The sequence below is a fragment of the Colias eurytheme genome, chromosome 3 (assembly GCF_061535395.1).
Source record: "Colias eurytheme isolate Ceu_HAF_F1 chromosome 3, ilColEury1 Martin Lab GWU primary, whole genome shotgun sequence".
NCBI classification, from domain to species: domain Eukaryota; kingdom Metazoa; phylum Arthropoda; class Insecta; order Lepidoptera; family Pieridae; genus Colias; species Colias eurytheme.
In genome coordinates, this window is record NC_142982.1 from 8,655,867 (window position 1) to 9,230,000 (window position 574,134).

The following is a 574,134-nucleotide window of genomic DNA, read 5'->3' on the forward strand; positions in this document are numbered from 1 at the left end:
CAAGTAACTTTGATTCACTTCCCGGTAACCGATTGAGCTGAAATTTTGTATACGTATGTAAATTGGATAGCGATGAAACATTATCATGACATAGAGCTGATTTGGTGATGGAATCGGAAGGTGGCCATAGGAACTCAGTATTATATTGACTCAACTTTATCGAGTTTGGGCTCGTTTGATTCGTGTTGAAATTGACACAAAAGTATTAAATAAAAATAACTGCGTTAAAAACAACCGACTTCAAAAACGGAAAAGTAAAAAATAAAAAAGATTTGATATTATTAATTACTACATATTATTTAGATGTGCTATTTATTAAATAGGTTTGAAGTCGGTGTCAAACACTAAGCACTTAGAATTAAGCCCGTGCACCGACATCAAACCTATTTAATAAGGGTGTCTTCCGATATGCACTGCGACCACTGCACAGTGCTATCACTGTAGAAAAATTCGTTCCGTTATGGACTGCCAGTATACTGCCGCAGTACCCTAGGGAAATATATGACGTCATAAATCGACGCCATATTCTACTGTGAGCACTGGCGTTTTCGAGGTAAGGTAGGTACTCGCAGTACTTTGATCACGTGATCAGTCAAAACCACTCGAGTGCCTATCGTCTTATAAACAAAGCTACAGTTTAATCAGACAATTTTAAAGTTCTGTAATTAGTATGGATTAATAAAAAAAACAATGGAAGAATTGCAAAAATTAACTTTATTAGACTGTGTTGAAAATGTTCAATACGAGCTGAAAGTTCTTTTTTATTCTTTTTTATGAAAAAGTACTTACTTTTATTAAAAAAAAAAAAATATCTTTATTGAGTACAAAAATTAATACAGTACAATTACAGTGTGGCTCTGTCTTCCTAGCTAGGAAAATCCTGTGTTAAGGAAGACAGTTCCTTCCCAGAGAACATGTTCAGTACAACAAAAAGATTACATTTAAAAAACAGAGAAAGTAAAAAAAAACATATTTAATAAAATATACAGTTGTGCGTTTACAAGCTTTTTACAAGTATAGTGCGTGATTTTGTTAGTGTGAGTGTGTGTATATGTGTGTGTGTGTGTTTGTGAATGTGTGTGCTTGTGCATGTGAGTGTTGTGTGTTTGTGTATGTTATATTATTGATATCTATCCATTATTTATGAGCTGCTCTATTTCATCATAATCATAATTTTCAAGCCATTTAATGACCGCTTTTTTAAATAAACTGTTATTTAAAGTCCTAACTTTTTGGGTCCTACTTATAATATTGTAAAACTTAGGGGCAGCAAAATGAAAAAATCTTTTAGCAAACCTACTATTAGTACGCGGCATAGGGAATCGGTCTCTTCTTTTATTAACAACTGTAAGGCTGGTACTGTCTGTGTATGGTATCGTCGTAGGATTTCCTTTAAATATATTTTCCGTACGCTTAATAAGTTTGATTCCTTAAATAGATTTGTAGTGGGATATCTGAATGGTAATTTTAGCGCTACTTTAATAATTGCCCTCTGAACTCGTTCGACATGAATATGAATGAAAGACCAAGACCAAGACCAAGTAGCTCTTCTGAGGTGGGTCCAGAGAAACATTGTAAGATTCGGCGGCAATCCTGACGATGTTACTATAGCTGGCTATAGCACAGGTTCTGCATCTGTAGACTTATTGATGGTTTCCAAAAGTGCTCAAGGTCTTTTCCATAAAGTCATACCTGAAAGTGGATCGAGTACAGCAATATTTGCCGTTCAAATAGACCCTATTGCGAATGCGAAAAAGTACGCGAAATTTTTAAATTTTACAGATGTGAATAATTTTGGCGATTTAGTGGAATTCTACCAAACAGTTCCATATGATGTGCTCAATTCAGTTAGTCGAAACGATTTTTTTAGTGGATACGATTTTGCATTACTCTTGTCTCCATGTGTCGAACGCAAAACTAGCGAAGAACCTTTCCTAACAGAGCAACCAGAAAATCTTATAAAAAGTGGAAATTATAAAAAACTACCTATGCTATATGGATTTGCAAATATGGAGGGTCTCTATCGTGTTGCTGTATTTGACCAATGGCGTAAAGAAAAGTCCGAAGACTTTGCAAAGTTTTTACCAGCAGATTTACAATTTGAAAATATGGAGGAAAAAGTGGCTATAGCGAATAAGATCAAAGAGTTCTATTTTGGAAATAAGCCAATTGATGCCGATCAAATAATTAATTATATTAATTACTTTACCGACGTGATCTTTGCGTATCCAACTATGAGGGCTATAAAACTGTACTATGAAGCTGGTCACAGGAGTATATATCTGTATGAATATTCATTTGTTCACGACAACGATCCTATTATCCCTCACGCTAACATTTGCGGCGCAGATCATTGTGCTCAAACAAATGCCGTCATGGATGGTCTGAACATAACGCACCATTCGGAACTGTCTATATCTAAACATTTTAAGGATATGAAAAAAATAATGCGAGAGATTTGGACAAATTTCATAACTACAGGGTAAGTTAGATATGTACGTTATTTTTTTTAAAGATTAATTTTGTGTATTACGGAAACAATAATCGATAACCTATTTACTAAAGTATTTTCGGCCAGATATCTGAATAGACAAATCTTTGTAATCAATCTTTTCTGCTTTCCGAACCGGTGGTAACATCACTAACATGACGAGGGTTAAGACGATTCAAAAGTTCTTCTAGAAGAAGTCTACGGCATAAATAATTAATGTTTCTTTTTACAGCGAACCAGTGCCCAAAGGATCGGAATTACCAGCCTGGCCTTCAGTAGACAAGGAAGGGTCTCCACACATGGTGCTTAATTTGCCCTTAGAACTAAAAGGGCCTTTACACAAAGAGCGCACTCAATTATGGGAAGAGATTTACAGCAAGTACTATCATTACGCTTCCCCGCCTTCACCACCTGAGGAACATACAGAACTTTAAACTCAAGTGTATTATATTAAGTAGAAATATAAATCATACTTGAACGCTTAATTTTTATTTCAAATACATACTAACAAAAATAAACCTTACCTTGTCAAATTACGTGTTAGTAATCACCATCCTTGTCGTAAACAATTTTAGAACAAAACTATGTAGTTTTCTATTTCCAAAATCCATCTAAATCTGCATTTCAATCTTGTGGAAAGAAATCAAGGTACAAAATCATACCTACATTATGCTAATTTTCAGCAACAAATTACAGAAAAATTGTTTTAAAGGATAGAGTTACAACTAAACAGTAAAATCAAGTAAAGTACACCGACCCTGAAGCCGTATGAGAAAGAAATATAATATTTCATACACAATATTAACTGAAAGGGTATTACTTGTTTATTCACGTCTAGTGTCCTATAAACGCATCGGTGAGCCAATACGACTCACTTGGTATCTGATGTGTCGTGAATTCACACTTGGTGGACACTAGAGCAGATACAGGGTGTCCCACTATTGGTATACTAAGCGCGAAGGGACTTGTAGTTTTACATACACTGATCACGTAAAAAATACTAAAACAACAAAATTACGTCAAATTTTTTTGCTAAATTTTTCCTGAAAATCCATGTTTTCTTCTCTAGCTTCGTGCAGCCGGCATATACCGCTTCTCTATTGTGAGCATTTTGTCTATGAAAACATAATCTTAAACGATAGCTCACGTGCTGGTGGCAAAGTTGGGCGGGTTGCTTGTTATGAGTGTACACATAAGAGTTTTAAGAATTCATCTATTTGAAAAAAAAATGCGTCTGGAATTTTATAAGTATTTTTTACGTACTCAGTGTATGCAAAACTATAACCTCCTTTGAGCTTAGTATACCAACAGTGGGACACCCTGTATAATGCCCCTCTTCTATAACCTACTTATGTTACGATGGTGAGAGAATTAAATGGCAATTTTACTTTTGTATGAACATGGCAACATTTATGTAAGTTTACAAGTTAAATTCCTTTTTCATTCTTGTAAGATGAAGTGTAGGTATGTTACTATGTAGAGTGAGGTAAATAGTATAATTTTTTATGATATTTTTAGATAAAACGCGATCGCTTTGAAAACTTCACAAAAGTAAATAATAGAGTCCGTTTCTGTTATAGTGAGTTAATTTTATGAATACTCTCCTTTTTAATTTAGACTTTAGAGTAAATATCACATAGGTATCTTAATTATTATCTAAAGGAAATTATGAATCTACATCGAAGAATCAACAAAAGAGAAAAGCAGTGGTGTGAGGGATAATACTTATACAGCCGCTACATAAAAATCAATTACGCTACAATATAAACAGATATTTGTTTTCGTAAAATTTGTTGGCTCAGTCAACATTTTACGCACTTATTGTGCCGGTCCATCCAAGCGTTCGGATCTGATCAATGTTTGCCAGTTCGCGTAATCCCAGCGCCCTCTCAGAACGCTAAGTTTGTTCAAATAGGTTTACATCGCAGTTGAACGAATTTGTCTTACTTATTTTGAAACAAAGCCCGTACTATTGTTATTCGCGGCAATGGATCTAGGAAGTTTCTAGTTTTAAGGAAACATTGGCTTCGATCAAAAGCTTTTATAACAAAGGATTAACAAAGAATAGTTGGTTCTAAATTGAAAACTGTTAAAATATAAAGTTATCGTAAATTGTTATTGCTCTCTTCACGATATCAAAGTGCGACGACAAAATACATATAAGAATGTATTCGTAGATTTATCGTTCTTCTGTCGAACTTGGCAGAGTTATCGTTTAAAACAGCGAAGTTAAGCTGTTTATTACATTATTATTATTGGAACATTTAAACAGGCATTATATCACAATAAAATACAAATAAATATCGAAGAACATCATTATTCTTTACATATAAAATGGACAAATCGTAAGGTCCATAGTAGCGGATAGGCAACTCAATCCCGTACAATAATATTGTTTTGCCCTAACTCTGTAGCGACCTATACGCAATTATCTCTAAGCTTTATATTGCAGAGATATTGAGACTTGGATGAAAAGGCTAAGCCGCTTCCACGAGACTTATCTTTTTTATTTTATAACGTGATATTAAAGTGATTGTCGATAAAATGTTGTTTTTGCTGAGATTGCTATGTCACGCTGTTTGTTATGCAATGATAGATTATGATAACCAATTATGAGGACCTATCAGTCTAAATATAAAGACGAATGAAGTAATTTATTTGGTTTCATATGATTATGGCTCAATGTAGTTAGATATAAAATTAAATTATATTTTTTCAAACAAGTAACTATATTTAAATGTTCGGTGTACAAAAACTCAGTGACTACATAATTACCTGTTATTATTTATGTATTTACTAGACGATGATGTAAAGAAAATATGTAGTTTTAAATTTTAATGCCTATCTAACGTTACCAAATACCTATGTCTGCTGAAAGTTTCATAGCCAGAATATTTTTGTAAAACTCCACCGCCATTTAAATCTATTGCAAATTTCCTGCACCGTGAGTGTCATGGAGAGTGCTTTACCGGGAGTTTTCCATGCCATTTCACGCTATAAATTTGAATTTCGCGTTAAAAACTGCAGCATAGACACTTAGTTACAACACTTGGCACATGCCGGTAGTTGGTACTCTGATGCATGAATATGAATATCACGTAAGCAAATTTATGCCTTTATATTTGGACTGGGAACAGCTGAATCCTTGTTTTGGCAACCGTATTTAGTACTTCGCTAGCTATAAAACTTGATCTTTTTACCGTATTTAAAACTTGTATAAATGGGATTACTTTTGGCAAACTAGCGAGTGGAAATTGCTCACGTTCATCGATTTTACGAGTTCTCGCTTTTTTCAGTGTGTCATAAATGGATCGCACTTTTATCACAGACTAGCAGTCCGCCCCGGCTTCGCCCGTGTTACATATTTACGTTTTCTCTACGTAAGAACCATCCTTGTACTTCAAGGAATATAATAAAAAAACCGGCCAAGTGCGAGTCGGGCTCGCGCACAAAGGGTTCCGTAGCAGCAAATATAATAAATTACAGTTAAATCAACCTATCTCAAAAACTATAAGAGATACTTTGATCAAACCAAAAATCGTTGAAAGAGTTAATTAGCATGCATCACCTCTATTTTTTTAGAATTTTATACCCCGTAGTTATAAAAATAGAGGGGGGGGGACATACTTTTTACGACTTTGAGAGCTGATATCTCAAAAACCGTTCACTTTAAGAAAAATGTTTTTTAGAAAACTTTATATCATTTTAAAAGACCTTTCCATTGATATCCCACACGGGTATGTACATCGAAAAAAAAAATTTCATCCCTCAGTTACATGTATGGGGGGCCCCACCCCCAATTCTTTTTTTTACTATTTAGTGTCATATTTTTGTAGCGGTTCATACAACACATATTCCCATCAAATTTCATCACTGTAGTACTTATAGTTTCCGAGTAAATCGGCTGTGACAGACGGACAGACGGACAGACGGACAGACGGACATGACGAAACTATAAGGGTTCCGTTTTTGCCATTTTGGCTACGGAACCCTAAAAAGAATTAACGAAATCGGTTCAGCCGTTCTCAAGTTATGCGCTTACCAACACATTTTGGGATTCATTTTTATATTATAGATTAGATACTTTTTATGTCCATTTACGTGTTAACATTGTAGAGATTTTTTTAGTAATTGCCTAGGAATATTTATTTCATTCTTGTAATATTTAGGTAATGCTCTGTTAATTGTTATCAATAAACTCACTTCTATTCGGAATAACATATCTAACTTTTTAGGTGAAGAAAGAATCAAAACATGTATTGACTATTGATTATATAATACGAATACAAAAATAACATAATAATATTATGTTAACCACAAGGCTATACCTACATATTATAGCCGCGGCAGTCATCTCGCCGCAAAAAAGCCGCACATAAAAATAAGCCTGAACATAACAATATTTTTTCACTTCGCAACGGAGTGATTCTATGGCACAGACTAATAATAATAATAAACTACGTATATCTACTATGGTATGAATTTTATCTCTCGAGGTGGATAGGACTTAGATTGACTACTTTTTACACTTTTTACCAAGATCAATCAACTCATTTCTATGGGAAGATCCTTTGACGAATCTGCACTTACCTACCTAAGTGTAATGTTAGATTATCATAACTAGACAAATCAATACAGAGTAGTATTGACGACTACTTGCCCATAAATATGTTTTGAATATGAACATTTATATAATAATTACTAATCCTTTTCAAACCTTCCTTCCTTTTCTTTTTCTTTTTTTGTTTCGGCGACCACAATGGTCAATTAACACATTGCAGAAAACATTATCAAGTCAGTAGATGTAATTGTGTAGATTTTATATTACTACAAATGCAATTAAACAAGAAATATAAACTACGCAACAGCAAAAAAAAAAAAAATTACAGTGAAAATATAATTTCAAATTTAATCCAGTCATTAAAAAGGTACCTACGTCGCAAATAGGTTTTGCTGATTCAGTACTCCTGTGACCCTCTGGGGCTAAGACGTTTGCAACAAAAATTATTTGCGACTTTAGCAAAATAATTCTCGGGAGATGGAAACCCCTCATCAAAACGCTGTTTTAACCTAAGCTTGCTTTGGCGATAAATTCTTGTCGCTTAGCGAAAACTTCAGTGAATGGGGAATCCATGAGTCCAGCAACTTTAAAAGATAAAGCTTCTTTAATGAAGTGTATTGAATTTACTTTTGATTGGTTTTTAATTTGATTTTGAGTTTCAACCATTACAGGTCTAAGATTATTCATTTTTGCTATAGAAGTACTACAAATACTATACAAATATGTAAATAAAATATAACGTTTCCTTTTAGTAAATGAATATGTTAGCATAATGTATAAATTGAATTATTTTAAAAATGTCTGTTTCATAGAAAGTAGAAACTGTTTTACTATAACAACTATAACTATTCAACAGAGAGATTTTTATGTTATTTAACATTTAAGAAGTTACAACAACATACAAATTTTTAACACTCACACAAACACAAAGTATTTGTGCAAAGTAATTATTGCACAAACACAAATACAATTTTTCACTGATACACTCCGGAGCTTAACCGCTCTTTTCGTGGAAAATTAAAAATACATTAACGGCTAGAAAGTTAATTAACTATTTTTAAAAACAATTCTGCTATTTGAAACATTTTACGAGGGAAAAAAGTAGAACCTATAAAGCAGACTTTGTGACCTTGTATTGTTAATTGTAATAATATCAATTTACTTATACATTTCGTTGAAAAGCGCATCTCTTCAATTAATTTGATTTGTATCCATTGAGATATACATTATGGAGACGACACCGCCTACATCACTTATGTTCCGCTCAACATAAGCCATATGGCTTAACTGCACGCTCATTTTTTATTTGTTTTAAAGTGAAACGCATCAAATATGCCTTCATGTGTGTTACGATATTGCACAAATAATACGGAAAAGTGACTAACATAACTTTTCATCGGTAAGTACCTAGTTAACTAGATAATAATTTTTAAAACTTAGTTAGAGCAAAAAAATGGCGCACAGATTTTGTTCGTGGTGTCTCCTCCATACGTAGTAATATTATCTCAATGTTTGTATCATATAAATTTCTAATGGAATATGGTCCCTACAATTTTTCTGCATAGTCCTTTATAGGAGCTAGAAATTATTATATTGTTATAGTAAATCGTACCAAAAATACGTCTAGATCACAACATGTATTTCTAAAAAATAATAATAACCAGACGAGCAAATAATATCTTATCTTAATGTTGACGTCTGAATGAAAACTTTATAAACCTATCTCATTGAGCTATTATTACTACGTATAGAGGAGACACCACGAACAAAATCTGTGCTGCAAGCGCGGTGGCGCGGCGCGGGCGGCTTGTGAGTCATAGATTAAGCGATGTAATCGACTCACCGCTATAGAGGCGAAACTTTGTAAATATTTTGTCTAATACTTATCAATTAAGAACAATCAATGCAATAAAAAAATATAATTAATGTAGTTAATAAATAATTTATTAGTAAACTTATCAATTAAAACCAATCAATGTAACAAAAAAATTGATACGTAGGTAATTTATATTCATCTTTCATGATTTAACCTTTTTTCAAATAATATCCATAGCACATTTTATTTATAAATGTGTAAAATTATTATTTTCCACTATAAAAATTTACGTCATCTAATATTTTAGTCTATGACAAATGACGCAAAATGGCGTCCGCCAAAAATTTTGCTCGAACTAAGTTTTAAAATTATTATCTAACTAGCGACCCGCCCCGGCTTCGCACGGGTGCAATGCTGATACTAAATTATACACTACCTACAGAAAAACTGTGAACGTTGTATAAAAAAACATAGCGGCCCGCTGCCGGCCAGCCGCGCCGGTACGCCGCAAACGCTACGTCGCGCAATTTTTAAATCTGTAATATCTTCGAAAATATTCACTTAAATCATACGATGTAAAGGGCCATATAGATCTATATTAAATGAACAATGTATTCAAGGTATTTTATTGGTTAAGGATTAATGCTGTATTGGTTAAAATCGCATCGAAAATTAGCCATTATTTGTCGTAAAAAGTAAATGACAAAAAAAAGTTATTGTGGGTTATCCATAAGAGATAGACATATACCATCGCGGTTTTTTCTGTAGACCTTTTCAATGTGTATAATACTTAGTACATTATTTTGATAAAACTCGTAGGGGCCTGCGTTTGCAATGTAAGCGGAAAAAATGTAATTTTTTACGACATCACATTAGAAACCTCAAAAATAACAGTACTTCTCCACTATTTAATGGATGTTATTATACATATAAACCTTCCTCTTGAATCACTCTATCTATTAAAAAAAACCGCATCAAAATCCGTTGCGTAGTTTCAAAGATTTAAGCGTACAAAGGGACATAGGGACATAGGGACAGGGAAAGCGACTTTGTTTTATACTATGTAATGATGATAATGATGATGAATTACCGATGAAAAGTTATTTCTTTGCACTTTGCCGCATAATGCATTACTTGAATAATTTATGTAATATCGCAACACACTCGAGGGAATATTTGATGATTTTCTTGGTTTTTTGCTATAAAACAAACAAGACATGAACGCGACCATCGCGCTAAAGCGACTGAGTGCAGTGAGGCCATTTGACCTATGTTGAGCGAAACATAGGTGATGTAGGCGGTGTCGTCTCCAGGCGTAGTAATAGCATCTCAATGACCTATCTAGTACATTAATCGTATTATGATACGCAATTTATATTCTAATCTTACCAGTCAACCAGTGTTACTTCGACCCTTGAAGCGTGTAGTAATGTGGAGATATTTGATTACTTTATTTTTCTCGGCCGTTTCAATAAGCCATGGCCTTGAATCGCGTATTGTGGATACTGAGCAGGGTCCCGTGAGAGGATACAGGGATTCTGATACTGGGATTTTTGCATTCCATAGCATCCCGTACGCGAAAGCTCCTACTGGCAGGCAGAGATTTAAGGTACAAATAGTAACACGATAATTAATGTGCAATATTCTAAGAGATATTTTGTGATAGGTTTGAATTTAATTAATTAGGTTATCTGTGCAGTACTTTTACAGGGTTACTTGTAAAACACCAGCAACCTCGCAGGACAAGATAGCTAACATCATAAGTAACAACATTTGTTCTACGACTTTTGATAATTTGTTAGATTTTATTTTCATACAAAAAATATTCATTTAATCTAAATATAAAATATTCATTTAATTTTCCGTTTGAAAATTATAAACTACGCGCATCCCAAAAATTACGTAAACAAGAAGCGAACGAGAGGGGAAAGGAGGCGTTGTGTCATCCTTCCGATAATGAATAGAACATAGACTTACAAATGTTAGGAGAGTACAATAAAAACTTAAAAAAAATCATTTAAAAATAATGTATTGCGTTATGCCAAAAGTCGTAGAACAAATGTTGTTACTTGTGATGTTAGACTTACAAATGTTAGGAGAGTACAATAAAAACTTAAAAAAAATCATTTAAAAAAAATGTATTGCGTTATGCCAAAAGTCGTAGAACAAATGTTGTTACTTATGATGTTAGACTTACAAATGTTAGGAGAGTACAATAAAAACTTAAAAAAAATCATTTAAAAATAATGTATTGCGTTATGCCAAAAGTCGTAGAACAAATGTTGTTACATAAGATGTTGTCCTGAGAGGTTGCTGGTGTTTTACAAGTAACCCTGTATAGACTTTCTTTCATGAGAAACCCATGTCGCGCCGCGGTGAAGTGCTTTTCTATCTATTCGAAAATTTCAATTACTTTTAAGATCGACAATTAAATAAATTATATTATATTCGTAGTGATTTAATTATAATATTCAAGTGTTAATAAGATGTTTAATATCAGCTAAAAATCAATAATCTACTTAATAATAAATTATTTACAAATAGTTGTATAGATATTATTAAAGTACATTGCAAATAAATTCTACATTCAAAAAAACTTTTGTCCTTAAATAACCTATAGATTATATGTTATTTTATAAACAACAACATTACGTGGATAGTATTATAGGAAGATTATAGGTATTATCACAGACTAGAAATAATATACCTACTATAATGGCCATGACAATACAAGAAGTAAGACAAGAAGTATGCAAGTCATGGAAATTTATTTGTTTGTGATTTGTAACTGATAATTTTAGATAATTTTTATTGGTTATTTCATTTTATAACTAGAACTCACAATTTTGTTTGTTTCCAGCCTCCATTACCTGCGATAGCCCGGTCAGGAATATTTGAGGCAGTAGATAAAGATATAATATGCCCTCAAGTAGATATTACCTCTATATTACCGATGCTTCAGCGACCTCTTGTAATAACAGAAGATTGTTTGATTGCTAATATATTTGTACCAGATACAACGAAGGAGAATCTGCCAGTCATTGTTTACGTTCACGGAGGAGCTTATATAATGGGTTTTGGAAATTTTTTCGCTCATAAGAATTTGGTCAAAAACAAAGAAGTAATTGTGGTCAACTTTAACTATCGTCTTGGAGTTCACGGATTTTTGTGCATGGGAACAGAAGATGTCCCTGGAAACGCTGGTATGAAAGACCAAGTAGCTTTGTTGCGTTGGGTTCAGAAAAATATAAAGAATTTTGGAGGTAATCCTGACGATGTAACGATTGCTGGCTACAGCGCTGGTTCTTCGTCCGTTGATTTACTCATGTTGTCAAAAATGACTAAAGGATTATTTACGAAAGTTATTCTGGAAAGTGGAGCTAATACGGCCCCTTGGAGTGTTCAAACAGATCCCATTGCCGTTGCTAAAGATTACGCCAGGTCCCTCAATTTTGCAAACGTTGATGACTTTTATGCTCTTGAAGAATTTTACAAAACTATTTCATATGAAATATTGTCATCAAAAATAGCTTTTGACCGAACAGATTCGACATTTTTGTTCAGTCCATGTGTTGAAAGAGATACAGATGGAGAAGAATTCCTTGTTGATTCTCCCGTAAATATTCTAAAAAATGGTAACTATGTGAGGTTACCCATGCTCTATGGATTTGCAAACATGGAAGGTTTAATACGTGAACCTCTATTTGAAGAATGGAAAGATAAAATGTCCAAAAAGTTTTCCGATTTCTTACCACCTGATCTGCAATTTGAAAATGAAGAGGACAGGAATAATGTGATAAATAAAATAAAGAAATTTTATTTCGGGGATGGTCAAATTAATGATGATAAAGTTTTGAGTTATATCGACTTTTTTTCAGACGTACTTTTTACGTACAGTACATTGAGATCTGTGAAATTTCACGTTGAGGCCGGTAATGATAGAATATACCTGTATGAATATACTTTTGTCGATGAACATACACCTATTATTTCTCACACGAACGTCCGTGGTGCTGCACATTGTGCGCAGTCAGAGGACATAGCTGATGGCAACTTTACTAATTCTAATGAAAATGTCATGACTAAAGAACATAGAGAAATGAAAAAATTACTTCGCGATCTGTGGTACAACTTTGCAACAACAGGGTATGTAACTCTTTTGGTTTTATCTCTTGACGCTAACAGTGTAAGCAGACAAAACAACTTCTACGTTAAAAAAAATTCTAAAAGGCTTTTCTAAATGTTTTGCACACTAATTATGTTCAGAATTTAATTAATTTGTCAAGAAAGTGCAAACTACACCATATTTTACGTTTGTAGTATGCAAAACTGTTCTTGCATCGATTTAATTGATAAAATCATTGCTCACATATTTTGTATTTTCAGAAAGCCTGTTCCTGAAGGGTCAGACTTACCAGCTTGGCCGCCGGTTGGCAAGGATTGGTCTCCTCACATGATTCTTAACAACCCCATTAAACTTGGAGGATCATTGTTAAAGGAGAGAGCTCAGTTTTGGGAAGAGATTTATGACAAACATTACCGACAACCATCACCTCCGCCAACACCACCTCGACGGCCGCGTCGTACTGAACTTTAAAACGGTTCTAAAAATTATTGTGATTCCTCGTGATATTATATCTATTAGGAATATAGAGTGAATAGAATATATATAAATAATAAAAATAATGAATTTTGAACCCTTATAATTTACAAATATATCTAATCATTACTATTGTCCTCAATTTAAAAAAACAAACTTGATAAAATGAAAGATTTTAAGATAGATTAAAAAAATATAATATCTTTCCAACAATCGTGATTATCTAAGAGACTATTAAATAATCAGGGCAAGACGTAAATAAGTAGGTACCCAGTCGGATAGATAATGTTGTTTGTCTTTATTTTTGGTTATCATGATGATCAGCAAATATAATTCAAGGATTTTTTTTATTAAACTATAGAATATAGACGGCATAAAAAATGATACCTAATCAAAATTGTTTGGTAAATATTATAAAATGGAATTACCTAAAATGGTTCTTCTTAATCATTTATTTTGATGTTTTGGTTAATTATTCTTATGGTAACTCGTATAGTAGAAGTAGTAGTACTATACAAATTGATGTTATTTTTTCTCTAAATATTTGCTGAGGGAATAGACATATTATGTAGATAACTAGATCTACATAATTTAGGGAGCCCTATGCCGCTACACATTTTGCGCCTTGGAAATAAATACCTATTGTCAGGTATAAAATAAATATGACCAATTGGTAGACTTTTCTCCTATTACCACGTTGTTAAAATAATAAGAAGATTAGTTGTAATGAATTGAAGCGCTTGAACACGATCTCGCCTGATGATAAGCTGAGATGTGGTCTAAGACGGAGCGCGCTTCCCTAGAAGGTTCACTCATTCATTCATATGATTTTTTTTTTATAATTAACAAGCAACTCATTTTGTGTTCGCTTGAATATTTAATTACCTACACTTCTATCAAACAGTGCGATTAATTCTATAGAATAAACAACATTATTAAAGGGTCTCTCCGATGAACTGAATGTATTCCAACAATGAACTTCTCCAAGATAAAGTGACTTAATTAACTTTCGAAGGTTTCACAATAATTAACTTAGAGATAAGCCTTTGGCAAGAGCTTGCCTTAACTGAAAAAGATTTGAGAAGCGATTTATCTCTGGAATAGATACCTACTACAATAAAAGTCCTGGAAAGATCACGATGTTTAGAAGAAAAAATATAAGTACTTATTTAAATGACAAAACAATGATAACCAATATCAAAAACGTATTTTTATATTTCATAATGACTCCATTATAAATATCAATGATAACTTGTCCACCGTAAATATAATTTTGTTTTCAAAAAACGATTTATTTAGCATAATTATTTACTCTACTAAAAACAGGACTGCTATTAAAAATTGTTTGGCAATCAATTGATGAAATTAAGAGCTGAACTGTTTATAAAAATTTCAAATGACTATTTTATAAACTATTAGAACGGAACTTAAGCTAGGGCAAACTGAACATTCCACATTTCGGGATCCCATACGGCACCTGATTTATCACTTCAGTAACTAAAACAAGGGCAACCGTTGTTTCTGATGTTATCCGGAATTTTTTTATATTTTTAATGCTGAAGTTCTTTAAAACTACTTTGTGTGACGATTTCATGAGTTACAGATTTTTCTTCAAATAACATTTTATCTAGCAAAGACGTTATCTAACTTGCGTAATTAAAATTTGTATGTTTAATTTTATTTCCATGCAAAAGAAATGATAATGACTAGTTACCTACTTATAATTTTCATACAATTTATGATGTATGAAAATTGAAACGAAATATCTAGTTAAGTAGGTGTAATTTTCATTATATTAAATACTAGCGGTCCGCCCCGGCTTCGCCCGTGGTACATATTTACGTTTTCTCTACATTAAAACCATCCTCTTACTTCAAGGAATATAATAAAAAAAGAATTATCGAAATCGGTTCAGCCGTTCTCGAGTTATGCGCTTACCAACACATTTTGCGATTCATTTTTATATATAAGACTAGCGGTCCGCCCCGGCTTCGCCCGTGGTACATATTTACGTTTTCTCTACATAAAAACCATCCTCGTACTTCAAGGAATATAATAAAAAAAGAATTATCGAAATCGGTTCAGCCGTTCTCAAGTTATGCGCTTACCAACACATTTTGCGATTCATTTTTATATATAAGAAAAGATTTAACATCTTAATTTTGAACCTGAAAAGTATAGGTATATAACGTCCACAAAATTCTGAATAGCGCAATTATAAAACTATATTTATTCCAAACGCTTAGGGGCTTAAACGCGTAAATAATTCGAATCCTCTTTATTTACGGAGGCGTTTGACAAATATTGTTATAGCTAAACCCCGGCTCATATTTTATCGTCTGCAAGTATTGCTTTCATTGTTATCCACTTTTCGCTATTTATCGCTCCCGCTGGATAGCTATCGAGTTTTACAATAAATCTTAGGGATCCTGCGTGTCGCATTACTGTATTAACCCGTCCACTCTTGTTGTGGGTGTGACAGAGAGCACTTCGAAATTTCCACCTGTGCTCATGATTATCGATGGATCGTTATTGAAAAGGATAAAAATGCTACGAAAAACTCTTTCGCCACATGTGACACGTTCGTATAAACAGCAATTTATGTTCCGGAAAATATGAGACCCATAAAAATGTCACACTGAGTGTACAGGTACTAAATATCACGTCTTAGCGTATTAAAATCAATAAGTCCTCGCCGAAGCCTTTTAAAGGTTTAAAACAAGCTTTTTAATTGCATTATCGTAGATACGAGCATCTTAAATCCTATTATGATTTTACAGTGAAAGGGGAAACAAAGTTGAGTTGTTTTTCTCATGAACAAAGCACATCTTAAAAATCTAATTCTATAAAATATGGAACTTGCTTTACTTTTGGTTAGGGAGCCAGGTGCAAATTTGGTTAACTATTTCCTCTCAAGAGATAATTCGTCAGACGCATGAGAGTATAGTATTATAAAGCCTCGTAAACGTCAGCTGGCGCTCGGTTGGGGGGGTGAGCGGTTGTAGCCTCCCACGCACATAGGAAAAAAAATATATTCATTCATCCATTTCCTCTCAGCTAAAAATTTGTCAAATTGTAGCTAACGCAATATCTCAACGAAAAAAAATAATCAGCTGGTTACAACATGGTGTATTATACGTCAGCTGGTGTCTCGAACATGAAAGTTAAATTTAAAGAAAAATTTATTTTCCGTTATTTCCTCTCAAACAAAAATTTACCTGATGATAGCTTATATGTAACTGTGGATAAATATATATGTCAGCTGGCTGTATCTTGGTGGAAAAACCGTCAGCTGATACGGGAGGCTACAACCGCTCTTCCCCCCAACCGAGCTCCAGCTGACGTTCACGAGGCTTCATAATACTATACTTTGATGCATTTTACTAATTACCGCTTGAGAGGAACTTGGTCATAAAATCTGCTGCTGGCTCCCGGACCATTTCATATAAAGTTTTTAGTTTGATAAAGATTTGTTTTTGTAGTGATAAAGATATAGGGGGTCGAAAATGGCCTGAATTGCTTCGAGAAAAGGATGGTCAGCCCCCACCAAGTCGAGCAAATAAGCGGCACTTATTTGCTCGACTTGGTGGGGGCACTGCCGCGGCCATGCCCCCAGATTTGTGGTAATCCCTGGCTAGCTCACATAAGTAGACAGAATTCTATTTTTTATGCCACTTCAACCAATTCCAACTAGGATGGGCTAGTTTCCAATAAACTCTTAATTTTAATAAACAGTGGCTGAACCGGATCGTATATTTTAGGTGGACTATGACCTGAACCCCAGGAGTGAGAACTTATATTATGGGCTATTGATAAATATGGCAATATTGTTTGCGTATTTTATAATAAAATACAATTACTTAACGAGTTCGAGTTTCGTCATAACTGAATTGTGTAACGTGATAAAAATACAAGCTAAATTAGTCGTCAATGGAACTGGCTATAACAATGTTTTCGCTCCGCAAATGTTATTGTTGCCCTCGCTAAGGAAAATGTTATAACGTGGAAGCTTTCAAGTTACTAGAATGTTCGCTGTTGTTTTTCTTTCAACAAATAACGGTTCGGTGCTTACTTCTTGTAGACTGTAGAGACAATACTGTCTTACTTTAGTGGGTGTGATAAAACCTTACTCGGGGGATGCAACTGCGTTTACCGTTTTCTGAAATGAAGTTTGTTTTATCGGGAGACTAAGGGACATGTTGACTTGAACGTTGTTTTCGACGTCACGTGTGTATACGTCTCTTTTTGGTTTACGATTACTTTTATGTACAAATTCTTAAGCCCCTTTTCACATTGTAGCGCAAATTGTCTTAATGTCATTTTTACATGTTCTTTTTTAAATTATTTACTACAATTGAACAAATTTTGTTAATTTTTATAATATTCTGGTCCCTTACTTACATCTTATATTACCTAGGTACATGATAAATTTTAAACCTTTCTCAAGCAACTATTTATAAGATGCAACATTCCACAATAGACGTTATGTAACAATTATTGATCCATTCAAAATTCATTAATCAATAACATTAACTAATGAAACATATCATACTATTTGTGCTTAATTTAGAAAGCATTATTCATATTAAAGCTATTTGTAAACGCTGGGTCTCACGGGAAACCACGAGGTAATATATCAAGATGTACAATATTCCGATGACACGAGTTAATCTGTTACGTCCGACCATGTCAGACTATTATACGTCTATATAAATACTAATAATTTTATTTATGATATCTATAACAGAAAATGTATGTATATCATACGGTTACAATCGAAAAGAAAAAGTCGAACTCATAGATAGTCGAACTCTACACTGGCTGCAGCACGGTGTGTGATGATATTTTGTGTATATTTAATTGGCACTTAGTTCTGTATCAATATACCTTACATATTAAGAAATGTTATTAATTGTAATGCTGTATGATTACGAAGAAATAAATAAATCTCGGTTTAGGTCTCGATTTGGATCTACTCATTAATAATTATTAAAAATTAGAAAATCTTCCAAATAATTTTAGTCACTTATTGCTTGATTTTCCACGATAACTTCAACTACCTAGGTACTTCGCGGCTTTGCAATTTCTTATGTTTTCTAAATAATCGTTTGAAATCGACGAAATAAAGTTTGTACAAAGCTATCGACATCTTTATTTAGGTAAGGACTATTAGCCTGAGAAAATTAAGCCTAAAATGGACCATTGAGAATGGACTTTTATACCTCAAAAATTCTTATTTCTCTTTTTTTTCACCCACAAGCCATTTTTAAAAAGTAGATACTTACATCGACAGTCGACACGGATTGTTGATTATTCTTTTAGATTTCAAACATGGATTATTCATGTTTTTTACTTTCGGATCTTGTTATTGTTCCCTCGAAAACTTTCCTTTCAAAACATTTTCTTATTTGTAAGCTATGTATTTCATAATCATGACGAAAATAAACATTTATTAGTGGATTACAGAACTTTAGAACCTGTGCGAAGGCAAAAAAACAAAAAGTACTTTATTATTTATTGTCCTAGTAACTGTAATTAAGTATTTTAAACATCGTAGGTAAGTTCTGAATATTTCGTGGTGATATGTTTTTATAGTTGAATTGAGAAACTCCTCCTCTTTTTGAAGTCGGTTAATAAAAATAGGTGCAAGATATCAAACGGTCCACACGTTACAACGAAAAGATTAGATAGATAATTAATTAATCTATCTATCCCACTCCCCGAATTTTTTGTTACCCACAAAACATTCGATTTGAGATCCCAGAGTTAACTATGAATATATTCATCACATAGGTACCTAAAACATTTCCAGTGTACACTTTCATCATGCAAAATACGTCGTATACAAAATAAATTAGCGCCATTTAAATTAACGCCGATAGACTAGCTATTAATCATTCACAGTAGCGGAAACAACGCTGTACACGTGTTTATAATAAATGAACCCTAATCTGTTCTTAATTCTGCAATAAAGCGCTCACAACGAGCAGACAATGATGCGTTGACAACCCTCATAAAGAAAGGATACCGCCACAATCACGCATCAATATTCGAAACCTATACACGGAAAAATGGTCCATATTGTGTTGTAGCTAAGGGTAGATTAGAAAGACCTAATTGTTTTCTGTGCTTTGTTGCGTGTATTTAAAGTGATGCGTCCGCCCGTGTGCTTTTGTTAGGCAAAGCACAGCGTCATTAAAATTTTTGCATCAGCGCTGCAACGTGGCATAGATTTCATAATAGACAGCTTATTTGCATTTTATTCTTACAATACAGGTTGTTGTAGTAAATATCCTTTTGTGTAGTTTTTATAAGGTATAAATTCCATTAACCATTAAATTGGTTTTCATTGAAGTAGGTATTATATGGTATTAGGTATGTATGAATTTACATAACTAGACTTCATTGCATAATAATTACAATGACTTCGAGGTTTCGTAGTTAGGTACATAGTACATACCTATTTAGTCTAGGGATGTAACGATACATGATTTTGCCGATACGATACCGATACCGATATTTGTAGTAATGTATCGGCGATACCGATACCGATACCGATATCGATGGCTTGATAGAAAAATAAATAGTGAATTATCCATAAAAAATTACCAACATTTAACAGAGACTCAACTGTTAATTGTATTCTTTTAAATAAAAATGCCAAATCAAAAAACAACAATACCATTTATTTTAGTACTAGATTTCCGCCCGCGGCTTCGCTCGCGTTTGCAAAGGAAAACCCGCATAGTTCCCGTTCCCGTGGGATTTCCGGGATAAAACTATCCTATGTGTTAATCCAAGTTACCCTCTATATGTGAGCTAAATTTCATAGTAATCGGTTCAGTAGTTTTTACGTGTAACGTGAAAGAGTAACAAACATCCATACAAACTTTCGCCTTTATAATAGTATTAAGATTATTATTTTACAAAGTCATTTAAACTTTAAGTAATACACATACAATCAGTACCTAATAAAAGTTTACTATTGGTAGAGTTTTTTCAGAAAACAAAGCGCGCACGCGCGGGCGGCCTCCCGCATCGTTCATTGGGCGCGGTTTTTTGAATTGTTTGATATCGGTATCGGTTGTTTTATTATCGGCGATACCGATATATCGGCTTGCCGATTATATCGGCCGATATATCGGTATCGGTATCTGTATCGTTACATCCCTACTATTTACTTCAAATAAAATTAATCTTAATTGATATTGTTGAGGGTTAATCCCATTTTAAATATACTTAGGTCTCTAGTGTGAATAAAGTTTAGCATGTAGATTGTAGACACTACGACCTTTCCCCACAAATTTAAATGTAGTTATACAAAATGTCATTCTCTACGAAACTTTAATGGATATATATTATATATATGGCTGAATAGTTGTTGCTGCTACAATTATATCATCTATGTGGAGTATCTTGAAAGCTCTTAACCGAGGCACGTTCCTTTGTTTTAAGCAGTTTCTTCGGTTATAAGGACGTGCTGCTTTTAACCATAAACCTCTCTGTGTACAATTTAATATTTGCTCGTTTTATTTTATTTTAATACCGTCATAAATATCATGTCAAGGTTTAATTTTCAGGTGGGCATTAAAATATTACTGTGCATTAAAAGATGTACTATTCTAAGGACTATTAATATTATTCAATATAAAGTTTTAGACAAATCCGTATATCATATAATAAATGAGAAAAATCAATAAGTAATAGTTATAATGTAACATAACTCTTTATAGATTACGAATTACGATATAAGGCAACTGCTGTGATTTGTTCTATAGAAGATTTACATCCCGTGATTAACAATGCAGTAAAAACAGTAAGGAAACCTCGAAAAGTGATATTGAAAATTTAAATCATCCTGTCCAATAAATTCTTAATGCTTTGATTCCGCGCATCTAATATCGATTTCTATAATATTATGTCCTTACTTCCTTAGCTGTTATGTTGTTGAAAATATGTAATCCTTAGAAAATTGCCCATTAAATGATTATTTCTAACCCAGAGTAATTACACGTACGTGTGTAGAGCTGAGTCTTAACAGCAGTTACGTAATGGTTTGAAGTGTATTTTATAGCAAAGCGGCGTTTGAGGCAAGCGTGCATGATACTCTTAAATGCGATTACCGCTTCGCGTTGCGCTAACGAGCTTTCAAGAACATGTACTCATATTACACCAGACATTATTCACGGTGTTCTAAATTAAATATAGTTTTTCATATTAAACTTTAGCTTATAAATCGTTGTGTTATCACATTGCGTTTTCAAAGACAAATGAACCTACAAAGTATTCGGAAGTAGATATTCCGTCTATTACTCAAAAAGTTTTGATGGCTATGCTCGATTGTTTTGAAAACATGGTCTAGTTAGGAGTATTATTTTGATGGTTTCTTTCTACATGTTTACTTTACCAAATAAAATGGAAAGAAAAATCGCAGTTTGAAAAGTAGGGCAATTACTTACAAACATACTTTACTTTATTACGTTTACATCTTACATAATAATATCACGATGATAGGTAGGATTAGTATTATAACGTTGTTTTCATACAATTGTATATTTTTTGGAATATCTGAATGATTATGTCTCATCGCTACACATGGAATAGAAGTTAGAACGCAGGTAAAAGACGTCAGAATTATGAGGTAAAATTTGAGCAAGCAGGTGATCCTCGTAAGTAAAAAATAAGGTAAAAAAATTATCTTAAAAAAGATTGCCGCCATTATATATAGTATACTAATCTATACTAATATTATAAAGAGGAAAGGTTTGTAATTATGTATGTATGTATGGTTTTCACGCATAAACTACTGGACCGATTTTGATGAAATTTGGCACAGACAATCTTTAGACCCTGAGAAAGAACATAGGCTACCTTTTTCTGCGAAATATGTACCACGGGCGAAGCCGGGGCGGACCGCTAGTATTGAATAAACAAGATAGTTACTACCTAAAGAATTTTAGTCATTGGAAAATCCGGTCTCCTGCGGCCTGCCAAGATTTATTTTTACTGAACATGCCATTCTATCTTGATTAAGGGCTCTTGTAAATTAGGTACTTTAATAAGCACCTCTGTGATCGTTTATGCACCTCGCGTGACGGTTGCATTTTAATTTATAGAAAAATTGTTCGTGTGCACGCGCCATTTTATAAGTACACCTTATCCTTTCTATACTTTTTATTGTATTAATTATATTTATTTAGGTAGCTAAGATATATTTTAGGATATATATTATAAATAAACAGCGATTTAATTACTTTCAAGTTTTATTTTTATTTTAAAGGAGTGTCAAAAAATTCTGCAAACTTTTTGGATACAGTCATATTTCTATATAATAAAACCATTACTTATAACAGACATTATAAAACCCGCTAAAAATACTTCAATGATTTTTAAATTTTAATAAAGAAATATATAAATATATAAATTATGCGAGTGCTAATAAACCTTCTCTAAGTAATATAAAAATATAAACTAATAAAAATAAAAGTAATTTTAAATCAGCAACTCGAAAATGTGTAAGAAATATCCTGCAGTCTAAGAAATTAAGATTTGTAGTGAAACTACATACCTACACATTACACAGTTACGACTTGAAACACAATTTAAAGGATTTTTTCTAGAGGATTTACTGGGTTATAAATTTATATTTTGTTAAGTTTAGTGGAGACTTAGTGGAGAAATAAAAGAGCATTTTATCTTTAAAAAAATATATTTAGGCCGATTACTCACTTCTCATGCTTCATAATGAGAATCCTGAAGTTTATAATATTTTGTATAATTGAAAGTATAATGAATTAAATTTTGTGTCACATAAAGTATTTAGTCTTCATAAAATAGCCTGATGAAAACGCAGATGAAAAGAAGTACTTACCCTAGTCCAATAAAATAGTATCTAAAAGCTGTCGAAGACGCGGTGGAAAGCTAGTTATATTTTAAATGCGAAAGAGTATTTATTTTTGACTACGCTGTTGAAGCACAGGTAAAAAGCTAATAAATCTATAATTTTCTTTTAGTTGCAGAGGCATCCAGTTGCGGAGGAATCTTACCAACATTTGCTGACTCTATAGCAGGAACCATTCGAACGAGTGACAGATACGATCAGCTGTAAATTCTTGGGTTAACCACCGCTGCGCTATGACTAACTTAAGTACGACTTAAATAGAGTCATTACTAACCACAATCTAGTCCACGATATGGGCTGTGCTGTGCTGTCGATGGTTAATGCCCATTACTGTCTTCGCTTGCATTTTGTGGTCGAGTCGTAAAACTACATTGAACCAAGTCATACAAAGATGCAACAATACGACTAAAATTTAAAGGGACTTCAGGCTCGACGCCTTTGTCATTATAAGTTCTATATTCAAATATACATATGTCAAAATATCAAATTCGTAAAAGTAGAAAGAATAAGTTTATTAAGAAATAATTGGTCAATTGAACCCCTCGATGAAGATTGACAGCATTGATTCCAGATCCAGAATGTACCAATGATTTTATTGAGATAAAAAAACGAAGACAAACAGATAAAAATATACAACGTCTAATTTTGCGGATATTTTCGTGGATAAACTTACCTGCTAGGCTGCTACCTACTGAAAAGCAAACCCAATAAACGGTGTTTTTGAAATACAAATAAACGGAGTGAATTGGAAAAGCATACATAAAGAAAGTTCACAATCCAAACTAACAGTCCAAACTAATCGCGGACAATGGCAAGGGAGTTTATATAATGGTTTGTCTCTTTGCAACAAAGTTTTCTTTTCCCTGCATTTCTTGCATAAACTTGCAGTTCGATTGTCTGAATCTTGATATCTAAATAACATTACTCTATGGAATAAACCGGAACTAAACACAGCTTCCCAAGTTACAAGATTATTCAGTGAAATTGTCCTCAGGGGTCGTAATGTCTTGTTACTTGTTTGTGTTTAACTCTCGAATACTATTCCGCATACCAATAATTGTTATGAGTTATGTTTATTTGCATTTGAAGATATACTACATGCTACATTTTATTGCAAACAATGATATTTTCAGTATAGCAATGAGCCAGCATAAATTATACAAAATATGTTGGTAACTAAAACGTAAAGTCGAGTAAAGTTATTAAACTTAAAAGAAGGGACTACCTATTTACATTTTAACTTCCTAGAGCCCTCTACTTTATTTGCGTGATACAGGCGTGATTGAGTCACAAACATTCATATTTCATACGTCGATACATAAGCAATTTACCTAAATATTATTTAAAGGTTCAATATGAAAATGAAAGTAGACGATTTATTTATTCCTTCGCTTTAAATATATGAGATGGATAGTAATTTATCCGTAAATATACTGCCTACTTATATTACGAATATCCTTGCAATTTGTATTCCACAACGCAACGCAAGGTGGGCGTCCGTGGGCGATCTAGAAATATAGTATATACAGAAATATTTACACTAAATAGATATTGTATCTCCTTGAGATTGATTAATAACATCCGTTTGTTAAGGATACAATAAAACAAGTGTAATCAACACTTTGATAAACAACGCTTTTAAAACAACGCACAGAAACTTTTAATAAATAACGCTTTTTTACAACTTACAGATAATCTAACTAGCTAAGTTAGCATTTAATGGCTCAGTATAATTATTTTAATATTTTAAATTATAAGTATTGTTAACAAAGGTTCAGAAAATTCCGTTCAATTAAAGTTATATATTGTATTGTATTACGGTATTTTTGTCGACTTGTATACTTAACCCAAAATCCTCAAAAGCACTTTAAAATAAAAAGAAAAGACAAAAATAGAAAGCTCGAATTCAATAAACATTTCTGAATTATTCTGATTATAGTATTATATTTTACGTTCAAGAGCTTTAAAATAAGAGAATATTGCAAATTCTGAAGCGCCTTTTGTTATTTTGCCGCAATTATTTTTGTTATCGTTTTTGTCACTTTAAAGTATTTTAAAATGGTACCTTAAATAATTGTCGTACAGATAAATGAAGCTTTAAAAGCCTGCAAAATGTTATACCTCCTCCCTGTATAATATTTAAAATTAAAACAATATATAAAATATTCAGTTATCTTGTTGTTATACAAACCTTTGGAGATATTATAACCATTCATAGAAAACCTTAAAAAATCAAAGCTTTATTTATTGCCGCAAAAAGAAAAAATACAAAGATGTAAGAAGTATTTTTTGTTTTTGCGTTAAATGTATCTCAATTCTCAAACAATACTTCGTGATTCGTGTAGATTAAAAATGTATCAGATATCGAAGCCGAATCGGTTTCAACAGGTATAATTGATAAGTCAAACGAAGTTTGCGAGGAGGCCGCAATGTACAATTGATTTCATTCAGACTGAAACTGGTTTGCAATCATGGCGAAATAAGTTCGATTAATTGTATTGAGTTTCCGTAGTATTATATTATATTTGTGTTTCACTGTTTAACTTTAAATTTTAGTAATGCATGTATGGTTCTAATTGTAAGATAAAATTGATGTAACTTTTAAATCTTGGCAACAGCTCTTGTTTTATAAATAATTCGATTAATTTCGTTTATCCTTATGTATTTTTAGTATAAATATTTAGATAATAAAGAAGGTTTTTTAAACATTTTAATATTATTCTTCCAGAGCTTTTGATAAAAATAAGAAAAAATGTTTGCTCCGCAAATAAAGACATAATCTGCTATGTACCTACTACCTCATTTAAAATTACAATTTCCAAGTAGGTACCTTAACCTTCGATTTTGTTGTGCATACAGCATCAGTTTTATTATCTTAGAATATAAATGCCCTAAAGTTCCAGTTCAATCGAATTCAGTAGAGTCAAAAGGTCAGGCCCAGTAGCTGGTTATTCCTACAACTCTTTATACGGTAGGTATACGAAATAAGACACCGTTTTGTTCGACACTCTTTACGACCTAATGTTCTTCTCTGATATAAAATTGATACTTTCTAAGCAGATAATAATCGAAGTATTTTTATTGCATAGTATTTGATCCGATTGACATGTAATTAAGTGTTTTTATTGCGTATCTTATTTCCCAACTTATTTATCTTTGTTTAATTGAACTTAACGCAGTGTGGGTTTCAAAATGATTTCCTATTACTATTAGTTAATTAAATAGAGGCCGTAACGGCTTTATTTGCTAAAATAATTAGGAATTATCGTTTCCAAACGAAAGGCAAAGAGCTTTAGAGCATAACAGTTTAAGTTCACTAAAGCTTTTAAGCTATTGCATAGCTTCTATCGTGGGCCTTGAGCGCGGCGACCGAATGTAAAAATTCCGTAACGAAAAAACCTAACGCCCCCTACTCCAAACGGCACAGCGATGCGATGCTATCCAATAGCTTTACCGCGGCAGTCTTCGAGTGCCACACGTATTTTTTTATTCTTGCAAATTCATGAGCTTCTGTTATTCTATTTTTATGTGAATCACCTATAGGAAGAAATACGACGACACAACTCAAAAGTAATACTTAACATGCTGTATCTATATTACAAAATATCTAAACATAGCACTTATGCAAATTATTGGAATATATTATCAATCGAGAGGATGTCCCACCGTGCGATTTGTCTTTATATGGCTCCATCACATTTTTACGATTATATTTACATAAAAAACATAAGAATGTTACTTATCTAAACAATATAAAATATATAAAACGGAGCAATAAAAAATAAACTTAATGAAATAAAAATATTATAATCTGCAAACGTTTACAATTTAAATTATACCGCAGCATGTCGCAAAAGTATATTAAATTCTTTTTAAAATCAATCAATCACCATTAATCATAAGCATAACTATTATATTGACTTAAATACGAAGACTTGCCAGTATGTAAAGCAGCTATTATATCTATTAAATATAGGCAATTTGAATTTGCATGAATAAATATATATGTACCAATAGTTTATGACATGCAGTCCTCGTGTATGAACATCGAATGCGAAGCTATGCCATGCAATTATTTATCCTTATATGAATATTAATTTTTATGACACATGCTTCTTTATATTCCAAGGACAGGATAGGCAACATATCAATGGGAACAGTGAACATAAAACCGATGAACTCTTATGTTCCGTTTGAATTAATTTGTGTGTGATAATAATGTTTGATTGGGGGTGACTCACAAACAATTACGAACCTATAACATATTGAAGGTTCAAAATTGCATTTACGCCCTTCCAACTACCCCTGTTTTAACTGAAATTGTTTAATCAGAAATCGATACTAATAAATTAGATAACGAACATAATATAGATGTTTGAATACCCTCAGAATATAATGTTTAAAAATTCTTTCTTCCAAAATGACAAAGTTCGTAGACCGGATCTCCGTACAAAGGACAGGTGAGTGTGTCTAAGCATACTTGTCAACGGGATTCTGCGACCACTTGACGTTAGAAGGTAATGAGTGAAATCTTTCCTCAGCTCACTGATCTGCATTTCAAAGGTATTGTACGTATTACAATACGTGGAGACAATGGGCTTATAGCTTAATGGAATGTCTCGCAGGTATGAATAAGGAGTCTTTAGTACGGAGCATTTAGCGCAGTAATTAGTTTCTCTAAAATAAAGAGCAAAATTTCAACACGAATTCTGTTCGGTTTTATTCTTCAGTCAGTTGTCTCTATTTAACTACCCTTACAAATTGATCACTTAAAATTTGTTAGGCGTTGGAGAATTCCTTATCGTGTATAAAATTTGGCTCACAACCCGCATAAGTACCTAATCGACAGGCAGCAGAAAGGGCGATAAGGGCACAATAGCGATTACAAGAAACACGACACAAGACAAAGAACGCGGACTCTGAAAATGGGAGTTCTGAAAGCTTTCAGATGGAGCCTGAAGGTTGCGATCCTTTGTAAAACTTCAAACGCTTAAAACAGTAAGCGTCTCTCTAAGACCCATTCGTTCGAAGTCTTTATTTTAAATACTATTGCTTAACCCAAGCAATGATTTCCTTAATTACGATCCATGGGATAATTAGGCTTTCTTATTACCACATAGATATTTTTTCTTATTAAAATTTATTGTGTATCTTCTTAATTTTAAAAACGTATAAAAGACAAAAATCATTGTGATTAAATAAAAAGCCAATTACATTTCATTACAGAAACAGGAAAACCTGTCAACAGTAGGTAATAAACGTAAGAGAAAAATTGTAAAATGCACAAAAATAGCTCATATTTCAGGAACTGACGCATAGCGTATTTCTCAAGAAAACTGTCTATTCATTATATCTAGAAATATATGTTTATTTCCGAATATAATTCTACGGAAGCCGCTGAATTGGGTAACAGGAGATGGGCCTACTATCCCGGGAGCATGCTAATGCATTATAGTCACTTACTGGAAATTCGATCGTTTTATTATGCCCGATGTGCCTCTACGGGCAAAGATGGAACGAATGTGTGATTTTAAGGTGATTTCTTTTAAATTCTGTATTCGGGTGACAGTTCACAGTTCCCATGGTGCGATGCGAACGGTTTTTAAATACGTAATTAAATGTTGACGTGACATTTTTTAAACGAAACGTGTCAACTTATGAGAAAGTTATAATGATAGCTGTAGGTATAGGTGGTGAAGTATTAGGACATCGTAAATCACCGCAGCTGCAGCTGAGACTTTTTATTCCTGTTTTATTAGTATCGGCCTGATATCATATTATACTATTATATCTGTATTATTTTAAAGAAATAGGGTTTATTGCATTCGTATAGGTATGAGTGGTACTTATTTAACCTCATTATTTACGTAAACTGTGAGAACACACTATATCTAATGTGAAATTCTCTCTAATAACATGAGTATTTCTTAATACAATAATTATTAATTAATGTAATAAACCCAAAATCATCTATTAAAATTAATATAGGTAACGTTACATGTTATGTACTCCTATGACATTCACAATATGTAGGTATTATATAATCCTTACCACAACAAAATAATGAATATGACCTGTTGATATTGGCTTGACCGAAATTGTACACGTCAAATCTCCATTTTCAAATTGCAGATACATGCATTGAAACAGAAGTAGCCAGTATTCCCTAGTTATTACATATACCCATTGGACCAGTGATGAAAGTTTCAACACGATAGATATAAATACAATAGTTCGATACAACAACTGAAATAACGTTATACATTTTATTTCTTCTGTATTGTTGAATGTATATGCAACTAATAAATAGTCAAAAAAAAATCGTAAAAAGTTTCGATCACTTGGGTAGATTCGCTACAGCAAAACAACGACTTCGAATCCCGCCTCACGACCAAATTGTTTTTATTCTTTCTTAGTTTTAAAAACAAGATACCTTCCCTCACAAGTCACATGGGATGTACATTGTACAGTCTCACGTTTTCTAGTTTACAAGTATAAAAAAGCGTACATTCAGTCAATGTACGACGCATAAGTAAAGGTTATTTAGACCACAGAAGGTCGATCGTATATAAATAATAAATTCGGCGATCTTCCCTTTCCAGTTTCCTTATCTAGTCCTCTCAGGCACAGCTACACAAATTCACGTCGATACGGTCGACAGCATGATGATATCCATATTCCCTACTCGATCTACATTAAAGTTATAAAGAGCTGAAGTTTGCAAGGCATTTGCGAGATAGTGTCTAGTCGAACCAATGCAATGGTCCGGTTTTGAAAGCTCTTCTCTTCTATTATAAAAATTGCCTTTTTGTTAGGTTACTTTTTTGTTTAGTTAGGTACCTACTTCAATCTTGCAATCACATTGTGATTTCTGTTATGAGCCAAACTTCTCTATGGATGTAAAAAATGTAATGTTCAAAACTCAAAAGTCTTTTACTAGAGTTTGGTTAAATGGCGACTGCTGCTTTCATACTTTTAGTTTAGTGACACACGTGTCAATTAAATGATTTTTTTAATTTATATTGGTATCAGAAAAGTGAATTTTATTATTTAAGGAGAAAAACGTTGCATTAATGAATCAAAGAATTAAAACTGCACTGAATTTCTTCATGATAATATTTAAAAGAGGGTTAGCAACAATGCTCGTCCATAATCTTTATCATATGAATATTAATTCAATAACGACGAATTGTTCCAACAACAATGAATGCGTCTACTTGATTGTCCCAATTGTTCAATAAGAGATTGATATAACCCCTTTTTGATCGTTGAGCTGCACATACACACACATACATACATAACACACATAGACACATGATGTGTATTCAATATTCATGTCCCAATTTCAACTGCGTCATACGATCGCAATTCAATTAACTCTTGATCGATTTATCATATTAAGTAATTGTTAAGCTTATAACTTTCTAGACATTATTAATGACAGTCTAAGTTTTATGATAATATCACTTTATTATGATCGCGAGTTACTGTTATTACTTATTACGCAGTTAAGCACAACTTATGGAATATAAGTCAAAGTCAAAGGTACATTACGCCTATTTCCAAAAGGACCAATTATTTTATAACAGATTTAGAAGCATTTGATTTCATAAAGCGGTTATTAAGACGATTGTTTTTGTGACGGGTTGATTTCACAAATTGTAACGCAAAATTGTCTGAATCCATGTCTATTATTGCACGCCTCATAAGCGAAGCGTTGAGGTGGGTACTACTGTCACTTCGCGCAAAACATCTGATTTTTCAAACTTAAAATGTCTTTATGTATCATACATTGCACTTGTAAGATAATACATACACATATTAAGAAAAAACACTATTTTTAACATTCATGATATTTTTGATGTCATTTTTGTTATTTAAACTAGTTAAAAAACAGTTTAAAAAAGTTCTGTCTTGGACGTCCGTGTGTCTGTATGTGCGGAGGATTTTCTTGTTAACACGATAGCGACCGAAATACTTTACTAATCGATTTTTTTTTTTTCTCTTACGCTTGAGTATGCTCAGGAATAGAACCCTTTCATTTTTCAGGGTCTGATTCGATGTGGTTTAATTGTTATTAAATAAACAAAAATAATAGTTAATAAATAATTATTAAAAAAAAATTATGAGGCGTGCACTTTTGGATTTTCCAAACTATTTTTGAATTTTCGGCTTTGTCTACGCTCCAAAAGAAAAATATCTACTTATTACAAAAAATTATTAAAAAAATTATGGAACGGACAAACGTCGTTTGGTCACCTTGTATGTACGTCTCTCGTTTTATATAATATAGGATTATTGGGTAAATATATGGTACTTACATTCAATATAATGTCTATATTATCGATAGACCTAGCTTGAATCTCATTATGAAGCTTCTGTGTGCAAGATAAATGATGGATGTTTGAACAGCGGTCTTTGGCGATTAGTCCATTCACTGAATAAAGTAAAATTGAGATCGAAAATATTATTCTATTGGGAAAAAAGATACGAAAATCTATCTTAGTCATGTACATTTTGATGTTTGTAACTAGGTCACATAATATCCGCATAAACATAATGTTTCTCAAAGCCTAATATAAAAAGGATACTTACTACTTACTATTGAAAATCTCTTTTAAGTTAGTAATAGCATAGGTACTTATATATAATATGCTCACTGGGGAATAGTAAATAGCCAAAGAAAATACTATTCATAGAAGGATAAAAAGTAACGAGGAATATGTAACTAATCAATACAATTTCCCTGGGAAACCATATATTATAGTAGGTATGTACATATAAATAAAGGACGTTGTTATCTGAAACTGAAATCAATGTCATTTCACTCTTAAATCAACTTGACCGCGAATTCCTCGCGAATAATGTAATTGATATCATTCCAATTAATCCAACGAGTCTGACATGTGACAGAATCACGGTAACTCTATACCATGCGTTTTCTTATGTATCATGTTTCCTATTAAATCATATCAAGTATAGTTTTGTAATTAATTGCCTACTTATACGATGATGGTATGGTAATGTGTGCTATTAATTAAATAGGCTTTCTCGACACATACGTCTATCAATGCCGAATCAAGCGGTAACTTATTGATGTATGAAGTCAGTCTTAATGGGTAATTTGATCATGCGATTATATCCGTTTTTCAATCAACTCTTGTGCGTATAAGATGTGAGATTAACACGTTCGCTGCGGCACAGATATATCTGTACTTTCCATTACTGCGTTACGGGTCGTTTTAAACCTTGTCCTATACCAGAGATTGTGGCGGCACGAGGCATATTAAACCCCACCGCCCGTAGGAGACCAAAATCCTTTTTTTGGCGCCAAATAAGACAAAGTGTGCGGCTTTTGTCGTGATTATTATTAACAATGAGTTCATTAACCTAAATCTACCGCCGCCCGTGGTTAGATTAGTTAGTTTAGATTCTATGGGTAAAATAAAATGTGGGGTCTGATGTACCCCATACCGCACTGAACAATAGCAGTTTTTCATATAATTTAGTGATGGGAAAAGAAATATCGATTTTATTTAATTGTATTTATTTATCAAACTTATGGATGTTTTTTATTAAAACAGGCCAAACCAGAATATTGTTTGCAACCAGTGCATTCTGTGAGAATTTCCTTTACTTTTTTGTCGGCCTTACGACTTGTTAAGAAGGTGCGGAGTTTTTCGTCACACATCTCCTCTTCTTTGATCCCTTTAAGAGATGATGTGCCTTGTTAGTTGGCTTGTTGACTTAGGCAAGAGTTAAATTTTGATGAGCCATACACCGATTGCCGGGTGTTTTGGATTTGCCGCTAGTTGATTCAATGAACAAACACACTAATAGTAATCATGATTATCAACCTATTTGTAGAAAGTTACTCAACATGTTACATTCACGTTTCTATTAACGATATTTATTATAACGAGTAGTTAGGATGTTTGAAAATTACCTGTATCCACATTCAGGTCCTTCTTTGTAAAAGCTTCAATAAGTTGTTCCACAAATAGTCTCGAATGCGTTGCACAACACTAACCGCGTGAAGCTAGCTTAAGGTGCGGTACGAGGTGCGCGGTGGTACGAGGTGTTCGCAACCTCGTTCCGCACTGTGTTAGAATTTTTATTTGTTCAGTGCGGCACGAGGTCTAAGAAACCCGGTATTAAGGTCGGTATACCATTGAACTAGGAATCAATAGCACATCTCAGATATATAGATATCACTTTCCTACACTGAACCAGATGGAAGTTATGCCTCCCGCACGACAGAGAAGTTTAAGTTTTTTCCTACCGCTATAACGACGAGACACGGACAGGGTGTTTCAAGCCCTGTTTCGCAGCGAACGTGTTAAGGCACGATTTATTGTAATGGATCTTAAATTAAGAAATAATTAATCCATTATATCAGAATGAAATATTGATCTTAATACAATTCGTTATAAATATTTATTTCTTATATTAATTTTATATAAAAGGAAGTAGATAAGATCTATAATAAATACCTGTCAACATTTTCAGGCACCTATTATGTGACATGGTACAAAAGCGTATGGACGCAAATTAACGATATTTAAAAAAATAGCTGGGAAATTCGCAAAAACTGTTTCAGACGTGCGTTTTTACCCGTCCGCGTTAACATCGCGAGACACCAAAAAAATTAAAGCTCCAAACTAAAACAGACTTCCGTTGCTAGATACTAATTAATAAGATTTCATAAGAATCCTACTCGATGATGATATAGGTACAACTAACACGCATACCCGTATCGCTATTTAATAAATCTAACAAGACCATACACCGTGAGAACTTTTACTTCGTCGCTTGCATTTAAATGAATCACTGGTAGTGTCTTACAAAATGTCGTTCAATAAATAAAAAGAAACCCATTACGGTCCGTGACAGACGTATCTGCAGAGCGATTACACGTTTCGACCAGATAGGAAACTAATTTTTCGCCTCGACTGTTATCCGTAACAAGAAGGCTTTCAACTGAGGTTCTTATATAAATCATTGCTTGGGAATCCGATTAATTTCTGATAGCTTTATAGGAACGTCGGAAAAAATCATTATTTAGTAGCCTACAAACGGTGATCGTTTGATCTTGGGATAGCGATATTTGATATTGTACACTCGATAAGTTGGGTTATGAAAAATCATGACGGCAATAAGTGTATAAGATTTTGTACACAAGATTTCTTTGCCTTTTTGTAGCAATATAAATTGGTTGATGGTAAAACGTTTAATTCAAGCTTTTGAAATAAAAAACAAAATAAATGTCAACTCAATCTTGAAGTAATTTAAGCTATGCCCTGTTATAAATTCAGTAGCTAATTCACACAGTGTTTTTTCTGAAGTAGACCCACAAAAACAACCTGGCGCTTAATAACTTATGTTATCCATCGAAAATCTGCGGCGGCGACAACCTACCATAATAAGCCAAAAATCTGGTTGATGTTATTCAGTACCTGCTGTTTTTTGCTTAACAAAGTTCGGCTTATATTCCTTTTTTCGACATTTTAATGAATTCCTTAAAAGTAGCGACACAGAACATGTAAAAAGTCTCAAGTATGTTTATATTATCTAAGGTATTTTTTACCCCACGGCCACGTCTTGCAGCGGAAGCCTTGCTTCACCTTGATTATAAAAAATGTCATAATATTAGCATTCTATACTCGGACTTTTCTACGTAAAAATTACTTTTTTAATGTCGATTTATTTATAGTGAACTAGATTTCCGCCCGCGGCTTCGCCCGCGTTTTCAAAGGAAAACCCGCATAGTTCCCGTTCCCGTGGGATTTCCGGGATTAAACCTATCCTATGTGTTAATCCAAGTTACCCTCTATATGTATGCTAAATTTCATTGTAATCGGTTCAGTAGTTTTTACGTGAAAGAGTAACAAACATCCATACATCCATACATCCATACATCCTTACAAACTTTCGCCTTTATAATAGTATTAAGATTATGCATTACCATTATTGCTTAGTAAGGATATAATAACTCAAGAAATACCTCTCATAAAGATGTCATCGTAATTTGATTAGGTATATTCATACTTGATTCATACCTATAGCTGTGCCTATAGTACTGTTCTGTGCTTAAGTACTTATTTTTATTAATCATAATCTATTAATTTAAGAAAACAATTGCTGTTTGTTAGGCTCGCTAAAACTCAAGAACGGGTGGGCTGTTTTAGCTGATTTTAAAATGTTACCGGGTCAACTAGTGTTATTATAAAATGTGCAAAGGTGCAAAGGATAATTGCTAAAATAATTTCTCAAAATGACACCACAGACTACAACCTATGAAATAACAGTTCCTAAATTGTGTAGTTATACATAGCAACACACGAATAGATGGCGACCCGAAGCGATATGTCAGTGACATCAATCGGATGCAGCGATTACCGCGGGCCGCGGGGTGCAGCGTTCCCTTCGACGGATGCCACCTAATGGCATGAATGCAAATTCGACTATTCGAGCTTCCTGCCGTGCCGGGATTCTAGCCGTAATCGCTGTTTCGTAAGGTGTTTAAATGTATTCTATTCTGATATTTACTTCGTGGTTGTATCTAGTATTGTACACCTTAGTTTGTGTAATTTTTAATCTATGGTATCATTCATAAGTCATAACTAGAAATATAGTTGCCATGCGCCCATGCTCATTATACTGGAGTTTTCTGAAGAGTTGCGAAGAGGTACATAATATGTAGTACTAGTACACCATGAGTACACCCGCATTTTAATAGTTGTTTCTGTGTCAGGTCACTGCCAGGGTGCGAACCTTTTGGTGCTTTTGCCAAGTCTTGCTTAAATAAACTTTTCTTGAGTACTTTTCTCAAAGTCTGCGAAAAGAGTCAAAAATATCATTCAAATTTGTACTTCGAAAGCTAAACGAACTGCATCGACCGTTTATTACTAATTTACTGATTTTCAGATAACCTGACGTAGCTAATGTACTGATTTCCAGATAACCTATTTTCATCCGGGACGTCTGAATAGCAAAAAGTTTTCTCTGCATCAGTAATTTCAGATATTGCCGCTTGATAAAATAGCTCGTTCTCAAAAGTTAGCAGCTAATTTATAAAAATCTAAAACTATTGGTGTCGATTTATTATTTATTTTTCGTGTCGAAGTCTGCCTCATGCAGTCTCGATATTGGCTGATTTCATTCTAGTGCCAATCATAAATAAAGTGATATCGAAATTCATGAAATATTATTTTTTAATCTCACTCCCGAAGACCGGTACAAAATGGTTGCGCCAATTATATGTGATATTTCAAAAGTGGAATACCGTTGTGAAAGCGCCGTCCAGACCGTGTGAAATTATCAACGACCACTCGATAATTTTAAAAACATTTTCTTTTACGCTCTACTTAGTGTGTTTTTGAATTATGTATTTAATTAACAATATTCTAACTATTTCCATGTATAGAAGATCGAAGCCTAACGAATGAGCGTTTTTGTGCCAGTTTTGCCCTCTAATTGCGATTTTGTCATTTCCTTCATACATTTTTCTTCGGATTATTTTCAACGTTAATTGGGTGCTTAATTGGTGTAGACAACTATTTATGTGTATTATTGAGAAGTATTACTGGTTATCGACATGATTAAAAAGTTCTCGGTAAAAACCTTTCGTCGCTTTCGTATGAACTACGTAATTTTCTGCTAAACAACTTGGTTATTATCAAGTTATTTTCATTTAGTGAAAATGTCATATAACGTTAGTGTCCTAACACAACTAGTTTATTCGAGGCCAAATTAGATAGCCTAAAGCTTAATGTAATAAGCTCGAACTAGAATTAAAAGTTTTTGTCTAAAATTGGGCATGACCAGTAGTTAGTACAAAGATTATGTTTCATTTCATAAGCCAATGATTTATTCTAATTGGGCATGACCAGTAGAGTAAGATAATGTTTCATTCAATAAGATAATTATTTATTCTCTCAATTATTCAGTAAGGAAACCAGAATGGAAATAAAGTATCAGTTTTAGGGCATTTAAAGCTGTATGTGGTATTCTATATAAGGGAACGCCCAAAATCGTTTGGTAAGTGAGAATACCTACCGCACGACAATTGTGTCCGTTTGGGTTTGTGAGCATCAAAAAAATTGGCCAGCTTTCCTAATTTGCATATTTTTATGACAATTACTAAGTATTATTATATTTATTTTCCAAAATGTATAAATGATTATCCTACTAACTAGTAACTACTAGGTATATTGATTTGTGAACAATAAAACACTAATACACAAGTAATTTGTTGAAAGTAATAGAACTTTTTTTTAATTCGCCCGTAGGAACTATGTCTCATTGTCTGTTATCTTTCATCATTTATTATAGTATAAGAATAATAAGGGGAATTGATAATGAGTTTCAATTATAAAGTAATAAGAAGTTATTTTTTTGGCTAAAGCTTTTTCATAATGATTTGTTTACTTAACATTATGGTGTTCCTTTAATAGTTGAAGTGTAGTTACATGTTACAGGAAATTTGTAAAATTTAGTCATTTTTTTTGTAATTTCCCAAAGGACCACAGGAGCCGATTGTCAGCTACAATAAAAAACAAAAAATAGTATAACACCTTGAAAATCAATCAGTAAAACAGATGTAAAATGCATCTGCCCTATATCCCACATACCTACATACAAATGTGACTTCTTAGTATACGGGTCTTCATATTCACTTAAAAAACTCAATAACTCTATCGCATAAATCTTGTTTTTTTTTTAATGGCAACTATAACTATGCTGGCAGATATATAAGATAATTATTATCTTAGATATGTACTGATATTTTTATCCAGTATGAAACTTTACGAGCTTTTTGTTATAGAACAGTTTTCGTTATTACTATAATATATTATTAACCGACTTCAAAAAAAGGAGGAGGTTATCAATTCGGCCGGTGTTTTTTTTTTTTTTTATGTATGTACACCGATTACTCCGAGGTTTCTGAATCGATTTACGTGATTCTTTTTTGTTCAATGCGGGATGGTGTCAAATTGGTCCCATAAAAATTTTATTCGGATAGGCCCAGTAATTTTTATTTTATGAGCATTTTTGTCTGTATTTGTAAATGTTGCAAGTACAAGTTTGAAGTCGGTTGTTTTTAACGCAGTTATCACTTGTTTCATAACACACCTTTTCCCATGTTCTAAATAATTCAACATAAAATTCATAGGATAGAAATAAAACGAAATATAAGTTTGCTTTATTTATTACTCCGGTGTTCATAAACACAACAATACCAACTATATTTTGGTTCAGTCGGGAACTTAAAAAACTAAATACTAGGTTTTGGTACAAATAACTAAACGCACCAACGGCGCACATCTGATTATTATTTATATGACATTTATAAGCGTAACTGATTAAATTAAAAATAAATTTAATATTAAAATAACTGCCAAAATTAATTAAGCGACAGTCAATTTACTACGAACATAATATTGTACAAAGCCTTGGATTATTTGAGAAAATTGATATTGGCTTATTTGAACTTTTACTGAGAAAAACTTTCATTATCTCAATAAATTAACTTACGAATTCAAATATGTACCTACAAGCGAAATAGACACTTATTAAAATTGTATAAAATGAAGAATTAAAAAAATCATGAAATATTATTTTATTTATCTGTAGATATCTACTTAAATGATATAAAGCAGCGATTTATTTTTCACAAATAGATTAACCGAAATTATTATTTTTTCTAGTGTTTGATTTTACGCGAGTATTATACATTAGAAATTAGACTTTTTAACGGATTTTAAACGCGATTAAATTCCGTTAAAAATTCTTTAGATAATTTCTAAATATTATTTTTTCAATAAATCAGTTACGCTTACAATAACAGACGATTACAATTCTATCAACCTTCACGACATTAATGGCTAATTCATATATGGCTCATTCAAACATATTTACAATATACATTTTACAGCTTGTTACAAACCGCTAACATGCAATCAAGAGAAATGTTACTGAGCTTATCACAGGATATCAATTTTGTGTTATTTACGTGCGAATCATTTTATGGAGATAATAATTCTTTTAATTTTGAAAAAAAATTAGGACCGTGTTACACGAAAATAAAAAATACGTGGATTTTTTCATGAATAAAAAAAAAATGTTTGACACGAAATAAAAAGCGCGGGCAAAAACGAACGCGTGAATACGCACACGTTCTTATGTTATTTTAAACAGATGTTTCCCAAAACCTAAGGAGTTTCATTTGTGAATTATTTGATCTTAAAGATGTTTTTTAATATCAACCATAAAATTAAATCTTGAAAATTGTTCGTGTAACACGGCCCTAATTCTTATGAATTTATTGCAAGATGTGCTTTTGTTTTTCATAAAGTTGCCAGTTAGTGTTAATTATTACTTAACAATTAACATTAAGAATAAAAATACATGAAATTTATTTAAAAATAACCACATCTATACTTATTGTCGACAATATATTTGTTCCATTGATCTCACACTAAATTAACTTGACAACGCAAAGCCTTTTTTTATTATAAATTATTATTATTTAAATTAAATGAAGCTTCTCGAAGAATCCCTCATTCAAGTCATGTAAATGTCACGTATTATTTTTTTATAATAGCTGCATTTTATCGCAAAGTATTCATTAATACTGCATATATTGTCTTATTCTTTATTCATGCATACAATATTTTTATGAGTTACAATTTTCGAACGATTATACTTGACATAATTATTTTATTTACAAAATATATCACTAGATGCACTCCCGAATTAAACGATAATATTTTTATACGTTCATTTCATAAATAAGAATAAAATATTTATTAAAGAATTCACAAAAATTGATAATTACTCCAAAAATTGTTCTATTGTGAAAATATGTATCTCAAATAGACAATTTACTTACACAACTTAAATAGTAAATACATTAATAATTTTACAAATTGGTAAACGATATTGAACACATAGTGAACGAGCTTTCAGAAACACATATAGATTATAGAATGCAATGCTGTAAACATACGTCAAACTTAACAATAATTAAATAATTCTGTCCCAATCAAATCTGATTCTATAGCACACAATTTTGTTCTTTGGTTACACACTGAGAATTAATTTCTGTACAACGAATACTTAAGCGCCTTATATATTTACGCCTATCTAATATAACTATGTACAAAGCTTGAAGGAATATCGCAATTCCACGTTAGACCAGTGAGCTGTGAATGAAAGTGATATGACACAATTATTTCATTGTTATTGAAAAAATCTGCCGTTTCTTCGTAATTTGATCAATTGTTGCATGAAGCGTGAAAGGTCATACAGTAAAATATGATAGGTATCCAAATTCCGTCGGTAAGAATATGACATAACCCACGGCTCCTTCCCCGAGGTCCGTGGGCATCTATGCAAGATTTCCCCACTTAAAAAAAAGGTATCCAAATTCCAAATCACAAAAATAAAAACAGCCATTTAGAAATTAAGAGGTTATTTAGTGAATGAAAGACATTATTTTGTCTGTGAGAATTATTTTTTTAAATTTATATGATTTGGTTAAAAATCTATTTTAAGTATCATTTAGAAAAGATTTTTCCATTACCTACCTATCGAATTAAAATATATGTAGGTACTTAAACGCATTATAAAACTTCTTTTTTCGTAAAGTACTTATTTTTTATATTTAACAATACTCCGTGCACAAGAAATAAAATGTTGTATGAAAAAATAAATAAAAGAACTCAGAAAATTCCTTTTTACAAGTAACATAAACTTTTGTCATGTCGGGTTTCTATGTTGAAACGGCACTCCACGTCAGATGGATTGCCTCTCAGGTGCCTTTGCATACAGCCTACAGGAGGCCAATACAATGAAGTATTGCATGCTATACACAGTGCTTTTTTATTACATTGTAACTTTAAACGTAACATTTATCGACTGTTTTTTGTTTTTATTTGGGATTTTTGTTTACATTTTTGTGTCACTTAATAATTCTGTGTCGAATGTTATGTGATAATGCAATAATTACGGATAAGCCCAACTAGGATATACCTTATATTTTTTATTGTTTTTCCTTTTAAAAGACACTCCCAAAGTGTAATGAAAAAAAAAAAACATTTTTAGTTTTTATTAATAAATCTGTATCAATTCATAATTCATATTAGATAATTTCTGATAAGCCTAATTAAATTAACGATAAAAATCCTATTTTTAATAATACAACGGGGAAAACCGCTGTGCAAAATAATCAGTATAAAGATAATATTATAGACAATAAGATATCGATTACGATTCTTAGTACCCGATTAATACCGATGAGGTATTTTTTATTTTTATTTTTTTATATTTTTTTATTCACAGCACACTGGACAAACGGGATAAACTAAATAAAAAAAAAACACATTTCGTTGGGTTTTGTAGACACAGACCATACCCTGTTACCATTCGTCAACATTCATACACACAGTTTTACTATTACATAGTTATAGCTGACACCTTAAGCTACACAACACCGATATATAGCAACCTTAGTAAAGCCTTTCCAGACGTGCAGAGTTTCATACATTTCAAACTTAATCCTTCATAGTTGAGCTAAAAATTTACAATAGCGTTTTCGTCTGAAATGGCTCTAATTTTTATCCACTATATAATAGCAATTCTATGATTCAACAACCTTTCATTGGGACTGCACTTAAAAATAAAGCTCACTCGAAAAATTAAATGCGAAATTTAATAATTTTGATCAAAAATTAACATTATCTATCTACACTAATAGAATAAACAATGCCACAAAAGGACAGATAAAAAATTTAAAAATAAATGCCTTAAAACAAATATGTACATTGCACTAAATTACGAATGTTGAGATTGCCATATTGAAATTAAATAATAATAAAAGCTAGCTGTCAGGTTTCATTTTCAGGTATATTTTACAGGTTATTTTTCACAACTGCCGTAGAAGTTATATATAAAAATTAAATGCTAACGAATGTATACAACTTGTTCACGATGGGTGATTATTATTTATCGAATGACTAGCGAATGCACTCGACGAATATAACTTTTAATCAATAACTTATCTATGCCACCTGTGTGACGTCACCGACAAATATTTTTGATGTCATTGCATTTGGTGAAAAATCGTGTGACTATACATTTTTAAATGTGCAATAGTTGAAAAAGGGTCATTTATGTTTAGAGAATTGATTATATTTCATAACTTTTTGTGTGAATTTTATAATTTTACTGACATTATTTTCAATCGAGACTATATTACACACGATTTTTTACCATCACAGAACAATTTACAAATAATTTCTAATAGCTATCGACATATCCAGGCGGAGTTTTGAACTCCACCCACACATCCTAGAAGACGCGAAATTCCCTTTTTTGTTCCTATTCCCTTCCTCTATTTCAAAAGCAGCGGCGGCATTACCACTCTTCTATAACAACGGCGGCATTACCCCCGTTCCAGAAGAACGGCGGCATTACTACCCCATTTGTAGTAACGGCGGCATCACCACTCTTCTAGAACAACGGCGGCATTACCCCCCGTATTAGATCAACGGCGGCATACCCCCTCTAGAGCAAGCGACATTACTTGCCTTTGTTCTTCTCAGTGGTAGCGTCTTCTATGTTACTGTCCCAGTCGAACTCTGTGACGCCGTTCCGTGGTGCGACTTCACCGAGGTGCCGCCATCGGAACTCGAAGTCACTGTCTCGTTTCTTTAGCGCTTCGAATCTGTGGAAAAGGAGATCCTTTAAATCGAAATTAAAACCGTAATTGGGTAAAATTGTTGAGTGATTTTCGCAACTATTTCTTGGTGCTTTAATTATGTATGGCTCCTGTTATAGTAGATATTATCCTGAATTTTAAAGAAAATAAAAGCACAAACATTTATAGAACACTATTTTCCAATAATAAAGTTGACACCAACTAAATGGACTGATATTAGTATTATTAATTGTCAAGGACGCTAATGATAAAGCCTCATTACAGAAATATTGCCAAGCAAGGGCAAAGCATATACATTTTTTCATATAAGATACGAAGGACATAATATCAACAGCATCTGCTTCAATTGTCAAGAGGAATATTTTCTCTTTAGAAGAAAATATACGGACGGTGCACAAAAATATTTGAATATATCCGTCATGTCAAAGCTAGAAAATAAAAGTTGGCCGATATTAAACAAAACTGGCAGCAATTGAATAACATCACTAAGTACTAAATTCTCAAACTTATGACACAATAATTCGGGTATAAAGGAATACCAAAACATACAGTTTCTATCCAAGTGCAATTGAATTATGACCCCAGTGACCTAGTTTAGACAGTGTCTCCGTACCATCTCTAGCTTCTAAAACGTTTGCATACAAAACCTCAACCAAATGCAACCTAATTGTAATTCCAACAGAATAAAACTGAAAGTAGCAAATGATCGTATCAAATTTATATTAAACGCGCATTAGCGACACGGCTCACGACTAATTGAAGACCGCAGCAGCAGGATAAAGCGTTGGGTTCCTTGAAGCTGGCCGCTTGTGATTATATCGCCACTAAACGAGCTTTGTTCGAGATAACCGCTCCGAGTGCAGTTAAACGCTCTTTTGATTAAGATAAAACTGACTTTAATCGAAATGAATGAAGCTTTTGTTGCAATTAGCTGTGTTATTGGTGAAGGGACTTTCTTTCTGTTAATTAAGCGCTCGTCAAAGAATCTTATAATGGGGAATGCAATTACAATTTGTGCGACTCGAAACGTGTCGTCGCATTGTACTGCTGTACATTCGAACGTCAAAGAAGTTCATGCTGGTGTGACTAACATTGCTAATGGAAAGCATATTAGAGCCTGTCATAATTAAGTCAAGTGCTTTCTCAGTAAGAAACCCGGGCAGGGAGGTAGGGTTTCCAATGTTCCAAGAACTATACAAGATTATATGAACTGCCCTGATATTTTCCCATAGTTTCAGGATGGAAATTCTATCCAATTTTCTGTAGTTAAGTATAATTTACATTTTCTAAGAAACTTGCTATCCGTTCTCGTACTTCCAAGACTTAGAATTTATAGTGGCTAGGTTATAGAACAAAATTATTTCTTTATTTTTTAGGCTTCTTCAACGGTATCGTAAAAATTAATTTGCTAATATATTCCATCATAAAAATCAAAGTGTCAGAACAATTTATGTGTATGATAATGCAATAAAATTATATTTGCATCTATTAGAAGAATCTTTTACTTTGGCAAATTTGGCATAATGTATTCGCTTTTTCATTGCCTTGCAAAGGGAAGAAAAATAGATAACAAATGGGAACTTTATCGTTAACAGTATAAACTAACACAAAGTTATCTTTACCCAGATATAAACCCGTTTGAATCTAAGCGTGATAACATTGAAGAGCAATTAAACTCTTAAATTAAAAGCTAACAAGAGTGTAATTATATCACAACGATAGTGATTGTAGTTCCTATAATTAAATGATATATTACATTACTCGTTAATTATGTCTTCGAAAGTCTAGTTTACGGTTTTTTTAGTAAAAATTCTTTAGGCACGATAAGAAAAAATTGCAAGGTCTCGTCATGGCAATACCGTCACGTCGTGGAGTAAGGCGATGATTTTGTTATCTTTGAATCTTGCCAAATAAGTTTCACTTCTGACACGGGTGCTCAGTGTGGGCACACACACTCTTTTTTATAAAAATCCCAGAAAGTACACATGAAATTACTTGAAGTACGAAAGTAGGTACCTTAGGGAAATGAAAAGCTGATGTTTCTATGGCTGATCTCTACTTAGACTTGACGTATCATTCATCATCATTGGATTCAAGAGAGATGAAACAAAACGCCATATTTTGAAAGGCCTTAATCAATTTAGTAAGATATTTTCATTATTTGCTACTCCGTAATAAATTGACTTGACTTTAATAAACTTGGAATAACCGAAAAAATTACAGTATCAAAACACGTTAAAAGTATTATTCCGTAAATTAATTCTACAATATCTACCTATAAGACAGTGATTTTTATTTCAATGCTCCTAACGTTCTCTAAAATATCATTATTACGGTTGCCTTTGGAAATCAATCCTTTGCTTAGAGTCAAAGAAAGATGTTCGCCTTTAAATCTACTATTACAAAAGCGGATACCACCGTAGTACTACGTGATCGTAGATAGTGATTTTAACTATCGATAAGATAAAATACTTCGAAATAGAAACATTATTTCGATCATGCTCTATATTAATGTCTGCTATATTTTACTCTATTCATTTCTGTTACTTATTAATTAAATTAATGAATTTAGCACGTATATGTCATGAAGTTATAAATAGGGCAATTTTTCATAAAGCCCACGCATTGTGAATAATTACTAGCTGCTTAGGACAAAACAAATTATTTGGAGCGAGATTGGGTGAGGTTCGATATTTCTAAATAAACAGTTCAACAGCTCGTACCCTTTGCCTTTATTATGAAAAAATGAATCTATTTATGACTTGTTCTATAAAATTACAAACTGCCATAAAATATATCACACACTACACGCACCACTCACACGCACACGCAAATACACTCGCGAACACACACACATACGCAATTCACGCGAATTTGAATTTGAATTCGACTTGCGCGAGCGTCGCACCCGACATGGTCGCGTTGTGCTGAGTCACACACACACACACACACACACACTCGCACACACACACGCACACGCACCCACCTCTTGAACATGAGCCCCTTGGCGAACTCGTACAGCTCGAGGTCGAGCGAGTTGAGCCGCTTGATGTGCGCGACCTGCGCGGGCGACAGCGCCGCGAGCGTCGCGCCCGACACGGTCGCGTTGTGCTGCGTGAACGGCACAGCGAACCGGAGGTTGAACGTCTCCTCGAACACGTATTGGGATATCTGTTGGAAATTTATAATTTTTTAGCATGGCAAAGTATCTTTACAAGTCACTGCATACGCATGGCAATGAGTGAAGTATCTTTACTAGTTACTTAACACTGGACTGGACAATATGAGATATTATAATACGAAATGTATATGCTAATGGAAACAAAAAGCTCTATTAAACAAGACAAATAAATGTATTTATGTATCTTCTTAAACTAACTAAAAAAGTGTATCACTTTAACCATCGATAGAAATATTATTAATTCTAATAATATCGTAGTCTCTATGTTACATCCGAACCACTAAATAAATTTGGTTTTATAATAGATTGGAAGACAGAGTTATGACCGAAAAATTGATGGTGGCAAAATGCATCTTTTGGTATCCCAGATATAGATGGAATTGGACCAAACTACTTTTTTATGCATTGTGTGAGTATACTATAAAAAAAGAGTGCCATTTTTAGGAAGCGTAAAAGCAATTTGATGACGATATAACGACGTACTCTGTGCCATGAAATAAAAAAGGTTTCAGAATTACTGCCATAACACAGGAGCATTAATTACCAGTCTTTGGAAGATGCTTAAGGTTTCCCTGTACACGTGTACATTTTCCTTTAACCTTCAATAAGAATTACCAACTCTGTTCCCACATTAATAATTCATAACCGAATTCTAGAGCAGGTCTGGCTAAAATTTCTCTAACAAAAATAGCATCCTCTTACGTAACAATAGCGCATGTTAATCGTTGGCATTTACAATGTACATGAATAATTTTATGAATATGCAAAACCACTTATCAGTAATAAAATAAGTTGCTTTGAAGCGGATATTAATTTGAACATATTTGCAAACATAATAAGTTCCACTCAATGAAAATTAAACTGGCACAATTCTACTCCAGCAATGATAAATATTTTACTAAATGCTCAGAATAATGCGTGGAATATCGAATGAAGTGAACTATTTTAGTTCAAATTGTAGTAATGAATCAATTGAAAGTAGTGCATCTAACAAATTGCAGTAATAAATATAGGTAATAATAACCTTTGATCATATTGTGAGCTTATTTTGTCTACTGAATGTTTATTGAAAGTTCTTGGTAATATTGATCAGTATTATCTTAACAGCATTAGACCACCTTCAAAAAATCGTTCTTATTATCTCAAAACAGTAATACAATTCCTCTATCACATCGTAGAAAAGCATTAAACACAATGAGCTCTAATATTCATACCAAGAATTCATAGAGCAAAGTCGTGCTGGTGGCTAGCGACAAATGCACGTATAGATAGGAACAATGAGTTAAGTGCAAATAATGGCACTTATCTCCTGTCAGGGTCACTGGACTCGAATGGCTTTTAGACATTAGCCGACCCACTTACATAACTCGCGCACATTACCAAGGAAAACGTCACAAAACTGTGATCGATGCGACTTTTGCACATTTTGTTTTCCAACTCGGACTTCAGGTATTTATAACCTGACTGATGTATAATGTATGAGGATAAACAGTTGCTGAGGTAAACTAAATGTGTTGTAGAGAATTAATGCGGCGGTAGTTGTAAATTGCGTTTGCCTCCATCAATCTTATTTATGTGATTCTCTCAAGTAATATTGTCAAAAAATCATTATCATTTGGACGGAATGAATTAAATATGATTATCCGTTTATTTTTATCATTAAAAATTGTATTCCTTCTCACTTTTACAGCGTGCCATTATAGCAGCCGACAAATGCCAAAACCGCCAAGATCATCGACTACTGATTGTTGGCCAAGTTCCACTATCAACTTCTTGTGCTTTACCAAACACTTACCTTCTGAAACTCAGTGAGTCCGAAGTACGACATCGCCGCCAAGTTTCTCTTGGCTGACGCCAGCAGCACCCTGTCTGTTTCGCTGTTGCGGTGCCGCAGCGTGCCGTTGTAGCAGCCGACGAGCGCCAAGTCCGCCAACATCCGGGTTTGCCGATTGTTGGCCAAGTTCCACTGACAACCAGTGAATTCCTCGAGCGTCACCCCCCGCCATGATTCGCCCGTGTAACATGAGGGCACTTCTGCCGCTGTGTGAGAAAGAAAATCAATGAATATAAGAAATAAACTAAGCTTAAAATGCGTAAGGATACTTCGTCTGCTGTTTTAGATAAAAATTTCGAATGAATGTGAGGAATTTATCGCGATAAAACTAAAATTCCTTGAAGTCTTTAATTTCTAAACTTTCATCTAGTTTACAAAACTGTAACATTTTTTGTATAATTCTCATATTGTTTTACAGAAAATTTCATGTGTTCAATTCATTAAAATTTCGTTAAACCTAACCTAACTAGGTTCAACTAATTACGTGCGTGATTAGGAATTTAAAGGGCCAAGTTGACTGAAATAATGGTAGGAATGTTAATATATTTAAATTAATTTGGAACAATAATAAAATTTCGTGACTCTATAATTAGATATATAAATAATTTTAGCCCAAATTTTAATGATTTAATACAAACACCGAAATAATAATTTATTTCGAATTAAATAATAGTTTATAATAAAATAGAACTTGTATTATACAAATTCTGTGCTGCCTTATGTGCTCGCTCGAGTAACAGAACATACTATATTCATCAATAATAAACTGTCCTACATTAAGGTTGTGAAGACAAATACAGAGCACAAGCAGAACACTGAAACGCAGTTCAATACATGAGTAACTGTTGAACTGAACACTTAAAAACTATCTACACACAATTAAAAACATTACAATCTAATCTCCCACCAAAATCATCCAAAAAAGGACGCGCTGTGATTACCATATCCATCCAATAAAAGAATTATATCGAGCGGAGACGTTACTCAAGTCTAAAACAAACAATATCAAACGGCTTCCTGCAATAAACGCATTGTAATGAGCCCGTTCGTTGTATAAACATCGAATGAATAAGTAATATTGTGCGGCGCTTTCTCGTCGCCCCGTCACACTTTATTAAAAAAAATCTAATAATTTCATGTTCTAAAACGATTACGCGTGTTTTGCGACTAGGAATTCATGTTATATCATGACAAGCGATTATAGACGGGTTATACTTTAGCCCCTTGACCACCGAGCGGCCCGATCGTAGATTTTCTATTGTGTCTGATTCCGGGGACTCAGTCAGGGTTAGTAATAAAATTAATAGATTAAAATTATTATCATTTTAAACCTTGGGATTGTAGTTCAACTTAATAAGAACTAGGCCCTTATAGATATAACAAACTTAACTATAATTAAATTTTAAAGTACGAAAACAAAAACCATGTGTATAGTTCAAAATATAATTGCACGCCTCATAAGCGAAGCGTTGAGGTGGGTACTACTGTCACTTCGCGCAAAACATGTGATTTTTCAAACTTAAAATGTCTTTATGTATCATACATTGCACTTGTAAGATAATACATACACACACATATTAAGAAAAAACACTATTTTTAACGTTCATGATATTTTTGATGTCATTTTTGTTATTTAAACTAGTTAAAAACAGTTTAAAAAAGTTCTGTCTTGGACGTCCGTGTGTCTGTATGTGCGGATCCTTTTTCTTGTTAACACGATAGCGACCGAAATACTTTACTAATCGAGTCTTTTTTTTTCTCTTACGCTTGAGTATGCTCAGGAATAGAACCCTTTCATTTTTCAGGGTCTGATTCGATGTGGTTTAATTGTTATTAAATAAACAAAAATAATAATTAATAAATAATTATTAAAAAATATGAGGCGTGCACTTTTGGATTTTCCAAACTATTTACTAAGTACATAGTGATATGAACAATTTGTTAAGGATAAAGCTAGATGTACAGAAATCTCAATCACGCAAGAGGGTATCATCGCGCTTCGTAAACACCAGCAAATATGATGTTTGTTTTAAAATTACCAGCTTTAATTCAAACACTGAAATTTGTACAACATTGTTTAATAGATAAATATTTACCAAAAATTTAGAACACGTGTTTCGTTCCGTAATATAAACAAAACAATCATGCTATCATGACTTAATTACTTTTATTGACAGGCTTGTGTAATCCTATCTTACTTATATTACAAAGTAGAGGTCTACCTAGGTTTCATCCATAGTACATATATACAGCCTCAAGCACTCAAGGAACACGTACATATCCAAAGGTCTAAGAATTTTTGAAATCTATCTAGTAGTTCCTGATATTAGCTTGTTCAAACAAACTCTTCAGCTTAATATTATTCGTAAAGAAGTTTAGATATGTAAGTTTATGTCCTCATAAACTTACATATGTAAATGTAGGTATGAAAGGATATAGAAAAGCTTTTACACCGTAACAGCTAATAGTCTACTACCTATATAAAAATAAGTCGGGTTTTCCTTCCTGACGCTATAACTCCAGAACGCACGAACCGATTTCCACGGTTTTGCATTCGTTGGAAAGGTCTCGGGCTCCGTGAGGTTTATAGCAAAGAAAAGGTGTCTCTGGTGGCGAAACGGAGTTCGCCCGGTTTGCTAGTATCTGTATAAATTAGGTCTAGGGATAGATTTAGGTACAGTCTAGATTACCACAAAGACCCTTTATGGTAATCTAGATTCCAGACTGTAGGATTACCACGCTAGTTAGCCACGGGCTCAAAACAATATACAATAAAAGACAAAAATATACTAAAAATTATATAAAATCTTACCAGTAGCAGTTCGTCCTTGACACCAGTGTCTTGAGCCCTTCCATGTTGCTCCTCGCTTCACGTGCCTGTACTCCGATAGGTACCTATGAAAACAAACAAACGTATTAACTTTATAGTTTATAGTTTATACTGATTATAAGAAAATTAAATTGTATTGGCATTTACTTGTGGAATCTTCAAATTGCAATAGTATGTATATAATAAGCAAAATGCATTTTTATGCAAAATAAAACCAGTTTTGCAACTATTTGTTAAAACATAAAATCATTGCAATTGAATATTTAGAATTTTATAACATAAACTATAACTACTATTAATTCATATTATTCATTGCTCATAATTGATGAAATATGCAATATCCAATATTATATTCAAAGGTAGTTTCGAACGAAACATTTTCCCAATAATGGGACATGAAACAGAACAAATATGGATCCCTAAGTGTGAGTTCAGGGACTCTTCCTTTTTTTTAAGTCCATAAAATTTCGCCTATAACGAAATACATACAAGTATATACTATACTGTACCTGGACACAGGTTCTCTAAGAAGTGTTATATAGAAGTATCTTCTATGTACTGCTGAACCTTCGTGCCTATCCAACTCTCCCCCTACACACGCTGTCAACTCCGTGAAGTCGGCGTGCAGGCCACACCTGGGAACAAAGGAAAAGTCATTTAGTAAATTATTTTTAAATTAACTAATAATTATTCCTAGGATGCAAATAAAAAATAATTAGAAATAAGAAAACAATTTAAGAATTAATCATAGATCCAGAATACAAGACTAACAAAGTAAAATAACACGCCTAGAAGATGATCAAAATCAAACACGTAAATCGCGATTGTTACAATTTTTGAACGTAAACCAAAACCGTAAATAAGGTCTGGGAAATATCTCAGACGGCATTAAATTAAAGCTCAATAGATATTTGAGCTTCATACAATCGAACGACTTTCAGTATTCCCTCACCGAACTGCACTTCCAAATCCCACACGATCGTATAATAAATAAATCCGACGGTGAGAGCTGAGAACACGCTTTACTTTGTCGCGTGTCCAGTCAAGCGTAAACCCCAGATAGTTTGGCACAATGCACGCTACACAATACATCTGCTATTTTACCGCTCGATCCTATGTTACCAATATTGTTTATACTTGATATTTGATGCGGAATACTTAAACCAAGTTATATTATTTATTGGGTAGGATTATAAGGTCCCTTTCAGAAGCCACTAAATTAATCTCATAACTGTAAATGTAATGAAAGATTTAGTTTCCTTTCCCCTATAAATTTGTAATGAGCAGAATGGTTTCCGACTCTGACTCTTGCACGAGCCATTTAGCAAATTTAAAACCGCATCCACCATCAATCTTTATTATCACTTGGGGGAACTCTGCTCACTGACAAATAACAGACACATCATTATTTATTTGTGCTACATCTGTACTTTGATAACGAAAATTTCGAAATTGTACAAGATTCGCTGTTACTGTCTCTTTTGAAATATTACGAGACTATGATTGATGTTGTTTTCAAATATTTCAAATACTATATCTATAATTTGTTTGTCTATATAAAATGTCAATTTGAAATTGCAAAGGAGACTATTTTTTGTGGGCCCACCAAGACTCGGTAACGTATAGTAATAAAAGAAAAACGTGTAAAAATATAAAATTATATTATGAATTTTGAAGCTTCGTTGTTTTACAAACGAAACCGGAATCATGAAATCGAATTAAAAAGATTTATTTTGATATCATCCCTGCTGTAGTGCTGTCTAGAAACCAAGAACTATGGCCAACATTAAAAATAACTGGAACGAAACGTTTTTATCGATAGAATGAAAATAAAACCAAAAAGCGAAAAAAACTGCCATAAACAAATCACTTTAGAAACTGTTTTTATTCATATTTATATGGAAGAATGTCATTGATAGCGATTTTAAATCCTGTAATTAATCAAATAAAACAATTTGTTTCTACTAAGCTAAAAAAACCGTGTAACGAAACGTTACATCTATTGGCTGCTTTGATAGACGTCAGATTCTTCCTGTCGTAGTTGTAATGTTTTTAACATAAACAATGTTTTTATTTCCTATTTAAAAATGTAATAGCTACAACTTAAGAGCGTTTAATATTACAATAGAATATGAATAATAGCATAGCTGTGCAAATGGCTACCTCTCCTAATATTATGTACCTACTCCTAGTCATAAATCACATACCTACCTACCTACTTTACTAATAATTTCTTATTTAATAAGTTTTCCCGTTCGCTAAAATCGTATAAGGTCCAGAAACTTGAGGAACACACACTTATATCACTTATTTTCTATACTATTTATAACCAAATCGGGTCTCTGTGTTTGTGGTAACTTCGCTGTTTCCGATTTCCGAGCTTAGAATCGTGCCAATGTATGTGTTTTCTAATATTTATTTATTCATTCATTTAAATATATTGTACCCAATGATTCGGATGGGTCACACAAGACAAATCGCTCATTATCAGTTAGTTTTTATGTAGGAATGAGGTGAATGTTTGTACATCGTGTTTCTAAAGATTCCGGTTAAAACATGTAAAAGTAATGTCACCAATGTAATCTGGGGACTTCAAGGAACAAATTAACACACATTTCATTAATATACGCTAAGAAATTGAGGTGGGCCTATTCTCCAAACAAAAAAAATCGTCTCCTTTAAGATACTAATACTTACTCCCTATTTCTCATGTCGATATTGAAGTGATAATTCTAGTATCCTAATATCCGTTCTCTGTTTCGCAGCTGCAGTAATGATTGGGAATTACATGCAATAAATTCTTTCCGCTTTCCTCTTGCACATTCACTATCAATACCGCAGCATTAGAATCGAACGTTTTAGCTTCAGTAATGCAATGAATGGCATTAATTTAACGCAAATCGAGTGGAACTCTAAATCAATTTGACTAGTCGATTAATCGCTTAAACTAATTTCCTCGTTCTGCTCTGATATAGGACTAATTGAATTAAATATATCTTGGATAACTGGATTCCTATCATATTCTTTCAAGTGCATATGTGAATTTGCAGAAGATTTATTATTCTTTTTATTTACATTGAGATAAATTGACGAGTGGCTCTGGATGTTTTGTACTGCAAGATTACATGTTTTTAAATGTTAGATATATAATATTATAAATGTGAAAGTAACTCTGTCTGTCTGTCTGTCTGTTACTCAATCACGCCTAAACTACTGAACCAATTTGCATGAAATTTGGTATAGAGATATTTTGATACCCGAGAAAGGACATAGGATAGGTTTTATCCCGGAAATCCCACGGGAACGGGAACTATGCGGGTTTTTCTTTGACTGCGCAGGCGATGCCGCGGGTGGAAAGCTAGTGTTAGATATAAGTATATGAAAAACAGGTAAGTAAATTTATTGAATTTGAAATTTTGGTTTCATGGCATTCAAATGCTTTATAAATATATTTTTTTAAAGAATAGAAGTAATTTTATATTAAACTGTAATTCAATATTAATGAACTAATAACGACAAACCTACTAGTCAAACATTGCAGTCTACCCGTATTGCTCAATAGTTTTAAATGATAGGATCCAAGCAACGTTCAAACTTATTAATCAATGAAACAAGTCATCCTTTTCATTCCTATCTTTTACTCTCGACTTACACATACAGCCCTTGTGTATCCGATGTCTTCTTAATTGGTTCGATAGATCCATTTCGTGATCAAATATCCCCTGCTAGTAATCAATGGTGCCCACTTTTAGTTCGCACAAAGCATTCTTCGTATTTAACACGAGTGTTTTGGATGTAATTATTGCTATCTGTCGACCCGGAAAATGCTTTTAGTGATAGTGAGCAGGATTAGCTTTTTGGCGAATGTTTTAACGTCATAAGAGGACAAGTTGTGTGTGCTCAACGAGGCATATAAACAAGCATTCGTATAAAGATTTATTTCTGCCTTGTTAGTGTTAATAAGATTGAATATCTAATTCGCTCTGTTAAGAGCAATCGAACGTTGCATATTCTTAATGCTGCAATGTAATTAATGTTACATACGTTTTGTGACTGCTCTTTAAGCTATTTTAGTGACGTGACCCAATTCGCGCCGAAGGTAAGCGAAAGATGCCATCCGCACTTTAATTATGTACCTAATTATAAATTTCGTGTACTGCAATATTGGATCGGGGATTAGAGCAATAAATAATGATGGGAGATAATACCTACATAAAGAAGTATAGACTACGGTATGGTAGTATGGTATGGTATGGTTGTTACCATCAAAGAGTGATCAAGATTTAAAAAAAAAATTCAACTTTGAATGGAGATTTTGATAGGCAAGACGAAGCAGGTGTTATTAATGCTGTGTAGAATAACTTACTTAACTACTTCCTTTACTTTACTTTAATTATTTACAAATAAACACATTTATCTTTACAATTACATTCTAATCTTATTTCAAAAACGTAAAATGTTAATAAAATGATTGAATTAAAGCTATCATTAAATTATATTGCCAATAGCCCTCAATAGTGCACCTTTGTTTGCTATGTCATCTCATCATCGTCAACATCCCGATATAATTATCCAGTGTCGACAGCGCGCCAAGACGCAATTAACTCTGTTTGACATATTAATTACTAATCACAAAATGTTGAGTCCTAATCCATAGAGGATTACTGTGCTTTTCCACCAATAATGTGCGAGGGAAAAAGTGTCGTGCGAAAATGCGTTGCGAAGCGGTCAAATGTCTTCTATTACTCAAAATTATAGAACTAATAAATATACCTCGCACAATTCCCTCGCTTGTTTTGTATGTGCACCTAGCACCGCTGAGCCTTCCACCATAGCTATGCTGAGCGAGGCGATGTAAATGAAGCCATACTATTGGTTCTTTAAAAAGACATTTCTCGCTAGACATCCTCGCACATTATTGGTGGAAAACCACCCTTAACCACAATCAAACCGTACCGTAACCGTAGTCAAACCGTACAATGGACACATTGGCTCAACGAAGTCATAACGTTTGACGTTATTGCATAATCGATAACAACACGTCTGGCCCGAATGCCCGAGTGCATCCTGGCGTCATGTGATGCTCCAGTATTTATGCCTTTGAGACGTAAATAAAGAAGCTAATGTAATGCTTTTAGATTTCGTTTTGGGCTAATGTAGTGTAGGTAAAACTGTTTTACCGATCGATTGTATACTGGACGATAAGATGTGTTTCCTAGAATAATACTTTCAAATATATACATAAGAGTTTTAAAACCAAAATTGTTAAATTACTACTTATTATAGATATACTACTACTTATATATAGATAATTTTAATTGAAATTAATTTTATGAAGTTTAATAAGTAAAGCTCAAATGTAAAATTTTGCGGTAAAATCATTCCTAAAAGAAAAACCAATATGACTTTGTTTATCATCTCTATTACCTAGTTTATTCACTCTGCTTGCATCATATAACAAATATTTATGTAAAATGTTAAGGAGTGGTATAATTTGTATAGAATATACGTTTGTTGTATTTTGTATGTAATATCAAATATGTATGTATATTCAATGGAATCTTGGCATATCGTTAAATCGCAGTGCTTGTTATAAATTTACAATTTTTAAACAAGTTCTAAATGGAACATATAACATTATATGAATATCATTTACATAAGTATTTTATAAACATGCTACGTATAATGATTTCCTTGTTTCGTTTTGGATAAAGAAACGAAATAATACGGAGCTTTTTAAAATTCTTTGAGAATTGTATACATTCTCGAAATACTTTAGTAGTCCACTCAAGTTTTCAAGTTACTTAAAGCTTTGAAATCGTATCAAAAAGCTTTGAATTTTTGTCAATACAACACTTTCTAAAATTAAGTACCTTATTCAGTTGATGAAGAACCATTACTAGCAAGAGGAAAAAGTAGGAAACTAATGCAACTTACGATATTACTGTCAACTTAACTTAACTTAACGTAGGTACCAAAGTAGGTACATTCGAGAGAAAGGACCTCGATATAAAAGTGACAGTGTCACTCATAAAAACATCATAAGATGACACAGCAAAAACTAAGGTTCGTGGACCTAAAACAAGGAATATTTCATACTAAGACAGTCATGGTTCATAGAAAGAATGTGTCGACGATTAAATGGTTCAGTTTTTTAGATTTATTTTAATTATGTCCATTAATTACCTCTATAGCAATCAATACATTAATCTAAGCTAAGCTTCAAACCAGCCTAAGAATTTCAAGAAATCGTTCAAGATACTGTTCCTTTAAGCAATCTTACTGTATTCAAACGTAGAAGAAACACAGAACTGCAGTTAGATTACTTTTTTCTACTTACCATATAAAAGTACGGTAGCAACAACAAGTATGTACCGTTTATCGATTGCCCCTAGACATGGTTTTACAATACAGCGAATAGCGGATTATAAATTACATATTACAAAAACAACTTGTTCAAAATTGTTTTTGTTATCTTAATGCACAAAAAAATGTCTGTAGAAGTACCTTAAGGGCTTGGTCTAGTAGTGCAAACAAATGCATCCTGTCATCCTATATGTAAATAATACAAATGTACTAAAGGAAAGTTGCTCCCCTTAATTTTTAAAAATTAAATCATTCGTATGTATAATTTAATATTCGTAATAAGTACCAAAAATGACAATTTGAAACAATTTTCGTGAAAATTACACCGGGTGATTTTTTTTTATCAGTACACAAAATTTGCGAATTCTTTCTATTGATATCTTCAACTTCATGTTTATATAACTGATCAACTTTTACAAAGAAATTTGGACGAAATATAAAAAAAAATAAGCTTTCCATACAAAATGCATAACTCTATACATTTTTTTCGACCTTAGTTTCTTAGTGAAAGTTGTTCAGTTTAACTAATAAAACGGATAAACAAATTTTGTATATAATAAAAAAAATGTAATGTTTGTGTTAAAAAATTATAAAATAGAAAAATACGCAAATGAAAACAAAAGATATTTATTTCTGACTAGCTTCCGCCCGCGACTCCGTCCGCGCGGATGTCAGTCTTCGCGTCTTCTACAGATTTATTATATTATGTGTAATATATAGATTTATATTGATAAACCTAATAAATTTTTTGCTAGCATTCTGATGCTTTATCGGTTGCACTGGATTTATCTCTTTTTTTTCAATCGCTTGAATGATATAGGATGGGTCCTTGATGGGCATCGAATGCTGAAGTCTCGAATCAATCAATTCTGACAGTAGGCAATTTATGTAAAATCTTGATAATGGTCCATCATTTTATTTTGCCTAAACGTTACATACTTTTTTATATAGAATATATAAAAAAGTATTTTTAACGAATTATTCACTCCAGTCCAAACAGCAAATAAGCAGACTTCTGCTTCTGCAACGTTTAATTGTCCCTGAATTTAGAAAAAATAGTCATGATTCTTATCTATGACAAAAGTGTTATTTTTTGCATTGTATTTCAAATATTAAATTTTTTTTAACCGCATCTTCCGCATTCATGTCTTTTGCCGGAATTAGACATTTAACTTTTACTAGTCCCATTTTCTCTTTTTGATATGGGAGTGTATAAAGTAAATTTTTTAGATATTTCTCGTTATACTTTTAAAAAGTTATTATTGTCATTTTGCTCATTAGGTAAAGTAATTTCGATATCAGTTTTAAGTTTTTTGATACCTGCAATAATAACGTTATAATCGCCTGCACATACTTATCGATTACACCCTGTATACAATCCACCATCCACTTTCATAATGTTTTCCTGTCCTCCTCTCCTTTACGCTGTTCACCGATACATTTGAAATGAGTAAATCTGCTACCACTGAAGGATGTTTCATTGTGATCAGCAAATTTTCACCACTGTTGTCGATTATTTGTTTTTCATTTTTAATCAGCAATTGGGAATCATCAGTTTTGTTTTTTTGCAGATTGGTGATGTACCCTAACAATACGTCGAAAAGGGAAAGCATCAACGAATTATCGTTTTCGTCCTCTTTTTTTATTCTTCGCGTCTCTGTTACTTCTGTTTGTTTAGTTCTCAACACCCACTGAATTTTCTATGTTAATGTGATCTTCCATTACATCTGAGTTTTGATGATGTGATAATTTGTTTTCGTTTTAATATTGGTACTTAGAGTTGGTAGACTAAACTAGAAATGGCGGACTAAATTTGTCAGCGCGTCTGTAAGATCAGAATATAAAACCATCATCCTGTATTTAAGTTACAAAATTAATAATCAAACAACATGCTGCTACGTTTAAAATGACTAGAAGAAAAAATTAAAACACCTCGGATCAATTTTGGAGTAAACAAATCATTTTCCCCGTATGGGGATTTCCCCGGATGAACTTGGGAAGTTCAAGTTCTCAATACAAGTTTATATTATATTTCGTATTTCTCAAACGAAAAATAAACATTTTTGGAACTTCAAAAAAATTATATTATAAGAAAATTTATGAGCTTACATTTTACTACTTATATTTTCCATATCGAAATCAAATGTTTAAAAATACGAATATTTGCACAAAACTAAGATAAAAATAATCAATTAACAAAAATATTAAATTTAATGAAGTAGAGCAACTTTCACTTCGGTATGAAGGAAAATCGAGCGTAGAGCTCACGTCAGAACGCTCCGGCCCAAGGAGCGCGAGTAAAGAAATTCGCTAGGATTTTTCCTAATTATTTTAAATATTTTTTTAATATTTAAAGAATTATCAAAATTCAAAAAGAAAAATTTTTAAAGGATTAATACTCATTGGTCTTCAACCAACTCGAATAAATTAATGGAAAAAATAACTTTTAGCAGTATTTATCAATAGATTTTGTAAGGCAAAAAATGGGAAATTTAATGAATTTATAACGTTCTAATTAAGAAAATCATAAGTTTTTCGGCAATTGTATTCAGCAGTTTTTAATAACGACTATATAAGGATAATAATGCGCTGATCAGATTGTGTAAATTGTAATCGGTTGCAACGTAGTGAGTGCACAAACTTAGCTCGAAATGTCTTTGGGGGAAAGAGACTTATCTTGAAGGCCTGATTAAGGTAACATAAAGTAACTTTATAAATGTGAAAAAATTCACGCGCATTGCGTATATAACACTAATTGATAAACAAGAAAAAAAAATTCAGTTTATCATTTCATTAGCCGGGAAAAAATTGTCAAATAACTTGTTGAAAACGCAATTTTGCTAGACTGCAGCCTTAATCACAATTTAATAGGCAATCTCAAAAATACAACGAATAAAATGAAAAATTAAAAAAAAATCAATTCTCCCTAGAAATTCGAATCTCTCTATAACTTTCCAAACCTTTAACAAACAGTATTCTATATTTTATTACAATACGCTCATGCTATCATAACATCGCTATCGCTTCGCTTACCCCGCTAGTGCATGCCTACGTGCGACAGGTTCACCTTCAGACTGCACGGCGTCGCGACGCGTGGGTAGATAAGATTGCTCATCACTCATTAAACAGTAATCTTTTGTAACGTTTTAAATACGTAATGTTATGTAATCAATATCCGATAATCAGGTACCGGCTTAACATCCTACCTCGGGAGCAGTTAGCAGTGAGCACGGAAGATAAACTTCTTAGGCAAGGCTTCGCCACTTGAAAAGTATGCAATCAATATATCATTCGTAAAATCAAAAATGTCCTCAGTGGAATGTGAAATTTCCATTAGGGATATTCTAAATTATATCATTCTATTATTCAATTTAATCAAAATTATCCACGGCATAAATTAATATCTGTCTGCCTACTATAGTTAGAGGATCAATTTTAGATTAAATTAATATGATTCTATAAATGGAACATAGTACCTACCTTCAAAGTGTTCCAAGTTTACGAATTACTATTTATAATTTGATTCCACGGAGTTTTAAGGAATAACTTCACATACCCACTCTCTAAAATCTGACAGAATCAAATCAAATATCATTCAATTTTCTTTACAAATGCTTTTCAAATTTGTACGGCTGTTTCTAATAATACCTTGAGAGACAAATTGGCAGTATTGTCTGTCGAGACAGAGAAGCACCGCCTACAACCGATTGCCTTTAGATGTGCGAGAATGGCCAATTGTTTATTTTAAACCATTAATAATACTAAATGAGATAAACATAAAATGCTACTACGAGTAATACTATACAGTAACGGAGCTAACCATTTCTAAATTTTCACATTTTAATGTGATAATATAGAAGAATAGTGACTGTGCAAGTATAAAGCTTTGGAAGAAAACTTACTGCATGAAAAGTGTTTAATTATTTTTTAACTACGTCGGTTGATGAAGCATTCTGCAACATAGCGAGCATGCAACACGAGCTCTCAATGTACGTACGAAACAATTTCCTAAGAAAAGCAATCTCCACTTTAAAGCCTACATTCTTACAATAGGTACTCTGGAGTACATCAAAACAAATGTTTTCACCGTTCCACAATGGAATCCCGCGGTTGGCGAGTTGCCATACGCATACACTACATTACGAGGGAAAGTAATACGAGTACCACCAACATATTCTATCGTTTTAATATCTCATCAGTCTTAAATTACAAATTGCGTGCGTGACTATTTACCCGCAACAATAGCTTCCCCATTATAATTCAGATCCCCTGAATGGGGGAGGTGTAATTTGAAACCCACGTGCCCATAAAATTTAATGATGTGGAAATTCATATTAATTGTGTTAAAAACTTGCGTAGTGCTTTTTAGACACATGTTAAAAAAGCACGTTGAACTATTATTATAGCACAAACACGAAAGGGACAACCTTTATGATCCGTCTTAGTCCTAATTGCTAATGAAAGTACTCTGCTATTGTTATTAGCCACTGTTATGTCAATGTTACAGTAACATTATGAAAATTAGGGCAGTTTCATACTCCACAAGAATTCTTAATAATATACCGTTCCTTTTAAGCCTTTGACGGGCTCCATACAGTCTCCTTATACCTTTGGCTCGATGCCAAAGTATCAGTACTCAATATGTAAAATATTTTATTTTTCATGTAGCCAGAATGCATTTTGAATACAAAAGCTGTCTATTAGTGAAGTTTCTCGTGTTTCACTTAAACAGTAATTGGAATAGAGCTCCCCGTCTAATTCTTTAAACTTTAAAGGGATTAAAATAACTAAGCTAAAGAGCTGTACTAAGAAGACTTATAGTAAAATTCTCTCTATTCAAATAAAATACCTTGATAGTGTCTTGATGTCTGTACAAAGAATATAATATTCCACGTTCTGCTACTTTAACTATCTACAAAGAAGACAGCTCAAAAGTAAATAAATAAGACATATCCACATATACGAATTAAAATATCAGAAAACGAGCTACTTATAAGTGTGAAAGTACACTTGTCGCTTGCACGATAAACACATTTCACTGTAAGGCAAACAAAATGCACTTTTCATTTACCGCGTGGGTATTAAGACTTCAACTTGACCTGCCTTTTCTCCAGTGGTCGTGCCAGATCTAAATCTGTGCCATACTTACGTCACGGGAAGTGTCTAGTAATTAATGAGTATGCACTTTCATTTGATCGTCATTATAATTTCGAAATAAAATTTGTACAAGGTCTCATATATTGCACGCCTCATAAGCGAAGCGTTGAGGTGGGTACTACTGTCGCTTCGCGCAAAACATCTGATTTTTCAAACTTAAAATGTCTTTATGTATCATACATTGCACTTGTAAGATAATACATACACACACATATTAAGAAAAAACACTATTTTTAACGTTCATGATATTTTTGATGTCATTTTTGTTATTTAAACTAGTTAAAAAACAGTTTAAAAAAGTTCTGTCTTGGACGTCCGTGTGTCTGTATGTGCGGATCCTTTTTCTTGTTAACACGATAGCGACCGAAATACTTTACTAATCGAGTCTTTTTTTTTCTCTTACGCTTGAGTATGCTCAGGAATAGAACCCTTTCATTTTTCAGGGTCTGATTCGATGTGGTTTAATTGTTATTAAATAAACAAAAATAATAATTAATAAATATTTATTAAAAAAAAAATTATGAGGCGTGCACTTTTGGATTTTCCAAACTATTTTTGTGTTACTATTAATTTCTTCACCGCGGAATATGTTCAAACTTATCGCCAATTATTAATTTTCAAAACCCGCAACTAAGTACTCCATAAATATTTTATAATGTTATGTCATAACAAATATTTTATCCCGTACAAACACACCAGTTTCGACCTTCGAGGTATAAGCTATTTGCCAGTTTGTTTATAAACAAAGTTTTTGCGTAGTTGAAACAAGAGTTCCTATAAAAACTTTTACACATAAAATACATCTAACATTTAAATATACCCTCTAACATTTAAAATCATTATACTTTTTTTTTTCAAAAATAACATATCCATAAAATATAACAGCACTATTAACGAAATTACCGAAGAACAATCTTCGAATATTCATATGTCCCGACCACAGATATGTATATTAAGTAGACAACGCAAGTACCGCGATCTGTATGAAAACCAAGCGTGTCATATTTTTTGTACTGACCTTGACGCGTTATGACGTAACGAGCGCTTTTTAGTGATGGTAATTTCATTTTACGTTAAATCGATTAGGACGCCACTCGCGCGGCGATTCTAGTATCGTCCGTATCCCATCGTACTATCTTGTTCGCTTTACCCCGCGCCGCCTCCCAGCCCGCCCCGCGCCCGAGCCCGTCAGTACGATGATAGACTTTTCAATTTTTGTAAATAGGTACGCATTTCAAATGCCTAAGATTATGTTTTTAACAAAGTTAAGTAAATGCAAAGTTTTCAGTATATCAATTGTCGGATAGGCTGTTTTTGTCAATAGTCGAAGCTTTTTTCCTTCAACAAAGCTGGCTTCATTAAAATGTTTAGAGCAAATTGTGCTATATTTTGTTGGAAACCAATCTTTATGTCCCGTTGCAATGATCCATTTTTCTTTTATGTTCGGGTTACTTGGAAAACTGAAAAAACAAACATAGTCTAAGCAATAAGGAGTTTTCTTAAAAAACTCCCAAGATGACACTTTAACTAATGGCGTCCATGTCATAATATTTATTTTTAGTACCTTTGTATTAAAATACTTAAAAGTTCTAGGTCAAGTCGTATTAAATGACAAAAAAATCTATGCCTTTTTTTCTGAAAAATTTCTCCTTCAAATTATCATTTTTCTGTCCGATTATAAAATCGATTAGAATCAAGAACTGTTGCATCAAATGAACATCACTAACCACAAAATTGGACAGAAAAATGAGAACAGAAAAATGAGAAGACGCTATTCATTGCTTGTTATCATACGACGCGATTTTTACCGTGCCAAGTAAAAGCCGCAATGTATTCCGAATCATTTCGTATGTTTTGGTATCCGTGTTTGTCACGATCGTTTTCCACAGATATTCTTTATTTGATTTTAAAATAAATAGTGCATATTCTGATTAGAAAATTACTTACTGGTGGAAGGAAACATCTCTGCTAACTCGGCCACTCACAGCTGTGGAGTTTCTACAGTTTATAACGGCGCAATTCGGCATTTTACTTTATTCAGCTTCACGTCTTTCCTTGGCGAACTGTAAGCGCGGACTGAGTGTAGGCCAGCGTCAAGTAAGTTTCATAAACTTAGTTTGGACACGGGAAGTACGTACACTCGCTTAGTCTATCTTGATACATGTCTGTGGTCCCGACCGACGCAACCTCATAAATTAGGCCCGAATTTACACACCATTTGAGCTGAAAATAATGTCCCGTGGAATCATAACGGCGCAAACAACTCCTTCCCCGATAGATGATAAAACGCAAGGATAGCATTGTGTCCAACATTATTCGTGAAATAGTGTGATACGTTAATCGTTATAAGATACCGCGAGGCAGCTGGCACACGGCCATATCGGAAACCCAGCCATACACTTCTTTGCGGTTCTTTCGAGCAACTTGTACAATAGCGCTGAGCAAATTTTCAAGTAGTTGCCGACGGAGTTTTCAAAAGATATGGAATTGTTTATGTTAGTTCCGATCTCGTCTACGTTTCCTTTATGGGCGGAATAATGCATTTGCGCGGAATGTTCCGCGGCACGGCACGTGGATGCAACTTTATTGGATTTGTCAATGTCCCCGTATAGTGTCAATTCTTTAACATTATTTCAAGTTAGAAAGTATATTAAAAACATAATTTAGCATCTTTATCAATTGGTTAAATAAATATAGGTACATTTTATCGTTGGAATATACTTTATACCAGACAATTTAACTTTAGTGTAACCGATTTTTCCTATAAAGTAGTCAATTAATTTAAATGCAATAATATGGTGAATATTCGTTAAACGTTTTGCTAAATTGCTCTTTGCAACCTACTCTACGTGGCTATAAACAAGTTGGCAGAATAAATTCTACCAACATTATACATCTATTTATCTAAATAAAATATTTTCTGGTATGTAGGCTATAAATTTTACATTTAAATACACTTACGACCCTTCATTAGTAACGCCATGAAGGCGCTAGCCACAGAAGACTTCAGCCCTCATTAGAGCCGCGGCCTGAATCATTAAGTTGATTACTCCATTAATTATATATATTGCAACTACATACGCCATAATATAACTAAAAGAACACACTCGACGTTTATTTCAAAAAGCTCCATTCAAATAAACAACATCCATAACATGGAAATAGCCTTAGCAATCACAAATGTAAATAACTATTACACTGAAAAAAGGCAACATGCCCAAATATTTTGGGCCTTCACGTTTCATTTTATGTTGAACTAGACCAGAAATAGAAATAGAGGGATATTTTCATTAGTGAAACTACATATTGCAAGGTATTATGTTGCGCGATAGAATAAATTTGAAGTCTAAATTTACACGAGCTTTTAGAGAAATGTATCCAAATAGGAATGACATTTGATCCATATTTGCTCTGCAGTTCTTTCGGTAAACATTTTTCGTTCAAGTAACAAATATTAAAATGCAGTTTCCATATAAACGTTTAACCGATTCCGAAGAAGATTAAGCTCATTAAATAAATAAAAAAACACGGAAGTCCACGGGAATACTCATTAAAGTTGAAGATTTAAAAAAGGTACATTAAGTTAAAGAAAACCGAAACTGAATCATGTATTTAGTAATATCTATTGATATATGTACTTCTAACACATATAACTGAAATGTTCGTAATATTTTATGATAAAAATAATAAAAAACATTTAAATCAATACTATATGTGGTCAGTGGTGAGTTGCTGACCAACATCCTGCTGACGACAATAAAAGGTTTTAAATGAAGCTGGAAATTTTAAATTGTGGTCGCCCATTAATTATACAAATGCACAATACTGATGTGTATGTTCGCTTATAATTAAAGCAAAATGTTTTTAAGGGTTACCTATCTTAATCTCGAATTTTAATATTCCGAATATCATAATCCAGAAAACGTTTGGACATTTTTTCATAATCCCGAATTTTAAAATTTCGAAGTTTTGTTTGCCATATAATCGCAACTCCGAATTTCATTTGCCCACTTCTTTATTTGTACGACGTTTTACAATCCAGACGAATGAGTTCCAGACATACGAAATCTAAATGCACAAAATCCAGATGACCGTAATCCATATGCACGAAAGCCAGATTTTTAAAACACAAATTTTTGAAATACAGTTAATTGATATCCAGACAAACAATATCCAGATTTTTGAAATTCAAATAAACGATATCCAGCAAAACGTAATCCTTCCAGGGGGACGCAGCACGAACCTAACCTAACCTTCTGAATAGATTTTAACACTTTAACCTTTCTGTAATGGGCAAGTAAAACAATAGCGAGTCGGTTCTGGCACTCGCCGGCCGCTGCCGCGGCACGCTCGCTTCGCTCGCTCGGCTCGTGCGTAGGAGGTCACAGTTCAAACCTAACCTAACCTACTAAGTCGAATTTGACACTTAAACCGTTCTGTAATGGGCAAGTAAAACATTAGCGAGTCGGTTCTGGCACTCGCCGGCCGCTACCGCGGCACGCTCGCTTCGCTCGCTCGGCTCGTGCGTAGGGGGTCACAGTTCAAACCTAACCTAACCTACTAAGTCGAATTTGACACTTAAAACGTTCTGTAATGGGCAAGTAAAACAATAGCGAGTCGGTTCTGGCACTCGCTGGCCGCTGCCGCGGCACGCTCGCTTCGCTCGCTCGGCTCGTGCATGGGGGGTCACAGTTCAAACCTAACCTAACCTACTGAGTCGAATTTGATACTTAAACCTTTCTGTAATAGGTAAGGAAAACAATAGCGAGTCAGTTCTAGCGCGGGGGTCGTAGTTCAAACCTAACCTACTGAGTCGACTTTGACACTAAAACCGATCTGTAATAGACAAGTAAAACAATAAATTTACTTACTGACAATGTTTATTTTCAGTCGATAGTAAAGGTATAATCACGATTGTATGGAAATCAAATAAAAATATTATGAAAATCTGGCAATAGTTTATCTGTTATACGATTATATATGGGAACCAAATAAAAAGATTATGAAAATTTGGCAATAGTTTATTTGGAAAATGGTACGATGGGAAACAAAAAAAAGTATTTTGAGAATCTGGTATAACTATATCTGGATTATGAGAATACGGGAAACAAAAAAATACTTTTTAAAAATCTGGTTTTGGTGCATCTGGAAATTGATTCATCTGGGAAATTAAAAAAGGAATTTTAAAAATTTGTCATTCATTACATCTGTCTTTTAAAAGTTCTAACAACCGTTTTCGGGGTTTTAAGATTCGGGTAATAGAAATTCGAGTTTTTAATAGGTTACCGTTTTTAAGTGATATGATTTACAAATAAAAATATATTTTAATTCTCTAGACAATTAATAGAATAACAACCTATCGCCCACACTTCGTTACGACCCCATTAAGCTCGATAGAAACGTTTACGTAAAGATCGCAGACGCATTTGACCAAACGTAAGAATAAACGCTAACAATAACAACATTTAGGTAATCCTCACTTATAAAAATGTAAAAGTCTTTCATGCTAAAAAAGAACTTATTGTCAGACTTTGTTGCCTTCTGACACAGCTATGACTAGTATCTAATCTGTGGCTATGATTACAATCACTTAAACGCCTATACCGTCACTAACGCGCCGCTTTTTTTTGTCAAAGCGTTTGAATGCAGTTGGCTTGAAAAGAGTGTTCTGGACAGAAATTGCTAGAGTTATTGTTGTTATCAAGCAACAATACATTCGGAAGACGTCCAAGCCGCTGGCACGCCGCCACACCGGCCTACAGATCTCGTCGAGGTTCATTCACCGGTCCCAGCACACCATTTACCAATCTAGATCGGCTAATGTCTGTTCCAAACTTTTTGCATTCGCTATCTCAGTCTTGATCTTTGGAGAAACCAATTCCCCACGCCCGCGAATACAATTTACCGCGAGGTCACATTTTACCATCATTTGATTATTATCTAGAACCTTCCACGCCATTGTAAATTTCATTTCCGCAATGTTAGGGCGCTTGTGCACTACAAGGAATTTTACTGTCCGGCATTCCGATTTTTTACGGTCCGGTGTGGCATGAAAAAACCGATGAATTGCTTGTGCACCTGTCCGTCTTTACTCGGATCAGTGCGGTACAGTTCAAGGAAGTTTGGCGGTATAATGCTATCATAAATGATTGTTTTTGCATTTTACAAGAAACGAGTAAAAAATATAGAAGGTGAAATATTATATTATTTCGTTATAATAAAAAGTAAAGTTCTGTAAGAGATTTAAAATGCGTGTTTCACTTATTTATTTTAATCGGTGACGAGGAGCTAAAGCTATTCCCACTTGAACTTTAACTTACCAACACTTACTTAGATAATAATTATAGGTCAATGCTTGGTCAATGTATATAAAATAACAACACCTACTTCAAAAATAAAAATAAAAAGTAAAATCCAAGCAAGTGGGCATTCGAAAACAATTATACCTACAGCGACTCGTAGACACAAAAAACCATCCGGAATAGGGAAAAGTAAAATGTCGGACAGTAAAATTACGTATAGTGCACAAGCTAGTATATAGATTAATGGCGTGCCATACCGGACCGTAAAAAATCGGAATGCCGGACCGTAAAATTCCTTGTAGTGGACAAACGCCCTTACAGTGAAAACAGTTTTATTTTTTCCGATATACATGGTTTTCAGAACATAAATTTACTATCAACAAAAAATATTTTAACTCATGTTTTTTTATGCCCGAAAAATTGTTTTCAAGTTTACATTACAATAAAAATAACCAACCAAAGTCACACAGAAAAAAAATATTAACAACATAAATTGGGCAAACGCTACATGACATCTTTCTTTACTTCTGTTACATTGAAAAATAAATATAAAATTAACGGAATGTTCTTCTTACGTGACGAGGAAATTAAATGTCCACGATAATGATCATCGAATAAGACCTGCCATTGGCTGATCGATAGATTGCCGAAAAATGTCAGCCGGTAAAAGGTTCCCACTTTTTGTATCATATTTATGAATTCCGGCCCCCATTCGCCAATGGAATTACATTTAACGTTAACACGACACGAAATGTATGTATTTTTTATGGATTTTTTCAAAATAAGTTTGCACCGTTATTCTAATTATGTATGCGATAAAACTCATGCAACATGTAGGTTCGTGCCGACAGAGTGTCAAGACTACTTGAAGACTGACTACAATAATCAAGACCGACAAAGCCAGCCATACATATGTATATTAAAACTTTCGAAAGCTTGTTAGTTTTCGAAATTCAAGACAAAACCTTTGTTAGGTTCATAGTGAACACATACATGAACATTTCTTAAATAAACAGCTAATAATCTGTCAAAACGAATCCACCTGAATCATCAACCGAGCGTCTCGCTGGAATAATTCTTACTTATTGCCCTGTCGTACGCCGGAGCTTAGCTTATGGCTTTGTATACAAAGATTAGATGACCAATATCTTCGATAAGATCTATCAAACCTCCACAATAGACTACCGAGGCGATAGCCGTCGTATTAATATTGTCTCGAAGGCTCGCAACGCTTAGACAGGTTCTTTATTACATTCATTATTAGATATGGCACATTATGCTCTCAATTCAATAAGCCGTGATTGTATTCACTGTCGCATAAACCGTTCGAGGGCGACGCATCGATCCAATCACATAGAAAGAAAAACAATGAGTAAATAAATTGGAATACGGCTTAAAATCGTAATGCCATTGCCAATAGCTGAAGAGACGATCTTACACAATATCTTCTAAAATAAAATGGTTTTTATGTAGTCTATCGGGTGAAAGACCTATTCTAATGTGCGACGGATTTAGATAAATAACTCAGTTGAATAAGCAGTCTAAAGATATTCACATCTCATAGCGTCAATATTTAGCGAACTACTTAAGATGCAGCGATGCCAAATTTATTTTTATTTGAAAAATACGTCTCTCGATGCTGTAAATTTAGAGAACGTATTATCGTTATATCTAGTCTAGACTTCATAATGTAATACTGTGGTTATACAATTAGTATTGTTATAGAAAACTTGTCATCACTCGAAGACATATAACAGTGCTTTATATTCTTATACATTAGCCGGAAAGTAAGTAAGTAGCCGGAAAAAATAGCTAAAATACACCGTGAAGAAAGTGTAAAAGATAAGCACCTTAAGGGATTGAGAGAACACAATCCCTCGCATGGAAGCAGTGCAAGAGTGTCGAGGCTTCATCCTCAGTAAGCCTACATGAGACCGTGTGCTACCGTTTGCTTGCACTCAGATATACCAGCTCAAAATACGTTGAAATAACAAACCGTTTGTGAAAAATAATACACCGGTAATTGATTTTTATCCACAATTATTTTATTGTTGAAGTCTGATTATAAACACTTAACTGATTATAAAATGCGCAAAAATTTTACATGACTGGTATCACCGTCGACGTAATTTTCAACATATAAAAAGCTATGTACATCGAAGCCATTAGCGCCCAGACAGAGATTTATAACTTACAGTAAAAACATTGATTGGGTGATATAATTATCGTGTCAAAATCCGCCGTGTCCTGCGCGTCAAATTGACGGGCGACGATGACAAATGGCACTCGCTTCCGGCTGAACTAAACGGATCCGAAACATGACGCAACAAAGGACGTTCCATTTTATTTTCTCCCGCACCGACGTAGAAAATAGCTCCTTATACGTGCGGTGGAGCCGCCTGAATAATATATATAGGTCATACCACCGAAACTATGAACGCCGACGATGGTCGTGTAACTTCTCCTAAAGCAGACTTAAGCGGTTGACTTACGTAGCTTTGTGTCCGTAATTCAATCGCTCCGAGCTGTTTGTTATGTACAATGTAAAGTCTCTGTATATTATTGCCATGAAACTGTTTAATGAACGTTCCACTACTGGAAATTTCAATGTTGAAATACGGTATTTACGCGCCACGACAGACTTGAGTGAATGCCAATTTAGAAACGAATAAAACCTCAGTGAAATAGAATCAACGTTCCACCTATACACCACTGAAGGCACGTATATTCATTAGGCATTTAATGATGCTACGTTACACAGAATTACGAATTTCCGTACAGTCTATTTTATAATTTGAACTCATAACACAAGCCACGAGCCGTCATAAACACTAATTGATTGATCTTAACCAGATGATGTGAAACGTGCACGAATTCCCAAACAATTAGTGGATTCCTGAAAATAAATCTATAACCGGCAAACACGAGTGAATACTTGGCGGCGGGTTATTATCTTGGATTATTGCCGTCCTTTCAGAAGTTTCGCAGGGCCTCCTAATGCCGGTACCACAAAGAATTTCGACCCTTACCGTATTAACGCGACCTCAACACGAGAACGGAATTACGTCTCTTTTATTCCTTCCTTTTATAGTCTAATGAAAACCTTTATCAAAGCGATCCACACTACCGTTTTTGTTGCGTAAGTTAAATGTTTTATTCCATTTCAAAAGAGTGCGTAAAGTACTTAAAAGTTATCGAAACGACCCTCTTCATAAAGACTCTGGACGAAATCCTTAGGTACAAGAAATGATTTACCATTTTTGCTGCGCACAATTTATATCTTACCGACAAAGCGTGATGAAATTAATTAATAAATGGGATATAAAGCGAGCGCATAAACAAACCCAGTAGCACAAACGATAAGCTCAGCAGTCTAGTGAGTAAATAACTCTGCGAACAATTTATTCATTCATCACGAGTGCATCTAAAGGACATTGTATTAAGCTGTTGACCCTTTCCCGACAACTTCGCTAGCGACATCACAGTAATAAAATTAAAATTAACTTGCGCTCTGTCTCCCAACTCGCCCTTATTGTTTTACGACCTCTCAGCTACAATGGACTTAAGGGACTCTACGCGGAGATCTCTCAATGTAATAAAGAGGGATATCCTGTTAATTTCAGGGACTTTCGAAGCCGTTAAGCACGTCTATTTGTAGTTTCTGAACGATAATTGATTTTGCTTCATATTTAAGGTCGGTAATTATATAAAATTGCCGCTGTGAGGCCAAATGATAAATGTCAGCTTATCTCTAAAGACCATAAGTTATTCAGTGCAATATAAATAAATGCCGGTTCGTCTATTCAATCCTTATTCAAACATTTCATTAATTTGCATTAAAATACCAATTGAAAGGACGTCGTTAAAATTTTGATATAATTTATATTTAATTTGATTCGGCGAGGTTTCTCAGAGAAATGCGAAGTATCACCCGGGGCTTAATAACATTATCCGGCTTATCCGGACTCGCTCGCCGCCTGTTTCACTTGTATAGGCTTTACTGTGAATATAATGTAAAACAGTGGCACAGACCTTGATTCATTTCAATGCGCCTCTATTTATTTGCAGTTTATACTTCCCGTTTGATGCTCAAATAATTACGTGGACATTCAAAGGATTAATTAATGGGTTTACTACAAAATTCCCAATCTAATCTTGTTATTTCATTTAATCTGGTCCGCATGTCCCTTTTCCTTACATTCCTTAGAAATCCCTATTCACCCTATTTCTATTCTGTTTAATTGTACGTGTATTAGTGTAGGTTACTTGTCCCCTTCCTTATTTGATTTAGCATTTTACTACTTATTTTTATCCCTGAGGTTATTGACAATTTCATCAAATCATTATCGTAAGGCAGATTGTTTTTAAATTAACATTTCATCTTAAAATAACAAATGCTGAATGCTGAATACTACTACTTAAATAACTTACAGGCGGGATTGTCTATACTACAACCATTTTTCGTGTCTTTTGATGGCGATCCCATTATCGTCGCCATTTTTCTTCCAACAGATTACTGTCACGGGAGATTTTATAAATTTATTTCAACAATGTGAACAGCTTTATTCTTTATCAAAGCAATGACATTTTGTATCTGACCCTCATTTTAAAATATGGATGTTTGCCAAAATTTTATACAAGTAGTTTCTTGTCAATTCGTTAGCTTTTTCAACTACAAATGTAGTATTGATTCAAGTGATCGATTATTGTATATCAAAATAGAAAATAATTTTCCTATATTTATGAAAACTTGACACACAAGAACAAACAGACACGCCTTTACACATTTGACACATCAAAATCTTACTTAATCATATATTTTCAGGACATTACATCAGTCACACACACACAAGTTTGGTGTACGGATAGCGCCACCCCGCCACGCGCCAACGACAATAAAAATAAGACGCATTTAAAAGTCGTTGTCCGTTCGAGGTGTGCACCGAATACCTGTCGATAGACTTGTGACGGAAATATACACGGGTGTGATGTACCCACGTTGTACCCATGTATTTTAGGACGAGTCTGCCGTATAATCGCCACAACAAGAAGCAAGCGCCTAGCGCTATGTTCGGCCACCCGTCGCGTATACAAATTACCGATTAATTATCGCAGTTAATTTATCTTGCAGCATGACGATAAGTCTTGTTAATGCCTAGGAAGTATTATTAGCGTAATATTTATCGCTGCCGCTCTGGTGAACTTGTACATCATAACGTAGTGTGTATAATGTTAAATTTGCATCACACGTATGTATTGTGTATTCACTGTTTTGTTTGACCTGAAATAGTTATTTCAGAAAAAATTTAAATCTACTTATACAACTAATAAATTACCATCCTCAGTGTTCCCAAACGGATTCGACACGGAGACCTTCAAAAAAAGGGCATATTTACACCTCAAAGGCCGGCAACACATTCGCGGTGGTCCTAACATCGCGAGTGCTTATGGGCGGCGGGCATCACTTTCCATCAGGTGACCCGCCAGCTCGTGTGCCTGCTTAAGCGATAAAAAAAATAATCTTTTTTTATAATAGTTCATTTTTAGGGTTCCGTAGCCAAAATGGCAAAAACGGAACCCTTATAGTTTCGTCATGTCCGTCTGTCCGTCTGTCCGTCTGTCCGTCTGTCACAGCCGATTTACTCGGAAACTATAAGTACTACAGTGATGAAATTTGATGGGAATATGTGTTGTATGAACCGCTACAAAAATATGACACTAAATAGTAAAAAAAAGAATTGGGGGTGGGGCCCCCCATACATGTAACTGAGGGATGAAATTTTTTTTTTCGATGTACATACCCGTGTGGGGTATCAATGGAAAGGTCTTTTAAAATGATATAAAGTTTTCTAAAAAAACATTTTTCTTAAAGTGAACGGTTTTTGAGATATCAGCTCTCAAAGTCGTAAAAAGTATGTCCCCCCCCCTCTATTTTTATAACTACGGGGTATAAAATTCTAAAAAAAATAGAGGTGATGCATGCTAATTAACTCTTTCAACGATTTTTGGTTTGATCAAAGTATCTCTTATAGTTTTTGAGATAGGTTGATTTAACTGTAATTTATTATATTTGCTGCTACGGAACCCTTTGTGCGCGAGCCCGACTCGCACTTGGCCGGTTTTTTAGACATTATTTTTGTTTTAAAGCTTCGATACACAAAAGCTTACATACTCTATTATGAATTCTGTAGAACGTTTGTACTATCAAATACACTATTCGATATTATGTAGGTACTTATTTCAAAATATATTTTAGGATTGGAAAGGCGTACATAGTAGCATTGTAACGACCTTCTATTTATGAAATGCGCAGTGCATTTATTACAGGAATTATAGCGACAATAGCATGCATTGCGTGACTGTCTCCAACACAATAGAATTCAGTTAACATAACAAGGCCTTATTTCCCTTTTATAATCGTTTCATTAACACATAACATGATGTCGACGCATCTATGTATACGATGTAGATAGCCACGATAAGTTTTTCAAACAAAACACGAGTATATAACTCTTAACAGATAATTAATCTAACAGGGAAAAGCCATTTATAATTGGCGAAAAGTTTCAAATCAAATGCTAACACCGAACGTAGCGTTTCGGTTAAATTAATTCAGGCACTCGACTCGAAACGAATGAGAGCAAAAAGTTTAGATCTGAAAAGGTATGTGTTACAAAAAGTTCCGAATGAACGGAGTTAATTAGTAGCCGGTCGTGTGGAAGTTCTGCCCTTTGTGACGGCTTTCAGACTCAGCGCCGGGTCAAGGTCGGATCGTGTATCGATAGCAGACAAGAGAATCTCAAGTGCCTTTTCACAAATAAAATCCAATTTCAAATCACTAAAACATTTGAAAGATTTATATTTTTCATTTCTATTTTCACCCACAAATTTTTAGCTTTTAAATCTCGGAACGAATGGACGACGTATTATTTAGTTCTAAAATTTAAATTTTAAGCTATCCATCCATCTTAGCTAATCTAAAAGAAAGTTCGCGCCATAATGAAAGTCGCCGGAATAAGTTTCGACGGTTGAAAGACGCATGGCTCGTAGTTTCGTAACCCGACCACTATTTTATTGCTGGTGAATTTTCAAGATAAACTTCCCAACGATAGCCAAAGATCTCACTGTAAAATTTCTAATGAATTCTGTTTATACGACACTAGTAAAACTCTTTCTGTGAATTTTATTACCTAGCGTACCGAGTTACAAATTCCATTCCGAGTTAAAATTTTGTTTGCTCTATAACTGCTTTTTAACTTTGTATATTCCCGTTTAATATCTCGACCCCATAGCAAATCACTCGGATAAAAAACCTCTTGAGGCGTTTCGTTTCTTTTTGCAAATTTTAATTAATTTTCTGCTCGTTGAACCAGCATCGGCAACATTGTTTGCTGAAGAAAAATTCTTATTATAAAGTGAAAATAGGGTTGTCATAAACATGAAAAATGTTACCGCCTCCGTAGAAAGGTTTTATGGAAAAGTGGCTGTGCTTTTGTGATGAGTCTAATCTTGGTGCTGAATAGCTTGATTGAAATATTCCCGTCAAAGTAAGAGATGTAACCCCAGGTCCGCAGACAATGGGGTGTCCCGCCTCGGGCGTGGTTCATTATCGCTCCTCGTCGGCTGTACTCTGCCATCCCTTTGTCTGTTCGTCACGCGCCTCTCAACGATCTATTGCTGTACTAATCGCACGAAAAACGCCACTTTTTCTATCCGTACCTAAGAGATTTATGGCCGTGCAAATCTAAAAAATGTCCGTATCTAATCTGCTGACAATTAGCTTTCATCTTTGAAATTAGTCAAACATCCAAATATACCAAAAACTAGTATCATTCCATGTAAGGTACATCCAAAAATGTACATAACATAAAAATATACATAGTATGTTTATGTTCGACTATAATGAAGGTGAAATAGAAGACAACATTGAAGGAAAAGAAAATATTATTTTTCCCAGGAATATAATTTCCCTTCCCCTCGGCGATATTATAAAGAAATATTGCCAAACAGATGTAGGGTGTTCCAACAAAAAATATATTGAAACCATGCAACCTTCGAGTAAATGTAATAACCCAATATATTTCTAATTGGATTGAGAGTAGACTTTTTATTCGATATTTTTATCATTGATTAATAATAAAACAGAATTTCAAAATTGAATAAACATTATGAATCGAAATCATCTCAAATTTATCAAAAATATATCTGTTAATCTTTAAGAAATAATTCGCAAGCTTTTATCTTTTTTTTAAGCTTGATGGCTGATACATACAAGGCATTAATTTCAGTATGACCTAAAAATTGCTCAATATTTTTATCCTATTTGTTTTTGTGTAATGAATGGTGACTGCGATTTAATTATCTATACAAAAGTTCTATTCCCCTTCCTGATGTTCAGATGCTGCCCCTAAATGGATTCCTAATAAAAAATAGTTTTATATGCAAAACCAATTCAATAAAATAGGCTTCAGGCAATATAATTATGCAAGAAAAGGGTAAAGTTTTGAAATCGATCGCAACTCTGATTGAAAAGTTCCAATAACAATGGAAGCTTCAAATGCCCGGCGCCGATGTGAACTTTGCATGTTAAAATAACTTTTGTAGAAAATTTTATATTTCGAAAATTCCTCATTGTATCTTGCCTTTTATATACTTACTAAAATAAACCTAACTGCATCTTAATAAATTCCTGAAATAAATAAACAAAACATTTAATTCGAACATTACCAACTCCGAATTCGGAATGCAGACTTTCAAATCTGAAACGTAGGTACGGACTACGGAGATAAAACTTGTTAATTACTCTACGAAATTAGAAACAAAACTTTATACGCGATACCGATGCGATGTTCCAAAGCGTTGAAGATAAGCGTATACAAAGATTTCTCGTAATACCAGATAAAGCGGAGAGCGGTTGCAGCCGAAACAGTATAAACAAACTCCACTGTTCCTTATTTTGGATCGTTTGTTATTTTATCCGTATAATATATGTAGTAGATTTATGTCCAAACAATTTGTTACCGTTCCCGTTGCTCTAAGGTCAAGGATTATCGTTAATGTCACGGTATAACTGAATTACAAATTCCGTAGTGCGAAACAGCTATTTCATTATTGCTCAGTTGTTACATTTTTAACAGTTAATACAAATTGGAGGCAATAAAATATTATTGTTTTATTTGATAGATTACAGGAGGAATTAAATGAAACAAAAACTCTTTAAATGTTCTGTGGATTGTGCCTGCAGGTACACGGAAACGGTCTAATAATTCCCATCTATGTTGATTTGCTATTAGACTATTGGGATACGGGACAAAGATACCAAAGGCACGTAATCCAATCCTTATCTAATATAATGTCTTCCCTTTGTTTAAAACAGCTATGAAACAATGAAGGTGAGCACCGAACTGAGAATACCTTAAATTTACCATTTAGTTATTTCATTTTAAACAACAATTATACCTATTTCTTAGAAATTAAACTGTAATTAATAAAATAAAGATAAGAACCTAACAGGAATCTTACTTATAATATCACCATTGCATTAAATAACTTAGACTCCTACCAAGAAAGTTCCCGTATCACATTAAACGACTTAACATTCAGACGCAAAAAGACATTCATCATACAATGTATGGTTCTACATACATACATAGAATGCCTACGCCATACATCATTACGCCGTATAAACGGAAGAGCGACGCGTGACGTCTCTCAAACGCACTCGAAGGTGAGACGTGACCCGAACGCCGATGCAACGTTTAGGGCTCCCTATATGCATTTCACATAACACGCTGACATAATAGGAAACGACTACTGGTGGTCCCATATGGAAAATATTAAACGCTTCGCAATATGCATTCTAACAGGTCGCTGGTTCGCAAGACGCTCGTCTGCTGAGCGCATCCAATCGACCGTTAGGTATGTAAAGTTCCATGCTTACCAATTGCATATTACAATTTCGTCAATATTTTTGAGATAAAGATGCTTTTGTTCTATTTTTTTACAGTAAGAAAACGTCGAAGAAAAGATGGCGGGATGAATTTGACCAATTTACAAATGACTGTTTTTTGGCACAAGATGGAAGCACCTTGGCGATGCCTTTGCTTAACATTCGGGCACGATAGGATAATAAAAATAACAGTACAATATGCTTTTTTTACTTTAATAAAAAATAATTTGACTTACTTCTGTACTACACACTCACTAGTTCTGGCTATAATAATTGTACCATACTTTTCAATCATTTGCATCGAGATATTTTACAAACCTATAACTATATCGAAGCCAGGATTTCCTGCGCTACATTGTGACAGACACACATAGCATTACAAACAAAACGGGAGAACGGACAAGTATCCATCACACAAATATGTACATTGGAATTCGAACCCCGGACCTAGAGTGTAATTGGCAAAGTTTTTGCTACCTCACCTTAGCGCAAAAGATTCATTAAAGGCATCATTTTAGTAATAAATAATAAATAAATAATAAATAAATATTATCGGACATTATTAAAGTGGCGCGATCTGGGAGAGGCCTACGTCCAGCAGTGGATGGGAATAGGCTGATGTGATAGGACATTATTACACAAATCGACCTAGTCCCACAGTAAGCTCAATTAAGGCTTGTGTTGTGGGTACTAGGCGACGATAAATATAATATTTAATAAATACATATATAGATAATAACACCCAGACCCAAGAACAAATAATTGAGTTCATCACACAAATATTTGCCCTGACCGGGGATCGAACCCGGGACCGTCGGCTCAGTAGGCAGTTATTTTACCACTGCGCCAACCACGTCGTCATGAACATACGCTCATTATTGTTATTATATATGTATAAAATTAATTACAATTCTTTAACAGTTATTGAGAAATTAAAAGATAACCACAGAATAGCGTCAAAAGTTAAGCCAATAAAGTACATATTCCTAATAATCACAACTACTTACTACAATCTAGAAACCATTTTCATTAATTCTGATATATTACAAAAAGCTATTGACAAACTCGTCGAAGGCAAATAAAAAACAAAATCGATTGTTGTTCCTGGAACCTGAGCGGTAATGTTTTTAGCATTTTTATTACGCGAGATAATAAATGATTATCCATGTACTAACAACATTAGCCTAAGCTCAAACCTAAACAGGTTTTAAACGACCGCTACGTGTGCAAGGACAGCTGTATACGTTTTATTATTAGCATTTTATCTTAAATTTAAACTCAGCATAACTATAATTAGAATAATTAAACAGTTTTCACGTTTTAAACATAGTTGTGATAGATAACCAATTAGTAAACCAGTTAGTAAGTCGTAACAACAATTTTGGAAATGTCATGAAACAATCAGGAATTAATTGTTTTGCTGTGAAATTTTATAATCTTCAAATGTCTTAACTGTACCATATATTGAGAAAATTTTATGTTAATATAGGAATCAATCTTCACAAAAGCTCTCGATCTTAAAAAAGCAATATCGTCCATAATCTTAATTTAATTCTTCTACGAAAAATCTTAGTATGTATTATTAGATAATCCGTGAATTATTTCTATCCATTAAGATATAATACAAATAGAGATATAACATAAATTAACAAAAAACCAAGCTCATAACAAATTAATTCATACTAGAAGATTTTAGCCAGACTACCGCGATAGAGCATAAATAAAAATAGTCCACAGCATTTTTAAGTCGAGTGTCCGTAATAAATCAATTAGGAATTTGAAAAATAAACTAAATTAACTGAACGCTCGGTGATTTATTTTCGACGTTACATAATTTACGTCTGCGTCGACGAATATAGGTATTTATTTATTTACTAGCTGAGCCCCGCGGTTTTACCTGCATTGCCCCGCTCCTGTTGGTCTTAGCGTGATAGCCTATAGCCTTCCTCGATAAATGGGCTATCTAACACCGAAATAATTTTTCAAATCGGACCCGTAGTTCTTGAGATTAGCGCTTTCAAACTAACGAACAAACTCTTCAGCTTTATAATATTAAGTATAGATAAGTATAAATTTACAGATTGCTTATCGAAGTGCTCCCACATAACACAGTTGTAGTTCATTAATGTAACAATTTGTGGTCCCATTAATAAATGAATAATGAAGTAGACTACGCAATGCTTTTTATATCAATAGTGATTAATCGACGTAATAAGCGATTGTTACTAGTTATATACATTTAAAAGCTCTATCCTTCAATGAGCGTAAATTACAATGTTAATATTACTTTACTTTTGATCATTATATTACTGCTTTGAATATGAAAAAAGTTGGTAAAAGTTTAATTTTATACAAATTACTTTCCATGCCTTTGTGTTATTATAGAAAATATAAACAACAAAATTAATTTGATCAAACTGCGTGTGGTTAATTACCTTTGTAACAAGTAATTCAAAGCTCGAATAAATCCATTGTTATCTTCGAACAAAACGTATAACGTTCATAAAATTGATTATGATCACACAAACTTAGTTGAATTAAACCGGCTACTCACTTACCTGCAGCAGGGGCAATTTTGGAATTGCACCCTTAATTGGCTCCTTATTGCGATGTGTATAGGCAAGCAGGGGCAATTTAGAGAACATCTGAAATTGCTCCGACCGCCGACCAACCGAGATTGTTCCAATATTGCCCCTGCGGCAGGTACGTGAGTAGCCGGCTTTACAGTAAGCATCGTAAAATCATAGAGCTCACGGAACTTTGCTTCATTTGCGTCGTAAAATTATTTAATTATCGTTGAAAAGACGCTCGTTATATCGAAGTACATCGCATAAATCTCATAGTTTAACCTTATCTTCAAACTATTTAATTTTTATTGCTTACGACACATTCAACTTTACGATTCGAACTTGATATTTGAACTGGAATGAACCGCGCGTATCACATAAATCTATATGGGAGCGATAATAGTTCTACTGTTTAGATCGATTTAATTAATTTTCATTCATTATGTTTAGGAAAAACTGTTAACACGATTACACCGCTTTCTATATTCGATCCAATGATAGAAATTCACGTAACCGTTTCCTATCCAACGATTAATATGTTTGTTTATTCAACCAAATTTGGTCTGGTTTCTGAAAAGTCTGATTTATGATTAAATTTATTGAACTTTATGGAAAGTTTTAACAACAGTTTACAAATAATTTAACCCTTTTATAAAACCGTTGAATAGTTTCGTGTATAAGGCCAATAATGTTCCATCCTTATAAACACCAATTAAAAAAAAAAATAAAGGCCTCCGTAACTAAGCAACCCTCTCATCCAAACTACAAACATAACTTTCATTATAGAACACTCGAGAAATCCTTAATAACGCTTATCTTTAAGCTTCATACAGTTTCGTATTTTCCCCTTCGCGCCACATTTACGAAAACCAACCTGTAAATAGCCCGCTATTTGTCCTTCTATTTCCTTCGGATATAGGACATTAACTGCAAATTTTGACTGCGCCTGTTTTCAATGAAAGGGTCTTAATATTATGGGGCTGTGTATTGACTTAGGGGAACTTTATATTGTTGGGGAACAACATTTTGACACAACAAATGGGGTGGTTACAACATAAAAATTGTTTTGATATTTGCGCCATTATAAGTTTATAATTGTGAGTGCTTTAATATTCATATAGTTAACTAGTAAATTGGGGTTAATCCAGCTTTAACTAAACAACATAATAATATTTTATTCTAATTTCTGGTATAATGTGGAAAATTCAGTCCCAGGGGTTAATTTCGAAAATATAATATCATAAATAATATTATAATGTTTTTATTACAGTACAAGTAACACGAACAAACGGAATTATTTTTGGACTAATTATATTCACACATTTCGGCTAGTGATTAAGGGTGTTCTACCAGAGATGTGCTAGGATGCGTAGGAAGGGATGTGTTTGTAAAGAACCAATATTATCTCTTCATTTATTAACTTTTTCTATCAACTACTTTACGTTACTTCTAACTATAAACTAACAAAAACACCATATAAATGAAAACACAGATTGGTGTCAATAAAGCTCAGTTTACGCGCATATAGTCAACTCATCTAATTCTGTGATAAAACAGAATATGAAAAAAAAAACAGGTTAAACTTTATAAATTTTATTTTTATTTTTAATAGGAACATTAATCAATCTTCTATTTATCAAATGGAGCAAGTGTAATCTCAACACATATGAATTAACTCAGCGTAAAATGAGCTTAATCAAACCGCGATGACTTGTCTAATTCTGTGACAATCACCATAATTCGGTGATAGTACTTCTCTAATTCTGTTATAACCGAATTAAGTGAGTATTTATTATTTTTTAACACAAAAGTAAAAAAAAATACAATTAATAAAAATATAAACATATTGAAAGTAATAATTATGTAGGTATTTATTTATCAATGAGAAATTATCAAAAGAGGGGAACCATAAAAAAATAATATTGGACATTATAATTGTTTGTGTGAACAGTGTACAGACTCATTTTTGACTGCAGAATATTTTGAATTGCGGATGTCAGCGTTGTTTCATTATATTTTCTATTTTTATTTTTGTCTTCCTCCATGCTGTCTAAAATAAAAAAAAAATAACTCACTTAATTATGTGATAAAAAATAACGGACTTTTTTAAAATGCTTGAAAGCGATCCTACTTTTAAACCTGAGTAAAAATAAATATTTTCTGACTTAAACGACTAACGTATACGTACTAAAAACAATTATTTATACACGAATTGAAAATAATAAAAATTTGCTTGGTTAATTCGGTGACACTGTTTTGAGTTGCAATCTTGAAAATCGTTAACTTTTTGAACCCAGGAAATAAGGTATTATGCAAAAACAAATGAAAAATTACTAAAACCTTTATCGGTATCAACAAGAATATGTTTTTAACAATTAATTGTCAAAGTATCATGAACTTACACTCACCTTTTCTATTTAAAATTAATTAAATAATGACAGCACAGTTGCACGCTACCGGTGAAACGTCAAACATGGCGGGCGCAGTGACAAATCTCGTGATTCTTACTATCTCACCCGCACGATTTTAACAAAAGTTTGTACACGAAAAGAAGCTTTATTACCATATCATAGGGTTAATTTTAATGTATTGGATTTTACTCCTATAACGCTATAAAAGACTCCAAACGTTGTATCTCCGAATTAAGTGAGTCACATAATTAGGTGAGTTTACCCTATATTATGACCGGCCGACTTTTATCGCGTTGGCCTTTACCATTGACCTTAATTTAGTTATTGCACTTAATCAGATAACGCACTCACCACGTAATAAACGTTTATCGAAAGAAATCCGTAAGACGAGCTTCGGGTGTTTTATTGCGTTTCTTTATATATCGTGGGGATTGTTGATGTTAAACCCCATCGATGTCAGTAACACGAGTTCACGCCGTAAAAGTTGTGTGTGTGTTTTTTATATCCTTTCGTCAAAAAGATTATTCAACGAAACATTCAGACTACTGGCTATAAAATCAATCTATCAAGACGCTAAAGAACATTAATCTATATTCTCCTTCCCTATATAAAAACTACTTGATACTTCGATATATTTTTTACACCACAGATAAAGTAAAACAAACAAAACTATTATTAGATATTTTACCCAACAGCACCTTTTATTTTGATTCGATTCCGCGATACATATTCAATCTGATCTCACTTGTAAACTAGGTATACAAAATTGCGAGCGAGCGTGGGTTTCCGAGATTGCACTATAGTATATCATCAAGATTAAGTTATGGTACAAGCACATTTTATTCAAATAACTGCATGCCTGGAACAGCTTTCTAAACTTAGCGCTTTATATTTAGTAGAATATATTATCTACTAGCGGTCCGCCCCGGCTTCGCCCGTGGTACATATTTACGTTTTCTCTACATATAAACCATCCTCATACTTCAAGGAATATAATAAAAAAAGAATTATCGAAATCGGTTCAGCCGTTCTCGAGTTATGCGCTTACCAACACATTTTGCGATTCATTTTTATATTATAGAAGATGATATACACTTTATGATGTAGAAAATACATAGATAGATTATTATTAGATAAATTATAATGATTGAGTAATTAGAAACGTGTGAGTTTCTAAGGTTTTTGATGGATTCTATAGGAGTATATAGGGTATGGTGGCACAGTCAACCCACTCGAAGCAGATGAATAAAATGTCGTCGATATTTATTGATTCACTAATTATCACATAATTATCAAAATGGTCATGATCTTAATGTACTGAAGTACCAATAATATCATGTTTTGAATAACACTTCTTTAATATATGGATGTGAAAGAGGGGCGGGATATTTGAATGTCACTTTCATTAGATAAAAGTGACAGACGGGTGTTCCATTGTATGTTTATGGATGGTTTCTATATAGAATTAAAAAGGAACGTATTGCTTACGGATATTTAAATGCTGACTTTTATCATATTATGGATATGATGTGAAAATTCAACAGTCCATAAGAACGAATCATTTCTGGGTAAAGAAACGGGACATAAGCCGCTATAATCCTATTGTGTTTTTGGCAACTTGCGTATGAAATATATTTACTCATATTCGTCCTGAAAACCCGTCGTCAAAATATTTTTTATTGTTATTATGACAATTTAGATTATCTTGTTTTCACTTTGAAAAACATATTTTGATACAAGATCAAAGATGGCATTTGAATTGTCCTTAATTATCTATGGTACGATAATTTTAAATTTTTAAACAAACCTTTCCACTAACATTTTAACTGAAAAATCATATCCAAACTACATACTAATACATTAATTCAGCTGAAACAGAGCAAAAAGCCAAAGCAAGCATTCGCAAAATTGATTAAAACCTGACCGGCGGACACACCGACGAAGTATGAATACCTTATGAAATTTTGTAAAACGGCGTTTAGTTAACACTTTAAACTGACGATCAAGACGTTAAAAGCAGTAAAACGCCTAGGCATTTATGTTTAGCGTTTCACAGTATTGCTCGTTATGATAATCAGCTACGTGCTGTCTCTTTTTCAATCGCTCGTGAGAAAACAATGTGGTTAATGTACTTGTGTGTACGTAGCGTAAGAGACAAATAGATAGGTACATACTATGAAAAAGTGTTAGGGCCAAAATGACCCACTGAATTTTTCACTTAATTATTTTTAGTGGTTAATAATGTGTTAGTGTACTTGTGTATTCGTAGCGTAAGAATCAAATAGATAAATTTGAAAGTGTTAGGACTAAAATGTCCCATTAATTATTTTACTTAAAATTATTTTTGTTTCGACGGAAACTTATTAATTAATATATATGCATACAAAAAAAAATAGCTCCTTCTTTTTTTGAGTTTTAGCCTTATTTACGACAATTGATGAAGTTTATACATTCCACACCTAATTAATATGTAATAACAAAATTGATGATTATTAATTAATACCTAGTAGGGGAGACCGGGTTTGGTTGTCTCACGGGTTGTTTGTCACAGCGGTCTTAACACAAAACTGAACTATCGAATAAGTCTGTTGAACAGCGTGGCAAGAGCGATACAGTGAAAACGCTGTCCCAACTTCGCGTCAGACCGCTCCGATCTGCCGTGAGGGCCTCACACGTGTTTATTGTTTTCGCACAGCAAAAGTAAATTTTTGTGCTGCTGTGTCGAACCTCGTAATTATACGTTCTTGTTTTACAGTAATAATCTTTCAGTTCATTTGATGATGATGAAATGTGTTTTATAATATCGTAGTATAGTTTTTTAGATATTCATTGATCGGAATTTATTTTCAATTTTATTTTCATGAAACGTGTTATGGGGCTCGTTGTCACAAATTTTCGGGGGCTGGTTGTCACCTATCAACCAGCCCCCTGTATGCGAGATGACTTTAATTGCGTTTTGAGGTTGTTTGTTTTAGCCGTAAATTTTCAATCAACACCGGAAAATCACCCTAACAAACCTGCTGGAAGTCCATCTGTCCTTGATGACTCTATATTGACTCACGATTATTATTGTTTGCTAAAATTGTGATTGATTAATATTCAGACTGAAATAAAGACCGTAGACACGGTTTCATTTGGTTAAGAGTTCTTAATTAAAAATTATTCCGTAAAATTATAAGACCAAAGTGTGACTTTCTATTTATAAATTGCCTGTTATTTAGTACGTGACTACCTACCCTAGGCATTGTGACAACCATGCCTGACCCGGGGTTATAAGTCACATTTTTCTTTAGAGTGAAAATACAAAATATTTCTACAACTGATAATATTACACAAAAATACGTTTATTTATTTTGTAACAGAATAATTACACTATCTTTTGGTATACAAATATCATTCCTAAACAACGTATTTTGGAAGTTACATAAAAAAAGATAAAAATGTGACTTTCATCCCCGCTCTCCCCTAGGTATGTACTATGTACAGTAAATTTAAATACATGATGTTAAAATATTTCCAATTAAAAATTGTTACTATTTATTTGTTTGTGAAGTTATGTTTCCTATTTGGATAGAGTTATAATAAAAAAAAATAATCCTGCGCCAAATCACACCATCTCTTACGCCACTCATACCAACACACATCGGAACTCAATTTTTAACTATCCTCCGCTATTTCCCTTTACCGACACTAATGGGAAACGGAAGGCACTTCGTTACCTTCATTGTGTACACAGTGTACGTGTGTACTGTGTACGTATTTATCAAATAGCTATTACTCCTGGGCCCTGGCGTATACAATTCGTTAATCGATTTTTGAGGAGGCAGCGTTTGTTTTGTTCGCAGTCTGTTACGAAAAATAAGCTGTTTACAAAAGCCTCTTTTAATTAAGGTGTAATTTTATCGTATACAAGAAAATATGAACATTTTGTAATAAGCAATAGCTTTAAGGTGAAGCCTTTTAGTCAACTTTTTGCTATAATCCCGGGCCGCGTCATAACAATCGCTAATCCGTCTCCTAAGCTACGGTTTAAATAACCTAGCATTTTTGTTATTCCCTTATTTTCCTTTAAAATTAAGTTCTAAAAACATCGACCTATTTGTGGTGTAAGATCTGTTTAAGAACACAGAAACAAACATCCGGTCATTATACAAAATATCGCATTTATAATATTTATTTTATTACCATAAATTATGCATAAAGATCGTTTTGAATCCTTTCCATCTTCAACAACTTTTAAAATAAAAACAAAACAAATACAAAAAAGCTAAAATTACTTTCCATATCCTTTTGCCAATGATTTTTAGCCACGAATCATTTACACGCTCCACCAAAAGGCTTTTGTGTTCGTATTAAAAAGTACCATTGATTTTTGCGAATGAATATTGAATTCGATAAGGAAGCAAACGCAATTTTATCTCGCTACATATGTATTATATATATGTATGTATAGCAGAAGCCACAAAATTATATTATGAAGCAATAAACGAAATGGTTTTCGACATTGCAAAGTGGAATTGAGATCCGTCACGGATGATCGATCGCTGCGAGACTACGTTCGAGTTCGAGTAATTAATATTTAGATTGTAATATATTAAACGGCCGTTTATTATTGTTAGTACTTGTAAGGAATGGATAGGTTCTTTAGTAAACAACTTAGAGAGGAATGAATTAAAAATGCCTTCAATGTGTTAAGCGCTGTTTTTTTGTTACGACATTTTACAGTCATAATATTACGTTCTAATTGCGGTTTTGATCTTGATTATAAACTACCAACATAAATACATATTGATAATTATTAACCACACTTTTTTTTACTTCTATTTAAAAATTGGCACGTATAAATATACCTGCTATAAACTCCTTGCTAGTTTATAGACAACTAGAGGTCCGCCCCGGCTTCGCCCGTGGTACATATTTCGCAATAAAAGGTAGCCTATGTCCTTTCTCGGGTATCAAAATATCTCCATACCAAATTTCATGCAAATTGGTTCAGTAGTTTAGGCGTGATTGAGTAACAGACAGACAGACAGACAGAGTTACTTTCGCATTTATAATATTAGTATGGACTAGTGCACTAAATTCGGTTGACGCCGCGGGTAATAGTTAGCTATAATATATTGCTAATATATGCTAATATATGCTAATATGTATGTAAAGTTTCCAAACCAAGAGAAGTTTTAAGTGCTTGCAAATTGACACGACAGAGCCAAGGAAATTTAATATACTTTACCCACCACCAGTCCTAGGAGTAGTTAAGCAAAGTTCCTAAAAACAACGGAAGGTTTCTCATTTGCAATATATTTTTTTCTTTTATTTATTACAACATGTTATATGTTATTCATTCATTTTTAAAGTCAGTATATTGTAAAAGGTGTTGTAGCTTCCACAAACATGTTATAGAAATTTTCAGTCAGTGTAGTGTAAAAGGTGTATTAGCGCAAGTTAGCTATTAAATTTTTTTTTTTTTTAATAATAACACGGTGAATAAATAATAACAAATATAATAAAACTTAAATTTTAATGTAGTTTTAATATAACATTCACCTGCCAAGTATAAAATTTAGTTTTATTAGCATTTCTCAGTGAGAAAACATTTGCATACTTAATTAAGTGCGACACTTAAAAATTTACAGAGAGCAGAAAATTAATGTTTCGTTTTACAAAAAAAAAGTATATTTAAATTTCATTAGAATATTTCAATCTATATACTTAATCCTACTAATATTATAAATGCGAAAGTTTGTGAGGATGTGTGTGTGTGTTTGTTACTCTTTCACGCAAAGATTACTGAATCGATTACAATTAAATTAAGCACACATATAGAGGGTAACTTGGATTAACACATAGGATAGGTTTTATCCCACGGGAACGGGAACTATGCGGGTTTTTCTTTGAAAACGCGGGCGAAGCCGCGGGCGGAAAGCTAGTATGTATTATATAAAGCTCAAGAGTTTGTTTGTTTGAACGCGCTAATCTCAGGAACTACTGGTCCGATTTTAAAAAAAATATTCGGTGTTAGAGCGTATACGCATTATGCGGGTAACCGCATTGCGGGTAGCCGTCCGGCTGACCGCAAGCACAATTATGTACGTAATATTCATTTCTATGCGCACTGCGATGCGGCTACCGCAGACCGCACAGTGCGCATAGAAATGAATATTCCGTACATAATTGTGCTTGCGGTCAGCCGGACGGCTACCCGCAATGCGGCTACCCGCATAGTGCGTATACGCTCTTAGATAGCCCATTTATCGAGGAAGACTATAGGCTATATAATATATTATATCATCACGCTAAGACCAACAGGAGCGGAGCACTTCGAGTAAAACCACAGGTCACAGCTAGTTACATATAAATACTCTGTACAATGAATCCTTGACCTCGTGCAACTTGAAATCTGATCGAATGTGGTCGGTCACGGTTGGAGCCCTTTCGTCACGCGTTAGTTTTCACGATTTGCTTTATAAAAAAATCTGAGAAAACATTTACTTTGTTTTAAGGTTTAAATTACATTTATCAATTGTTGTGGGTAAAAAGTACAAATATTATAAATTCCACAAGTACCCAAATATTGATATAATATGAATGATATGAAAATTATGGAAGACAAATACATTTTTTGTTAAAAGATCAAAATGTTAATATAAATGGGACTAATTGAGAAAAAAACTAGTTTCTATTGGCTTATAAAAGTATGTGTTCTGAATAAATATTTTAACCTTTAATAATAGCAAGCCATAATGATAAAAGCGATAATATATAGTATAATGATTGCATAAACTCAAGGCCAGATATTCCAACACAATGACACGAACCATTTTTTACGCTTAATAAATCGAAAACTAAATAATTTACTTCCTAATTCTTATACTTTTGCATAAAATTTCAATTAATAAAGCCATTTAAATTATAATAATTTGAATAACCATATAGCATAATAAATATGTTTTACCGCCTCCTTGGTACAGTGGAGTGGGTTCGATTCCCGGTGAAGACGAATAAAAATGTCTCGGTCTGGCAGGACACAGAAGGCTGATCACCTACTTGTCCCTAAAGAAAATCGATCAATGAAACAGATGTATAATGCATCTGCCCCGTACCCCACTTGGGGACATGGGACTTCACTTATATTAAACTAGAGGTCCGCCCCGGCTTCGCCCGTGGTACATATTTCGCAATAAAAGGTAGCCTATGTCCTTTCTCGGGTATCAAAATATCTCCATACCAAATTTCATGCAAATTGGTTCAGTAGTTTAGGCGTGATTGAGTAACAGACAGACAGACAGAGTTACTTTCGCATTTATAATATTAGTATGGATATGTTTAATATTAATTATAAGTACCATATTCACTTCTGATAGAGGGATATCGTAAATTTATTATTAATTGCACCAGCATGAACAACGATTAGAGCAAATTTATATGTTCTATACTTAATAAATCTATCTACTATAAAATAAAATTTATAACTAAAAATAAACGGGGCCATAAAATAAGTAAGAAAAACATTCGCTCGCAAAATATTCGACGACGAATTTATGGCGTATAGGTAATAAATATAAATTCTCTGTAAAACATAACACGATCTGCTATTAAAATGATAATTTAATAAGTTTTCTAGATGAAAATCTAATCTGGGGGCACGGTAGTGCCCCCGCCAAGACGAGCCAAGCGACTACGCGCACGGGCACTACCTACCTTTTCTCGAAGCGCTTCGACGTTTTTTTGAACCCTCATAACTTGGGTTTGGATTATGCTAGATCAACAAAATTTTCGGGATATATTGTCAATAGCGGACTTATTGAACATATTAAGTTTTAATTACATTAGCTTTTATACTTCAGATTTTATTTATATCTAAAAAACGCTAATTTCGTCACTGACTCACTGATGATCATCAAAATTCTTAAGGTATTTCCTAATGCCCTAGAAAGCTGAAATTTTGTATGTAAGCTAGTATTAGCACACAAACAACAAAAAAATTATAAAACTTGTAACTTTCATCCCCCAACCCCTTAAACTAGGGGATGGGAGTTTGTATGAGACCTGTAATTTTAAATTAAATTTTGATGACGCTAGAGGTCTAATCTAATAATCTAAAACTTGGTTCCCCTAGATATATATATGTATAGGTACTCCTTGTTAAAAAAAAAAAAAATAAAAATTTAATCGACATATATTGAGACATATACTTCAGATCAGATCATATAAATATGAATGAATAGAAGTGTTGCGAACGTCTCCTGCCTCTTACGGACGTAGCTAAAAATAAAAAAAAAATTGTTACAAACAACTTACAAAAAGAAATGAAATCCCACCAAAAACATTTTCATGTAAAATGTTGCCAAGACGAGTCCATATGACTCGCACTGTCAAAAAGTTATCAGATCTCATGTAGAGCCAAGCTTCTAACACTACACGCCCTAACTCTACAAGGCCTAAATTCACAAACTCTACACCTTAGTCAAAATATGTGGCTTGGCCGTTCGTTACTACAAGAACTATTGTATACAGTATAACACAAAAGTAATGAACAGTGAATTAATTTTTCACCTTACGCCGATGTGAATGTAGCGAAATGGCCAAGCCACATATTTTGACTAAGGTGTAGAGTTTGTGAAGTTAGGCCTTGTAGAGTTAGGGCGTGTAGTGTTAGAAGCTTGGCTCTACATGAGATCTGATAACTTTTTGACAGTGCGAGTCATATGGACTCGTCTTGGCAACATTTTACATGAAAATGTTTTTGGTGGGATTTTAAATTTCCTCTCACAACGTTTAATAAAAATCACATTTACTTAATATTTAGGATACGCGTTAAGTTTTAAACACATGACTGCCCGTAAACGTTAATCAACTTAAAATCTTATGCATTAATTACGAAACGAACTTATTTAGTATGTAAAACAGGACTACTTCAAAAATTTATATCAAAAGTATAAATTTTCCTTTTATCTGCGAGTTATGAAAAACTGTCAGTATGACATACTCAGACCTTACACATTCATTTCATTTTATTATGACCCACCTGCGTCCTACTTTTGGGAAAAGCCTTCCCTTTTTTATCTTTCAGTCCATTTAATGTATTAATTAATGGACTACTCTTGTTCAGCATAACTAATAATTAGTTTCGTTCATGTTTGAAATTTAATCCTCAAATGGGTTTCAGACTGAAGCGTAAATGTATTTATATATATATATATATATATATATGCATGATTTACTACACAAAAATATCAACCATACAAAAATTGTTAATACACTGCATATAAAACTAAATGGGCAACCACTAAAATGATAATGTATACGAGCGAATCATAATGTGGTATACGCGTGCTTAAAATTCAAATATACACAGAATATGTAGCAAAAAATATAAAATATTTATGACAGACTGAATTTAAAATAGCCTTCAAGTATTTCTTCAAAGGAGATTATCCTTGAAAGCATCGTCGATACCCGCGCTATCAGGAAAGTGCATCAAGGATTGATAAGAGCCATAAGCGAACACTTCAATACTGCTCCAATGGAGTAATCTTGTATGCAAATAGTATATAATTTCCTTTACATATACCTGGCGGACATTATGATATGCTTTATGCATTGCTTATGAATAACTGACTATGTTTATCTACACGTGTGTAACAACATTATAACATGTTACAACGTAGTAACTTATTTCATTCATTCTTTCGAGGTATTCTAATTGAATATTTATTACATTTATAGAGCTCAATGGAACAAAATCAAGCTAATAGAAATGTATGTAATGAATCACATTTGTTTTCATTCAATACAATTGCTAAATAAACATTCCACACCGTCCAGCCATACTACGGCGCATAAATTATCATTACTCACTCAATATGGTGCATGCGAAGATACAAGACTAGAAAATTGATGCTTTTCCTTGATCGCTATGAAGTCTTCATTCTTCCCTTATAACTTTGAATCCTCTATTAATCACGCCGAATGTTTCGATTAGTCTCTGGGGCTCGGAAATATATGAGTTAATCCACGACCCAGACTCCCCTATTGTCTGACCGGATTGCTATTTTTGTTCCCAGTGCTATCTATATTTACCTTAGCCAATATAAGGCGGTACGAGTACAATAAAATCAATTTGATGGGTATTAATGGTCACTGTATATTGCTATAATGTAAAACAAGGAATCCTGTAAATTGCTTCGCTTATAGCCGTATTTACAACGCAAACAGTTAAATTAGTACTCTTTAATATATGTATATTATATTCACTCGTTTATTTAATTTGTTTAAAGTAAGATAATATAGTATGTAATGAAATAAAAGAGGTTGTAATACATCAAAGATAGCTCCATGTAAAATTTAATTAATATACTCTCCGTACAGTAGAGAAAGTTCGTGCAAAGAATAAATTACCGCGGCTGAATATTTTTCCCCCGACAAAAACATAATGATCACGATGATTGACTGCACTCATTACGGTAACTACCAGAAGCGTATGTCACCATAAAATCACAGTGAACCGTCAAAACGACAGCGCATTAAATAAACGCGTGGAAGTGAAGGTGACACATAGCCGTAATAAAATATAAAGTGGGCTACATTGTCAAGGCAGTGGCGCTAGGCACAATGGGTACCGGATAAGTGCCGTCCAGCGCTTTTATGCCGAATTTCCCGAGCCGCCCGTAATCAGCATCCGCAGTCAAACAAAGACATTGTCATTACCTCGATTCGTGTACGGTGTACAGCGAAAATTACTCTCTCCACTTCATTATTAACTTTTAAATTTACCTGGTGCATTCAATAAGTACCTAGCCTCATCGCCAGAGGGCGCTATTGTTTCAAAATAGGTTTACCACAGTGTAGCTCATTCTTTTTTAATTATTTTTTTTAATTTTCATTCCAATCCCTTCATTTGTTTTAATTTGACAACCTATGGAAGCGAACGTGTCGATCGGTTTTACAAAAATGGAAAAAGAGCAATATCGTTCGGTAATTCGATTCCTATTTTTGGACGGGAAAGAGCGCATCGAAATCAAAGACCGCTGGGATGCTGTGTACGGTGACTCTTCTCCATCGATAGCCACCGTCAATAATTGGTTCAACGAGTTTGCACGTGGGCGTACGACGGTTTTTGATGAACCACGTCCAGGTGCACCAAAAACAGCTGCTACGGATGAAAACATTAAAAAAATCCATGATCTCGTATTGTCAGATCGCCGATTGAAGGTTGGGAGCTAGCTGAGACTGTAGGCATTTCAGAAGGAACAGTGCATCATATTCTTCACGAGGAACTCGGCATGAGAAAGCTGTCGGCGCGATAGGTGCCGCATTTACTCACACCGGAAAACAAGCGCAACCGTGAGTCCACATCGGAGACGTGTTTGGCGCTGTTTAAGCGGAATCCAGGGGAGTTTTTAGCCGTTTTGTGACCGTCAATGAAACCTGGATTCACTGGTACACACGAGAGACCAAGGAACAATCAAAACAATGGATCCAGACCGGGGAACGTGCTCCAAAGAAGGCGAAAACTGTAAAATCGGCCGGAAAAGTTATGGCCACCGTTTTCTGGGATTCACAAGGAGTTGTCTACATCGATTACCTCGAGAAGGGTAAACCAATTACAGGGCTTTACTATGCCGATTTATTGGGCCGATTCGACGCCGAATTAAAGAAAAAACGACCCCATCTGGGTGAGAAAAAGGTGTTGTTTCACCACGACAACGCACTGGTTCACACGTCTGCCGTTGCCATGGCCAAATTGGTCGAATTACGCTACGAATTGCTGCCTCATCCACCGTATTCTCTAGATTTGGCCCCTGGTGACTTCTTTCTGTTTCCTAATCTGAAAAAATGCCTCGCCGAGAATAGATATGGATCAAATGTGGAGGTTATCGCTGCCACGGAGGCCTATTTTGAAGAGTTTGAGAAAACCTATTTTTCAGACGGGTTAAAAAAGTTTGAGCATCGCTGGGCTAGGTGTATCGAACTAAAAGGAGACTATGTTGAAAAATAAATTGCCACTTTTCCAAAATTTTCGTATACCTTTTGTAGGCTAAGTATTTATTGAATCGCCCTCGTATTTCCAGCAGTTCTGCTCGCTTAATTAGCATATTATTTCAACAATGTCAATAGCTTTTGATCGTAAGTCGTATACGTACAAGTGTTCGTTTATTGCCTTATCAGAATTGAAGATAGACCCAAGGTGATTGTTGTAATAAATTTGCGCCTTCAATAATCTGTGGTCACTTTTCATGTAATGGCAACATTTTGTTTTGTACTTCCTCTTCTCTGCGGACATTGCTCGTGTAACACGTATATTTTTCATCTTAATAAAGTTTTTCTTGTAAAACGTGCACCTGGTTTTTTATTGACTATACCAACAAGATAACAACAGGTTATGGGCCCAGGCTACGAAACAAAATATAGTCAATCAGTATAAAAACCTACGAAGAAAAAGTAACAATAATTGTACCGGTCACGCCACGTGTTCTGAAGTGTAAAGATTCGTGGTAAAGTTCTTTCAACAACAATATCAGTATGTCGTCAAACACATTGGCATTAATTGAGAAATTAACAGGCCGCGATAATTACGCCACATGGCGTTTTGCTGTCCAAACATATCTTCAACACGAAGAACTGTGGGACTGCATTGTGGATGATCAGACATTGGACAAGAGAAAAGATACAAAAGCAAGATCAAAGATCATTCTTTTAGTTGATCCGGTAAATTATGTGCACATACAAGAAGCTAAAACTGCGAAAGAAGTCTGGGAAAATTTGTCTCGTGTCTTCGATGACTCCGGGCTGACACGGCGAGTTGGTCTTCTACGTGACTTATGTAACACAACGCTTGAGGGATGTCCGAACGTTGAGGAATACGTGAGTAAAATTATGACTACTGCTCATAAATTAAGAAATATTGGTTTTCAAGTAGATGATGAGTGGCTCGGCACCATGCTGCTTTCCGGTCTACCTGAAACTTATAAACCAATGATTATAGCTATAGAAAGTTCAGGCATGAAAATTTCATCAGACTCCGTCAAATCAAAATTATTACAGGATGTCAAACAATCAAATAGTGATAGAGCTTTTGCTTCAAGTCAGAGATTTAATAATAAATGTAAAAGAAATTCTAAAGGCCCCCGCTGCTATACATGCAACAAATATGGTCATAAAAGTCCTGAGTGTAAATCAAATACAGTAAATAATGATCGGAAGATTTCTTATAAACCGACTAGCAGGTCATCATATGCTGCTGTATTTATAGCATCTTCTGAGTGCTCTGATTACTGGTATATTGATTCTGGCGCTTCTGCACATATGACAAAACATAAAAACTTATTCATAGAGGAATATACTTCAAATATTTAATCAATTAAAGTTGCAAACAACAAAACACTACCTGTTCAAAGCTCAGGAAAAATTAGCTTGAGTGTTTTTAACGATAGAGGCCATGAAAATGAAATAATATTTACAAATGTTTTATATGTACCTGAACTCACTACAAACCTGCTTTCTGTCAGTCAAATTGTTAACAATGGTGGCCAAGTAAGATTTAATAAGAATGGTTGTGCTATACTGAACAATAAAAATGTTATCATAGCTACAGCAAATTTGATTAATAATATGTATCGCCTAAATATGCCTGGTGGCTATGCATGCATATCTGATGTAATCAAGCAAGATACTTACCTGTGGCACCAGAGAATGGGTCAGTTGAACTTTCAGACGATGAAAAATATATGTGTTGCACTGAGTAATGTCCGCAGACCAACATCTGTCCGAAGACCAACAGATGTCCGTAGATCAACAGCTGTCCGCAGACCAACAGCTGTCCGAAGATCAACAGCTGTCCGTAGACCAACAGCTGTCCGCAGACAAACATCTGTCCGAAGACCAACAGATGTCCGTAGATCAACAGCTGTCCGCAGACCAACATCTGTCCGAAGACCAACAGATGTCCGTAGATCAACAGCTGTCCGCAGACCAACAGCTGTCCGAAGATCAACAGCTGTCCGTAGACCAACAGCTGTCCGCAGACAAACATCTGTCCGAAGACCAACAGATGTCCGTAGATCAACAGCTGTCCGCAAATCAACAGCTGTCCGTAGACCAACAGCTGTCCGCAGATCAACAGCTGTCCGTAGACCAACAGCTGTCCGAAGACCAACAGCTGTCCGCAGATCAACAGCTGTCCGTAGACCAACAGCTGTCCGTAGACCAACAGCTGTCCGTAGACCAACAGCTGTCCGTAGACCAATTACAGCTGTCCGCAGACCAACAGTTGTCCAAACGTACACAGCTGAGTACCTGGTTAATCGCTCTCCGACAAGATCGCTATCTTATAAAACACCAGAAGAGATGTGTACTGGATACAGATTTATAGCGTCTAATACAAGAAAATCAATTAAAAGCAGAGACGCTATATTCTTAGAATCAACAGTGAAAAGAGATTATGTGCCTATTGAATCAGCCACAAATAAAAGTTTAAATAAAACTCAGAATGTAGAAGAAATTGAATATGACTCGTCGGATGATAATATATCTGTTTAAATATTAAAAATAAAAGTGAAAGCTCTTACCTGTGCTATGGAGATCAACCAGATTATGAAGTTCTTATAATTATGAAAAAGCAATTAATTCTGTTGATGCTGCTAAATGGATAAAGTCAATTAACGAAGAACTTTATTCTCATCAACAAAATAACACATGGACTTTAGTGGATAAAACCCCTGATATGAAAATAATTGGTTGTAAATGGGTATTTCGCATTAAAGAGGAAACTACAGGTCCACGATTTAAGTCAAGGCTTTGTGCCAAAGGATATTCACAGACAAAAGGTATCGATTACCAGGAAACATTCTCTCCGACAGTCAGGTATGATTCCATACGTATTTTACTTTCAGAATCTGTCCAACAGAATCTTCAGATAATACAGCTAGATGTTAAAACAGCATTCCTGTATGGTGAGCTTGAAGAAGACATATACATGACCATACCAGAGGGCTTAACCTATGATGCAAACAAGGTATGTAAGCTTAATAAATCTTTATATGGCTTAAAGCAGGCTTCCAGATGCTGGAACTCTAAATTTGATACTGTTTTAAAGAAATTTGGACTAGTTAATAGTAAAGCTGATCAATGTGTGTATATTGGCACTATCAATGGAGAAAAATGTTACCTATGTCTGTATGTTGATGATGGATTATTATTTTCAAAAGATGAATCAACATTAAAGGAGTTGATTAATGATTTACAATCAATATTTGAAATTAAAACTTGCTCACTCAGAAACTTTGTGGGTATGGAAATAGAGAAAAGTGACAAGTATATTTTCATACATCAGTCAAGTTATATTGAAAAGTTATTAAACAAATTTAATTTATATAATTGTAATCCCAACAGCATTCCAGTTGATCCACATTTAAAACTAGAAAAAGGAGAAGGGGAAAATGAAAAGAACATTCCATATCGAGAGGCGGTTGGTTCATTGATGCATCTAGCTACAGTAAGCCGACCTGACATTTCATATGCTGTGAGTTTGGTAAGCCGTTTTTTAAATTCTTATGACAAAGACCATTGGAGCGCTGTTAAGAAAATCTTTAAATATTTAAAAGAGACTAAAGATTATGGTCTATGTTACACTCCAATGTCTGAACCTAACACAATCGTTGGCTATAGTGATGCCGATTATGCAAACGACCCCAGCACTAGACGTTCAGTCACGGGATATGTCTTTATGAGGAATGGAGGAGCAGTCACATGGGCTTCTCAAAGGCAGCAGACAGTTGCCCTCTCCACTACCGAGGCTGAATTCATGGCAGCCTGCGCTGCGACCAAAGAGGCTATGTGGGTTAAGCAATTGTTATGTGATATAGGTGAATTTAATCAAAAATCAGTATGTTTGAACTTAGACAACCAAAGTGCCATAAGTGTAATAAAAAAAATTAACTTTCATAAAAGATGTAAGCATATAGATATTAAATTTCATTTTATTAAAGAGAAATATTATAGTAAAGTTATAGATTTAAACTATGTATGTAGCGATGAGCAACTTGCTGATATCTTTACCAAACCACTGTCTAAAGTAAAATTTAGTTATCTGAGAGACAAAATTGGAATTCAATATTGTAACCAGTAACACTTGATTATTTATATTGTATAAGCCAATGTAAACTTTGTTTATAAATTATTTTAATTATTTTAATTTCATGTATTTCTGTGTATAAAAGGTAAAACTGTTTCTGTAAACTGTCTGTTAGAATTCTAACAAATATCAAGTGTTAAGTTATTAGTTTTCTTTTTGAAAATGTTAAGTTGTTTCTTTTATTTGTTTTGTATGAAGTTAAGATTGTTGAGTATTGTAGCAAACGTTAAATGAGAGCTATGCAGTAAATGTAAACTTTTGTGTACCGTGTAATAATTATAATGTGTTTGTTTTTAACAGTAAAAGTTAAATTTCTGTAAAATTGTAAAATTGTTGCATTCTGAAGGCATTAATTTAGGAGGAGTGTTGTAATAAATTTGCGCCTTCAATAATCTGTGGTCACTTTTCATGTAATGGCAACATTTTGTTTTGTACTTCCTCTTCTCTGCGGACATTGCTCGTGTAACACGTATATTTTTCATCTTAATAAAGTTTTTCTTGTAAAACGTGCACCTGGTTTTTTATTGACTATACCAACAAGATAACAACAGTGATCATAAATTTTAAAAGGTTAAAACTTAAAACATTTAATCAAAACTTCTAAACAGTAGTACCTACTGAGCGTTTACGTTCACCGGGAGATTTGATAGAAGCTAAAAGAAACTAATCCGAAACGGTCTCGGATTACGGCTGTTGATTCTCGGTGGAGATTTTATCTTGAACCTCATTACGTTCGCAGCTGACGAGACATTTCGGAGCCGATGCGATAATGGATTAACGCGGGGTCAAGACGTTTTTACGTCGATGATATGTGCTAAAGGAGATAAGTATTCGTCGAGTGGGCGAAGTGGAAACGCGACACCATTAAATCGTCCCCCGAGCCCTCATTTCACCCCATTTGTTTGTTAGAGCCATTTTGAATTTCTAATTCTTTGTAAAGCTTTGAAAGTTAAAAGTGTATGCACGTTCCGAATGATTACTTTGAGTCGGAATAAACCCGAGGGAAACAGGCTGTGTTCACTGCGCGTGCACTCAACTCAAACAGATTCATACTAACTGTTGCCCTAGAAAAGCAAACATTTAACATTTTCAGGGTTGTGTTTTGACGATTCATAGATTTTCTCACGTTTGCGAAATGAAAAGCACTTGGAGCGCATTCGTTTGCCGTGGGTGGTTCAATCAGAAAAGTCATTAGTATTTCTATTTACATTTTGGCGTTTTGGAACATATTTCTTTCTATAGAAGTATGACGTAATCCTATAGTGTGGTGACTTTAAAATTACGATTTACAATAAACAAAAATAGGTTATATAATAAATAAGCAAATAGAGAAAAGAAAATTAATTTAATAAGGGATTGCCTGTTCCAACCCTAACGGGCGGTCGTCCGCGCCATATGCGTCCGAAGCTCGTATCAAAACAATTAGATCACTCCCACCCGTGCCTTTTGGTATGCGTCCTACAAAGAGGCAACTTTTTTTAAACATTCTCCAATCAAGTCAAAAAGCATTTGGCTCGAGCACACATGCAGCTGTGAAAGGTTTTCAACCCATTCAATACTAGGGTTGAAAAGAATCGCGCATCGTTATAAGCAGGCAATAAAATAATAATGCATATGGAAATCATACATCCGCCTAATGTGAACGGAAAATAAACAGGGCAAACACGAAATTCGTGTAAAATTCAATGGAAAATCCAACGGCGCGTTACGAATAAGTATCGAAAAGCGGCGTCGGCTCATACGTTTTTCCTTATTTACATCGATATTCAAAAGCGTTGAATGGATTCCGATTGTAGTTAAATCACGGGAAGAGCAATCCATTGTGGAAATCAACAGCGTAACCAATTCATTTAGCCTCGCCTCGGCTGTTGTATTGAGCCAGACAGATGGCGTGGTGCGGAGACGTCCGTGCCCGGGACTGGAGAATTAATTAACCACTTATATCCTGAACGTAATAAATGCTTTTCTACTAGATTGGGGCTTTCCGTAAACTTCGCTCGCCAACTTCGGATAGAGATAGCGATTGTCAGTTTCTTGCGAATTGCACTTAGCGTTTCTTTGATCGAGACCAATAACTTTAAATTAGTGCGGAATAAGGGTCACGCAAAGTTTACTATAAAAGATTTAAACTTTTAAGACAATCCCACTGGGCGACGACAAATTAAAGTTACTTGTAACAGTTTTATAGATATTCCATCAAATATTTTCTTCGCGAGATTAACGTTTTTACGTCGGTTAATTCCGATTTATATTTAACGAGTTTGAAAGCAAATGTTTCTATACAGCATAATTGATTCACGATTATCATACAGTTTGTAAATCAATGTGACTTCACTTATAAATCAAGGTTAAAAGATGCAGACAAGTTCACGACCAGCGCCATTCATTGAATCTGATTCATGACATATTAGCTTGCATTCAGATAATCTATGATTCTAGCTGAATGGATGCATTCGCTAAAAGGAAAACAACGTGAGCACGACGATAAAAATAAAAGCTTATTGTATTACTCTTGAAAGCGTTGTTGAAAATGAAAACGTTCCTTAGAAACAGAATGGCAAACCGTGCAATACTACTACTATTATGAATAGGTACGAACGTTTGTGAGCATGAATGTATGTATGCTACTATTTCACTAAAAAACTATTAGACGGATATGAATGAAACTTTACGGTCATAAATCAGACTAATACATGAGCTACAGAAATACTTGATTTCTGACATCCGCGGGCGAAACCACGGGGCCCAGCTAGTGGGTAGATAAATTGAGACGTCGGCTATATGTGATGGTATTTGTTATCGTTCATTCCCCATGGACTAGAAATGATACGTGACTCATACGGGTCATCTTATCTATAGAGAATGTAGTCACGCGTCTCTATGATATATGGATACAGGCTATAACTACTATCACACTAATAATATATATACTAATCCAAGTTACTGAATGTATCGATTTTAACCGAGCTTTCACTTTTGTATAGCGAGTTAATTGGTACAAACACTTTTCAAACAAACTATGCATCTCAAATTTGGTCCCATACAAAAAATTACATCAAAGTTTTATTAGCCAAACATATAAAGCTTAATTTTCAATACCCATTACAAATGCATAACTTCCCATATCAGGAAGTCTCTGAGGACAGGTACTCCACTGAGACCCTGGTCATTGTAGTGTGATAGGAAATTATCATTTCAATGTAATTAACCACGTGAAGCCCATTGAGATTTTAATTTTTAATTAGTGTTGAACAGTGAAAATGTTAATATAATTTCTTACTTATTTAAATATTTCGTTTCAAGTAAACGATTGATTAATTGGATCATACATCAACTGATCCAACATCAGCTGATGACGGTATCGTTATAATCGTATAATTCATCGGTTTTATAAACTAAAAAACTATATTCAAGTCCAGCACTCTAAATAATAACCCAAACGCAATCAAGCATTGCATTAGCGTAGCTATACGTCAACGCGTGTCTCTCCTCGGCCACTGTGGACTGTCGAGCGACAAAAAGGCGCAAAGGGCGCACAAAACCGCACGGCGCGCCGCTAGCGCTTCGTATTGTCACAGAAGAATGCCAAACAAAAACCCTTCAAGCCCGACGTGATAAATAGTTGAAATGTCTCCGCTTGTTAGTCCGGCGCCACCATAGAAATCTAAATAACAAGACACTAGAAGTCGTAAGCGCGCGTGACATTGTCGCCGCTCAGGTGGTTACCATTCCACAAGTCTGTTCGTCGCTTGGTGGTCGCTTGTTCAGTTGTTTCTGACACGTGCGTGAGTAAACATGGTGTGTTGCAGCATTTCCCAGTGCGGAAATTCTTCCATAAATTGTAATTATACTAATAAAGGAATAACATTTCACCGGCAAGTATTTTTGTTTATAAATATTGCCGTTTTTCCTTAAAATTAAACAATATTTACAAACAATACGAATGACACAGTCAACCGTTCCTCTCATCACGTTTAGCTATACATTGCCTTTTACTATTGTCAACATCTGACAGGTCGGTTGTTATAACTGCCAGATGTTATCAAATGACAATTACAAGAAGCAATGTACTGCATTGTTAACGATAAAGAGTAAATAGTCGCAAGCTAGTGATGTGATGTGTTAAAATTTTTCGATATCGTAATACGATGTTTTTTTGCGTAATATGACGACTGATGGAATAATTGGATTATATTTTAATTTGAATTCTATTTTATTTTTATAACTGATATATTATAACTTTTTAAACTAAGTACATCGATACAATCATTTTCGGACAATTTTACTGTCGATACAGAATCACATTAATTAAATATACAATAATGCCATAATGTAAAGGACATTCTTCGCTTAGGTTGACAAAACTATTTTATGTTAAATATATTCTTTGTAGATTTCCACAACGCCGTCCTGACATTAAGGACGAATGGATATCCGCGACTGGGAAAAGAAATTGGTTCCCTACAGGCTATAGTAGGATATGTTCAAAACATTTCAAAGAAGATAATTTCAATGTCACAACAAAAAGACGTACATTAAGTAATTGTTATAACTCTTATAATTTTTGGTGGTCTGGCGCGGTTCTGCATCAGGTGTTCGAGATTTTCAAATTTAAACTCTCAGTTTCTAAACCCCCTCCATTTTTTTAAATATATAATGTTTTATTATTTGTATATATAGATAAATAAATATATAAGTACATAACATGTTTTTATTTCTTATACCTATATGTACAGTCTGCCGTGGGCCCACGAGATAAGCCTACCACTGTATTAAAATCAACAACTATATATTTCTTATTTGTTAACTATCACATAACTATCGATAACAAGGCTGATGAAGTCTTACATCACTAAAGCGTTGAATGAACGTTAATGAAATTTCAACCTTATTTCTATGCGTTGAGGTTAAAAGTTATATCTATCAAAAATTAACGCCCTCTGTTGTCGAGTAGCCGAACTTTTTCGTATTTGAAGTTTCTAAGCAAAAGGAAACAAAACATCTTACGTACCTAGGGATGTTATACTAAAATAAACCGTAAAGTCGTGAATTAGGGTACATATTAAAATGCGAAATTTATTATTTATGTTAGTTTTCATTAAAATGAAGCTGTCCAATAAAAGGCATAGTTTACTTGTGTGAACTGTCTAGATATCGTTTTAAATGTGTGGATTTTGGCGACAGTGGTTTTCATACTAATTATGACATTATAGCACTTCTATGTGTCTTGTTATTTAGATTTCTATGGGCGCCACCGTTTACATGTGGGAGGGCGAAATACGTTACTGATTTATTAACAACTGCAAAATAGGAGGTTCGGAGATAGTAAATATCGCAAGAAGTGAAATGTTTCTATTCACAAAATGATTTACAAAATTGTGTAGGTTTAACGTTTTCCTCGCGTTACATTTATATGCCAAAACCATTTACTTCTAAGGGACTCTTTAAGAAATTAGTTCCGACTGGCGCGTAGGAGTAGGAAGGTAATGAATATTCGACATCTGCACTCTTCGAAACAAACCACAGTCTCATTGAATTTTCTAATTCCCCTCCGTGACTCGCAAGCGCCTTAAAGAAAATACTTTTAATTCCGTACAATATTTCTACACTATCCAGTAAACATCGCATAAAAACCTTTCACGTAACACGGCACAAAATTGATTGTATAACGTATACAGCCACTATTTTGCAATTTGTAAAGCCGACTACATTTGTAGATTCATATCGGGGGTAGATTGGTAGCGCACCGCTCACGCGAACCACATACTTATTTCAACAATTTCGAGAACACCCAGTGCTTCTGCCCTTCCTGAATAAATACGTTACTCATTTTCCTCATTTCTCCACCTGGCGAGGGCATTATAGCGAACAATATCATTGATTTGTGTCGTTCGCCAGAGGGTTACATTCACATCACGTATCCAATAAGAAAATAATATCGTAGTTTTAATATTTACGTATTTGCAGCAGCTAGAATGCCATCAGTGCTTTATATCGATATGTTCCGTCGCAAAATAATCCGATGTATTTTTATTATAAATCTTAGTTAAAATCTGACCTTCAAATTGGATCTGCTAATAAATTTTGCCCAATATTTTGAGCGTACGTACCATCTTCATGTATTTCGGCAGTGTCATTTGTAGGGTAACATATCACAAAGGATAACAGAATATTGTACGTACAAGCTTTATTGTGCGTAGGTTCTACACAAAAGGGAAGCTCCGCCCATCCGATACGTACGGAATAGAATTACTATACGAAAACGTCATTTTCACGTTCGGCACAAACAACGCTTGTAATTAATGTTTGTATAGAGCTAGACAATACGTCAGTTAGCTGGACCATTAGCTGCACAATTAGTGCAATTGTCGTTAATTTATTGTTGTGCCGCGTCAACGGCAAGCGAGGAAATGGCCGAACTAAATCATTCATCGCCTTCCCTGCCCGCCGATTCCGATTGTCATGATTCGAATACTAATCGATATTACAGGAAGCGTCCTATTTTCCCAGTGTAAAGAAATTTCCACTTTTTACAAATGAAACTTCGCTGAGCGTGCAAATTTTCACGAATTATATATTTACGTGCCTGTGAACGTTTTTGGCGTAATAAAACTTCGTTACCAATTCAGTAAACTTGTTCAAATATATTGTGTAGATTATAAAGAAAATACAAAAATAACTACATAAATTATATCGTTAGACGCTACAAGATCGTTGTAATAATGAGTCTTTACTTATTACTCTACACACCAAAGACACTCAAAATAACCCAACAGCGTTTTATCTCCAAAGTAAAACATTTATTTTAATTTGTCAAATACGTGACATCTCCACCGAGCCAATTAATGGAGGAATCCGAGTAATTTCACCCAAACAACGCTTGCGTGCGCCATCCGTGGACCGTGACGATCCGTCAAGGGTTGAACATTACCCGTCAAGCTCTAAATCTTCACTAAACACTCGCCCACGACGATATTTCAATCAATTACTCTAATGTTTTGAAATATCTGCCCCTTTAAAATGTTCAATGATTATAAATAAATTTTATAGCTCTCGCGATACGGCGTAACACTTTGAGCGTAAGTATCGTTGCAATTAATTTGGAACGATCCGGTGCGATCGGTATAAATTCTGCTTTTGTAGAAAATTAATTGCGACCGACGTCTCCAGCTGCCGCTACAAAAACTAAACCGAGATATAAACAAAAAAGTCTAGAAAGGCTTAATTACATTTGAATAACGAAAATAAATGCAAAGAAAAGGCTATAGTCTCGCTGCTTTTTCGTTCAGAGTTCATTACCCTTCCATTTAATATAATTTCGTTGTTTATTTAAAGTAATATTGAGTAAAATTTTATTATTATAAAATATTTTCGGATGTTTATAACTCAGATCACATATTTTACCTTCACAATCAATGTCTTTGTAACATGATCAAAAGAAAATCAAACTATACCTCGTAAAGGACAAACCACGTAAAATATATGAAGTTTAAAAAAGAATGAGATCATAAAATTGTTTGAAAAACAGCAAATAAATGTATCCAGGAAGAAAATAATAGATACATTTACAACAATCTATACTCGACCGCGCCCACAGCCAACAGGCCACGACTGATAAATAATATCCTAAGCTACAAGCTACGTGCAGTATAAATATAATATCGCCACTCAATCATCACCTGTCTTCATAATGAATAAAAAAGTTAATTAAACGAGTGCTGTTACCACGCGAAGGTCCGTGCCTTGCTTAATGAAAAAACGTTTTCTTTTATTTCTATCACGACTTGCGATAACGTTCATTTTAGTCCTAGACTCATTAATGAGTTTAAAATCACAAAACGTTCAAATCACAAATGAAGTTTCTTAATTTCAGCACACGGCGGAGTCTTCACGATTAACTCATGTTCATAATTAAGTGGTAACAATAACGAGTGCTCATTTATTTTACAACTTTTTTTACGACCGCCCGTTTAAATACATTCCCGAATATCTTGTATCTGGATTTTTCTGGATAATAACGAGGCATAGCAAATAATTGGGATAGCTTTTAAAATGTATTGAATTCGAACTCGAAATAATGATTTACATTTTATCACTTTATATTGTAATCGTTTTTGCTTTTCAGTTCTTTTTATATAAGAAGACTGAAGAACAATCGAACATATATTTTTTATTTATACGGCGGAATGACTATCTTATTAACGCCACTTCTGATTGTACGAGCATATTATTTGCGCATATTGAGTTAAATCAAGGAAAGTAATCATTTGTTTGGGCACAAACTTTTTATGCACAATACTGTATCTAACAATGGACATCAGAAAAAAAGGACATTGTGACTATACAGATCAAAGCCGATATTTAGTTCTTGTTAGTGCTCTGGTAATGATCTAGGTGTGTCATTGAATGACGCTAACTATAACTAATGACGAGCCATTTATCATCGTTGCACATAATCATTTATAACACCGTCCATATTCCTAACTTAGTACATGGAACACACACGAAATTCATCTTTAAATAATCGCATATTAAAGTCAAATTCCGGTGCACTATTTTGTACACATTGTTGAATTATTACTACTAGGTGTTCTCAGTGATTAAATTTAAAATCGTACTGCCATTTACTCAAAGGTTAAATATGTAAAAGTCTACATCAAAATCAATCTAGCGCCGTTCATTATAATTTAACTTCCAATGTTTTCATAAAATCGTTTTGCACGCCTCATAAGCGAAGCGTTGAGGTGGGTACTACTGTCACTTCGCGCAAAACATCTGATTTTTCAAACTTAAAATGTCTTTATGTATCATACATTGCACTTGTAGTCCATTGAATGAGTCCCTCCAAGGGGGGTCTAGAGTGCGTGAGTTAGTAACGTAAGATGTTTCTTCGGAAACATGTCAAGAGTCCCTAGGTAATAAACATACTAAAACCCCGGGCCACTAGGAGGAGCCCCGGAGTGGGGGGAGGGGGGAAATGGGTCCATTTTTTCATTTTTCGCTTAAATCTCAAAAACGGTACATGTTAGAGAAAAACTTTCAAGGCAAAGTTGAAAGGCCATAAAATTATCTACAAGTTGTACCCAAATAATTTTTTCCTATATCCTACCGTTTCTGAGTTATACGCAGTAAAACATGATTTTGTCTCAAACAATTTCCACATCAATCGATCAAAAAATATTTCTTTCTTCCAAAAAACTCAAATGTGCAACTTGTGACCAGTACTGATAGATTGCTCTTAATTAGTTCTATAATTGGTAAAATAAACACATTCCTCCATGGAAGCCTTTAGGAGGAATCGATTGTCAAAATATTATATTAGGGCAGTTTGAGTTACTGAACTTGATCTTTTTATTTTTTTCTTCCAAAAAACTCAAAAGTGCAATTTGTGACCGGTACAGATAGATTGCTCATAATTAGGTCTATCATTGCTAAAAATACCAGATTCCACCACGGAGGCGTTTACGGGAAATCGAATTTTATCAGGGTAGTTACGATACTTGAACTTTTTATTTTTTTTCTTCCATAAGCTCAAAAGTGCAACTTGTGACCGGTACAAATAGATTGCTCATAATTAGGTCTATCATTGATAAAAATACCAGATTCCACCATGGAGGCGTTTACGGGGAATCTAATTTTATTAGGGTAGTTAGTTAAAAAGTTCATGTATCGTAACTACCATAATAAAATTCAATACCTCCTAAACGCCTCCATGGTGGAATCTGGTTTTTTTATCAATGATAGACCTAATTATGAGCAATCTATCGGTACCGGTCACAAGTTGCACTTTTGAGTTTTTTTGGAGAAAAAAAAATAAAAAGTTCAAGTATCGTAACTACCCTAATAAAATTCAATTCCCCGTAAACGCCTCCGTGGTGGAATCTGGTATTTTTATCAATGATAAACCCAATTATGAGCAATCTATCTGTACCAGTCACAAGTTGCACTTTTGAGTTTTTTGGAAGAAAAAAATAAAAAGATCAAGTTCAGTAACTCAAACTACCCTAATATAATATTTTGACAATCGATTCCTCCTAAAGGCTTCCATGGAGGAATGTGTTTATTTTACCAATTATAGACCTAATTAAGAGCAATCTATCAGTAGCGGTCACAAGTTGCACTTTTGAGTTTTTTGGAAGAAAAAAATAAAAAGATAAAGTTCAGTAACTCAAACTACCCTAATATAGTATTTTGACAATCGATTCCTCCTAAAGGCTTCCATAGAGGAATGTGTTTATTTTACCAATTATAGACCTAATTAAGAGCAATCTATCAGTATCGGTCACAAGTTGCACTTTTGAGTTTTTTTGGAGAAAAAAAATAAAAAGTTCAAGTATCGTAACTACCCTAATAAAATTCAATTCCCCGTAAACGCCTCCGTGGTGGAATTTGGTATTTTTATCAATGATAAACCCAATTATGAGCAATCTATCTGTACCGGTCACAAGTTGCACTTTTGAGTTTTTTGGAAGAAAAAAATAAAAAGATCAAGTTCAGTAACTCAAACTACCATAATATAATATTTTGACAATCGATTCCTCTTAAAGGCTTCCACGGAGGAATGTGTTTATTTTACCAATTATAGACCTAATTAAGAGCAATCTATTAGAACTGGTCACAAGTTGCACATTTTAATTTTTTGGAAGAAAGAAATATTTTTTGATCGATTGATGTGGAAATTGTTTGAGCCAAAATCATGTTTTACTGCGTATAACTCAGAAACGGTAGGATATAGGAAAAAATGATTTGGGGTACAACTTGTAGATAATTTTATGGCCTTTCAACTTTTCCTTGAAAGTTTTTCTCTAACATGTACCGTTTTTGAGATTTAAGCGAAAAATGAAAAAATGGACCCATTTCCCCCCTCCCCCCACTCCGGGGCTCCTCCTAGTGGCCCGGGGTTTTAGTATGTTTATTACCTAGGGACTCTTGACATGTTTCCGAAGAAACATCTTACGTTACTAACTCACGCACTCTAGAACTTTTTATTCAATGGAAAAAACACTATTTTTAACGTTCATGATATTTTTGATGTCATTTTTGTTATTTAAACTAGTTAAAAAACAGTTTAAAAAAGTTCTGTCTTGGACGTCCGTGTGTCTGTATGTGCGGATCCTTTTTCTTGTTAACACGATAGCGACCGAAATACTTTACTAATCGAGTCTTTTTTTTTCTCTTACGCTTGAGTATGCTCAGGAATAGAACCCTTTCATTTTTCAGGGTCTGATTCGATGTGGTTTAATTGTTATTAAATAAACAAAAATAATAATTAATAAATACTTATTAAATAAAAATTATGAGGCGTGCACTTTTGGATTTTCCAAATTATTTATCTTTCCCAAAGAATGAAAATTAAAATATGAATCTGTGTAATAGACGTAAGCTGGAAGAGACTATTCTCCACAACACAGGGAATCCTAGTGTGGAGATTAGTGCATTGTATTATCTACAAAATGTTTATGCAACAATAAAGATTTTTGTATTTTTTGTATTTGTATTTTTTAATCGTTCTCAATAATATCACCAATGTTGTCTAAAAGGATTTAAGCTGAATGAAGACAAAATGAGCTCGCTTTCGGCTTTAAAAAGTTCATCTAACTTTGCATACAATTTTCACGGTGTTAAATATATTCGCACACAGCTCTATGCGATATAAATTCCAAAGAAGATCAAGCTAGAGCCTGTTACCCATGCGCGAATATAAAAACAAAAAGTAAGGTTTTAATCCGTGCTCCATTTTAATAGGATTTTCCCTATGTCAAAGTTAATGTCGGGAAGCCTGGATTATAGCGTATAAATCATTCAATTTCATCTCACATACTGGTTTTAATATAATTATTTTAAGCGTATTATTACTCTTTGATAGACAAAGCCTTGTATTTGATTTGTTGAATTACACGTTTATACTAGACTAGTGTAAACAAGTTCTACTATTGTCAACAGAATTAAATGTAGTTAGAACTTGACCTAAAAGGTCGGATTACCTTATAAATGGTTTATACATTTGTAAATCCTATTATTCTTGTTATTTTGTTATCTTGGATATTGAAGAAAATGATTAGGTAGGTAATTATATAAATAGGTCTTCAATTATAATGTATTGTCGTGTATTTCAAATTACAAAAAGCTTTTAATATACCTATACGCCTTGTATTTCATGTTTTAATTTAAACATTGGAAATATTTATTCTATGGCTTTACTATTTGAGTAAAAAAGCTTACCTCTATGATATCTCTGTACCAATTGAACGTCACGTCAAAATTAATTCATAGGGATCTATGCAGTCAATGGCGTTATTGAGTAACAACCATTCTTCCATCCAAACATTCACAGAATAATTTCAAACCTAATCAAACCAAACAAAATTCCCTGCAATAAACGTCTCACTATATTTACTAGGGCACAGGAAGTTTTAGCAGCGTCAAATGCGTCGCAATGAGCCCTTCCAATAAACGTGATCGCTGGCCGCTTCCGCCTCTAAACAATCTCAAGTTATTGTACAATATATCGGCTATCGATTGTACTCAAGTCATGTGTACTTCGGCAACGTGAGTCTGGCAAATATACTAATATTATAAAGCTGAAGTTGGTTGGTTGAACGCGCTAATTTCAGGGAGTTTGATTAGGAAAATTACCATCGGTGTTTGATAGCCCATTTATCGTGGAAGGTGGACCAAAAGGAGTGAAACAATGGGGGCAATACCGCGGCGCTTATCTGGTATTACATATGGCAACTACAAATTTAATAGACTTACGCTTATGCTACTAGGGAATTAGGAACAATTAGACTGTTCCTATGTCTTGTAATTGTACCTACAATAAGGAAAATATCGTAAAATATTTAAAACATTCCTTCCTCTAATTTCATCTTTATTTCCCTAATAGTTGTAGGTAATTGACATTATTTTAGAGACATTTGAGCTGAACAACCTTGGCCCTTGACATCGTTTTTTCAGACGCGAAATAATTACCCGAGTTTGTAATTTTGTGTCAAAAGAGACTTTTTTGTTTTATTCTCGTTTCCTGGAATGTCAGTAAATAGAAAAGAAGCTTTCAGTACTAAATTTTATTGAATGCTGCACTAAATAAAATGGTTCACTTGTCTGATGCAATAAAAAGTCAGTCAATCTCAATGAAAGTCGTCTTGTCTATACAGAACCTAACAACCTTACTATATTTAATTATTCAAAAGATTTATTACTTAAATTTAATTAATTATTTTCAATCTTATTTCCCAACCATTACTTGCATAATGCATTTAAAGTGTTTTAAAATACATCCTAACATTCCTCCTCATCCTATATTCCGAGCTACCGTAACAAACAATTACCCACATCAATTCTAAATTACCACCTTATCAAGTTACGCGTGAAGTAGCGCGTATAAATAACACATATTAATTTCTAATAATACATCATCACAGATAAATGATGCAAATGCACCGCCGCACCAATGTCATAATAATTTCGCTTGGGGTTACATCATCGCGACAGGCGCTCAACACAATATCTTTATTAGTTTGATAAAGGAACTAGAACTGTGTGGCGAATTAATCGGTCGCCGACCCGGCAGTGCAGCGTCGGTCAACCTAATCACTGTATTGGTAATTAATCGAAATAAATGTCGAATCATTCGGTTTTTTTCAATAGCAGTGTGACGTCAAGTATTCTTTAAGGTTATCGAATTGATAGAATTTGTTCAAATGTATGAAATTTTTACTTTACATTAGATAAGTACCATCTATTAAACGTCTGGGCAAAAACCCCGCCGTGATTCTGATTCGTGTAAGTATAAATCTGTAGACCAAATACTTAATTAACTGTTCCATAAAAACAACGATGATACGGTGAAAACCCAACAAAAATAAAACTATATGTAAGCTTTTATTTAATTTATCTATAACCAATAAATCGTGACCATTCATATTTCATATGAATAATTTTTTGTAGCATATTTAGCAGAAACAATGTAAGTTAGCAAGTATGTTACCAATATTTCTGTGATAACATCACATTATATCACTGTAAGTTCTCTAAATATTAATAAAAAAAAGTATTATATGTATAAACAGATAAATCATAAACTAGATAGGAGCACGGTGGTCCCTGATAAGCGGTGCAACAAAATGGGCATAGTTCAACATCAGTTAGTACAAATTTTATAAAGTATGAAAAGCGTTACTTTGTAACTTCCTTATCTGGTTCTTTTTGAGCCAATGATATTATTATTATTTGTATAGTTAAAAATGTAACTTTTAATTTTAATGAGATAGCTGCTCCCGTCATTTCTGAATTCGTTAGTGTACTTACAAACTTTTCCTATTTCTTATATATTTATGTAGATACGCTTAATTTAAAACAAACACTTTTTGCAAACATTTTAAGTACTGATAAAAAGAAGAGAAATTATGTTGCCGTGTTGTGTTGAAATGTTCATTGAATTTACGTATAATAGTTATTTTTTGCAGTTCACAATAGGATAACATGGAAAAAAAATAAAACAAACATTTTTTGCAAACATTTTAAGTACTGATAAAAAAAGAGAAATTATGTTGCCGTGTTGTGTTTAAATTTTCATTGAATTTACGTATAATAGTAAGTTTTTGCAGTTCACAATAGGATCACATGGAAAAATAAACTACGAAAAGCTACTTATATTCTTATAAAGTTTAACAGATGAAGAAGTGCATATGTTTTTAAATAATGCGTCTTATAGTATCAACAACCTTTTAAATTTAAAAATGTGTTCAATTTAAACGCAAGTTTTTGCAATAATTTGATTTTTCAACAAGGTCAATAATTCACTATGATTTATAAACACAAATGTAAATTACCCAAAACAGAAACAAACACATTGTAAAAACGCGTCACCATATTAATACCCTGAGAATCAATGATAAATGATAATCATGTGTTACACATTCACAAAGAAATATAATACGAGAATAAGCTTCTAATCGTTCCTAATCCATCCTCTTAACCGTTGTCATTTCAAGGCCATACAAAAACAGACACTTCGAAAATTAAACGCTAAAACAAAAAGGATACAGGGAGCATTTCGATTTCTGATCATCGTCTAAAAATAGAAACACATAAACACCCCGTCGAAGCAGCAAAATGTGCACCCCTTGTTTAAACTATAAGTAATGGCTTCCAACGGTGGAGTGCGACGGATAATTTCATTTAATTTACGATCTGGAGATAACTGTATGTAGCCCGGACGCTACAGATTACACGCTCGATTAATCAACGGTGGCATTAAAAAAAGTTGCAGTGAGTACTTCTTAACACTAACTACCATGATAAAAGCATTGTCACTGAAATTAATATTTATCACCAAAAATTAAGACGGAACGCTTCAAACATTGTTGTTATTTATAAAATAATAATACGGTTTTGAATAGAGCATGTAATCATTTTATCTTACACTATTTCACAAACCAAATCCGTTCACTTTATACTGGGCAGAGCAAGTGAAATTTATTTCTGGCTTCCAGTTTGACATAAGAACTGCAAACTCGTTAGAACTGCATGATACTGCGGCCAAGTTAGATTAAGTACGGTTTTGGTGGACAGGGCGACTAGATTAATGCTTTTTGATACGTCACGGCACAGCATTTACAGCGAATCGTCCCGGTAATAATGGTCAGACGTAATCTTTTCTTGACTGTAAGGGAATAGTCATTGAAGCTTGTCACGCTTTATAAAACCTAGACGAAAAATACTTGTTCGATTTCCCAATAAAATAAAATTCAATAGGAATAGGGTCTGTGATTTCAATCCGTCCCATAAATAAGTTTCAATACAGTTTAAAAGACTTAAAACTGTACCTAAGCAATCAGTCTAAATTTAAACAATACAACGGATTAGAGCTACGTTAAACCTGAATTTACAAAACATTATGCAACACACTAAGCTAACAAAAAATAACACATAAAAAGCTATAAGCCGATTAATTAAACCCAAGATAAGCAAAACAGTCCACTCAATCATCAATCGAGATTTTGATCTTATTCACTGACATGCGACTTCATAAGTTCCACTTTAAAAGACCATTAACCAGAGCCCAATAAGTCGCACAAACAAATTACAATAGAGCTAATCTTGCCTTAAGTAGGTAATGCTACTCAGTCATGCGTACTATCTATTAACAGGCTATTGTCTAATTTATATCATAAGACATATCTGTGACAATTGCTAGCTCCGTATTTACAAGGAATTGGTTTTGGAGAGTATGAATTGTCAAATAAGGAGTTCTGAGCCCGCCTGTAGGGCGCCAACTTGGGAGGTCCATCAATTATACACCATCCAAATTAATAGCTTACACGACCAATGCTCACGTCGTGAGAGGCTTAACGTGATCAAATAATGATACTCATCATTGGATATTGGTATGTGATGTATCAAACTGTTCACATATCACTTTTTTATTTAACAATTCACATCACGCTATGGTAATCAACGATAGTACCCTTTGGGATTGTAAATTGGCGTCGATACAAAATATTATAATAGGAACATTTATAGGCTCAACGACACTATTGTTCGAGGGATATAAAAATAAATATCTCCATGTAAACAACAGTCTTCTTGTAATTTTCGAATTCTTACAGATTGAGGAACCGAAAATTATAGCTGGCAAAACAATAGAACATTGTCAATACAATAGATATGATGTTCTTTTCAAATTGTATGAGGTATTCATTTAAAACGATGGATGTATGTAAATATTTAAACTCTGAATAAAATCATTGTGACAAGAATGTGAATGGCTCGTTATGTTGACTTTAGCCGCATCCCTTCTGGCGATATAAATGATGACCCTTTGTACACTCTGTCGACAGATATATCGAACAAATAGTGTAACGCTAGGAAAGGATACATTATGAGCCTCGTAGCCGAACAAACGACTCATTGAAATAATCATCTAACACTTAAATGCATCGCATTATTTGAATACTGCTAGCGAGATAACACGGGTACGGTAATAGGAAAACATTTCTCTTTAGGTGAACAATAAAAGCAATGTCGGAATGGGGCCAAACAAACTATTATAACAAACGACATTGTGTTAAACCTTTATCAAATACTTGACATAATCAAGTCCCCTTGTATAAAGAAAATCATTAATCATATTTCGCTTCAACTTCATAATAACACAAAGTTAAGTAAATTGTCACTTTGGTTACCCGTATTTCCTAAATTACATTTTAATGGTCTCAACGGCACTTGGAACAAAGTTCATTTTAGAGTTTATGTTCATGGTACATCCATTTGCAGGAATAACAATAAGGTGTAAACGCCAAACGGCAGATTGAGACTAATCTAATCAACAGCTTACGATTCAACGCCATTGTCTAACAGCGCATTAAAATATCCGGCAGAAATAACATTAAACTTAGCTATACATACAACGTTCCGAGCAACCGGGCCGTTGCCACCGAACTTTATGTCAAATCCTTCGTGCCCGGAAGTGCGATAAATACAAAAAGGTCCGTGATTTGTTGCCTTCCAGACAAACAAATTGAAAATTCTAGTCATCTAACGTAACCGAAAATTGTTTACGATTTAGTATTCACTTCGTGTATAATGGAATGGTCGTTTAATCTCCAAGGGCGCTGAACAATAGTCTGGAGAGGTGATTTGCATGGTTAGTATACTAAGTACTCATATTCGGCACATTTGCATGCCCAAATCGAGCCGATTCGTCGACAGCTTCGAGGGCACAGTCGAGACGCTAGCTGATGTAATCGCCACCGACACTTCTAACAATGATCATTCAAATTAAAATTTCGAACTCCCAAATTACGTCTTGACATGAATTTATTGCCGTTAAACATGGTTACAGTCCTCTGTAACCCCACGTAGGAGATTAATATGAGACACGTGTTGCGGTCGAAGCGTATTGTGCTTCCCGAGGAGTTAACAAAAAAATTTCAAGAAATACTGTGAGAATTGAATCGTATAGTTTTTAGTTGTGTGCCATAATTATGCTTGCATGTGAGAATTCTTGTTATTTTCAGACAAAAGATACTCACTTCCAGCCGGTGGAGTATCTCGAAAACAGCCATATTTCGTTGCTGTGCGGTCGGAAACAATGGCAGCGTTTTCGCGCTCGTTGACAGTTACACGGCCTCTGTAAAAGAAAATGCAATGAAATACTTTGGAAACGCGGTTAAAAATAACCCAGAAAAGCTGCACGTTATTATTTTACGTGCTCACATTTTGACGTCGTAATCTCGATGCCATATATTATTTCGTTGTCGTCATACAATAGCATACAGAACGACAACCGGGGCTGCATGTGTGGTATTAATTAATAAAATCGTGGAGAACATTAAATCACAAAATCCAATCACACACACGCGATTTAAAATTCAAAACAGTTCTATTTCCCCACGGCAGCGGTTCGAGCCGCGTTCGAGGGAGCAAGGAAATTACTAGTGAAATCAGTTACGAAGCGGGGAAAGGATGTCCGCCGCGGACAAAGGGACGAGATGCTGGAAAAATTAAAAAAGGAATCTCTGGAAGGAATTTTACTTAGAAATGTTCATTTAAAGGAGCGAATAAAGCTTTTGCTCGGTGACAGCCGAGACCAACTAAGGCATCAGTGAAGCAGTTTTCAATATCGAATTCTTGAAGCACTTCATTTTTAACGTTGACTGTATCTTAATTTGTGTTAAAGTAAGTCTTTCTAAATTTTTCTGATTTTATACAGAAATTTTAAAAGTTGTGCGACAATTACATAAATATACAGTTAATTAATACGATTACTGAATGTTTGAACTGTTGGATAATTAACGATTGACGATTTTCAATTCGTATTCAAAATATTTAATGAGAATTTATTTGCTCTGGTTTAATTGTTAAGCAAATACAGAAACTAGTTTTTACTTTAATGGTAAATACAATATGTAATTGCTTCCTTGTTTACATGATTCTCGAACCAGTTATACTCTATTATCATTTAATAAAATGCTATTTAAGACTTAATCGAATTAAATAGAGAAGAAAAGAAGTCCTGCAATTTTACAATAAAACCCCATTATTGGTCTTGAGAATCACTTAAGGTCTACATTAATAATCATGGCATTAAGATCTGCACTCAGGCATTATCGTAAGTCCTTATTTCCGCAGCAATTGCCACAAGATAGTCACATAAAGAAAATGTCATATGCTCTATAGCCTATTTAAAGAGCACAATATCTTACAATAATTGTAAGTGACGTTCAGAAGACCTAAGTTCATTCCTTTTATTGTGATTATAAAGCCGAATGTACTCAAATTATTCTAACTAAACTTTAATAACCATATTTTTCATGCAATATAATAATTGTCATCAAAATTAAGACAGATTGAATAACAGATGTTATAACAAAACGTGTTGATATAATAGACGCTGTACCATTTGTTTGCTAACATCTCAAGCATTGTAATAAAACACAATATAAAAAATAAAAACTTAAACCCTCCATAATTAAGTACCCGTAACATATTATTGTACACACAATGCCATTTTCTTTTACGCTTTATAAAATCCGAGTCCCTACACGTAACAACAATAAAAAGCATGAACATACCAAGGGTTCGCATTAAATAGCTTCTAGAGAGCACTCACATTTGAGTATGGAGGCATAATGTCCCATAACGCGAGGAATATTCGAGGTTTCGCGTAAACTGGATGTAACAATAGATATGGGACATTGTTTTGCTAAGAAACAAAACATGACACGGTTAAGTGCGGCTTGTGCGCATGAATGTATACGAAATTAAAGGACCAATGTTCACCCCAAGATATAAAACCGTCATATTACAAGAAGATTACAACGCGTTTCGGCGTTCCGTTAATTAGTATGCTGTGTAGCGTCAGACAAACAACACTGGTCCCTACGTTTTATTCGTCTCAGGTGCAAAATGTTACAGTTGTTTTCTTTTAAACAAGGAGCTAATTTAATTAAACTAGACGGTTACATTTATAAATCGCTTACGCTAACTGTTGGTCGTCGTTTTTGGGTACACGACGTTTAAAAGCAAGAAACCATTAGATACATATATAGCACTTCTTGGTAAATTCGGTTTTTAAAGGAAAAATCATTATTTGAAAGAGGAAATCGGATGTCCTTTTATAGCAACAAGTACAAAGAATATTATTGAACAAAAAAGCGTAGCATCTTCACTGCCATCCGCAGAACGAATAGTGAATACTGCTCTCTTTGCACCCTTTCTTTCTTTGAATTGGCACTTTGAGTTGCAGTAACAAGGAATGTCGATTTAATCGACATGTTCATATCAACGAATTCAAGGACAAGCAGTATCTATATATAATCATAATTAAATATCTATATTTAGCAAAAACTACAAAAGAAACATAAAAATTCAAGGCGAACATTTATCACACGCGGATGCGTTTCCATCACACATCTTATCGGGACAAACATTGCACCTGAGCAGATTGTAAATCAGTAAACAAAAATTTTACCCGTGGGTAAAATAAGATAACAATAGCGATCTTTGTATTTATAACATTACTATGCCCGTGGTATGCTTTATCTTCTACATCTATGCCATTGTTGAGACGACGTTTTATGTTTCTTTAGTTTATCTGCCAACGGAGGAATCGCGTCCTTATGTCAAAAACCTGTATTGAAAGTGGATTGATTAAGAACAATAAAAAATGAAAATAACTAAATTAACTTACTTAAAAATTGTTTTTACATTAGTAAGATAAAGATTTTCGTAAGGAGAGTAAAAAAATATTTAATATTAGTAATCGTTTACATTATATTTAATAGAAGTTTAACCAAAACGAATAATACATTGAAGGTCCACCACAGAAACCACTAGCCAAAAAGGAGCATTTTTCCAAAGGACATGCACGAAAAAACTTGAAGCCAGTCGTGTCTAGGTGGGGCCATTGTTAATATTTTAGCTAGAAGAGTTTCATACGTGTCTGGCACATGAAAAGGGCATTAACATTCAAATCTTAGTGTTCCTAGGAATCGAAACAAAAGCGCCGTCGATGTACGCGGCTACGAATTTACATAGTACATCGGTATTGCAGAACTCCAGGAATATTGAGCTGTCGGTGTCTCTATCGGTGCTTTACATAAAATGTCGTAGTTGGTTTCGTGGAAATGTTAGAGTACGAGAGTACCTATAGGAATGAAACATCAAATGTCAGTTGCTCATTAAGATAAAGATCTTCTCAAGAACTTACTGAGCTTACTGAGTACCTCCTACCAATTAATACTGCTTTAATTATGAAATACACAATATCATCTGAAAATGCGCAACGTAACGCTTAGACTGTAATTACGCATCTGAAATTTTGTGGGCCGAGTACTCTTGGTAATTGCGAACACGCCTGTATGCTCAAGTTCGAAACTGCGACCCATATTGCCAGCTGCCGAAGCTGGTTACGTTAAAATATTTACAGTACGGCGAAAACATGCCCCGTCCCGAGTAACACGGAACTAATGCCTTGAATAAGCGAGGTGTGAAAACGCTTATAAATAGTTACGGTAAGCTTTAAATGGGTCAATTTGTTCGCTTTCATATGTATGGTAATGTAAGGAAATGGATTCGCGAGCGGTAGACTCTTCCAGACTTAAACCGGGATCACAGTCGGTTGAAACGAAAATGCCAATGTGCGAAATAATTCAAGGGCGATCGAAACCCTTTTTCCCCTATCTGATTTGTGGAGTTAATTTAATTGGAAATATTCTAGGTTTATGTTATCAGCTTGCGCGAAAAATCATTTCAGAGATAGCTATTTTATTGGACGTTAGTCAATTAATTGCTATCGCTAGTGATCTAACCTTTCCATTTATACTTTGGTTTATTTTATTCATTTAAAATGTTATATACTCTCTCTTCTTTATTGTAGTTGTTCAGTATTGAATATTTATACACGGTATAATAGACTCTTCTTCTCGAACTTCGAACTTCAAAACTATATTCTTAGTGAATTGTATTTAAAAGCTGTTTTACCACCACCCACAACACACACATTGTATTTACTTAATACGTATGCTTAAAAAATTATATTATACAGAATTGTCTCCTGTAGCATGATTACAATTGTAAGAAAATTCACAGAAGTCCCGTGACCCGTCCCTAGTGGAACATACAGTATTTCTGCGATTATTTCACTGATCGATTTCTCTTTGTGGACAAATAAGTTTACTCCAAAAAGATTTTACTTCACGGCGGTTGTTTTCAAGAATCTTCTTGAATTTATTTAAGAATATAAGTGTTTTAAAACATTCTTACATTGACCCGTGAACTTCAAATCTGGTATGTTTACTTTTTTCGGTAATTAAGAGATATCATTCAATTAATGTATCCGTTCCCGTAAGCGAATAATTATTACGTAGTATATCGCGAAAAACACGATAATTATGATAAGAGTAAAAGATAGTAATATAATATATTTTTGTTTTATTATCTGTATCCAACAACTTACAACTGTTCGATAATGGACAGGACATTATTCATTACCTCTACCGAGAAGTTTATTTTTATCTTTTATTGCTATTTTTAAACACATAATTAATGAGATTATGTTTATCGTTTGATTTGAGGATATTTTATTGAGTAGGTACTAAGTTACTACGTATCCAAAAACTACATACATACAACGAAACAAACAGGATCTGAGGGCAAATCTTTGAATTCCATTAATGTATAAGGCAGTAGGTATATTTCAGAAGACAAACACAAATATGCTACAAAAACATTTCCTTCGAAGACACTACAGCATACATAAATATATGAAACAGTACCATCATTCCCCAATAAAAATATCAAACGCCCCAATCAAGAAGGTCAGCTCAAAAATTGCATGACGTTACATTTTCTTAGAAGAATGAAGCCATTTCCATTTTAGCAGTGTCATTGCACGCACGGCCTTTAATAAAAGTCAACACCTAAATTGCTCTGAGAGCTAACCAACAATATAAATAAAAATGATTTATGTCATGCCATCACGGGGTGGAAAAAAGTATGAAGTAACAACATTTGGAAAATTGCTGATAATTAACAAAATATCTAATAATATAGATTTTGCAAGGATATGTCAAGGGATACATTTGAATTTTTATAATAATTTAAGTCAAATTCTAAAGGTAGATAGTATAACACTCAAGTCGATATTGTGCGGTAGAAAAAAAACTAACAAATATTTCGAATCGGATCTGGACTCGAAAAATTGTGAATCAAATATCGTATCGAAAAAATTGGAAAACGACAACTATCTGTACCAATAAAATAAGCACAAAACGTTATAAAATTGTTGTACGAATAATAAGCTTTTGAAAAGACAGTCAGCAATGCAAACGTGAAATTAAGGATGGATTTAAATGAACTTTCGCCAGCTCTTAGTCACAACTTTATATGTAGGTCGCGTCTTAGAACATTTTTCGCGAGGATATTTCACGTTTAAATTTGATAGAGTAAAATTTACCTTTGACACCTTTGATCCTTCTTGATAGGGGTTCAGTGAGATATCATTACTAAAACACGGCTTAACCTTACCTAAAAATATTTTCCGACTTATTATATGAAAATGGTTAAATTTTTCCTCCACTTCACGACGGTAAACGTTCGCAAAAAATAATCTCGGATATTTACAACAAAATTTTCAGCTGAATTTCAACAGTAACTATCCAGCGAAAATATTATTCTGCTGATACTAGGCTTGGTTGCTGATATTGGCTTATAATTTAATGAGTAAAAATGTTTAAAAAAAAAAAGTATTATTTCAGTATATCGATGATCATGTGTAATCCGTTGATTTATAAGTAACTACTACTAATAAACTATTTCAACTTGATTTCAGCAGTCAATCATTCTTACGCCACTTACTCCACCACGATTATTTTGTTGTCATGTTCTGACATTAGTTAAGTTTACCATTACCAAGCTATAATTACATCAACAGCTAAAAATACCTCAAAAAAAATCAAATCATCAGCAAATTTTGGATCCACATCCAATTAGCTCAACACTTACCTAATAGGTAATTATGAGTGCGAATGAAACGCTTCAAAACCAACCGCACATTAACTAGGCGCCAGCTAGGCGTCACTCAATCACTTGAATGGCATGCTGATTAACGAATTTACGATACAATTCACACACACGGCCACCGTCAGCATGGTAACCGATACCATGGTAATTTAAATCACGTTCTCTCACCGACATCCATACATCACTGATTATTATCTTCGCAGGCAATATTGGCGATGACAGTTCATGATTATTTATGGTTGTGTCTATTGCGTAACACTGCAACGGAATACGAATAGTTAAAATTAATTTCTCTACGGAATACTATTTTTCAAATGGAAATAATATTTATCTATCACTAAAACAAATATCAAAGATAAAATAAAAAATCTGCAATAAGGTAAAAAAGCTCATATTTAATTAAAAGCGTGCTACGTGAACTCATGTTTTGGTATAAAAATTCCTGCCTTCTTATATCCCCGTAAAATTTATTGTACGTTAAAGCACATAAATTTTTAACTGAAATGCTCAATAGTTATTTGAATAGTGCTTCCTTTAAATCTGCGGACCTTTTAACACTGTCAGCACGTCTTAAGACTTTAATAATTGAGTCGGACCCTCATCAGAAGGGGAGCTCAATTTCTAATAGTGTTTTAATTTCAGTGGTTGAGGCTCTGTGATAATGAATCTGTCAATCAGTTAGAATATAATATCTTTTCATTGGTAAAGAAAATGCATAGACGTTTTTTTTTACAGAATGAAGTGTACAGAACATCAGCTATAAGTGTACGTTATCGAGATGGCAAGACTGCTTCATGATAATATATTCAACAGTCGATTCGTTACTGCATGTATTTATTTGAATAAATAATTTAGAACGACTTCCAAAGAATTATTTCTGGTAGACGCGGCACACGAGCAATTTAGGGCAACGAAGGTAACGTATTCTTTTACTTCTATCTGCACTTTAAATCCCAAAGCATACACTAATAACTAAGAGGATGACAACACTTGACTCTGGGCAATAAATACCGCATACAGATACCGCACCGACAAATCAAGGAGCGGCCTAAAGGTAACGTTGGAGATTAGGAACTAGCACACACTCGTAACTCAAGCCAAATCCTGTGACGTTGAGCTCATTGGTCTCCAGGGTGTGCCTGAATCAACCAACAAAACTGCAACGAGAATTTCTTCGGAATATTATGGAAGGTGTGTTCAGAACGTCAGGTATATAAAAAGGTAGGACATAGCCTTCTCCTAAGAGAATATAATAATCATAGATAGTACTAATCATAGTCGAATGTTTGATTCATAGGTCGGGGGAGCCCTTAGTAAGAGGAAGACGAATTTTGATACATTGTTAACTATGATAGGATATAATTGTATCTATTATTTGATCTATCCTATTTTATTTTAGTTTATGGAACATTTTAGTTTATTTCATTTCATTTCAACAACCATTCATATCAAAATTAGCACTTTTATGGTAACATCAACATGACTGTCGATGTTCCTTCCAATTTTTCAAGCCGGGGCAGCAAAATTCTGGCTATAATAATATGAATGCATATATAGGAAATGAAGAATAACTTAACCAAATAAGAAGGTGAATATTTCTAACGGGTGTACCGATTTTCAAGTTTATTTAGTCGGATTTCTACAAAGATTTTGCTATTATAAAAGCTAATGTTTAGTTAACAAGATCGGTCTACAATATTGTTTGAGTAACAAATAAAGGCTAGTCTAGACTCGCAAAACCACTTAAGGCGATATTTTTTATATTCATGATAAATCAATCCTTTAACATTATATATTAGCAATAATATATTGAACACTAGCGGTCCGCCCCGGCTTCGCCCGTGGTACATTCTTACGTTTTCTCTACATAAAAACCATCCTCGTACTTCAAGGAATATAATAAAAAAAGAATTATCGAAATCGGTTCAGCCGTTCTCGAGTTATGCGCTTACCAACACATTTTGCGATTCATTTTTATATATAAAGATTATATAACACTAGTTTAGACGGTTGACCGCACAATATTTAGCAATGAGCTAAGTCGGTCCAGCTTTCAACAAGCTAATTCCATTAGTACGTATAGAAATACTTGAGTATTCTGATCACAGCGTGTAAATTTACTAAGTAATTAGTACGATAAATATTTATGTTCAGTGCTTATGCTTTACCGAAGTGCAAGTATATTTTTACTTTCAAGGAGACATGGATCAGATAAAATTAACTTTTTTGACTGATTAATTTTTCACAATCCCCTTAATCATGCCCTAAAAGATCGAGTTATTTTAACTATTATCTCCATAGTAAATCAACTCTGAGACCGCACATAAGTAACACAATTAATACGAGCTAACCACAATAATAAAAAAGTAGTCGTACTTTCATTCGTAAATTCTTTAATTCAATTGGAAAAGCGCTCTAGGACGCAAAAAAAAACACGTTCCAGCTATTATCATACGCAAAACCATCCAATTTTTCACATACACTATCGCGAAAAGTGTCTCTCAGAAATCTGACCCCAAATTTGTCAAAAGCAAACACAATCCTTGCAACATTAGCAAACAAAGGAACAATTTGAACCAGCACAATTTATTAATCGCGATCAGCATAGATAGCTCAAGAACGTTCAGCACAGATAGGCAAATGAATGCTAATCGCGAATGTACCGTTGCCAAACTGCCGAAACGCTGAATTGTGTTCGGTCGGATGAAATTTTAATCTAAATGTTCGTGTATTGTGAACGCTGCAATATATTAGAGCGATCGAAGTTTATTCACGAAGCGGCATTCAGAAAACACTAATAATATGCAGTTAACGTGCTGTTGATCGGACTTGTTACAGAAACACAATACATTAATATTCGTAGATATTAGAACAAACGTTTCCCTGTGTTCTCACACGCATAACATGCGTTACATAACATATTCATTACAAATTTTTCTAGTTGATTGGGTACTAATTATGGATGGGTAGTACATATTTGATACGATTAAATAACTAATGTTCGTTGGACTCCTGCACTTACGCGTATGTTAACTATGTCTTAAGTACATTCTTCATTATAATATAGAAGTGATAGGTGTAATCAATCTAGAAGATTAATTTCGGCAAAAAATCTAATTTCGGCAAAAAATCGCTGGCTTAGCTTGTCAAGAGAAAAGTTTGATCGACCAGTTCCTATCCAATCTAATTTTTTCCCCTTAAGGTATTTATTATACGTAGAAGTAGGTACCTACTTTCTAGTAGAAAACAGTTAAAAATCTTAATATATATAAATCTCGTGTCACAGTGTTTGTCCTCAATGGACTCCTAAACCACTTAACCGATTGTAATAAAATAAATAGCCCGCGTTATCATAAAAAAATGTTATATCACTAATTTATGGAACTGCATGATTATTATTAGTTGATTTATTGAAGATAAATGTGAGTCTCAAGTTATTTTGTTACTTTTTTACTGACATTTCATAAACTTTGTGATGTAACGTTACCTTCAAATCGAGATCCATAACGAGGTGCCGTCCGAACGACGTGCCCCCAGTCTTCTGTATATGAAGGAAGACCATAACGTCATGGGCGTTGAGGTCAAATCTGAAGTCGTCATGTAGCACCTCGTCGTACGAGAGGCCCGGCTGCACGATCGCGTCGGGCAGCGGCCGTCCCGGCGCCTCCGCGTACGTGAGGGCGAGAGACTCCGCCACCCTCTCCCTGGGCGACACCACGCAAACCTGAAAGTCATTTGTTACTGTCATCGCTGTATCACCATTTATATGGCCGCGTAATAAAGCGCTATATCATTTTTAAACATTGCAACGAAAAGGTCTGATTTATGTCCGTAGGTTTCGCGAATTCGTTTGTTTTAATGAATTTATGCCGGGCGGGTCACTTATAATGTTTATTTAGAGTAATTACTGTTTTTTCTTTTACGGTTCTTAAGTTTTTGCTCTAATTTACGACTCCCCGTTTGTTAATGATAAAATTGTTACGTTCATTCATAATAATTAATATCCATAAATCATTGCAATAAATTTAATCTAGATAGATGTAAAACATTGTCACTAATGGCAATTTAATAAATCATTCGTGAGCAGCATCAGCAATTTACAATAAAACATTCGTTTGAACAATTCAATCATTCACAGTTCCGTTGTGCACAATCAGCAGGTCATAATGAATCAAATCGTATTTTAGTTTCGCAATAAATAGTTTGGAAAATCCAAAAGTGCACGCCTCATAATTTTTTTTTAATAATTATTAAAGTGAAACTTTTATTACATCGTCTCAAACTTTTTGGTCTGTGTAGCGCATGTCGCGTGTATCGCGGCTGCCGAGTAGGTATACCTACTCGGCAGCCGACCGTCACGCGACATGCGCTACACAAAGCAGTGTTCGGAACCGTTCGAACAGTTTCACTTTTACCGTGGTTTCATAAAACCACACAACATTTTTTTATTAATTATTATTTTTGTTTATTTAATAACAATTAAACCACATCGAATCAGACCCTGAAAAATGAAAGGGTTCTATTCCTGAGCATACTCAAGCGTAAGAGAAAAAAAAGACTCGATTAGTAAAGTATTTCGGTCGCTATCGTGTTATAACAAGAAAATCCTCCGCACATACAGACACACGGACGTCCAAGACAGAACTTTTTTAAACTGTTTTTTAACTAGTTTAAATAACAAAAATGACATCAAAAATATCATGAATGTTAAAAATAGTGTTTTTTCTTAATATGTGTGTGTATGTATTATCTTACAGGTGCAATGTATGATACATAAAGACATTTTAAGTTTGAAAAATCAGATGTTTTGCGCGAAGTGACATTAGTACCCACCTCAACGCTTCGCTTATGAGGCGTGCAATAATAATGTATTATTATTAATAATTAATTATGTAGTAGTATAATTAATATTAATAAATAATTATGTATTGCAAAACCAAATTAACTATCTGCATAACGCACGCAGATGACCGCCTCCTTGGTACAGTGGTTGACGCGTGAGCGTAGAACCGAGGGGTCCTGGGTTCGATTCCCGGTGGAGACGAAGAAAAAAAAATGTCTCGGTCTGGCAGGACACAGAAGGCTGATCACCTACTTGTCCCTAAAGAAAATCGATCAGTGAAACAGATGTATGAATAATGCATCTGCCCCTTACCCCACTACGCGGACACGGGACTTCACTTTTATAACGCACGCAGACTGTATAATGCGTATTTGCATCGATGGAAATAATAGTTAATTAACAGTTTTATCGTCTTTGTATGGCATATTAACAATAATGGTTAGCGCGTTAGGGATAGCCCTCGCCAAAGAGATTAATTTTCGCTATGGCATTTTGTGAATCCTTTTTTTATTGGGAAACAAAGTTTTGTTAACAACTTAGCGTGCTCACGCCAAGGAATGTTACGTTAGCAGAATAAACTGAACTTATCTAGAAAATATACAACAGCAAGTTGAAATTTACGACATTCTTCCTAACACGATATTTCCCCTTTACGATGCGAAGAAAATTAAAAAAGTTACGGGACGAGGTTTATTCTACCTCCATAAACAAGCACAATTTGTCTATTAAACCGTAATAAAACTTGAGCTCGAACTCGCCTTATATTCATCTTGGCAAATGTTAAAACTCGGTGGGAGGTTAAGAGGGTGACGAGATAAAATAGCGCCCCACTTGTTTGCTCGGCTAATGAAGAGGGCCGAGTGCCCTTAGACCATTAACATAGTCGCAATCAGCACCCCGGCTGATACTAATGTTGCTCACATTAACACGCCGCCGCAGTTTTTGGTAACACCCGAACAACTACTAATTGGATACGCAACGCGTGACTTTATCCCGGATTTGTTTGTTGTTAACTTACAATTAAAGTACCAACGGGTAGGATTTCCCATATCAGTGTAGGTATATTGGAAAGAACTGATAATGGAATATGCTACATATTAATCCGTCGTGTAATTAAAACTTCAAGTATTATATGCTTTGTCTTATACGCAAAATAATATAATCAACAAATAAAGCATTAAAAAATCACTAATATCAGATAAACTACCCCAATGCAAGCAATTTATGGATTGATCCCGTATTCCTTCTGCATGTAACTTTAAAATGTAAAAATACCGAAACAAGTATGCGAATAATTTCATCCAATCGAGATAGTGCAACATTAAACCAATCCAGTGCTTTCACTGAATGCGAGCAAACAAAAGTTCGCGAGGCAGGTTCAATCAGATAAGTTTTACAGAACATCGATAACGCGTTGACCTGAAACTAATAACCGTTAAGCTGATATAATAACCGATAGCTTATCAGATAAAATTTCCGATAAACCGATGGTTGGGATAATATAGTTTGGCTGTGGCGGTACGCCATATAAATGACATTTTACCATACAAATACTGGATGAGGATTATGATTGAATTCTTTTTCATAATAAATGTATTACGTATCAATTGAATAAATGTCTCATTCAATTTATTCGACGGTTGATTTTTCGATCATCAGATTAACGTTATCTTGATATTTACAAATAATAATATAATATTCGTGATTGTCTCACATATAGGTACGTGAAGGATTTTATATTGTTTTTCATAAGTATTTTGTTCTTCATTAATACCCCTCAGTGCTGTTTATCTTTAAGACAAATCCGGGTTAGCTTTCCCCTGTCTTTTGTGTTTATTGTATATATCCAATACGCTTTTCAATTAATGGTACCTATATTACGGTTCCTACATAGAATAGAATAGAATAGAAATCATTTATTCGTGGTAAAAAAAGAAATACATACAAAACAAAAAAAGTAATACAGATAAAAAAATAAAAAATCACCACGAAAAGGGTATGGATTCAGCATATGGAGAAAACAATGACCAAAAGGCCACTGCTTTCACCGCTGTTTTTCAGCCATAACCTGTTGTGGCCACAAATGTCATACGACAAAAAAAAACATGTAATTATAATAAAAAAATACACAGTACCATAACAAACATAGCGGTTCCCCTTAAACAAACATATTATATTTTCAGGAACACAGGTAAAACAATAAAACTTTTAATACAAAATAAAAGATAAAAGATAGAAAAATGCATCTAAAACTAAAGGAATGCAGGATTAATTATTACGTTCCTACTGGTGAGATACATCCATGATACAGCGATACCTCATTATTCAGCCTCACAAATATACCTAAAGCCAATCAATTCGTACATCGGGCGAAAGAAATCTTTTTAAAATAGTTAAATAAATACAACACATAGGTACACTGTACTGAAACTATTCTCCTACCCTTCTTTATAAGAATTGTATTCAGAACGTCATTATCGTATCAGGTTTTCAATATAGAGGAATACAAATGCTGTAAATATCCATTAGCTACGTATTTGCTGATTTTCTTTCCGCATAAATCTTTGTTCAACCGTGTACACTGTATAGCTTACACTCTTACACAACGAATATAGAAAATAATGAATTTTGATACTGACGTACTGTTGGCAGTAAGCCTAATATAATGTATCGTTAAGAAAAAATATAATATTTTGATAATATCTTAAATATTTACAAATAGTATACCTACAAGGCGTACCATAAACATTTGATTATGTTCTTTTAAACATTTTTTGTGTTTAACTATAATTTTAAACATCTTTTGTTTTCTTATGTTATGTAAATCTAGTAGATAAAGTACAAACATAACGCAGTCTATTCTGGAGAAACGCAAGTCCATCAATTATGATGACCTTGACCCAATTTTCTACCCTCATGTTAATGACGTTAAGAAGTTTGTCGCTAAAGGTCGATAGTTTCTTATCAAAACTTAACTCAGCGAAAAATCTTTATAGCACAAGGTTTTCTCAGAACATGTTCAAGTAATAGTTTTATGCATCTGGAAAAACTTTATCGTTTACAAAAGCTTTATAAAATGTCAAGATTCAATCTTCTGCATTAGCATCAGTTATTGATAAGATGAGAAAGAATTTATCACGACATTATTTCAATGTTCATGTTGTTTAAACTGTGTAATAGACTTGATAAGATAAATAAAAATCCTTTAATTTTTTTGAGAAATAACATGTTTCTACGCTCGATAAAAAGACATGCCTATAAATATTTACGCTCCATTTATTTTTCAAGTCCAATGTATCACCTCATTTACGATTAACAAAACGCCTAACAAACGAAATATTCACAAAACGCCTAACAAACGAAAGGACCGGAAGTGTCGAAATAATAAACGAAAGCATTCCTCAAACATCCGCACTGATAATGGATAGGTAAATGTAGATAAAATAATATAAAACAAACCGCATTTTATCTGTTCTGTTTCCGCATCAAAAATTAAATTCAAGTTTGCAATAAAAGTTGCCCTTGTACTATTCGTGTTGAACCAATGCGGCTCCGGGCCAAAGCAACACATGTGCTCATAACCATTTTAAAACCTAATTACAACAGCATAAAGTTTTATTTCCATTTCTACTGCAATGGCCGGGAACAATACTCTTGCTATTTATTTTCGTCCTATCACCACAATAGGCTATTACTGTCCCATCAACCAGACGTGTCCTTTATCTTAACCATCTGTACCAGAAATACGCAGGCACGGTTTGGTAAACATTTTACTATGCATTCGAGGTTTTTACAACGCTTTTCGAGAGGCTTTTTTATGAGATGCCAGATTTCAGAAGTATAATTCATATTCTAATCTGACTTAAAATTAATTTGAATGATGTTTAAATCCTTGCTAGCCTTTATAGCATTTTAATGTGAACAATACAAAAATATACCCAAATATATTACGAAGACTAAAATTTTCAATGCCACGCCTACTTTTTTTTTGTAAAATATTACAACAAAATAATGTGACATATTGATGTAACACCTGAAGTTCAATATCAGCTAAGGAGACCTGTGTAAACTTGCCCAGAACGGTCTTTGCAGGTTTATTATCCTTGCTTGTGTCGTAAAAAACGTGTCAAGGATTTTCAGGGTGTACTTTTACAGCTGGATTCCGTCAAAACATAAATTATTGTGACATTATTTTATATTACCTATGTCTAATAATAAACTACTCACATTGTACAGTTTATGTAATGTATTTTTTAATACATTGAAGATTGGGTAAATAGGTAGATCTATTAGTTAAAATGTGTTTGACGTTTCAAAGTTCTTGTTTTTGCAGAAGAACTTATTAACAGTAAGAAAATAAAGGAAATCTCAAATGTTTCAATTATCTTGTTCTTCAGAATTAAGAGCCGTTGTGTATAAATAAAAGGAATATTTCATACTAGGTTTCCGCCCGCGGCTTCGCCCGCGCAGTCAAAGAAAAACCCGTTTAGTTCCAGTTCCCGTGGGATTTCCGGGATAGTGTCATTTTCCCGGGATAAAAAGTAGCCTATGTCCTTTCTCGGGTGTCAAAATATCTCTATACCAAATTTCATGAAAATTGGTTCAGTAGTTTAGGCGTGATTGAGTAACAGACAGACAGACAGACAGAGTTACTTTCGCATTTATAATATTAGTATGGATTTAAAACAACAATATGTAAACATATCCATATCAATGCTGGGGGCCTTTTTTCAGCTGACCCCTGGCATAGATAAAATTCCTTCTACTTTACCATACCATGCAGCCGTTTATACCTTTACGTAACCGTATTTTCATTGCGTGTTTTTTTACATGAATACATGATACAATACAACGTATCGCGTGGAACACTCCGTCAACAGCATTGAGTTTTCGCTTCACGTATCCATGCGTTTTGTTTCATTCAATCAAAAGGTCAGTAACTTATACATTATACAACTATTACATTGAGATCACTATCTCATCCAGTCTTTTCTATACGGTCTAAATTATAGAATACTTTACTATCCTTTTCAAATTCCAGGTCAAATTGTATGTTTTATCCCTAACAATGTTACAGAATTCGGAGCACGTTTAGGAGTCGTTAATCAGTTATTTAACAAAAGAAATGAGGAATGCACACCGCAGTCCGCATCGAGTTAAATAGCTCCAACGTTCATATACGGATACGGATATTTAATAAAATTTGAAAATTATTGCTCTATTGTAATTTGTAATCTTCTAAGTGCACTAGTCGAGACGTTGCCTGAACTCTCATCAATCTACCCATTGTTTACTGGTGACATCGTGAGGTACAATAGTTTGTAGTAATTAACATATTCTAGCCATTGGTCTACAGCGCTTCAGACACAAAGAGACTAATTATTATTAGGTTAAGATTTGGGACTACCTTTTACTTGAATTATGTTTAAAACTTTGTAGGTATGTAGTTATAAATAAATGTAATAAAAAGCTTATTAGGTTAAACAACAAATATAAGTCATCCCCTCTGATAAAGTAAAATATGTACTTGATCATACGCAGTGGGTGGTACAAATAGAAGAAAAAATCAAGTAACTAAGTAATCATATATTTTGCTTAAAGTTTTTGAATTTATGTTACCTACTGCATTATCGATTGAATTAATGCTTACGGGTAAAAACGCATCTGTTCATATATCATGCGGTTATTTGTATCAGATTACAAACGTAGATACATCGACAGCCGCTTCAATGCAATATTATACGAAGAAACAAGATCTGGCGCCGACTGTATTTACTTAACACACCCATCTTGCATTTAATGCAATTTTAAACGCATGCCGCATACAAACATTGCTAAGCAAATGTATGAAGAATTTGAAGATATTTCAATTACGAAGAGAAAATTATTAAAAATATTGGATCTCAATATTATGTACCACTATTTTAAAGACCTGTAAGAGCAATAGGCACGTATAAAGAAAACACAGAACAAAATAAGGTAAACCTAATAAATAAAAACTCTCCTAATAAACAACGTTACTCGGTCCCAGTTAAATTTCAATAAGAATCCGCAATTTGTTCACATTACTCGCTGAAGTAACCTCATAATAATATATCTTACTAAGTAATGTGGCGAGCATTTCATTTAACTTGGTAATGTTGGTGCATGTACGTTTAAATAATGTCATTAATTAGAACAATGTTACAACAAGATTTACAATCGGCAATGAACTAAGCAAACGCTATGCTCGCGTGTATTTAACTAATTCACTGGTCTTTATTGAAATACCTGGTGCTGACCTGCCCACGGCGTGATAGGTTACATTCAATTGAATTTGTTTTAGCGCCTACAAAATACAATCTGCGTGGAAGTAATGAATCCACTGAGAACTATTTACACAAAATGTCATAGAAAGCGTGTTTACTTTCTTTATTGGAATTTCTTATTGAGCCTGTCGATAATTATATAGTAGCATGTTCATTTCAGCATATAATACTTGCAGATACGATCGTTTATTTACAAAATAATCGACCTAATAGATCTAAGAGTATTACATAATATTACCTACATGTTTCAGGAAAAGGATCGGTGTAGTACCAATTTTATTTAAAGTGTGGCTATTAGCAGCTCTACCATAAGCAATACGGGTGTACGGAATTTGTAGAATAAACAATTTCAAATATCTTTTAAATGATATACATACAGTAAAAAGTTAAGTAATATTATTTTTACGTAATACATGTCACAAGTCACACAAATTTTAAAGTATTTACGATTTCGTTATAGAATTCCAAAAACTTCAACTTTACCGGTAAGGAACGAAAACTTCTCTCAAGTCGCTCATTATGTATTTACCAGAATCGTACAGCATAATATCTCTCGCATCCAAGCTAAATACATAATTGGAGTATTGCAGCAAATTACTATATTACACTCTGTTTTTAAAAAGATTGTGTAATAATTTTCTTAAAGAATTAATGCGGCTCTACCGAGATTTATGTTAGTAGAAAGGTCAACTGCTTTCAGAGTATATTTATATCTAATGAGCGACATTTAAGCACACTAAGATTAGTGGGTTGCAAAGCACGACCGGAATAAGATCACTGTTGCGATAACCATAGATTATTTAATTGCTCGCCAATTTAATTACACGGTATATATTATATTGTTAATGCGTCGGCGTAAGTATATACCAGGTGTTATCCTGCCCATTAATATGCTCTGCGCAATCCTGCTTGCGATGGGACGGGCAAAACAGCCCACTGTCTCCTTTTTTGGATATCAAACACTTGGACAATACGCGCAAACGACTCGCATAAGATGCAATTTAATTCTTTGTCTCGCATTTCGAATGTTAAGCGTGTGACCAAAATGGGGAAGTTGGAAGTGGTATTTCAAGTTGGAACACTGCTCGTCTCGAGTTACTGGCTTGCACTTTATGTGTCGCACTCCTCGACTCAATTTAACACTCTAACCGTTACGTAACTTTTTAAATTTCCTTTTGACTACGTATCGTGAGCTAGCTCGCAACCGCGTCTATTATGATACAGCGACGGGGTAATAAATGCCGGCAATTTAATTAAAACTTCAACAGCGCTAACAAACGGCGCATATTGAAAGCTCATAGCCAGTTACGACTTAGGCACATCGCTCATTTCCATAAAACATGGAGAGTGCGTGGAGAGCTTACATTTAAAACAGTGATTGCAGGCAGAGGCGTGATGTTTGTCGTTAATGGGCAGCACCTCGTTGAAACCAATATGGAAGTTGCGCGACAGGTTGCCTTATATGGCCTATTCCCTAGTGGACGAGGACAACAAAACATCGCGATTTAAGATTCAATTAGGTGCTTAACGGTGTTGAAGTATATTCTCGATTCTTATTAATCGAATTTTCAAAAGGATGGTGATGTTTTTAGATTGAAATATTGTAAGCACTGAACTCCATTTAATTTACATAGCGCGACATAGAAAGAGATCAACTATGTTTATCATACAATTTATCAGATGCATAAATGCTAATTGCTAAATGTCAAGTACATTATATACATTGGTAATTATTATAACTACCTATTCAGTTTTCATGAGGAATCGTGAAAGATAAAGCACCAGGTGTGAGGTGGGTGCATGATTAGTCGAGTATGTTGGGCTCAGTTGGTACCAAAAAAAATATACAAACAATCTTTCCTCTCCATATAGTATATACTTAAGTAAAAAAAATAATAATTTCAATAAGATTTTTATACAACATTTTAACAAATAGGTTCTAAACAGAACTCAACACAGATGTAAATTACACATAGTTTTATATTATTCATACTTTACAATTTACATCCCCACACTGGTAGTTAGTTAAGCTTAAACAAATGAACACAACTTGCCACCCTCTTTAATTAGTGAAGTCATTGTTAGTGTTGCCACGTCTCATTAGAATGGACTAGATCTCTACATGAATTGAAAACTTGTACAAGTAGTGTATTACTTGTACCAGTGTGATTTACTTAATTATCAAAAGATTTTTTCACTATGTACTTAAATTTTATTACAATCACTCAAATTATTATTTTATAGTAAATATTTTTAGTATAAATTATTAGAATATTATATTCTTTCTTAAGTTTTCAAAACAATGCAGTATTCTCTTATACATATTTGTATTAAACGGAGTGTACCCCACATTATAACAAAAATAAAAGTTCTATTCGCTCAAAATTTTATATGTGAAATACAATATGCAAATTTTAAAGTTTAAAATAAAAGGCTAGGGAAGACACATTAAATTAATGTTTTTAATATTTTTGTACTAGTAACCATTCCACCTTTTAAGATAAGCATAAAGCAACCAGTACCTTCTTGGGAAAATCCAGAAGTTCAAAGTTGTTTCACTGATATGATATTACAAAATATTGCCTTTCAAGCAAAATATTTATAATATTGCAGAATGAAATATTATGTACTTATATAACTATATTCATATTTTTAATGTGTACAAATACTTTGTAAATTTAAGCATTGAATTTAAGTTTCATTCGAAAAACATGTAACGGAACATAAGAAATATGAAGTACCCATGTTTAAAAATAAAATTTACTGAAAATTTCCAAACTGCTATTCAGATGTGATAGGCGTGTAAGTTTAATTTCAGAATTATTTTAAATAAAATTATCTTATATGATGTAAGTTGTAACCTAAAATTTAAAATTTTATTTTAAAATTGAAGTGATGCTTTATGGATATTTTTTTATCATAGAAATTACCAAAACAAAATTTATGAAAGCATATTAATTTATACATTGAAAATGCATTAACATTTATTTAGTTATTTTTTGGAGTATGTATTAACTTGCTAAGATTTGAAAATAAATTTGCATCAAGGTAATTCCAATAAAAGTTTATATAAATTATTAAGTTTATTAATTTCTGCTTCATATAATTAATTTTTTATAATTAAATTTAATACACTAAAAGCACATACCTGATCAGGGCAAAAATATCCAAATGCAACCATCCCAAAAAGTGAAAGTAGTAAGCAAAACAAAATCACTTTTCGAAGTTTTGATCTTGGCTCCATTTTTGTAATTTCGTACACCCCGCTCGGTAAGAAAAGCGCGAAATCACTATTTACTTGCACTGATACACTTTTTTGCATTTCGACCGAATGCATGTCTCATTTTTACAAATATATCTTTAAGCTGGTCACTCTCACTCAATTTGTCTATCGCAGTTATTGTCTGTCGAGTGTTTACGAAAAGTCTGATATCGTATCAAAATCATTTTATTATCGTCCATCGTAAATCAAACTGTGATACGAATTCGATAACATTGTTTTGTTAAATTATAGCGAAAGACGTAGTGTCACCTCAGAGACCAAAACTAAAATGCGACTTGCGAGAGACTGTGGCCGAACAGCAAGTCGCAGGGCTCCAACTGGGTATAAACATTGCATCCATTCCAAATGCTTACTTAAGGGAACCTTTTCTTTGTCACAAAATCTCATGCATTCACTTAATTATTAATTTATATATCAAAATTATTAAATACATTTGTTTAAAAATGCATTGCGAAAATACATAAACAAAAATTTACACAAACCGCTGCACTATCGTTCAGAAATACAATTACTTGACGTGTGACATTGACATTACTGACATTTTTATGTTGCCTGTAAAAAATATAAGTACAGTGAAAAATACAGAATACATAGAACAAAGAATAATGGTAATTTAAATTAGATACATACTATAAATCTATCTATGTGAATAATTTGACAATTTTTAACTGTATGTTTTAAAAATTAATCCTCATATGATATTTATTAGCAAATTTAAGGTATATAATTATGCAGTATGCACCGAAACACTAAGCTGACGTCCACCAGCTTTAAGTGCACGTAAATTACATGCATCATGATTTTTATGGTGAGTTAGGTATCATTTAATGATATGTTCTAACCGAGATATATCGCATAATTATTGACTATTCTTTTGTAAGTTTGCTGGCTGCACCTAATAGGCTAATACCACAAATAATATAATACACTAGTCGCTTTACCTTTTGAAGGATTTTTGTTTATAAACTAGTCGTACCTAGTCGTAGGGGAGCCCCCGGTACTTTTCCTTAGGGGGAGGGAAGAGAATATAGGTCCCAATTTCGCTAATTAAGCGTGGATGTTTCAAATTTTCCAGCGGGTGCTCTAAACGCACCACCAATAATAACTGCTCATACTGGCTGGAGGTACTTTGATTTTTTATTGAAGGCAAAGTACCGTCTCTTTAAGGGGGCAGAGCAGAGCAGATTTATATAAAGGACTCCCAGTACTCAAATACCCTTTTGGGCTCCCCTACTACTAAGAAAATGCTAGCTTCTTAGTTTTTCTTTTAACGATTTGAATAGGTACTTATCTTATTTATCTCTGTAGAATTCTAGTACCTGTTTCTTGCTCGTTGAATTTTTGGTAGTAACACTGAAAATAAGTTTTCTATATTACCTACATTGAAACATCAAGAATTATCTTGTAGCTTCACTTCAATTGTTTTGATTAAAGCCACTATAAAAAGAATTAATAAATCAATACCTACTGAAAGATTAAAACTATCCTGTGTTATTGGGCAGTAATTTCACGAAACCAGTGTCCAGTCATTTAGAAAGTGTTTTATGTATAATTTTCGTTTTACGAAAATGCTATCTTAATATACAGGGTGTCCCAAAAAGTAGTGATGAACGGAAGCTGGGAGGTAGAGGACCTAGAGGGCTATCCGAATCACCCCCATGTATGTTATGCGATTTTTCGTATTTTCGGAGTTATGACATTTTTTCCAATTTTTCATCTATCGCTGAGTACGACGAGATTTTTATTTGTGAATTATTGCGCTAAATGCTTGATTTTTTTTTGTGTGCTAAGCTGAAAGATAGGCCAATTTAGTATGGTAACATTTACTATCGTTAGATCTTTGAATGGAATAAAAAAATTAATTAAATGCCAAGAAAGATAAAATTACGCAGTATGTTCACCTAATACCGAAAATACGAAAAATTGCATAACATACATGGGGGTGATTCAGATAGCCCTGTAGGTCCTCTACCTCCCAGCTTCCGTCCATCACTACTTTTTGGGACACCCTGTATAAAAATCTCGTGTCACAATGTTTGTCCTCAATGGACTCCTACACCACTTAACCGATTATAATAAAATTCGCACACCATGTGCAGTTCGATCCAACTTGAGAGATATGATAGTTTAGACATGTAGGTACCACGGGCGAAGCCGGGGCGACCACTAGTTAATTATAATTTTTTTAACCTTTTTATTTTGATACACATCTTCATAACTGGAAATATTGAGGATAAACAAGCTGCGCACAAGAGCATTCCAAATGAATATCATTACTCCTCATCAATGAAATTACATATAAATAAAAGAATATAGAAACAGGTAATGTATTTTGTTGCTCTAGTCTAAAGGCATCAATAAAAAAATTGATTGTAAAGTAGGTTTACGATCGAGATGTTTACGTGATAACGTCTTATTGGTGGCAGCGCTCGAGATGAGACGGGAGATCGGTCCGTCTCTCTCTCGTTATACCTGCGATCGCGCTCGTGAGGTTTTGCTGTGACACAAGTTCCTGAACATGTCACCCGACTAAAACGATTTTAAAAACGTTATCACGTTAAAAATAATTCTGAACAATGTCTATGACTGATTTTAATTCAGTATCAATGATTCACATAGTTTTATTTAAAATCAACACTGCACAATTGTATGATGCATACAACAATTATTACTTATAACATCCCATAATAATAAAAATAGACATGGAAAAATTTACTAAAAAGTAATGAAAATTTTTGATGACAAATAAAACAAATATGTGATGAGGCTCATATAACACAAATCATATTGATTTGAAAAACTTTAATTCATAATAAATGAAAAGGCACTTTAAAAATAAGGTGGGGGAATTAAAAAAATAAAAGGAGAGTAAAATTAAAATATACACTCAATATCTTCTCTCGTTACACTGTTGTTTCACTTAGAAGTAAATATTTTTGTCATTTTTTATAAAATACACAATTATTATGTACACATATAAACAACAACAAACAGTCTTCTGTACATATTATGTGAAAACAGTTTTGTCGAAATTTTAGTTCATATTGTCAATGAACAAATTTATAGTACATTCAAGGTAATATGATTAAAACTGATTTCAATGTACGAGAGAATTTCGTTGATTTAAAAACCGTATATAAAATGTCCACACATGTGAATACAATTACATGTAAATATAAAAGGTATACAAGTAGCCACTGATATTTAACAGAATTTTCCATTTTTTTTCAAACACTTATAATGGATTTTAACACTACACTCAGTGTACATTTTGATGTTTTTTATTACTTTAAATTTATTCTTCATCCAGTCTCTAAGAGGATCAACTCCTCTCACCACAGATTTTCCTAGTTATAAAATTACTATATTTGTTGTTTCAGTCCACAAATTTGAAAAAATGTCCACAATACCACACTCTCTGTGTATGATGAAAACCAACACATGACTATCAATTAATGTTCTGTTCACTAGTCATTTGTTTTAGCAATGTTCTTCAGTAGATAATATCATTTAGCACATTTTAAATTTGTTGAATGTTTTTAGTTAATTAATCACTGTTCAAGATATATATACTATTTTTACGCAATTGTTCAAGTTTCAACGTAACAACGCGAATCACGTTATTGGCTGTTAGGTTCCTCAACCTATGTATGTCAACAAATACATACATATGCTGCAATGCGGTACCAATATTGACTTGAGCTCTAGTTTTCTATGGAGAGAAGCCAGTCCTCATCGACATCGTAAAAATTTAGTTACGAAGTCGCCCACGTCCACGTGAACCATCGCGATCCTGAAAAAGTAACAGTATTTTTAAAATAATTATAAAAACGGAAAGAAAAAGTCCGGAAATGTTTTATTTTAAAAATATATACCTTATGATGAGGCCTGTAGTTAGAGTCACGGTCGCGATATCCATGATCACGGTTATCGCGGCCGTCCCTGTCATCTCTATGGTCGCGTGAATCGCGCATGTCACGCGGATCACGAGGATCACGCGGGTCCCGCGGGTCGCGTGGCTCGCGCCCGTCGCGGTGGTCTCGCGGCTCTCTCCCATCCCGATGGTCCCGACTGTCCCGCCCGTCTCGCCCGTCCCTGTGGTCGCGAAAATCGCGATAGTTGCGGTATCCACGGCCTGCTCCCTCGTGCTCTTCGCGATTATTGTCCTGAGGAGCCGGATGCGGAACTTTTCGCGAATCCTCCTCTTCCTGACGACGTTCGTAGTGGATGAAATCGTCAAAGATAGATGTAGAATGACAGTAACTATGCATTATACGTAACACTTGTAGACCCTTAGCGTGCGGCACCTCCTGCGTATCACGCGAGTTCGTCACTGGCTTATTTTCATTGTTCTCCAATTTTATGTGACGAAGTTGCCCATTAGGAACGTCTTTGACGTAAATCCATCTAACGCGAAACTGTCCTTTCCACTTGTCCTGAGACCACACATTAGAATTGGAGTTGTAATCTACGGCACTCGTCATACGAGCCATTCCACAAAAATGTCCACTACCATTAACAGAGAAGAACAGATAGACACAGCCGCCTTCCCTTTCACGATCGCGAAAAGCCGAGTCGAGACGTTTGTTCCCGTGTTCAGTACTGCACCAGATCTCGTATTTGATACTGCGATGAATATCGTCTTCCGAGTAGGACTTTATGACGAAGAATCGAGCCAGTGGCGCAGTAAGATCAAAGTCTTTAGGATTGTAGTCATTTTTAACGCGCAGCTCGTCGAGCACCGGATGGGGAACCGGAGCTGGGGTCGGTTGGACAGGCAGAGTCGGGGCTGGGGGAGCCGGCATGGGGGGCCGCGGTTGTAGCGGCGGCGGCGCGCGCGGGGCGTGCGCCCAGGCCGGCGGCGGCTGGTGCTGCGGCGGCGGCCCGCGAGGCATGGGCGCCGGGGCGGGCGCGGGCTGCGGCATCGGCAGCGGCGCCGGCACCGGCGGCGGCTGCAGCGGCGGGGGCGGCGGAGCAGTCACTACTGGCGCACTCTTCCCAGCGTCCCAAGTACTTATGTCCATATTGTGTTTGCCGGGTATTATCGGCGGCGGCGGCATGCCGGGGCCTTTCTTCTTTAGGCCGCCGCTCTGCGAGGTGGGCGCCGGCTTTGCCGGTTGGCTGGCTATAGACGCCCATGTCATCTTTTTGGGTTGCGATCCACTCGATACGTCCTTAAGTTCGGGGGCGCGATCTTTGTCGTGCTTGTGGTCGCCAAGCGATAGTGCCTGGACGCCCGTTTCCACCGCTTTGATGCCATCTGGCACGTAAAGTCCATCGGCTCTATAGTAATCATCATATTGTTTCGCACGACCTAATTGTCCCCAGGTGGAGTAATCACCGTTTCCGGGGAAATAATTAAATGTTGATGCCGGTTGTCCGAATGCGGCGGTTGAAAAAGGCGTCGTTGACGGCCCAAAAACACCTGAAATTTATGTGTAAACATTACTTGTAAAGTATATAAGGATGATGAAAACAAAGCATAATATTGTAATGAGTTTGATCGGGTGGATGGAACATTTATCTCAACAATTTTCTTTTCTTTTTTATTTAATGGTAGCTTGAACAGTGAATCTACGTAAGAGCCTATTTATTCAAATTTGGCATAGAAGTTTACAAGCAATGTTATTTAAACTTTGCCAACTGGAATAAATACTAGCTACCGTCCATTCCAAATGAATCGTGAGGATTGTATCCTCCTAGAAAAGTCATTGGGTCTGTGCCATTGGTGGACCATGTTCCATCCCCAACTCCAAAGGCTTGATAAGGAACTGCTGTTGTACCGTAATAACCTGAAACAAAATTATATATAAAGATACTTAAAGGTCCTAAGCAGATTGCAATAAAATTGTACACTTATTATACTAAAAGAAGATAAGACAGAGTGAAAAGTTTAAAATATTTATACATCCATGCCAATTATAAACGTATTCTCTCATTAAAAACATGTACTAAGTATGTATTATGGTATTCTAGTGTACTACAATATATTAGTGTACAAAAACATATGTACCTACCTGCTGCGCTGTACGGGTCTGTCGCTGACGAGATGGGTGGCGCGTACGACGGTTGCTGCTGGTGACGCCATGATACCTCCGCCAACTCGTCACCACCACTCTCTAACTGATGCTCTTTAGGTGCATTTGTCACTGGAATTAATCATATTTCAGTATGAAATGCGTATATGTTTTCTCAGTACAGTAGCATGTAAATGTTTCAGCTTATCATACAATATAGAATAGCCAATCATGATAAGTTTCTGATATACCAAAAAGCTGTTGTTAAAAACTAAATATTAGTTAAAATTGTCAAATTTAGGTATCAATTATTCAATAATGACTAGGCCTGCAATGCAACATTTCAATAATCATTCACATATTGCATTAAATATTAACTTATGGAATTGAACAAATTTGACATATTATTATATTGCTGCCTATGGTCCGGGTGTTTTTACGAATGATCACATTATAGTTCGACAAATTAAAGACCTTATGATAAGATGCTATAGGTAGTTCTGCCACAGAAATAAGTACACATTGTACCTCATTGTATATGTAGAATATAATTAACTGAATAACACAATAGAGAGTGTATGCTTTATTATAAATTTCATTCAGATATGAAGTCAAATGAAAGTTACTAAGTAGTTGGAATTAAAACAATGTATTTGTGCAGAGCACAATTATTATTGTAGCAGTGGCACATTTTTATGAAGGTTGTACACTAGATATTATGTCTGTGGATTATATAGTGCTGCCAATAGACCCCCATATACTGGATTGTTTACAAAAGTACTTTTTAGTTTAACAAATTACAGATAACATAAGATTATAGATGGTTGTGTCCACTTTATATGATGTCGCAAACTATAAAATATAAAAACACCACCAACACACAAAACCTATTGATATATTCCACTTTAATCAGTCATGTTCCATAGCTCTATTCTATGTTTTCCCTATACATATATCATGTACATATTTCATCAGAATCTAGAATGAATGATTCTGTCACAAATCAATTATTCCACACTTACAATATTAAATTAACATTTCTTCTTAGTACAATTTATTGTGAAGTATTTGGAAAAATAAGCAACTAGCAACTTTATATAAATCGAAAACAATGTTTATGGGTGTACTCGCAAAGAAGTTTATCACAAGTAATTGTTGATACACATCAGGCTAACTCTAATATATCTAATTTTTATGTAGGTATGAATCAATTCAGAGTTACATAGAAAGTTATGTAATTGAAGCAAGATTTAGTAATATTACTTTTTTATATAATAATAATTAGGTATAAGCATACTTCTTGGAAGAAGATGGCCTTATATGTGTGTGTTTTTGAACACATTTCATACAATTCACTTAGTTTATACATTATGTGATAACAAGTATTTATAGCATAATAAGTTGATTGTTTTCATTTCCTAGGAAAATTAACTACAAACTTATAAATTGCAACACTGTTTATTATGTAAGTTGACAATCAATGGTGTTAGTTGAATACTTATTATATTCATAAACAATCTGTGATTATAATCTACATCTACATAATATACAACATGACAGATATCTCAATTTGTCTGTTCTTAATGAAAGTGCAAGTAACACTGTGTCCAATACGTATGAATTTCACAAACATAAAAAGGGTAATTAGCTTGAAAGAGAAAATCAAGCGAAGTGTAGCGCATTCACAAATACCGGACATAAGCCGCCCGGTACTACTCTTTCTATCGAGAAAACACCTGCAACGTCATAATGGCATCTTTACCTTGATTCCCTTGCCCTTTCATCCGCTTCACGCACCAGGACCATGAAACAAAAAAATGTTCGTGTTAATTATAGTGTTTTCTCACTAATACCACCCAAATGTTACTCGCAAAATTGCTTAAATATGAAATACCTGATCTGACACGCCTGCTGACATTGGCCGCGATTTTTTTGTTTATTATGCACTTATACAAGTCTTTAATCACAATGATATAAAATAAATATCACATTAGTTCACTGCACAATGTCCTAATTGTTCAAGAACCACTTAAAATAACTAAAAAGTCAATTTCTTAAAAATGTTTGCAGAATGTCCGTAAAGTAATAGGAACGAATATGGACGTCGCAATGGCGACCCGCGACCTACACAATGTTGCCATTAGTACCTATTATTCGCGAAATTTCTCTCACCGCCTCTGTACCGCGACATTTTAAAATTTGAATTTATTATTTTATTTTCGCTTCAATATCTATGTTTTTACGAAAATCCGTAAAAAAATCGTGAATTTATACCGGGTATTGCGAATCCATGCCGATAAATTTAAACTGGGACCGTATCATAAAAACGTAGTTTATTATTATTCTAGTCTGTGATAGAAACCTAGTCCATTGAATGAGTCCCTCCAAGGGGGGTCTAGAGTGCGTGAGTTAGTAACGTAAGATGTTTCTTCGGAAACATGTCAAGAGTCCCTAGGTAATAAACATACTAAAACCCCGGGCCACTAGGAGGAGCCCCGGAGTGGGGGGAGGGGGGAAATGGGTCAATTTTTTTCATTTTTCGCTTAAATCTCAAAAACGGTACATGTTAGAGAAAAACTTTCAAGGAAAAATTGAAAGGCCATAAAATTATCTACAAGTTGTACCTGAATCATTTTTTCCTATATCCTACCGTTTCTGAGTTATACGCAGTAAAACATGATTTTGGCTCAAACAATTTCAACATCAATCGATCAAAAAATATTTCTTTCTTCCAAAAAACTCAAATGTGCAACTTGTGACTAGTACTGATAGATTGCTCTTAATTAGTTCTATAATTGGTAAAATAAACACATTCCTCCATGGAAGCCTTTAGGAGGAATCGATTGTCAAAATATTATATTAGGGCAGTTTGAGTTACTGAACTTGATCTTTTTATTTTTTTCTTCCAAAAAACTCAAAAGTGCAACTTGTGACCGGTACCGATAGATTGCTCATAATTAGGTCTATCATTGCTAAAAATACCAGATTCCACCACGGAGGCGTTTACGGGGAATTGAATTTTATCAGGGTAGTTACGATACATGAACTTTTTATTTTTTTTCTTCCAAAAAGCTCAAAAGTGCAACTTGTGACCGGTACACATAGATTGCTCATAATTAGGTCTATCATTGATAAAAATACCAGATTCCACCATGGAGGCGTTTACGGGGAATTGAATTTTATTAGGGTAGTTAGTTAAAAAGTTCATGTATCGTAACTACCCTAATAAAATTCAATACCTCCTAAAAGCCTCCATGGTGGAATCTGGTTTTTTTATCAATGATAGACCTAATTATGAGCAATCTATCGGTACCGGTCACAAGTTGCACTTTTGAGTTTTTTTGGAAGAAAAAAAATAAAAAGTTCAAGTATCGTATCTACCCTAATAAAATTCAATTCCCCGTAAACGCCTCCATGGTGGAATCTAGTATTTTTATCAATGATAGACCTAATTATGAGCAATCTATCTGTACCGGTCACAAGTTGCACTTTTGAGTTTTTTGGAAGAAAAAAATAAAAAGATCAAGTTCAGTAACTCAAACTACCCTAATATAGTATTTTGACAATTGATTCCTCCTAAAGGCTTCCATGGAGGAATGTGTTTATTTTACCAATTATAGACCTAATTAAGAGCAATCTAACAGTACCAGTCACAAGTTGCACTTTTGAGTTTTTTGGAAGAAAAAAATAAAAAGATCAAGTTCAGTAACTCAAACTACCCTAATATAGTATTTTGAAAATCGATTCCTCCTAAAGGCTTCCATCGAGGAATGTGTTTATTTTACTAATTATAGACCTAATTAAGAGCAATCTATCAGTATCGGTCACAAGTTGCACTTTTGAGTTTTTTTGGAGAAAAAAAATAAAAAGTTCAAGTATCGTAACTACCCTAATAAAATTCAATTCCCCGTAAACGCCTCCGTGTTGGAATCTGGTATTTTTATCAATGATAGACCCAATTATGAGCAATCTATCTGTACCGGTCACAAGTTGCACTTATGAGTTTTTTGGAAGAAAAAAATAAAAAGATCAAGTTCAGTAACTCAAACTACCATAATATAATATTTTGACAATCGATTCCTCCTAAAGGCTTCCATGGAGGAATGTGTTTATTTTACCAATTATAGACCTAATTAAGAGCAATCTATCAGTACCGGTCACAAGTTGCACTTTTGAGTTTTTTGGAAGAAAGAAATATTTTTTGATCGATTGATGTGGAAATTGTTTGAGCCAAAATCATGTTTTACTGCGTATAACTCAGAAACGGTAGGATATAGGAAAAAATGATTCAGGTACAACTTGTAGATAATTTTATGGCCTTTCAACTTTTCCTTGAAAGTTTTTCTCTAACATGTACCGTTTTTGAGATTTAAGCGAAAAATGAAAAAATGGACCCATTTTCCCCCTCCCCCCACTCCGGGGCTCCTCCTAGTGGCCCGGGGTTTTAGTATGTTTATTACCTAGGGACTCTTCACATGTTTCCGAAGAAACATCTTACGTTAATAACTCACGCACTCTAGAACTTTTTATTCAATGGACTATTCGTACGAATTAAATAAAATTATTAAATAGCGATAGAACGATTTATAAAGACTTATTAACGAACATGCTTTAAAATTTAAATCCATTGCATGGATATAAAAATTGCACTCGCTAGTATGTATCCTTAGTTTTTCCTTTTTTAGAACGTAATGAGGGAATTTGAATTTCCACGAGTCCGCGATGAAACTCGTATTTTTCTTCGAGTAACCAGTATAGTGTAAATTCACTTTAAGTATAAAATATTCCATAATTAGCCTTTACTATCATTTGAGCTACTTGCTGAATGAAACGTTTTTTTACATTGGCCATCTATCAGTGAAAGTCTCGTCAAAATCAGTCCAGCCATTCCAGAACTTGGCCGGAACAAACAAACAAACAAAACATGCATTTAGTAACAAGCGGTTATTTTAATATTACATCTCTTTTTAAAAGAGGTGCAACATCACACTTGTACAACACTTAAAATGTTCACCATTAAAAAAAATTGTTATGTACATATTTTATTTACAAAATTCATGTTAAAAATGCACATACAGATAAATTATTTCTTTGTAAAAAACGCTGATATTGTTTTAGTTCCACTTGCTGCCTTTTGCCTTGCTTTTTCTTTAGCCGTTAGTGGCTTTTGTTTTTTAATTTCACTGCCATTAAAGCTCAAATCACTAGGTTTTACATCCATGTCTTCACTTGGTTCAGATTTAATCTTTTTGTGTGATTGAATCAATTCACTTGCATCAGATTTTCTTTTCTTCCCAATTGTTTCAATTAGTTCTGCCTTGAAGTTAAATTGCTTCTCTAATAATCCTACTAAATCGTCTTGCAGATATTCTGATATGATTCCATGAGCGTATTTCAGATAAAATTCTGGAAAGAAGAACTTTAGCAATTAGATACAGCACTAAGATTGTTAGTTTTATTTTTTTACTACAGACATATTTTGAAATATTAAAGTTGGTGTTGTATTTTTACTGGTTTGGTCAAAAATTTTATACAGTAAGTATACAATCTCATTGGACAGATGTTAATTTTTTAATTTTGTTTAAACATATATTTAATTGTTCTCACCTTCGTCAATAGAGTCATTTGTAAGAGTACTAGCTACAAAGGTGGCTGATGTTGCACCAGATGTAACATGCAGATTTTTTTCCATCAATACAGTAGATAATTTAAATACTCTGCTTTTAAGCCAATTTAATGTCTTTTCTTCATTGTATTTGTAGGCTTTCATTTCACTGGAACCCTACAATTGGAATATATTATGTATATGCAAAGTATTGAAATACATATTTAACCTTTTTATAATCCTACTAGCTGTTGCCTGCAGCTTCGCCTGCGTGGAAAAGATAAATTTTCATAGTACAAACTTTCATCCCCTATTTTACCCCTTTAGGGGATGTATTTTCTAAAATCCTTTCTTAGGGGACGCCTACGTTATGACATCTACCTGCATGCCAAATTTCAGCCCGATACGTCCAGTGGTTTGGGCTGTGCGTTGATAGATCACTATATCAGTCACCTTTGAGTTTTATATATATAGATTGTAAAATTGTAGTAATAATGATAATATACCTGGAAAAAACATACTTTATTCTACACTTTCAGACTACAACAAGTGAGAATAATTGTTCTGGTGGTTGATATATAATTTTAACAAAACATCTACCTATAAGTTCATGTACTCTAAAAGTTCCTAAATGACTACATGCATTGGTCAGTCATAAACCAATATTTTGTAGGTACTAATTTTGTGCACAAAGAAATTAGTTATATTTTATCATTTACTAGTTGTATTTCTAATATTTTTACCTTTAGATCACCCACATTATCCAAGACATTACCTATAAAGTTTATTAATTTATCAAATCCCTTTTCTGATAATAAATCTTCTAAAGGTACAGCTCTGCTGTTGCATTGGTCCCTTAGCCTAGGCAATACTGAAAAAAAATAGTGTATAGCTCAATTGAAAAGGTAAAAATACACTGTTATTATCATATGAATCAAAATTATGAACAAAACATGTTTGAAATATAAATCTCAATTATTATTATCTTACCTAAAAATAAAGGATTTACCGGAGTCACTAGCATTATGCTTCCATCAGACTTAACCGTCTCATCAATAAACCAAGATCTGTATGGTTCATTGAATGTTACAATTTCGTATACTTTTTTATTTTCTTCATCCAGGCAATATCTCGTAGGGCTTCCATGTGCGGGGTGTGGGAGTGATATTATCGTAAAACTGTTGTTTTTGAATAATGAATCTGGAATTTCAAATGGTAATATTACAACAAAGTAGGCACGAGCAATAAAACAATTTAATGTTATTAAATCGTGCACCTTTTATAAACAGAACCCAGGAGTTTTCTATGCGTTTAGTTATAGGACCCGTAGCGGGTGAGGAGTTCTTTTGTGACCGTCTAGTCATTATTTTATATTAATTTTTCATAAATCCTTATATTGCATACAATAAAACTAATAGTAAGTATCTTCCTTTAATTAAATAAATCCTGTAGGAATATAGAACAACAATAATGACTCTTGTTTATTTCGAAGTTGACTGAACGAATACGAATTTACTGTCAAAATTTCCCGCCATAAAAACTGTCACTTCCACAGAGTATAAATCTTAATTTCAGTTTTTCACGGTGGTTTATGGACTATGATAAGCATCACATAAGCATTAGAGCTCTTTTTTGCTCCTTTAATGTTCACGAGCGTATAATATTAAAATATACGTATTGATTTTATAATGTTAAATTTTAAGTCGCTAAGGGCTCCGCCATAAGAAAATGTACTTTGTTTATTCTGTAATCTGTGGTACAAAAGACATTGACGTTCGTCACAGACGTTCGCTGTCATTCAAACTTGAATTTTCTTTTTGAAGTTTTTGATTGTTTTGCCGCGTAAGGTTCATTCAACATTGTAGTTTAAAAAACTAGATTTTTTGGATAATTACAACTTCAAGGATTATACATTTTCATCTCAAAAATATCAATTTGAAAATATGCAGGCATTTTTAAAGACAGGTAAAATCACCGCTTCTGATAAAGCAAGCACTTCGGGTGTAAAAGCCACTAAGAAGAAACCTCCAGCACCATGGGTTGAAAAATAGTTGAGTATCTTTCCATTAATTACAGTTTATCATACGCAATACGAATTAAATGAACCAATTATAGTAAATAAGAATTCTTATACTTTTATAGCCGCCCGAAAACTATAGACGATATTGTGGATCAAGGAGAGGTTGTGCAAGTTTTAAGGGAATGCTTATCTGGCAGTGATTTGCCTCACCTCTTGTTTTACGGACCACCCGGAACAGGAAAAACCAGTGCGATATTAGCAGCAGCTCGACAACTCTTTGGTGATATTACTCGGGACCGTGTTTTAGAACTAAATGCTTCAGATGAACGCGGTATTCAAGTTATCAGGGATAAAGTGAAATCATTTGCTCAGTTAACTGTTAGCAACACTAAACCAGAGTAAGTATGTAATTATATTTAATTTGTTCAAAACTTATAATAGTACACTATATTACTTAACAAAAAAACTTTTTTTTAAATATAAACAACAAGTCTGAAATAAAATCAAAATTCAATAAAGCAAGTTTATCCTGATTGTTCCTTAAAGACTAGCCATTCATATAACTATCCTTTCAACAGTGGAAGACCATGTCCAGCATACAAACTTGTGATCCTCGATGAAGCAGACTCAATGACGAACGCAGCACAAGCAGCTCTCCGTAGAACAATGGAGAGAGAGACTCGCACAACTCGTTTCTGTCTCATTTGCAACTATGTGTCGAGAATTATACCTCCAATTACTAGTAGATGCTCTAAGTTCAGGTTTAAGCCGTTGGCTAGAGAAAATGTGATAAAAAGGTAAGCAACCTTATCAAATATAGCAAAATTTTATTAGATATTTCAAGTGTTTGTAATTCAATACTAAGATAACACTATAATTCTTGGTTTTCTCTAGGAGAAAAATTAGAATATTTTTATTTTGACATAAATAATCTTAAATTTTATTTTTAATCCAAGTAGTAAAGTTAACCTTGTACAAATAAATAAATTCTAGATTTTTATGGTAAACTAGTTCATTGGATTTAACTGACATACATTTAAAAATGAATGAAGGAAAAATAAAATATTATGAATGAGGAATTATGAATTAGGCCTTAGGGTATAATAATGGACAATTTAAAACATAAAATAATTGCTATATGCTATTATTATCCATACTAATATTATAAATGCGAAAGTAACTCTGTCTGTCTGTCTGTTACTCAATCACGCCTGAACTACTGAACCAATTTGCATGAAATTTGATATAGATATATTTTGATACCCTAGAAAGGACATAGGATAGGTTTTACCCTAGAAATCCTACGGGAACGGGTTTTCTCTGAAAACGCGGGCGAAGCCGCGGGCGGAAAGCTAGTTGTCTATAATTTGTTAATTACATATATAAAACCTATACAACTGTAATAAAAGTAAAAAGCATGTAACTACATTCTCAGTAATAATAAAATTTAATTCTTAGATTCTAATCTTTCTATTTTGATTTTATACTGCAACTATCTTTTCGCCCATGGCTTTGCCCGCTTTGTCTAAAACGTAATAAATTATATTGTACTAAAACCTTCTGAATCACTCTATCTATGAAAAAAAAAACACATCAAAATCCGTTGTGTTGTTTTAAAGATTTAAGCATACAAAGGAACATAGGGACAGAGAAAATGACTTTGTTTTATATGTAGTGATTTAACTAAAAAAAAAAGACGGGTTGCACTCTGGGAGTGCCGGCAGAAGTGAAAACTTGATTATTAATGTTGAGCATGTTTGATATCCATCAGTCTTACGCTTTTTCGATCAGGGTCACGTGTCCTGACGCGAGTTTAAGATTTTATACCCATTACAGAAAAAGTGCTCAACGCCGCTAAAGAAGTTTTCACTTCAAAAAACACTTGCAAAATTTTATATATTTATTTACAAGAACAATGCAAACAACATTTGTCACATATACGATTATTTTAAACATATGTCTATTATATATTATGTCTGTTATATAGATTGCGCGAAATATGCGACTCTGAAGGCGTAGACGTGGGTGAGGGTGAGGTTCTACACCAAGCGGTAGACACATGTGACGGGGACCTTCGTCGTGCGCTCACAGCTTTACAGTGCTGCCAGCGACTGCTCGGCAAGATCACTGCTGAAGGACTTATTGAGGTACTAGCGGTCCGCCCCGGCTTCGCCCGTGGTACCTACATAATAATAATAAATAATAAATAAATATTATAGGACACTATTACACAAATCGACCTAGTCCCACAGTAAGCTCAATTAAGGCTTGTGTTGTGGGTACTAGGCGACGATAAATATAATATTTAATAAATACATATATAGATAACACCCAGACCCAAGAACAAATAATTGAGTTCATCACACAAATATTTGCCCTGACCGGGGATCGAACCCGGGACCGTCGGCTCAGTAGGCAGTTACTTTACCACTGCGCCAACCGCGTCGTCAAAACATGTTTAATAGAGTAGGCTCCAAGGAGATGTTCGTTTGCATAAATAGCGGACCTAAATCTGACTTCTGATATATATTGTATAGATCCCAGACATCCTATAGACAGATGTTGCCAACCAGTTTTGTGGTCCCCTTCCCCGCACCCCGGTAATTAAATATGGCATACAAAGAAAAAAATAAACATTTCCAAAACATGCCGCGTGGGGTATCAAATGAAAGAGCTTATTGAGTAGATCACGAATATATAGCATACTATAACATTTCTTACACTTTCTCTAAGATTTTTTAGAAAATTTACGAAAATGCTCCATTTTTGAGTTAACTTTAAACCACTATAGATTGAAAACTCATGAATATATTTTTTAAATTATTATTTTAAATAATTAACAATAGTCCATTGTTTACGATTCAATAGTTCGTACAGTGAAATAGTTGCATGGGGGAGTGGGGGGAGCATTCAAGGATGGCGAGTATATTTTCAAGTTTATGCCAGAAATAAAGGCCTAATACAAAAATATCGGTGTCAGGGCTTGGAATAATTATCTCTGCACTGTCGTTGTGTTTGACAGAATGAAAAATATGGCAGAACATTCTTGAATCAGCCTCTTAACTTCATCAGCCTCTTCTAAACTTAAATATACTCGCCATCTTTGAATGCTCCCCCCACTCCCCCATGCAACTATTTCACTGTACGAACTATTGAATCGTAAACAATGGCCTTGTTAATTATTTAAAATAATAATTTTAAAAATATATTCATGAGTTTTCAATCTATAGTGGTTTAAAGTTAACTCAAAAATGGACCATTTTCGCAAAATTTCTAAAAAATCTTAGAGAAAGTGTAAGAAATGTTATAGTATGCTATATATTTGTGATCTACTCAATAAGCTCTTTCATTTGATACCCCACGCGGCATGTTTTGGAAATGTTTATTTTTTTCTTTGTATGCCATATTTAATTACCGTTGTGGGGAGAGGAGAGGGGGACCACAAAACTGGTTGGCAACATCTGTCTATAGGATGTCTGGGATCTATACAATATATTATATCAGAAGTCAGATTTAGGTCCGCTATTTTTGCAAACGAAACTCCACTGAGAGTCCGGTCTATAAACTATCCTATCTCTCAAGTTGAATCGAACTGCACATGGTGTGCGAATTTTATTATAATCGGTTAAGTGGTTTAGGAGTCCATTGAGGACAAACATTGTGACACGAGATTTATATATATTGAGGTATAGAGAAACTATAATAGCTTGCATGTTGATTTGCTTGAGTAGTACCTGGAAAGTAACATAAAAGAAACATTAAAATTAAATGCATGCATGTTAAATTTTACACTGCCAGGAGTTTTATTTATGTAGTGTCAGTCACTACATAGATAAAGCTCATCTGAGTGTGAAGCTTATTCCAATTGATTTATAAATAACTAGCTTTCCGCCTGCGGCTTCGCCCGCGTTTTCAAAAAAAAACCCGCATAGTTCCCGTTCCCGTGGGATTTCCGGGATAAAACCTAGCCTATGTCACTCAGAAATGATGTAGCTTTCCAACAGTGAAAGAATTTTTCAAATCTGCCAAGTAGTTTCGGAGCTCAATTCATACAAACAAACAAAAAATCAAACCTTTCCTCTTTATAATATTTGTATAGATGTATAGAAAACATTTTAAATTTAAGTTGAGGTTCTATTTATTTTGAGTTTTGTAGTTTTAGTTATGCAAGGAAAAGATGTTTTCATATAAGATTTTTCTAAAGAATGGAAAAAAGTCGATCACGAGGCGGAATCGATTCGAACCTGCGTCTTTCTAGATAATATGTGATAATAATCCCGCGTTGTGATCGAATGCTATAAAACTAAATATTTAGTGCTTTCTTAATTTACAAATTATTAAGTACTTATTACCTAAAGTTTTAAGAAATAAGCAAAGCTTGCATAGTCCTAAATTCGATGCTTGATAGAAGCATAAAAAGCCACTTTCTAACAGAACACAAAAGGTACACAATATAAGCTAAAAAATTTAAATAAATGCTATCATGTACTATGTGTGTTTATTACAAAATTTCAATATGTACTTCTTACATGCTTAGCTGCCTAAGCCTATGCCAATATTTACTAGATGTCATAGAAATTCGCAATCTCGAAATTTGATAGCTTCCTCATTTAAACATGTTATTTATTATTTTAGGACTAAAAACTATTTTTTTTAACTATTTCCCTTAATTTTAGGTGACAGGGCTGGTTCCTGATAAATTAGTCAATGAATATCTCAGTATCAAAAACTATAGTGAATTGGAGCAATTTGTAGAAAAGTAAGTGATTTTTTATTGTTGAGTAGTCTATTATTAAAAATACCATTATTTTATTTTGTTTTAATAAAGTATCTCAAAAAACGACATCAATCATCATTTAAAAATTAGCTAGCTATAACGAATAATTTTTTTAATATATAACGTTATTTCTGCAAAATATTGCGATATTTTTGTTATTTATTTAAATAAAAAAAAAAAATTATCTTTCACTTCAATGAATTTACATAAAAGAAATCTACTTAAGTTCATTGCGGTTTTTTTTCTGCAATACAAACTGTTTTCGAATCATTTAATTTTAATAATAAACATTGATATTTTATTTATTATCAACAACATTATCACATAATATCATTTTTATAAATAAGATCAATAATTCTTGTCAAATGCCTTTAGGTACTATAATTATGTTAAATTTAAACTCTAATTTGAGAGTAAAATACGACCATTAGCAATAAAATTACATTAACCTTGGCTATTTTTACATTACAATGCTATCTTTTGAATAAATAAAATAATAATAAAAACAAACAGCAAAAAAAATATAACTATGAAGTCCTAAGAAAAATTCCTACATTCCAATGCTCAAATATAACTATTTCAATCATTTTTTTTTGTGTACAATTATTTTAATTAAAAATACACTCAAATAAGAGTATTATGTACATACTATACATATATATAAATTTGGTTTTTCTAAATCTTAATACTATTATAAAGGCGAAAGTTTGTAAGGATGTATGGATGTATGGATGTTTGTTACTCTTTGACGTAAAAAGTACTGAACCGATTACAATGAAATTTAGCATACATATAGAGGGTAACTTGGATTAACACATAGGATAGGTTTTATCCCGGAAATCCCACGGGAACGGGAACTATGCGGGTTTTCCTTTGAAAACGCGGGCGAAGCCGCGGGCGGAAATCTAGTATTTTATACACACATAATAATGGAAACTTTCATAATCATTTTCTTGTGAAATATTAGGAACTTCAAGGGATTTTAATTCTGATTAATCACAGATTTTGATGCAACATGCTGACTTAGTGCTAGCTCAAACAAGTTTTGTCCAAAAAAATTATAAGCTGTTCTTACGGGACATGTCAAAAAATGCTTTTTGACTAAATATAAACATTTTTTGGTGTTCATTTACATAATTGCTTTGATATTTTGGAATTTTTCATTCTCTATACTTAGAATGGAAAATTACCAAAGACCTGCTTTTTAAGAATATTATGTATTAATATGTGTGTTTCTGTTGTAGGTTTCTAATGGACGCCTATTCCGCATCTCAGTTGTTAGAGCAGTTGAGTGCGACAGTGGTGAACAGCGGCCATTTGACGAACAAACAGAAGTGCTCCATAAGCGAGAAGCTCGCGGTTTGCTCCCACAGGCTGCTAGATGGCGGCGCTGAAGTCATGCAACTCACAGACTTGGGCTGCACTATCATAATGGCCAATAATAACCCCTAAATCTCACCCCTTCCCAATTTTCTAAGTATAAATGCATGAGTCAAGCCATTGAAATTGTTTTGCCCGTCAGGTTCTTATTCTTTTCGTTTTCTAAGAACCGCGCTATTGTTTCGGTAATATAACGATTTGTTGCGATGCAGTTGTTTTATTTTTTGCAGTCTAACGGTATACCGAGCTATCGCCCGCGTTCCATTGTTGAATGAAATCGCATGCGGTTTTTGTTCGGAAAAATAAATATTTATATGGATTTTTTAATGCTATCTGGATCAACAAACGGCAGGTGTTTGCGACGCCGTCGACATGGCCGTCAACGGTCGAGGTACTAGCGTCACGTTGAGTTTACGCGCACGTTCGTTTCACTTCCGCCGTCGGTTAAACGCACGAGCGGGCGTAGGAAAGAAAGAAAATAACGTTCTTTGAGAAAAGATAATATCAGGCATTCGCAGAGCTGTTGCGGTGGCTCGGCGCCCCCCACTCGTTGGCGCGCTCGGCTCCGATTGGCCGGCGCCCGGCGCTCTGCCCTTCCCGCCTCACGCGCAGCGTCTAGATTTTTAGATTTCAAATCTCGACCGTTTATTTCGCGGTGAGCGTCCGTAGCGCGCGGTCGTGTTGCGTCACCGGATACGCGCGTTCAAATTTCAATATTGTTTAAAAAACACGGCAACGTGCTCGTTATTGTTCGGTTCGGTGCGACGTGACGTCGAGAACGATTAGTGCGTGCAGTGCGACGTACCTGACCCGGGATATCGCCGCGCCGGTCGAAGGTCAATTTCTTTCGATGAGTGGAGGTTTAGTGCATGTCTTTACATCATGACTAGATCCACACTCATCCATGGAAGTTGCGATGTACTACTCGGCGAGGATCGAACGCGATGGCGGTGATTATGGCCGGCTATCATTACCGGTGCCGTACTTAATGATACGTTGAGCGCAGGTACGCAACTCGCGGAGGTAATCGGCGTCTACCTGCGCGGTTCTCGCGGCAACCGAAATGTCGTTACACGACCCGTTTTAACTATTGCTTGCCCAAAGTGAGTTTTTGTGGTGATTTTTTTCTCAAATTTAACAATGTTCATTATATTGCAGGCATTGTGTTATTTTACTTTTGTATAAAGAAGGATTTTTGAAGTTTTATAATTGATTTTGGGGGTGTATAAAAGAGCGGAAAGGGCGCGGCTAATAGCGGCGCAAGCGCATCTGCTCCTTCTGAGAAAGGCTATTGTGGCGGGTCCCGCAGTGGTCAGTGAGCTGACGTCACGGGTTGGGGCCGACAACCTGACGCTGACGAACGTCCCCTCACCCCTCTATTGCGTACAAATTACCATACACATCCGACGGAATGCACGTTCAAAATATAATTTAAATTAATTTTAACACAAAAAATATGGGTTGTTTTATCATAATTTTATCTCAATTTTATGTGTGCACGTTTATGGTCATGATAAATTATACATTCGAGTTCGTTGAATTTACTTTTGTGCATTCGAATCTTTAGCAAATATATTTTCAAATATGAAAATTTAATAACTTTTAAGATTGCATTTTATTGACTCATAAAATACCATAAATGCATTATTGTATAATATAAAATTTATTCATGCTTACAAACAGTTTACACATAACGTAGTTTCATGGGATTTTCCCATTTGTAAACTTCCCGCGTCATGAGCTCACAGATACTTGGCGTCTATACCTCAATGGTCTTTACAGCCTTGCTTATTGTAAATAAAGGTTAATAATATAAAAAGCAATGGCCGCTTAGTCTGCGTAGGTTTTTTATAATATTTTGTTTATTACTTACGACCTTAAAAATCTAATGTTTAACTATTCATATATTTTAAAGGTAGTTAGACAATTCAATATATCAGAGTAGGAACTCTGAACGTAATTTGAAACTATTACACAATAGCTCTTATCTACCTATGTTAAAATCGAATATTTGTGTTTAGCAATTGTTTTTTTTACATGAATTCCAATCTACTACGGTCAACGTTTGGGTAGTGACTAGTCAATAGTGCAGGTATCTAAACCAGGTAAAATTTGAGTTAAAAAAACTTGAAGGACCAATTTTGCATTGGTAGATTTTAACGCTCTGAGATGCTCGAGTCGTTAAAATGGTTGAAAAAATTAAACGATTCTTCGAAATTTGAATTGTTATTACCGCGAAATTTTCTACTTTAGAGAACACTTCTATTTTATGGTTATAATGCTAAGAACCGGTTTTTATGAATAAATCTATAGGCTTGCATACAATTTTCTTTCAATAAAAGAAGTAGAACTGGCTTTTTGACATCCAGTATAATATGAGATAATTTTAATAAAAGATATTATAATTTTATTACTTTAGAAACACTATTGTAAATATTATATAGAACATTTTCAGGAGATAGGTACAACAAAATCTCTCGAGGCCCATTAATCTTCCAGACATAGACACAACCTTACCTAGGTAGGTAGGATTTTCTTAGAAATTTTCCAAAATAAAACGAGAAACCTAACTATAAGTACCTTAAACAATCTAAAATTATAAAAATATTATTTTTAAAATATTGTTCTAGTAATTACACTTTAAACTGTTATATTGCTTGCAATTATGTTTATTTCTTTCAAAAAAGCCTACAAAATATGTATGACTAAGTGCAAAATAATAACTACCTATGTATAAAAGAACGAGATTTTTGTACGGTACTTATGTGGTTTGTAATCATAAAGTAGGTGATACATTTTATATTTCCTCAATTAACTAGTGCATGGCCCCGTAAATACGTGGCTTACCAGTTACCATACAACGAGAAATCAAAGAATGAGCTTAAAACAATGGCAAATTTGAATACATAACAACTTTATACCGTTAAAACACGCATTGTATATAGCTTGTAGTGCTTAATTAATGCACGTAATTAAAGTGTATTGAACTATAAAATATAGTTGAAGCTATAAAAATAAATCGCTTGAATGGGACGAGGAAGAGGTTTGACCTTATTAAATGTTTCCTTGTGACAGGAAATATGTAATCGCAAATCGTATAGCACTTAGTTTTTCCTCGAAACGTTATGACACGAGCAAGATTTACACAAGATACGAAGGTTATTCATAACTTATATCTGTCGCAAATACAATGGGCAAGGACAAGACAGTCTTTATGCTATTCTATTGGCTTTTTATAAAACAAATTCTAGCTTCCCGGAAGATCGTTGTAAGTTTTTTGACACGACTCGCTTGCAAATTTTATTCTCATCACAAAGCTGATTAAAAGTAAATTCCTATTTATGAAGTAATTCTTATTAGTTTATTATTTATAAGTGATTCCTTATCTAAAGCTGTTTCTGTTACAATGCTAATAACAAGTTTTATTAATTCTTTTGATAAAAATAAATGGTGCAATTAGGAAGGAAAAAGCTTGATTTATTTTTGCATTCTAAATCGACATGTAATAAACTATTATAGTTTTATAAGGGAGATATAAACTTAAAATGTCTTTCTTCTATCTAGATTTCTAGCTGAATATAAAATCTTAGATTGCCGTGATAAAAGGTAGGTAGATATATAACAACAATACGAAGGTGTTAGCTGCATTTTCATCGGTGAAGTCATCTAACAGATGCTGGAGTCTGTCAGCAATCGTAGGTAAGTTATCGACGTCTCAGCCATCATTATCATTATAGTGTATAAATAAGTTTATTATTCTCAAGAAGATTATTCAATTCAACGTATTATGAGGTATTAGGAGGATACGAGGTCATTTCAATATTACATATATTTTAAATGCATCTCTTTATTCTGTGACTATCTAGTGCTTTCGTCATGTGAAAAGTTTTAAAAGCACTACCTACAGACAACGTTTAATATTTTAATGATCTAATTAAATTTTTTATGTAATTAATGGGAACACTCTTCATTCATTCCGTAATTGTAATAATTATAAAATTTTAATTTTTCTGAATCTTTCGAACAACTTATTTATGCTTATCAAGGTAGGTATCTTATCAGGTACATTCACTAATAAAGTTTCATGAAACTAAAAGGTGCATTTTAAATATGTATCAAACATGTTAACATAGCTGTCGATTGTAATTATGGAAAACTATATTGAGTTAAGAAGAAGGAAAAATCTAAGCTCGACGGATTGTAAGTACATTCCTCACTCGCTGAAGGATGAACATCTTATTCCCTTTCGTAAGCTTAATGCATTGGAATCACGTAACAAAAAGCTGAGTCGTCATTTCTTACACGATATATTATGCACATAGTGCCTATTTCTCACATCATTTCCGCAAGGTTCGTGCGAACGTAGGGTCAAGGGAACGCACAGACCAAACGTAAGTTTCTTTTGTTTAACGCGTTAATGCTTGCACTGTGAATGCACCGCTATTCGACTTCAAAACAAAGGGGAGTCGTGAATCGCTGTTTACAGCTCGATTGTTAATGTGACTCCTTTGTGTTAACTACAGGGTTTTATGACGGATTTTATTGCAAAATCTATTTGAAATGACATGGAAATGACGTATGAGCTACCTTGTATTGTAATGGTTATAATTTCTATATTATTACCATTTTTATCGTGGTCATTTTGCTAGTCATCGTTTAGTTGAAATGAAATACGAAAAAGCGAGACGAGAATATTCCACCACAATGCAGTAGTCGGCTTGATTGTCGCCAATTAGTTGTAATAACGGCCCTCGTTGTATCGCGATGTAATTTGTCAGTGAACAACGCTCGTACGTAATTCTACTTGTATGCTGTAAGAGCATGTGTAACTCGTAAACCATTATCTTGATAAAATCGATAAAATATATTTTCTAAGTGTACCTTTATCGACTGTACTCTTTCTTTTGAAAGATGAGAATATACCTACCTAACTTGTGATGGATAAACATCTTTTTAAAAAGCATTGCTGGTTTATATCTTAAAACTATGCTGAATTTACTAAGTATTCTATTCTTACATAGTTATTTATTAATTAATTGATTTTAAGTTTTTATCGGTAAAAATTCCATTTTTGTCATGGTTGATTTAAAGAATTAGTAGTTACTGCCTACTTTAATAGGTACTAATAATTATTTCTATAAAATAATACAAATCTAATGGTCGCCAAATTATTCATGAGCTCTGAGTGCATATAGATTTATGTGTGAAATACAAAAGGTCAATGCCTTTATTTATTGTATTTACACCCGGCGCCACTCGCATCCCGCTGCTTACGGGCATCCTCATGTTACATGCAAAACTGTAGTTTCTGAACTATCAATGAAATTTATTTCATTTAACGTTTGCATGTTAGATCACAAACAATGTATGTATCAATGAGTACCTAAATTAGCCATGTACATAGATTATACTTTTCAACATTAACTACATTAAATTCTACAAATATCGAGCATGAAATACTTTTTATAGCATTTATTTTATAGCACTACATGCAATTTATAAAATAGCCTAAGTACTTGGCTACTTACTTCGTTGGGTGATGGGTCACAGGTTGCGTGCTGACAAATATGTTATAGGCAAACATTTTTATAAAGTGGTTTATTTAACAATTATTTATATTTGTATCTAAATAATTAGGACACAAATCTGAAATCTCGTGTTCGTTGTTCCAAAATGTCATTAAATTGTCTAAATAATATTATTTAAAATAATTTTAATAAAATGTGTATTTATTTATATTTACAGTATAAGAACCAATATACAAATATGCAATCGGTCATCCACACCACCAGTATGAATGAACGCTATCAATAAAAGCTTCATATCGGCGTCCTTCATGATAAGAAAAATTCGTATTCGAGTTCACAAGTTTGTTTGCTCAAGGTTCGTGCTGTTGAACGTTGATAAAAATGCAATTTATTGCAATGTAGGTATAATAGGTACCAACCATATAAGCTTTTGCACGCGGCAGGTCTTTCGTGGAATATATTTGTATTGAATATGTTTCTTACCCATAGAATCTGTATACGATAGGCATTAAATTGGTAGTAACTAGAATCTGTGCCTAAACCATTTCATTAAAGTGTGTAAAAAAGCAAACGCAAAACATTTAATTAATTTTGAGTACAGTAAAACGCAACACATTAAAACGAATGGCGAATTAAGATCTTTATAACAGAAACCAGTGAGAACAGTTACGACCAAGAAGTTTGGCGATGAAATCAATGAAGCCTGACTATAAAAGATTGGTTCTTGTACTTCATGTCGTAACTTAGAAAACTTACAGAATTACAACATTACTCGTAATCGCATTCAATGCAATCGATAGCGTGAAATCCATGCACACGTAATTCAAGAACTGTACCTATGTTCTCTATTGTAATCTTCCCGATTTAAACGCTTTCAATTTAATTCATGACTACCATATATTTTCATAGTAATTCTCATGTGAACTGAACATGTAAATTGTAGCACAATAACCACCCAATTCAATGACATCGATGTTGTAATATAATTATGCAAAATCGTGACTCATGTCTCATTATAATGTTTCAGCAATTCGTTAGTCTGACGATATTGCAACAATTTTCCCATCAGCTTAAAATTTAGACTCGTGTACGACTCGGATATCAAAACATGATTCACTTTAAAAGGTCATATTGTAGTTATTCGATTATATTAAAACCCACGTTACATATATATATTTTGAAGTGATATTATCCACCTCATGCTTTTTAAGAGTTTTTTTTAATACAATGGAACGTCTCTGAAATTTAAATTTATGTTTGCAATATCAGTAATGTGAGATTAGGTAGTTACTAGTAAATGATTATAAAATGAATTTTACTTCTATTTGATTAATAATAATTAATATTATTATTAGTTTTAAATGAAATGTGTAAGTAGTTATGTAGAATGTAGAAAAAACATTAAAAGTAATAATAGCATTAATTAGATTCAAAGTAACAATAAGCAAACTTAATAGGTTTCCCAAGATTCAGGCTTATGGTTTCCTTGAAAAAGAACCTGCTGATTTCAATTAATTATGTATATAGGCAATGAGACGATAAAACTTGAGCAGTTTGAGATAATGCTACATAAAATCTTGTTACATTACCACATTTATTCTAGATAGCCTGCATAAGAAACAACGCCGGTGGTCTAATAGCTTCAATAAAATGTTTACAAGCGAATAAAAAGTGGGTAACATTGAGCATTTCATTTCGCCGTCCCCGAAGATCAACGACCACATCTATCCTGGATCCTGTTTACACGAATCTAATTTTCTCCGAAGGCGGTCTGCAATCTAGAATCATTATTTTTGCAAAGACAAATCCATTTCAGCCTGCGGTACGTGACTGCGGGGTAATGAGAGGTAATGACGGTGGAGCTGTCATTACAGCGATTGCGGTGTCAGAAAGCCTCGATAGATAGAGCCTTATAATTCCAACGCGGTGCTATCAACTACTGGCACCGAAATGCACAGCTTTCTTGACGATTTCTTCATTTATAGTTACTTATACATGATTATCAAGTCGCAGTATGCGTAAATAAAAATAGCCTCTAGGTAACTAGTGTATAAGCCATGCACATATTTCTAAATATCAATTTGTTACACAGATATGTATCCAGTACAGCTAAGCTTAGTATGTATTGTCAATTATGTATATTCATTTAATGAGGATAATGATTTCAGGATAAATTGTAAATATTTTACTAATAAAGTTAATTTAAAGCATACGTGTGTGTGTTATTATTTTAATACCTTTAAAAATATATCCTGTGCCACTGATATGACTGACAGTTTTAATAATTATTTCACAATATTATTTTAGGCCCAATAGACAACAAGGACGCGGGTTCGAATCCCGCATAGGCATTGATCTTTTTTCTATTCTTAAAAAATTTGTTCATTTATGAAGCAATTGAATGCTATGAAACCAAATATCCATACTATTTTTGTAACTATGTAAACTATAGCAGCTTGCCGCGACTTCACTCTGGATGATATTAATAGCCTTTGTCGAAACAGAAATCAGATTCCTACTGCTAATAATGCCTTTTGTTTCAATTTTTTAAATCAATAATTTGATAGTTATTATTTTTTTAAAACCTTTCGTCTATATCATATATATAATGAAAGAAAAGCAAGTTAAACTTATTATTAAATATATCTATTACTAGCTGCTCCGCGCGGTTTCACCCCCGTGGCTCCACTCCTGTTGGACTTAGCGTGATCATATATAGCCTTCCTCGATAAATGGGCTATCTAACACCGAAAGAATTTTTCAAATCGGACCAGTAGTTTCCGAGATTAGCGCGTTCAAACAAACAAACAAACTCTTCAGCTTTATAATATTAGTATAGATATAAATATTAAATGTTACCTTCTAGTACTATAAAGTTTAATATAATGGTATTGCTATAACTTTAGAGGAAACGAGTTGGGAGGATTAAACCGACATATTAGATCACTCACCTTGTTATTTGCTTTTTATTCCTGTGAATTTAATTTCGTTTTCACACTCAACAATATATTAATATCTAACACTTAGTTAATAGTTAATAACCAAATTATTAATTATAGAATAGAGGATATTTAGAATAACTTGTCAACTCCGGACATCACATGTCAACACATATATGTTTATACCTATCTAAGTATTTGACTATTTATCGGATAAATAATTGTGTAATTATGTTTCAGAACATAAATCAATAGGCTTCTTAAAAATATACTAAAGGCTGTAATTTAGTAAAATATTTTTTATACTTAATTAGTTACCTACCTATGCAAACGAAATATTACAGCGTTTTTCTGTGTACATAGAGGTAGCCAATTGTATATAAAAATCAATTGTGATCAAGCTTATTGGAATTTGGAATACAATACCTACCTGCCCCCCTAGACAAGTGGCTTTCTATTAGCGTAAAGTTCAATAGAATATGATAATGAATGTATGAGATTGACGTAATCAATCGTCGTCGTCGTCGGCTGGAGTCTTTGAAAAAAAATTTTTCTTGCAAAACAATGTTAGCTATTTTTATTTTTTTTTAGATAAAGGAAGAGGATGCATTCAACGACCCATAAAAGTCTTATACTTACCAAACTATTTTACCTATAATAGGTAATTATAGAAGCGGACGATAATGAGTAGGTATGGAAATTTACACTGCAATATAACTGCCTCCATAAAATAATTTACCTTAAATATTGCTTCATTAGTGTATAAAGCCTTCATTTGTTTGTCAATTTTGTTGTTTCGATATCTAACATTTCAGCTATTTACTCCAAACTTTATCAGAAACTGGAAACATTCGTTCAGAACATTTAATTAAATGCGACCGTATCGTGACACCGTTTTAGTTGATTTGATATCGTTATTTAATAGCTGTCAATAAAACATTTATCTATTGTGTTTTTGATCAATGATTAATGGGCCTATTGATTAACGAAAGATAAATTAGTGGTGAATTAAACAGAAGGCTTTGAAACGATTTAAGATAGATAGGAGAGCGTCGGAGCAATTTACGACATGACAGTATAAACTATAAACCTTTACTCAAATTATTTTAGATAAGGAAATTTTGTAGATGACATGATGAAGAGTTCATAATTTCATCAGTTTTAAAATAATCTGTAGAGATAATGTACAATACATTTAGATTTTTTAAATAAATAATTTTATTAGATCTAAGTTACACGTTAGCTGTACACATTTTATAGACAAATAACATTTTTTCACACCAGCGACCATAGGATATACCTATGCAGAAAATCAGAAATAAGGCCCGATTTTTCAATTCTTGGTTAAAATTTATCCGTCCAATAAAGTATTACCTACACTGTGATATACGGACAATTAGAATACATTTTTGAAATGGTAGTTTAATACGTTATTCGATGAATAAGTTTTAACCAAGGATTGGAAAATCAGCCCTAAATAAACTATTTTTGAAAGTTGCATGTTATTCAACCAAATTCACAACGGAAAGAGCAAGAATTAGGTTAAATATCTAAGTGTAATTAACTACAATCGAAGCTAAATGAAATCTAGTGCCGTGGGATTGAACCTGAAGGACGCTAGTGGAATTAATTAATGTAGCTAAGTAGGACAATACGCATTAATCTTTGTCCGGTCTATCGACCATTTGTGACATATCACCAACAGCTGACCATTCGAGCTTAACTGACGATATAATGAGCAATGAAGTTATTATGAATATTGCGGAATTTCATTATGTTACTGAGTTGGCAACTAACTGCCTTATGTTTGCATATTCATTGCTGATCTGCTGACATTTATTGCATAAAGTTGTTTGAGAATTGTATAACTGGCTGGCTGTCCCGGCTATGCTCGGGTTGACCACATATAATTAATAATGTAAACTGGTAAAGTACTTCCAAAACCGATTGTTTTCAGATATTCGAAAACACAATTAGAAAGACATAATCATAGATACGGATACACTTATTCTATATATATAAAATGCTTTATCGTCTGCATCGTAACACATTTTCATTCCAATTTTATCCTTTAATCCCAGTAACGGTGAAGACAAAGTCGAATCGGTAAAAGAAGGAGACGTGGAGTAGGTACCTCCGACTCAGATGTGTTTCGAAATGTATATGAAGAATGGTTCACTCAAACACAATAGAATTGAGGACCTTACTATATTCAAAGATCACATAATTTATAGCTCTTGGCTTTTTGTATGGCAACTAACTTTATTGCAAAACATGCCTCGAGGTTGAAGGCCTAGTAAATATCGTATACCAACTATATCATGGTGTAAATTACAAAGGTCTGTGAAGACTACGTGCGGGCGGCGCCTCGCGAATGCATCAATTGCTAACATTACCGTTAGGCATATGTTATGCAATAGGTACCACAGATAACATAATACTATACTGTAATACTAAGTTTCTATTTTATATTGATAGGTAGTTATAATAGTTATATATTATAGAGTTTGAGGCCTTAAATTAGAAGAACTTGAAGTGTCATCAATTAATTATTATTGGAAAAATGCAGCCTAATCAAGAACCTCATTAACTACCTATATGAACCTAAAGAAATTTGTATTATTAGTATACTGCTATGAATATTATTCTTAAAATATTGACGAAGACTCGTGTAAGGTATAAACTATAAACTGACCCAATAGAGAATCAATTGATCGGATTAATTGGTCAGTTCATAGAAATGCACGCTTGTCGTGTTCCGATACCGATGAGGACGATTGCATTATTTTAGATTCAAGCATGCACAATTTTCTTTACACGTATTTTATTTATGTTAGTGTTAGTTTGTATGTGTGTACAATGTGCATATTATATTGTATCTTATGTTTAGTACTAGCTGATGACAATTTCAAATGATTATCATTACGTTTGAAATTGTGAGTAGGTAGTAATAACAACAAATAAGCACTATATATATTAAAAGTATCTACAACAAATTAGTTCTAGATAGACTTAGGGCTGATTTTTCAATGCTTGGATAAAACTTATCCGTCCAATAAAGTATATAAACACGATAATATTAAAATGTCACGTAAACTGTCAAATACGGGCAAATAGAATACGTTTTTAAAATGGTAGTTTTATACATTATTCGACGAATACCTAAGTTTTAACCGAGGATTGAAAAATCAGCCCTTACTGTCATAGATAATTCCTGGTAGGTAGTCCTAATAAAAATACATTGCATGTTTCCCTATCTATATTCTATCATGATATGATACCTTTTGTGGATATTTTTCTTTCTTCTGCAACAAAGCAAATGCGAGTGTTTTCTGTACATTCCCACCCATCGTGACATTCGCTTCGGAACTATGCCCACGAATGCTTATTTTGTTGCATTTAATGTGTTTTTAATGGCTCAAGAAGCTCAGTGAAACAATAATGAAAAATAAAACTTTCAAGAGTTATTACATGGTCGCATGTATTGTGTACACGCCATGCAATTGTTTATTAATACTGTTTGTTTAGATAAAAGTGGAGTTCTCGTGTGAGTTATTCAGAGGTGTAATATGCACTGATAGATATTAATTTCTATAAATATAAATAAAACTTCATGGCTATCTGCATGCCAAATTTCAGGCCGTCGCGCTGGGATGTTCAGTCTGCATTCAGTCTTCTTTTTGTTAAATTTCTAAAAAATGTTTTTAGAGCATTAGGATATCGATTATCTTTATACTTTTACTAGCGGTCCGCCCCGGCTTCGCCCGTGGTACATAATATTTACGTTTTCTCTACATAAAAACCATCCTCGTACTTCAAGGAATATAATAAAATTTTTTTTATCGAAATTGGTTCAGCCGTTCTCGAGTTATGCGCTTACCAACACATTTTGCGATTCATTTTTATATATAAGATTAGTAGATTTATGTAGTATCTATGTTAAGATTAGGTTGACCTAAATGATGAGTCCAGAAGAATGTGAAAGCGAAGGTGGGAAGTCAATAATACAAAGTAGGTATGGGGGCAATATTTGTAACATAAAATAGTTTATTCACCACCTTATTCCCATTCAAGGTGTAAGATTACCTTACTTTGCTCCTATATTAAAACCAGTATGAACTGGTTTATTTTATTACAAGTGCATTATAAACAGTAGTCGAACTTAACGTTTTATCTCCGTCGTAACCATAAATTATCAGCATGATAGATTATGGTTCAATATAAAACAGATTCAGGTTGGAAGCGGAAATCCTGCGTTAGATTGAACTTAGTAGGTACTTAGCCAGTGCCTACAGCCTAGATCCAGGTGCGGAAACATTTACGCCGATTGATAATAACTCACAAACTAACAATTAGTTAGACGTCTATTTAAATGCTAATAAAATTTTATTGGTCCAGCTTCCTTTCAAGGTTTCAATGAGAGATTCCGCACTATCCAATCGTTTGCACCTATTTTATGTTCTCTAATAAGTGCTTGGTGAAATGCAGGCTTTCTCACAAACATACCTCACACGGACATATATACCTCATCATTTAAAACGCAGGCTTAGAAAATAATGAAACTACGATTCTTCAATTGGTGCTTTAAGAAATGTAGGATTAGAAATATTGCACTAATATACTATTATCGAAATATTGCTATTGTCACCAAAGAAAAAAATCACGATCCACCCACACACATCTTTTTACTGTACCTCGATATAATTAATTAATTAAATACGTCGATTATAATTGTAAAAGCAACTTATTGTCTAATCACAAGAAATTGCACGTTTTCGTTTCATAATTAATTACTTAATAAGTTAATACATAACATATTATTATTCTAATCAATGCATAATATTATTGCCTTCAAATATAATAAAATTCTATCATATTCTATTTCTAATTATTAATTTTAATAAGAAATATGAACAACGGGACGTAGAATTCAAATACCTAACACAATAGGCATGACGAAAGATTTTCAAAACCTCTTCCATAATGTGTGTATACGTTTATTAAACAAGAAAAACCCTATATTTTGCTAATATACTTAAATTTAACGAAGATAAAAGCTATTTTTCAAAAAATATTTATTATCTGTGCCAAAACAGCTCACAGGTGTCATGGCGTAGGCGTGACGTCACTATTACGTAAATACGTAATTATCTGTATGCATAGCGAAGCAAAATTAAACAAATATTTAATTATTAAGTATTATAGAATCTAATTTCAAAGTTTATAAGTGGTTGCATTATTGCAATGTGAATCTACATAAAAATAATACCCAAAAAAAGTATTAAAGAGAAAATAATATGAAATGATTGTATAAATTGGACGGAGAGAAACCCGAACCACATATTCGTGAATTCACAATTATATTTCTGTTCTGAGTCGATAAAGCATACGTTAAAAAATAGAAAATAAATAAAAATGCGTATTCTCAACATATTCATAACAACAAAATATACCTGACGCGAAGCTGTTTACATAGACGTGACGTCACGCGTGTTTAGTCAAGATGGCCGACTGCAGAATTTCTATGTTTTATTTTATTGATAATCTCATTAATCTTAATGTTTTTACTATTTCTAAGTGACTATTTTTAATTTATTTATTATAAATTTTCCCTTAAAAACACTAATTCGATCATTTATGGATACTGTCGTCATGCCTATTATAATAATGTCATTGTATACTGAACATTAGCTAAGCTAAGACGATACTTACCAACCTACCACGAACATGCCGACAAGAATATTTAGGCAAAAGCTGTCGTTTAAGTTTTCAATGGTAGCCATAATATTCACAGTGGGGAGTCAAGATCATCAGCATAGCATTGTCGCAATTTTAACAATCGTAAATTGTCCTTTAAAAATTTGTAAATAGCTTTAAATTGTATGTAAAGTCAATTTATTTATGGCCACACTAAACACAAAGCAACAGGTGGGCGGACTTTCTTTTTATGAATATTTAACAGTAAAAATATTAGCAAATTTTGGAAAATGGCAATACTTGTCTATGGTCATTTTTGCTCGTCACGAATCTAACTCTGTGGTACATATAAGGTATTTACCGTTCTAGCAGCCATTTTGATAGCTGGCAGCCGTGAAATATATTGCGTAGATGGGGTAATGCGACATTTCCATCGTTGCGTAACCGCGGGGCCGTGGGCCGGGGAACAAATTGCGAAGCACGATGCGTGTCGCCGTTGTCGGCGTATCAAAGTGCTGTTTCAATGTTTCATTCACTTCCCCGCTGGTTGTTAGGGTTGCCATAACATTTTTAATCGTAAATTTTATAGGGCATTCGCTGGCCCTGGATATGAAAAATTAAATTCAAAAGTGAGAGTGACATTGTAATTTGTACCTATTTAGGCATCTTTTTCTTCGTTTATTTTACATATTAACATTTTTACAGAAATGGCTATTTGTGTTTACAGAAATAATGTGTAGGTACACTGCTCAGTGCACGGAATGCTGCTTCACATGGAAAACTAATATGCTTAATATTGAATTAAGAAAAAACAATTGTGTAATATGATGTAATAAATAAAATGTGACGAGTTGCACGTTGTATTATTTACCTAATTTAACTGGGTACCTTGCTATCGCTAATTGAATTTTCATCGTCCAATTACTTTCCCAGGCAATTGTCAATTCCTGTCATGGTAACATGACATAACATTGCTCAAAGCAATAAAGCATTGGTAGTTCAGAGACCTATGTCCATCGACCCTAGGGGCAGTCAGCGGCCGTGAGGTATGACGCGTCACGCACAATGAGTGCCACTTGCTCGCACACCACCCACTAATGACAGCCTTCGCGGAAATCGGCAGGTTCCTATGTCACCTGTATCTATTTAAATATTACAACATTAAAATGATACATACGCTTATTCCTCACACATCAATCGCACGAGATACGATTGAACACAACCGCTGTGTTATTGAAAAACAATAATTGCGCATTTCCAGCAGATATTACATAAGAATTTATTAGCTATTACTGTGAATAATTATATACATAGTTTAGCATTCAAGTAACTATAGAGTACTTATAATCAATCATCTCTTACCTAAGTATTTGAATCGATTACAAGTTACAACAATATTTTATAATAGCATTTTCATTTAATAACGACTTAAAAAAAAGGAGGAGTTTATCAATTCGGCCAGTATAATTTTTTTTAATAAATGGGGAGCATTGTACTTTTTAAAATACGTACTATGAGGTGAATGTGATAATATTACTTAAAATTTGGATTGTCAATGGAACAAGGGTGAAGGGTCTTGGCCAGTGTTGTATAATAATAATCCGACAAAGTAACAAAGCGACAGCTGTACGGATTAAATGGAGCAATAAAAATTTAAAATACGATATATGCAAATGAGGAGACGATAAACTAAAATTGTGGTAGGTACAGGTAAGGTTGTAAAAATAACACGACATGAATAGCTCATAGCTGAGATTACAAATACCTAATATAGCTTTTAAATAAATTGAAGCTATTCGAAACCATAGTTGATGATACTTGGTGCTTATACCACATTTGATAATTAACAAAGTACTTCTTAAAATGCTGCTGAATTCATCGATGTATATGTATGTAGTGAAATAAAGTAATGTACAGCCCCCCTAGACAAGTGGCTTTCTATTAGCGTAAAATTTAATAGAATAGATTATGAATGTATGAGATTGACGTAATCAATCGTCGTCGTCACTCGCGTCGTCGTAATCAAACGTCTATCTCATACATTCATAATCTATTCTATTAAACTTTACGCTAATAGAAAGCCACTAGTCTAGGGGGGCTGTACTGACATTTCTAATACCTAAATCCAAAATGTAGGTATTCTCAACTTGTAGGTAAAGGAAAATGTAGTTCCCATCAGAGCTGTTCCTTCGTCAATTAAAGCGTAGTTTAGTTGTTTCATGTAAACATCACATACTCGTCCAAGTGGTTGGATAAAAGCAGTATTTAGGCCGCTAATCTATTGCGCTTAAAGTTGCGTGATGCGAGTAATTACAGTGGCTATCGGTGTCTTGTTCGTCACTGTTCTCTAATTGTAATAGCGTGTGTTGTTTCCTGCACAGCGTTTATTTATGCATTGTCCTACGTAATCAGTCCGTTGTGATCTGTATTTAATCATTGATGTACCGTTCTATCCGGACTAAGTACCTGGTTAGAATGGCTTTGTTTAAAGTACTGTATCTATATAATAAAAAATAATTTACAGAATGGTCAGATAGCAATTGTGATGTTTGATGAAGAGACGAAGGTCTCAGTACCTATGATAATCTTGCCAGAGTCCGCAGCTTCATTGGCTCAAAAGGTAAAATTACCGACTCAGGTAAAATTAGTTTATGCCACAAGTCACAGTAAATAGTGATGTGCCAAAACTATAATCGTCGATAATAAAGATCCCCACAATCTTTCAATTTCACAGACACATATTTGTTCTGAAATTAGATAAGTCTTTGTCTTTTATTTCGGCAACCGAAAAAGAATCAGACAATTTTATCATTTTTTTTCAATTTTCTCCCTTTCGACTAAAATGTTTCAGTATCTATATTATACATAATTCATTAGCCTCCCAAGACATATTGTGCCACATAAAAATATTTTACAACTCCGACCTTTACTGCGTCTAAAACATTTTTGCTTTAAAATGTTTATAGATCATAAAATCGTAATCTCTCGTTCGACTGTGATAAGTTATTAATTTCTTGTACCTACCTATTGGCATAAAAAAGCCATCTGCGGACGCTCGCAGCGAGTATCTAAAGATAGGGTTGCGAGTGTGGTTGCACGGTGGTTACAAAGAATGTAGCCGGCCGGCCACTCGGCGCCACAACCCTCCCATTTCACATTTCTCGGAAGGGAATTTTCAATCATATCTCAGCGTAGCAACTGTCATCCGACCGCATTAGCGTGGAGAATCATAAGACAAGAAGCGGTCAAGCTAGAATACACGCACTAATCTATACATGTACCCCGAGGCTCGGCGTAATGTGTGCAAGCCTCTGGGACTTTATACGGCTTTGTTTTTAGGCTTGCGGAATCAAGTCGTGTAGTAGACATAGCGTAAAGATTTTGTTAGAAAATCAGTTCTCTAAGAACTAACGATGATTTACGAGTGTTACTTAAAGCTGAATTATATCTTAACTTTAGGAAATAGCCATTTTAATATTGTAATTATGATAAGTGGCGAATCGCTTTAGTAATTGGAACATTTTTGAGTCTGCGGTGTATCGCCTAAGAGAAATAATTCTGGAATTGTTTCCAAGAAATTCAAACAATGATTCCTTGAGCGCCAATTTTGTGAGCAGTCAGACACAAGTTACAAGCCAGACGAATTAAAATTTCGTTGTTATTAAATTATTAAATTAATAAGCATTTTAACGTCATACTTTTTTTCTTTAAAATCTTTATTATTTATTATTAACTTAAGTATGCAGTTATATACATATATTATCATAGAATATAATATACACTAACGATATTATGTTATGTCGTGTATAAATATTATTAAAACAGTGAACCGCTTTAAATATAAAAAAGACTTGGAATTATGATTAAGTAACAATCAACAATAGACCGTGTGAACGAAAAAGTTACCTACTTAATGATGATTACTCTAACCTAATGAATAACACATAAATAATGTGACATTTCGTACTTCAGGGATATTAGAGACATAGAGACCCCAATTTTACATTATAAGCGTGGAATTATTCGGTCCGATTACTTAACGTTTTCATAATGACCTATAATATTTCAAAAATATTTAATATAAATGGATTCACAAAAAATAATAAAAAAAATCATCTCCTAAATCAGCTTAACGTCTTAAAAATTTTACCGTGAGACACGAACCTCCGAAATCCGAATTCGTAATCCTAATTAAGGCACTCTTAAACAATTTCGAGAATAATAATATAGTCGTAAGGAATTCTTCGTCGTGCTCTTTTATAATTTAATAGGAGAGACAATAAACATTTTCGGTACAATTCCCATGGAGTCACTACGCATTGAGATCACGTAGTGAAATTCCACATAACAATATTATATCAGAGGTAGGTACGTTTATGTAGAATAACGCTTGGACCTGTTTTTTCTTTACAATCCTTAGGTTAGGAGTTAGGACTAACTTAGGTTTAATGATTTTGTATGGAATTTTTATAAAATTATCAAGAGAAAATTTAATTTTCATTCTAATAGAAAGAATACGAATAGAAAAATATACGGTAATTACCTATATTATAAAATAAATAAATTTGTAAAGAATAATAATTTAAACACAAATTGCTTAAATACATAATTGCTACTAGGTATTGTGGTATAATGATATGTACATGTGAAGGTAGTTCTAAGATAATTAACAATAAACAGTTGTCTGCTTGACTTGGAGTTATTAATACGTGTTCCCTGTACATCACATGGTGACAGCGGTGTTGTTATTACTTATTGCGAATATAGAAGTGATTCGATTACTTATTCGTTTAAAGTATTTATTTGGAATTGCAATATAATATTAAAATCATGGAACACGCACGGCCACCATCCGAATTGGTATTAGAAGGCAACTCCGTCAGCCGGGCTGACGCGTGGAAAAAATGGCGGACACAATTTAATCTGTTTTTAAAGGCGTCCGGCGTGCACAAAGAAGATAGTGCGGTGCATGCAAGTCTACTTGTAAATCTTATCGGGCCGGAGGGCTTCGATTTATTTGAAACATTTCATTTCGATCAAGAAAAAGACAAAGATAATGTGAACCTGTTAATAAAAAAGTTTGATGAGTATTTTGGTGCGAAGCCAAACTTAACATTAGCGAGATATAACTTTTTTATGCGCAATCAAGAAGTCGGTGAATCTATAAATCAATATGTAACTGCGCTAAGATTGTTGAGCAAGACCTGCGAGTTTAAAGCATTGGAGGAAGAACTGATAGGGTAGACTGGGTACGATTGAAACAAAGGACGGTTGAAACAACACGAATATCTCGCAAACCGTTGGTGGGGGGGTTAGGGGTCCAAGGGGAAAATGAAGGGCACAACTGTTCTAAACACGAACCACAATGTTGCGTCGATCTTCGCGCGCTTCACCTGATTTTATAAGACCCTATTATGTTTTTATGACCAAAAGTAAGTATTTTTGCTTGGAGATTTTTCCAATTATTGGCGTTTCTATTTAAGTGACAGTATTAAGTGTGCGTTTTTGTTTGAAGTGAATCTTGTGGAATATGACATTGTGACTAGTTTTTGTGTATCATTGTGGTTACAATTACTAGAACTGTATTTTACCTAAAGTAGTAGTTGGGGACGGTTGAAACATTTTTTTTGGGTACGGTTGAAACATTGTTTTAATTATTTTTTTGTATTTTTAGATGCCGATAGTACGTGTAAGAGAGATTTCAGGAAGATAAATAGACTTATCAAAGTATATGAGGAAGTAAGAACCGGAGATCATTGCGAAAAGCGGCAAAGAAGCACAATTAATCGCTTCCAAGGTAAATTCGAATGCGAGATGACTCTGGCGAGCAAGAAAATAAAAAAATTGGATATAATAGAGGATATAACAATAGAAGGTATAATAATAGAGGGCGAAAACTCAGGAAGTCTACTATTTACACTGACACATTAGATATAGAAGAGATAAGAAAAGAGCAAGAATTAATTTTGAAACGAACAAGAGCTAAGTAAATGAAGAAGCGATTGGATAGAGGAAAAAGTAAGAAATTTGATGGAAGAAAATGTAAAAGTAACACCGAAGAAGCAAAAAAGAAAAAAATACAAGAGGAGATATCATCAGAAGATGAGGAGTAGGTACATCTGTCTTGTTTGTTTGTCACCATATTAAGAGAGCAGACCTTATTGTAAAGGAGTTAATTAATTATTGTAAGATTTAAAATAAACAATCAATAAAACATATTTTAATGCCATATTTTGTATTATTTGCATATTTTTTAACTGACCCCAATCACTGTTTCAACCGCCCCTGGTATGGGGACCGTTGAAACAAATCGGATTCATTTTTTTAATTTGATTTGCTATAAAAAATAATACACATGGAACTAAAATCATAGCTCCTATTAGTAGACAGATACATGCTCTTTTATTTAACATTTATTTTTCATCGCTCTGGTTATAAAGAGCAAAGTTATGGTCGTTATAAGTGAAATTGTTTCAACCGTACCCAGTCTACCCTACGCGATCGGATCGTGTGTGGTATTAATAATGCTATGGTTCGTGATCGTCTATTGAGAACGGATGATTTATCTTTAGAAAAATCGATAAAAATTTGTCAAGTCGACGAGTTGTCTCACGACAGCGGTCGGTTGTTGGATACGCGTGGCTCGGATGGAAACGTTAGCCATGTGGACATTGTCGGCGTCGGAAGCAAAGGCGATGGAGCGGCCGCGGCGTGGCGTGGGCGTGGTCGCGGCGGCCGAGCGTGGCGCGGCGTGACGCGCGCGCCCCGCGACCGCCCCGACGAGCATCGCGCTTCCACCTCGGCGACGGGCTTCTGCCCCAGATGTGGGGGGCAATGCGGTTATTCTACTAAGTGTCCGGCTATTTCGGTGCAGTGTTTTGTGTGTGAAAATTATGGTCATTTTGCTAGAATGTGCAAAGTAAAAAAAAGTGTTAAAAAGTTACACGATATTAGTGTGCTAGAAAATAACGTGGACGAAAATTGTGAGTCATTTTTTATATCCGTTCTTAATAATGTTTGTGAAATCAATGGTTTGTCGAATGACTGGTTTGAGATTCTTATAGGCGAGTACGGCCCTGAGAAATTTAAATTGGATTCTGGGGCCGATATAAATGTTTTGTCGTATAAACGATTCTTACAATTAGGCTATAAGTCTAATATTTTAACTATTAACAAAAATATTAAACTTCAATCGTATAGCGGTGATTGTATTCCCATTCAGGGAACTTGTTATTTAAAATGGTGGCATAAAAATATTCAATATGAATTAAAATTTGCAATCGCTGATATTGATTGTCAAAGCGTGTTGGGATTGCAGGCGTGTTTAATGTTAGGATTAATTAAAAGAATTCATTCTTTACATATATCGGGTAATGAAGATTTATTTAGCGGATTGGGATGTTTACCGGGTGAATATCATATTGTTGTTGACAATAGCATAGCACCGGTTATTTGTGCGCCACGCAAGGTGCCTTTAGGTTTGCGTGATAAGTTACAGGGTGAGTTAGATAGAATGTTACAATTAGGCGTGATAAGAAAAGTGTCACATCCCACTCCTTGGGTTAATGCGTTAGTTGTTGTGGCTAAGAAAAACGGTAATTTACGTGTGTGTTTAGACCCGCGGCCTCTTAACAAAGCAATAAAAAGATCACACTTTCAGTTGCCAACCATAAACGAATTAGCTTCTAAAATGAATGGCGCGAAATTCTTTTCAGTTCTCGACGCCAATTCTGGATTTTGGTCAATAAAATTAGATAGTGAAAGTGCTGATTTGTGTACATTTAATACACCGTTTGGACGGTATCAATATTTAAGATTGCCTTTTGGCTTGAACTGCGCACCTGAAATTTTTCATGCAAAAATAAAACAATTATTTGAAGGTCTCGACGGTATCGATTCATTTATTGATGATATAATCTGCTGGGGATCTACTAAGCAAGAACACGATATAAGGTTGAATGCATTATTTAAGAGAGCTAGAGAAATTAATTTAAAATTTAATAAAGATAAGTGTCGAATTTGCGTAAACGAGGTTAAATATTTGGGTTATATTTTTAATAAAGACGGGATGAAAGTTGATACTGAGAAGGTGAGAGCAATCGTCGAGATGCCTGAGCCTAAGGACAGAAAAGGTCTAGAAAGGTTTTTAGGAACGACTAATTTTTTATCTAAATTTATTCCAAATTATTCGGAGCATATCTTTCCGTTAACCAGATTATTAAAGAAAGATGTATCGTGGTGTTGGGAAGACGGTCATAAAAAAAGTTTCAACGATTTAAAAAAAATAATTAGCTCGGCTCCCGTGTTGGCGTTGTTTGACGTAGGCAGTGACGTAGTGGTGTCGGTGGACGCGAGCAGCGTGGCGCTGGGCGCCGTGCTGCTGCAGCGCGGCCGCCCCGTCGAGTACGCGTCGCGCACGCTCACCGATACTCAAACTAGATATGCTCAAATCGAGAAAGAAATGTTAGCTATCGTTTTTGCTTGTGAGAAGTTTCATCAATATATTTACGGTAAAAAACGCATTTTATTTGAAACCGACCATAAGCCTCTCGAAAGTATTTTTAAAAAATCACTTAATTCAATCCCAGCACGCTTACAACGTATGATGTTAAAAATACAGGGTTACGATTTAGTAGTTACGTATAAACCAGGAAAATATATGTACATTCCCGATACATTGTCACGCGCGCCTCTTCCGGATTTATATGATGAAAACATATGTACGGCAGTGTTGAATCAACTTAAAATGGTTGTTAATAATATACCTATTTCTCAAAGTAAGTTGACGCTTATTAAACAGGAAACAGCTAAAGATGAATTGTTAAATAGATTGTTAAAATGTATATTTGAGGGATGGCCCGATCATAAGTATAATTTAGATTGTGATTTAAGCAATTTTTGGTCTATGAGAGATGAACTGTATTCGGTTGATGGAGTGATATTTAAAAATAAACAAATTTTAATTCCTAAATCACTAAGACACGAAATGTTGTGTATTATTCATGACGGTCATCCCGGTATCGACCACAGTAAGAGACGTGCGCGTGAGGTGTTGTTCTGGCCTGGTATTTCTAAAGATATAGAATTATTTGTTAAGCGATGTAAAGTATGTCAGGAGAATCTAAATAAGCCAAGTAAAGAACCGATGATTCCTATTCTAATTCCAAGCGTTCCTTGGAACAAAGTTGGTACGGATATATTTGAATATCGAAAAAAAAGTTACTTAATTCTTGTTGATTATTATTCAGGATTTATCGAGGTGGGATTGTTAAAAGATACGTCCGCTAATTCTATTATTAACATTTTAAAAGATAATTTCGCGCGTTATGGTATTCCAGAAACAGTTATAAGTGATAATGGGCCTCAATACTCTTGTCGGGTTTTTAAAAGTTTTGCACAAGAATGGGGATTTAATCATGTAACTTCATCGCCATATTACGCACAATCCAATGGAAAAAGCGAGAGGGCAGTTCAAACTATTAAAATATTACTTAAAAAATCAATAGATAGCAATACCGATTTTTATTTAAATTTATTAAGTTTAAGGAATACACCACGCGAAAATTTGGATTCTCCTGCACAGTTAATGTTCAGTCGTCGATTGAATTGTCGATTACCTATTCACCCAGATTTACTTAAGCCCAGTTATGTAAACAATCATGAGTTTCATCATAAAAAATTAATAGATAAGCAAATTAAATATAAAAAATATTATGATAAGCATTCTAAGCCTTTGTCAGAATTAAGTGTTGGCGATAACGTGATAATGTTAGAAAATAATAATAAACGAATTTCTGGTACTGTAATCGGTCATGCGAACACTCCTCGGTCTTATATAATAAAAAACAAAAAAGGTTTATATCGCCGTAATCGCCGACACTTATTGTCAACTTCTTATTCACTTCCTATTATTACTCGTAGTAAGGCAAAATTGTTAAAAGGGGAAGATGTGGTATAATGATATGTACATGTGAAGGTAGTTCTAAGATAATTAACAATAAACAGTTGTCTGCTTGACTTGGAGTTATTAATACGTGTTCCCTGTACATCACAGGTATATGGTAAAAGTCAAGGTCAAGCGACAGTAGCCTCTAATTGTAAAATTTATGGTGTGTTAGGTATGTGTGATATAATATATTATACTAAGATGATATAGGTAATATAAATTAAATAAAACCTCGCCTATTACGTTGGTGTTTTCTCTATAAATTTACATCTCTAATGATACATAAGTACATACATTAACTAAATGGTACTTAAAAATAAAAATCGAAATAAAAACGTTACATCTATAATATCAATATATACCTTTTTTTTTTTTTTTTTTTTTTTTTTTTTTTAGTGGGGAAATCTTGCATAGATACCCACGGCCTCCGGGGAAGAGGCCGTGGGTTATGTCGGATTCCTACCGACCAAAACCCCACTGTGTTCCGTCAAGCCGCATCAGCGACAGGGCCACGGGTATGTATTGTAGAATTCATCCGTGACCCTATCAGCGGCAGCCCGTCGCCGGGCCCAAACAGGCTAAGAGCCTGCAGCTCTACCCTCATGGAGCGGCGTGAGCGGAACACGTCTCACGCCGCCTCATCCCACCGGACAATGGACTAAATCCCCGCTCCATCGCCCGGCTCCCCTCGTCAAGGAGGCTGGTTGCGGCTGCGTAAATCAGCCGCAACGCGACGACGACGCCCAATAGGACGTCGGCGCCGGATCGGGTCCGCGTGAGGATCCCTCTCACGAACCCGCTCCGCCTCCTCTTTCCGCGAGATCACGTCCTCAGAGAACGTGATCACCGCGCGCCAGGATCTGTCGCTACCCACCATTGCGCGAACAATGGAGGGCAGAGAGAGATCCGACCCGACGACCGCGACCAAGCGAGCACGAGGCTCGGCCCACGCGGGGCACACGGCAAGAGTATGATCTGCCGTGTCCTCCGGGCAGGCACACCAGTGGCAAGCCATGCTGGGCTCCCTCCTCGCGACTTTACACAGATACCGCCCAAAGCAACCGTGCCCGGACAGTACCTGCGTAAGGCGGAAGGTTATTGCCCCATGCCGCCTGTCGCACCACTCCTGCAGCACCGGTCGAATCGCTGCGACCGTCCGCTCTCCAGCGCTGGGCTCTTCGAGCCGGCGTTCCCACTCTCGGGACCGCCGTTCGGCAGCCTCAGCCCTCCACTGCTCAACCTCCTCATAGGGTGGGTTGATCCCAAGCGACTTGGACGCCGAGACGCGGCGATACACGTCCGCAAGCATCTCGGCGTCCAGTTCCCACGGGGGCGTCCCGGCCATCACGCACGCTGCCTCGAATGACACCGTGCGGTACGCCCTCACTACCCAGAAACATTTCTTGCATTTTTATTTCAGAATTATTTTTGAACTCTGTTTTTTTTATCATCTGCAAGTGCTCACTTACTTACTACTTAGGTACTTTTTTCTAAACAATAATTTTGTGTGATAAATATAATAAAACTATTCTATATACAGACCTATTTACTACCTGCAAATAATAAAACTCCAAAACGGGGCCTTTAAATGAAACCAAGCCACGAAAATCGAGTTGTAACTTAGCAACCGATAAATCTCTTGCTACGTACTGGATTGAACTCATTGAAGTATGAAGAATGATTCCGGCGTGAAGGGCAAGGCCACTCGGGTCAACGACCCGGCTATTTAGGGACGGAACATTCCGCTCAAACTCGCTGATAACTACTCTGGTACAAACCCTTTCATGGGAATAGATAGTCATCGTTTTTGATAGTCATTGTTATGTGTATTGTGTAAGACTACTTTTCACTAGCTGTGCCCGCGGCTTTGTGAGTTTCTAAATTCTAAGAGAAAGACGCGGGTTTTCTCGTATATGTACTTACCAAAATCCTAATTCTGTTGGAATAAAGAAATAAAGAGTACTCTATGAGCTACTAGCTAAATAATCTTCAGTCTCATAAAAAATACAAATTACAATCGTCTTACAAGTTCCATAAAAATCGCTTCAGAGGTTTCAGCGCGCAATGTCACAGTATTGTATAGGTATGTACCTACTGTGGTAATGTGTATAAGCCTCCTAGCACATGATATTCTACACATTTTGTATAGAATTTTAATTTTAATAACGTGCTGTGCGCTCGTTTACCTAATTGAGTTTCATTTTACAATTTAGGTACATAATCATATTATTATAATCAAATTAAATTGTCTATACATATATTATTCAATGTAGCGTCAAAAGACTATAAAATTAAAACCTAAGAATATATAAATCGTAGTATAAATCTAACCTACAAGTATTTAATAGATACATATTCTCTCTCTAGTATTGGCTGTGAATAAGTTCAATTAACACTTTCCTGGCATTATATGAATATCAAACACAGACAACATAATATTCTCTGAAGCACCTACGTAATTTAAATCGAGTAAAACCTTTATACATACTTCAATAATGCAATATAATATTATATCGTAATACGAAGGTGCTAAGTGGGCGACGCGGACGTGCTGACTATAAATAATAAACCCTGCCCCGCTCGCTACTGGTGTTGTGAATAATTTATTTTTACTCATTTACATAGATTCATGATTTACGCAGGGCATTTATTTATTTATAAATAAATGCCAGGCATGTATCCAATAATCCATTACTAGGGAGTTATAAGAACAGTAAAGGTGAAATGATGTTGATTTTATCTCAAAGGAAGTGTGGATGATTACTTATTATTAGATAGCCCGCGCTCGCGGCTTCTTCCATTTTATATTTAAAATCAAATCATCCAGTCCATTTCCATAAAATCGGTCCAATAGTTCAACTTAATAGAAATTGTAATATAGTTTAGGATCTTAGAATTATAGACCAACAGAAAAATGTATTCAACGCAAATGGCTACACTAGGTAGGTAATTAGGAAAGGTAGAAGAAGAAGTGAAGAACTTGCTGATTTTACAATTATTACATCATAATAATATATATTTGTCATTCCTCCATATACTCAATCGTTACTACATTACGTTGATTCAATGAATTCAGCAAACTTTAAAAGAATTGTAGTTAGTGGTGATCCCAACAAGAACTTTCAAGTTGCAGTGCATTTGTCCAACAAAGAAGAATTCATATGAAACACATTACCTACTTATTTATTTTATAATGCGACTATTCAGACGACATTATTATCTGCTATTATTATAACATCTAGTTAGCACCTAGTCATATCACATAGAACAAATCAATCATTTCAATGTGTGGCATAATTCACGACCTTTGATTCACTTTTGACCGCCTCCTCGGTACAGTGGTTGACGCGTGAGCGTAGAACCGAGGGGTCCTGGGTTCGATTCCCGGTGGAGACGAAAAAAAAAAAATAAAATGTCTCGGTCTGGCAGGACACAGAAGGCTGATCACCTACTTGTCCCTAAAGAAAAATCGATCAGTGAAACAGATGTATGAATAGTGCATCTGCCCCCTACCCCACTACGGGGACACACGGAATTCACGACGCAGCAAAAACTATGGAAAATGCATCTGGATAGATTTCCAAAGTAAAAAAAATCATATTATAAATTATAATATTATAAGGACGTTATGACATGATGTATATGTATAATCTTTAAAATGACCAATATGTAGGTATTGCAAAAATATTACTCAAATCATCAGTCAACAGGTGTGTACTGTAAACTGCAGTTCCAAGAAGAATTTATACCGCGAAGAATTTAATTAAAGTGTCACTGATATTTAGAAATAGCAACATTTTAATTAGGGATGTAACGATACATGATTTTGCCGATACGATACCGATACCGATATTTGTAGTAATGTATCGGCGATACCGATACCGATACCGATATTGATGGCTTGGTAGAAAAATAAATAGTGAATTATGCATAAAAAGTTACCAACATTTAACAGAGACAACTGTTAATCGTATTCTTTTAAATAAAAATGCCAAATCAAAAAACAACAAAACCATTTATTTTAGTATTATTATTTTACGAAGTCAGTTAAACTTTAAGTAATACACATACAATCAGTACCTAATAAAAGTTTACTATAATTGGTAGAGTTTTTTCAGAAAACAAAGTGCGCACGCGCGGGCGGCCTCCCGCATCGTTCATTGGGCGCGGATTTTTGAATTATTTGATATAAAAAAAATTGGTTGTTTGTAAAGTAGGTTTACGATCGAGATGTTTACGTGATAACATAATGCAGTGGCAGCGCTCGAGATGAAACGGGAGATCGGTCCGTCTCTCTCTCCTTATACCTGCGATCGCGCTCGTGAGGTTTTGGTGTGACACAAGTTTATGAACATGTCACCCGACTAAAACGATTTTAAAAACGTTATCACGTTAAAAATTAAAAAATTCAAAATTATTTCTTTCTTTCCTTTACATAAACAAGATTTGTGATTGGAACACTCCTAGTAAGCAAATAAAATGCTTGTGTCAGGAGGTTCCGCTCTTCCTTAACACTATTACTCCATTGAAATGTTACATTTTTTAGGCCTGACCTTGCATTTTTTAGAGGACACAATTTTATGTTTTTGATGTGTAGGGGGGGTCAGTGAGTAGCTAAAACCAAGTTTGTGGGGTTGCCACCATTGTCCCACGGCCGTCATCTTGAATTTAATTTACACTATTTATCTGATAAAAAAAATTGTTAGCATTATTTGTTGCAAATTAAATTTTCTACAACTTTTGTCTAGTAACTTTTTGTCGTAGAACTATAAATAAAAAAGTAATAAGCGAAAACGTTCAGAAATTAGAGCTTTTTATATTTTTCAATAAAACTTTTTTTTATCATTTTACGAAGAAATGATATCAGACCATTTTTGTAGATTGTTTTTCGAGGAACAACTTTTATATACAACATTTTTTCATTACGTCAATAGCTAAGGTTTTACAGCGCTCTGAAGTGAGTACTATTTTTCAGTACTCCTAACTATACATATAATGGCTATTGGCTCTTTTCCCAGACTCCAGAACAATGGAAGCAAACTGCAGAACATTTCAGCCCTGCTTTTCGACGTAAACAAAACGCGCTTCCAGACTTCAAGTCGGTTCAGTCAATAATTAATTATTAATAATATTGCAAAATAAATTATTAATTATTAAAAATATTAAAAACAATTACTGATGACAAATTATTATTAGTACACACATAATATATGTATACTGTATAGTTAAGAGTACTAAAAAATAGTACTCACTTCGGAGCGCTGTAAAATCTTAGCTATTTACTTAATGAAAAAATGTTGTATATAAAAGTTGTTCCTTAAAAAACAATCTACAATAATGGTCTCATATCATTTCTTCGTAAAACGATAAAAAAAAGTTTTATTGAAAAATATCTCTCTATTATATATGTAATATAAAAATAAATATAATAATAATCTTTAATTTCTGAACATTTTCGCTTATAACTTTTTTATTTATAGTTCTACGACAAAAAGTTACTGGACCAAAGTTGTAGATAATTTAATTTGCAACAAACAATGTTAACAATTTTTTTTATCAAATAAATAGTTAAACAGATATATCGTAAAAACCATATCGACCGCAATTTTAAAGATGGCGGCCGTGGGACAAGGGTGGCGACCCCACAAACTTGGTGATAGCTTCGCACTGAACCCCCCTACACATCAAAAAAATAAAATTGCGTCCTCTAAAAAATGCAACCCCTAATGTAACTTTTCAATGGAATAAAACAGAAATAAAACAATATGAATAAATACAATGCAAAAACCTAAAAGAAAAGAAAGAATTTAATAAAAAATATCGGTATCGGTTGATTTATTATCGGCGATACCGATATATCGGCTTGCCGATATATCGGCCGATATATCGGTATCGGTATCGGTATCGTTACATCCCTAATTTTAATCATAATGTAATTTGCCGTGAATTTACCAATAACAAATATTGCAGTGTGTATTTTTATGACAGTTTTGTGGACCAATCTAAAATCTGATTTTGAAAAGATTATTACAATATAAACAATTCACAATTCAATCAATAATAATCATATTAATTGATTGGTTTACAATATTAAAGTGGCTATAATCTAAACATATTTGACCCAATAAATCATTTACAAATTAGTAAATATTGAGCATTTTAACCGTTTTAAATACTACCGTTGTAAATATCCATTTGCCATTCATTGAATATCAGAAAATATCTCTCAGCTATGATTGCATTCATTTCTTGATTACCAGGCGCACAGAAGCGTAAAGCAAGTATGTAAGACAAGAGGTAAGACGACACAAACGCGGAAGCCCCGCTGTTCCCACACGTTGATCATTAGTACTTCCAGGGAAAGAACGGGCAACATGACGATGGGAACCCAGCCATTATTGACACTCGTTACTGCTATATAAGGCACTTCATTGTATGAATACGGTTTCGTAATTTTGTGTAAAATAATTCGTAAACGTTTGCTTACAGCGCCCCCGTTCAAGTGAAATTATGGTGAAATTATTTAGATTATCTTTAAAAATGTATATTTTGAAAGGTCAAAGATAAAAAGGCTTCTTTTCGCGAAACATGTTAATATTTACTAGGTTTATTAGGTATCATAATAATTGATTGATTGAAATAATAATAATAATTATATTTCAAGTCCTAACTACATAATGCAATCTCGTAACTTCCAAACACCTAAGACATGTTATAATGAGTTAAATATAATTATAAAATATAACTTAATTTGTACAATATCAGGTAAATAATATAAAATTATTTAACCAAGGTGCATTCAAGTTATTTTTATCCGCATATTATGTTTCGAATTCAAGCTGTGTATTAAATAATTGCTAGCAGTACCAGGAAAAGTATAATTAATTCATTTTTTTTAGCGACGAGCGTTGCTAAGTCTACAAATATAACTATTTAAAGTTGAATAACAATCAATAATAATCATCATCTTCATGTATAATTTAATAAACATTTCATTAAGGGCTAATTTTTCAATCCTTGGTTAAAACTTATTCGTCGAATAACGTATTAAACTACCATTTCAAAAATGTATACTTTACCCGTCTTTGACAGTTTACGGGTGACATTTTAATATTATCGTGTAATACTTTATTGGGCGGATAAGTTTTAACCATGGATTGAAAAATCAGCCCTAATTATTAAAGCTGTCCTACGTCGTTCCTTTTTTGGTGTGCAGTCAATATTCAATGCATAATGGTAGGGTAGGGTAAAGGTTTCTCTGAAAATTGGTACTTTTTCGATAAAAGTACATATATAGCTCCAAATACCTATGTTACCACTATGTAGTAGCTATTCTTCTCTTTAGCTTGTGGAAAGTTAATACTTACGTCTTTTTACTACATATAGTACCTATTATGTCTGAACATTAGATCCATCATTATTAATTGTTATGAAATAATTTTTTACAGACATTTCATTTAAAATTTTTATCAAAGTTATGGCACATTTCTCATACCCACAAGTTCAATAGAATAAATCTATTATTGAAGTAAAACTTCTTTATCGGGGTTGGAAAAAAATTTAGTGTAACATTTTTTCGTTAGGCGTGACATTTTTCCGTTACGAGCCATCTTTGATTCGACGTATTTCTGTAAAGTTGCATATATAGTTAATTATTTTTTGAAAAATAAGGTCATAAAGAAGTTTCACTTCTTACGTGTGTATTTTTGATTATTAGTTATTAGCCCAACACTGTCAAATCTATAAACAACATCAAATACATAATATCATTTTCCTGTTGTTACCTAGCAAAGAACATGCAATTCATGTTTTATTGTCGTAGTGACGTCATAGAGACCCATCACCCAGGCCATGAATTGTATAGGACTATAGGACAATAGTTGTTGTTTACGATGCTATAGCAACTACTATTACTTGAGTAAACCGCAAATAATCGACATTTCAGTAAGGTTGATGGTACCATTGTAAGTTGAACGTTTGTATAATAATAATAGATTAAATTGTGTTAGAACTGGATAGTAACACAAAATTTCAGATAGTTTTTATGTATTAGGTACTAACTACTTACCTATCTACTTTTAAATTTTAATGAATTAGGTCTTCAGTAAGTCATACCTACATAATAATATTATCTTCTTCCTATTTATTGAATTCAATTCAGGACAATATAAAATATAAATTTTTACGCAAAAAACATAAAGTAGGTATTAAATTACAAATTATCAAAAAGTATTATAATTATTTATGTCCCTTCTATATACGAAATTTTAATTACTGAAATATTATGAAGGTACAACGTTGTGAAAAATTGGTTGTCTGTAAAGTCGGTTTACTGACGATAGTTGAACGTGACAACGTCCGACTGTGCTTCTTTGTCGCTCGTTCCGCGCTCCCGCTTGCACTTCAAGCCTTACATGGAACGCCTCATAGCGAGGTAACGCCGCATGAGTCATGTTTTTTCGTGCGTGCAGCCGGATTCACGTCAAAAGTTTTAAATTGTTTGCCCTATTCTCTTACAATAAACATTTTAATGTTCTCTTAACCCACACAGCAGAAAACATGCCAAACATACACAATTTCTTTAAAAGATAAAACGGATAAAATGACAAACAAAACTGTATTCAAAGAACGTCGGTCTTGAGATTCTTAAATAATTTCTAGAAAGTGATGTAAGGTTAAAAAAGGGTTGCTTAATCGTGGTCAGGGTAAAACATGGTAAAACTTGATCGAGGGCTGCGCAGGCATCGCGAGATGGCGGGGGGTCAACGATCGCGTGACTCATCGTTGGAACTTGCTACGGCGAATTCGTTAAATTATGTAACGTGTTATATTTTAATATTCCATGGGGTTTTTGAAAAAATTGTACAAAGTATGGGATTGTTATTAATATTTTAACTTATTAATTAGAAAAATGTACTCTACAGAATTTAAACAAAGTTTTAAATTTGGATAGCCGATAGGTGCGTCATTTTTAGGCTACATTTTATATGGGTAGATACAAATTACAACTCAACCTACGAGCGAAATAGTATAATTTTCAATAAAAATAATACAGAAATATTATTATTTATTTATAAATGGGTACCTAGTACCTACTACCTAGTCAATTCTTAATAATTTTATCACTTCTGAAATTTGAAAATTTGCTGTGTCATGTGTGATAATTTATATTTTATGCCAACTAAATTAATATATACGTACTTACTGAAACCTATCCAATTCTGTTACAATACATATATTATGAAGAAAATGAAAAAATTGGTACAATTTTTTTTAAATTATTATACCTACCACTTCATCATAACATAAAAGAACAATATCTACCGAAAAGTGTTCGAATAGTCGCTCAAGATTCGTAGTAGAGAGGCGGCCCGGTTTCTTAGGTTACGGCCGATTTACTACGAAGATACTCTCGATATTACGTTGAGCGTCACGTAATGGTAATACAGCCACGTTCACTCGCCTCCCTCCCGCCCTTCCCTTGCTCTTCAACTTTTTAGAAGCCTGCTAACAACTTGACGAATCGCTTTGCGCCCACGCCATGACGGGCCGAAATAAGGAATGGGATAGTTTCTACATCGTCTCACTTGAACATGTTACGATAAACTACATGGAGGTTTGTTTTAAAAATTCAAAAAGTGGTTCTATGTAGGTACCTATTGCACGCCTCATAAGCGAAGCGTTGAGGTGGGTACTACTGTCACTTCGCGCAAAACATCTGATTTTTCAAACTTAAAATGTCTTTATGTATCATACATTGCACTTGTAAGATAATACATACACACACATATTAAGAAAAAACACTATTTTTAACGTTCATGATATTTTTGATATCATTTTTGTTATTTAAACTAGTTAAAAAACAGTTTAAAAAAGTTCTGTCTTGGACGTCCGTGTGTCTGTACTCTGTATGTGCGGATACTTTTTCTTGTTAACACGATAGCGACCGAAATACTTTACTAATCGAGTCTTTTTTTTCTCTTACGCTTGAGTATGCTCAGGAATAGAACCCTTTCATTTTTCAGGGTCTGATTCGATGTGGTTTAATTGTTATTAAATAAACAAAAATAATAATTAATAAATATTTATTTAAAAAAAATTATGAGGCGTGCACTTTTGGATTTTCCAAATTATATTTTTATTTTTGGCTGTTTAAAAGTCTTTCTTAGGAAATTTGGCATCCATTTATAATATTGCCACAGTATTACAATATTATTTCCTACAGTAAGGAATCGCCTTTGATGTCGCGCGATGCCGCCGCCAGCGTAGGTACTTACGCTGCCACACGAAAATACGCTAGGGTTGCAACAAATGGGAAATAAAACAATTGTGATTATTAATATTATGATGAAATCATTTATTCATATGTACATTCAAAATAATTGCGATTATTAAATCTGATGTAATTATTTGTTCATTAATATTAAATAACAGATATTGCACTGCTAAATATTATTTACGTGGACACTTTATTTTTGGATGTTCTTAATTGTATATTATAACATGTAACTAAGTAATGCATTCGCATTAGGATGTACAATCTGATTAGAAAATAATGAGGACCACATATACATAGCTTTGATTTTAAGTCAACAGATACAATTAATACAATCTTTCTGAAATATTGTTTCCTTCTGGGATTTCAATTTAGATTTACATCCGTAAACGGAACAGTTTGTGCGCGCCATAATAGAATATGTAAGTACCTATGTATAATAAAATTATTACACAAAAAATACGACTGCGTCGTCCTTTCGCGCTAGGTAAAGCAAACTAAGCGTGTTTGCTTTACGCGGCCCGCGTCGCCCGACCCCCGCCAGTTCCCCTCCGTTTCTCTGCACAAGTACATTCGTCGCACTACTGTAGGAAATATGGTAATACTGTGATATTGCTATGTAGCTCCATCATAATCTAAGCCCCATTAAACGTACGATGACTGTTAAATAATAAATAATACAAATTATTTATGTAGATTATAGTGTAGCCTGTAGTAGTTTTTTTTAGTAGGTAATCTAAAGTATCTTTCTAAGTAGAACATAATATACTTACATAGAGTAGGTAAAACCGCCTGAGCCAATTTTATCTGATACATATTATTGCCATTCACCATACATCCGAATGACTAATAAATAATAATTATTATTTATTATGTTACTTAATTAAAAAATCAACAAAGTTTAGAGATAACGAAGCATTATTTTGTTAACATAAACCAATAGGTAGGTCTTGACCAAATTATTACACATTATATAAAACCATAGATACTATTCATGCACTGTTCTCAATAAGCGAACATAATCATGAAGCTATTATTATAAGTACGTATTCATTAGAAAAAGAAATCATTTATATTCGCCATGATATATGATGATTTACGTGAAAGAATGTATCTATTTGGTATACTGAGCATTTCTCGGAAGATGCCATATGCGTCATCGTCCGAAATATTGATGAATGTCATGTGCACTCTGATAGAATGAGGTTAAATGAGTTCTAATCAACTTGTACTGAAGATTTCAATTTGTTCTTCTAAGGGCCGATTTTTCAATCCCGAGATAAACAGTCTAACAACTACCAATCGAATAGATTTATTCAATTATTTATCTAACTCATTACGGCTCGCCTATTTTTCAATCGTGATTTATTTGATGAATAACTATCTGACCAAATATTTCCATATTGGCAGCTCTGCTCTCGGAGTGGCGAAACAAACATATTAAATTAGTCAGGTTAGAGCGGGATAGAGTCAACTCTTGCAATTTGTCAACAACCGTCATTATGACTCACGTCAGGAGTCATTTTAAGTTTGTCTTGTCTTCTATGATTGTTGATTGTTGTTTTGATTCGAGTAAAGAGTTTGGTTAAATTTGTGTTTCAATTTATATATTTTACGATGGAAACAACATACTTAAAGGCAGCGTTCGGCATATTTTCAATGGCATGGTCATCAGTACTATCAAAAACATCAATTTCAATATGATTTTAATTGATAATAATTATATAGAAAGAGGTTTAATTGTTAATAATTCTACGCTCTATGTTATGACATACGAAAATATCCCAAATTTGACGCGTCAGTTGTCAACTCAAACGCCTAACCGTCGAATAGCGCGCTATCTGGCCGTTGGAGCGGCAAATAGATTTATTCCTCAAATAACGTAGTTATTCGATAGATAAGTCCTATTCGTCTATTGAAAAATTGAATATTTTGTTAACTGAAGAATAAAGTCTATCTAGCTGTTTATCTGGGCATTGAAAAATCGGCCCTAAAATACATACAACGTGATGTTTAATCTTTTTGACTTTTATTACATCGTGTTTGTTTTGTCAAGTTCAATTTTGTGTTAAATTATGTCCTATTTAAAAGAAGAGTAGCGTCACTCAGTCACTGTATCTTAAAGTAAACCAATAAAATTGAGCCTAAATTAAAGTAAACCAATTTTAAGCGTTGTTATACTAGAGGAATAACTTTACTAATTACTTCCACTGAAGAAGCTGTAGGCAAAACTAGTGTAGGCTGTAGTATAAAAGAATAGGCCTGTACTCGTTAAAAACATTATTAATAGTTTCAACTTTCAAATGTCAATATTTTCAAACTTCTCATACAATAACGTTTTTCTTTATTATTAAGTCACAACTAGAAACAAACAACATTCGACTCATGTATCGGAAGAAAACAATTGTTTATACCTATTCTAATTCAAAATAACAGGATGTTTGTTCGTGTCCCATTACTAAGTAGGTATGTATGAATATTCGCTATAGCAGTGTATCATTATACGTTGTAAACGAATAAAAACACGATAGTAATGAGACGAAATAAAACAAAATACATTTACGATTTCATTTTGACGTCGCGTCGTGGTCAAGCGAAGCGCTTCCACAGAAGCTTGCAGGACTTACGAATGAATCATTTTTGCAATAAGGGCTTAGAAAACAGAATAATGTCACTATTATTGCTTAGGCACATTTTATGAAATAACTTAGTACGCCATTTAAACGTTTCCGAATCCATCATTAATGTATATATTTTTCCATACATTTAGTTACATAAAAATATTAAATGTAACTTGTCTGTCTATATGTTTCATCCGGTTCATCTATTCAAACGGCTATAACACCGATAGCGATCGTGATAACTCGGACTTCATTTAGGTACTTAGGTATTTAAAAAAAAATAGTAAAAACGTTTTACTGTGCTACTGTTGCGTTTCTACTATATTTTTCAAATTTTGTCACGGTCCTTCACCAATTTCGCAAAGAGCCATAAATAAAAAAGTTATAACGTCCAGCATGTCACATGTTGGGTTTTACCATAAAGGCTTTTTTACTTGCTATTAAAAATGACCGTTAAAAGTTCGTGTACATGTCAGAGCGTAATAAATTGAATAATTTCTATAAATTTAATGTATTTTTTGTTATAGTTTAGTAGAATGCATAATTGTTCATTTAAATAAATTATATTTGAAACGTTGCATTCACATTCATTATTTATAACTGCCTGTTTGTCTATAAGTAAGTATATTTGAGTAGATTGAGTAGATTTCATAATAAATTTGACGCTATAATTTTAACCGAATGCTGGCTATACGAAAACATCATAATCGATAGTTTACCTGGTTACAACACATTTCGCTCCTCCAACCAGATAAATAAATCTGGTGGTGTAGTTATATTCGTTAAAGTTTGTCACAACACAGTCATGGTAAATTCTTCAATAGCCAACGCCGATAGTTTAAAACTAAATATTAACCATAACATATCTCTCCTGGGAATCTACCGTACCCCTTCCATTCCCGTCAACAACTTATTTCTTTCTTCATTAGATAATCTCCTTCAAACAATAAGTGATAAACCTACAGCGATAGTAGCCGGTGATCTTAATATTGATATATGCAACCCAACATGTCAACAGTCCTTAGATTATTTATGTCTCATGTCTTCTCACTGTCTACTTCCTACTATCACAAAACCCACACGGGGTGATGCGTGTCTCGATCACATCTTTATCAAAGCGTCCGGTAAACTGTATGGTGCCATTTGCCAATCGTCTATAACGGATCATGACATTGTTATTGGCCTAGTCGTGAAGTCAAAGCAATCACAAAACAAGCCTCGATGGCGAATAAAAACTGACACAGACGCTCTCATAAATTCACTAAAAGCGATAGATTGGAATGAAACTCTCTCTTCTTCAAATGTTGACGAGGCTTCCTCCTATTTTTATGAAATATTATCCAAGAACATAGAAAAACATTCCGTTAAAATGAAAGTAAGTCGCAGATGCACAAACATAAAGCCCTGGATCACCCCTGGCTTAATTCGATGCATTAAACACCGCGACAAACTGCATAAAGAAGCCAAGGCATTTCCTTACGATCAAATCCGCCAACATATATATAAAAGATATAGAAACTTCTGTAATAAAATTCTTAGAAATGTGAAAATACAATACAACAGCACTCTAATAGATCAAAATAAATCTAATACAAAAATGCTATGGCAAACCATTAAAAACATAAGCTATCCCTCTAATCATACTAATTCTTCGATAGAACTTCTACATACAAATAATGATATAAACAGCTCTCTTAACAATTGTAACAAATATTTCACTTCAGTCGGGAAAACTCTGTCCGACAAGATCCTAACAAAACTAAATATATCTCAAGGAGCTCTAATCAACTCTTATAAAACAGATAACACAGCATCTCAATCCTTCTTCCTCTCCCCCACCGACGAAACTGAAGTACGCAAATTCATAAACAGCATAATTAATAATGATAGCTCCCCCGGCATAGATAATCTCACAGTCCGAACAATAAAAGCCATTCTTCCTGAAATCATCAAACCTGTAACTCACATATACAACCTAAGCTTAGAGACGGGAGTGTTCCCAAACTGCTGGAAAACAGCAGTTGTGAATTGTGATACCTATTTATAAAAGTGGAATAAAAAACCAACCGGAAAACTACAGACCCATAGCTTTATTAAACATACTTGGAAAAGTACTTGAAAAAATTGTGAATTATCGACTAACATCTTACTTAGACAAATATCAACTAATTTCAGATAATCAATTCGGATTTAGAAAAAACAAATCAACAGAACATGCTATCTCCCTACTCACCAACTTAATATCTTCACATATAGAAAATAAAGAATGTTGCATAGCCGTATTTTTAGACCTGGCTAAAGCATTTGACACAATATCACTCGGACTACTCGCAAAGAAACTGGAGGTAATGGGAGTTAGAGACACAGCGTTAAATTGGTTTAAGAGCTACTTAACGGACCGCACTCAGTGCATAAAAATTGACAGTAACCTTAGCTCTAAACAAAAAATAGAATTCGGTGTTCCACAGGGAAGTGTTCTCGGCCCCACTCTCTTCACCATTTACATTAATGATATACTCAAACTGACTATAGAAAACTCCCACACAATTGCTTATGCCGATGATACTGCTGTTCTGTTTCACGGTAAAGATTGGAAACATGCACAAAAGGTTACAGAACTAGGATTATTAACCATACTAGAAGCTCTCAACAAAAACCTACTCACCTTAAATCCTAGGAAAACGAAATTCTTGTCTTTCTCAAAATCCGCACATCAAAAGCTTTTGCCAAATCAGACTATTAAACTTCATACTTGTACCAACCCCAACATCACTCACTCAACATGCGACTGTAATCACATCGAAACCACTCCGTTTATAAAATACTTAGGAGTTACTTTAGATAGCAACCTAAACTACAATCAACATATAACAGAAGTTTCAGTTAAAATAAGGAAACTCATCTTCATAATGAAGAAGCTCCGCAACTGTACCCCCATTAATATTTTACGACAAGTATACATATCTCTCTGTCAATCCGTAATGAATTACAGCATCTCCGTTTGGGGAAGTGCCGCTAAATCACACCTTCTGCAATTGGAGAGAGCACAACGTGCATTAATCAAAGTAACTCTAAAAAAGCCTTTCCGCTTTCCGACAAACGAACTGTATCGGGAGTTCAATGTTCATCGCGTCCGCCAACTATACATACTATCAGCAGTTACCCTTACCCACAAATCTGTTGCTTCACGCCCCGATTACGAGGAACTACTAAGGAAAAGAAAATATCGTATCCCACTTCCTGCATACAACTCAAAAATAGCTAGACGAAGTCCATCTTACTCACTCATCCACACTTACAATAATGTCTGCAAAACTAATTCACTGAAGAATTGTAACTTGCACAAATGCAACAAGATAATGAAATCCTGGCTTCACGAATTAACGTATAGCGACACAGAAGACCTGGTTTAAACGTAAGAATGAAAACAAAGCAATTAATAAATTTTCTTCTCGTCCGTTTTTGGAACAAAATATAAAGCATTGATAGTACAAATACACACACAGAAGTATAAACTCACACTCAACCACACACACACACAATCACAAACACATCACACACGACTCTCATATACACAATCACACACGACCCTCTTATACACAATCACACTTTTTGTTAAATAAATAATATTTCTATTTTAATGTCAAAGTGTTCCTATGTAACTAAACTTTAGACTTTTTAGAGACCTGTATAACATTTCTTAGATCCAAGACACAGGCAACAGCCTAGTTTGGATCTCCTATAAAACTGTAATGTACTGCTTTTTTGGTAAATAAAGATTTTTATTTATTATTTATTTAAGTATATTTACTTGTAAAGTAGGTACCTAGTTTTGTTTTCAAAATATAATCGTATAAGTACTATGTAAATATTATTTATTATTATTTTTATATTTTAATATGGTTACGTATTTAAGTTTCATGTTATTTATAATCTACATTACCTACTATTAATTCACGAATTATGTTATATGTTACAAACTTTCTTCTACGGCAGGTCTAAATGTAAGTAAGCTTACAGACGCCTTCTTTATCACTAACTAGCGACCCGCCCCGGCTTCGCACGGGTGCAATGCTGATACTAAATACACTACAGAAAAATTGTGAACGTTGTAGGTATAATAGGTATATATAATAATATAGCGGCCCGCTCCGGCCTCCGGCATCGCACGGGTATAAAATACATAGCCGGGCGGCCGCAAACGCTACGTCCTGCAATTTTTAAATCTGTAATATCTTCGAAAATATTCACTTAAATCATACGGTGTAAAGGGCCATATAGATCTATATTAAATGAACAATGTATCCATGGTATTTAATTGGTTAAGGATTAATGCTGTATTGGTTAAAATCGCTTCGAAAATTAGCCATTATTTGTCGTAAAAAGTAAATGACAAAAAAAAGTTATTGTGGGTTATCCATAAGAGATAGACATATACCATCGCGGACTTTTCTGTAGACCTTTTCAATGTGTATAATACTTAGTACATTATTTTGATAAAACTCGTAGGGTTCAGCTTGCGTTTGCAATGTAAGCGGAATAAATGTAATTTTTTACGACATCACATTAGAAACCTCAAAAATAACAGTACTTCTCCACTACTTAATGGATCTTATTATACATATAAACCTTCCTCTTGAATCACTCTATCTATTAAAAAAAACCGCATCAAAATCCGTTGCGTAGTTTCAAAGATTTAAGCGTACAAAGGGACATAGGGACATAGGGACAGGGAAAGCGACTTTGTTTTATACTATGTAGTGATGATGATATTTGATTATTATTATTATAAAGTATTTATTTTATATTTCATAATTCATTTATCATAACTTTAGAGTCATAGCTTCATAATTTTATTATATATAGATTTTAAATTTGTAAGAACATATATAGTATGTATGACTAGAGTCGTTGAAATCTTTTGTAGAGGTTATTTGCTCGCATTGATTTTCTTTTGAAAATTTAATCAATATCTTTTTATAAAATTACAACTATTATCAGCGTAAGACATTATTATTTTTAACGAGATTATTATCCCTCTACCTAAACCCTAGTTTCATCATTTTTCCATCGTTCGTCGAGGCGCACAGATTCTAGGCACCGTCACATGGTTGACGTTCCATGTACCCGGAGCCGGACTATAAGCGGTTCGGATCGTCATTCTTTATTCGAACCGCTAGGGACTGGAACATGCTTCCTGAATCTGTGTTCCCCGATGAGTACAATATGGGGGTCTTCAAGAGGAGAGTGAACAGGTACATTCTAGGGAAGCGCGCTCCATCTTAGGCCACATCTCAGCTTACCATCAGGCGAGATCGTGGCCAAGCGCTTCCCTATTGCAGCGTAAAAAAAAAAATTGTAATGTAAAAGATACGTAAAAAATTTTCATGTATGTACTGTATAATATTGATAGATATGTCAAGTTCCCTTTTTAGGATGATCGATAACTTGATCTTTATAGATGAATTTGTGTAATTATGAACTACATTATATGTACTATTGTATAATATACTATCTTTCCGCCCGCGGCTTCGCCCGCGTTTTCAGAGAAAACCCCGCATAGTTTCCTTTCTCGTGGGATTTCCGGGATAAAACCTATCCTATCTCTCAAGTTGGATCGAACTGCCCATGGTGTGCGAATTTTTTTGTAATCGGTTAAGTGGTTTAGGACTCCTTTGAGGACAAACATTGTGACACGAGATTTATATGTATATGTAGGTATATTAAGATATACATATTAAGATTATTACTACTTGAAGTATATATAATTATGTCATTATTTTGATAGAACATAAAAACATTTTCAATATGCTTATTTAAAATTCAAGAAACGTAATAACATCGAACGACTGTAAGGTCCAAGACTCAAGAAGTTTTTATAGTTTTGCAAACAGTGGCTTTGTAGGTACCTATGAGGAAAAACTTTGCAATAGATAGAATTGATATTTTTTATTGCACTGCCAAGTGACAATGATTAAAAAGTGTAATCATGTAAAAAAGTGTGTCGTGATGTATCTAGTATGTAATTAATCATAAGCCAACTTTACTTTACTTGGATAATTTTAATGGAAATAGGAATTTAGTGGTATGAAGTAAAAGTAAGTATGACTATTAAACTAAGCGGTCTATTAAATATCAAGTTACATGATTTATCAAGAGCGAATTAATAAAATGACTCACATCACAATTTAACTGACATATTCTGGGAAGGGAAAACATTAAAAACTATAATGGTCGTTATGGTAAGCCCAAGTAATTACAGGGGTCAATAAAATAAACCGTGGGGCCGTATGCTGTGGGCCCGGTCGATATCGCTAAAGAAATTCACACGATTCCGTATGTACATAGGTCGTCATTGTCTCACATTCGAATGTGTACATCGCGATACCCGATATATATAAACAACACCAGTTTTATTTGTGTTGCCTGCACGTTATGATCATTTTAATGAATTAATGTTTTAGGAACCTGGTACTCTTTGGGTTTTTAGTTTATGTACGCCGCCTTTGAGGATAAGATCTTATTTTATTATGTACAGTTTTTGTACCATAAACTAAGTGCAGTGCCGTCTTTAGGATCAACGAGGCTATGGGCCAAGGTACTGGCTGGGGCCTATGTAAGGGATGGAAAATCCTTAAATTTTAACTTTATCATTTTTCAGTTTACAATAACGCAATAGGCTAAATCGTAACCCCGTCTCTTAACACCCCACATATGAGAGTTCAATAAATATTATAATTTCTATTTTACCAAGTGTGTGATTTGATATTTTTCTTATTATGTTATAAAATTTGTTGTTGTATATCGAAAATTTTCAGAATTGTGGGGCCCCTGCCTACCTCGGGGCCTCGGGCCAGGGCCCTGCGGGCCCTGCCTTAAAGACGGCACTGACTAAGTGTAAATAAACAAAAAGAATCACCTAAAATTCTTTTAGTTTAGACTTTAGGTGATTCTTTTTGTTTTTGCATAACTAAACATTGGTTAATGTTTTTAAATACATATTCATTATTCATTAAATAACATTAAATATTCACATGACTAAAAGCAATTTGATACAATGTATATGATAAACTTAAAATATGTAAAAGTTTGTGAACAAGCTCCCTGCAAATTAATAATTTATGTTTATAAAATTATCATTATACTGTTTTCGACAGAGCGCGAAAAAAACGCGGGAAAAGATCCGGGTACCAGGGCAGGCACCGGCTACGTGCTCTAACGGTCTCATTATTATTCAAATTATGACATAAAAACATTATTATATAATGCAAATGTAAAGCGTTGATATTTTAGTCCCATTTACCAACCACAAAACGACGCCGAGGATGGTAAAAATCTTCATTCACGATTCCGAGAGGAATTTAAAGTTATCCGCATTTTTTATAATTTAAAAATGATTAGTTCCGGGTGTTTTCGATTAGATTTTGGTTGTTACAAAGTTGGACGGATGGGCAGGCAGGCGTGACTTGACGGATTCTGCCCGGCCGGCTAGCTCTTTTGTTTAAGGACGAATAACCTGTCGTGTTAGCTAGTGTTGCATTTTATATCGATACTATTGATTTAAAAAATTAATACCTAAACGTTAAATAGTCAAAGTGACAGCATTTATGAACACCAACGCACATGAAATTCTTTCAAAAACATGAAGGTACTGCATTTTCGAAAAGATTAAAACAACACCTTTACCTTGAAATTAATATTCTAGCCGTTGGAGGTTTTGAATATTCCTATTTTATATATGTACATAGTTAGATATTATTTATGAGGACTTCTGTATACATAATGTAACGCTCTAACGTGACTGTTTAAATCGTTTTATAATTTTCACATTGACATTAGTCAATGAACCTAACACAATGCTCGATAAAAAGTGCGTTCGAAACTATGGCAAAGCAACGTAAGGCGGCTAGTGCCCTACGCCGGTTACTACAGAACCGGTTCAACGTGCGTGGCCCTCAGGCACCGTGCACCGCTTAGATAATCATCATAAACCTTAAAATTACACACAATAACAACTCCTATCACAAATCTATAAACTCCAAATTCCTGTAAGCAAATAACCTACTTAAGAACTCCTTAGATAATTGTACCACGTTCCACGTGCAGATAGCATCGTTCGTCTTCGTCTATTTTGCCTCGCTTCGAACCATCCAGGATCGACCTCGATCCATCCTTACGGCTCCATTAAAGCTAATAAATGTGGACGTACATTGCTCTCTGTCAAGGTTCACGAATAAATGGTCATGTCTTTGTAAGAATAGCGTAGAAACAAATACATAAATTGGTTTACGAGTTCTACTCAGTCGTTTTACAATCTCACGGGCACGAGAGCTTGTCGTTTATGTGTTTTAACACTGATTGGATAACAACTGGCGGTCACTTACAAGGTCATTTTCAGTAGATAATTTAGTCAGTATCTACTCATACAAGTACTTACTTACCTATTTTAATTAGGTATTGATTGCGATGAACCAACGTTTTTGCAATTTTTGTAATAAACCTAGCAAGTAACCAATTTTATTTTATGTTGCAAAAACACTCACCCATATATGTATAAATAAAATGTATCTAAGTATCTAATTGTATGATATCTATTAAATGTAAGTAATTTGGATCCGTAAAAATAACGAAAGTTTGTTGGTTTGGCCAGAGATTTTGCCTTCCTACGCGCTCCAATGGAAAAACTCACAGAAAAACTGGTTGATGTCATTTTTAACTCACTTCTAAGTTCTATTATCCAGAGAGTGTCAAAGACGCTAGATAAATAATGGTGTTTTTTATTCTGTCTTCAAATGCCATACTCATATAACATAGAGTTATTACACCTTACTGGGTATGGACAATTCCGATATAATTATTTATGCTCATAAAACAAAACTGGACTTACGAGCTTTGTTAGTGTACAAGTATAACTGCATTTGTAGAATTTCTGTATGACGTTATTTTTATAAGAAGTTATTTTTATAAGAACTAATACATTTATTGAATAGCTAAAGAATATTAAATCTCTGTGCAAGATGTGATAAAAATATTTTTCTTATGAAATAACATCTGAGTACTTAACTAACTATGTATATGTAATTTTCAATATTATGTTTATTTGAATTTAGATTGAATCTGAGCCTTATGTATTCAGGACTTCAGGAAATTTGGTAATTACCTACACATTTGATGTAACAGTTTCCTATTGCTATTTGCTGCTTATCTCTTCATATTTCTCAGATGAGGGTGTAAAGTGTATAGAGGGATTCCTTTTTTACGCCACGCTTGTACGTCAGGTATAATTATTATTTAGCTTTAGTTAGTACAATTAATGTAAACTGATGAATCAAATAAATAAATTTAGTTCTTTATTAATATCCAAGTGCGTTAGGTTTTGAACCAATCCATATTGTCAACACATTATATCAATTAAGACATCGATGTTTACAAATTCCGACGTAATAATAAACTATGAGTTGATTTATGTACACTATTGCATCATTACCGCCATAAAAAGCCACTAGTAAATTAATACGTTTCAATCAGAGTTGAGGCAGTGTGCTGACGTTTTTATTTAACCAAAAGGTTTTAAATCAAGTGAGCGCGTGGGCCCGCATCCCGGCACGTGGCGGTCTACCGTCTGCGGGCTCATTTCACTAGCTTATCAACCCTTAAACTATGCAATTAGGCCGAGTACCCTCATCATTCTATATTCTCACACGTCCAGATTCCACTTATTTTAATTTAAAACGCGATTTCCCACATTTTTTTGCTATTATTAGTCACGCGTTCCGTAAAAGGCACGCTGATAAAAATAGTGTGTGTGGATCTTGGTTTTGCGACTTATGCTGCATCTGCTGTGAGTGTTATAAGTTAGAACGTTGATATCTATAAATAGCACGTTGAAGGGTTTTTTTTTGATATACTATCGGAATTTTACATTATGTTCAAAAAATATACCACTGTGGATTATAGAAATGAACAGGGTTAAAATTGTCTGATTATATGTAGGTACCTACCTTAGAAGTCGTTCTCCATCTATCCCATTATTTATATTAACTTTATAGGGGTTCCTTATAGGAAACATGCTCTCAGACAGATCGGATCTTGTTGGTTTATGAGGCATACAAACAGTTAATAATATTATGGGCCACTTTCACTGACTAACAAAGTTACTGCTAGCCTTTAACCTATTTAACATTTCTTTCGTATATTGTCATGTTTTCAAAAAAGCTATAGCAGAAGATATTACCTAGAAGTAGTGATACTTTATAATATAACTCGAATGAGTCCATAACCAACTGATAGTGCGTTTTCGTCAATAATAATTAATTGTCACTTCTTAGGGCTGATTTTTCAATGCTTGGATAAAACTTATTCGTCAAATAATGTATAAAACTACCATTTTAAAAACGTATTCTAATTGCCCGTATTTGACAGTTTACGTGACATTTTAAAATTATCCTGTAATACTTTATTGGACGTATAAGTTTTATCCAAGCATTGAAAAATCGGCCCTTAAAGTCATAAATTAAATTTTAATGGCCAGTAACTATTTTGCGTTGTTGCAAAGTAAAAGTTGCGGTAATATCTATCTCAAGCTAATCACAGTTTATAATTAAACGTTTGTCGAATTGAAATAATAAGTATCAATCAATCGTTTTATATAATGTTTCTGTGGTCATTGAACTGACATTTTCTCCTCCATTGCATTTGCTTCGCTTCGTCAATACTTTTGAGTAGCCCAGATAATGTTTTAAACTTTTGTCTTGTTGGATAGTGTTAAATAGTTATTATGACCATGAGATATTATTAATTATCAATAAGCTTTATAACAAACATCTAATGAACTTAACTGTAGCCAAAAACATAAAGTAGGTATTGTCAGTACTTACATAATGGTTTCGAATGGAGCTTTGTGATTGTCAAGCAATTTACCCTTTCCATTATTTGGGAAACACAACGCTTCCCGCGCTCTGTCTAGGCGGGAAATGTCAAATTACGAACGCGTACAGAAACGCGCGGCCGACCAGAACATGACGAATTATGAGCGCTCTCGAAAGCCGGTCTCGTAATTATTGTGGACAAGGCACTTTTTGCTTCTGACAAATAGAAGGAGCGTGGAATGACTCCGAAGATTTGTGCCGCTACTAATGACACTTGTGGAGGAGCAAGCTCTAATATTAACTACTTCTTTTGTGAGAGAAGTAGACTTTGCTGTGTTCGTGCCTGCCTCGCTTCGGCCATCGACCTCCCCTTTATTTGTTACATTACTTGAGCGTTAATACTAGGGATGTAACGATACATGATTTTGCCGATACGATACCGATACCGATATTTGTAGTAATGTATCGGCGATACCGATACCGATACCGATATTGATGGCTTGGTAGAAAAATAAATAGTGAATTATGCATAAAAAGTTACCAACATTTAACAGAGACAACTGTTAATCGTATTCTTTTAAATAAAAATGCCAAATCAAAAAACAACAAAACCATTTATTTTAGTATTATTATTTTACGAAGTCAGTTAAACTTTAAGTAATACACATACAATCAGTACCTAATAAAAGTTTACTATAATTGGTAGAGTTTTTTCAGAAAACAAAGTGCGCACGCGCGGGCGGCCTCCCGCATCGTTCATTGGGCGCGGATTTTTGAATTATTTGATATAAAAAAAATTGGTTGTTTGTAAAGTAGGTTTACGATCGAGATGTTTACGTGATAACATAATGCAGTGGCAGCGCTCGAGATGAAACGGGAGATCGGTCCGTCTCTCTCTCCTTATACCTGCGATCGCGCTCGTGAGGTTTTGGTGTGACACAAGTTTATGAACATGTCACCCGACTAAAACGATTTTAAAAACGTTATCACGTTAAAAATTAAAAAATTCAAAATTATTTCTTTCTTTCCTTTACATAAACAAGATTTGTGATTGGAACACTCCTAGTAAGCAAATAAAATGCTTGTGTCAGGAGGTTCCGCTCTTCCTTAACACTATTACTCCATTGAAATGTTACATTTTTTAGGCCTGACCTTGCATTTTTTAGAGGACACAATTTTATGTTTTTGATGTGTAGGGGGGGTCAGTGAGTAGCTAAAACCAAGTTTGTGGGGTTGCCACCATTGTCCCACGGCCGTCATCTTGAATTTAATTTACACTATTTATCTGATAAAAAAAATTGTTAGCATTATTTGTTGCAAATTAAATTTTCTACAACTTTTGTCTAGTAACTTTTTGTCGTAGAACTATAAATAAAAAAGTAATAAGCGAAAACGTTCAGAAATTAGAGCTTTTTATATTTTTCAATAAAACTTTTTTTTATCATTTTACGAAGAAATGATATCAGACCATTTTTGTAGATTGTTTTTCGAGGAACAACTTTTATATACAACATTTTTTCATTACGTCAATAGCTAAGGTTTTACAGCGCTCTGAAGTGAGTACTATTTTTCAGTACTCCTAACTATACATATAATGGCTATTGGCTCTTTTCCCAGACTCCAGAACAATGGAAGCAAACTGCAGAACATTTCAGCCCTGCTTTTCGACGTAAACAAAACGCGCTTCCAGACTTCAAGTCGGTTCAGTCAATAATTAATTATTAATAATATTGCAAAATAAATTATTAATTATTAAAAATATTAAAAACAATTACTGATGACAAATTATTATTAGTACACACATAATATATGTATACTGTATAGTTAAGAGTACTAAAAAATAGTACTCACTTCGGAGCGCTGTAAAATCTTAGCTATTTACTTAATGAAAAAATGTTGTATATAAAAGTTGTTCCTTAAAAAACAATCTACAATAATGGTCTCATATCATTTCTTCGTAAAACGATAAAAAAAAGTTTTATTGAAAAATATCTCTCTATTATATATGTAATATAAAAATAAATATAATAATAATCTTTAATTTCTGAACATTTTCGCTTATAACTTTTTTATTTATAGTTCTACGACAAAAAGTTACTGGACCAAAGTTGTAGATAATTTAATTTGCAACAAACAATGTTAACAATTTTTTTTATCAAATAAATAGTTAAACAGATATATCGTAAAAACCATATCGACCGCAATTTTAAAGATGGCGGCCGTGGGACAAGGGTGGCGACCCCACAAACTTGGTGATAGCTTCGCACTGAACCCCCCTACACATCAAAAAAATAAAATTGCGTCCTCTAAAAAATGCAACCCCTAATGTAACTTTTCAATGGAATAAAACAGAAATAAAACAATATGAATAAATACAATGCAAAAACCTAAAAGAAAAGAAAGAATTTAATAAAAAATATCGGTATCGGTTGATTTATTATCGGCGATACCGATATATCGGCTTGCCGATATATCGGCCGATATATCGGTATCGGTATCGGTATCGTTACATCCCTAGTTAATACGAATCGAATGGACGCCAGTGATGGGCTCAAATTTCCTTGGCCAGTCCAACAGCTTGCTGGCAACACGCGAGCGCTTTAAATGGATATAAAATTATTTATGGTTGGATTTAAATATGGAAACAAAATGTTAAACTGTCTAAATTGGCTTTATGTTACAAACTATCTATGTTCTAGAGTCTAGACGAATATTGGAATGCAATTGGAGGATTAGATTTATCGACGTCCGCAGGATTTCAAGCACGGTTAGAAATGTACGGTTCTGAAAATCTATGGTCGTAGTTATCTAGTTTTTCAGGTTTAACATAACAATGCAGACAAAGGCAAAATTTAGCTAAGAAAAAATTAAACTCATTCTTATATTCGGCTTTAGTGATTATCAAATTGTTACCTATAATGCCTATAATAGATACATATATTGATTTATCGATGGGTATTATTCCATGTATAGCATATTAGTATGTTATTTTACGTTTATTAGTAAAATGCTTAACTCAATTAATGTAGGTTAAATTGCAACAGTCACGTTCACTTTCAACAAAATATAAAAGTAAACAAAAACTAATTAGGTACCTACTTAAAAAATTACCATTACAAAACTACTGTTAAAAACATTAAACTTTTCCTACACGAGTTTATATTTTAATTAAAGATGAAGTGTAACAATATAATAAGCTATAAGCTATGCGCTTTTTATTACTTCAACTTTACACAAGAAAGTTATTTTCACTTTATAAAGTGAGAATTAATTAAGTAGGTATCATGAAATTAAATAGGTTAGAGTTAGACATTATCTACCTTATTATTAAAAACGAATAATAACGAAGAATTTAATAATTAAGTAATATTATAGGTTTTAGGTATTATTAGATACCTACCTACAAAAATAATTTAAAAACTTATATTTTTTTAATGGTTTGAAAGTGAATATAAATGTTTAAAAAATATGCATATACATACTTACATATTTTTATTAGTACCTATGTACAAACGTCGTAGATTCTATTGTACATTTTTCATTTAAACTCTACCTGCTTCTCTATTTATTTTCATACATTATATTGTCTCCATCTTCCGGCGAAAATACAGTACTTCATGCTGTTTATCGAACGAAGTGGATATGGGTTTCTTCAGTCTATATGATTGTTATAATAAATATTAATGCTATAAAAATAAATCCTTTATATTTAAACCACACTTGTAATCAGACGATTTTCTGAAAACTTCATTGAATTGTTCGAAATCACTCTACATTTGTAATTAAGCTTTTTCATTTAGATATTTTTAATTTATTCGAGCTTAAAAATATATGAATAATAATGATTTCACTGATATTTCACAATATCCACGCTAAACGTCCACGACCACCGGAATCGAGTATCAAGTTGCGACGAAATTCGGTGAATTTTTAATATAATATTAATAAAATTAGCTCAGGTGTCCAAAAGCCATTTGTTGGAAGTTTAACCCTTACACCCAAAAAATAAAAAAATAACATTAAAGGAATAGAAAAAAAAGAAAAAGTTTCATGAAATTGCTATGACACATAAAGGGTAGGTTCCTACAAACTGTCGTCATTATAATCGTGTTCCATATTGTTATATCTATTACTATAGAAAAATGGAGTAATTGTATATAATATCTTATATAGTTTAGTCAAAGTCAATGAAAACAATTATTATTCATATTGTTTATCTACAATTTATTCAAATGCCAAGTAAAGATCACTTGTGACGAAAAGGATGTGATAAAATTTGAACCTTAAAGGGTAACACGCAACGAGAGCGCAGATTATTTTCAAAGTTGGCACGTAATTACTGAATGCTACTTGTTGCTATATGGCCAGTACCTATGGGGCAATATTTTGACGTATTTTATATTGATAATTTTATATCTTTAAAAAATATAAAACACGTACCTATGTATGAGTATGAATTGAGTTTAAATTAGACCCTGTAGAATATATTTTATAATAATGACAAATTTATTTCCTACCGCATTTAAAGCGTACCACAAATATTTACCTGGCTAGCGAGCCATTAGGAAATTCTCTAAATGTCATTTAAAGCCCTATCTAAGACCTTTACACAAAGACAATCTATTACTTAAGAGATATGGAACGGTATTGTTTGTGTGCTAAAGATTTAAGGTCAATTTCGCATCGAATATAATCTGTGCCAATATAACCAGAAGATAAATTGCCTACAAACCAAAGAGGTTCTACTATTATTTACAAAATAAATATGTATACAGGTCCAAACTGGATACTTGGATCCAGTTTGAACCTGTATAAATCAGCATAATATGTTCTTTAGCTTATCTGTCAGGTAATATGACAAAAATTATGAATGTTCGTCAAGAACTCAAGAAGTAGTGCAGTGTTGACTGGCGCTTGCTTTTCAAGAGATCTTCACATTGTTGTATTCGAAAACCTTACAAATAATGTACCTGATACATATAAATATTTAAAAGTGCATGTAACTAGCTATAATGTAAAAATATTGGAAATTTCTATTAACATTGATATCGATCGTGAAGAAATTTAGGTATGCAATAAAAAAGTTTCATACCCTGTAAAAAATTTCACTTCTACCATAAACACTGTAACAGGATATGTAGTATGCGGGTACGTTACTGTGACCTAGAACATCGAAAATATAATTATCTTTATAACAGATTCTTGTAATGTTCATACTTAACGTAATTAAAATATTATAAAGGCGCCGCTAGCAATACCCGTTCTCTCAAGACCGGAACCTTTTTTTATATATTTTTTATTTTTATCTGCATAGTAACAAGAAACTTTGCCATATTCATTATTAAGTATTCTATTCGTAACGTACAATATTTCATAATATTTGATTACGTCAGTTGATGTATGAGTATGAACTATGAATGTATCGGTAAATAATAATGTTAGAAAATGTACCTATACATTTTCTTTTATTTGAATACGTTAATTACCTACAATTTGAATTAATAAGTCCTAAAATTACACAAGCTTGTATGGTGATGGGTGTAGCTACTTACATTATAAGCGTTGAACATCTTGTTTTTAACTTAGTTTTTAACTTAAAATATACTTGGAGCTTATAATAGTACATGTCCGATGTTTTCCGTTTATTCTCTAGGGCTCTACTTAGGTCTTTCTAAAGACTTGAGTTTCTATACTCTATTAGTTCCGGGTCCGCAAAATCTTTATCTTTTTTATATCCTCCTAATATTGCAATTTCTTCTTGAATCAATTATTCTTAATAGGTGATAAATTTGAATTTGTCACTGAAAATATGATTTTATTTGTAATATTATCTAGATTGTAAGACATACTGCATACAAGACCTGGGGCAAACATTAATATAATTTTTTATTAGCTGATTTCCGGTAAAACTAGTTTTGCCTAGGTCAAACTAGTTCCAATAGAACATACTAAAGTATACGTAATATGGTTTCTGAACTTTTATCTCTCTTTCAAACATGATGAATGTTTCGAAATTATAAGATTCTCATGCCGTTCAAACAGCATCTACGCAATAAATCATAAGTTCGCAGAACTTGTAGTGTCTTAGCATAGAAAATAACACTTTGTACACAATATTTAATTACCTCTAGATACAAAAGCCGGAAGGCAGGAGGCGTTGCGTCGTCATCGCGAGCGTAACGGTTTTAACTCGACGCAAGCTAATAGAAATCATTACAAAATACAACCATTGAAACAGTCATTTTCTATTATAACTTGTTGGCTCTGTAATCATTTTAATTTGGTTATATTATTCTTTTTATTTTTTATTACCCTGCAGCGGTGTGCCTCTGGGTTCAACACACAAATCACGACATATTATTTATAAATTACTTATATGCCATGTGCCCATGTCTCTGAAGAGGTATTTAAAATAACAACAATGAATAAAAATAACATGAAATCTGATTAAGTGATTAAAAACATCAATTAAAAATATTTTTTATAATAGTCTGTAAGTTTTTTTTAAATGCGTAGGGTACAATTTTAAACTCTGTTGGATGAATCTCGCTTGACTTATCCTGAAAAAATTAACCTCGTCAAAAGTTGAATTGCCTTTTTCTCGTCTATAGTGAAATTTAAGTAAGTACCTAAGTACGTAAGGATAAAAGTATCTAATATTATTTCATGATAACTGATAAGTGTGATACGTTTACAACACCTATTGATCATGGAGCCTCACTTCAAGTATTGTATGTATAATGTAAAACTTTAGAATAAATAGAAGAATATTTCTTCGATTGGAAGTAAATAATACCATACTAAGATTACGAAGACAGCTTTATTGTATGTTCAGAACTAGATTATATCTGGCACAATAATTGCAGTTGGGCAGTACCTAGTTAGGTACTATAAACTTTGCCTATCAAGAAAAGGAGTATAATCGTGTTTTATTCAGAAATATAAGCAGGTAGGAAAGTCTGTTTTATTCATTTTATTATATTTTCTATTTCTTATTGAATTTGGTCTGGTGAACTCGTGTTTATCGTTTAACTCATTTAGGTAATATAATCTAGGTAGTCTGAAACTTTGGAGTACTTACCTACTATATGTCTATTTTGTTCAAATTGACTCGGAAAAGATTAAAGACAAAGACACAGATTGAAAGACAATGTAGAGCAAAAGCAATGATAAGTAATTAACACATCATGAAATTTGTATATAATACTAGCGGTCCGCCCCGGCTTCGCCCGTGGTACATAATTTTTCTCATAATGACATAAGAACCATCCTCGTACTTCAAGGAATATAATAAAAAAAAAATTATCGAAATCGGTTCGGCCGTTCTCGAGTTATGCGCTTACCAACACATTTTGCGATTCATTTTTATATTTAACCCTTAACATCACTCGCGGGGGAGCAGGGTCCCCCACCGCTCAAATTTTAACGAATATTTTAAGTATTAGGCCCAGATTCACAGTCGTGACTTTACTTTACCGCAAAAGAGTCTTCACAAAGTAAACTTTGTATGACCGAAGTTTACTTTCAACATATTTAATTTCAGAGACAATTGCTTAACTTTCCTTAGATAAGTACGGCCCCAAAGTAAAGTACAGGGAAAGACGTGTGACCGTTACGTTATACACATAATTTATATTTTTGAGAACATAATATTAACTATTGAATTTAGTTATACATATTTCCATAATATGGATATTATTTATTTATTATAATATTTTCATAATATGGAAATATACTTAACTAAATTCAATAATATGTTATTATATATAATAATAACATTATTTTATATCAAAAATAAAAAGTTTTAGAAAAAAAACCATTATGTAGGTATTACGTGTATTTGCAAGGTCGGGAAGATTGTTGTAGAAATATAAAAAACCGGTAGCCACAGCAAAATTCGTCAGAAAAATATTATAATGTTATAAGACAAACGAAGAAATGCAACGATCAAAATATCAACAAAAAAATGTCACTCAAATCGACATGACGTTTCGAGCTATAACCCAACCATATTAAAATGCGTTTCTGTTCTAGGAAATTAGTTTAAAATGAAGGCCTACATGATTTATACGCATAGTCATGTAAAGTTTACTTTGAGACCAAAGTCATGATTATCGGCTCCTTAGCCTTTACTAAGTAAAGTATAGTTTTCGGAAAGTAAAGATGAGCTTGACACGACTAAGAAATATATTTTTGGTTGAAAGTAGAACTTTCCATCAAAGTAAAGTTAAAGTGCGATCTGTGAATCTGGGCCTTAGAAACGTTACGCGGTGTAGCGTTCGTGTATTCCCAGTGCCGCCCAAGGTCTCGCAGGGAGTAGAAGTGTGCCGGGCTACTGTGCTTAGTTCCAGAGGTAGGTGTCGATGGGGGAGCGTAGTCCCCCACGAGTGTAATTACTTAAGTATATTTTAATTATTTTGCTATGTATATTTTTGTTTTTTTATAGGTTAATCACGCACAATGGATACAAATTTGAATCCCCAGCAGATATAACATTTGTTAAATGACTTAGAGTCTGAGGAAACCGAGGCAGAGCCGCAGAGGTTATTTATCCTGAATTATCATCGGATTTGAGTGATGCGTAGTCTGAGGTTGGTGATCACGATACTGAAAGTGAAGAAGAAGTAGACAGTAACTCTGAAAATGAAGATACAAGTACCAATGACCAACAAGACTGAAACAGCTTAATGCATTGCTGCAGACTGAAATAAGATTCCTACATTTGACTGATATTTCGGTAGTTTCTAAGTATTATGTGCGTTGCCCTTGTGATTTTAGACGTTATAGATTTTTCATAGATTTTTATGCTTGTTTTGTAATTTATATGATACAAATAAGTAGAAAAAAACATTTTATTTTGTATTTTTTTTTAATTTTTATACCTATAGAGTTATATCTTAAAATTTAACGTGTTTTTTGTAACTTGTTTTGTTTGACATTAGAAATGTCCATTTTTAAGTTTAAACTTTTAAATAAATACTCTTATAGCATTCCAAAAATGTGTTTTGTTTCATTTATTGAAAAAAAAAACAGAGTTATCGTAAAAATATTATAGATATATGGTTCAACAATTTGGTGGACCTTGCTCCCCCACATGTGTAGATGTGTGGCGAGAAATAGCGTGTGGTGCTAAGGGATAAGATAAGAAGATTACTACATGCGATGGCCCGTTTTCTACTGAGCAGGTAAAGGTTTCTAGTATCTACAGGCGACTGAGTTGGAAAAGCGAATTATTCTGAATGCCAGCGTTACGGTATTTATTTATATTTCTGCTAAACTTCACGTAAGTAAAACAGATTGTAAGGGAGATAAGAGGTCTCCATTACAATCTCAATATCTGAGCGTGCGGTCGGCTAGGAGAAAGCACAATAGCCCTGTTAGATATACTAGATACAAGTCGCGAACTTTAACCTTTGCACTTGTACCGCAATCTGTATTTCCTTCAGGGGTTCGCTCTGAAATTGTTTATGGCTCAAATTTTCACCATAACGTAGTTATCTATCAATCATAGTGAGAGGCCTTATTTCATAGAATTGCCTGTTTCCCATGTTTGAATATTATTATATGTTGTGGGTTTGCGTTATTTGATTACATTATTGTTGACGTGTAGGTATATAACTCATAATTCCTCATTCAGTATATTTGTATGTGCACTGACTAAGAATAAACGGTCAGATAGAGCTCTACTGTGGCTCTACCTAGTAACTATATTATTATACTATCTGTCGACTGTAGCTCTACAACAATATTAATTCTGGAACTATAATTCTATTAAAATTATCTTTTGGTTACTAGATTGGTATCAACATACAAAAATGTATTTACAATTATTCTACGATTCTTACAAACTTATTTGGAAGATAATCGTATCTCTAGTATCCTATGTAAAAGACTCGGCAATGCAAACAAACTAGTCTGTTTACATACCTTACAATACCGTTCCCGCATTTATTAAGAAGTAAATCTAGGATGATGGACAATCCTCAGCATTGGTGTCTGTAGACAAGGACCGTTAATACCGCCTCGGGGAAGACCGCGCGGCCATAAATAAGTAAAAACGTGAAGGAAATAGTAAGCGGCTAAGCATAAGGTCCTGCCAGTTGGTGTAGGTTTCTCAGGTTATACCTACTAAGACTTTGAATTGACTGGTTTTAAAATTAAACAAAGAACATCACAATCGATTTTTTGTTTTCAGTTCTTGTAGTTAAGTATGTACGAGTATATATTATGCGCGTATGCATAACAATTAACAATACATACATAAGTATTTAATGATTAGATAATGTCTAAAGAACATAACAGACAAAGATGAAACAACTGGTTTGGGATGTTCAAAATTGTATATCATTTTAAAAGTTATCTCAGATAAGTAATTTTGCGAAACTTCATCTCCTTATAAGGCAAATAGAGTAGATCGCAGGCCAGGTTAGCTACAGTACTATAAAGAAATAAACATAAAACTAATTTCCCCTTGCTTGCTCTAATGTTTAAACATGAAACCTCAATCTTGATAAACAATTATTGCTTTCTGGAAGTAACAAAGGAACGGGTATAGGGGGAGGCGTGGCATTCTTTGTTAGAAGTCAAAAGGTACAATAGTCTTGAGAAATAGAAAAGAAAAAATAATAATTTAATAGTTTGTGCCGTTACAAAACAAAGTTGAATACGATTACGGAGATTGTGTGAAAAATGTTTGAACCAATTTCTTTCAGAACAACTAGGTAAAGTACCTATTAGTTTTCGATAAACTCTTATTATTCCAACAATTTATGATATAATTCTTAAATATCTATTGGTACTTACAGGGTATTTACTACCTACATTTATTTGTATCGATAAAAGAGTTAATCACTATAAGAATCGTATAGAACCCATCAAGCCTATTAGAAATAAAAATTCCATCGCAATTTAAAGCAGATTTATCAACACGAGATACCAGGCGTGATGTTAAGTAAAAACTGAAGGATAATATTTAAAGGCGCTAGGTACTGGGATTCCCATTAGAAAATGCTTATAATAGAGGATGAACATCTTATGTTTCTTGGAAAACTTCTCCATTATATAATGTGTTTTTGCGCGGCAGGAAGTTGTCAAGTTCTTGGAAAACTAGTAATAGCCAACATAAGAATTCATATAATTAATTAGTATGCTTTAATGTTAAAGTTATATGAATTAAATGCGCCTTTCAAAGGCACAATGATTAAACATTTTTTACTTAGTACCGGTACCACATACCCCCATTAGGTACAAACCCATGAACTTTCTAAGATCTCCAGGATTACATAACATCAACGTCAAAGCAATCACTAAACAAAAGCCTAAATCCTAAAATATTACAATGCTATTAATCACAAAGTGGTCTTCAAATTTCAACAATACAAAGCGGTTTCTATGCCGCCAAACTACCTCAGGCAATAAGGGCAGACGTTTTTAATACCACTGTAAACGAAGATCTCGAATAAAAACTGCTTCTTCATAAATAACGCTACACAGTGATCCACGTCTCATTTTTGCCTGCGTTATTCAGATAATAAATAACTTTCTGGGGCCTCTGGTACAAAAACACAATAACAATGACGAGGTGAACGACTGAGGGTTATTACGCCAACCGCATCATTACAATCCCCGAACGCACCGCTGCCGACGAAACCTATCGTTTTATATTTTACTATTACATTTCAAATTTACTTGTATTTACATAGATTACTTTTTCCGTCGATATTAATTTGGGTAGTTCGTTGCACTTTCTTGCAGTGGCGTGATGCTAAGTCAAAATAGAAAGGCGCAATACTTTATTAAGTAACGTTTTACGGTTTATGAATTCAAATAAATACAAATTAAAATGTAACCTTTGATAGAGTAGTAAGAATAGATTGTTTAATGTGTTACATTATAACATTGTGAGTGATTTTTAAAGATTGTTTCTTAAATTATGTAAATGAAGCTACCACGGTATAATAACTACCTCCGTACTACCACAATTCTGAAATAAAACTAGTTTTATCTATAAATATTTTGAAATAATTATTCGAATCGAATTTTTGAATGAATACATTTTTACTTTTCGTCCTTTTGTACCATTTTAACAATAATTATTATAGGGAACCACTTCAGACAAAAATATTTTAAAATGATAACTATCGAATGAACTTATAAACGTGTTAAGTATGTAAGTGAGCAGAATTAATATTGTATAATTTCAAGCTACTGCAGCTTGATGCAAAACATTTAAAAATATATACAGGTAGTTGCGAACGCCTTTTTTCTGCAAATTAGTTTTTTACCACTACATGCATATTGTGTTACTGACTCATATGCCATGTCATGTAGGTACTTAAGCTGATAAAGTGATTATTTATTTAAAAATAACCACTACATGACCAAAAATGTTATTTGACTGGTCTATATCTTTATGTAGTTTTAAAAGCTGCACCTATTACTGTGTAATTTAAGCCTTCTTCAGTAGCTTAACCATAATCATAAGATCGTTATTAATTTAATTTTCTAAGTTTAAAAGCGATAACACTTTTTTATTATATGTACACAAATGTCGAATGAGGTCAACAATTACGACACCGTAAATACTTCTAAAATTTAATTAAGATTGAAAGATATTATGTATGAATTATCATCAGACTTTATCACCAATCACTAGCACTATAAAAGGGTCGTAAAAGTAAACACCGCCAGGTCTAAATTAAGCAAACATTAACTAGGTCAATAATGAAAACATGATTAATTTTAATTTTTAAGATCAAATGAATTACAGAACGCAGATAGTTAATAGTTTAGTTAGCTAAACAGTGTTTGTGTTATAATGTAAGTATTCTGTACATGCAAAATGCCACAACATAAATTACATTGCAACTCAAAACCTCTTAACGAATTTTGATGTTCGATGGATCAGCTTGGGACAAGATAATAATTAAAAAAAAAAATCTAAATTTATATTTAAAAAGGCTATCCTTGCCTACCCAGCGGAGGACGGAAGGCCTCTATAAAAAATTCCGCAGATCGAGATCATAATGAAATCAACATGTGAAAGAATCAAAATTTCGGCGACGTGTGGTATTCAAACAGATGCGTGGCTGATGATGATAATGAAGAAAAAAATTGCAAAAATTTTCAGGTTATATTTAAGTCAGATTTTCTATATATAATTGATTGTAACTAGGTACATTTTCTTTAGCGCCTTATTGTTAGCACAAAGCCGAAAAAAATAAAATTATGAAAACGTGAGGAATAAAAAAACAAGTTTCAATACGATAATTTAATTGACAATAAATATGCTCTTATCTACATATATGAAATTGACAAAATTACTTTTTTAAATGAATTAATGCACATCATTTATTAAAATTGCCAATACACTAAATAAGAAATTTAACTGGTACATTTCAATACGTTTAACCTAAAATAATCAAGACTTTACATAATAAAAAGTATGTATGTATATGGGTTATTAAAAATTGATCTATTAAAATAACTTCGACTTTACATAGGCCGATTTACTTATATATTAAACAGCAAAAAACACAAGAAAACTTTCGGACCCTTTAGGCAAAATGCAGTTGTTATTTAAAATTCCAGAAAAACCTTTTTAAAACCTCGTAAATTTACACAAAAAATCCTTAAACCATCCAATCATAGACGAGTACAATAAAAAATATTTTACTATTTATTTTTTTAACCCCAATTTGCAGAAACATATACATCAATACTTTTTTTGTTCTCTGTGATGCTTAGTCCTATTGTTTAACGCCAATAAATTATATGATATGGAGCTATGCTTATATATATATAATATATCTTTATTATTTAATTATGCTCGTATTATAAACTAATTAGAATGCTAATACAAAGATTCCACAAAAGACAGCGTTTCAGAGAGCGCGCGTAAATCATAGGAATCTATTAATATTTTATTACATTTAATATAGCTATTAAAAATAATTACAAAAGACAGGCACCCTTGTTTAAATTGCTATTTTTTAATACAAAAAAAATTATAAGATCTACATTCTACATCATCATAATTTTTAGGGTAACTCTTACATTACGGTATGAACGCGTGATTTTTTTTCTAAACTTATTAAGGTAAGGGCCGATTTTTCAATGCTCGGTTAAAACTTATTCAACCAATAGAGTAATTCAATTTAGGGCTGATTTTTCAATCCTTGGTTAAAACTTATTCATCGAATAACGTATTAAACTACCATTTCAAAAATGTATTCTAATTGTCCGTATTTGACAGTTTACAGGTGACATTTTAAAATGTTCGTGTAATACTTTATTGGACGGATAAATTTTAACCAAGGATTGAAAAATCCGCCCTTATTTTATAAATGGCAGTGCTGCGTTGCCACAATTTTGCCAATGTAACGTTGTGGATAGTTTTAAATCTCATAGATTTATATCCAACTAGCGGTCCGCCCCGGCTTCGCCCGTGGTACATGTTTACGTTTTCTCTATATAAAAACCATCCTCGTACTTCAAGGAATATAATAAAAAAAGAATTATCGAAATCGGTTCAGCCGTTCTCGAGTTATGCGCTTACCAACACATTTTGCGATTCATTTTTATATATAAGAAGAGAAGAAGATAGAGTATTACACGATAATATTAAAATGTCACGTAAACTGTCAAATACGGGCAATTAGAATACGTTTTTAAAATGGTAATACATATTATCCATTATTCGACGAATAATATATCCAAGCATTGAAAAATCGGCCCTAAATCAAAGAATGCATTATTATTGTATTATAGTCCTCAGCCTAAGCCGAATCAATTTAATAAAAAGTCTGTAATCGATATCATAGTGATTTATAAGCCACAGATGTCCTTTGCTCCCCTACATTTATTAAATTATTATCTATCAGATTTCTATTGTACAATTTTTTCATTAGTAAAATAACTTTGTAAACAGTCTACCTACATTCATACAAGATTGTTATAATATATTTCTATACATGTTTTTCTTCTTTCCTCTGCTAAGCCACGGCCACATAGATACAGTAGCCTCACGTCTACCTAATTTATTTTATTCGCATGTTAAATAAAATTATAGATACACAATTTTCGTTAGTTAGTTATTAAGTTCATTGTGTAAGCTATGCAACTAGTTTGAATTATATCAGCTATATGTAATTAATTTCTAAAAATCGAGGTTGTTTTCAGATCCCCATTTGCACAAGCCACGTTACAGCAACACACATATTTTTTAATTATACAGAAAATACAAAAAAATTCATAATATTACATGCGCTTATTTTATCTAAATATATTTGATATTAATATAATGTATTTCAGTTATTAGCTTACATTTTACCCTTTGAAAAATTAGGCCAAAGTTTCAGTTCACATTTAAAAGCCCCAGCCAAGCCAGTCAAGCCATACTTCCAAAATATTTTAGGTTAAGTATGAAAACCTTTCAAAATCTTTTATCATCTATGTATTAACTATAATTATTAAATATTTGACAACTGCAATTAAGTTGTTGTTTAACATTAAGAGCTAGCGCGCACGAGCAACTTTGTCTCCGCAACTATTTTGTCTCTCCCATCAATTTGTATGGGGAGTTGCGTCGCTACGTGCGCGCACTTTCATACTAGCCCATAGGTGGGAGAGACAAAATAGTTGCGGAGACAAAGTTGCTCGTGCGCGCTAGCACTTAAATGCTTATTCATATCATTAATTATACAAATACAAAATAGGTGTCCACTTTTGGCAGTTTAGTTTTGATTTTTAATTAACGTTTTTCTGAGAGCTCTTAAATTGTTATTCATTTAAAGTTTTCAAAATACACAGTTTATTCTTATTCACTAATATACTTTTTATATTTTAAGTACTAGAAAGACTACATAAGATAAACTTAATATACAAAAAAAATTATATAAAAAAATAAAAAGAAATACATCATATTTATAAATTAGATTTTACATAAACACGCTTCTAAACGACTAGATACTCTCATGTTTTAAAAATAAATATAAATAAAATGTCATGAATTCTATTAGTTATGAATGTGAAAATATTTTTTCTATGAATAAATTCAATGAAATGACAAATTAAGGGAATAAAATGTAAATGCCCTACATTATTAAAACATACTTCAATATTCTCAATAAATATGAAGAGAACTTTCAGTGTCAATGGGAATGTCTAGTTTCCTCTTTTCTTTAGTACTGAATGGTGAGATCGTACAAATTTTACCAGATAAGTATATATTTTTAGCTATGTTTGTATGGGCAAGTGATCCGGTTGTGGCCATCGACCCCTTTGTGGCCATTAAGAACTTCAAATCGTTATAACTAAGGCAAAGACAAATATATTACTCCATGGTTTACGGGAATAAAAATATCTAATATTGGCAGCACTGATAGCGTTGACAGCTCTGATGTGTCAAACTTCACTTCAATCCAACAAGTCGTTACGTCAATTGTTCTAAGTCTTAGCAAAACGGGTAAGGCGAGCGGGTGAGTAATCAATAATTATTTTTTAAATCCTTCTTATTTTTTTAGGTTTATGTTAATTCTTCATAAAGAATACACTGTCTAATAACACACTAATGTTATTTTATCGCTATTTGTTTATTGAGGTTATGAGAGGTGGCCACTAATGGAGGAAAAATGAATGAATTTTCCCATCTTTGGCCACATGACTGGCCAAAAGTGGTGCACGTAGAACCCCACTTTTGGCCATTTAGTTTTTATCGTGATTTTTCAACTTAATTACTAAGCTATTTTGATATAAGTAATCTACTCATTTTCAGAGTTACAATAATTATAATGCCTCCATCGAAACCAAATACTAAAAAAATCGGTGTCGTGAAAAGAAAATTGTTCCAGTACTCACCGCATAAAATATCATTAGCATTGAACGCAATAAGGAATGGGATGCCCGTTGCCACGGCTAGTAGAGATTTTAATGTACCTCGAACGACATTGCGTCACAAAATTTCTGGAAAAGCACCTGAAACTTCTGGACATGTAGGGCCCCAGTCAGTTCTTGGAAGACAAATAGAAAACGAACTTGTCATATGGATCAAAGATTGCGCTCGCGCTGGATTTCCTATTAACAACGAAGGTTTACTGGATTCTGTTAAGAAAATTGTTGTGAAGGGCAAAATTGCTACACCTTTTATAAATGATAGACCTTCAAGATTCCGGTTCGATGGATTTATGGCGAGACATCCTGATTTGAGCCAAAAACATGCCGAGTATATTAAAAAAGCTCGTGCCTTAATAACTGAAGAGAAAATTCGGATCTGGTTCCAAGAAATTATTCTTCATTGCTCGGTGATGAAAATTTAAAGATTCTAGAAAACCCTGCGAGAGTTTGGAACTGTGATGAAACAGCTTTTTTTCTAGCTCCAAAGGGAGAGATAGATATCCCAAGCTGAGATATTATATTTCATATATGTCGTCAATATTATGTTAGCTATTTTCTCTAAATAAATATTGTTGGTCGTAAAATATGCGATTTTCGAATAAATTTTTCAGTACTTTGAATTATCTGCTTTTTATTTTTGATGAATTTGATGATGGCCAGAACTGGCACATGACATGGCCAGAAATAGGGTAAATCGGCCAAAAATGGCACAAACTCTCATTTATTTTTCTTTTCTACAGGATTATTTTTCCATTGAATCCTTATGAAAAAAATATATCTTTAGACTAGATTTATATATATTTAAACACTTTTTACAAGAAATATGTTCGTCATAACAAAAACTGTAAAACGATATAGCCTCAAAGTCTACAAAATTCTTAAAATGGCCAAAACCGGGTCACCTGCATATGCAAAATACATAAACGTAATGTTAAGGTAATTAAAATCTAAACTAATTGATTCATTAAAAGTTAAGAAAAATCAATTCCTACGACTACCTACGTTAGACAAATCATATTAAATGAGCCTTTTGCGTAGGTCATAAAATATATATTTTTTAATTTATATTGTATATTAAAAAAAATCCTCAAAAAACCTCTTTGACTCTTGTAAATCTACAATATATTATTATATTATGCATATTACATACAAAAGAAAAATACACAGAATGTTAAAATTTCCGGACATTTTCTACGGCATTATTGGAATGGGACTACATTATTTGTAAGAAAATGGCATTTGTTTTTCAGACAAATAAATAAATTAGAGACAGAATTATTTTTCTAAACTATGTAAAAATAAAATAAATAACTAAAATTCCCACTTCGAAGTTAGCTGATAAAATATAGCATAATATTATGAAGCTTACCAATAATCATATTCGAATATGAGCCAAATATTTACTGAACCATACAATAAAATAAAATTGAATCAATTGTTTTTTCTATTTTTCGCTCATAATATACTACGAGCTTGTATCTAAATTGTTTTTGACGTGACGACGTCTTATAATTCGATAGAGCCGGTTGCACGCACGAAAAAACATGACTCATGCGGCGTTACCTCGCTCTGAAGCGTTCCATGTAAGGCTTGAAGTGCAAGCGAGAGCGCGGAACGAGCGACAAAGAAGCACAACCGGACGTTGTCACGTTCAACTATCGTCTGTAAACCGACTTTACAGACAACCAATTTTTTTCCTATTTATCACTTCTATTATAGTACTGTGCGGCCAGATCAAGTAACTCCCTTCTCAACTGTTGCGCCTGCGATCGCAAATGTTGTTCCCTTGTTCGAATCACCTTGTATTGCTCTTCGCGTTCCTCCGTGTGTTGGGGTACTAGCCAGCGGAGATATAGTTCTGTAAATTGGTAGATAAAAACGAGGTGATAAAATATTTTGAATACTAGCTTTTTGTCCTAGTAGGCCAAGGAGATTCTCATGTGGAGGAGATGATTCAACACGATAAAAAGTCATTGAGATAATATTACTACGTATGGAGGAGACACCACGAACAAAATCTGTGCGCCATTTTTTTGCTCTAACTAAGTTTTAAAAATTATTATCTAGTTAGGTACTTACCGATGAAAGTTATTCCTTTGCACTTTTCCGTATTATTTGTGCAATATCGTAACACACACGAAGGCATATTTGATGCGTTTCACTTTAAAACTAATAAAAAATGAGCGTGCAGTTACGCCATATGGCGTATGTTGAGCGGAACATAAGTGATGTAGGCGGTGTCGTCTCCATATGTATATCTCAATGTAAAAAGTAGCCTATATATAATATATATGAGGAAGGATGAGGATAATTCATAAGTAATCTTGGAATATAGCAAAATGTCCAAAAATATATAGAGGTAGTGCACAGCATTAGAGAGAGAGAGTATATATTTTAAAGAAAACTGAAAGTCATACAATATGATTTTGTCTCATTTGATGAACAGATATGGAGAAATTAATTAGATATAAGTGGCCAGGTATGTACATGTGTGTGCGAGCATGTGCGTGTACGAGCGTGAGCGTGTGCATGTGTGTGTGCGAACGCATGCGAGCGTGCGTATGTTTGTCATCGGTTTCGAATTACATAGTTTTTAGGAATCATAAATAATGAATTACCTTCCCATATAACGAAGCTCATGGGCGCAACGGATGGCCATATAACATTAGGCGTGGGATCATACAATGGGTTGATGTAAGTAGTTAATTCATCTGGCTGGTTGATCCACGACCATAGACTGGTTGTATGCTCATAGACACCACGCGTTTCGCGCTCTTGGTCACTGTCGCAGAGGAACGTTCCTGTAAAATATTTAATAATATTTCGTTAGTAATAATTTTGAAAGGAAAAGTTATATTGTCAAAAAAATTGTTTTATTTTCTTCCTTGATCGAATGTCTGACTGTCTTTTAAAACGTATTTATTATAATAAAAACTATATCAATAACGCATTTTTATGCTACAATGTTACAGTCATTGCTATAAACACCATTTGTATAAAATTTATTAGATTTTAATTACGATTTTATTGCGAGATTCGTAAACAAGCTGTTAGATTGTGTCATGTATGTAATCTTCTGTATAATAGTGCATTGAATGAGTCCCTCCAAGGGGGGTCTAGAGTGCGTGAGTTAGTAACGTAAGATGTTTCTTCGGAAACATGTCAAGAGTCCCTAGGTAATAAACATACCCCGGGACACTAGGAGGAGCCCCGGAGTGGGGGGAGGGGGGGGAATGGGTCCATTTTTTCATTTTTCGCTTAAATCTCAAAAACGGTACATGTTAGAGAAAAACTTTCAAGGAAAAGTTGAAAGGCCATAAAATTATCTACAAGTTGTACCCTAAATAATTTTTTCCTATATCCAATGAGAAATCTATCTGTACCGGTCACAAGTTGCACTTTTGAGTTTTTTGGAAGAAAAAAATAAAAAGATCAAGTTTAGTAACTCAAACTACCCTGATATAATATTTTGACAATCGATTCCTCCTAAAGGCTTCCATGGAAGAATGTGTTTATTTTACCAATTATAGACCTAATTAAGAGCAATCTATCAGTACCGGTCACAAGTTGCACATTTGAGTTTTTTGGAAGAAAGAAATATTTTTTGATCGATTGATGTGCAGTATGGGGAAATTGTTTGAGCCAAAATCATTTTTTACTGCGTATAACTCAGAAACGGTAGAGAACTACTTATTCAATGGACTATAATATCTTCTAATCTTTTATCTTCGCGCTCTAATGGCGCTAGTACACACTCACCGAACTGGCTTGGATACGCGTGCTCGAACAGCGTGATAAGGAACGACTGGCGGTATTCAAAGCTGCACGGGAACTGCTCTAGGAACTGTCGCACGCAGTCGAGGAACAGCGGGAAGGTTGGTGCCCCGCTTGTACCCACGCGCTCTATTGGCGCTAGTATACTCACCGAACTGGCTTGCATACGCGTGTTCGAACAGCGTGATAAGGAACGACTGCCTGTACTCGAAGCTGCAGGGGAACTGCTCGAGGAACTGTCGCACGCAGTCGAGGAACAGCGGGAAGGTGGGAGCTGCCCGTGCTGCGGCAGCGTGCGGGCCGCAACGCAGCCGCGTGCCGAACGGGTGCCCGGCGCCTAGCCACTCGCGCTCTATTAGCGCTTGCAAACTACAAACAAAATGAAAAACATTGAGATAATATTAATATGGAGACGACACCGCCTACATCGGTTTTTTTTAATGGTTTTAAAGTAAAACGCATCAAATATGCCTTCGTGTGTGTTACGATATTGCACAAATAATACAAATAATACGGAAAAGTGCAAAGGAATAACTTAAGGAATAATTTAAGGAATAACTTACTTACATCGGTAAGTACCTAACTAGAAAATAATTTTTAAAACTAAGTTAGAGCAAAAAAATGGCGCACAGATTTTTTTCGTGGTGTCTCCTCCATACGTAGTAATATTATCTCTATGATGAAAAATAAACATTTTGCACTATACAGAGTGTAATCGTTAAGAGCGTATACGCACTATGCGGGTAGCCGCATTGCGGGTAGCCGTCCGGCTGACCGCAAGCACAATTATGTACGTAATATTCATTTCTATGCGCACTGTGCGGTCTGCGGTAGCCGCATCGCAGTGCGTATAGAAATGAATATTACGTACATAATTGTGCTTGCGGTCAGCCGGACGGCTACCCGCAATGCGGCTACCCGCATAGTGCGTATACGCTCTAAGTGTGCACAGGCGATTATTCCGTAACTATTGCAGATCAAAAAACTTTATACTGATATCGACAGCCCTTTACCTAATGAGTAAAATGACTACAGTTACTTTTTAAAAATAAAAAGGGAAATATCCAAAAATTTTACACCAAACACTCCAATATCAGTATAAAGTTTTTTGATATCTGCAATACTTACGGAATAATCGCCTGTGCACACTTAACGATTACACCCTGTATACATGCAATTTAATAAATGTACAATAGTGATAATAAATTGTAAATTTGATTAAAAATAAAATCCTATTTCGCTTTGACTAACTTTTTTATTACAGTACTTTTAACTTTTACCAATGTAAAAATAGCCACTATCACTCTCTAGCATATTTATCCCAAGACACAAAATGATGCATCTTTATATGTAAGGCTAACTTTTATTTGTAATAACTCAGGCCCCGGAATCACAGACACAATAGAAAATCTATTGTGTCGTGGACCGATCGGGCCGTTCGGGGCTCAATGGGTTAACGGCCGAAACAATAAAGATAGTAGGTAATAGTAGGATATACACTCACCCTCTGATAGTGCGACAATCGGGACTCAATATAATTTGCACCAGAGAGCAGACAAGCAATGTTGCATCTTCTCCACGCGTACCATGTATTAAAACCGGTTCTCCTTTCTGCAATTACAATATAACATCTACTTAGAACCAAGTTGGAATGACTGTCGCATGATTTATAACCCAAGGAAAGATCTTACCAATTTATATGACATTTATATTTGCAAGACTACCACTAGCATAATAGACACACGTTTTTCAAGCATCAGAAATAAATTAGGCGACACAAAGTGCATTTCCCTTAGAGTTTAGACTATTATATTAATTTAAGAAAAGATTAACATTTTTAAAATAAGAACACATTTAAAGTTTACATAAGCATGACTCTACTATTGATATGAACATAATCCAAAACCGATAGTAGGACAAACAATCTGAACGACAATTTAAGTGTACCATAAAAATAACCTAACCTAAAACTAGGGAGCATACATTCATCAAATTAATCCATTGCTTCAAAGATTTATATTCCATACTTACATGATGTATATGTTGTGCTATTATACAAGCAGTATGAAGAGAATTCCGCACTGATTCCGGCCACCCACATGATTCCAGTCTTGATATCCACTTATCTGATGATATTTCTTTGTCTAGACATGCTGGTAAAGAAATTTAACGTAAATTATGTTGTTTGTATAGATTTTCACATTTGATTTAAGTAATATAAGGACACACAAGCCGCCACATCTGTATGTATGATCTTGATAGACTCAAAAACTAAAAATTACTGCAACACATTCACACATGTATAGCGGGCATAGCCGGGGACGGAAAGCTAATCTATACTAAAATTCTTTCGGTGTTAGATAGCTCATTCATCGAGGAAGGCTTTAGGCTATATATCATCCCGGTAAGACCAACAGGAGCGGAGCCACGCGGGTGAGACCACGGAGCGCAGCTAGTAAAATATATATAAGAAATGCGAACTATATAGCAGGAAGATGTGATTGGATTATATTGATATATGTACCTGTAGCTAGACCAACACAATTTCAGGACAATGGACATAAATCCATGTTAAAATAAAATATTTTACCTAGAAGATAAGAGCTATTACGCACTGTCGACCAGTCGCCGGCGACTGGACTTACTCCTGGACGACTGACGACTAAGTGCGCAAGCCCCTATTTAAACTATAGTAAGTCACAGTCGCCGGCGACTCAGTCGCGGTCGACAGTGCGTAATAGCTCTAAAGTATTTTTTTACCTTCAACTAACTTGGAAAAGCTCTCCAATAACTGTTGTTGATTATCAACATCATCCATTGATCTATTGTATATTCTCCACTGTGAGTAATTTGCTGCACTCTCTGTACCACCCCCTGTGGACATAATTGTCTATTATTTTAACACTTTTCTTCTGGTAGCATTTGAAGGTAATTTTAGACGATTTTTAATGCCCCCCTCCCCCCAAATTGCGTTACGTAATACTTGAACGTCCCCATACACATGATTTTTATTAATTCACCAAATTTAGAAATACACATTTTCTTTAAAGAAACTATTTACTTGTTTGTAATTAATAAATGATTTATATACCTTTATTTTGCTGCTGTGATATTGAATTAGAGCTCCTTAAGTCATAAATGATGCCTTTCATACCAACATTGACAACTGAATTGAGAATATGTTCATCAGGTTTGCACCTCCTATGTTTAGGCCCGTACAAAGGTTGACCTGCTCGTAATAAAACTGCCTGGAATAAAATAATAATCATGTCACATATCAATGCAACTTATTAATTATTGAAATAAATAAATTCATACAAAAGTAGTTTCTAAATAGTTTTTATCTGACATTTTAAATACATACTTTTGTAAAGTTAGGATTATTATTAGTAAAATAGGATAGAATCTCAAGATGCAATTTATCTATTTATTTAATATCACTCTGTAGTCAAACAAAATGAGTTTATAAGTAAAACTATGTTGATATCATAATAAAAATGTAATAGATACATACCCCATTATTATGCCTATAAGAGAGCACAGGAAACCGACCACCCTGTCTGAAACTTGCCGCAGCTAATAATGTTTCGTCATCTATAACCTTTGGCACTACCACTGCTTTCGGATAACTGGGCGTGACTGTATAATGTTGGTTTACACGGGATATGCGCCATTCTTCCGTTGCTAACACTTTCGTGAATTCGCCTTCAATACTGAAACATAATAGTAAAGTTTATTACATATGGTTTGGATTTTAAAATGAAGCTTGCAGTTTACTTGTTTCACTTTTATTTACTTTAAGATTAAATTTTTATTATAAAAATTATGAGCGGTTTTGCAACATCATTATCAGGTGTTATGAAACCTAAATAAAGCAGTTTCATCAAGAGGTAACAATACAAAGTATAAATTAAATTCTCACTTGGTTGAGAAATAAAAACAAGGGTTGTAAATAAAAGGTCTCTGGATAAAACTAGTAATGGAAGTAAAAAGAGAAGATGATTAGTTAATCAGAAAAAAAAAGTAATTTAAAATGGTCTTATTGAACTTTTGTACTTTATGATCACTAAAAAGGGGAGTGAGCATACAGGAAGGAATATTATCAGTATGTAATGTACAATAAAATACCAGATAAGCAAGGATGTTATAATGTATCAATTACTTGTTATTTCATCTGTGGTGTATTTTATTTATTTTTAATATCTATCAGCTGATATTATATATTATTATAATTTGATTAACATTATTTACCTGTATAGAGTGTATCCATTTTCCATGATAGGATGCATATGTCTATAGAAGAATGGATAGAATAAGCTTGGGTCTTGCAGATTTGATAGATTCTCTAAGGTCTGGGCAACAAGGTTCAGTTCTGTTGTGCTACTTATATCTAACTGAAATATTCTTAGATCCTTGCATTTCAAATACAATGAGCCTCCTTGAACTATACCCCCACTTAGTTTGTTTTCCTTTTTCTCTATACAGTCTATATTCTTGTGAAGAAGCTGTGAACAAGATTTAGTTTGTCATATTAAAAAATCACAAATTTATGTAGGTATGGTTAAATTTTTTTATTAAACAGGAGAGTTAACAATAGCTAAGTAGATATTATTGAGTTAAGTGTGAAGTAAGTAACTTTTGAAAACTGGAAATAAATAAATTACTTACCCATAGTTCTCGAACGCCTTCTTTTCTTGAACTTAAAATAAGATGATGGCCTGTGATACATACAGTTCCGTCTACATTGTCATGATGAGGATATTTTAAAATGACACCATCTAATTTATTTATTAGTATAAGCTCAATAAATTCCATCTGAATTTCTTGTTTTGAATAAAATTTAAAAAACGATTAATAATTGCATTATTTATCGCTAATTGCCAACTTGAAGTTTGAAGTTTGAACGTTGAAGTTGAAGTGTGAACTGTCAAAACAGAAAACTCAAATGCATATTTTAATGACAAATGACAACGGTATTTGAATAAAAATTACGGAGTTTTTGTGCATTCCTTAAAAAAATAATTATGAAACTCGTATTGGACATATTAAATTAGGCTACATTCCATAATCCTCAAAAATACATACAATTTGAATATCATTCCGCATTTATACATTCGTGAATGCAATAACATTAAAATTATACTATAGGTATAAGTCAATTTTGCTTAAAATTTTAATCCGTTTATAATAGATGCAATACTAAAAATTAATTAATATTTAGCTTTCGTCTAAATAAAAATTATTTAAAGAACAAAAATTTTAAAGTTACAACATTTTAAATTTCTGAACGTATTTGAAATATCCGAATGAGATGGCAATACACATCTTTATTGAATAAAAAACGATAAAAAAGGAGGATATTGTGAAAAAACAGAGACAAATATACATTTTCGAGCAGGATACACTATACAATTTTGCTCTTGGCTCCATCTATACGTACACTTCGGAGCAAAATCTACAACGTATGTTAAATTATAAACAGACGTTCGAACTGGTGCGACCGGACCACCGTACTCGTGCGGTGCGACCGACTCGCCACACGACCGCACCGCACCTAGGGTTGCCAGTATTTGATTTAAGGGTTAACAGCATTAAAAATAGTTTTAGTTATTTTTTACGGGAGATAATTAAAACAGCAATGTTAAATAGAGAAAATTTATTTTTGGCATTTATATTTGCTGTTGGAAGAAACAGCTTTTAATAGCTCTTCATTTTCTAAAGCGAATGTATAAAAATCTTTGCACGATAATTTAAAATTACAATTAATTTGCAGCTTCGCCTTTACAGTTTCAATATTCAATCGGTTTCGGCTATCCGTCCAGGCATTGCCGCACAAAGAAAATATTCTTTGCTTAAAAATTACGATTAAATTTACGATTTTTAAAAAAACATTTAAAATATTGGAATTTTCGCGGCCGACTGAGCTAAATAAATTCGTATAAAAAATAGAGACACTAGCGACTAGATAATTTATTACGTTGCTAATATATGAAGTGATTAAAGGCGCAAATTATCCCTTTTTGAAATTTTCGATATTGTCGATAGAGGCGAAAGTATTGTAATTTTTACTGATTTTCGTTTTTATTTTTTTATATTATATGCAGGCGTTAGTAGAAGCTCTGTTTAGTACCAAAAGAAACCTTGAACTGAGTTCTACATGTGACAAAAATACCACATTCTAGCCACGAAGTTATTACGAGATATAGATTTTCAAAGAATGTCAGGGTTGTCCCTAGTAAATAAAATTATATATATCATACTATCTATTACCAAGTTTTTGTTTATGTTTTAGTAGTTAGTTAGAGTCGATATTTCAATATATTATTATATGTAGGTAAAAGGTTAATTTATTACAATCTTTATATGTAATAAATTAACTGAACAAAAAAAAATATCTTAGATTTATAAGACAATTCAATAATATCAAATTAATACAAATTAATCTCCTTTTTTTGTGAATATTTCGAGCATTGATCATAGTAATCTCATTAAAAGTCAAACCGAATTCTTTGAAAATCTATTTCTCGTAATAAATTCGTGGTTAGAATGTTGTATTTTTTCACATGTAGACCTCTGTTCAAGGCTTCTTTTGGTACAAGTACAAGTACAAGTTACAACCATTGAAAAGAAGAAAACGAAGAGAAAAGAATGGGCAAAATTATATTTAAAAGACAGGGATTCATTCAGACATATTATGCAGTCATATCATAAATCTTTGTAGAGTTCTAAAATTTATATTATTAATCTTTTTTCAGTATTAGCCACGTCATCCGACGCCATCGCCATTGATAACGATCGACCGACGTCCGTTTTGTTTGGCGGTAGAACTGTGACTAAAGCTGTAATAAGTATATAGTCTATGACTAATGCGCTGTCCGGTGCGATCGCCCGTCCACACGCGCGAATTTGGTACGGTCCGCACCAAGTTCGGATGAAAAAACCATCGAACCAACCGTACCGTCAATAATACAATTATAAACAGACGTTCGAACTGGTGCGACCGGACCACCGTACTCGTGCGGTGCGATCGACTCGCCACACGACCGCACCGCACCTAGGGTTGCCAGTATTTGATTTAAGGGTTAACAGCATCAAAAATACGAGTTTTAGTTATTTTTTACGGGAGATAATTAAAACAGCAATGTTAAATAGAGAAAATTTATTTTTGGCATTTATATTTGCTGTTGGAAGAAACCTTTTAATAGCTCTTCATTTTCTAAAGCGAATGTATAAAAATCTTTGCACGATAATTTAAAATTACATTTAATTAATTTGCAGCTTCGCCTTTACAGTTTCAATATTCAATCGGTTTCGGCTATCCGTCCAGGCATTGCCGCACAAAGAAAATATTCTTTGTTTAAAAATTATGATTAAATTTACGATTTTTAAAAAAACATTTAAAATATTGGAATTTTCGCGGCCGACTGAGCTAAATAAATTCGTATAAAAAATAGATACACTAGTGACTAGATAATTTATTACGTTGCTAATATATGAAGTGATTAAAGGCGCAAATTATCCCTTTTTGAAATTTTCGATATTGTCGATGATAGAGGCGAAAGTATTGTAATTTTTACTGATTTTCGTTTTTATTTTTTTATATTATATGCAGGCGTTAGTAGAAGCTCTGTTTAGTACCAAAAGAAACCTTGAACTGAGTTCTACATGTGACAAAAATACCACATTCTAGCCACGAAGTTATTACGAGATACAGATTTTCAAAGAATGTCAGGGTTGTCCCTAGTAAACAAAATTATATATATCATCTATCTTTTACCAAGTTTTTTTTTTATGTTTTAGTCGTTAGTTATAGTCGATATTTCAATATATTATTATATGTAGGTACATAATCTTTATATGTAATAAATTAACTGAACAAAAAAAATATCTTAGATTTATAAGACAATTCAATAATATCAAATTAATACAAATTAATCTCCTTTTTTTGTGAATATTTCGAGCATTGATCATAGTAATCTCATTAAAAGTCAAACCGAATTCCTTGAAAATCTATTTCTCGTAATAAATTCGTGGTTAGAATGTTGTATTTTTTTCACATGTAGACCTCAGTTCAAGACTTCTTTTGGTACAAGTACAAGTTACAACCATTGAAAAGAAGAAAACGAAGAGAAAAGAATGGGCAAAATTATATTTAAAAGACAGGGATTCATTCAGACATATGCAGTCATATCATAAATCTTTGTAGAGTTCTAAAATTTATATTATTAATCTTTTTTCAGTATTAGCCACGTCATCCGACGCCATCGCCATTGATAACGATCGACCGACGTCCGTTTTGTTTGGCGGTAGAACTATGACTAAAGCTGTAATAAGTATATAGTCTATGACTAATGCGCTGTCCGGTGCGATCGCTCGTCCACACGCGCGAATTTGGTACGGTCCGCACCAAGTTCGGATGAAAAAACCATCGAACCAACCGTACCGTCAATAATAATAATTATGTCCGGCGGACCACTGTACACATGATCGAATATGGTCCGGAGCGCACCAAGGTCACGGTGCGGTCCGTACCAAATTCGAACGTCTGTTTATAACTAAGAACGACAGAGATAGCAATTAGCATAGAGACAGAGTCGACAAATCGCAAACGACAGTTTGAGACGGCGATGAGTAAATTTTTTCAATTGTTTTATTAAATTTTGCCTCTTCTTTCACTAAACATTATAAATGGACAAACGAAACATCTATACAACATATTAAATAGTTGTGTGTCCAACGGATCAACGAGACAAAGTGACAGAATAAATAAAACGTGCGGTGAGGTTCTGTATGTATTTGTGATTGTGTTGAAAGTAGGTAGGCTGGCTGGCTGAATGGTTTAGCTTGGGCAATGACCGGTCCTAATATTAAGATATTTATAATCGCAATATTTCGTAGCATTCCATTCAGAATCTTTAAATTTTTCCTCCAATAAAATATCTTCTAGAGAGTGTATTTTAGCATCTTATTTAATGTAAATTATTTATTCAGGAGATGGAGGATAACTCAGATGTTAATATGGAGACTGATGTGTCGTCGACGACAGCAGATGTCCCAGAGACTGGGGAAGCTGCAGGAACAAAGGGTAATGTTGAGATAGTTGTAGAGAAAATTGAGGTAGACTCTAGTAATGAGGAGGCAGAGAGCCCGCCGATTACTGCAGCAGATATGGAAGACAAAGTCCATACTGTTTCAAAAGATCTGCCTAAGAAAGATGGTTCACCATTAAAGTCCAAGGAATCACCTAAAAAGAAATTTTCTCCAGAAAAGGGTACCATATCACCAATAAAATTTATTCATTCTCCAAGAGTTGTTATCACACCTTCCAACATAGAAGAAATTAAGCAACCTAAAACTACTTTAGTAGCTAAAGATAATAATTTAGAAAGTTCAGATAATACTGTTGATTCTTCTCACAAGGCCTTATCTTCAAGTCAAGAAAGTGAGAAAGATGATGATGAAGGTAAATCATTAGATTGTTCGGAAAATGCAATATCATCGGGAGAACAGCAATCAACTTTGAGACAAAGTCCACCAACAATAGTTTCTTCACCTAAAAAGAAATCACCTTTACTTAAAGGTGTGCCAGAAACCACACAGAAAGATACTTTGGACAAAGTGTTACCAGAAACTACACAAAAGCTATCCTCTGTTGATTCTGTATCTGAAACAATGCAGTCTACTGATAAACCTGTAATGGAAAAAGTTCAAACTGAACCAGTAGAGCAATTGGAAAATGGGGACAGCCAGAAGTTGGATGAATCTTGTAAAACATCAATAGATAGTCATTGTGATAAGTCAAATGATTCCCAACTTGATACTTGCTCTGATGTAAGTGAAAAAGAGCACAATAAAAGTATAAGCCGAGAGCTCAAGTCTCTCATTAAGTCTGCCAAAGAATCTAAGATAATTAGTGAATGTACACAATTGACAAGCAAAACAAGAAAGTCCAGAACATGTTTAGACAGTTCAAGTCCAAGTTTGAATACTTCTCTTGACGCTGAGAAGATAGGTGGTATTCGGCGTAATAGTAATTTATCTTCTAAGAGCAACTGCAGTGAGAAATCAGAAAAGGCTGCAAAGCGTTCTATGAGATCGCAAAACCCAGAGTTTGTGCATAAAGTCAAACAGTTCCTTAACTCCGTCACTGGAAAGGGTCCTCGTGAGTCTGATGATGACCAGGATTCGGAAGCAAAGAAAGAGAGTGAAATGTCACCTAAGAAGAAAAAGTTGGCAGAAGCACCACATTCAGCACTTGTAAGTATAATTATAATTTATGTATAATATAAACTAACATAATGTCATCTTTTTAAAAATACTATAACATTTTTGAGATATAAATTACTATACAATGTAAGAAAAAAAAATGTAAATTTAAGTATTAATAAATGTGGTCTACTTAATTATTATCAAGTTTGAAGATAACATAATTTTAATAGCCTAATCTCAGTGATAGGATAGAAGTATGCTTCTTGCTGTTCAAACCTGATTAAGTAACAAAAAACTACAAATTTTCCTATAGAAATAACACTCTCATATTATTTATTTACTTCTAAAAATACAATGCAAATAACACTAAAAACTATGTACCAAATTTTTTCTTATACTTCTCTAGACAGGAGAGAAAAAGCTAAGAGCTGATCCATATTGTTGGCGATGTAATTGGGCAGTGGAACAAGTAAATACTGAGAAAGGTCATCCACCCATGCAATGCACGGTTTGTCCGCGGAGTTATCATTACAAATGTCTATCTAGTACTGAGAGAAGTAAGATAGATACAAAACGGAGTTGGGTCTGTCCTGAATGCTTGAGTATTTTGCATGCTGAAAGTTCAGATACTAGGTGAGTTATGCCTTTATTTTTTTTCCACGGATTCGCCCGTTTTATCTAAAATTTACTTAATCAATTTTATTCTAGAACCTTCCTCTTGAATCACTCAATCTATTAAAAACTGCATCATAATCCGTTGAGTAGTTTAAAGATTTAAGCATACACACATACAGAGATTGGGACAGCCGCAGGAAGCAATTTGCTTTATACTATGTAGTGATACGTAAATTGCTACCACAATATGATGCTACAACAGTTCAATAGTGTCTAAATTGTGTGGATTTCTATAGTTTCTCCAACTTATTACATGTCAATGATGTAAAAATATGTTTAAGTTAATTTATGACTTGTTTCACAAATTTTCTTCCAAATATAATGTGATACACATTATATTTGGAAGAAAATTTGTGTTTGATATGTAATATTGCAGTTTGTTATACTTGACACATAATTTATAGAACCAATTTAAAGAATAGTACCTTTAATGTTATATTTTTATATTTATAATATTTTTAAATGTAGCTATCCATAGTAGATAATAAATAACAATAAAATATATTGTTTTCAGATCTTTATCCATGAAGAAAATCTCTCTGGGGCTTCTTTGTGAGTTACTGCACCATGCATTAGTGAGAATGATGGATCTCAATGGGGTAAATTTTTGATTACTATATTTTTACATGCTTTGCATAAATTGTATATTTTAACCTAAAAATTTCTTTGCCTTCACTCTTAAAATATTACATCCATCTATATCTAATAATAATGGTGTTAAAAAAAGTAGTAAAAATTAGGTTTTAAAGTACTTATAAAGATTAAACCATATCACATAACCTTAAAAATAGTTGACTCTAGATCCACCGATATTATTAACAAATTTAAAAGATCTCTAATTCATTATCATTACAAATTATATACTTAAATCTTCCTTTTCAACCACACTATCATTGGAAAAAACAAATGAAAATGAGTTCATAGCGAACAGGCCAACAAACAGACATCCCAAAGGACTTTGTTTATAATATGGAGTGATATGTAAGATACATAAGTTATCAAGATTCATTTTTCAATTTAAATATCAATTTCTTCATTCCTCCTTTTTAATAACATGTTTACAAAGTAGGTAATAAAATTGTTGGTAAGTATTAGAAAGTTGTTACATATAAGTTTATGCTACTTTCAAAAAACATTTATTTAACTATAATATTCTCCTCAATTTAGTATGAGATCTGTTTTATGTGTTCTCGAGTCATATTTTGATATGAAAAATATACAATTTATTCTTAGAATAATTTTGATAATATTCGCCTTTTTTGCATAAAAATAATATGATTATATTACGATATTTAAATTGTTACCGTGTAGCAGTTGCGATATTTTTTTAATGAAATTACACATTGCTAAATTGCAATGCGATTTATAACAATTTTCCATTTAAATAATTATGTATATAATTAAATAAATACCCTTATAAGTTAGCATAATCATATTGAAATGAATGACTACCTACAATCGAAATTAGAATCGATAAGAATTTGTTACACGCTACCGCGAAAACAAAGATACAATATTTTGATACTTTCGCCAGCTCCACATTAATTCATTGACGCGTATGTGTGTCGTATGCTGCGTTGCCGGATTGTTAAAGTGACCTTGTTACTATCTGCGCCGTGGGGCGACGCCGCGCGCTCCGTCTCTCTCGCACGTTAAATAATCAATACGGACGCGTCACTATACCCCTCTCGCTCGTGCTAATAATAACGCTCACGCGGAATGCCTTAGTACTTGTACATTTGCATCGTTTTTTTAAATTCGTGCGCTATATTTTCTTAGAGCGTACGTGCAAATTTTTCAAACATCGAAATTGTATAGACAAAACATGGCGATTGCGCTAATGCGCTAATAATAATTTATTATATTTTTTTTTCATCACATTATACAGTTTCTACATATTTACACGATTTAACACTATCCATGAATGTAGAAATTTAGTAAACAAATCGATTAAGATAGAAAGTAAACAATATCGTACGTGCTGTTTGTAATGTAATTCGATAATTATACATTTAATCATATTGCATTACATCAAAACAATCCATTATAATGCCGGGTCCAGACTGGTGAAACGTAACATGCAATGTAACATGCAATGAAAGAATTCACCGTCCACATTGCTGCAATGTATCATGAAAGGTAACTCACTTTGTAACAATTTCTCATAGTTTGGACGTCTTGCGCGCGCGAATTGTGCATTACACGCGCATGCTACGAGCATTACAAGCCGCGCGCGGAGCGATCCGAAATTTGTCGGTTTTTCGACGAACACAAAGGGGCAAGGAACACGAATACGGGAGGTTCGTAGTGAATGCGCGTTATGAGCGCGCTATGCGTCCACACCAGCAGCGAACATGCAATGAAAGGCAGAATGTTACATTGCATGTTACGTTTCACCAGTCTGGACCCGGCATTATATGTCAAATAGTAATTATATATCAGTTAAATATTTCTTAACTATAAAAACTTCCAATACACCAATCTTCAGTTTCTTGATTTGTGATCATTACCTAACCTAGTTGTTTTTATATACCTACTTATGCAAATATTTTGACCTAATTGGCAGACAGGACAATTTATTTATATACGTACTATTTTTTACTTCTTCTTTCTCCTCTAGCTTTTAGAAGACTGTCTATTTTCACGTAATAACTACTGGACTTATTTATTTATTTATTTAATTATTTATTGCACACACAAAATAAATAGAGACACACAAAGTACAGCTAATAGGAAATAATGTGTACAAACTTATTTTGATGAACTGTTTTTTTTTTTTAATCATCGCTAAACTATACAAATTCCTACGTAGCATATACATCCATACTAATAAGTAATATTATAAATGCGAAAGTAACTCTGTCTGTCTGTCTGTTACTCAATCACGCCTTAACAACTGAACCAATTTGCATGAAATTTGGTATATTTTGATACCCGAGAAAGGACATAGGATAGGTTTTATCCCGGAAATCCTACGGGAACGGGTTTTTCTTTGAAAACGCGGGCGAAGCCGCTAGCGGAAAGCTAGTAGGTTATAATTTCTTTTGAAAGATTTAATTCGAATTTAAATCTACGGACATGCGAACGGAGGCGCGGGCATCACTAGTTTTCAATAGAAAGATTTGTATTGAGTTGGGTATTTGCAAAGGGCGGATGTAAATAATGAATGCATTATAAAGGCGAAATTTATACTGTTGTAGCTCGAAGACGTAAAGAGTTCATCATTTTTACGACATAGTAATAAGGAAATACATATCTTAGTTGACAAAGAAACTTTTTCGCCATCTCGTTTTTTGTTATATTAATAATTATTTTTCCTTATGATTACAGGTGGAACCCTTCATGCAGCCCGTAGATCGGACTGAGTTCCCAGACTACGATAAATATGTCGTCCACCCAATGGACCTGTCGCTTATGAAACAAAACATTACCAATGGTCTATACGGAAGCACGGAAGCTTTCATGGCTGACGCGCAATGGATTCTGCACAACAGTATTATATTCAACACATGTAAGTTTCAAATGTTTTTTTTACGATAGGAGTGTGGATTACACACAATACAGGAAAATTTATTTAAAGTGATTTTTTTTTGTTATTGGTATTTTTATTGAATTTTAATTTGCTTTCGTTTAATTTATATTTCGTTTATTTATATATTTAAGCTTTTATTGGTTTACCATCTCACATGAGAATGTAGGTTTGAACGTTTCAGTGCAGTCGAAGTTGACGGGCGCGGCGCGTGCGCTCGTGCGCTTGTGTCGCGCGGAAATGGGCGAGATTGAGGCGTGCCCGGAGTGTTACGCGGCCGCACATGCGAGGAAACCCACGTGGTTTACTGATGTGTGCTCCACGCCGCATGTGCTGCTGTGGGCTAAGCTTAAAGGTGAGGTTTTTGGGAACGTAGGGTATGGTACGGATGAGGCGAATTTGTATGGTGGTTATTTGGGGACAATGTTGTCATAATATTGTGATAGGCATATTTGTGTAAAATGCTTACGTCGTGATCCCTTTAATGTGTTAAATAAAATGTAAATCAAAATATTTATGTGTAAAAATTTATATTAAGGACATTATTACAATTTTAATGTAAAATTCATGTCGTCTGAATTCAGGACAAAGATTTAATTCTTATATTTCTAATCATACTTAAAACAGATTGAAAGCTCTAAAACAGATTCATAGTGTAACTATTGTTGACAAAATAATATCCTGCTGTAATCATAATGCTGAATATTATGTAGAAAAAGCCATTCTTGTTCTGGACTCAAAAACTTCTTTCCTATTTTAGGTTTTCCCTACTGGCCAGCGAAAGGCATGTCCGTAAATAACTCTGGTTTAGTCGATGTAAGATTCTTCGGCGCACACGACCGCGCCTGGGTGCCCGCTAAAGATTGTTACTTATACTCTGAGAAGGATCCTAATAATTTCCGAACGAAAAGACAAGATATATTGGATAGTATGCAGGTATGATTAATATAATTTTTTTTCCGAAATAAAAATTTCATAAATCTGCAAATATTTTATTTTTCGGTATAATTAATAATAATTCGGTAATTTTTATTATGTTGTAAAAATATATTGTTTATATTATAGGAAGCAGAACAACACATACGTAGTATATCAAGAAAATACGGCAAGTTCATATACCCACCGTTCAAGACTCCATTTGAGCCAAGCAAACTTCCTGAGCAATTGAAAATGATGGTAAATACATACATTAACTTACTCTACATCAAATCAAATTAATATAATAAGTATACTTAATATTAATATTTGTTGTAGATACCAACATATGAAGGTGAATTGAAGGTTCCTCTTAAAGATAAAAGTTCAACAGCATCGCCTAAAATAAAGGAAAAACGCCGGTCGAACTCCAAAAGTTCAAAGAGTTCTGTTATTGATGGGTGAGGCTTTTTATTCCTGCTATTTGTCTTAAGAAATTAACCCATTGACCACCGAGCGGCCCGATCGGGCCGAGACACAATAGATTTTCTATTGTGTCTGTGATCCGAGGACTGACGGATTAATAAATATATGATCTTTACTTATTTCCGACTTTGTCAATTATTGACTATTCGCCACAAAGTACAAACGTTTTGATTAAAATAATGTACTGTTTTCTTTCATTAGCCAGAAAATCTTTAAAATATGCAGTTTACAATATTTTTCATTTCAGTGAAACAAGTGAAAGTGAAGAAGCACAAACACGAAAAATGGCCGATGACGCTGAAATTGCGAAAAGTGAAGATTTCAAGCTACAGATGTAAGTTTATTTATTAATATTGAAAATTTAAAATATAAGTTCTATAAACAACAAATCTATTAGTTCGGTATAAATAAAATTGCTAAAATCGATTCATTTGTTTTTACAGAGAATCGGATAAATCTATGGAAACAGATGAAAATGAAGTAAAAAATACAACAAGAAAACGTCGCAGATCCGATCTAGAAGAGGCAGTTATTACAATAATTGATAGCAGTTCAACAGACAGACAAATAGATAGTAGTACAAGTACTCCAAAACGAAGTAAGGTGAATGGTGAAACTAATGCTCAAACTAAAGATGTAGTTACTGAAATAACTACAGATAAAGAAAAACCTGAAGAAAATGGTAAAGATAAAAAGGCTGAAGACCCTGTTGAGGACAAGACAGAGAAAACAAGTACAGAAACAGTGCAAGATTGTGAAGTGCTACCAAGTAGTACTACAGAAAAGCCAATAAAGGAAAAATCCCCTATCACTAGTACACCAATTGCTAATTCAACTCCTAAAAGAAACAGTCTTAAGGATAAATCAGAAAAGTTTTCGCCTAAGCCAAGAGCATCCCGTGTTGAAAAGTCCCGTTCTAGTGAAAAAGAGAAGCGAGAAGAAAGGATAAAACATAAAATAAGAATATCTAGAAATAAATCGCTCAATAATAGTAAATCGGAATTGAATACCAGTAAGGTATCAAATAAAGATGCTAACAACAGCAAACATAAGGATACAAAGGATAAGAATTCAGAGACGCCAAAAGATAAAAATACTTCGAAACAAGATATGCCAAAATCTACAAAAGATCGTTTGCAGTTCGACGATGATACTTCTCTAGCTGTAATTGCTCGAGATTCGCCAAAAAATACGAACGGGACAGGCATGCCAACAATCACTAGTGTTAGAAGTCTATCAACTAATCAGCAAGATGCATTCGCAAATAACTCGAATGCTAAAACTATTGAAGTGATAATCGAACCGAACTCTACGGCTAGCATTTTCATACCGACTAGTACGGATAATGTTCGCAATATGAAAGAAGCGGCCACTAAACTACAGAAGCTAAGGGAGGGTTCAGACGTGCCGGTCGGTCGCGTTGGCGTCAGAGCGTTTGCTCGTATGAAGTCAGCTGAAGCATCACCACCGAAACCTACTAATAGCATGGAAATTGAAATCAAAACGGAACCACTGGACGTTGACGACGCGGACAGACAAAACGAAAAAATGGATCTCATGGAAGCGTGCAACTTGAGGCCGGTCAATCCTCCCGTGAATAGGTTACGTGAAGTGCGAATAAATAAAGTGATTGTGTCGCCGTTGGCAAGGAAAACGGCACCAAAGCCGCCCGAGGTTCGCGTAAAGGCTAAGAAAACGTTCCCGCAACCGAAAAAGCCGGATGAAGGGCGATCAGAGTTGAATTCTAAGAACTCTATGGTTTATATACCAATACAGCCGGCGACGGCGCAGGCTCCGGTGCGGCCCACGAGACCTGTTGCGGTTAATGGGCCTAATGCACCGGCTCGATCTCAAGCTCCAGTCTCTAGTGTTGGTAAGTGTTGTGTTCTAACATGTATGTTTGATAATTATTGAAATCTTGGTGAGTTTGTTTTCATAATTTGTTAATGGATTCTAAAACTTTAATTCCAGCCAACACTTCGACAAACGCCATATCTTCACCCGTTATCTCTTCCACGATCGGCTCTATGGTTAGCCTCACGAGCAGTACATCGACGACCACAGTTATAGCCAGTTCGAATACGCCGAAAATGGCACAATTGCCCACAATACAGTCGCTCGGCACGATACCGGGGATTGGTCAAACTAATGTGCACACAGTGCCTTTGATTACGTCTCTGAATGGACAGTGGACATTCAGCTTGCAGCCAATGATGTCTGTTGGTGGAGTAGATGTGAGTACAATAATTATAATAAATGTTGAAACTGCTATAACACAAAAGTTGATATTTAGATGAAAATTTATGTGTTAAATCATTAAATCGTATTTATTTATTTCGCACAACTTCGTTCGCGGTGTATGCTAGTGAATTAAAAAAAAACTTTCTATAATATTTTATATTATAATACTATTTGACAAAACAGAAATAGATTTCTATCAACAAACATATTATTGTTTCTTTCAGAACGCGTCAAATTCTCCAATCGTAAACGGTATAGGAGACAGGAATACTGCGGGCACTCTGGTGGCCGTGCCCACTCCGGCGAGTGTGGCTTCAATATTACCACAAATTAATTCCGCTAATAATAGGACGGATGATGCTGTTACTGAAGTAAGTTGGATGCTATTATGTGTTATTTTTGATTCAACTGCTAAGTAAAGTACTGGACGATTTCAGATGTTAATCATATTATAAATAATTGATGAGTTCTAAGTTCTTATAATTCATGACGTTAGAAAACCAACAATCATTAGCATCTTTTGTAGCATTTGTCGCAATCAATTTTATCGCGTTGATACAATAAATCCACATTCTGCATTTTATTAGGAAAATATCGACGTATCAACGCAAAAGTGGAGACATCCATACTTACGAGAAAGCGATCCTCTGCATATATGAATTTATTTATTTATAGTTACCACGACTACAACAAAGGCCGCTATTAAACCCGTTCGATTCAGCAACACCAATAGGGAGTGTACCACCTCCGTCCACAGCTGGGCCTTTAACTGCCAAACTCAACCAGAATGCTGTTAAGGTAGGCTTTTTGTATTAATTACAAAATGTTTTGTCATATTTCTTATTAAATTTTTATTGAAAACTTTGTAAAACGTTCCAGCATTAGACAAAATCTTTTTAGTTGTATGTTTTCAATTATTAAGAATCGTACATAATAAATTGTTCATGACTTGCTTGTTATCTTAATATCACGTTTGTATAATATATTAAAAAAACAAATTTTATTAACGTTCCAGCTGACGGATTTCTTCCGGACGCTTCTAGAAGATTCCCTGGACAAGATCAACGAGCCGGCGGCCGTTGTGACGTCACTCAAGGTGCAGTTAGAGCAATTGCAGTGGAAACACAAACAAGAAATTGAGGAATTGAAACATAACTATGGTATTTACTTTTTAATAACGTGTTTTGTATTTAGTTGAAATTTCTTATTGTTGCTATCATTACAGAAGGAAGTTTGAGAACAAAACTTTTTGAGCTTTTCATGTCGATTAATATACTTGGCAAACCATACTCTTAATCTTAATTAATATTATATGTATGCTTCTTGGTCTATTTGATACAGTCGTTTTTAATTTTGTTGTTTAGTAAAATGATAATAGTAGTTTTTATATAATAGTAGTACCATTGCATATGCACAAAATAATATAATTACATTGTAAACGATATTTTTATAAAAAAAAGACGGGTTGCACTCCGGGAGTGCCGGCAGAAGTGAAAACTTGATTATTAACGTTCAGCATGTTTGATATTTTGGAATGGTATCCGTCTTACGCATGGAATACAAGGGCTAAAAAAAAATCCGTCTTACGCATGGAATACAAGGGCTAAAAAAATAATCCGTCTTACGCTTTTTCGATCAGGCCACGTGTCCTGACGCGAGTTTAAGATTTTATACCCAACGCCGCTAAAGAAGTTTTCACTTCAATAATTCCAGAGCTATCGCTAGTTGAAATGCGGGCGTCGTTCGACAAGGAGAAAGCTCGTGTCGTGAGCGAGGCGCGGAGAAGCGCTCAGGTTGAACTCGAGGCGGCTGTTAAAGCGGCCAAGACGAAACAATGGTTAGTTATTATCTTTTTCTTTACTATTATGTAAGTTTAATAATGTAAAATATCTTGAATAGCGTAATTTTTTTTCCACCAAATTGTGTAGTATTTGACTCTGATATGGCAATTTTTCCGTTACAAAATACATAGTTTGTATAATTGGAGAAGAAGGGAGCAAAATTTAATCAAACATATTATGTGTTGCGAGTTTATGTTTAAAAATAGGCATTAAATCTTATGAAAACTGTCACTGATAGTTCTAGAAATTTATGTGTACATAAAAATCTATTTCTTGATTAACCCGCAATATCTACAAGACTGTTTTTTTAAATTCGATCAAAGTCGTCAACTACTACATTACTATTAATCCAAGTAATTTATGTACAGGTCGCGTCATGTAAAAAGAACGCTGACTGAAAGAAAGCTGTGCATTGGCGATTTATCGGTCTATTTGGAGTTTATAAGAATAACAAATATGTAGTTGCGAAGTCACGATTCGCAAGCCTAGTTCAAAAATAAAATAATCGGCACATAACTTTCGTGTAAAGCTCGATCCATGCGTAAACACACCCCCATCACTTTCATCCAGCGTTCTTTTTACGTGACGTACTATATGTATACTGAAGCTAAAAAATGTCCGTTTATGTATATAGGTGCGCGAACTGCATGCAAGAGTCGCAGTACTACTGCTGTTGGAACACGTCGTACTGCGACTACGGGTGTCAGCGCGCGCACTGGCCGCACCACGCCGCGCTCTGCACGCAGCAGAGGAGCCAGGTAATGTATCACACACATAGTATATCAAACAAAGTCGCTTTCTCTGTCCCTATGTCCCAATGTATCTTTAAAGGCTAGCGCGCAAGAGCAACTTTTGTCTCCGCAACTATTTTGTATCTCCCATCAACTCTATCGGCTAGTAAGAAAGAGCGCACGTAGCGACGCAACTTCCTATAGAGTCGATGGGAGAGACAAAATAGTTGCGGAGACAAAAGATGCTCTTGTGCGCTAGCTCTAAAACTACGATAAAGGGATCCAAGAGGAAGGTTTTAGTATATAATTTATGAGGTTTTAGAGAAAGCGGGCGAAGCTAGGTAGAACTAGCTGTGCCCGCGGTTTTACCCGTATCGCTCCGCTCCTGTTGGTCTTAGCGTGATGATATATTATAGCCTATAGCCTTCCTTGATATACGGGCTATCTTACACAGAAAGAAGTTCTCAAATAGGACCAGTAGTTCCTGAGATTAGCGCGTTCAAACAAACAAACTCTTGAGCTTTATAATATTATAGTATAGATATACACACTAGCTGTGCCCCGCGGTTTTGACCCGCATTGCTCCGTTCCTAATAGTCGTAACGTGATAATATAATATAGCCTACAGCATTGCTAGATAAATGGGTTGTTCCTGAGATTAGCGCGTTCAAACAAACTAACAAACTCTTCAGCTTTATGATATTAGTATAGATTTTTTTGAAGTGAAACTTCTTTAGGCGCGTTGAAAGTAAAATTTCAAGGTCGCGTCATGGCAATAACGTCAAGTCATAGAGGCGACGATTTTGGTATCCTAAAATCTTGCCAATGAAGTTTCAGTTCTGACACGTGCTCGTTTTTTATGAGTTAGTTAATTGTCACATTGTACAGAAAATATCTAGTTATCATGATTTTAATCCAATTGGATTTGGTTGTTTATTTCGGATTATATAAAATATGAACAGCGAATCGTCAAAAAACGGCCTGTCGTTTTCTATAAATACTCTGCGACCGAGAGAAACATTAGGTTAGTAGGTTTTATTTTAAAAACTACATAGAGGTATTTTTTTGGTTCTACCAACTAGCGACGTACTTTTGACGGACGTTTCTGAAAAGTAAATTCTAGTTCAAATACAAAATAGCTTTTATAGTATGTTTCATAATTGAGCGGTCTTAAATATGCGAAAAAAATATGCTTGTATGTATCACAAATTCTGAGTTTTTCGCGAAGTACAATAAATATATCCATGATGTAATGTTTAATCCATTACTTTATTCATAGGATAAAAGTGGAAGTGACAGCAACTCAAAAGACATCCACAAGAGACTCCAACCTGCTCCTGATCTACCAGTAAGTATAATATAAAATTGTTTTATTTACTCAATCACCAATCAATGTCCGCAACAGATTAATAAATGTCCATAAATCCATAGAATACATATTCAAACTCACGTAGAAGCGGTGTATGCGAACAAACTAACAGTAAAAGTCGTTCCGCGTTAGATGTAATCATTAGCCGAAAAGAGTAGGCAACATAACCGACTAAACGCAACCAAGCTAAATAAGCTGACTTCAAACGGAACGTGTTTTACGCGCATGCCGCTTCTACCTCAGTTTAAATATATATATTCTAATTCGTATCATTTATTGCATACCAATACATTTTTACATACATACTAGCGGTCCGCCCCGGCTTCGCCCGTGGTACCTACATGTTTAAACTATCCTATCTCTCAAGTTTGATCGAAATGCACATGGTGTGCGAATTTTATTATAATCGGTTTAGTGGCTTAGGAGTCCATTGAGGACAAACATTGTGACACGAGATTTATATATTAAGATTAGCAACCTAAGTAACAAAAAGATAACCAACCAAAAGAAAGTTCCATAAAACGATTAATACGCCCATTTTCCCGCCACTGGCATTGCAGAAGAACGCGCCGATACCATCGCTAACTGTTGGCGGGAAAGTCGCAACTCGCGTGTTCGCCGACCAGATGCACCAGAAGACCTCTCTCATAGGTACACGAAGTTAGTTGAAGCGCACTGCTTTTTTTTTAATTTTTGACGTGACAACGTCTTATATTTCGATAGAGCCGGTTGCACGCACGAAAAAACATGACTCATGCGGCGTTACCTCGCTCTGAGGCGTTCCATGTAAGGCTTGAAGTGCAAGCGAGAGCGCGGAACGAGCGACAAAGAAGCTTAAGACGTTGTCACGTTCAACTATCGTCAGTTAACCGACTTTACAGACGACCATTTTTTTTACACATTATAAAACATAGACAATCACGTAAATTTAAAAAAAAGTGTATTTTGGTACTGAAACTGTTGGAAGGTTCTTTATAAATCACATCAATTTGAATAAAAAAAATCAAAGTTGTTGTTTCAAAGCTTTTTTTATATTGTATTTCAATATTAAAAAAGCTTTGAGACAAATTTTTGATGAAATCCATTGTCTGTTTATTTTTCTTCATTGAATGTGTGTGTCTTTTCATTGTTATTATAAATCGTCACCTTAACTATCTATATGAAATTGTAGTGCGTTATTTTTTTCAATTGAATTTTCTTTTTATGTATTAGCAAAGAACACATTCATTTCATTTTTTTATGTTTTACAGTGAGCGTGATGGAAGATAGTAGCGGCAATCAAACTATGAAGTGCGTGGGCACTTACAAGGCCCCGAATCCGCCGCTTATTATTAATAAGCAAGTGAGTATAAATTATATAAAGAGAATTTTAATAGTAAAAGCATTAAATGTACTTATTAATATGAAATAAAATTAACAGTAAAAAATATAAATTAATATTGAGGCGAGATGATAAATAACACGCGCCTTTCGCCAGTGCCGTAGATACGGAATAGAAGGTGCTTATTTTTTTACATTTCTGTGTCAACATATTATATGGAAGTCGATTGACAATACTTTTGCAAATTAAACAAACTGTATACTATAGATATAAATTCAATTTCAGTTGATGAACAACGAAGAAACAGGCGCAAAGAAGGTAACCACGTCCGGAGGTTACTTGATAGTGGGCAGCGGTAATACAGTGAACACCCCTCGGCGTCCGCACGCGATCCAATACGTGCATACATAGGACTGGGCTACACCGGCCTGCGACACACAGTATGTGCAGTTGCAGGTTGTGAACAGTGACAATGTGCTGTACTATGTGGTTGATGATTAAAGAAAAAAAATTGGTTGCCTGTAAAGTCGGTATACGGGCGAAAGTTTTACGTGACAACGACTTTTTATGTCTGTCTCTCTCGTTCTTAGGCGGGCTAACCATGCCCGAGTGGAAGGGACGCGTGCCTCTCACTCGCTCTCATTGTGAGCGCATAACGTGAGCGGAGCGTAACGCAGTTTCTTGAAGTGTCACCCGGCAAACCAATTTATAAGACGTTGTCACGTCAAAAAGTGCTAACTAATGTGTAACAAATTGTGGTTGAAGTGTTAACTGTGTTGTGGAATGTGGCGCTGTGAAATATATGTGGTTAATGGGCTCTCTTTTTCGTTGGGCGAGTAGCGGCAATATCGATAGTGTAGACGGCCTACATGTCTATGTTCGGCCGACATTGTAGATGTTTATTCGTAATCGCCGTAATGGCGTCAAACATCCACAGTCATTTGTTGGGCCAACACTCGATTGATAAGAGGGCTCATTAAATTTGCAAGTTTGGCAAATGCTGCATAATGTGGAAAGGATAAATGAAAATATGTAATGTAATCCTTTAAGTAAATATTTTTTTGTGACAAAGTAAACTAAAAAGTGGATATAGAAAGTTCTACATTGACATAGAGATAGGTTGAAAATGTAAGACAGTCATAAATATAATCTAAGGACTTAAGATGATGTATAAAATATACAACTACATTATGATATTCTTGCTACTATATTTTAAGGGATGTTATTGCTCAAAAATATCAGTTCAACGAAAAAAACGAATTCAATCTATTACTCAAGCAATCATTGTTATGAAAGAAAAAATTATGGTCTAAGATCCGAACATAAGGCGAAATTCAACGGCGTGATAATAGAATGAGACCAATTTTATAATTAATTTAGTCTATTAAAAAATGTATTAAAAATGGGTTGACTGGGAAAATCCTGGACAGGACATTTTTAATGAATTAAAAAAAACATTTTTTTTTAATTAATTGCAGAATCAAGATAATAAAAAAAAAATATAATAGACTTAAAGTATGAAACCTACAGAATGTGCAGTCATAGTTTTCTAATATTTACCGGGATAAACAGGTATGTCGGTACCAGTTACTTTCACTTGATAGGATGATGAAAAAAAAAATTATGTCAGCACTGTTTTATTACAAAATTGTTTTATTATCTCGAAACTGCAATTAATAAAAAATAAAAATAAATAAAAAAAATTTAATTCATTAAAAATGTCCTGTCCAGGATTTTCCCAGTCAACCCATTTTTAATACATTTTTTAATAGACTAAATTAATTATAAAATTGGTCTCATTCTATTATCACGCCGTTGAATTTCGCCTTATGTTCGGATCTTAGACCATTAATAACTCCACACAAATCAGAATGAACACTGCAGTTATCATGTGCATATACTTCTACCATGTGCATATACATATAAAACTACTACTACATATTATTCTAAGAACACAAGTTTGTTTTACCTAAATCAAAATTGGAAAAATATTGTTCAAATCGTGATATTTATAAAGATTACTGATAAAAAATTATGACTAAATTTATTACCTTCAAATATATTTTTGTGAATAATTATCGGTTCTATACAAATAACAGTAAAAAAACAGTAAAAAAATTTTTGTACATATTTCCATTTAAAAACATATTGTTATCATCTAGATATTATAGAATTTTTGTTTAATTGGCTAGTGCTATAAAATCCACATGTAAAAATGATAGCAAAATATTTCATGCATCTAAAATTAGCAAGTGCACAGTGCACACTGCACCTTGAGACTTTCCCTAACATTTGTTGATAATTGCTCCAAGACTGGTAATTTTAAGTTCACTGCATTGTATTGGCAAAAGTTCTTAATGTGCAAGCTAGTTATTGACATGTAAATATTTGAGCAATTTTTTCGGTAATATAACTAAATTGTTAATAAAATGAATAAAGTGAATATGACTTCACTAGATATAATATTATAATGGTTCATATATACATTTTGTACAAATTTGATATAAAGTGCAGTTTAATGAGTTTTATGTTTTAAGTTCCAGTTATTAGGTGGAAGGATTTCCTATTACTGAAGTGTGAGAACATAAAAGTTCATATTATATAAGTTTTAAATAAGCTGTCATAATGTGTACTATGATAATAAATAGATAATTGTCTAGAGTTAGTTCTCAGTAGAGATATTTTATTGTAAGATGTAAATATAAATATTTTTAAAGATAGTCTTGCGTCACTATGTTAAGATATTAACAAGAATTTTAGTATAAGGCATCGGTAAACTGATAAACATAGTTTTTGAATTAATGGAAAATGCATATTTTTCGCAATATTATTAATAAATGTACACACGGTACAATTTTTATTTAATGCATGTGGATTACATTTTCACATACCATATTTCTCTCTGGCATCTGATTGATGCTTGTGCAATATGTTTTAATTTTCAATAAACATATTGTCTGAAGTAAAATTTTCTTTTATTTGGTATGAATGTTTTTTTTACTCATCAACCTAATATTGTACAGCTATCTAGCTGTGAGATTTCTCTTGCACGAAAAAGCTATTTCTGTAATTATTGTGCAAATTTTTAAAACTATACTCATTATACAATATACACATAATATATTTTTCTGTGGACTGTCTAATAAAATAAAGAACAAATGAAACTATTTTATGGAAAAAATTATTTATTTTATAATCACAGCAATGCATTAATTATATCAGTCTACTACATATTTATAATTTCTGCCCAGCAGATCATAATAGTCATTGAAAATCATTTAGAGAAAGTGTAAAATACATTTTTATAATGTGAAAATAATCATAAATTAATAAAGAATAGAAAATAATCAGTTCAAAACAGTGAGATAGGAAAGTAAGAATTTCATGAAGTAAAGATATTTTGAGTTTGATTAGAAGGTATTATTTTTAATCCTGAACATGTAACAAATGAGAAATCAAAGATTAACAAAGTTTGCATATAATTAACATCTTAAATCCTAAACAATTAAGTATAACACAATTTTTAACCAACATACATATTGGCCCCAGCTTTCGCTAGCTGGTCAGCCATTTCATTGCCGTAGACTCCTCTGTGAGCTTCAACATAATTCCACCTGAGTTGGAGTTTGTTCTGAAGATTGTCCAGTTCTTTGAAGTCCTTCTCATTTTTAACCGGTTCACCTGATTGCAGTTTCCATCCTTTTCTTTTCCAACCTAGAAGTAAATAAATATTAAATTTAACTACTTGATTTTTTAATTAAATAATAATTTTTGGTTTTTTTTAAATAATCAAATTACAGTTGTTATTTATTCATCTTAACAGTGACAGGAAAGAAATAGAAAACAGTAAAATTGTAAAGTTTTTATAGAATACTGGATTACCACAATACCTTTAATCATTGCTTATGTTCATCATATCTAAAAAATTAAGTACATAGAAGTGCTTTACAAACCTGGGAGCCATTTGGTAACTGAGTTGATGAGAAACTGTGAATCAGTATTGATAGCCAGCTTCTGAACTCCATTATCTATGGCCTGTTTAATTGCTTTTGTAGCTGCCTGTATTTCCCCACAGTTATTTGTGGCCCTTCCAGATACTGGCTCACTGACATTAAGAGGGTGGCCATCTGCCCAATACACTCCTATACCTGCCTTTGCCCCCTTGCGACCATTTGCGGAACAAGCTCCATCAGTGTACACCTGCACAAATCCCTGATCATCTACTTTAAAATCACCCCCCTGTTCCTGTTCTATCAATATTGACGTCTTTCCCTTTGTACCCTTCTTATAAATCTTATCAACACCTTTTGCAAAACCTTTCAGTCTCGCTTCAATATCATCAAGCTGTTTAACAATCATAGTATTCAAATCGTCATCAGAACTATCGCTACTGGTACTGGTAGTCCGTGCTTTAGACTTTGACTTTTTCTTAGGGACATCGTCGTTAGCTTTAGCACTATTCGACGTTGTGGAGTAATTTCTCTTAAGGTTATTGTTGGTTGTAGGTAAACTAGAACGACTGTTCTGTGGTTTCTGTTTTGATGATCCGCTACCGCCACTATTAACGGTTATGAAATCCTGTGCTTCAATAACTGTATTAAATTTTTTGTATCTTGCACCAGGAAAACCCTTCACTTGGGCTTCACAATCACCCCAGTTCATATAAATCCCCGAGGTCCGACCTTTTGCCACTGCATAGAAAGGCATTTTTGTATTAGTCGATAAACTGTTGTTTAAACTACTACTACATCTCATAAAAACTCTTTGAGCACCAAATACCCTCTTTAACATTGATTTCAAACTAAAGATATTTTTATTGTTTTGAATTTCGCCAATTGTACGTTGCAAGCCGACAGCCGAAACGATATGACACTCACTGTCAGTGTCAAACTATCAATGTCATTTTTTTGTTTATGGCAATTATTATCTGTGCCATGCTTGTGCCATGCATATGAATTTATATTGAAAACTCTACGTCTACTCACAAGCGCGTTGGCAAGCGCACCACCAGCGCGTTGGCGAAAACGCTGACCATTAGAATATGTCTGTAGAATATGTGAATTGTGATACTTCAAATTCAAATTCAATCTTCGAATTTTGTATTGCCAACTGGACGGAACGTACCTCTTTCTAGATAGTTAACAACTAAGGTTAACAATAATAAAATTAGTCTGTTTGTAATATTATAATAACCGCTTCTTACTAAATGGATGGATGTATATACGGTACATATCAGGGATGTTAAGGATATGAAGTTTCGGATACGGATTGGATACGGATATAGGAATGATTATTATACTGGATACGGTTACGGATACGGATATGAAATGATTTCGGATTATCCGTTAGTTTCGGATAATTTCGGTTACGGAATTAAAATTTTAAGGAATTTCAAAAGTAAAATACAAATCATCACTACACAGTCGCTTTCTCTGTTCCTATGTCCCTTTGTATGCTTAAATCACTCTACCTATCTATTAAAAAAAACCGCATCAAAATCCGTTGCGTAGTTTCAAAGATTTAAGCGTACAAAGAGACATAGGGACATAGGGACAGTGAAAGCGACTTTGTTTTATACTATGTAGTGATGATGATAGATTAGGGCTGTGGCATTATCTACTATGCTGCTATTCTGTGGCTGTGGTGGAGTTACTGGCACGAATGGTATGGCTTTTGCTACACCGGATCCGATTTGTTGGATCGAAATTACGTTAATTAAATAAAACAACTCGATTACAGTTATGTACTTTATTAGGATACTTAACTGAATTATCATAATATAAGTTCTGTCATTCCATAATACATAATAATGTTAACACATAAAACTACATCACTTCTAGTGTTTCGTAAAAAATCTGAGATTTTTGTTTAAATTATTATCGATAACTTGAATTTAACGTGAACAAAAGTTACATTTCATAATTATTGCAACTTTTAAGACCAACATTAAGTATTAATTAATGGGTTATATACGTAAACTATAATATTTTACATTACATCATACAGTTCACTTCATATTAGTATTATGCTCAAAAAATTAATTTCATCTTATTTTAAAAATTGTCCGTATACAAACTACGATGCACGATGTAAAACGCGGGAATCTTTCAAAATAATATTAAATCATGCGTATTCTCGGAGCAATTAACTATATAATTGCTCCGAGTGCGTATTACACAACCTATGCAAAAAAATAATATTATCTAGGTGTTGTCAATACAAAAATTAAGGTGTTTATCATACAAAATCAAATCATTTACCGTGAAACCTGCTTACTTTGCCACTTTTTCATGTGTCAAAAAGTTTGATTCGCTTTAAAAAAATATAATTGTATGAAAACGTAATGAGTAACCTGCACCTAGACGTAGTAAATTTCATGAAAATTTACATTATTACTAAATATCTATTTCATTTTTGTAAATTATAATATTTTAAGCATAAAAACAATTATGGCAAAGTTAGCTGTCACTTCTGGTAAATTTGCCATATGAAAGAAAAAATGAAATTTTTGGAGTTTATGAGGTTAAAAAGTAATATATTTGCACTCTTCCTATATCCCGTAAAATAAAGTAAAAACTTTATATTATTTAGCACTGGTAATTTAACTCTCTAAGAAGGTGGCAAATTCACCAACCTTTCCAAAATATTTCCTATATAAGAAGAAGTTAGGGTTAGGGTTGTCAAATAAAAATGTTTTCGTAGTAGGAACAATTTAGTAAAAGTAAAAAAAAAACATAATCAATTACTTCTAGTTAGTTTCTTAACTTTGAATTGTTTTACATAATAAAACAAAAAAAAATAGTATTCATTAAACTAACTAACTTTTTTTTTAATATCACACATTACACGACATTCCTAAAAGATTTAAACAATGACAAATTCTTATTTATATGATCTTGATTGAATATAAAAATTGTTGTTATTTTAAACTTGATAAAATATTCATCAGAAATTTTGTGGCAGCCCTAACCTCCAACAAAAGATGGCAAAGTCACCATCACAGACGTTGTGATTGGGGTTGTTGAATTTACCAATACCAGTTGCGAAGTAAAGGTAGCTTGTAGCACAGTAAATCAGCTTTTATTTAGCTAAAGAACATTATGTTAACATAATATCAAAAAAATACTTACGTAGGCAATGCTTTTCCCGTTTGTTTTTGTAAAAGTTCCGGAGCACTAAGTTTCATACCGCCAACATTCGAAAAAAGTAACCGCCGAAAATTACATCTCAAAAACAAGCTGGGTTGCCACATCTCATTCGGTGTTGCCATTTAACTCATAAATTTTACTATAAAAGCATGCATACATGACAAAAAACTGATATTAAGATGTGACTACACTTTTTCCCTCAGAAGTTGGCTATGGCAAAGTCTGCAACCGTTGGCAAAGCTAGCAGGTTTTACCGGTATCTCAATTCTGACAAAAACTTATAGGTAATGAACGTTTTACATAATTAATGTTATGAAACACTTGTGATTGATTATTTTGAAAATGACGACAATACAGTTTTCATACTCATAGTATACCTTAATAAAAACCTGAAAATGCAACATATTTAGGTAATAAGTATTTAGGAGCAGATTTCAAATAGAAATGTCTCGAATACCTATTTTATTTTATCATAACGTTAATCATGGCACTATTATTGACAATCGCTTGGGGTTAATTAATGGAAGATATAGTATTAGTGTATAATATAGCTAGTACCAATTTTAATTATAACCGATTAAATAACACACACGCAACTACTAACTAAAAGTCAACGGCCTTATAACATGTAGATAACACCACATTGTCATCGGCCCAACTCTATTTAAAAAAATATACAATCCCAGATTAAACATATAAGTATAATCTGAGTATACAACCATACAACTAGATAATCCTCAAACGCATTTTACTAAGTCAAAACGTTTAGGTCCTTATATAAAAACATACCTTATAAATAAAATTAATTTAAGAATAATACACAACATATTAATAAAATTTATTAAATTGTGAACAATCGTTTTGGTTAATACTTGGTAAGTTGTAATCAGTATTGAGAACAATAGTAGGTAATTACTTCACAAGAGTGATGAAGAAGTTAATAAATAGCACTGCAAAAATAACATTATGCTGGCTGTATCCTTTTAATTATTATTATAAGCATGGAATGTACTTAACATAATAATGATCCCCTTTTATAAATATTTGGTAATTAGTGTTTAATTTTGCAGGTAAATTTAGAGCTCAAAAACTCTGCATACAGTTACGTATTATATTGTATTATTGATTATTTTATCCTTATACAGAAAAAAATATTTCTACATACACACCTGTATGTAGAATTTTTATCGTATTGTAAACGTCGTATGTAAAATTATCTACCTATTAATCATTATTTTATTATATAATGTCTATCTAATAGATATTATTTTTCTCAATTTGGAAAATACGCATATCGCCTTGGGTACATAAAACCTACTGGTAAAAAAAAAATAATCATTATTTTTGCAGTACCAACTGATAACATTGTCGTTCTGAATGACTAGTCAGTAGTCACTAATATTTTTCAGTTGATCAATGTTCGATCTCAATTTAATCAATCATGACAAAAATTCAATAACAACATAGGTACATCCGTGTACCGTAATATTTTCCTATATATATATATGCCCCTGAGGGTAAACAATTAACAATTTTAATAATAACGAAAATACAACATGAAAGCTAAATTTCACGCAAATACGAGTCAAATAACCTCCTCCTATTCTTTGAAGTCGATCAATAAAGTGAAAATTCACTGGACAAACATAATTATTCCAAACATCAGAAAAATTATTATTAGCTAACAAATTTTATTGTTCATGGATAACACCACAATCAAAGCTTTGGATTTACAATTAGAAGCCTAGAAGATCACTGATATGAATTTACCTTCCGTCATTTCACAAAGAATTTATATTGGCATCCAGTTGGCAGCATTAATGTAAATTATGCAGCATTAATTTACCTGTATTTAACTGTTTCAGATCGGTGAATAGGTTTTTTTTAATCATTAAAAAATAGGCGAATTTGGTTGTGTATGCATTGTAATAGAAAGGTAAAAATAACTTTCTGCTGTTTTTTTTAAACATAAACATAATTCTGATATAAGTACCTATGCACATTTAAATCATAGGTAAGTATAATAATAGGCTATTTGACAGTATAAAAAATAAATTACTTTTTTGTGTAATCCATATATATATAAGGTTTTTGAAGCGATTTAAATTAATAAATGATATAAATAATAACTTATTTATTTATAAATCGTCGAGAAAAAACATCATATTTTTTAAAATGACCACGTGACCGAAAACATCCATGATTGGCTGCATCTGCCATGACGTCACAGCGGCGTAAATAACAAGAGATCCCAACGTTTACTCACGTCGTTGCTGAATTTCGCTTTTGGTTTTGTTTCTTGTATAACTTATTTCTTGTGATTCAAGGTGTCTGTAATCAGTTTTGTTCTTTATGTGTTATTTTTGTTTGTCATGGAACCTAATTTAGAAAAAGCAGACAGTAGAAATCTACCTAAAGTGGACGCTATAATTAGGAAATAATATTGTAATACTGTGCTATAATGGTTGGCATGTTCTTTAAAAACAACCAAGATTTTTACGCTCCTCAATTGAGAAATGTGAAAACAGCTACGTAAGTTAATATTTCAATCGTCATTCATTACCTTTTTAGTTAATTGTACCTACAAACATGAATCACAATAGCACAATAATTATGAAGTATACATTTTTTAGATTAAGTCCTTTATTTTTCATTTCAGCCATCCAGTTTATAGGATTGACGTGTGTGTATTGATTATTTTCAATATCAATACAAACACGTCATCATCAATTTATATATATCATTATCTTACCTCAAGCAGGTAAGTAATGAGACGATTTATACTATGTATTACAAATAAAATAAACTGCCTACTAGGTATTCAACACCATACTTACATCGAAGTGGTCTTCACAAAAAAAATATAACTGTTTTAATTGATATATCTAATATCACTTGGATTTCTGCGAGCTAACTGCAACCACTTTCTACGCATTTTTATATCTTTTGGAGCACATATAAATAGTTTGTCAGGGGTTTTAATAGTCGTATTTCTGCATCCAGGAACTACACACCACCTATAAGAACTCATTTTCTGGTTTTTAAACAGATTAACTTAATTATACTATAATTAAAACAAAAACGAACAATAAGTACCAGGAGCAAGTTGATGTTTACGCCGCTGTGACGTCACCATGGTCGCGAGACGCCATATTCTTCAAAATTGTGTTTTGGCGGCGTATTTGAATATCATGTTTTTATTTTCCATTTTCTCAATGAATAACTACAAAAAATTAAGAAACATGTGTTTTGTGTGCTCTATAAACGTATCTTAATAATTTGAGACAGTTTTCAAAACCTTGTCAAATAGCCTATTGAGGGTTCCAAAACCTTGGCTATAACGGTTAGCCTGTTTTTATTCTAACGGTGCGTTTCCATTGTAAAGGCTTGTTTTTTATTGGTTCGATAATTAGATCGATGAGCACCCTGTAGACTAGAGAAAAAAATGTAAAATCTACCTAGCATTATCTACAAGCGTATTTACAGCTGCCTCATCTATCCTAAGCGAAAAGGTCAAAGTAATTCAATTGCTGAAGGTGAAAACGAAAAGGGAAAACGTCACGCGTACATTATGATCCTCATTATATTGTAACTGGTAAAAATTCGTACTTGATTATTTTACTCTTAAAATTAAACAACGAGTAGGTACCTATTCTATCCGTCGAAAAATAATAAGTTTAGTCTTACAAATAAAAAGGCTTAACTGGATGAATATTTGCTACCAGGCTTAATTTTCTACTAATTAGTTAATGTTCTCGCGGCAAAATTAGTTTAAATATAAAAATATTTTCACTTAATCTATTTTACTTATCTGTGCGTGTTTATTCACGGTGTTCGTCTCGATGCTCAAAGCCATTGATGGTGAAAGCTATGCTAATGATATTCAAAATATCTCTATATTGTGGATGGAGCGTGATATGAATAATTATTAAAGACGGAATATAGAGGCCAACGTTAGGTAATTAATTTTGATTGAATTTTGTTTTTTATCATAAATTTTAACGAGTTTTGTTTTGTAAAATGAGCCTAGCAACTAATCTGTGAACAAGCTGTGAACTATTATGCAAAAGCGTGGTTCCCTTCTTAGATACATATTTCATTCTTCTCCGACGACATTTAAATACATATATAACACACATTTCAACACGTATACCGGTAACGGTTAACATAATACTTCCGATACGTTACTCCTATCGGTTCAAGCGATGTTAAAACACACCGTTTCTATTGCAATACACCTAAACTAATCGATTTCTACCGCTACAATTGTCCGAACGTGTCATTTCTACAAGGCACGTATCGTGGATACGTTGAAAAAATATTTATTTGTCTATGGTATGTCGATATTTAACTGTTCTAGGGTCTTTGGTTCACTAACACGAATCAGTCATTGTATAACACACCTTGAAAGCAAGGTCTATATGGAGCACTCGTCACTATCACGCGCGTAGTCATCATCTTCTTCGTCAACGTTTCGAGCGCTCTTTTTAACTTTACCGGATACAATTCCAGTATTAACTTTACTGAACACACTGCTGCGATTTAGTCTAGAGTTTTCTCTTTGTGGGCTTAGACGTTCTGCGACGGCTCTCTCGTAGTTGTCGGAGATTTTACTGACGCCGTTCACAGGACTGGTTGGGGATTTTACAGTTTTGTTCGGGGATAGAACCTTCTTTTCGCCAGTTTTATCGAGAACTCCGCTCGTCGCGGCCGTGTATGAAGGTGGATCTTTCGCTCTTGCTCCTCCAGGATTCAGTAATTGTGAATATAAAAAACTATTATTCCCGACGTTAAATCGATTTTCCATCTTGCCGTTCATCATCATTAAACTAACTGGTTTTTCTGGTGGGATTGGTTTCTCTCCTTTTCGTTCTTGCACGTTAGTTTTGTTCGCCCATCTGTCCGTACTGCCTAACGCGTATATGGTGCTGAGGTTCACGAAACCAGCTGGTTGGTTCGGTGTTCGTGAGATAGCGGGAACATTTCCTGGGACATCTTTGGTACGAACATTGGATATACTGTCGCTAAAAGTGGAATCTTCCACGCTGGAGTCCTCAATGACGTCGGTGTTAGTGACGTCATCAATGTTTGGTGATAAGCAATCGTCGTCTGTTTCATCGTATGAGCTGAAATTTATAAGATCAAATATTAAAACAGTCCTTTATAAACGGTCGACACATCTTCATATGTACTGAATGCAACGAAACTGCGAGGAATACTTGTTAGTCGCTTCATGCTTTATGCCAATGAGTTTATATACAAACAAAAAGCATAAACTGAATTGGGCGGATATGTACAGGGACATATTATGTGAGTATGTTTTCATCAGTAAGGCAGACAATATTTCAAGCAAATTCGGTCGTGACGATCACAATATTGTTGCACATAGTTTTTGCAAGTCGCTTTTGTGATGTTATAATGCAGTGCGATTATCGTTACATACAAAGGAAAATAAAAGCAACTTTTCTGTATCTGTAAATATCTTATTCTGAAACTGACGAATAAAAATCATCGATATAGGAACACAAATCAAACTACTTAACAAAATTACTTCAGAATAAATTAACACACAGTACCTACTTGAAAACTTATTTTTAACTTATTTAATGGAACGGAATTTAAAATACATACTACCAAATCATAATAATATCGTAAACTACTAAAGGTGTACTAGCAATAATTAAAAATAACTTGACGGTAGTAAATTCAACAAAATATACTTTGTACTAAATAAAAAAAAATGTCACCATAGTTCCAAACAAAAAACAAACACATGAGATATGAAAAAACATTTGTATTCCTGTATAGACGATATATGTAGCTTTTATTATTTATATATTGTATTTTATATTTGAATGCAAACTGACACAGTATTATACACTGCACTTCAAGAACACAGGCTTACCCTATCATAGCCAGTTCTGTCTCCCTCCCTGATGAAAGAAATTGTAATAAATAGATCAATACAGATGATAATCGAAATAAACCATACAATACTTTATAAATATAAGATATTATGATCATTATATAAATAACGATGGTACAAAATAAAAATATATATCTGAGGAATAAATGAAACATAGAATACATACTATGAAAGTCCAAATATAAAGTGAAGTTTAAATAAATAATTTTGGATTTAGTATTTCGACTACAACAGAATTAAATGCGTTTATTCATTATTAATACGATATAATAAATGAATCATGTTTTAAATCTGTAAATAGTCGTTAATATCGCGAAAAAGATTTTGCATTCAGAACATATTTTTGAAATATTTAAGACATTTTGCAATGTGAGGCGGTCTAACACAGGTGCTGTAGGAATCAAATGCTCAATGCTTTTTGGAACTTCTATGACCTAGTGCGTGAATACTAAACACATTTACTTTACCGAATCGAAATTATTATTTGTACAATCTATCGCCATTCAACCTTGAAGTTCTGCAGAATTCATAGAAACGATTAATAGAATCCCTTTTTTCGGATTCTTTGATTATGTTATACAGCCTAGGGAAAAGAAATATAATTATGAAATATTTATCAAAGTGGAAAACAAATTTGTGATAGAAAAGTGTAGGAAATTAGGTCCTTTTCCAAAACATATAAGGTTTATAATTGTAATTGATCTTACATTTGGTCTTGCGCGTCGCTGCCTCCTTCTTCAGCGACCAACAGTTCGTATTCTTCAGCCGCGAATCGATCCCATTCCGACATCTGTAATTTTTTAAATTAATTATGTATTAAAAGAAATAACGAAATAAGGATCACGTAATAAATATTATAAATGCGAAAGTACGTTTTTTTTGTCTTGCTTTTTCATAATTTTAAGAAAATCTTTTGCTACATTCCTGTTATTTATGTACATTGTTTGTATTTGTAATTAAAAAACCTCTTTTAAAAAAGAGCGTGTGTGCCGAGTACACGTGTCAGAAGTGAAACTTTTTTGGCAAGATTCAAAGATACCAAAATAATCGCCCTACAAGAAATACATCGACATGACGGTATTGCTATGAAGCGGCCTTGAAAATTTACTATCAACGCGCATACAGAACTTTGCTTCAAAAACCTTTTTAATTAGTTTTTTTTAACCGACCTCGCAATCGGAGTCCCGCTGCGTCGCGAAGGGGTCGCGCTGCTCGTGGTCGAGATACTTCTCCAGGTTGAAGAACGTGTCGAAGAATATCGGCGTCAACTTGCATTTTTTCAAGTCGGTTAACGTGATTTTACCGTGCTCAGCTGGATGCACCATGTCTAACATCTGAAATGTGAAATTATAGTCAATTTTAATTATTGCAGTTAACAATTTTATTAAAGAAAAGAATTTAGCTGTTAAGGTTTACGAAATATTGAGTAGTGTAATTTGCAATTTCTAGATACACTGATATGTAAATTGCTTTATTCCTCTCGGTGCATTTAATCAAACGAACATAGAGCTAGAGCATTCTTTCGTGTTTGCATTGTTATATTTATATTTTATTCAATTATTATTAGATAATATCACCATACCTGACAAAGGCAATCGTTGAATGGTAACGTTTCGATTCCAATCGCTTCCATCCTCTGCATTTGTTCCTCATAGAAGTACTCCAGCTCGTACATCGATATGTAGCCGTCGCCATCCAAATCCATACATCTGGAAATAACATTCAGTAATTAATACTTTTTCTTTAGATAATGAATTTGCCATAACATTCAAGTACCCAATGCAAGAGTCTAAGCGTGAAAATTCCCAAAAATACTATGTGATAAAACCTGTCTCCAGTCTCTATAAATAAATATTTAAAAAAGCTTTGTTAGTCATTGTGTATTAAGATATTGAAGGTGCTTTACCTTGTATTCAATAAAAGGAAATTTAGGCAATATAACTATTATAGTGAAATAGCGAAAGCTCGAAAAAAGCTGTGATCAATTAATCGAAATATGTTTAAAGAAGACTGAAGACGTAGTAAACACGTTAGATTAAAATCTTGATTCACAAATGGATTATTTCACAATAAAACGTAATTTTATTACGTGCTTTAACTCGTTAACTCACACCAACTACTATTGCCTGCAAAGCAAAATTAAGAGGGAAATTCAATTATTCTCAGTGTTGCCGAAAGTTCAAGGCAAAACCAACGGCCAATATGAGTTCAAAGTAATTGCTATAGGTACGGTCACGCGACTCGGCCATATATCTCAAGTACTTCAATACATGCAATGCTCACAATTTCACTTATATATTCTTGAGAATATATTTGGAGATGAAGCTTTTAGGAGCTCTCCAGTTTAAATTGTCGTAATTATAGCAAGAGTGTGTGTGCTATTTTGGGACGATCAGAGTAGGGTCGCGGGTTATTTTTAAATGGGAATACGTAAACTAAAATGAAATATAAGAAAATAAACAATATAACATTATATCTAGAGAGCATTTGCTGCAAAACACATTTTTATTTTATGTCAATACATATATCTCTCCTCTGCAACTAAGAGCGTATACGCACTATGCGGGTAGCCGCATTGCGGGTAGCCGTCCGGCTGACCGCAAGCACAATTATGTACGTAATATTCATTTCTATACGCACTGCGATGCGGCTACCCGCAGACCGCTCCGGTTGCTCGGAGAGCTACGTCACGAGTGACGGCCAGCCGGACGGTTGCTATACGCACTGTACGGTTCAGTCTGCGGCTGCCCGCAATTGAGTGAGTGTGTGCACGTGGTTGCAAAATGCTTGCTCTCATCTCGTGTTTGCAAATAAGGATGCACACAGTACTTCTTTCTTTGCTTTTCTTCTTTACGTAACGTGTGTACATGTAGTAAATAGCTGCAACTTCTTCCATTTTCATCTTTGAAATGGATTGACATGACCGCAAATCGCAACGGTTCTTCAACCGCACTATGCGGGTAGCCGCATTGCGGGTAGCCGTCCGGCTGGCCGCATTCGCAACCGCATCCTGCGGTCAGCCGGACGGCTACCCGCAATGCGGCTACCCGCATGGTGCGTATGAACCCTAATAGTTTTCGATTTATGATTTTTAAGTATCATCTACATATATTCAGTAGTTATTTTTGTTTGTTTAGACTTCGTGGTTTATACTTGAACCTAAAAAAATTGACGCATTTAATACAAAAAAAATTGGTTGTCTGTAAAGTCGGTTTACTGACGATAGATGAACGTGACAACGCAACGTCCGATTGTGCTTCTTTGTCGCTCGTTCCGCGCTCTCGCTCGCACTTCAAGCCTTACATGGAACGCCTCAGAGCGAGGTAACGCCGCATGAGTCTTGTTTTTTCGTGCGTGCAGCCGGCTCAATCGAATTATAAGACGTTGTCACGTCAAAAAACACACACACAATTAAAATCGGTCTGGTCGGTTCTGGTTGCCGCGCGTCACGCAGCCCGATAGCACGCGCTCTATCACGCGGGTTGAGAGCGCAGTAATGTTCAATAAGAACAATCACACCAACCTGAACCAATATTCGATAGCGGTGGGATGGCTCTTGTCCTCCTCCGCGAGCAGGAACCACACGAACTCGGTGTACGACATGCGCGGCTCGCCGCCCGCCGTCACGCGGTTCTGGTTGCCGCGCGTCACGCAGCCCGATAGCACTCGCTCTATCATACGGCTTGAGAGGGCTGCAACGTTTATATGAAAGGTGAAAGGAATTTGACGATATATTAAAAAAGTAAAAGAAGAGAGGAATAGCCCAAGGAATACTGCCTTGTCTATTCCCGTCTAAGCTTAGGTCTAAGTAATGCTAATCGCAATAATCGGACTCTTATATCTCATAATCGGAGCTGCACAAGACTGCTAATTACCAAAACGAAATAAATTGATTGTCTGACTGAGCATAGAATACATGAAACTTGATCTTTACATATTTTTATTTTATTCGTTTTTTTTAATAGTTAATTAATTTTTATTATCCATTTTTATAAAACCTTAATTATTAAACTGGTGAAAGTTCACGCCATAAATAAAGGTAATTTAATTGATAAGACTTCTTACCGTGGTCATTGTGCCTCGCAAGGTCGTGTCTATCAATGAATAAATCGTGATCCTTATCTAATTCCCAGAATTTGCAGTAAATTACGTAGAAATGTTCATAACTGAAAGAAAATTATTTGTACACATAAACGAAATTGCTTTAAATAAAATATATGTACCTATACAATTCAATGAAGAAATAATCGTCACTGAAATTTCAAATGATTTCTTTGATAGCATAATAATTTACCAAGAAAAAATGATCAAAGCATTTTAAAGACTGCAAAAATTTCAAGAAATAAAGTACCTATTCTATTAAACGTTATCAGTTTTATAATAATTGAAAGTTGCGGCATATATAATTGTTAAGTCCAAACGTACTTTACGTATAATTACCTAAAGTATTGTGTCACTTGATTGATGTCCTCCTCATCTTCAAGAAGCTGGATGACTTGCAAGAAGTTCGATCTTCTCAACTCCGGAATGGATATCCGACCTGACCACGAGCGGTTCACACAATAGAATATCCTAGCAATCACCTGAAAAAATAAATTATAACATTATTATTATTATTTACTTGCTGACAAATTTCGCCTATTCTTAAAATAAGGATTTTCTCATTTCTGCAACATTCTTTATTGCTCAACAATGTTTAATACTGCGCTCGTAAAATGAACTAACTATCCAACCACAGACATGTATATATGTCTGTGTATCCAACACAGAAATTTTGAATTCGAACCACGAGTTCCTGAGATAAGCCCGTAAAAATGTTAAAAAAACTTACTTTATAATATTAGTATAATAATTAGTATAGATTCTCTTAGTTCAGGTTTAGGTATAGATGATTAGATCGGTTATAAACGTACCTATACTTAAATTATTTTCGTTGTTAATATTATACAACGCGTGTTTGAATTTCGATATCTTTGTGGTTTACTTCTGGGTTTGTTTAATTTTCCTTAATTTATTTATCTTTTGACGTACATAAATAACTTACGACATCATGTATTTAAAACAAACATTTTCATTACAACTTTGTTTAGTTTTAAAGCAGATCGGAAATCATACACATAAAATATAAATAGGCATTATTTGTTTAACTCGTCGAAAATTACTAGGGTTAATAGAGAGCAAATTCATTGAACTGGTTTAAATATCATTAACCAGTTTATACAATTATCATAATGTTCAGGGTTCGTTTTGAACACGTTTCATTTACTTTTAAAGGTAATTTGCGGACATGAGAAAACATACATTTTACTTAGAAGTCTTTTTAAATGATGAAAGTTTAGTACGTAGGTAGGTAGTATTATTTTTATTGCCTTTGTTTATAATGCAGAACAATAAAGACAAAGTCAAGAACACAATTGGGATAAATACTGGCTCATGGGACACCGTATTTTGATAGATTTCGATAATTATTTTTTGTTATGTTCGTTATCGTAAGGAGAAGGGTCTTATAAAAGACCTTAAAATATGTGTGCCAAAAGTTAATTAAACTGAATAGATATTAAAAACTTCACGCGCTTGACAGCCCGTGCGAAGGCGGACTGCAGCTAGTAAGTAATAATTTATAACTATTCTTCAACAAACTATATACTATTTTCACTAGACTTCTTAAAAACTTACAGTATGGACGTATCTCGAGTGGAATTCCGTAGCCTCCTTCAAGAAGGACAGTCCAGGGTGCGTATCAACGACATCCTGGACCAAAGGCACGAAGTCCTCCGGCGCTAATGTGTTACTCTTCCCTCTCGTTAATATGTACACAAATCTGGAAGCTTGGTCGTGGCACTGTGTTGACAGTCTGAAAATTAATAATGAACATTTTATTAGAAAATAATTTGGTTTTTATTTTGAAAATCGGTCTTTAACAGTTGACGGCAAAATCAGTGAGAAATGAATATGGGTTGGTACTTAAATAAGAAAAAAATAATCAATGGAATAGTATAATTGAGTATTAAAAAATATACCTACCGGCCGAATTGAGAGCCTCCTCCTTTTTTTTGAAGTCTGTTTAAAAGAAGCTCCTTCGGGGTCGAATGAAATACTATTTATTTTTGTTATATTATAATTTATTTTAGAACTTGTATTTCTGTGGATATTTTTAAGATTTTTAAAGAGAAATAGAAAGCCTCTTCAGAGATCAAACGGTCTTTTATATGAATTAAGGCGACGTTGCTAACTATTTTTGAACACTTCACAGCAAGCTGTTCGCTACAAATAGTACAGAATAAAGCGAGTCACACACGGTGAAGATACCTACTATGTATAATATTTTATCTTAAGATTCTTTAATATAAAATATTAAAGTATCTTCACCGTGTGTGACGCGCATAAAGAAAAAAAATATTTATAAGATATTTTATGTTTTTCGAGTTTTCATCAATTTATCTAGGTTAACTGTGACACTTTCATTTTCAGACGTTCAACAATTTTTGCTTGAATGAGCTGCAAACGCCTGAAGTCAAAATATATAAGCTTTAAAATTTCTTAGAGCAGTAAAGTGATAAACGAGCTTTTGCACTTTGCATGTTGAGAGCAACGCGTTAGGTCATTTATTTATTTAATACATTTCTTGTATTATCAATTCTCGTTTTCAGAAACGACATAATATATATCTGTATACAATTTCGAATAAAAAATAATAGAAAAAACTGTTTTACTGAAAAATTGGTTGACTTACATGATAAAATATATAGTGAAACATCCTTAACATAAGGAGTCACTTGATTAAAAATATAAAATTCGACGCAATATAGTATCAAGTACCTACGCATTGCCTGGCTGTACTTACATTGTACATTTTTATTAATTTCAAGAGGTTGGTTGTAGCAAAAGATGCACACGTACCTATAACGTGTGCATCTTTTGCTACTAGTAGAGTGCCGTAAGGCATAAAAATGGTCAAACCTCGGAACCCAGGGCCAGTCAATGAATCTGTATATCAAGTATGAGACTGCATTATTAAAACCTCAAATAAAAAAGTTAAAAAAAAAAAATTGACCGATCTCGATTTACAACAATTTTTAACAACAATTTACTGAAAAATGAGAGGCGGAAGGGGGAAAAAGTGTTTATAGTGAAAAATTTAATTTTATTTGTAATAAATTATATGTGTAGAGTAACTTCAATGTTAATTTATTAGATTATCGTAAAAATAAGTTACAGAAAAAATTATCATTAACTATACACATTGTTACATCATTGTACATTATTGTCGTCGTCGTCGATCTCGTTGATATAGATTGTAGGTGAAGGATTAGTGCAGCTGTCACCATTGCCTTCTAAGCAAGCTGCAGTGCAGTTTAATTCACTTTTCCTGCACCCACAAGATGCTCCACATCCTGTTTTGCACGAGCAAAAAATTATTTTTAATAAAGATTCTGGAGCTGGTCGTTGCGTCATTGTTTGCGGTGTAAATAAGATGAATTTTTTTCTCCCTCTGAGTCTGTTTTAGCGTTGTTTTTAAACACATGTAACAATCCGCGTGATATTTAGCTCCCTGAGCTACTAAACCTAACACGCCTACAATTCTTTTATGAATATTGCGACAATATTCACTTTTGTCTTCACATATCAAACTTACAATACTTTTCTTGAAATCAGTACTAGTGACGTAGCTGATTTGTTGTCTTGACGACTTGGACTTCCTTCTTTCCTTCATTTCATCCGCTTCTTTTTCACAAAAGAAAAAAGAAGTTTTCCAATCAAAATCAATTGAAGTAGCTGTTCAAAGCTTTTTTTTAGGTGGAGAGCATGCAGATGTGGTGTTCTTTTTTTAAATAAGAATTAATGCATCCTTTATTAATATATTTTTGTCTGCATACCGAATGCACGTAGACAAAGTCGCGAGTATTAATATACTGAGAAAGTCCATCCCCTCTTTCCGCAGATGCAGCTTTTAATGATGATATGCCTCTAGTGACTTTTATAATATCTCCTAGTTCAGAGCTTAATTCAGAACTAGATCCGATTTTATCACAAATGAGGCAATCATTGCTTGTACTATCAATACTGGATGGTTCACCCATTGCGACACGTGGCTGCAACAACAAATATTAGTAATATTCATAACTAACTTTTACATAATTAATGTAAAAGTTAGTTATTAGATAGATATTATTAAATTCTACTATTATATTCTAACTTTTAACATCGATTTATTACAAAATATTCATAACTGTTTTCAAAAGCATGTAATATAAATGAAAAACAAATACTTACAATTTATGCCACTATTTTCAAAGTTTTTAAAACTCAGTAATGTTCAGTAATTAACTTTTATCACACTCACTGCATAATAATATATACATTAATTTTTAATAAACAAAAATCTGAAATAAATATTTTTCGGAACGAAAACAGCAAGTTATAACGTCGTGTACTATCCTGTGAGGGCCCGCCATGAATAATACCGAACAGCTGCTGTTATCCCCTCTGTTCTCCAACCCGACCTTCATCGGTATATCTGCAGTCCCTAAAGATCCAAGATCAAGTTTTCAAGTTTGTAATAGTTGTTCTTTTTAAAATATGACTTTTGTCTAATATAAATCAATGAAAACTCCAAAAAATTAATAATTGTTTATAATAATTATTAAAAAATTGAGAGCGCGAAAAAATTTATTTTTAACATTTTTCTATATACTATTAAAAACATATTTTCAAGGTTTATATTAAGATTCATTGACTGGCCCTGGATTCCGAGGTATAAACCTTACGGCGCTGCACTATACAGCGAAATTCGAAAAATATTTTCTATGTGAGTTCTTTGACTATTAATAAATGGCGTAGTAAAAGTCAAGTTCAGTTCGATTTATTTACGATTCATTTGCGGTGTTCATGTGAGATGGTGCTTTATAGTAAAACCACATATGGTTTGCGTTTAAGATATTATCGAATCTATAAATATATACGTAAGTCGGAGAGTTAAGGATACACGTCTTCTCTGTTAAAAATAGCTCGTCTTAATAAGATTGATGGATTTTATTTTACAAGCTAACATCCCACATGAAACAAATTGAAGTTGCTTTCGATATTCATTCGATTTTGATGTTCTGGTTATATTATTGTAAGTGAGGTAGAGCTGACAAAAATTCAATTATAGTAGAGCCATTTTAATAGGCAACATTTGACAGTTCAACAAAATTCAAGAACGTAACCTAGTAACGACGACATAGAATAACATGATATTTCGTTTTGTTAGAACTGCACATTTGCTTGACTTTTTTCAATTACGACTACATATTTATAATAACAATGACCGATACAAGTAATTTTAAGATTTCACTTAATGATAAACCATTTTAAACATAATAAACAATTTCTGAATTGAAGAACTGACGTCACTACAATTTTGTGTCAATAAACCTTTTTTCTTTTTAAATACTTACCAGAGACGTTACTCTAAAAATCGAAATCTGACATCTAGAATCGAATGCATTGATTACTTGTGAATAAAAATTATCATAAATCAATAAATTCGATTGACAAATGTTTCAAATCCGTATCGATTAATTCACTTTAATCGATGTTTTTAAGCAGGTTACCTCTCTTCGAAGATAAAATTGATAGACGTCAAATGTTGCCTATTAAATTGGCTCGACAATAAGGCTTACGTCTTTAGGTTGATTTATTGGAAATTTTTATTGATTAGAAATTGGTATACGACAAATTTTTATAGCGATCTCTTTAATCAATAGAAGTTTAAAAGCAAAAAAAGCTCTCATTCCTCAAAACCTCGAATGTCAAATCGACCATTTAAGCAGATGTGAACAGCATCTGTCCCATTACAGAACAAGACACGGGTCACTTTTCAATAAATGTCAATGGAATTTTTTTAAAACACAACAAGTCTATATTTAATATTCTTGAGTTGAATATTCTGGAAATTAACCATGCATACGAAGAGGCAAATTTATTCCGAGATAGCCATCATAGCACCTGATGAATAATAGTTTTCCAGATGTCTTTTATGAAATCTTAGAGTTGCAAGTTGAAATGAATTTCAGAACTGTTATAAATGAAAATTCAAGTATTCAAAGCTTGGCTATTTTCTTATATATAGGCACGAAACGGGGATAGAGCCTACTTTCTTAAAAGGCTTTCAGCTGATTAAATTACATAACGTGCTGTATAAGGTCGTTCTTTTAAGGTTATATGTACAATCTCTAGCAATATAGTTTTGATTTGACTCTGGATTGTTGCTTATATTATTTGCTTATATTTGAGTTTTGGCAATTTGCTTTAAAATTCTGAAAATTTGAAAAAGTTTATTTAGTAAGTAAAATCTTGCCACCTATATAATTTGTGAATGATTTTCTATTTAGCGAATATTATTTAATTACATAACGATTTATAATCTGTATTTAAAATAGTATTGCAACACACATCCGCACATCTCACTTTTGAATTTATTATAAAAACATATCTTCGAACTTTTCACGAGAATTATCTCAATTAATCTCATTTATCCGTTCGCCATTTATTGTTTATATTAATGCTTGCATATTATTTTAGAATTTGGAAAATTACGAAACATGCACCATGTAAAAATTGCAGCATTATATTTGATACTGTCAGAATCTCAGATTATTATGATGATGATTGCAAGATAATAATGGCCCAATGCCTTTCCTAAACTTTCCACTTGTAATCATCGGTAATATAATACTATACCAGTACTCGTAATTGTTTAATGAAACAATAATTCAATGTATACTTACTCTCTCCAAAAGTCTATAAACTTGTGTCCGTCAACCGGCGCGTGGAGGTTTTGCTGTGTCGCTAAGAACAAAGGCATTTTCCAGTACAGAGGACATTCGCATGCCTTTACTATGTGCTTGAAACTTTCACGAGGAACCTGAAATTAAATATTAAAAATTTACAAATAATATTAATAACTAGCGGTCCGCCCCGGCTTCGCCCGTGGTACATGTTTACGTTTTCTCTACATAAGAACCATCCTCGTACTTCAAGGAATATAATAAAAAAAGTATTATCGAAATCGGTTCAGCCGTTCTCGAGTTATGCGATTCATTTTTATATATAAGATAGATTTACCATCTAGGGTTACTATGTCAGTATTTTTTCATGAAAAAATCTGATGTCGGTAAAAAAATTGGCACCAGTTTTACTTCATGACATCCGCATAGAGTCCGTATGGTATTTAGAATAATGTTAATTAATACCAACTTCTTATTTTATGTTTATTTTTTTGGATTCAATAATTCTTTGTCAGGAAGGTATTAGGTGTGTCCATAATAACGTCTAATTTATTCGCATTCAGGTTTTTAACAAATGCTATGACTGATTTGTTTTCCATCTTATTTGTATAACTTAAAGCGAATTAATTACGGTTATTAAAATGCTGCTTATAATGTGTCGACTTCACACAAACGCAGTGCTGTTAATCCGCTACGCGAGTTCATCGATTTCGATTAAAATAGTGCAAGGCAATATCAACATTACTGCGTTAATTTAAAAGCTAGACTCGTGTACAGATATTTGCTTTCTATTTGACGTGGTCACTCATACACGTGTCCCGTGGGTGGCCTATTCGACTTCCGCCATTATTGAATATAGGGCGCGCTGACACATGTCGTCAACGATGCGTAAATAACGACTTGTATGTAATGAACCTTATCGCGAAAATAGTCAACTTATTTTGCATAAAATGCAAACATAGAAAACAAGATTTATAACATGGTTGTTTTTTAATTGACGTATTTGTTTAGAATTATCAACTGTGAAACGTGGTGAAACTGTAAAAGCTTTAAGCTTATTATTCTATCAGCAAAGTATTCTTCAGTTGGTAAACTTCTAATAAAGTATCATTAAAAACATGTTCATACGCTTCGTCGTTTTTGTGAACGTCGCGTTGCGGTCGGTCGAAAATAAATTCAATTTTCCTCATAATAAGTTTGCTCAAATATTGATTAAGTAAAACAACATAACATACTCATATTGCCCACTACACCTACACCGCGAGTCAACCTCCCACAACACACTACTACGCATTTAGTATTTACTAGGACGTGTATGTGTGATTGCGATTGCAACTTTTTCGCGCCGCCCTTTCTGATTGTCTGTGCTAAATCTTCACCCCAAGCCTGTTCGGGGTTATCGACCTGCGGAAGTAGGTCACGTCGGTGTAACTAGCCTATTTATAGAGGACTATATCTTTGACAGACCGATACACTTGTGCAACGATGGAAAGTGGTTCAAGTGCTTTTATGACACTAGTCTGTATAAGATCTATTCTCGGCGATTTTTGTTTTAACAGAATATGATCCAATTTGTATGTGTTAGGTTTCGTAACTAAACTTCTGATGTTTTAAATTTTCATGGTCTTGTTCCTCAATATATAAATGAAATAAATAGTACTGAAATATAAAGGCAAAGTAAAACATTAATTATCATTTGGATTCAGAATACAACGTATTATTTATTAACCTAATAATATAATAAAGACGAATCCTTAAAACTTATCCATGTGAAAGATATTTAATATTTAAAGCACAGATGATGCAGCTATAGGTACTAATAAATATTCGGATCATTTAAGAGTTATTTGAGTAGTCAAATCTAATTATGATAGATAGGTAATTTTACATAATTTAATATTGATTAATGTAACTAGGAACTTATAATTCAATTTCCATAAGGGAATCATTGTAAGTGAGCAAATAGATACTAATGCGCAGATCAAAGCTTCAGCACAATAATTACATCAATGTAATGTTGGTATTGATATTGTAACAAAATAGAAACCGGAGTGAGTCGTAATATCCATAAGCTGTTAAGTCCTAACGTAACAGGAAAGTTTTGATGGGTTTTTAAACCGCTTTCAATCGATGTAGCGTAAGAGATTATTTCTTTGTACAATTAAGAATTCTTAATGTAACTAAATATGGATTTGCTTAACGATGTTGCTTTACTTGGATGTTTTTTCATCTAATCAATCTAATTTATAGCTCATTAAATCAGAGACTCATTATCAAGTTAGTCTTCCCGATTGGAGAGTTAAGAAACATGGCTTTTCTAATTAAAAAAATATAATTAATAGGAAATAATGAATTTGTAGCACAAAATTTGAAGCAACAATACGATATAGTATTTACCTAGGTACCTTAACTTTCTTTTTTAACATTATGAAAATTTTAACTTAATTTTTATAATTCTGATGTATAGATAGAGTAGAGTAGATATGTGTGGTTGGTCTGAAATCGAATTTAATGCAAAAAGTACTTATGCAAAATCTTAAAGCTTTAAGAGCAATAAGTGAGAAAGTAAACAAAAAAACATAACGATTGTCCACACTTTGGTGGTTGTTTTGTGCCTTCGACCTAAATATGGCGAATCGAAATGGGGTCGTAGTAATAGCAAGCCTTTAATGGCAGACCCACAAACAATTATGTTATTATCCTTACGATGTTTTTAAAATTTTTGGGATTTTATAGTTCAATTACATTATTTCTTCAAACAAATAAAGTTTTTTCTTTTAGAAGTTTTACAAGAAATTTCAGGCAGAAATAGTAAGTAGGTTTGTATTCGATACGGAACAAGAAAAAAAAAATATCTTGCTTAATACACCGATAATTGTTCTAGTTTCAACTAACTTTTAACTGTAAACTGAAAACAAAGGTTTTTTTTTAATTCAATAGAAATAATATCATGAACATTATCTATTTGAAAACATGACAAAAACAAATACCTACCTCCTTATATTTTGTTGTTAACTTAAATATGAACCTATCTTAAATCTACATCAATTATTGGAATTGAAATTAAAGGTATTATAAAATTTTATTATTATTCGGTCTTACTTCTGTAAACTTTGCAACGTTACTTTGTTTTTTATGTCTCCCAACTCTAGTAAAAGTTTAAAGCGCCTGAGGCATTTGCTAACTCTTGTATGTACATTTCTTTAACGACGTCTACGTCGTAAAATTGATTAAATATATTATGAGTTGTTATTAGGGCATGCAGAACCGGATCCGGTTCCAAGTTTCTGAAACCCGGTTCCAAATCGAGCTCAGAACCGGGTAGAACCGGGTTACCCGGTTCTTTAATAATACTTGGAAAAAATACGAAATTAAACAAAAGTAACTGTAAAAGTACCTGATAGGCCTTTTATTTTACGCGGTTTGTGTCTTATTTGATTAAATTAATAAAGAAAAAAAAATTTCAATACTTCTCTTTATTTATCAGTCTTATATAAAAGTACCTTGGCCCTTAGTCAAACGTCAGTATCGCCAAGGAATAGAAATTGCTAAAGCTAATTATTGACATAAGCTCATGATATTTTGGTAATGGTTCGGCCACACTACCAACGACGATGACGACCACGACCAAAATTCAAATCTTGCCAAAATTTATTCAAAATAAAATATTTAAATCTCCCGTCATTACGGTACTCGGAAATAAATTAATTCGAGGTCAATTAATAAAAAAATAGTTTTTTTTGCGATTTTCGCCGAGACGGTAAGTTTATCATACAATCACCTGGAACCAAAATTGTACATCATAAAATTATCTATAAAAAAGGTTAAATACATTTTTTCCTAGGAGCTACCGTTTCTATGAAAAACCTATTTTTTTATCCATTGATCTCGAAAAAATTGTTTTAATTGTGTTTTGCACAATTTATTTAATTTCGACTGGATGAAAATTTTGTCCGTGGTCGTCGTCGTCGTTGGTAGTGTGACCGAATCCTTAGGCAAAACATCATACGCTTATGTCAATTTGTATCGATAGCGTATTCTATTCCTTAGCGTTTTGACGGTTGTCTCGGCGCTCTTGTTATCATAATATCACATAAAAACATGAAAAGTACCCAGCTGTAGGTTTTGAGTCCCACGCGAATGTCGAAATTTGCGAAAATTTTCAGCATTTACGGCTGTATCTTTTGATGCGTTGGCTTGTGAGTTCGACTTTTTCACATAAAAGGGACCGAAGACTTGAGTATTCGATATAAATTTCAGCTTGATACCAAAAACAAAAACATGACTCGATCATTATATGAATCAGTAAAATTAACAGCTTTTCAAATTCACGAGAAATCTAATAAAAATATTTCTGTAGCCTAATTTTTGTCATTTTCGAAGCTTAATTTTTTTTGGCAATACAACCGTAGGAAACTTATAGCATCTAAGGGCGTATTCAGAAAGAAAGCTTGAAACTTATAAGCGCTTATCGGCGCTTGTCATGTTCATATATATTTTCCTGTCAGTGCTGGTAACCCGCGCAGGAAAATATATGAACATGACAAGCGCCGATAAGCGCTTATAAGTTTCAAGCTTTCTTTCTGAATACGCCCTAAGGTAAGACAACCAATCGGAGCCACGCTTGAGGCGTGGCACGAAAATTCGCGATGCACGTGAGTCTGACGTTGCCAGATACAATAAATTTTTTAAAATAATGCAGCAAAATATAAATAAAACTTTATATTTTAATATTTTGGTCGGAACCGGGAGAACCGGGTTTCATACTATTCAGACCCGGTTCTCAAGATCATCAAAAAACCCGGGTTTACCCGGGTTTTTCGGAACCGGGTAAACCCGGGTGCATGCCCTAGTTGTTATCCAATCTAATTATGGGCAATGGAATTGAAATATCTACATATTATCCGACTTAAATATCTTCAAACATGGCCGAAGCATATTATAATAGAGCGCTTTGTTAAAATCTGTTATGTTTGAAGTCTATTTCGTTGTTTATAATAAATTAATGAATTGTATTACGTATTACCGCTGCCAAAATATATCAGCGATGTTTAGTACAAAATCGTAAACACGGGCAATTTAAATCGATCTCAAAGGTAGTGCCAAGAATTTGGTGTTAAATTCTGAAAATTTATTGTTCTTTTTTTCATATCGCTACATTCAAAAGTTCTGAAAATATTGTAATCGATTATAGAGGGGATTCATTCTATTATTTAACAAAATTTTGTTGGTTGTATATTTGAACTATTTTCAAATATTTCTTGTGAAATATATTTTCAAACTCATACACAAAACAAGCTTTTTATTAATTACTTTCTCTATCTCCTATTATTATATCCTAGTACCGTCCTCTTATTTTCCTCCATAAGCCACTGCAATGCATAAACTGTGAACGTGCTCTCATCGCAAAATTGCCTTCATAAAGCGACCGAGCATTTCAAGAAAATGCCTAGGTACAAGGTTAATCATCCAAAATATATATAGGATCGGATTATTTCGCTTTTAGGCTTACCGTTAGAGAGCTAGGATCCTTTTCAAGCTTCTTAGGCTTTCAGTTATTTTTATTTGCAGCTTTTTACGATACTCTTGTGTTGTCTGGCTGTAATATAACTTGACCTTTTTTCATAAAAAAACGACGGCTATAAAATGGCGGCAATACGGATTAATTGAATTATAATGTTGAATAGAAAGAGTAAATTATGTATTGGTATACCTAATATACATAATTAAATTGTATATTTTTCAAATAAAAATGAAATTTGATAACTGTGTTTTAAAGTGTTTTCTCAGGTTTAAACTGAAGTCAAATCCACATTTTTATTTTAAACGCTAATTTGTTTTCTGTTTAATGGTGCATAAAAACATTCATTTAAGATGCTATTTTTACACATTAATAGTCTGTATAAATAGCCACACAAAAATGCAAAGCGTCCCATAAAACTGTCTCGCGGTATTGTGAAATTTTCATATTCCCAATGTAATATGAACAAACTTGTTTTATTCATAAAGATTTTCAATGCGTCTGTAGTCTGTAGAATAGACTGAATATAATATTGAAACCACAATACTTTTTATAACAGTAACGTATGATAAGAATAATAAATTAAGTATATAAATTCTGCTATTGTCTGGAATCTAGACAAGACGAATAAACTATAAAGCGCCTTAAAAATAATGTTCTAATTTGTTACGCAGTCCCTGTGAATTGCATAATTTTACAATTTACTGTTATCTATTATTATAAAGATTTAGCCTTGATATAACTTTTCTTCTCCTTCAAAATTGTTTATTCATGCCCTAATTATAAGTAAAGTTGGTCTATGTGAGAGGTTTACTCTATCATATCGCAACATTAATCATTAAACACAATAATTACGTGATTTCAATAAGACGTTGCGTAATCTACGGGAATAAATAATAATCTAGTTGAGAATTTAGTATTGAATTAATCGATAAAATATGTTTGGTAAAACTCTTTATGCTTTTTTAAAAACTTACCCTACCTGTACTTGATTTATTATATTTTAATTGTAAAATGATATAAATCTAGAGACTCAAGCCTCAAGAACATATTTAAGTATATGTAAGTAATTACACATAAAAATATCGAGATACATATTTTTTTTGAATATCTGCACATGATTCGTACGTAAATTATTTCTCATCGTATGACCTTTATAAATTCCTTAAAAGTCTGTAAAACGCGACCTCACTTTTAGATCGCAGTTTGATATTTAATATTTAAAATCTAATCTAGGCTCAAAGATTTAGTTTAAAGCAGTTTGTCTATAGCGCGGGTAGGTACCTGAATATTTCACACTTGTTACGTGAACCGAAAATTATAGGTTCTTGAGTATTTCCTATTTCGAAATTGATATTTGTTCTTGACTACTATTTATTATGAACTTCAATTGTAACTTTTTAATAAATGATGTCGGTATTATACGTAAGAGTCGATTTAATGAGTTTAAAAAAAGTTTATTTTTTATTTGGTATTTGTACTTTATGAACAATTAGACTAATTTTTAATTAAAATTGCAATTGCCTAGTGAAAGAACACGTTTACGATGATTTATTTTAATAAATTGATCCTGTTATAAAAACTTAATAACATATCAATAGCTCGACAGCTAAATCCAATTAAGTTATATAATGAAAGGTGATAGTAAATTCTAATGCTATCCAAGATTAGTACAAGCCATGCTTACATAACTAGATCACTATGTTTAAAAAGTTTAATTCAATACTTCCTTTCGAGTTTACACATAAAAGCAAGAACAATGGAAGTTTCTTTTATGAGTATAAAATGCAGGCAAATTGTCACCGTGACCATGGTGACTATAATATATTTAAAAGACACAAGTTTTTTTGTTAAATAATTATTATACATAATAACAATAACTAAAGCATTATTATACATATAGGTATGTATTTATTATTTTTTTAATTATCGGAAACATTTCTTTAATTTTCTTATTTTCGTTTGTTTTATGAATATTTAAATCTGAGAATGAAATGTTTCAAACACCCTCGAGATTATTATTGGTTTAAAAAGTTGCTATCACCTTATTTGTAAAAATCCTGGCCTTCGAGTGAATATTGTTGCACACAATACTAAACATATTACACGGGCGTGCCTCATTTAAATGATTTGTTATATTCAAATAGTAATATTAAGTAACTGCTTTATCTGTCAATCAGAGAATTAACAATGTTACGTATACAATGACTATTCAGTACAAGTCTGTAAATCTTATTTTTATGTAACGTTAGGTTTAGTTATACCATGTTTAGAACATTTAGCAAGTCTTCGCAATAATTATTCTTGAATGTATTGCCAAATTGTATAGATTAATAGGACATATTGTTATAATTTAGGGGCTTCTCTAACAGATGCTAGTTTTAATCGATGATTTGTTTGGTACATGGGTGCCTTTTACTTTATATTTTATTGCTTTTAGTCCATAATCTGCAGACATACGAAATTTCAGCCACATCGATTGGGCGGGAAAAGACGCTCCCGGGTCGTAACGATATGAAATTTAAGTTATTCCAAAAGACTGGAATTTGAGACACAAAATACCGTCAGAAATGGCATGGTTGTCGATCGCCATATATTAGGTGGTTTGGACGATATTTTTGCTTGTCGAATTGTTTAGATTTATTGTCCCTAAAAGTCATACATCATGTCGTGCCTTACGGTGGTCAAAAGGATCTCAATCCAAATTACAATCGCGTATTTTATGCTGTGAATACATTTCAATAAATCACCATAAGTTGAACATTTATTTAGTCTCAGGACATTCTATGGACACATTTTCGTAATAGCAGTTTGCTTTTGTTTGTGTGTTTGATAAATATTGTACTTCATAATTTTCTCTATTTAGTAAGTAGGTAAACGAGATCATAATATTATATTCAATCTCAACATTCTCAAGTTAGATGCTACATATAAATTTAAAATTTAGTTCATAAAAACGTTTCTTCTTAATCCTCAACATTCACCAACGATATTTTATGAATGATTCACTCAAACAACGATTAAAAGTTTTAGACTTCTAACTTTCGCACTTTAAACTTCGACTATCTATTATGAATAATTAATAATAATATTCTTACCTGACTATTTGGAAATGTAGCGAAGGCGGATTGGACCTTGTGCAGCGCATGGTCCTGCTGGTGGGCCGGCGGGGGCCGTCCCTTGGGGAAGTAGAAGCGGGGTATGACCCGGGACGGTCCCGCCGCGCGGACCGACCGCTGGAGGGTCGTGTGTGGTGGCGCTGATGACGGCTTTGAAGGTGTTGATGCTGTGTAGTTCTGCAAACAAATTATATACGTTATTCACCAAATTTATTAAACCAAAGTTGATTACTGTCTATCCCTATGTATTATTCGATTTTTAAAACTACGCAGCGGAATTTGATGTGGTTAGTATATGGAGTGATTATAGAGATAGAGTTTTATGTATAAATATGATGTATAATATATTAGAGTACCTAAATTTAGTATCAGCATGTACTCATGTGGAGCCGGGGCAGATCGCTAGTTTAGGTACATCGTTCCTAATCGTTTTAACAACGAATTAGCAAAGGTAGTTAATATAAAGGTATTTTGATATCCATCATACTTTTTTGTATTAAAAATGCTGATATAAATGATAATTAATACACGATAAATCAATCTAAATTGTAAACATATGAAAATAAGTACCTACTAAGTACTTAAAACAATTTCTACAAAGACTTTTCCGACCATTTTCTGCTTGAATGAACGCATTCGTTTAAACTGAATCGCAGACATACCTCATCACTAAACAGACTGGATGTGAATGCTAAATGCTAATGTTAATTATATGCTATTTATTAAATGCAAAGAAGTTTTTAGATAAAACAATAAACCGCTCTTTTGAATAATGAAAACAATTCTTCGGATGTTGGATTGTTAATCTTTGTACGCAGATCGACTTAAGACTATAGATTCAATTAAAATTTTATTTTAGTCTTCAATTATTTTAAACTAAATTTACTGAACTGTTTTGTTTTGTTCTTCGTAAATTAGTGACTTTATGATCTACAGCGTCGTTTTGTACTCTCACCACTAAAGTGAGCTATAAAATTTGGATTGCAGACTAAAGTAAACTTTACAAATCGTTTAGCGACCTTATGAGCTAAAATCCACACAAAAAGGTCACTTGTGTTAATTCGGACACTAATATTGTTGACCTTTGTGGTGAAATAATAAAAGTTATTCAGGATTAAACTCATTGTGGAAATGTAATTTACGTGTATTACTTAGAGGCTAATTTATTTTTCAGGCATGTTTTCAAAACACATGTGTAATACTATTACCGCACTAATACCTATTACCATTTAACCATTTTAGTTCATATACAAACTCCAATTCACATTGTTCAGAATTTATATATTTAAACCTAAATATTATATTCTATTAGGTTATTAAACCTATTTAGGTTTAAATATACAAATTCTGAACTAGGTATGTGAATTGATGATTCTCAGAGAAGCTAACCAGCTTCACATGATTAACGCGCATTTTAGATGAAACATTTAAGAAAACCGAATTGCATACGAAGATTCTGGTAGAAATGTATTTATGAATCACAATCGTAAGTACAATAATACAGCAATGTTTTGCGAAGAGTATTTTGAATATAGCTGATATAAATAAACGTGTAGGCGTGGATTCAGACGAGTGGGAATTGGGAGCAGCTCAGTTAATTGTTCAGAATCATGTTTCATGATATAGGTAAGGTCGAAATCTAACATTAATAGAAACGTCCTCTGTGAAAATGGAAGGACTATTTGACTATTTAATATAAAATGAAAATAAATAAAAATTGAAAAAAGTTTTATTTTATGAAATGCGTAAAGATTTATTGCATCTATGTATTTCATCCTCAGAATTCACTTCGTTGATTACCTCTTATATTTTTTCATTTTAAATATAATACTTAGTTTCCATGTCATCAAACGTTCTTTTTATTTTCCCTATTTTCCGTCTTTGGAAATAATATTTTATTAACTTTCGAATTTCACTCATTTTGTACTCGCACTCTATGATACATTTAATATTTGTAGAAATTAACGAATTATATTCGTGTGTTACTATACGGCTCCCACGCAATACAAACATACGCTTTAGTAAGGTTCACGATATGTTTGGATAATATGTAGTCATATTTCAATCGTTGTTTCAGCACCGCATTAATACACGCAATCGAATCATAGCATACAACACTTTTATGAAATAAGCCTTCTAAAGAAAATGGGTTTCAGGAGCTCCTTAATCTATACTGTACTTTCCGCCGTAGTTAAAGAAAAATCTGCATAGTTACCGTTACCGTGGGATTTCCGGGATAAAACGTAACCTATGTGTTAGTCTGCGTCTTGTAGCTACCTACATACCAAACATTGTAATCGGTTCAGTAGTATTTGCGTGAAAATGGTATCAAATATACATACACATACACAGACATCCATCCTAACAAACTTACGCATTTATAATATTAGTCGAATTGCAAACTCAACATAAACTTAAATCCCCTTTAAAATATTCTATTGTGAGCATTTGAATAATTCCAATGACATAACTATCTACCTAATGGTTTAACAATATGTTCTTTACATTAACTCTACATCCTAGATATTAGGTACATTACGTCTCCATCTTTTCTAGCTCATAGCTTCAAGAGTTATGCTACTGAGTCCATTTACATAATCCACTGATATTGCCTTTTTATCGCCGCCGGTCGTTAGACCACGTCTATCAAGCAATATTATTAACGCATATTCGTTCCGCTCTCCTTGGCCTAAAAAATTAACAACACCCTATACTCATATTTATAGGTGAAATTCAATATATCATGTAAGTAATATTGTACTATAAAAATTGTATAATATTTTAGATGAGTTTAGTGAATATATAGCAATAAGCGATGTGCTTTATAAGAGCCAGAGCGCGCCAGAGCTTTATTTATGACGATACTATTACTCCTTTGCTTTTGTGAATCAGCTGCTAACTAATTGTCTGTTAGTTTTTGGTAGATAAATTTTACTACGATTTAAAATGTCATCAATCATCATCATCTTCATTATCATCTTCATCATCATCAACCCATATACGTTCCCACTGCTGGGACACGAGCATCCTTTAAGTTTAAACTATGTATATATATATTTTTATACTAAAAAACTTCCTACTCTAAAAAAAATATCTAAAACTTGAATGGTCAAAGATTACTGTCGTATCCATTTCGGTCATATGACTTTTGTGAACCATTGATTAATACCGCAATTAAAACCTTGTTCTCAGCTTACACTGAAGTTGGAAATTTGAAATTGATCCGCAGTCGTAGGTGTAAATATCGTGCTCATTACAATGATTGTGTTTTATAGACTGCGGAGTAAAACCATAAATAGATACTATAATTGTAGTTATGCCTTTCAAGGGGATAACCACTTAGGAGCTGCGAGTAAAAACGATCCGTATTTAAAAAGTATGTTTTAAGAATGTGGAAATATTATTTACGGTTCGTTTTAGGTAAGGATCTTACTTAATTGTTAAAAGTTTCACTATCACAATTTATGAAGGCAATTGTAAAATTGTTACATATGCTACCTGAGATTCTGCAATAGAAAGAAATTAATTCAAATAGGTAATAAAGGACACATTATTAATATAAATGCATAATTATGAAAATGAGAGATATTTAAATAAAATGCAATTGTTTGTATCCTATTAGTATTACCTATAGATACCTTCATAAATATAAATTAAATCCACTTCATTTTATAATGAAATCAGTCGTTAAATGAAAACACCAACGGAGGATCAATGTGATTGACACATCAATGAACGTGAAATACCAAACAGTTTATTTATTTAATTCCAATGTTTCATTGGAAAATACACGGGTTTAATAGTCAAACGATTTGGGAAATCACAATCATTTGGAAACTTCATTCAAATAAATCGGAGTCGTTCAGGACACAAATCTATTGAAATCGGTTTAAATGAAGTAAATCCATTCAAACACTTTCAATGCTATTCCGTATTATATTAACACAACCTAACCTTAATTCTTTGTTGAGTATCTGGAAATATAGAATCTGAGAAGACATAAGAAGGCAATAAGTGGATATAAAGCCAAGACTGTCAATGTAATGGGCGTATTAAGTCGTTCTTAGTGTTTAATACGTGACAATAACCTGGGACTGCTCTACACGATACAATGTTAGAAGCCAGAAAGTTTAGCTTAAGATAAACATATCTAGAACATGGTAAATTTTTATTAAAAAGGAACAAAAAATAATTAAAATTTATTTTTTATCCTGAATGGTTATAAAATTTCAAATATCTTTCATAGCTTAGGTCAGACTTAACGAACATAAATTTATTAGGCGTTAAGACTAACCCGAAATTATAACACTGACTTTCAAAACTGCTATGCAAATTTGTTACTTGGACACTTCGAGGTTTAAAGTGATTAATGGAACACATTTTCATCTGTTATTTGGTAAGATTTCATTCAGATTTTATAAGAGCAAGGATTTATTAAAATCACGTTAAGTTTAACTGGGTAAAATAACGCAGTAAGTTCCTAATCGTATTATGGAATAAGTATGGTGTTTAAAAGGATTTGAAACCTTTGCTTCTTAGGTTGCAGTAGTTACTCCAACAATATATTATGCGGTTTACGACGTAAGAAGATTATCTACTCATTGGGCATTAGAAACACTTTTAATTAATTCAATTATAATAACCAAAACTTTACCTACTCCATACATTGACTAAACCTTACATTGTTTTTGCCTAGATATTATAATAATTGCAACTGAGAGAACTCTAAATGTTTGTTACCAGCTGTTGGTAACAACAAAACATTTACAATAACACGAAAAACTGAGTTCCTAATCCATCTCCTATCTTGAAATGTAGTTTAAAACATCAAATAACAACAGAAGGCAGAAGAAAGATTACTCGTAAAACAAAAATGTACGGCGTTAAATAATAAATTCGTAAATCGGGTACAAATTTAGCCTAACACCGTAACCTAATTTGCTTCAAACATTGCCCAAGTTTACGATTATAAATAGGTTAAGTTGCGAAGATTATGAAACTTGTATTTTTCGAGATAAGAAGCGCGAAGTAATCTCGTCGAGACACTTCGTCGTTAAGAAATCTTTGTTGTTTTTAATTTAGGCTTATCCTAAGTAGAAAACTTAGCAATATCTACGAAAGTGCTGAGCGCTTGCTCACGCTGTTCGGCACAAAAATATACTGACCTAAATGAAGTGTCCTTCAAGTGTTCAGGAATTTTCATCAAATAATTTATACTAACTAATTATTAGCAGTATGTACCCAAATATATCGTGTGTCTAAGGAATTTATGCAATGTTGGAATGCGGAAATAAAATCAAATTGAATTGCACAAAATCTTTGCCTTAAATACTTATAAATTAATTAATGTTTGCTAAAGCAAAATATGTTGGAAATGCTCTAATAACAATGCGATTGTCTATTATCAGTTCTCTTGGTCAGTTATCTAATCTATTAAAAATATAAAAACATCGAAAGCACGTGGACCGAAACTGACTATTAACAGTTTCTTCGAATTGCAACTTTTCTATGATGGAACTGTGTCCAAACTTTAATTATTCGGTATCGTAGTGTACAAATTCGCGATATTCTCGAGTCTATAATTATCAGCCTTAGCGGCGCGGGGCGGCGACCAAGCTTTATAAATAGCGCGCGTACGCTTCTCCTCCACGCCAAATTGGGAAACGGCATTGCCCGACATGCTTTGATGGATTTAACGTGTAAACGTGATCGGAACTTGATGGGAAATAGCCACATTTGGAGACTTACGCCTACCGTTTACTGCGTGGATATAAATTTTTCCTAAACGATGTAAATACGAGGCTTTGAGTATTGTCATAAAAATATCTTATGCTAAACATTTGTTAAATAACATTTCATCGTATTGATTTTTCATGTTCTTCTTTTAGCTAGAAAAAGGTCGACTAAATTATATCATAGAGCTACAAATGCATACAACTCACACTTTAAAAGTTTATTCTCTCTATTACTAAGCAAAACCCAAGTTTCAAATATTCAAGTATACCGACACAACTTCTAAGGATAATAAATGATGCTAAGTTTATAAATTGTGGTTGCTTTGATGAAGTTAGTTGGTCGAGAAAGACTCTGTCTGGCTTAAACTTAATTATTTTTACAAATTGTCAAAGTCTATAGTAATAAAATTGTGATAACGTAATTGTACCTACACTGGAAAATCAATTTTCGCTCCGTAATTTAGTTTTCTTTTTACGACGATTTTTCTTCAGATAAAATTCAACTAAGCATCCTTTGATTATATTATTTGGTGTTGGGTAGGCGTGATATTTTAGATATTTCGTAAATCGGTAATATGTATGTAAAAGAATTACATATTTTTTCGTTTCCAATAATTTCTGAATAAATAAAGCTGATTTTCCGATGAACGTGGAATCTATTTTAGGGTTGAATACACAGGATGGTTATCAAAATAAAGTTGCCAGATAAAATATTAATTGTAGGTAAGTAATGTCGAAGGTTTTTATAATTGTACATTTTTATATTAAAAGTCTTTTAAATTGAAAAGGGTCAACAAGTTACAGGAAATTTTCAACGTAATAAACCCGTAGAGCTTTTATTAATTTAATTTGTAAAAAGTGTCACTTTGAAGTCGCTCGATCTTCCGTCTTTATTTACACTTAAGGACACTGCCGTGTTCGATTGGCCGTCTCTCTCTGAACGCTGTTATACGTTTGTTTTGGTTTCAGCAGTTTCAGACCAGCTGAGAGTCTGACGCGTTTCCATGGAAACCATTGATCGCCCGCCATTTTGAATGCAGCCGTCTGCGATATGTCTAGTGACTGCATTTAATAATAAATAGAATGCGTTATGTGTAGTATATACCTCACGGTATCATCATATTAATTTTAATGTCATTCAAGCCTTTTTACGAAGACAAGACATTAATTCATTAATTCAATGTAGTTATTTTTATTTTTTCCATACAATGAGGCTGAAAGGACAATTTTCCTGATATTTATACCTATATGCCTGAAAAATTTATAAGTACATGTGTAAATGCATCAAATGCGTTGAACGGGGTCTCTACAGTTATTCATATAGGTATGTATTTTGTATTTTTGAGTTGTTTTTGATTCATAGATTATAAATATTAATAGTAATTAAATTGCATATAAATTAAGACACAATAAAGCTAACAAAAAATAAAACAAGATACCAACATTTATATCCTTTTCGGTAACAATGTTGCCCGCACTAAATCTGTAGCCGTGTTTACAAAATACAATATATTGTCAATATAAAAGACGCAGCTTCGGAAGCCATGTCTCGTCCTGATGTGTCCTGTCTCTTGTGTGAGTGCCAAGGATAGTAAATCAATAAACGGCGCCAGAAGCGGTATTTGATCTCAATTTAGAACAAATTTGTAACCGTCGTTCGAAGTATCAAGTTAAATTTATCAAGCGCATTTTTACGCATTGGTCTGGCTGTTCTGAATTGTAAAAATAGAATGTATTTATGTCAAAATGATTTAAGCGCTTCTTAAATTGAAACAATACAACTGCGTACTGAGAACTTAAACGAGGTGACGATAATGTATTTTGTAAAAGCAAACTTTTATACGGTCATAAAACAATTTAAACAAATAAACATAATATTTATATTGTGTACCTACAATGTTATTATTAACATTTCACCATTTACAAATTATACAGTAGAATAAAGTAAGTTTAATAGAAATTTCTTACCCCTGTATTTATAAAACATATTTGGAAATCATTAACACTTCCAAGAAAACCTGGCAAACACTTATAAAATGTCTCGTTCTACTTAAAACGTCTAACAGAAAATTATTTCCCCGTCAAATCTCTACTTTCATGGAGGCTGCGTACGCACGTGGAGCATGTATAATCAATTTTGATTGCAAAACCATTTCATACGGAAGGGTTACGTTAAAAGGAAGTTTCATTAAACGAGGAAAGTCGAACAATTTGTATGATTGATGATGATGTGGACTCTATAGAATATTCTCGTTAATAATCGTGTTAATAGAAAAGCTATTTATGGTGTTTGGTTAACTTCGACTAGATTATATGAAAGTTTCGCTTGGTAATTAACATATTAATTTGATGAACATATTTTTAATTGATGTACACTACTATCGTTTTATACGAAATCAAAATAAACAAACTTTGGAAAATAGAAACTGATTATGAAAGTATGTAAAGGTATGTATGTATCTACCTAGTATATATCCCAGGTAGCATTTATCACGCCCCTAAATATGGCATTACAATGTAACAATTGACAAAAAATTAAAATATATTCATGTAATTTACTATATAAAATCATTTAAAATATCGTACAACACATCGCTTCGCCGATACGCGAAGCCACTGGTTTAGTAAAATTTATGCTGAATACAGAACGATTTTTTGATGCGAGGTAAAAGTCCTTTGTATTGAATTTAATGCTACCGTACCTCTCTTTATGATATTTTCCCGAAACAAACGCCCGTGGAATAAAAATAAATCGTTAATTTTAAACATGCACATGCTAATATTACGTAAATTAAGGGCGCGTATAAAGTCAAATCACCAATCAACTTTTAGTTGATACGTGTAATATTCAAGACCAAATATAAAAAATAAAATATATGTAAAACTTGATGATATTTTCGATTATATTGTCAGATCAAAAACATAAAATATTGAAATTGACTCGATAGAAAAAATTCACGAAGTTACCTCTAAATTTCACACTTTTACGTTTTTTACTGGACATGGTAATACTTATTATGATTCTTTTTTCATAAACAATTATATTAAAACATTTGCAAGATATTTGTCAGAGCATTTTGTGTAATTACTTTTAGTTTTGGTTTAATCACGATAAAACACTTTTGGCGCTTACTATATTTTTAATTACGCAAGAAATCATCTTCCATCGCACGTTCCGGGAGCTAAAAACATAATTCTATTTCATACATCAGACGCTATCGCTCCGTTGAGACGAGTAGACCACGCTAAAATTGATGCGCCGCGCCGTGTTTTATAATTACGCCGAATATTGATTTGTTGAAAATGGTAAACAACAAAATGAAAAGACTTAAGAAACGAGAACTAAAGAAGATTCAAATTGAAAAGATAACTAAATGTCAAAGGTAATAATGTATATAATGTATAATATAATAGTATTGTTATAATATTAATAAATAATAATTATAATATAAAAAGATAAGTCTTGATTTACCTATTTGAGAAAGTTTAGTTTCTGTAAAATAATTTCCGCGGGTGAGTATTGACGCGATAGCAGCAGCAACTATAGATAGGTAAATAAAATTCATAGTGGTACCTAATTCTTACAGTCGCGGTGCAATCAATCAAGTCAAGAAAGATTTATATTATTATTATTACTATAGGCAGATCCTATGTTCGCTCCAGTAAATAAATCACGTCAATGGAGTTTGATGGCCTTCCCATAGACACTTTCCTTCAAGTTATCAATCACACTCACAACTGGAAAGCCCCTGGCACTGACAACATCCACAACTACTGGTATAAGAAACTCACATGCACACAACCATTTATTCACGCCCACATAAACAAATTTATACATTCACCAGACATTTTACCTGAATTTATTCTACATGGAGTAACATACATGATACCAAAAGGTGGAGACCCCCAAAACCCTGCAAATTATCGACCAATAACGTGTTTACAGACTATATATAAAATAATAACAGGATGTATTAGTCACCTAATTTACCACCATCTTGATACTCATCACATACTCGCGGAACAACAAAAGGGTTGTAGAAAAAATAGACAGGGTTGTAAGGAACAGTTAACTATAGACGCAATCGTAATGAAACAGGCACATACCAAAAATAGAAACATTCACACTATGTACATTGATTACAAGAAGGCGTTTGATTCTATTCCTCACAGTTGGTTACTTCAAATTCTAGAACACTATAAAATTCACCCTATGCTTCAATCATTTCTAGGTACAGCCATGCTTCATTGGCAAACAAAGCTTAAATTACAATATCAAAATGTATCATTAACTACAGAATCGATTAAAATTCAAAGAGGTATCTTCCAGGGAGATTCCCTCAGTCCACTGTGGTTTTGCATTGCCCTTAATCCATTGTCAGAATTACTAAATAACACTAATTTAGGTTTTAAATTAAAACATAATGGTTCATACTTCACTCTTTCACATTTACTATATATGGATGATATCAAAATATACGCCACAAATAGCCAGGAACTTAAAAAACTTGCAGACATTACACAGACATTCTCTACAGATATTAAAATGCAGTTTGGGGTGGACAAGTGCAAAATACATTCAGTTATTAAAGGAAAATCACAATATAATACATATTTACTTGATAGCGGTGAGCAAATTGAACCCATGGACGAATACAGTACATATAAATATTTAGGTTTCCATCAGTCAAGGCAAATTCATCAAAAACGGGCGAAATTAGATTTAATAAAAAAATTTAAAGTAAGACTTAACCAAATATTACGAACACAACTTCATTCACGCAACACTGTTAAAGCTATAAACTCCTACGCGATACCAGTTCTTACCTACTCTTTTGGGATTATAAATTGGTCCCAAACAGATTTATTAAAATTACAACGTATAATCAACACACACATGACAGCACACAGAAAACACCATCCCAGGACATGCATACAACGCCTTACATTGCCACGCTGCGATGGAGGGCGTGGTTTAATTGACATTCAGAATTTGCACAATAATCTAATAGTAAAACTAAGAACATACTTTCAAATCATGTCAGAACATTCACAATTACATAAATACGTTACAGAAATAGACACTAAACTAACCCCACTAAATTTAAGTAATAAAAACTTTCAGCCCAAATTATACAATAAACAACAGAAACTGAATTCGTGGTCACAGAAATCTCTACATGGGAGACATCATGCCGACCTTGGTCAACAACACGTGGATAGAGATGCATCGAACGAATGGCTGAAGCGTGGCGAACTGTTCCCGGAGACTGAAGCTTTCATGATCGCCATTCAGGATCAAGTCATAGATACCCGCAATTATCAAAAACATATCATCCGCATTCCTAACTTGCCAACTGATTTGTGCAGAAGATGTCATAGTAGCTCGGAAACTATCCAACATATCACCGGTGCTTGCAAATCCATAGTACAAACGGACTACAAACATAGACACGATCAGGTGGCAGCGATCATACATCAAAATCTGGCTCACAAACATTCCTTTGTTTCCAAAAAAATCGCCTACTACAAATATAAGCCTAACACAATCCTCGAAAATGACTCTATTAAAATTTACTGGGATAGAACAATCATTACAGATAAGACTATACATTTTAACAGGCCGGACATAACAATATTTGACAAAACTAAAAACACAGTATTACTAATTGATATAGCAGTATGTAACACACACAATCTTCTTAACACATACACTGAAAAAATGTCAAAATACATTGAGCTCGCTACTGAAATTAAACGACAATGGCAAGTACACACTGTTAACATCATCCCCATTGTAATATCTACAACCGGTGTCACCCCAAAGTCACTCATTTCAAATCTGAAAATACTCCAAATGCCGTTATCTACACTTTCACTTATACAAAAAGCAGTCATTCTTAACACCTGTCGTCTCACAAGAAAATTTCTTAACAATACACCCACATCTACTTAAGTATCATGTAAACCAATGCACTTGGCTCAGGCCCGTGTATTGGTTTTAATTTGACCCTCGAAAGAGGAGAAAAAATAAATATAAATAATATTATGTAAACCGGTTGTGAATAGTACATATATATTATATTTACAATCTGTATTAGATAATCATACATAACATCTATACATAGGTATAACAAATTCGTACGAAAGTCAAAACTGTACTTACATTGAATAGGTATTTTTTTATAATATACATATGTATATGTATATATATAATATATTCATAATCTGTATAACATAGTAATATGTAGTACATATTATCTATACATAAATATAGTTTTTAGAATTTTTGTTTGTCTGTCTGTATGTATGTCTGGGCTCTAATTTTGGTGCAGATATAGCTTGAGACCTGAGAAAGGTCATAGGATGAGTTTTATCCCGTAAATAAAAAAAACTGTCTGTGTTTGTCTGTTTGTTTGTACACGCTAATCTCCGGCACTACTGGACGGATTTGAATGAAAGTTATTTTGTTGTGTAGGTACTATTATATTATCCGGGAAATATAAAATAATAATTTATTTTGAAAACTGAAACACCTGATGCAGAACCGCAACAGACCACCTAAACTATAGATTCATTTGAGAAAGTTTATCCAGGCGAGTTTGGATATTATTATTTGTGTAAATTCTGTAAATTCGTTTCCGCGAGTTGAGTATTCATGCGACGATATTTATAGATACCTACATTCATAGTGGGTACCTACAATTTACAAAGACACTTTTTATACTTAGTTATGTAGGTACCTAATTCCTACTGTCGCCTTGCAAATGCAATCAATCAAATTGACCCTGTTTGAAAGTAATTTACTAATTTCACAGAACAATTTTAAATTTGGAAAATGTGGACCCTCACTCTCAACCTGTGTCTACTGACTATTGCCACGCAGAAAAAAATACTCCAGAAAGGTACCTGCTAAAGTTACCAGCTCTCGATAAAATAATACGTAAATTTCGAAGAACTTTGTAATATTTTATAAAGGATAATTTTTATTTTTATTTTTAGAATAATTGCTGAGTCGAAAAATGTCGTACAATCTAATAGTCCATTGAATAAAAAGTTCTAGAGTGCGTGAGTTAGTAACGTAAGATGTTTCTTCGGAAACATGTCAAGAGTCCCTAGGTAATAAACATACTAAAACCCCGGGCCACTAGGAGGAGCCCCGGAGTGGGGGGAGGGGGAAAATGGGTCCATTTTTTCATTTTTCACTTAAATCTCAAAAACGGTACATGTTAGAGAAAAACTTTCAAGGAAAAGTTGAAAGGCCATAAAATTATCTACAAGTTGTACCTGAATCATTTTTTCCTATATCCTACCGTTTCTGAGTTATACGCAGTAAAACATGATTTTGGCTCAAACAATTTCCACATCAATCGATCAAAAAATATTTCTTTCTTCCAAAAAACTCAAAAGTGCAACTTGTGACCGGTACTGATAGATTGCTCTTAATTAGGTCTATAATTGGTAAAATAAACACATTCCTCCATGGAAGCCTTTAGGAGGAATCGATTGTCAAAATATTATATTATGGTAGTTTGAGTTACTGAACTTGATCTTTTTATTTTTTTCTTCCAAAAAACTCATAAGTGCAACTTGTGACCGGTACAGATAGATTGCTCATAATTGGGTCTATCATTGATAAAAATACCAGATTCCACCATGGAGGCCTTTAGGAGGTATTGAATTTTATTAGGGTAGTTACGATACATGAACTTTTTAACTAACTACCCTAATAAAATTCAATTCCCCGTAAACGCCTCCATGGTGGAATCTGGTATTTTTATCAATGATAGACCTAATTATGAGCAATCTATCTGTACCGGTCACAAGTTGCACTTTTGAACTTTTTGGAAGAAAAAAAATAAAAAGTTCATGTATCGTAACTACCCTGATAAAATTCAATTCCCCGTAAACGCCTCCGTGGTGGAATCTGGTATTTTTAGCAATGATAGACCTAATTATGAGCAATCTATCTGTACCGGTCACAAGTTGCACTTTTGAGTTTTTTGGAAGAAAAAAATAAAAAGATCAAGTTCAGTAACTCAAACTGCCCTAATATAATATTTTGACAATCGATTCCTCCTAAAGGCTTCCATGGAGGAATGTGTTTATTTTACCAATTATAGACCTAATTAAGAGCAATCTATCAGTACCGGTCACAAGTTGCACTTTTGAGTTTTTTGGAAGAAAGAAATATTTTTTGATCGATTGATGTGGAAATTGTTTGAGCCAAAATCATGTTTTACTGCGTATAACTCAGAAACGGTAGGATATAGGAAAAAATGATTCAGGTACAACTTGTAGATAATTTTATGGCCTTTCAATTTTTCCTTGAAAGTTTTTCTCTAACATGTACCGTTTTTGAGATTTAAGCGAAAAATGAAAAAAATGGACCCATTTCCCCCCTCCCCCCACTCCGGGGCTCCTCCTAGTGGCCTGTTTATTACCTAGGGACTCTTGACATGTTTCCGAAGAAACATCTTACGTTACTAACTCACACACTCTAGACCCCCCTTGGAGGGACTCATTCAATGGACTATAACCAAATTAATCAAAATAAAGTTCTGGAGGAATGTGTGTCGTCGACTGCGTATGTTTATTTAAAAATAGTATCTATACTCGCTATTTCGACAGACTTTTTTTACGGATTCGTGCTCTATACTGTTTCCCTAATATTGTTTTTTTTATATATATTACATACAGACAGTTTATTGTTTTATAATATGTATAGATTATCATTAATAATTATAAACAAATAATAATAAAAAGACATATTACATAATTTGTGATGATTTCAACTTCACTGTTTTATACAATTATTTTAGACAACATACCTACTAACTACCGAAAATACGCGTTGAACGAGCGAAGAATATTGTGTATAATTTAGCGTGCGATGAACTTTACGTACGTTGGATGAGCCGGGTGTATGAGGGTATTGTGAGGGCGCGCGGCATGGCGCGTAATGTGCGGGGCTTAATCGTAGAATTATCTGGCTTTATACGCCCTCTTAAGTACTCATTCTGCAATCTATTCATAAGCTAATTATATTTCAAGATTCATATACTTTCGTGTTTCTTAGAATCAAATGCAGCAAATTTCTTTAGTAATTCTAACCACAATTGCGGATAAAAGAATGAAAAGTTGGTGTGGGATTAATGACGCTGAATTGAAGAAAGGAGTCGGGAGTCGGACGTGATGCTATTGTTGTGCGATCTGTTTCCTGAACTAAGTGCTAGTCTTTCACACTGCGTATTCTAAATATATGCTTACGACATTTGATATTGTTGTTGAACTCAAATGTTCTTGTGATTTAGAATATGTAGTGACGTATTAATGTCGTGAATGATTTAGATAAATTTATAAAAACCAAATTGTGTTTTTTTTTATACAATTCTATAGGTTATATTAAAATGTATATAATTGTGTAACTATTTTCCGTTTTTACATAAATATGCTAGTATTGAAGGAAGTACATATTGTATAGTATACAATATGAGGTTAGTAATATTCAAAAAGTGTAGGTATTACGTAGTAAGTGTAGGTGTAGGTTACATACAAAATTGCAAACAATTCAATAGGCGTAACAAATCTGAAACAGTATTATCTTTCCAAGAAAAAGGATAAGGTACCCCATTTAGTGTAAACTGTAAACCCTTTTAGATGAAGATAGAGGGCAATTTATTTTATGCTATTTATACGTTTTGTAGTTCTTTTTTCAATGGGCGAGAGCGAGGATAGCCAGCGTGTTTCGAATATTTCAAAGGTGCCAAATATAGCACAGTAACGAACCAAACTGATTTCGTTGCTTTGCTCAGTTTGTTGCTCTAACTAAGCACGCTATAATGAACTCTAATTAGTATGAACAACGTTCGATTGACGTGTAAATAATGAAGACTGAAATAGGCATGCGATATTCTGAAATTATTGTTTTATCTGTATGCAAAATTCGAAATTGTTATGCAAAATATGTCACTTAAGGATATGAGGAAAGTTTTGTTTTCGTTTGTCCGTTAATATTCAACTCAAATAGTTAATCGATTTTAAATATTCTTATACAATTAGAAAGCTACATCCTAACTGAGTAGCGTAGGCAATTTTTACCACAGTTGAAACAAGCGAAGCTGAGACACAGTTACTACAGTTTTCTCTTCTATTTTTATGTCCCGTAGAGTATTTCGCTTTTCAGTTTGTTGCTTTCAATGCTTTAAGAAGTTTGTAAGGTTACACTTTTCACCGTGACAATTAATAATAAAACGTGTTTTAACATGTTTCAAAAGATTAGATAGGAGAAACTGGAATGACAGCATGTTCTCTATTACACATGAACTACCATACAAGATATTCTATATTTTGATTTGCTAACATATATAATATGTTACTTTGAATGCTTAAGTTCTTAGGTTTACAAAACTTTAATGCCCAATAAATATTTAATCACAAAATGAAGATGAAGAGATGACTCTACTTGTTTATTTTCTCTAAACTGCTACAATTACAGGAAAATGCAAATGTCCGCTTAGTTCCCTACCATGATATGCATCTTATCCAAGACTGCGAAGTAACCAAGTATTTAGAACAATAAGCAATTGTTTTGATCAGCCGCCAGTCACAACCAACAATGCGTCATAACACGCCTTTATTTATTGATAGTGTTGCTTTTTCTTCTCCCTGGCTTTTTGTTTGAAAATACAATTTATTTCTTGAGAATATTTTACGCTATTAACAGTAAGGCGCTGACTCCACGAGCGAGAGAATCGCGACGATTCCGCCCTTATATCGTCGGATAATCTCCACGAACGAGCGATAATTCCGCCGCGTATCGTCGCGACTCGTAACGGTATCGCCACGTTTCCTTGAAGAGAACTACGAGAAGACGCTGAAATGACGCTGCGTTTGACAGCGCGCCCGCTGCTAGTCGCGGCGGGCTAGCGACGATGTAATGACGTTTCGCACGCTCATTGCCACTCGTCGCATCGCGGCGATAATATCGCCGTGTGGAGACGGTTCCATAGAGAGTGTATAGAAATACGTGGCACGACGATAATATCGCCGCGATTCTCTCGCTCGTGGAGTCAGCGCCTTAGGCGAGGCAAAATCATGTTAGAAGCTTGTGCTTCCTATAATCGTTTGTGTAATGAAGATAAATTGGGTCTTTATATGTAACATGCATAGTAAATAATTTCTTGTTAGGAAAACTGTTTTCTTGAAACTATTTCATATGTGTTAACTCGTAATGAGCATTTATTTTTAAAAATCCAAACTTAAATATATTGCGGCAGTAACTAGATCTATGTTTATCATCAAGGTTTATAGTAAATTCCTAAGAACCGATTTATTAGATTTCTAGTGAAAAAGCAAACAAGTCTATCTTATCTTATTATTTTAGATATATGTCATTCGTCTATTTCCGGTGCTCTATTTTTATTAGCTACGTACTATAAATACTATATTTTTCTAAATGTATTTAATACAAACAAACGAAAAAACATGTGGCACTCAGGGACTGCCGCGGTAAAGCTATTGCATAGCATGCCTTCAAGCCACACCTCCGAGCCCGTCGGAGTGGGGAGCGTGAGGTTTTTTCGTTACGGAATTTCTAGATTCGGTCCCCGCGCTCAAGGCCTGCGATAGAAGCTATGCAATAGCTTAAAAATCGTGTCCCTTCGGCCAGCATACTCACCACAACTCACCATGGAATCCTGATATTTCATGAATGTCAAAAAACTGTTCTGAAATAGTGCTAAATAGTGCCCAAAGGAAAAAAATAGTGCTCTTGTACTTGCGAAGTTATAGCCATACTTCGATGAGTATGCTGGACGAAGGTTTCGCCCAGCATACTCACCTCCGTCCGGAGAATCTGTATACGCTTCAAACATAATTCATACTTCAAAAAATAGTTCCCAAATAGTGCCAAACGGTGCCCAAAAAGAAAAAACAGTGCTCGAATAACTTCGGAGTTATAGGCTTCGTTCAGTGAGTATGCTGGGCGTAGAACCTCAGTGCGCGAATATCGAACGAGCTATAGGTATAATTTACGTCTCAAAAAATTGTGCTTGAAATAGTGCCCAATATCAGTCCAATTTTTGCTTGACTTTTGACTTAGAAAACCATTAAATTTTAATGTAAACTTCTACATACTAACGTAAAATGGGGTACAGTCGTCGACACATGTTTTTGGACAAAAATATTAAACTTTCTAATTGTAGACTTCATGTTATTGGAAATAATTATGGTATTTTCTCACATGTCAAAAACTTTCGATTAAATGCATTATTATATATTTTATAAATAATAATAAATGAATGAAACTTTAAGCGTAAATGAAGTCTATTACTTCATTGCATTGTGTGTTTGTCTGAATAAAAACAGTCATTTGCAGCCAATAAAATTAATATCTTGAAAAATTGTAAAAAGGAAATTATACAGTTTCTTTTTGTATATATGTTGCAGGCAAAACTTATAACCAGTCAAAACTAGTACTGTGACATAGTTATACAAATTTTTAAAACTCTTTCCAATAGTTTCATCAATGAAAGGTTTAGCAATAAAAAACATTTTTAATTACTTACGTTATTTATTACTATTTAAAGGGCCAAAGTAATCAGAATTCTAGTTAACTACTTTTGTTCATTCATAATATAATCAATGTAAATAGAAAAAATTGTAGTTTTAATATTGTATATAATATACATATAAAAAAATGTTTAGCGTCGCGGGCGCCGCGCGTCGTAAGCCCCATACCTATTGACCGTACGTGCATCCATTACTGCCACACTATATTGAACTTTATCACATGAGGAATACAGGTCAATTCCGTAAACCTTGTGGTACCGTCCTTGATCCGGAAAATGATTATTTTGAATAATTTTGTCAGTTGTAATGTAAGCATTAATAACAGCAACTTTATTTTTCATGCATGATTTACTTCATTTGATATCTTAATCCTTCAAGCGCCGTGATCTAGACAAATATATAAAATCATTGTTCCTAGCTACCGGGGTCCCATGCGACGCGCGAAGGCTTAATCATATTATTATAAAGTATTATTAAAATAATGTGTAATTAATAATATTGCGATTCTAAAGTAAATACTCCCTTACATAGACAATATAACAAAACAAATAATTTACACAAGACAAAAATTGTTAGAAAGAAAGTTAATAATATTGTATTCGACTGTACTCAATGTAATGTATGTAGAAGTTTACAATCAAATTTAATGGTTTTCTAGGTCAAAAGTCAAGCAAAAATTGGACTGATATTGGGCACTATTTCAAGCACAATTTTTTGAGACGTAAATTGTACCTTTAGCTCGTTCGATATTCGCGCACTGAGGTGAGTATGCTGGGCGTAGAACCTACGCCCAGCATACTCACTGAACGAAGCCTGTAACTCCGAAGTTATTCGAGCACTGTTTTTTCTTTTTGGGCACCGTTTGGCACTATTTGGGAACTATTTTTTGAAGTATGAATTATGTTTGAAGCGTATACAGATTCTCCGGACGGAGGTGAGTATGCTGGGCGAAACCTTCGTCCAGCATACTCATCGAAGTATGGCTATAACTTCGCAAGTACAAGAGCACTATTTTTTTCCTTTGGGCACTATTTAGCACTATTTCAGAACAGTTTTTTGACATTCATGAAATATCAGGATTCCATGGTGAGTATGCTGGACGAAGGGACACTAAAAATCGAATCTTTTCTCTATATAATATTGGTATTGATTGTATGAAAGCCTATTGAAAATATACCACAGATTATCCATATTATAATCTATATTACCTCAACAAATTATCGCTCGGCGAGCGTGTAGCTACTAGCTGGTGAAAGTGTGCAATGTTGAACAAATGTTGAAATAATGCACTTTAATTTGTCACATAATCAAATACAACAGGAACTTGAATCATTCGTGCAGTGGCATTTGTATTTAGCGTTTATATTCGCACGCAAACTTGTATTAGAATTGTTTCCTTTAACAGAACTATTTGCATTGCAATTGCAGGGGAAATGAAATTATTTAAAATAACAAGGGCATATTTTATAAAATAATTTTAGATGTTAATAGACTTGATTTTATTTAAACACTATATTTTTGGTGGATATTATTTAAACACTATATACAGGCAGTGGTGGCTCAGTGGTGAGACCTCGGACTTCGAATCGATAAGTCCGGGGTTCGAAACCAGGCGAGCGCGCAGGAAATAAATTGATTTTTCTATTTATCTGCGCATGTTGTAACATCACCACTGCTCGAACGGTGAAGGAAAAACATCGTGAGGAAACCGACATGTCGAAGAATTCAAAAGTTCGACGACATGTGTCATCCGCCAACACGCACTTGGCCAGCGTGGTGGATTATGGCCTGTACCCTCATAGGAGGCCCGTGTCCCAGCAGTGGGAACGTATATGGGCTGATGATGATGATGATGATGAAAATATTTTTGGTTGGTTTACACAGTAGTAGAGGTGATATAGAGCAATAAATCAAAATAAAATGAATAAACCGATAATTTATTGTTCAATGTCTTTTTTCCATCACTACCTCCTAGAAATCCATCAACACAAAATCTTGTCTAACTATGTCATTATAAAATACCAACTCACCGCATTTCTCAACTCTTTACAAATAATTACATCTTCGGTATCTGACATATGTTCTACCTATCCAGTATCCATATCCGTGTATAATCACATAATCTTTCACATTTCATTTAACTGTTTCACAACGGTGCACAAAATATTACATATAATTTCATCAAAATAGTTGCCACGTCAAAAATGTTTCCACTATTTCACTGGCACTTTTGGATATTAAATTAAAAACGGCACGTACACATTAGAATGTTGTTACTCAATTATGTAGTCTTTATTAATACGTACATTTCACAATAGTAGATAACAACCGCTACGACCGATAAGGAGCAGGTAGAGTGAGGTGCGGGGACAACAACCTTTACATTTTAATATAGGTATGAAAATTCAGGCGTGTGTAACTAGAATACATTTTGAACTAAAATGTTAAAACAATTTAAGAACATTCACTCGTGGTTAGCACTTACGGTTTTATTCACGTAGACTGAGTTTATTCGATGAAATGAAAATGAATGACATATCATTATATTTTTAATAGAGATCTGCGCTGTTTTTTCAGTTTATTTTTGCTGAAAATTATAAATATGTACTATATTTCTTTTGCACTGGACGAAAGCTTAATATTTTATAAAACTTATATTGCCGGCAACATCGTCATAGCGAAACAGTTTTCGTGGGCGATTAAAACTTAACTTGGCCTTAATTCTTCTGAATATAACGACGGACACAACAATAGCTGAAATGAAGCGTTAAAATCTTTTGTCAAATATTGTACGAGATTCAAGAAAATGGCGAAATAAAAATACTATTTTAGTAGAATAAACAGTAGAAATAATAGGCAGAATATTTACATACGGAGATATATATGTTTTGATTGTTACTGATTGGCAGTCATAATATTGGCGTAATATATATTATATCAATATATATTTTAAGTATTTTAGACTTTTTCATATTGTAAGTTGTAACATTGACGGTGCAAAAGCACATAGCCGAAAAGGGCTTCACAGGTGAACAAGTTCATTCTTCATTATGCAGTGCCTGTTTGTTAAGTGCTATGGAGGTGAGAGATGCTTAATATTTTCGACGTTACCGTATAATACTAGGTAAAACGATAACAGACGTTTGTTACTAAATCAGCTTTGTATAAACGTTATTGAACATACTTGGAATTACCTGAAGACTATAAATGTTCATTTGCATTGTCCTTAACTATGACTTTTTATTAATTTTCAACAAATTCTGTATAGACTACATGATATATTGATATAAACTAATCTCGGGAGCTACTAGTCCGATATAAAAAATTATTTCGGTGTTAGATAGCTCATTTTTCGAGGAAGGCTATATATCATCACGCTACGACCAACAGGAGTGGAGCCACGGGGGTAAACCCGCGCGGAACAGCTAGTGTAAGGATATGAAGGTTGCATGTTTCTGTCATACTTACAATATATAACTGGTTTCAAGTGCAGTAAAAAAAAAATTGTTAATTATATTGAAGAGGATATTTAAACATTTTCCCCAAAGATAAAAAATACAGATCCACATTTTACTGTTTTTATCATTTATGTTATTCAAACATCGATACAAGAATCCAAACATGTTTACAAACCTTCGTATTCATAATGTAACAAAAGACGAAATATATCCGATATTGTTTTTATTGGTATCCAAGGTTAAAATTGTAAATGTTTGTTTGTAACATACGGTATCTAATCGATATTTTTTTTTACAATCCAAATTTTACGCAGATTTTCTTTACCCGCTCTATATAAAGCCATTTCATTGTGCGACACGCATAAAATATTTATCATACTGATGCTTGCGTATTTAATATTCCTACTTGTACTTTTATGGTAAGCCCACGTCTTGCAGTTTACGGAATGAGGATATTCTTGCTATATGTCAGACATTTTAATCATTTCAATCAAAAACGAGTCTTGAAACACAAAAACGAAGTCAAATCGAAACAAATTCGAAAGTGAATAGCGGTGACATTCATTAAATGGAAACTAGACGTGAATTTTAAATATTTGAATGTATAGATGAATTAATTTTGTAGAATTTTAATGGAGTTGTATCTACAGATAATTTAAAACTTAATTTACAGTGACTTATGGATCCTAACTGCTTATTTGGAACAATGTAGAGCTCTTTTATTGAGAAGAGTTTCGTATTAATTATTAATGTGATTTATGTGACTTTTGAATTATTAATTATGTTAAACTACTGTAGTAATTAGGTATGTGCCACTTACGCCATCTTTTTTTTTAATTTAGCGGATTTTTTGCTTTTTGCAGACACGAAATGTCAAAATTAATCTCTATCAATCAGAAGAACAATTTACATAATATGTTAAATTTAGTACCAGTATTGAAATATTTATTTCAATACCGTGTTATACAAAGAGATCTTGTATTTACAAGATCTTTTTGTATAACACGGCCAGATAAGGTAGTACTTCGTCGAGACATCAATCAGGCCGCTGGCGATAGCACGCGGACGTAGACTATCTTGGTTCAGAAATGGCATATCTTTGTCGGTTTTCCTAAAATAGTATTGAGGCAGTTCTGCTAGTAATTAAACAGCAATTTTCATCGTATTCGGATAATGTTATTATTATTTTGATTGACGTCATATTGGAAACAACTTGGAAACAAAGACATGTTATTTACAAATGTAAAATTTTCTTATATTTCAGCTTGATGACATGACAACCAAGCCTGACTTGATCATTGTGAAAGGTTATGATAAAAACTCATTTTATTTGATCCTTTTCCTTAATTGAGAATAAAAATGATATGTTCCTGGTAACATATTTATGTTAATTTAAGCAATACAAAATATACAATATTTGTATCTCTTATTAGTGTGTTCGACATGTGAATTCAATTTTGACTCCGTCATACTTATATAAATAGTCATAGGCTATAAATTTATATATTCCTGTCCCGTCAATTATCGGCAATTACATCACAACACCATGTATTACGCCTAGATTACTCAGTATTGAAGTCATCAAGCAAGGAAAAGAGTCGCTTTATGCGAGCGGTGTCGTAAAATGGGACTGCTTCCTTCCGGTCATATATCCGCCGATATAATGACATTGATGACGGCTACAAACTTCCCCTGTTGACAACAGATTGCCAGTGTACGAACATTGAGCACCCTGTATAAAAAATACGTAATCGCATAACATGACGTCGTAAAATGAGCTTATTCGGCAGACGTTTGGTCAGTGTTGCTGCGTGGAGAGTGGAGACGAACTATAATGTCAAATGCATTTTTTGTGATGAAGGAAATATCTGATTTATTTTGGTAATGATTTGCTAAATGTAGAAATTGCATTACACATCTACACTAATATTATAAAGCTGAAGAGTTTGTTTGTTTGTTAGAACTCGCTAATATCAGGAACTACTGGTCCGTTTTCAAAATTCTTTCGGTGTTAGACAGTGGCAACATGCATACATTTATCGAGGAAGGCTAAAGGCTATTTATCATTACGCTAAGACCAACAGGAGCGGAGCCACGCGGACGAAACCGCGAAGCGCAGTTAGTGATAAATATTTTGATGTAATGATAATTATCTCTACTTATTCGTTTAAAAAGCAATATTGGAAAGATTTAAGATACTTATATTGAAATATTCGATAATAAAGCACTTGCATCACTAATCTGTGTTACGTTACAATTTTAAGTTATTTGTGGATATTCCTTCTTAAATCCAATTACTTTTTATCAGTTTTACCCGCGATAACACATGTCGAGATTAATTTATTTTATAAAAAGTTGTACACATACCAACCTTATACCGACTTGATTACATAAAAAATATTTAATCTCTTATCTGAACAGAAAGAACAACAATTTTTTTCCAAAATTATTTCGAAATACATAATATTACTTCCGTGTAAGGAGGAAGATTCACTAATATTTCATATTTGCATATTATTGCATCTGGAATTTTTTTCTTTTTACAATCCAATTTCAATACCGATGATGAAGTTAATTTTAAAAGCAAAATGACCAAATATAACAATTTAGAACAAAATCTACCCACGATGATAAAAGCATAACATAACTTCTTTTAATCTTGGCTTCTTTAGGATATAATACCCCATTACATTATTTTCGTCAAATCCATTTCGATTAAATTATTTAAATCTCTAGCAATAAATATGTCAAAATATGTACTTTATAAATATTTTTTCATCAATAACTTAAAATACTACCTCCCACAAATTTAAGCCACTTAACTTAACTAAGAAGTAGGACGATGTTTTACCTGTAATAAAAAAGAAAATTAATAAACAAAATGATATTTAAAAAACGTTCACAAAATTATACCAAGCTATTTCCGATGCAACATTCAGAACATTATTTCATAAAACATAAGAAAGTTTACGCAAGCACTTAGTAATAGCATTTTTTGATAAGCGAATTTATCGTAATAGTGACAAAAGTATAGATTGATAATATTTTTGTCATTGTTACTTATATAAGTAAATGGCAACATGCATAACGATTGTTCGAAATGGGTTGTTCATATAAATGGACAACTTTAATTTCAATTGTAATTTTATCATTGAAGGTAATTTTTTTACTTCCCTTAAGGCTTATTTTTGCAGTTTATTTGTGAATATTCACTAATGATATTTAACATTTACAGGGCACAGTTTTATGCCAAAATTTAGGCGGAGGACAAAAATGCCAGTTCGAAAATGCGAATAAAGAGCAGAAAATTAGCAACAATGTGTCGTCTAAAGCTCAATTAATGAACACGTTGTTCGGTGTAGCCGCAGCAAATGGAGTGTCCCCTGATTTATTGCCCGTAATCCAACCGTCGCTACCGAACGACAAGCCGTATCAGTGTGTAAAGGATGTTCCGAGGTCATTAAATCTTATACAACTTCCACAGAACACATATCAGGGCCCCAAAGAATCCGTTATTGTAACTGGAAATTCAGTCAACTCTGTAAGCCAACCTTCACAACCGGTTTTTCTATCATCTCCACCTGTAATATCTTCGAGTCAATCTTATATCCCATCAATGTATTCTTATATACCTTCACCCCAAGTGAATGTATATCCAGGACCACAGACAATAAGATTGGAAAACACTCCCTGCAGTTATCCAAATACAGCTAGTATTCAGACAATACCTGCAACTTGGCAATCTCAAGCATACATGTCTGAAATACCGAGAGAGACGCCAGGGAGTCCACAAATGATCTCAATGATTCCTACATTACAAGAAGAGGAAGATTCAGCAAGTATTGAAGAAATAACACCCGCATCTCGAGTTGTTTCATGTGTAGAAATACCAAATGAGTGCAAGTCTTCATTACCCGTGAACTTACAAATAAACCTGCCATCTCAAAATATACCCGCACCGAAAATAACGGTTGTATCAGCTGCACCGGCTTCTCCACCAACCGTACCTACATCTCCATACGGTCAATCATCTTATCCATTTCCTCCTTACTTCCCACCACCGATAATCGTGGACAAATCAGATTCATTGAACAGTTGGTTGCCCATGATATTGATAGCATTATTTGCTAACGATCGAGGTAATTGTGGAGGTGGTTGCGGCTGCACTTGCTGTTGTCCATGCAGTAACTCAAACAGTGCTATACCTGTTCCATACCCTATACCCATGCCTATTAACAACCCTATTATAAATACATCCAGAGGTTCAAAAGCTAAATTTAGTAAAAGTAAAATGCAAACATCTGTTTGTAATAAAGACAATGATGACGAAGAAGAGGACGACGACAATGATAGTAAAGAAGAACATAATTAATCGTTGACTATTTAAGCTACCTAATTTAAATTCTAAATTATTTTGATTAATTAAAAACAGAAGTTAACATTTGTGTTTTATATTATTGTTATTTTATTTGTAGACTGAAGAATGAAGATGTTTAAATGGACAAAATGAGTGTAATAAAAAACCTATTCGTCGTTATATAAAATCTATGATTATTTATAATATTTGTCTCTCCTCTTAAAACCCGTAATAAAGCCATAGATTCTGATTTTATTAAAACAAACAACTGATCACGAGCGATTAAGCGAAACCTAAATAAACTTTCAGGTAAGCTAAATGCATAAGTAGATCGATAACAGCCACACCGGTTACGATAATAATGTTTATTTTAGAAGCACGTGCGATTGCTTTGCATGTGTGATGTAACTGATCAGATTAGATTGGAGATCAGACTGCCGGTGACGCAACGGTATAACAATAAAACCTGGCTGCCCCAATATCACAATATTAATAGCACACGGTAACTCAAATAAACTTTGAAGATTACACAATTTCGCAAAAGTAGGAATGAAAATTCTTATCTTACATTGTTGCGTTGTCGTTCTCACACTGATATGCATACAGGTAGAGCATGCAATTTGATATTCAATGTTATTTGTGATTCAGTTTCAATAAACAATATTATATTCTTAACTATCTAACTTGTTGTAAAAGTAGTTGTCATTATAAGTACGATTATCTGCTATAAATTTTTAATAAATAATTAATAAAATAAATAAAATAAAATTTCCTTCTCATAATAGATTTAAAAAATGTGTTAACCAAAATTAACTAGGTTTTGAGGAAATGATTAAAATAGTATAACCACTGCTAATGAGCATAGAACTTTCTAATTAGCATTTCATTACAATAACCTATTTTTGATTACAGGAAGAAGTATCATGTCAAGTAATGTACCCATCGTATGGCGGGATGCCAAATTGTGACGACGGGGATGACGACCTCGGCCTCTTACTGACCGTCTTACTTTTCGCTGCGAAACAAAGAAGTAATAGTTTTGACAGATACGGATATGGTGGATGCGGCTGTTGTAACAATTGCTGTAGAAGCACCCAAAAGACCATCCCGATACCGTATCCAATTCCGATACCAACTAATAATCCTATAATTTACAAATCACAGTCCAGCGAAAATGATAGTGATACAGACGACTGTAATGATGGTACAGCTCAAGGTAGTCAGAAATCAAGTCAACATGAAAGTTCTGAAGAAGAGGAAACTACGAAAACTACCAGCGTAAAATACAAACCGATGTTAGTTTCAGAATCAGCTGAAATCTCTATGGATTAACGAAAATGTTAAACACAATATTTTTTACTATTTTGATAGTTCCTTTTGTAAATTTGAAAACATAAATAAATATAAATTATTAAAAACTAATGCACATGTTTCATTCTTTTTGAAACCCATCTTATGTTATGTTTTCAGGAATAATAATTAATAAAATGTATAGAAAACAGCACTACCATCTAAAATTAATTCATATGCTTACATGTATAATGATGTCTAAGGATAATAAAAAAATCATGATATCCTCTATATCCTCTCACCTCTGTAGACGAGTGCTTCATAATTCAAGATACCTATAGAAATAAGAAGTTTCCACTCCACATGTATAAAATCTACAGCATGATGATTTTAACATGCTAACATATTATATTGTATTTATATTATGTTTAGATTGTAGTTCATTCAATAATTTACTATATAAAAATAAGTCGGGTTTTCCTTCCTGACGCTATAACTCCAGAACGCACGAACCAATTTCCACGGTTTTGCATTCGTTGGAAAGGTCTCGGGCTCCGTGAGGTTTATAGCAAAGAAAAGGTGTCTCTTGTGGCGAAACGGAGTTCGCCGGGTTGGCTAGTTGTTATTAATTATAAAATATCCAATGAAAATATTTCAATAAAATATTAATTATGAACTAATTATACGTTATGGTATGGTAGTATCAGTAGTATGTTTTTGTATGTAAATGACTTCATTGATAACTATTTTTTGAGTACGTAAAATAAATTCCTTGATATAGCTAAAATGGATATGTCTTTATTTTTTCAAAGGATTTTTTATCAAATTAAGGATTTTTAAAGGCTCTAAGCCTTCTAGTCTAACCTTCTTCTTCTATTTTATTTTATCAACTCCACAAAAAGAGTAAGAAGTGGGAAGACCATATTGTTGTCTGTCTGTCCATCTGTGTGTCTTTCAAGACCTTTTTCCTCAAACAGAGATATTTATATCAAACACTCGGGTCTACCTTGAAGATGTGAGATAAACAAAACTTCTAAGTAATCGCAATCAAGCTAGAGCCGTTTATGGTAAAAAAATTTCGACATCCGCAAAGGAATAAGAATCTACTAGCCTAGAACAGAGAAGCTCGAAATTTGGTAGGAAGCAACGTCTTATAAGGAAGGTGAAAAGCATAAATTTAAATTTACAACATAATATGTATATAATAACAAAACCGGCCAAGTGCGAGTCGGGCTCGCGCACAAAGGGTTCCGTAGCAGCAAATATAATAAATTACAGTTAAATCAACCTATCTCAAAAACTATAAGAGATACTTTGATCAAACCAAAAATCGTTGAAAGAGTTAATTAGCATGCATCACCTCTATTTTTTTTAGAATTTTATACCCCGTAGTTATAAAAATAGAGGGGGGGGGACATACTTTTTACGACTTTGAGAGCTGATATCTCAAAAACCGTTCACTTTAAGAAAAATGTTTTTTAGAAAACTTTAATATCATTTTAAAAGACCTTTCCATTGATACCCCACACGGGTATGTACATCGAAAAAAAAAATTTCATCCCTCAGTTACATGTATGGGGGGCCCCACCCCCAATTCTTTTTTTTACTATTTAGTGTCATATTTTTGTAGCGGTTCATACAACACATATTCCCATCAAATTTCATCACTGTAGTACTTATAGTTTCCGAGTAAATCGGCTGTGACAGACGGACAGACGGACAGACGGACAGACGGACAGACGGACATGACGAAACTATAAGGGTTCCGTTTTTGCCATTTTGGCTACGGAACCCTAAAAAAACAAGCTTGTACGGAACCATGGGTGAAATAATCCGACTCGCACTTGGCCGGCGTTTTATACCTACGAGAGAATCGAGAATGTTTTATTTATAGAATTTAACAACAAATTAAAATTATTGAATACACCAGCAATAAAGAACTATAAAATGTTTACCAAAGTTTTGCTTGTTAAAGGTACAGGCTGGGAGTTTTCTGAGTAGTGAATTCATTAGTTGAGCAATTTACAAAATTTCTGACTATAGCCTGCATATTATGTATACCTAATTAGTTTACGTTATTGTGATTACTCTAATATGTAAAATATTTAGTTCACACATTTTTGTTACGTTTAAAATAGGTTCTAATATGCTTAAGGAACACGTTTTACATTTTCTTTAAAAGCATCTCCAAAATTATGCAACTGAAACAGATAAAACAATATAAACGTGATAAAACGAGAAAATAATCAGATGTAGTAATTGATAAGCTACTTGCAACAACAGATAACTGTGTGAAGATTACATAACATATTAATACAAAATATATAATCATATGTACTTATTGAAACATGCGCATTTTATACCTTTTTACAATGGCTTCCGCCATATTGTTCACGTCTCTCTTAATATATCTTCACACTTATGTAATGATTAAACTTATTTTATTTATATTTATGACTATTGTGTTGTGTATTGAAGTTTATAATATATTTTTTATTTTTTGCAGACTTGCTTTGGGCAGCAAAGCAATTTTTTTAAACAAAATAATTTTGGTAAAAAGCCGCTTGGAACACCGGCCCCGCAAAGCAGTCCAAATACATCATTTCTGAAGAACTTTACTGGACATGGAAATATCGGGAATACGGCTAATTTTCAAGGAAGCCAGCAATTACCAGGAAACAACCAGGAGTCGAACAATCCTCTAAATGCTAGAAATACCCCACCCGAACAACCTTTTAATTTTCAACAATCAATGGCGTTACAGAAAATGAATATGCAGTCGTTAACAAACTTGCAACAACAACCTAACAACTTGCCTAAAAACTTACCTGGTGCTACACCGTACAACACGGCAGTTCCTGCGAATATGCCTTCTTTAAGTTTATCAGAACCAGTACAAAATTACAATATGCTTCCGGCTTCAGCAATTAATCCATTACAAGGGCAACAAATGTCCTATCAATTGCCCTCTCAAACTAGCATGTCTACGCAATATTCTCTACAAACACCTCAAGCTATTCCATCTTATTCCGTGAATTCAAATTATGGAATTCATTCAACTCCAGGATGTTCCACACCCGTCACAATTCCATTAGGTGTCATGGAAGCTTCACAAATGTATAGTCCTGCCCCAAGTTTCAATCCCTATTCATTTTCTCAGCCATCTGTTTCAAACTATTACCCAAGTTTCGATCCTAGTCAAAGTATTATGATAGGACAAAATGATATTATTTTAAATACACAGGATCCCCTGTCTTCGGCGTATCTTCCAGTTCTTCAAACAAGCTCACCGCAATACAGAGTAGTTCAGAGTTATCCAGTGAATACAATAGTCACCTCCGATCTCAGTCAAAACTCAAAATCATCAACTCTGAAAACAATACTTCCTCTATTAATTAATTTATTGAAGGAAAGGAACTCTTGCCCATGCCATCCCGGCTGTGACTGTGAGTGTAAGAAGAAACGAGCAAAGAAACCTCAAATTTCAAGCAGTTATTCCAAACAAAAGAAATACCCGCTTAGTGAAGATGGTCCAGCTATCGAATTATATTCTGATGAAATGGAGACAACTAGGAACGTAAGAGAACCGAAATTAGCTGGAAAATTAAAAAATAAAATTCCTGACGTGAGTACAGAAGCTCAGGATGACGAATCCTTGGAGTATCATGAAGAAGATGATAATGAGGACGAATCAAAGTAAATGTTGTTAGATTAGCTAATTTTATTTATTAAATAAATTATTTTGTTTTTCATACAAAAGTATTTTATTTTGCTCCTTGTACCTATTTAATTATGTTTAATCTTTCTTATAGCCTTGCCATTAAAATATTTTAATAATTAATTTAACAATTTGGGGAGAAGTTAAAACGACGTCTATACGTATATGCTTGGTAGTATGCATGTATTAAATATCTTCTTCTTCCCTTCAATTGGAATATCTGAGTTTCTTTCATTATGTCTCTTAGAGCCCAAGTCTAACCCCTTATATTTACAGGAAATATCTTGAGCACGTACTGTATAGATATCTTCGTCTGACGGAATTACTAACATGAGTCATAAAATACGGTTCGCTTTGTTTATTTTACACTCAAATCTATGTTCAATTTATTATGCTAGACTCAACAAAAGCACTCACACAAAGACATAATGTGAAAAGATAAAAATTATGTATAAATTCGCGTAGCTTGCATCATTTATATAATATTCTCTTCATAATATTTACACGATGGGTTCAGCTGTTTGGTTTCTTTCGTTCATCACCATTGTTATTTTGAATGTAAGTGTTTGTTTTATTCATACTTTCGCATGGGAATAATTACTTAATCATCACCATTTAAACTATTATTAGTTAGGTATATTATTTAGGTATAATTTTGAAGTAGAATATGTTAATCGCAGTATTTTCCAAAACATCGTTTTTATTTTCAATTTTGCATTTGTAGGTCACTGCGAGCTCGTTTAGATCGAGCATCCAATCACAGAGAAAAATTTAGTTATTCCATGCCGTTGGATAATGGACGTGGTTAGCTCTAAGTGACATATCACACTAGCGGATTGCGAGCGGTTTCAAAGCGGAGCGGGTGCGCAACGAATACGTTGCGGGCGCGCAACGAACACGCCGCGGTTGCGCAGCGAATTCGTTGCGGACGCGCAACGATTTCGCTGCGAATAGAAGCGTCGACGTCATTTTGTATACTCTCGCACAAAAGCCAGCCCTTCCGCCTTGCCTAACTTCCATTCAATATTTCCATCGTTTCTGTAGCACTCAATTTTTTAACCGTACTGTGGAAATGCACTTACTTAACTAAAGATGTAATAACCACTGGAGTTGTTAAAAAAAGGTGCTATAAAATTGAATTACTAGGACTTTTAGAATGTACCATACATTCCAAAAGTATGTAACGACTGACCAGTATAATCTCTCCCATAGCAACGTATGTTATAAAGAGATTTTGTGAACCTAATTATGAGCAAAGTGATAGTGAGTTGCTGGTTGCTTGATAAAATTTTCTATTCACTGCTATTTATCTAATAATAAGATAGCCCTGTTTTAGTTAAGGAGCTTTAACATTTATTTCACTAATGATGAAATTTCTTAATGAGCAATTAAGTTATCTGATTGCATTTCGACCAAGATTTAATAGATAAAACAATACCCTAAACATTAACATAATATATTGTTATGAAACTCGTAAAAAATAATGATCTCATAATTATTATACTATCACAAGTTATAAGTAACAACCAGCACGGATTCCATTTTGTTAATGAGTGTACATGACTGCGACGTAAACGTTGCGCATCTGCCACGCGTCCGCAACGAATTCGCTGCGCAACCGCGGCGTGTTCGTTGCGCGCCCGCAACGTATTCGTTGCGCACCCGCTCCGCTTTGAAACCGCTCGCAATCCGCTAGTGTGATATGTCATTAGCAGATAGAATCGTACCTACTCGCTCACAAATTTCGAACACTTACATAATATTTTATACATAGAATTTAAAAACTAAAGGAAAAATTTAAGTTAAAAGTACCTACCTATGGTTTAAGGTACCTTTGCTGTTTAAGTATTACGATTCTTCTTTGGGGAATCAAATTTTCAAAAGTTCAACATTTTATATAAAAATTAAATCTTCTGAATAACCACAGAAAAACATCACTGTTTTCAAATGTTTTTCCTCTTTTACATTATTAATTAACGTCCGAAATGACCTCAACAGTTCTCCTCGCGTAGGATGAAACTTAAAAAAAATGGAAAGCTAATTTCACATGCAAAAAGCTATTTATTTGGTTAAATAATTGCTAGAACTGTAGTTCTAAGATGAAGTTACCATATTATAATACTTATATTTAAATTGTTAATTGTTTTAACAATAGGCTTAAAGAACATTTTATGAACTTATGGTCTCATAAGATCTTTAATAATAATAAATTATTGCATTATAATTCACTGCTGCTCTCACTCTCATTGATCGGATCATGATGCGATAAATAGACTACAACACAAACATATTTTTTCAATTCTGATTTCTCAGTTCCAAACAAACTCTTCAGCTTTATTATATAAGTATAGATTGTATATTAATTTTATTTGTAACTCAAAGGTAACAGATGTCAATGCCTGCAGTTGTGGTGGCTGTGCAAGTGCGCCTGCGCCTCTACCTACAATAGTTCCCATACCGTACGCTTACAATTACAACCAAGGGAACAATGTGAGGGAAATCCTCCCGCTCCTGATGTACATTATCGCAAAGAGGGACTGAAAATTAAAAGTTTGTAAAACGTATGAGTCACAAAAATAAGATTAATCATTAACTAAATTATTTAAAAATCTCAGTAGGTAATAATAATTTATAAGTGTGTGAGCTATAACATAGTTGTGTATAATAATAAAGTTTTTGTGGAATCTTACGTGTTTTATTTATGTGCGTAAAATTAAAATTATTTTTAAATTATATTACATTGTTTCGATTTTCGAAACATTTTAAAGAACAATAATTATGTTAGTAGTGTGAAAATTGCAAGTATTTATTATTATTTACGCAATTATTATTGGGTATTGTAACGTAAGTACTTAGAAATGTGGACATCAGATTACTTAATTCGATAATACATAATAATATTATGATATAAAACGTAAAGGGCAATCGAATTAATAGTACAAATATACAAACATGTCGCCTTTATGGTGGTTTTGCTGTACATTTGCCCTTTTGGCCAATCTCGATGTAAGTTATTAGTTTTATTATATTACAAACATATTCTGTCTCTATATTTAGAAATATCGCTATTTATTATCGTTATTATTGCTAAGATGTATTCTAAAGTTAGCGGTAGGTATCTTGTAGATATTTGTGAGGGAGGACATGGGGAATTGTAAATTGAGATTTTTTTAAAGAACTGTTAAAAAAGCAATTTAGTTCGCGTCAGTTCTCCGCCGAATTCGTAGTTCAATCACTGAAAATTACATTTTAATTATTGCGCTATGTTTGCTAGTGTACCTACATTGCAATGTTCGTCAATTATTTAACGAAAGAGCGGAATTTATGCTCGAGTCAAATTGGGACGTCCAAATCACTGAGTTTATAACGTAATAGAAAATTATGGCACCCATTGACCACCGAGCGCCCCGATCGGGCCACGGCACAATAGATTTTCTATTGTGTCTGTGATTCCTGGGCCTGATGGATCCATGTAAAATCTACGAACTAAAAACACAATACATAGCATTGTTCTTCCTAGCCACAATATTGATTGTATCATATAAACAATAATTTTACTATCCAAGCGCACTATTGACTGCATATAAAATTTACATTGAAACGTAAAATTTCAGGTGTTCGTAGCATCTCAATGTCCAGGATGGTACGACAATTCAGCTGGTTACCCAGGCTACCCACCTTATCCCATAGTGGTCAAATCAAAAGAGAAGAACTCATGGAAGCATATCCTCCCCATCATTCTGCTGATGATGACTGATGGTGGATTCGGAAACTCTTCTCCAGGGTACGTCAATCCAGGACCCTGTTGTTGTAATGGCTGCTGCTGCTGCAGTAATGACAGCCCAATTCCCATACCCTTTCCCATTCCAATCGGCATAAATAACCCTATTGTTTGTTAAAATAAACTTATTTTGCCATTACGCTTTGTTTAATTTTACAACACTGATAATTGAAGTATGGCTTACGACCATTCGTATAGAAATTCTAAATTAAAAATAAAATCCACTATAATTCACAAAGATTATTGAATGATTTGATATCAATGAGAATTTGATGATTTGTTATCTAATGTGAAAAAGTAAATCCGCCAAAACATTAAAAACTACCTTAGTACATTATGCATAGGTACTAGCCGGAACTTGGCAAAGTTTTTATAACAAGCAGAAGTTTTACCTTGAATGTAATGTATTCAGCAGTCCATAATATATTAAATTTCACAGGTAAACAATAGTATTTGCTTTAAAATTTACGAACATGACGTGTTATTGTTAAAACATGGCAAAGCCATCTACTTAAATATGAAATAATAATTTAATAAATTTTAGAGACACATTTAATGTGAATACGTGTTTATCCATACATTTTAACATTTCACAATGCTCGTCAATTAAGTACATGCTTTGTTTTGAAATCATTACTATAAAAAAGAATGCAATACCTAAACTTGGTCAATGATATTTCAAAATGGGGTCACTAAGGATAATTCTTTTCGTGGCGGCTATTTCAGTGGAGGTAAAGTATCGTAAAAATTTTTTTAAAGTGTTTTCGAATGTACAATAATGAATAATAACTCTTTTAGGTCTACAATGTAGCCGCTCAATGTGGTCGCGTGGAGTATCTTTCGCAACCGTCATCTGCTGTAGCTACAGCCACACCAATGATCCAGCCAATAAGCCAATTCATTATACCGGCGATAATTAAACCACTGTTATCCTTTGAAAGTTCTTCTGAGCGAGCTCCAGCCTCGCACGACTACAACCAGCAACCAAACTACCCACCTTATCCTCCGATGAATTACATGCCACCAATTATCTACGAAGATGACGACGACGACGATTGGCACCATCTACTCTACTTCTTACTCTTTGCAATGAGAAACAAAGGAAATTCAGGTGGTTATGGCTCGTACCCTGCACCGATGCCTTATACTTTCTACCCTGTTCCTACAGGTTTTGGATATAATGACAACAGATGCAGTTGTGACGACAATAATTCGGGAAGTACTATTAATTACATACCATACCCTGTGCCTGTTCAGGCCTCGTGTGGAATTATGGACTCTACTCAAAGTTATGGAGACGATATCACTATCATGCAATCACCAGCGATACAAGCCCTGAATGGAAGGGACAATGAAGTCACCTTACATATCAGAACCGATTAATAAATACGCAATTGGAATCCTTGTAATGTTATTGAAATAAAATTTGATTCATTGCATACCTTACGAGTTTTAATTTTTAACGTGAAATAAATATAAGAGCAACAGCTAATAATGAAATATTTTATTTATGGATGATTGTACCATTTTTTAATCTCTAGATTTAATTAATTACTTTTCACGAGTAGATGTTTTTACAAATCAGAGGTCGAAAGCGTTCTAAATATGAAATCATTAATTTTGATTTTACCTAATAACATATTTTTTTCATATTTTACTAGTTGTACAAATAAAACCTTTCTGGGGAAATTCCAGAGTTTAGCAAACATTAAAATAGATACCTATTTAAAAAAATTGAGTATATGACCTTCAAACTTAAAAAAATACAACCATATTACATACGTCATAACGTTTTCTCACGGTTCTATTACGTTCTATAATATACAAATATTGACAATGGTCAATGGTGTCTGTCCTCTACGTTATCAAATATACCTACTGAGAACTCTTGAAAATTGTGCAACTATTTTAAAACTTCAAAATCATCACAATAGCTCAACTATACTGGAGATAGACAACGTAGATACAAACGTTTACTAGTATTTCTTATATAAATAGTTGTCCATATTTTTCAATCATTTCAATAGGCTTACTGAGTACGTAGCCATGGTTGGAAAAATTCTTCTAGGACTCCTCTTGTGGAAGGTAAATATGGAAACCTAATATAATAAAGCAAATAGACGCATTATCTTTACAATAACTAATACAAGTTTAGTTTTGTTTCACGGTTGCTGGAAGGTGCTATCAAGGATGCAGTTCAGGCTATGGGTATGAACAACCAGGGTACGAATATAGCATGGCCAACTACATGGAATCCTCGGCTTATAACCCAGCTACATCAGTCCCGAATATCCAGCCAATAGTCATCGTCATAAAAGATGACGACAAATTCGACTTACGTGATTGGCTGGAGATTCTGCTAGCTCGTGGTGACAACGATGCTCCCACATACATCCCTTACCCTGTCCCTGTACCATGCTGCTCATGTGGAATGGCAAACTGTTGCCGCAACTAAGACTGCAATGCAGCTTGCAGATCTAATAACGCCGCGCTGTATCAATCAAAACAGTTCCCAAGAGATGATTGCTCGTATCGATTGTGCAAAATATGAATAAATATAGTGAGAATATGCAGCTTTATTCTGTTTTATTTATTAATTTTACCTGTTAAAATCATTGAGCTTTTGTGATTGGTTTTGCTATGGGCACAAAAATCTGAGATAAGGTATTTTTTGTATTATGAAAATTATCAATGAAATAATTTTCAATCGAAATGTTAATTAAGCAAGGAGAATCTTGTTAAATAGATGTAATATCGATTTCCTCGAAAATGTTATTAGCAAGGTTTGAAGGGGTTTTGGGGACTACAAATTGATTTATAGAGGTTGTCTAACGAAAATTACATTTAGTTTCAACATACATATATACACTCAAGCAATCTTGTTTAGAATAAAATAAATACAGTATAAAAAATCTAAATAGAAATACTAAGATAAACTCATGCAATTATTGTATTATCATTGACTAGCTTTCCGCCTGCGGCTTCGCCCGCGTTTTCAAAAAAAAAACCCGCATAGTTCCCGTTCCCGTGGGATTTCCGGGATAAAACCTAGCCTATGTCACTCAGAAATGATGTAGCTTTCCAACAGTGAAAGAATTTTTCAAATCTGCCAAGTAGTTTCGGAGCCTATTCAATTCATACAAACAAACAAACAAACAAACAAACAAAAAATCAAACCTTTCCTCTTTATAATATTTGTATAGATCAACATCGAGTCAAAAGGAGTCAGCCAGACAGACACACAAACATATAAGAGAAGTCTGGGTGTAGCTCATAAAAGCGTTAAAATAGTCTCTTTTTCTCAGTAATTAATCATCAAAAACTTATTCATATTTATTATTAACTTTCTTACTAAGTCAGTTATTAATAATAAGATTAACTCAATGTCTAATATGTATCTAATTAACAATAATCACTGTAAGATTCGTAACTAGCTTGTTTGAATTGAGAAATTTGTTCATAATTAACACTACAGCTGTTTTGCTAAATATTTAATCTTGTAAAGTATCAAATACACGAAGTAATGAATTAGGTTATATCTTTTGTTAGAAGAGATTTTGCCACAGAATATGCAAATAAATGCCGGAAAGATATATATTTGTTTTTAAATTAGTGTTGAAGTTTTGTGAAAACAAAGCAATTAGGTTGAATGTATATTTTGATCTTGGTAGCTATTTGTAGAGATTATTTTACAGGTTTAGTCAATATTGTATATTACTATAATTAATAAGAAAATAGTAAAAATATTGTAGATTGCCATTTTGTTATCCGGTTACGGCTCTAAAAATATAGATAAAAATTAATATATTTCCGTTAAAATGAATGATCTAGTAACGGTATCCTTACTGTACCATCACAGTATATATTTAATAATATTTTGCATGTACACAAAAGCTCTGACTTACACACAAGAGTAGGAGATAGACACGATTATGGCACAAGGAACAAGAATAGAATTGAAATGCCATTTTTCCGATTAGCTAAAGTTAAAAATTCATTTATGGGTCAAGGTATACGCTTATACAATAGAATTCCTCATAATATTAAAGAGTTTAGTAGTACTAAATTTAAAACTTACATAAAAAATGTACTAGTTCAGAGAGCGTACTACAGTATTCAGGAATATATGGACGATAAAGACCCATGGAGGGTTGTCGCGTAAAAACCACAGGACAGTTCTTTGGCATATTATGTAGTTAGGTAGATATAAGTTACATATTATGTAAATTTATTGACATTATTTAAAAGAGCAACTATGGAGTTTCTTGCCGATTCTTCTCCATAGATACTGCTTTCCGAATCGGTGGTAAATGTTAAAATACTATGTAATGACGATTCGAAAGTGCTACTAAATAGTAGTCTAATTGAATAAATGAATGTTTGAGTTTGAGTTTGAGTTTGAACGTTAATGTCTGCGGCTTTTTATAGGTTTCCTCGTCTGATGCCTATTAAATATTAAATCTAATTTGAAAAAAAAATGTTTCTTATAGATATATTAAATGAGCTGCAATAACTAAGGAAATCAAAACTCAACAAGCATATTCGAAGAAATATAAATATATATCTAGCTACTGGAACAAAAAAATAAAATTGCTTACTTACTAGGTGAAGTATGAGGTTAAGTAGTTATTATTATTAAATCGTATTTTCAATTGAAATAAAACAATATAACTAAGAATATGTTGATATACTTTATCATTAACGTGAATTTATTTTTATTGTAATAGAATTCTAACTATTTTGTTTCTATCTACGTGCTCTTGTTGACACATATACCTATTTACGAAATCCGATGCATTGCTAAATATTATAGGACAAGGACAACAGTATATAAAAGGAAACAATTTCTTTGAATTTCATAAAAATCGAAATGGCTTCTATGAAAGTTACAATCCTCTTTGCTTTATTACTCATCGTCAAGGTAGGTTACAATTTACCAATTAATGTTTGTAAAATTGTAGTATATAAAACAATGAACATTATTTGTAGATTAATGAGTAAGCATTCTAATATGCATGACAACATGTATACTTAATTTGGTTTTTATTTCAGACCGTCTTGGGCAACTGCGGCCCATACGGACATGGACCCTATGGACATCCCGCTATATACAGAGACAATGACGATAACGATCTAGAAATTCTGCTGCCGATTCTATTGATGGCTCTGCTCGGAAATGGCGGTGGATTCGGAGGAATGGCTCAGCCTCCAGCCCCAATCCCCATCCCAATTCCTTACGCTGGTGGCTTCAACAATTGTGGTTGTGGCGGCTGTGGATGCCAGCGATGCTAATTTTTTTTTATTTTTTTTAATCATAAATTTTCAGCATATATTTTCGGCCAGTGATATTGAAACTTATTAAACCTCATTTAAAAAAAGCCCGCCCTAAATCTGTTCGGATTTGTTTATGCTACGCTAAATCACGTTCGTCTCGAATTTAAAGGCATGCAAGCCTCAGCGAAAATCTAAATAATCGATTACCAATCTCTATGAGATTGCTTCGACCGGATTTAGAAATATATTAGATGGCACATTTCAGCGAAATAGCTTTTTAACTTTTTTATTGGAATCTTATATTTTTGTCACTATTACGTATGGTTGAAAAAATTGGATTGGCGTATTGAAGACACAAATGCAAAAATATTTTAATAGTTTGGTAAATATTTTTAACAAATTATGGAAAATATTTAATCAATATATTAAAACTGACGAAAATAGTAAAGATAGAAAGTGTAAATTGTAATCCAATAGGAATCGTATTTTTATATGCCTGTTTTCGTATGCTTGTGTATAAAAAGCCATAATAAATATTTTATTTTTATTGGACTAATTTAATTTCAACCCGAACCTATTATCATTTATAATTTACATATTAAACTTTTAATCGTATTGAAACCATCGAAACATAACATACATTTAATAATTAGGCTATAATGTGAAATGTTTTATTTATTTCCGATAACATACGTCTTATAGTCATTTCGCCCCAAGTTGCAACAAAATAATGTAATTTATTTTGTAAGTTATTATGTATAGCTATAAAAGAATATATTTCTGTGAATATGTTGTTATTAATGACTAAGATATAGGTCACTGTAGACAATTTGCATTGTTCAATTATCTTTATTGAAACAAAAAAGCAATTGTTCTTCTATTATTTACATTTGTGAAATGATTTTCTTGTTACTATTACACACATCAAGATGCTATTGATATGGCTTATCGTCGTGATTGTTACGAAAGTAAGTTTCCTATTAAATTTCGTTACGTTGTAGTGTGTCCTAGCTATTCATAGTTTATTTTCTATTGTTTTCACAGGAATATGTCAGTGGTGTTACAACCAACGTTTGGAAAGAAAGTGCTAACGTGCAAACAAGTCTGAAGCAAAAAACGAACATTCACCGCACACCGTGCCGCAAATATTTGAAATCATCAACGAAAGAAGGGTCAACTTTATCGCCTTTTAAACCACGAATTTCTGAAACTATTTTCCCAGAAACTATATATCCTATTTCCATATTAGATTCTACACAACCTTACTACTTTTTATCAGAATTTCGAGATAGCATTACGGGCCCGTTCGAGAATGATGTAAAACAATCTTATAACTATCTTTTTTCGAAATCAAACGAGTGCCAACCAGATACTTGTAGTTACTTTGTAGATAATTGCATGAAAAATACTCGATACAATTCCAAAAATCGAAAACTAAAAAGTATGAATCCGATTATTGGCAAAAATTATTCAAAAGATACTCAAAAGTGTGAAGAAAAAAGCTACAAAAATTATTCATCTTTGTTAAATGAAAAATTAAACAAGTATCCGGAATCTTCTCTTCCGCTTACAATTAACGTTAATATTGAAGTTCCTAAAAATGATATAGCGGCCAGGAACGACGTTTCGTATGATATTTCTGATTTTGTTGATGAAAATCGTAGCGATGATGATATATCAGGGGACGCAACACATGAAATAACAGATTCAATGTCTTACAATTTCCCTTTATTCGAGGACACAATAAATATAGGAGAAATGCCACAATACGATGAACAAATTGTACCACCACCACTCTATAACTATACAGAATTTGAAAATACTGAAACCTCATATATTATATCTGAAGATGAAAGTGAAAAGATATATTGTAATAACGCTATATGCATCAACTCTGTTGATTTGGGCGATGCAAGACTTTAAAATGATGACTGTATAAGAGTATCATCTGAATCAGCGTTTCTAAACTATAGCAATATTGATTTATCTACAGAAAGTGCAGTTACATCATGTCCTGATTACTAACTTATATTATCATAATTTAAAAAATATATTATTAAATTATTTAATAAAGTGTGTTATCAAATAATCGATGTTTTAATTTATGCGTGCAATAGTAACATATCTATTGGAACAAATTTATAACAATCAAATGATTACAATACATTGTACACACTGATTACATAAAAAGTAATAATAGTTCTATATTTCACTGATAAGCATTTAATTTAGGTAACGCATCAATTTCCTAGGAAAATAATTTGAAATGTGTGTTATAAATAATTGTGATAAAGAGTATTGTTTACACTTCAGCATGGCTGTTCGTGAAAGAGTGGCTTTATTTATTTTTATAGCCATGTATTTATTGGTAAGTTTTTAATATATTAATGTTTTATAGCTGCTATGATTTTCGGAATTATATTACATTTAACTTACACATAACTTTATCTATTGCAGATAAATAGTGCTAATTGTTTGCCGAGAAATTTATCACGGGCCCAAAAATTAGAAAATAAATTAAAGAAATCCATAAATATTAACTCAACAGAACCAGGGACAAGACCGAAGCTGAGAACAAATTTAAAGAACGTAAATACTCCAGCGAGGACAATGAATAATGCAAAACATGAAAATCTATGCGAAAAATTCAATTTTCCTGAAATCGAGTACCCTACCGCTTCCGAACCCAATATGCCTTTTCATTTTCGAGAAAGTGCTAAAAATTTGCCTCAACAATATAATTCTCCTAAGGTTAAAAGTAACAAATCCCCTAACCCTATTTCACATGCAACAAAAAGTAATAAAAATAGGAAGGCAGGTAAAAAGCAAAATTACCCACTACGTCAGGGGCGTGAAAATCAAACAATGGCTGAATTTTCATCAGCTCCAAGTTACAGAGATATAGGTGTATTTCCTGAAGTTGAATATCCACAGAAAGCAAAGGATATTTGGCAACCAAATTATTGGAATTGCCCTCCAAAAGTTGTAAAATCAACAGCAGAAAGTACTAAAAATAAAATAAACACTGATTATAAAGCAGCTCATAGAGCCAGTTCACAATCATCTTATACAGCACGAAAGGGTAAGAATTCAAAAAATATTAACAAAGTATCCAAAAAAGTATCAAACCAGGCAAATAGTTTAAAACATCAACCTGATGCAACGAACTATGATTTTGGACAAAAGGAATTACAATTTTATGATACAATAAAACCTGAAATTAATATTAATTCTGAAAACGTCTATACGGCTACACCAATGCCGCAATGTGTACAAAAGGAAGATCTAATTAAAACTGCATTGTATGCAAAAATATACGCCAGTATCGCGAACAAAGCTATTGCATCAATCAAAAACATATTAAAGTCTAATAAATCGAATACGACGACCGATTATAATGGTTTACCTAATATGAAGGAAAGCGATATACTAGAAGATATATTACGTTATTCACATTCCAATTCGGACGACTACGATTTTTATTCGTTGTTCCATAACAATTACTATGCAACTACACAACGAACACCACAGGAGTTTTCTTGTGAAGTATCTGATAATATAACACAATCGTGGATAAATTGTTTTAGTCCATTAACCGAGAAACCAGAAATAATTGCTGATTTTCAGCAGACTCTATCAACAAAAAGTTCAAGTGATTCATGCAATATAAACCATTACTCACAATCTATTATATTAGATACAACAAGTTCATCACACTTGACAGACGTTATCAATACAAAGCCAGACGCCACAACATTATCACCACGTGCGTTTATTTACGATGACAGAAAGATATATGATAAAAATAATGCGTCGATCCTCGGGCAGAGTAACGAATGTGATGTCAGAACGCTAGATAAAGTTGCTGTAATATTATGTAGTAATGATACAGATTCTAATAAAACACATATTGATAGAGGCGATAAGAATACCATCAACGCTGAGCATGATTCATATTTTAAACTAGATGATGAGTATACGACTGATGTATACCCAGAAATAAAAGAAAACGGTGCGTTTGTGTTGAGTACGGCTGCCCCATTTAAAATGTCTTTAGACGATCCATCCTGGGCTAATTCTGAGATTATCGATCCGTATAAATCTGTATCTTACCCCGATGAACTTGAAGAATATTACATAGCAGTTGGTTAAACGGATGTCTATTGCAATAAGTTTTACAATATTATTTTGATATCTATGTTCCAGTGGTTAAGTCATAGTTACTAAGTTCCTTGTTTGCTTAAATATTATGTTATGTATTTATGAATAAAAGCGAATTGTTGTTGAATTTCTTTTTTCTTTCAATACCGTGTGTGCCGTCGAAGTGTCTAGAACAATTAAAGGTATTACGATAAGTAGGCATTAACCCAAACATACCACGTTTGCTCTAAATTATTAACGAGTAGGTATTCTCCACACGAACTGCAGCTGAATGGCTTCCTATAATCTAGACTTAGACTCTTTGTTTTCGCTGCTAAGAACCTTAACGGGCACAATGTTCTTATTACAGTTTTACTTGAAACAAAACTATAACTTTTTATTTAATTATTGCTTTTCTTATTATGCAAATAATCTCGTAATCTTGTTTTATGTTTTTCGTATAAGACAAAAACAATTTTTTTTACAAAATCTTTAAAAACATTCTCATAATCTAGTTTTCCTTATAATAAAATATTTAGGAAAAAAAACAAATACATATTGGGTAGTTATAGTTAAATTAAAGCGATGTCAATTTATTTATTATGATATATTATACCTAAAATGTAAACAACAAAATGTTTTATTTAATAAAAGCAAAATCTAGGTCATTGTCAACTCGACCTGACATTGAGAAAGTGCACAAATTTAACCGCTTAGACCACTCATGAATTTCTTGAGAGTTTAACACGACGTTTTAATTTTTCCGCTATCTTAGTTAGAAAAATCGTAAGCGCAAATGAATTTACAAAAACCCTAGAAATAACTTAAAAAATAACAATCAGCGGAAGCTCTCACAAAAACATTATAATACAAAGTTAATTAACTTAGACATGAATAATGACAGGTATCGAAAAATTAAAAAAAACAACACAAAAACGCGGCAAGGAAACCGGTTGGAATGACACTATGCGACCTTGGTGTTACATCATTGCGCCGGCGCGAGCGCACATTGTGCGACTGATTTACCTTTATCATTAGGAAAATAACTAAACATACAGAAAATCGCTTCACGTACAAGACAAATTAAATTTGAATGCTGGTAATTAGTCTCCTAAAATACTAAACAACTTGAATTTAAAATCAACATCTATGTAGAGATAGAATAACTGAGTTCGTGAATATTTAACTACAACGTTGTCAAGCTGTCAACTGTTCGAACCACGTTCGAACCGAATTTTGAATTTAACGACAAGCGCAAACTTTTACTGGGTTTTATTTTAGTTTCTACTTCCAATGTCGCATTATCCATATGGATTAACATGTAACTTTGTTGAAATTGTTTATTAGTTTTGTTTTGTGACTATCATTGACTATGTAGTTGTTTATAAACGTGTAGCCGCATTATAATCTGCTTGGTGTACGTGCAACGAAAAGAGATAATTTATATCCAGTAATAAATAAAGCGGTACAAAATATCTCTTTTCGTTTAGATAATTTAAATATTGATGAAAATCATCGTACTTATCCTATTTTACTACTAGTCCGAACGAGAGCTTTAGTAGATATGTTTAGAGTCTGGAAATAACCTAAATATTTTTGAAAAGAAAAATTATTTTAAAATACAGAAGTACATATGTATTACCAATCTGTTGCATAAAAATAAAACACAAATTCTGTAAATATTACACGGGAATACAAGGAAATACAACATCCTGTCGTTCGTTTCTGGTATAATGTATCCTTTAGATATTGAAATACGATGAAAATATGTGCTCTTTAATCTTGTGTTGGATCATGTGTCAGTGAAGTATTAAAAATATAAAAAAGCGTGTGTGCAAGGTGTGTGCAGATCACACGTGTCAGAAGTAAAACTTCTTTGACCATATTCAAAGATACCAAAATCATTGCCTTACTCCATGACGCGACCTTGAAATTTTACTCTCAACTCGCCTAAAAATTTTCACTTCAATAATGAGCACACGGTTTCCACCACCATTTCCATAATATTATCCTACAAGTAGAAAAACACATTCGTGCGTGATTGTTTAGTGGTTAGCTTATATTACTATTCCCGTAAAAATTATTTTCATCGCTCCTTGCTGCAGTTATATTATGGTCCAGAATAGAAAGGCAGGACGAATGAAGCCCCAAACTTATATAGATCAAGAAAATGCGAGAAATTATCAATCAATAAATTCATTCACCATTCTAAATATTCTCCAATACAATTTATCTTAATCTTAAATAGCTATTTTAAAATACATTTTGATAACGTCCCCATTCTTAGCTTGACAATACTGGCATATGTATTATTGGCACTGGCCGCAATGCAACATCCATCACCAGATAAAAACATAAATGTGACGCCAGCCATTGTTTTGAGATCGAATGACAAACGTAAAGATTGATAGTCATTGTTAACTCTATCTCATTGTTAGGTAATGCACGGAATGGGCTTGCCGTAATTATGTGATCTGAGCATGTCTATAATGTATTAGGGCTACCGAAGCGTGACTAAGGTCAGTTATAGCGAATGTCGGATGTTGTGTCATTAAATTTGTATAAAATGTTGGTTTCGATGGACAGTTTTAACATTTGGGTTCGGTACTACTTATTTTATATTATTTAGCTATATAATATATATATAAAAACATTGATATCTTGCAGAAATAGACGGTCTTCTGAATTAAAAACAGTTTCATTTTATACTTAATTTATAGAAATCTCTATAGGCATAATTACGTGCATTAATTAGACTTCTCTTTTATAAAAGCGCTGGATATCAAAACAAAATTAAATATGGATATGTATATGGTGAACATATTATAATATAATTCTTTTCACTTTAAAAACTGATGATTAGTTGAGCTCAAATTTTTACACGATGTGACACGGCATGTTTCTGAAAATGTGAGCATAAAGGATTGGTTTTAAATATTTGCCCTCAATTCTCATCCATGCCACTATAATGTCCCACGGTGTAGCGTGGCAGCAGCTAGATGATAATGAAAGTTGATATACATATGTTCATTAGGTACATATTTTGTTTCTGCTCTCGCGGACATAAATAAAACAAGAGCAACTGATTATATAAACGTAACCACGTATTTGGGTATAAATTGTGTGTATAATTTAATCAGTCATCTATTAGTACTAAGATTAGTACAATACATGTAAAAATCTATTCATATTAGGTATCTTATTCTTAAGCTTCCTCGCATCCTCGCCTCATGGTTGAGCAAATTCGTTCACCTTTGGCCATTTCATAAATTGAAAGTGAAATTTTTTCTACTACTATGCAAAAGAGCTGCATATAAAATGTCATCAATTAGTGAAACTCCACTAACATGCGGTAGTGGTATCTCTGCCAAAAATATGAAAGTTCGGATGCAAATATGATCAAGATGATTATGAAGATTGGCAAGCGGCCCGCTTGGCGCTAATCCGTCGTTCCTACTACTACCTAAAATCTTAATATTGCATTTAGTTTGTGATTCTATTGTCACAGATATATGACTAAACAACCATAACGGAATTCTAACACGATACCGCAATACTTTTTATTCCTTATTTAATTTATCCGCATGTTGCTTTTATAGACAGGAGGTAAATAAAATAAACATAATATTATAATGTTAAGTATTAACTTATTTAATTCGCTAATGAAAAAAATAATTACAATTCTAATAAAAACTGCTGTGCAATCTAGAGAGTACTATCAATACTTCCAGCTTTGGTTTAGAACAGTACATCTATACACGGAAAATAATGAGCGAAATAAACTTTATGATTAGACCTCTACTATGAACTTGAAAGCTAATTAAATTTTTATATAAAATAGTTGCAAAAATGTGTGTATTTTTATTATGCATACTATGTTAGCATCATTAAAACGATGGGTTGTAAAAACGTAACGAGCAACAACTAATAGGAAATACATTGTATTACTTGTAACTGAGAACCCTAATGCAATTATTATGAACTTGCCTGTTCTATAATAAATCAATTTCTATTACAATGTCCATCAGATACTCAAATGCTTCAGTGAAATGTCCCCCATTACTCACAATTATCCTATTAGGGAAGTAAATACATACGGCTTTTATTTATGTAGGGTTGGCACTTTAAAGTTATAGAGATACATCATCCTTTTCTTAAATATTAATAAGCTCGTTATTTTGCTACTTACATGTCAAATCCTCTATTCAAACTCAAAAATATTCCAAATAGCCAATTATTCAAATAAAACATCACAGAAGTGTGATAATTCGTTTGGGATAAATTACGTTTAAGTATATTTTAATGGACGTAATACAATTTATGTAGAGCACCTACTCACTTTCTTTATCCAATCATTTTTTTTCGTGAAAATCTAGAAAATTTATTCAAACATGCCAATAGAGCGTAAGCTCTATATTTTATTTGATGAGAAAGTAAACGAAGCGACAGCCCTAGTGAATCGATAATCAAACGGAGCGTACAAAATAAATCTTCATTAAAGACAACATGTGGCTAGTGCGCGCTTACTCTTTATAAAAGCTTTGCCATCGTGTATATTTCATCGCTTTACAACTGTTTCTTATTTGCCTTCAACTTACCAACATAAATACTTCCGTAATTCTTAATGAGATCGAATGTATGTAAAGCTTTTTAGCTGAATGAGATAATTAATGACATTTTTAAATTGTGTCACTTATAAATTATAGGGCTTTAATTATTCTTAATTATTGGTTAAAACTTGTTTTTTTTATGTAATTCCAGTGAGAATTTTATCACATCTACATAATAGCTAATTAAAAAAGGTTTTATAAAAATCAAGTTTATACCAGTAAGTGATAATTACATAAATCTAAAGGAGAAAGTTAGTGCCCATTTTATATGTTCTTCCCATGTATTTAAATGATTAAAACGTTACGACTTCTTTATGATTTACTATTTCGTTCGCAATTATGTAACATAGTAACATAATACAATTCTTTGAATTAATTTGTGCTTAATAACTCGGAAATGATGATTGCATTTATTAACCGGTGTAAAATGTATTTATGTTAGTTTACATAATATGCAGTAGTGAATGAGATTTTTAATTTTTAGTTTATAAAATATTCATCGTATTGTTTACGTTTAGTCAAATTTCCAGAATATATAGGTAGTGGTAGTTAAACTAATTTTTAGGTACTTTCAAAGATCTCTATATATTTTTTTAAATATTTATTGGAATCGCAGAATCTTTAAATATAACCTAACATGAAGAATATGGCACGTCATTATAAAATAACCTTAAATGTAAAACAAGATTAAAACTAGGCAGTCTTTAGATCCGTAATTTCAAAACTGCTTAAGCAGCGAGAAATAAAATGCGAGAAAAGGAAAATCCATTTTACACTTATAGTTTAAATGGCATACTTTACGAATAAAAAGATGACTTTTCTCTTGAACTTTACAAACGTAATCAGCTTTTTTATATAGAATAGCGAACTTTAACGCGCCTGTAAAATTAATTAATGACTGACTTTTTGTCTTTTACAAAGTTTGTAATTTGATTGAAAAACTTTTGAGACCAATTATATTAAACGTAATGTTGTAATGGACATTTACATTAATTTCATTAATATCTTGACTTTTTTCCAAATCAATAATTAGTTCATGTAAACATACATAGTTTTTAAAGCCTATTTAATGAACGAATATTTGCTCTCAGGGTTACTTTCGTATTCTGACATTTTAATCTGAGTTACATCAGTCAAGTGTCCGTCAAAGTTCGTCATAAATGGGGTCTGGGTACTTACAGCGCACATCAAGTGTCTTTAACGTTAAATATAAAACAGAAATGTACAGTGAAATTTAATTAAATTCTTTGCTGAGTATTATTAAGCCTTGTGTTGGCATTAGTGTTCTGATTGCTATAAGAAATACCTATGCTAACTATATCCCCTTAGTTTAGTAGAGGAATTACTGCTTGTATAACATTTTTTTAACCCATTTTTAACTAGGTATATGTCTTTAATATTTGGTAAATTTTTAAGTAGAAAAACATTTTTTCATTGATGTGAACTTGGTGTGGACCAAATTTATATTTTCTGATTCAAAATATAAGTGGTAATACTTTATTTCCATGCACTAAAATATTTTTAATTCAACTTTGAATCACATTGAAACGAACTTAATAATATTAATCAAACGTAAAACCGCCAACAATGAAACGTGTTTAGTGTCTATGACCATAAATTATTATAGACACCCATAACCTACGCATAGACAATTGACCCTTATAACACAAGACGTCTTCAAAGATCAGCATTTAGTGGGCAAGTATGCGAGGTGAGAGGCGCGGGGGCGGGCGTAGGCGCAAGGCTACTTGCACAATGCACCGATAGAGTTTTAGCTGGAGTGGAAACGTTGTTTTTATGAACTAATTAATTTTATATTAAAAAAATTCTTAAATTTTAAATACAAATATATGCTGCTGCTATAAAAGGTTCTATGTTAAACAGTATACCTACCTTGCAAGTAGATGCATCGTTCGTTAATAAATGCGTCACGTAGATATCTGTTCCAGATCTTTATCCGTAGATGCTACGTAAATATATAATAATAATAGCCTTACGATTAAATGTATAAGTCGATACTAAACTAATTAAAATATTTATTTATTAGGTAAGCAGTATATTCAGTACACTAATTATAATTATTAGTCATTTCTCTCTTTAGTACTGTTATAATATTTGAGGCACTGACAATTATCGTTTATTTTGTTTCCAGAAATACAGAAATAGCGAATAATAAACGTCTCTGTGACGCCTTTCTAACCATATTCGCTAATACTGGCAACCCGTCTTATTTACACTAGCTGAATGCTAATCTCTGAACTCCATATATACAACGTCCTACGCCATTTAAAGTCGTATTTAGCAATTCCTACGTGTGTCACAATAAACCACTATAAATTAATTTAAGAACAAAGTCAAAGCGCACGCCTTAACACGGAGATTTAGACTTAAATCAATGTTTAAAGTTTCGAGTTTTACCCCAAAAACTTGCACAATGCAAAAAATTTTTTGGAAAAAATACTTGATGTAACACGAGCATAATTCGATTGTAATATTGAGGCATTTCTATTGCACAATATATATATATATTATTGATATTTCAGAAGTTTTACCGGGTGCTACAGGATACCGTGTACCTTTATATAAAGACGGAACATTGGTTACTTGCATAAAACATTTGGTGTTACAGGATATGCTTCTAGCATTGAATTTACTTTTTTGTAGATAAATCATAAATGTAACATTGGAGTTAGTTAGGTATAATGTGTTGGGGAAAAACATTTCAAGAAAAAGTGAGTAGGTAGGTACTTTTTGATCGGCAAACCCACGCTAACTTTAGTGTCGTAGTTTCATAAAAAGGGTATGTTTTCTATACCTACACAATGAAAAATCTCATACCATACCTATTATAATAATATCTACATATAAAAGATCTAAATTCTAATGATGTATACTTTTCGTCGCGACGAACTCTCTTTGAACTAGAGTAAGTAAATATTGTAAAATTCTTCTTTCAATTTGTAAATGGATGTGAAGACTATATAATTTCATATTTCTCAGTTGAGATCATTGAACCCGATAAAGTTGTTTGTACATTCTTCTATATGGCGAAGTCAGTCTACAATGTTGTGTGACACTATGCAATTTAAGTAATGCAATCCTATGTAGACTATTCCTTTGCCAATAAAAACTTTTAACATAAAAAAATGGTTTAATTACTGTAATAATATAAATTATAACTGCGTCTCATCGTTCTAAAGAAGCATGCTTCACAAATTAACACGCGTGAATGAGTACTTAGAAGATCATTGAAGCTCAGAATAAATAAAAGTTCTATAAGATATTATATTGTAAAAGAATTATGTCGCGCCCTTTAGACATTGTGTAGACTGTAGACAATAGCTCAAGAGCTGCAGAGCTTATTCACGTTGAATTTTGCTTGCATTAACTTTTTTCTCTCGATAGTGTACCCGTGTAAACCTAATATTCTTAAGCTTTTTAAAACTTTATTAGATAAGTATTTCTCATCCCTTATTATTATTGATGTGACTATTGCGGATGTTTAGTCGTTTTACGTCAAAAGACGTAACATAGTATAATACTAAAGTATTTAATAATATTAAACGGATATCCATACTAATATTATAAATGCGAAAGTAACTCTGTCTGTCTGTCTGTTACTCAATCACGCCTAAACTACTGAACCAATTTTCATGAAATTTGGTATGGAGATATTTTGATACCCGAAAGAAGACATAGGCTACTTTTTATCCCGGGAAAATGACGCAATCCCGGAAATCCCACGGGAACGGGAACTATGCGGGTTTTTCTTTGACTGCGCGGGCGAAGCCGCGGGCGGAAACCTAGTAATTAATATAATTATAATTGATATAATTGTTCATGAATATTCTATAGTAAAATTTAATTTACAAATGTTTAATATATTTTACGAATAAACAGGAGATACCGTGTACCTAATTAATAATCTGTATGTGTATAATATAAATAATGTATACCTACTACAATGAAGCTTGTTAATTAAAAATAATACAAAGACCAAGTGAGCTGAGAACAAATTGTTGGTTTACAACGCCTGAAACGCTGTATGTAAAACAATTTATAAATAATACCTTCGAAACAATAGCCAATTGTTTGTTAACATTGACATTCATGTATTTTTTTATGATTTCTCAGCAACATCGTCTGTACGTCATTCGCCAATTTAATTACAACGGAATTATTAAAAACTAACTTTGAAGGACAAAGTATCAATACTATATTTTCTAAATGAAATACTAATTGAATGATTTTTTACAGAATTTGAAAAGTTAAATTAAGCATTATAAAACTGTGCTTACTTTTTGTTCTATTGTATACTTTAAACAGTCTACTAATGATGATGTTTGACGAATGAACACACACATCAAATTATCATTAGGTGTATACAAAATATATGTTTGTTAACAAGGCTTTTTATTCAGCTCTAAAGAAAGTATTAACAGCCCTTTTCTAACAACATGTTTCGCCGCTGTAAGCCGCTAAACTTTATAGTCACTGTCACGCTTTCAATAAAAGTGACTTGTTATTTTATTCCGTTACGTATAATCACTATATGGTGCTATTTGAGCGAATTTTTAGCGCGGATTGCATTAATAAAGAGAATTATGTAAATAACACAGTCATAACAGACGATAACACAATAGCATAACTACGTTACTCAGATTAAATCATTTGGTCCATTGAAAAGTTACATTTGGGGTTGCATTTTTTAGAGGACGCAATTTTATTTTTTTGATGTGTAGGGGTGGTCAGTGTGAAGCTATCACCAAGTTTGTGGGGTCGCCACCCTTGTCCCACGGCCGCCATCTTGAAAATAGCGGTTGATATGGTTTTTACGATATATCTCTTAAACTATTTATTTGATAAAAAAAATTGTTCACATTATTTGTTGCAAATTAAATACTCTACAACTTTGATCCTGCAACTTTTTGTCGTAGAACTATAAATAAAAAAGTTATAAGCGAAAATGTTCAGAAATTAGAGATATTTATATTTCTCAATAAAACTTTTTTTTATAATTTTACGTAGAAATGATATTTGACCATTTTTGTAGATTGTTTTTCGAGGAACAACTTTTATTTACAACATTTTTTCATTAATTAAATAGCTAAGGTTTTACAGCGCTCCGAAGTGAGCACTAATTTTCAGTACTCTGAACTATACAGTATACTTATATTATGTGTGTACTAATAATAATTTGTCATCAGTAATGGTTTTTTTTGTTATTATAATATTTTTAATAATTAATTTTGCAATATCACTAATAATTAATTATTGAATCTTTTCCCCACCACCCAGGAGGTAGAGCAGGAAGCGCGACTTTTTTTTACGTCGAAAAGCAGGTCTGAAATGTTCTGCAGTGTGCTTCTATTGTTCTGGAGTATGAGAAAAGAGCCAATAGCCAATATATGTATAGTTAAGAGTACTGAAAAATAGTACTCACTTCAGAGCGCTGTAAAACCTTAGTTATTGACGTTATGAAAAAATGTTGTACATAAAAGTTGTTCCTCGAAAAACAATCTACAAAAATGGTCTGATATCATTTCTTCGTAAAATGATAAAAAAAAGTTTTATTGAAAAATATAAATGGCTCTAATTTCTGAACATTTTCGCTTATAACTTTTTTATTTATAGTTCTACGACTAAAAGTTACTACACCAAAGTTCTAGACAATTTAATTTGCAACAAATAATGTTAACGATATTTTTTTATCAGTTAAATAGTTTAAGAGATATATCGTAAAAACCATGTCAACCGCTATTTTCAAGATGGCGGCCGTGGGACAAGGGTGGCGACCCCACAAACTTGGTTTTAGCTTCACACTGACCCCCCCTACACATCAAAAAAACAAAATTGCGTCCTCTAAAAAATGCAAGGTTAGGGCTAAAAAATGTAACATTTCAATGGATCAATTAGTAAATTCTTATTTTATCTGTGAAATTGCGCAATGCGTTGCAATGCAGCAGCGGTGAGCTGTGAGCTCTAACCTTTCATTTAGTAATTCCTCTTTAGATGGATGTAGCGACTAATAAACCAAATTTTATGACACGAATAAACCGTGTTGCTGTTTTTGTTTCAAACAAATTTAAAGTAAACAGATACATATCAAAATATTTACACAAATATAATTCAAAGTAGGATTTTAAATGGTAGATTACTTATCATTTTAACAATTATTATGTTCAACTCATATTCTTTACTCTATAATACTTTATGTTGGCATCAACTTCTGGGCGTGTGTCTCTTTACGATCAATATAATCATAGACCCATCAACTCATTTTCCTTCCTCATAAAAAGGACATTGACGAAAATACGTGACAGTTTATTAGTACATATTAATAATATTAAAGTTTATTATAACTTTCAGATATAAATGGTCCTTGGTATCACGCTTATCAGATTAATGAAATAACATTTTAATTATACAAATCTCGACCTCCATATCTTTATACGGCTGACGGCTAGGCTGGATTTTGCATACAATTGGTAGGGTCTGAAAGGGTTAGACGATTTACAGTTTCACTAGGGCTGTACAAAAGTCGCGAATGTGGGGACTTCAGAAGTCTCATATACAAAGTAAGTGCGAGGCTCAAGTGTCGCGACGTTTTACGATACCATCGAGTTGTATGTTTCGAGACACTTGGTTTTATCGTCGGCTGGATTTATTTAAGGACTCTACACACAATTGCCCCAATTTTAGCGTTGTTAATGATAGTGCCAGTGGATTACGTTGTAACTTGATTTATTGTTTTATCTAGGCTGCGACAAAAAGATTTTATTTTCTTAGATTCTTTCTACAGTTTCTTACAAAAGTATGGAACCTTATTAATTGGAGATATACTGACAAAGGTCAAGTACACAACGAGTTTAATTAAAGTTTCAAGTAAAAAGAATATACTTATCATCTCATTGTTGTGTGAAGTCATTATACTTGTTTGTTCTTCTTAATAAAAAGAGCACAATAAACATGAAACCATGAGATTTCCGTACCCATCTGAGCTTCCGTAACATTACATAAGTAAATAAGCTAAACCTCGGTTAATCTGTATAATCGTGTGTAATCTACATAATGTAAAGTAATTGTGAGTATGAGAGTGTAACGAGGAAATGAGTTCAGTCGCTTGAATGAGCGCCGCGTGGGTTTCACGGTCAGCTGACCCCCTGCACTGCCCACGGATATTGATGCAATCGTTGTGACATGAATTCATATTGCTGACTGCTGTACCAGACACCAATGGTAAGATTTGACAACTCGTAGAAAAGAGCGCGAAATTCGTTCGATTTTTAAATTGATTTGCACCACAGACAATAGAGCAAGAAGTTAGATACTGGTACACAATTTGAATTTGAAAATTAATGATGGAAATAAACCTTTATTAATGACTTTAAATATTAAGGTCGTATATTTTTTAAAAATAATTAATGTGCATTTACCTAAATATGTATTTATTTTTAATTATTGACTTTAACCTCTATTTAATTAAGTACAGCTACCGTCAGGTTTCTTCACATATTAAAAAAGTTACCTAGCGTGTCTATGTAAATACAAAAATGTCTGTGCAAAAATGGAAGAAAATCATAGAGTCCATAATATTATTTTTTTGCGAAAAGAACTACAGTGATATATTTTATACTAAAGTAAAGCTAACTGCTTTCGAAACTTTCGTACAGAATCGTCTCACAAGATTTCTTGTTGATTTTATTATACGGGTTCGATGTTTACTGAGATAATAGTAAGTAATAGAAATTTACAATCCTCGCCTGGGCTATAACTTGTTTTTAAGTATATCAATCCTCCTCAATATATTCGGACTTACTAACCTTGAAACTTTTTAGATCGCTACAACCACTATTATTGTAACATTGTGAAGTAATTGTAACAAAAGAAATATAAACGAGACTCGTGAAGCAAGAGGAAGTAAATACAGCATAATTTACAGTATTTCAAACTATAACAACGTAGTCCTTTGTGAACGATTGGTCGCTCACTGTTGCGTGTTTTACGTAATGAGTGTGGCTGAAGTATATTTAATTACACGCGCCAAACTTTATAATAATTGTGTTTTAAACATTCAGCGAAATTATTATTCTGTAGCCGTCTACTTTATATTCAATTCTGGTAAGCATATTTCTAGTTAAGTAAAATGCTATTTCTATTAAAAAGAAACCTTACCTATAACTTATACTTAAATCTTGACTTGTAGATAGCTAAGTCTTCTTTCTCAAAGGTATGATAAATAAGTATTACTTATTTTCAACACAGCTTGATTCGCATTAAATATTCAGGTGAAATGAGGTTTGTGTTGTCTCCGCTCATACTCTGTGGTTTTAAGGAAAAAGATCAACTCATTGGCACCTCCATACAAACTTTTAGATAACATTTAACATCAATTTATATGCAAATAAATGAAAAATTCACAAAATTTCATGAACAATTCGAGTCAGTCGTTAGTTATTTAAGCTTACGACTTCAAAGCCGCAGCCAAATTCACATAAATCCACAACAAAATAAAAAGGTTTGTAGTCCAGTGCGGCCTTTTCATTCCGAATGTAGGCGTTTAACCTGTACATTTGTAGGTACACAACATAAAATCATTCACGATGACACAGTTTCACACGGACGCATAAGGAAAGTGCATATTAACATGACTGCATGCATGAATGGATTTTTTACACCTACTTAATGTAAAATCGAGTATTATTTATAATTTCTTTAGTCATAATTGGACACATTATTAATAGACATATTAAATCAACATTAAATTATGTCGAGACTTTCACTAAATAAATTACATCTAATAATTTTGTACTAAGTATGCTTTTTTATAATTGCAAGTACTTAAACTATGCAAAAAATCCAATAAATTATGTTGATGGAATTTACGCAAAAATAAAATGGCAAATAATATTTATGAGTTTGCTCTTCATTAGTCAAATAAGTTTCAACAGTGACCTTTACATTGACCCACTGATTGGAATATCAGATATTATAATGACAACTTACAACTAACGTAATATTATTCTTCAAGTAAGCAAATTATGTTTATTATGATGAGAAGCAATAATATGAAAAAGGTGGTAATATTTTATTTATCGTACAATCTTTAAGTTACCTAGATATTATCAGCATCATTAACTTTTCTTTATAATTAATAATAGACTATAAATTCAAAATCAAATTTATATGAAAATATAACTTATTTTTAATTATAAGTTATAACACAACATAATACTTATTCATCAATACGAATTACTATACTGGATTAAGGATAATTATTTTTAGGCGAATAAAATTTACGTAAAAATAATTACACTCAACATTAGCAGGAAAACAATTTTGAATATAAACATTTCGTTCGTTTTCCTATCAACATTATTATCTCGAATAATTTACAATTAAATGTTACTTCTATAATAGCTCCAACAATTATTCTTACGTGTTACGAAACAAAATTACTCCAATTACAATTTATTTTCTGAATAGCCTTGTTCTTCATGAATTCGTCATAGCGCCTTTACACAGTTGCTTGTATAATTCTCCGAACAAGTGAAGTACACACTACCTACACATAATATAATATGACGAATGCATGTTTAAACAGATGATTGTTTTATCCTTAAACACAAATATAATTTTGCGAGTACGCTACATTTGAATTTAGCAACTACATAATTGTTAAACTTATAATTCTTCACATATTCACTCATTTTATTTTATAATTATCTACATATAAGGTGACTGTAATGTGAGTAGCATTCTTGATATTTGCCACTTAGAATTTTATATAATTTGCAAAATTATACACGGAAAATTTATGGAAAATTAATTATAAAAAATTGCAATGAAAAAAGTAAACACTCAAAAGCATAAAGCGCGCGAAATAATAGTTGGCGCCTTTTTAATAATAAGACTTGCTCTGAAACAATATGTTATTTAGGTACAGCACTTTCAGCCTAAACAGATATGGAACTAATATTTTACACTTCCATTTACTATCTCGCTGCAGGCGGCAACAATTTTTCAGTGCAAGACTATCTTTTGAGACTTTTGTTATTGCATTTTCAAAAATTGGTACCTAATTACCATTAAGTCGACGTAATTGCAACAATTTATAAGTTTAAGTTTTGAATGGAAATTATTTTTTAAGACAGCACACGATGTATTTAGATAGTTCTACGTGTTAGTAGTTCAAACAAGTCTTATCTAGGACGATTCATTCCCAAGTGAAAACAGAAATCCCCGCTCGTCCAAGATGCGAAGGTTCTTCAACGATGAATGAATTCATTGTGAAATGCATATGTGACAAGACAAATAAATTGTTCGATCAGAATTAAAATAAAATGACCAACATTTAATTATATTAGTTCACTAATAGTGCAAAATAATAAATCAAATCACATAGTTATATTATCAAAATACTGATTCCTATGAAAAAGCCACAATCCGATCAAGCCCAATTTATTCGAACACATTATTATCCTACTTAATTGGACGGCGAGTAAATATCGATATTGGAGTCGTGATTTAAATCCGATATTAATTTATATCATACAGAAGTCAACGAGAACGTACAATATAATATTTGCGTTTACACCGTCACAATTAAAACCACTCGGTGACCCCTTTTGAGGGGTCTTTAACCTGTAATGACAACAGGCTTATGGTTAGATCTATTTTTTTCTTCTTCACTTTTTCATTATTAATTTCCACATAACAGTGGACTTAGTATTCTTTTTTCGATGTTTGGTTTTTACTAAAAAGAGAGAATCAATAAAAAAATCATTGAACACAAAGCTATTGTCTACACTCTAGAATTATGGGTGTTTATAGGAAGTTATGCTTCTTCTTATCCGGATACCGCATACATGACGATTTGCCTGAGGTTTGTAGATAAACGGAATTTAATTATACATCCAATGTATCAATTATCAAGATATTCCATTACCTAAGTAGGCAAGAAGCTATATTTATCCAGTATCCTTATTGAACTAAAAATTACCGATGATGTATTATGAGATTTGGTCTAAATTATTATAAGGAAACAAATATAACACTTTATTCGTACATACAGTACCTATACCTGGTCTACAAAAGTAATGTAGCGCAACTTAACAACGCTCCTTAATAAATATTATTAATTTTGACACGGTCTTATAATTGAGAGCCGTGAGATGGAAAATTTCAAGTTAGAAGGAAATTCCAACTAAAATATTTAGCGTTTCGTTAGCAGCAGTATAATTGAGTTGAATGGATCGCTAATAGGGCTGGAAATATCTATTGAAAATAGCCCCTGGGCATATGAATATTAAACTGGGTATAAGCTCTATTATATGTACGTTTAAAGTAATTCCGTAAATAAAATATTGATAGTACTTACTGGAATAATTAAGCATCTAGACTACGGATAGTTAACTGCAGGTATATGTAGATGAATACAAACAATTAATGATTGTCAAATACAAAATAGGCTTTCCATTCAAATACAGCCTGCTATAATTAACGACGTAAATAATTACCAAATGTAAATGAATAATTTGTGACTGTTATGTAGAGACTAATTAATTGAATACATATCCAAGTGCGAGGTAGGTATTAACAACCCAAATAATTGAAATTATTTATTTAAGCGCCAAATCTCTGTTCCCTTGCGATGACGTCATGGCCTTGATTCCTCATCACTCGAGTTAATGAAACTTAATTTTTTGAGGCAACAACCCTGATTAACAGGCGCTGATCGTAGATTCTAGGTAATTTATTCGGCTTGCAAAATAACGTAATTAAATTGGAGCTCAAACTAATGATCCTTAATCTCTGTTTGCCAAGCTAAAGAGCTGGTTCCTTGACACCTTCAGACATCATTTAGATATAAATACTAGCGAACTGAACGTAATTTATAAAAATACCATAAAAAATGAAATGAAAATAAAATTATAGGATCTTCCAATTTGAAATATAAGGTTTTTACAATAAAGTTGAATGCAATTACACCGCAAGGGTTGCAACTTGCAGGCAACAATAAATTTTTGCATAAAATCAAGTGAAAAACAGCTAAATCAAATTGTTTATTAGCTAGCAGCTAAATTAAAAAGTGTCAATTTTAATTCTTCGGTTTCTAAATTAATTATTTCTAAAATCCACCTTCAATTATTTTAAGTACATATTTTTATAATTAGGTTTGCAACCTCCAAATTCTGCTGTCTTGTATAATTACTCACGTCATGAGTCTGCTTGCAAGGAAAATGAATTGTTTTTGAAATATTGAATGATGGAAACCGGCCATCATATATACAGTCACTTCAGTCAGTTCACTGTGTCATTTACTTCTAAAATAAGTTTACGTTACCAACACTTTATTACACATTATTACGCACCTAATTACCCCATGACGAAATCAAAGATATCTCATTGCGTGTGCAATGACAATCAAGCAAAATTCTCATCACAGCATAACTTGTCTGCTCTGTGATGTGAAAGTGAAAGTGCTTACACAAAACAACAATCTTGCCGAATTTAAATGGCCAATGTCCGCCATAGACGCTGCGTCGTGATCACAATCAAGAACCAAGTGTCAAATGAATAATTACACGCACGTTGTAATTGCTCATTTATTTACATAATGAGCATTAAAGTAAGCTTAATTGGAGGATAAATTTTAATTAAATCACTCATAGACTTCATTTTAATCTAAATTACTTTATTATGACAAATATTCTGTGCCATTTACTCGTAAATCAAAATACCTACTCATATAAATTAAAACCTCTCAATATTTAAAATGACAACAGATTTAATAATACTTGTTAAAATATAAGCTAATTTATTATTAAACAGATTCAGACCACAAAAATATTTAACAGTTTCTACGAAACACAAATATGACTAGAATTTAGATGGACTGGACACTGTCGCTTTTCCCTCTTTTTATTCAATAGACAGGTTTATTTCTATAGTGCGTGCCATGAGATAAATTCCTCACTTAGCTTTAACAACTAACAAGTTAGCGATACAGCAAAACTTTCTACTCACTCTACAGTATACACTTAAGATTATTATCAATAAGTCAACTTGCCATATAATTGTGAGAAACATCTAATTTATAGATAAGTTTTAACATACAACTGATAAAAGCTAGCAATAAAACTTAAAGTGAATGGAGAGTTCCGAGTATTTAAAAACATGATTTTTATCAACCGTAAGCATTTGTGAATAATTATTACAATTATTTCTTTTTATATGATTGTGCGGCACTGGCATATCAAATAAGTCGTAAATTATAAAGCATACAAACTTTTATTTGCTAAATAAAATTAATAGCCATACGAATTAATCTCATCTCAAGCTTTTCCACTTTATTAGCTAAATTATTAACAATAGATAAGATCGCGTCATAAATCGAGATAGGATTGAGGAATAACTGTTAAGTATTAATGGTTTCCTAGGATCGCGTGCCGGCGTGACCTTGGGTCTTGGAACTTAGAATCAAGTTTTACACGTACCCCGAGTACGAGTTTCGCCTTATCGCCTACCGCAAGGTGAACCTGCATACATTATGTCACGCCTACACCCACAAACAATGAATCGAAGTCTTGTTACACTCATTATATTATTTAAAGATCCGCATGCGCTTACCGAGTTAAAAATTCATTACAAATCTTCTGGATCGCGTAGTTGTAGAATAACGTCATCGCAAGTTGATGGTAACGCAAATCATGATTAAAGTACGTAATAATATGTACGTCATTAAACGTCAATTGTTATTATCTTTCATATCAACTGAGATTAATAATCTTTTATATTAATATTTGGTTAATGTGTAGGGGGGTTATTCAACCCGTTTTCAGCAATAATTATGCAAAATTGAACAAAGCGTATGAACTCTACCAAAAGCGCTCTATAATATTATAATGCACTTCACAATGTTTCTGTTCTCGTTATCCGCAAATTGGCACAGACTAAATATTCGTATAAAATTAGAACAGTTCGCATGAACCTAGCTCATTCCCATTTGACATGTTAAGGAGTTATATTACTTCATTATAATATAAATGGAAACATAAATAACAGAGTAAGAAAATCTACAAAATATGGATGTTTTAACAATTTATTATAGGCATTATTCTTCTAAAATATTCAGATCAATTTCAAGTAAATCCTGTCCACAACATTTTAAAGAATAATAATTAAGTAATAAAACAGACGGGTAAATTTATAGCCATTTTTCATGTCAGTTTCTTATTAAAATAAAAACATTATGTTTGCATACAGCATATATCCAGTAACACTAATACAATTGCAAATCTTTAGCGAAATATTTAAATCACGTTGCTCTTTCACAATGAATGTTCCACATTGCTTTTTGATCACAAGAAATCTGGTCCATATGCGTGATATTACGATATTTCACGGCACCACATGAAACAATCTTGTTGTTACGAAAGTGTCCCAATGAAGAATAATCGTAACAATTGCGTTTAATTGCCTTTAAACGTTTCCGTACCACTTACCTAATGTTTCCTACTGACCAAGTAATTTCGTTCTTCCTGGCTAGGGACCATCATAGAATAATCATTATGTATTGCTAAATCTTTCAATTTAGATTCTATTTATATGAGACACATACCAAATTGGCTCGCTTTTGGTAAATCATATTATAGAGTATCAATAAATAATATTATAGAGTTCTCGCAATTAATTCTTTCGAGACTGTTGTTAAAACTTACGAAAAAAAAATGAAAGTTAATTGAATAAAATAGGCATCAAAAAATTCTTACTTAATTAATATTATGTAAAAAAATTATCTGCCTTAAAAGAGGCGTAGCTATAATTATTTGAATGACCCTGTATATTACGCGACCTAGTTGAAATTCTCGGATTTGATGAGTACTGCATGATTTCGTTCACTCGTATGCAGTCATCTCAAGTCGGCCGTTCGGCGCTGGGCGTTAGCCAAGTCAGTTCTCGTCGTTCTGTGTTTAAATTTGGAACACTTTTTTTTCATAGCATAGATATTATACGTCCGAGGTGAACAATCTTTTAGAGCGTCGATTTAACAGATAATATAGGCGTCGAAATCAAAATGCATGTACTTATTAATGCATTTTTAATTCAAATTTATAAGGAAAGCTGTTTCCTATTGGAGTCGTACTGTCGACTTGCTTGTATTTTATATATTGTATTTTGGCCGTGTGTAATTAATTACTGTTGAATTAATTCAATGTTTACAAACGTTGTAGACAATAAAAACATATAGAGCACGGCTTACATGGAAATAAGCAGATATTTTCATTTGAAAGTCCGATACAATGCGTAGCGTTGCTCCGTGACGAGAATGATTTCGATCACATCCTGTTCATTGCTGCTTGTGATTCCACGCGTGTGCTTTACTACTGTTATGTTTTACCTACACGAAAATGTGGGGCACTGGCCTTTGGATTATCTAGTTAGCGACCTAATCTTCGCTATTGTGACCAACATTTGAGGGAAAATGTTGCTAGACAACGCCCGGTCACAGATAATGTCAAAGATGTCAAAAGAAAGATTCAACATATTGTGATGTCTTATAAATTGCTGTGTTACAATTTACGTAATAGACATGTTCGTGTCAAATTCAATACTGTGCGGTAGGATAGTGTTAAACAATTGACGATGGCCAATTAACCGCCTAATTGATGTAGGAACACGTAAAATAACAAGCAATTTGTGTCAACTGGCGATCCAATCCAAAGATTATCACACGCCTATCACGCAGTAACAATTTTCACAAACGCAATCTAAATTATCTTTACATAATCAAATTCTCACGATTGCTTTCGTTGACCTTTTTTACGTTAAAATTGTCATATCACAAATTTATCCGCTTTTTTAATTTGTGTTTAATGAAAGAGCAATATTAATGTGAAACTGTACAAGTTATTAATTATAGTAAAAATATAATTTTTCTAATAAATGTGCCGGTATGAAATTGTGAAATAAGCTAGAGTTCGGCATATTAACTTTAATTTGTATTTTATTTTACAGTAAGTTAAATGGCTGCTAGTTAATGCTAGTTAACAATGACTCCTAGTTTTAAGTACCTATATTATGAAACTGGATGCAATCTAAGAACATTATATAGCCCCTCGGAGTCTTGGACAATGTAGAACCCGTATGGCATTAGAACGAATAACAATCTTGTTTTGTTACAGTCTGCGACCTCTGTTTTAATCAACTCTCGGAGAAACCGCAACCATTTTACGCAAGGAAAATAAAGTCAAGTTTAACTTGAGATTTCGTAATGAAATAATGATTCATTGAGTTTCATTGACACCGTAATCAGAAAATAAAAAGTTACCTACTCAGGATTTACTCATTGAACTATTTATATGGTTAATAATAAATCGTGTTTCCTCATAATATCAATCTAAAATATTATTCATCATAGCCCTCATAGATATGGAAAAAGCTATTATAATTCGGGTTCAACGACTAAGTGACTGGCAAAACGACAAAAATGTGATGTACTGCGCCAGCTCCTACAGTACCTACTAATGAGACGCGATCATGTTTTAATTAATTGAACACAGCATATTCTCCTAGTTCATTGTACTTATTCGCTGCCATACATGGACATCTTGAAACCTTTTTAGCTTTAAAAATGTTGATAGCAATATGGCAAAGCCATTTGTAGAGTTTATCTCTGGGCAGTGTTGTTTTTATAAACATTTCGATAAGACTCGAAACATCTTTCAATTGTTTGGAATTATTTGTGCCGTCAATAACAAAAATAGCTCATATTCACCCTTGAAAGCCTTGTTTATCGCTTCTGGCGTAAAAACGAAACCTTATTTATTGATTGTTACGACGAAATGTATAGAATATAAAGAAAATATTATTAAAGAAGAACACATGAACAGATATAATAACGAATTCATAAACACGCATTTTAATAGCTGATGTCACCTTTGGTAGCACGGATGATGCTGTATTCATCGCCTCTACAGAAATAACAAGATGTATAAATAGTTTAACATCTATACTATGTATTTATTTACATTCGCACATTACCATTTGTCCATACACACGAGTTTGATGACGACAGAACAAACAATGCAGCACACGAATAATTTACTTTGCCCAAGGTTAGATATTTACTTAGCTAAAAATATTACTAAATTTTTCTCAACCACCTAACTAACCTGTGCTCTATTGATGACGTCGTGAGGTCCTCGCCATGTGGTAGCGGCAGGAGATTTTCTTTTGGCTAGTTCTAAAGTAGCTTCACTGGGACAACGTTCGAACATAAGTACGCGTTCTGCTACGGATCCTCTGGTGAGGAATGGTCTGACAGGTGTCTGTCCTGTCGCAGATGCAGTCTCTGCTGCACCTGCACTAGAAGCCCTTCTAGCCCGGGCTTCAAATTTTGACCTCGCTTCGGTTACATGTGAACCAAGAGAAGCCCGTCTCTCACCACTAGCCCCCGCTGATGGTTTCCGTGCACCGGTATCGAGACGATCCTGGTATCGACTTTTAGCATAATCTACTAAAGATATTGGTGGAACTACATCAGGACGCTCTGATGGGCGTTCTGCAACAACTCCACCGGTTCTTAATGCCCTAAGGAGACGTTCCTCTTCACGTGCTACTTCAAGACGCATTGCTGCAGAATCTCCTCGCCTCACGTTAGCCACAGTTCCTGTGCCATTGCGTTCAGGTACCAAGTCTGGAGGAAGATTCATTTCCATAGTTTCTCCCGCAGTTTCTAAATGTTCTCGTCTCAGTTCCGGTCTCTGTTCTCGCCGAATGTCGGGCCTCTGCTCTCTTATTTCTGGGCGGTCTCTGCGGAATTCGGGTCGTTGTTTTATTTCAGGCTTCGGTTCTGGTTTCGGCTTTGTACGCAAACTGTCTGCCAGTTTTAGGCCGGGCGTGGGCCTACATGACAAAATTTCAGTAGGAGCAAGGCCGCGCGCTTTCCATGTTTGATAAATCGCTTCCGCATGATCCGATATCTGTTTTGCAATCGCTGCAATGTCTTCTTCACCGGTGTCTATCTCGCGGCGAGCTGTGGCGGCCATGGCTGGGCCGCCCGCGTCTTTCCGCGAGCTTCGCACAGTCAACTCTAATAATATCCGGGGGTATCCATGAACTCACAAAGCACTATAACACTGAACACGGGAATGTGAGCACACAATTCACTCAGAGCTGAAAGAGACACTCGGAACAGCTGTTAAGATTGGGCGCGCGTGGGGGAGTAAACAAAGGCGATCGCGTTGACGAAAGTATGAATGTAGCGTCGGCGGCGACAGACTACAAACCGGCGGCGGCTCGTGGCGCGGACTGCGGCGCGAGCCGGGAGGCCGGAGGACGCGCGCCGGCCCCGCGCCGCTCCCTCCCGACGCGGCCGCTCCCGGCACATGTCCTCCTTGCTCACTCGCTTAGCACCTGATAAAATTACAATTACTCTACTACGAGTCTAGACACATCGATACTTTCCACGCGGTTTATCATACCACCCACGGTATGGATTGCATTGAAGTTAATTCGATACTTATGAATTATAATAAAAAAAAATTGTTTTTAAAATTAGATTTAATTTTAAAAACAATTATTTAGTGGCAGATGAATTTGAAATTTAACCCATGTTAATACAATATGTTAAAGCTTGGCACAATAAAAATAGGATTGAATTAATATCAAAAGTTGCTTGGAATTTTAACGCCATAAAGGTACACCAGAGTATAAAATACGCTATTCCATATTTTGTATTTAGTTAAACGTTTTAACGTTTATATAATACACATTTCTCCTCTATCCTAGAGATAGCACGCTAACCTTGTAAAATATAAAATAGAGCCGATTTATAACAGCTCTACTTCGAGTACCTATTCTATTGATTCAATTTTTAATTTTAATTTTTTTACTGCTAATTATGTGTGTGTGTGTAAAATTAAAATTTAAAATATTGGTATGAGTACTAAAGATAACTTTCGATTGTCCTATTTCAAGTAAATCTTATCTCTTAAAAATATACAAACGGATTTAAAATCCAAGTGTTGTACCTAAATACTACAAAGATTATCTACATTTATTTTAATAAAATGAACGAACTTGTAAGTAAATATTTGAGGGGCTTTGTTCCTAAATTTTATAATTATTAAATAAAAAGCAATGTAACGTGAATTAGTCGATACCGTAACAAATATTTTAAAATTTATTCACTGTCACTTGTCAGACCTTGCCTCGGAAAGGCCCCTAAAGTTTTGGAAATTAGGTCAAAATCAGCGGTACGAAATTGCGCAAATTGTCCTATAAAATTCGGGGGATATGATACTGTATGTTATAGCAAGACTCATTGAATATTCTGTTTCCTTGGGGTCACTTTACAGCATTACATATTTAACATGTGCATGCAACACGACAATATGTAATCTCTTTTGATGAAGGTTCTCAATTCATAATGGATTTACACTGAAAAAGCGTAACCTTACTATAGATTATTAGTGTTTTCATTAACATATTTCATAACTTTCATTCGCCAAAACTGGCATAGATCAACAAACAAAGTCGATCCCGTGTAAATTCCAAATCCTATTTTAGCTCAATTATTATTTTTGTAATTGTTATTTCAGCTGAGAAGGTGTACTGCCAAAATACTCTATTAATTACGTACAAACTACAAAACATTTTTTATTAAATAACAAAAAACGCAGTAAATTGTTACCTTTTGAAGCTGATTATACATAGAGCGTTTTGAAATATATTTCTAAAAATATAAATATAAATCTAAAAGCTATAATTCTTAAAAAAAACTTTGTGATTGTTTTATATTTCAGGAGCATAATAAAGCTCTAACCATCGGCATCTTACAAAAACTAAAAGGAAGTGAATCTCGCATCTGTTTGCAACAAAATGCGTCGTGAGCGCGCGCCGCGCCACGAATAGATCATGTCGTGTGTTTATTTACACGTTCCTATGTTTTTTACTCGTTTCATAAAACGCATTAGTGCGGTACATAAATATAGCGGCATTCCTTAGAATATGCATACGTTTAGTTCAACTTTTAACTCTATGTATGTCTACGATGTATTTGATGGAATTGATTACAATGAAATTAATATTACAATACTTTTGTTCGAACTTACTATCTGGGATAGTACCTACTTCGCATGAAATGGTTTATTTTATTTTTCTTTGCTATAGAATGTAGAGCAATACAAACGCTTGGGAATAAAGTCGAGTTGGAAAGGATGTGCGATGACATTATATTTTATAAGATTTTCGGAAATATGAAATTATGATATAAATACTTAAGTGCATAAAGGTAAATTTAATTATTATTTATAGATGCGTAGTTATAGTTTACCCGATAATAGAGCAAATAAGCCTTTTTTTCAGTCACCATTTTACTTTTTTTTACTTACGTAGGTAACAAATTGTTCAACAACGTAGGTTACAATTCTCCAGAATTGTTTATTAATTTTTATAACATGAACATATTTTTTACCTCTGTCCAAGAAAGAATAAACTTTTTCTTTGAAATATTTGAACCCATTTTGCAGCGGTTACCGAGCTTTGCGCTTAGCAAGCAAGTAACGAACCATTTCAGATCGGAAAGGTAAGTTTTACTCATCAATTGTATCTTTCTTATATGTACTTACCCTTTTCTAAAGTATAATAATATTACAAATATACTTATTAAATTGCTTTCCAATCCTGTCGATGCTATGGAGTGTTTGCGTAGATATCAGTCTAGCGTAAGTAATGCTAGGAAGTTGTTTACGTCTATAAAAGGCAAGATAATCTTTAATCTATGCCGCACAACTCAAAGAAACATTGGTTACCATATAAGAGCGACCCACCCATAATTTGCCTTACAAATACCTACCGCGAAGCACCGTAGAAATCGAAAGACATATTGCAAGACTAAAACGGGGAGAAAAGTGAAAACATGAATACGAATGAACCAAACTATACTTTGACGATCACCGTGACAAATGCTTCTATGTTCCGGAGACGTTTGGTGATAAGCATTGTTCCAAAGTTCAAACGTACAAGAGGATTCTATTGTTTAAAAACGTAGATTTAAATGTGGGAAAAATATTTTGGTAAGGAATATGAATACAAAGACTTTTTTGCTGCTAAAATAGTTGTGGAATTATTTTAATAGTAATGCGTTATTAATGTTAGCTCAATTTTCATCTTATCTTATAACTTATATAAGGTTGCCATATTATACTTAATCTCTGGAATATTAACCATTGAAAAGTAATGTATTTCATATCAAATTTACTATTTCTACATAAGCTCTACTAAAATATTTATAACCAAAAATATTGTTAAATATTTTTATTAAATGTCCATTGCAAATTTACAACTAAAATAGTGCAATAAATAGCCTAAAAATGGTCTATAATATATTGAGAAATGAAATCAGTAGTTATCTAGTGATTTTAAAAAAATGATTTTAAAAAAAAGAGGTAATGAAGCTATAGTTGAAATTTAAATAAGAGATAGAAGCTCTGAAAAAAAGTAACAAATAATCAGTAAATAGGCCGAGTAACAGCTAACACTATAAAAATAAGTTATCTTAGCCAGAAAAATTCACATCATAATCAGTAAAGCTGTTTCGTGGATTAAATCAAAGTTGTTTTATTGTACAATGATACAGATTCAATAATTTAATTAATTTGTATTTTGCGTATTTGTAATCATGAAATCTAATACGTACAACCTTATGATATCGTGTTCAATAGTAAACTATATTTTATGAAAGTATACCGACATATAAGTTCTAAAAATTGTTGCATAGCATGACCGGGAAGGCATTTGAAGTTATCGAATATTGCTACGTTTATCGAAATCTTAGTCAAAATGTCAAGAGGCAATTCGTGCAGTTACAGGCTACCCTCTCAAGGTGTGGCGACCGTTGACCTGTTACAAAGGAGTGCCACGGAATCACCACACAGGTGGGGTTGCACCCTAATATGCGTTTTTTTTTATTTTATTTAAGTATATTTGTATCAAGTGTTGAAATTAGTGATTACTCATGTTATTTGGATACGTATCCTAATGATATAAAAATACTTTTCCTGAAATCTACCTTTTTGGCTACATTTTTACTCCAACTACGCTTTAAATTTTAAATAGATAGAGATAGGCGCAATCTATGAAGTTACTAGAAGTACATCGAACACATTTGTTAATAGAATAAATTGGATGTGGCGAATTTATTTATTTTTCGTATAATTTGTATAATTTGCATTGAATCATAGAGAACACGTTGTTAAAAATATAACAGAATGTTTAAACTCCTTAGAGCGAAGACAGGCAAATATTTATTTTCACACAAATTCTCGGCAATTGATTAAATACGTTTTATCTAATATTCATCGTGTAACTGTTTATTACACACAATCCATCAGGCCCCGGAATCACAGACACAATATAAAATCTATTGGGTCGCGGTCGGATCTGGCCGCTCGGTGGTTGAGAGGTTAATTCTAATAATAAATTTTATACAAAGGAGTATTATTTTAACATAAATTATATAATAATATGGTAAAGGTGAACGTGCTTTTAAATTAATTGACAAGTTCTCAAAACTACAATGTCAACGTCAAATCAGTTTGACATTTGTACATTTTTATTTTAGCGGTAGTTTTAAACTGCGTCGCCTTTAAATTAAAATTATTTTATTTTCTGTTACCTCCTATCATGTAAAGTTTCTAGCACGTTGAATATTTATGACGGGTTCTCACATTTCAATGAATTTGAAAAAAATTGTGTGTATTATACGTCGATGTGAAAATGGTCTAATCGTCCATCCAAAGTTCTGATGTTCCAATTATTTATATATGCTATGGATGCAGCTAAAATACCAGATGATACACGAGATTGGAATGCTTTAGATATATTTATTTTCTCTAATGGCCAGCATTGTACTCCACCGAGGAAGTACCATTTGCAATCAGATGAGCTAAAAAACTGGGATTCGACATTAAGATGTTTGGCTCATTCGCAATATGGATCATTGTGAGTCCTCCTATATTACAAACTGTTCATAGATTCTCTAATATCAATTCAAAATATAATTTTTGGGTCACCTTTTAAAATATACACTGAAAGACATAAATTAATACGTAATAATAATCTGTCAAAAAGCCTAAAATATTTAGTTTATAATATTTTATAGACATTCCTTGATAGAACTATACTCGGTAGAAGGTAAGAAAGTGGACGGACCTCTAGAGTTAAGTAATGATGCTGCATATGTAGCTGTCACTCCACCCGATCCTTTTATACAAGCTGGCTATGACAAATACCTTTTAAAAGCATCAAGGTATAACTTTATTTTTGTTTTTCTTTTATTTTATATTTTAATTGAACAACACTTGTTGTCTGTGCGTTACAAAATCGAAGTTATTATTTATGGTGATTATTTATATCCTTATAAATTCTTATGAACTATAAAATACAAAATGATAGTTCATAATATATATTAAAATCTAATCAAATATACGTACATTATAGCTGATAATGTAACATATTTTTCTGAGATTTAGGAATTTATCTTATTGTATTTATGTATGGTAACTTTTCATAGATCTTGGGAGAAACGACAAGAGAAAAGATTAGGTACACTAAACCCTGTTGTCCAAGGTATATTACAAGAATCATTAATGTAGAAATTTATTCTCCTTAACTTTTTTCTACGTTATATTTACTTGTTAGGTTTATTTCAGACAATGTTGGTTTTTCATCCATCAAAGTAAATAAATCATCAAAAGACAGCACTATTTTGAATGTAAGAGTTATTTTAAAACATATTTTGATATTTTTATATAAATTGGTTGATTAATGTAGATAGTAAACATTATCCAAATGTTATTATAACATGAATAAACTTTTTGCTTTGATTGGTATTGAACAGGATGAAAAAGAAAAATTTAAAAGTAAATCGAACATACCGATCAGGAATTCTAAACGACCAAACTCTCTATCCAAGAATCCATTGGAAAAAAGAAAAGTACTAAACCCAAGAAGTACAGTTTTACGAAAAATTAATAACTCACGATTATCGTCTAATACTACTCAGTCTTCTCAAGGAAAACCTACTTCTGCTGGAAAAAATACACATCCAATAAGTAAGGATACGCTAAACTACGTGTCACTTAAAAATAAACCAATGACGAGTACTATTCTTGAAATAGAAACATCAGAATCAAAAAACGATGATGAAACACATACAAATGTAGTCAATGCACCAAATCCTAAACAAAGTGTAAGTAATTTGTATAGAGAGAAAAGCAAAAGTGATATTGCTTTGCAGAGTATAATTGCAGAAAACGACATTGATAAAGAAGCTGATATACAGCGTAATGTATATCGAAATTTAGAGAGCGATCCTATATCATTATTTGTAGATGCTGATAAAGGTTTCACGACTATCACAAATAATAAACCAAATACTCCACCAACTTCACCATTAAAAACTAACGACAATGTCAAGGATCCCAATAAAAACAATATAAACATACAATCTATTAAACAGGAAGAAATTACCAAAGACATCAAAAACAATAATGATTTAGGAACTCAAAAAAGCACTATATCAATTGCAGACAAAATAAAAAGTAGGCACAATCACGAATGTACTATTAATTTTAACTTGAACATAGAAGTCAAAGATTTTAGTGCCCATTCTAAGTATAATAGCGATACATTTACTAAAAGTATTCGCTTAATTTCTGATAGAACTGCCAAACAATCACAAACCAATTTACAAGTTGATTTAGACAAAGATATTGTAACAACGAACAATTATATTAAACAACTGAAAACAATTAATCCACTTGATGGACGCAGTTGTTTCGGATGTCAAAATAAAGTTGTAATAATAAGATGTTCGTGTAACGAAAAGACTAGTCATAATTCCCTGACACAAAATAACGCCAATCCAAAAGAAAGTGCTGTTGTGTTATCAAAAGACGAAAACATTTCCGAAAGGTAACCATTAATCTTTAATTTTGCCTATCTCAGTTCTTAGAGTATAAAATTTATAGAGCTATCCTAATTTTTATATGTAGATTTGAAGATGTCAAAAATATACAAGATCAAGACGGGGAAGAAAACAAAAGTGTTACAATAAAACCAGAAAGAATGATAAACCGTGAAGACACAACCAGTAAAGTACATAGCGTAAAAGAATATAATGTCTCAAGGTCAACTTGTAGTCCAAAAATTTCTGCAACACTTTCGAAATCCTCCAAAAACCAAGAGGATGTGCAAAACTGCGACAAATTAACGATACCAAGTAGTACACAAACTGAATGGTGTAATATTCTGGTATGTTCTTTGAAAGCTTATTTTTTTAATATCTTGCATTGAGAGCGATACGTCGGATCACAAAATATTATTTTATAGTTCAACAAATTTTGATTTCAATTTCATAAATTCTTAATCCATAAAGTTTTCGTTTAAAAAATATGGAATCAAAAGCCTTCATCGATTTATTTCTTGCTTATTACAGGTGGAAGCGAGGTGTAATGAAGAAGGAAACTATTCTTTCCATTTACCATCAATAGAAAAATTAAAAGAATTTAATTTATAACATATATTTGTCTAGTTTTTTCACACCGTGGTTGTTATTAGCAACGAAAATTTAAACTGAAATCGAAATTTCTGTTGCCAAAAATCCTGAATAATCTAACAAAAAATGTTAAGAAATTTGTATCATCATCATCATTATCAGCCTACATTTGTCCACTGCTGAAGATTGTATCAATCAATCAATCAAGCATTCCAGCCTTTCAAGACGTCCACTGCAATACATAGGCCTCTCCCAAAGATTTCCAAAACGACCGATCACCAGCGGCCTGAATCCAGCGGCTCCCCGCCACTTTGATCAGGTCGTCTGTCCATCTCTAAAGATTGTATACTTACTGCTAATTTAGATACGGTACAATGGACGGTTAATTGAGAGCAGCGATAGGAATAATTAAAAAATACCCTTCTTACTTTATTCAATAACAATACTACAGAATACACTATAATAAAATAAAAATACTCCGCTAAAAGAACACCTCCATTGTTACCATAAATCTGTAATTGATCTTGATAATCTTTTAATTTCCTTGCCAATATGTTAAGTGGTTTTTGTCCAATATACTTAAGCTGTGCCTCCGATAAATGTTGCAAATTTTGAGGTAACATTTCAAGCATGACCTGTAATATTTTAATGAATATAAATCTCTACGCATAATAGACTATTAGTTTTTCCCGCAACTTTGTGAGCGTGACCTAACCTAACCGTAAATCGGACATCAAATAGAAAAGGATCAACTTTGCCGGCCATTTTCACATCCCTAAAAGTAGAATTATCAAAAACCCAAAATACATAAATAAATGTAGGCACATATCTAAATTCATCTTCTATCTAAATAACGCAACGTAACACAAACTTACTTTAGAAGTGATGCCAGACATAGCTTTAGGGTTGATAGAACTGAGATGATGCCCTGAAACCTCTGCTAATAAAAGTCCCAGGCGAGCTACATCGTTAGCACTCCAGCTATACGACTTTCCTAACACCTAAAAAGTAGCGCCTTTATAAATATTATAGTTAACTCAGTTTTTTGTTTCATACTTTATTGCGTCTATAAAACCGAAGGGCGTTAAAGTTTTAGGAAATCATTATTTTTTAGTTAAATATTTTAAATATTGATATTGACGGTCAGTTATACTACTGAGTTCTTAGAAAGCAATCGAGGTACATCATTGATATCATAAAAGTTATAATTTATTTGAAAACCTTTAGATAAGGCTTCTTTCTATAAGTAAGAGATAATTAGCTCTACATTTTTTTATTAGAATTATTTCTCAACTAACTTGTGTTCTCATCATCAGAGCGAGATAGAATCGTCTTTGTAACGGATCGCATGCATGAATATGATAAAATACCTGAAATTTTTAGAAATATCTAAGTCTAATAAATAAGCGATGGATAATATTTATTACATGATTTATTACATTATTAAGTACATTAAAAAAATCGACCATCTAAGTTTTCATTGAACTTAACATGAACATGAACTTAAATGTGAATATATATTCGTCAATCGTGATACCTTTTTAACCGATTGCAAAAGAAGATTCATTATTTTTTAAATTTTAAAGCTAAGCTACGACGAGTAGTTAGCTGCTCTTAAAAGTGCGTTCTTAATTAGATACTTTATCATCATTATTTCAAGTCGGGGGAGGAGAAAATTCTGCATAGAAATTGTATAAAAGTATCATATAGACATACAAACACGTATACCTGGTGTGAAAGCTGTAAGAAGGTATTTTCAGGCACCCTTCTCATGAATGTCATAGGCACGCCGCATAGTAAATTGTTCATTAAGTTTAAATATCTAGGCTCCGACCACTTCGGATTTAAGGTTATATATCTGCTAGCCACCAACCCGACCTAGAAGTATTTTGATATATCGTAGCGTTAGCAAATTTTGGAAGATTCAATATCTATATAGTCGTATATCTACGAATTAATTCCTTTTTCACATTACGCGTAAACTCTACAGTTTTTGAAGGGCCATGTCTCAATCATTGCCATCCTTTGCCAATATGATAAAAAAAAATTAGGAAAGTTGCGCGAATAATTTAAAAAAATTAAGAAAACTTAACGACCTTATAACTATAAACTTTTCTAATGTTACCAAACATCTATCTGGTCAGATTGTTAGATAATAAAAACTGGATAAATATGTTGACTTAATGATTCTAAGCTGCTAATTTATTACGTCGTACTTTAAATAACTAACAGTATGACGTCGCACGATGGATAATTTAAAAAAAAACACAGTTTCAATGTACTCAATATTAAATGTCTGCACTGAGCGTTGGTTTGTATATTGTAAAATAAACAATCCAAATAATTTGATTATCACGTTCATAGTGTTAAACTTTTGGAACCATTACCGATAGCACACTTTCGCAATAGTCGGTGACTGTCAACCTCCGAACTTTTGCGTAATTCCAAACTGTGCTCTCATCAACTTGGCCTTATAGCCTAGAATCTATGCTTTGTGGTATCAAATACTGCATAAAAATGCGCTTATATGCCTTTTTCCTGTTCGTTTATTTCTTTAACAATACAGAGACGAACTTAATTCGTAGCATTTTATCAAAAAAGTAGCTCTATATTTAATTAAAACGTTTTTCTTTACTTATCTAATAGATCAAGAGCCCACGACGGCCAGACTTTCCTTTCTTTAGGAAAGTTGAAAGTTTCTCTGTATATGTCTCCTATACAGATAAGAACGACCAGCGAGTATCAAGTTTGGGTTGTGGTTACTTTGGCAGGAAACAGGTAGTGAAGGTGTATAATATAGTACCTAACTTTCATTATAGTTTAAAAGCTAAATTTTATATATGTTACTTGGGGACCTATAAAAAGACATTACCTTAAGAGCCAGACAGTTTTCATGGTTCTTACATCTAGCCAGACACATTTAAAAAATAACTAACATATCATCAAATTCACATAACTACCTAAAAGCGTAACAAATATGAAATAACCCACTAAAAACATTAGTTAACTATAATTATTAAAAAAATAAAAGTATAATATATAAGTAATAAAGTTATTACTTATCTTTTACGGGGGTTTATGTTGATGAAATTTCACGTATCTCGATGACACAATAAAAAAGTCATCGAGATACGTGAAATTCCATCAACATAAGTCTAAGTAAAAGATAAGTAATAACTTTATTACTTATATATTATACTTTTATTTTTTTAATAATTATAGTTAACTAATGTTTTTAGTGGGTTATTTCATATTTGTTACGCTTTTAGGTAGTTATGTGAATTTGATGATATGTTAGTTATTTTTTAAATGTGTCTGGCTAGATGTAAGAACCATGAAAACTGTCTGGCTCTTAAGGTAATGTCTTTTTATAGGTCCCCAAGTAACATATATAAAATTTAGCTTTTAAACTATAATGAAAGTTAGGTACAATTTTATACACCCTTACTACCTGTTTCCTGCCAAAGTAACCACAACCCAGACTTGATAATCGCTAGTCGTTCTTATCTGTATCGGAGACATATACAGAGAAACTTTCAACTTTCCGAAAGAAAGGAAAGTCTGGCCGTCGTGGGCTCTTATATTATAAGACTTAAAGACAACCTAATCGTTTGTACAAAATATTATTCTAAGTCGAATGTAGGTATGATGTTTCGAAATCCGTTTAAGTATATACATAACTTGCCTCATATTTCCTACTAACTCATAATAATAATAATCAATGCCAATACAGTTTAGTGTGTTCAGATAATGTGTATTTTACTTAAAAGGAACGAAAGGTTTTTGCTCGAAGTAACAAACAGTTCTTAGTTGATAATATGAGTCTCGGATCCTCATTTCAATATTATACCTGATGTCTATCCAAGTGCGAGTGAGTTCCAATGTAAGAGAGGATTCGCACGTCACTCAAATTCAGCTTCGACATTTCTTTTCCGTTAACATATCTGAACAATGGACGATACTTAGCCAGTGTCTCGTACGAAATCTCACTCGTGTCTTGATCACCTTTGACAACATTCCACATGGCTGCGAGTTTCTCGCGAGCTATTTTCATCATGGATATCGTTCGAGCCTGCAAAAACATTTAATGGTATGACCTATAAGACACTGCGGTAGGTAGGTAGTTCTAAGACATGAACTGTTACATACATACATAGGTAGGTTATATACCTACTCGTCGCAATTCAAAATATGAATTCATTAACACCTTATATACATTTTAAGGTGATAATATTATGTACAACAAAGTCTTATATCTTCGTGAACGTGTAAACATATTTCACTTACAGATTGAAGTACGTAATCAGAAGGCAACCGGGATATATCATCTAAATCTCCATACAACAGTATGGCAAATGCATTCACCGCTGTTTGCATATAATCTTTTGTTATTTTCAGGCTACAATACCCACGATGTATGAACTCTGCCATTGGTAGATGCACTCCGCTTTTATTCTGGTACAATTCACTCCTGAATAATTAAAAAGAAATAACTAGGTACGGCTAAATTCTAGCTCCAAAGCTAGGAAGAGAAGTGCTATTGAAGTGGCAGATTTATCATAACCACAAAGCACCTAACATGGTCATGTATTTTGTATAAATGATAGTCATGACCTTCTCTTTTATGGTAAACGTAAAGGCATAACAGAAGAGAGTTCAGAAACAGTTATCAGATAAAATATAATTTTAAGCCTGTAAGCGGAGACGTAAAGGTCTACCTTACATCATTTTCTCTACTATTAGTAAAGCTTGATAAACCTGAAAATTTTCCCATCAGGCTGATGCAAAAGCTTTGCTGTTTTATTCTCCTTCTTATCTAAAGTGAGTCGTTTTCTTTCTTCCATACCTATGAAATAAAATGATAAATTCTAGGCATTCATGCAATAGATACTAAAAGTCTTAAAACGTTACTCCGATTTCCTAGACTGCGGTTTCCTACAATTATTGGTTCTCCATAGACTGCGATGGTAGGAAACCAACTTCCTTTTCTTACAATCTCCCTACTAATTGATACTACCTTACTAATTGATATATTCACAACTATAGCGAAATAACTATTTTTGAACAAAAAAAAATATATATTTTATTTACAAAAATACTCTAAGTCAGAAAACAAGTAATATGCATTAAAAGGTGCCATCACTTGCCATCATACGATCCGTTTCCAAAGATAACTTCTTCAATATTTCTTTGTAATGCAATATATGGATCTAAAAAGAGAGCTACAATTAAAGTATAGATCCCAGAAATACTTCTATAAAAAATCATACAGTAATTAAATATTTGGTGAAAAATTTACAATAGGTACAGCCTGACAATTTTAACTCCATAAAAATATCAAATATTATTTTTCACATACCAATGTCATAAATAACATTTTGTTTTGTTGTGCGTATTGGTGTGGTTTTAAACTTGGGATGATTTGAAGGCTTTATCTTAAGAGGACGTCGCCATTTTTTTGCGAGAGCGAGTTTTTGGCCTCCTTCATATTGCAAACAGGTAAACTCTGAAAATATTTTATTGTATAGTGCTCTTACACCCATCGTAGAAATAACATTTAGAAATATTTTCATTGAAAATAAAAGCCAAATCTCATAGTAACACATATATCAAGTATAATGTGATAGGACATAATACTGCTTACTTATACACAAGTAGGCGTCTTACGTTTTGCCTGATCATCACTGAGTTTTGAAATTGTAAAATGATTATTCGTATAGGCCGTGTTGGCGGCAAAATACAAGCACATTAAAAACAAATTGATGTAGACCATAACAGGTTGTATCTTGCTTATTTACATAAAATCGTTGATGTCTCTTAATCGATATGGCCGAGATAATTATTAATCTCTATCTACCATAGACAGTTCAAAATTGGGTTCAATCTTGTTTGCATAATGAATATTCTGCACTGAATTAATAAGAAAATGTTACAAATGGTGATATATTATTTCGTCAATCTTGATATTTACAACTTCTACACGTCTTTGAAATAAAGCTGATACTATTAGACTACAGGCCCGTGTTGAAAAAATTATGGGTCATTTGACCCACCACCTGACCTATCTAGAATGATATAAGAGCATAAAATAATAAGATTCATCACTATGACGTCACTTGTAAGCTGTCCACCTGAGTGCAGATGAGAATTCGAAGGTTCAGGTAGAGATTTTCTCCCCTTGTCTCCATGATTTTTGTACGGCGTTGCGGAATAATTGATTAAAAGTAGTATAGAAATAGTATGACACAGATGCCGTACAAAATCAAATGACCAAATTTACCCCGGCAACTGTCGAAAAATAAAAATAAATTCCGACTTTGTGGACTACCATTTTTGTACGGCATCTGTGTCATACTATTTCTATACTGCTTTTAAGCCATTATTCCGCAACGCCGTACAAAAATCATGGAGACAAGGGGAGAAAATCTCTACCTGAACTTTCGAATTCTCATCTGCACTCAGGTGGACAGCTTACGAGTGACGTCATAGTGCTGAATCTTATTATTTTATGCTCTTATATCATTCTAGATAGGTCAGGTGGTGGGTCAAATGACCCATAATTTTTTCAACATGGGCCTGTAGTCTATATAACATATATCATTAATCCATCAGGCCCCGGAATCACAGACACAATAGAAAATCTATTGTGTTGCGGTCGGATCTGGCCTCTCGGTGGTTGAGACTTGAGAGGCATGTAAAGTTGGAATTTTTATTTTCTCCATAACATTCGTCGATAATAACAAAGTAGGTATGATTAAGAAGCACCCGCAGCATGGTCAGTGACCGAAAACATATCTTAGTAAACGAAGTTCGAATAATTCACAAAGGATAAAATCCTTATCACATCCTTACTACATTATGAGACCCTCAATATGTCACTGCTATGCACGGCGACTCTTTCAATTTTATACCACTAACTACGTGACCATGGTGTTCACTGATCTCACAATTGATCTCGACTCAAACAAATAGAACAAATAGAAGTAAGAAATAAATTACGTGTTGCATCCTCAAAAGAAAAATTGATATGCATAAATTAGTCAGATAAGTCTAATTTTTAACTCAAGCTCTAGATATGTTATCCAACAAGTAGTTATCCAACACAGGCACAGAACACAGGTATCCAACATAGATCATGCAATATACCTTTTCCTACATAAATTATTATGAACGTATTCTGCTCATAATGATGTCAAACTTCAATTTTGTAGGTAATATGTCGACGCAATAATCAAAATAATGACAGTTCTCTAAATTTTAATCAACTTCTTATCATTTTAATTATTATATTCTTATTTATCAGTTAAATTCTAAATGGCTTCAACATCTTCAAGTGATGGTAATGATGACGAATGTTTATGTGGAGAATTCAATAACAATGCTACTCCTTGGGCCATGCATCCTTTGGTTTATTACACGCAAATGGTACGTTTAAAAATATTGAAACTCTCATTAAAACTAATAAACAATTAGAAATTAAATTAAAGTAGTGCTAACTCAAAGGAATACTTCTTCACTTGAACATTTTACCAAACTCTACAAATTATAGAGTTTGGTCACATAAACACTTAGATAAATTATAGTCTGGTCAAATATTGAAAAATTATATATTTGAGCAAGTCATCACTAACTTTTTGAATGATTCTGTTAATAGGATTAGCTTGAGTTTATATATTTAAAAGATATAAACTTCAATTAATTACGTTATAGAATCTAGATTTAAAAAAAGGAATTCTTAATTTATTTTTGTCTTCAGCCGTACCATCGAAACACGAGAAGCAGGGAAAGAAAAAAACGTAATCCTAATTGCTTTGTAAAAGCTTTTAGATGGTACACTCAGGTAAAGAAGCACGTTTATTCTTAGCTCACAATATAATATAAGTGGAATTTTTGGAGATACATTACGTAAATTAAAAAAGTCTTAGTCGAATTCTAATAATATCGTAGATCTAAAAATAAGTAATAATTTAGTTTCGAGTTTTATTATCCTTGGAACTTGACTTATTTTTTTATTAATATTTATAGACGTTCTCAGCTTTAAATGTGTCGTCAAGCTGAACAATTTTTATGAACTATATGAAATATTTTTATATGTGCCTACTATGACTATGGGGGATAAGTTTTTTCTTGTCTCTCTGAGTATATCTTGTTATTAGAATAGAATCTTCGATTCGTACCTCTAGGTACCCAATTTTAAGGTTTCGTGGGTACTATTTTTCTACAAGTTTTATTCTTTTGACTTCTTAATTTTATTAATTATTCCCCTGCGCATTTAAGGAGCGTAATCCGTGTCAAAAAACAAACTCGACAACAACAAATACACCAGATATCGGAGGATTCGCGACGTGGCTTGATGACAAATATACAGAATTTCTGAAAGAAAGTCGAGTCGCCCGCATGAAATATACCTTCCAGCAAACTTCGACGGTGGAAATGGACAAAGTTTCTAAGTATGTTGTTGATTTTTCGGACATTGTAAAAAGCTTTTCTCAAAAATCATGAATATTATAGTTTATCTCATTAAAAAAATGAATGCTTTTTAAATGCTGTTCCGTTATTGTATTAAATTTGATTGGTGATGATGATGTCCCAAGCCCCAATTTGATTATTAAATACATAAAATAAAATTATTTTCATGATGACAATCACTTCATACAGTGTCGTAGACGTACTCTTATTTTACTTATCTAGTGGCTAAATATTATATGAGTGAAATTGAAATTGAGGCTTGCAATTTGTTTTAGTTTTAATGCCTCCGACTCTTGTTCAGCAAAGAAGTTTCAGGCGATAAAAAGGTAGGCTTTTTTATCAAATTTCTTGTTATGGGTTCATATCAAATTTCTAATTGTACAGAGTTTTTTAGTCCGCGGAAAAGACATCGTAAGCTTACAAACAGCAAAGACAATGGAGATATTCTCTTGAGGTAAGATGAAATTTAGAAATAAACGTAATTTGAAACTTTTATTATTCCCAAGTTATGTATAATAATATTTTATTTAACATTTTCAGATCTAACAAAAGCTTTGAATTTATTCTGCGGCCCAAAAATCTGTCACGCGCTGCTTCCGAAACGTGTCCAAGGTTCCTTTGAATTTTTTTACAACTTATTTCACGCTATACTCATTATATAATCTTTCTAATGTGTATTTTTATAGACAAGGGTCATGTTGCACGATTTCTACTGAAACAACAACGGACAAAAAAAGAAAAACAAAATCTCACAGTTTAACGAGCATTTTGGTTGAAAAAGAAGTTTATTCAATTCCATATGATGTAATGCATACTGATAAAGTGGTAAGTAAATAAATTTATTTTAAAAATATAAATAGGATTGTGATCCTGATCCTGTTTATTATTAGGTAAAAGTTGTGTTCATGACGCTCGCTGAAACGTTAAAAACTTCAAGAAGTGGCTAAAACGCATTTTTAGAATTTTACAGATCATTTATTATTGCTAAGTACCTATACGTTAAAATTTCAATAAGCGAAGAATCAAGCACAACAAAACGCAAATTAGCATTCGTATGTATACCGTCGATAGAGTGAAACCTGGTACCTCTAACATTGAAAAGTATTCAGATAGATATTTATTTAATACATATAGCATGTTTAATTATCTATGTTTTTGCAGTCATGTAATGAAAACTGTTCAGTCAACCAGAAGAACAAACAAAAATGTAATGTATTGTGCCAATGTTCTGAAATAGTTGAAAAAGTCGATAGATCTATTCAATATCAATCAAATGCAAGACGTCAAAACTTTAAAGCTTTATGTGCTTGCATCAAAGAACCTGAGTCACCACCACAAGCTGAGGTAATATTTGCTCATTTTTATATACTACTAGCTTTCCGCCCGCGGCTTCGCCTGCGTTTTCAAAGAAAAACCAGCATATTTCCGGGATAAAACCCCTATGTGTTAATCCAAGTTACCCTCTATATGTGTGCTAAATTTCTAAATTTATTGTAATCAGTTCAGTAGTAGGTATTTGCGTGAAAGAGTAACAAACATACACATACACATCAATCCTCACAAACTTTCGCATTTATAATATTAGTAGGATAGGATAGGATAGGATAGGATTGAGATTTGCTTTTCTTATACTTAAGTATATATTTTCAATTTTGAGCATTTTTTTTCTAGCTCTTATTTTTAATCTCAATATGCGATATGGTAATGGTGGGCTATAATTATTATAGTAATAAATCTATATTAAACATTCAGTTCGAAAATTTTATCGAAATAAATCCTCTATTATCAATAAAATCAAACACAATCATAATTTATCAAGCCAAACAAACTACAATATTCTATTTATTGCACGCCTCATAAGCGAAGCGTTGAGGTGGGTACTACTGTCGCTTCGCGCAAAACATCTGATTTTTCAAACTTAAAATGTCTTTATGTATCATACATTGCACTTGTAAGATAATACATACACACACATATTAAGAAAAAACACTATTTTTAACGTTCATGATATTTTTGATGTCATTTTTGTTATTTAAACTAGTTAAAAAACAGTTTAAAAAAGTTCTGTCTTGGACGTCCGTGTGTCTGTATGTGCGGATCCTTTTTCTTGTTAACACGATAGCGACCGAAATACTTTACTAATCGAGTCTTTTTTTTTCTCTTACGCTTGAGTATGCTCAGGAATAGAACCCTTTCATTTTTCAGGGTCTGATTCGATGTGGTTTAATTGTTATTAAATAAACAAAAATAATAATTAAAAATATTTATTAAAAAAAAATTATGAGGCGTGCACTTTTGGATTTTCCAAATTATCTTTTTTTATCTATTGACACTTCGAATTTTATTTAAACGAGAATCACTTACAAAATTATTTGTATTTGTAATAATAACCTCTTAACCTTTATATATTCTTCAGGTCAATACTGTAGAACAAAAATTATCAGTGTGTACATGTGCGAATGGAACAAGAAAAGAACCTTCTACGTATTCAGAAAAATACTACGCAAGAAGTAAACCTACATCGAAATGTGCCAATGATGGAACCCAAACATCTGATTATCCCATAAACTTTGTATGTAACACATTAATGAATTCAAATGCCTCTCAATTAACATAATATCTTGCTTGTTAATTATTAACATGTCTTCATAATACAGACTTTATTTACATATGATTCATTTACAGGTTACTGCTCTTCAGAATCCACTGTTTATGAAAATAATATGCACAGGAAAATAAAAAAAATACACGTAAACTTTTTGAATAACATTTTAAATGTTTTGTAATTTAACGTTCATGTTTATGTACAATTGTCTTTTTATGCAGTGTAGTCTTTTTATGTAGAAACTTTTTATTCACATAATTTAAGAATGTCAAATGAAAATACGTATAATTTACAAAAATACTTTAATAACAACTGGTCAGAGTCTTTTATTTACAATATCTTAATAGCTAACTTATTAGTTAGGTACTCCGTAAGAAGTAGCTGGTTTGTTTTGTGGTAAAAATGCAAAACTACTTCCAGAGCTGCTCGATTGACTTACTGATGGCACTCCATAATCAGATGAGGGGGCTGAGGGGCCTGATGGCGATGAAATGAGCTGCGATGATGAACTCTGACTAGATATGGATGTTGATGGTAAACGAGAGTTTTGTACAAAGGATGAGATTTCTATGCTAGGCTGAGCATTTTCTAGACTCACTCCTGATACCAAAGACAAATAACCCTTGTCTCTCGCCGTTGAATGTTCGTTATCCCTAATGATATTCTGTACTTGGCTAACTACATGTTCGTCGAGAGCTTCTCTATGTGTTTGTTGCTGCTGTGGACTGTTGTACTGGGATAGATCAGCCTGATAGCTGTTTACCGGTCCATTGTTTTGGGATACTTGAGCGTTGTTGTATTGGTTCAAATCCGCTTGGTAGCTGGACAAAGCAGATTGACTGGACTGTGACTGGAAGGGAATAATGGGCGCGGGAGCAGATGGTTGTTGATAAGAGTAACCGGATTGCTGTTGCTGCGGCTGAGGTTGGGAGATAATTGGGAGAGGTTGAGGCAAAGGACGAATTGGTTGTGGTGCTGGCTGCTGGTAGCTGTAGGATGGGAGTGGTTGAGGTTGTTGGTATGAATGTTGTGGATAAGAGATTGGTTGTTGGTAGCTTGGGAGAGGCTGTGGGTAAGAGATTTGTGGCTGTTGTACGATTGGGAGTGGTTGTGGTTGATGGTAAACTTGCTGAGGTGGGTTATAGATTTGCGGTAATTGTGGAACTCCGTACGATGTTTGGGGTTGTGGAAGCGGCTGGGGTTGTGGCCGAGATTGCGAGATGAAAATGGGTTGAGGAGCGGGTTGGGGTAATACTTGAGGTTGTTGCACAAATACTGGTCTTGGGGCGGGCTGCTGTTGAACGAAAGCCGGTCCTATGTTCGGCTGCTGATAATTGTAACCATTGTTTGATTGCGTCTGTTGAATGAATTGCGGGGCCGGCTGGGGTTGTGGCCTTACGAAGACGGGGGCTGGTTGAGGCGCCGGTAAATTAAAAGATGGCGCTTGCGGCCCCGGTTGCGGGAGGTGGTAAGGTGCTTCGGCAGCAATGGCCGCGACCACTGACAATATTATTACCTGAAAAAAGAATAATGTATTTGATATGACTTGCACTGCAATATTAAAACAACAAAATGTCATAGAAAAATTGTACACATTTTTTTCCATGTATAATTTATGATAATTAAGCAGATTTTTATTAATTTTACTAATTCGAAAATAAAACTATCACTGACTACAATTCACTAACACTCGACTTTACTCATTAGGCCGCGAATCCAGTTTCGAGTTTGTTTACGACGAAAGTTGCTTCAACCTAAAGCTGTGTACACAATTTCACTTGACTACTCACCACTCTCATAGCTGATGGTGCTGGGGTCAGTGTGCAAGGAAAAAACAATCTGCTCTGTTATATAGCCACCACCACGCACCTTCGGAGACCGCTACGTTACTATGATTGCAAAAATTGCGTTGGGCGAGTCATCTTTCGTTTTTCGATGTTAGAACTACGAGCCGCCGTATTGTTATTCTTTTCATTTAGATGCTGTTACTTTATTTGTAAATTATATTTCTGAAATATTTTACAAATCAATCCATAACAGGTACCTGTAAATGGAGTGTACACCGCGTGTACCTAGTATAAATGATTTTATAATTTTTTAACACAGTTATTGAAGAAAATATTTTTAGTCAATGAAAACAAATTCCGCGTAGAACGTCTACATGAAATTATGTAATACATTATACACATAATAGGTATGTTAAAATAAATCTTCCTAAGGTGTATATACTATATACATTACAAGCTGTCCTCCCCTGGCTTCGCCCGTGTTGTCTAAAACTTAACAAATTATATACTTAATCCTTCCTCTTGAACCTCTCTATCTATTAAACAACACATCAAAATCCGTTGCGCAGTTTTGAAGAAAATGATTTGATTCCTTATCAATTAATTGTCTTGTTAGAGACCACGTTTTATACTATGTAGTGATGATACATTGATTTCTTCAATTCATCAAACTATTTACTGCAATACAAAATAAGTTATTGTACTCTGAATACTATCTAGACTAATTTATTTAAGAATTCTGAAATCCTTCATTGATAACAATATTTACGATGAAAAAAAATTAATTGCATTACATCAAATTATATTCAGAAGAGTACATAATACTGGAAAGGTGTGATAATACAATGTAAACATTACATGTTTGCACGCTCTTAAAACCCACGCTGCTAAATCCGAAAAACCGGCCAAGTGCGAGTCGGGCTCGCGCACAAAGGGTTCCGTAGCAGCAAATATAATAAATTACAGTTAAATCAACCTATCTCAAAAACTATAAGAGATACTTTGATCAAACCAAAAATCGTTGAAAGAGTTAATTAGCATGCATCACCTCTATTTTTTTTAGAATTTTATACCCCGTAGTTATAAAAATAGAGGGGGGGGGACATACTTTTTACGACTTTGAGAGCTGATATCTCAAAAACCGTTCACTTTAAGAAAAATGTTTTTTAGAAAACTTTATATCATTTTAAAAGACCTTTCCATTGATACCCCACACGGGTATGTACATCGAAAAAAAAAATTTCATCCCTCAGTTACATGTATGGGGGGCCCCACCCCCAATTCTTTTTTTTACTATTTAGTGTCATATTTTTGTAGCGGTTCATACAACACATATTCCCATCAAATTTCATCACTGTAGTACTTATAGTTTCCGAGTAAATCGGCTGTGACAGACGGACAGACGGACAGACGGACAGACGGACATGACGAAACTATAAGGGTTCCGTTTTTGCCATTTTGGCTACGGAACCCTAAAAAGAAGAATTCATATTTCAAATCAACGCATAAGTGATGGTGTTTTAAGAGATTTCATTAATCACGAATTGATTATTTTGTACATTCATCGTATAGATGATAAAGGTTTATAATTGACTAGATTTCCGCCAGCGGCTTCGCCCGCGTTTTCAAAGGAAAACCCGCATAGTTCCCGTTCCCGTGGGATTTCCGGGATAAAACCTATCCTATGTGTTACCCCAAGTTACCCTCTATATGTGTGCTAAATTTCATTGTAATCGGTTCAGTAGTTTTTACGTGAAAGAGTAACAAACATCCATACATCCATACTTACAAACTTTCGCCTTTATAATAGTATTAAGATATTATATAAGAGGAGTATATCCAGAGTGCTGGATTATAGCATGAACCGTCACAGGATGCCTGTGTCCTTGCTGCAGGATCAAATATAAGCTGATGATGAAGATAATTCGTTTTGGTACAGTAATGAAACAAGATATATAGATAGAAAATATATTTTTACTCTACATTCTATCTCGTATTACAATAACCTACAACTATAGAACACATGCATAGAAAAGCAAGGTCATAAAAGCCCTTACTGACTTAATCATACTTCGTATTGTAGACACGCATAACGATTGCTAGACCAGCAGGCACTTGACCGCTCAACCTAAATGCAAGCCCACTCTATAGTGCGTAATTTAAACAGTAAATGAGCCAAATACTCCGCGGAGTAGCCAAAGTTCCTCAATTAGGTATGAGAACTTCAAAATATATTTAAAGTAAACAACTCTACAAATTAAGAACACAAGAACCTCTGTAATTTTTGACAACGGCGTTTTTAATGCCTGTAGGCTGTAACATAATCAAGTAGGTAGACACTCATCTGAAAATGGTAAATATTGGCTTAGATTTTATTTCTTAATTACATATACATACATCTAACTACATATTAAGATGACCTTATTGGTTCATAACTTCATAAATTACTTACTTATAATATACAGTGGTGGACGTTTAATTAGAAACTCGTAACACGATGAAGTAGTCATCAAATTCATTTAACATTTACGTATTAACGTATTAAAGATTAAGTATTATTTCGTATGTAATAGAACACCCGTTTATCTAGTTTTATAAGACAATGCTTAATTTTAATCAAACATTAGCTTAAATTAATAAAATGAAACAACTTTAAGTGAAACCTGATTTCCAAGCATTTTCAGTCTGGACAACAAATTAGAAACAGCATGCTTCGCGTGATCCAAAGTCAAAACCTGTTGAAATGCCGCCAATATTCTTTCTTCTACAAATATTTTCACCGTTTTTTAAACATTCTATCTAAAAGTTTCTGAAAATTAATTTGCTTTACAGTATAAATGGTTAAAAGTATGATTTGTGACCAATCAACAAGAAAAATAATTTTAAGTTTACATTTTGACAAAAACTAGAGTTACAGGAAAATTGCAAATCATTTAGAGTGTTCGATAAAAATATATTCAATGCTATAGTTTATTTAAAAGAGCATGGTACTTCCGAAAAAGTGCCTAGAAAAGCTCTATCATGAAAAACCACTGCACGCGAGGATAGGCAAATGATTCTTTTGGCAAAGATGGATCCATTTAAAAGTTCAAATTCTATTATAAAATTAGTTTTTTCCGAAGATGAACCTCGCAATGTGTCGATGAGATCGGTTCGCAGGCGGTAATTTGAGGCAAAATTTTTTGGAGAGACGCCAGGAAAGTACAGCTTCTTACAAGGAAGGGAACAACGTGTTTCATTTACTTAGAAATAATGCTAGTGGCCAGTACGCCAGTGAAAAAGTTTGATTTTGGGATGAAACTAAAATTAATTTAATCAATTTTGATGGCAAAGGATACACGCGTCGTTAAGTTAACCAGGCCTTAGATAATAAATAAACAGTTAAGCATGGCGGAGGAAACATTATAGTATGGGCATGTATGGGGTTGTTTTTAGACTGTTATAATCTTTATAGACAACAACGGCTTTACAACGTCGTGCCTTAGATTGTATGAGATTTTAACACGTTTGCAAAAACATATTTTCTAATAGAATTGGAACCTTTAAATGGATCCATCTTTGAGAAAATAATTATTTGCTTATGCTCGCGAGCAGTGGTTTTTCATGGTCGAGCTTTTTTAGGCACTTAATCAGAAGTACCATGCTCTTTTAAATAAACTGTAGCATTGAATATATTTTTATCAAACACTCTAAATGATTTTATTCTTTCCTGTAACTCCAGTTTTTGTCAAAATGTAAACTTAAAATTATTTTTCTTGTTGATGGGTCACAATTGTTACTTCTACCCATTTATACTGCAAAGCAAATTAATTTTCAGAAACTTTTATACGGAATGTTTAAAAAACGGTGCAAATATTTGTAGAAACAAAAAAATATTGTCGGCATTTCAACAGGTTTTGACTTTGGAACACTCGAAGCATGCTGTTTCTAATTTGTTGTCCAGACTGAAAATGCTTGGAAATCAGGTTTCACTTAAAGTTGTTTAATTTTATTAATTTAAGTTAACGTTTGATTAAAAATAAGCAATTTATTAAAAAACTAGATTAACGGGTGTTCTATTACATATGAAATAATGCTTAATCACTAATACGTTAATACACAAAAGTAAATAAATTTGATGACTACTTCATCCTGTTACGTGTTTCTAATTAAACGTCCACCACTGTATATAATAATCATAATGTTGTAATATGTGTTTTGATAACTAAAGCAGTCAAAAGATTTGCTCAACACATGGTGATATCAATTAAACGAAGGTGAACACTTCATGCGCGACATTTGCTGTTTCACCATGAACTGTTAAGTGTACAAAAGAAGACAGTATCAAGTTATCTGCTCATATTAAAACAAACAGAGAATGTATTGACCTTGAAAGCATCTCAGTTTATTTGATCAATGAGTTTGTCAATCTTCTAGTACCTAGTTACGAAAGCATATACGGTAGCAGTTTTTGCGTTTTCGTCAAAAATCTTAAGTTTAGCGTAGCCCAGTTGGATTAGGATAAATAATGAGGTAACAGTGAAAATGAATAGACGTAGTGCGGCCACAATTTGCACCTTTGACAGCGCACAGCATTGTTGAATAAGTGTCGCAACACAAATATTCTTAGATAATAATTTACCGCGTTTGACCTTTTAAATTTCTCTGACCGTTTAGACGTATGCAGATTGAACGTTCCACATGGCAGTTTTGAAAGAAAACAACGAACGTATAACTAATTTATTATACTAATAATACTAGACGTTTTAGCTTGTTCGTGTGAAAACACTGATTTGTCAATCCTTATATAAAATAATTTATTATAAGCAAAACATAAAGATTTGATAAATTCGTATTATGCAAATGGCGAACGCGAGTCATCATCGACCTGGTTAATGGTGTTTAGTGACATAACCTCATTGTACGTGTACGGTACGTCCAATTAATATGAAAAGATGACATTTAATCGTATGCAATGATATTCAATTACTTATTTTCTAAGAGGATAATTTCGAACAATCGGTACAATAGGGCCTTTTGCATTTTTCAAGTCGTGCTCGCGTTGCTTTCTCTTAGCGACGATTCGTTGATGCGTCCGCTTCATCTCTAATATTTCCTTCATTTCTTCCTTGTCTTCGTCCTGAAAATTTTTATTTTAATTATCAAATTATTATTGCACGCCTCATAAGCGAAGCGTTGAGGTGGGTACTACTGTCGCTTCGCGCAAAACATCTGATTTTTCAAACTTAAAATGTCTTTATGTATCATACATTGCACTTGTAAGATAATACATACACACACATATTAAGAAAAAACACTATTTTTAACATTCATGATATTTTTGATGTCATTTTTGTTATTTAAACTAGTTAAAAAACAGTTTAAAAAAGTTCTGTCTTGGACGTCCGTGTGTCTGTATGTGCGGAGGATTTTCTTGTTAACACGATAGCGACCGAAATACTTTACTAATCGAGTCTTTTTTTTTCTCTTACGCTTGAGTATGCTCAGGAATAGAACCCTTTCATTTTTCAGGGTCTGATTTGATGTGGTTTAATTGTTATTAAATAAACAAAAATAATAATTAATAAATAATTATTAAAAAAAATTATGAGGCGTGCACTTTTGGATTTTCCAAACTATTTTTATAATATAGGTACGTTAACCTGCTTTTCGATAACATAGTAGATGCATCGAATGTATCTAAAATTCCTAAATAATAATAAACAAGCTAGAGCAACTCGCTTAGTCCATATAGCGGAGATCCAAAAATATGCGTATATTTTTAAACCTTACTTTTTTCTTTGTTAGTAGATATTTTATAATTTCATTTATAATTTTTCTCACTGAAAGAAAATATTCGCATTTTACATTGACCAATCACGGCAACTCTTCTCACATTACCTTCTGATTGATCCTTAACACCAAAGCCCGTTTCCCATTGGCCATCGGCTGGCTGTACGTCATCAGCTGCTTCAACCTCTGCGCGGGCGGCACCCCCCGCTCCACCACGAGGACTATCCGAGCCCATTGTCGCTGCCACTCGTTACGGGTCTCTGCGATCTTCTGGTACGTGTTACCCATCATGGCGATCAGCATGTTGACTAGTAGAACTGCCACTAGTATCATGTAGATTACGAATAGAAGCTGGAATATAAATTAGTCTAGTTATTATGTTTAAAAGTAGCCTCAGTATCTATGGGAAAATAGGAAATTTGACCTCAAATGATCTTAATTATAGAGCGAATGACGATTCCTTAAAAATATCGAAGTAAATATAATTCTAATGTAAATAATATATCGTCATAAAACATATTAACAACATTCAAAATGCATCAGAAACGCGTAATATTCTGCGGTCGCATTTAACTCAAAACTTAATTTTAAGGATACGAATTTCTAAAAAAACTTTCCAGCATTAGTAAAGCACGCACGGCGAAATTTAGCAATATCGTATTTCTTAGGCGATGCTTGCGTAGCAACTACTGGCGTAAACACCATACACCATTAGCTCATCAAGGCTCTCGACTTTGCATTATGCGTAAATTCTGTGACATTAAAATTTAATAAATCAGCAGTTGTCTCATATACAAAACGTTTGAAATTCCTCTTTGTCCGGTATGATGTAAATCCTCACATGTATGGTATGGTATAATTTGTTGTAGCAATACCAATACCTTTGACTTTTAACGCCCCGTGAATGACATTCTAATGATAACTGTTGAGAGCTGTTCAATAGGCTTGTGATCCCTTGTTTAAGACTTTCTTTGGCAACATAACGATACCTATTGACTTACAATGCAAGACAATTAAAGAGTATTGCGCAATGCGCAGTGCCATGTTTTGTGTTGTATAAATGAGGAGGAATTACAAATTGAGAGACAGGCTATTGCATTTTGGAAATAGAAAAACATAATTTATATAGAATAGTAATAGTAGGATGAAAAAGCAAAAATAAAATTTAATGAACAAGAGGACATTGAAATATCTATCTTGAAATTTATTCCTCATCTAAAGTACTGAAATTTTACTGCTAGGTACTATAATTTCGATCTTATAAATAGAAGACCAGCAGGTCTTCTGTACGGCTGTGTTTCAATATTTCTTAATATAATACTCATACATAAGTAATCGTATGATAATATATTATTATCTATAGTTAAAAGCTCAAACATAGGTTTTACTCATTACTGATACTTATATAATGTATGGTACAAAAGCCACTTAGGCAAGACGAATAATCAATACATAGCGCAACACAAATTCAATTTTAAATGAGCTTAATTGTTCATACACAGCACGTTAACGTGTCTAATTAGGTAATACAGGCCTAATGTATAGGAATTACTTTTAATTAATTATATTGTTTGTTAAACAATACAATGTAAAACAGTTTATTGATATGTGACGACATCTGCAATGTTCGCGAATTCTATGCAAGAATATTTTGCGGACATTTGCTTGTTGATGTGTATCCTAATTACCTAGTTTTAATATATTTAATACGTATAATAGTGTATTTATCGTGAAATTCAGAATCTAAAGAAATCATTTTGCATATAAGTAGATATTTTGTGGAAATTTAATGATAGATAATGTAATAAAAATCACGTTATGAAAACAGATCCCCCGATGTTTTTGGGAATGTCAGATAAAATGTAAACGCACTGTATCACTGTATACACCATGTATACACATATTCTGATCCAAATATGTAAATTACGTAAGATCTTTCAATCATCAATCAACTGGTTCATGCAGAACTATTGCACGCCTCATAAGCGAAGCGTTGAGGTGGGTACTACTGTCACTTCGCGCAAAACATCTGATTTTTCAAACTTAAAATGTCTTTATGTATCATACATTGCACTTGTAAGATAATACATACACACACATATTAAGAAAAAACACTATTTTTAACGTTCATGATATTTTTGATGTCATTTTTGTTATTTAAACTAGTTAAAAAACAGTTTAAAAAAGTTCTGTCTTGGACGTCCGTGTGTCTGTATGTGCGGATCCTTTTTCTTGTTAACACGATAGCGACCGAAATACTTTACTAATCGAGTCTTTTTTTTTTCTCTTACGCTTGAGTATGCTCAGGAATAGAACCCTTTCATTTTTCAGGGTCTGATTCGATGTGGTTTAATTGTTATTAAATAAACAAAAATAATAATTAATAAATATTTATTAAAAAAAAAATTATGAGGCGTGCACTTTTGGATTTTCCAAATTATTTAAAACTATTATAAATCTATTTATTTTCAACGAAAATTATTAAGCATTCATCCTCAAAATCAATGACTATAAGGTATATGATATCAAAATCTGAATTGAGCTAGGTACATAACATATAAATTGTGGGTACGATACCTATTTAGTATAACATAAAATTTATACATATTTCACAAATAGTTTGAAAAATCCAAAAGTGCACGCCTCATAATTTTTTTTTAATAAATATTTATTAATTATTATTTTTGTTTATTTAATAACAATTAAACCACATCGAATCAGACCCTGAAAAATGATAGGGTTCTATTCCTGAGCATACTCAAGCGTAAGAGAAAAAAAAAGACTCGATTAGTAAAGTATTTCGGTCGCTATCGTGTTAACAAGAAAAAGGATCCGCACATACAGACACACAGACGTCCAAGACAGAACTTTTTTAAACTGTTTTTTAACTAATTTAAATAACAAAAATGACATCAAAAATATCATGAACGTTAAAAATAGTGTTTTTTTCTTAATATGTGTGTGTATGTATTATCTTACAAGTGCAATGTATGATACATAAAGACATTTTAAGTTTGAAAAATCAGATGTTTTGCGCGAAGTGACAGTAGTACCCACCTCAACGCTTCGCTTATGAGGCGTGCAATAACCTCTTCAATGTACCGGAATTACCAAGAATTAAAAAATGCAAGGTCATGTAATCCGCTTTCGACCAAGTGGATTATGGCATTAACCTTCAAAAAGCCTGTTTTCGTGCTTCGAGCCTGTGATTGTAAATGATGATGATGATGATCGTGGTGAAGGTGATGGTTATGATAATAATAGTAATATTGGTAATGTTAATGTTTATGTTTATTTTTCAATCCTTGTCTTATCCCTTAGAAGCAAGCAACACATTGTCAGAGTCCTATTCTGCAAATGTTGAAACGTTCATGGGTGGTTTTGTTCCCTTAGCGTCAGGCGAACTATCAGCTTCATTTACCCATTTTAACATAAAAGTTGTGATAAAACTAACCTTAGCCTCAACCTCATGCGCAGTTCTATCAAACGCCGCGAAGTAATCAGAGAAAGACGTCAGAGACATGAGGAACATGGCCATTATACTCTCCATTGGTGAAGGCATTGGGTTCGATACAGAGTCATCCACTCCCTCTGGTGTGTTAGGATTATCGAATGATAAGAATATGATATAGTACGCTGGAATGTAGACAAAAATTGTAAAAAAAATGTGAAATCAGAAAAAAAAAACAATTCAAATATTTTTTCCGTTCAGATGTAATTTTTTTAATGGCACTTATTGACGTTTATCAATGCAGGGAATTGAGGATAATGTGGGTACAATAAAAAGGTACGCAATATAACCTTTAAATGTGCCTTACCTTGGGAGAATCCCATAACAAACACAAGATAAATGCAAACGAAACGCAACAAGTCTCCCATCACCATCCTGTATATCATCACCACGAAAGGTCCGACTGTTTTGAACCCTCTGAAATATATTATTATTTCATATATCTCTACTTTTCAAAAATATTTTGAGTGCCAGGGTGAATTTTTAATCGATAGATTTAATAAATACTCCAAATAAATTACATTTGCGAAAGTTAAAAATAATAAAACGAGACCACTAAATGACTTCATTTATCAAAAACTAGAACATTCTTATTTTATTAAAACTTCCGCTATCAATGTGAAACAATAAAAAAAGACATAGTTATCAGTCACATAAAATTATGCCTATATAAGTATTTTAACACATTATACTAACCGACAAAAGAACAAGAAGTAGGGAGCTGTAGTGAGCATGATAATAACAGCGAGGTGGTCTTCCGCCTCGTCCGCGCACCACAGCCGCAGGGTTGGCAACACCACCATCAATATACACGAGAATAGGAACATCACCCTGTATCATGGTTTATTTTTTGAAGTGAAACTTCTTTATCGGGGTTGGACAAAAATTTAGTGTAACATTTTTGCGTTACGCCGTACGCGTGACATTTTTGCGTTACGCCGTACGCGTGACATTTTTGCGTTACGCCATACTCGTGGCATTTTTAAGGTCATAAAGAAGTTTCACTTCTTATGTGTGTACTCTAGTACACGCATACATTTTTTTTTTAACTCATGTTGTGATAATGTAGAGTCCCGTAATATAGTCAATGTTACGACAGCCTGCATAATGTAGGCTAGTGGCTCTGAAGTGGCTAAGACGCGAAAAGATTAAACTATTCATAATAAGGTTTATAGTGGAAATAAAGTTTTTGTCCTTTTATCCTGATCAGCTCGACAAATACTGGAGCGAACTATTCATAAATAATAAGATACGATTTCTTTTTTTTATCTATTAATTCCGCCTTTCTATCTTTTTTTTGAAGTGAAAACTTCTTTAGCGGCGTTGAGCACTTTTTCTGTAATGGGTATAAAATCTTAAACTCGCATCAGGACACGTGACCTGATCGAAAAAGCGTAAGACGGATACCATTCCAAAATATCAAACATGCTCAAAGTTAATAATCAAGTTTTCACTTCTGCCGGCACTCCCGGAGTGCAACCCGTCTTTTTTTTTATAGAAGATGTGTATGCAATGTGCAGTTACCTTGATGGTACAGTACTGAGGTTTTCAAAAAACATCTTCAGACCAAGAAACCTGGCTTCGCGCAAAGCAGCCCCAATGTAAATTAAAGCTCCAAACCATAATAACAACTCTGTACAGATTCTAACCTGAAAAATTACGTGTAAAAAAGAAAATTTAACTATTGAAACAAAAATGTAACTTAAGTGAAGCTTTAACTTGAAATTGACACATTGTAATAAGTAACTGCAGATGTTCAACATTTTATTGATTTAGATTATCTAGAAAGGGAATTATAAAAATTTGTATTCATACAGTCAGAATTTCAAGTAATAAAATGCAGTGTCTATCAGGTTAAACTGGTGGCCATAATTTTAAACGGCTCAAAAACATTCATACATTTGAATGAATATTGACTGGCAACGGTTCAAGAATAGCAAAACTTCCAAGATTGTTTGATATAAAACTTTACCTTAGCTTGCCAAGTATCAAAGTTCATCAACCTACAATCTTCAGTGAGATCTTCCCACCATCCCTCCATGTCTGTCTCTCTGGGAGGTTCTGTGGCTACATAATTAATATCTATACTAATAATATAAGGCTGAAGAGTTAAATTGTTTGTTTGAACGTACGAACGTATTTCAGTGTGAGATAGCTTATTTTTTACAGATATAAATTTATCAAAATCTGATAGCAATTATTTATTTAAAGCTATGAAAATAATTAATTAAACCAAGTATTATTTCTAAAATACTTACGCTTGTCTTTCTCTTTCGGGTGACTTTTAAAATGCCCACAACGGTTGCTATTCGGTTTTGATCCATTGAATACCTCTACATTACGGTCTATTGCACTATGAGCTATCGAACAATTATCTAAAAAAAATGATTAATGATTAGCAACACATGGTGCTTTACATCCTTAAATTTATTTTTATTAAGCTATTTGCATAGCTTCTATCGCGGGCCTTCAGCGCGGGGACCGAATCGAGAAATTCCATAACGAAAAACCTCACGCTCCCCCACTCCGACGGGCGGAGGTGTGGCTTGAAGGTGTGGAGGAAGGAAGGTGGAATTCCTCCATCGAAAAAGGAGGATTCTCGACCAGTCTACTCGACTGGCCGGCCGTTAAGGCCCCAATGGATGATGTCGGAAAGTTGTATATATAGCTCTGTAAAGAAAAAATTTCGCTTGCGCGATTCAGAACGAGGTGTCGCTACAAAGGCATAGCATGCAATAGCTTTACCGCGGCAGTCCCCGAGTGCCACACGTCGTTTTTTTATTTTATATCGATATTTAAGGTTAAAACTCAAACTGAAGATTACTCTGACTCTTTCTCTAACGCATTTAAAACGCTATACTTAATTATTACTAGTAGTAGGTTCTACCAAAAAAGCATCGAATACTCACCAACATCCATAGGTAATTCTATTTCGTTAGCAACAGTCGCTACTGTAGTGTTAATTACAGTGGTATTAGTAGTTACTTTATCAGGTGGTCCTGGCCTCAAAGTAAAACAAACGAGAGATACAAGGAAATAGCAAGCGAAGAGTATGAACTGGCGGTAGAAACGAAACTTCACGAAGGTGTTCCATTTGGTCTTTAGAAGATCAATTAGCATTCCCTCAAGAAGTTCCAGATGCTCATCTTTTTCCTAATAAAAAACAATAATGTATAGTTCGAAAACAAACTAAAACTAGAACTGACAAAGAAGTAATAAAATAAAAGGCCATTAAGTATTCTACCAGATTTCAATAATTTAAAAATAGGTCCGAATTTTCCGCTGCCGGAAAAATAACGCAGACAAAACCATTTATTAAATTAAATAATTGAACTTTTGTCCTTACCCCAAACACGACCAAATTCAATGCAGAATCTTTACTAATTAGTCCGGTTTCAGTATCAATAGTGTCGACTTGCCCCAAAGGGTAAGCAGCACAAGTCGTAGCTCCAATTTGCCAATAGATTTCTCTTTCTATATTCAGGATGTGAAAGAACAGTTCAGTCCTGGCCAGCTTTGATGCCAGCGTTAAAGGTGTAAGGTTACGAACATTCCTGATGTTGAGCGAAGCACCTACTTCGTATGCCATGTCAAAAGTATTCTGCAGAAGAAGATTGATTTACCAAAGGCAAAGAAAAATCACTATAAATAACTCAAGAACTGCAAATCAAATTATTATATGTTAATTTAAAAAAATTGTCTTACTCTGAAGTAAAGAATTACCTTGAGGAATTTTTAGGAAGAAGAGAATATAAACAAAGAAAAAAGAAACGATTATAGACCCAATAACTTACCACTTTGTCATAAATAACCAACATATGCAAGACAGTATTTCCATTTGTATCTTGCTTATCTGGATCTGCTCCTCGGGCCAAGATAAGTCTATAGCTTTCTTCCTGAGCGAGACAAGCTGCAAAACTTAATGGGTACTCCCCCCAATATACGTAACTGGAAGAAAGATGCGGGATCTATTTGTAACAATCGTATTACAGCCTTTATCGGATATTAATAGCCGATAACATAAGTAGTATTAATAGTATTTATAAGTTAATATTTACCTTAGTAGCGGCAATCAGTCTTTAGAACCTTTCTTTGACGAATTCACGGGACCTAATTGTTGAGGAATACTAATAAAGTCAATAGATTCACTCACCCTTCATAATTCGTATCTGGTTGAACATTAACCCATTCATGATCAAACGAATCCGACCGGGACGCCTTCTGATCCTCAGGGCACATGAAATTGCCAAAACAACGTTCATGGTAATCTGCTCCTGCGTCCAGAAGGAACTTCACCATTGTCGGATCCTCGTTCACTATCGTCATGTGAAGCACACTTTCGCCTGGGTGAAAAATAATTTAAGAGTAATCAAACATATTTTAAATCTAGTTTTTAATTTAGTTATAGATGAAAAAAAAAATATAAAAGAGCAGTTGGTGATTCTTACTGTTTATCAACCATGATGATAATTTTCCAAAAGACACATCTAGTGTAAACAAAAATATGACCTAAACCGCTTATATTTTTGATCATAAAACCACTAAATTAAACATTTTACCCTTAAAATATATTAGCAAATAAGGAACAATTAATTATTGATGTCGAAAGCCTTTATAACTATTAATAATAAATCAACGTCAATATTTTACGTCGCATATCGCACTCTATCATATTAAACTCAACCTTATTACCCCTACGTTAATATTAAAAGGGTTTTCCAATATTTTTTGCATGAAACTTATTAACGCGTGTGCTAGGTATCATCTATCATAATTCCTGTATCAAACAAATTTAGTAGTGCTATAAATATAATATTTCATATGATCGCTCTACTCAACTTTGTATCAAGTTTTAACAGAAATTAATAAATAATTATAATCAATCTCGTTCTTTGTATACAAAATGCTATCTAAATATCGAGTTTATACGAAAGTTATCCGTAGTCCGTACCATAATATTCATCACTCATATAGATGTCGTTGATCATCTTTGGATAGAAGCGAAGCAGCCTTTTAGCTAAATCAGCCAACAGCGACGTAGCGTTCAGCAAACAAAGGTGCAGAATTGTCTCACCCACTGCACCGCGCTCCTGGTGTCACAAGTGTGTATTATCATAAACTGAACTAACTTTTGATATTTATTTGAAACTTCTACTCGCAATTTGCTCATGCAAATCTATTATAGATTCCATCATCAAATATCATCTTTATTTGACCAGCTTTAATAATCCTATCGTGCCTTAAAGATTACCTCGGATGGAATGATTTAGACAAAAAAGTACTTGAGAGAACATAGCGAGAAAAAATTGTAAATAAATTTAATAAAATATAATTGATATTTTAACCTTTAAATCCCAGCATAGTTCTCTATATCCAGTAGGATTTGCATCGTACTCCTCTTGTGTCACAACAGGCCAATCTTTCTCTATGTCAAATTCTTCGTCAGGGTTCTCCATATGCCTTAGTGGAGGTAACTAGAAGTTGCATTTTAATATTAAAGGATCTATTTGAATAAGGCATTTGTTTTAATTTAGATATATTATTATGATGGCAGTATTTAAAGGAAATTAAAAGCTTCGATGATTGAATCTTATCATAGTATCTACTTTTGTATTAGCAAATACGTCGATATAAAATTGAAGGTATTAAATAATCATGAATTCAAAGGCAATGGGTATACACAGCTTATATTGTACTTTACCAGTTTATGCCTTGGTCTTTCCTTGTTCCTTAGCAGTACTAGATGTGATATTGGTATGTACCTGCCTTTACCCTTATTATACAAAAATGGCTCTACTTTTGTTTTTATAGCGTGATCAATCTCCGCGTACTGTTTATTTTGTACTGCACGTTTCATCATATCCACTAGGAGCCCACCACCTAATAAAAATTAACAAACATATTATCATGTATATGCACCTTATTTCTATGCGTGAAAAATTTTGTATTCGTGAATGAGTGAATGAATAACTCCATTTTATGGAATTAATTATTCAAAACTATCCTAGCTCAAACAAAGGTATTTCGGTATATATTGGAAGAACAAAGACAGTTTCAAATATTTATTCATTTGAATCCCAATTGAACCCTTACAAAGTACACTCATAAATATTGCATCTGTTTCAGTTTTCTCAGTCTAATAGTGAAGACATTTTCCCTAATAGAAACATTAATACCATCCTCTACAAAACAAATAGGAAGTGCCAATTTGTTTTTACTATTTAACTTAGTTTATAAATAAGGTTGTTTGTTCCTAGAGAAAGTTGTTCCACGGGATATTGTCACTTTTAAAATTACCTAATAAGTAAAACTTACCTTTCAGATCAATCAGTTTATACAACTTCTGTTCTGACGTCCCAGCTTGCTTCTTTACACCACTAGTTACATTACTCTCTGTATTTCCCATACTTACTCAATAAAATAGAATCCCTCTTATATATTTCGAAGAAATACGTTTTTCCGTATTGAAGAATAATCTATATATCTATTAAATATTGATTTAACAGTTGGGTTGTTACGTGCCGGGACTGTGTTACATCGATTGCTATTGGGAACAAAACGAGAGAGAAATAAAACAAAAAAAGCGTTTAAATTATTTATTCATACACTTTTCATGCAGGTATTTGCTTTGATACAATTGCAAACATATTTGCAACAATAAACATTACAGATTAAAGAACATTTTCGTTGAAAATCGGGAAGTTACAGATATGAATTTTAATAATCTTTAGCAAGTAGTACACAGTATCGATAGTTTTGTTATTTTCATGACATATTAAAGAAAGCAAAATAAATAATAATGGTCACAAATAGTAATAGAGAATATCCTAAAAAAAGCGAATGTAGTAAATTTCCAATGAGAAACAAATCGAGCGTAACACGGAGTTGTTCAGTTTTTGAGGGTAATAAATTTTCCTAAAAGCTTCGTATAATAAAATCTAGAATCTATCTTCCCAAAGTCTTCTTAACGAGGTAAATAAATTTAATGGACATCGCAGGCAATAAGCAGTGATAATAAACTTTATAGTTCAAGCGACCGTCAAAAACGTTAGGCATCCAGAACAATATAATGTAGATACACACAGAGTAAATTAGTTTTTATTGATTTCTGGTTACGGGATAAATAATAAAACAACGGCTGGACACACTAGTAGTGCTAGTAGTGTGGCCATCTATTTCAAGAGCAATTCACATACGAAATGTACACTATAGGTTTATTTTCTCTATATAACTTCTCCATATCACATGTCTATGTATGAAGTAAAGAAATTACTATTACCGTAAACTGACAGCTTAGCCTACATAAATATTATCTATAGATAGGTTTATCTTAAACACACGATAATTCTCTGTTTTCATATATAATCTTGTTAGTAGTTAGTACACTTTCATAACCGCGTGTAGAATGCAATACATTCTATATCTTTTCAAAAATCACGTTTGCGGTAACAATGAGTAATACGTAACTGTTAACTCTGAAATGTTGCTATTATATTGTTAAGTAAAAAGGATGATAAGAGTAAATAATAATAACACATATTCTGAGACCCGTTTTCGTACCCTCGGCCAGGATCGCAGCAAATAAATGGCATGCCATTGAAAAGCAATTTTCTAAAATGTCGGATTTCAAACAAAAGTTTAAAACGCGGTAAGTTTATAGTCACCTCCTATAAATTTAACATATAAAATACAACAAATCATCATTTAATTAAATTAAATAATCGTCGAGTAATTGAGTGTAAACGTATGTATAATAATATGTGTCACTATAATGTTATAGTGTTTACTATTAGACTACAGGCCCGTGTTGAAAAAATTATGGGTCATTTGACCCACCACCTAACCTATCTAGAATGATATAAGAGCATAAAATAATAAGATTCAGCACTATGACGTCACTTGTAAGCTGTCCACCTGAGTGCAGATGAGAATTCGAAGGTTCAGGTAGAGATTTTCTCCCTTTGTCTCCATGATTTTTGTACGGCGTTGCGGAATAATTGATAAAAAGTAGTATAGAAATAGTATGACACAGATGCCGTATAAAATCAAATGACCAAATTTACCCCGGCAACTGTCGAAAAATAAAAATAAATTCCGACTTTGTGGACCACCATTTTTGTACGCCATCATATATCACAATATACACAATATTCAAATCAAGGGATTACAATTAAAATAAAACACAAATTTATTAAAAAAAATATAATTTCAATTGACCCTTAATTCTATTTATATATATATTTTAAACATCAATGAATAAGTAAAAAACTTAATTTTAGCCTGCCTTTATTTTACGTGTTATAATTACATTGAAATATTATGTACAATGATTAAATAAACTTTAAGAAAAAAGGTAGAGGTAACTAAACTTGTATTATAAAGTTTTTTCTTTGTTTTCTACTAAATAAACTATAAATTTTATTTTTATTCCAAAAATGTTATGAACGTGTCTCTTTTTTTAATACATTTCATATTATAAATATTATCAATCTATAATAAATTAATAACTTAAACATATTAAAATACACATAACACAGCCAAAATTTCATTCTATTTAAAAATATTTTGCTAGGAAAATAAAAAACTTAAATACTCTTTATTTTATAGCTATCTAATAATAACAACATTAACAAATGAACAATGAAGCAAATTAAAAAGTTAAAACAACATCCAGCAATTTAAATTTCGATAACGACGAAAAACATACACACGCAACAGCCGCTTAAAAATTTTTTCTCGAATTTGTTTTCTTTTTTTTTTTGTTCTATGCAGCTAGTGCGCTTCTTGTGAGTTAATAAAATTCAAATATCGAATATATTTGCGCAAGCAAAACAAGTCTTTATTGTTTAGTTTATAGAGTTTATGAATCTTCTGAACCAGATCTTCGGGAGTGGGTCCCCATACGAGTTGGTGACCTTGTACAAGCCGACCTGTGTAAAAATTGCTCAAGTGTTGTTTTTTTTTTTAATTCTATGCAGTCAGCTCGCTCTGTTTCAATTAATAAAAAATTATATAAAAATAAATTGCGCACACAGAACTAGTCTTTATTGTTTAGGTCATAGAGTTTATTGAAGTGAAAACTTCTTTAGCGACGTTGGGTATAAAAATTAAAAAAACTCGCGTCAGGACACGTGGCCTGATCGAAAAAGCGTAAGACGGATACCATTCCAAAATATCAAACATGCTCAACGTTAATAATCAAGTTTTCACTTCTGCCGGCACTCCCGGAGTGCAACCCGTCTTTTTATTTTTATTTATCCTATATTTATGAATCTTCTGAACCAGCTCTTGGGCGTAGTAGTGACATCGAGTAGTGGGTCACCATAAGAATTGGTGACGTTGTACAAACGTACCGACCTGTCTATTCTAAAGCCGAAGCGTAAATCGCGGAGTAGATCCGCACGAGGGTGCGCGCGTTGCCATTCTGTAGCTACAGATAATAAAACAAACATACAAATAAAATATTTTATTTATTAATATAACTAACTTTATTTTTGATTAAGTGGATAAGCGCAAAATAAGAGGATAGAATAAATAATTACCAAATTCGAATACCAAACAAAATCATGGTAGGTATACTTAAATTTTTGTCCAAATTACCTACCATGTTAGAACACCATACTCTAAAAAATCATAAAAAATAGCATGTGTACCGAGCACACGTATCAGAAGTGAAACGTCTTTGGCAAGATTCAAAAAAACCAAAATCGTCGCCTTACTCCATGACGTAACGGTATTGTCATGACGCGACTTTGAAATTTTACTCTCAACGCGCCTAAAGAATTTTCACTTCCAAAATATTCATATTAAAGAAAACACTCACGACAATATGGCTGCTGCGCGGTAGTAAGAACGAAATAAGCGCCTTTCGCCTTTTGCCCGTTTTCCCCGCCCATAGCATTGATGCCCATTTCAGAGCACGACGACTGTCTGTCACACGCCGCTACCAAACTTGCGTTTACGCTTAATTGAAAAAAATACAGTGTTTTAAAAAAAATGTTTAAAATGAGAAGAACACAATTAAATCAAGAATAAATTTTAAAGATGTATTAATTATATACTCAATAACAATATATACTCATAACAATACTCGAATATAAAAAGTATACATCAACCCAAATAGACGCATGTATATTCAATAGAAAAAAAATGAAAGCGGTCATTTATACATAAAAAAGAAAGCATTTAAAAAACAAAAAATACGTGTGGCACTCGGGGACTGCCACGGTAAAGCATAGCATGCCTTCAAGCCACACCTCCGTGCCCATCGGAGTGGGGAGCGTGAGGTTTTTCGTTACTAAATTTCTGGATTCGGTCCCCGCGCTCAAGGCCCGCGATAGAAGCTATGCACTAGCTTAAAATTATGTTGCTCTACATACTACAGAGATGTATATAGATGTAAATTCAAATTATTATAAATTTGTACTTGCATTAATTTATAAATAATAACCCAAAAAAACTAATTAAATAAATAAATAGGTTCCGTACATACCCTTCATAAGTCATATTCCAGCGAAATGCTCTGAAAGTGCAATTACCATTCACAAGCGACTCTGTGAATAGCACGTATGCTCGCCCGTGACTGCATATTGCTTGTTGGAGACCTAATTTGTTTTAAATATATTTTTATATTTATAACCCTTTAGTTTCTGTGATCTGTGTTTATAACATTGAAAAGGCAATTTATATTGACTATATATTATTTGAAAATATTGAAAAATTAAAGAATACGAAAAGACCCTGACTTCCAATTCTATTCTTGAAAATTTTCATTAAAAAAAATTGAACCAGATTATTCAATAGCAAAACTTAACTTGGCGAAATTAATAAAATAATTTTGTTAGTATGCTCTACATTTTTTGAAGATATTTTTAATGCGTACACAACCTTATAAATAACTAAGTAGGTATATAACGTAGGGTAAATTCCGTGAGCAACCCCATTCTCTAATTTTATTAACAAAAAATAAAAATTAATTTCAAAATAGAATAAAAATAAATCTTTACTGATCTCTCAATAATTATGTTACAAATGTCGGCTTTGTCGCGTCCATAGCGACGAAAATCCTGTATTATGCAACAATTTACTTCCCAAAAACAGAATAAAGATTGTATTTTTTTTGAAGTGATACTTCTTTAGGCGCGTTGAAAGTAAAATTTCAAGGTCGCATCATGGCAATACCGTCACGTCATGGGGAGCGACGAATTTGGTATCTTTGAATGCCATAGAAGTTTCACTTCTGACACGTGTGTTCGGCACACAGGCTCTTTTTTCCTACAGTTATTTTATTATCTCTTGTGAAGAATACATAATATAAATAAATGAGTCCTATAAATAAAATATTAACGTACGTGAAGGTGAGATAGGCAATATTTTGGACCATACGGAATTAGTCTTATTAACGCAGCCCGGTTGTTGCATACCGCCGTTGGGATAGAAATCTGCGTGTCCTGGAAATATAATATTGTAAATTATTGACCAGTATCTTCTTCTTATCTTTCTTCTTATCTTCTTATATATAAAAATGAATCGCAAAATGTGTTGGTAAGCGCATAACTCGAGAACGGATGAACCGATTTCGATAATTCTTTTTTTATTATATTCCTTGAAGTACGAGGATGGTTTTTATGTAGAGAAAACGTAAATATGTACGGGCGAAGCCGGGGCGGACCGCTAGTCTTATATATAAAAATGAATCGCAAAATGTGTTGGTAAGCGCATAACTCGAGAACGGCTGAACCGATTTCGATAATTCTTTTTTTATTATATTCCTTGAAGTACGAGGATGGTTTTTATGTAGAGAAAACGTAAATATGTACCACGGGCGAAGCCGGGGCGGACCGCTAGTTAATAAATAAATCTTTCAACATATCATAAGAAGTTACATATTATCATCATCATTATTAATAAATAATAGATTTCTAGTCTAGAGATATAAAAATTAAAACTATCAAATATTTAGTTTAAATAAATGAAATCCATACTAATATTATAAATGCGAAAGTAACTCTGTCTGTCTGTCTGTTACTCAATCACGCCTAAACCACTGAACCAATATTCATGAAATTTGGTATGAAGATGTTTTGATACCCGAGAAAGGACATAGGCTACCTTTTATTGCGAAATATGTACCACGGGCGAAGCCGGGGCGGACCACTAGTATGTAATAAATCATAATCCAGAAAGTCACAGTAATGTAAATTATATTTAATAAAATTAAATACATAATAAGAAAAAATCGATCGAATTCAAAGTGAAAGACGACAAAAGACTTGTTAGAATCCCGACTCAAAATCGAGGTATTGATAAGGTTTTTCAATTTCAATGTTTTCAAAATTTTTGTTTCAAAGTCACCGTGTTACAAATTTTTAACCGTTATATTATTCACTATTTATTTTTCAACATTAGTCCCAAAAACACCATACCTATAGGATCCGGTAACCCAAAGCCAATCTTTTGCAAGAGCCTCCCATTAGTATGGATGACATCAACAAAATCTGCATCCGAGTCATCTAATCTTTCCACACGACTTGAATCACCGAAACAGGGCTGAGCTGGGTCTAGACCTGAATCCAGTTAATAAATATTATCGAAAATACGAAAATGAAAAAACATTTATTCATACACACATTACAAAGTTTTACACAAGTGAAGTGAAACTTCTTTAGGCGCGTTGAAAGCAAAATTTCAAGGTCACGTCATGGCAATACCGTTACGTCATTAATGACATAACGGTATATCAGGCGACGGTTTTGGTATCTTTGAATCTTGCTAAAGAAGTTTCACTTCTAACATGTGTGCTCGGCATTTATTTATTTATTTATTTATTTATTTAGCCTTTTAAACTGGGTGAGGATGGCTTTTTTTTTTTTTGACTGTATAATTTTCTTAGTGATTTTTATGTATAATCCTATAGAATATCTCTCAGCTCAGTGTGCCTTCTGGCAAAGGCCTCCTCCAGTAGTTTCCATTGTTTCCGGTCTTTGGCTACTCTCCTCCAATTGGGTCCCGCGGTAAGTTTAAGCTCATCTTCCCAGCGCATACGGCATATGTTGACGTCCTCGACTTCTCTTGCCATCCCTTGGATACCAGTTAGTCACAATTTGGCTCCATTTTTCTTGTCTAGATCTCAACATATGGCCGGTCCATCTCCATTTTTGGAGGTCTATTCTTTCCAGGATATCAGTCAGTTTTGTTTTCTCTCTTAATTGCAGGTTACTGATTCGATCTTGCCTTTTTGATCTTGTGATGCTCCGTTCCATGCTTCTCTGGCACTTTGCTAATTTTTCTCGATGGTATTTGGTAAGGGACCATGTTTCGCAGCCATAGGTTATGCAAGGAAGGATACAGGTGTTGAATACTTTTCTTTTTATTGCCATGCTGTGATCTTTTGATTTTACAATTTCCTTCAGAGACCAAAATCTCTTCCATTTTGCTTTGCAATTAAAGTTTATAATAGAATTCTTCAAGGCAAAGCGCCATTGTTAAAAGGAGCAGAATCTAAATAGAATAGAAATATTGAAGATTGTTTTTGATACTCAGAAGTTATCTTTTCTTTTCTATCTTAAACATATACTAATAAGAAACTAGATGAACCTGCAAAAATTGTTCTGCCAGGACATCCATAAAAAAAGACAACTTTTTCTCAAACAATAAAATTATGGGTATTATGATTTGGATTTATTTTTATTTAACTGAATTTGAATTTTGAATACTGTAAGTAAATAATTGTTTTATTAATTTACCTGTAATTCTCGCGACTCTGCCCAAATGGTAAGAAACATACGATGCAATGTGCGCGCCCAGACTGTGGCCGATAAAGTGGAAGTCCTTAATACGAGCTCCACTTTTAGCTATCAGTTGTCGCATGAAGCTAAAATCAAAAGTAACATCAAATAAGTAAATGTTGCTCATTTCGAAAATTCTAATATCTTTAATTTCAAATTGTATTCCTAAAAATTTTTCAAGGATAGTTTTAAAATGTATATGGAAAGAATCAATGTTTCACACCGAAATTAATAAATAGAATATAATATTATCTTATTACATAAAATAGAAAAAGTTTAAACTATTCGTCTTTATAATATAAATTACTATGACTATAAATGTGTTCTTCTTAAGAGCGTATACGCACTATGCGGGTAGCCGCATTGCGGGTAGCCGTCCGGCTGACCGCAAGCACAATTATGTACGTAATATTCATTTCTATGCGCACTGCGATGCGGCTACCGCAGACCGCACAGTGCGCATAGAAATGAATATTCCGTACATAATTGTGCTTGCGGTCAGCCGGACGGCTACCCGCAATGCGGCTACTCGCATAGTGCGTATACGCTCTTGAATGGCTATTGAAATCTATGAAAATAAAGATCTAAATCAAAGGCTTTTTTTACAATCGTATGTATCATCGAAATATTTGAAATCATCATTTATGAGAACTGTAAGCATTAAAATATTTGTTTTATGTTCCAAATAAAGAATTTTGAATTGAATTGAATATACCCGGTTGTATCGGAGCCGACTCGTCTAGTGTTGGCTACTGCTCGCCAATACTTCCATGTGTTACCGCCCTTGCTCCAATCCACGGCTATCACATTTACATCTGCCTATTATAAATTTAAAATTCTTAGTAAAATGATTAAAGTACATCACATTTTTAATATTACAAGTTTTATAGTAAGAGTCGTTAATATAAATCAGGAAAACGTTGGGTCCAAGCTTATTACCCCGGGACACTCCGTAAATCCCCTTTTTACCAAATAAAGTTCGTATAGGTATAAACGATTTACATGTTACATATTTCTTCCAGATAACAATTTGTAAGTACATAAATTTTTGTATAGAGTACCTAAAGATGAAATTTATTTTCGTTTCAGACAGAATTCGTCAACATAACTCAACTAAGTTGAGGAATATTAAAAGTATTATAATATACATAGAATATTCAGTATCTCTATATGAGATATTTATTTATGCACAAAAGCACATTTTCGAAAGGTTGCTATAACTACTTACACTGCATATATTGTGACCATGACCATTTTACGAATGTAAACATTAAATATAAATACACATATAGTACATACCCAGTATAAAAATGCTTTCGTCATATCGCGAACCCACGACGCATTACTGTGACTCATGAATCCGTGGACAATCATTATTGTTTTTCTAGCTGGATCGAAATCTACCCATTCCAAGCCGAATTGATCCCCTGGATATACCTTGAATAAGTTAGAAAAAGTCGCTATAAATTTAAACATTACAGATAGAACCGAGTTCAGTCTGTGTGCTTCGAAACACATATTTACGGTTTACTTAGTGATTGTTGTAATTAAAAACATAGACAAACATTTTTATTTTTATTTTAAATTTATGTTTAGCAAATGATCTTCATACCATGATTCGTTCTTCTTTTACACACAAAATCTATACAAAATTTAGAGCTGAAGCAAATTCTAGCTTACTGAAAGATGTCGGTTGAGCAATTTTGGAATACCTTATACCGACACGCATCGGGACACGAATTTATTTAAAAAATAAACAATATATTAATAAAGATAATCTCAATAACAATGAATGAGAAATGATAAGGATATCCTATGTCAGAGCGGATAAAAAGCACAAAATAAATGCAACACTTGCGTTTTTTTTTAATCCGCAAAGTGACTGCATTTTCATCTTTGTGTGCCTATAATTATTTATATAGAGAAATTTATAGACAAGTAACTAAATTTGCTTAAAAAAACTTAAACATATTCTCTCAACATGTTTAACGAATGGAATGACTACAAAAATATTAAAAAAGTGGTTGGTCAGCAAAAACGAGCTAGTAGCTCGAATAAAGATAAAAGATCGACTCCTTCGATGTACTTGATTAATCAAATACGGAAACAAACATGTGCTATATGCTATACAATACAAGTTCAATCGAACTACATTATCTCTCTAAAAATATTTTCCGATTAGTCATAAGGAATAAAAATGAAAGGATGCAAGTGACTAACTACAGCACAATCACCTTACTCATAAGTAAAAAACTAATTCCTCAAAGTGAAAACCAGATACATAGGTAATATTACACAATTCTTGGAATATTTAAATACAATAACAATCCTTATAAAATTTTTACCACCAAGGTGATGGTCAAAGTAAAATGATTAGTAATTGCTTAGAAATTGCATGATGCAATACAATTAGTTTGGCTTACTGCTCATTTTGTAATCCTCAATTATTTGTAAACAAATTATACCTGTCTAGTGCAATTAGGTACAAGAATTTCACGAACTTGACTCTGTTTATTTTTCCTACTAATGATGAAGTATGAATGAACTAAATTGTTTTATGTTTAGTCATACAAGTTGAATATTGGATATCGTAAGGCGCGACAAAAGTGGAAATTTATGGTCAGTTGCTTACGTATGGGAAAATTTTAAATAAAAAAATATAAACTGTCAATATTTAATGCAAAAAATATTTTTATAAAATTAACAAATCGCTATTAAAATCCGTTAAAGTCTTTAATTTCTAAATTCTCTCGCATCGAACTCGCGAAAATCAAACACAAAAAAATATATTTTATCAAATCACGAAATACCTGCACTCTCTCTGGTCGTAATCTGGATGAGAAATAGAAATGTGTGTTAACGCTGTCAGAAGTAGCTGGCTTCATATTGAGGAACCATAGCTGATTCATCAAGGCACCTAGACCGAAACAATCCACTACTTTTGGTACTGGGAGCTTTGCTGTCGTGTCCTTAAATATAATGTAGATAATATATTAGAAACATATTTATAATTTGTATTATTAACTTTTCAATATTGCTACCGAGTACCAACCAATCTCTTTACATTTTTAAGTAATAAAATATTAACATTCGTATTATGTACTTAGGTACATTGAGGAAATACCTCAAAAAGTTTATTTCTTATTTTTTATCAGAGCATATAGATACGGATGCTGACTTTTCTTTACTTATGTTAAAAAACTGTGTGAATTTAATATAATATCCAATATAATATTAAGAATTTAAAAAATTTACTTAGCAATATGGATGAATATTTTAAAATGTTTAATTTTATGTTTTTTTATGTCTCGTCATAACTCATAACATAATAGGTTTTTTCTATTGGTAAAACGTGTACAAATCTTTGTAATAATATATTTTTTACAAATACCTCAACATCAGCGTATTCCATGACGTTGGACTCGGTAGTGGTGGTGACGTCGGTGCGAAAGTTCATAAATTCTCGTAAATCATCTGGGCTTATGTGATTTTCCACTATAAATAAATAAGCAATATAAATCTATTATTATGTCTTTACTCAGACATCATTTGGAGTTTCCCAAAAAGATAAATAAACATTCCAATTGCAATTAGTTACAAAACAATAATTACTTAGTATCTACATATTTATCTACTATCACTAGATAGGTAGGTAAGATAAAGGTAAAACAAACGCGAAGCATTTTGATATAGGTTTTCTTAAATAAGTAGAGAGTGATACAAGAGGCAGGTTTATATAAAAATAACATGCATAATAAAGTAGAGAAACTAATTTTAGAAATTTCTAACGTAACAGCGACATCATAACTTAGAATAATAAAATTATCTAATGGATGGACAGGGTCAAAAGCTGTATTCAGCATAATACTTATTCAGGTCGGTGGTAAGTTGGTAGCCTACTTTTGGTAGACTAAACTTAGTTAAAAGTAATGCAGAGGTACATTGCGCTATGAAAGTTAGAGAACTTCCATAGTAGTAAGAAGTGATTCACGAAGAATTAAATTTCAAAATTTTAAATTACTAGGAAGACCTACAATTTTGCAACACCTTACCCGACAACAACCTTGAGATGTTTATGAATGTAAGTATACTATTTTACTTTAGAAGTAATGAATTAGTGATCATGAGTCAATGACATGTAGATAATATTATGTATTTAAAAGACGCTACATAATTCAAAATAACCCCCCAAAATGTAAACGTTTATCCTAACACAACCGTTATCCTATTCCAAGTTTCGTATACCATGATGATACCTGTATTTCCTTATCGCTATCAAGGTCAAATGGAGTTATCTACGCACGTCCTTCAAAGCACTTGATGTTACCATGACAACTACGTTTTTTATATCCTGACCTCTACTACTACCATGCAGAAATGTCGGTTTCGAAGAACAATAATTGAGAGCCATTTCACGCGATGCGAAGGCACGCGACTGATCGCGTAATTTAATATTAGATAATAATTATCATTAATTACCTTTTACTTTGAAGTGATGAAAGAGGGTTATGTTTAAGTTGTGTTTTTGGTGTTGTGTTAACATTCAATTTATATAGTGAGTACTATTACTCTCTATTAATAGTATATCTCTATAGATATACCTATTATTTGTGACGAAAAATGTACTAAGAAGTAGTTATGTAGTTATTTTATGAGTAATAAATAATAATATATAAACACTGATTAATAAAGACATTTTTTATAAACGTTTACAGTAGCAATTTTTAAAACACTCTATTCTACTAAAACTTTTTTGACTTTAAAATTTTCAGTATTTACGGTTACATCTTTTGATGTTATGCGATATAGTTTAATTTTTACAGTGTTCGATATAAATTTCAGATTGATAACTCCTCACGTTCTTGAGAAAAAGGATGTTGATAGACAGACAGACAGACGGACAACAAAGTGATCTTATAAGGGTTCCATTTTTTGTTCTTTTCATGTCCCCTAAAAAATGTAATTTTAAAAGTTATTAATTTTCTTATTATATATTGCACGCCTCATAAGCGAAGCGTTGAGGTGGGTACTACTGTCACTTCGCGCAAAACATCTGATTTTTCAAACTTAAAATGTCTTTATGTATCATACATTGCACTTGTAAGATAATACATACACACACATATTAAGAAAAAACACTATTTTTAACGTTCATGATATTTTTGATGTCATTTTTGTTATTTAAACTAGTTAAAAAACAGTTTAAAAAAGTTCTGTCTTGGACGTCCGTGTGTCTGTATGTGCGGATCCTTTTTCTTGTTAACACGATAGCGACCGAAACACTTTACTAATCGAGTCTTTTTTTTTCTCTTACGCTTGAGTATGTTCAGGAATAGAACCCTTTCATTTTTCAGGGTCTGATTCGATGTGGTTTAATTGTTATTAAATAAACAAAAATAATAATTAATAAATATTTATTAAAAAAAAATTATGAGGCGTGCACTTTTGGATTTTCCAAATTATTTAAGACTTATTTGAGAGCACAGAACATATAAAATTTTGAGAGTATTTATAATGTATTATTTCGATTAAACAAGGGCTTGTATTTTTTAAGTACTTACGTACTTAGTTAAAGTGTAATTAAACTTTAATATTGTTTTTCATTAAGCACAACAATGACTGTAATTAACTAGTTACATATAAATGCTATTGCGAAATCTATCTACTGAAACTCTCATTGCAATAACCGTGAATCTACCTACCTGTTACCTGTACAAACTTAGTCTATTCTCCATACTCTACATTCTATAAAATGCGGGTATCCGTAAATATACCTACACAATAAAAACTAAAAAATCTTATTTTACAAGGCACGCAGTTAATGTTGAAAAATTAAATAATCTATGCAAAAAATGCATATATCTATGTAGATGGTTACAATAACTTAAAGATTCTAATCTGTATCTGATTTAAATATCACATTAAGTATTATATGAATATGGTCTAGTTTATTTTTAACAAAATAACGGCCATTAACGAACTTTCGCACGTGATGTTTTTTTTTTTACTTACACTCGTCGGTAGTCATAATAACTTGAGATGCTCCGTTATCCAAAGTCACAAAAAATAAAAAACACCAATATGAAAAAGGAAACATTTTTGAAAATAATACTTATATAATTATTATCTATTTCACTAAGTAATTATGAACTTATTTGAACAAAAAATTACAATCCAACAGAAAACAGTAAGTAGGTCGATACAAATGAATCAACTGCTTTATATGGACTGCGACAATAATAGCAGACAACTTGAATATAAACAGATTTGCAGGAAGTTCAAAGCTTCTGATAAATATTTATCGCTAATTTAACTCACGATATTTTTTATTTATTCCCGTTTCTAGGATAAGCATTAAGCATAATAGTAACTAACATTCGACGAATATTTAGGTACTTATCAAAACTTATACCTAATATCATTTCGTGTCTATTTTGAGTAGGTAAAATTTCAAGGTCGCGTCATAGAAAAACCGTCACGTCATGGAGTAAGCGATAATTTTGGTGTCTTTTAATATGTATATACTTTATTTTCAAAAACAAACACGAATCAAGTAAAGTATAGGAAAAATTAGCTTGTAATTAATATTAATCTATTAATAATATTTTAAATATTATGTTAAAAACTTGCCATGCTCGTAGAAGTTTGCAAAACAAATTAAATAAGTTATTATGTGTATGTTTTAAGTACGTAGGTATATATCTGTCAACTGTGTTAATAAGGTGTTATTTTTTTTTCTACAATATGTAAACGAAATTCGAAATCTATTGAAATTTTAAATTTGCCGCCAAGGCCGCCATATTATGTGATATTATTGTCAATGGTTCTTGCTCCACGACACCACTGACAATATTTGATATTTTAAGAAATTATGTTTAGGCAATTTTATTTTATTGTTGAATTAATACTAAAAGTTAATATATTGTCATATTTATCATGAAATATTTTTACTATCCATAATATTATGCTTATTTTCAATAATAATAAATTCAATAAAAATAAAGTTTTTGATTATGGTAACATTACTAGTCTATTTTATGATTGGCTATTCATGTAAACCGTTCAAACTTCAAAATTCAGTGCAACAGATTTTAATTTCAAACGTTTTGCCGTTTGAAATTATCCTTTGTTAATGTGTCAACAATCGTATTATAACTTTGCTGTTAATTGTTTTATTTGACTTTTAATTTATATTTTATTTTAAGTTTATATATAATGGCATCAATCAAAGAAGATGATAAGAAAGAAATACCAGAAATCATACATGATCCCCAAACAAACAGCACATATCAAAGATTACGATTCTTTGGAAAGGTAAGTTTATTAATGTTTACTATCAATTTCTTTATCCTTTAATTTATCTAAGTTGAGAAATGTTCCTTCGTGTATATTTGCATCAAATTACGAATTTTCAAAAAAAATATTATCATCGAGGTTAGCATCTTCGCCAACACATTCGATTTTCAACTGCCACTATAACTTAAAACTATGCTTTTATTCATATTAAGTTCAGTTTTAATTATTATATTATTATAAGATAGCTTTCCACACTTTTAAGCTATAAAACATTGCTGTAACTATTTGAATACATGAACCGTTAAAGACGATTACTCCAATATTTTTATGTTTGTTTCATTAGATAGGACCCCATGGGGCACGCTTTATTTATTTAAATATAGTTACTCCAGTATATTATTCAGAAATGTGGTAAAATTATCAATATCTTCGAAAAATCATTGATTTAACTTTTAGTCCAGTGGCAGGTGTTAAACATCTGTTACAGGTACCTATTGAAACAAGTTTTTAAAGTAAAATTAACTTGATTCAAACATATACATACAATTTAATATTAAAAGTATTTGCATATATTTAAACTTAAAATTAATATTTTTTCTTTCAACTCAACATTTATTACCTATCTCTTATTTTAAATATGTTAAAAACATGTGCTAAGCTGTGCTAAAAGTACTAGGTAAACTTTTTCACAATTATAGAGATTTGTTTTTTCTAGGGTGGCTTTGCAAAGTGTTATGAAATACAAGATATAGCCACTAATCAAGTATGGGCTGGCAAAGTTGTTCCCAAAAAGCTTCTAGTAAAATCAAATCAGAAAGAAAAAACATTTCAAGAGATCTCCATCCATAGATCGCTTCAACATAAACATGTAGTTGGATTCCATAGCTTCTTCGAAGACTCTCTTAATATTTATATTATTTTGGAACTATGTAAAAGAAGGGTAAGTATTATTATAATTTAATAATTTTTAATTGTTTTGTCAAAAATTATCTTTACTGTGCCTTTTTTTCTAATGTAATAATATTATGTTTGGAACACTTAAATTTCTAATATGAATAGAATAAAGAGTCATTATCTATCTAAAAACCAACTTAAAACTTATATGATACTTCTACATTCATACTTCACTTTTTAATTCCATCTATTTTATTATTCTTCTTATATGTTTGTCTTATAAATATATTCCTCACACGAACCAAAATATTTCTATAGTCTATGATGGAACTACACAAACGTAGAAAAGCGATAACGGAGCCAGAGACAAGATTCTACATGCACCAGATACTGTTGGGTGTCCAGTACTTACACCATAAGCGTATCATTCACAGGGATCTCAAACTGGGAAACCTTTTCTTAGACGATGATTTACATGTTAAGATTGGGGACTTTGGTCTCGCCGCCCGAATTGAATATGAAGGTAAGACATTAACAGCAGATAAATTTTTAAATTATTATTTGTGTTTAATCAGAATGTTTCAATGACTAATATTATTTATCCAAATCAAGTGTTGAACTTTTAATTAATAAGTAACAACATCAAGTGTGCATAACTTTTGTTTGAAACATTAACAGTTTAAATTATTAATGCTGTTGTTGTTTACTCTTATCTCATACCTTATGAAAAAATATCCTCTTATGAAATTCAACCATCCCATGTTATAAATTAGGAGAGAGAAAGCAGACTGTATGCGGCACACCAAACTACATAGCGCCTGAGATATTGACAAAGAAGGGACACTCCTTTGAAGTAGACATTTGGAGCTTGGGCTGCATCATGTATACTCTGCTTGTTGGCAAACCGCCGTTTGAGACATCCACACTACAGGACACTTACAAGAGGATTAAGAAGTGTGAATATAGGTAAGAAATCACCACATTTTACTAAACATCATTGCTATATAGATTATAGTGTGTGTATGTTTATTTAAGTTTCTAATACATAAAAGCTTATCTATGTAATACATACTTTATATTTTGAACTGAAACTTCTTTAGGCATGTTCAGAGTAAAATTTCTAAGTCGCGTCATGGCAATACCGTCACGTCATGGAGTAAGGCAACGATTTTGGTAATTTGAATCTTGCCAAAGAAGTTTCACTTCTGACACCACTTCTGACACGTGTGCTCGCCACATACTTTTTTTTCTAAGTTACCTAACAGTATTTTAATTTTTTTTTATAAAATAGCATTATAGTATAATTTATGTATTATATCAACATATAACTTGTACCTTGTCACTTAGAACGGGGCTAGACCTAGCGGTTCAGCTGTGTTTCTCTGGTCCCTGGTTATCAGTTGGCTCCCGATATGCACAGGCAGTTATCAACGATAATACTCTAAATCAACGATACAGGTTACAATTAGTGTTAAGGTGGTGGAATGCTTCCATGTGACTAAAGGACATCATGTGTCTTCACACAAGCAATACGCCATGTGTTGTACCATTGCAAAATCATTTAAAAACTATTTCATCCATTTATTATGTTTTGTTTCACATGTTTGTTAAGGCTTGTTGTATTTATAAGAAGAGATAAAGAGAAGAAGAGGAATAAGTAAGATTGGATAAGTTATTCAGGGAAAAGGAGACGAACTAGCTGAACGCAATAATGATGATTGATTTATTATTGTTTATAAAATAATGTAGCCTTTACTGTTAATGATGATCATGGTTTTCTGTGTAATTGGGAATATAATTAAGTCAAATTACATTACTAATAAACCTTTTTTATTTTAATTTTCATTTGTCATGATAAACTAATCTAAATCTATGAACTAATTCTTCCCTTCTTTGTTATCAATAAATGAGTATATTTTGCAGGGCTGAGAGAAGAAACTAGTTGTTTGCCCTGTGTCATATGAAAAATAGCCTCTGTTATGTTACCTGGGCTTTCTAATGGCAAAGAAATGTTTAAAATCGAGTAGTTTTTGAGCTAACATGCATATTTCAGGATCCCATCCGCGCTACGCAAGCCGGCCGCGTCGATGATCGTGCTGCAGCTGCAGTCGAACCCGTCGCTGCGGCCGTCGGTGGACAAGCTGCTGCAGCACGAGTTCTTCTCTGCGGGCATCATGCCGGCCGCACTGCCGCTGTCGTGCCTCACCACCGCGCCGCGCACGGACCAGCTGGTGGAGGGCGGGCCACTGCACAGGCGCCCGCTCAACGAGGTCAACAGCAACGGTGCGTGTTCGCTCGCTCGGGGCCGGGCTCCTCTCTGCGGGCATCATGCCGGCCGCACTGCCGCTGTCGTGCCTCACCACCGCGCCGCGCACGGACCAGCTGGTGGAGGGCGGGCCACTGCACAGGCGCCCGCTCAACGAGGTCAACAGCAACGGTGCGTGTTCGCTCGCTCGGGGCCGGGCTCCTCTCTGCGGGCATCATGCCGGCCGCACTGCCGCTGTCGTGCCTCACCACCGCGCCGCGCACGGACCAGCTGGTGGAGGGCGGGCCACTGCACAGGCGCCCGCTCAACGAGGTCAACAGCAACGGTGCGTGTTCGCTCGCTCGGGGCCGGGCTCCTCTCTGCGGGCATCATGCCGGCCGCACTGCCGCTGTCGTGCCTCACCACCGCGCCGCGCACGGACCAGCTGGTGGAGGGCGGGCCACTGCACAGGCGCCCGCTCAACGAGGTCAACAGCAACGGTGCGTGTTCGCTCGCTCGGGGCCGGGCTCCTCTCTGCGGGCATCATGCCGGCCGCACTGCCGCTGTCGTGCCTCACCACCGCGCCGCGCACGGACCAGCTGGTGGAGGGCGGGCCACTGCACAGGCGCCCGCTCAACGAGGTCAACAGCAACGGTGCGTGTTCGCTCGCTCGGGGCCAGGCTCCTCTCTGCGGGCATCATGCCGGCCGCACTGCCGCTGTCGTGCCTCACCACCGATTGATGGAGTGTTTTTGGATTTTTTCTAAAGGATATTCAATTTCGGGCCTCTGGAAGTGAAACATCTTTAAGCGCGTTGAGAATAAAATTTCAAGGTCGCGTCATGGAGTAAAGCGACGATTTTGGCATCTTTGAATCTTGTCAAAGAAGTTTCACTTCTGACACATGTGCTCGGCACACACGTTCTTTTTTTCTATAGAATGAATGAAAAGAGAAAAATTATAAGGTAAGATATTCATTGATTTACAGACTTTTTACGACATGATTAATTTATTTATAAAAATAATACTCTGTATGTGTAGACCAAGCGATGGCGGTGGACTCGCCGGTGAAGCGTGCGCCGGCGGCTGAGCCGCGCACGGTGGAGCCCACGTCGCATAGACAGAACCTCGTTGCATTGCGCGATCAGCTCGCTGCGTTGCTTACTAGCAAGGTGAGAGTTGTAGAAAGTTTTTTGCGTAAACGTATTAAGAGGGCGTGGCGTTTTGTATTGGTGTGAAATGAAGTGGAATCATTCATTCATAGAACTTATGTATTGTGTGTCTATACTTTATAGAATTTGTGTATAGTTGTTAGTCGCATCAGATGGAAACCTCAGGATGTTTCACCAGAAATTCTATTCTTGAGAATGACGCTTCTCAATTTATTGCCCACAATACTGGTAATTTCTATCTACCAACATTTATACCAATAGTTTTGCGCACAATTCGCACTTTACTCTCTATTTCGCACCTACAACCAAGGTGTGAGATATACATTTTTTTTATTCTATTTAAAAAAAATCATTCTCCACAGCTAAAATGCCGTCCCGAATACTTGACCGACGAGCTGAGCGACCCGGCGGCCCAGCCGCTCGTGTGGGTCGGCAAGTGGGTGGACTACAGCGACAAGTACGGCTTCGGCTACCAGCTGTGCGACGAGAGCGTGGGCGTCATGTTCAACGACACCACCAAGCTGATCATGCTCGCTAACGGAGTGTAAGGATATTTGTTTCAATATAAACTGGGTCGGCAAGTGGGTGGACTACAGCGACAAGTACGGCTTCGGCTACCAGCTGTGCGACGAGAGCGTGGGCGTCATGTTCAACGACACCACCAAGCTGATCATGCTCGCTAACGGAGTGTAAGGATATTTGTTTCAATATAAACTGGGTCGGCAAGTGGGTGGACTACAGCGACAAGTACGGCTTCGGCTACCAGCTGTGCGACGAGAGCGTGGGCGTCATGTTCAACGACACCACCAAGCTGATCATGCTCGCTAACGGAGTGTAAGGATATTTGTTTCAATATAAACTGGGTCGGCAAGTGGGTGGACTACAGCGACAAGTACGGCTTCGGCTACCAGCTGTGCGACGAGAGCGTGGGCGTCATGTTCAACGACACCACCAAGCTGATCATGCTCGCTAACGGAGTGTAAGGATATTTGTTTCAATATAAACTGGGTCGGCAAGTGGGTGGACTACAGCGACAAGTACGGCTTCGGCTACCAGCTGTGCGACGAGAGCGTGGGCGTCATGTTCAACGACACCACCAAGCTGATCATGCTCGCTAACGGAGTGTAAGGATATTTGTTTCAATATAAACTGGGTCGGCAAGTGGGTGGACTACAGCGACAAGTACGGCTTCGGCTACCAGCTGTGCGACGAGAGCGTGGGCGTCATGTTCAACGACACCACCAAGCTGATCATGCTCGCTAACGGAGTGTAAGGATATTTGTTTCAATATAAACTGGGTCGGCAAGTGGGTGGACTACAGCGACAAGTACGGCTTCGGCTACCAGCTGTGCGACGAGAGCGTGGGCGTCATGTTCAACGACACCACCAAGCTGATCATGCTCGCTAACGGAGTGTAAGGATATTTGTTTCAATATAAACTGGGTCGGCAAGTGGGTGGACTACAGCGACAAGTACGGCTTCGGCTACCAGCTGTGCGACGAGAGCGTGGGCGTCATGTTCAACGACACCACCAAGCTGATCATGGAGTGTAAGGATATTTGTTTCAATATAAACTGGGTCGGCAAGTGGGTGGACTACATCGACTATTGTTTTTTTATTTATTTATCTTGTTCTAGCCACGGGGGTATGTTTATAATGTAGAGTAATAATAAAGTAATAATATGGGCATTTTTATAAATTGCTCTGGTATAAGGCATCTAAACTAATGGACCGACACTAAATCTCAAACCTTTTTTTGTTGCTCCTGTAGCTTGTTTGATTGTTGCTGATTCATAATGCAGTTGTCTTTGAAAGAATTTTTAAAAATCTGCTTAGTGGATTATCGATTTAAAATTTAATATGACAAATATACAAATAATCTCTTTTTTTGCCTTCAGCAGCCACTTAGGCTTTCGAAACAGCTGATCGCTTGTTAATCAAGTTATATGTGAAAGTAATAACAACTGTTTCGAGATCATTGTTATGTAAAATAATTTCTCATAAACTTGCAGAAACGTGCATTACATCAACCGGCAGGGCCAGGAGCAGTATATGACGATGCGCGAATATCCACAAGAGCTCGATAAGAAGATGAAACTCCTCACATACTTCAGGAGATATATGACTGAACATCTCATGAAAGCTGGTGGGTATCTAAATTCTGTGTAAAATGAAATCATACATTGGTCTATTGTAATCTATTTAAATAAAAATGAATCGCTAAATGTGTTACTAAGCGTAAAACTCGAGAAGGGCAATTCGGCTAATCTTTTTTTAAACGTTTTTGTTAAACTCGGGCAGCTAGTTACTTCTCAGTTCTCTATATACACGAGTCATTTTTTAAATGATTATTTTATTATTAATTTATATTCCTAACTATAAATAATAAAAAAGTACACATATTAACTTAGTAAGTTCCTCCTTCTCCTACATAAAAAAAGACTTGCTGAAACATGAATAACTAGCTGTGCCCCGCGGTTTTACCCGCAGTGCTCCACTCCTGTTGGTCTTAGCGTGATGATATAGAGCCTTCCTCGATAAATGGGCTATCTAACATTGAAAGAATTTTTCAAATCGGACCAGAAGTTCCTGAGATTAGCGCATTTAAACAAACAAACAAATTATTCAGCTTTATAAATCCTATTACTATTATAAAGGCGAAAGTTTGTAAGTATGGATGTATGGATGTTTGTTACTCTTTCACGCAAATATGTTCTACTGAACTGATTACAATGAAACTTAGCACACATATAGAGGGTAACTTGGATTAACACATAGGATAGGTTTTATCCCGGAAATCCCACGGGAACGGGAACTATGCGGGTTTTTCTTTGAAAACGCGGGCGAAGCCGCGGGCGGAAAGCTAGTATTAGTATAGATGAACTACATTATATCAAACATATAACAATATAATGTTTGTCTGTCTGCAGGTGCGTCCGTCCCAGTGCGAGAGAGTGACGGTCTGTCCCGGTTGCCGCATCTGCACCAGTGGTTCCGAACCACGCTCGCCGTCATCATGTACCTGACTAATGGAACCTTACAGGTTGGTTGTTATGATATATTGATTGTATTGGAAAATATTTGAAGATTAGTTATTCAAGATGCCAAAATGGGTATGTATTTCTTTTTACTAAAAATTAACTTCAGTTTTAAAATATTTAAAATTGATAATCAGTTTTAAATATTTTAAAATTGAAGTTAATTTTAATAACTCAGGCCCCGGAATCACAGACACAATAGAAAATCTATTGTGTGGACCGATTGGGCCGTTCGGGGCTCAATGGGTTAATAGTAAAAAGAAATACCCATTTTGGCATCTTGAATAACTCATCTTTAAATTTTATAATTGAAAAATAATTGTAATTCTTGCTTTCTTGTTAGACTTAACTGTGTTATTTATAAACAATGCATTTTTGTTATGCAGGATATGTATATCACCATAATTTGTGTAATTAATGATACATGGTATTTCCTCAGATTAACTTCCAAGACCACACAAAGATTATATTATGTCCATTGATGCAAGCCGTCACTTACATCGACGTAGAAAAGAACTTCAGAACTTTCCGATTCACGACGATAGAAGAACATGGATGTGATAAGAAACTGTACACAAATCTCAAATACGCGTTAGAGAAGATAAACAGTGTTTTAGCGAACAAGCTATGCTAAGTCACGCGACTTGACCGTGGATTATTTGATTGAAATGAATACATTATTCGATTTCACGCATAGGATAGTGTGACTTACACTTTCATAGTAAACTTAAATTATATTTCATAGTTTTAATCTTTTTAACCATGTTGTGTTTGCGTTATTTCGGCATTTATTCTCCCAAACAGATAGGACATTGTTTTTCTTGAAAACATTATTTATTTTAACGATTTCGGAAATTACCCAGTCATAAATGGATAAGGGCATATAATGGACTATAATATATTCCTAGCGAGGAATGGAAGTTCAAGTTTCCATGATTACCGAAAATATTTTTTATTTTAAACCCAATGAAAGAGTAATTTTAAATTATAGATTTTAAAACATAAATCTCTGCACTAGATATAATGTGGACATTTATACCTCCTTATTGTTATAGTGCCTTTTAGAAGTTATTTCCTGGAGTTTTAGACATGTTGATTATAGGAAGTGTAGTTGGCACCGTGACTGATTGCCGGGTGCATCAAGAGATATCATTTGTAATGTTGTATTTAGTTTTGTAAACACTTATTTTATAAGTTTTCGTGCTTCACCAACATCGAAGCTTTCCAAGTATCACACGTTTTCAAATTCCCCATAAATTTTTCGTTATCATATGCTTCATTGTGCGTTCTGTTACTGTTTTTTGTAAGAAAGCAAATGGACTCAGTATTATTGTTAATTCGATGCTCTTGAAGCACTGCATTTGTAACTTTCTCCAGAGGTTTGTTACCTCATGTAATATAAACATTTGACAATAAAGTTTGTAGTACAAAATAAAACACATTTTATTTGTTTATCACATTTACTTCTCACGTCACATCATATAAATTAATAACGTACTATTTAGTTGTGCATGTGTATAAAACTAGATTCTAGTTTTTTGAACTTGTCGAAGTTATTAAATTTACTGTTTATGCATTCTATTATTGAAAATAAGTAACTAGCGCAGACTAATTGTTAACTAGTTGAATAAAACCTTTTCTAAATTATACAAATCTACAGAGACCATTTCAAAATTGCAATATAAAATGTTCAAATTTTATATTACTCCTTGGGCAATTGGGCTTTGCCAATAACCTGTACAAATTGGTGGCTCATACAGGAAAGTAAAATATATTATTTACATTACATAATTTGTTAATTTTATATCCTTATGGAATTCATTTCTGATGCACAGAGATTTAATTGTTGCCATTTTCTATACCTATTATCTTTGGCAGTACAATTACATTTCAAATTTTCTTTTTATGTATGCCTCTATGTCTTATAAGTAAATAGGGCATTCCTATTACAATTGAAAACCTATTGATACTATAAATGAAAAATATAAACACCATTAAATATCAAATTGATAAAAAATTGTATATTCATTTTCATCCTTCATATTGTTGAATGCTCATTACCTAAGGAACATTTTGATGTCTATTGGAACAACTTATAAAAATACAAAATATACTAGTTGAGCGTCTTATAACTCTGTATGAACTGCACCCTGGTTGGGTAAGGCATCACTGGGGTGTACAAACAGACCCTCCTTGGCTTGCCAGTCTGTGTATGCTCCATACTGTGATGTTACACCAACTATTTCACCTTGCCCACTGATGGGTCGACCAAAAGTTCTTCCTGATCCCGCCAAAAATCTGAAAGGCAAATATGGTAGTAAAGTTTAAGGCAGATTTTTTGTGTTACACAACCTTAAATTTCTAGCAGGCTACTGGTTGCAAATGTTGCAAACCACCTACATCACACATTACACCATGAATTATCGCACTTTATATAATTCATACCTTTAAAGTACTGTAAATGTATAAGCAACTTACGCAGAGGTATCTATATGCCTAAACTTGACAGGAGTGTCCCTCCTCCAGTAGTCATTGTTGCACACAACGGTCCAATTGTCTCCGCTATCACCTTCACCATCATCATCACCGTAACATGACACCTCCTGGTTACCAGACAGTGGTGATGAGAAGTAGTGGGAATGTAAGTTCTTCTTAGTGGATACATGTTGCAGCCTTATATTTGTGTTACACTTTATTGGTGCTCTGTAAATGACAAATAATTATGTCAATAAACAATCTAATATTAATCAAACTTGGCAAGATTGAGTTGCTGTGCTTATCAATATACAGAACATTCTATTATAAATAATAGATCAGGGAGTTCACCTGGTTAATTTATGTATGTATGTAATATTCTAATTAAATTAATTTGAACGATGATATGAATAACTGAAACAGGAACCAAATCAATCTTTTCAATGATTATCATGTCCTTAATATTCCAATATATTTACCCGCGTTTGCATGTTTCTCCCATAGCAGGTCGCACTAGCCAATGACTGTTGTGATCGTCTGAAACATCGACAGCTGTGACCGACTGCTGGCCGGAGCCCGATCCGTACTTAACATCATGAGAGTGAAGACGCAAACGTAGATCCGTATTTATTAGTTTCAAAATTGTACCGCAAGTTACAAACTCTGCCTTGGAACCTGAAAATATTTTTACAGTTTTATATTAAATTTAATTCATCATATAGAAAATTTTGTTATAAACACATCCACCCCTTAGATTGGGCCACGTAATTGTTAAGCATGCCCGGTTGTACTGTATACTATCCGTAATAATACTTATCGTTATATGAATTAAAATCAATTATATACACTTACCTTCTGATATTTCAATACCACATATTAATAAAAATATTAAAAATCCTAATAAATTCATTATACTACCGAAAAACTTTGAAAATGCGATTTTCACAACAACCATTTCTATTTTCTGTAGACTTTCCTAGCTTTTTTCAAATTTGACAAATGACAAACACATATGACGGAAAGTGACAATGTCAGTAAAATCAGGCAGAATCTCAGAACAACGAATCCTAGAATATAGACTATACATAAAGAATGTGATTATCGCCATAGAATATATAAGATTTTATGGTTGCTGAAATCTAGCTACGATTCATAATTTAAATATAATTATAATTATTAATTAATTAATTATAATATAATTATATTTTAATATGCACGTTCACCGTGTACATATGTAGTTGGTATGAATTGTGGAGAGAAAAGCAAGCGTTAATATTTAAATAGTACAAAATGTTAGCCACAACTTCACCCACGTGGTTATAGGTCTACCAGAATCTGATGGCATATTTATATTTACGAAATAAAAGATTTTCATATGGCAATTTTATTTGACAACTATCAAATTGGTTGTCAAATTATTTGTCTTTGCAATTGATGAATAATTTTTAGGATTTTGTCTAAAAAATCTTCGAAAATGTCGAAAAAGCCGCTGCGATCACAAGCAAGAGGTGTTGTTTATAATGTGTATAGAAAAACATTCGATGAAGAAGGGTCAAAACACATCACAATTTTCAATTTTGAAGATTTAATTGGTAAATTGGACTTACCCGTTTTGATACTTAAAATAAAAAATATTATAAGTCGGTAACTATAATATTGTTTGTTGATTACAACATAATTTTATGAAAACTTATTACAGGAGTTTCCAATGCGGCTATTCGTTAAGTCCAAGCTGTCCAAGTCAATTTTATAATGTGTGTATCTTTAATACTTACGAAAATAAACATAGTTTTATTTTATTTTTTATTTTATTTTATAAAAAATTATTAGTTATCTAGTTTTGATCTGCATTATCATTACATCCATATTTTTACATGGCATAATAATGATAATGAATATACAAATATAGGTATGTGTAAATAATAATATGTATTACATAGATAAAATTAGTAATATGTATATTATACATGTAAGTATGTACCTACATAATATTAAGTGGATATCTCATTATTAAGTACAGTATTGTTCACTTATGTAATGTGACTAATGATGTTGAGGACAAAATAAAAAATAAGCAGTATCAAGATCGTTCAGTCCATTTTCCCTAAGGTTGCACACTCAAAATTTTGATTTCCCAATTTGCCATCAGATTCTGGTTTACCTATATAACTTATAATATCGCGTGGAAATGAAATCTTGCTCCGCGGTAAAAAGTACCGCATTGTACGCATATCTGCGGTATCTGATATCGCAAAACACAAAAATTATATTATGAAATCGCTCCATTTTGCATTTGCGACAAGAGACAACGAAAGAAACAATCAGACTTGCCCGTGTTATTAAAATATGCTACGTCTGGATGGTTTATGATCATTTTTTATGGTACGGTCAGACGCGTGGCAAGCAGAATGGCAAGCAGCCCGGCAAGCAAGCAACCCGTGCGGTTACGTGGGCCAAGCACGATATTCACATGCTCCCGAGCATGTCAGTCAGTACAAACATGGGTGACGATCAGGGACGTACTACAGTCTACAACCGAACGTGTGAACAGGCACACAAGCACAAACACATTCAGCCTTTGATGTTTATCGAAAAACCGACAGTCATCACGATCGGCGGTAAGTGCGAGTACAAACACGGGCGCATGCACAAAAAAATGTTTACATGCTTGTGCCCACACTTGCGCCCGTGCTTGTGCTCGTTGAATGTCACTTTGAACGCGTCTGAACCCACCATTAGATTTTAGTTCCGGATTACATGTTATGATGTCGATTGTCACTGTCATTAATTCTTATAACGCTGACAAGTGACAATAGAGATTGCTTTTGCAGAGTTTTGCAGACAAAGAGTACCATAAACCTATAGTAATATAGTTTGCACTTTGCAGACTTGCACTCTGGATATTGCAAAAAAGATAAAACTGATTTTGCAATCGTATCATATTTTATACCATATTTCTAATAACTAACTTTAATTATAACCAGTAGTGTTTTTAGCAATCAAGCAGAATAAATGCTTTTGTGACAAAAATAAATGCTAGTTAGTTATTAAAACTAAAAATGGATAACTGCGAAAATACAATACCAACAACCAATAAACGTAAGTATTTGTGTTTAATTAGTTTATCAAATTGTATAACGTTATTGTGCATACAATCGATTTTTCAGTGCCATTCGACCCCGGCTGGAACGACCCTCCTACTTTCACTTACAACGCCCAGCAAACCACTCCGAACAGACCACGAAATTTTCTGAATAAAAGAGTAGCATTCCCCGTATCAAGCACAGCTGGGATACCGTCAGCTGCGCCTGCAAATATTCCCCCCATGCAAGCACCTATGCCCATCTCACCCATGGTACCACCCCCTATGTCAAATATAACAGCAAACATTGAACCAAATGAAAAAATTCATATTGATAGTGAAAAGATATTAGAGGAAGTAAGGAACACATTATTGGGAATATTAGAGGAAAGTAGTGAGTTGGGTGCTAAGGCAGAGAGTATAAGAAAAAAAATTAATTTAATGGAGGATATGTGGACCAGTGGAAAGCTGAATACACAAGTTCAGTTGCGAATGCAAGAGTTAGCCAAAGGTATACTTTATATTTTTTATCCTTACCAAAATAAATGCAAATAATTTCAAACAATATTTACAATCACATGATTATGAAAATATTGGGTATTTAACTTATTTTCTCTAGTCTAGATTTTTGAACAATAATATTAAATGAACGATTATATATTTTCAGCTCTAAAAGAAGATAAGCCAGCCAAAGCTGATGAGATCCACAAAGCTCTGATGGTAGACCATGTGAGTGTGGTCGGAACATGGATGCCTGGTGTCAAACAAATTATATACAATTGTATAGCTCGGACTGAATTATTAGCTATTGATAAGGAATAAATGTGATTTATATATAAGTTTAAATTGTTCTAGAATAGTCACATATTGGCATTTAATGCTTTATTTCTGTTTAATTTGTTTGCTTGAAGCTTGAGTATTAAATATTTTCCAAATTATTCCCTTATATCTTGGTGTGTATAAATGTTGATTCAAAATTACTAAGACTGAGATTCTGTATTATTTGATTTTTGCTACTAATAGCTACAGTTAATAAATGTAATAATCAATTGTACATTATTTGTATGTTTCTTTGAATTAATTATATGGCAAGAATATGTTGTAAATAAAATAAAAACAAATATTTTATTTATTTCAAACTGTTTTATTTCATAATCACAGGTACCTAATTAAGAGATTACACTTGAAAACTATACCTATAGAGACCTATAGTATTTTATGTGACTGTCTATACATTACACTTCTATTCTTAATATTTACATTTGCATCAATACTATAAATATAAAATTGTGGATACAATAGTCTAAGAAAATTGTTGTGTAGTTCGAAAGATACATGTGCCAATTAACATTTTCATTTTAAAAATTACTATCCATCACCACCAAATTCTTTCAATATAGATTTCGCTTATACATTTCGAATTTTACTTTTAAATAATTAAATCTTTATACTATCTTATGTAACACACGGCTCCATCCAACTCCGTGAGAGATGAATACTTTGTTACATTTTCATTTTACAAATTACTGTCCATCATTAGAAATAAAACCAGATTTAGAAATATATTTCGCTTATATTTTAGACATTTCGATTTTCCTTTTACATTACGAGGTATACTTTTAAATATCTATATTCTATATAATACCGCGTTTGATAGTTTTCGACACAGAGCAAGATGGTTTTCGATGCGAGTATGACAGTAGCTTCGACCGGCACAGCTAGAGATCAACACTATTGTAACATTTTCATTTTAGAAATTACTATCCACCATTAGAAATAAAACCAAAGTCTTTGAAAGTCGATTTCACTTATATTTATTTTACACATTTCGAGTTATACTTTTAAACAATTAAATCTATATACTAAATGCCGCGTTTGATAGGTTTTGGTGCGACAGTGACTCGTACAGGCCGGCACAGTTCCACTAAAGGCGCGGCTTCACGGCTCGAGCCTTCTTCCACCGCGAGACACACTGATATATCCACACCACATGGCTCCGTCCACACTCCGTGAGAGATTAGCACTTTTGTGAGGAGACGCACGTTTTCTGTACCGTCGTCATCTGAAAAATATTCAATCACTATAGTGTTGATGATTTTCTATAAATTTATATTTATACATTCGCTGTAAATATAATAACTAGATTTTTCAATAGAAAAACATGATGGATACTTTTAACTTATTACATATTAAGATAATGTAACTGCGTGATTTCAAGACTATAAGCAGCCTTCTAAGACGATTATTATATTACATAACGGACTCTAGAAAATATGAACGGCTTCACGCGACAGCGATTTCACTTTTTTTTTAATAAAGTAATAATAATTATATATTATTATATTTTATCGCTCTAAAATTTTACAACGAAACTTAACTAATTATAAACTTCACCGACGTTTTTAAAGAGCGAAGCTGCATTCTTGACCTTCTATAATACGTACTTGTATTCTGATGGTCCAATGGCCTCAAATGGTCTCTAGGCGGCACGAGAGCATGTACCCGTCTATCGGGATAGGCCACTCGAATGCGAATAGCGCTCGGGTCCTTAACTCTTAGTACTTCAGCCTCAAACGCCACGCCTGTAATGAGTCCCGCGCAGAACCGTAGCACCGTGTCGTTGTCTGTGGCCGGTTCTATTATTGTCGCTGTGCACATTCTTATCTGGAACAAAACATGTTTTTTTTAAAGTGAAAACTTCTTTAGCGGCGTTGAGCACTCTTTCTGTAATGGGTATAAAATCTTACAGCCGTACAAATAAAAACTTGCTTATTCAAACCTTATGCAATGCATAGATATGATAAGAATAAATAAAGAATAAGGATGTCATAATTTCTTACAAATAAATTTGGAATAACGTCGATGTATCTATGCTCACGCTATGCAATAGGCGCGAAGCGGCAACGTCGCAATTCATTCACAAAATTATGAAAAACATTGAAATTGTCTACGGTTAAGCCTTGGTGCTGTCATTTTGCTGACGTTTGACTTCGTCGAAATTGTTGTGAAGTTTCATCATACGATGTTCTGTTTATTTATTTTTTAAATATTTATTGGAAATAATTTAAATATATCATTAAATATGCAAGCAAATGATAGATAACGCGATCCGCTATACGAAGATAAACCCACCTTGAGATAGAGAGTTGCCAAATAACTGGTACTCAAAACATACAACTCCAGGCTTAGAAGATTTATATTTTCAACGAAAGTGTATATATTATTGTGATAAGTTTAGAAATAAGTTTTATGTATGTATGGTTTGGCGCATGTTGTAAATAAATAAATCATTATAAATATCAAAAGGGTTTTTCATAATTTCGTATATTTTGACATTTCATACAAAATTTTCCATTTCAATAGGTACGTAATGAAATTATTAATTTGCTCAACTTTTTCTACTTCTCGTATTACTCTCATTGCTATTATCTCAAATTTAGATTGAAAATTGCTTCTAAAACTTGTAAAACACAGCACAATGTACTAAAAGATATGTTATAACTCGGTTATGTCAGACTTATACTAGGGTGAAGCCGGAATAAGGACGGAATAGCATTAGTATGAAAACTTATTACGAAGTTATACTAGGTTACATTTATTTCGTGTTTATTTGTATGATTTTTCCTTATTCTTAGTTTATTCTTTGCATAAAATGTTATAACTCGTTTATTTGTACGGCTGATAAACTCGCATCAGGACACGTGACCTGATCGAAAAAGCGTAAGACGGATACCATTCCAAAATATCAAACATGCTCAAAGTAAATAATCAAGTTTTCACTTCTGCCGGCACTCCCGGAGTGCAACCCGTCTTTTTTTAAGTTTAAGTTAGTGCAGTTATTTCACTCTATCATCTATGTATAAAAAATATCCATGAAGTGTACCTAAGTTATCGCGAAATGTTATAAATAAAAAAAATATACTAAGTATAATTTTTTGACAATGGAAAGAGTAAAAGTCTAATTTGTAGTTTATACTTGTACATTCAGTCTTCGATATATGTAATTTGTGCAAACATACAAATGTATTAAATAGTTAACATTATCTATATTACACACACACTTTAAATTCTCAAACATCAAGGTTGAGCTTTAAATCTGTACAATACATTTACTCTATGTCCTCACATTACATTTTATATCCATGTTACATTCCCATCTATATTTAACACTAGCTGCGCTCCGCGGTTTTACCCGCGTGGCTTCGCTCCTGTTGGTCTTAGTGTAATAATAAGATGAATGGGCTATCTAACACTGAAAGAATTTTTCAAATCGGACCAGTAGTTCTTGAGATTAGCGTGTTTAAACAAACAATCTCTTCAGCTCTATAATATTAGTATAGATTAAATAGTTAACATTATCTATGTTATACACATACTATAAATTTTGAAACGTCAAGATTGAGTTTTTAATTTATACAAAACATTTACATTTGGGTCACATATTTTATCCAAATTACTTTTCCATCTATTTAAATTAACATTATTTATAGCACGTACCTTAAGATTAGGTCTCGGCACGACAGGCGGCGGTGCGGCGAGTAGCAGCGGTAATAAAGCTCGCGCTAGCGCGGCTGGTTTGTGCTCACCGCTCGCCGACAGCTGCTGGAACACCGCTATCGTGAACGGTTCCGGCTCCATACCTGGGGGTGTGTTGGGTTTATGTTATGAAAAATATATGAATCACAAAAAAATGTTATTGAAGTGAAACTTCTTTATCGGGGTTGGAAAAAATTTAGTGTAACATTTTTTCGTTACGCGTAACATTTTTCCGTTACGCGCCTTCTTTTTGTTATCCCTACCACGCGTGATTCAACGTATTTCTGTAAAGTTGCATAAAGTAAATTATTTTTTGAAAAATAAGGTCATAAGGAAGTTTCACTTCTTACGTGTGTACACTAGTACGCGCACAAATTTTTTTTATCGAAAACTATTAACGACTTGACTAGGATATTAAAGGTATGTTAGAAAAAACCTGAGCTGCAAGCTGATAAGAAAATTGCATATTTGATTTAAATTACAGAAAAAGTCATAACGGTGTTGGTTTCATAAATAAAGTTACTTCGAATATTCAAAAATCGAATTTAAATGCAGCAAATTGTAGGCAAAGTAATCAAAATAGCCAATTCAATTTAAAATCAACGCTTACATCTTTTCTGTATTAAATAACTACATGAATTTATCAACTTCAAAAATTAAATTGCATTTACAAGCCATTTTATAAAACATGAACTTACCAGCTGAAGCCAAAAGCCGATCCAGCAGTTCAGCATGATGCGTCAACGCAGCTGCCGCAGTGAGCGCCGCCGCACTGCCCCCCGCAGGCCCCGCCCCCGCCTGTCCAAGCCCCGCCCCCAACGCACCAGGCCCCGCCCCCAACGCACCAAGCCCCGCCCCGATCGCGTTAGGCCCCGCCCCAGTCACATTAGGCCCCGCCCCCGCAACCGCTGCGTTCTCAACAGCGGCGATTAGTTTCGCAGCGGACACACGCAGCGCTAATTGCCATACGCATGCGCTTTCTTGTTCGGACACTCCGCTGAATTGGTGCTGCAATCTGTAAAGAAAGGTTTTGTGTCATGAAAAAATAAAACGAAATGCAATCAATCATCAATTTATTCGATATTAATGGCCATTATATCGGAATTATATTAATTCGGCCATTATATTAAATCGGAAGGCCATAAACAAAAAAGAAGAAGAAGAAGAAGAAAAAAACCGTTTCTTTATTTTGCTCTTGCGATTACAGAAAAAAAATTATTTCATTTTTTAATCGCATATTTTAAGAGAAATTAAATAAAAACGATAAATGTGATGATGACGTCATACATACGGAGGAATAAAAATGCGCCTTAGCCTAATTTAAAAAAAATTAAAAAAAAACTATCACTGACATTTACAGGGTATGGCATGTGTCAAATTTCATATTAATGTCATTTTTGTGAATTTTTCATGTAAACAAACTTTTAAATCGTGTTATTGTGGTCATAAGTAGGCCTTATGACCAATATTAAATTATACATTATAACTTACGTTTTGTGTGCTTTTGCGTTTAAGTGACGTATTTTATGCATAAAGAATATTATAGTATTAATATATATATTTTTTTTACATTATGAATAAAGACGTGGAAGAAGGAAACTTCGTAAATTAACACATTCAGTCCCGCTCTATCTCTTTTTATTCCCTCCCCAGGAGTATTAAACATTTAACGCAATTTCGTCGGAAGCTGCATAAGAAGTTTGAATTCAAAAATACATGATGCTATAAAAGATGAAAGAGCGGTAAAACAAAAGCGCCATAAGCAAAAAAAAACAAATACTAGTCGGGCGCGATAACTTGACACCTGCTACTTATGCCCGTCTCTTTCACTCTCACGTGGTAATAGAATGGAGTGAAAGGGACAAAACCTTTTTTCAGGTGTCAAGTTAACTCGCACGAGTTTTTTTTTTATGTCAGAGCAAGCAAAGGAGCAGGTGGGCTACCTGATGTTAAGTGGTCACCACCGCCCATAAACACTTGTAACACTACTAGTGTTACAAGTGCTTTGCCGGCCTTTTATGGACAAATAAGCTCTTTTTTTTAAGGCCCCAATGTCGTAGTTGTTCGGGCACACCGCAGGTGGCAAATCGTTCCACAGTTTCACCGTATAGTTATAATCATAGATATCTAGAGAGATGCCAATCGCTTGCGCTGAGTACAAAACCGTGTCTCATTACAAATTTACGCACACAACTGCAGTAAACAAAATCAAACTTCGCGTTGTGTGCGTGTCATCACACAAAAATATGAGAGCGACTATTCGTTCGCACACTAGATTGTAAGTGACGTACGTATACAGCACCACTACAGCTTGTTCTTTTTTTGGGCATATTGCTGCGACACCGGCCCCGCCCCCTAACCATATCTCCCTTTAGTTTCTGTGATCTGTGGTTATAATAATAATGTATAGTTCACCTCAAGCAGTCGGCAGAGAGCTGCAGCAGCGCGTGTTGGTGCGGCGCGGGCGCGCGGGCCAGCGCCGCGTGCAGCGCGAGCACGCAGCGCGCGAACAGCGCCGTGAACTGCGCCGCGCCGAGCACTAGCGGCTCCATAACTATAGTTCACCTCAAGCAGTCGGCAGAGAGCTGCAGCAGCGCGTGTTGGTGCGGCGCGGGCGCGCGGGCCAGCGCCGCGTGCAGCGCGAGCACGCAGCGCGCGAACAGCGCCGTGAACTGCGCCGCGCCGAGCACTAGCGGCTCCATCTCCGCTAGCCTGCACACCAAACATTTCTATTGTGTACTTGTCACTTAGTGTATTCGTATAGGAGCTACCAACGTTGGCAAGAGAAAATTTTAGTATACAGTAGAACTCCAATTATCCGAACTCCGACTATCCGAATCGCCGATTATCCGAATCACAAAAATTGTCCAAAAAAAAAGTCTAAGTGCGCTATTATTCTTCCCCTAACAAGAATATGGAGAGGATGATGATGATAAAGATGCGTTGTCACTAGAGGAAATAAGACAAATGATTGTAAAAATTCCTGGTTGTACAGAAGTAAGTGCTGAAGATGTAGGAGAGTGGATGGCTTGTGACACGTCTGACCCTGGTTTTCAAATTCTCAATGACGATGAAATTGTTGTAAGTGTGAGAGAAGATGTTGAAGTGGAAGTGGAAGAAGAACTTTCTGCTGATGTTGAAGTAGACGCTGGACCATCAGCTAGTGAAGCATTTGCCGGCCTCGAGACTGCTTTGAAGTGGATGGAGCGTCAGCCCGAGTGTGACCACTTGCAACTGCTCACCGTCAAGCGAATGCGTGACCTGGCTGCCCGAAAACGGTTGAAGACCGCAAAACAGCTTACATTGACGGAGATGTTTAAAAAACAATGATTTTTATTTCTAAACTTGTACATTTCTTTGATATACTGTTTCTCTTCCTATTTCGGTTAGAGTCCGGGCTGTCTGGCTGGCCGCAGTGGTTGCGTTTATTAAAACAAACACTCCATAGCATCGATAGGATTGGAAAGCAATTTAATAAGTATATTTGTAAATTATACTTTAGAAAAGGGTTAGTACCATAGAAATCTAAATAACAAGGCAATAGAAGTCGTAAGCGCGCGTGACATTCTCGCCGCACAGGTGGTTACCATGCCACAAGTCTGTTCGTCGCTTGGTGGTCGCTTGTTCAGTTGTTCCTGACACGTGCGTGAGTAAACATGGTGTGTTACAGCATTTCCCAGTGCGGAAATTCTTCCATAAATTGTAATTATACTAATAAAGGAATAAAATTTCACCGGTAAGTATTTTTGTTTATAAATATTGCCGTTTTTCCTTAAAATTATAGAATATTTACAAGTATTACGAGTGTCACCATAGTAATCGAAATAACAATGAATGACACAGTCGACCAATCTTATTATCACGTTTAACACAAATTTCAACCTTATTTCTATGAGTTTATGTTCAAAGTTATATCTATTGAAAATTGACAACCTCTGTTGTAGAAAAGCTGAATTTTTGCGTATTGGAGCAAAAATAAACAAAACGTCTCATATACTTAGGGATGTTATTCTAAAATAGACCGTAAATTCGTGCGATAAGATACATATTAAAAAGCTTAATTTAATATTTAAGTTAGTTTTCACTAAAATCAAGCTGTCCAATAAAAGGCATAGTTTACTTGTGTGTACTGTTTAGCTATCGGTTTAAATGTGTTGATTTTGGCGACAGCGGTTTTCATACGAATTATGATATTATAGCACTTCTATGTGTCTTGTTATTTAGATTTCTATGGGCATGACGAAAGATTTTGAAATCCTCTTCCATAATGTGTGTATACGTTTACTATACAAGAAAAACCCTATATTTCGGTAATATACTTAAATTTAACGAAGATAAAAGCCATTTTTCAAAAAAAAATTATTAACTGTGCCAAAACAGCTCGCGGGTGTCATGGCGTAGGCGTGACGTCACTCTTTAGTAAATACGTAATTATTTTTACGCATTACGAAGAAAATCAAAAAAATATTAATTTAATATGTGTTATAGAAACGAATTTCAAAGTTTATAAGTGGTGTGCAGTATTGCAGTGTGAATCCACATAAAAATAATGCTCAAAAATGTGTTAGTAATTATTTCAAGCGAGAAAATAATAAGAAATGATTGTATAAAGTTGACGCGGAGAACCCCGAACCATGTATTCGTGAATTCGCAATTATATTTCTGTTCTGAGTCGATAAAGCATACGTGAAACATTAGAAAATATATAAAAATGCGTATTCTCAACATATTCATAACAACAAAACACATCTGACGTGAGTTGTTTACTTAAGCGTGACGTCACGCGTGTTTTAGTCAAAATGGCCAACTGCAGAATTTCAATGTTTTATTTTATTGATAATCTCATTAATCTTAATGTTTTTAAGATTTCTAAGTCACTACATTTAATTTATTTATTATACATTTTCCCTTAAAAACACTAATACGATCATTAATTATGGATACTGTCGTCATGTCACGTGACACAAAAACCATACTTATTGAGCTGCTCCTCAGCGGATTGCAGCATCTTCATGCGCACAGCTGTGGACAGCGTCGCGTTGTCGATGTGCTGCAGCACCGTGTCGAAGAACTTGCGCACTGCCGTGTCGTCCATTGCTGTCTCGCTTTTTTCGTTGCGCGAGTATTGGTTGTCGCCTATTTGAGAAAGAATCATTAAGTTATACGAAAAAACTGAATCTTTTATTTGTTTGACGTTAATTTGAGGAAGTATGTATCTAAATTGAAAGATAAATGTGTTTTTTTTTTTTGTAACTGTAAAACATCGACACGCTTGGGTGAGAAATAGAAGCAATAAAAAACGTTTCTTAGGACGTTATTTTTTTAGGGCAAAAATTCTAGTTAAAAAAAATTCTAGTCTAGTTTATGGCCAGATCTACTAAATTATTATGTTTTATCGGCTTTTCCGTTGATTTGTGTGTGTGTGTGTGTGTACGAATAAGAAAAAATCTCCTTTAAATGCACGCTTGTTCGATAACTCAAACCTATGAAAACCTTGAAAAAAAACACCTTTTCTTGATATATCACATATATCACCTTCATAAACATTATAGCATATATTTGTGTTATTTAACAGATAAAAGTCCTATAATTACCAATAGGCAGCGGCGGCACAAGATGCGGCATGGTATCCCGCAAGTACGTGTAATGTTTGACCGTGTGCTCTTCGAACAGCGGCAGCATGGTCGTGCAGTGTTGAGCCGCGTTGAACACCAGGATTAGTACACACATGTCTGTTTTTGTTGAGGAAAATTAAAAAAAAATATTGAAATTGAATTTAAAGACTATTTCTTGGTCGAAATACTATAACTCCATAATCTATAGCAAGAACCTCGTCTCAATAGTTTGGGTTAAACAATGTCATATGTCATACGATGAGATATTAAAAAAAAGTAGAAAGGTACAATATATACAAAATACTATGTACTTATATCAATCTAGAAAAATTGGAGTGAATAAGTATTATTTTGTTAGAGAAAATATTACATTTCCAGTATTTTCACTTGATGCTATATCCAAATATACGTAAATATTTTTTTATTTTATATAAAAGGATACAAGACGGATCTTCGACGTCAGGTTCTGGCATATCGAAGAAAGGGTGCACGCCCAACAGTCTGGTGGTGAGCGGCAGTACTAGGGTCGCGTGCTTACTTCCCATACGTTGTACACAACGGAACGTTGAGCGTTTATCCTAAATAAATATATATTTTTTTAATTTATTTATTTTTAAGTCAAGTTCTTTGAATTAAAATATAGTGTCTTCATAAAACACTAGGTAGTGGATATTTTGCAGTGTATGGATATAATAAACGTGAAAAATGTATGTTAACTTTTCAAAATATTTAAAAAATATGAATAAAATTCTTTTGACCAGTATCTTTTCGATCTGTATGACTACTTAAATTACATAGTCAAATATTATTTTGGTGAATGTGAAAATGTTTGTTTCTCTATCCTAAATATTCTACATATATTTTTTTTAATAGAGTTGTCTTACCTGAGGGTACCTCTTGAGATTTTCTAGAATTTTGTCAATACACATTTCAAGACAAGTCTTTGATGCAACTGTGCACGATCCGAGCATTCTGTGTAAACCCTCTCTTACATCCATAGAGTAATCCTAAAACAAATATCATTGGTTATTATTTATAATAGACAAAATTATTATTTTTTAATCTATGCTTTGGCAAATCTTTAGCAGAATTTGGAACTTTTCTTCTCATCTTTTTTTAAATTATAGTTTATTTGAAATGTACTATTGCATGAATAAAAAAAACCGTTAACTGAACAGCCAATAATTTCATTTAAGTAGATGATTACCTCCAAAGCACCCAATATTGTTTCCAATTGATCCTCCCGTAATACTATATGATGAGATATTTTAGTCAAACTGTCTATGGCTCTAAGACGAACATCTTCAATTTCATCATTGAACATGTCCACAAGGAAATCGAGCGATGTTGTCGCAAAAATGGTATTTTCCAACGACAGCTCACATACTGCTTCTACGGCGGCTGTGCGTACCTCTGAAAAAATATTAATGGAGAAAATGTTTATTTATAAACGATAATTTAAATTTAATCTATTCTAATATTTTGAAGAGGAATGATGCAAGTATGTTTGTCAGGAATTGGCCTAAAAAGTACTGGATGGATATGGATGAGACTTAAAAGTAATATAGGTTATTCATCAGAATATCACATGAGCTATAGAAATACTTACAGCGCGGCGCAGGCGCACAGCAAATTATTTATATTTTTTTGAAGTGAAACTTATTTAGGTGCGTTGAAAGTAAATTTCAAAGTCACGTCATGGCAATACCGTCACGTCATTGCGTAAGGCGATGATTTTGATATCTTTTAACCTTGCCAAAAAAGTTTCACTTTTGACACGTGTGCTCAGTACACACACTTTTAAAAGAGCAGGTAATCGAGCACGTGGGCCACCTAACGAGGCGATCACCACCGTCCATGAGCACTCACAAAGCTAAAAAAGACAGGTTGCACTCCGGGAGTGCCGGCAGAAGTGAAAACTTGATTATTAACGTCGAGCATGTTTGATATTTTGGAATGGTATCCGTCTTACGCTTATTCGATCAGGTCACGTGTCCTGACGCGAGTTTAAGATTTTATACCCATTACAGAAAAAGTGCTCAACGCCGCTAAAGAAGTTTTCACTTCAATATTAGCATCAAAATTTACTGGGCCACACTCACCCATGTACTCGTCCTCCAGCCCGTGCACGAAGGCGCCCGCCGCGCCGCCGGGCAGCAGCTGCACGGTGGCCTGCTCGAGCAGCTGGCCGGGCGCGTCGTCCGCCCAGCGCCGCCCGCTCGCCCACGCGCCCGAACGCACTAGCTCTGCGCCGCGCTCGTGCGCGGTTTTCTTTTTCTGATATACAACAGTGTTGCGTGCTTTGAAATATACATAATATGGAGACGACACCGCCTACCATCACTTATGTTCCGCTCAACATAAGCCATATGGCTTAACTGCACGCTCATTTTTTATTTGTTTTAAAGTGAAACGCATCAAATATGCCTTCGTGTGTGTTACGATATTGCAGAAATAATACGGAAAAGTGACTTAACATAACTTAACTTTTCATCGGTAAGTACCTAACTAGATAATAATTTTTAAAACTTAGAGCAAAAAAATGGCGCACAGATTTTGTTTGTGGTGTCTCCTCCATACATAGTAATATTATCTCAAAATTGTGTGTTGTTATTTTGTTTAAAATTATCGAAAATGGAAATAAAAATGAATGAAATAATGCAAAAGAAATATAAGACAGTAAATTTGTTAAGATTGGAATTAATTTCTAAAGAAATACAATTCAAATTTCATATTTGTAACTTAGAATTTTCGCACTTTTAATGATGAAATTGATATAAATTGTTAAAATAAGGAATTTATTTAGTGACATGGACTGATATATTCAAAACAAACATACCTTCATATTACTCATCAATTGTTTATCCAGGGTCTGCAGCAAGAATCGATCTGACACAGACTTTGTAGTACCCAACAGTGTACAAGCCAAAGCGCGTACTTGCATGCACAGATCATTAACGGCTGAACAGATTTTTATGAACGCATCATCTACTAGACGCATTGTCGTTTCACCGTCTTGAAGAGTGACAGTGCTGAAATAATAGATTTAATTTTTTTTTTTAATCTGCATTGAAGAATATTAATTTTAAAAAATATATTCAGTCAGATTTTTTCAAGCGAATTGTTTAATTATATTTTTATTAAGATTGTAAATAAAAATTAAATATTATTCTCACTTCTCAGGATATTTATTTCCAAGCAGCCAGACCAATTTGAGAGCTACTTCTCTCACAATTTCATAATCATCAGATAAAGCTGTGCAAACATGTTCATAGATTTGTGCACTAAGTGTTAAGCCACGTCCATGTAGTGTTAACAGTGATTGAAAGGCTTCACAGCGTACTCTTGCATCCTGAAATATAAGAAATAGCTATTATATTATACTAGAGGTCCGCCCCGGCTTCGCCTGTGGTACATATTTCGCAATAAAAGGTAGCCTATGTCCTTTCTCGGGTATCAAAATATCTCCATACCAAATTTCATGCAAATTGGTTCAGTAGTTTAGGCGTGATTGAGTAACAGACAGACAGACAGAGTTACTTTCGCATTTATAATATTAGTAAGTATGGATTACGATAATCAGTTTACTTATTCCAGCATAGAATTAAAAACACTTAATTTTTTGTTTGAATTAAAAAATAACAATCTTACCTCAGCATTGCTATAATCACTAAGTAGTTTAACAATAATATCAGCCTCTGCAATCATTTCTGCCGTTCTATCAATTTCTGGGCATATTGGATACAGTTCACTGATGAGTTGCAAGCATCTACACTTCACCTGTTGACTTGTATCCTTCAGATTGTCTCTGGCCACACCGACCAAGCGTGTCATTAGAATTTTGTCATCAGATAATTTGTTCCCCAGCTTTAGGAGGGTGGCAATCCCTTGAGCAATAACCTGAATTAAAAATTATCAATATAAAAAGAAATTTTCAACTAAATGGGCAAATTCATAATAAATTTTCAGTTGTCATCAACTGATTTGTACTGGGTATCTAATATTCAATGAGGAATAAAAAAAATACCTTGTGAGATGTTTCATTTTTTATTAAATGAGTAGTTTCTTCAATCAAGTGATTTAAGTTTGCTCCAGGACATTCCAATCCAATATCACAAAATAACCACAATATTTTCACCCTGACAACTGATTCTTCCTCTGACTGAAAGTGTTCAGAGAGCTTTTTGATAGCTTCTTCCACATCTGATTCTTGAAACTGTAGGCAGTCTGATATTCGCAATAATAACTGCAATGCCTCATCACTTGACTTGCACTTTTCCAACAAGCCAACAAATGCTGCAGCTGAACTGCCTATCAATGGTTTCTTAGCCAGGTGAAGTTTCTTTGAAGTTGGTCCATCCTAAAACATAGTGTATTCAAGTTTTGATTGTTTTTGGTTATTCCTTATATTATGTTACAATTTATAGGGATTTTATGTGACTTATCTAAATGTATATTAAGTCTAGCATTCATAATTAAGCTAATGAAAGATTCTAACGTAATATGTAGTACCTTTAGGTCATAGGGACTACTAAAAAGAATAACACATAAAGTACATACCTGAAAGGATTTATTATATTCTGCTAATGCCCTTTTCTTCAACACCGCTGCCATTATGTATTTAAATTTAAATCTAAAGAAAGGAAATTAAATCTGCACTATCGATATTCAATTATTGAAGCAAACACTATTAATATCACACTAATAATAAGACTTATGAACCCAAACAAAATAAGACTGCGCTTTTATAACCAACGTTGACAGCCCACAGCCACAGAGTACAGACCACGTACAGACACAGAGGCCAGCGAGCATTCTCCGATTCACAAATGACATGTGACATATGAAATATTGACATCGCTTGGCACAGCTTATTCAAATCGAAGCCACATCCAAGCTAAAATGTTCCTTTCCATTATTTAATTATAAAAGACTAGTGGTCCGCCCCGGCTTCGCCCGTGGTACATATTTTGCAATAAAAGGTAGCTTATGTCCTTTCTCGGGTATCAAAATATCTCCATACCAAACATGCAAATTGGTTCAGTAGTTTAGTCGTGATTGAGTAACAGACAGACAGACAGAGTTACTTTTCGTTTCGCATTTATAATATCAATATGGATTTAGAAACATACCTAAGATAATTAATTTTATATTCTTTAACCCTTATTCAAACGCGAGCCTGTGGAGGAGCTAACAATAAAGTAAGATACGTTCCAGGGTAATTTTGGGTCGTAGATTTCAAAAATACACACAAAAAAGGGGTTAGTGGGGGGGAAGTACCCTTTTTTCGGTGGGAAGTATATATCCCGTCATCTGTTCTCTCTTGTAAAAAGTTTGGAAAGGTGGGAACTATAGCTCCCAGTGTCCACTCTAGACATCAATATTTTAAAACACTAGTTAGTTGCCCTGACTCCACTTGTGAATTTAATGTTATCGTAAAAAATTATAAAGATCAAGTTTTTTAATAAAGGAGGTGAAAGTACTCATCAATGCAAGTTTCTTTTACTGAGGGAAGAATTCGGGAATTGAAAAATGAATGACTTCAACATAAAAATGGCATTTTTCTAAAACAAAATAAAAACAATAGGTAAATACTAATGTATTGAGTTATGATTTCTAATTATCTGATCAGGAAATAACGAATAACAATAAATAAGTTGCTTATACCAACTAAAAAAGATTTTTTAGACACACAGATTTTATATATAGAATTTCCGAATGTCGTGTGCAGTGACGAACACTGGGATGATATCTTCCCACTTAAAGACTTAATTTCAATCGACTCTACCAAGGTATAAAAGAAAGATTCTGGGCATATTTTTACGTTTCACGCAACCGTAATATAGTCTAGTTTACATAGCTAGAACTCAAATCTACTTATCTAATTTTTTTTGAGCACTACACCAAAAACTAAAAAATAACGGTCGTTTTCGGCTGCAAAATCACGTCATCTGACTTTGACGTGTGTTTACCATGACATGTAATAATTCTCTGAAAAGTGTTTCCATGAAAAAAAGTTCTCTAAAATGTTAAGATTGCGTAGATAAATATATCACTGCATTAGGTACAAGCATATAAAAATAAAACACGATTTACTTCAATCTGAGACGTGGGAAGTATAGCTCCCAGCGTTTTAATAAGGGTTAAATAAAGATAGCGTAACGTAAAAAAACAGCATGTCAAATCAATAATCTTGACAATGTCAGTAGCATGACATAAGACATTAGACATTTGATTTGACATTCAGATATTTTGGAACTTGTGATGGAGACTGGAGTGAAAGCAAAACTGTGTTAATTTATTGAATATATTATAATTGAAAAGACCTAACAAACAAAGTTAGTCCACATGTTTTTTTTATATGAATACTAATATTGTGAAAATTATTTATCGCAGGTTATTTTATCATGATATAATACAACCTTATACATTCGTCATGTCATTGACAAAAATTAGCAAATTTCGCATAATACGTAACTAATAATATTCATATTCGTCATAAAACAGGTAAATTAAATGACTTACTAACCTCTTATTGTAGTACCTATTTTATAAAAATGTAAAATGTAGGTCAGCAAATTAATTCAATAAAAATTGGTTCTTTTTCCAGATGTCGAATACATTAAAATAATGCCATGTGAGCACCGGGTTCAGGAAATGTCTGAAAGGCAGCTTTTAAATCAAAGTTGTCTCAAAGAGGGCAGTATGTCAGTCACAATGTCAAAACAGACCCTTTCTCAACACTGGAAAGAGTTTGTGTGTGGTGGTGGTTCAGCCTTCTGTAATATACTCATCAGTTATCCCTTAAACAAGCTCATATTTAGACAGGTACCAACTTTGTATGTCATACATAAATCCAAGAAATTATTTGATATAAAATCTATCTCATAGCTATGTGTTTATCAATTGTTCATTGTTTAAACTTTAACATCTTAAGTGTTATTTAAACACTTGCACTGGCACATATCAATTCAATAGCTATTTATTAAATAAATTGTAAACTTGTCTTTTTATTTTTAAAAGTGTAAGAAATATAGAATTATTACTATTAAACTTTTTTTGATACAGATGATGCATGGTGTAGAAGCAACATTTGCATTAAACCAACTCCAAAAGGAAGGCTTGGGCTATCTGTATAGAGGGATGTTGCCACCACTGCTACAGAGGTCTTTATCTATGTCTTTAATGTTTGGCGTCTATGATGAGTGCTTAGAACCTCTTTTGGATAAACAAATTAATCCATACCTCTCAAAAACTATTGCTGGTGTTATTGCAGGATGTTTTGAAGCAACACTTATGCCTTTCGAAAGGCTCCAAACACTGCTTATACATCCCAAATATCATAGTAAATTTAAGAATACTGCTCATGCTGCCAGCCATATTTCAAACTTTCACGGTATAAAAGAATTTTATAGAGGACTCACTCCTATATTACTAAGGAATGGTCCATCCAATGCGTTATTCTTTATTATAAGGGATGAAATTAAAATAAGAATGCCGAAACAAGAAAGTATTTTGTATGACAGTCTACAGAATTTTATTGCAGGAGCTTCAATAGGGGCATTTTTAAGTACTTTATTTTACCCATTAAATGTAATTAAAATAGGAATGCAATGTGAACTTGGTGGGCCCCACAGAACTATCCTATATGAGTTTAATTATATATTACGCAAGAGAGGATCAAAGTTTGGAAATTTTTACCATGGAGCCCTGCTTAATATTACCCGTGCATTTCTCAGCTGGGGCATTATAAATGCCTCATACGAAGTATTTAGGAAAATTTTATATTCCTAGTCATTTTATGTTATGATTTATTTGTTATTAATGTTATTTTAATGGTTGATTGTGTGTACATAAGTTATATGAATTGAGTATTATTCATGTTTTGTTAAGCAAAGTTTTATCATGATAAAAAGCATTTATCCTGACAAAACAAGTATGTACCTAAGAATTGTGATGAATGTCACATAGATCACTATTTATTATGTTATATTATCAGATCTTAATTGTTGTAAGTTGAATTTACCTAAATCGCGACAGCCACGAAAAGACAGCAGTGATATCAAAATACAGAATACAGAAATACTTTTCAGTTTACTATAGAAATATATATTGCGCCAGTGTACAATATTGGATTGATAATCAAAATAAAAGTCTACTCTTAATCAAGTACGTGTTTTAATTCGAATTTATATTTACGTCATATATCGTTAAAAGTCACAATAATTTTATGGTGACTGAGAAAAATTTCATTGCTACTGATAAGCTCATAAAATGTATGTGATTGTGTGTTGTGATTTATGAATAAAAATATATCAAATTATGTATTATAATGAAAATAATTTCTTTATCTTTGAGATTGCACGTATTTTGTATTTGTACAATTGTTATTTGCAGCCGTAAGTATGACAGAAAAATCTACTGATAATAGTATACCAGATACCTATAATCTTATATATAAAAATGAATCGCAAAATGTGTTGGTAAGCGCATAACTCGAGAACGGCTGAACCGATTTCGATAATTCTTTTTTTATTATATTCCTTGAAGTACGAGGATGGTTTTTACGTAGAGAAAACGTAAATATGTACCACGGGCGAAGCCGGGGCGGACCGCTAGTTAGGTATATAATTTAAAAGAACACGCAACAACAAATAAAATAAACTCATTAATTTATTTCATTTACACCGTTTCTTACACTAATAGTTGAAGCTAATAAAAGGAACATCGGTTAAAAATTTTGAGGCCAGACGACTGGATGAATAGATAGTGATTTAAAAATCAATAAGAAACAATTTATTTAAATATCCCAGTACACATCTCGCAGTAAGAAGTAATTGATAGCGCCTGCTGTACTATTTTACAAACTCGATATTAATAACTGTTTTCGCCCGTATTATAGAACCATTTGGTTATTAATATTAGTATGGATATTCCGAACAGAGTCACAGAGGCCCAAATTTCGCGACGACTACAGATACGAGAAAGCATTTGATGCGTTTTACAAGTTACACACTGAAGCCGTGGACTGGTACCAGGCTAGAATACGTTGCGAGGCGGAAGGGTCACAATTAATCGTGCCGGATTCACTCGATGAAGCGGACAGTATTCCCCTTCTCATAGCTCCAATACTAACTAGATATGAAGGAGTATACGTCGGCATGCATGATTTATATTCTGAGAGATCTTTCGTTACAATTACAGGTAATTGCATATCATAATATTAAAGTTTTTGCGACATGAAAAAGAGACAAACAAAAGCACTATCGCATTTATATTTTGTAAAATTACCTAAGTAAAGATTACATAATATGTACTGCGCTTTACAAAGGCCATTTATCCATCACGTCATTTTATGAGGATCATTAAAAAGATCCGCTAGAATGCATTTCTACTTGACTGTATTAGTATGTCAAGTATAGAACTGCATTGAATGCTTGCCCTGCATATTAAAAAGCGTTTCATATGTACATTGCATCGCTAAGCCAAGTTTTATAATTTTCAAGTAAAAATCTGGCTCAAAGTGAGATTTAATATTTATGCTTTTATCGTGATTAACGATTTAAAATTGAAGATAATAATGGCAAAGTCCTCTAATAATCAATGTATTACACAGGAAGTGGTCTACAAGACACAATCTTGGATCTTTTATGGGAACTAAAGCAGCCAGTCTACAATGGAGGCCGATGCGTGGCCATGCGTCGCAACGGAAGGCTGTTCGTCCATCCTTGTTCTGATCATCTGCCATTTGCTTGTAAAATTCGAGCTGCCAATGTTACATATTATCAAGAATGTGATACTCATAACTCTCGTAAGTTCGTTACTATTCAAAAATTCAATTTCAAATCTTTAGTTATTTGGAACATAAAAAAACAAAGTTTTCATAAAACTTAAATTACGATGACATCCGTAAAAGCATAAGAGCTGTGGGCTGTGGCACGGGCTATGGGCACGGGTGCCAAGTGCCAACGCCCATATTTAAAAATAAATAAAAGATAACGATTAGGTAGATAAGTTACATTAAAGTGATTTGTAATTTATTAAAAAACGTCAGACAGAAATGCGACCAGACACAATACGATTACCTATAATAAAACCAATTATGTATAAAACGAGTTCTGTATCACAGCCATAATTTGTTTTCAAAAATTCAATAGAAGGTAGATGTCTAAATATAGGAAGACCGCAATAGGTAATTATAATATAGGTAATCATAATCAAAACATAGATTTCCGTTTAAACTAATAGGTATTATAAATTAATGCATCCTCGATATAGACACCTACCTAATATGTGTTCTTGATGATCTACATAATTGCAACTATAGACGGCGCTTTATGTACCATGTATGTACCTATTTATATTTTTAAAGCGGATTTTCCTCAGATTAAAAAAAGCTAAAAAAAATTAATTTATTAAGTACTTTGAATATTCACAGGCTGGAAATTAGGGCCGAACAATACATGCTATATTACGCATATAGAACCTCAAACGTGGTATGAAGCGTATTCCACCTGTTTATCAGCTGGAGGTCACTTGACAATATTGGATAGTAAGGAAGAGGCGGAATATATTCGAGATACATTCAAGCAAGTCGACCAACACAAAACTCCTGGAGATCTGGCATTTTTAGGTTTTAGTGATCTCTTTCAACGATATCACTATAGAACTGTTTTAGGTAAGTTAGGCCTTTTTCTTAAAATTGTTAAATTGTTACCTTTGAATCACAGATCTAGTACTAGATCTGTGTTTTGAATTTTCCAATGAACACTTACCTACATATTTAGTATTATAATATTTCTGTGTATACATATAATTATTTGTAGAATTCGTTGTAAAATGAAAAATTAAATTTTTAATACATTACAAACGTGAATTGAATGTAAAAACCCATACTTAAATTTAATAAAGCTTTATTACTTACATGCTTGCAAAATATTAAATAATAATCAACATGCGACTAAACATTAACAAGTTTACCTTTGATTCGACATTGAACTTAGAGGAAGTCAACATCTTTTTAATTACTAGTTACTACCATAATCTAATGTTTCATTGGTGGTTTTTATTAAATTAATAAAGGTGTAATAAAATGAACGTCGATTTAAATTACCTCTTATATAAAACCCTTACATACAGACATTTCATACAACTTAATACTTATTCTAATTTACCCACATAAATTGCAGGTGAAACACTGAATGAGAAACAAGTAGATTGGGACTTCAAATGTCCCGGTAATTTTACAAAATTAGAGGACCGGTGTGGGGGTGTACGTCGCAGTGGTCTGTTGTCTACAAACAATTGTCTATTGCCGTCTATGTTTTTCTGTGAAAAACCCGCCAACGGTTCCTTTCGAATTAAGAGCAGTGTTCGCAAAAGTGTACTCAGAAGCAAATATAAGTTACGAGAATATTAGTATTTATTAAATATCTTATGTATAAATATATATTGCATTTTTTTATATCTGTTAAGTAGTATAAAAAATAACTTAATAATCATTTTTGATTATTATTTTCACTGGCCACCAAAAATGTAATACCACAGACTAAATAATAATATACTACGTATACAATTAGTAATACGTTTCTATTGATAAATCCACAGAAATCAAAGTATGATTTTATTCTTCGGCATACACGGAAACAATTATGAAAGATTAAATACGTCTGGACAAATTATTTACAAAATGATTATGTATATAAATGTATAATATTAAAATCGTTGTGACCTCAAGTTGTGTAAAGTCAAGGCTTACATAATTGATGCCTATTAACAATTATTTACTTATAAGTTATTATTTAGATAACTAACTATAGGTATATATTATGCACCTTCAAAAATATTTTATGGAAATATTAAATATCATAAATAATAAATATGTATATTGTATTAGTTAACAACACATTTATCTTTTAAAGAAAAATATCAGATCTAAACTTTTTGAATAAAAATATCTTCAGTTGGATCGACGTCTCCCAAAGGGTCATACTTCTGTAGGTTTAATTTTTCAATAGTCATATCCCATAATTTCAGAGCTTCTGAATCATTCCGACATTGGCTGGATCTTCTTGCTTTAGAGCAATCACTGTAATTTGACAATTTTTAATAAGTTCACTTTAAATAACTTATAGTTTTACTAGCTTTCCGCCCGCGGCTTTGCCCGCGTTTTCTAAGAAAAAGCCGCATAGTTCCCGTTCCCGTGGGATAAAACCATAGAAATCTAAATAACAAGGCAATAGAAGTGGTAAGCGCGCGTGACATTGTCGCCGCTCAGGTGGTTACCATGCCACATGACGATGACCATTCTTATTATCACGTTTAACACAAATTTCAACCTTATTTCTATGAGTTTATGTTCAAAGTTATATCTATTGAAAATTGACAACCTCTGTTGTAGAAAAGCCGAATTTTTGCGTATTGGAGCAAAAATAAACAAAACGTCTCATATGCTTAAAGGGATTTTATTCTAAAATAAACCGTAAATTCGTGCGTTAGGATACATATTAAAAAGCTTAATTTAATATTTAAGATAGTTTTCACTAAAATCAAGCTGTCCAATAAAAGGCATAGTTTACTTGTGTATACTGTTTAGCTATCGGTTTAAATGTGTTGATTTTGGCGACAGCGGTTTTCATACGAATTATGACATTATAGCACTTCTATGTGTCTTGTTATTTAGATTTCTATGGATAAAACCTATCCTATATGTTAATTAATCCAAGTTACCCTCTATATGTGTGCTTAATTTCATTATAATCGGTTCAGTAGTACCATAGACAAATAGTCCATGGTAGTACATATTTGCGTGAAAGAGTAACAAACAAACACATACACATCCTCACAAACTTTCGCATTTATAATACATATTAGTAGGAGGTAGGATAGGATATTCAACTAGCCACTTATCCCGGCTCCGCCTAGGCTAATCCAAGATAAAAGAACCTATATTATACGGTTACTTCCTAATAGTAAATTCCTGTTGAAACAAACAAAACTTTAAGCTTTACTCTATTTATTCCTAACTAGCTAGGCTTCTAGTTATTATTCAGTGGTATTACTTAGTATGAATATACTATTATTAAAACCAATGCAATATAAGGATAAATATTATATATGCCGATATTATGTACCTATAGCTATACTTAGCTTACCTGTAATAAAGTCCACTTTCGTTTGCACATTCCTCATCGATAGCACAATAAATAGTAGTCTGTGCGCCACATTGAGGTGACTTTATGAAAACGCTTATAATATTATTAAACACCCAAGTCGCACCAAAAATTATCCCCTTATATAAATTTCTGCCTATTTCAGTGCGGACGACACCTGGGTGCAAGCTATATGTGTTTACATCATTAATGTTACGTTCCTAAAAAAAATTAACAAACTTAATCGCCAGGACAATACCACACAGTACAGTAACTATTATTGTAGGTATTAAAATACTTCGGCTTGACACGCTTATGATTTGCAAACCATCAAATCCACGTAAGCCGTTAGATTCGAAATTCTTATACATTGACCATAAATTATACCTAAACGTTATCTGTTTGTGTAGGTAGCTATAATATTGTTCTGGTGTAGGTATGGTGTATTTTGACTTACCCTTAATTTAAGATGAATCGCTCTTGCAAATAAAATATTAGCTGATTTGCTTCTACCGTAGGCCTTGACTGATCCATACCATGTTCGGTCCAAATTAATATCATTAACGTTCACGTTTGAAACTGGAAGAAAGTAGGATGTAATTACTTATTATACAACAATTTATAACCCAGGAGTCTCGTTTATATTATCTATGTAAAATTCTTAAAAATCAGAAAAAAGGCATCTATCATTTATATTTAGATCTTTCTATTTCTAGGCAAATATACTGCTTGCAAGACAAAAAATCATAAACATAACGTGCGTAACAAAAATACGTGCGTCAAGACTCAAGAGACATTTATTTCGATGAATCGCTTCGTTCTTATTTAGAAAAAATTGCCTACATGATAATAATCTAAACGCAAGCAGCAGAATATTTAAGAAATGTAATTGCGTACCAAAATGCGCAAGAGAGGCGACATTTACAATTCTCGCCGGTGCACTTTTTATAATACGAGGTAATAATAGAAAAGTGAACATAGCATGACCAAAATGATTAGTCCCTATCTGTGTCTCGAAGCCATCTTCGGTCCGTCCTTTTGGTATCATCATGATACCAGCATTGTTTATTAAAATGTTTATTTTGTCCTCTTTCGCCAATATCCTAAAAGCGCATTCTCTCACAGATTTGAGACTTGATAAATCTAATTTTTCAATAACCAATGACCCTGTTTCTGTCTCAGACTCGCACTTTTTAATGATATCCGCTTTGGCTTCTTCTGCTTTGTCGGTGTTACGACATGCCATTATTATTTTGGCACCTGCAAAAAAAATATCTTTAGACATAACTAAGTATGTAACTATTTACTAAGTATTTGTTACCAGAAACGTGTTTAAAATTACTAGCTCTCGGCCAACTTTTTTTTAATAGGTACATTTTTAGTACCTAACTGTATCACGATTCTCGAGTAATTAAGGGTACCTAGTACCTACCTTTCTACATAAAAAGATCGTAAATTATATAGTCATATTGTAAACTGAGTTAGTTTTTGTCACGATTTTATCACAGTATTACAATGATTTTATATTATAAGTTCAAATATGAATAATAATCTTTTTGAATAAATTAGAAGAATATCGGCCGATACAAAAATTGACCTATTGGTATGTATAGATATATGTTATTATTCAAAAATGATATCAGCTAACGCAATATAAATAAAACTAATATAGATATGATTTAAATGACACATAAAAATAAGAAAATTAACCTACTTTAATTAAGTAATATCTTTTTACTTATAAGTTTATTAAAATTAAGTAAGCAAGAAATCGCGGGAAATATGAAAATTTAACCAAAAAAAATTAAGCACTTATAATTAGTTAATTACCCCTTTTATATAGATCCAGGGCGGTTTCCTTTCCAATTCCCGTATTACATCCTGTGATAATAATTGTGTATCCATCTAGTCTCCTCTTGCTTTTGCACCAACCACTTAAATAATCCATCTTGTCTATAAAAATGAGATGTTTAACGTTTACACTGACCGATCTACTGAGTACTAACTTTATATAAACCAATGATACCTTACGTAGTAATTGTATACTCTTTGAATGATACGATACACTTACACAGTTATATGTAAAGGCTGTACGATTGTGCGTTGGCAACGACGGACGACCGTCTCCGCATTAAATATAATTAAATATTCTATACACATATCTAAGCAAAAACGTTACTGTATAATTTTAATATGTATAGTTTTTGATGAGTTTTTGTAACCTTCACAACAACTGCAATCTCGCTTAAACAAAATAAGAAAAATACCTTGTTTTTATACTTTTACGTATAGGTACGGTATAGGTAATGATAAATTACACTAATTGTCTGATATATTATATTTATCTAATAGATACCTACTTATTTACAAAAGATTAGGGACTTAGTATTTTGTTTACAATTTATTATGTACTAAGTACAATTAGGGATGTAACGATACCGATACCGATACCGATATATCGGCCGATATATCGGCAAGCCGATATATCGGTATCGCCGATAATAAATCAACCGATACCGATATTTTTTTATTAAATTATTTCTTTTCTTATATGTTTTTGCATTGTACCTATTCATTCATATTGTTTTATTTCTGTTTCTGTAATAGTGTTAAGGAAGAGCGGAACCTCCTGACACAAGCATTTTATTTGCTGTGTTCATGTTCATAAACTTGAGTCACACCAAAACCTCACGAGCGCGATCGCAGGTATAACGAGAGAGAGACGGACCGATCTCCCGTTTCATCTCGAGCGCTGCCACTGCATTATGTTATCACGTAAACATCTCGATCGTAAACCTACTTTACAAACAACCAATTTTTTTGATATCAAATAATTCAAAAATCCGCGCCCAATGAACGATGCGGGAGGCCGCCCGCGCGTGCGCACTTTGTTTTCTGAAAAAACTCTACCAATTAGTAAACTTTTATTAGGTACTAATTGTATGTGTAGCTATTACTTAAAGTTTAACTGACTTCGTAAAATAATAATACTAAAATAAATGGTTTTGTTGTTTTTTGATTTGGCATTTTTATTTAAAAGAATACGATTAACAGTTGTCTCTGTTAAATGTTGGTAACTTTTTATGCATAATTCACTATTTATTTTTCTACCAAGTCATCGATATCGGTATCGGTATCGGTATCGCCGATACATTACTACAAATATCGGTATCGGTATCGTATCGGCAAAATCATGTATCGTTACATCTCTAAGTACAATAATGTAAATATACGTAAACTGTAATATCAGTACATACTTAAAAAAACAGCACTAGATATTTTTATGTAGTCAGTAGCGTAATAAATAATTATCGATCAAGGGTAATCATAATCAGTAGAAAATTGCAAACAAAATAACATTTGAACTTATAGCACAGCTTAAAGCAAGTTTTACATCATAATAACTGGCATAATATAATTAAACTCTCACAAATGAATGATTAAAATGACCTATAGTAGATACAATTTATCCTTGTTTGGATACCTTGATTTAAATATAACTCGTTTATCATTAACGCTCATTACTTAACTATGTAGTTAAAGCTAGTAACTAGTACCTAAGTAACTAAAATGATGAAAATTAAGTTCCGTTTCTTTTTACCGGCTTTTCTACACTGATATCATAAATTCATATTATTCATATTCTTATCATTTGGTGGTGTTTATTTGAAATAAATAAAAGAAACTACTGAACGATTTTAAAAATTCCTTCACTGCTCACTGATCTTTTTTGGAAAAATTGGAAATCGGTCTATAAAGTAGTTATGTGATTGGTGTGTAGTGTGTACTAATAGGTGTGTACAACAAACAAACAATCTCTTCATTCTTCAATGAAGAAAACAGAGCGTGCGTTACGAGCACACGACGTGTCAGTAGTGAAACTTCTTTGGCTAGATTCAAAGATACCAAAATCGTCGCCTTACTCCATGACGCGATGGAATTTTACTCTCAGCGAGGCTAAAGAAGTTTCACTTAAAAAAAATTAAGTAGCTAACGGACATTCTTTGGCAAGAAGTTTCACTTCTGATACGTGTGCTCGGCACACACGCTTTTTTTAAATAAGTTTAAAAATAAGTAGCGATTGTGAACATCATTTTTACAAGTATGTACATAGCTTACACATTTTCAGTTTTGTATTGATTTTGCAACACATTCTTCCTGCACTAGAATGACTATAGAGTGCATGGCCACTAATGTTAACAAGGACAAGCGTGCCACGTGCGATAAATCGTTTATAATTAATATTTTATTGTGCTAAATGCCTACATTTATCGATAAAAGACTCCTAGAATTTTTTGTCCGTCTTCTTTTATGTTTTAATAGTTAATATTAATTTAGTTACATAATAATTATTATTTTAATCATTATTAATTTCAATAATAATTTCATGCAACTATTATATGTACATGAAATTATTATGAAGATACCTACTTAATAGACATTGTGAACCTACAGCCTACAGTTTCACATTTCAAACTCAATTTGAAATTTCTTACGAGGATACTTACATAATTATTAAAAAAAGAAGAACACACGCACTAGCACTACTAAAACTAATCCAAACCGGTTAAAAACTTGATATATTATAGAAATCATCATAGCACGCTAACTGCATAGAAAATTCTACTCTCTATTAGTTTTAATATTAAAACCATACTTACAAGTTAATTTAAAATTCAATTAATAACTGACAGAATTTAGTAGCGGTTGCATACTGACTGATGTGTTATGTAACGACTACCTTTTCTCTCCAGCGTACGCAGTTTCATTCATAAAATAAAAACATGATAACATCGCCGACCGGTTGCGACGACCGCATCAGTGAGGACACATTTTATGTAATTACCAGAGGTACCCTTGCTCTGTGGTATCACCATGGTATCGAGCCGCTTGGGGCTCAATGGGTCAACAAAAATTGACTTACATTATAGAAAAAAAAAAATGTATGCGTGTACTAGAGTACACCCGTAAGAAGCGAAACTTCTTTTTGACCTTAAAAATGTCACGAGTATGGCGTAACGCAAAAATGTCACGCGTACGGCGTAACGCAAAAATGACACGCGTACGGCGTAACGCAAAAATGTTACACTAAATTTTTGTCCAACCCCGATAAAGAAGTTTCACTTCAATATCCTTTTCGAGCGGTCCAGCATTATAATAATATATTTAATTATAGGTATCACATACATATCCAACGGTTTTTTGAAGTGAAACTTCTTTATCGGGGTTGGCTAAAAATTTAGTGTAACTTTTTTTCGTTACGCGTGACATTTTTCCGTTACGCGCCATCATTGATTCGACCACAGACATCCAAATATTGTTTATATATCTGTGGATTCGACGTATTTCTGTAAAGTTGCCTATAGTAAATAATTTTTTGAAAAATAAGGTCTTAAAGAAGTTTCACTTCTTACGTGTGTACACTAGTACACGCACACATTTTTAAGCTATTGCATAGCTTCTATCGCGGGCCTTGAGCGGGGGACCGAATCCAGAAATTTAGTAACGAAAAACCTCACGCTCCCCACTCCGACGGGCGTGGAGGTGTGGCTTAAAGGCATGCTATGGAAATATAGCTTTACCGCGGTAGTCCCCGAGTGCCATATGTCATGCCTGAGATCAGAAACTCTGAATCTTTACAGCATTTTCTTTGTGCAAACGATATTATGGGGATAACCAATCGTGTAATTAATTAAATATTTGGGCCCTTACAAATTTTTCGGCCGTAAAACATTAGCTGTAATGCTTCGCCATTATAAGTAGTGGGTGCCACAATAAATGTTACACTGGTGATATTTTTCAAAAATTAAATCTCCTCTCGTATATTATTACAGAAGCCTTATTATGACTTCTCGTACTTATTCCCAGTCAGTTTACGCCGGGAATTGAACTGACTGACAAATTCATATAATAAAAATAATTAATCATGACTGTTTATTGCGAGCATAATTTGAATTTGCCAGTCAGTTCAATTCACGGCGTAATCTGTCTGGGAATAATAGGTCATAAATTCTCAATGGAGATTAGTGTGGAGATTAGCCACGGACTGTATAGACACTTCTGTACAGTCAGAAGGACTATTTATAATATATTAAATTTAAAAGCATTCGGAGACCCTTTCTTTATATGTCCATTGTCGGAGTAGAACACTCTTTGGCAGAAATTAGGCCCGCGCACACGGGGTAAGGTACCATACCCACACAGAAGATTGCCATGAAAAACCTAATAGGTACATAGTAGTAAGTAGATATGGCCATTCCGTATGCACCGGCATGTGGTGTTTCATGCGATGAGTGGGGGAGCCGTAGTCACTTCCTTTGGTAGGAAACCTAGGTACCACAAACCTACAGACAATTATTATTATCTCGTCAAAAGGATTATGGTACTCATAATATGAGACAGATACTAGTGACTAGATTATTAATTATCTTCATACAAGACCTACAAACCTCAAATCGACCTACAAATTACTTATGTAGTAATAATTTAGGTCAGTTTGTGGGAGACTACATTCACAGTTTACCGTTACTCATTGAATATTTCTACTCCAACTAGTTTGTGGTTACAATTACAAGACACGCTAGGGTTTGGATCTGTCACACTTCAAAAATATTCTATCGGCTATCCTGTGCTTAGATCAAAGATCCCTGTGAAAGATCCTGTGCACATCCTGTGGTTACCTTTGGGTTACCTTTTAGAAATTGGAAGTTTGGAACGAACGACACCATTCAACAGGTAATCTCAAATCTGTCAACAGTGGTCTGTGAGTTGTGAGTTGTGACGTCTGACTTTACCGGACGTTACTGTTGTGAGTTGTTGCTCTGTGGTGAGTTGTGACTTGTGACTCAAATACTTCATTAGCCAATTTTTGGTTGTTTGTGTTTATATTTTGAAAGCGTGTACTGTGTTTTCAAATAAATATTTGTAAACATTCAAGCAATAATTGTATAATAAATATAATTTTTCAGAACATCTTTTCAAAGATCAAAAATATAAAATAAGGAAAATGCCTTTATTTAGTGGGCGATGTTATAGTACCGTTAAGTTAATTGGAAAAACCGCTATAATAACCGGGTGTAACACTGGGATTGGAAAAGAAACTGTCCTAGATTTTTACAAAAGAGGTAATAATAAACATATTATATAACAACACGAGCATCATTAACTCATAAAAAGTTAAAAAACACGAATAAGTCTTCGCGGGTGGAGCCGGGATGAGCTATTCGTGTTTCTTAAATTGATTGATAGTTATAAAAATATAATAGTGAAAAATAATCATAATAATACACATTTAATAAATTATATCCATAGTACTATTGAATTATCTTTCTTACATTTTACAACTGTTAACCCATTGAGCCCCAAGCGGTTATTGTTTAAAAATAAGTAGCACATTAATAATTTTAGGTGCCCGAGTGATAATGGCTTGTAGGAACATAGAAAAAGCTGAAGAAGCCAAAAAGGATATAATAGAAGCATGTAATAATTTGTCAGAAACTGGTAATATTGAAGTACAGAAGTGTGACCTCTCTTCCATGCAATCTATAAGAGAATTTTCACAAAAGATACTTGACAGTGAGCCGCAAATTAATATCTTGGTAAATAATGCCGGTGTAATGATGTGCCCTAAAGAGGAAACAGAGGATGGATTTGAAATGCAAATAGGCACAAATCATTTAGCACACTTTCTCCTTACTATGCTGCTGTTACCAAGAATTATTAATAGTAAACCAGCTAGGATAGTAACTGTATCATCAAGAGCACACACAAGTATGTTTACAACATACATTTTATATACTTTTTTTTACACTGAAAGATGTAAATAATACATAATAATATTAAAACTCGTGTATATCATATTGTGTTTGTTTTGTCTTTGAATCAAATGTGAATTCATAAATGTTTTAATTTTTAATCAATACTTTAATGTTTTTTTTTTTTTTTTTCAATAAAATTAAACACTTCTTTTGCAGGATATGACATGAATTTTGATGATCTTAATTACAAGAATAGAAGGTACAATGCCGCTGAAGCATATTCACAAAGTAAACTTGCTAATGTGTTATTTTCTAGGGAATTGGCTAAGAAATTAAAGGTAAAGATTTATTTTTCATGAGAAACAACTAATCGAGTTGTGTATAACACAAGTCAAGTGTGCATAACGCAAACGCAAGTCATAAGAAACAAAAGGTTATTAGTACCTATACAGTAAAAGCTCTTTATTCGCGGGTAATAGGTTCCGTAAATGTGCCGCAAATAGAGAAACCGTGAATATGGAATGGTAATTTGTATGGGGTTATTGCCTATTGGCGATATGTTCCTAGGTGACGAAATAAAAAAGCAAATATGTATAACAAATATTTTTTCTGCTCTAGGAAAACAACATTGATGGCGTCAACACTTACAGCTTACATCCCGGTGTTATTAGAACTGAGCTCGGAAGACATTTAAATGAAACTCTTTTCAAAGGGTCAAGACAAATTATAGGATTCCTGGTGGGTCCCTTCATGAAGTCACCAGAACTTGGGGCGCAAACTACCATATACTGTGCAGTAGATGAAAAGTGTGCTAATGAAACTGGTCTTTATTATAGGTAAGATATTTTAAGATACACAATAATAATTCTTATATATCCCTGGATAAAACACTTGGAATAACTTAGTGCTTGCAACTTTTAAAACTAGTGTTCTGTCTATAACTGCATGCTCATAAACATCCATATTGCAATGCAATATTTTTTTTAAACATAGTTAATGCACCTTAATGTACAGAAATGGTCTGGTAAGTGGTTTACTAATCACTGTTTTATGATATGTACAGATAATAATAAACACTGTTTTCATTTTTCAGTGACTGTGCAGTTACTAATCCAGATAGAAAAGCATTGAATGATGAATACGGAAAAAAATTATGGGAAAAATCAGTGGAACTAGTAAAGTTGGGAGACTACAATCCCTTTACAGCTAGTGATCCTGGAGTAAAGAGTGTGTAATCATAGTTTTTTTATTAAAATTATTTTTATATTTTACTGTTTTGCTAAAATGCATTTATAAATGCGGGTTAATTAACACAATATTGTTGTTATTTTTACATTAAGAACAATTTATATTTAGAAATAAGTGACACACAAGTAATTTTTATTAACCCTAGAAAGATAGTCTGCGTCAAAATGACTCCTGCGTTTTCAAAATATAGCTGTATCTTTTTAAATGTCGTGAATCCATCACTGTGCTTATAGGACATTTTATAAGTCACTGAGAGCTACCATATGGTATACGTGTCAATAAAGTTAGAGTAACCGATTTTGAAATATAACGACTACGTGAGTCAAAATTACGCATGATTATCTTTACCGTGACTTTTAAGATTTTGACTTCTAAGGTAGTTTGAATATTTTTTAGCTTATTTTTACTGTATATTGTGACTTATGTTAAAAATTTATTTTTATACATATTGAAGCAAATATAGAAAACAATTGGGGATAGAAAATTGGAAGAATATTGTATACTAGCCGCTCTTATGCAAATCGATGAGGGCCCCTATGATGAAACCGATAGTGAAGTAGGATGACCAAGAAATTGAAGATGACGAGCAAAGTGACACAGAAGAAGCTTTTCCCGATGAGGTACAAAGCAAAGATGATATATTACATTCAAGCAAAAGGCGGAGTAGATGCATTAGACTGAATGTGTTCCCTGATGTTCAATAGTAGGAAGACAATGAGATGGCCAATGGCTTTATTTTATGGAATCAATAAAATTCCCTGCATATTGCATATTAAATTTATAGTCACAATGTTAACAACAAAGCACAAAAACATCTGAGTCAAAAAACATGAAATATAGAAGCATGGAACTGTCTTTTTTTGTTTATACGTGGGTGTTTTAGAATCACCAGCTTTTATAAGATATTTGCGTGATAATATCTCCAATTTGTTGCCAAATGAAGTATCTGGTACATCGTAAGAAACTACTGAGGAGGCTTTCAGCAAAAAAACGTATTTATTATACTTTTTGTCCTTCTGAAATATGACGAAAGGCAAGTGCCTCCTGGAAAAAATGGAGAATAGTTATATATGTCGTGAGCATACTTTGATATGTGCTAAACTTGTTTCTCACTATTTTTTTATATAACTATATGTACAACATTTATATAACATATAAAAAAGTCTGATAATTGTGGTCAAAAATAAGTTTTTATTAGAAATAATACGTGTTACAAGAATTGTAGATTTAAAGCAGACGTTTAATGTTTTCGTTTTTTTTATATGTATAAATATAATTAAAAATAAATTATTTGTAATATTAATTATTCTAATATAACTGTAAATATATAATAACTTACAATTTATAGAAAAAAAAACAATATACCGCGACTTAGAGCTAACTAAAAAACATGCGTAAATTTGACGCATGACTATCTTTCCCGTACTACTCAATATGATTATCTTTCTAGGGTTAATAAATTTGATTGTATTATGCTATATCTGAAATATACACATTTTATATTTTATGTCTTCTATTATTTTCTAACTTATTTCATATTAAGACCTATATTACTTTCTCCAGCAGTATGTTTTCCAGTGGAGTTCCACTGGAAAACCTACTGCTAGTTAGCAGCATTCTTTGATTGCGTTTGTTACACAAAATTGGACATTCTAATCATTGAGTTACATGTACTACGTACTAGAGAGGACATCGCTACTACACTTTTTTTAACAGGAGTTAGAGTCAATCGTCTCAAGCTCGGTTTTTTTTTGTTACATTGATTGGTTTTAATTGATAAGTTTATTCATATTTTTTAATAAGATAAACAATATTTATTTGTTACATTTATTGGTTTTAATTTATAAGTAATAAGAGGCAGAATATCTACAAAGTGTATGACTCACTAGCCGCCCCGCGCTGCCGCGCTTGTCGCACAGATTTTGTTCGTGGTGCCCTCTCTAGTAATAATACCTCAATGATTCTAATAACAAAAAATGCCTTAGAGTAAAATGCTATGAAAAAATCTTTTGCTTGTGTTGTCCTACACCTGTAATTTGCGTATTCTTACAAATAATGAATATCGGCATAAATCACAATAAATGCTATTTTAATTTGATTAATTTGCCGTACTATTTGTACCCATTCTGTAATCTGTCTCTAATAGGAATTAGGAATATTTATTCTGTTTTCCGACGTCCATAGATATTATTGTCTGTGATCAGTGATCGTTTCATTTGTGTCACTTTGACACTTGTCACTTGTCAAATGTCAGTGTCATGATTAAAAAAAAATATTTGTCCTCACTCCTCTCATCGAGATTATTTATTTTTATAAATTATATTTTAAACTGTACATAGTGTGAACATAATCATTAACTAATTTGATTAACTGTCTAAACATTTGAGATTATTTGTCCTGTGAATTAAAAAACGTTTTATTAATTCCATTGTAAAGCTAAAGTTGACATTAACAATGTTCATCAAGATTACAAAACAATATTTCTAGTGATTACTTTGTTATCGTGGACTACATTCTCAATCATGGAGTACGATAATGACGAGAATACTTGGAGAAGGTCATCAACACCCAAGTTTAAACAATCAACTTGCAAATCAATTCCTAGAAGGTCGACAACTACTGCAGTTGTTGTCCTTGGTCTTGCAGTTCTGAGTTGTTTATTAGGATACTGTGTTTTGAGTGAAACTTTACCTTACGAATCGAAAACTTTGCGTCTTGTTATTATTGTAAGCATAAATTTTGTTTCAAATATCATTAATAAATTCTTCAATGTTATAGATTAAGTTTGTAATTTTGTATTTCAGTTATTCCGTCATGGAGCTAGAGCACCAGTATCAACTTACAAGAGTGACCCATTTAAAAACTATCAATGGCCAGATGGACTGGGTAGCTTAACAAATGCAAGTAGAATAGATCTTTAATATGTTTTCACTATCCTACTGCAAAATATATAATACATATTTCAAATAACCCTTAAATATTAATCTTAAAACAGGTGGGCAAATTACAACTGTATGAATTGGGAAGGAAATACCGCAGTTATTATGCCACTTTTATACCAGAAGAGTACAATGAGAAGGACATATATGTGCGCAGCAGTGATGCTTCTAGATGTATGATGAGTGCATACACATTTCTGGCCGGCTTGTACCCTCCTACGGACAGGCAAATGTGGCACCCTGAAATAATGTGGCAGCCCATCCCTGTTCACTCCTTACCGAGAGAAATTGACAATGTAAGTAGCATTTTGGAATAAGTTGCATGGATAAATTATAATACAGAAATATTCAAGAAGTATATATTTTTGCTAAAGACAATAAAAGTTTATTACATTATATTATTGTGTGATTATGATACTATCTGATATGTATACATTAGAAAATAATAATATTTCCAGATAGTAGCAGCAACAAAACCTTGTAAAGCATGGAAGAGGATGTATGAAGAATTATTGGATGAAAAGAATTCTGATACTAAATACACTGAATTATTTGATTATCTCAGTAAACATACAAATCAAACTATGCGGAGTGTTCTCAATGTGGATTTCTTATACAGTACCCTAAACACTCAACAAGAAGCAGGGTTGAAACTACCAGAATGGACGAAAAATGTTTTTCCCATAAAAATGAGACAACCGTTTATGTTGAGTTTGGCTTTACTGTCGTATAATGATTCATTGCAAAGACTGCACACTGGTAAGAATAAGGATTTACAAACCTATCATAGGTTTCAGGAATAGGCATGACGAAAGATTTTGAAATTCTCTTCCATAATGTGTGTATACGTTTACTATACAAGAAAAACCCTATATTTCGGTAATATACTTAAATTTAACGAAGATTAAAGCCATTTTTCAAAAAATATTTAATATCTGTGCCAAAACAGCTCGCAGGTGTCATGGCGTAGGCGTGACGTCAAACTTTGGTAAATACGTAATTATTTGTACGCATTGCGAAGAAAATTAAAAAAGTCTTTATTTAATATGTGTTATAGAAACGAATTACAAAGTTTATAAGTGGTGTGCAGTATTGCAGTGTGAATCCACATAAAAATAATGCTCAAAAATGTGTTAGTAATTATTTCAAGCGAAAAAATAATAAGAAATTATTGTATAAAGTTGGCGCGGAGAATCCCGAACCATGTATTCGTGAATTCGCAATTATATTTCTGTTCTGAGTCGATAAAGCATACGTGAAACAATAGAAAATAAATAAAAATGCGTATTCTCAACATATTCATAACAACAAAATACATCTGACGTGAGTTGTTTACTTATGCGTGACGTCACGCGTGTTTTAGTCAAAATGGCGAACTTCAGAATTTCAATGTTTTATTTTATTGATAATCTCATTAATCTTAATGTTTTTAAGATTTCTAAGTCGCTATATTTAATTTATTTATTATACATTTTCCCTTAAAAACACTAATACGATCATTTATGGATACTGTCGTCATGCCTATTATGTTATGGTTTAAAAACAAAAAAAAAAGGTTTTTTTTTTTTACTATTTTGATTGTCTTTATAACAGAAACAGTAGAAAAAATTTGATAGATCTGTTGCATTCAAGTTCCGAAAATTAAAAAAAAATAGATAAATTATGACGTATTAAAAAAGCTTTGATCTATAACTAAACATGACATAAATTTTAATAAAATCGATTGATACATTTTCTTGCATGTGTTTCAGGACCACTGCTCGGAAAAATAAGGTCACATTTGCAAGAAGCAGTTACTCATATAAACATGGACAGAGCATTATATGTGTACTCGGCACATGATGTGAATATGGTGTCGCTCATGAGGTCTTTAGGATTCACGGAACTGATGGAACCAGAGTATGGATCCAGTATTGTAGTAGAGCTACATGAGGAAGTGGAACAGGATACATTTTTTATTAAGGTAGTTCTAATTGATATTTTTAGTTGTATAGCATTTTTAAAGTGAAACTTTTATTACATCGTCTCAAACTTTTTGGTCTGTGTAGCGCATGTCGCGTGTATCGCGGCTGTATACCGTATACCGAGTAGGTATACCTACTCGGCAGCCGACCGTCACGCGACATGCGCTACACAAAGCAGTGTTCGGAACCGTTCGAACAGTTTCACTTTTACTGTGGTTTCATAAAACCACACAACATTTTTTTAAATTATTTAATAAAGACAAAATTCGCTCGTATGCCGAGACCCGTGGCTTTCGATGTCGTATTTTTTTTTATTCTTTAAAAATTTATATGGTAGTTACATTGTAGTTCTGTCCAGTGTCTTCTTCTATTTAATGGTTTTGACCAATAAGTTTCTCTTAAATGTGGATGGCTTATTTATGCATTTTTGACTATAGTATAAATGTTTAATTTTGTGGGAGTTTAACCTCCTAAGGACCAAGCTAAAAAAATCCTATTCTGCATTACCACCCATTGTTCTCACCTGAGTACATAAAAATACAACAGACCTGCCACCCAATGGTATTTTTTTGTTTTTTTTTATTGTTAGAGTTAAAATTTACTTGTGGGATTTTTTATCTGTGTAAAATATAGCTTATAGAATACATTTCTGAAAAAAAAAACTCGATTTATTTTGTTCCCATGTGATCACATCAGACCTAAGTGAATCCAAAAATTTTTTTATTAAAATTAGGTTTTACTTGTAGATTTTTTTATTTACTTATGTTATAACATATGAGATCATACAATAACCTCTAAAAAGTATACAAAAGAATTAAAAACAGTTTTTCTTAAATTCTAAATGTGTAAGTTTACTACATATTAGGTAATAAAATATCTAAACTATCTGCACATATGTTAAAAAAAGAAATAAAAACATTGGAAGTACAATATTAGGAACTTGAAATATCAATGAGCTAACTAAAAATCGATTTGGAAACAAATGGTGGGTCTCCTAAGTCTTCATCACTAGGAATAAAATCTCCGTCAGTCGGCTAGGAAATCGATGATATTATCGTCACGAATAACTGAAAAAATAAGGAAGATAACTGTTTATTTTGATTGCAATAGTAATTCCTGTTGACAGTTTAAATAAATTATAATCATAAAACAGGACAATTATACTCAAAATTACTGTAAAACAAAAAAATAAATTATTAACTAATTAAATGTTTTATAGTCATTGACTACCAATGTCTTCAACTGAGTACAAAAAAAATGAAAATAATGTTGTAAGTAACGACCAATGTTCTCACATGATCACATAAAAATTATCCGTGAATTTAAAAAATACAATATGAATTGTTTCGTTAAATTTAATTAAAATACGTTCCTGTACTGTTTTTACTATTTATTTTTCAATACCAAATGAAAATCAAGTGAGAGATTAATATGATAATTAACGATTTAACTTACCTCTGTTACGTTGACCAGCCATTTTAAAAACTTTAACTAAAGTATTTTAAAATTCTGTGATTGGATAACCCATTTACCTACCAAACCTAATAGTTCAATTCAGCCAATCACGTTACACAGTGATCATAGGCAGAAAAGCGCGGTATTTTTTAAGATATTTCGAATTTTCGATTTTGTCATCGGATGAGGACGGTGGTTGGTAATTTAGTTAAAACTTTTTGGTGCTTTGGGTTGTAATGGTGATGGTGTTTATGTACTTATATGAGGCCATTGGTCCTTAGGAGGTTAAAGTATATTTCCATTTACATGGTACAATGCAAATCAGCTAAGCACATCAAATTAGTACAAAATTTAACAAGTTTTCTTTCTCAGTTATTGTTTATAAATTCTTAATTTTCAGCTATTCTACCGGAACAATACGAAAGTTGAGGTGCCCATGGAACTGAAAATACCATTTTGCAATGAGCCCTGCACCTATGATAGGTTTATTGAACATCTTGGGACACTAATACCATCCGATTGGGAAGCAGAGTGTCAAAATTAGGCCATAGATACTTATTTTTATTTTATCAGAGCCAACTAGTTTTATGTGTGTTCTTATATCAGTGTCTAATGATAAATATTATAGTAACCTGTGATGAATTATGTAGTAAATCAAAAAATTATTCATGCCAAAATACTTGAGAATTTCAAATGTTTGCATGCATGTGCCATAATACTCGAAATTAATATATTAGAAATTAATAAAATACTCAAATTCAAAATTTTATTCTGAGATTAATAAATATTTATAAGAAGAATCATAATTTGTCAGTCATATTATTATGTAAAAGATGAGTAAATACCATAGAGTTACCAGATTTTCAATTTTACATCATGCAATATAATTTTAATTTAAGGGAGGTAATACCAGTGGTAAGGCACTTATACACAGATACAAAATTATGAATTCTATTTGGATAAGTTGTTGTTTGTTGTAGTCTACTAACGATTTTTTTATCAATGCCTTTCTAATCACCTTTTTGAGTAGGGTTTTTAATTGAAAATAATGTCTATGTATGCTAAATTTTAAAATTTCACATTTAAGGACATTTTTATTGTAATTTGTGTAATAAGGAACTATGAATTGAAATTATTCTAAATAATGAGATACTTATTCTTGTTTTGTGGTATTTCCTTAATTTAGAAGGTAACAGTATCAAGAATTTATATAATATTAGACAAAACATGGACAAAACCTATGTAATTGAAGTACTCAACTTCTATAGACAAAATAGATCTATAGTAATAGTGAATTACCCAAGAATAAGTATCATAAACATGTTTAATGCCAAAAAAAATACTACATATATACATTTACATTATACATTCCATGTGCACATATTTTCTTAAAGCAATATACAATAAAGTTAATAACAACTATTTTTATCACCTTCTTCACTTTTTTCTATTTAAATATTAAATAAGACTTATAAATGTTGTGTATAGATAAATATTAAGCGGATAATGTTGCCCAAAATGTTTTATTATATTTCAATAGGAAATATCTAAATGGACTGATTTTCTTCTATAATTATTCAATTTTTTTATAATATTAATGTTGTTTAAAACATTATATTTAGGTTAAGATTCACCTTCATAGTACTACTTAAAAGCACAAACTACTTACTAAAAATCAAATGTGCTAAGAACTGAATGTTGTACCTATTTTGGCTATGTTAGTTGATGTTGCGTAAAATATATCGCGCTTGTTCGTAAGCGTTTACTAAACATCTATTATATTATATCTATCCTTTGGCTTTTGTACCTTCTCATTTTTATCATGTTTATGGATCGTAATGGCTAGAGAAAATTAAAGTTCGAGAAGTTTCAACTTACAATACTTTTAAAATTATAATTTTTTATATAGTAGGTAGTTACCTATCTGCTTCTACCAACCTATCTCAAAATGTCGTTATGAATTCTTTTGGGCAACGATTGGTTTTATGTTGTTATGTATGTAGTTAAAAGATTTTATGTCAATGTATTGTTTATATGTGGTTACGAATAAAATGTTTGTGAAATCAATGAGAAAGCGTTTCATTTAATTACCTACCTACTTAGTAAATTGTTGGTGCGTGTGCGCAGAGGGTTCGATTCCCGGAGAAGTACACAAACACAGACACACGCCACACAGTCACACACATCTCCTTGTTCAGAAAGAAGAATGTATGCCAGCATAGAACATAATCTTAGGTATAAGATTTTATATTAAAGATTTTTATTTAGAATAATTTACGTGTAAACTTCATACAAATTAATTAGATGTAAATATTTGCACAAAAGGTGCACTTATTGCTGCACAGCAATCTGCGAGGCAATGTGGTAGGAAAAGAAATAGGTATAAGAAGTTTACTCTTTAAGGGTAGGTAGGTACTTAATATTAATGTGACCGCTTTTTACGAAGTGCATTGAAATTTTTTAGGGCTAATCTCTGGAACAGCTGGACCGATTCTGAGTTCTGACAGGACTGACACTGATCGAAAGGAATAACGTGGGAATAACTCATCTACGCGGGTGAAACCTTTGTGAAACCGCATAAATGCAACTCGTAAGGATAATCGATTTACATACTGTTTTTATTTGTACCTATTTGGTTATAATTTCCGAATGATAACAGGTAGATAAAATAAAACTCCTAGTTAAAAAAAATGTTTATATTTAGGTCATCATAAATTAATTAAAAATTAGGTACACAAGTAAATTGACACAAAAAAATGGGACGGCACATTATTTAAAGCTATTTCTTAAATTATATTCACTTAATTTAATGTAGGTAAACATTGAAGATATTAAAATGGAATAACATATAAAAAAAATGTTGTGTGGTTTTATGAAACCACGGTAAAAGTGAAACTGTTCGAACGGTTCCGAACACTGCTTTGTGTAGCGCATGTCGCGTGAAGCCGGGTATCCACTTAGGTTCGCCGTGGATCGCGAACAATGTGTGCTCCGCGAACGTGAACGTGTACAGTGTACACACTTAGGCTGCAACATCAGTGCTCCTGTCGGAGCGATAAATTCCGCGCTCCGGTCTCCAGTAGACACACGACAGACGGTCGGTGCAAACATGCCGCCTCCAGAATTAGTAGGAAGTGCAGCTTATATTTTGATACATTATATTGTGATGGAATACAAACAACCTCCACAATTTTGTCAAGGTAATATGAATAAGGGAAGAAGAAATAATGAAATAATGCATATATTCATCATTTCATCGGACCACTCCATGTTCGCGAACTTAACAAACACACGCTCGCGTCCACGAACAAACTGCGCTCCCCTTTGAGTTCGCGCAAAAAACCGCTTCCGGAGCGCTCCGCCGTGCTCCGATCGTGCTCCAGTCGCGCTCCGCGATCACGACGTATCCAATAACCATTATGTTTGGTTTGCGGAGCGGGCGCGTTCGCAAACCACGGCGAACCTAAGTGGATACCCGGCTTTACGGTCGGCTGCCGAGTAGGTATACCTACGCCGCGATACACGCGACATGCGCTACACAGACCAAAAAGTTTGAGACGATGTAATAAGAGTTTCACTTTAAAAAAGATATATATAATAAATTACTCTTATCAAACTACATACTGAAATGGGTCAATTTTTTATAATGTATTATTTTTTGTCCAAAATACATTAAAACGCAAACATGACAAAAATAGAAATGTAAAATTTTTAAAGAAAACATATTCTCTACTTAGAATACCTTATAAAATGTAAAGAGAACAATCAATTATGGCTTAATATAAAGGTGGTACTTTTTCTTACAATATAAGGGTTTACTATAGGTATACTAAAATCCTTATGCTATATTTGATAAAATAAATGCAGCTTTTGTGGCAAAAAATATTAATTAATTAAGAATATCCCTACATTTTTGTGAACAAATTTCAATATAATTCTTAAATTTTTTATCAATATTCATCAATTATTCATCTGAAGGCACTTTCCAAAAACTTGCTATTTCAAACAGTTGCAGATTAACATCCTAATAGATGTAAACAATATTTAATCATATAATTTAAATCTATAAAACCTCTTTATTGAAACCGTAGTCAATAAACTACATGCTTATAATTAGTATACAAATTAATATACATTAAAAAATATAATTATGAAATATATAAAAATTGTAAAATTGGTAAATCTCTCCAAAAATGTATAAGGTAACTTTGGAACCTTAGTTTCCACAACATGTTAGTACATGGCGTTCTTTATGTGCTCTAATAGCAGCACAAACTGCGACAGCTATCCATAGCACAACTGCCAACCAGGAGCTTATAAGAGCTAATTGCAAGGAGAGACCAGTGTTAATGTAGTCGCCATGTCTGCTGTTTAGCTCATCCTTTTGTATGTAATCCATGAAGTCAAATATAGCTTGACAAGCTAATCTAAAGTGTATGGCTGTTGCGTGGTCTCCTGAAGCGCGTAGTTGCTGAAAGACGAGTATTGTTCATTATACTTTCCCATATAGAATTGAGTTGAGAGAATGATTAGTTAAATACCGACAGTTAATAAATTAATGACTGATAAAAGTGGTGGTCGGAAATTAATTTGATATATGAAAAATATGATAAATTTTGTTTTATTATTCTCATAAATCTGAAGGATAGGATTCCAAATAGAAATTTTTACCATAAATATTCTTTAACTAATAAAGTTTAGATATTTGTGCATTTACATTTTGTTTGAAAGGGCATAATACTTTTAATTTAAAATTTTTTATTATTGCTTCTAATAAAAATAAATAAAAAATATCTTAAATATTTACCCGAACAAGATATCCCCGATATTGCTGACAAGTTTTCAAGAAACCATCTGTCATTATAGATGCATGGATAATGTTGTAAATAGCAAACACCACTGCTATAACAGTTGATGGGAACCAGCAATAGATCACAGCATCATTGTGTTGAGATGTCCTCGCTCTTGTTGTCACTACTATAGTTTCACCTTCTCTGTAAATAAAATATGTATAATTTTTATTATTATATGTATAAACAGAGATAATTCTTAGGCACTTTTTTCAATGATTTCTGTGGAGCTAATATTAAATTATGTTTGTCATTAAATTTTATATTATAATAATACAAAACTGTATTGATATACAGTGTAAACTCTATATAACGACACTCCATTTAACGTCAAACTCCGTATAACGTCAAGATTTCTCGACTTTGGTTGGTTTATATTGTTGTCTATACAATAATACACTCCATATAGCATCACGCTCACTCTAATTAACGACCACAATAAGACATTACAACTAGGAACTAGGACTAGGAAGTACTGACTAAGTTGCCGAAATCAATGAAAATGTAGTTCTTTACATTCTTTTTTACTGACATACCGAAGATTCTCAGAAATGCAGACGTAGAATAACATGGTTTCATAGGCAATGTCAAAATAATATTCCGGTCTCTGGACCAATCATGTAATTTTCCCTTTCTCTCCATTTAACGACCACTCTCTATAACGTCGAAAAATGCACGGTCCCTTAAGTGACGTTATATAGAGTTTACACTGTATAAGGATTTGGTTTGCATTTCCTTTTTGTCATATAAAATTGTTTGTAATTGTAATGTATTTCATTTGTAATAAACTCTTAAAGTAGCTATATTAAGGTAAAGAGAATGTACTTACATTTCTTCCATCGCTGTTGATTTGTCTCCCTCATACTGTCCAATGTTGTTGATACATACTCTATACATATGAAACAAGGTCATAACTAAGGCATACACTAAAATTGGCAATGGGGCAAATATTGCATACAGACAGTATGAATTATGCCCTCCTGTAAAATATTGAAAGGTGCTAACACCGTAAAATATGCACCCACAATTTGTATTTTCAAGCCAGCTGCCTGGACATACATCTAAAGTGCCTCTCCAATGGTTGTATGGGATAGCAGTGCATATAACTGATACGGCAAGTAAAGCAGACAGGAGCCCATAGCACCAGCAAAGGCGTCGTTCAGTTTCATATTGATTCATTTTGGTTCTAAAAAAATAGAAAGTTTCAAATCAGAATCTACAACTGAGGAAATAATTCGCAATAAATTATAATATTTAGCATGAATTAAAACAATAAGTAAAACAAAAAAAGAATATATTATAGGTAAAAACAACAATATTTACTTGTGATATACTTGTCTTAGTTCGTTTGTATCTTTAACCAGGCTTTAACCTCATTACTAAAAATGTTCAAAAAGTAGGGTAAAAACACAGAACAAATAAATTGATACCACTATCAAACTGATAAGAGATGTATACTAGATTACATTATATTATATATAATATTTATCAAAAAGCTGCAAATGCAAAAAGGGTGATGCAGCCTGGAGGGTGTTGACGTTTATCCACAGACTACAGAGTGCTACAGAGTGTTTAATGTTTATCCATCGTTTTCGTTTTCGTTTATCAATGAACCCTCTGAGAATGAACCACAGAGAAAGTACAATTAAGTGAATTATAAAAAAACTGTGAATTGTGATTCACTATTTAAATCACTACAAAATAAAGTCGTCCCCAATCATGTCCTAAATCCCATATAATTTTTATTAACTAATCTTTGCAAACCTTATGCAAACTAATAAGTCCGTGATTTTAATTTTGACATATTGACATTACTTGCTCTGTGATATCTTAAGCGTCTTATTCACGGTCAATCCCCGACGTACGTCGGCTCAAGGCCGCGGTGCTGGATGTATCCTACTGACGATCGTGCGCGCATCAAGCATGGCTAGGGTTGCCAACTTTTATTTGAAGAAATAGAGTATATCTGATTTTAAAGGAGGTAAATAAAGAGTAAATAAATATTTTTAAAAATGTATTTTTTTGTACTTTTTGCAGTAACTAAGAATTTTTCATTATTTTTAAATGAATTATATGAATCCAAACATTCCAAATCTAAATTTATATATTTCAAGAGCTCATTTTTAATTAATTTTTAATGAAGCTCGGTTTCTCTCTTCCCGCCACTTCACATTCATGACCGAAAAGACTCTTTCAGTAAATGCTAAAGTGGCGGGAACAGAGAGTATATAGCTAATCATTTTTTTTTTAAACAAACAAATTCGTCAAGATATTTTTTTTTAAATAAATTGCCATTTTTCTGCAGTGGACTTTTGCATAAAATCTGTGTTATTCAACAATTCGCCTTGGAGTTCTTTTAAAATAATAACTTCTGAATATAAACTGTCCATGTGTACAAGGTTGATCCAAAAGTAATGATAATTGGGATTTCCTGTGTACATAAAAATCAAAAATAACCGTTTCTTGCTTGCTCATGTACTCACTAAGTTATCACAAAAAAATCATATCAATAGGCCACGTTTCCAAGTATTTACATTAATTTCTGTTGGCAACACTAATCTGCTGTACGTCCGCGCTATTCACTGTCCATCTGCACGACGTTCGCGGTGGTGGGGGTGCTTGCTGGATGAAAAGTTGGTCGTGCACATCCAGCAAGATAATAATAATAATTATTGACGTACGTCAACGCTATTCACTGTCGTTTTGCGTCGTGCATCGTGTATGACCTTGGCGGGACGTACGTCAAGATGGACCGTAAATAAGACGCTTTAGATCATTAAGTAATGTGATATTGACAGTCAATTGAATTGACCACAGACCAAAGAGTACAATGTCAAATGACATGTGTGGATTCTGAGTGTGGATGTGATTGTGATCAGCTCACGCATGAAAACGCAGAATTAAAATAAAGAAAGTTATAATCAATACAAATAATTAATTTATAATAATAGCCAATGCATATTTCAATTGTAAGGTCCATACGTATAGTTAATATATTTAATACCTAGTTAAGCTCTTTAGTAAACTCAGAATGGACGACCATCAACGCAAAGAAGTCGTAAATTGTTTAAATAAAGTGTTAAAATTTGTTATTAGTGAGGTATTAGAAGAGGTTAAAGATGAAATAAAGAGGGAAATATCAAAAAACCACACCCAAAAGATTGTAGGTGAAGAATTGGATAAATAGAGGAGATCAGTAAGGTGCACATTCCACAAGCATTCTCTCTTGACTCTTCAAGTATTCTTTAAAAATTTAAGTAATAAAAGAAACACGACGAATAATTTGAACACGAGCGCACTCCCTTCATTTGTACTTGTGCAGTGTTAACTAAAATGTGCCTATACATGTCGCCCACTAACTTAACAGATAAATAGACAAAGTTCTAATTAGGTATCAGGGTCATTTTCAAAATATTTGTACGTCACGAAATTGTCAGTAAACTGTTTCGTTAGGAAATGTCAGGAAGTTGTAAAAGTAAGGCTGTATTCAGAATAAGGTAATATTACATATAAAAAAGTAAGAAGTCACTAGTTCAAAAAAATTTATATTTTTAGTTACAAAATAATCAACAAACAATCAATTTTTATAATTCTCTGTTTGCTTTTCCTTTTCTTTTCTTCTATCATTAGCTTCTTTCCATTTTTGTCTTCGAGCTTCTTTTTCACTGTCATTAAGATCTGATATTTTTCTTTGTCTTTGTTTCACTTTCTCGAGGTGTTTTTGACGTGACAACGTCTTAAATTAGATTGCGACTGGGAGTCACTTATGAAAAAGTGTAACGCTCGGTAACGTTACGATGAGTCACCGAACGAGAGAGAGGCCCGCCGAATGCCTTGCGTCTCTCTCCCACTCAACTATGATCGAGAAAAAGACGTTGTCACGTAAAATCTTCGCCCGTAAAACCGACTTTACAGGCAACCATTTTTTTCCTTTTCTTTTCATATTTTTCAGGGTTTTGCTTTTTTAGTTTTTCAATGTATTTTTTTGCCGTTCGGCACCGGTTAGTGGCATTCTGAAACTAAAAAAAGCTGTTGTATAAATGTATTTTGAATAAAAATAAAAACAAAAGTAAGCATCACTCGTGTGGGTGGAAAAGCGATCAACACTAAATGCAATAAGGCAAGCGTTATCCCATCAGAAACCACTTGTAAAATTGGAGGCCAAGACTCACTGATCCGCTTTCACTATAAAAAAGTTATCAGATCCAAGGAAAAGTCAAGTCCTTAAGCCCGACTTTACTAACCCTACATCATGGTTTAAAAAAGTATGGCCTGTAGTTACAAAAAAATAATCTTGAGAGATTTATTGTTTTTCTCCTTTATTTTTATTCGTTACATTAATTTAACACACATTTTAATATCTTATTTTCATACTTTACACATGAGACCACAGCTTTACCGTCTACAATTTACTGACGTCAGTAAATGTCAAGAAATTGTTCGTCAGTAACATGTAAAAAATAACCTAAGAAATACTTTTACACAAAACATAATCACATTTACCATTAGATTGAAAGTGTAATCTATTACTCTAGTCATAATTTAAGTATATTACAATTGCGGTAGGTGAATTCTTCAAAATGTACTTACTTTTGTTGAGAATACGTCGTTAGGAAATTGTAACTAAATTTTTTGCACAGCACACTACTGGACTTCTTCCATGTCTGGACGACGAACAAAATGGCGGCGCGTTAATGTGACCTTACTTTTCGTGACATGACCAGTGTTGCCAATGATTAGAGTCCCTTATTATTCCTCTTCTTTGTGATACAAGAAGTTGGTTAAATATGTCAATAAATCAGTGTCACGAAATTGTAACGATTGATAGGGACATTTTTATAATATGTAATTCTTCGTTTATTTAAGGTAATTTAAATAGTTTAATCTATCAGATATAACACTTCAAACATTGCTTTTTAATTATGATACAAAAAAATAGGAAGTTTCATACAAAAATTCTGATAAAAATATTGGTTTTCATTGTCGTCCACATAGGGGACAATAAAAAAATGTATGGAGCTTTTTTTGTTACTTTATTTTCACATTAAATTTATGTAAGAATTTGAATCGCAATTCATTGCTTTTTATCAGAAATGATATGCAGTATGCTTAAGTTTAGTCTGTAAAACGTTAACAATGATTTATTTCAGTCGTAACCATATTTTTTTCGAAGATTTTTTAGGGGGACAAACATTTTGTAGTAATGTACAATTATTTTGAAAACGACTCATCATGTTTAGTTGTTAGCTAAATTTTAACTTATAACTTGCTACTAAATTGTGTGGTTACACGCAATTATTACTTAAAATTAAGTTAACAACAATATGTGTAAATCAGACTTTAGTTACAGAAATAGAAATATGAAAATAAACAGCAATATAAAGATAGTGGGTGAAAAAGTAATTTTGGTACCATACACTGAGATCCATGTTCCCAGGTTGGTTTTTATGTATAAAGAAAAATATTATTTTATAATACCTAGTCAGTTTTCTAATTAAAAAAACAAAGTTTTTTTTTTATATTATGTAATCAATTCATAACATAAATAAACTGTGATTTTACTCATTTTTATGTTTGCAGTTATCATGAATGGATGAAATCTGAAGAATTACAGCAATTGACAGCATCAGAACCTTTAAGCTTAGCAGAAGAATATGAAATGCAAAAATCATGGAGAGAAGATGATGATAGTAAATAATAATGCATATTATGTGTAATTATATAAACATTGTCACAGTTCAACTAATTAAATTTATGGTTGTTCTGTTTCAGAATGTACTTTTATAATACTGGAAAAAGAGATATTTGAAAAAACTAATGATGAAATAAGTAAGTATGTATAACAATTAAATTGTATGGTATTTATTTATTTCAATATTAACATGACTCTTTTATTAAATTTTGTTTACTTTTTAGAGTCAATGATTGGTGATACAAATATATTTTTAACTGATAAAGACCAAGCACAAGGAGAAATTGAAATAATGATTGCAGATAAATCTGCCAGAGGCAAAAAGATGGGCTGGGAAGCTGTTATTTTAATGTTATTGTATGGCATAGAGAATATTAATTTAAAAAAATATGAAGCAAAAATATCTCTTTATAATGAGAAAAGTATAAAAATGTTTTATAAACTTGGGTTTGAAGAACAATCAAGAAGTGATGTGTTTCAAGAAGTTACTTTATATAAAGAAATCTCAACAGAATGGACTACATGGTTGAAAGAGCAATGTGGATATAAAATAGAAAAATATGATTAAAACGAATTATTCATCATTCTTTGATGTGATGCCTTAAAAAATAGATATATATTATTTTTAGAAAGTCTCTTTGTGAATGATAAGATAAGTTTGTTCTTGAGATTACCTCCACCAATTTTTGAATAGTTTGTATAATGGAATATGATATGAACATTGAACATTGAATTACAAAAGACCAAACATTGAATATTTGGAATTCTCATTCCTCAATATGTACTAATATTAGGGATAATGCAAAATTGTTTGTAGGAAGTATTTTTCGATCTACAACCAATTTTGTATGTTCTACCACCAATAGAATTTAGAAAGCTGCATTTTTCTATTTAATTTCGTTTTGTCGCTTGTGAAACTGGCTATTCAAAACTAGGTACGTAATATGTATAATAGTTCTTAGTTTAGTAATAAATACCGAAAAATAAATTATTAAAATATTACCGTCCTTTTAATATTCCTTATAATTGGATCTATCAGGACCTTCTTCATTCAAACAATCGGTACTTTAAAATATTTTGATAGAATTTTAAAGAGAAAAATCACAAGAAAAATATATCAAACATTAAAAAATGGCAATATCGACAACTGTCAATGACAGTCCGTCAATCGCAAATCTCTGACTAATTTAAAGTTATCTGTGATCGCAAAGTACACGTCACTGTCAATGGCTGACAGGTGACAGCTAGATTCCTGATTTCTGAAAGTCTGAAACGCTTATTTACGAACTTCGATAAAATAAAAGTTTCTAAATTAATTTAATTTTTTATTACTGCGCTTAATAATAAACAATGATTTTAAGGGTTATTTTGGGTCTAATATTTATTGTTACTGTATTGTGTACGCATGATGTAGACGTGAAAACTGAAGAAGATTTAGGCGTAAAGTATGCCAATAGATGCGAAGTGTGCAAAATATTAGCAACAGAATTACAAGGCCGGCTTGAAGAAACCGGCAAAGTGCATGATGTGATTGAAATTGGATATTCATTGGACGACGTTCAACCGAAGAAAAGGACTAAATACCAGAAATCAGAACTAAGATTGATAGAATCGTTAGATGGTGTATGTGAGAAGATTCTAGAGTACAACATTCATAAAGAACGCGATGATAGTACTCGATTTGCAAAAGGTATGAGCCAAACGTTTAAAACTTTACATGGCCTTGTTGATAAAGGTGTAAAAGTTGACTTAGGGATCCCGTTAGAATTATGGGATAAGCCATCAGCAGAAATTACTCAAATGAAAACGCAATGTGAAAGTCTTTTGGAAGAGAATGAGGAAATTATAGAAGATTGGTATTGGAAACATCAAGGTGAGATTGACCTAAAAATTCACTTGTGCACAAAACATGCACTGAAGAATACTGATGATTCTTGTTTATTTGAAGAGCTCAAAGAAAAAGGAGATAAAGGAAAGGCAAAGACTGAATTGTGATTCATTTGAACCACAATGGATTATGTGATTTATTTTCATAAGAACTATTTATAATGAACCAATGTTTTTGCATTTAATTATTATCAGGCTGTTGTATGCTATATTTTTATTGTAAGTTTAATGAATCAGGAAATAGGTATGTGTGATTTATGCCATGCTAGTATGTTTTGTTAGAAATATTAATCTAGAATCATAAGAATAAATAATTATACAAATTAAATAAATAAATTACATTTAATTGGTACATATTTAAATGCGTAAAAATATTGCCTTTCCAAATGAAGGTTTTTGGTACCAATTTGATCTAATAAATTGTGTAATTTTATATTTCCAAGTACAGTGTTAGTATTAAGTTACCAGAATAAAGATTTTGTATTAATGTATGTCTTTTTCTTAAGTAAACCGTAATAAATGATGGGAAACCTATGCTGAATTATTGAACTATTGACTGTCAGTTTTGAGAAATTAAATATATTTTTTTCCACTTTCTAAAATATTGATATGTTAAGTACATATAAACAAGTTTATGGGTTTATGTTGGAAATTAAAAATCACATTCATTAACCTTTCTGTGAATATTTAATATTGTTATAATATTAATTATGAAATATTAATAATTAGGACATAAAAATATGCAATATTTTTTTTAAGAAGGAAGGAAAATAATAAGCACAATTTATAACTAAAATTTTCAATGTTTCATTTATTGCCATTTTGTGGTAAAAAACCAACAACTGGATAGGATATTAAACTTTTTTGCTTTTAAATTATATTCAAATTAACATAATATTACATACTAACTTGTTAACATAATATTAACTATGCTATTGGTCTGAGGGTCAGTTTTTATTGCAAACATGTCAGATATAAAATTCACTTGTAGTCTAGTTTTATTAATTGTTAGTATAAAATATATAATATCAAATAAAACAAAACAAACTTTTAATAATAAGCACCTCTTTATTCAACTGTCATAAGAGTATTTTACAATAATAATCTATACTCTTTGCACCTAGACATTGTTGGTGCTACATAAGGCTCCAATGTTCTAATGAGAAAATTTACATTAACATAAATAATAATAAAACTAATAGGATTAAATACATTCACTCATCTGTACCAACAGCAGACATACAAAAGCCATGACATAAATAACTTAACATTAGCTCCAGAGAAATGCTCGCGACTATCCATCGCTTTAATCTTTTCGATGTCTATGGACGTACGCTGTATAAAAATACTTTGTTACAATTCCACTATCGATATTTAGTTCATGTAGCAATGACCATGAGTACACCCCATCGATTTTTTCAATCAATTTCAATTCTTTTATCAATTTACAAATGTAAACTATTCTGAAGATATGCAATCACCACGACTGATACAAACTAAGAAACTTTTAATTCTCGTAACGATCCAGTGCCGTTGCACTGTTTGTAGAAGATTAAGAACTATAATATATTAAAGAGTGTAAAATAAATTTACATAATTTGTTATGTATTATAACACGAGTTTTTATAATTCTTCGGGTAGATCAAGGGCAGTCTTGCTCACTGATGGACAGAGGGGCGAGCTCCTAGGTGAGATACGGGCTCGGATCTTGGAAGTCGTCGTCGCTGTCGTCGGAGCCGTCGTCCGTCAGCTGGCGCTGTGTGCTCTCTTCCGCGTCGCCAATGCGCTCAGAGCTCGTTGCATCTGTAAACAAATAAAAAATCTCAATCTTAATACTATTATAAAGGCGAAAGTTTGTAAGTATGGATGTATGGATGTTTGTTACTCTTTCACGTAAAAACTACTGAACCGATTACAATGAAATTTAGCACACATATAGAGGGTAACTTGGTTTAACACATAGGATAGGTTTTATCCCGCAAATCCCACGGGAACGGGAACTATGCGGGTCTCCTTTGAAAACGCGGGCGAAGCCGCGGGCGGAAATCTAGTTATTTAGTTAATTTGATCTTTTTTATTTTTGATAGTATGAATAATGAATATATTGTTGAAACGTGTTTTTATATTCATAAAATATCCATTGTTGGGTCACAAAATGCTTCTTTGAATCCGTATAAATATGGATTTGGGACACAAATATAAACATTAATTTAGAATCTGACAGTAAATAGTAGAGAAAAAGAAGGATAACCAATGTATTATGTTGTCGTGAATTAAAAGAATAGAAAGCCGTCAAGAAATTATAATTATTGCAAAGTTTCTATACACTACTTGCTTGTTATGTAAGTGATCCACATCTAGTGCATGTGCATTGTGCATAATAAAAACTACAAAGAAATAAAAATAATAATAAGCTAAATGATTACACAACAAGAAAGACTAATAATTATTTTCAAATTTCTATAATTTTAATTAGGTATTCTAGAAAAATTATAAAGTGCAACAACTTGCTACTGCAGTGTGTGAGGCGTTCATATTATACCAAGAATGATTCTTAATTATAATTGTTACGTAATTATGTATAAGAAAACTGTTTATGTTATACTTTGTACCTTATCATGTTTTATCTTTTATTAATTATGAATCATTCTTTGAGCAGACACGTAACTATATTTAGCAATTTCTTTTACGAATCCACAACAAAAATGTAAAACAAAAATTTAAAAATATATTCTATTTACAAAAAAAAAATACAGAGGTTCTCAGTTTGAATGTATTTTTTTTTTAATTTCGTCCAGTTCTGACCATTTGAAGGCGGTATATTTAATTGTTAAAAAATTAATTGTCTGTAAAGTTGGTTTACTGACGAAAGTTGAACGTGACAAAGTCCGATTGTGCTTCTTTGTCACTTGTTCCGCGCTCTCGCTTGCACTTCAAGCCTTACATGGAACGCTTCAGAGCGAGGTAACGCCGCATGAGTCATGTTTTTTCGTGCGTGCAGCCGGCTTTATCGAATTATAAGACGTTGTCACGTCAAAAAGTAATGATTATTTTATTATTTATATAGTTACATGTATGCGTGTGCGTGTGTGAGGCAAACAAGCAGCAAATAGTTACCCAGTTACCTGCGTGCGGCTCCCACGGCTCGCAGCGACGCGACTTCGGCGGCGGCGGCGATACTGAGCGTCTGTTGACAACGTTATTTATTAGATTGCTGTTTTTAAATTAATTAAAACATGGTAAGAGAATAAAGTCAATACATTTTCCTTTGTATTTAAAATTTTCATTGTCATTATTGCACTATTACGCAGTGAATGTAAATAATTATCGTATCGGTAAACTGAAAAAAAAAAGCTTGCTAAATGGTGTGGGTAGCGGTGAGGTGTTTTTTTATCATGCCGGGCGGGGCAATTCTATGCAAGGGGTGCGTTTTGTTTACGCGGGGTACTAAGATTTAAGGTGTAAGTGCACTGTAAGGTGGTGCGGTGCTGGTAGTGGCCATAGGGGGCGTATCTGTGTGTGTGTATGTGCCGTGGCCGTAAGCGTGCCGCGGCAGCGGCCGGCGAGTGCCTTTTTTAAAAGAAACAAAAATGGTCGCATTTCGTGAAATGGTCATCCACGTTTGGCCTGATCGACGATCTGGCCAAATGTGGATGACCAAATCGTGAAACGTTGACGATTTAACGATCTGGCCAAACTAAATTGGCCATTTCATGAAATGAGCAAATCTACGATATGGCCACGACATAATATATATGTAGGCGGTCGTAGAGTCGCTCACCGGAGCTCCGTGTCGTCGTCCCCGTTCTCGCTGGGCGGCGGCGAGGAGCGCGGCGAGGGCGGCTGGCTGAGCGCCTGCATGAGGCGGCCCTTGGACTCGTTCCAGATGTTCGACAGCCGCCCGTCCGGCCCGAACAGCAGCAGGAACGCGTCGATCAGCTCGCGCGACTTCTCCTCCCACTTGGTGAGGATGTCCACGCGCTTCTCGCCGATGTTCGTCATCACCTGCAAAACATAACGCTGTTAATAACTCTGCTTATAAGAAAAAAAGACGGGTTGCACTCCGGGAGTGCCGGTAGAAGTAAAAACTTGATTGTTAACGTTGAGCATATATTTGATATCCATCCGTCTTACGCTTTTTCGATCAGGTCACGTGTCCTGACGCGAGTTTAAGATTTTATACCCAACGCCGCTAAAGAAGTTTTCACTTCAATAATTTATGCTCTATAATATCTGAATATCTCAATGTAAAGGGAAAAACTTAGGCAACTGGTAGTATGTTCTTTTTTGCTATTTACACAGTAAATTAAATTCATTAATTAGTTACTTTTTTAAATTATCCTTTTCAGTTTTTTGTAACGACGCACATTACTAACAGGTTTGTTAATGTAAACAATAACGTAATGGTAATGTAACGTAATTTAAAGCAATCAATCATTGGCAGAAAAAATCAAACTTTTAATGTATCAGCAAACGATGTTAGGAGTATGAAAAAAGATGTAGGCCGATTCTCACGACAAATAAAATTTGATGAGGAGGAGTATGGTAACTAATATTGTAACACAAAAATTTTACATATATGTATACAGAGAAGACATAGAGATTATATAATATATACTATTCTAGCACAATCGGCTACACTTATTACCGAAAGTCCCACCTTCTTCCCCTTATCCTTGAGCTCGTCCATCTTGTTCTGCAGGCGGAACTTTTTCTCATTTAGGAAGGACACATTGAGCTCTTTGGCCGAGTAGCCGCGAGCGAGATTCCGCCGCACGTATATGTCGTAGTCGCGCACTATTCGCGCTACTATGTCTGACGTTGATACACCTGGAATAAATAACATAAATATAGTAAAATTATTTTAAAATATTCGTTATTTTACTAAAGTAACGAATATTTTACTAACTTCCTAAATTATATAAGTACCTGCAACACAATAGTTTTTAATTACAAAATATTTTGGCAATTATTGAGATCCCATTGAGATCACGACTTTATAAAGTGAGTTATAGAATCTAGATACCTTACTATTTATTATTAGAATTGGTAGAACATAATATAACACTGTTACTTTACTAAATTAGGGTAGTTACTGAAAGTATACATTTCGGTGTACTCCATAATAGTAACGGAACAAATAACTGATATAAACTCCTACTCCTCCTATTTATAAATACAAGTATGTATCTTTAACAAAAGAAAAGTAAAAAAAATATGACCGAAAGCGATTAAAATTGCAATTATATCCGCTCTTCTTCCGAGTTGATAAAAGCGGTGCAAAATAATCGCGACAGACATTCAACATGTGTCTAGGTTAAATACTTCCACACTTGATATGATTACCGATAAACTGTTTGCCCTTGCTTCATGTGAATAGACATAATATTGTGAGCTTCAATTACACTTATTATATTTTTATATTTTATAGTTATATGTACTTGTTTTAGATTGTCATTTATAATGATAATAATTCTAAACTCATTTAAATATTCGAATCTGAAATATCACACTACCGGTTGGTAACAAAATCTAATATGCTTTTTTATCGCAAAATTTAGCAGCAGGATTTATACGAATCTTCTCGAATATTCTAATGATAAGTTTTTGTCTGTGATGATAATTTTGTTTTTTCCTTCAACATAATATTTACCTAAATGACGAAGCCAAAAGTTTAAAGTTGAGAGGACGTGAGAGGACAATCGTAATAGCGATTTTAATGTGTGCAAGAAAGAACTTTAGACATCGCAATTTTAACATTACTTTAAGCGAAATACAACGAAAAATTCCTAGATCGAAAACATTATACTATGCTATTAAAAAAAAAAAAATATTTACCTTCCGTCCGTTCAGTGGCCACAAACATGTCCTTCGCCTTGATCATGGCGTACGTGTCCTCGCAGTCCTCCGTCGTGTACGGGATGTCGTCGTGCGCGAGGAAGTCGATCTTGTGCTTCTCGAGAAACGCCTCGTCGTACTCCCACGGCGCGTCGCGGACTACCTGCAAAAGTAACAATTAAATTACAATCATATTGTATTTATGAACATTTTTGCAGGATTAGGTAGTGGTCCGGGAAAATGCTTTGCATGTGTTAGAATTATGTATGAATGACCTAAATCATGGATATAGCAATATGTTAATTGAGTTTCGGTGACTGATGTAACAGCAGACTTATAATAGTACCCGTTCTGTTTATTGTTAGTCTGTTACCTAATTTATATTTCATTTCTACATTTTTTACTAAATGTAAAATAAATTATACATACTTTAATCACTTATTTTATTGCTATTAAACATGCCACAAAATAATTAGGCCTCATTTAGAAGGGTAAAATATTTGTATGGAAATGAAATGAGTTCTTAAAAATAAGGTCAGATTGTTTTCACATATTTTTATTATTATCATACAATTTATACTTGAAAATGTTAGCGTATCGCTAATTAGCTGATACAACGGTAGCTGTTTAAAAGCGTGTCAAAAGCATACTTAAACACATGTCTATTGGTACTTCAGCCTGTTCGTGATGGATACAATGAATTTACGAGCAAGGTCAAATAGAAATAGCCTACGTTTACAAATATGCATATTAAAAATTGGAGCTATTGCGATGTTATATAAAGTTTTTATAATCCGTCGACGATTGCGTGAATCGGAGCGCACGCATTACACGTACTTATTCTACATGTGCAGGACATTTGCATTGTTCTTATGATTTATGAATAAACAAACACAAAAAATAAATATTTACTAATCAATCCGCTCATATTAAGTAAGTAGTTCGTAATAAACGAAAGGCAATAAAAACTGAACTCTGAAGTCAACAAGAAGCAACAGGATTTTATAAGCGCCGCAATGCTAGATCTATATTCATAATTAAATAGCTCTCATTAAACAATTACTACGGATAATAAATCACAACATGTCATACCGTTTATGAAATATGTTGTATGGTTTCAGAGGAAGAAACTTTAATACAATTACAGTGTTACAATTACAAGGCTTTTGCGAGTAGGTGGGTACATTTGCAATCATGACCTACTGACATAGAAATCTTCTTTACTATAATATGATTTTAAATGTTTATTTTTATACAGTTAATTGATATTACAATTTATTGTTCGGCTGAATTGTTTTTAAATTGTTCGTGTTGCTTGGTTTTGCACGAAATTCAGTTAAGGAATTCCAACATACCAATTCCAATTTATTCTAATTTCTAAGCATTGAATGTTAAAAAATAGAAAGGTAAAGTGAAGGGGATGTCATTAAGTTAATGTTAATCACACCTTCACACAAATAATAAGTGTGTTACGACTTACGCCCAACATGAGTTACTAGAATATTCTAGCGCACATAGGTATTAGGTACGTTATCTGCATTCTGATTTCTGCATCACCTTATAGCGCACATGTATAATTATTCCAATTATTTTTATGTGCTTCACGTTTTGCAAAACAAACAATTATAATTAAAACAAAATATTAAATATGTGCGGAATACCAATTAGCTTATCGCATAAGATGAGTATCATTTGTACTGCAAAATATTAATACTGATAGAACATTGAAATAATTAACTCATTTACAAATAAAACTGTATTTATCTACGCGATAAGACATTATTGATGTTTACAATACACGTTTCGAATTTACTTTAGGTGTATAAAATAATAATAATCAGGCACCAAACATAATATGCGTAGTTGGAAACATTAATGGAATCGGCTTATCCGATAACTACGAATTTGTTTTGATAAGTCATACCTAATAAAAATTACATATTATTATCAACGTTGCTCTTCGCATATAATCAAGGTTAGGATAGATAACACTAAAATATTTTTTTCATAGAATCGTTAAACGATTGAATAGTTCAAATATATTCAAGAATTCATGATAAAATGGCAAAGACATTCCGAGGTTTCCATTCACCATTCATCAATTTGTTAGTGAGTAATTCATACTCGTTCACAATAGATAACATTAGGCGCATCCGCACATGATCCATTATTACGTAACACCTATCTATTTAATGGTTTATTACTTTAGGGCATGGCCTATTGTATGACAAATAAACGATCTGGGTTAATTAGTTGTTTGCTGTTTCACTGTCACGTTAATAAATTAAAAGTTGAATAAAATAAGTTCCTAAGTAAACAGTGTAATTATTAAATATACCTAGGTAGAGATTGTCTAATCTAAAAATGAACGCCCCTCCACTAAACTTAATTGTTTCAATGTGTGAGGACAAATAATTATTGAACCACTTTATATGTGTGCGCGCGTCGATTCTACTGCAAACTTTGACACTCGCGCACTGATTTGTCAACTAATCGGGCGATCAGTTCAGGTGCCTAGCATTGTATGGCGGGGAGAGCGCGCTATGTACGGAATGACACGCGTTCGTTTGGCGTTCATTTTTAGATTAGACAATCTCTACATAATTATTGTCACGACTCAATGGTGGTGAGACCGGCTCATAATATTTTTTATAATGAACTCTTACTGTATTGACTCATAAAGATAAAATCGGTAACTATATTAATTGTTTTACACGTTGAATGAAACGTTATCAATAAAGTGCAAATTTATTATTTGCTAATTTATATATGTAGCTTTATATACAATTTTAGAACAGTGTGTGAGTATATGAAAATAAATATGTATTTACCTCATCGACATATCTGCAATGTCTGACTGCCTCATACCGCTCATCTTCTGTCATCACAGTACGCCCCTTTCGGCTGTGTGTTAACTTGTCGCTACATACTGGAAAAGATAAACATGTTTAAGAAAAAAGATAAAAACTCACATTTCAAGTATCTTAAAAACATCTGCACTGATAAACAAGTTCGGAGTGCATGGGTGACTCACATCAGTAAATTTAAAAAATTTAAAACAGATGAGTCTTTTTTTCATATTTTTTGCAACAATGATTCCGCTACGTATAGGAATAATTTATAATAATATTCTCCTCATACTTTCAAGAAACATAATATTGTTTATAAATAGCAATTCGCCATAAATAATATGCAGTTGAAAGAACGCGGAAAGTAAGTAAGTGCACGGTTTTATAGCCTTGATAAGCTATGGTACCTACCTACCTACCTACCTATAAAATTATTAATACCAAGGAAAACAATCGAATATGATAAGAAATTTCTTTATTATTATTGTTTTAATTTATGGAGGAAATATATTTTCCATTAATTAGTTTTTACGATAAGTATGTGATAAACAACTAATTTCTTTTATTTATAAAAATAGTGAGATATCAATAGATATTAGATAATGTCTGTTTATTAATTATTTGTTAGTCAGAAATTAGTCACACGCGTCCCGCAGGTACACACCAACCCCACTTTAATAAGGAGTGACTCAGCTAATTAACTTAGAGGGTTTCATTTTAATAATGAATTATGTTACAGTTTATGTACTCACCTGCTAACTACATTATGGACGTTTAATTTCAGTTTATGCGACGTAAGACGATTACGGAAAATCGTTTAATTTTTAGGTTTCGAAAAATGCTCTTTAAAACATTTACCCAGTCGGTCATGAAATTATTTTTCCTTCCGGTAAATAAAAACGAGGCGAACCCTTTACATCTAGTAGGTATCGTATCGTAAATTGTAAGCTAAACCTGAGAATAGAATATTGCAGTAATAAATAACTTTCCGAAAATTATCACTTAACACGTGTTATTGGAATGAACGAAATTGCAAATTCCTGATAATTATTGTACCCATTACAAGCGAATTATAATAAGTAATTTAACTAGACTGTCAGGTGTATTTTTATCATTTGTCCTTGCTCTCGTGATAACAGTGCATAATAATTTTTATCATACAGATATATCTTATGCATACAATTTAAGGTAAAATGTAAAAAAAAAACCAAATTTATAATTTGGCATCTATAATTATTTCATGGATTCATGTTTTACAGTCAAATAGAAAATTCACCTGAAATCTGTTTAAATTTACTGACGCATACATTTTATAAACAATGTCCGCGATGATCATTTAGTTGGAGAGTACAAGGAATTGCAAAATAAATCTTCGCACCGAATGAATCAGAAATACCGTTCACGAGGTTCTTTTCCTTATCACTAATACCACGCGAGTTACAATTGTGATAGCGATAAAGTTAATTACGCAAGTAATTACTACACATTCCTTAGAACTTCTGATTGTGTTAAAATCATACGACTATTATCGACCAATCACTTGCTTTAAAATTATATCTTCCTGATACGTAAATTAGAGACCCACAAATTTAATAGAATTGTAGACATAAGATACGTTGTTGTACCCTTGAGTATTGACGCAACCAGATAATATTAGGAATGACGGCTAAACGCCTATTAGTATTTATGACTCACGATATTTCCATTCCGGGTCAAAACAATATTACAGACATTTCTATGGACATAACGGATACTTTATACTATCTCTACTTTGGAAACCGTTTGTTCCTCCAGAAAGATAATATATTACGTCTACTTTCGTTTTATCTACATCGTACTTAGTCTTAGTCACTTCACTTGTTGGGTACAACTATACAGGGTGGAAGGTTAAGATGGGGCATGAAGGGCAGGTACCTTAACCGTTGTAGCTACATGAAAACGTTCTTAGGAGACTATCCTTAAATTCTTGAGAAATTTTAATCTGCATTCACAGATTTTTGAAAAAATGTATGGTCAGCAAGGAAATCGGCAGTTTTTTTTATGTAAATTATTTCAGAAATTCTGGAATTATCACCACTTTAAATGTTGTTTTTTGTTATTTTTTATTTTCTTTGACAACCGTTTAATTAAATTAATGTTTCTTCTTATTATCAGTATGTGTTTTAATAATCAGAAACAAAAAATATTGAAGCCTGAAAATCTCTTTGGAGTTTTCTATTAGCGCATCTTTTGTTGAATCACTTATTTTCTTAGTGAATGTGTGGAAATAGTTTTTCGCGATTTCTGACTTTTCTTTTTCAGAGTGTTTTGATCCCCATGAGAAACTGGATCGATTGGCATAAAAAAATGTTTTTTGAAAACTGCCGATTTCCTTGCTGACCGTACATTTTTTCAAAAATCTGTGAATGCAGATTAAAATTTCTCAAGAATTTAAGGATAGTCTCCTAAGAACGTTTTCATGTAGTTACAACGGTTAAGGTACCTGCCCTTCATGCCCCATCTTAACCTTCCACCCTGTATAGGTACACACTTATCCCCAATCTGCGTCATCACTCTTATATTTACCTGTTTATAATATCTTTATCTGATTTCGAGTTTCCAAGACATTAGTTTGTTTATATTTCATGATAATGTTTTTTCAATGTAGCGATAGGAACGATAAGGGACTTTTTTTTAAACCAACAAATTATATTAACGGTTTGGTTCTGCTATACCGTATTTTTGTTTTGATAAATGATTCAAATATTTAAAAAATAATTTATGATAAGCTGAGCCTGATTTTTAAACTGTTCCTTCCTACTAGTCTTCACTAAACCGAAAACGAAACAATTAAGAACTTCTCATTACCTACGCTGTTATTCGACCAAACACGATACAGAATAAATATTAAAACGAGAAAGGATGTTTGCTATCCAGAGTTGCTTTTAACTCACCTCCAACAATGAGGTATACATTTGGGAAGACCGTCTTGGCCTGCTGCAACTGCCTCGCGTGACCCTGGTGGAACATGTCGTATATGCCGTCGGAGTACACGCGCACCTTGCGCGGGGCCGTGCCCGCCAGAGCGACCGCCCGCGGGATGCGCCCGTAGTGACATCGCTCCCGCTCCGCGACCGCTGCGGGGTCCGTGCTGAAGGGTGCTGCTGTTCGTATTGACTGTTGACAAAAATTTGCTTATTATTCACCATGATGATATTAAGATTAATTACGAACAAGTTAAGCACCCTCACCAGAAACCCTTGATCGTAATAATTATTTGACAGAAGAGGACATTCCCAATCCCACTTTTTCAAACTTATTATAATCAAGGTCATTAATCTCGACATCCACGCAAATTGCATCGTCATAAATGTCAATAAATGTCATGTTCAAGAGAATTTCGCCTGCGGGGATCGGAGTCATGTTATCATATTAATTGGAAGAACAATCTAGACATGAATAACTTTAGCCTAACGGTCTATTCTAAAATATTCAGAAAGAAACCATGTAAAAAGTATCACTGGCATCGCTAATTTACTAAATAAATTGATGTCACTTAAAAGTATAAATGTTAAAAACCCAGACAGCTTATTTGTCCTTGTGAGAACAAGGAAAATTAAGGTAAAATCAAAGTTGCACTCTCACGCTCTAATAAATACTTTATGGTTAACATTGAGCAATGGCTATCCCTATTACTAAACTGTATTCATGAATGAGCCGTGAGCGTCAACCGTTACATCACTAAACGGACAATCAAAATGATCACGCACAACAAAACGGGTATTTTATTTACAACTATTTAGTAGGAGAATGATGTAACACTATATCACTATTGGTATTGAATTTAAAATAAGCTTACAACTCCTTTGCTTTTGCAGGTATAACTTGAGTAGGTTTTTATAGATAATGCTTAGAATTCCAGGTGAGCTATTTTATCCGCAAAGAAAGAACAGAAGATCACATGGTACGATACGATTTTTATTTTATCTATTTAGTTAATAAATAAAACAATTACCAAGTATTGAGGTAGATCTTATATTTCGATTTCATTTGGCAAGAGTCCTAACTACATATATAAATAATGGACTAACCGGGACGAGAGATAAATTAAATACGTCAGCGTTGATGAGATTGTTGGCATCGTGATTCATCTTTGGTGGACATTACCTAGCATTAAGCGTATTATCTCTCATTAAAGAACTTTACCATTTTGTCCTAGAGTAAATTTTGCGAAAAAAACTGTCGATCGATGACCATAAACATTGGAGACTTTAAACAAAAAAAAATCAGAAAAATAGGAGATAGAAAATTACGCTCTTCTATAAAGATGGGGAAATTTCAACGCGCATCAAGAAGAAGATTTTAAATACGCTCTTATTTTATTCAAATGTAAGAATTACTAAAGATTACAATATACACATTTTGGTATGTTTATTATTTTTGGAAATTAGTAAATTTTTATGTAATTTACAAAGAAACAAGTAAAGCCTGTTTATTGGGTTGAAACTGGTTGCCCTGAGCGGGCGACACTGATAATTTACGGAATGACCTTATAACTTTAGACATTGTAATATCATCTTGTTTTTCACGGTCAGAACTCAGAAGTCCAGACGTCCTTGTCGGTACCTGATTTTTTGATTTATTTTCGAATCCAGAAAAGGTAGCTTGATTTTAAGATCGGGAATATTCCTGCACATGATCAGTGCAATGACCTCATTTGTTTATTGTGAGATGAGTATATTATTAGTAGTGTTAGGGTGTCAAGGTTTACGATTAGTTGGGGTGATAATGAAGTGGCGTGATGTGACGCTGTGCCGGACATGCGATATGATCGTGTGTGACTCCTCGCTTATCATCGTGCAGTGCACACTAGCAAGTAGCATGTGTGATGTGTTGCAACAATACGTTATTAATCTCATTATTTTATCGCTTGTTACCAATGTTTGGAACATCTGACAGGATTTTCCATGCTAATCAGTAGTTGAGTACATTCCTAATAGGTAATAGTCACTATAGCGTCACGGAAGGAACCAAAAGACACATGAGTGCAAGTTTGCAGTAATGATCATAAAATCATAACATTTATGTTATTATAAACCTACCTAGGTTATATGTATAAAATATAAATAACCTCTCTCATGAACTTAGTTCCGATAATGCAACTTATTCTCCTTGCTAGTTGCCTTTTTTGAACAAAACCAATATCGAAAATCTACATACAATATCGCATATCAAAACTGCAGGCATAATTATTTTATGAAGCTTTAGAAATGGGCTGGTATAGTAAATTTGCATATGATTAGAATAGAATCAGGTTTGTCATACCACTTTGCAGGTTTGGGTTGTCAACTATTATATTATGCATAAATTGTACTTTATTGAACACCTACCGAGAGTTATATTTGTTAATTATTGTATAGTCAAGGATGCAAGGACTTTTGACGCCTTTTGACGTCAATTGTTCAAAGGTTGTCATACACAATAATTTTAAACCGGTTAATGCAATTAAATGATTGAAAAAACATGGTCAGAGGACTTTGAACATTAAGTCATGTGTAAGGAAAAATTCTACATACTAGTTTTAAAGTTTCAAGGTGCATAATATATTAGTAATTTAAAATTTGGTATCAAACGTATTTAAGTATAATTGTTGAATATACATCAGGATGGATGACCAAAAAATATTTTTTGAAGAAGGAACCCAGTTACGTAAATTGTAAAATGCGGTTGTTTTTATCCCGTTATAAAATGTTATCGCATTTGAACCTCAGTTATTTTTTAGATTACCAACAGCTATCTGTTCTGCAGGTCAAGAACCCGAAGAGAAGTCCGGTTCATCTAAACTCTACATATGACTAGATTGCGTTTTTGTTCTTTCCTCATTTTTATGCTTAATTTTATTCATATAGCAATTATACTGTGAAGGCTCGTCAGTGGTTTTAGATATTCGACCGAATATTGTAGAATATATTAAAATAATGATGGATCTAATGTATTCGAATTAGTTAATTATATAATGAATTTAAGTATATTAAATGTGCTTAGGAACAATTTTATCTTGATTGTCGAGAGCTCATAATGCGGCAAATACATTATTACTTATTGTGTAATTTATGTTATCTTATACGTGTAGAAATCTCGTAATTTTAGATCGTATTCAGTTTCGCTCGAAACTTTATTACTTTAAGTTGTCTTGTACAGGGTGCTCTACGATACGAATGCCGTAATAAATCACTTGCGATAAAAATTTAAATGTGACAATCGAAGTGAATGCACTATTTGTACATACGTACTGAATAATGCGCCGGCTTTGCAATATAAGTGTATCAATATATAAGCATAGCCGGTGTGGAATGCGGTTCCGGCCGAACCGTACAATAGTCCCATGACTAAATATTGGCTTGACGACCAAACCAGTACGTTTAAGCAAATTTTAAATGAAATTTAGTCAAGATATCGAAAGTACCAAAAGGCACATGACAGAAAGAGAACTTTCTATGCATAATGCATGCTATCGTCATACGCTTTCACTCTTTTCATGGCAAACAAAAGTTTATGAATTAGACATGATTTCAATTTGATTTGTTTTGAATGTGGCTCACAATGAAAATCATAAGTCCCTTTTTTCTTTTATTATGTAACTGTTATCTTAGAATCTATTTAGGCATATATTCCTCCCTGTGAAAAATGTATGGTTTGAAAAAGTTGTGCACTCTTTACAAAACTGGTAAGGGGGTAGATTCATATGTATTTGAACTTAGTGCTGGTAACATCAGATTTGCGCTGCATGGCAGAATCTTCTCATCGGTAACATTAGTAGATGTTTTTTGCAATTGGAGCAAGGGTCCTGTATGTAGTGGATTCCATAAGATAAGTAATGAAAATGTATTACTTACAGAAACTTCGATTGGTTCTGGTCTCACAACACCGTTTTTCTTATAGCCGTTGATTGTGGTCTCCAGTTTGCCATTGCAATGTCCATTAGTAAGCGTGGTAGTCATAGTTAGTGAAGTCATTTTTAATCTATTGTCCGACTTTCTTAATTAACAAGGCACACTTTCAAGTTCACGAATTGCTGATTTTTGTAAATCGCATAATATACATTCTATCAATGGATAAAATAGTTTCGTATCTCTTAAAAAGCTTACGTAATATTTATTTTATTTTGAAACGATTTATTTATTCCCGGTATTATATAAATCGATTTCCTGTTTAAAACGATAAAGCACGGTTGCACTCCGCGAAATGAGGGCCGTGACTAACAATACCTAAGCTGAACGTGAAGTTTGCGAGGGAACAGTGTATGTATAGCACCAATGCGGGTATGGGCGGGTGTGAGGCGAGGGGCTAGGGGGGCAGTTATCGGTGGCGCGACGCCGACGTGGAGGCTCGTCAGACACGCGGCGCCCCACGAACCGCCGTACCGTCTTAACCCGATCGAATAAAATGTCATTTGAAATGATTTTTTAACGCCTGTCAGTTTCAGCTCGTATGTCTATTGTACCAAGGTCTTCAGCTATTAATATGTCACGGAGTTATTTTAGAATGTCACATGAATGCACGAATTACAAATCTTAAAACTTCGTCAGAGTATGCAACAGAGGAAATATTTTATTACTTTGTCGTACAGTTTATAATAATTGTACGTATATGTACTGTGACGAATGGAGAAGACTTAAGATCTGAAACAGTATCCACATTTAATTTTCCCACGCCATTGCTAACGAGGACGTCCAAAATAGACAGTCTTCCTGTTCTGGAATATGGAAATATTTGGGCCGAAAGTTCTAATAAAAAATATTAATAATATTGATTCTTAGAAGATATCTTGCATTTTGATGCGCAGTAGAATGCAACTGACGAAGCATGGGCACTTTAAATTACGGCGAAGGTCAATATTGCACAAGTGGCAAAAGAAGACGGACGAAATATAATAGGGCGATACAATATCTTAAAATTGTCAATGGAGCTGCGAGATAAATAGACAATTAAAAATGTGGACATGAGGCGAAGACATAAGATATGTACGTAATATTTACGTCAATTTGCTCATATTAAAATCCAAGTGATTATTATTATTACAATAGCATCGCATTGACGTCATAAAACGAGATTTGGAGGTATAGGTCTACCAGAATCTGATGGCATATTTATATTTAAGAAATAAAAGATTTTTATGTGGCAACTTATTTGACAACTATCAAATTGGTTGTCAAATTATTTGTCTTTTTTGCAGTTGATGAATAATTTTAGGATTTTGTCCTATAAAATCTTCGAAAATGTCGAAAAAGCCGTTGCGATCACAAGCAAGAGGTGTTGTTTATAATGTGTATAGAAAAACATTCGATGAAGAAGGGTCAAACACATCACAATTTTCAATTATGAAGATTTTATTGTTAAATTGGACTTACCCGTTTTGATACTTTAAATTAAAAAATATTATATGTAGGTAACTAGGTATAATATTGTTTGTTGATTAGAATATAATTTTATGAAAACTTATTACAGGAGTTTCCAATACGGCTATTCGTCAAGTCCAAGCTGTCCAAGTCAGTTTTATAATGTACGAAAATAAACATAATTTTATTTTATTTTTATTTCTTTTTCTTTTCAGTTTTGATCTACATTATCATTATAGTACTTATCGATATTTTCACATGGCATACTGGTAATGAATATACAAATATAGGTATGTGCAAATAATAATAATATGTATTACCTGTATAAAAGTAATATGTATAATTGTATATTATACATAATATTAAGTGGATATCTCATTATTAAGTACCGTATTGTCCACTTATGTAATGTGACTAATGATATTGAGGACAAAATAAAAAATAAGCAGTATCAAGATCGTTCAGTCCATTTTCCCTAGGGTTGCACACTCAAAATTTTGATTTCCCTAATTGCCATCAGATTCTGGTTTACCTATAATATGGGAAACACTCAGCAAATTTGAAAACTCATCAGAAACAATAAAGGATATAGGCGATTACATTATTTTCAGATTAAAGTTAAACTTCCGCTGACCTCTGCAAAATATTTATAAAATGCAAGTGATGACGATGTTGATCGTGCGTAATGTACGAGCACCGTGAAACTTCGAATACTAATGATGACGTAATTGTTATCATTACAGCCTGTAGTACCTTGTATTCATTAACGTATTTCAGAACCAATTAACAATTTACATTAAGACTCCATTAAGATTTCAGGCTAAAAATACAGTGGAATTAAGTATATTATTTTTGAGTCGTTCTATTTTTAGGAGCAGTGAAATGCGTTCGTAACCAGCTTTGCATTTTTCACTCTAACATTATTTTTAACTTTAATAATGTGAAATACTTATTATTATTTAATAGAGTAACGTTTTAAATCTTGACATGATTGGTCATCCGACACTATCCTGATGTACTTAATATAAATTATAGGTACTTATTTATTTCTTTTTAACGTTAGTTTTATGTGTGAATTTTTTAAAATACATATTATGTATATCCAATATTAAATCAGACCACAGTTCTAAATTAGACGTATTTAATGAAATAAAACGGAGTGTAGTGACCGGCTTAGTGACTTACTAGCATGCGCCAAAGTCTATAATACCTACCTACTCCGTAGTAGTTAATTTCTTGGCTACTCATGTGTTCGAGATAAGATTATTTAAAGTTAATTTTATAAGACAACGCAAACAAATTTATGCTGAATTTTTTAACATTCACAAGGGAATGGAAAACCTACAGTTTCCTCCTCGTGAATTTCAAGACTCTGTGTTGACGGGAAGCACCCTGTAGGTTTTGTTTCCCTTGCGAATGTCGAAATTTGCAGCATAAACGGTTGTATGTAAGTTTGATGTTTTCACAGCTTCCAAGGGACCGTAGACTTAAGTATTCAGTGCAAATTTCAGCTTGATTTCTCTACGCGTTCCTGAGAACAAATTGATCCTACAAGGGTTTCATTTTTTTCCTTTTGAGGTTATTTTTAGCGTTTCTAAAAACGGGTTTAGACGAAACCCTCCGTCCGACTCGCACTTGGCTGATTATTTCTCGAATATTTCCTACTAGCTTTCCGCCTACGGCTTCGCCCGCGTTTTCAAAGAAAAACCCGCATAGTTCCCGTTCCCGTGGGATTTCCGGGATAAAACCTAGCCAATGTTACTCGTGGATAATGTAGCTTTCGAATGGTGAAAGAATTTTTAAAATCGGTCCAGTAGTTTATGAGCCTATTCATTACAATCAAACAAACAAACAAAGTTTTCCTCTTTATAATATTAGTGTAGAAGTGTAGATAACTTTTCGATTTTATATTTGAAGAGTCGAGGAAGTTGCGTGGGTTAGCAAGATACAATATAGAGCTTATTTTATTGTATCTTTTTTTTTATAGTGGGGAAATCTTCCAAAGATACCCACGGCCCCGGGGAAGGAGCCGTGGGTTATGTCGGATTCTTACCGACCAAAACCCCACTGTGTTCCGTCGAGCCGCTTTAATGATGGGGCCGCGGGTATTTGTTAGAATTCTTCCGCGAGGTAAATAATATTTTTAATTTCCCTTAGGTTCAGTTAATTGTAACAATTTCATTGTTATTGTATGATCTGAGTTCAAGGTAAGGTAGACCGACAGACCGTCATTCTATTATTATGATATTACACTGAATATAATATAACCTCGATGTTTATTGTTTACACAAAAAGTTTTTGTACAATTACGTAGATAATCTTTTTAAAAGTGAACAAAAAGATTTGAAAAATTATAAAGCTGTAAGTTGACGTAAATAATCTAATTACATATTTGAAGTAAATATTTACCAAAATTTATAAGAAAACTCAAGGCAAGAAAGACTTTCAGAGCTCGTGAATAAAATATCGTGTTTAGAGTAAGTAAATCTTTTTAGACTTTTCAAAAAATATGAAGCAATTGCGTTCCTACTACTTACCCATTTAATATAAGCAACAGTTTCTTAACTAGGAAATGTAGACCGTCTTAAGTAACTCAAATCTTAAAAATAAAAAAATAAGAAAAATGCAGAGGCAATTCAGAAACGAGGTAGTAAAAATCTTCTAAAAATAGAAATAGGGACTTTTTTTTAAATCCAATTCGTGTTTATAAATTACTTAAAACGACAACATCTGGTTAAAAAAAGTAAGACATTGACCATGATATGTTGGATTATGTAATATTGAAAGTAGTTTAATCGTGTACTATTTCGTAATAGTAAACGCAATGACTAGACTAATAGTAGCATGGTCAGGAATCACGCCACTATGTTGGCTGCGCGCCCAAATTCTTATTTGGCAATCATTGAATATAATATTTATTCAATGAAAACAAACAACATGTTGACGAAAAGTGCTTATCTGTGCAAAATAACAATAACAATAAGTGTTCATTAATAGGTTTGCAAATAAACAGTTATTTTTACATTACAGATCAGTGTAGAAAATTACAGTTCAATTATTCAAGCATTTTGCAGTGAAACTTCTTTAGGCGCGTTGAGAGTAAAATTTCATGGTCACCTCATGGAAATACCATCACGTCATAGTCAGACGACGATTTTGGTAAAGAAGTTTCGCTTCTGACACGTGTGCTCGGCTCTTTTTTTATTACAAATCCCTATAATGTGATGTAAATTTAATCCAGTTCACATGTGAATATCACATCCAAGGTGTGCCATAAAATACATTAAATGCCAGATGCATAAATGAAGAGGTGTTATTAGTTGGACGTGTATGTGTGTTTGATTGTGGCGCCATAGCTCCCAATGGGATAAAGCGCATAAGTCGAGGATACTCAGTAGCTATGTTTGATAAGTGATTGGTCACATGTAGCCGCCTCCTCTCTTTAAATATGGGTATCAACTTTAGCAAATTTAAAATCGAAAATGGAAGCCGAGATAAATATTTTAGTGCTCTTAATCAATGCAAGAAATATTTTAATTTCATTCAATTTTTCCTATAACTATAAAAAAATATACATAATCGTGTACTTAGTTGCCTTACTTGCCACATTCTAACACAATAATATGAACAGGTGTAGATAAATGAGACTTAGGAGCCCATCTGAGCATATTATGTTAACAGGTGAATAAATAAAAGATATATGAAAGGACATTAGTTCATACTTTAAGGAACCATATACTTTAGGGATTTGAGTAATGGACTGTATTCATTTGAGGGTATAAATTATTGCATTTCATTGCCTTAATGTGTAAGTACTATTATATATTCAATTCAATATATGGAGATCTCAATATATGGAGATCTCAATATAGGATCTCAATATATGGAGATTGCAGTAGCTACAAACTAATTGCATTATAATATGAAACATAGCAAACAATGTATGGCTAGCAAATTGTACTTTGCTAGTTGAGCAATGATTGTTATATCAAATTCCACTTTCAGATAACTATTACAACAACAATACACAAATACCTGAAATCACTTTGTTGAAACACTATATATTATATTAATATATAACTTGAGCTAACTACTTATCAAAATCAGTTCTTTTTGAATCCTATACAATATCACCATACTTTGATATTTCTTGCATTGATGTGTAGATGTTTATCCAACATCCACCTCAACTACTCTCATTTTGTGAACAGTTAATGTTGTACCCAAGAATGTGTAATGAATGCACTGCAGTTAAATGAAATACAGTAAATCCTATAGCATTCAAACCAATATTTTTACAATTATAGGTTTATGTATAAGTATTGAATAAATTGAGAAGCACTACAAAGTATACTTTTCTAAAGTTTTATTACGTTACTACATCTAGCAACATCTGTATTCAATCAAGCATAGCACCATTCAAATATTAGTCACATCAATGATTCATGACTTACCTGTCCGACTTCAGCAAACACTTGACTACTACTGCTACAAAAACTTGTATCACTTCCGTTTTGTCCCTCGTTAGTTTCTTCCAATTTAGAACACATTTCTTTTTCGTCTCCCATTCTGTATCTTTTACGTGACATTATCTCATGGCAAGCCGGGTTAATGTTCCAGTAATTCTAAGCTCCTATTTCCTCCAATTTTATAATAGGTACCACGAATAATAGCTTTTATGTTGAAGTTCGCGTGTACAATTTCTATTTAATTTTTAAATAGATGTTAAACACTTGACCGTAATTTGAAGCTTACTTCATTGAGAAGGTACCTAGCTTTTTCCGCCTATTTTGCCCTCTCTTTCCGTTGTATATATGCTATCTCTCTCGCACACCTCTCCACCAGGTGGCGGGGCGCACGATAATGTGCGGGCGCTGGATGTTTTTTCATTGGCGTCTAGCTTCCGCCGCGAGAAGGTTGTCTACAAGACTACAACCTTGGTGCTATTAAGTATTAAGTATTGCTTAAAGCAAGTGCTAAAAGTGTTAAAAAGTGTATCCCGTCGGATCGGTACAGTGAGTTATTTTTACATCTATTCTAATTTAAAGTCAACGGTATAATCGTTGGACTTTATTTAAAATGCTGAGGTTTTTAATGAATCCTTCAGCAATAGTTTATTTTTCAATATACTTAAATACTTAATAGCATGAATAAAGATATTTAAAATTAACGATACAACCGTTACATTTTACTTGAAATAGTAACTTTTCTTTTGAAATATTTCATTATGCAATATGTACTAATTAATATTTGAATTTTTAATACTGTGTGTAAAGCTATTTTAACGGTGTTACCGTTCGGCTTTACTCGAATCGTTAATATTACTTTTGTGATTATTTGATATTACTAGATATATCAAATACCCTCTCTTGTATATAGATATTTTTAATTATTTATTTCATTTTTAATAATGTGTTTTTATTACAAGGTTACAAGTGAATTTTTCTTGGAAAAATTACAATTAATACCTACTTAGTATGGATATGAGCCAACTCAAAGCTTTACAGGCATACGATCCATTGCTACGACTTTATTACATTGTCGTTATCGCTAGGAACGGTTCGGAATTCCTATAATAGTTTATTACTAAAAATTATCGAACGAGATGAGTCAGCTCCAAGAAGTCACGACATGTCAGAACATGTTGTGATATTATTTTATAAATCGTACGGGAGTTACCGCTCAACTGAATAATGATGGAATTCGCTCATGTATAGTAGATACGTACCATGAATGTACCACACATTCAAAACTATCCGTAGTCTATACGTGTCCTTTTTATGAGTATTATTCTGATCCGTTTTTATGTGAAAATAGACATATTACACACGGCTAATTTGATTGAAAATTACGTTTCCTATGTTTCAAATGATGCAACTTTTTTGTTTAAACGAGTAAGTACCAAAATTTTACAATTCAATTCTTTGGTTTACTGAACTTGTGCTGAAAGGGTTATCGTATAATAATTATCGAGATACCTTAATATAAATTAGATTTAGATACATTTATTTCAAAGGATTTACAATTCACTTCTAACGTTTTAGAATAATATTATAAACTTGTACACCTTGACAAAAAGTAAAAAATTGCGGGTGAGTGGAGATTATTTTGTGCAATTAAATATAACGTCCTACGACGGTATGGTTGCGTTCGTAAGGAATGTTAAAACGGATATAAAGCAACTAAATGTTACATCGATTGCATGAACAAAAATAAATATGAATTGAAGTTCATTTTAAAATTTAGTGAATTGATTTGAATTATGAATTTATTAAATAGTTAGTTCTTTTTTATATAAACATAATAATTAATTACCATTGTCAAATCAATTCTTATTAATTCATCCTGGACAGTTGTCGCTAACATTGGAAAATAAGTTAAAGGACCTTGTTAATTGCTATATTATTTAAATGATTATTTACTGCTAATTTTATATTAGCACTAAGGTGTATTCTTGCTCGAAGCAGAATACATAAATGTGGCCACTACTCCTCGCAGGGGTTAGCCAGGTCAAATCCACCCTCGCAGGGTGTCTCTTAAGCATTTTTTGGCAGGCCCTACTTATTTCTAGTTACAAACATCCCTCGCGCAGCTGTCGCTCGCAGGGAAATGGTGCAAATATATATCGGCCCTCGCGGGGCTTTGATTACAACCGTCCCTCACGGAAAAGATTGTGCAAATATATATCAGCCCTCGCGGGGCTTTGATTACAACCGTCCCTCACGGAGAAATGGTGCAAATATATATCAGCCCTCCCGGGGCTTTGACTACAACAGTACCTCACGGAGACATGGTGCAAATATATATCAGCCCTCGCGGGGCTTTGATGGCGATTGGTGCAAATATACAAAGGATTGATCATTAAAATGATCATAGATATTTGCTTTCGTCAACGAGGACCCACGAAAGAAGTTTTGGATATGACCGTATCGGATCTTCACTCTTCTAAGGTAGGTAGAAAAAGGTTTTGAAATCTTCTTCACAGTGGGCAGTATAGTAATATGACCTAATAAATACAATAAAGGTTAGAGACGTCAAATAATGGGCGCATGAAATTGATACTTCGTATCCTAAAAGTTTACGCTTCAGGAATCAGGAAACCACCATTGGTTTACCAATTATTATGGAAATTGGAATTGAACAAATCGTATTTACCAATGTAAAGCCTATTCACAACAAAGGAAGGCGAGTCGGATCAAATATCATCTCGCAGATGATTTGTGGCGGTGGTTTCGAGGATTGTCACCAAGCCTTGCGTCAACGGTATGTTTGGTATCGTCATTCAATGGCACTAGCCGACCAATTTTCATATAAAAACATCGGAAGATATTTTTTAATCGCAAAGCGATTGAATGTAACAAATGACGATTGATTCAAAATCAAATTTCAAATTTCAAACGATTGATTACGTATATTTGACCTCTCATAGGCCTATTTTAGTTGCCCGGTCTTGTAGGCAATTTATTTGACTCGTTTTTCAACCCATTTGACCTCATTATTGCACCCATGAGGTTTTTTCTTCAGGGCTCAAACAATAAATCGCTGAGGGATTAGGATAATCGTTTGTTAGACAAGTTTCTTGTCATCCCACCAGGATTATTATATTGTATAATAAAGTTATATACAACTATTTACGTAAAACGTTTAAGTACTCAACGAATACTGAGAATACTGACTGTTGAGTTACATAGGATAGAGGATAAATAACGGAAAGTCAATCTATCCAAACAAAAGCCTCTTATTATTAGATATTACTTGGAACCCCTACCCTAACGAGAAACCAAATGACTGTTCATTTCTTTGCTTTGAGGGGGGGGGGGGGCAATAAATGAAATGCAGTAGGTACAGACTATACGGCTTTTAAAATATAAGTCTGGTAAGCGAACTAAACTTTGCTAGTTTAGTTCTTGCTATATCGCTGTCCGTGGCTGCCTCTCGTGTTTACGGATGAATAAAGTAATGTCCTGTCTTCGCATCCACAGCTAACTGTCCTATACTGTCATAATCTTAACACAGATTCATTGGACATAGCTCCCCACGAGCTCTGTTCTTCATTTTTGCACTCGCACAACTGTGGACAACACGAGAGCAATGCCTGCATTGGTAGCAGTTACAATCAAGGGCTAGCAAGGTAGGCTAGCCATATTACGGATGTTGGAACAACCGACTATATTTAGGGCAATTTTCTTTATCCAGTGTAACGTTTAGACTGTCGTAGCATTCCTACGGAACAAAGATGGGATCAGATCTGCATCCTTAATGAAGTTAATCGAAAGGAGATACTTTCAGACGACGATAGTATTCAAAATCCACCATATTCCTGAGCATAATAATGCATAGTTAAGCTTATAATCTCTCTTGCCATTATCCTGCAGCAGAATTCCTTGGCGATAATTTGTTCTCGTAATGCTGGGGCCACACTAACGTCTAACGTCTAATGCCCTTTATCGCGATAATTATTCCGATAATTTTTAAGGCGTTAAGTGGGTGGCTACACTTGAACGGTCAACGTGAATGCCGATTGTTGGCGATAAAAACGGCGTTAATTTTACTAAAATTCTAGCAAGATGGACGTAGTGTGACCGCTTCATTGCGTTAATTCTCGCGATAAAGCTATCGCCTCGCCAAACGGCAATGTTAATGCCGTTGTTAAATAATACTGGCTACACCTAAAGTTAACGTCCATTATCGCGTTAATTAATGGCATTTCCTGTTAGTGTGGCCCCAGCATTAGAACGAGCGAGGTTGTTACGATAATATGAGAAATCCTGTCAGTTAGAGACCTGAACGACGCGATAGAGTACCGCTATTTCAGTAGTAGTAGCACCTAGAAGGGTGAAGGTATTCTGGAAAGCGGAACTGAAGGCCCGGTCAGCAGCACCAGCCACCTAATAGACAGTGTTCAGTGCTGCACTGCTATAATCTGCAAAATGACTCTGACGGTATGAAAATGTGGAGTACATTTTCAAAATATCAAATGATATAGTTGGAATAAAAATCCTATTTGCCTCCGTCTACCCAAAAGACGTACGGAGTAGCTAGTAGTAGTTGGTTGAATTATAATAAGTATAGTTAAAATCCTTTATTACTGACTGGATAAATTTGGCTCTTTTTCTATCTGACGTTCATATAGCTGTTGACTGCCTAGTGTTATGCACAAACACTATTATAAATAAGTCACGTTATGTAGTCCCGAGACTTTCGGTATATAAGTTCTGATGTAAATCATAATTATATCTTAAAACTGAATTGATTAAAAGTATCGTACTTAGCTGTAGTAATTGCAGTTTTGGGGCACAGATAAGCTCTTTATCATTTTAGTCTCTTGAGTTCAGTATATTTGTTTCCAGTACAGAGTTTATGACCTATCAGTTTTAAATAAATAATTCATGCATTGTACTGAAAGTACCAGCCATGTTTAGATTATGATTGCGACGTTGGCTCTAAACATTAAAAGATACCGCACGGTTTAGTTGGATGTTAAAAATCTGTATTATAATTTAAACCATTTACCTGTTTTGTTATTTTATTGCCTTATTCAAGGGGTGACCTTTTAAATTTACTTCTGACCCCAAAAGTAAGGACCAAGGTCTCTTCTTGTCCGCTTGTAGCAGGTTGGGTTAAAACTGTGTGAGTTGAGACATTTGGTAATTCTATGTTAAGATGATTCAATGATGCTTCTGCAGAGTTCTAATTGAATAAATAAAGGTTTGAGTTTGAGGTATTTTTGCCTCGTCGGGATCAGCTGTTGCTTCATTTTGTAAGTAACATCTAAATGCGTAATTGAAAGTCGTTACTGGCGCTTTCGCAGATTTACGCTAAAGATAGTGGAAATTGTAGTAACTTTAACTTTTCAAGCCCAAAAAGGTTAACTAAGGTACGCTTGAACCAATCTCATAAGTTCTAATACTTTTAATCATTATGATTAACTTTTTGGTTCTTATTTGATTAACTTTTCATCTGGGATTGTTAATATATTATATAATATAAAAATTTGTGTGATTTATTAGTAGGTATACTATCTGCACACCTTACTCTTTCAAATAAAGAAATAAGTAATTACTTATGTATTCAAATTCACATTGGCGTCACATTGTACACCAGGTGGGTAACAGACAGGTCTCAATGAAGTAAGCTTCAAATTACGGTCAAGTGTTTAATAGCTGTGTTTTACCTGAAAATAAAACACATATTAAATACTTACCTATATTTGAAGCTTACACTTAACGTCCACCTGTTGTGGATTTCGACTCAATGAAAAAACATCCAGCGCCCGCACATTATCGTGCGCCCCGCCACCTGGTGGAGAGGTGTGCGAGAGAGATAGCATATATACAACGGAAAGAGAGGGCAAAATAGGCGGAAAAAGCTAGGTACCTTCTCAATGAAGTAAGCTTCAAATATAGGTAAGTATTTAATATGTGTTTTATTTTCAGGTAAAACACAGCTATTAAATGTTAATCTGCGAGATATTAAATTACAACCTCTCCATGAGTCATTTAATTATAAGAAAAAAAATCACGAAAATTCTAATATCAAATAAGGAAAATTTATCGAAAACGCAAAAAAGGAAAATAAAATATTTAATTTTATATTTTAGAATAAATTTGAACAAAACACGAACTTCTTACGTCAGTCATAGGAAATTGCTTCGGGGTCGACACCGGAAAGTGACATTGACAAAGAGAGTAGTATATTCTTTGTTGACAATTGAAATTTGACAAAGGTAAGTAAAACTTATGCGTCGTATTCACGGTCCATCTTGACGTACGTCCCGCCAAGGTCATACACGATGCACGACGCAAAACGACAGTGAATAGTGTTGACGTACGTCAATAATTATTATTATTATCTTGCTGGATGTGCACGACCAACTTTTCATCCTGTCCAGCGAGCACCCCCACCACCGCGAACGTCGTGCAGATGGACAGTGAATAGCGCGGACGTACAGCAGATCAGTGTTGCCAACAGAAATTAATGTAAATACTTGGAAACGTGGCCTATTGATATGATTTTTTTGTGATAAAATAGAGTATTGTACTATCATGCAGGCATACTCTATAATCTATAATGCTAAAATATTTATTTTACACAATTTTTACTACAAGTGAGTGCCAGTCATGTAATATTATGCAAACCAAAAAAGCCGACTATTTACTGTATCGTCTGTATCCCCAATTCCCCAAGACAAATGTTTGATTTATTTAGAAAAATGGTTTGATTTTAGTAGTGATAACTCTATATCTTCACTAAATACAATATCTTTAAAAAATATTATTGAATTTAATAATTTAGAACAAATTATAGAAGGAAAACTTAATTTACGAAGACTAAACATACCTACATAGGTTGATCCAAAAGTAATGATAATCAATATTAAAAAGTACACATGGACAGTTTATATTCAGAAGTTATTATTTTAAAAGAACTCCAAGGCGAATTGTTGAATAACACTTATTTTATGCAAAAGTCCACTGCAGAAAAATGGCAATTTACTTAAAATAAATATCTTGTCGAATTTGTTTGTTTAAAAAAAATGATTAGCTATATACTCTCTGTTCCCGCCACTTTAGCATTTACTGAGAGTCTTTTCGGTCATGAATGTGAAGTGGCGGGAAGAGAGAAACCGAGCTTCATTAAAAATTAATTAAAAATGAGCTCTTGAAATATATAAATTTGGAATGTTTGAATTCATATAATTCATTTAAAAATAATGAAAAATTCTTAGGTACTGCAAAAAGTACAAAAAAATACATTTTTTTAAATATTTATTTACTCTTTATTTACCTCCTTTAAAATCAGATATACTCTATTTTTTCAAATAAAAGTTGGCAACCCTAGCCATGCTTGATGCGCGCACGATCGTCAGTAGGATACATCCGTAGAGTGAGACGGATACATCCAGCACCGCGGCCTTGAGCCGACGTACGTCGGGGATGGACCGTGTATAAGACGCTTTATACCGTAGTAGATCTGTGCATATACCACAGAGTACATAAAATACGACGATACACCTTGCTCAGACGATAATTATAAATAAAAAAAAAACTGTGTGCGTGTACCACGCGTGTACTACACGTAAGAAGTGAAACTTCTTTATGACCTTATTTTTCAAAAAATAATTTACTGTATGCAACTTTACAGAAATACGTCGAATCACACGTGGTACAGATGTGGGTACAGACGTGCACAGGCGATTATTCCGTAACTATTGCAGATATCAAAAAACTTTAAACTGATATCGAAAGCCCTTTACCTAATGAGTAAAATGACAATAATAACTTTGTAAAAATAAAACGGGAATAGTAGTTATAATATTATCTGTGCTCATGCCTCATTGTAATAAGTTAGACAAAGGCAATACTTGTAGGCATGTATGGCCAAATCAATTAAATAGTTGTATTAGCATTACTTTTTTCTTGTTCACGGTAAATATTAGGAAGGGGGTCTCTATAATGACGGTGTAGATTCCATTGATTAATAATTCTAGATATCAATGCAGCTTAATTTACAGTGAATGGCCATAAGGTATTTATTTGTAGTCAAGTAACATGGAAATGAGGGTTCATTAAATAACTTAATTACAGAAAATAAATTAAAAATTTATAATGTCAATAACTTTTATTTTAGTTAAACAAAGAAATGTATACATAATATAATATTTATTTATTGAATAAAATTGTATCTTATAAACAGAAGTCTCGTCTATTTCGAGAAACAACTACCAAGATCCCAATGCAGCCAAATACATGGCAACCTATAAAAATGGAATGTGACAGCCCAATTTTTTAATGTATAAACGCTATGTATTCAATTACATAATAGTAACATTTAATAATATTCTATTTCTTATCGTATTTTAGCAAAATTCTTCATCATTTACGTCATGTAAGGGGAAAATTCTAGAATTTCTACAATCCATGCAATTCAATTAAAAATTGGACCATCCACATCATGTAACATTTCAAAATATTGACACTAGAAAATATAAATGTTTAGAAACGACAATGACATGGTCGAGGAGACGCTACTTTCAAACAATGGCTGTTATAAATTAGTACAAAATATATCACAGCAATTTTAGCCCAACAGATGTCGAATGAGATCGAAGAAAATATCCATTCAAGGAAAGAAAGGGGGGATAACATTCTGTTATTGAATAATTTATTATCTAACGAGAGGGGCACATATAATGTGAATAAAAGTTTAAATAGTTTTTTAGGGTTAATAATTTTAATCATTAACAAGTAGGCAGTCCACAATTGGTTAGTTATATATTGGGCCCTAGTATGGAGCGTGTTTACGGAGCGATGTGCGGGCGGTAATAAATACAAGCAATGAGTTAAGAAGACCACTATGTGGATAGAGCCAGCTTCAAAGCTTCTTGGTGATCGCTGCTCAGTTGCATCAGGCACGAGTTGAACAGTTCAGCGTTGCCCTGTAACAAAAATTAGTTATTAGTACAAACATATTCTTCGCATAAGAATATAAGCAGTCAATTTTTTCAGAGTGGGCATAAATAATGTAACAATGTTCGATATAAATTTTGCATAAGACTAGATTTTTTTACTCATAATAAATAAAGTGGTGGAAAGGCTGATAAATAATCTGAACAGTAAATCGAATAATAACAATGACGACGCGGTTGGCGCAGTGGTAAAGTAACTGCCTACTGAGCCGACGGTCCCGGGTTCGATCCCCGGTCAGGGCAAATATTTGTGTGATGAACTCAATTATTTGTTCTTGGGTCTGGGTGTTATTATCTATATATGTATTTATTAAAATATATTATATTTATCGTCGCCGAGTACCCACAACACAAGCCTTAATTGAGCTTACTGTGGGACTAGGTCGATTTGTGTAATAATGTCCTAAAAAAAAAAAAATCAATCTCTTTGAGGCCATATTTTCCCTACATTACATACACTTTATACAATACACCATCCTGAACACAACCTACCTGTATCTGTCTAACGAGCGCGATCATCTGCGCGAACACGGGGTTATCATTCGTCACGGCGTCGCGCAGGAACGCCTCCGCGATGACCGCGAGCACCCGCTGCGGCGCGTCCGGCGTGGCGAGCGCCGCGTGCCCGCTGCCCGCCAGCTCGCACAGCAGCGAGTACACGTGCGGCGCTTCCTCCGTGTCCTCCACTACCGGCAGCCATGTGAGCCTGCGGAAATTATTACAATTTAGTGAAAAACATAATGTTGGAATAAGAGTGATCTGAGCCTGCAAAAGGAGATTAGAAAAAACTAGTGGAGACTTAAAACAGTGAATTTTTTACCAAAAAGTTTATCACTGAAATCATAATTCTTCCATGCCACAAAGTATATATCAAAATAGAATTGGCGCGTATTACAAAGTATATAAGATATACACTTCATTATGATTCCAATTTTAATAACTATTCAATATTATGGATTGTCAGGTCAGCCTGAGTAAAGTTAAAAATTTCAATGGAAGAAATATAAGTAAGCCATATAAGAGTGGGATAGAGTGAATAAGAACAAACATCAAACTATAGAAAGTTTATTATAAGCTACTCTACTAACTATGAGTAGAGGTTAAAAATAGGACTGATGAATGAGAAATGATAGAAACTAATCTTTCATGTGCAGACTGGGATAGATAAGAATTGAGTACAAAGGTTATCCAATGGAAGATTTGATACGTGTATTGTGTATCATATATGATAAACAATGTGTCATAATTATCAAATGAAATTAACCTGTTACATTGTATGCGATTCATACATTGTATCACATAATATTTAAATATTATAGCAATATTATAATAATTAAGTGAATTATTTTATTGCATCATTGTACTTACCAATGCCTTATAATCTCATCCCTATTGATTTGAGAGTGGTTATACTTGATAATCTTAGTGACAGCAGAGATGGCGTTTTCGGTAGCGTTCAAGTTCTCAACAGTGCGGGAGTCGGGTTCGGCGATGAGTGCGGCCAGGAGGGGCACAGCCCTAGCGCAGGCGGGCGCAAACTGGGCGCCGCCGAATTGGGCCAGCACTCCGCACCCGTACGCGGCGGCTTGGCGGACTTCGGGTTCGCGTTCACGGAGTCCGTTCAGCATTGGTTCGAGGAATATATCTTGGTATTTCACACAGGCGGGACCTAGGAACAAAAGGTTTAATTTTATTACAATAATTTCGTCAACCTGCAAGTTACTTTATTATTATTAAGTTGATTTGATATTAAGTATAAGATTCCTTTTACAATTATTTTGCAACTATCCTAGTGAGCAAAAGAATGCTTGCCAATTATATTAAAAACGCAAATAATGGTACTGCCTGACGCAAAAGACTTCAGCAGTACAATTTAATAGAGCAAATATTTAGAATATGCCTTTCCATGTGCATCATTAAAAAGTACAAACCTCCAAATTCGATAACGTCGTCAAAGATGCAGATCGCCCACTGCCTGTCTGCGTAGGGGCGTCCTGGGGCCAGCAGCTGCACGAGGTGCGGCAGCAGCGTGTCGAGGTGCGGGAAGAACGCCTCGCGGTACGCGGACATCAGCGAGTGCAGCACGTCCGCCACGCGCGACAGCCCGTACACGTCCTCGTTGTCCTCGTCCGCTAGCTGCTCTTCAACAACCTGGCGATACAAATATAATTTACTAGCTGCTCCGCGCGGTTTCACCCCCGTGGCTCCATCCCTATTGGTCGTAGCATGATGATATATAGCCTATAACCTTCCTCGATAAATGGGCTATCTAACACCGAAAGAATTTTTCAAATCGGACCAGTAGTTCCCGAGATTAGCGCGTTCAAACAAACAAACAAACTCTTCAGCTTAATAATATTAGTATGGATGAGAATTTTATTAAACTTTATTTCATTGTAAACTATTGTTGTATCTTATTTCACAACTTGTGTTTGATTTTACGCGAGTACTCTACATTTAAAAATTAATGTTGTTAACGAATAATAAATGCGATTTATTCGTGTTCGGAATAAATCGCGTTTAAAATCTTTAATTCCTAAATTTAACAACTATTAAGTTTTGTTTTCCTAATAAAATGTAAAAATTTTTTGTCATCAATATTTTCATAAACAGGGTGACAGACAGAGTAAGGTAATAATAAATGCGAACATTTATTACTATAATTACGAAATGATGATTATTAACAGCAGATACTCACTTCGTCGTAGTCTTCGTCGGCACGTTTTTGTCTTCTTTCAGTAGCGCGTTCGAAGTGCTCTGTGAGCAGTTTATTCAAAATGCGCAGTACTTCAGCCATCATTTCATCGGAAAGGCATCCAGCGCCGAGTAACTCTATACACTGTAAAGACATGTATTTTTAGGCAAACTGAGACCATTTAAGATAACCAATAATTTATAGCATTGTTAAAATACATAAATAATCTCACATAACTACCTTAGCAAGGCTGTTCAACAATTCCACTTGGACTTCTTGCTCAGGCTCAGAATCGATGGCCTTCAACAACTCAGGTAGAATGTAGGCCCACATGCCCTGTATGTACTGCGGGCCGCGTATTCTAGCGCATTCCAGCAAGTATGGGAGCGACTCTGCGGCCGCCATACGCACGTTGTCGTGGAAGTAAAACTTCAACATGGGGATCATGAGACGGACTACATCTTCGGCATATTCGGCGAACGCCTCTTTCAATTCGCGTGCGTAACATACCAGCATGTCGCAGGCTGATGCTTTGTCTTCGAGACCTATAAACAAATAATTTTTTTATACACACGTTTTTCTATTGTTCGACAATCAATTGAAAAAAAATATAAATATTTAATTAAGTTTAATAATAATTTACCTGCAGTTTTAATGCCAAAGTTTTGTTGTTCACCAAGAGTCACAAAGTGCCAGTCCAAATCTCCTTCAATTGTCTCTAGGTCGTCGTTATCTAACAGAGCGACCTCGGGCTTCATGGCGGCGGTACGCATTACTGGCTCCATTACCATTGGTAAGTATTGAGCGAATTTTTTGCCTGCATAGAGAAAATTATTAGATTAAATACAAGAAATAATCAATATTTAACAGAAGTCTCCAATTGTAGAAAATAAAATAATCGAAATGAAAATCATACAATTTTGAGATAACGAAAACCATATTTACCCATAATTTTGCAAATTCTCGACCAAGCTGAGATTAAGTATGATGTTTGTGGATCATCAGCTGGCAGCTGTTCACCTTCAGTGTGAGTCTTCAACAATAGATCCATTACTTCAGATGCATCGGCCATGAACTTCTGTTCTCCAACAGCCAGACCTATACAATAAAAACAAAAATTATATTTTGTTTTAAGACTAGTTAAAAAGTTTAATTATGAACATCATGTTTTCCTTCTCAATATCTTTTATATATCTATACTAGCTTCCGCCCACGACTTTGTACGTGCATCCCCGTTTTTCCCCGTTCCCGCAAGAACTTCGAGAAATCCTTTCTTAGCGGATGCCTACATCCTAACATCTACCTGCATGGCAAATTTCAGCCCGATACGTCAAGTGGTTTGGGCTGTGCGTTGATAGATCACTATATCAGTCACCTTTGTTTAGAGTTTTATATATATAGATATAATATCCGATAATCTTTTATCAAACAACTCACCAATCAAACTGACACATTCGATAGTCTTGCCACGCAAAAGCTTCAACTCCTCAGTGGTGGCATTAGCAATGATATACTTAAGGCACGGCATGAAACGGTCGTAATATTCCACAAAGTCCTTCTCGACCGTGTCGGCGACCGACGCGATTGTGGTCACGATTTGCTCCAACACAAGCTTTGTGCCCTTTTCTACCAACTATAGGAACATATTGCTTATTAGAAAATTCGTCAAGTTAAAATAACAATTTGTTGGCTATTAAAGTTTGACTAATTTGAAGTCTTGTTCCTATACTAAGATTCTATGTAATGTTTTAAAAATTTAAGTATATAAAAATGTATGTCTGTGAACTGAGATCCCTGACTATCTATCAAAGATAGAAACGGAGCAATCGCCACATTTAATCTACCAATGGTATGGAAGTGATCAAATGATGGATCATTATTGACCACAAACGAACATTGGACAGTTTGTATAGATGATATAAATTGTTACCTCTTTGAATTTGGCAGTTAGAATAGCTTCAAGCTTGCCCATGAGAGGACTCAAATATTGAGTGAGGATGGGCTTAGGACAATCTTCACTGAAGTTCACTAGAGCAGCAGCTGCATGTGCCTGTAGACAAAAAAAAAACATTAGTACAAAACATAGTCCAAAATTTTTATTTGAAAGAAAAAAAAAATTATTCGTAAATGAAAATTCTACACATACCTGTACTCTGGGGTTAGCATTATCGTCAAGTAACATCAAAAGGCCAGGCACAACCTTGTCGTGGAATTTCTTCTCAAAAACGGGCGCAAAATCTGTTGACATTTGCCCGACAGCATTGCAAGCGGCGTAACGAACGCGAGGGTGCTGTAACAAAAATTTTCTTTAAATATTTTACATTCATATTTTTCCATACATGTATTCATATAAAAGTAATGAAAAGCCAAAAATCTAGGTCATTTATATTAAAGATAAAAAGGCACTGTCTACAGTCTACACAATAATGAAGTGGTTTGAATTCTCTCTGAAATCATCTTGTAAAAGCTTTCTACTGAAGTAGGTCAGTGATGAAGCTAGCTTGCTAATTAGGTGAGAAGTACTGGTATTGTTTTATGACAGCCCTTTTATACTAAATAATTCAAATTTTTAATTTTTTTTTAGAAATTCAAAAATAAATTCAAAATGATACTTTACATATATTATAATATTTTGTAAAGTTGTTTTTGCTATCTAAAATAGTTGCACAATGCACATCTCACACCATGATTAATCAAAACATACACCCAAAAATAAACTTACAGGATCAGCGAGATAATTGAGTACAGCGGACACAACTTGGTCGAGCATCTGCTCCATCTGCTTGTGGCAGCCCTCGCCCGCTGAGGACACGGCCATCAGAGCCGCGTGGCGTCGCTTCCAGTCCTCAGAGCTCAACATCTGGGGAACCTGCCCTACGATCAGACCCAACATTATCTTGCCTCCCAGCCCACAGCACAAACGGTCCAATGCAGATTCCGCTGCTACATAATTCCTGGAAGAGGACAATTGTTTTATCACCACATTCTTGATACAAAATAAATTAAACAAATGCTAAGTTATAATGTCATCGAGGGACTGACATCCAAAGTTATAAATGCTAAGAATGTTAATTATCTCGATGTTTTGATCTTGTAAAATTTGTAATGGCGACATCATAAAATGTAACCGAGGCAAACAAATTTTACTGATGAATGAAATTGCTTTTTAATACATATATTTTACAACATTAGCATCAATAGAACATGAAACATTTATAAATAGGTATTTCAGATAAAAATGAATACATACTGTTCATTGTCATCATCAGCGACATCGTCTTGCACTGCCCATTCAGGTTCATCATCGAGCTCGCACATCATCTCCAACACAAGAGGTGTCAACATTCGTACAGCATTTGGAACTGTCTTGCGGACCATAGCGGGAGCCGTCTCGCACAGTGTAACTAGTGTTTCTAGGGCGAGTTGACGCCAGTTGTCTTCGGCATTTGAATCGCCGACAACCTAAGGTCATAAAGATTTTGTAGCTTACATAATTATATAGTATGTAATGAATAGGACTTCATTTTATCTTTGACTTCAAAATTAGTATTTTTCTTGTGGAGAGAAATGGACTCAAAAATCATTGCATCTTGTCTTGCTGATCTTTGTAAATGGACTGAATTGTTATTTAATGATCACATTATAAATTTTTAATAAAAAAAATTCTGTCACGAGGCAGGATTCGAACCCGCTTCTTACGCCGAAATTTATATTTATAAAGCATTTGAATGCTATAAAAGTGAATATCAAAATTGATGTTAACATTATTTATTATCTTTATTTCACATACTATCATGACATATCAAAAGATAGCCAAGAATAAAAAATTACCTTGATGCAAACTTGGAAAATAGCCTCAATTTGAGGCCTCAGGAATTTAGGTGCAGTTTCCGCAAGTTCAATTAGAACTTTCAGTGCGGCATCATCGTCAGCTTTTTCAATAGATTGTACAACAACCTGTTAATAAATATTGTAAATTAGTTATCGGTTTTATTATTTCTATTATTTTATAATTTGAATAAAAAACATTAAATACATTTACATGTTGTGTATAATAATTAATTAGTATTGAATTTGTCTTGAGGGCTACTATCAAACTCCATCCTATTGTTAGGTTGGTGTTAGCGAAATCCTCTATTTAATATTGCACACCTTGGCAGTAATACATTTCATGAGGAAATATACACGTAGGAGTATGTGTGCCAATTTAAATGGTTTTATTAATTCAGTTCAAAGTAGGATTAAAAATTGTTACAATAAACTCATTAACAAATGAGGTTAAGACTGTAAATGATATCTAATCAGATGATTTAAAAGTGGTAAAGTTTAATAAATGAAACAGGTATATTCAAGAAATTAATCACATAGACTAGATATCCAGATATATAGACATACCGAAATAGGTAATTATGTTATTTATTAAACATCTCACCTGCATAAATGGTAAAAGTAGATCACTGAAATGCTTTTGAATTGCTGGTTCCTTGTCATGGAGTAAAATGAAAGCGCCCACTGCCTTAACAGCTTGCATCCGCAATGCTTCAGATTCTGAAGTCTGCAATGCTGATAGGAGCATCCTCTTGATCACGTCTAAGTTCTCATTTTGCCTGTTACCGAAAACTCCAGGCACAGAACTAGAGATAAAATAAAATTTAAAAATTAGATACTTGTGCAAAATTTCAATATTTGAGTTGCAGTGCTAGATGCTAGTCACATGACTTTGATATTTTCTCATAATATTTATTAACACAAAATTGGTTGAGTAATAACTTCTCATTGATTAAATAATATAGAAAAAAAAAATCTTCCTTTTTCTTTACATAAATTAATTGTTTGAAGATAGAAAAGGAGATACTTACGTAAACATTCTAATTCCAGCTTCTTTGATGTTGGCATCTTGTGCATTTGCACAATTGAACATAAACTGAAGGAATTCTGGCCACTGATTTACTCCATCGTCATCTATGTGATTTCTGGCCAATTCTGACACCACATCACAAATCTGTGAATATTATACTTAATTACAAATTTATACAAAATAGTAACAGCTTTTTTAATAAAGTAAATCAACAAAATAAACCTTTTAAATAGTACCACACCCATTCTCACAAGTCTTTTTTAAGACATGAATCATAATGTAGATTTAGCCCAATGAACATCAATAGACATGAGGTGATTACTCATCTAAAATTAGGCATGGAATTTATAGGATGTTGAATTGAATGTAATACAAACAATGCTTACTTTACAAATTATGATTTGGAGACTTATAAAAATGTTGTTCTGCTTTAATATTTTTATCAGAATTGATCAGTTTAATCTATTCCATTCAGTGTATTAAATTGTATTAATTATTATTAGTGAAACTTTTACTTTTATAAAATAGAGCTCCAATGCAAAAATAAAGTGATTATTGTTTTAACAAGATATACTCCACAGTAAGCTGCTTAAAGTTATTCTTAACAGTCTACACATGTAACTTTATGTAAGCTAGCACAACATGAATATTTTTAATTGTTTTCATAGGATATTTCTATGTTAAGACAAAGAATTAAAGCTATTTTACTTTAGATGCGGAAATTTTTCAATATAATTAAAATGCGCAAGTTACGCGGGAAAAATGACGCCTTTTATGGCCTATCACATGTGAGAACACGACTTACCTTCCGTCGCAATTGCTGGGAGACATCCATTTGGAGTGTAATGAGCAATTGTTCCCGGAGCATTGCCTGTTGTTCAAATGGCAATTTAGGGAAGAATTCGAAGAACTCAGCGCTGAGAAGTCTTCGTAATAGAACTGCGGCTGTTTGGCGCCCCTCTTCACCGAGATCGGCATTTTGTATAGCACCAACTAAGTGTACCACTTTTGTTTCTGTCGGAATATTATTGTAGGCTTCCTTGGAAAATTGGGAAAAAAATTAATATCTTCGGCGTGCATGAAAAAATAATATTTCCTAGACGTAACGTTCTTTCTTAGACGATGTAGTTAAAATAAAAGAATACCTTCCTTTGTCACAATACGCGCTCGTTAAATTCGACGCATTTAATACATTAAAATAGAAGCATGTTCGATGACACTTATCCGTCTATAGCTAACAATTAACATTTATTGGACTAATTTCGTAAATGCACACTCAGCATCTTAGAATCGGTGTTAAGGTCAAATATATTATTATTTTTGCGCGAAATATATTGTTTATCTATGAGACAAAACTATTACACATAAAATTAGCACTAGAGATCCTCCATGACCACGTTTTGACACGAGGCCATAACTAGTTTTTACAACAATTCTCTCTAATCACATTTCCTAGCTATCAATTTTAGTAAAATATATATTTTATTTAATTTACTTACTTCTGCCTGTGTTCGCACGTCATTATCTGTAGATAATAAAGTAATTAGTAAATTATAAAACTGCGCCTGATCTCCTGCCATGTTGAACCTCTACGAAAAGGCCCAGTTTTTTTTCATAAAATTTTACCCGGCAACCAAAGTATTATTTTGTTGCCAGTTATATTTTACCGGTTTTATTATATAATCGGTTTTTATAAAAAAATAAAATGTACAAAAGAATTGTCTCTAAGTTAATTGAAAAAAATACATGTTTAATACATAGTATCACAGCAAGGATGGAGTTTGCTAATAAGATATGCTTAATTCTTTTGTTTCAACCCGGTTTTAGTACATTCAATATTAATTAATGTTCTCAAATGTTCTATAGGGACGTGTCACGTCACGTGAGGTATTCAATATCACGAATAACTGTTTGTCGAAGACTATCTTATACGTGGAGCCATTAAAAAGACGAGAAGAACTTCAGTTTTTTCGTTTAACAAATATGTAACATACTTAGCTTTTTAATGCGGCCTATTAAAACGGGCCAAGTGCGAGTCGGTGTCGGCGCGACCGGCATCGGCATCGCGCTCGATTATTTAGTACTTAGTACAAATTCTAGAAGAACTCATGGATATACCTTCACCACGGGACTTCTTTCGTGGCGAAAATTACATTACGAATACTAGGTGATTATTTACATACTTATGACATACTAGCGGTCCGCCCCGGCTTCGCCCGTGGTACATGTTTACGTTTTCTCTACATAAGAACCATCGTCGTACTTCAAGGAATATAATAAAAAAAGAATTATCGAAATCGGTTCAGCCGTTCTCAAGTTATGCGCTTACCAACACATTTTGCGATTCATTTTTATATACAGGGTGTACCAAAAAGTAGTGATGAACGGAAGCTGAGAGGTAGAGGACCTAGAGGGCTATCCGAATCACCCCCATGTATGTTATGCGATTTTTCGTATTTTCGGAGTTATGACGATTTTTTCAATTTTTCACCTATCGCCGAGTACGATGATATTTTCACTCATGCTGATGTCAATGATTGCGGAAGATGCTTGATTTTTTTTGTGTGCTAAGCTGAAAGATAGGCTAATTCAGTATGGTAACATTTACTATCGTTAGATCTTTGAATGGAATAAAAAAAAGAATTAAATGGCAAGAAAGATAAAATTACCCAGTATGTTCACCACTTCAAGGGCCCGTAAAAAAATAAAATCACATAAAAAAAGTTTTCCGTTTGACTTTTAAAAACTTGCTCTATCTATCAGATAGCTACCCTGAAAATTTCATTTTATTATTCAGAAGGCTTCAATCGAAAAATTTAAATCTAAATGTGGTAAGTGCAAAAATTGAATTAACATGATGATCATTAAAACCAATAAATAGGTGTTTAATTACCAGAAATTTTTAAAATAACCCCGCTGTTGCTCAATGCAAGTGCGACATCACCGTAAAAAGTTGTCTTTTAAATGCCTGAATGCCCTTTTATCATTTTTAATGGATTCTTCTGCTACTATGAATTTCCGGGTTATTTCGTCCAAATTGTGGCATTCTCTCATGTAGCCGAGGTATTTTTAATATTCCCATTGAAACAAATCAATGGGGTTTAGGTCGAGGGACCGTGGAGGCCAGGCTTTAAGGCAGGCGTCACCGGCGCATGCGCAGGCTGCAACGACCAATCCATCTTTCAGGGTATCTTTGCCCTTTAGCCTGGCCTGCGCGGTCCCCGGACATAAACCCTATTGATTTTTTTCCGTGGGGATACTACAAAGACGAGAGACTGCCACAATTTGGACGAAATAACCCGGAAATTCATAGTAGCAGAAGAAACCATTAAAAATGATAAAAGGGCATTCAGACATTTAAAAGACAACTTTTTACGGTGATGTCGCACTTGCATTGAGCAACAGCGGGGTTATTTTAAAAATTTCTGGTAATTAAACACCTATTTATTGGTTTTAATGATCATCATGTTAATTCAATTTTTGCACTTACCACATTTAGATTTAAATTTTTCGATTGAAGCCTTCTGAATAATAAAATGAAATTTTCAGGGTAGCTATCTGATAGATAGAGCAAGTTTTTAAAAGTCAAACGGAAAACTTTTTTTATGTGATTTTATTTTTTTACGGGCCCTTGAAGTGGTGAACATACTGGGTAATTTTATCTTTCTTGCCATTTAATTCTTTTTTTTATTCCATTCAAAGATCTAACGATAGTAAATGTTACCATACTGAATTGGCCTATCTTTCAGCTTAGCACACAAAAAAAATCAAGCATCTTCCGCAATCATTGACGTCAGCATGAGTGAAAATATCATCGTACTCGGCGATAGGTGAAAAATTGAAAAAATCGTCATAACTCCGAAAATACGAAAAATCGCATAACATACATGGGGGTGATTCGGATAGCCCTCTAGGTCCTCTACCTCTCAGCTTCCGTTCATCACTACTTTTTGGTACACCCTGTATAAGATTATGGCTGTTTTCCAATTACAGAGCATAATGCGACTCAGTGCCGCACAGTGCCGAATTATGCTGATGCTTAATTGGAACATGAAACGCACCAGCAGGTTGCGCTAATTTCAGTGTTGAAAAAAAAATATCCATAAGAGTAAGCAAAAATCTCATTAATGTGTTAATAAAGTGGTATACTGTGGGTATATTTAATAGTAGGGGAGCCCAGGATGCTAAATGTGGATTTACTCGAGCGTCACGGGAACCTATTAGAATTGGTAGATTAGACCATAGCGAGAAAAAAAGGTCCTATAATGTTTTCACTTTTAGCGGTGGGGAAGGGTTTTTTGATTTTTTTTAATTTAAAAAAGAAAAAAATTGGCTTGGAAATACTCAAGCGCGTTAGATATTCGTTATTGCATGCTCCAGGACGTCACTGAAAAAAAGTATACGTTAATCTGACGATTTAAGTGGCGATTTAATCGCTATGAAGAAAGGGTAAAAAATTAAAGTAATATTATTCGAGCGCGTCAGATTAATATATGGGGGGGTTAATTACAATATAAGAAGTCCCCATTTCGCTAATCTGACGATTCGAGCTCAACCTTAGGCAATTATGGATTATTCAAATTTTCCAGCGGGGCCCCTGAGCGCACCCACCAACCATAACTGCTCATATTGACTAGAGGTACTAATGAATAGCTAAGGTACCGTCCCTTATAGTAATCTGACGCGCTCGAGTAAATCCCAAAATCCCCTCTTGGGCTCCCCTACTATAATAATTGGTTGAAAAATATTTACGGTTATTTTATGTAATTTGGATTTTGATTATTTCATTAACATTTTTTTCAATGTTTGTACCTTCATCCATACTTATATTTATTTTTTTAGCACAATTTGAATTAACTATGATTATTTCGAAAAAACTACAATGAAACGAAAGCTTTAAAATTTTTTCCAACAATTAATAATTACTAACGATAAATCGATTGCACGCATCAATTCACGCGCATTACTTTTTCTAGTGCTAGATTGTGCTAAGTGTTGCTGTAGTTGGAACATTCAACGAAGCATTATGCCGCATAATGCGCTCTAGTGCTGTAATTGGAAAACGGGGTATATGTAATTTCTTCATTTTCATCTTAGTTTTTATTCTGTGGTTTTAAAAACTAAGAATGCCAGACGGCACTGCACTAAATGTCAAAATTTAGCCCTTGTCATGTGTCAATATGATAACCTAATCACAGTGTTATGAAATTTATTGAGCAGTTCTTCATTCTTCTAACCGCATAAAAGTAATGTAATAAACTGAAACCATATTTCATGTGTAGGGTGCTAACATAACATGCAATTTTTTTAATAAAAAATATAAAAAAGAACTCTAAACAATGGTAGGTTATGCTTCTGTATATTGTGGATGTTCTCAGATGTTCTTACTGAATGAGAAATTATTATGACATCAACATTGTTTTAATTTGGCTTTTAGGCAAGTTCAATGATACTCGCTGGTCTTGGGATGGCAGCAGTTGGTTTCGCTGGTCGCTATTTGATGAAACAAATGCCCAATGCGTCAATGAAATTCGCTGAAGCTGTTAAAAACTTACCCAAGTTTGATGCTGAAAGTCTAGCGAATTCGAAATATTATAAGGGTGGTTTTGAACCCAAGATGACGAAAAGAGAAGCAGCTTTAATTTTGGGTGTGAGTCCCACGGCTAATAAAACTAAGGTATGGATCAAAACATTTCAATCACATCTTCAAAACAAAATAGACTTGGAAATTATTTTATTACTTTACAGAGCAGTGTGTATCTGTGAAAAGTCATATTTTGTGTTATTTTAAGCTAACTGTAACAGTATATAATATTGTTAATGCATCTACAGACGCTCCGATTTGGTTGGTGCCAACCATCCGACCACGACCAAATCGGAAAGTGTAGAGAGCGGTCGGTCCGACATAATTATTATTAATATTGGTTTGACGTGGTTGGATGCGCCAGCAATACCGACCAAACCAACTTCCTATCCGATCCAACCAAATTGGAACGTGAGGAAGCTTTGTTCCAACCAAATCGGCTCATTCCATAGAGTAATATAGGTAATTGGCTCATTCACATTTGCAACGCCGCCGGTGTACGACGTCAACATGAACGCCGAGGGAGTTACGGTCACCGAACGTGACATATTAATAAAATTACTCGAACTATATAAAGACTTTCCCTGTTTGTGGGACTTAAGTAACAAAGATTACGCAAATAGAGATGCCAGAAATCAAGCGTATTTTATTATGTTAGAAGTATTAAAAAAATTGACAGTGCGGCTACATTAAAAACCTTAAAAAATATGTTATAAGAGCCGCATATGACTGTAATTTTCTCTATTTCTATAGTAGAATTTAGCCCATTCTCTTCGTACTATGGTCAACTGACATATTACTCTATGGTCAACTGACAGTTGGAAGGCCAACCGTTGGACAATCTGTAGCAATGTTGGAATGGTTGCCATGTCGGTTCCAATATGGTTGGCACCAACCAAATCGGAGCGTCTGTAGATGCTATTAGACGTAACTTTTGATTTAATATTTTTGTGGAGTTGTCAATATAGTTGTCACTCTTTCCTGTCCGAACATGCTTAGCTGTCAAATAGGTACTATAAATTGCCGCTTTCCTTTGACTCGTGGCGCATTTCTACGATTCGTGTCTAGGGGCTCGGACGTTGTTTATACGACGTTCGACCCAACTACCTTCACTTTGCTAATAACGACTATAATTTGTTGTAATTTGTTATCAATTAGTTAGCTGTGTAGAATAGGAGTACATTCTTATTACATTCAAACGAATATTTAACCGGGCCTCATGTATTATTTCTTACAATATTAATACAATTAATTCTGTAAAGTAATCTTACACTTCATACTTTTTTTAATGTGCACCAATTTGAAAATTGAAAAAAAAAATTGAATTATTTTTAATTTACAGATAAGGGAAGCCCACAGACGCATTATGCTTCTAAATCATCCAGATAAGGGAGGCTCCCCTTTAATAGCTGCTAAAATAAATGAAGCTAAGGACATCTTAGAAAGTGGAAAATCATGAAATTGTTAGTGAAAAATAATTATGGTTTTCGTTATTTTAAATAGATAATATTACCTGTTAGTAAATAAATGTGATATGTTACATGCACTTTTTCTTCTGAATATGTTTATAATCAAAAGGTTTTGTTTTATTGTATATCTTATGCTCAAAGATAAAAAAAACAGTTAAACACCTTGTGGTTGCAGTTAAAGCCCCACAATGGAAATAATATTCTTGTGGCTTTAAAGACTTAACATATTGTCAGCCATTATTCCACTGTGATTTTAGTAATTGAGCAAATACATGAAATGAGAATATGCATTGTTTATATTTATCCTAATTGCATGTACTATTTAGGTAAAATTAAGTCTCCACTTGGTTTCCCTGGAAAAATAAGTTAGGTCACTTTATTAAATATTAATATTATATAGTTTTTTGTTTTAATCTTGGCAATAATTTGATTACTATTACCATTTAACAAGACATGAAGTATGACCACATTAGAGTATAGAAAATCCATGTGTTGCATTAATAAATACATAGAAAACATTTCATTCCTTTATTATGTTTAGAACCTCCAACATAATTTTATGTTACAGCAATCTGATAGATAATTATTATGAGAAAGCATGACACACCATAGACAACTACATATTATAAGCATTATACAAATATTAGTTTCAAAAATTATTATTATACATATAAATATAATTATTAATTATATAAAATTATGTTCAAGAGTTAATATTCACAATAAATAACAAATTTAAAGGAACCATACCATTTATTAGCTCAATGTATGTATTGTAGAGAACAAAAACTTGCAACACTAATATAATATAAAAGGCTACTTTCTAGCTCTCTTACATTAAAATTTAAATGTCTTTTACACATACAACCACTACACATTTATTATAAGTGCATAGTTAAAATAAATAATTTATTTTAAAAAATATAACAGTACCGTTTCCAGACTTATATACTAACCAATGAAAATTTTCTATAGCAGCAGGATAATATGCCTAATAAAAAAAAGATATGTCATTTATTATTGTCACTTATTAATTTTAATTGGTGGCGAATTTTCATGTTCGATAATACTAAGCCTCATTAATAAACTTAACTGTATCCATTTCATTTGTAACTACATAATTACTTATACAAAGCTATAACAAAATCATCAAAAGATGAACAATGCACCAAAAATAAAGACTACACCAAATTATACAATACTTTATGACTAAAACTATTCTTGCTAAGATAGAAATAATAATTTCATAACAAATACTTGTAAAAATATTATCTCACTCAAATAATTATAAAAATAAATTATTATTATTACAAACTTATCACTACACTCAAAAAAATATAAATTAATGCAATAACATTTCAAGTTAATTCAACATAAGCATTTTTTCTTAGTTGTACTATTTATTACCTATAGATAATAATAAACAAGAGCAATCATAGATTTTATTCCCTGATTCATAAGAGAATGCAACCTATAATATTAATGCATAAAGAAAAAAAATAAAAATTTTCATTTTTTTTAAATGAGTCATGATCTTGCATGAATAAATTTGGAATCAAGGATGGACAAATAGGACTAGTTAACTTTTGTACAAAACTATAAATTTTGCAACTATATTTTATAATGTCATGTAAAATTGTTCATAATAAAAATTTACAAATACTTTGTTCATGAATCACTTTGTAGTTTAGATTTTTTATTTTAAATTATTCCATGCATGTATTTTTATACAAGACATATAGTTTATATCATGGACGTATAAAAAAAGACGGACACCGTATTACGAACAAACAACGTGAAGCCACCATAGTAAGCTAGCGATCGTGTAAAGACAATAAACACGCACACACTCTCACCATAGTAAGCTAGTCGGCCGCCATTACGTCGTGAACTACCGACTGATTAACTGCGTCACTGTTTCACAAAAAATATTTAAAATGCCGTCTTGTGTGGTTAAATGGTGCCGCAACAGTACTATTTTAAATAACAAAACACAAGGGATTACATTCCACAGGGAAGCAAGTTATTTCTTTTATGTTTTAATGACAAAATTATTACGGCAAAATTTATAGAAAAAAAATACAGCCGCCATTGTCAACAGGACAGCTGTTGCCATGGCAACATGGCACACACACATGGATGTTTCGCCGCCATTACTAGGCTTCACTCAATGTTTAGGCGATATACCGTCCGTCTTTTTTTATACGTCCATGGTTTATATTTAAAACTTCTAATACTATAAGACTTTATTCTTAGCAACTTATTTTTAATATAGATATATCGAACGATTGAACTTTAAGTAGTGAATAAGTAGAGCATCATTGGTAATCCATTAAAAGGTGAGATCAAAATTTTATAAATTTTAAATGATTCACCGCGGTGGTTCTTTCTGCTGCTGCTCTCGGCGTTGTTTGGCGAATCGGGCGCGCAACTTAATAATCGTCGTGTTTGATAGTGTTCCAGGTACTTTGAATATAGACTGAAAATTAAATTTTAATATTATATTAACTTTGGCACATATAAAAAATATTTATGGTTCTTTACATCTGCAATTTAAAATGTTGCAGATTTTAAACCGCAAAGCCGATTGGTTTGACTGAAGCCTGTTTAATGATATGTTCAATACATGAGTTTCGACACATGAATTTATAGCATAGCATAATTAAATATAATTGCATTGTGCATTAATAAATGGTCTATTGTAATTATCATAAAATTATTAACTATTAACTTATTAAGTAAAAAGTGATATCTCTGAAAAGTACCTGCATAAATTCATGACAGTGTAAAGCACTGGCATTCTTCACAATAGCTTTAAAGCATTCCGCCAGTGACGTGAAGTCATTGCAGGCCATGATTGCATCTCTGTTTGTTTTTATCAATGTAATGCACACTCTAAATAAAATTTTAGAGCCCTCATAAAACAAACAATCCCAAATCCTTAATACTGTCTCTATTGGCAGGACCTCAGCGAATAAACATACAAACCATTTTGTAGTTATAACTGCCCAGGGTAAACCTAAAATAGTAATAGACTTTTAGAAAAGTATTTAAAAATAAAAGTTCATAAAAGCTTTGTTTATTTATGAATCATTATTTTTACTAAAGATGCTGCTATTTTTAATAGTACTTATAAATTAATTTTAATCTGATAAATGATATTGGATATATTTCATTTCTTATCAAAAATAATTATGGTAGTTATGTGATTTACATTCAATGAATTATCATAAAAAATATATATTACAACCAAGTATTGATAAATAAAAACAATCTAGTCTTAGTTGATAAAAGTAAAGCATCAAGAGTCAAGACTTCACTGATAACATAAGTGTATCAATTATCAATACCTAAGTTTATCACATGCTGGTGAACATCAGGTGCCTTTGATTTTACCAACTCAGATAAAACCTCAATGTCAACTATGAGGCCATCCATAGTCTTTGTATAGTAATCAGGAAGTATTTTTTCCACCAGCACTTTTAGAAGCCAAAATGAGGTTTCTTCACTTTTTGTTGCCAACAATAATAGACCTAGAATTCAAGGAAACACAAAAAGATTAACTATCATAAAGCTACTTAGGATTGTAAATAGTTTATTAATAGTTCTTTTAGTGTAACCTTCATACAAATCATGATCTACAGATAATTAGCAATTATAAATCAATCATAATATCATGTAAATGGAAACTTGTGAGTCAAGCATACAATCTTTTCATTGTATATCAAGTAATGGTTGTAAGTGAATTATTGTGATTCTTGTAATTACTAACCGTTGCAGTAATTATAAAATAATAAACAATTTTTAAATAAATAAGGGAGGTATTTTAGTTTGTGTCTGATTATAAATATACAATGTTTTAACATGATAACATTTTTAAAATCGTTTTAGTCGGGTGACATGTTCAGAAACTTGTGTCACACCAAAACCTCACGAGCGCGATCGCAGGTATAACGAGAGAGAGACGGACCGATCTCCCGTCTCATCTCGAGCGCTGCCACCAATAAGACGTTATCACGTAAACATCCTTTACAAACAACCAATTTTTTTTTAATCTTTATGAAAAATTGTAAGGAAACATACCAGCTATATAGTTCAATCCTTGGCAGTATCCAACAACTCTATTGTTATGGGCATAAGCAATCAGTACATGAAACAAATGTGTCTGATGGTTGGCTTCTTTTGTAAAGTAAATATTATCAGGAAATGTCCGAGGTAAGTCAGTTTTCACAAGATCTACGAGTTCCTTTTCAAATGGCTGATCCAATATCTTGTGGTACAGGTCTGGAGACTGTTCCCTCATTTTATCAGCTTCTGAGATTGCCATCCATACTGATGGTCGATGCTCACCTGGCAGTTTAAATATTTTAATTAAGTAAGTATAACAATTTACTAAATATATAAACATACAACCAAACTGTTATATTTAACACTTTACTAATAATGTTGCGTGCTTTAGTGCTATCGTGATAAATAAATTTTAGTTAAATGTTACAAAATAATTGAGAAATTTATTCATAAATTAGCATAATCAAAAACAATGTATGGAATTAGTTTGCTATACAAAAAGGTACTTACTCGGAATCCCTTTACGCACGTATCTTTTAACTGTGTTCGTGCGTTTGACCGACTTTCCTTCGCCAAGCAATATGGACCATTTTTGCGCTCTCGACGCCAAGACCTTTAGATATACAGACATAAAATCTTCATAGCTTGCATAATCAAAATCTTCGTGTCTTTCAAAACCATATTCGTCAATTGCACTGAAACATGAAAATAAAAGTATATTTTTTTACTTGGTTCATGGTAATTAAATAATGAAGACCTATAGCATACCTGAAATTAGACTGAGCCATATTGATATATGTACTTAAATTACAAATTAAATAGAAGCAGCATAATTTGTTCTGTGATCAAATAAAATGCGCTAAAATAAAATAAAAGTTACACCCCCAAATTCATCACCGTACACAAAATTTTCATGAATGAAAACCAAATATCCCACATGACAATAAATCAAAGTCTAATTAATTTTTTCTGACATTTGTCACTGTCAAACCAGTTTATAGATTATAAATGTGCATGTTATGTGCATACTGCATAGATTGAATGAAAGAATTTTGTGCGTGACATTACCTAAATAGCGCTTAATTTCTTAATTATGTTACTGAAAACGCCTTCAGAATATCATTAATTATCATAATCTACAGAATGAACAGTACGAACGGAATATAGTATTTTACTATTCTGTATTTTAATCACAGAAGAGTTTAATAAAGTTTATTGTCATTGTCAACAGCTGTCAAGTGTCATATTTGATAACAAATCCATTTGTGATTTCGTGTAAAATGTTGATTATAAATAATTCAAATTAAAGTTTAAGTTTAGTAAATTATTTAAATATATATTTAACAATCGGGTTAACAAATCACAAAGCTAATTTCAGTGTTAAAAATTATTTTCGAATAACTTGTGTTTGACTACTACATTTTGCAACTAGTGTTTGGATTTTTGTCTTAAAAGTCCTAGTAGTGATGGGTCCGCCTCCAGTGGTAACTGGTATATCACCTAAAGAAGGGCCCCCTGGTACCAGAGTAACTATAAGAGGCGAATTTCTAGGAACAAGCGCAACTGACTTAATAGGTACATTCTGAATTAAATTCTATTTGTGCCCAAATCCTATCATTTGTGATATCTATGAGGAAACTGGACAAATTTCGTAAACAAATAAAAAAAAAATATATCAGGCTTTGATTACAAGTTAAATAATTCGGTAGGAATTAATATCTTCTAGGTCTGAAAATATGTGGATGTGATTGCTTGCTATCTGCTGAATGGAAAAGTCGAAATAAGATTGTAGCAAGATCTGGGCCTTGCAAAGGAAGAGGGGATATTATTGTCACTACAAGATCTGGAGGGGAGGGTACTTCAACTGTTCAGTTTAGAGGTATGTTTTGTCTCAAACTCAAACATTTATTTATTCAATTATACTTCTTCTAGAAGCACTTTTGAAACATCATTACATATTATTTACATTTACCACCGATCTGTGTGTCTTGCCTTGTCTAGTATTTAAATATTTCTCTGACTGTAAGTACTTTATATAAATATATATTATATATAACTTCTTTTCCTGTTAAGATACATTAAAAATTTTTGTTATTGAAATATCTAATCTGCTGTATCAAATGTGAATATTGTAAAAATAAATATTGTAAAATATCGTAAAACCACTATTTATTTATATAATTAATATCTGAACTAATAACGCCTTCATTTTTAGGTTACCATGAGTCAATAGGCCCAGTAAAGGAGAGTGCAGTATGGGTGGAGGAAGCTGCCCCCCCAGCGCTACCGTGGGGGAGGCGGCCCATGTCCCCCACAGCGTATACCCCACCTGACCCATTGGGGCTCGCTACTGAGGGGGATGATTGTAAGTTTCCGGAAGAAGAGCTTAATGAACTGTTTCCAGATGGGTAAGAATACTATAATCCTTTTATTATTATATTAGAAGACTATTTATATTGAAATCACGACCACTTAGGGAGATGAAGTAGATCATAAAGAAATATCAAATGGTCTATATTATATTATGTCTTATCAAATAATTTTTAGTACATTTTTTAGAACTCCTAAGTTTTTAAGTGTAGACTTAACGTTTACATAATATGTTGCCTACACTCGGCATCAATACAAATAAAAGATGTGTTCAAGGTTATATGAAGACATTGTAGTGTAAAAAGATTATATAAATGAATTATATTAATGGACTAAATGGCTGTGTAATGGACTGAATATAAGCCTATATTTAGTGGGTTTTTATTCTAGTGTTTAATCCAATTAATAACTTCTATTTTTATGAATATGTTTTTCTAAGTTCTGGCAAGCTGTCTGAAGAAAACTTTCAACCTGGCTGGTATTTGCTGGAACATCATAGTAATACTTCATTTGAAGACTTGAAGGCAGGGATGGTGTTTCTACAGAGAAAAGTATGAAGTTTGCATATTCTCTAATATTTTTTACTGATACGAAAAAAGCCTAAATTATACAAAATATTTTTTTTCCATTTTTTTTAGGTGGAAGGTCAAAAGGAAGGTCAGCTTAGTTTTCTGAAAGCGAACACTGGGGCTGTAATGGATCAACTGGATCGTCTTGTTCTTCTGAAGAACATGTATGAAGAGGATCAAAGAAAGAATGGCAAAGAACCACTGCCCAGCTTACAGGCAGCCATTGAAGGTTGTAATTTTTTTATGTTAAGAATAATTATATCAACACTGCTTTTCTACAAATAAAAAATCCTTGAATGCTGATGACAGTTATAACAATTTGTTATCTCTATACAGTTATAATTAACTTTGCCAAAACCAAATATGACCTGAAAATATTTTAATTATTCTTTAATTTACATGCATTAATATGCAATATGCTATTTTTAGAATCAATAACATTAGCGGACTCGCTTTTCTCCGAAATATTATCCCGAAAAGAGAACGCAGATAAGACGCGAGAGGCGCTCTCGCTTCTGACGAGGCACAAGTTTTTATTCCAACTACCCGCATCCATCGATAGAAATATTCGAAAAAAGGAATACGATTTAGTGGTTAACGACTATACGCGAGTTAAGAACTTGTTTGGCAATACTGATGTAAAGGTAAGACAATTAAATATATAGAATTTTTGTCAAATTATTCGTTTTAATAGATGTGAAGTAATAATTACAGTGTTCTTATTCTTTTAGCTTTTCCAAAAAATCTTAGATGAAATTGATAAAAAGATCGAAGATTTGAAAGAAAATTTGTTTGCCCGCATGAAAACAATGCCCTGTAATGTCCAAGAACAAACAAAATACATAAGGTATGCTTCAAAATCATAAAAAAATAACTAAACTCGGAAATAATAAAAAAAATATTGTAAATGTAATGAACGAAATTTTAAATGTATTTTTTAGATTGTTAATAAGTTTAAATTGGGATGGTGATGCAGCATGGATAGCAATCACAACACGAAAAGATTACCTCATGAGTCTTATGAACAAAGTGAAAGACCATTTTAAACAAAAGGAAGATCAAGAGATAAGTGAAAAAGGTAACATTTTAACATGCATATTTCAAACGCCATGTAGGTATTTTTTTTTTAACGTGATAACGTTTTTAAAATCGTTTTAGTCGGAAGACATGTTCAGAAACTTGTGTCACACCAAAATCTCACGAGCGCGATCGCAGGTATAACGAGAAAGAGACGGACCGATCTCCCGTCTCATCTCGAGCGCTGCCACCAATAAGACGTTTTCACGTAAACATCTCGATCGTAAACCTACTTTACAAACAACAAATTTTTTGTATCAAATTGTTATTTATTAGGAAGTAAATATTTTCTTAAATGAAAATAAAAAAAATATATTCTCATAGACAAAGTCAGCTACAACCGGTAACGTTATAACATTGTATCACAGGTAAACGCAAAGCCCGCGAAGAGAACGAGGGCAGCTGGAGCGTGTTGCGCGCGAGCTGGTGCGCGTGCGCGTGCGGCGCGCTGGCCGCCGAGCTGCACGCGCTGTGGCCGCTCGCGAGGCGCTACTTCGCGGGCGAGCTCGCCGGCTGCCCCGCCGACCCGCAGCGCCAGGCGGACCTCAAGGTGAGCCTACCCAAGGGTTAAGGGTATAATAGCGCGATTCTTTACATGTCACTGAGGAAAATAGCGCGATTTTTTACAAGAAACTGTGACCATATTGTTGAAAATAATATATTTATTGTTGATAATAGGTATTATTGATATATCGCGCTCCAGATAAATGTCCACCGTCTATCAAAAAAAAAATTGCATGCATACCACATTTTAATATCAAAACATGTATTTTTCACCAATGTATTGATATAGAAGAGTATTTCAATAAAAACAAAATCTAAAACCTGTGTCCATTCTGGTTTAGCGTACATTATGATTACACATCAAACTTATGTGTGTGTAATTTTTAAAATGAATAAAATACATATTAAATCGCGTTTAAAATCCGTTCAAAAGTTTCTAAAAATACATATTGAAAAAAAATGACATTAAAAAATAAATTTACTTATAAAGAATAGAAAAAATTCGATCACGAGGCGGGACTCAACAAATTTTTTATATTCTTTATAAATTTATATTATAAAGCATTTGAATGCCATAAAACAAAAATATCAATTTCAATTAAAAAATTAAAAAGTCAATAACATCACGTCACGTAATCATTAACAGGAGATGATAATAGCCGCAGTGGAGGTGTTCTCCGAGCACATGCGCCTGTGCCTGCTGGCGGGCGGCGGCGCGGCGCTGCCCGCGGACGCGCTGCGCTCGCGGCTCGGCGCCAACCTGCGCAACTTGCGGGATGCGTACGAGTCGCTGTTGAAATTGGATCTGCCTTCACAGGTATACATTTATACATAGTGTAACACATACAGCTCCGTAAAAAAGAGTGTGTGTACTTATGTACACGCGTTAGAAGTTATACTTCTTTGGCGTATGGAAAAAAAATATGTACTAGAATATACAACTTGAACATAGTTATCAATTTTCATACCACCTAGAACTAACTTCATGCTGTTCAATTTAGGTGTCGGTGTGCGCGCACATCGTAAAAATTCACTCTCATCATTTTTCTCCATCGCGCCAAAAGAAGTATAACTTCAATAAAAAATGAATATGAAATGTTGTAGACGTTACTACTGTATTATTTAATGATTTATTTTTCCTATATCCCAAGATTGCCTGGAAGAAATCGCTTTTATGCGATAAGGCCGCTAAGTTATACATTTGTTTTATTATTTATGTACCTGAATAGTATTGTTGTGTGCATTGACAATAGTGTTTTTTACTTTACTGTATATAGCAGGGGCGTGCACAGAGTTTTTGGACAGGGTAGGCAGAAATATTGTAATGATATTAAGTCATAAAATCTAATATTTCATATTGCAGTACTGATATTTGATTGGAGATACATAGTATTCCGCAAAATAATGGAAAACATATTACGAACATAGGTCATATTATCTATAAAATAATTGTCAAAGTAGGTAGGTATGATATCCTAACTAGTATTCTATATTATGAAATTAATGATTAACTTTACCTTTGTGTATTACAAATTCCGGTATAGATCCATATATAGATCGGCCTTTTTCCTATCACTCTCTGTTTGATAAAAGTTTATTCATAAAACAAAAATAAGAATTTTTCGTTAAATTATACCTTATTATCTTACAAAATACACTGATGATATACATAATCTATTTAGTTACTCTCAAAACACTTCACTTGCAAATTGTCGTAGTAAACATTACAAATTTAACCTCAAAGTAGACGTTTGTTATTTCCAAAACAAAACAAACGAATAATGATACTATTTACAGATGGTCTTTACCGCTTCAAATTTGTATAAATTATCACACTTCTTAAATTGGTCGCATATTCAACATCAGTTTCGACTTTCGATGTAGTTCCGAATTCGGTTCGTACCTAATTCGTTTATCTTCGTAAAAAGACACTGCCTACCTTGTGTGTTTGTGTGCGTGGTTTTATAACATCAGTGTGCCGTGTTTATAGGCACGCACACATATAAAATATGCGTAGACACGCAGAGCACACATATAAAAACTTAGACACGGATAGTTTGTGTCTTTGCCGTCCCGTGACGTACTGGGTCCCGTGGCGGCGCTAGTGCAGCGCATGCATAGTGACTTGAGCCGAGCGGTGTTATAGAAATTAGATAATAATGCTACCAAAATACCGATAGATGGATCTAAAATATATTTGAAATATATTTTTATTTCATAACTACATGGCGCAATTAATAAAATTTAATGACGCTGTGAATTTCATTTATGCATATTAAATATTGATCAGTTTGGTAAATGGTAGGGTAGGCAGTGTCTTTATGTCTTTATGGAATGCACGCCACTGGTATATAGTGTTTTTTACTTTATATAACCCTTTTTTTGTTTATTATTGTAAATACAAGGTTTGTGATTCCTAAACAATTGGAATAGTAGTTATGGCTATAGGAACTTGTTATTAATTATTTAAGCTGTTTCACTAAAAAAAGTGTTATTATATCTGTATTTAATTATTGTTTTCTAGCCATTAAGCATTGTAGAGAAAGTCATATTCGATTATCGTGTACACGGTATGACTGTGTTTTTGCAACGAGCGCACAAGCGAGTGAAGGGACTCGCTGATAAAGAAACTTGGAAGATTGAAGAGTTTTCTGATTATGGTGCTATTACAAATCTTGTAAGTTATATCATTTATTTCATTAGTAAATAAATTGCAATTAGTATCAAATTGATTTAATTGAAATAGTGAATTTTGTTTGTGTGGTAAAAGAAAACGGAGGAATCTTTATCTTTGAAATCTGGAATTTTTATTTGAATAATTTACTTTTACACAAGGTTCTTGCTTCTCATTACTCTATATAAATTTTATCTCAAGAGATTAATGATTCTATCTGAAAGATTTACACAAGTTTACATTAAGGATAACATCTCTCTCTATTAGGTGACCTGCCTGCTCCTGCTTAAGCGATAAAAAAAAACTTGATTAACTGTAATGCATTAGAAAAAATAATATTTTCTTGGGCTGGTAAATAATAAAAATTTATTATTTACCAAATATTTTTTAATACACAATATAGAACTGGTTGAATTAAATTAAATGGTGGAATTTAATATTCCAGCCGAATCTTCTAGAAACGTACATGAACGACGCGCTGTCCTCGATCCACAAGTGCGTGTCAGCGAGCGGGCGGCGCGAGAGCCCGCTGCTGGCGGGGGGCGAGCCGCTCGCCGCGCTGCAGAAGCACACGCAGCAGATACTGCTCGCGTACGTCGCGGTGCTGCACAACCTGGCGCTGCAGCATGATGATGAGGTCATTTTTATTTTGTGGTTTTTTCTTACCGCATCTCTTAAAAGCGGGCCACGCATTTGCAAATATTGCACGCCTCATAAGCGAAGCGTTGAGGTGGGTACTACTGTCACTTCGCGCAAAACATCTGATTTTTCAAACTTAAAATGTCTTTATGTATCATACATTGCACTTGTAAGATAATACATACACACACATATTAAGAAAAAACACTATTTTTAACATTCATGATATTTTTGATGTCATTTTTGTTATTTAAACTAGTTAAAAAACAGTTTAAAAAAGTTCTGTCTTGGACGTCCGTGTGTCTGTATGTGCGGAGGATTTTCTTGTTAACACGATAGCGACCGAAATACTTTACTAATCGAGTCTTTTTTTTCCCCTTACGCTTGAGTATGCTCAGGAATAGAACCCTTTCATTTTTCAGGGTCTGATTCGATGTGGTTTAATTGTTATTAAATAAACAAAAATAATAATTAATAAATAATTATTAAAAAAAAATTATGAGGCGTGCACTTTTGGATTTTCCAAATTATTTTACATTTTACCTGTACTAATAATATTCATGGGCGGTGGTGATCACTTATTATCATGCGAACCACCAAATTGGTTAATCGCATTAACTTAAAAAACCAAACGATAGTTTCTGGGTGTGGAATATTTATTATGATGTAAAGGAACTTCATTAAGTAATTAAAAATATTACTTTGATTTTAGTTCGGAACAATATTTTGAGTACATATAGATTTAGTGTATCATTAAATGTGCTTATTGAGATAATATATTATCTTACTTTTGAAAATAATAGTTAAATACCAGCTACATGTAATTATGCAAATAAGTTTCTTTTTCAATATCTTCAATCAATTTCCTAACAACTTATTACACCTTTTCGTTAACCTCCATTTTTTTTAATTACCTATACTTTTTTAATTTAATAAACACATAATTTGTAGGATTTCAACAACACAAGTCTATCAGTAGCTCTCGACCAGCGGTTGGACGAAAGCAGCGAAGGTGGCACTCGCTCGTGGCAACAACGACTGCTCATTGCGTCCGCTAATGCACAATACACTAGGAGAGTTATATTGACCAATATCGCGACTTCGTTTGAAAAGTATGTGTATTTTGTATAGAACAATATGTTTTAAAACTTCATTCTAAGTGTGGACGTTGTTTTTCATCTATTTACTTAATAATGGCTTGCCACAGTTAGTAGTTAAATAATAGGCTTTTCTAATTTAAAACAATTAAAAATCTATAATGATTTGAATTCATAGTTACGGAAGTCATAAATATTTTATTTTTACTTGTCATTGCATGAATTTGTATTACACACATAAACTGTAAAATATTTTTTTTCAGCTATGAATTCCCAAAACCGGCGCTAGCGTTACAAACAACGAAAGACGCGCTAAGCGATCTCGAATCAAATATAGCGGAAACGTACATAGAGCAAAAGGGAGATCCTCTAGTGGGGACCATTGAGCCCAGCATGTATATGGGCAGGCATAAGATAGACCCAGATGCTATGGTAGATGACGCCAGGCCGTATGTGTACGAGATTATTAATAACCTCATTGCTGTGCATGCTGAGGTATGTATGTGTTTTTAGGTACATACATACGTATTTGGATAAGTTTAAAATAACATAAATATTAACATTAACATAAAATGTTGTGACCAGTAATTTGTAGCTGTCTAATTATATAACATGTTTTAATATTTGTGTGTTAAAAAAATGTTGAATTGATAAACTTTAAAGTAACTTTTATAATTTTAAGTCTTTCAATTATCTCACTAGATGGCGTTCTTCAAATATACGGCGATTTGCATCGCGCTATCGAAATGTTTTCGTCAAAACTATATAGTTTTGGCGCTATTTATGTTTTTTAACTTTGCGCAGAGGCAATATCGTAACCAATGAGGTTTATCCGAGGTGCGATTATTGCTAGTTGAAAACTTTACCAATACCCCGCCATGTGGACGTGAAATACCGTCCGATATGGCAATTTTTTAAAGGCCGTTAAGGTCTTCATAAATACATTAAAATCTCTACACATCTGCACAGTGCACACTGCAGCGTTGCAAAGTGCATAATATATTACATGTTGTATAAGTTTATGCATTTGCAAACTGTAATGTGCATAATTTTATGAATGTGCATATATTAATATTACATTAAGTAACCTTAATGTGCGTATATTAATGTTAATTCATATTAATTTTATTTTACAATTCACAGTAATTTAACTAGACTCCAGAATGTATTGATATATTAATTTTAAAATTAAATTAAATAAAAAAATATAAATATAAAAGTGAAAGCATTTTTATACGGCAAAGTTGTATAAGAAAATTATAAAACTATCTTGGGTCGCTCTGGCTCCCCATTGATATTTTCTTTACTATATTTTACATGCTAAATATTATATTTTGAATACATTACATTCAAGAGTTATTTTAGAATCTGTTAAAAACCCACATCGAAATTAGTTTAGTTTTAAAGATCTAAGCATACAAAGACAGACAGCGGCAAGCGACATTGTTTATTTATGTACTTAGTTACTAAAAAAAAAATATACTGATTGGAAATTTTCGATCGGCCCTGGAGGGGAAGTACTTGAAATACTGGAAATAATAGAACTGCATTTAAAGATTTTAATAAAATTAACTTATCATGCCCGGGACTATACTCTGTCCATTATATTATTTGCTTTTTGACAGCTTCACGCCTATGAAGGATTGTATTGTTTAGGTTAAAATGTCATACCAGGAATATTGTACTTCATGGACAGGCTCCGCCCACTTATGGTTGGCTTATGATGGTTCGATAGATTATAATAATCGATAGAAATACTCTGTAAAATATTTTCGATACAGAAAAACTCTTCTATTATGTTATGTAATTTAAACGTAAAGAACCAAAATTTAAGATAGAAACCAATAAATAATAAAATATTAGTTTAGTTTAGTTTTAACATAAAATGCATCGATATGTGGTCTTATTATTACATAATATGTATCTTATTAGTACGTTTACGTTGTAATTATTATTTACGTACCTGATTCGATTTATGATAATATTTAGAATTTATAATCGGAATGGTATCACAATCGATAATAATCTTTTGGACATCACTTCTGGTATCACCCGTCGAGCTGTCAAAAGGCAATTCTTATAGTGGACAGACTATACCTACCTAAATTAAAAAATTTCCACCCTTTATACCCATATTAGCTTTTTGAAACTTCTTTAGGCGTGTTGAGAGTAATATTTCAAGGTCGCGTCATGGAGTAAGGCGACGATTTTGGTATCTTTGAATCTTCCCAGAGAAGTTTCACTTCTGGCTCATGTGCTCTACAAACATGCTCTTTTTTAATAAAAACCAGGTGGACAGCATCTGTGGCGCGGCTGCGTCCCGCTACGTGCGCGACATATGCGAGACGGTGTGCGAGGAGGTAGCTCGGCTGGCGGCCTGCGCGCCGCCGCACAGCCGCGCGACCGCCTTCCGAGCGCGGCTTGAGTGCGCGCTGCTGCGGTTGGCGTGCGCGGACCATCTTACGAGAAAGGCTGAGTGAGTTTTTTTTAAGCTATTGCATAGCTTCTATCACGGGCCTTGAGCGCGGGGACCGAATCCAGAAATTCCGTAACGAAAAAACCTCACGCTCCCCACTCCGACGGGCACGGAGGTGTGGCTTGAAGGCATAGCATGCAATAGCTTTACCGCGGCAGTCCCCGAGTGCCACACGTCTTTTTTTTGTAATTTATTTTTCAGCCGGGCGTACGAATTTTGCGCGCGCCGCAAGTGCACGCGGATCATGTTAGGAGGAAGGCTTCTTTGTATTAAATTTTTTTATGTAATTTGTAGGCTGATGAGCACAGTCCCATTTGATGGAAAGTGGTGACACGGTTATGATTAGATATTGACTATTGATGGTTTGATTGATTTGTTGTATAGATAGCGGTTGGTGGGATGATATTCGTGTTTACTAATTTACATTTAGATTATATAGCAAAGACAGATTTTACATCCGATGAAGAAATAAGAAAATATGTTTATATTTGTATTTCAAGTTTGTTTCGTGAATTGATTATTAATTGATATCTTTATAAAAAATGCAGTAACTAGTATTTTATTTAAGTAATATTTATCGTTACCTATACACAATATGTAGTTAAATAACCTTTATTTTCAATTTACGTATATTATAAAAGGGATTATTTATATTTATAGGAGTCATCTCATAGAATCGCTTGCCGGTTTACCTCCATTGGATAATGAAGAAGATAAAAAGTAAGTATCTTTGAAGCCTTCTAGTAATCTTCTAATAAATTGACTTTTCATCAAGTTTAAAATAATATAATATTATTAAATATTTTTTTATTTATTCTTACAGACGCATGGACACTTTGATTCAAGGATTTAAGAAAAGAATGGAACTTCAATTGGCCTGTCTGAATTGTAATATGGAGACTGTGTAACTAACGTTACTTAATATATTATATTATTTATATCGCATAATATTTTAATATAGTTAATAATTCAGTATTGTATAACCTCTAGTACACTGAAATAAAAGACTTGTTTATTCTGCAAATAATTTATTATAAAGTTATAATTTTTTAAATAAATAATATCTAAAAAGTTTCATCTTTAATTTTCATCTCTTGATTTGTAATTCTGGAAAACGAAAACAACTGTTAAATATTAATCGTTCCATGTTTCGTTAATGTTTATCAAGTATCATTTCAGTTACAGACATTGTGAATTATATTTATATCTTAAAATTTTATACCATATAATTATTATTGTCATAAAGTTTAATTTTAATAACCTCAGCCGCTAATTTATGTAAAACTTGCGACATAGCAGGTCCAGTCTCAGCGACCATCTTTCGGAAGTAGCCTTTTCTATTCTGTAGCAGGACATATGGATGGTCGTATTCTACTAAACGACCAGCGTCCAATACCAGAATCTGTTTGATATAAAATAAATGATTAGATAATGTAAAATAAACCTTATGATAATCTTAGAAAAAGGTTTATATATCTAAATAATTTGAATTCATACCAGTTACCAGAAACTTTCCAATTTCTAAATGCATAAATTTCATTTTTAAGTATGACACAGAATACTTAATAGACTTTGAGCTTTTTACGTGCCTTGTCCGAATCAATAACAGTATTAAGGCGATGTGCTACAGTGAGCACAGTGCACAGTTTGAAATGTTCTCTAATAGCAGTTTGTATCAGTGCGTCAGTTTGTGCATCCACATTGGCTGTAGCTTCATCCAGTAACAGTATCTTATCGTTGTTCACTATAGCTCTAGCTAGGCATACTAGCTGTCGTTCGCCCACACTAAAGTTGGATCCACAGTCCGATACTTGCTTGTATAGGGAATCTGTACATTTTGGGGTATCAATCAATTATTTGTAGGTACAATCAAGTACAGAACTAAGTATAATTTTTATTTTCATTTTAATTCAGTAGCTATGCTGTAGGTATTCAAAGATTTAAATTTTCTATTAGCCTTTTGATTATGAAAAGAGAAGTTCAAGTATGTTTACCGACATCATCTTCTGTTATGAGTTCCACATCGTTAAGAGCTCTAAGTAGCACTTCGTCGGAATATTCGTTAAAAGGATCCAGATTTTTCCGCAAAGTTCCGCTAAATAAAACTGGTTCCTAGAAACATTTATTAATAAAATATAATTTCAAGATCATACAGGTCTTTGCAAAACTAAATGAATTTTTATTGATTGTGCAATACTGACCTGCGGTATAATCGATATTTTTTGCCTCAAACACTCCAATTTAATCGAAGATATGTCGATTCCATCTATGGTAATAATACCTTCAATATATGCCAATCGAAACAGTGCTTGGATTATTGAGGATTTGCCTGCCCCAGTCCTTCCAACGATGCCTATCTGTAAAACAAGTTTAGTCAGGAATACGGAAAAGGTAACTAACTACTAAATTTTCATTTTTACAACACCATTTGACACATTCCTTTTTATAGGAATAGATCTACTTGAATTCTATTTCAATTTAAGTTGATCTATAAATTTTTTACCTTTTCTTGAGGCAAAACATTGAACTGCAGGCCATGTAATACCGGTGATCCCTGGGGATTGTATTTCAGACTGAGATCATTGAAGTAAATGGCACCTTCTGTTGGCCAGCCTTCCGGTGGTACTTTATCTGGAGACTGAAATTTATTATTGTGAGTATACTACTGTATCTTCTTTGGACATTTTGCTAATGAATGATATAAAATAAAATTATAAATATTAAAAGAGGTTATTACGCCCATCAAAGTAGATTCCTTCGGTAATCTAGTGTATTCTACAACTCTTTCTACACTTGTCATTTGATTTTCCATCTCCGCAGACTGTCGCATTCCCCATTGAAAAATTCCAGTCAGTGATATCGACTGAGTTATAATTAGGCCAACGATGCTTCCTTCTATATCTAAAATGTATATTTTTTAATTAAAATAATCGTTACTTTCAAACTATGTGCCGTTAATAAACTAACTTACCCGTTTTCATTAAGCAGCTGAATGTGACGCAGATAATGAAAAGCAGGCATATCAGATCCAAAAAGTAACCGAATGCGCGACTACAGGTGATGAAGAGATACCAGGCAGAACTGTGCAAGTCTTGATGGCGATCAAACTCTTGGGCCAGCAGCATCTCAGCTCCAAATGCACGAATTGTGGGTAGACCAAGGACTGTAGCGTTAACGTGACTAAAGACTGGACTTCGAGCTGTGAAGAATTTTTAGGTATGTACTAATATGTAGTAGACTTGATAACTTTATTTTTTTTTCACTACTTACTAATTCCTTCCAGCCTTTTGATTGCTCCCGTTGTTCGCACGTATATCAAGCGAAAGATATAAAATATTATTAGGGTAGTGGCTATTGGTATTAGAAGGGTTATCTCTGTTACCATTATAACGAAAATTACTCCAAGTAGGTTTAATAGTATCTGAAATTAAGTGTTATTGTCATTATAGATTAATGCTAACTATATAAAATCGATTTATAAATATTATCACTTGAAAACAATCAAGCATAGCTTGAGGCAATAGCTCATCCACAGCACCCATGTCTTTACTGAAACGATTCAAAATTCTTCCCGATGGATTTGAATGAAAGAAACTCATCGGAGACAGTGAAATACATTCGAACATTTTGTCGTGTAGCCTGCAAAAATAATGAAGAAAACAATATTTATTTGGTCTTTCACCTCTTTGAAATCATTCATTATAAAAGTAAAAGACGTACTTAATTGAAGATTTCATGCAGAGGGAAAAGAATAAGAAAGCTCGTATTAGTGCAACAATAACGGTTGCTACGGTTATAATACCAAAGATCGTAACAAAATCTCTTCGTCTTAGGCCGTATTGCGACCATAATAAATTATCCATTGTTGCATCACCTGTTAGATGATCTTCGGCATTGCTCCTAAAAATATTATTATATTGTATCTCAAATACATATTCACTTCGACAATGGCCACAAACCACGAAGTACGAACCATTTACTTATCCAATAATCGCTAGCACTTGCGAAGAACTGTGCCAAAATAAACATAAAAGCAACAAGTAGGAAGTATGGGAACGCGACATCCGCTAAGAAGTACTCTCTATAAATGGACCCTTGTACACGACCGATGGTCTGCTCTTCCACTTCAGGTTTTTGGTCCTACAAAATATGATAATTAAAAATCATTTAAACCCTTTTATATTTTAAATAAGGAAGCTTTAACGTTTTCATTGCTCAAATAAATACAGTAGGTAATGAAATTAACTTACTGCAGAATCGAACATTAAGGACCAGTGAGACCAATGAGAACGCTTAGTACTCAAAAAGCTAGCAGTGCTTTGCACAGAAGAAGTCATATTTTCATCTTCTCGTACTTCGCGAACTTTGTCTTGCATCATTTGAATAATTTCTAATTCTTGATCCTAAAAAAGACACATTTTTGTTATTAATTCCTTTTTTCAGATAATCCCTCATCCATACTTACATTCAGATCATTAAATTCTCCTTCTGCAAGAACTCCACCATTATCCATGATTACGATACGATCGGCATGTTTTATAAATTGCAATTGATGGGTCACTAAGACGACCGTTTTCCTTTCCAAATATCTACAATTTGAATTTGTTAGGATACAATATTGTTATGCTTTTGTTATGCATTTCCTGTGCTTAAGTGGTCAGTACTGATGGGATGTTTTTGTATACCTTTTAATACAATTTTCAAAAATGTGTCTAGCAACTTGAGTATCTACGGCAGATAGCGGATCATCTAGTAAGTAAATATCTGCCTGAAATAATTCAACTTAGGTCATCATCGTATTTTTATTAATATAGAGTCCATTAAGTAAACGGCAAATGCTACAATATTTACCTCTTTATAAATGGCTCTTGCTAAATTAATTCTGGCTCTCTGTCCACCACTTAGTGAGACTCCCCTTTCTCCAACGATAGTTTTGTCACCGTGAGGGAATAATGATATATCTCTTTCCAATGCACAAACTTTGCAAACTTCCATGTAACGAGCTTTTTCAAATGGTTGTCCAAACAAAATATTTTGACGAACGGACCCTATATTAATATTTCATCATTTTATTTGCAAATCCATAAGCTGAGATGGACAAATATCTTATTGACATGTGACTCGCCTACGAAAAGCCATGGGTTCTGACATGCGTAGCTTACGCTCCCAGAAACTTCCAATAAACCACTCGAGCAAGGTAATTCGTTTAGTATCATGTGTAAGAGAGTAGATTTTCCCGCACCAACGGATCCAATTATTATCGTTAATGTTCCAGAATATATCTGCAATTTCGTACTTTTAATGAATTAAAATATATACGACACTTATACTTGCTTATGATAACGTTACCTACATTCAAATTTATGTTTAAGACATCATCGATTTCTGATGATTTAATCCAACGGCTATTAGCTTCTTCAAATTTAATTACTATTTCTTCTTTATTTGTATCTGAAAATAAGTTAATACGTATAATTTTAGGAGTCATATGATTAACAAAAGTAATAATATATATTGTTTTCTTGTACCTTTTGGTTTTTCTTTTGCCTTTGATGTACTTGGTTCAGTTTTCTTTTGTGGTCGTTTTCTTAAAGGTTTTACAGGATCAACTAGAAAAATACATGACTATATCTGCGTAGAAAACTATTTTTGAATTGACCCTAGTGATATAAGTGGTAATATTACTTGATATCGTGACACGTTTTTTGGTCTTTTTCTTACTCTCTGTCCTCGCTGAATCGATTGTTTGGGTTTTTGGTGGAAAGTGACACTCTTCACTCAATAGATAATCGTTAATTCTTTGTACAGCAACCATCATTTCAGCAACCTGCAAATAATGGTACTTAATGTTCGTTCCAAATCGTAAAAATGCATAATCGTTCGTATCCAAATCGTTTGGACTGAATATTGTAAATTACAAAAGCTTTTTTGAATTTTTTAAATGGCATTCTCATTTTTTGAAAAAAAAATACTGTAATTTGTATGTGTATATCCAAACCTGAATTTAGAATTGAAATAAATTAATTGAATAATTAATTACATGCCCAACAGCTTGCGGGAAGAAGAGGGTCATCGTTTGTTTCATGATGTTATAGTAGCAGGTAAGGAAAAATACATTTTCCACAGTAATTCTGTTAACGTAAGTCACGTAGAGCAAAACGGTTATAAAGATACTGAACCGTGCCGTGAACATGATGAAAGACATGATTACACCACGTATGTACGACGTCATTTTAATAAAGTAAATTTCTCGGCTGAAACAGGAAAATATATTGCATCAATAGGGATCGGAAATTAAAGGTAGTTAAAATTATATTTTTAATTTTTTAATCGTAAGGAATATGTAGGTACTAGGTACTTAGGTAGGTACCTACTCTACTTGCTAACTATACAAACAAAAAAAAAACTCGTATGCCTACCGTCTTACTGCGTCTATGATTTTTCTAAAAGGTTGTTCCCAAGTGTACATTTTTATCACTTCCATACCCATTACTATTTCCTCCATAAGCCTTACCCTCTCATCGGATTTAATGGCAGTACTTCGTCTATAGTATGCAGTTCGAGTACCGAGAAAAACTGATTCGTAACGAGATATGGATTATTATAACATTTCAAAATGATACTACTCCGCTTTTTCTGTATTTTCTTTCTAACATTTTTATTAAATCTCGAATTATTTAAATTAAGTTCTTACTTTGAAAAGGGACCACAGCGAAAACGACGATAGCTCCATACACAGCTGACATACCCATTTCCCGATAAAGATAAATCGTCATAAACTGAAACCAGATAAGCCGACTTTTATGTTTTCATTCAATATTAATATAAAAATTCAGTGAAAAAAAAATGAAACGTTACAATAGTCTCTAGTGGTCCAATCCATAGATAGTGAACGAATAGGGGTCCTGTATCGAATCTATTTACATCATTAGCCAAAAGGTTAACAACGAGACCCCCTCGGGTTTCTGACATAGCTTGGAGACTAACTTTTAACGCCTGAAAATATACATTTCTTATTTTTCCTGTTTGAAAGATATGTCTTATATTGTTTTTTTTAACTTATAGAGCAATTTAAATATGATTTTCAAAAGCATTATTTATTGAAATACTATCTATCATCCGTATGCATTACTATAATAAAAAATGGCATATAGAGACATGACTCTACTTTTGCCGCTCACTTTTTTACATGTCCAATCATACAGTTTTCTAACAATTAAATTGCACATTAGCATTTGTAAAAGTGTATTCAAGCAATTGTTGCATTCTTAACGACAATTTCATATGAATTTCTACCTTTCTATAAATGAGACTGCAGATCCCCACACGCATTTTCATACCCAAGTGCATAACTCCCATCATAAAGGGATGCTGCACCATCACGTTCATCATGCTACAGAACACTACGCCGAATGCAAAGAATACGGCTTCTCCCCAAGACACTCCACTGCTCATATCATAATACGAGTACAAACGTGACAAATATGCTGAGTCGGCCCTAGAAGAAACGTGACTATATGCTACAATAGCACATTTTATCATTGACCCAGTGACCAACTATTTTTCTAAAGTAAATATAATCAATAAATAATTATCAAGTTGAAAGATAATGTTGAAAACTTACGTTGTATTAAAAAGATCTTGTGCGGGACTGTAGTATCTCAGCAATAGGCCCAGAAACAATGGTTGCTGCAATCTTATAAAATAGGTTTAAAAATAGTACTTAAATGATATCCGAAATCTATGTGATCAACGCACCTTTGCAAAAATAGGTACATATAAAGCCTATTAAACTGAAGAAGACTGACTTATATTTTTGGTTTCTCTTATGTTTTAGATAATTACTATAGTCACCAGCGATAATACCTTATAACAAATTCCATCGCAGCTAATATTAATCCATATAACATGAGTTCAGCGCCAAAGACCTTAATTAAAACTTTTATTAATCTAGGTTTTCTATTATCTTCCCTTTCTCTACATTGATGTACCTCTTGTTCCCATGCTTTTTGTAGTGTATCGCCTAAGAAATAGAAACAAATGACGTACATCGATGATTAGAATGGTCAATGGGGGAATGCAGAAGTTTAGCATCGATTCCTTTTCAAGATACCACGTATATATTCGAGATAGGCATGCCTAATGCTGTGTCAGAAACTTACACGTTTTTAATTAATTGAACTTTCATTTTAACTAACCTAAAACATCAGATCTATGTTCAGGCAGAGGGGCGTACAAATCAGATTCTTTAATGTCGCGACTATATCCCAGCATAAAAGTTTCTAACGTCCATCTAAAAGATACGTATAGTTTAATTATAAATCTCTAAAAAAATGAAATTTTGATTAACATACCCAAAAGTTAGGATAGAGAATAGATTGGCTTTGTATCGAGGGTTTATTTGACGTCGTTGCTTTGGACTTGTGTCCATGTTAATTGAAATATGTTACATCAACGCGATTACCTACTGCGTTTATTACCTATTATAGTAGGTACCAATACCAATAATTATAATTTGTGCTGTAAATCTCGTAGGCCGTGGTTAGAGATTTCTTTGGATATTGTTTTGCACATTGAGAGTTTGTAGGCACCTTAACTTATGTGAAGATGTACCTATTATATTTTTAAAGTTCATTACGTTAAATTTTTAAACAACAAATCTTTATTCGTTCTCTGTTATTAATTTTTCTTATATGTAGTACCTATTATATAAATATGTATTCAGATTGCTCTTTCTTGAAATATGAATCGTTGGGCGTTTTACGACTTGTAAAACGCGAAGTTTAAATAATAATCGTTGATAGAGTCTAGTCGTAGAATTATTCTGTTAGTATGAGGTAATTTCATATTCTAAGTATTTCATAAACTTTCTATATAAAAGGACATTTACGTATATATCTACTGCTTGCAATAGATTTTTTAAAATAAAATGTTCCGTCTATTGATATTATTTGTTTTCGTTGGAGTGAGCGATGTAAGTAATACCTACAAATAAATAAATTGTCCCATGAAATGGGTTGATAATCTATTTTCGTAGCATAAAATTAAGTAAGATAACATTGAAAATCATCAGCTCTTTTCTTGTCCACGAGTGATATAGGTATCTTCCTTAGGTCCGATAGATTCAAAATTTACCTGTTACTCATACGTTAATTCAATGATATTGAAAGTAAGTATGTATGTTGTAAATTAACCGTGACCTGATCAGCCGTTTGAAGATCATGATCTCTTTGATAGTTGACGAGGGAATTTGACTACCTTAACTAGGTATATATCTGTCTGGGGGTTTAAAAAAATCTTTCATTTCATTAAGGAGCTTTTTGCACACAGAATTAAACACATTTATTTAATACTAGCGGTCCGCCCCGGCTTCACCCGTGGTACATATTTATTATTTGTTTTCTCTACATAAAAACCATCCTCGTACGTCAAGGAATATAATAAAAAAATAATTATCGAAATCGGTTCAGCCGTTCTCGAGTTATGCGCTTACCAACACATTTTGCGATTCATTTTTATATAAGAAAAAGAAGATAAGATGTATTAATAAGATGAGGATGAAGTATGAGTAGATTCATTTTTGTTATGTATTTAGGTGTGCTGTGCTCAAATATATTGCAGTGCTCGTATCAGATCAGCAATGCCTACAGCGACGTATACCACTGCTCCCAACGAAGCTACTCCTCCGTTTCGGGGGAAGGATATTGAATTGATAGAAATGGTAGGCATATAAAATTCATATAATTTTATACTTTATAAATACTGGATGAAATTACACGAGTAGGTAGGTACATATGTGATATGGTCATTAGTCCCGTCACGAGCCACGTTGCACTTTGGTTTATAATTCAGTTATGTTGCACCACTAGCATGGTTGTGACTTTGGATGTGGAGTCATCATATCAAACAAAACATGATAATGTTTCATTGAAATTATCACAAACAAACTTCAATGTAATTAAACATTTTGTGTAATACTAATAGAACAATGTAAATAATTACGTGACATATTTTTGTTTGTGTTTAATTTCTCTAGATAATTGAGAAATTTCATGGAATCCTCAACGAAATAGGCATTTTACTTTCAATGGGGGGATTTCGAAATAATGTTTCTAACCCATATATAAGAAATGATTTTTCATTTTATTTTATGTTTGAAAGCAAAAATGGGTCATTCAGTAGACACTATGTTCGTATGTCTGCTCGTCGTCACCATGATGGCTGTAAGAACAAACTAGTATTTTATTTTATTTTTATCATCTATCATTAACGTATATTTTAACGCCGTCTTTTTATCAGATAATATCGACAGCCAAAAACAGTTCGTAATACTATCACGTGATCGGTGCTGGTGGCTCCAATAAAGATTCCAAATCGTATCCCTAATTTACAGACACCTAACTAATAAATGAAACGACTCCCCCTGAATATTATAAAATATTTCATATGTTTATATTACTACTTTCAGATATCTAGCACGGAAAGTTTCGGAACATATCGTCCTATGCCATCTGGAAATCATCAAGAACAATGTCCTTCATCAATTGAAGAAATTAAAACGTTATTAAATCTTGCACGTATTCTGGAAGAACAAGAAAAACCAAAACCTGCCCCATTTAACCCTGAAGAATTGATAATGAAATTAGTCAATGCTTTGGTAGTGACTTCGACTCAAAATAGATGCCCTTCTGATTATGGTCATGGTGGCAGAGGCACGACGGGAGGATCTCATGGTGCTTCAAGAGGTCAAAGAGATGGCTTAGTGAATCTGGACCTTCTCAATCCCAATAATCCAAACAACGTGGCTCAGCTTGACCTTGGAAGGCAAACGGTTGCCGGAGTCGGTGTTGGAGATAATACAAATGGGGTGGTCGGTGGTGCCCTTAAAGATCTTGTAAACTAATTTTAATCAAATAAAGTGGTTCTTTAAATAAAATAAGATTTTTTTGTTTAAGTCATACTGTATCTGTGTGGACTAGCGAAGCTACTTTAAAATTATTTTTGGGTAGTTTATTACCATATAATTCAATTTAAGAAATAAATAAATATGATATCTTTATATATTGTGACTTGTGTGTGTTTCAAGAATATGGGTCGGATGCAAGTCCGTGGGGGGAACATTCATTAGGCTATTTCTATACAGGGTGTCCCAAAAAGTAGTGATGAACGGAAGCTGGGAGGTAGAGGACCTAGAGGGCTATCCGAATCACCCCCATGTGTGTTATGCGATTTTTCGTATTTTCGGAGTTATGACTCTTTTTTCAATTTTTCACCTATCGCCGAGTACGATGATATTTTCACTCATGGTGACATCAATTATTGCGGAAGATGCTTGATTTTTTTTTGTGTGCTACGCTGAAAGATAGGCCAATTCAGTATGGTAATATTTAGTATCGTTAGATCTTTGAATGGAATAAAAAAAAGGATGAAATGCCAAGAAAGGTAAAATTTCCCGGTATGTTCACCACTTCAAGGGCCCGTAAAAAAATAAAATCACATAAGAAATGTTTTCCGTTTGGCTTTTAAAAACTTGCTCTATCTATCAGGTAGCTACCCTGAAAATTTCATTTTATTATTCAGAAGGCTTCAATCGAAAAATTGAAATCTAAATGTGGTAAGTGCAAAAATTTTATTAACATGATGATCATTAAAACCAATAAAAAGGTGTTTAATTACCAGAATTTTTTAAAATGACCCCGCTGTTGCTCACTGCAAGTGCGACATCACCGTAAAAAGTTGTCTTTTAAATGTCTGAATGCCCTTTTATCATTTTTAATGGTTTCTTCTGCTACTATGAATTTCCGGGTTATTTCGTCCAAATTGTAGCAGTCTCTCGTCTTTGTAGTATCCCCACGGAAAAAAATCAATATGGTTTATGTCCGGAGACCGTTCAGGCCAGGCTAAAGGGTAAAGATACCCTGAAAGATGGATTGGTCGTTGCAGCCTGCGCATGCGCCGGTGACGCTTGCCTTAAAACCTGGCCTCCACGGTCCCTCGACCTAAACCCAATTGATTTGTTTCAATGGGGATACTAAATAGACCTCGGCTACTTGAGAGAATGCCACAATTTGGACGAAATAGCCCGGAAATTCATAGTAGCAGAAGAAACCATTTAAAATTATAAAAGGGCATAAAGACATTTAATAGACAACTTTTTACGGTGATGTCGCACTTGCATTGAGCAACAGCGGGGTTATTTAAAAAAAAATCTGGTAACTAAACACCTATTTATTGGTTTTAATGATCATCATGTTAATAAAATTTTTGCACTTACCACATTTAGATTTCAATTTTTCGATTGAAGCCTTCTGAATAATAAAATGAAATTTTCAGGGTAGCTACCTGATAGATAGAGCAAGTTTTTAGAAGGCAAACGGAAAACTTTTCTTGTGTGATTTTATTTTTTTATGGGCCCTTGAAGTTGTGAACATACTGGGTAATTTTATCTTTCTTGGCATTTAATTCTTTTTTTTTATTCCATTCGAAGATCTAACGATAGTAAGTGTTACCATACTGAATTGACCTATCTTTCAGCTTAGCACACAAAAAAAAATCAAGCATCTAGCGCAATAGTTGACGTCACCATGAGTGAAAATATCATCGTACTCGGCGATAGGTGAAAAATTGAAAAAAGAGTCATAACTCCGAAACTACGAAAAATCGCATAACACACATGGTGGTGATTCGGATAGCCCTCTAGGTCCTCTACCTCCTGGCTTCATTTCATCTATACTTCTTGGGACACCCTGTATAATACCGGCAAACGTCTACTCTGCCTTACTTAGGGATATGAAAAATAGATGTTATCCGATTCTAAGATTAAAATTTCATGAGAATTGGTCCAATGGTTTCGGAGGAGTTGAACTTCAAACATCGGGACACGAGAATATTATACGTGATTATACGTTACATTTTTTTTTTCACAAGCAAGGCAAAATATGCCATATAAACATAAAAAAAACATACACAAGCTGAACCAATTAATAACTGAATGGAAATAATAGTAACAATTATTACTAATTATTTTCTATGATTCATTAAAGTCAATGCGTGAACGCGATTTTACATACATTGAGTAAACTGTCAACTGTCATTTTCAATTGATAGACGTCAGACGTTCTATGACGTATAAGTTCGTTGGTAATTATTGTTTGAAAGCATAGTACTTATTTTATTTATTATGTTATGTTATTTATTAATTATAAATGAATTTTACTTCTATTAATTTACTATAAAATAGTTTGCCAAGAAATGTGCATATGTATTTCTTATTTGAAATCTAAAAACACGATAACGTCAAGATGACTTCTGAAATTGATGTTTCAAGAACAAATGAATTTCAACGACGTCGAAAGCTACGACTTCAACAGGTTTGCATATAGATTTTTTCAAATGTTTTGTGTCTAGGAATTAATACTATTATATATAATATATTTCATGCAAATAGGTCAGGGAACAGTCAAAAGATATTGCTAAGAAAATACGACAACGCGCTAAAGTTGAAAAGTTACGGCATGTTATAAACGTTGACGCAAAAAAGGAAAAGGACTATTTTGATTTACAGGAAAAATTGGTTGGTCGATTGGAGCAATTGTATTCTCAAAGCTTGGAAAATGTCGGGGCTGGACATAAAGACGCGTCTAATGTAAAAGAAACAGGTGAATTTTTACAGTTATATTTCGTCGACGTTCATTCCACATTCCAACGAAAGAATATTTCGTATTTGTGATTGAAGATCTTCATTGTGCTCATAAAGATGGTGATGGATTTAGATGTAATCATAAAAAATTTGTATTGCTCTCTTTAAACTTTACTAAATATTGATGCAATTTGTATATATGGACCAATATTACCAGAATGTTTCAAAATGAGCCCAGCCCATAAATTTAGTGCATGTATTGTAGGTATTTGATTTGTTTTTAAAGCTTTATAGTATACCAAAATTAATTTCTGGAGTAATTATTTATTATAGATACAGAACAAAAAAAGGATCTATCGAAATTGAGGGGAAGAGAAGCTGTTGCAGAACTCCGAAAAAGAAAGCAAGAAAAATTGGACGAACAGAAGAAAATCTTGGACAGAAAATTACAAGCTAGGTATGTACAATGTACATATTATATATTAAAAAATGTATGTTTTTCTAATATTCTCTATTTGAGATATGAGTAATGATAATATCAGATAGGAACAGATGCAAATGGTATATGAACCTAATTATTCTGGTCTTTGTTTTTCTTTTGAAAATCAACATGTATGCCATTAAAACAGTTGTAATTGGCAATTGAAATGTTTGCTTAGAGTTTGTCTTTGTTCATTTTGCTATTTTCAATGTAACTGTATGTTAAGGGGGCGCATAAAGCAAAATAACCAATCTTCTATTAGATGATACGTGTAATATGCAAGACCAAATCTAAAATATAAAATATATATCAAACTAGATGATATGTTCAACGATTCTGTTTAATCAAAAACATAAAATATTAAAATTTACTCGATAAAAAAAAATCACCAAGTTAGCTCTAATTTTCACACTTTTACATTTTCTACTTGACATGGTAATACTTATTATGATTTTTTTTTCATAAACAATTATATTAAAACATTTGCAAGATATTTGTCAGAGCATTTTGTGTAATTACTTTTAGTTTTGGTTTTATTTGCGATAAACCACTTTTGGCGCTCTTTTTTTCTCGAGATAAACGTTTGATTTTGTCACAATAAAAGTAGTTTATCGCAGATAAAACCAAAACTAAAAGTAATTACACAAAATGCTCTGACAAATATCTTGCAAATGTTTTAATATAATTGTTTATGAAAAAAAAATCATAATAAGTATTACCATGTCAAGTAGAAAACGTAAAAGTGTGAAAATTAGAGCTAACTTGGTTAATTTTTTTTTATCGAGTAAATTTTAATATTTTATGTTTTTGATTAAACAGAATCGTTGAACATATCATCTAGTTTGATATATATTTTATTTTTTAGATTTGGTCTTGCATATTACACGTATCATCTAATAGAAGATTGGTTATTTTGCTTTATGCGCCCCCTTAATGTAATGTAATGTAACTGGACTCCACCTTTTACGAAAAAGAGACATTATATCTTATTCATTTTTCAGGGAGATTGCAAATGAGATTAGTAGGGAAAAGGGTGTACTACTATCAAAGACTTTAGGGTCCAAGTCTGCTGACAATCTACAATCAAATAATATAGATGTTTGTAGTGATAATATCGAAAAGGACAAGAATACAGACAATCTCAAAGACAGTAATGAAACTAATATAGCTAAAAATGATATGGGTACCCAATGGGAAGGTGATGAGCTTGTCAATGAATGGGCACCCTGCGTTCCTGCTTTATCACTACCCAATGACAAAGATAGTTTAAAAGATTCAGGACATGACAGAGAAAAATCTGACCATAACAAAAGGATAAATTTATTTGCTCTTAGTGATGAAATGCCCTCCAGCCTGAGGGGTGGCCCATCGTCTACAGCCATGAATATACCTCCGCAGAAACCTTCAATGACTTTAATATCTGAATATTTGCAAAGCAGAAGTTTACGTTTGCGAGAGAACGAACCTGTCTCAAGCACAAAGAAGACGGATGACTTGCAGAGCATTAAGCAAACTATTCTTAAGAGTCGTTCTTCAAGACCCGATGGTAATATCTCCAATCATGTTTGTCATGTACTTGATAAGCAACTTATACCAGTTCCATCCTGGAAAGTTGAAGATAGTTATGATATTTGTTGTCACTGCCATAGACATCAGCATAGTTCCAATAAATATATGACTTTTATTAATAATAATGTAACATATCCTTTCCATAGTACAGATTTGTCCCCAAGATCTAGGAGAGGATCAGTACAGAGAAAAACTAAATTGTTTAATACACCAGGTGATCCTAAGCACCTACAAGTTATGGCATTCTAAAACATTTTCACACATTAACAATGTAATATTTGGTTGTGTATCTCTGTAGTAGAGTCAAATCAATAAAACTAGAATACATTATACATTAATTGTGTAACATTAGTTTAATATTTCATTTTATTTAGTGCAATTGTAAAAGGAGGCTGTACGTTCATTATTGTATCATTTCTGTGTATCATTCTAATTTCATGAAATCTGTTTATCGTAAATCATAATGTTGGTATTGCAATAGAGAGTGATTGCATTTGTATATTGGCTTTGTGTGTTATTTAAGTTTATTGTTGTGTGTTATGAAATTGTTATCCATTATTAATAGCTGTTTATAGTTTCAGGTAAATCAGATAAATCTAAAAGTGAAAGAGATAATTTGCTGAATAGAAAAGCTTCTGTCACCATGTACAATCACAGCACAAGAGACACTCGCGAAGTATTATACAACAAAGACAAACTTGTTATTCGAGAACAAAATGCAGCTGATGATGATGCTTACACAAAAGCTCTAAAAGAGTCCTCCATAATAGAAGATGTGGAAAGCAAGGAACTTGACAAAAAGAAGCAAGAAATGAGGAATAAAGTAGCAATGACAAAAGAAAAGGTTGACAAAGAATACAAGGATACTTTGGCATTTTTGAACACTCTCTCTAAAGACACAACTAGTAGGACACAGGTAGGTTTATATACAAGGGATGTGTTGTGTTATAATGGAAGTACATTGATATGTGTTTATAATGTTGGTGTGCTTTATTCGTTATTCGTAATTTTTTACTGAATTAAAAAAAAAAACTAGTATCAATTTTCACATTGATTGTATACCTATTTTACAGAAAATAGCATATATGGACAGTGAGAGGCAGCAAATGCAAAAAGAAAAACATCAGAAGAAGATGCAAGAAGAATTTAGAAGGATAGAAAGAGAGTGCAAGCGGAGCTGTAAGGTAATAATAGATTATAAATAATTGATATAGAATTAGTTACAAACTTAGGCATATAATAATTGTATAATTTAATAATTATTGTTTTAGCATACAAGAAATCAAAGTAGGTGTAAATCTAGATCACCTGATAAATTTGACAATAACAATGACGTCTTGCCAAGAAACTTCCAGTATGATTGGATGCCAGTTCCAGAAAGTGACGGGAAGTACGCTGTACACACAATACCAAGTACGGCAAATGCAAAATCAAATAACACAGTTAAATTTAACGATGTCGACACTTACCATGAATACAGGTCCCGTCACAAACATACACCTCCAACAAAAGAAGGAAGTAAAGACAAGGAAAGAAAAAGAGTTGTTGAAACAGTTGTAATAGAACAAAATAGTAATGAATCAACGGACGCATCTTCTGTTATTTCTGACGCAAGTTCCATGGAACAAGATGACAAAACAAGGACAGAAGATCACTCGGATGAACCTAGACTCTCAGATGGCGATAGAATAGTGATTTATAAGATTTTAGATTCAAAAAGAGACAAAAAAAGTAAAAATGACAAGAAAACGAAAGCCATTAATAAAATTTTCAGATCTCTAAGTATAACAGAGAAGGCTAAGAAAGATGAAGTTAGAGAAAGATCTCAAGAACTAAAGGAAAATAATGTCACAGATAAACATGAACAATCAGCTCTCGATAACTTGAAAGAAGGTAGTACTCTATTTTTCATTTTTTATTTTTTATTTATTTCAGTAACCTTAAATTAATATCTTCTTTTTTGATGCAGGTATCTACAAAGTTAGCGACAATGGGTAAGTTACTTAATATTAACACTTTCTACACTCAAATTTTTGTTTGTAAAATCAGGATTGCAGCTTATCTTTGCTAGAAAGCATTGTAATTTTTTATCCCTAGGTTCATAGAAAATGGTCACAATTGTTTCTTTTCGCATTCCCCCAAGTTTCTTTGTGCTTAATTATTACGATGGATAGTATTAGAACATTATTGATTCGAAAATTAAACTACATACCCCTAATGCTTGTGAAAATTCTTGATCCTAGGATGTCATATAATATTTTGAGTTGTTATACTGCTAATGTGGAACTATGGCAAACATCTACTGAGAGAAGGCCTTGGTGGTAATATTTTGTAAATGATTTATTCATCATTGATTACTTATTTAGAATTACAGTACATATTATTGTATCATTGTAATTATAATTCATACTTGCATATTTACATTACCTACTCATTCAAATATCGTAACGTTGAATAGAACTCAACATAGAAATATAAATTATTGTTAGAATTGAATTTAATATTTTGAATTGCGTATGAGAATTTAGAACAAAAATTCATAACTAATATAGATTTTAATAAAGGTAGCATACAAAGTGTATACAGTATGTCGCAGATTTAGTGTACTAAGATCAAAATAATGTATAATTAATGAATAAACATACAGAGCAAATCCAATTGTTTTTACGTCGTTTTGTTAATATAGTATTTTATACGTTATCAGCGTATTTAAATATCCTATCTACTACAGTACACGACATGCGGGACAGTCTGTTTATGTAGCGTTATATGTAAATGTATGCAAAATGGTAATAATTTTAGAAATACTTAATGTTATTTGGTCAAAAACAATTTGTCAAAGCCTAGCACCAGCGACATCAAGACTAAGGTCACGATTCAGTAAAAAAAAATGTTTTCCAAAAGCACAGAAAGGCAAAATGTTTCAGTCGGTTTTTAATAGTTTTATGTATTTAGAATGTTAGATAGTGATTAATATGATTTACACTTATTAATAATAAACTTATTTTTATATTTTAGGGATAACATTGCTTCTATGTATTTCACGGAAGGTAATCGGGACACAAGCACATCTAAAGTTCCAGATACAACACAGAGAATACAAGAAAGTAATAGCTCCAAGCATGATAAAACTCAAAATGGTAATTATAAATATATTATGGTGAATTAATATAGTAATTATATAGATTTTCTTAAATATTATTATAATATATTTTATTTATAGGTTTCGAGCCGTCGAAAGACAACGATGCTGCGCAATCCAGGTAATAATAATAGATAATTGGTAATATTGAAAAAAAATTCTCAGGAAAGATACTATAGTGTATGGATTTGTTTTTATTAATACTGTACAAATTTAAAAGTATTTATCGTCATTCCAGGAATCAACACTCTTGTTCGGGATGTAAATGTGCATGTTCACATGCGAATCAGCCACAATCCTCAGCTGCTACATCCACTTCTTCATTCCAAACTGCTACAAATGATAAAGCTCCAAGGGGACTAACTGATGACGGCTTTTTAAAAATTATTAACGATGGACAACATGATGCCGGTAAATTTTACATAGGCGCTTCAGGTTTTCTCAAAGACGATAACTACGAAGTTGTAATACAGCTTAAAAAGAAAGAAACGGAAAAACTTGAAGGTAAAAGTCAAGAAGTAAATGTGAACGTCGTAGATGATTCAGCACCACCACCACCATCTAATATCATATCAAAAGTCGATACTGAAGTACAATCGTCTTTTTGTAACAATTTAAAAGAAAGTGCAGCACAAACTTCTATCAATAAAGAAATAACAACCGGAGATAAAATATTATCCCAATCAAAATCAGAGCCTGTTCTAGTTACACGAGCGGCTTCTTCGGAGCAATTGAAATCACATGAAAAAACCCTAGATGGTGACATAGATAATAATAATAAATCTGATACAGCAGTCGACAAAAGTATTCATACATCGTTTCACGATTCATTTGCGATTCCTGAACATGTAACTAAAGTGGATCCCGTATCAAGACCAGCGACTTCTACATATACACAAACTTCATTTAGTTCGCCAAATTCACGACCCGTATTCATGCACATGACTTCATCAACTTCAACAGCATATATGAGTCCACCGGAACTCATTATGCCGCGTTTTTTGAAACATCATTCTCCTTCAAATACTGCTGATTTACTGATTAGTGATAATTACAATAAATTGAATGAACAAGGATGTAAAAAACAAAATAAACATTGTAAATCGAAACATTCAAGAAGCATTTCTACAGAGAACGTTCGTAAATGTCAGTCAAAACATATTTGTAGCACGACTGATACACCACCAAATACGGCTCACAGCTGTGATTATAACGGATCATGGTCGGAAAATGTAGAATCTGAAAAATATACACATGTAACACACAGTAAAAAATGCAGAAAATCCCATAAATATAAAAATAACGTCACCTTACATAAAAGTTCATCCAAATTTGTATGTGACAGTAACTCAAATGCTGTATTATCAAACAAAAACATCCAAAAATTATCCAATACTCACCAATTTAGTTCCACTAGAGGTGGGTTTAATCCTGTGGTTCAGCAGTATGTGAACAAATTATTAACACTCAATAAAGAATCACTTAAAGCAATCCAAGTCGTCAATCAGGACTGTAGCACAGTGGACACACCTGGAAGTTCGATTATTTACAATCCTTCTAATACCACTGGAAAGAGCTTGCCTATACAAAATCAAATATCTTTAGAACAAATTAAAATGATGCTCGAGCAGCAAATTATTCGAGAGCAAGAAAAAAGGCAACAGAAATATTTTGAAATGCCACCCAAATATATCTTTAGATTACCTCGTAAAAAACCGGTGCACAAAGTTAAATCTTTCAATATTTCAAAGCGTATTTTGAAAAATAAAAATCTTCAAAATGTAAGCACGGTACGTCACGAAAAATATAATAAAGCTGAGTCATCTTCTTCTTCGACAAAAGTATCTTCTTCAAAACAGTTACGTTTAAATAAGAATGAGTCTGATGTTTTAGTGACAAAACCTAAGAATCGAAGTAGTTCGCCGACTCCTAGAAAGACTAAAAATTATGATTCTAGTAGTATTAATAATGCTAGTAAACCACGAAAAAAAGAAACTTTGTTTCAACATGTTTCTAATTACTCTTCTGATGGCACTCATTGTAGTAAAGAGGATTATAAACTTCATCTAGATAGATGCACAATAACGCCTATGACCTCTGATTCAGAACGGAGACAAAGAAAAGTTAAGAACACTTCTCAAAATCTTCCAACTGATATTTCTACTCAAACAAGTGGAATCGATAGTGAAATTAATTTTATGAAACAAGCCGAAAACAAGCTTCAGAATATGGAAAAAATTGCTGATTTGACTGATAAGTGTACCAAGCGTTTATCGAATTTGGCTAAAGTTCTAGAAGAAGTAAGGCGGAATAAATCCTTAGTATATAGCCATTTGTCAAATTCCGACACTACATCCGACTCCGAATCCAAGAATATAAAAATAAAAGAAAATGTGCCGGAGTTATTACCAAAAGACATTATACATGTTCCAAAGGTACCTTTGAATTTCCATGAAAAAGAAAAGATCGATGGAGATAACTATGTACCTTTACTTGGAGATATCCCTAAGCCTCTTACACCCTCAACATTATCATTATCAACCATAAGTGAAAAATCAAATCTACCAACAAACAGCACTGACCAGACTAAGGTGAAGGCAAGACCACCTCCTGCTTTAACGCGCGTTAATTTAAAAAATGTACAAGATTTTTATGCTATTCCACATGAATTGTCTACTGTCCTTGAAGTTGATTCACCAATGAGTTTAAAACAGAAAAATCAATCATCACGTCGTGAAATAAGCCAAGAAATACCATGTAAAAGTAATGAAGATGATAATGACAAACAATTAAACAAAATAAATGAAACTAAAACAACAAATGATACTGGTGTGGATTTAGTAGATAGTAAAGGAGACTCTTCTAAACGCCACTCCTCCTCAGATTCGGCTGACAATGCTAAAATTCAAATGATGGATATGAAATTATTTAATGATATCATGCTCAAGCCATTTTTGAGTTTACATGACTATGCGAAGCAATGTGATGTTCGTATCGACGAAGGGTCAAATATAGAAGAAGTTTTTAAAGAAGACCATATACAAGAAGAATTAAGCTCTTTACATTCTGATAGTAGTCTACCTGATGTTATATCTGAATTACTCAAAAGAAAAATTATTACTGAGCCATTTAAGTTTGATACGGCATCACATGTCAATAGCACAAGCATGTCATCTGAATCCTCTTTATCCCTTCTAGCCCTATCTAAAATTCGTAAGGAAAGAAAAAAAAATAATAAGTTAGCTATGAACAAAGAAAATATGGCGGAGACATCAGAAACTTTAAGCATTTCTTCAAACCCTGATTTAGAAAATGCTTTTCAGAAACTAGGTATGGGTTGGGCTTCTTCTACATTAAAAAAGACTAAAGAGCGATTGGCTTTATCTTCTTCCTCGAACACTTCTAGCTCAAGTTTAAGTCACTTAAAATTTAAAAGCTTCCACAAGGAAATACCAACTATAACAACTGAATCTACAATTTCAGAACATAACGATTCAAATAAGAAAGTCCGCCAACCGAGAAGTGTGATTGATAATTCAAAAAATGCAGAACAACAAACATCCTTGGTAAATTCCATGACTGTGAAAGAGTTTCTGACAAACGAATTGGCCAAGAAAATCACATTTACCAACAAGTCTAATAAAGGAGGCGATGACGAATTTGTGTCTCTGTATGAAACGAAAATGCCAGAGGAGATAAAAAATACAACGGAAATATGTGAGGATGAAAAGTCGTTGGCAAGCCAGAGCAATAATAGAGCAAGGACATCAACTCCTGTCCAGATTTATAAAGCAAACACATACCAATCATCCTCTAGCACAAATACATCCAATGGATTGTTTAGTAATGCAGATGAACTCTCTTCAGTGAAAGTTACTTCAACCTCCATACGAAATCATTCCACTTCTGACAAGGAAGATCTAACCATTCCAAATTACAGCCTTAAGAGAAAGGGCTTATCTGATTGTAGTAAAAGTGAATAATCAGTTATGAAATTTAATTTATTTGTTACATTTTTTCTGTGATTATTTAAATGATTTTTTTATATGTAGACATTTTGTTGATGACCTGTTTAGATTTTTATGTATATAAAATGACGAGTTTATAGTGGAATAAAATACATGTCTAAAAAAATAAATATTTTTATTTGTGTTCCTCCTCTTAGGTCATACTATACGAGCTGTTTTCCCGCCGTGGGAATCCGCTTCTGAACAGCGCTAGTCACAATTTAATATGAAAGTTGTATGCGGCCACAGACATGTATATTTAAGTAGACAACGCAAGTACAGTGCCACAAACTTATCTGACCCGGTGGCAAAAACTGGAACTACGTGCCGCCATTTTGAAATGTCACATTTTCACAGACTTTTCATACGGAATATTTTGTTTATATAAAAGAAAGCGACATCAGTGACACTGTCACCGGGTCAGATAAGTTTGTGGCACTATACCGCGATCTGTATGAAAACCAAGCGTGTCATTTTTTGTACTGACCTTGACGCGTTATGACGTCACGAGCGCTTTTTAGTGATGTTAATTTCATTTTACGCTAAATCGATTAGGCCGCCACTCGCGCGGCGATTCTAGTATCGTCGTATCCCATCGAAGTAAATCGAAAGAAATCAGATCAAACTAGATCTATGTCTAAGAGATAGTCAAATAAATGAATCGTAATCGATTACTAAATCAATTCAAGACAGAAAAATGATAATTACCATAGACAGAGGGATGAGAAAATAAAGTTATAAACCTTTTAATATTCTAACAAGTAAACTAATGTGTTTTAGCTTTTTCTTACATATGCCCATTGAGTTACCATGTACTACGTACTAGAGAGGCCATCGAAAGAAAGTAATGAAACTGTCAATCAATCAATCTTTATGTCCCGTTGCATCGATCCATTTTCCTTTTATGTTCGGGTTACTTGGAAAACTGAAAAAACAAACAGAGTCTAAGCAATAAGGAGTTTTCTTAAAAAACTCCCAAGATGACACTTTAACTAATGGCGTCCATGTCATAATATTTATTTTTAGTACCTTTGTATTAAAATACTTAAAAGTACTAGGTCAAGTCGTATTAAATGACAAAAAAAATCTATGCCTTTTTTTCTGAAAAATTGCTCCTTCAAATTATCATTTTTCTGTTCGATTATAAAATCGATTAGAATCGAGAACTTTTGCATCAAATGAACATCACTAACCACAAAATTGGACAGAAAAATGAGAACAGTAAAATGAGAAGACGCTATTCATTGCTTGTTATCATACGACGCGATCTTTACCGTGCCAAGTAAAAGCCGCAATGTATTTCGAATCATTTCGTATGATTTGGTATCCGTGTTTGTCACGATCGTTTTCCAAATAAATAGTGCATATTCTGATTAGAAAATTACTTACCGGTGGAAGGAAACATCTCTGCTAACTCGGCCACTCACAGCTGTGGAGTTTCTACAGTTTATAACGGCGCAATTCAATTTTACTTTATTCAGCTTCACGTCTTTCCTTGGCGAACTGCAAGCGCGGACTGAGTGTAGGCCAGCGTCAAGTAAGTTTCATAAACTTAGTTTGGACACGGGAAGTACATACACTCGCTTAGTCTATCTTGATACATGTCTGTGTATGCGGCATTATGCATACTACACGGGTGGTTTCCCGCTACGCGCGCTAATAATTCTATTCATGTAAAAGAAGCTGCAAGCGCAGTTATCACTTATCATTGGCGGGTCCATGTTCAAATGAACAGAAGACAGCGATAAACCGCGTCCTGTGTAGTTTGATGGTCTGCGGCAGCTTTGGCGAGCGGATTCCCGCGGCGGGAAATCCGCTCGTAAAATGACCCTAAGTGCAGGTCCACACTGCGAGCCTAGAAGGTTGCGACGGCGGGCGCGAAATATCAAACGTATGAAACGCGCCTTTGCGTCCACATTGAAATGACTATGGCGGAAGCCTAGTGCGACGGTAATGAGCGAGCCAGCGCGCGTAGTTTTCAAACTCTCCTATCCGCGCGTTCTGGCCACACTACGGGCCTAGTCAGCAAGCGACCCAATGCGCGGACGGCGGGGGTATCAAACCAGTTCGGTCTTATCGCTCGACTTCTTATATTATATCCTTTATTGTTTTTCGTAAAATAGCGGTAAATACTTAATTGTTGAAGTGAAACTTCTTTATTTATAAGTGCGATTCAATCTAAAACACTTATATACACCACAGTAATTTTGTAGGGTATAATCTCAATTCTTCATATAAGATTCAACCGTTATTCCTCTGTTTTATTTATTTCGTGTACAACTTCTATAATGATCTCATCTCAAAATCGGACTGTCCAGTAAAAATAGCAAATCGTCCAAAGTTTGCAACACCCGAAAAACGTCGAACCGCTACTTGAGCTCGCGCGTCGGTGTGGCCACCGCGAGCGCCCGCTCGTCGCGCCCGCCGCCACCGCGCATTCAGTGTGGACGCACACTAAGACTGACCCCCGATACAAGTTTAGGTTTTCTTTCTGGCAATTCTGTCTTATTTGTAGATAATTTCATAACTATTTCCAAGATTTTTTATACTAAGTATCAATTTATGTCAGTTTTATAGCACTCCGAACTCTGAAAATGCGGAAGTTCTTAAAACTCATCATACTTTTATATTATTTATTTTCTTTGTTCATTTATGGTTCAAATTATTTAACTTTTATGAAAAACTGAAAAATTTACGCATTAAAAAGTCTTTGTATCATCAGAAAGCAGTGAAACCAGCCCATTGGGTATTGTAAAAATGTTAAAGTTATTAAAACAAATTTATTGTTGAAGCAAGTCACATTTATTATACAACATCAATTTCTTAACATTATTATAAATAAGACATTTATCACAAAACATTACCTCAAAGGTTACATATGGAAATGTCAAAAAATAAATATTACAACTGTCTTAGACCAAACTGTAGTAGAATATCAGCTAAAATCACAGAACACAAAACTAACAGCTAAATTAAATTAGTATTAACTTATTCTATAGTCATAGATATTGGCATATCCAAACTACCCCCACAGTACAGCACATGACAACATAAAACAAAAATATACTCATTTGCTGTACATATTATGTTCTATCAGCTGTTATGGCCATGGCTAGTGTTTTGTGTGCATGATCATTTTGATCATATTTGAGGTTATCTCATGTGTAAGCTTCAAATACTGTGTAGTGTAATAAAATTATCCTTAAAAATGTCTAATTCCATCTAGCTGATCATTATTGTTCTTTCTTGTCAGTTTTTAACACATATTTTTCTACAAGTTGATATCCAAGCCCTAGGGTGAGAGCTGCTACTGCAGTTCCTTGGGCGGCTACACGAAGCTGCATTAGGAATACACTTGTGCTCATTTTACCTCTGGTCTTATATTTGTATGCACCCACACCACATACACCAATTAACCCCATGATACCTGTAAATATATTTTAAATCAATATTGAAATGAGCATTTACTATTTAATATCTTATTTAATCCGTCAGTCCTTGGATCACAGACACAATAGAAAATCTATTGTGTCTCGGCCCGATCGGGCCGCTCGGTGGTCAATGGGTTAAACCAATAGAATGAAAACTAAATGAATAATTAACATTTAACAAATCTTTTAATCTTCTGTAAGGTAAACCTTGAGAGATTTTTAATATATTTCTATAGAAGCAAAGAAATTAAAATTACCAAGAATCATGAATGGAGAATCTTTGGATTTCCTCGCCAGTCTTTCTGCTTGAGACTCATCTTTGTATTCGAAAATTTTTTGTGGATCCATTTTGAGATTCAATGATTACTACACTGAAAACATAAAAAAGGTATAATGTAAGAATGTTTTGTAAAAATAGCAGAACAATAATCCGAAATTTTAGTATGTATTTTTGTATAAGTTAATTTACGGTTTATACATCTAATTATGCGTTATTGTACCTATTATATAAAGAAATATATTTTTTTCTAAGATGGGTTAGTAAAAGAATTAATAAATTTATTAAAATTATATATATGTATGTTATGGAACAATAATAGACCTTTATAGACTTTAAATAATTGAACTCACCTTAACCTTATATAAGTTTAAATAATTATTATATAATTTTAGAAATTCCACAACATTGCATCACTTTCAGTAACCTTGTCGATTTTCAATTTTCCATGATCTATCATCTGTCATCATCTGTGTCAAGCACTGTGTCAAGACTCAAGTGTCAAGAGACAAATCAAAATTCCACTGCCAATTAACAAAGCAAAAAGTATCGTAACCAAAGACAATTATTTTACACAACTACTACAGACACTACAGAGTTGAATGGAAGAATAAAAACGATTAAATAAAATTAATAAATAATAATGAATATTTTTTATTCATCTCAATCTCAAAAATACACTAAATTTTTTTTACAAGTACTTCATGCAATTGCTTCATCATAATCAACCGGACGTTAATTGTTTTTTAGCGTTCCGTACCCGAAGGGTAAAACGCGAACCCTATTATTAAGCCTCCGCTGTCTGTCTGTCTGTCTCCAGGCTGTATCTCATAAACCGTGATGTATTTCTGTTGCCGCTATAACAACAAATATAAAAAATAAAATGTATATAATATATATTAAGGGGGCCCCATGCAATAAATTATTTTCTATTCAATCTCAAACATTTATTTATTCAATTATACTTCTTCTAGAAGCACTTTTGAAACGTCATTACATTTTTTTAACATTTACCATTGATTCGGAAAGCAGTATCTATGGAGAAGAACCGGCAAGAAACTCCATAGTTGCTCTTTTATTTATTAACTAGCGACCCACCCCGGCTTCGCACGGGTGCAATGCTGATACTAAATACACAACAGAAAAACTATGAACGTTGTATATAAAAACATAGCGGCCCGGCTTCGCACGGGTATAAAATATATAGCCGGGCGGCCGGCCGGTACCGCCGCAAACGCTATGTCCCGCAATTTTTAACCCTCCGTGCACCATGTGGGGTTTAATACACCCCAGCCATACAAAAAATCTTTGTATCTTTTCCAAACATTGTGCGAAAGTCTTGAAACCTCGTGTAGCTGGAGTTGCGACCTTGCCAGACCTCTTAGCGACATTGGTTTAGTAATAGCGTCGCAGACGCGGTAAACGGACGCCGTCAAAGTGCAGCTGGGTGTAAGAAACCCCACGTAGTTCGGGACGTCCACTAAAAGGTGAGCAGTATGGTGTGATAAAATACGACTATTTTTATATAAATATTTATTTAGTTTGTTTTTTTAATATTTAAAATTATCTGAAATTGTTTCCAGGGCTCATTATGGCACATCACATCAATGAAAATGCAATAATATCCGCACTTATGGAAGAAAATGATAGCGATACGGATGAGCTGTTTCTACCTGGAAGTGAAGATGACTCGGATCAATTGAGCATTCAGTCTGAAAGTGAAAGTGAAGAGGATGTAGAGGATATTAATTTTTAAGCTATTGCATAGCTTCTATCCCGGGCTTTGAGCGGGGACCGAATCCAGAAATTCCGTAACGAAAAACCTCACGCTCCCCACTTCGACGGGCACGGAGGTGTGGTTTGAAGGCATAGCATGCAATATCTTTACCGCGGCAGTCCCCGAGTGCCACACGTATTTTTTTTCTTAAAGTCTTACCGAACCGAACATAGTCTTATTTTAGTTGGTAAAAAGTACTATTTCTGTTACATAGCCTAAAGATATAATAAATGTTTATAATATTTGATAAATTTATTTTATTTTTAACCTCTTATAGTCACGGGATAATAATAATATACACATTACAAATTTACAATAAATACTAGCTATAAAAACGTGGAAAGATTATTGGGTCCAGGAAACCCCACGTAGTGCAGGACGTAACTTTTATCCACGTGGTTCACGGAGGGTTAAATCTGTAATATCTTCGAAAATATTCGCTTAAATCATACGATGTAAAGGGCCATATAGATCTATATTAAATGAACAATGTATTCAAGGTATTTAGCCATTATTTGTCGTAAAAAGTAAATGACAAAAAAAAGTTATTGTGGGTTATCCATATGAGATAGACATATACCATCGCGGACTTTTCTGTAGACCTTTTCAATGTGTATAATACTTAGTACATTATTTTGATAAAACTCGTAGGGCCTGCGTTTGCAATGTAAGAGGCAAAAAATGTATTTTTTTACGACATCACATTAGAAACCTCAAAAATAACAGTACTTCTCCGCTATTTAATGGGTGTTATTATACATATAAACCTTCCTCTTGAATCACTCTATCTATAAAAAAAAAACGCATCAAAATCCGTTGCGTAGTTTCAAAGATTTAAGGGTACAAAGGGACATTGGGATATAGGGACAGAGAAAGCGATTTTGTTTTATACTATGTAGTGAAGATGATAGTACGGAACCTTTCGTGCGCAAGATCGACTCGCACTTGGCCGGTTTGAAATATAAGTTTGCCGACGCAACAATCTCCTTTGTTATAAGATAATTTACAAAAAAGGCTGACCTTCTAATTCTAGGAAACTTTACACTTAATTTTCCTCGGATATTGTGGTGCATGAGCGATGAAGTTTTGGTTGTGTAATTATATATGTAGTTTCAGTTTACTCGGGAAGTAGGAATAAAATTATGTAGATACTTAGACAAAAACTATGGCATAGCCGCACCAACAACACGTTCATGTGTTTGTCATTAAGACATTATAATACTTAATGGAACGATGATTGGAACGATTTTAATGAAAATTTTCGAGTGTGGACTTATAGCATCTACAGACGCTCCGATTTGGTTGGTGCCAACCATCCGACCACGACCAAATCGGAAAGTGTAGAGAGCGGTCGGTCCAACATAATTATTATTAATATTGGTTTGACGTGGTTGGATGCGCCGGCGATACCGACCAAACCAACTTCCTATCCGATCCAACCAAATTGGAACGTCTGGAAGCTTTGTTCCGACCAAATCGGCTCATTCCATAGAGTAATATAGGTAATTGGCTCATTCACATTCGCAACGCCGCCGGTGTAAGACGTCAACATGAACGCCGAGGGAGTTACGGTCACCGAACGTGACATATTAATAAAATTGCTGGAACTATATAAAGACTTTCCCTGTTTGTGGGACTTAAGTAACAAAGATTACGCAAATAGAGATGCCAGAAATCAAGCGTATTTTATTATGTTAGAAGTATTAAAAAAAATTGACAGTGCGGCTACATTAAAAACCTTAAAAAATAAGTTGTAAGAGCCGCATATGACTGTAATTTTCTCTATTTCTATAGTAGAATTTAGCCCATTTTCTTCGTACTATGGTCAACTGACATATTACTCTATGGTCAACTGACAGCTGGAAGGCCAACCGTCGGACAATCTGTAGCAATGTTGGAATGGTTGCCTTGTCGGTTCCGATATGGTTGGCACCAACCAAATCGGAGCGTCTGTAGATACATTTAGGTGGATTCGAGAACAAACGGAACCGTGGAAAGAGAGCATTATTACGTAGAGGAAATAATTCAGCTGATATGATAATGTTTAGGTCCAGTGTAGATTTTACTTTTTTATAAGTAAATAAAATAAGTAAGTATCATAATATTTAATGCTCTTCGAATGTGCCACGTAAAACAAAATAAATGATACCTACAATTAATTCATCGAAATTTCAAAATATCTACTTACTCTAGTCATATGTAATATTAATATGTATTATTGTAAAATATAATATTAGTTAGGTACTTAAATGAAAAAAAAAACATAAAAAACTAAATAAATTTATTGAGTTAACTTAAAAATATATAAAGTTGGCCCCAAAAGTTTTAAGTATAAGTATTAAAAAGCACACTTAAAACTATGATATTTAAAAAAAGGCAATATTCACTTATAGTACGACATAAAAGAGATGAAATTAATTATTTTGGAACTAATTCGTTTTTCATTACCTGGCAACCCTGAATTGGCAATGTAGCTGTCAAGTTGAATAAAAATTTGTTGTTTTTTTCGTGAAGTGGAGAATTATTGAGATCAAATTGTTATTTAGAACAAGAAATTTAAATAAAAAAGGAGACATCATGAAAAAGGTTAAACGTAGCGGTGTCCGTGATGTGGTGTATAAAGTTTTTATTCGGTGTTTGTCCGAATTTCAAGCTGGAAATTTATTGACTGATTTGGAAAACGTTTACAAACGTACAGCAGAATATACCGGTGAGATTCCATTTATTTTTGCTCAGTACTACGTAAAATAGAATATTCCATTAGTAACGAGTGTTTAATGTATGTATGTATGGCGATTATTATGTTTTTGCAAATTAATTTGAGGTTATTTGTATGTAAACAAAAACTAGTTTTTATAGTGCGACCAGCACAATTTGAGTCAAGAAGTTATATCCAATCCAACCAGCCTCAAATAAAGTACCTAGTTTAGATTTTACTACATAGTATAGTGATAACTGTTTTCATACAGCTATCTATCTATTAATCAATCAAACCATAAGAAAAAAAATCATATTTACTGTATCATATTTACAGATACTGAAGATGCCCCGTACCCTCTTGCCAGTACTTCGAAACAGAGTGATGATCAGTCCTTTGAAGGAGTAGAATATTTAGATTTTGATGAATTATATTAATGTACAAAATTTATCTACAAAAAAAATAAAAATATGTGGTTTTCAAATCGCCTTGTTTTTTTCTACCCGACGGACCCAGAAAGAGGGTAATGTGTTTGAGCTGCATGTATGCTTGTTTGTTTGTATGTTTGATTCTATGTGCGCCTCTGCAGTCTAAACACTTGACCGATTTTTATAAAATAACTAATTCCAAATACATTTAAGTAAAATTTGACCTAGGTAGGTCAATTAAAATACTAATGTATTTTTGTCTTAAATTACACTATTGCTACACTGAAACAATTATAACGGTTTAAATCGCGGTATTTATTTTAGATTATATTATATACATTTTTGGATTTTTATTCTATAGTATCAAGATCGCTTGCGTCGCAGTATCAGTGTTGCTATATGAGCGACGGTGGCGCCCTCATTTATTTTCATCTCTTTTGTGTCGCACTGTATCACTTACTTTCTTATAAGGGCGGCCGTACACGGGCCGCTCGAGCAGTTAACGGCTGAGCGACGTACACGGACGGCTCGAGCGGTCGGCGTCAACTGCTCGAGCCGTCGGTTGTTGACCACTCGAGCCGTCGCTACCAACCACTCGAGCGGTTGATTTTTTTGACTAGTCAAGTCATTGATTTTCAGGGGGGGAGGGAGCCGTCGACGGCTCTAGCGCAGTCAACGGCTCGAGCAGTCAGTGTATGCCTCACGACCGCTCGCGAGCCGTTAACGGCACGGTGGAATTTCGTCATGCAGTTGACGGCTTGAAGCGGTCGCGACGGCTCGAGCCGTCACGTGTACGGTGGTGAATGAATGCCTATAGTTCACCGCGCGGTCGCGGCTTCAACTGCTTGAAGCGGTCCGTGTACGGCCGCCCTAATTTTAACCAGTGGCGTAGGCTATAATATAGTGCCGCGCCTTTTCAATGTTACGCTTCTCCCCGTATCGGTGGAAATATCGTAAATTACAATCAACATCTAAAAAAGGACGACTAAGTAATATTAATTAGATATTTCATATTTTTATATTCATAAAAAAACTAGCGGGCCCTCTCAAATTTTTGATACATGGCCAAATATAATAAACGCCCAGTTAGATATTGTAAAGATCAAATAAATCTATTTTTATATGTTTCGATCGTTAATAAAAATTAAATCTATGAGTAATATCTCCGCACTTCCGCTAGTATAGATTCATACGTTGATTCGTCGATGATAACAAACCGTTTTGCCCGTCTACTAAAGTAATAAATGTCTCCAGTATAAATATCGAACCATAGGGCATGGATATGTAAGTCGTGTTTCTCTAAGCGTTTTTTCAGCATACCATATGACGCAACATTTTGAAGCTGTTGTAGCGTATTTACCTGAAAAATATAATTTAGAACATTTCCCATTACAATCATAGACGGCAATCACACAAAATTATTGTTGGATTAATAAAACCACTGCAAAGTGCAAAGATTACTTGAGACAGTTTATCCTCGATGCAGAATTTGTTCTCAGGATCAATATACGCGACAAATTTTCGCTGAGGCGTTTCAGCTGTAAATAACATTGGTTTGTTGAAGTCGCCATTCATATCTAAAAACTTTTGCAGGCTTGTATTTCCGTGAGTACAAAGCCATGACTTAAGGGGGGATATTCGCCGCTGTTCCTGAAAAATAAAAATTCAATATTCATAATAGGTATATTATCTTTATAGCCACTTTTATTCATTTCTTTTTCGTTATTTCGATACGAATTCCTCAAATAAAATGAAAAAGACTTACAATACTAGATTCTGTTTTGCTTTTTAATTTGTATAAGAGATTCATTGCTTTACAATCACTATGTCCGCAGACTATAACATGTCTGATATCGTTCATTATACATCCTAGTTCAAGTCCTGCTGGTTCACAACTAGTCATCTCATCTATAAAGCTTTGAGAATGAGGGACGAGATTACCGGCATTTCTGACTGAAAATATTAACAATCAATTTAATTAATAAATTTAATAAATTTAAGTCGGAATGGTACAAAACGGTAACAATCAATATCATTCATTCATTCATTCATTCATTTAAAAGTGGTAGTCGAGCACGCTTCGGCAGGAATTGGGCCAGCTCGCACCGGGGAAGATACCACACCCCCACAGAAAACCGGCGTGAAATAGTAGCTACTACTGTGTTTCGTACGGTGAGTGGGGGGGCCGGAGGCCCGTATCCCTTTCCTTATCCTTCCCACCCCTTTCCCTTATTCCCATCTTCTTTCCTTTCTTTAACCCAATAGTCCCATCCCATCCCATCCTTCAAACTTCATTCAAAAACACCAACTTCCACCTTAAAGCCGGCAATACGATCGCAGTGTTCCCAACGTTGTGATCGTCATGGGCGGCGTCTATCACCTACCATCAAGTGAGTCGCCTGCCCTATTGCTAGGGTTACTATAAAAAAAAAAAAAAATGCATTCTGCGGGTGTATAAAGTATAGGCCCTTTTAAGCTATTGCATAGCTTCTATCGCGGGCCTTGAGCGCGGGGACCGAATCGAGAAATTCCGTAACGAAAAAACCTCACGCTCCCCACTCCGACGGACACGGAGGTGTGGCTTGAAGGCACGCTATGCAATAGCTTTACCGAGGCAGTCCCCGAGTGCCACACGTCTTTTTTAAATGTTTTTTTTTCACACAGCGCCATAATACATATAACCCCAAAATAGCTATGAGCTGTTTGAAACAAACCGTTAATTTTAAACTGCTCGGTTTAAAATAACGAGAATTTTACTGAAAGATGGCCAACCTTCTGTCTGAAAGCCATCCAAGTCACGGGCAGCATACTATATAGAGACTACAGTACATAATATTATTAATACCACATAATACTAAGACTACTTAATTAGGAAAATGATTTTATATACAAACCAACAAACATGTCGCCTACGCAAGTCTCTGTGAATCTTGTGGGTATCATTCTACTGTCCATGCAAGTGTAAAAAATTGCTTTAGGCTAAAAACATAAATGGAAAATAAATAAGAATTAACATTGTTATAAACATCATGGTTTTAAAATTCTAAGCTTAAAACAAATTGTGATTGTTAAACTTAACTGTAAACGTCAAGTCGATAACTGACACTGGAGTAAATATGTCAAAATCGTTATTTTTTATGAGTTTTTTATTTGTTGTATCCTCACTGAGGTTGTATCGATATGACATTAAATTGACATTTAAAATTTGCACCGAAATCAAGTAGGTATTGCGAAATTAAATACCTACCTACAATTTCTTCACATATTTCTGTTGGCAAAGTTTTAATTTGAAGCATAAAGGTAATTTATATGCATTTGTAAAATCACAATAAAAATTATTTAAGGTTAGTTCTACTTACAACAGGATTGTCTTTAACTTGTTCAAATTGCTTCACCATGCTTGCTCTGTCTAAAACACGGTATCTCATAATACCCCTTAATATTCTATCCATTTTGTGTGCTAACTGAACTTATATCCCATCATTGGGCTGCCACTTCTATTTTAATTTCTAACGCGTGTATGTACATAATTAAAGCTGATTTTGACATTTGTGACCTTCATTACTAAAGCTTATCGGGCGAATGAAAACATTGGGAACAACATGTAAAACTGTAAAAATATGAACGCGTATTTTATGACGATTGCTTTATAGTAGGCTATCAGATAATAATAGTAGACAAAGATGTAATAAATAATAAAATTGCTTAATTTTTTGCTTCTTTTTTAAATTGTTTTTTTTAGTATGTTACTATTAACAAATTATATAACATTTATTTTTCTTTTAGATGAATACAGAGAGTGTTATTGGGGATGGAGCCACTTCTGAGAAGGTGACTCCATTACTGCCTATAAATCACCGTTTCTTGGAACCTGAACGGGCTGTGAAATCCATAACTGATATGGCTATTTGGGAAAAATCAGAAGCTTACATGGAATACACAGGATTCATCGCTACTCTCAATGAAGCAATAAAAAGTAAACCTTTGTCAGTTGATTGTAAAATATCAGAAAATATAACAAAATTTGGGCACATGTTGGATAAAATAAGTAATTTAATAAATGAATTCCCACCAATAGAGCAGCCACAACGGTTTGGCAATAGTGCATTTCGTGACTGGTTGGCAAAGGTGAAGGTTAATTCTACACAGTATCTTCAGGATGCTCTAGATCCAAAACTGCATTTAGCTATACCAGAAATTAAGATATATTTGGAGGAAAGCTTTGGCAATGCCACTAGGATTGATTATGGTACAGGTCATGAGATGGCCTTTATTATGTTCTTATGTTGTCTTTACAAAATAGGTTCCCTGCAGAATGATGATCATGTTGCAACTGTCTTCATTTTGTTTAACAAATACCTTAATATCGCTAGAAAGTTGCAACAAACATACAGAATGGAGCCAGCCGGAAGTCATGGTGTTTGGAGTCTTGACGATTATCAATTTGTGCCTTTCATATGGGGCAGTTCCCAGCTGATTGAACAACCGAGAATATATCCGCCAGCAAAATTTCTAGAAGATGATATTATTGAAAAATATTCAGATGAATATATGTTTTTGTCTTGCATTAAGTATATAAAGGAAGTTAAAACGGGACCTTTTGCGGAGCATTCAAATCAATTGTGGAGCATCAGTGCTGTTGGTTCATGGGCTAAAATAAATCAAGGTCTGATAAAAATGTACAAAAAGGAGGTACTAGCAAAGTTTCCTGTTATACAGCATGTATTATTTGGATCTCTTTTGCCCATACGTAGATTCCCTATCCAACATTGATGATAAATAAAAGCCACTGTTGTATTATATTTTTAATTTATTTACTGTAACATTTTATCTCATATTATTTATAATCAGTATTATTATAATACTTGTGTTAATTTGATTTTTGATTTGAATCAAATTTTGTAATCAAAATGTGATATTAATTTAATTTCAGTTAGGTGTTATTAAAATTGGTATTGCTAAGTCTATAACTTAAATGTGAAGATATTTCCTACATGATTGTAGAATGCGCTTTTAATTTTTTACCTTAATATTTATATAATACTATGTAAAGATGAATTGATGAGTATGTAGGATTGTTACTTTGTAATAAAATTCTAAGACAAATACTTTGGTTTTTTGTTTAATTTCCAAAATGCATCGAGAAGTTTTCTAAAAAATCTCAATGTTTATCGTATTCATAATAAAGTATATACAATTAACACATTTATGTAGAAGTAATTGTTGTACAACTTTCAAAAGTTTCACATTATTTCACATAAATATTTGTGATACAATTATTGCATTATGCATACTTTAATTATTTCAAAATAATCAAGTAGCCTATTCCTAGACCTCGTAATACAAAGCATATTCTAATACTTAGTATTTCACATTTCACATGACATATCAATAACTGACCACAGCCACACTTATGAGTAGTATAAATTAAATAATTTATCACTAATTTATGCGTGTTCATTAATGCTCATTTCCTAAAACGTTTGCGGCGATTGCTTCTGGTTTCTTAGCAAAATGATTTCTGTAGAGCGTGTAAGCCATGCCTATAGTGAGAGCTCCGACGGCAGTGCCCTGTGCTATCACACGGAACTGCATGAGGAACACGCTGGTGCTCATTGCTCCACGATTTTTGTATGCGTAACCTCCATATCCCACAGCCGCAGCGAGACCAGCTAATCCTGTATGTAAAAATTAAAAATCTATTTAGTTAAGAAACGCACCAGAAATCAAACTCCAACCTAGGGTTTACGCTCATGTTTACAGCATCAGAAATAGTGCACCCTTATCATCATGCATCATCTAAGAATAGTTTATAATGTTATTATAATATATCTTACTCGTAACTCGTAAGGGCATCAACTAGTTAACTACGTATTGATTTTAGAGTCTCATACAATGGTTAGATATGATACCAGTTACCACAACAGGATACCACTTTCATGCAGGTATCGAAAGCAGAGCAGAAAAGTATTAAATGCTTGACTGTACGGTAATAAATTAAACAGCAGATGAGCGATACGTACCGATTACCATAAAAGGCGACTCTTTGGATTTTCTTGCCAATCGTTCCTTGTGAGTTTCTTCTCTGTAGTCGAAGTCTGGTCGTTCAAGGGCCATTGTGGATTCTGTAAATTCATAATTAATTAATATAAGTGCAACTCTCTTTTATATGCATACATAATATGTATATCGGTATAGTATAATATACAGTTCACACTATAATCGTTGAATTTTATGTTTATAGTTTGCTATGTACTCAAATAACAATATCCATATTAATATGTAATTTTATTATACGTAAACTATGTATCGACTAGTTACCCCTGTGAAAATACATTATATTATTTTAAATGCGAAAATAACTGTCCTTAAATCTGTTTGTCTGTTTCTTCTTCGCGCCTAAACGTCTAACCGATATGGATGAAAGGACAAAAACGGGGAAGTACTGTTTTTCTTTCAGTACGCGGACGCCACAGAGCAAGTAATATAGGCGGACGCAGCTGCGGCTGAAAAGCTGGTTATAAATAAATTATGTTCAGTGTTATTGATAACCGAGGGCATTTGAAGATATGTACCTAAACCTAAATTATTAAAACATATTGAGATTACGTTATAAGCTAAAACAATTGTATCCGATTACCGAAAATGCATCGAGAAGTTTTCTAAAAAATTGATTTAAGAGGGAACCACCGCCTCCCGTGTATACCTATGTTGTGGCCTATACATAACAGCTAGAGCTACACATAATTATCTATTCTATTTATCCTCTTTTCAAAAGTCATAATATTATTTTAAACAAGCCAGAAATATGTACCTACAAGGAAATAATTTAATGCAAAGTATGTAACTATACATAAATACGTAAAGCATCATTCATTATTTAGGTATATGTATTACTTAATTCAAACTCTAACAAACATTTCAATTGACAACAAATATATAATATCTACCTAACTTAAGACTAATCAGATATCAAATGATATTGTACAATACATAATATCATATAGAGTAGTTATCAGTTTCATTCAGGCGTATAATTTGAAATATTGTAGATTCGTTTGATACCTACTAATGTAGGTACCTACATAGGTATACAGTGGGATCTTCTAGACTAGACTCTAGAGAATCACGTTTTATAGTGCTTAAATAGATAGGTTTTTATCATGTTTGTATAAAAACATTTTCCTTTGCATTTATAACAGAAGTCATAAGTGAATATGGAAAAGGAAAGCTAACGATCTGGATCCGGCTCCGGTTCATAAAGATTAATAAATGATCGGGAATTAATAAAGATTATATACATTTTTACTTATATGAAAATATATAGTACATTAGGACCGTCTAGACTTTTAAAAGTACCACATAGTTATCTACAGAAAGACTTGATTAGGTAGGTAGCTACTAGATAATTTTTAAGTGGTGACGCGGCTGACAATAATTGAGAATTCTCGCAACTGGGATTTAACAGTGATACTTACAGGAAGTTCACTTATAAAATATATTATAATATTACGACTGCTGGAACCATGAGCACCTATAACTAGTTACGTACTTACTTCTGCTTTTTTTAAAATAAATTTTTTCGTTATTCTTTTAAAAACGATCAGTAAAAATATTTAAAAAATAACACTAATCAAAAATATCTTACCGATATAAACAGAAGTCAAGGTTAAAACAATACAAAAGCACGGGCCGACGTCACTATATCAATTCCAATATAGATTATTGTATTACGCAACACGTCTACAACACGCGGTTATCAGCAGAGGACTGGTGAAGTGTATACTAATCAGTAAAATGAAAACCGGCCTCTGCAAACTTATTCCTGGCAAATTGCGAATGACGACTGTACCGAGGGAAGTCCACTCCGCATTGTTACAGCAGATGAGGAAAATGAGTTGATAAATGTTCTCAGTAGGATGTCAATAAAGTTTAAGGTGGCTTAATTATCCTTCTATGCTTCAAAATTATTTTTTTATAAAGTAGTTACGTTTATAATAATTTTCATAGGTTTTCAAATTTAGCTATTTCTTAATTTGTCTGAAGAACTGTACTTCTAATAGGTAAGTACAGTTCTTCAGTTAAATATTATAGTTATACTAAATTATGTTTTGGAAATTCCTTATATATTTTTTACGGATTTTAACATTGACAACGTTTCCTGAAAACATGGAGATAAATAAATTGTGTTTAAATTCCGTTAAAAATATTTAATATCTAGAACCTTAATTAAAGGTACGATGATGAACAACTAATTATGATTGGAATATCTATGTACTTAGTTTAATTCGTCCAAATAAGTAAGATAAAAAGTAAAAACTGTTTTTTACCATTGAGATAATATGTACTAAGTAGATATTATCTCAACGTTTTTTACCGAAATACTTGGGTGGGATAATATTAGGCAACATGCTTTTTAACCGTGGTTTAAAAAACCCTGTCGATTACACCTTAATTTTCGATATTACATATAGGATATTTTTTCGATACTATATTATAATATCCGAGGGACAAACTATTTATATGACGATGTTCGTCATCACTCTGCGTTTGAGGAAAATTAATTAACGATGACTCATGCAGACGATGCAATACGATATACTATGGCGTCATTATTGTTGATTTATTTTCAATGACTGTTGTCTTCATTTACCGCAATATATTTGATGTCCATAGAAAGTCCATAGAAAATTAATGTAGAACGATTACACTTCACGCAATATATTAAGTATAGGTATGTATATTATGTCGTAACTTTAATCAATTTATAAATATAAACACATTTAATAAATATGTATCTAAATGGTCACCTTCGAAACCTACCTCAGATTACTTTCTCGCTGACTTGTAGTAATTTACTATTGTGCAATTGTTTGTGTTTGGTAAACCGTAAACTAGGTATAGTAGGTATGTCAATGAATAATTATTACAATGAATAGTCAAATAAGTTCATATTAATCATGGGAATAGAACGATACCAATACAGTAGTACAGCAGAATTGAATATTGTTTACCTTTTGCTTATACTTTTATACTCTTTTGGTGCCATGCTTTGAAACTTTAGATGACTTTATCCTTATTTTAAGAAGTAGGTAGGTAGGTACTAGAAGTATGAAGTATGCTGTAATATTATTGAGGAAGAGTGTAACTCGTGTCATCGTTATGTTATGATTTTTGTGTCTGGCGTTTGGAGCACTTGATTAAGGGTAACATATTGGTTAACATTATTAAGGGTAACATAGCACTTGATTAAGGGTAAATAAATTATTGCGATGATGCAGACGGTACGAAGCCCGCCGCTATAGTTGTAAAAGTTTAGAATTTGAAGAATCGAGTTTAAACTTGAAGCTGAATAAGATAAATATGTAATACATATTTTATTGGTTTGGAGACGTAGTTAACTACTTACTTATATTCTAAAACTTTTAATCACTGATTTTTTGCCTTAAATTATAAATTGGTTGGTTATACAACTGTCTCACATAATGATAAAGCTTACGGTCATTATTGAACATATACGTACTTATATAGGTAATTAAAACTTCACTATTAAAAGGCTAAATTTATTTGAAGTAGGTAACCAGTATTAGCAACTAATGATACAAAATCACAGATAATTGGCTTTACCATACATTATATTACAGAACAATTAAAAAGGTACATATCAGGTCTTAAAATGTAACATTTTTATATACCTACCTATTTATTGTATGAATCATTAAAATATAGTTTATGTACCTAATAAGAGTCCACACTACCTCCACTAAATTTGTTAAAGTTGCCATTTTTATAATTAGCACCAACAAAAAATTATTTATCGCCATTAATTATTGGTTTTACCGTTTACGTTAAACAATAAAGTTGCCTAAAGACTAGTGGAAGTAAAAATCGCGGCAACAATCGAATCCTTATAAATAAACAGTTAAAACAGATTAAAAGTAGTCCATTGAAAAGTTACATTTGGGGTCACGTTTTTAGAGGACGCAATTTTATTTTTGTGTTGTGTAGGGGGGGTCAGTGTGAAGCTAAAACCAAGTCTGTGGGGTCACCACCCTTGTCCCAGGGCCACTATCTTGAAAATAGCGGCTGAAATGGTTTTTACGATATAACTCTTAAACTATTACTTCTTACTATTACTTTTACTCAAAAAAAGCAAGGTTGGCCTAAAAAATGTAACATTTCAATGGACTAAAGTAATTTAGCAATAAATTCAACAAAACGAAACAAAAGACGGATGAGTGTAGGTACTTAATTTTATACGCCTTTAAAAATATAATGAGCAATAATTTGTACAAAGAGATATGTATGAGGGGTCATATCCATAAACAAATCAAATCAAGGAAGAGAGAGTCATAAAAATGAGTTAGCACAATATTAGAAACGTTGTTACTATTGTTTACAATAAAAACTTTCAGTGTATACTATTGAAATGTTTGAATTGATGAAGAATTAATAGATGACCCCTTTCCAGCACAAATTTTATAAAAGAATTGCCATTGCAATAGTAAGTAATGGTAGAATTTATATAGGTTGACTATAATGAGCTATAAAAAAAACTTTTTTTTATTAAAACCTTTATATTATTATCTACAGAATTAAGTATTAACAAATGGTTATAATTTATAAACTATTAAAATAATAGACGATTAAAATTAAAAAAATAACAAAGATCGCACAATCGGTGGCTTTTAGTATTCTTTTACAGTTCAATAATTTTGGAAGTTTTTCCAAATATTATCATAATTTTATTAAATATTTTTTTATCCAATTATATAATGGAATGCAGTTAAAATTTCTTAAATATTGATAACGTTATTGATAAATTTGTAAAGGTTAATTCAACGAAATAATATATTAAAATTTAAAACCAAATGAAAACTGCTTTAGAAACACTCATTAATTTAAGGCATCAACTCACTTATTCTAAGTAGAGGCATAAATATCAATGTACATTGGAGAGTAAATAAATATTTTGCATATAAAATAACCTTCTCTACTTTACCCATTCTTTAAACTTCAATATTATCATAAGAATGAGATAACAATCTTTGATAATGTTGTCTTTCATTCTTGTATAATCACTGATGTGTAATTTTCTTCTATCTCTAGGGTCAGCTCACACCAAGACATAGCACGACACGACGTGATATAGTTTGCAAGCAGAATGGACCTTGATTTCCATTGATGAAGGTATGGATTTGTAAATCGAAATACACTGGGTAATGTTTCGAACAATGCAGTGGAAACATTTTTACATGTACAAAAAGACACTTCGGCCTATACCGGGTGCAATCGTTAAGTGCGCACAGGCAATTATTCCGTAACTATTACAGATATCAAATCATTTTAAAATGATATCGAAACCTAATGAATAAAATGACAATAATAAATTAAAAAAAAAAATAAAACAGAATAACCATTAAACAATGAATATTTCAAGGTCCTTCGAGTCGCCTTCACGCCGTTTTGTTAACAATTTGTTCAAGCATCCGTGCGTCTTGTCCGTCGCGTTATATTCCTGTGTGAACTGACCCTTATCGTGTCTCACTGGTATTGGCTCGGAGCGCTGGATGAGACCTTCTCTAGTTTCTCAAAGTGTTTCCTGGCATTACGTATATTGATGAGTGTGGCCTCTGACGGTATCTTCGGGTCGGACATTTCGACCATAACGTACGTGTTACTCGTGAAGCCATCTATGAAGGCTGCGAACACGCTGTTCCTTACCTGTATGGATTTTTATCACTTTATTTCAATGTAATTAATTGTAGTATATTTTAAATATGTAAATTATATTTTCAATGGAATTTGTTTTATTGGAATATTTTTTGTTCTGTTTTTGAATCAAGACTATTCAAACTGCCTCTGTAAAATGTGATTTCAATATCTTAAAAATAAAGGAAATAAAAAGAGTTAATTATTTTGTATTCATGAATAATACTCAAACTCTTGGAAAAGCTAGAAACTAATGTTTGTACTTGATCTTATAGCATTATATAACAATATGATAGCATAAAGCTGTTCTATTTCATTTAATTTGGACCAAACACTAGAATCAGTATTAATTGTATCATGAATCTTGCGTAAACTTACCTCCATGCTCTGAAATTGCGCGGCAAGTTTAGAGCAAGAAAGTTTGAACTGTTTCACAATATTGGAGACTTTCTCAAAACGGTGAGCATCGCGGTGCGGGCGCCGCTGACAGTGGGATACTACGAGGAAAGTCGCGCGCTCAAACAGGAGTACCTGAAAAATTTTATTATTTTGTCTGTATAACACTGAGGGACAAACAATACTGTGTTGATCGACATTTTTGAAATTAAGCTGACTCCTAGTCAATTATTATATTTAAAACAATAAGCAACATACCATTGCTTACAATATAAAATTAGAATTATTTTAATATTTGTAAATGAAAAATAAGCTTAATATTAATTGAGAACTTTTAAATTAACTTAATTCATAACACCATAGTTGAACTATTTTTTGGATTGGGTTTTCTTAAAAATATATAAAAGCAAAAATCCTACCTCATCAGCATCAACAATGTCTGCAAACTGCTTCAATGAAGATTCTAGAGCCTTTACATTAGGTATTAATTTGTACACTATGCTGGACCATGCTCTGTAAACAACCAAATAAATGTTTTATTTAAAAAAAAATACAAAATTTAATATACATTTGCTGAACAAATAAATTAGATTGCACAAAATAAAATCAGTGATAATATTTTTAAATATAGATATATAATATTTATTATAATTATATTACATTTATAAGCTCTTTCGTATTGTGTTTTACTACAAAATTTGGAATATAATATGATCAATCTAATACTTATTCTATATAAAACAAATCATACTTATAAAGAGTTTCATCCCAGATGCTGGTTCTAAAGCAAGTACACTCAAGTGGTTTAGAGAGCCTTTTCAAGTCTTCCTCTCGAGTTTTGAAGATTTCTTCTCTCCTCTCTTCCGCAACTAGATCCATTTTATGGACCAAGCAGAATATCCTTGCTTCTGGTGAGTTCTGGAAAATTATTTGAAAGAATTGTTTAAATGGAAATGGATGATAACTGTTATGATGTTAATTATTTTATGATATACTAGGATAATTGACTATGGATATTTAATTATTATTAATATGTACATAACTATATAAAATATAAAAAACTTACTTGCAAAATAGCTTCTAAACATGACTGGTAATAGTGCATATCTTTCTCCATTTCTCTGCTCTCAACATCAAACACATATATCAAGACTTCAACATTCCTGAAGATATTGTCTCTTTGAGAGGCAAAATAGTTCTCCATAAATGCTTCCTGTCCTCCGCAGTCCCATAGATTGAGAACAAGGTTTCCCAGAAACCTTACGTGTGAGTGTTCCACATCAACTATATAGCACAATTAATATAAGTAAATTAAATGAAGTAAGAGATGAATATAAATATGTCTTGCAGGTTTTGATGTCAATTGCAATATACAAATTATAATAAAGTTACAACACTCACTTGTAGCTCCCAAACGTCTTGTATCTCTTGCTATATAGTTGGCAAATATAATAGACCTCATACTGGTTTTACCAGAACCACTTTTGCCCATCAATAATACCTGTAAGTTTTAGATAAATTGGTATAAGTAAAAAAGGGGCTAATTCTGACAAAAATAAACATACTGTTTAACTTCTTAGCTTCAAAATATGTTGAATTGTTGAGTCTTTAAAGGATCCAAAAGAAAAATTGATGTAAAATATTTTATTAGAAAAAAGATCCACTAATAAAAATAACAATTTCAAACATACCTTCTTCTTCATGTTGACAATTTATTTGATGAAAATCTAATAGGTACCCAAGGAAAGCTTATGATAATGTAACGAAATGAGAAAACTTTCGACTTCGAGCCTTTGTTACGATAAATAAAAAATAATTTTAAAGCGACGTAGTTAGTGAAAAAATAAAATGTAGGCGTTTTAAAGAAGCGTATTTATTCCTTATTCATTTAAATACAAACAATAAGCATAAAAAACGATTATCACTAGTGGTGTATGTCGTAAATAAAATTAAAGCAGACACAGTGAATACTGAATTACTGAATAGTAAACTGTCAAGTGATCTGTGATTGTGAATATGAATATCAATTACTGTCAATGTCAACTGTCTTGTATCATTTACCATAAAAAATATTAGCGGGGATTTGCAAGATCGATCATGTAATTTATTAATATTTATTTAAGTAATTACTTAATGATCTAAGTGCAAGATTGAAAATTGCTTCTGAATAAAAGTATCAGATTTAGATATTTTCTATTATAAGGGTGCAAGGTAGCTAGAGTGTTAGAATTTTAGGGGAATTTCATTTCATTTCATTTAGGAATTCATTTTCGTTGAAATCGATTTAAAATATTTAAAATGGATTGCGTCTTGCAAATCGCAATACCAGAATATTGCTCTGAGAGAATACCTTTGCGATTGTTTGTCAATGTCGTTGTCATTGTCAAAAGCATGATATTTGGAGAATCGCGTGGATTTTTCCAAAATCTAGAAATGTATTCAATAAAGTGATAGATATTGATTGTATAAATTTGAAAGGATGGCGCGTCACCGTAATATAAGAAACAGAAGTTATTCTGACGATTACGACTATGAGGATGTGTACGGACATTCAGTTGAAGAGGACTCTTGTTTATCTCCAAGTGATGCTGCTCAGTTTATGTATGATCGTTCACGAAACCAGCACGCTATATCACAGTTTATAGATTCTCATGATGATATACAAGAGGAGCCGGAAGATGATGACGTCGACAATTCACGGCCTGCTCTCGAGCGTCGGGAATCTATGGACTTGAGGGGCCTTAACTTAACGGAAGATGATGAAGCAAAGCTTATGTCGTGTTTGGATGAACTGCGAAACATTTTAGGTGATACCTTGTCGGAAAATATTCTTATACAAACGGTTTTAAAACATAGATTTGATTATAGTAAAGCACTTGATGAAATATTAAATAATAACAAATCTGCCAATGACTTGACAAATATACAACAACGTACCGATTCCACAAGGCCTAAAGTAGTTGTTGAACCACCAATAGTTATTCCAGTAGTAGATAAAGCTCCACTTTCTATATCTACGGTGGACCAAACACCAAAAGTAATTGCATCAAAAATTGAAAAGACAACACCTATAGTAAAGGGTTTTCAAATTAATGTAGATGGTATTACTAATAGTCGACCTCAGACACCCAGAGACCAGTCTCCTGCGGTGGACAGAATACAGTCTAGAAATGACAATTTAGATGATAGTAAGTCAACCCCAAAAGTTAAAGAAAGTAAAATAGATCCAAATACAAAATTTACCAATGAAAGAGGTTCTGATAAAGAGCATTTGTATATTGTTGTTATTGGGCATGTGGATGCTGGCAAGTCTACATTAATGGGACATTTACTTTGTGAGCTTGGCGAGGTCAGCCAAAGGACTCTGCATAAATATGAGCAGGAGAGCAAGAAGATAGGCAAGCAGAGCTTCATGTATGCTTGGGTATTGGATGAAACCGGAGAAGAGAGAGTACGAGGGATAACAATGGACGTTGGAAAGGCTCAGTTTGAAACAAAGACAAAAAAAGTAATTATATTAGATGCACCGGGCCACGCAGACTTTATCCCAAATATGATTACTGGCGCTGGACAAGCAGATGTGGCTTTGTTAGTAGTAGATGCTACTAGAGGAGAATTTGAATCAGGATTTGAACTTGGTGGACAGACCAGGGAGCATGCTCTACTGGTAAGGTCTCTTGGAGTCAATCAGCTAGCTGTTGCTGTCAACAAATTAGACACCACAAACTGGTCTCAAGAGCGCTTTAATGATATTGTTAAAAAATTAAAAGCATTTTTAAAGCAAGCTGGATTTAAAGACTCAGATGTTACTTTTGTGCCATGTTCTGGTCTGACAGGAGAGAATCTTGTTAAAACCCCAACTGAAGGTGAATTAATCAAATGGTATAGTGGTCCCAGCTTGCTCGATGTAATAGATAAGTTTAATGTCCCAGAGAGACCTGTTTCTAGGCCTTTGCGAATGTCCATAAATGATGTATTTAAAGGTACTGGGTCTGGCTTCTGTGTGGCTGGGCGAATAGAAACTGGAATACTGAATAAAGGTGATAAAGTATTGGTGTGTCCGTCAAAAGAGACAGCTGAGGTTAGAAGTCTTGCTATTAATGAGTTTACTACTAATGTATCATTTGCTGGAGATCAAGTTGCTGTGACATTGTCGGGCGTAGAAATGCAAAATGTATCAATTGGTTACATACTGAGTGATCCTGTGAACCAAGTGCCTGTAACAACACGATTTGAAGCCCGGCTCGTAGTCTTCAATGTGAAAGTACCTATTACTAAAGGCTATCCTGTATTACTGCATCACCAGTCACTGGTAGAATCGGCACACATTAGTAAACTCAAAGCACTTTTGAATAAAAGCACTGGAGAATTAATAAAGAAAAAGCCTAGATGTTTAGGAAATAATTCAGTAGCCCTAGTAGAGATTACGGCGTGTAGGCCTATTTGTATGGAGCGATACAAAGATGTGAAGGAGTTAGGAAGAGTAATGTTACGTGTTGCAGGTGTTACAATAGCTGCTGGACTTGTAACTGAGATTTATACAGATTGATCTGATGTTCTGTTCAATATTTATTTTTGTCAAATATAGCAGATTTTTCTGGCTTTAAATGTACACACTTTCAGAGGATGAAAATGTAAATTTCATAAGGATTTTATGTACAATATTGTATTGTGCTATACATAATCGTGATAATTATAACATATAAATTATATTTATGGCAATAAATGTTATCAAAGTTTGTGATTTTATTATTTGTACATATCCTTAGGTCCTAGGCTACTCCTTTAGGTTCTATATTTGTGATACGGACATAACTTTTTAAATTTATTTTCAATATGTAAGATTTTTTTTGTAAAATTTCGTATTTCAGAATACGATTTTGCTGCTATCACATTTAATTTTACGTTTAGATATTATTTTCTGTTGAAAGTAGTGTGGCACATTTTTCTTATTCATCCCAGTTATACTTCGATCGAATAACAAAGCGTATTCACGATCGAACGTGGAAGCTATTTCTATGGTTTCTGTCACGTTTTTATGTATTCTCGAGAATTATTAAAAAAGATAAGCCTCTCGAGGTGAAAATTATTATTTATTTTTAACTAGCGGTCCGCCCCGGCTTCGCCCGTGGTACATATTTACGTTTTCTCTACATAAGAACCATCCTCGTACTTCAAGGAATATAATAAAAAAAAAATTATCGAAATCGGTTCAGCCGTTCTCGAGTTATGCGCTTACCAACACATTTTGAAGAAGATAATATATAGACTATTGATTCTGTATTGGAAAATGAACTTTTAGTATTATTCGACGCACTATATGTTTTTAGGCCCGAAAAGTCTGACATTCTTGTTTTATTGGAATTATCTAAGGAGCTTCTCTTTTTAAATGCACGAGTAGAACACCCAGAGTTTTATTTAAAAAACACGATTTTTAAAAAAAATATTTAAAATATTGGAATTTTTGCGGCCGAATGAGCTAAATAAATTCGTATAAAAAAAATAGATACACTAAGTAGATAATTTATTATGTTGCTAATATATTATGTAGTGACTAGCTTTCCACCCGCAGCTTCGCCCGCGCAGTCAAAGAAAAACCCGCATAGTTCCCGTTCCCGTGGTATTTCCGGGATAAAACCTATCCTATTTCCCGTGATAAAAAGTAGCCTATGTCCTTTCTCGGATATCAAAATATCTCTATACCAAATTTCATGCAAATTGGTGCAGTAGTTAAGGCGTGATTGAGTAACAGACAGACAGACAGAGTTACTTTCGCATTTATAATATTATAGTATGGATTACAG

General features: G+C 33.4%; 47 protein-coding genes and 1 non-coding gene across 84 annotated transcripts; 25 read left to right on the plus strand and 23 right to left on the minus strand.

The window, feature by feature from the left end:
• Positions 1-1,347: 1,347 nt before the first annotated feature.
• On the plus strand, positions 1,348-2,925 carry LOC149909828 (esterase FE4-like). Its single transcript, XM_090120202.1, has 2 exons — positions 1,348-2,482; positions 2,724-2,925. The coding sequence occupies exons 1-2, from the start codon at positions 1,518-1,520 to the stop codon at positions 2,923-2,925; spliced, it is 1,167 nt and encodes a 388-aa protein (XP_089976328.1). The 5' UTR covers positions 1,348-1,517.
• Positions 2,926-10,249: 7,324 nt separating this feature from the next.
• Positions 10,250-13,574, plus strand: LOC149909829 (carboxylic ester hydrolase-like). The gene is made up of 3 exons (XM_090119926.1): positions 10,250-10,477; positions 11,729-13,014; positions 13,255-13,574. The coding sequence occupies exons 1-3, from the start codon at positions 10,298-10,300 to the stop codon at positions 13,463-13,465; spliced, it is 1,677 nt and encodes a 558-aa protein (XP_089976052.1). The 5' UTR covers positions 10,250-10,297; the 3' UTR covers positions 13,466-13,574.
• A 25,355-nt stretch (positions 13,575-38,929) lies between these two features.
• Hs6st (heparan sulfate 6-O-sulfotransferase) lies at positions 38,930-138,788 on the minus strand. Of its 2 annotated transcripts, none has more exons than XM_090119930.1 (8): positions 138,154-138,788; positions 127,342-127,578; positions 117,863-117,960; positions 51,447-51,572; positions 50,920-51,002; positions 48,069-48,313; positions 46,079-46,263; positions 38,930-43,098 (listed from the first exon to the last, which is right to left on the minus strand). In XM_090119930.1, the coding sequence occupies exons 1-8, from the start codon at positions 138,340-138,342 to the stop codon at positions 42,954-42,956; spliced, it is 1,308 nt and encodes a 435-aa protein (XP_089976056.1). In that variant the 5' UTR covers positions 138,343-138,788; the 3' UTR covers positions 38,930-42,953. The 2 variants fall into 2 exon arrangements, with proteins under 2 accessions (XP_089976056.1, XP_089976057.1); XM_090119931.1 differs by having other exon boundaries at positions 42,950-43,115.
• Positions 138,789-141,047: 2,259 nt separating this feature from the next.
• Ythdf (YTH domain-containing family protein) lies at positions 141,048-146,437 on the minus strand. 3 transcript variants are annotated; one of them, XM_090119940.1, is made up of 6 exons: positions 146,200-146,437; positions 146,068-146,092; positions 144,306-144,437; positions 143,952-144,080; positions 142,164-143,713; positions 141,048-142,081 (listed from the first exon to the last, which is right to left on the minus strand). In XM_090119940.1, exons 1-6 carry the CDS (start codon positions 146,221-146,223, stop codon positions 142,040-142,042), a joined length of 1,902 nt encoding a protein of 633 aa, XP_089976066.1. In that variant the 5' UTR covers positions 146,224-146,437; the 3' UTR covers positions 141,048-142,039. The 3 variants fall into 3 exon arrangements, with proteins under 3 accessions (XP_089976066.1, XP_089976065.1, XP_089976067.1); XM_090119939.1 differs by having other exon boundaries at positions 143,949-144,080; XM_090119941.1 differs by lacking the exon at positions 143,952-144,080.
• Positions 146,438-149,337: 2,900 nt separating this feature from the next.
• LOC149909832 (ribonuclease H2 subunit B) lies at positions 149,338-151,396 on the minus strand. Its single transcript, XM_090118182.1, has 5 exons — positions 151,187-151,396; positions 150,901-151,110; positions 150,654-150,781; positions 149,913-150,087; positions 149,338-149,711 (listed from the first exon to the last, which is right to left on the minus strand). Exons 1-5 carry the CDS (start codon positions 151,272-151,274, stop codon positions 149,389-149,391), a joined length of 924 nt encoding a protein of 307 aa, XP_089974308.1. The 5' UTR covers positions 151,275-151,396; the 3' UTR covers positions 149,338-149,388.
• A 314-nt stretch (positions 151,397-151,710) lies between these two features.
• Positions 151,711-158,294, plus strand: LOC149909833 (replication factor C subunit 4). The gene is made up of 6 exons (XM_090119942.1): positions 151,711-151,960; positions 152,053-152,328; positions 152,509-152,727; positions 153,918-154,077; positions 156,607-156,689; positions 157,952-158,294. The coding sequence occupies exons 1-6, from the start codon at positions 151,854-151,856 to the stop codon at positions 158,157-158,159; spliced, it is 1,053 nt and encodes a 350-aa protein (XP_089976068.1). The 5' UTR covers positions 151,711-151,853; the 3' UTR covers positions 158,160-158,294.
• A 24,594-nt stretch (positions 158,295-182,888) lies between these two features.
• Positions 182,889-183,542, minus strand: LOC149909834 (uncharacterized). Its single transcript, XM_090120203.1, has one exon. The coding sequence runs from the start codon at positions 183,540-183,542 to the stop codon at positions 182,889-182,891; it is 654 nt and encodes a 217-aa protein (XP_089976329.1).
• A 38,861-nt stretch (positions 183,543-222,403) lies between these two features.
• On the plus strand, positions 222,404-223,545 carry LOC149909835 (uncharacterized). The gene is made up of 2 exons (XM_090119943.1): positions 222,404-222,440; positions 222,737-223,545. The coding sequence occupies exon 2, from the start codon at positions 222,753-222,755 to the stop codon at positions 223,275-223,277; it is 525 nt and encodes a 174-aa protein (XP_089976069.1). The 5' UTR covers positions 222,404-222,440; positions 222,737-222,752; the 3' UTR covers positions 223,278-223,545.
• Positions 223,546-224,429: 884 nt separating this feature from the next.
• Positions 224,430-231,514, minus strand: LOC149909836 (myotubularin-related protein 9). The gene is made up of 10 exons (XM_090118191.1): positions 231,298-231,514; positions 230,881-231,134; positions 230,144-230,342; positions 229,721-229,877; positions 229,390-229,503; positions 228,661-228,782; positions 228,134-228,240; positions 226,781-226,998; positions 225,474-225,656; positions 224,430-224,713 (listed from the first exon to the last, which is right to left on the minus strand). Exons 1-10 carry the CDS (start codon positions 231,442-231,444, stop codon positions 224,553-224,555), a joined length of 1,662 nt encoding a protein of 553 aa, XP_089974317.1. The 5' UTR covers positions 231,445-231,514; the 3' UTR covers positions 224,430-224,552.
• Positions 231,515-235,207: 3,693 nt separating this feature from the next.
• LOC149909837 (MYND-type zinc finger-containing chromatin reader Zmynd8-like) lies at positions 235,208-251,245 on the plus strand. 7 transcript variants are annotated; one of them, XM_090119960.1, is made up of 21 exons: positions 235,208-235,417; positions 235,621-236,886; positions 237,245-237,471; positions 238,028-238,112; positions 240,844-241,024; positions 241,212-241,397; positions 241,803-241,978; positions 242,108-242,218; positions 242,297-242,418; positions 242,691-242,777; positions 242,887-244,316; positions 244,415-244,677; positions 244,909-245,055; positions 245,360-245,482; positions 245,700-245,844; positions 246,398-246,521; positions 247,160-247,283; positions 248,536-248,604; positions 249,177-249,285; positions 249,876-249,967; positions 250,232-251,245. In XM_090119960.1, exons 2-21 carry the CDS (start codon positions 235,624-235,626, stop codon positions 250,355-250,357), a joined length of 5,190 nt encoding a protein of 1,729 aa, XP_089976086.1. In that variant the 5' UTR covers positions 235,208-235,417; positions 235,621-235,623; the 3' UTR covers positions 250,358-251,245. The 7 variants fall into 7 exon arrangements, with proteins under 7 accessions (XP_089976086.1, XP_089976085.1, XP_089976087.1 ...); XM_090119959.1 differs by having other exon boundaries at positions 235,208-235,407; XM_090119961.1 differs by having other exon boundaries at positions 235,208-235,407; positions 249,177-249,276.
• A 1,955-nt stretch (positions 251,246-253,200) lies between these two features.
• Positions 253,201-254,801, minus strand: rnh1 (ribonuclease H1). Its single transcript, XM_090119966.1, has 2 exons — positions 253,900-254,801; positions 253,201-253,660 (listed from the first exon to the last, which is right to left on the minus strand). Exons 1-2 carry the CDS (start codon positions 254,735-254,737, stop codon positions 253,470-253,472), a joined length of 1,029 nt encoding a protein of 342 aa, XP_089976092.1. The 5' UTR covers positions 254,738-254,801; the 3' UTR covers positions 253,201-253,469.
• Positions 254,802-260,413: 5,612 nt separating this feature from the next.
• LOC149909839 (uncharacterized) lies at positions 260,414-349,703 on the minus strand. The gene is made up of 11 exons (XM_090119967.1): positions 348,546-349,703; positions 282,412-282,609; positions 273,793-273,929; positions 268,697-268,874; positions 267,461-267,603; positions 267,086-267,186; positions 266,544-266,712; positions 264,603-264,729; positions 264,190-264,354; positions 263,728-263,810; positions 260,414-262,220 (listed from the first exon to the last, which is right to left on the minus strand). The coding sequence occupies exons 1-11, from the start codon at positions 349,419-349,421 to the stop codon at positions 261,512-261,514; spliced, it is 2,886 nt and encodes a 961-aa protein (XP_089976093.1). The 5' UTR covers positions 349,422-349,703; the 3' UTR covers positions 260,414-261,511.
• Positions 309,105-309,887, plus strand: LOC149909840 (uncharacterized). Its single transcript, XM_090119970.1, has 2 exons — positions 309,105-309,161; positions 309,468-309,887. Exons 1-2 carry the CDS (start codon positions 309,105-309,107, stop codon positions 309,885-309,887), a joined length of 477 nt encoding a protein of 158 aa, XP_089976096.1.
• LOC149909841 (uncharacterized) lies at positions 316,516-317,462 on the plus strand. The gene is made up of 2 exons (XM_090119972.1): positions 316,516-316,569; positions 317,178-317,462. Exons 1-2 carry the CDS (start codon positions 316,516-316,518, stop codon positions 317,460-317,462), a joined length of 339 nt encoding a protein of 112 aa, XP_089976098.1.
• Positions 318,028-318,727, plus strand: LOC149909842 (uncharacterized). Its single transcript, XM_090119968.1, has 2 exons — positions 318,028-318,075; positions 318,143-318,727. The coding sequence occupies exons 1-2, from the start codon at positions 318,028-318,030 to the stop codon at positions 318,725-318,727; spliced, it is 633 nt and encodes a 210-aa protein (XP_089976094.1).
• LOC149909843 (uncharacterized) lies at positions 319,391-319,868 on the plus strand. The gene is made up of 2 exons (XM_090119971.1): positions 319,391-319,429; positions 319,500-319,868. The coding sequence occupies exons 1-2, from the start codon at positions 319,391-319,393 to the stop codon at positions 319,797-319,799; spliced, it is 339 nt and encodes a 112-aa protein (XP_089976097.1). The 3' UTR covers positions 319,800-319,868.
• Positions 349,704-357,007: 7,304 nt separating the features above from the next.
• Positions 357,008-361,779, minus strand: LOC149909844 (uncharacterized). The gene is made up of 7 exons (XM_090120142.1): positions 361,694-361,779; positions 361,223-361,406; positions 360,786-361,007; positions 358,234-358,305; positions 357,811-357,936; positions 357,441-357,570; positions 357,008-357,012 (listed from the first exon to the last, which is right to left on the minus strand). The coding sequence occupies exons 1-7, from the start codon at positions 361,777-361,779 to the stop codon at positions 357,008-357,010; spliced, it is 825 nt and encodes a 274-aa protein (XP_089976268.1).
• Positions 361,780-364,234: 2,455 nt separating this feature from the next.
• On the plus strand, positions 364,235-366,351 carry LOC149909845 (uncharacterized). The gene is made up of 8 exons (XM_090120143.1): positions 364,235-364,360; positions 364,692-364,775; positions 365,213-365,385; positions 365,680-365,730; positions 365,799-365,858; positions 365,945-366,016; positions 366,091-366,229; positions 366,295-366,351. Exons 1-8 carry the CDS (start codon positions 364,250-364,252, stop codon positions 366,349-366,351), a joined length of 747 nt encoding a protein of 248 aa, XP_089976269.1. The 5' UTR covers positions 364,235-364,249.
• Positions 366,352-368,294: 1,943 nt separating this feature from the next.
• LOC149909846 (uncharacterized) lies at positions 368,295-369,867 on the minus strand. Its single transcript, XM_090119944.1, has 2 exons — positions 369,800-369,867; positions 368,295-369,525 (listed from the first exon to the last, which is right to left on the minus strand). The coding sequence occupies exons 1-2, from the start codon at positions 369,806-369,808 to the stop codon at positions 368,365-368,367; spliced, it is 1,170 nt and encodes a 389-aa protein (XP_089976070.1). The 5' UTR covers positions 369,809-369,867; the 3' UTR covers positions 368,295-368,364.
• Positions 369,868-373,967: 4,100 nt separating this feature from the next.
• On the minus strand, positions 373,968-385,547 carry nan (transient receptor potential cation channel subfamily V member nanchung). Its single transcript, XM_090118198.1, has 16 exons — positions 385,395-385,547; positions 384,781-384,959; positions 384,425-384,553; positions 384,031-384,169; positions 383,233-383,422; positions 382,874-383,027; positions 382,426-382,680; positions 381,989-382,232; positions 381,338-381,454; positions 381,052-381,146; positions 380,604-380,728; positions 379,776-379,910; positions 379,387-379,496; positions 379,023-379,204; positions 375,677-375,919; positions 373,968-374,915 (listed from the first exon to the last, which is right to left on the minus strand). The coding sequence occupies exons 1-16, from the start codon at positions 385,483-385,485 to the stop codon at positions 374,766-374,768; spliced, it is 2,538 nt and encodes an 845-aa protein (XP_089974324.1). The 5' UTR covers positions 385,486-385,547; the 3' UTR covers positions 373,968-374,765.
• Positions 385,548-388,333: 2,786 nt separating this feature from the next.
• On the minus strand, positions 388,334-399,187 carry LOC149909848 (pancreatic triacylglycerol lipase-like). The gene is made up of 11 exons (XM_090119947.1): positions 398,879-399,187; positions 396,258-396,361; positions 395,677-395,835; positions 394,166-394,303; positions 393,582-393,685; positions 392,825-392,952; positions 391,505-391,645; positions 390,431-390,529; positions 389,572-389,683; positions 388,903-389,042; positions 388,334-388,503 (listed from the first exon to the last, which is right to left on the minus strand). Exons 1-11 carry the CDS (start codon positions 398,961-398,963, stop codon positions 388,334-388,336), a joined length of 1,380 nt encoding a protein of 459 aa, XP_089976073.1. The 5' UTR covers positions 398,964-399,187.
• polo (Serine/threonine-protein kinase polo) lies at positions 397,279-408,939 on the plus strand. Of its 5 annotated transcripts, XM_090119945.1 has the most exons (11): positions 400,042-400,180; positions 400,878-401,102; positions 401,375-401,579; positions 401,830-402,022; positions 402,404-402,514; positions 403,110-403,339; positions 404,341-404,471; positions 404,834-405,015; positions 406,484-406,617; positions 407,402-407,514; positions 407,949-408,939. In XM_090119945.1, exons 1-11 carry the CDS (start codon positions 400,082-400,084, stop codon positions 408,141-408,143), a joined length of 1,818 nt encoding a protein of 605 aa, XP_089976071.1. In that variant the 5' UTR covers positions 400,042-400,081; the 3' UTR covers positions 408,144-408,939. The 5 variants fall into 5 exon arrangements, 1 of the variants encoding a protein (XP_089976071.1); XR_016458611.1 differs by lacking the exons at positions 402,404-402,514; positions 406,484-406,617; positions 407,402-407,514; positions 407,949-408,939 and adding an exon at positions 397,279-397,421 and having other exon boundaries at positions 400,072-400,180; positions 403,110-403,955; positions 404,834-404,972; XR_016458614.1 differs by lacking the exons at positions 402,404-402,514; positions 406,484-406,617; positions 407,402-407,514; positions 407,949-408,939 and adding an exon at positions 397,281-397,376 and having other exon boundaries at positions 400,072-400,180; positions 403,110-403,955; positions 404,834-404,972.
• An 11-nt stretch (positions 408,940-408,950) lies between these two features.
• On the minus strand, positions 408,951-410,985 carry LOC149909850 (stromal cell-derived factor 2). The gene is made up of 4 exons (XM_090119948.1): positions 410,837-410,985; positions 410,464-410,659; positions 409,988-410,212; positions 408,951-409,807 (listed from the first exon to the last, which is right to left on the minus strand). The coding sequence occupies exons 1-4, from the start codon at positions 410,937-410,939 to the stop codon at positions 409,636-409,638; spliced, it is 696 nt and encodes a 231-aa protein (XP_089976074.1). The 5' UTR covers positions 410,940-410,985; the 3' UTR covers positions 408,951-409,635.
• Positions 410,986-412,870: 1,885 nt separating this feature from the next.
• On the plus strand, positions 412,871-414,198 carry LOC149909851 (steroid receptor RNA activator 1). Its single transcript, XM_090119949.1, has 3 exons — positions 412,871-413,083; positions 413,152-413,577; positions 413,734-414,198. Exons 1-3 carry the CDS (start codon positions 413,044-413,046, stop codon positions 413,886-413,888), a joined length of 621 nt encoding a protein of 206 aa, XP_089976075.1. The 5' UTR covers positions 412,871-413,043; the 3' UTR covers positions 413,889-414,198.
• Positions 414,199-414,856: 658 nt separating this feature from the next.
• On the minus strand, positions 414,857-427,989 carry IntS4 (integrator complex subunit 4). Its single transcript, XM_090119950.1, has 17 exons — positions 427,778-427,989; positions 427,245-427,577; positions 426,869-427,117; positions 426,394-426,569; positions 426,057-426,249; positions 425,320-425,494; positions 424,425-424,630; positions 424,102-424,224; positions 423,660-423,795; positions 423,197-423,334; positions 422,579-422,738; positions 420,168-420,314; positions 418,488-418,617; positions 418,301-418,400; positions 417,564-417,706; positions 415,511-415,730; positions 414,857-415,128 (listed from the first exon to the last, which is right to left on the minus strand). The coding sequence occupies exons 1-17, from the start codon at positions 427,829-427,831 to the stop codon at positions 414,929-414,931; spliced, it is 2,883 nt and encodes a 960-aa protein (XP_089976076.1). The 5' UTR covers positions 427,832-427,989; the 3' UTR covers positions 414,857-414,928.
• A 1,472-nt stretch (positions 427,990-429,461) lies between these two features.
• LOC149909853 (mitochondrial nicotinamide adenine dinucleotide transporter SLC25A51) lies at positions 429,462-431,386 on the plus strand. 2 transcript variants are annotated; one of them, XM_090119958.1, is made up of 3 exons: positions 429,462-429,555; positions 429,828-430,045; positions 430,286-431,386. In XM_090119958.1, the coding sequence occupies exons 2-3, from the start codon at positions 429,848-429,850 to the stop codon at positions 431,009-431,011; spliced, it is 924 nt and encodes a 307-aa protein (XP_089976084.1). In that variant the 5' UTR covers positions 429,462-429,555; positions 429,828-429,847; the 3' UTR covers positions 431,012-431,386. The 2 variants fall into 2 exon arrangements, with proteins under 2 accessions (XP_089976084.1, XP_089976083.1); XM_090119957.1 differs by having other exon boundaries at positions 429,471-429,724.
• A 236-nt stretch (positions 431,387-431,622) lies between these two features.
• On the plus strand, positions 431,623-434,636 carry LOC149909854 (lymphocyte antigen 75-like). Its single transcript, XM_090120144.1, has 5 exons — positions 431,623-431,647; positions 432,062-432,421; positions 432,834-433,028; positions 433,656-433,895; positions 434,407-434,636. Exons 1-5 carry the CDS (start codon positions 431,623-431,625, stop codon positions 434,634-434,636), a joined length of 1,050 nt encoding a protein of 349 aa, XP_089976270.1.
• On the minus strand, positions 434,622-441,176 carry LOC149909855 (retinol dehydrogenase 12-like). Of its 5 annotated transcripts, none has more exons than XM_090119952.1 (7): positions 441,030-441,169; positions 438,429-438,612; positions 438,199-438,394; positions 437,266-437,628; positions 436,826-436,947; positions 436,372-436,589; positions 434,622-435,305 (listed from the first exon to the last, which is right to left on the minus strand). In XM_090119952.1, the coding sequence occupies exons 3-7, from the start codon at positions 438,314-438,316 to the stop codon at positions 435,152-435,154; spliced, it is 975 nt and encodes a 324-aa protein (XP_089976078.1). In that variant the 5' UTR covers positions 438,317-438,394; positions 438,429-438,612; positions 441,030-441,169; the 3' UTR covers positions 434,622-435,151. The 5 variants fall into 5 exon arrangements, with proteins under 5 accessions (XP_089976078.1, XP_089976079.1, XP_089976077.1 ...); XM_090119953.1 differs by lacking the exon at positions 441,030-441,169 and adding an exon at positions 440,877-441,020 and having other exon boundaries at positions 438,199-438,321; positions 438,440-438,612; XM_090119951.1 differs by lacking the exon at positions 441,030-441,169 and adding an exon at positions 440,877-441,020.
• A 1,759-nt stretch (positions 441,177-442,935) lies between these two features.
• LOC149909856 (retinol dehydrogenase 13-like) lies at positions 442,936-445,512 on the plus strand. Of its 5 annotated transcripts, none has more exons than XR_016458616.1 (7): positions 442,936-443,103; positions 443,337-443,492; positions 443,776-444,138; positions 444,342-444,463; positions 444,744-444,961; positions 445,219-445,416; positions 445,453-445,512. XR_016458616.1 is itself a non-coding variant. In XM_090119973.1 (5 exons), exons 1-5 carry the CDS (start codon positions 443,375-443,377, stop codon positions 445,358-445,360), a joined length of 963 nt encoding a protein of 320 aa, XP_089976099.1. In that variant the 5' UTR covers positions 443,207-443,374; the 3' UTR covers positions 445,361-445,444. The 5 variants fall into 5 exon arrangements, 1 of the variants encoding a protein (XP_089976099.1); XR_016458617.1 differs by lacking the exon at positions 442,936-443,103 and adding an exon at positions 443,159-443,173; XR_016458618.1 differs by lacking the exon at positions 442,936-443,103 and adding an exon at positions 443,225-443,239.
• A 2,116-nt stretch (positions 445,513-447,628) lies between these two features.
• On the plus strand, positions 447,629-453,798 carry LOC149909857 (lysosomal acid phosphatase-like). Its single transcript, XM_090119974.1, has 6 exons — positions 447,629-448,099; positions 448,178-448,273; positions 448,369-448,608; positions 448,771-449,071; positions 450,064-450,275; positions 452,132-453,798. The coding sequence occupies exons 1-6, from the start codon at positions 447,896-447,898 to the stop codon at positions 452,273-452,275; spliced, it is 1,197 nt and encodes a 398-aa protein (XP_089976100.1). The 5' UTR covers positions 447,629-447,895; the 3' UTR covers positions 452,276-453,798.
• Positions 453,799-455,802: 2,004 nt separating this feature from the next.
• LOC149909858 (uncharacterized) lies at positions 455,803-463,295 on the minus strand. Of its 2 annotated transcripts, none has more exons than XM_090119977.1 (4): positions 463,277-463,295; positions 457,411-457,767; positions 456,539-456,725; positions 455,803-456,202 (listed from the first exon to the last, which is right to left on the minus strand). In XM_090119977.1, exons 2-4 carry the CDS (start codon positions 457,758-457,760, stop codon positions 455,948-455,950), a joined length of 792 nt encoding a protein of 263 aa, XP_089976103.1. In that variant the 5' UTR covers positions 457,761-457,767; positions 463,277-463,295; the 3' UTR covers positions 455,803-455,947. The 2 variants fall into 2 exon arrangements, with proteins under 2 accessions (XP_089976103.1, XP_089976102.1); XM_090119976.1 differs by lacking the exon at positions 463,277-463,295 and adding an exon at positions 457,905-458,123.
• On the plus strand, positions 459,439-463,249 carry Mnat9 (microtubule-associated Nat9). 8 transcript variants are annotated; one of them, XM_090119984.1, is made up of 5 exons: positions 459,439-459,550; positions 461,919-462,018; positions 462,162-462,271; positions 462,354-462,410; positions 462,498-463,249. In XM_090119984.1, the coding sequence occupies exons 2-5, from the start codon at positions 461,942-461,944 to the stop codon at positions 462,839-462,841; spliced, it is 588 nt and encodes a 195-aa protein (XP_089976110.1). In that variant the 5' UTR covers positions 459,439-459,550; positions 461,919-461,941; the 3' UTR covers positions 462,842-463,249. The 8 variants fall into 8 exon arrangements, with proteins under 8 accessions (XP_089976110.1, XP_089976109.1, XP_089976112.1 ...); XM_090119983.1 differs by having other exon boundaries at positions 461,926-462,018; XM_090119986.1 differs by having other exon boundaries at positions 461,932-462,018.
• Positions 463,296-463,517: 222 nt separating the features above from the next.
• CNPYb (FGF signaling regulator protein canopy b) lies at positions 463,518-464,641 on the plus strand. Its single transcript, XM_090118209.1, has one exon. The coding sequence runs from the start codon at positions 463,624-463,626 to the stop codon at positions 464,266-464,268; it is 645 nt and encodes a 214-aa protein (XP_089974335.1). The 5' UTR covers positions 463,518-463,623; the 3' UTR covers positions 464,269-464,641.
• Positions 464,642-465,205: 564 nt separating this feature from the next.
• LOC149909861 (choline-phosphate cytidylyltransferase A-like) lies at positions 465,206-485,949 on the minus strand. 4 transcript variants are annotated; one of them, XM_090119988.1, is made up of 8 exons: positions 485,680-485,949; positions 475,781-476,003; positions 472,830-472,927; positions 469,999-470,161; positions 468,821-468,990; positions 467,942-468,165; positions 467,286-467,347; positions 465,206-465,963 (listed from the first exon to the last, which is right to left on the minus strand). In XM_090119988.1, the coding sequence occupies exons 1-8, from the start codon at positions 485,812-485,814 to the stop codon at positions 465,845-465,847; spliced, it is 1,194 nt and encodes a 397-aa protein (XP_089976114.1). In that variant the 5' UTR covers positions 485,815-485,949; the 3' UTR covers positions 465,206-465,844. The 4 variants fall into 4 exon arrangements, with proteins under 4 accessions (XP_089976114.1, XP_089976113.1, XP_089976116.1 ...); XM_090119987.1 differs by having other exon boundaries at positions 468,809-468,990; XM_090119990.1 differs by having other exon boundaries at positions 467,278-467,347; positions 468,809-468,990.
• A 7,878-nt stretch (positions 485,950-493,827) lies between these two features.
• On the minus strand, positions 493,828-503,899 carry Karybeta3 (karyopherin beta 3). Its single transcript, XM_090119991.1, has 18 exons — positions 503,746-503,899; positions 503,052-503,285; positions 502,248-502,390; positions 501,821-502,022; positions 501,220-501,345; positions 500,639-500,850; positions 500,111-500,342; positions 499,535-499,678; positions 499,319-499,438; positions 498,826-499,021; positions 498,334-498,486; positions 498,032-498,205; positions 497,629-497,933; positions 497,392-497,532; positions 496,625-496,844; positions 496,062-496,362; positions 495,186-495,399; positions 493,828-494,663 (listed from the first exon to the last, which is right to left on the minus strand). The coding sequence occupies exons 1-18, from the start codon at positions 503,824-503,826 to the stop codon at positions 494,580-494,582; spliced, it is 3,282 nt and encodes a 1,093-aa protein (XP_089976117.1). The 5' UTR covers positions 503,827-503,899; the 3' UTR covers positions 493,828-494,579.
• A 3,532-nt stretch (positions 503,900-507,431) lies between these two features.
• On the plus strand, positions 507,432-509,372 carry LOC149909863 (mitochondrial import inner membrane translocase subunit TIM14). The gene is made up of 3 exons (XM_090119993.1): positions 507,432-507,588; positions 507,684-507,923; positions 509,173-509,372. Exons 1-3 carry the CDS (start codon positions 507,586-507,588, stop codon positions 509,287-509,289), a joined length of 360 nt encoding a protein of 119 aa, XP_089976119.1. The 5' UTR covers positions 507,432-507,585; the 3' UTR covers positions 509,290-509,372.
• A 441-nt stretch (positions 509,373-509,813) lies between these two features.
• LOC149909864 (growth hormone-regulated TBC protein 1-A) lies at positions 509,814-514,319 on the minus strand. The gene is made up of 6 exons (XM_090119992.1): positions 514,136-514,319; positions 513,878-514,062; positions 513,383-513,649; positions 512,650-512,832; positions 512,065-512,318; positions 509,814-511,778 (listed from the first exon to the last, which is right to left on the minus strand). The coding sequence occupies exons 1-6, from the start codon at positions 514,153-514,155 to the stop codon at positions 511,671-511,673; spliced, it is 1,017 nt and encodes a 338-aa protein (XP_089976118.1). The 5' UTR covers positions 514,156-514,319; the 3' UTR covers positions 509,814-511,670.
• A 275-nt stretch (positions 514,320-514,594) lies between these two features.
• On the plus strand, positions 514,595-525,845 carry Sec5 (exocyst complex component secretory 5). The gene is made up of 17 exons (XM_090119995.1): positions 514,595-514,942; positions 515,094-515,246; positions 515,583-515,775; positions 516,177-516,288; positions 516,376-516,535; positions 516,736-516,950; positions 517,038-517,153; positions 517,248-517,384; positions 517,752-517,933; positions 518,534-518,704; positions 520,412-520,564; positions 521,007-521,198; positions 522,152-522,312; positions 522,561-522,792; positions 524,589-524,773; positions 525,434-525,493; positions 525,597-525,845. Exons 1-17 carry the CDS (start codon positions 514,834-514,836, stop codon positions 525,679-525,681), a joined length of 2,616 nt encoding a protein of 871 aa, XP_089976121.1. The 5' UTR covers positions 514,595-514,833; the 3' UTR covers positions 525,682-525,845.
• Positions 523,090-523,228, plus strand: LOC149909866 (U4 spliceosomal RNA). The gene has a single exon (XR_016458633.1). It is a non-coding gene; the product is annotated as a U4 spliceosomal RNA (small nuclear RNA).
• Positions 525,846-525,892: 47 nt separating the features above from the next.
• LOC149909867 (putative multidrug resistance-associated protein lethal(2)03659) lies at positions 525,893-533,204 on the minus strand. Its single transcript, XM_090119994.1, has 28 exons — positions 533,128-533,204; positions 532,972-533,066; positions 532,640-532,796; positions 532,398-532,469; positions 532,070-532,271; positions 531,632-531,769; positions 531,468-531,552; positions 531,193-531,349; positions 530,814-531,027; positions 530,459-530,600; positions 530,302-530,382; positions 530,127-530,224; positions 529,899-530,055; positions 529,625-529,821; positions 529,459-529,541; positions 529,239-529,362; positions 529,024-529,176; positions 528,747-528,913; positions 528,494-528,673; positions 528,265-528,412; positions 528,044-528,194; positions 527,745-527,972; positions 527,511-527,674; positions 527,277-527,411; positions 526,975-527,130; positions 526,768-526,885; positions 526,363-526,601; positions 525,893-526,175 (listed from the first exon to the last, which is right to left on the minus strand). Exons 1-28 carry the CDS (start codon positions 533,202-533,204, stop codon positions 525,990-525,992), a joined length of 4,104 nt encoding a protein of 1,367 aa, XP_089976120.1. The 3' UTR covers positions 525,893-525,989.
• Positions 527,860-535,676, plus strand: LOC149909868 (uncharacterized). The gene is made up of 3 exons (XM_090120204.1): positions 527,860-527,989; positions 534,369-534,494; positions 535,242-535,676. The coding sequence occupies exons 2-3, from the start codon at positions 534,414-534,416 to the stop codon at positions 535,674-535,676; spliced, it is 516 nt and encodes a 171-aa protein (XP_089976330.1). The 5' UTR covers positions 527,860-527,989; positions 534,369-534,413.
• Positions 535,677-537,916: 2,240 nt separating this feature from the next.
• LOC149909869 (uncharacterized) lies at positions 537,917-547,753 on the plus strand. Its single transcript, XM_090119996.1, has 11 exons — positions 537,917-538,143; positions 538,221-538,431; positions 538,746-538,869; positions 539,895-540,439; positions 541,038-541,378; positions 541,536-541,646; positions 541,734-542,355; positions 542,432-542,456; positions 543,481-543,602; positions 543,686-543,725; positions 543,843-547,753. The coding sequence occupies exons 1-11, from the start codon at positions 538,075-538,077 to the stop codon at positions 547,585-547,587; spliced, it is 5,955 nt and encodes a 1,984-aa protein (XP_089976122.1). The 5' UTR covers positions 537,917-538,074; the 3' UTR covers positions 547,588-547,753.
• A 2,624-nt stretch (positions 547,754-550,377) lies between these two features.
• LOC149909870 (HIG1 domain family member 1A, mitochondrial) lies at positions 550,378-551,812 on the minus strand. 2 transcript variants are annotated; one of them, XM_090118227.1, is made up of 3 exons: positions 551,679-551,812; positions 551,300-551,413; positions 550,378-551,038 (listed from the first exon to the last, which is right to left on the minus strand). In XM_090118227.1, the coding sequence occupies exons 2-3, from the start codon at positions 551,388-551,390 to the stop codon at positions 550,845-550,847; spliced, it is 285 nt and encodes a 94-aa protein (XP_089974353.1). In that variant the 5' UTR covers positions 551,391-551,413; positions 551,679-551,812; the 3' UTR covers positions 550,378-550,844. The 2 variants fall into 2 exon arrangements, with proteins under 2 accessions (XP_089974353.1, XP_089974347.1); XM_090118221.1 differs by having other exon boundaries at positions 550,379-551,038; positions 551,673-551,812.
• A 4,866-nt stretch (positions 551,813-556,678) lies between these two features.
• Positions 556,679-559,861, minus strand: CAHbeta (carbonic anhydrase beta). The gene is made up of 5 exons (XM_090120000.1): positions 559,582-559,861; positions 559,117-559,201; positions 557,988-558,175; positions 557,684-557,872; positions 556,679-557,582 (listed from the first exon to the last, which is right to left on the minus strand). Exons 1-5 carry the CDS (start codon positions 559,672-559,674, stop codon positions 557,373-557,375), a joined length of 765 nt encoding a protein of 254 aa, XP_089976126.1. The 5' UTR covers positions 559,675-559,861; the 3' UTR covers positions 556,679-557,372.
• Positions 559,387-561,022, plus strand: LOC149909872 (serine/threonine-protein phosphatase 2A activator-like). 2 transcript variants are annotated; one of them, XM_090119999.1, is made up of 2 exons: positions 559,387-559,522; positions 560,009-561,022. In XM_090119999.1, exon 2 carries the CDS (start codon positions 560,009-560,011, stop codon positions 560,993-560,995), a length of 987 nt encoding a protein of 328 aa, XP_089976125.1. In that variant the 5' UTR covers positions 559,387-559,522; the 3' UTR covers positions 560,996-561,022. The 2 variants fall into 2 exon arrangements, with proteins under 2 accessions (XP_089976125.1, XP_089976124.1); XM_090119998.1 differs by having other exon boundaries at positions 559,393-559,566.
• Positions 561,023-561,025: 3 nt separating this feature from the next.
• On the minus strand, positions 561,026-565,172 carry LOC149909873 (HIG1 domain family member 1A, mitochondrial-like). Of its 2 annotated transcripts, none has more exons than XM_090120001.1 (3): positions 565,046-565,172; positions 562,246-562,347; positions 561,026-561,900 (listed from the first exon to the last, which is right to left on the minus strand). In XM_090120001.1, exons 2-3 carry the CDS (start codon positions 562,337-562,339, stop codon positions 561,683-561,685), a joined length of 312 nt encoding a protein of 103 aa, XP_089976127.1. In that variant the 5' UTR covers positions 562,340-562,347; positions 565,046-565,172; the 3' UTR covers positions 561,026-561,682. The 2 variants fall into 2 exon arrangements, with proteins under 2 accessions (XP_089976127.1, XP_089976130.1); XM_090120004.1 differs by lacking the exon at positions 565,046-565,172 and adding an exon at positions 563,871-563,992.
• Positions 565,173-565,771: 599 nt separating this feature from the next.
• RagA-B (Ras-related GTP binding A/B) lies at positions 565,772-570,329 on the minus strand. Its single transcript, XM_090120006.1, has 7 exons — positions 570,022-570,329; positions 569,732-569,831; positions 569,397-569,614; positions 569,082-569,248; positions 568,750-568,843; positions 568,313-568,465; positions 565,772-567,946 (listed from the first exon to the last, which is right to left on the minus strand). The coding sequence occupies exons 1-7, from the start codon at positions 570,031-570,033 to the stop codon at positions 567,767-567,769; spliced, it is 924 nt and encodes a 307-aa protein (XP_089976132.1). The 5' UTR covers positions 570,034-570,329; the 3' UTR covers positions 565,772-567,766.
• A 363-nt stretch (positions 570,330-570,692) lies between these two features.
• HBS1 (translation elongation factor EF-1alpha (GTPase) HBS1) lies at positions 570,693-573,069 on the plus strand. Its single transcript, XM_090120005.1, has one exon. It carries the CDS (start codon positions 570,810-570,812, stop codon positions 572,877-572,879), a length of 2,070 nt encoding a protein of 689 aa, XP_089976131.1. The 5' UTR covers positions 570,693-570,809; the 3' UTR covers positions 572,880-573,069.
• Positions 573,070-574,134: the final 1,065 nt, after the last annotated feature.

Coding starts and splice junctions, on each gene's coding strand:
- LOC149909828 (XM_090120202.1), top strand. CDS start 1,518: ATGAAAGACCAAGACCAAGACCAAGTAGCTCTTCTGAGGTGGGTCCAG. Junction 2,483..2,723: donor ACAAATTTCATAACTACAGG/GTAAGTTAGATA, acceptor TTCTTTTTACAG/CGAACCAGTGCCCAAAGGAT.
- LOC149909829 (XM_090119926.1), top strand. CDS start 10,298: ATGTGGAGATATTTGATTACTTTATTTTTCTCGGCCGTTTCAATAAGC. Junction 10,478..11,728: donor CTGGCAGGCAGAGATTTAAG/GTACAAATAGTA, acceptor GTTTGTTTCCAG/CCTCCATTACCTGCGATAGC. Junction 13,015..13,254: donor TACAACTTTGCAACAACAGG/GTATGTAACTCT, acceptor TTGTATTTTCAG/AAAGCCTGTTCCTGAAGGGT.
- Hs6st (XM_090119930.1), bottom strand. CDS start 138,342: ATGCATTCGGTCGAAATGCAAAAAAGTGTATCAGTGCAAGTAAATAGT. Junction 117,961..127,341: donor TTATGGATCTCGATTTGAAG/GTAACGTTACAT, acceptor TTTCTTTTACAG/AGGCCGTGTAACTGTCAACG. Junction 51,573..117,862: donor AGATACTCCACCGGCTGGAA/GTGAGTATCTTT, acceptor CTTTGTTCCCAG/GTGTGGCCTGCACGCCGACT.
- Ythdf (XM_090119939.1), bottom strand. CDS start 146,223: ATGTCAGCAGGCGTGTCAGATCAG. Junction 144,081..144,305: donor AGACCCGTACAGCGCAGCAG/GTAGGTACATAT, acceptor ATTTTGTTTCAG/GTTATTACGGTACAACAGCA. Junction 143,714..143,948: donor TTCATTTGGAATGGACGGTA/GCTAGTATTTAT, acceptor CATAAATTTCAG/GTGTTTTTGGGCCGTCAACG.
- LOC149909832 (XM_090118182.1), bottom strand. CDS start 151,274: ATGACTAGACGGTCACAAAAGAACTCCTCACCCGCTACGGGTCCTATA. Junction 150,088..150,653: donor ATAATGTGGGTGATCTAAAG/GTAAAAATATTA, acceptor TTCCAATTGTAG/GGTTCCAGTGAAATGAAAGC. Junction 149,712..149,912: donor AAATGACTCTATTGACGAAG/GTGAGAACAATT, acceptor TCTTCTTTCCAG/AATTTTATCTGAAATACGCT.
- LOC149909833 (XM_090119942.1), top strand. CDS start 151,854: ATGCAGGCATTTTTAAAGACAGGTAAAATCACCGCTTCTGATAAAGCA. Junction 151,961..152,052: donor GCACCATGGGTTGAAAAATA/GTTGAGTATCTT, acceptor ATACTTTTATAG/CCGCCCGAAAACTATAGACG. Junction 152,728..153,917: donor AGAGAAAATGTGATAAAAAG/GTAAGCAACCTT, acceptor TCTGTTATATAG/ATTGCGCGAAATATGCGACT.
- LOC149909834 (XM_090120203.1), bottom strand. CDS start 183,542: ATGGCCGGGACGCCCCCGTGGGAACTGGACGCCGAGATGCTTGCGGAC.
- LOC149909835 (XM_090119943.1), top strand. CDS start 222,753: ATGCCTCCATCGAAACCAAATACTAAAAAAATCGGTGTCGTGAAAAGA.
- LOC149909836 (XM_090118191.1), bottom strand. CDS start 231,444: ATGGAATTTATTGAGCTTATACTAATAAATAAATTAGATGGTGTCATT. Junction 226,999..228,133: donor GATTGTCGCACTATCAGAGG/GTGAGTGTATAT, acceptor TTTTGTTTGTAG/TTTGCAAGCGCTAATAGAGC. Junction 224,714..225,473: donor GAGCTTCGTTATATGGGAAG/GTAATTCATTAT, acceptor ACCAATTTACAG/AACTATATCTCCGCTGGCTA.
- LOC149909837 (XM_090119960.1), top strand. CDS start 235,624: ATGGAGGATAACTCAGATGTTAATATGGAGACTGATGTGTCGTCGACG. Junction 236,887..237,244: donor AAGCACCACATTCAGCACTT/GTAAGTATAATT, acceptor ATACTTCTCTAG/ACAGGAGAGAAAAAGCTAAG. Junction 241,979..242,107: donor ATATATTGGATAGTATGCAG/GTATGATTAATA, acceptor TTTATATTATAG/GAAGCAGAACAACACATACG.
- rnh1 (XM_090119966.1), bottom strand. CDS start 254,737: ATGTTAAAGAGGGTATTTGGTGCTCAAAGAGTTTTTATGAGATGTAGT. Junction 253,661..253,899: donor AGTTACCAAATGGCTCCCAG/GTTTGTAAAGCA, acceptor ATTTACTTCTAG/GTTGGAAAAGAAAAGGATGG.
- LOC149909840 (XM_090119970.1), top strand. CDS start 309,105: ATGAAAATTCTTATCTTACATTGTTGCGTTGTCGTTCTCACACTGATA. Junction 309,162..309,467: donor TCACACTGATATGCATACAG/GTAGAGCATGCA, acceptor TTTTGATTACAG/GAAGAAGTATCATGTCAAGT.
- LOC149909841 (XM_090119972.1), top strand. CDS start 316,516: ATGTCGCCTTTATGGTGGTTTTGCTGTACATTTGCCCTTTTGGCCAAT. Junction 316,570..317,177: donor CCCTTTTGGCCAATCTCGAT/GTAAGTTATTAG, acceptor GTAAAATTTCAG/GTGTTCGTAGCATCTCAATG.
- LOC149909842 (XM_090119968.1), top strand. CDS start 318,028: ATGGGGTCACTAAGGATAATTCTTTTCGTGGCGGCTATTTCAGTGGAG. Junction 318,076..318,142: donor TGGCGGCTATTTCAGTGGAG/GTAAAGTATCGT, acceptor TAACTCTTTTAG/GTCTACAATGTAGCCGCTCA.
- LOC149909843 (XM_090119971.1), top strand. CDS start 319,391: ATGGTTGGAAAAATTCTTCTAGGACTCCTCTTGTGGAAG. Junction 319,430..319,499: donor TAGGACTCCTCTTGTGGAAG/GTAAATATGGAA, acceptor ATACAAGTTTAG/TTTTGTTTCACGGTTGCTGG.
- LOC149909839 (XM_090119967.1), bottom strand. CDS start 349,421: ATGGCCGCCACAGCTCGCCGCGAGATAGACACCGGTGAAGAAGACATT. Junction 267,604..268,696: donor ACTCGAGATACGTCCATACT/GTAAGTTTTTAA, acceptor TTATTTTTTCAG/GTGATTGCTAGGATATTCTA. Junction 263,811..264,189: donor AGCGGGACTCCGATTGCGAG/GTCGGTTAAAAA, acceptor AAAAAATTACAG/ATGTCGGAATGGGATCGATT.
- LOC149909844 (XM_090120142.1), bottom strand. CDS start 361,779: ATGGAAGAAAGAAAACGACTCACTTTAGATAAGAAGGAGAATAAAACA. Junction 358,306..360,785: donor CGCACTTGGATAGACATCAG/GTATAATATTGA, acceptor TAAAAATTTCAG/GTATTTTATCATATTCATGC. Junction 357,571..357,810: donor TGTCTGGCATCACTTCTAAA/GTAAGTTTGTGT, acceptor AAAATATTACAG/GTCATGCTTGAAATGTTACC.
- LOC149909845 (XM_090120143.1), top strand. CDS start 364,250: ATGGCTTCAACATCTTCAAGTGATGGTAATGATGACGAATGTTTATGT. Junction 365,386..365,679: donor GAAATGGACAAAGTTTCTAA/GTATGTTGTTGA, acceptor AATTTGTTTTAG/TTTTAATGCCTCCGACTCTT. Junction 365,859..365,944: donor AATGGAGATATTCTCTTGAG/GTAAGATGAAAT, acceptor TAACATTTTCAG/ATCTAACAAAAGCTTTGAAT.
- nan (XM_090118198.1), bottom strand. CDS start 385,485: ATGGGAAATACAGAGAGTAATGTAACTAGTGGTGTAAAGAAGCAAGCT. Junction 380,729..381,051: donor TTGATACTTGGCAAGCTAAG/GTAAAGTTTTAT, acceptor GTAATTTTTCAG/GTTAGAATCTGTACAGAGTT. Junction 374,916..375,676: donor TGTTAAGGATCAATCAGAAG/GTAATGTGAGAA, acceptor AAAAATTTTCAG/GACGAAGACAAGGAAGAAAT.
- LOC149909848 (XM_090119947.1), bottom strand. CDS start 398,963: ATGTTTCCTTTTTCATATTGGTGTTTTTTATTTTTTGTGACTTTGGAT. Junction 390,530..391,504: donor TGGGTTACCGGATCCTATAG/GTATGGTGTTTT, acceptor TTATATTTCCAG/GACACGCAGATTTCTATCCC. Junction 389,043..389,571: donor TGGAATATGACTTATGAAGG/GTATGTACGGAA, acceptor TTTTCAATTAAG/CGTAAACGCAAGTTTGGTAG.
- polo (XM_090119945.1), top strand. CDS start 400,082: ATGGCATCAATCAAAGAAGATGATAAGAAAGAAATACCAGAAATCATA. Junction 400,181..400,877: donor GATTACGATTCTTTGGAAAG/GTAAGTTTATTA, acceptor TGTTTTTTCTAG/GGTGGCTTTGCAAAGTGTTA. Junction 401,103..401,374: donor TGGAACTATGTAAAAGAAGG/GTAAGTATTATT, acceptor ATATTTCTATAG/TCTATGATGGAACTACACAA.
- LOC149909850 (XM_090119948.1), bottom strand. CDS start 410,939: ATGGTTGTTGTGAAAATCGCATTTTCAAAGTTTTTCGGTAGTATAATG. Junction 410,213..410,463: donor GGAGAAACATGCAAACGCGG/GTAAATATATTG, acceptor TGTCATTTACAG/AGCACCAATAAAGTGTAACA. Junction 409,808..409,987: donor AGGCATATAGATACCTCTGC/GTAAGTTGCTTA, acceptor TTTGCCTTTCAG/ATTTTTGGCGGGATCAGGAA.
- LOC149909851 (XM_090119949.1), top strand. CDS start 413,044: ATGGATAACTGCGAAAATACAATACCAACAACCAATAAAC. Junction 413,084..413,151: donor AATACCAACAACCAATAAAC/GTAAGTATTTGT, acceptor TCGATTTTTCAG/TGCCATTCGACCCCGGCTGG. Junction 413,578..413,733: donor AATGCAAGAGTTAGCCAAAG/GTATACTTTATA, acceptor ATATATTTTCAG/CTCTAAAAGAAGATAAGCCA.
- IntS4 (XM_090119950.1), bottom strand. CDS start 427,831: ATGGCAGCGGTGTTGAAGAAAAGGGCATTAGCAGAATATAATAAATCC. Junction 427,118..427,244: donor AAAATGAAACATCTCACAAG/GTATTTTTTTTA, acceptor TTTTTAATTCAG/GTTATTGCTCAAGGGATTGC. Junction 422,739..423,196: donor TGTGCCGCCGCTGCCTATTG/GTAATTATAGGA, acceptor TTTCTCAAATAG/GCGACAACCAATACTCGCGC.
- LOC149909853 (XM_090119958.1), top strand. CDS start 429,848: ATGCCATGTGAGCACCGGGTTCAGGAAATGTCTGAAAGGCAGCTTTTA. Junction 430,046..430,285: donor ACAAGCTCATATTTAGACAG/GTACCAACTTTG, acceptor TTTTTGATACAG/ATGATGCATGGTGTAGAAGC.
- LOC149909854 (XM_090120144.1), top strand. CDS start 431,623: ATGACAGAAAAATCTACTGATAATA. Junction 432,422..432,833: donor ATCTTTCGTTACAATTACAG/GTAATTGCATAT, acceptor TGTATTACACAG/GAAGTGGTCTACAAGACACA. Junction 433,896..434,406: donor TCACTATAGAACTGTTTTAG/GTAAGTTAGGCC, acceptor CATAAATTGCAG/GTGAAACACTGAATGAGAAA.
- LOC149909855 (XM_090119954.1), bottom strand. CDS start 438,316: ATGGATTATTTAAGTGGTTGGTGCAAAAGCAAGAGGAGACTAGATGGA. Junction 436,948..437,265: donor CGCCTCTCTTGCGCATTTTG/GTACGCAATTAC, acceptor ACTTTCTTCCAG/TTTCAAACGTGAACGTTAAT. Junction 435,306..436,371: donor GAAAGTGGACTTTATTACAG/GTAAGCTAAGTA, acceptor GTCAAATTACAG/TGATTGCTCTAAAGCAAGAA.
- LOC149909856 (XM_090119973.1), top strand. CDS start 443,375: ATGCCTTTATTTAGTGGGCGATGTTATAGTACCGTTAAGTTAATTGGA. Junction 443,493..443,775: donor CCTAGATTTTTACAAAAGAG/GTAATAATAAAC, acceptor TAATAATTTTAG/GTGCCCGAGTGATAATGGCT. Junction 444,139..444,341: donor ATCATCAAGAGCACACACAA/GTATGTTTACAA, acceptor CTTCTTTTGCAG/GATATGACATGAATTTTGAT.
- LOC149909857 (XM_090119974.1), top strand. CDS start 447,896: ATGGAGTACGATAATGACGAGAATACTTGGAGAAGGTCATCAACACCC. Junction 448,274..448,368: donor GACTGGGTAGCTTAACAAAT/GCAAGTAGAATA, acceptor ATCTTAAAACAG/GTGGGCAAATTACAACTGTA. Junction 449,072..450,063: donor ATTGCAAAGACTGCACACTG/GTAAGAATAAGG, acceptor CATGTGTTTCAG/GACCACTGCTCGGAAAAATA.
- LOC149909858 (XM_090119977.1), bottom strand. CDS start 457,760: ATGAATCAATATGAAACTGAACGACGCCTTTGCTGGTGCTATGGGCTC. Junction 456,726..457,410: donor TCAACAGCGATGGAAGAAAT/GTAAGTACATTC, acceptor TTTTATTTACAG/AGAAGGTGAAACTATAGTAG. Junction 456,203..456,538: donor ATCGGGGATATCTTGTTCGG/GTAAATATTTAA, acceptor CTCGTCTTTCAG/CAACTACGCGCTTCAGGAGA.
- Mnat9 (XM_090119978.1), top strand. CDS start 461,906: ATGTGTAAATCAGACTTTAGTTACAGAAATAGAAATATGAAAATAAAC. Junction 462,272..462,353: donor ATGGAGAGAAGATGATGATA/GTAAATAATAAT, acceptor GTTCTGTTTCAG/AATGTACTTTTATAATACTG. Junction 462,411..462,497: donor AAAAACTAATGATGAAATAA/GTAAGTATGTAT, acceptor TTTACTTTTTAG/AGTCAATGATTGGTGATACA.
- CNPYb (XM_090118209.1), top strand. CDS start 463,624: ATGATTTTAAGGGTTATTTTGGGTCTAATATTTATTGTTACTGTATTG.
- LOC149909861 (XM_090119987.1), bottom strand. CDS start 485,814: ATGTCACGTAAAAGATACAGAATGGGAGACGAAAAAGAAATGTGTTCT. Junction 476,004..485,679: donor TGTTTGCTGAAGTCGGACAG/GTAAGTCATGAA, acceptor TTTTGTCAACAG/TCAATACGAACAGCAGCACC. Junction 470,162..472,829: donor ATTGCAGATATGTCGATGAG/GTAAATACATAT, acceptor TTACTTTTGCAG/GTAGTCCGCGACGCGCCGTG.
- Karybeta3 (XM_090119991.1), bottom strand. CDS start 503,826: ATGGCAGGAGATCAGGCGCAGTTTTATAATTTACTAATTACTTTATTA. Junction 500,851..501,219: donor TTTTCCAAGTTTGCATCAAG/GTAATTTTTTAT, acceptor TTATGACCTTAG/GTTGTCGGCGATTCAAATGC. Junction 499,022..499,318: donor TAACTGCCAAATTCAAAGAG/GTAACAATTTAT, acceptor ATGTTCCTATAG/TTGGTAGAAAAGGGCACAAA.
- LOC149909863 (XM_090119993.1), top strand. Junction 507,924..509,172: donor CCACGGCTAATAAAACTAAG/GTATGGATCAAA, acceptor TTTAATTTACAG/ATAAGGGAAGCCCACAGACG.
- LOC149909864 (XM_090119992.1), bottom strand. CDS start 514,155: ATGGCTCAGTCTAATTTCAG. Junction 513,650..513,877: donor CGTGCGTAAAGGGATTCCGA/GTAAGTACCTTT, acceptor TTAAACTGCCAG/GTGAGCATCGACCATCAGTA. Junction 512,319..512,649: donor CCAGCATGTGATAAACTTAG/GTATTGATAATT, acceptor TTACTATTTTAG/GTTTACCCTGGGCAGTTATA.
- Sec5 (XM_090119995.1), top strand. CDS start 514,834: ATGGGTCCGCCTCCAGTGGTAACTGGTATATCACCTAAAGAAGGGCCC. Junction 517,154..517,247: donor GAACAAACAAAATACATAAG/GTATGCTTCAAA, acceptor TGTATTTTTTAG/ATTGTTAATAAGTTTAAATT. Junction 522,793..524,588: donor TCATTGCTGTGCATGCTGAG/GTATGTATGTGT, acceptor AATAAAAACCAG/GTGGACAGCATCTGTGGCGC.
- LOC149909867 (XM_090119994.1), bottom strand. CDS start 533,204: ATGGACACAAGTCCAAAGCAACGACGTCAAATAAACCCTCGATACAAA. Junction 531,770..532,069: donor GCAGTCTCATTTATAGAAAG/GTAGAAATTCAT, acceptor GTATATTTTCAG/GCGTTAAAAGTTAGTCTCCA. Junction 530,056..530,126: donor TCTTAAACATAAATTTGAAT/GTAGGTAACGTT, acceptor ACGAAATTGCAG/ATATATTCTGGAACATTAAC.
- LOC149909868 (XM_090120204.1), top strand. CDS start 534,414: ATGCCTACAGCGACGTATACCACTGCTCCCAACGAAGCTACTCCTCCG. Junction 534,495..535,241: donor ATATTGAATTGATAGAAATG/GTAGGCATATAA, acceptor TACTACTTTCAG/ATATCTAGCACGGAAAGTTT.
- LOC149909869 (XM_090119996.1), top strand. CDS start 538,075: ATGACTTCTGAAATTGATGTTTCAAGAACAAATGAATTTCAACGACGT. Junction 538,144..538,220: donor GAAAGCTACGACTTCAACAG/GTTTGCATATAG, acceptor TCATGCAAATAG/GTCAGGGAACAGTCAAAAGA. Junction 538,432..538,745: donor GTCTAATGTAAAAGAAACAG/GTGAATTTTTAC, acceptor TATTTATTATAG/ATACAGAACAAAAAAAGGAT.
- LOC149909870 (XM_090118227.1), bottom strand. CDS start 551,390: ATGGATCCACAAAAAATTTTCGAATACAAAGATGAGTCTCAAGCAGAA. Junction 551,039..551,299: donor TTCTCCATTCATGATTCTTG/GTAATTTTAATT, acceptor ATATATTTACAG/GTATCATGGGGTTAATTGGT.
- CAHbeta (XM_090120000.1), bottom strand. CDS start 559,674: ATGGATAGAATATTAAGGGGTATTATGAGATACCGTGTTTTAGACAGA. Junction 558,176..559,116: donor CGTAGGCGACATGTTTGTTG/GTTTGTATATAA, acceptor TAATATTTTCAG/TCAGAAATGCCGGTAATCTC. Junction 557,873..557,987: donor GCAAAACAGAATCTAGTATT/GTAAGTCTTTTT, acceptor TTTATTTTTCAG/GAACAGCGGCGAATATCCCC.
- LOC149909872 (XM_090119999.1), top strand. CDS start 560,009: ATGAATACAGAGAGTGTTATTGGGGATGGAGCCACTTCTGAGAAGGTG.
- LOC149909873 (XM_090120001.1), bottom strand. CDS start 562,339: ATGGCCCTTGAACGACCAGACTTCGACTACAGAGAAGAAACTCACAAG. Junction 561,901..562,245: donor GTCGCCTTTTATGGTAATCG/GTACGTATCGCT, acceptor TTTTACATACAG/GATTAGCTGGTCTCGCTGCG.
- RagA-B (XM_090120006.1), bottom strand. Junction 569,615..569,731: donor AAGACGTTTGGGAGCTACAA/GTGAGTGTTGTA, acceptor TGTGCTATATAG/TTGATGTGGAACACTCACAC. Junction 568,466..568,749: donor ACATTGTTGATGCTGATGAG/GTAGGATTTTTG, acceptor AAAATTTTTCAG/GTACTCCTGTTTGAGCGCGC.
- HBS1 (XM_090120005.1), top strand. CDS start 570,810: ATGGCGCGTCACCGTAATATAAGAAACAGAAGTTATTCTGACGATTAC.